The sequence below is a fragment of the Pleurodeles waltl genome, chromosome 3_1, assembly GCF_031143425.1.
Source record: "Pleurodeles waltl isolate 20211129_DDA chromosome 3_1, aPleWal1.hap1.20221129, whole genome shotgun sequence".
Lineage (NCBI taxonomy): Eukaryota > Metazoa > Chordata > Amphibia > Caudata > Salamandridae > Pleurodeles > Pleurodeles waltl.
In genome coordinates, this window is record NC_090440.1 from 964,072,025 (window position 1) to 964,569,553 (window position 497,529).

The 497,529-nt window shown below is 46.5% G+C and overlaps 1 protein-coding gene across 2 annotated transcripts; it reads left to right on the forward strand.

Annotated features, from left to right (window-relative positions):
* Positions 1–149,760: 149,760 nt before the first annotated feature.
* LOC138284826 (mucin-2-like) lies at positions 149,761–433,122 on the forward strand. Of its 2 annotated transcripts, none has more exons than XM_069224011.1 (4): positions 149,761–149,820; positions 281,024–281,103; positions 338,524–339,276; positions 427,691–433,122. In XM_069224011.1, the coding sequence occupies exons 1-4, from the start codon at positions 149,780–149,782 to the stop codon at positions 431,701–431,703; spliced, it is 4,887 nt and encodes a 1,628-aa protein (XP_069080112.1). In that variant the 5' UTR covers positions 149,761–149,779; the 3' UTR covers positions 431,704–433,122. The 2 variants fall into 2 exon arrangements, with proteins under 2 accessions (XP_069080112.1, XP_069080113.1); XM_069224012.1 differs by having other exon boundaries at positions 149,776–149,910.
* Positions 433,123–497,529: the final 64,407 nt, after the last annotated feature.

Consider the following 497,529-nt stretch of genomic DNA (forward strand, 5'->3'; position numbering starts at 1 on the left):
GCAGTGTGCGCGATCATTTCATGGCCTTTGTATTGTGACTTCCGAATCGGCAACAGTGTGCGCGATTCATTCCAGGCATTTACTTCTTGGCATTCAGAATGACAGTGTGCACGATCATTTCATGGCATTTGTATTGTGAATTCCGAATTGGCAACAGTGTGCGCGATTCATTCCAGGCACTTACTTCTTGGCATTCAGATCAGCTGTGCGCGCGATCATTTAATGGCATTTGTATTGTGAATTCCGAATTGGCAACAGTGTGCGCGATTCAGTCCTGGCATTTACTTCTTGGCACTCAGATCGGCAGTGCGTGCGATCCTTTCATGGCATTTGGTTCTTAGTTATAGAATCGACAACAGTGTGTGCGATTCTTTCCCGACATTTAATTCTTGAATCACAGATCGGCTGTGCGCACGATCGTTTCATTGCATGTGAATCTAGATGTTCGAATTGGCTACAGGGAGCGCAATTCATTCCTGGTGTTTAACTTTTGAAATACAGATCGGCAGAGTGCGCGATCATTTCAAGACATTGAAAACTAGATGTGTAGTTTGATTAAGGTGCATAATATTCCCTGAGCATTTGAGTCTTGAAACTCTTAATCAGAGAGTGACGTAGCAGTGTTATTCATGGTTCTAGGACAGTTCATTCATGCAGAGAAAAAAACATGTGATATTTGATTCTTGCTACAATGCAGAGATTATTCTACGAAGTATTTGGAGAGAGCTTATTGTTCAAAATATAATATGTTAATTCTGGAATGTTCATAAGAAAACCTTGCATAACCTTTCTTGATTTTCAGGTACCTAGATTCTTGAGGCCTAGTGATAGTGAAGCCTTAGGCCATTCATGTTTTCAGCATAAGTATTTATTTGAAACAAAACTTATTGAAAATCATTGTGATTAATCTTGCAATTGTTTTGTTTAACTCTTGCTTCCACAGGTCTCCTTCCCCACTGTTCCGTACCCAAAACCCATTCCCCCACTTGGCCATTCTTTAACTCTGTGCTATGTAACTAGTGGAGTTTGGAGCTGACAAGAGGTGGACATGTTTGGAACATGTGCAAGCTCCGATGATCTGGTCTCCTTGACAATTAACTAATAGACTTAAGTAGAGCTTAACGCTAGGTGATAGCACACGCTCTTGATAACCCCCGGAGGGTCACCAACCAAGCACATAGGTTAGTGCTAGGCAAAAAGGTGTTGTCATCAAAATGGTGGAAAAGGAGTCATGACTCCAGCCCCAAGCACTTCACTGCCTCAAGCTTGATAAAACGCATCTAGCCTTTGGATGTAAATTGGGCCTCTTCAAATGGAGTTCAATTAATAGTGGCAGCCATTTTCCTAACACTGTAGAGCAAAGAAGCTCACACAAGTGTGCCACAGTGAGAGGAGTAGCATATCATAGAGAACAAAATTGGACCAAACTCCATCACATCTTCCTCTCAAAATTCACTGGTGTCATGGCTTTGACAGTCTCCTCACAGCTACTGCAACCTTGCAGATCCCACTTCCAGTAGCGCTGTCTAAGACAACACTCAAATAGCACTGCTTCCTGCCTGAAGAGACCCAACCTCAAATACCCCCCCACAGTCTCTGTCACAGGCACAGAGCGCTTCCCCTTCACCCTCAGGACTCCTGTGTACAATGGTCCACACATCGTTTGGCACAGTCCAGTAATGTTTAATCTGCTCTCCTCTCTTGCATCCCACGCTTCATGTAACCACTCCCCTAAGTTTGCATGCATAATTTGATGTAAACTGTATACAAAGTCAATCCTGGACAGTAACAGTAAATACTGCATCTGCAGGAGATGTTTTAACCAGGAGAACTGTTGTTTCACAAACTGTGGCCACCAGGACCAGCCACTGCTTGTACTTATGTAACCCAAATGCTTCGCTGTAACTTACATCTTTTTTTGAATAAGATAACAAAGAAAGACTACAAATAGATGCTATGATGAGTCCAGATTTGTCGCTGGCACAAAATTGATAGATTATTATAATATGTCTTGCACAGGTCCAAGGTGGAAAACCATGGATAATTGAAACAGTGTACATCAAGTTCTTTTACATAATTGCACCACACATTTTGTTCATATTACCAAAATTTGAAATTTGAGGTCTCTGCATTTAAGTGACCGTAGCCAGAATATGGGCTAAGACCACCACTATCCCAGTTAGTGAGAACTTTCAGAACCCAGCCACAGCTTCAAATGACGCCATACAGAATGCAAAAGTGTGCAAAACACAGGGGGCCACATGTACAAAAATCAGGTTTTACGACTCGCAAGTTGTGAGTCAGAGCGACTTGCAATTTGTGAGTCGCAAAACCTGATGTACAACAGTGTCAATGACACTGTTTGCGATTCCCAATGGGGTCGCAAATGACTAACCTCATGAATATTCATGGGGTAGGTCGCAATTTGTGACCACATTGGGAATGGCCACCCTCACAGGGAGGGTGGCCTGCTGGAGACAGCAGACCACCATGTCTGTGACTGATTTGAAATACAGCAGTTTTTTTTAAAAATGCAGCCCGTTTTCCTTAAAGGAAAACAAGATGCATTTCAAAATCAAAAATGAAGAGTTATCTTTTCATTTTTTCAGAGCAGGCAGTGGTCCGCGGGACCACTGCCTGCTCTGAAAAAAATTATTTCGCTATCATTCACAAAGGGGGAGTGGTCCCATGGGGACCCCTTCCTGTTTGCAAATGGGTTAGCACCAGTTTGAAACTTTTATTTCACTTTCATGTTGCTGTTCTTATGTGCTGTATACATATTATTGGTATATGTTGAAGGTATTAGAACTCTTGATTGCATGTCATTATAGAACATGCATGCCCAATGAAGGACTGGGAAGGCAGGATCCATGCCAGGCTTTCAGGGCAATCACTGTGTAAATAAGTTCCATATAAATTATTTTTACGTAATTTATCTTATGTGGGTCTTATGTGGGTCTCAACAAACTCAGACATGGCTCTGGACCTACCTTGGAGTCCTCCAAAAACCATACATTTTAATTATTTTCATAACCCCAAAAAATGCCAATGAACCAGCCCTGTAGCAGCCTCAGTGGGCACCAATGGTCTAGTAAAAAAAACACTCTATTGTCCAAACCCTGGCTTCCCGCTTCACTCTGAGTGGGCCAGATGGGCAGACCAAGACTTCAAATTTTGAGAAGCCACCTCAACAGAGATAATTAGCACTTCAAAACTATCAGCCAGTGCACAAATAAATGCATCGAAAAGGCACCGTCAAGGCCCAGGAGATTCAGGTACACATGTCTGTTCTACAGAGTCCAGTCCTGAGCCGAGGGCTGTCATGAGAATATTAGCCTACGGCTGTGCTTTAAGTGAATACATAGTACCAGCCCTTCTGTATTTTCATTTAAGACACCGACCCAAGGTCACAGATGTTGCACCTCTGGAACCTATCCTGTCAGCCCATCTACCACTGAAGCTCTGTTTCGAGAAACTGCACTCTTCAGTTAAGCTGCCTCTTCCTTTATTCTCTTTGTATATAATGTACACCCCCATACCAGCACCATCCTTCCAGCAGCCCCTCAGTGAGTTGTCCATGCCTGCTCACCCAGGAGGGTGGGCATTTCCTTCGCCCCAGGCACCTCAGGCTGTGCCCCAGTGAGTCCTGCTGCCCTGAGTGAGGAGGCTATTGACCTTCAGAGATCCATCTCTGTAGGGCAGTCAACCATTGTGAATGCCATCCAGGGTCTGGCAGCCCAGATGCAACAATCTAATGCATTTCTGGAGGGCATTCATGGTGGATTGGTGGCCCAACATCCAGGCTCTGGCCTCCTCTCTGATGGCAGCCATTGTCTCTTTTTCTAATGTCCCCCCTCCATCTTCCACCTCCCAGTCCCATTCTCCTCAACCCCAACCCATCCCAAGCACACAGCCAGACGGGCATGCACACAGGACAACACCCAAAAGTGTCAAAGGCAAACACAAGCACTACACTTCATCCCACAGGCACTCACACAAACACCATTCAGTTACAGACACAACAACATCCACTATTTCCACTGTCTCCCCCTCCTCCTCCTCCTCTACCTCCCACCCAGTTACATCCACACTCACACCTGCATTCACTACATCATCATCCACTACCTCCATCATCACCACACACCAAGCAGAACACACACCTCACTGGCAGGCACCTCTACAACATCCATGCACACGCCCCCTGTGTCCTTTCCCACTGTGTCTGTCCCCCCTCCTAAAGTACACAAATGCAAGCACTCAGACATCCAACAGCCATCCACCTCACAACAGCATTTAGCCCATGCACCTGCACCCAACTCCAGCAGACAGACACATCCAACAACCACTCCCTCTTCCTCCACTCCCATTACTTCTCCCTCTTCCCGCCACAATGTCCCTAAAAAGCTTTTCCTTTCCACCATTGACCTCTTCCCTACCCCTCCCCCCATCCGGCACATATGGCCAGGGTATCAAGAACACAGCCATTTACCTCAGCCACACAGTCCACAGGCCCAGTTCCATCCACACCTACTCGTGGTGGAAAGGATTCCAGGGCACAAATACTGAAGGGGAAGGAGCCTGCACCAGCCAGCCGAAAAGGGAAGGAGCCTGCACCAGCCATTCGAAAGGGGAAGGAGCCTGCACCAGCCATCCTAAAGGGGAAGGAGCCTGCACCAGCAAGCAAGAAGGTGAAGGAGCCTGCACCAGCAGGCAAGAGGGAAAGGAGCCTGCACCAGCAGCTGTCACAGAGCCCCCACCAACAACCATGGTTGTGCAGCCATCGTAGGGTGCAGGGGCTGAGCAGGAGCCTCCCACTACTACCACCACTACCATCACAGTGCAGCCATCGGAGAGTGAAGGGGCTGTGCAGGAGCCCCCCACTACCACCACCATCACCAGAGTGCACACATCAGAGGGTGCAGTGGCTGTGCAGGAGCCTCCCACTACCACCATCACTACCATCACAGTGCATCCCTTAGAGAGTGCAGGGGCTGTGCAGGAGCCTTCCACTACCACCACCACAGTGCAGCTGTCACCGCCGGCGGACTCAATGTGATCCTGCCTCCATGGGCTGTTGTGCAGCCTGTCCAATCCAGAACCAGTGTGGAAGACACCCACTTAAGAGACTGTAGCCGTGTACTCCACAGGACCAAGCACAGGGCATGTTGCCCCCTCCAGAACCAGCGGGCAAGTCACCCACCTGAGGGACTGTGGCCCTGCACTCCCCAGGACCAAGCACAGGGCATGTTGCCACCTCCAGAACCAGTGTGGAAGACACCCACTTGAGAGACTGTGGACTTGCACTCCCCAGGACCAAGCACAGGGCATGTTGCCCCCTCCAGAACCAGGGGGCAAGTCACCCACCTGAGAAACTGTGGCCTTGCACTCCCCAGGACCAAGCACAGGGCATGTTGACCCCTCCAGAACTAGTGGTCTTGTTTCTGCATCTGGCTTCGTTTCCCCCACTTCACCCTGAGGTGCATGACTATTTGCTAACTAATGCCCCTGCAGTGTTCTCTCCGTATTGATGCAGGTAACAAGTGGGGCCTTAGACTTTGACCTGTGGCCATGTGGCCTATGCGAACTGAGGACTGGGCAGTGTCCCTTTTTTGTACATTTGTACATATCTGTTGCATTGGCAAAATTATTAATTATGCTGTGTTGATCCTATTACAATCACTTTAGTCAATCCCTGTTGTCCTTCCATTATTCAGCCAATTCACAGGGATTAACTTGTTTTCATGTGCAGCTGGTTGCGTGTATGGTGTGTGTGTCTGGGGTGTGTATGGTACGTGTGTGTGTGTCACTCTCTTTTTCCTCCCCCCTCCCTTGTGTGCTAGGCGAAAGTACTCACCGTCGTCGTCTTCGCTGGTGTTGGTGTTCGTGGTGGAGCAGGACATAGAATATCATCGGGAACACTTGCAGTTCTGGTTCCATGGCGGCGTGTTTCTTCCCTGTGTCTCCAATGGTGAGTCCTTTCACTTCTGTGCAGTGTTTCCACCAGACTTTTGATCTTGTTGGTACCGCCCCGGAAAAGGTGGCGGATTGTCTTGTCATATTATGGTGGGTGGAACTTTGACTTCCGCCTCGCTGTAGCCGGCTACCGCTGTGGTGTCTGTTGTTTCCGCCCTGGTAGTCGGCGTGGTACATTGGCTGTCTTTCGGAGATCTTTCCGCCATGGTCATAATTTGGCAGTACTTACTGCCAGCCTGTTGGCGGTATTACCGCCATTTTATCACTAACTGCAAGGGTCGTAATGAGGGCCTTAATCTCTAAACATTCATATCTCCAGTTCCCTTTACTGGATTTTTGTCATTTTGGTGTCATTTCAAAGATAATATAATCTCTTCTTATAAATTGGTGTGCTTTGTGCTTTACCTATTTACTCTTTTGTTGATATTGAATGCTCTACATACCTGTATCCTAAGTTGAGCCTAACTGCCAAGCTGCCAAGGGTTGAGCCACGATTAATTTAGTGAGAACTTCACTGAACCTAGTGGGGGTTTGTGGCCTATAGCTAAGTGTAGGTTCTTCCCTGCACTTACCAGTAATCCACTTTGCAAACTGGGTAAACTCTCTGTTAACTCATCACTAATGGCAGATGAATAGAGGAAAAAGCCACAGATCCCTAAGCAGGAGCTACGCAACATCACAACTAAAAGTAGAAGAGAAGAGGACTTCCTCTACTTAAGGGATAAATCATCCATTCAGTTTCTGTTTAAAGGATAGAGCAACACAAATTGATTTCCATATATTGAGGCCCTGCCCAGCCCTTAGCTTGGGTTTGCAATGCTAAAATTTCAGATTGGCCTTAACCCTTTCCATGCAGATAAGAAGACGAAACCAGCAATGATAGATGAACAGGGCATATGCACATGTGGGTTGAGGGTAAAATGTAACATTGTACATATTTAATAAAATAGTTTATGGTTATTAAGTTAATGGAAGACGTTTTAAAGCCAACTTTTATCACTTGGAATTTCCAGTCGGGGTCAAGCCCTGAACTGATTGACAGATATGAGATGTTTAAATGTTGTATGTGCAATAGGAAGATTTTTAATTCGTAAGAAGGAGTTATTAAAAAGCCAGTTTGATAGTGTGCAAGGAGATTGATAGGTGGATAGTCTCCCCTCCAGACTACCCCTCATCCACTGTGCTTATACTGTTGAATATTAATTTTAACTACTGTATCTTTTATCTGTGTATGGCCTCCTCTTTATATGTCTTTGTATTTATATTTTTGACACGTTTTATCTTTTTACTTGTGTGGATTTGGATCGTATTTATGGTAATGTTTATAGACTAAGGTCTAAATAAACTTTTATTTTGACTTGAGTTTGATAAATAAGACCCAAAATTCTCGCTGCGAATAGCTCATAATTACACATTGTGACATCATAGTGTCATTTTGAGACATTCACTTAACAATTGCAATTCAAAATTACCAAACTTATACAAGATTATGCCTGTTTAATTTGTCCCTGGGCATGATGCACATCCATTGCTCAGAAAACAAATACACAAACATATGGAATGAACCCTTAGTTACAAATATTTCCACGTTTGAGGCAACATCCCAATCTGGTACTCAGGGTTGAAATCTGCACATCATGTGTAGAGTAAAGCAGGACTTAAAGGTTGGAAAAAGCAAGGGGAGGCAGCCAAGGTAACCCGTGGTGTGATGGACATAGACAAACTGAAAAATCCATGACAAAAAGGACCAATCTGTCCCTAGCATGACTACTTTAACATCACACAGACCTACTCATCCACGCATTAGCTAATTTATCTCCACACTGACCAGTTGATAGCAATACTAGTCAATTTATCGAAACGCTGACCACTAAACAAACTACCTGTAAACTAACCAATCTGTTTCCACACTGACCAATCTATACCCATAATAGCCAATTTATGCACATGCTGAACAATCTATCAACACGTTGGTTAAACTGTAGAAACACTAATTTATCAACACAGTAACTCATTGATTTAGAAATTGAAAAGTTTATAATAATTGTTACCAATTTTCTCATGATGGACTAATCCATTCTTACATTGAACAGTCCATGCCCACATCGAACAATTCTTTATGGTCTGCTGACTCCACATCAAGCCAGATACAAAAGACATGAAGGCCATTCCCTTTTCAATAAACCCCTCTACCTATGAAACCCTCTATCCACCCATCTGAAACTTAAAAATGAGTAGGTCAAATTCACCAAATGATTGAAGACACATCTCCTCACTGTGGCATTTGGATAGTAAAGATGTATTTTTCTAGTCTCAATGGATTTCTCATTGTTAAGGTTTTGTCACCTTTTTCTGGTCATACTAGGTGGTCCATTAGACAGTAGAGTACAGTAGTCTCACTTGTGTGCTTGACTCTGCACGTCACACACTTCTGCATTCCTCGCCGTTCTGCTGCTACTTATTTGCTTGGTTTGTAGGACTTAAAAATAACACTGCATAAAATAAAATAAAGAAAATAAAACACATTGGAAGTGCCGATCTATCCTTGCATTTACAAATCTATTGGCCTGAGATATTGTCCTTCCTTGAATGGAATGGGGTGGTGGCGGAGCTAAAGTGACACTTCTCATAGGGTTGTAAACTTAAGATTGAGATTGTTTCAGATTGGTCTGAACTAGGTACAGTAGTACCTTTTTAAATTCACCAAATGTGCTCACTTCCTAGTTGCTGGAAAGAGCTCAAAACTTCTTTACACGAGAGTGGAGGGAGCAGTGGCAATTCAAAAACAAATCAGTAATCCAAATAAATTGATATAACAAATCAGAGATATTTAAATAAATAAAGGGATAAAGATTTAATAAAAGTAATAATTGACTTGATGTAGGCTAGGATGGAATAAAAAAGAAAGAGTGATGAAAATAAAAGTGCACAGGTAAATGACAGAAACGTAGGCTTGTGCAGTAATGGACCACAAACAATTTTTGAATCCTTGGTATTGCTTCCAAATTTAGCATTGTATAAATTTAACAATCTTCACTCAGAAGCCTTCTAGAACTATCTTAGACTTAAGAGCCCTAACAAAACTTACGCACCGGGCCAGATGATAAGAAGTCCTGCTGAGAAACAACAAAATAAATGTCTCACTCTCATAGTTGATCACATTACCATTGGTTGAAGTGGAATCTTTACTTGTAGCAAATTTTCCAGCAGAGGAAAATACATAATGTGGTCTATAGCAAAAATGGCCATTCATTGTGATATTGTTGACAATAGAATGCATGCAGTGTTGCCTACTTATTTTATCGGCGATGTAAGAAACCACAAAACTGTGCAATTGGAGCACTTTTCAGAAGCCTCAATTGCACTCTTTTACGGTCATAATATAAAACAACTCAGGAAGGTTGGCCTATGCAGCAGGTCACATGAGGTGGCTACATTGTGTTATGCTTAGCTACAGATGAACTCTTGTGGGATAACAAAGATTTTACAATGAAAAATGGAAAAACCTGCAACTTGCCTGCAACTTTGTAGAAGAATTGCCTTCTCATCAGATTGCAGCGCTCTTTGCATATATGTTGTCATCTTTTTCACATAGCAACATTAGGAACCCCCAGCACGATCACTGTTGGGCATTTTGTGTTACTCCTTAAAGAAAGACTGTAAGGTTCCCGTTTCATTAGTCATGATGCCACTCCACAAAAAATGGGCTGCAAAACGAACCTGGTAACTATCACCCAATAGTGTCGCTTGATTGAGTCGGGAAGCTCCATGCCAAGCTGCTACTTAACTGCCTGAAAGAGCAGACTTCACGAAGTCGGTACAGGAGGCTGTAGTAGCCTCTTTCTAGCCTGGTTACTACCACTTTTGGCCTGTTTGTCAGTGTGTTTGACTGTGTCTACTTGGATCCTGCAAATCAGGACCCCAGTAGTTATGCTTTCTCCCTTAAATTATGGTTACTGCATGCTGGTAACTCAGTATTTCAACCACAATTGTCATACTAGTGCCCCTTTATAAGTCCCTAGTATATGGTACTTAGGTACCCAGGGCATTGGGGGTCCAGGGGATCCCTATGGGCTGCAGCATAACTTTTGCCACCCACAGGGAGCCCGTGCAAACACTTCTACAGGACTGCCATTGCAGCCTGTGTGAAAAGGTGCATGCGCCCTTTCACTGCCATTTACACTGCACCAGGTCACTTATAAGTCACCCCTATAGCAGGCCCTCCAGCCCCGAGGGCAGCGTGCAGAGTACCTGTGTGTGAGGGCACCCACGGACTAGCAGAGGTGTCCCCACGACCTCCAGGAACATTACACGTGTAATGGACATAGGTCACTACCTATGCCCAGCTACATAATGGTAACTCCGAACACAGGTATGTTTGGTATCAAACATGTTGGAATCATACCCGTATGATTCCATGCATGCTGGGTCTCCGTAGAGGACCCCCAGTATTGCCATACCAGCCTTCTGAGGTTTTTCAAGGCAGACGAAGCTGCTGCCACCTCTCAGACAGGTTTCTGCCCTACTGTTGCTTGAGCAGCTCAAGCCCAGGAAGGCAGAACAAAGGATTTCCTTTGGGAGAGGGGTGTTACACCCTCTCCCTTAGAAAATAGGTGTTACAGGCTTTGGAGGGGTAGCCTCCCCAAGCCTCTGGAAATGCTTTGAAGGGCATAGATGGTGCCCTCGCATAATCCAGTCTACACCGGCTCAGGGACCCCCCAGTCCCTGCTTTGGAGCGAAACTGGACAAAGGAAAGGGAAGTGACCACTCTCCTGTCCATCGCTACCCCAGGGGTGGTGCTCAGAGCTCCTCCAGAGGGTCCCTTGGTTTTGACAGGCGTAGGAGCCTGGCCTGGTTTGTAGTGGGTACCTAAGTTACTTACACCTTATACCAGGTCCAGTTATCCCTTATTAGTGAAATGTAGGCAGTGTCTAAAAGCCAGGGTCTCTAGGGGTAGCTGTAGCTGAGCAGCCAAGGCTTATCTAGGAGACAAGCAAACCTCATGCAATACCACTGTAATCACACAGTACTTACACACATGAAAGAAAATACTCAGTGTTACAAAAATAAAGGGGATGCGGGCCCAGAGCCGGGCAAGCATCCCTTCTTCATTTATCTACCCTAAAATTAGCCATTACTTTTACATTATTTTTGTGGCCGCCATCCATTTTCTATAGCTGCTTGTTTTGAAGTTGATATGCGCCACCTGTATTCTGCTGTTTCAAACTGACAATTGTTAGTTGGGGGGACACAACAGTCCACTGGAAAGGTGGGGTTCAGTGTGGGAGGGGGTGGGATGTCAGGGTCTTAGTCAACAATCACAATATTATTTTCAGAAGGTCACTGACTGCATGCTTGGGGAAGGAGAGTGCAATCCCACATTACATTATGTTCTATCAAGCTCTGATGAAGACTACAGTGGGGAGGAGAGTTAAGCTCATGACATAGAAAGTTTGAAGCCTGAATAATCCCGAAAAACTCACCAACTACTGGCTTATGCCGCTCATAATACACCTTGTGAGTGACCTCAAGGTTAACATTGCCAAAAACTGGAGTTCCCTTAGGTTTTTTGCCTCCTGCTCTGCCTATGCCAGGGGCGAGGCAATATTTATCCGAGGAGGGCTACCATACCCACATATTCAATAAACTATAGATCCAGATGGCTGTTATTTGATCTTACAGGGATACCTACATTTGTATGAGGTGGCTCTAATCAATTCCTACACCCAAACAATGACAATCCTGACTTCTTTCAGTCCATTGTTATCCAAGCTCAACAGACGGAAACCCACTACCTTGTTATGGGGCAGGGACCGCAATGTGACATTTAACCCCATGTCAGATAGCACTGGAGATAGAGGCAGGGTCCACCCTAGGGTGAGTGAGGCAGTGCATACTATCTAGCAACATTATGATCTCGTAGATATTTGGAGATTATGATGCCCTGGAAAGTGAGAATCTACATGCCACACATGAGCCATCAGCTCTGACTCTAGGCTTGATTACTGTCTTTGTGCAAGAGATGTAACTAGCTTGATAGCAGATGTACTACACCTAGTGCGCACGTACTCAGACCACTCACCCGTCACACTAATACTGCTACTACCTGACCAGATATGCAAACATAGGATGTGGTACCTCCACTCTACTATGCTGCTGGACACCTCCTTTAATGAAGAGATGAGGCAAGCAATTACCAAGTACTTTAAGACAAATATAGAGTTGGTGGATTAATGTGGAGTTCCTTGGGTGGCATTTAAAGATGTGATAGGAGAGGAGTTCATAGCCAAGGATCATTTCATACTCACATCAATCCATCATACTCTAGCAAAGTTGGAGATCAATGTAGGAGGCTGGCCCTCAATGTATTGTGCAAAGCTAGGCACACTGTGAAGAGGATCTGGCCAACCACACATTTGTTTACAGAGCTAAAAAATAGACCAACTAATGTTCTAATTTTTATGGTAGGTTGGTGGAGTAGTTAGGCTAATCTTGGAGAAGTGCAAAGCATTTGTGGTACTCCCAGTACCAATAAATAGGGGCACACACACAAAAGAATAACTTGAGACCAATTGACAAAAATACTTCATATTTTTATAAAATTCTTAAGACCAAGATCATCAAAATCAGGTAAGTATTTTTTAAGTTATGAATTTTAAATGTTTTAAAAAAGTTAGCCTTTTTGTGTGTAATTACGTACCATAGGAATCAATGGAGAAATACTTTGAAAATTCACAGTTAATCAGGCAATTCGTTTACCAATGTCTCCTTTAGCATGTATGTCGAAGTCATCGATGGGTAGCCTGGACCAGCTGGAGAAGTTTGGGTGACTCCTGGTTCCAGTGGGAGCAGCTGCAGAACATCGATGGACCTGGTGTGTGGCCACGGCAGGGGACAACTTGGAATATCACTGCACATGTGAACTTAAAGGTAAGTCAAGTGGGTCCCTTTGGGGTGTCGAGTTTGCATGGGGTGTGGGTCCCTGGGGACAAAGCTGGATCTTCAGAGCAGGGCACAGGGCGGTTCGGTGCAGAGCAAATTGAAGAGCTAGGAGCTGTGCGCAAAGGAGCTCTTGGGAGCAGGAGGAAGGTCATTTTGAGGTTTGTTTGCAGGTCAGCAGGGGCACTCTGGTGGGAGGTCTTGATGGCTCCTGAAGTCACTCGACTGTGGACTCTTCTTGGTCCTTTTTCATTCTGAAAAGGATCATCCTTCTGGGTGTCCAACGTGAGGGGACCAGTACCTAGGGCTATTGCATGGTTTGGCCACTCAAGGGCACAGTGCCACCAAGCTTGGCACACTAGTAGGTTTTATCCTCATGGTCCGACGGGCAAAGCTTCGTCTGGCTTTGATACCTGGCTCCTTGGTCAGCAGCCGGTCAGTGAAGTGGCCCTTAATGGATCTTTGGCTCCTTGGGGTTGCAGAGTGATGCCTTCACTCTGGAGGGAGAGATATTTGGCAATATTTGAAGAGTGGAGGTCCTCTGGGGGTTTGGAGAGTCTATCCAACATCCTAGCAACCGCTCAGCAGTGATTGTCGAGTCTTGGGTGCAACAGGCAGGGTTTGGCACCTTTTCTTGGTGCAGCAGGACTTCAATTCTCTCGAGCCTTGGGTCTTCTTTGTTGCTGGTCTTCATTTGTCCATGGAATCTAATTTCTTGGTCTTTGGATGCCCACTAAATATTGTATTTAGTGAGCATTTTAGGGGGTACCTAGCAGTGACCAATGGGTCATCTACCTTAGGGGGGCTATACCCACTAAATGACCACTTTCTGCAGGGCAGAGGTCACTTTCCTACACCTTATTGGCTATTTTCCTTCCATGCAAGTTGGATGAAAATGAAATGGAGAGGTAACCTTGCATGCAACACCTCAGGGGTGGTGCAAGCCAGGACTGACCACTTCTCCTGTATTTGTGTCTGGTTTCCTGCGGCTCCCGCTGAAATTGTGGATTTGCAATGGGGGGGCCATCTGCTGCTAGCAGCAGACCTGGAGGTCGAGTTTCAAGGGCAGTAAGCCATTTGGAGCTCACTAGCTGTAGGAGGCTGGACTGGCTTGTAGTGAGTACCAAGGGGTACTTACACCTTGCACCAGGCCCAGGTATCCCTTATTAGTGTATAGGGTGTCTAGCAGCTTAGGCTGATAGATAATGGTAGCTTAGCAGAGCAGCTTAGGCTGAACTAGGAGACGAGTGAAGCTCCTACAGTACCACTAGTGTCACTTGCACAATATCATAAGAAAACACAATACACAGATATACTAAAAATAAAGGTACTTTATTTTTATGACAATATGCCAAAGTATCTCAGAGTGTACTCTCAGTATGAGGATAGCAAATATACACAAGATATATGTACACAATACCAAAAATATGCAGTATAGTCTTAGAAAACAGAGCAAACAATGTATAGTTACAATAGGATGCAATGGGGACACATAGGGATAGGGGCAACAAAAACCATATACTCCAAAAGTGGAATGCGAACCACGAATGGACCCCAAACCTATGTGACCTTGTAGAGGGTCGCTGGGACTATTAGAAAATAGTAAGGGTTAGAAAAATAGCCCACCCCAAGACCCTGAAAAGTGAGTGCAAAGTGCACTAAAGTTCCCCAAAGGACAAAGAAGTCGTGATAGGGGAATTCTGCAGGAAAGACACAAACCAGCAATGCAACAATGATGGATTTCCAGTCGAGGGTACCTGTGGAACAAGGGGACCAAGTCCAAAAGTCACAAGCAAGTTGGAGATGGGCAGATGCCCAGGAAATGCCAGCTGTGGGTGCAAAAAAGCTGCTACTGGACAGTAGAAGCTGAGGATTCTGCAGGAACGACAAGGGCTAGAGACTTCCCCTTTGGAAGATGGATCCCCCACGCCGTGGAGAGTTGTGCAGAAGTGTTTTCCCACCAAAAGACCGCCAACAAGCCTTGCTAGCTGCAAATCGTGCGGTTAGGGTTTTTGGATGCTGCTGTGGCCCAGGAGGGACCAGGATGTCGCCAATTGCGTCTGGGGACAGAGGGGGCATCGAACAAGACAAAGAGCCCTCTCAGAAGCAGGCAGCACCCGCAGAAGTGCCGGAACAGGCACTACAAAGAAGAGTGAAACGGTGCTCACCCAAAGTTGCACAAAGGAGTCCCACGCCGCCGGAGACCAACTTAGAAAGTCGTGCAATGCAGGTTAGAGTGCCGTGGACCCAGGCTTGGCTGTGCACAAAGGATTTCCACCGGAAGTGCACAGAGGCCGGAGTAGCTGCAAAAGTTGCGGTTCCCAGCAATGCAGTCTGGCGTGGGGAGGCAAGGACTTGGACTGAAGAGTCACTGGACTGTGGGAGTCACTTGGACACAGTTGCTGGATTCAAGGGACCTCGCTTGTCTTGCTGAGAGGAGACCCAGGGGACCGGTGATGCAGTTCTTTGGTGCCTGCGGTAGCAGGGGGAAGATTCCGTCGACCCACGGGAGATTTCTACGGAGCTTCTAGTGCAGAGAGGAGGCAGACTACCCCCACAGCATGCACCACCAGGAAAACAGTCGAGAAGGCAGCAGGATCAGCGTTACAGAGTTGTAGTAGTCGTCTTAGCTACTTTGTTGCAGTTTTGCAGGCTTCCAGCGCGGTCAGCAGTCGATTCCTTGGCAGAAGGTGAAGAGAGAGATGCAGAGGAACTCTGATGAGCTCTTGCATTCGTTATCTAAGGAAATCCCCAAAGCAGAGACTCTAAATAGCCAGAAAAGAGGATTTGGCTACTTAGGATAGAGGATAGGCTAGCAACACCTGAAGGAGCCTATCAGAAGGAGTCTCTGACATCACCTGCTGGCCCTGGCCTCTCAGAGCAGTCCAGTGTGCCAGCAGCACCTCTGTTTCCAAGATGGCAGAGGTCTGGAGCACACTGGAGGAGCTCTGGACACCTCCCAGGGGAGGTGCAGGTCAGGGGAGTGGTCACTCCCCTTTCCTTTGTCCAGTTTCGCGCCAGAGCAGGGCTAAGGGGTCCCTGAACCGGTGTAGACTGGCTTATGCAGAAATGGGCACCATCTGTGCCCATGAAAGCATTTCCAGAGGCTGGGGGAGGCTACTCCTCCCCTGCCTTCACACCATTTTCCAAAGGGAGAGGGTGTAACACCCTCTCTCAGAGGAAGTCCTTTGTTCTGCCATCCTGGGCCAGGCCTGGCTGGACCCCAGGAGGGCAGAACCCTGTCTGAGGGGTTGGCAGCAGCAGCAGCTGCAGTGAAACCCCTGAAAAGGCAGTTTGGCAGTACCAGGGTCTGTGCTACAGACCACTGGGATCATGGGATTGTTACTGGTACCAGGATTGTTACTGGTACCAGGATGGCATAGAGGGGGCAATTCCATGATCATAGACATGTTACATGGCCATATTCGGAGTTACCATTGTGAAGCTACACATAGGTAGTGACCTATGTGTAGTGCACGCGTGTAATGGTGTGCCGCACTCACAAAGTCTGGGGAATTTGCCCTGAACAATGTGGGGGCACCTTGGCTAGTGCCAGGGTGCCCTCACACTAAGTAACTTAGAGGTTAGACATATAGGTGACTTATAAGTTACTTAAGTGCAGTGGTAAATGGCTGTGAAATAACGTGGACGTTATTTCACTCAGGCTGCAAGGGCAGGTCTGTGTAAGAATTGTCAGAGCTCCCTATGGGTGGCAAAAGAAATGCTGCAGCCCATAGGGATCTCCTGGAACCCCGATACCCTGGGTACCGCAGTAGCATATACTGGGGAATTATAAGGGTGTTCCAGTAAGCCAATGTGAATTGGTAAAATTGGTCACTAGCCTGTTAGTGACAATTTGGAAAGAAATGAGAGAGCATAACCACTGAGGTTCTGGTTAGCAGAGCCTCAGTGAGACAGTTAGGCACCACACAGGGAACACATACATATAGGTCACAACCTTATGAGCACTGGGGTCCTGGCTAGCAGGGTCCCAGTGACACATAACAAACATACTGAAAACATAGGGTTTTCACTATGAGCACTGGGCCCTGGCTAGCAGGATCCCAGTGAGACAGTGAAAATACCCTGACATACACTCACAAACAGGCCAAAAGTGGGGGTAACAAGGCTAGAAAGAGGCTACTTTCTCACACTAGCAGGGCAGTGCACATTCCTGGGGGAGGGGGTATTAGCACCTCCACCCAGGAAGGGCTTTGTTCTGAATCCCAGAGAGCAGGATCTCTTACCCCAGGGATTCAGACTTTTGTCTGGTGGTGACAGGCTGGTTGTCACCGGCCAACAACCATAACCGAGTAGTTACCTATTGCAAGGGACACCTGACCCCTGCATACATTTATAAATAAATTCAATACTGGTACCAATTTAGATGTATCATTCTGAGTTGTTTGATATCAAACAACTCAGGGTTCAGGATAGCCATCATGTAGCTGTAAAACTTGTACTGACCAGTGTCCAGCACATGCATTAAAAAGGTTGTCCTGTTCACTTACAATGTCCCAGATTTGGCAAGGATACAGTAGGGGCATGTTGCTCCTGCATCTATGCCCATACATGCCATATAGTGCACCTCAGGGGCCTACCCTTAGTACCCCATGCCCTGGGTACCTAAGTACCATTTACTAGGGCCTTATAGTTTCAGCTAAATGTGTTGCCAATTGTGTCATTGCATCACAAGAGTTTTAGGGAAAGAGATCTGGTCCAGGGAATCTGGTTAGCCAGCACCCTGCACAATAACACCTTTAAGGCTACATCACATACCAGACAAAACGTGAGGGCTAACCATGACAAAAAGAGGCCTTTCCTCACACTACCCCACAAATGAAAGAGGGTGAGACTACCCTCTCCTTGGATTCTTCATCATCTCAGTGGAAGAATCTTGAAAGGCTATCTGCATTGGCATGGGCAGTCCCAGATCTGTGTTCCACTTCAAAGTCCATCCCTTGTAGGGGAATGGACCACCTAAGATGTTTGGAGTTTTCACCCTTGATTTGTTGCAGCCATCTGAGAGACCTGTGGTCAGTCTAAACTATGAAGTGAGAGCCAAACAGGTGTGGCCTCAGCTTCTTCAACGCCCAAACCACAGTAAAGGCTTCCCTCTCTATCGCATTCCATTTTTTAATCCCCAGGGAGTAGTCTTCTGCTGATAAAAGCAACAGGCTGGTCATGTCCTTCATCATGTTTCTGGGCTAGAACCACTCCTAACCCCCAGTTCAGAGGCCTCTGTTTGGACAATAAACTGCCTGGAGTAATCTGGAGCTTGTAGGACTGGAGCAGAGCACATAGCATTCTGCTCAGAGTCAAAGGCCCTTTGACAACTCGCTGTCCTGTTAAACATTTTAGGCATTTTATTTTAGGTTAGTTCAGTGAGGGGGCAACTATGGTGCCAGAATCCTTCACACATCTCCTATAGTATCCAGTCAGGACAAGGAATGCCCTGACCTGAACCATGGTTGAGGGAGCTTCCCTAGCCAGAATGGTCTAGATTTTGGGTTGGAGTGGTTGAACTTGGCCTCCACCAACCAGGTGACCCAAGTAAACAACTTTGCCCTGCCCTATCTGGCACTTACTTGCCTTCATAGTAAGGACTGCTTTCTGCAGGGCCTCAAGGACCTTCCTTTGGTAGATAAGGTGATCCTGCCAGGTGGAACTATAGATAACTATGTCATCAAGGTAAGCTGCACTAAAGGATTCCAGTCCAGCAAGGACTTGGATCACCAACCTCTGGAAGGTGGCTGGTGCATTCCTTAGTGCAAAGAGCATAACAGTGAACTGATAATGCCCACTAGGAGTAGAGAATGCTGACCTCTCTTTTGCTCCTGGGGTCAGGCCAATCTGCCAGTACCCTGATGTTGAATCAAAAGTACTCAGATATGTGGCTGAACCTAGCCTGTCAATGAGCTCATCATCTCTTAGGATTTGGTGTGAATTTGTTACTGAATTGAGGCCCCTGTAATCCACACAAAACCTAATCTCCTTTTTTCTCCATTTGAGTAATGTTTGGGGACTAAAACTAGTGGGCGAGTCCAGGAGCTCTTTGAGGGTTCAATGACACCCAAATCCAACATATTTTTTACTTCAGCTTGTATGCTGCCCCTGAAATGGTCTGACTGTCTGTAAATTTTGTTTTTGACAGGCAGACTGTCTTCAGTGTTCACATCATGGATACGTCAATCAGTTCTTCCAGGGGTCAGGGAGAATAACTCAGCATACTGGTTGAGGACTTGCCTGCGATCAGCCTGCTGTTGTTTTGTGAGGGTTGTAGGAAAGTACCATCTTGCCTGGCATGTTACACCCAATTTTCACTGTATGTATGTTGTTTTAGCCCTTGTGTCACTGGGATCCTTCCAAGCAGGACCCCAGTGCTCATAGTATGTGCCCTGTATGTGTTCCCTGTGTGGTGCCTAACTGTATCACTGAGGCTCTGCTAACCAGAACCTCAGTGTTTATGCACTCTCTGCTTTCTAAATTTGTCACTGCAGGCTAGTGACTAACTGTACCAATTCTCATTGGCACACTGGTACACCCATATAATTCCCTTGTATATGGTACTTAGGTACCCAAGGTATTGGGGTTCCAGGAGATCCCTATGGGCTGCAGCATTTCTTTTGCCACCCATAGGGAGCTCAGACAATTCTTACACAGGCCTGCCACTGCAGCCTGAGTGAAATAACGTCCACGTTATTTCACAGCCATTTTTCACTGCACAGAAGTAACTTATAAGCCACCTATATGTCTAACCTTCACTTAGTGAAGGTTGGGTGCCAAGTTACTTAGTATGTGGGCACCCTGGCACTAGCCAAGTTACCCCCACATCGTTTAGGGCAAATTCCCCGAACTTTGTGACTGCAAGGGCACCATTACACGCGTGCACTATACATAGGTATATGACGTCGCCTTTGTCACAGAAACCTGGATGAACGCCTCCTCAGCTCTTGACATCGCCGTAGCCATCCCCGACGGCTACAAGATCGCCCGGAAAGACCGCGCCAACCAAATCGGGGGAGGAATCGCCATCATCTACAAGAACTCCATCAACATCATGACCACCACCGAAGACACCCCCCTTGCCGCCGAACACATGCACTTCCAGATCCACACCAACCCCAGGACCACCCCCAAAGGTACTCTCGTCTACAGGCCCCCTGGCCCACGCGCCCTATTCAGCGAATCTATCCCTGACTTCATCACCCCGCACGCCCTAGCCTTGCCAGACTACATCCTCCTCGGGAACCTGAACTTCCACCTGGAGAAGAACAACGACACCAACACCGCCACCCTGCTCGACAACCTCGCCAACATCGGACTCAAGCAACTGGTGAACACCCCCACCCATACCGCTGGCCACACGCTCGACCCCATCTTTTCCGCCAGCAACCACATATCCTTCAGCCACTCCTCTGAGCTACACTGGACCGACCACAGATGCGTCCACTTCACCTTCAAACGTGAGACCCGCCACCTTCGCACACAACAAATCCCCGCAGACCCTGGAACAAAATCTCCATAGAACAGCTACTCGCAACTGTAAACCATAACCAACCTGCCATCACCACCGATGCCAACAACGCAGCCCTCAGCCTCACACAGTGGATCACCAACTGTGCCGACGATCTCTCCCCGCTCAGAAGCCACCCAAGAGAGACCAACATCAGGAAACCCCTGTGGTTCACGGAAGCCCTCAAAGAATCCAAGAAATCCTGCCGTACCCTCGAAAAAACCTGGCGTAAAGAGCATACCGCAGAAAACATGTCAGCCCTCAAGATCGCCACCCGTGAACACCACCAGCTGATCCGCTCCACCAAAAGGGCATCTTTCAAAGAGAGACTTGACAACAACATCCACAACAGCAAGGAACTCTTCAACATTGTCAAAGAGCTCTCCAACCCCAACGCCAGCTCCAACACCATCACGCCCTCATAAGAACTCTGCAACTCCCACGCTACTTTTTTCCATCGAAAGATCACCGACCTACACAACAGCTTCGGACCCCAAACCCCGCCAACCACCACTGAACCAAGAGCCCCAGCCACTATCCTCAACGCCTGGACCCCCGTCAGCACCGAAGAGACCAGAACCACCATGAACACCATCCACTCCGGCTCCCCATTGGACCCATGCCCCCATCACATCTTCAACAAAGCCAACGCCATCATCGCCCCCTATCTCTAGAGCATCATCAACAGCTCGTTCGCATCTGCCACCTTTCCCCTAGAGCTGGAAACACGCGGAAGTCAACGCTCTCCTGAAAAAACCCACGGCTGACCCCAACGACCTGAAGAACTTCTGCCCCATCTCTCTTCTCCCCTTCCCGGCCAAGGTCATTGAGAAGGCCGTCAACAAGCAACTGACCAACTTCCTTGAAGACAACAACCTGCTCGACCCCTCCCAATCAGGTTTTCCTATAAACCACAGCACGGAAACCACCCTCATCCCAGTCACCGACGACATCAGAATCCTGCTGGACAATGGAGAAACTACCGCCCTCATCCTCCTGGACCTTTCGGCTGCCTTCGACACCGTGTGCCACCGCACCCTAATAACCCGCCTCCGCTCCACTGGAATCCAAGGACAGGCCCTGGACTGGATCATCTCGTTCCTCTCTGACCGAACCCAAAGAGTCTACCTCCCGCCCTTCCGCTCAGAACCCACCGAGATCATCTGCGGCGTTCCACAAGGCTCTTCGCTCAGCCCCACCCTCTTCAATATCTACATGAGCCCCGTCACCAACATCGCTCCCAAACACAATATCAACATCATCTCCTACGCCGACGACACCCAGCTGATACTCTCCCTCACCAAAGACCCAGCCACCGCCAAATCCAACCTGCATGATGGAATGAAAGACGTCACAGAATGGATGAAGCTCAGCTGCCTGAAGCTGAACTCTGACAAGACAGAGGTCCTCATCCTCGGGCACTCCCCATCCGTCTGGAATGACTCTTGGTGGCCCACGGCTCTGGGCACCGCACCAACCCCCTCAGACCACGCACGCAACCTCGGATTCATCCTGGAACCCCTCCTCACCATGACCAAGCAAAGTCAACGCCGTCTCGTCCGCCTGCTTCCACACCCTTCGCATGCTCCGAAAGATCTTCCGCTGGATCCCCAACGATACTAGATAAACTGTTACCCACGCCCTCGTCACAATCCGCTTGGACTACGGAAACACCCTATATGCAGGAACCACCACAAAGCTACAGAATCATCTCCAGCGAATATAGAACACCTCCGCATGCCTCATCCTAGACATACCGCGCCACAGCCACATATCCGCCCACCTGAAGCACCTGCACTGGCTCCCGTCAACAAAAGGATCACCTTCAGGCTCCTCGCCCACGCACACAAAGCCCTCCACAAAAAGGGCCCCGAATACCTCAACAGACGCCTCTCGTTCTACACGCCCACCCGCCAGCTCCGCTCAGCAGGCCTCGCCCTCGCCACCGTCCCTCGCATACCTAGAACCACCGCTGGAGGTAAATCCTTCTCCTACCTGGTAGCCAAGACATGGAACTCCCTTCCCGTTCACCTAAGAACTACCCAGGACCACCTCGCCTTCAGGAGACGCCTCAAGACTTGGCTCTTTGAGCTGCAGTAACCCCCCCCCAGCGCCTTGAGACCCTCACAGGTGAGTAGCGCGCTCTATAAATGCCTTGATTGATTGAAAGGTCACTACCTATGTATAGCGTCACAATGGTAACTCCGAACATGGCCATGTAACATGTCTAAGATCATGGAATTGTCACAGGGGACAATTCCATGATCCCCCGGGTCTCTAGCACAGAACCCAGGTACTGCCAAACTGCCTTTCCGGGGTTTCCACTGCAGCTGCTGCTGCTGCCAACCCCTCAGACAGGATTTTACTCTCCTGGGGACTGGGCTGCCCCAGCCCAGGAAGGCAGAACAAAGGATTTCCTCTGAGAGAGGGTGTTACACCCTCTCCTTTTGGAAATAGATGTGAAGGGCTGGGGAGGAGTAGCCTCCCTCAGTTACTGGAAATGTTTTGATGGGCACAGATGGTGCCCATCTCTGCATAAGCCAGTCTACACCGGTCCAGGGATCCCCCAGCCCTGCTCTGGCGCGAAACTGGACAAAGGAAAGGGGAGTGACCACTCCCCTGACCAGTACCTCCCAGGGGAGGTGCCCAGAGCTCCTCCAGTGTGTCCCAGACCTCTGACATCTTGGATTCAGAGGTGTTGGGGGCACACTGGACTGCTCTGAGTGGCCAGTGCCAGCAGGTGACGTCAGAGACCCCCTCTGATAGGCTCTTACCTTTCTTGGTAGCCAATCCTCCTTTCTTGGTAGCCAAACCTCCTTTTCTGGCTATTTAGGGTCTCTCCTCTGGGGTATTCTTCAGATAATGAATGAAAGAGCTCGTCAGAGTTCCTCTGCACTTCCCTCTTCAACTTCTGCCAAGGATCGACCGCTGACTGCTCCAAGACGCCTGCAAAACCGCAACAAAGTAGCAAGTTGACTACCAGCAACATTGTAGCGCCTCATCCTGCCGGCTTTCTCGACTGTTTCCTGGTGGTGCATGCTCTGGGGGCTGTCTGCCTTCACACTGCACTAGAAGCCAAGAAGAAATCTCCCGTGGGTCGACGGAATCTTCCCCCTGCTAACGCAGGCACCAAAAGACTGCATCACTGGTCCTCTGGGTCCCCTCTCATCCTGACGAGCGAGGTCCCTGGAACACAGGAACTCTATCCAAGTGACTCCCACAGTCCAGTGATCCTTCAGTCCAAGTTTAGTGGAGGTAAGTCCTTGCCTCCCCATGCTAGACTGCAAACCTGTGTACTGCGTGATTTGCAGCTGCTCCAGCATCTGTGTACTCCTCCAAGGATTCCTTCGTGCACAGCCTAGCCTGGGTCTCCAGCACTCCGTCCTGCAGTGCTCAACCCTCTGAGTTGGCGTCTGACGTCATGGGGCCTTCCTTTGTGACTCTGAGCCAGCTCCGGTTCACAAATCTTCTAAGTGCCTGCTCTGGTACTTCTGTGGGTGCTGCCTGCTTCTGTGGGGGCTCTCTGAGTTGGTGAGCGCCACCTCTGTCTCCTCCTTCAAGGGGCAACATCCTGGTCCTTCCTAGTCCCAGCAGCACTCAAAAACCTCTACCATGACCCTTGCAGCTAGCAAGGCTTGTTTGTGGTATTTCTGCAAGTGTCAGCAAGCCATGGGACATCTTCCGTCCAAAGGAGAAGTTCCTAGCTCTTTTCGTTGTTGCAGAATCCTAAGCTTCTTCCATCCGGAGGCAGCTTCCTTGTAACTTCATCCGGGGTTGCCTGGGCTACTGCCCCCCCTGGACACTATCGAGACTCTTGGACTTGGTCCCCTTGCCTTGCAGGTCCTCAGGTCCAGGAATCTGCCTTCAGTGCTTTGCTGGTGTTTGTGGTTCTTGCAGAATCCCCCTATCACGACTATTGTGTCCTTTTGGGTAGTAGGGGTACTTTACTCCTACTTTTCAGGGTCTTGGGGTGGGGTATCTTGGACACCCTGACTGTTTTCTTACAGTCCCAGCGACCCTCTACAAGCTCCCATAGGTCTGGGGTCCATTCGTGATTCGCATTACACTTTCGGAGTATATGGTTTGTGTTGCCCCTAGACCTATGTTCACTTATTGCATCCTATTGTGATTCTACACTGTTTACATTACTTTTCTTACTCTTACGTACCTGTTTTGGGTTTGTGTACATATAACTTGTGTATATTACTTACCTTCTAACCGAGGGTACTCACTGAGATACTTTTGGCATATTGCTATAAAAATAAAGTACCTTTATTTTTAGTAGCTCTGAGTATTGTGTTTTCTTATGATATTGTTCTTTATTATATAAGTGGCATAGTAGGAGCTTTGCATGTCTCCTAGTTCAGCCTAAGCTGCTTTGCCATAGCTACGTTCTATCAGCCTAAGCTGCTAGAAACACCTCTATTCTACTAACAAGGGATAACTGGACCTGGCACAGGGTGTAAGTACCACAAGGTACCCACTCAAATTCTAGTGCCCCTAGTAATGGTTGTAGTGGTGGGAATTTTACTTATAGCCAATCCAAGGGTGTAGCTGGGCTCACTATTGGCAATGTAGTTGGGGTTGGTCTTGTTAGGGAGACCACAGAGGCTGTTTTAGTCTCTGATGGAGGCATTGATTTTGCCACCTTGGCTGCTAGTTCCCTCAATATGGATAAGTACAAGCAACTTCCCCTAATTAATGGTGTTGAGGTTTAGGCCTACAGGGACACAGGAGCCAGTGTAACTCTGGTGAGAGAAAAATTGGTCCACCCTGAACAACTACTACTTGGTCAGCAGTACCAAGTGACAGGCGCTCATAACAACACTCTTAGCCACCCCATTGCTGTTATGAATCTCAACTGGGGGTGGGGGGGGTGGGGGATGGGGTTACTGGCCAAAGAAAGTTGTGGTAGCCACAGATTTACCTGTAGACTGTCTACTAGGAAATGATTTGGAGAGATCAGCTTGGGCAGAAGTGGAGTTGGAGGCCCATGCAGCAATGCTGGGAATTCCTGGGCATATTTTTTGCTTTAACCAGGGCTCAGGCCAAAAAGCAAAAAGGACAGGGTAACTTGGATCCTGGAACAAAGGACCAAGTGCTCCCTAAAGCTAGGGGTAGCAAGGGTAAATCCCTACCCACTATCCCTCCCTCTACAGATGATTCCCCTTCTGAGGAAGAGGAATTTCCTCCCTGTGCAGAACCTACACCAGAGGGACTGGCAGCAGACACTGCTGAGCCTTTGGTGGAGTGGGGCCTGCCAAGGAAGAGCTGAGTGTGGCACAGCAAACCTGTCCCACATTAGAGGGTCTCAGACAGCAAGCAGTCAAGCAGCAAAATGGGGATGTCAGTGACAGTCATAGGGTATTACTGGGAATATAACCTCTTGTACACAGAGTCAAGGGACCCAAAACCTAGAGCTGCCAGGAGATTGGTCATTCCCCTGCAGTACAGAGAGTTTCTTCTCACCCTAGCACATGACATTTCTTTGGCTGGGCATTTGGGCCAGACGGAAACTTGGGAAAGACTTGTACCCTTGTTTCACTGGACTCATATGTCAGACGACACCAAAGATATTTGCAAGTCTTGTGTGACCTGCCAAGCCAGTGGCCAGACTAGTGACACTCCAAAAGCCCCTCTAATTCCACTTCCAGTGGTTGGGGTGCCCTTTGAAAGGGTAGGGGTTGACATAGTTGGCCCCCTTGACCCTCTTACTGCTTCAGGCAATAGATTTATCTTGGTGGTAGTGGACCATGCCACAAGATATCCTGAAGCCATACCTTTAAGGACCACTACAGCTCCTGCAGGGGCTCAGGCCCTCCTGGGAATCTTTTCCAGCGTAGGTTTTCCTAAAGAGGTGGTGTCAGACAGAGGTAGGAACTTCATGTCTGCATACCTAAAAGCAATGTGGAAGGAGTGTGGTGTTACCTACAAGTTCACCACCCCCTACCACCTACAAACAAATGGTCTGGTTGAGAGGTTTAATAAAACTCTCAAAGATATGATAATGGGACTCCCTGAAAAACTCAGGAGGAGATGGGATGTCCTGTTACCTTGCCTCCTTTTTGCTTACAGGGAGGTACCCCAGAAAGGAGTGGGCTTAAGCCCCTTGGAACTCCTCTTTGGGCACCCTGTAAGAGGTCCACTTATTCTTGCGAAGGAGGGTTAGGAACAACCTTTAAAAGCTCCTAAACAGGACATAGTGGACAATGTACTTGGCCTAAGATCCAGAATGGCTGAGTATATGAAAAAGGCCAGGAAAACCTTCAGGCCAGCCAGGAGCTGCAAAACCAATGGCATGACCAGAAGACTGTTCTGATCCAGTACCAACCAGGACAGAAGGTGTGGGTATTGGAGCCTGTGGCCCCAAGAGCACTCCAAGACAAATGGAGTGGACCCCATCTAATTGTTGAGAAGAAGGGTGAGGTTACCTATTTAATAGACCTGGGCACTGCCAGGAGTCCCCTTAGGGTGATTCATGTCATCCGCCTGAAACTCTACTATGACAGGGCTGATCTCACCCTGCTCATGGCAACAGATGAGGGACAGGAAGAAGAGAGTGACCCTCTCCCTGATCTCTTCTCCACCACTGAAGCAGATGCCTTAGTGGAGGGAGTAGTTTTAGCAGATTGTCTGACTGCAGAACAGAAAGACAACTGCATCAATCTCCTAAGCCAGTTTTCAGACCTCTTTTCACTTGTACCAGGTACAACATCCTAGTGTGAACACACAATTGACACTGGAGACAGCCTGCCTGTCAAAAGTAAAATTTATAGTGTCGTAGTTTGGACTCTTGCTCTGAGCAAGACTGCTGGTCTCAGGATGACAGTACTTTCGTTTGTAGGTGTCTAAGGCCCTCATTACAACTTTGGCGGGCGGCGAAGGCCGCCCGCCAAAGTTGCGCGTCGTGAATACCGCACCGCGGTCGGAAGACCGCGGCGGGTATTCAGAGTTTTCCCCTGGGCTGGCGGGCGGCCGCCGAAAGGCCGTCCGCCAGCCCAGGGGAAAACGACCTTCCCACCATGAAGCCGGCTCGTAATCGAGCCGGCGGAGTGGGAAGGTGCGACGGGTGCTACTGCACCCGTCGCGTATTTCACTGTCTGCTATGCAGACAGTGAAATAAATTTTGGGGCCCTCTTACGGGGGCCCCGCCAGTGCCCATGCCGTTGGCATGGGCACTGCAGGGGCCCCCAGGGGCCCCGCGACTCCCCCTCCCGCCATCCGGTTCCCGGCGGGAGAACCGCCAGGAACTGGATGGCGGGAGGGGGAGTCGGAATCCCCAAGCCGGCGCAGCAAGCTGCGCCGGCTTGGAGGATTCCTTGGGGGCAGCGGGAAACTGGCAGGAGACCGCCGGTTTCCCTTCTCTGACCGCGGCTAAGCCGCCGCGGTCAGAATGCCCCGCGGGGCACCGCCGGCCTGTCGGCGGTGCTCCCGCGTGCCGCGGCCCTGGCGGTTCTATACCGCCAGGGTCGTAATGAGGGCCTAAGTTTCTTCCTACAACTAGTTGTAACTGTTGTCCAAACCTTACCTGCTCACTAGCAGTACCTCACCAGAAACACAATAGTAAAAGGTGATTTGTAGCAGTCGCTTACGCATGGACTCAAAGTAAGATATCTCAGGGTTGTCGTGGTTAAACGGAAATTACCCTTTTCTCACAGATATATTATGTCTCATACAAACAAAGGCAGTAACACAGATGCAGTGAAGTTATAATAGTTTTTATTCAACATAACTGCAATTTGCGATAAGTTGCATGAACTGCAATGATTAGGATAATGAATATACCAAGCAACAGTATTGTGAAGAAGAGAGTCATTGTTATGAAGACCCCTACCATTTTGCAATATATGAAAGAAATATATATGTATGTATAAGATGGAATATGACCTAATACCCTAATGAGAATGGGCCTAACCTCCTACCTAAAGGAGAGCTGGGTTTGTTAAACCTAATCTGCCAAAGCCGGGTCCATGAGAGGAGTCCCCAACCCTCGTTACCTTGGAATGAGGTCTCTATCTCAGACTCCGCAGGGACACGAAGACTGGGTCAGTGTAAAGATGACTGCAGCATCGGTATCAGCGATGGTGGCGATGCCCTCTGGTCGGAATCCCTCTGATTATCTGTCTAAAGTGTGATGTATTTATACAGATCTACAAGGTCCCCTGACATAGGTGTAATTCAAAACAATAGATAACAGACATGCTTGGGACGGCAATTAATATCAACAATCCTTCGAAAGTATAGAGAGGGAAAATCCCTAGGTGTGAACACCTACTGTTTGTTTGTCTTTGATACTTGATCTTGACGCCTTGGCGCAGTGACACTGATAATAAAACTCATAACAAGTGGCCCAACTATAAACAAGGCCGCCATCTTAAAGGAAATAAATAATTAAATGGACTAAGACAGAGCAAGCTAAGTAGGTTAAAAGTCACTAGGTGACGGGGGCACGAGTTTACAAGCCTACGGCTAAGCTAACTCCTGTTATCCCGTTAAAACAAACTAGGATTCACGACCCCCTCCCCATTGCCGTAACGGGTATGATGAAGGTACAGGAACCAAAACGCTAAAAAAGTTGCTTCTGAACTAAATGTAGCTAATAATAAAACAGTTGCTGTGTGTTAAAAAACATGTCAAAAAAATTTGTTTTAAAAATACATACAGAGATGTTAATATCAACTATGACAAGTACAGCAAACGTTTAGTATAATTGCATATTTTGGAACCAGGAAATGGTAAGCAAATTCATCAAATTATGTGTTATACGCAGGATCTTGAGGAATGTCATCGAAGTCACCAGTCAAGGACCTCAAAACGAGTCAACATCGTCTGAAGTGAAATCTATTGCTGGACGGACAAACGGATCCACAGAACAGAAGTGAGCCACATTCACCGGTGCATCGATACTCGCTGCAGTGTCCTCATCCATGTTAGATCTTATAACGGAAGGCTCATAGGTGGCCTCGCAGAGCAACCTCAGTCTCAAGGGGCATGACCGTGAATGAACCCTCATCGGGGACATCAGCAGTTCACGGTCCACAGGAGATGTCGGCGCAACAGCAAGACAGACCATAGGCAGATGTTCAAAGAGGCACCATATGCAGCGGAAGACCGGTTGTACACACCAGAGTAGAGGCCTGAATGACAACGACCAGTCAAACTCTAGTTCCACCAGCAAAGGTGTACCGAAGATCCGAACCATGCGTTCACGGCACAGTGGGGTTGACGGGAGCAGCTCCATTGCTCTGTGTTGCTGGAAAGAAACAACCACCGCGAATCAGAAGAAATAGCAGTAGTAGTCTGCCAATTAAAGCCAAAATAATTGGAAAGCCACCAAACACACTGGAAAAGAGAGAATGGATAGCTGATGGGATGACTCCGAAGACAGTCTAGAAGATGGACACGAAACCAGACCCGACAGCCTTAAAGAAATGAACAATCCCAGTTGTGCTTGAAGCATTGAATATTCTTGATACCAGCTCTCCAAAGTGTTTGGGGAAATCGGTATTTAAAAGGGATTGTATCTCAGCTGATGATCTCGCAATCTGGAGAGCATACGTCTCTTTTGCGGATGTCAAGGTGACCTGTTTTTGAAACAATAGCGCCTTTTGTCTACTCAACTTGTCATAGTTCACATTAATAGTATCTATGTGGGGCCACATTTCAGATACTTTTATCTCTCGTGTGGGGGGAAACAAAACATGTCCACAACACGTAACGACCTTCGTGACTGAGATTGCATAGGCAATTCCAGGTCGCAAGCCGCAACAGCTTTCATCGTTCAGTAGAACATAACTCCCATTGTAAAGTACATGAAACACCGGACGTATCAAGGGGACGGGAGTACCCTTCAGAAAACAGGCCAAATTTGCGACCCCCGCATTGCAAAGACCGTGAAGAGACACCTGTTTGCATATCATAGAATGACAAACAGCAGTCTCACATTCACTTCTGCTAAGAAAGACCTCCTGTTCACCGTTCAGACATTTATAGTCAAAGGGCAACTCCCACTCTTCCTTAATAAAGCTATCTCCTAGCTGCTCATATTGTCCCACCGCAAGATGTTTCAGGCAGCTCGAGAAACGATTGGTCAAAATCAGTAAATTAATAATGCCGTGTAAGAGCCAGATAGTTGAAGGACTCTCAGCTAGCGTGAAGGGCAACATATCTAATTTCTCTACTGGAAGCAGGGTGAAATGAGCCTCCCTTTTAGCCATTGCCTCTTGTTCCCTGGAAAAATTAAAAGCAGTGAATAGTTCACTCCCATTAATGTACTTCCATGGAATGTGGCCACTTTTCAGTGTCTGTAATGTCCAACCCAGCTGCATTATGGAACGTAGCTGTGTTTGCCCATGATATAACCGGGACAAGTCAGTCTGAGTGATATCAATAGCAGACGACACTATATTTGATAGTGAATAAATCCTGTTGGACAGCGTGTTCATGCCATTGTCGACAACAGCTAATGTTTTTTCCAAATTCTCCTTATCTAGTTTTTTTTTTAAAACAGATTTTATTGATTTTATAAGCAATTCAAAACAGTTTACACTGTACTTCCTTCTTCACATCTCTCTGTATAACACATTAGATTTATTTATTTGCACGCTTAAACTGGTAGAGATTCATTCTTAGTAAACATTATTTATTTGTTATCATCAAAATCTAACTCCCCCCCTCCCCATTCCCACCCTAACCCCTCGGCCCGGGTACTTATTTAATGATATTACATCTGCAATAGGAAAGCTGGAGACTTTCAGTTAACTTAATTGAGTCTCTGGGGGTAATTTGTATGTGTAGGGGTCAGCTGACATTGTCCATGGGAGGGCTATATTCTGTTTTTGAGGGCTGAATGCTTTTGTGTGTTTGTATAGGCAACTTGAACTTGGCTATGGAGTGTTGGGGGAGTGCTGTATGGTTAGTTCGGTTCTTAGTGAATCCATTATTAATTCCCAGTTATCTGATACTTCAGGAGGTCTGATCCCGGTTCTGGCTTCTTTTTGTAGCCCACTTAAGTAGTTCATTTTTCCAGTTTATTAGTTTAGGGCCCAGAGGATTTTTCCAGTTGCTGGCTATTTCTCTTTTCGCCAGGGTTAGGGCTAAGTCTAGGAATCTGTCTGAGGCTTTATGTTTAGTAGAATGTGTAAATGCGTGCAAGAGGCAGGTGTCAATTGAGCATGACACAGCCCTACTTAGTATCTGGGATAATGTTTGGCAAATCTCAGACCAGTAAGATGTCAGTGTTTGGCATTCCCAAAACATGTGGTTGAATTCTGCATCTATTATCTTACATCTTGGATAACACTCTGCGGTTTTGCTGAAGTATTTGTTATTACGGGCGGGCGTAAGGTAGGCTTGATGTAAGACATAAAAATTAATCAGTTTAAATCTGGCGTTCCGCGAAGCTTTAGGTAAGTTCTGTAGTGTACGTTCCCATTCTATTTCAGAGATATCTCTGTTAAAGGTTTTTTCCCATTGTTGTTTCAGGTATGGAAGGGGGACTGTATTATCTGCTCTAATCAAAGCATATAAAGTAGAAATAACCCTAGTCTTGGGAGTTGAGGATGCCAGTTACGTGCAGATTTCCTGCGCTGTTGGTTCACAATTTTTTGTTCGCCAGTGATTGCCTATGCTAGCCTTTATGGTCCCGTAAGTTAAAAAATGTTTCGCCGGGATGTCATATTGTGCTCTAAGGGTCTCAAAAGATTTCAACTTATTGTTCTCTAATAATGTGCCTACCGTATTAACCCCGGCCTCCAGCCAGTCTCTAAGCTCAAGTTCAGCCCTTTTCTGAGTTATTGCTTCCAGCGCACTGAGAGGAAGTTCCGCTGAGTAGGGAGTTTTAGTTTTAGTTTTGTGTAAGTATGATTTCCAACATTTAGCTATTATTTTCACTTCTGGGCTGTCCTGCTTTCCTTCTCTTGAGGAGCCTAGCAGTATTTCAAACAGTCTTGCCTTCTGCGGCAAGGAGGTCTCTGCATTAGGTTGATCCCTGAAGAAGGTCTTAGGAATCCATATCGGAAGGGCCGCGAAATGGTATAACAGTCTCGGTAGTACTATCATTTTAAGAATCGCGATGCGACCCATCACCAAAAGAGGGAGTGTTTGCCAGAATGTCATGCAGGATTTTATGGAGCGGAATACGCCGCCTAAGTTTCCATCAAAAATGTCTCTAGTCTCATGATATATTTTTACTCCTAGATATGGGAGCCCATCAGGTATCCATCTAACCATTCCCAAAGTTAGTGGGGGTTGATGATGTTTCACCAGGGGGAATAAACCCGTTTTGTCCCAGTTTACCTTAAGGCCTGAATGTTTTTCGAAGTTGGACAGCATTAGTTGAGCCACAGGGAGATCCCTCTGTATATCACCTAAAAAGATCAGGAGGTCGTCTGCATATAAGGCTATGAAGTGTCTTACGTTTCCGATCAGTATCCCAGGTCCTCCTTGTCCCGCCCTGGCCGCCGCAGCCAGAGGTTCCATTGCTAGTGCAAACAACAGGGGGGAGAGGGGACAACCCTGTCTCGTCCTGCGTTCCACCACGTACCTGAATGATATAATACGTCCCGTACGGACTCTAGCTGCGGGGTTAGTGTAAAGTAGTTTCACCCATGCAATATATTCAGGGACAACCCCCATTTGGGCCATAACCTTATAAAGGAAGTCCCATTCCAGGCTATCAAAGGCTTTTTCGATGTCTACTGCCAAGATGCCCAGAGTCTCAGTCGAGGGGGTTATTCCATTCATGACTGCGAAGAGCCTGCCTATGTTTCCTGCTGTGTTACGGCCTGGGATGAAGCCTGCTTGGTCTGGGTGGATGAAAGAGGGCATCAGAGGGAGGAGTCTAGTTGCCAAGATTTTGCTGAGTATCTTATAATCGAGGTTCAGCATGGAGAGGGGCCTGTATGCCCCCATCCCAGTTGGATCCTTGCCGGGCTAGAGCAGCGGGACTATAATGGCTTCCCTAGTAGTTTCAGGTAATAGGCCCTGATCCTTGGCACATTTAAACATTTTTTCTAGGTGGGGTGCGAGTATTTCAGCAAAGGTTTTGTAAAATTCGGCAGTCAGGCCGTCCGTGCCAGGTGTTTTTCCTCTTGCCAAGTCTTTCATAACCCCTTTGATCTCATCTAGTGTGATATTTCCTTCTAGTGCATCAGTGGGTGTTGGTTCCCAGGGTTTTAAGTTTATTGTTAATAAGTATTTCTCTTTTAGGTCCCTGTTTAGGTTAGATCTTTTTTGGTATAGTGATTCATAATAAGCCAAGAACTGGGCGTTAATCTGTTCAGGGTCATGTATTTGGGTCCCATCTCTTGCGGTCAGGTTCATTATGGGGGGGGGATTTTTCTGACTGCGATATTACCCAGGCAAGCAGTTTACTCACTTTGGGGGTGATTCTAAGTCTGGCGGGCGGCGGAGGCCGCCCGCCAGACTTCCCCCCTCCAGAATACCGCACCGCGGTCGGAAGACCGCTGCGGCTATTCTGTGTTTTACACTGGGCTGGCGGGCGACCGCCAAAAGGCCGCCCGCCAGCCCAGTGTAAAACTACCTTCCCACGAGGAAGCCGGCTCAGAATTGAGCCGGCGGAGTGGGAAGGTGCGACGGGTGCAGTGGCACCCGTCGCGAATTTCACTGTCTGCAATGCAGACAGTGAAATTCTTTGTGGGGCCCTCTTACGGGGGCCCCTGCAGTGCCCATGCCATTGGCATGGGCACTGCAGGGGCCCCCAGGGCCCCACGACAACCCATACCGCCATCCTGTTCCTGGCGGGCGAACCGCCAGGAACAGGATGGCGGTATGGGCTGTCAGAATCCACATGGCGGCGCAGCTTGCTGCGCCGCCATGGAGGATTCAAATGGGCAGCGGAAAACCAGCGGGAGACCGCCGGTTTTCCACTTCTGACCGCGGCCAAACCGCCGCGGTCAGAATGCCCTGCGGGGCACCGCCAGCCTGTTGGCGGTGCTCCCGCCAACCCTGGCCCCGGCGGTCCATGACCGCCGGGGTCAGAATGACCCCCTTTATCTCTTTCGCCATGCACTCTTGTGAGATATTGCTTATGGTCAAAACATCTGAGGCGTTCGACACAGTGTGCTACTTTTGATCTGTTTTCTTGTATTTGGGGTTGTAAATGAGGGTTTCCAGGCCTATTTTTCTCTGTTTTTCTTAGTATAGCCTCGCCGTCTCGGTCTCTCCTAAATTCTCCTTATCTAGTTGCCTTAAACGGGCAGCAGCTTCAATTTGGGAAAGTTTCCAAATTTCAGTGTACATAGCATATAAAAAACGTTTCGAGCGTTGTTTCCTAGGACCCAATAGGAAATCCTGTAAGTCTACACTGTCAGAAAGTGTGTTCAGGTGTTGCTTAAATGCTGTTAAAGTGTTTGTCTGCACCCATTGCTGGCACAGCTTACCCACACTGTATGTTGTAATTATACCTGTATGTTGACCTGATAGAAAGCGAAGGTCAGGCCTGTGAATGGAAAAAAACCCTGAAGAGTTCAAGAAACGCTTTTGACACTCATCAGTGTCGGTGGGCCATACCAACCATCCGCCGGGACGGGAAAGTGAAGAATTATAGGCACCAGCCTTAACCATTGCATCTAGCCTGTCTTCTGAGACATTAAGAAAGTGTTGCCAATCTCTAAATTTTGTCGGAGTAGGGACACTGGGCGTGTTTAGATCTTTAATTTTTGCTAACCCTTGACATGATGTCTGCTCAATAGTTTCATTTAAGAAAATCATTTGCACAGGAATCAGGCATGCTCAAAACAAAGCCTCCCTACCCTGTATCTGCCAATCTTGTGTCCCCCATACACTTTTCAAATCAATAGTGTTTTTCCAATATTCGTAACTCTCAATCGAGAGCCGGGAAACAAAGGGATCTGAATAAATCAGTTTCGTATCTGTTAGCAAAAGTTTTCTAATTTGTGCTGGAGGTATTTTAAAATAATACGATTCTGCTTTCTTTGTATCATGTCCAGAAAATTATGTAAATTTGTCGCTGTAATACTTTGGACTCCCCACCTGTGGTGTTTAACAGTGTTCCCATTGTGTGTAGTTCAAGAGAGGCCTACATCTAGTTGCACGGTGTAGGTAGTGATGTCCCCAGTTGTTATAGCAGAACATTTCCCCATAATTCATTGTATAATGATATACATCATCACTTCCAAAAGTGGAATAGTCCTTCATTTCAGTTAGCATGGAATCAACTGTTTGGACATCCCAATCATCAGAGACAACATTAGGTGTAATAACATCAGACATTGAAATTTTGAACACGTATGGTATCTGAATAATTTCAGTAGGCCCATATATATTGAATGCAACTTTGTCCCACACAATCCCATCAGAAATTGGTATAGCTGTAATATTTACATGGGATAAATCTCGTCGGACCTTATGGGAAGAATGATGTGGTGTTAAAATGTCATCAACAGGCTCCACAGAGGAGCGATCAGCAATATAGTGACCATTAATCAGCAAAAAGAAAACAGCCACAAAATCAATCCATAAAAATAATGCAATAAATGTCGAACAGAACCATAGATAGTTCTATGGGTAGATCAAATAGTTCTTTTTAAGCCATTGATACAGTTTGCTACTTCTCGCAAGTTTGTCAGTCTCAGTTGAGGAAGAAAAATCATCAATGTCTACGAAATAGCCAGAGGAAGTCTCTGCAAACACAGGACCTGCTGCATTCTGATCCACCTCTCGTGGAGGGTCTTGATAGACAACATCATTAGTCATGGAAGTGTTCGTGTAAAATACAGCCAAATCTTGAAGCGGGGTGGTCAGTGAAGTTGTGACTGGAACTAACAAAAGTTCATGTTCTGCCCTCACCATGGTCGAGGAAGTGTCTGGAACAGCAGTGGACATAGTTGCATGGTCAGTAGCAGAGATGTTCATCCTACTATGTAGAGGGATGTCCTGTTGGGTAGTGAGAGGGGATCGGGAACCACCCAAGGGACTTCCTGGTCTACTGTGAAGAATCGGCCACATGGTGTAATTTGATGTCATCAATGGAGATTAATCTATTCGATTTAGAAGCAGACAATGGTGGAAGGATGACAGTCCTGGTGCCTTTTATTCCCAAGACCGGTACAGGTGCTCTGTATGATGGACCGAACTCTTTTTTCACAGCGATCTTCTCACAAACCAGATCCCCAACGTTAGGAATCCAGCCAGTCGAAGTTTTCGCCAATTCCCTTATTCCTAAGGTGGCAGCACTTGCAGATGATTTATCATCACAAAATTGTTGAAGCTCCTGTAAAACAGTGAGACGTTCTTTTATGTCAAATGGTGTTTCTGCTGCCACCATACCAGGGGCATCAAGATCGGAGACATACATAGGTATCCCAAAGAAAACCTCATATGGAGACTTTCCCCCCAAGGACCGTCTTGGCAGATTATTCAGTGCTCTCTGGACCCCATATAGGTGATGTAACCAACTGCAGCCTGAACCTAATACTCGAGCTGTTAAGGACTGCTTTAGATCACGATTCCGCCTCCACAACCGGATTTCCCTCGGGATGGTATGGTGAGGAGTAATGGAGTTCAACACCCATCTTTCTCATGGTGTCCCTGAAAGCTATAGAGGCAAATGCAGGGCCCTGGTCCGAATGGAATGCTGCAACCGCATATGTACTGATAAAGATCAGCAGATCTTTTATAACAGTCCGGGCGTCAGCCGACCGCTGTGGCCATACCCACAGGAATCTAGAACAGGAATTCACAGCCACTAAAATGTATTTGTATGCACCATCAGGCTGTAAGGGACCACAATGGTCCAGATACACACATTGGAGTGGCTTGTCTGACACTAAGAGGGATGTCTGCGGAGGGCGTTTGATATTCAAGCCCTTAATCTGCTGACAAATGTCACAGCAAAGGACATACTGTTTAGTCCGTCTGCATAGACAAGGCCACCAGTATCGTTGTTGCAGAATTGTTATAGTGGCCTGTATACCAGCGTGTGCGGCGGCTGTAATCAGCTCTAATCTCTGGTCTTCATTGAGGATTACTCGATCACCTACCCCAGGAATCGTTGCATAAGCAACATTCTGTGCACTGATATGGTAGGTATAGTTTGTAGGGTATCCTTTCAGAAGGGTCTTGCCTGCAGCCGAAGCTTTAACGGCAATCAGTATTTCATTATCCAACCTCGTCCGAGAACGAGTCACTGCAGCCACAGAAGCCGTAGCTACTGATGCTTTGGCTGCTTCATCAGCCAATGTATTGCCGGCAACGTGTATTCCTACACGTTGGTGTCCTAATGTATGAACTACATGGACACATGGTAGCTTATCCTTAAGATCAGCCACCCTTACCCACAACATTTTGTGTTTGATGGTGTTCCCTTTAGAATCTCTAAACCCGTTCACTTTCCAATGATTGAGATAATCATTGTATGACTGGACGCAGTAATAGGAATCAAAGACGATCAAAGTCTGGGTTCCTGGCTCAGTATGTTCGAGCGATAGAAGAAGCGCCTTAAGCTCGGCCAACTGGGCTGTGCAGTCCCCTAAGGTCTGCGTGTAGGTTTTGTGAGGATGGAAATCTTCGTCCTCCATTATCCCGCACACGGCTGCGCAAGCTGCCGAGTATTGATGTTTAGTACCTACAGCTGGTTGTGCCGACCCGTCAGTATAAATGATGGTATTATAACTGTCTATTGGCAAGATATGTAGAGGAGCGGGGTACTCTTGTTCATACTGGAGAAATTCTTGTGTCTGAAGTCTTGGGTCAAATACATAATCAACATCAGTGGCGGTCAGAGACGTTGCCCATTGAATCCAGCGTGGATGTAATGCCCTAGCGTTCGGAACGCTCGCTTTAGTGACAGCCTCTAAGGGCGGCACTGGGGAGACAACAATAATGCGTTTCCCCTGGGAATGTGGCCTCTCCTTTATGAAGGCCATCTGAACTGCTGTCAGAATCTTTTCTGTAGGTGCAAAATGTTTTTCAGCATTTGAGTGTAAGTGTGATTTATATGCTATCGGCATTGTGTCACCCTCATTAAAGGTGACATAAGTAAATCCAAGGGCAACAGTAATTATTCTGATGACCAAATTTGTTTTATTGTCACGTGTGTATGTGTCTAGCTTCTAGCATGTCCCGTTGTATGTCGCTAAGGTTGTGTGTGTGTTCAATCGTCCATCGTCTCCTAGAAAAATTGGGCTGAATTAAGCCATAAAGTGGTTTGATGCGTTCTGCATAATCTGGAATGTATGTTCTGCCAAAATTGAAGAAACACAGTAATGACTGTAATTTCTTAAGTGTGTTCGGAGGCTGTAGTTGAGCACACTTTTCTAGGAAGTGCGGGGCCAGGCTCTTCCCCTCGTTTGATAGCTCATATCCCAGGAACAATACACTAAGAAAGGCTATCTTGCTTTTCTTAAAATTCAATTTATAACCGAGGTCTGCAAATCCCAAAATGATCCGATCGACCCTTGCAAGATGAATGTCGAGGGCGTCGTCAGTGATATAGATATCATCCACATAGGACAATGCATCGGAATCAAGCTCGTGCAAAATTGATGTCACACGGGCTGAAAACAGTCCTGGCTATTTTTATAGCCTTGAGGTAAACGACAAAAGCGTTTCTGAGAGCCAAATGAAAATGCACTTAGGTCCCTACTTTCATGTGCTAAATTCTGGCAGAAAAACCCATTAGATATATCCAATGTAGTTTTATATTTTTTACGCACTGTATTGTTTATCAGTGCTGTGCTGTGTGAATTTTGTATAGCATATGTGCGTGTATGACTATTTAAGTGTCTATAATCAACCACTATTCAATATGAATGATCTGGTTTTGCAACAGGATATAATGGATTATTCATTGCTGATGTACAGGGCTCACTCACTCCCTGGTACTCAAGTTGTGACAGTATCTCCGTCACCAGAGCTTTTGCGTCATGTTTAACAGGGTATTGTGGCTGTGGTTGGGGTGTAGACCGAACAGGAATAACATGACAAGGAGAGTCCTTGTCCCACCCTACATGATTACGGTATAGTGCAGGTGCCTGCGCTAAAGCCCATTCAGCAACATATGCTTTTTTGTCTGCCTCCGGAACAAGATCCGAAAAGAAGGCAAAATGACATCTTCCCCATGTGGGAGCTTGCGGACATGTTCAGGTGGCCAGTCTCTCTCGGCCAACAGGATATCACTAGTAAGTTCATCCCAAAATATTACACTAATAATTCGTTCCACGTCCCCCTCTATCTGAATTGTTAAATCAGAAACCCTATCGGGTGGGAGAACGCGGCCATCCGCTGTCTCAACTGCGATGTAATCGCTAGTTGCTGTCGCATGCAGATGACCTTTCAGACTTTGGCGACATATCGTGACCTCTGCCGCGCTGTCCAACAGAGTCACGGCCCACTTCTTGTTCCTCAACAGTGTTCTCAATACCACTGGCATTTTTAACTGTCAGTGCTGCCATCTTCTTCTTTTTAAACTGTGGTTTTTGCTGAGGAGTCTTTTCTTCTTTTTTAATGGTAGACTGTGGCGAGTCTTTCTTTTCTTTCACGTATTCCGGACGTCGATCTTGACGGCCCCCTCTCTCACTACGTTTATCCGGTGCGTCCTGAAAGGAACGAGAAGGACGTGAATCAGTATATCTGTCTGGAGTTCTAATGCTTTCCCTATTTCTGAGATTATACCTCCCTTCGGAGTACTCCGGATGTGGAGAATCAGCTCTTCTATTTCTCCTCTCTTTGAAATCTTTTTGTTTATCCCAGCGCTTTTTAGAGCCCTCTTGTGCCTGCTTTGTACCTTCCTTATGGGTGGTACTTGGTAATTCCAATTTTTTAGGTTTGGCTCCCAAACTATCCCGTCGTATACTAGTACAGGTATCGGAAATTATTTTCAGTAGCTGTCTCTCTTGTTCCACATTTGGAGTTTCCCAGAGACGCTGGTGTATTGCCAGTGCCACCGCTTCCCCTTTAATATTACTCAGTATTATTGAGGAGACGGCGTCAAAGTTACGCATCAATTTCATCCCCAGATCCAGGGCCGGTGCAGCCCCATGTTCATTTTGTATTTGTTTTAGCACTTCCGGTAAATTGGCAAGTGTAGGGGTACCATGTGTGCTAGTATAAACGGCAGCGAAGACTGTACCCCATGTGGCACAGTCATTCACCGAGGGAACCATCCCAAACGGCAAGCACATAGTGAGCAGTCTATGTTTATCCTGTGGCCACGTATGGGGGAACACAGCTTCCAGCTGATTTGTTTTCTGGGCAGTCACGGACGGTATTTTTTCCCGTTCCGTGGGCACTTTCCCCATAATAGTATGCACTGTCTGTGGATTAATCCCAGTAGCCAATTGATATCCACCAGTTACTGGTGGTGCTGGACGCACTGGTGTAGTGTTCAATGTTCGCATTACGAACTGAACCAATCGTCTATATAATGCCACTAATTCATTATATAATACTCGTAAATCTGCGATCGGCATATTCTGTATGCCTGGGTGAGGTGTATATGTGGCAAACATAGGCCATGTAGGTCCCTCATTACTTAAAGGACCTAGCCTCACCCGTCTTAGTACATGTGGTAGGGCGCCTTCAAACCAGTTCTGATGCTCTTGATACGTGAGCGATATTTCATGATACTGGTATGCTTTGTATCTTACAGGTACGTCCGCAATTTCATAAGTGTGAAACGTATGTGTTCTCTGGTCAGCCTCAGGAAAGGTGACCCAACTGTAAAAAGTCTCTGTTTGGTATGCTTCAGTCGCTTCTATAATCAAAGTAACATCCCCGCCCTCTTCTGTAAGGCCATGCGCTAATAAATGTTGTGTAAGTGCATGTCTAGCATTCGCAGGAATGTCTATGGTATCAGCCATAGTTGTTTAGAGAAACGGAACACCAAATAAGGGAAGTTTTTTCCTGATTTATGAATTTGAGCTCGAACAACCTACAGCTTAATTAGGTGTTACCTGTTCAGCTGAGGAGGAGTCTCCCAAAGACCACGGACGTCTCCGTATAATGGTACTTAGGGTACCTGTTGCCTGTGAGACAGTGATAGTCAGGGTAACCGTAAATTAGTGCCTAAACATCATCGTTGGTGGCGCCATGTCGTAGTTTGGACTCTTGCTCTGAGCAAGACTGCTGGTCTCAGGATGACAGTACTTTCGTTTGTAGGTGACTAAGGCCCTCATTCCAACCCTGGCGGTTTCAAACCGCCAGGGTGGAGGGCAGCGGAAGCACCGCCAACAGGCTGGCGGAGCTTCCTGGGCTATTCTGACCGCGGCGGTAAAGCCGCGGTCAGAAAAGGGGAACCGGCGGTTTCCCGCCGGTTTACCCCTGCCCAGGGAATCCTCCATGGCGGTGCTGCTTGCAGCGCCGCCATGGGGATTCCAACCCCCTTACCGCCATCCTGTTCCTGGCGGTTTTTACCACCAGGAACAGGATGGCGGGAACGGGTGTCGTGGGGCCCCTGAGGGCCCCTGCACTGCCCATGCCACTGGCATGGGCAGTGCAGGGGCCCCCTAACAGGGCCCCACAAAGATTTTCACTGTCTGCTTAGCAGACAGTGAAAATCGCGACGAGTGCTACTGCACCCGTCGCACCCCTGCAAATCCGCCGGCTCTATTCAGAGCCGGCTTCAACTTTGCAGGGGCTTTACCGCTGGGCCAGCGGGCGATCTTTTGGAGATCGCCCGCCGGCCCAGCGGGAAAGTTAAAATGACCCCCGCGGTCATTTGACCGCGGTGCGGTCTTTGGGCGGTTTCCGACCGGCTGGCGGTGCCCGCCGCCCGCCGGGGTCAGAATGACCCCCTAAGTCTCTTCCTACAACTAGTTCTTACGGTTGTCCAAACCTTACCGGCTCGCTAGCAGTACCTCACCAGAAACACAATAGTAAAAGGTGATTTGTAGCAGTCGCTTACGCATGGACTCAAAGTAAGATATCTCAGGGTTGCCGTGGTTAAACGGAAATTACCCTTTTCTCACAGATATATTATGTCTCATACAAACAAAGGCAGTAACACAGATGCAGTGAAGTTATAATAGATTGTATTCAACATAACTGCAATTTGCGATAAGTTGCATGAACTGCAATGATTAGGATAATGAATATACCAAGCAACAGTATTGTGAAGAAGAGAGTCATTGTTATGAAGACCCCTACCATTTTGCAATATATGAAAGAAATATATATGTATGTATAAGATGGAATATGCCCTAATACCCTAATGAGAATGGGCCTACCTAAAGGAGAGCTGGGTTCTTAAACCTAATCTGCCAAAGCCGGGTCCATAAGAGGAGTCCCCAACCCTCGTTACCTTGGAATGAGGTCTCTATCTCAGACTCCGCAGGGACACGAAGACTGGGTCAGTGTCAAGATGACTGCAGCATCAGTATCAGCGATGGTGGCGATGCCCTCTGGTCGGAATCCCTCTGATTATCTGTCTAAAGTGTGATGTATTTATACAGATCTACAAGGTCCCCTGATGTAGGTGTAATTCAAAACAATAGATAACAGACATGCTTGGGACGGCAATTAATATCAACAATCCCTCGATAGTATAGAGAGGGAAAATCCCTAAGTGTGAACACCAACTGTTTGTTTGTCTTTCGTACTTAATCTTGACGCCTTGGCGCAGTGACACTGATAATAAAACACATAACAAGTGGCCCAACTATAAACAAGGCCGCCATCTTAAAGGAAATAAATAATTAAATGGACTAAGACAGAGCAAGCTAAGTAGGTTAAAAGTCACTAGGTGACGGGGGCACGAGTTTAAAAGCCTACGGCTAAGCTAACTCCTGTTATCCCGTTAAAACAAACTAGGATTCACTACAATAGACAGCCTGACCATGTCAGAGACTGCATTAAACAAGAGGTGCACAAAATGTTGGATTTAGGGGTGATTGAACCTTCTGAAAGGCCATGGGCTAGCCCAGTGGTGCTTGTACCTAAACCTCACACCATAGATGGAAAGAGAGAGATGAGGTTTTGTGAAGATTACAGAGGGCTCAATCAGCGAACCGAAACTGATGCTCACTCTATACCCAGGGCAGATGAGCTCATTGATACACTGGCATCTGCCAAGTATCGTAGCACTTTTGATCTAACTGCAGGGTATTGGCATATTAGATTGGCAAAAGATGCTAAACCCAAGACTGCATTTTCTACCATTGGAGAGCACTACCAAGTCACAGTAATGCCCTTTGGTTTGCAAAATGCACCTGCCACTTTTCAGAGGTTGGTGAACACAGTCCTGCAAGGGTTGGAGGCTTTCAGTGCAGCATATCTAGATGATATTGCTGTCTTTAGCTCAACCTGGGATGATCACCTGGTCCACCTTTGGAAGGTTTTGGAGGCCCTGCAAAAGCAGGCCTCACTATCAAGGCCTCAAGGTGCCAGATAGGGCAGAGGAAAGTGGTTTATCTGGGCCACCTGGTTGGTGGAGAACAAATTGCACCACTACAGGGGAAAATCCAGACTATAATGGAGTGGGTCACCCTACAACTCAGACCCAGGTGAGAGCCTTTTTAGGCCTCACAGGGTACTATATGAGATTCATCAAGAATTAGGGCTCTATAGCAGCCCCTCACTAGCAAGAAAATGCCTAAGACTGTGTTATGGACAGCAAGCTGTCAGAAAGCTTTTGAGGAGCTCAAACAGGCCATGTGGTCTGTACCTGTCCTAAAAAGCCAATGTTACTCCAAGAGATTCATTGTTCAAACTGATGCATCTGAATTAGTGGTAGGAGCAGTACTATCACAACTGAATTCTGAGGGCCAGGATCAACCAGTTGCTTTTATCAGCAGAAGGTTGACCCCTAGAGAAAAGCATTAGTCTGCCATAGAGAGGGAGGCCTTTGCTGTGGTCTGGGCACTGAAAAAGTTGAGACCATACCTGTTTGGTACTCACTTTGTTGTTCAGACAGACCACAAACCTCTACTTTGGCTAAAACAAATGAAAGGTGAAACCCCTAAATTGTTGAGGTGGTCCATATCTCTACAGGGAATGGACTATACAGTGGAACATATACCTGGGAGTACCCACTCCAATGCAGATGGACTCTCCAGATATTTCCACTTAGACAATGAAGACTCATCAGGACAAGGCTAGTCTTATTGTCCTTTGTTTGGGGGGGGGGGTTGTGTAGGAAAGTACCATCTTGCCTGGCATGTTACCCCCAATTTTCACTGTATGTATGTTGTTTTAGCCCTTGTGTCACTGGGATCCTGCCAGGCAGGATCCCAGTACCCATAGTATGTGTCCTGTATGTGTTCCCTATGTGGTGCCTAACTGTATCACTGAGGCTCTGCTAACCAGAACCTCAGTGTTTATGCTCTCTCTGCTTTCTAAATTTGTCACTGCAGGCTAGTGACTAAATTTACCAATTCTCATTGGTACACTGGTACACCCATATCATTCCCTTGTATATGGTACTTAGGTACCCAGGGTGTTGGGGTTCCAGGAAATCCCTATGGGCTGCAGTATTTCTTTTGCCACACATAGGGAGCTCAGACAATTCTTACACAGGCCTGCCACTGCAGCCTGAGTGAAACAATGTCCACGTTATTTCACAGCCATTTTTCACTGCACATAAGTAACTTATAAGTCACCTATATGTCTAACCTTTACTTAGTGAAGGTTGGGTGCAAAGTAACTTAGTGTGTGGGCACCCTGGCACTAGCCAAGGTACCCCCACATCGTTCAGGGCAAATTCCCCGAACCTTGTGAGTGCGGGGACACCATTGCACGCGTGCACTATACATAGGTCACTACCTATGTATAGCGTCACAATGGTAACTCCGAACATGGCCATGTAACATGTCTAAGATCATGGAATTGTCACCCCAATACGATCCTGGTATTGGGGGGACAATTCCATGATCCCCCGGGTCTCTAGCACAGAACCCGGGTACTGCCAAACTGCCTTTCCGGGGTTTCCACTGCAGCTGCTGCTGCTGCCAACCCCTCAGACAGGATTCTGCCATCCTGGGGTCCAGACAGCCCCAGCCCAGGAAGGCAGAACAAAGGATTTCCTCTGAGAGAGGGTGTTACACCCTCTCCCTTTGGAAATAGGTGTGAAGGGCTGGGGAGGACTAGCCTCCCCCAGCCTCTGGAAATGCTTTGATGGGCACAGACAGTGCCCATCTCTGCATAAGCCAGTCTACACCAGTTCAGGGATCCCCCAGCCCTGCTCTGGCGCGAAACTGGACAAAGGAAAGGGGAGTGACCACTCCCCTGACCAATACCTCCCAGGGGAGGTGCCCATAGCTCCTCCAGTGTGACCCAGACCTCTGCCATCTTGGATTCAGAGGTGTTGGGGGCACACTGGACTGCTCTGAGTGGCCAGTGCCAGCAGGTGATGTCAGAGGCCCCCTCTGATAGGCTCTTACCTTTCTTGGTAGCCAATCCTCCTTTCTTGGTAGCCAAACCTCCTTTTCTGGCTATTTAGGGTCTCTCCTCTGGGGTATTCATCAAATAACGAATGCAAGAGCTCACCAGAGTTCCTCGGCACTTCCCTCTTTGACTTTTGCCAAGGATCGACCACTGACTGCTCCAGGACGCCTGGAAAACCGCAACAAAGTAGCAAGACGATTACCAGCAACATTGTAGCGCCTCATCCTGCCGGCTTTCTCGACTGTTTCCTGGTGGTGCATGCTCTGGGAGCTCTCTGCCTTCAACCTACACTGGAAGCCAAGAGTGCTAGAGTGAGGAGAAACTCTCTGCACTGCTGATATACTACCACCCTCCTGGTTAAACCAGGCTTGAGGTCTCTGGCCTCAGTGTATCGGAGCCCTTCTTCCCAATAAACCCTGTGGATACCACTGACATTTCCCTGCTCTCTCTGTACAGATTGCTGCCTCAGGCCTTCTAGAGTGGGACAGGTTCTCCGACCCCAACACAGATCTTACCTGGCGGGTCCCATTGGCCCAAGAGCTCTGGGTGGTAAGGACCAAACTCTGCAGGCTCAGTTCCCACCAGGGTGGGTGAGTCCTCTTCCTGGGTAGAGGGGTTCTGATTTTGGATCCGGTTTGAAGCTGGTTCCCCAATCTTCTTGCCCTTTCTCTTGGGAGGCTGGTCTGAAGTTTGCTCTGGGCGCTGCTCTTGACAGAGGCCTATTGTGTGATCCCAAGCATTGCTGTATAGGTCTTTAGTTCTACTTCAGCACAGGGGCAATACTCTAGGTCATTTCCAAGCAGGCAATCTACAAGGATAGATGAGGACACAACCACTTCTTTTTTCCCTACTACTACCCCCAGTCAAAGGTTACCATAGCCATGCGATGGCCCTTTGTCTTATTGTCAACATTGGTGACAGGATAAGACTTCCCTACCAGGAACTGATTTGAGTGGACCAACTGCAGAGGTACCATGGTAACACTAGCTCCTGAGTCCCTCAGCGCTTCCACTTTCTCCCCATTAATCAAATGGTGCTTCTTGTATTTTGCCATGTTACTTGGCCAGGCAGCACATGATAACTCTATCCCACCCTCACTGACTAATGTTGCCTCTGTGGGATCATTGACATGGTCAGGCCACACCTTTCCCTTTCTTTGTACTCACCCTTAGACTGTGAGGAGTCTCTGGACCCACCCTCCTGTGCAGGTTTTGGGGGCCTGTAGAAGTCTCTTTTTTATTTTTACTTTGGCTCCCATCTTTCCCTTGGTAGGGGAGGGGAGCTTTTTGGTCACTTTCTTTTGCTCTACCGCACCAGTGAAAGTTTTGGTCACCCTTGTCATGACCCAGTGGTCTGCCTTCCTCCCAAATTCTTGAGGGGAAAGTGTACCTTGGACTACCAGTATTGATGTAACCTCTCATTGCAGCAATTACTTAGCTGATGTTCTCTCATGAATAGGTTGTACAGCTTATCATAATCTTGCACCTTGTTACCAGGTAACCAACCACTCAGCGTTTTTTACTGAATAGGCTTCATATTCTACCAAAGTTTGACTCTGTTTTTTTTTAGCCTCCCTGAACTTTCTGCAGTACTCTTCAGTTGTAAATCCAAAGGCCTCAGTCATGGTACCCTTCATAAGGTCAGAGGATGTAGAATCTGCCTCATTCAGTGTCAGGAGCGTATCCCTGAACTTTTCTGAGAATAACTCCCACAACAGTGTGCCCCAATGGTTTTTCTCAATTTCCCACCCAATACAGGCTCTTTCAAAGACAGAAAACCATTTGACTATATCATTCCCTTAAGGGAAGGGAAGGACAACTCCTTTTGGGAGTTTAATATTGAAGGATTTCTCCCTCAACACTTGAATGCTGCCATTCACTCGTTTTTTTTTTGTTTTTTTTTTGTTTCTCAATTTTCAAAAGCCAGAGCATTTTCTCTAAGGCCAGTCTTTTGGTTAGTTTTGGAGTCAATGGAGAAATTTGAAAATTCACAGCAAACCAGGCAATGCAATTCCCAGTGTCTTCTTTTACCGGTCTGTCGAGATCATCAATGGGTACCCTGGACCAGCTGGAGAACTTCGGGCGACTTCCGTTCTGAAGGGGGCAGCTGCAGAAAGTCAATGGAGCTTGTGTCAGGCCACTGCAGGGAGCACTTGGAAAAGCACTGCACAGGCGGACTTAAAAATAAGTCCAGAGGGTCCCCTTGGGGTTTTGAGGGTGGAAGGGGTGTGGGACCCTTAGGGCACAGCTGGATCTTCGGTGCCGAGCATAGGGCGCAGAGCAAATCGCTGAGCCAGGAGCTGTGCCCAAAGGTGTTCTTAACAATAGGAGGTAGGTCACTTTGAAGGTCGCTCGCAGGTCAGTAGGGGCACTCTGGTGGGAGGTCCAGGTGGTTCCTGAAGAAATTTGACTGGGGTTTGCTATTAGTTTTTTTTCAGATCAGAATTAACTGTCTTTCTCAGTCTCTGACGTGAGGGCTATTGCACGGTCTGGCCACAGGAGGGTGCAGTGCTACTAAACTTGGCACATTGCTAGGCTTTGTCTTCATGGTCCAAAGGGCAAAGTTTGGTCTGGCTGAGACATCTGGTTCCTTAGTCAGCAGCCAGTCGGTGAAGTTGTCTTCACTGGGTCTTTGGTGCCTTGGGGTTGCAGATTGATACCTTCACTCTGGAGGGAGATCTTTGGTGATTTTTGAAGAGTGGAGGTCCTCTGGGGTTTTTTAGAATCTGTCCACCATCCCAGCAACCCCTCAGAGGCGATTGTTGAGACCTGGGCGCAGCAGGCAGGGTTTGGTGCCTTCTCTTTGTGCAGCAGGACTTCACTTCTCGAGCTTTGGTTTTTTTTTCTTGTCTTCTTTTGTCCATGAAATCTGATTTCTTGGTCAAGGGATTCCCACTAAATACTGTATATGGTGGATATTTTAGGAGGTACCTAGTAGCGACCAATGGGTCGCCTACCTCAGGGTGGCTACACCTACTAAGTTACCAATCCCAGTGGGCAGAGGTCACTTTCCTACACCTGATTGGCTATTTTCCTTCCATGCAAGATGGAGGAAAATGAAATGGAGAGGTCGCCTTGCATATAACACTTTAGGGGTGGTGCAAGTCAGGTCTGACCACTCCTCCTATCCTTTGCCTAGGTTACCTCCATTGCTCCCACCAAAAGTGGGGGTTTGCAATGGGGGCAGCCATCTTCTGCTAGAAGCAGGTCTGGGAGTTGAATTTCAAGGGTGGTAAGCCCTTTGGAATGCACTAGCAAGGCAATGCACATTCCTGAGGGAGAGGGTGTTAGCACCTCCACCCAAGAAGGGCTTTAATCTTAATTCCAGTGAGCAGGATATCTCACCCCAGGGATTCAGACTCTTGTCTGGTGGTGGCAGGCTGGTTGTGACAGGTCAGCAACCATGCCATGGTAGTTACCTTTCGCAGGAGGAACCTCTAAGGTGACCCCTGGGTACATTTTGCAATACATCCCATACTGGTACCAGTTTGGATTTATCATTCTGAGTTGGTTGATGCCAAACATCCCAGGGTTCAGGGTAGCCATCATGTAGCTGTGAAACTCCTACTGACCAGTGTCCAGCACAAGCATTAACATGGCTGCCCTGTTCACTTACAATGTCCCATGTTTGGTAAAGACACAGTGGGGGCATATTGCTCATGCATATGTGCTAACACATACCATATAGTGCACCCTGCCTTAGGGCTGGAAGGCCTGCCAGAGGGGTGACATACCTATAGTGCATGCAGCATGTTTTGGACAGGGCACTCAGGCTGTGTCATGTCGAGATTTTCTTTTAGGATAGGATCAGAACACTCAGTCTGCAAGGGCAGTGCAGGGTGCTTCTGGATGCACGACCCTAGAGGGTGGCAAAATCTGTGCTGTTGCCCTCAGAGGCCTACCCTTGGTACCCCATGCCCTAGGTACCTAAGTACCATTTACTAGGCACTTATAGTGGCAGCTAAATGTGTTGTCAGTTGTTCCAATGCATCACAGCAGTTTTAGGGAGAGAGATCTGGCCCAGGTAATCTGGTTAGTAGGGGCCCTGGACACTACCAATTTTGAGGCTAAATCACATACCAGGCAAGAAGTGGGGGCTAACCATGACAAAAAGAGGCCTTTTCACACAGTCAAGCTCCAAAGTCTGGATGCCGTACACTGTGAACTTAGCCCCACAGACACACTACATGAACTCCATGTCAATATTCAGGAATATAGAGATGAGGGGAACAGATAAATAATATTTCTTACCAAATATGAGGTAGCACAGGTGTACGGAGAAAGGGATAGACTGGGACACATGTTGGCTAAGCATACCAGACCGCAATAGGCGGCCTCAATTGTCATCTTGATAGAGGCCGATGATGGCACTGTTAAGTGGCAACCAGAAGAAATTATGTAGGAATTTATTAAATACTATTCTCACCTGTATGAATGAGGAGAGGTCGATAGTACTGCGGATATTAAGCAGTCCTTAGATAAGGCTGTTTTGGCATGATTGGATAGTACTGAATGGGATACCTTATGTTCCACTCTTACCCTGACCTGTAGTGCCATGAGGAACATGAAAAATAATGAAGAACCTGGTATTGACAGCGTCATGGGGGAATTCCATAAGGAATATATGGACAGGCTTGTACCTGCCCTATTGCCATTTTTTAAAGAGGTACTGGTAGAGGGATGACTACTGCCAACGATGCGCAAAGCAGTTGTGATTTCCTTCCAAAAGCCTGATAAACTTCTGACTAGATGTGAATCATAGCGTACCCTGTCACTCATAAACATTGACAATAAATTCCTAGATAAAATATTTGTGGTTTGACTGATACCCTTATTGCATAGATTGTTGCTACCTGACCAATCATGGTTTGTCCCTGGTAGGTCCACTGTGAACAACCTATGAACATTATTTGCTATCACACACCATATAAATCCTGACGTTAAAGCTGCTGCAGTATTCTTGGATGCAGCCAAAGCTTATGATTCTGTTGAGTGGCATTTCCTCTTCACCACCCTGGAAAGGATGGGGATGGGACAGAACTTGGTAAAGTAGATTCATATACTACATAATCGACCCAAAGCCTGGGTGAAAGTGAATTAAATATTATCTGACCCAATACCTATACAGCAAGGGACACATCAGGGCTGCTCACTATCGGCAATTTTGCTTGCTCTGGCAATGGTGCAGATGGCGAGCATTTTGCAGGAGTTTCATGGAGAGGGGGACATTAAGGCCCATAATTATACTGTTTTTGCGCCACATTTTCTTCACTTTTTGATGCAAAAATGGCGCAAACTTACAAAATACAATTACATTTTTTTTGCGTCAAACAATGACGCAAATGCAGCGCAAAAAAAGTATAAATATGGGCCTAAGTTTGGCTAGGGCAGAAAGCTACCTTCGCTTTATGCAGATGGTGTCCTCTAACTGGTTGGAGATTAGGTGGGCACTCTCAATCCAATTATTGGAGAAACAATTGCATATGGCAGGTGCTTGGGTCTCAATATAAAGTGGGACAAGTGCATAACGGTTCCCCTGACCGAGAACAATAAGGCCTTGACACTGGAGCATCCATTGCTTTGGAGCGTGGCACAGATTCAGTATTTGGGCATGCAATACCATTGAGGCCTTGATATGCTACTCCATGCCAGCTATGGAGTATGCATAGAAAAGATTGCCACAAACATAGATAAATGAAACAGACTACCAATATCCATGGATGGGAGAGTTTGCATAATTAAAATGAGAATCCTCGCACAGCTACTATATCCTGCCAGAACTTGCTACTCCTGTTTAACACTGTTTCATAACATTGAACTCCTTGATGGTAAAACCTGCGTGGGCGGGTAGGTCAGCTAGAGTAAACTGGAAAATTATGCAACTGCCATACAACTCGAGGGGGTGGGGGAGTGTTTGCAGCTTCAAACGTTGAAGTCTATGATTTATTAAATCAAGCACAGAATGCACCCCATTGGTTTCATAATATTAGGCAGGCACCCCACAACCAGATGGAGAGAGGCCTGGCTGCATCATACCCCAATAAACACGATACTCATGCAACTATCCACTAGACCAACAAGAGAAATAAATATGGTGGATTATACAGTCTGGGCATGGTTGATATTGGCAAACTTGCAGAGGTTGAGGAGATTTACTCCTTGAAGAAGCCATTACTGAATAATCCTCAATTAGAGGTGGCGTGTGAAAATGCAGCTAGAAAGTGACATACAAATAGCCAGCTTCATAGGATGGGAAATATATACAGTGCTGGTGTCCTTCTGACATTGCATGAAAATAAGGCCATGGGGACCCACAGCACACTAGACACATATCTACACCATCGACCATCCCGCTCTGTTAGGGAGTGCTTTCTGGTGTACCCAGCAGAAATAAGTGACAGTCTTGATTTAAAAAAAGTTCTCTCCACCAAATTAACATTGTTGATGAATGCTACAGTTGTGTAGAGAATGCCAAGGACCGAAATACAGAGCAGAGTGAGGACTAGCTGAGCCCACAATATAGGCCAGGATCTTGGTGATGATTCATGGACATACTGCAGCATGCACATGAAAAAATGTATCAGCAAATGTTCAGCACCAGCTGGTGCATTTCAAATTCCTATATGGGATATATACACCCTGCCAAGCATTCAGCATCAAGGGCTTACAAGAGCTACACAATGTAAGAGATGCAATGGCCTGGGCAGGACTTTCACCCTCTAGAAGAGGAATGTCGGACAGTGAATCGATATTGGGTTGAGATTCTTGATAAACTCTGTATTGTGACAGGAGACAGACTTGCCTCAACACCATTAATAACACTGTTGGGATACGGAAGAGAAATCCTCAAAACATATAGGAAGTTCTTGGTACTAGCGCTCTGATAGCAAAACGACAGGTGAGGATGTGCTGGGATAGAGACAGATTGTCCAGAAATGAGGATTGGGTAAATGATCTGGTATGATGTAACACACAGTTGGAGACATATAGGGGGACATTATGACCCCTGTGGTAAATGTTAATGTGGTGGTATGACCACCAACAGGCTGGTGGTACATACCGCCACATTATGAGATTGGCGGGTTGGTTGCAGCCCAGCTCAGCGGCCGGCATAGTACTCCCAGCGGCATTATGAGGTGGCCTACCACCATGGTGTTTGTGGTGTTAGCAACACCACGAAAACCATAGCAGTAAGCCCTACTGGTGACAGGGAATTCCTTCCCTGTCACCGGTAGGCAGCTCCTCCACCCCCCAACCACTCATCTGACACCCCCCACACCCCTCCATCCAAACACCTCCCCACCACCTCCGATCCTCAGACACAATCCCCACCCCTCCGATCCTCAGACACACCGCACCACCCCATATAATCCTCAGACACCCCCCACCACCCCAAATACACGCACACACCCACCAAAATGCACCACGCATGCACCCAATTACTTACACTGGCATACAAGCATTCATGCACACACTGGCATACAGGCATTCATACACGCATACATCCAGATATGCTCACACACATTCTTACAATGATCACACTGACATGCAGACACTCACTCACTTCACCATTCTTAAACATAATCACTCACACGCACACAACCATGTAAACAACACAACACACACAGACGCATTCACACATTCAGACATTCATGCACATACTCAGACACAGAACACCCCCCCGGCCCCCTCCCGTGTCGGAAGCCTGACTTACCTTGGGCGAGGAGGTCTTCCGGCAGGGAACGGGAAGGTGCACTGCTATCGCTAGCAGCGCCCCGCCAGCAGAACACCGCCAGGCAGTATTACTGGTCATAATACAGCTGACGGCATTCTACTGCCGTGGCGGTGCTGATGGTATCAGCTCCAGCTTACCACCGTCCCCCACCATGAGCACTGCCAGATTTCCACCTTTATTGTGGCAGAAGTCAGGCAGTGCTCATAATATGGTGGACGGATGGTAGCCGCGGTGGCGTTTTTTTGGCGGCCGTCACCGCGATGGTAGGCGGTTTTTACCGCTGATGTCATAATGATGACCATAGTGAACTACTCCCACACCAATCTCAACCCAAAGACTGTTGAGATCCACCTAAACAATACCTGATGGCAGGAAAGAACAATTTGAGCGCTGCTAGTCATACATCTTCAACAAAGCTAAAGTGACGTAGTGAAATATATTGCCTTTAAGATGCCCTCGATTTGTAATGTATAGTAAAATAGACCTCTGAAATGGAACAGGTACCTGGATATGATGTCTGGCTCGTCTGGTAATTCCCTCATATATATTAGGCCATTTGACTGAATGTGACCAATGTAATGTTTTTGTTTTTTTTTGTAATGCCTTTCAAGCTATAAATGAAGGTTAAAAAATATGTATTTTCAAATGAAAATGAAAATAAGTCCTCCTTGTCACAGCGTAGGGCCTGGTTGTTCACTTCTCATGCTGAGAGACATTTTCACGAGTAAACTTTATTTTTCTACAGTAGTTTAAGCACATGCCCCTTGTACTTTGTTTCTGCTACTAGTACAGGACATTTGACTAGGTTCCCATGTGTGGAGCTGGCATGTCAATGACCCAAATACTTTCCACTGTAATTTGAGCAGTGGACAAATAGACCAGGTAGGGAGCGGGGTCAGGGCAAGAACAATTGTAGGCCTTCCAGCAGAACTTGCTTCGCATCCTGCGGCAGTGTAGGTAAACCAGCTGAGAAGCAACAGTTTATGTCACTTCTCACAGGGAGATCGGCTCACTGGCTCTACTAACATTGTGTATGAGGGGTCAGCTGCGGTCGAGGAGTCCTCTGTACTGCTAGCCGCTGTCCACGCTGGGAGCGACAGAAGACTGCAACTAGAGCTGGTGCTGGCAAAACAGATTCTCTGTTTTTCATGGTGCTAGTGTTTTATCAATGATGTAAATGAAAATAAAAATGTCCAGCAGGAAGGTAGAAACGGTGTGGCATACCAACAATAATGAAATGAAAGGAAGCATTGTCCCAAAATCATTTAAGTGCAAAAGGCTGTCACTCACATAGAGGGTAGCAAGTGATCGAAGTGGGTGAACTAATGTCCCATAAACTGTGGTGGGCGGAAGCAATGTGTGTTTTACATTTTAACAAGCCAATGCAAGTCGACTGCTGACTAATATTCCCATTTGTTCGTATATTATTTATGGGCTTTTTGAAGAAACAATAGTGTTGCGGGACACCTAAAGCTGTCTTTAATGCAGATCTAAAATGTCAGGCTCAGGAATTCTTCTAGGAACAAACATCAAACATCACCTAATCGGCAGGCGCCGACGGACAACTTGTCATTAGACATTCTAATCTGCTTGAATAACTTTGTATCTCTGGCATAGTCTGATGTTCCAAACAAGAGATGTTAAGACAATCAAGCCTGTTGCCGACTGCAATATTCGAAATTTCTTTTACTCGTGTCAATATTAAGCACCACTTACAGGTAGACAGAAACAAATAGCCTTGTCGCTGGATATTCTGATCTGCTTGAAATAGCTAGGCATCTCTGACCTATCGTTTAAGCTTCAAAGCGATCATATTGTTTCAACCCGGCCCATTCAACGCATCACAAGAGTGTCTAACATCGTACATTTCCGTTTTTTTCAACAAGGCAAACTGCTCTGTGAACTGTGCAGTCTTCTACCTTTTTTAAACGTCTTTATATAGTTTTTGGGCATGATTTAACCGTATCATCAAGTGCAGATTTAAGCTTAGTGAGACATTACAACATTTCGTATTCAGAATATCAGTGTGGCCTGACGTTGCAGGCGTCGTCGTTCCTCATATTGCAAAATATTATTAGTAAACCCATAAACAATTATTTATAACAAAAACTTTGGAGTCTGCTTAGGGTAGGGGGTATATCGTGTCATGTGAGACGTAGGTTTGCCAGGGATGAGTGATCCCCAATACAGCTCATTCAGCGGCAAGTCAGACGGTGTTGAAGAGAGGACCCATGTCTGGGAGATTGTGGCTGTGAGGATCAGGCCCTATGGTGACTTTGACAAGGTGTAATGTGTGTCAGTGTTACTCCTACAGGCCTCCACATCACCCTATCTTCCCACAGGGGCTGATAGCGCTTCAGCTATTGTGTAACTACGAACCTATGTGCATACTGTACGGACATGATTAAAAATATATGTGTGTAATTTCTTGCTTCAACATTAGGCAGAAAAATCTCCCAAGATTCCCCACCGGTTGTGAACCCTCATTCATGCGAAGAAGCTTGAGGATGTTGGCCACTGCTCATGTCCACATTAGAAGTGTGGCCAGCCACCTCTGGGGTTCTAGAGCCTTCCATGTGCCATTGCCACCTGTCTTTTAAATATAACAAAGGCCAGATCAATGAATCTGTGAAGGTGTCTATAACCTTTCACTCAGGGATGCAGCCTCAACAAACAGGATCCTGGTGTGGGTGCTAAATTGTGATTTGCAAGTTCAGCCACTGTGACAATAACCATTTTCCAGGCTGGGTACAGCATTGGACATTCTCGCATCAGCGTCAGGTAAATTGCATCGAAGGCATTCAAGGGACAGGGCCAGGAACATGGTTTTATTCACAGCAAGGAGAGGAAGGTGTGATGCACATAATTAAATTGTGTGAAGCAGAATCTAGGGTAATGAGATACATCCTTCACCATTTGAAATGCCCGGGACCAGGCCTTATTCGACACAGGCTGCTGCAGTGCTCCATTCCATCTAGTGCGCGCTCCACTGCATGGTCTGGCAAAGCGGATTTGAGGGATGTGTAAAGGGTGGTAATAGCATGGCACGTGCTATAATGTGTCAGAAGTGTGTGCACTGTGGCAGATGTGGGAAGCTCACCCTCCACAGTGCTCTATGTGATGCATAGTGCGTGTTGCATGGCATGAAAGGTTAAGAACTGACCAGCTCCTAGTCCATCAGTGTCCATAATGTCTCGAAAGGTCATGATGGACCCCTCATAATAGAGCTCCCCCATTTGATCGACTCCTGGTTCCCTCCATGGTGCTGTGTCATATCATTGCATAATGCCATGAAGCTGTAGCCATTTCCAGATCACATAAGCCAGTGAGTATGGAAAGTGAGTGCCCTTGTCATGCACAAATCAACACCAGCAGGTTTGGGCCACAGTCATCTGGTGCGACTCCCCTTGAAGATGGATGGTGAAGTTGGATAGTCATGTATAAATGTTCTGGCTAAATAAAATCGTACAGACGAGTGCCAACTCATGGCAGATGGGTGTGTGCAACCAGGCCATCGGCCACTGCAACTGCGCCACTGCTTAGCATACCTCAAAGTTAGGCTCACCAAATCCACCTTCAGTCAGTGGGTGCTAGAGTGTGGCAAGTGCAACACATCAACGGCCCCTGCTCAATATCAGTTTGAACAATGGAGCTCATGGATTTTTTTTTTAGGGAGCATGATAGGGAGGGCACCGAAAAATTTGAGTAGTCAGGGCAGCACCAGCATCTTGGAGATTGCCACCCGACCTAGCTGAGATAGAGGCAGTGGTCGCCAGAAATGCAAAGACTGGGGGTTAGATCCTATTACCTTGTTTATATTGCCCTCTTTGATGTCCTTCTCCAAGTGATAGATCTGAACCCCAAAATACTTGAAAGTATCATAGCACCACTGAAGGTGAGTCCCTGGGTGGTCAGCCCTATGCAGGGAGGTTCGCGGCACAAGAGGGAACAAACAGGATTTAGGCCAGTTCACAAGAAGTCTTGCGATGTCCCCAAAGGCATTCAGCAAGTGCATGAAGCCTGGGAGGGCGATCTCCACACTGCCCAAGTAAACCAGAGCATCATCCTCATATAGTGAGATTGCATGTGTGTGTAGCCAGCTTTGGAATTTCCCAGTCCTGTACACCCTGGCGAAGATGACATGTCGTGGCTCCATGGCTAGGGCAAAAAGTAGCGGGCATATCAGGCAACCTTGTTTGGTGCCTCTTTGATTGGGAAAGCTGTCAGATATCAGCTGACAGGATTAACCTGCACCAATAGGCTGTTATAAAGAGTACAGATCCATCTTAAAAACTTTGGTCTAAACCCTATGGTGTCAAGGGTTAAAAGAAAGAAATCTCAGCTCAAGGTGTCAAATGTCTTCTCAATGTCTAACTACACAGCTACCTGATCAAAGATGTCGGGGAGTGCCATGTATGAGGTGTAAGAAACAGTGGATGTTGGAAAACATCGTGGTATGAGTCCTGATTGGTCAACATGGACAAGTGTGTGAATTATGGGGAGCAGGTGGTTCGCTAGCACTCTACCCAGGATCTTGCAGTCGATTCAATAATGAAAGAGGATGATAGGAACGAATATCCAGCTGATCCCTACCCGGTTTATGAAGGGCCATGATCAGGGCCTCACAGAGTGAGTCCAGGAGGCGTCATAGTGCTTTGGCCTCAATTAACATTTTCATCAGGTGTTGAGTGGTTTGAGTAGAAAGAGTACCATAGTACTCAATTGGCAACCTGTTGGTGCACAGGATCCTATTTTGGGAGATAGCCTCATGTCTCTTTTCCAGCTGCAAGGGCTCATTCAGCTCAGCCCAATGTAGTAGGTTCAACTGGACCAGTAGTAACTCACGAAAAAACTCACTGTGCATAATCTGATGCATGATGGTCAGGTGCTGCATATAGTCCCTGGTAATATTGTTGAAATGCAGCGTTAATGGCTTGCTGTGAACTGATTATAATGCCGTCATCTAAGCGGAGTGGTCCGATTGGGGCACAAAGCTGATCCTCTCTCATGAGCCATGCTAACAGCCTCCCCGAGTGATCTCCCTCAGCATGCTGCAGGGCTGTGCGGAGTTTGTAGTCAAATTTACTTACAAGTGCTTCTGCCTCGGTCTGCTGCTTGCACAGTTGCTGGAGTTGCTCAGCCAACGCAGCACGAATAGCCACCCTTACCCCCAGAGGCTGCAATTTCTGCCTGATATCTATCAAGACCTAGAAAAAGCAACAGTGTGTGCCCCAAGAGGCTGCCAGCCGGTGGCCAAGTGCAACAACCATGATTGTTGCGCGTCCCATTCTAGGGCCTGGATGAGACAAAGCTCTTGTTTAGTTCAAAATAGTGCAGGATGCACTGCTCCAGCTCCTCACAGTATACGGGGTCAGAGAGAGCTTTTGCTTGCAACTGCAAGGAGAGGATAGTGGGACATTGTCTACCACAGTGCAGTGTGATCAGCAAGGTGCAGTGGTCTGAAAGGGTATGTGCTAAGAACTCAACCCAACTGTTCTGTGCAAAAGAATAGATCAATAATAGTGTGTGCATCGAAAACCAGGGAGTAGAAAGAATATACTTGGTCAGTCGAGTGCCCAGTCACATGCATTGTGTTAGTGTTGGTGGGTGAGCGAGTTGCAAGTGTTGTGTGATGCAAACGCTTGCAGCATTGCACATGGAGGGGTGGAACAATCAAGATCCACATCTGCCCCACACTTAAAACCATTCCCCCCCAGAGCCCCAGGTGTAGCAGGTCCCGAAAGTGCACTGGTGTGTGTCTAGGAATCCTGACTGATTATTGTTGGGGGCATAGATGCCACCAGTGTAAGGGGAGCCCCATCAAGGTGGCCCTCCAAGATCACAAAACACTTCTCTGTGTCCCCCCTGTGGGCATCTAATTCAAATGGGACCCCTGGGGTGATCCAGATAAGCACTCCTTGGGCATAGGGTGATGTGGGTGTGCTGCACACCTGTCCCCTCCACTTTGCACAAAGCGTGTGCATCCCTACAAATGCAAGATTCGTTTTTTGGGGCATCGCAATGTGCATGTGATGGCGTTTAAGATATGCATAGATGCAGTACCTCTTGGTGGGAGTGGCCATACCACACACATCCCATGTAAGGATGTGACATTGCAGGATGTGTGTGTCAGTTGTGGTTCCTAACATGTGCCCAAGTAATGGGTTTTGGGGTAAGGGATATGGTGTCCTCATCTGTAGCAACATACAGCTGATGGGGCCATACCTGGCCAGATCAGATGCCTCTGAGAACACATGTGTAATCCTCTGTCAGACTCAGACAAAAAGACAGTGTATACTTGAACAACAGTTAGGGACAGAGGATCTGCGAGGCTCTGCCCAAAAATCCCTAACTTTGAAACAGAAACAAAATATAGAAGAAAAGCAATCAAGCAAGACCTCATGGGAGCACTTGTGGGTTGTGGCATAGCAACTGGGGTTGTGTTCTGTTGCCTAAGTCCATTTCAGAGGCCTAGCTGCCAATGCACCAATGCCAATCTGACTCCCTGTGATGTTGTGAATCCAAACAGTGCTAGCTGAGCAGGAAGATGAGGGACCTAGCTGTGAGAGGAAGGCCATATTAGGTCATCAGCTGATTGCAACATAAATTTAGCTTCAGGTGTGCTGGAGGTGGTGGACATCTCAGAGGCACCTGTATCTGAGCCAGAATCCATGATTGGATATGAGAGCAATGCTGTAAAAGTATTTATGATGTGCAGGGAGGCCACCTCCACTACCTGGGCATGTTCTGTGTCTACTTGGTCTTGTATAGGCTGCGTTTGTGTTGCCCTACACCTCCTGCATTTACGGTGCAGAATCACTCAGTTTCCATCTGCTTGTTTATTTACAATTGTGCGCATGAGGTCTTACGCATGAAGCCAGGTCCAGATGTCCTGAGGTGTGGAGAAATGTAAGAGGACTTGCCACCCATGGCCTTAAGTTTTGCAATGAACAGTAGCGCATAGCAAAGGTGCTGTTCACACAGGAGTTGTTTTACCTTCATGTAGGAGCCCCTTAGGCACTGTACCTTTGTCATGAAGTACGAATACGCTGCTATTTCTGGGTTTTTGAAGCACAGTGGACCCTACGTTTAGAAAAGCCTCATTATAAGGTCTTGAGAGCGAAAGTTAAGAAACCGTGCAATGAGTGGGTGGGGTGGTGCTCCAGGAAAAGGTGGGTGCCCCGGGCCAACAGCCATTCCTCAAGGAAGAGCTTCGCACTGGAGAATTTCATCTTCAATGTGACGGTATAAGAAGACAACTTCCTCTTTCGTGGTGTCTAGCTTGGCCGGCAGTTCTTGCACTGAAGGGCCCAGGGCAGTCAGTGTGGACTCTGCATCTTCAACACGGTCCGCCAGTTTGCGGTGATGCACACTTTGCAGATTCAAGTCTAGTAACACTGTGTCGATTTTTGCTTCCAGCAATGTCTTTGTATCCAGGATGGCATGAATTGCACCAAGTGCTTGTCAAGGTGGATTCAAAGTGTTGCAGGCCACCTATAGTTTGGTGTGTGGAAGTCAAGGATGGTACCATGGTGCTAGGTTCTGTGGACAGAGTGCTGGTGTTCTTGGTTTCCCCATCATAATATGGTGCAGGTGTGAGGTAACAAATGAGGCCTTCTGAGCAACTGTGGGAGAGAATCCCACTGGTATACCGGCTCCTCAAAGGATTGTAGTGAGGAGTAGGGGGGGCTGTGACAGTCACTGCTCTCCAGGGGAGCATGGGTCCACTCAAACAGGCCAGTCAGAGAAACAGTAAAGATAACCCAAGTGCAGTTAGAGACACGTCTCTTGGTGTTTGGCAGAGCTGGAGGGTCACAGGCACATATTACCACCAACAAGGTTCAATGAGTGGGCACTGTCCAGGCAAATGTTGCTTCCAAGGTGCATGCCTTCCTCGATGGGGGGCCCCATGGGGGTCACAATGGTACGCTGGGTGCCCAGATGCCACAATCTGAGAAGGGGGCACTGGAGGTGGGGGCGCTCACCACCACTCATTATCACAAATGCCTGGGATTTGTGTAGCAAGCAGCGATGCAGTGGGGGCCCATCATCAATGCCAGGGTTTCAGGAGGATGGGCAGGAGCTGCTTGGGCATGTGATCTTGCCACTGCCTCACTCCCGGTAGTCCCCCCTGGAGAGTTTATTGAAGTTTCAGCAGTGTGCTTGTAGACCAGAAGCCTTATGGGCACCATGCTGCAACATTGCCCCTACACAATCTCAGGGGTAGTAGTCACCGGGCCTAGGTAGAGCTTGCAGAGTTTCACTCCACAGAATTCCATGTAGTTACTGAAAAACTCCACAAAATTCCATGGAGTAAAAGTATCACAGCAAAGTACTTGCAATGACGTCCTCGTAATTCCCTGAAAAATTGGTCAAATTCCGATGGGAAAGTCCTTCTTTGTAGATAAGCACCAGGCTTAATACCGGATAGACATTTTTAGAAATTTGTCAATTCAGATTTCAAAACTAAGCATCTTCTGTGTGGACCCTCCACTGGCCTGTCTAAGGGCGTAGGATGTGCAGTTAGCAAGAAACACATTGTGAAGTAAAAAACAGACTGCATGTTTTTAAAACAAGTCACACAAGTGCGGAAAACTGATGAAGCGAAATAGATATTTTAGTTTATGTCACATTCACAAAGAAAACTGAAATGACAAGCCGATACGCCTAAACTATGAAAACAGACTACAAAGTAAGCAGCGCCTTAGAAGGAAAATTAACACAGATGGAAAATCCAGCTCACCCATTAGAGATTACCCCAAAACGACCAATCTGCTGTTCTATATATGGGTGTTGGACTTTTGATGAACCAATACAATTGTACTTTTTTTTAAATTGGGAATCAACAGCCCAATGTCCAAAGCAAAGTGTGCTTAAACTTGCTTGAGGATAAGCCATTTAATCACAGAACTATTTCTATGCCTCAGTCCTGCAGAGTCAACACCCTCACACTCAACCATTGCTGCTGGTACAGTGCCAAAGTATGCTTCACCCGCAGCACATGGTCGGTGTGTTGTGGGTACCATGAAACCAAGCTCGGGCACACCCGAACCACAGTACCACATTGCACACAACCGACTGCTCCGACTGTTGCCATTACTGCCACTGCACATGCCGGGTATACACAACTGACTAAGAACTCTGCCACTCCTGCCTATTCTTTTCCAGTGAGCAGGGCACTCACTGTAGTGAATCCTAGTTTATTTTAATGGGAAACAGGAGTAAGCTTAGCCTTTGGCTTGCAGACTCGTGTCCCCGTCACCTAGTGACTTTTACCCTACTTAGCTTGCTCTGTTTTAGCACATTTATTAAATTCAATCTTTTAAGATGGCTGCCTTGTTTTTAGTTAGGCCCATATTTTAGTTTTGCATTATCAGTGCAACCGCGCTAAGGCTTCAATATTAAGCGATAAAGATAAACAAACTGTAGGTGTTCACATTAGGTACTTTCCATCTTCACGTTTTAGAGGGAATTGTTTATATTAATTACCGTCCCAAGCATATCTTTTGATCCATTGTTTGGGAACAGACCTACATCAGGGGTCCAAGCAGATCTGTATAAGTACTCCTCACTTAAACAGATAGTTAACTAGATGCCATCTGTGCTATCAATTGTGCGCGTCGTCTTGATGCTGACCCAGTCTTCGTGTCCCTCTGGAGTCTGAGCTAGAGACCTCATTCCAAGGTAACGAGGGCTGGGGGGCTCTTTTCATAGACATGGCATTGGCAGATTAGGTTTATCACACCTCGCTCTCTTTTAGATTAGAGATTAGGTTTACATTATGAGGGTATTAGGACATATGTCATATCTAATGTCGCTTCATCATTTCATGTTATTGCAAGATGGTGGGGTCTTTGTACTAATGACTATTGTCTTTACCATTCTGTTTCTTGCACTGTTCATTATCTTAATCATTGCTGCCCATGCAATTTATCGCAGATTGCAGTTTTGCTAAATAAAACCTATTGAAACTTTACTGCATCTCCTTCATTGCCTGTGTTTAATTGAGACATGTTCATGTGAGAAAGGGGTAATCTCAGTTTAACCACGATATTCCCTGAGATGTCATACTCTTGTGTCCATGTGTAAAGGCTGCCACAAATCACCTTTTACTGTTTGGATTTTGGTGAGGTGCTGCTTGTGACCCGGGAGGGTTTGGACGACAGTTGCAACTTGTTGTAGGAGTGGCATAGTCGCCTACAAACATAAATACTGTCATCCTTAAACCAGCAGTCTTGCCTAGAGCAAGAGTCAAACTATGACATCACCTTCTTCTTGTCTGGGCTTCAGGCGTGGGACACTCGGAGCAGCTTGAAAGCCCCGATCACCTCAGGATGGTATATTCATTCTGCCACACTTCCGTCTCCGTCTCCGTCCCCGGACCGGTGCATGCAACTCACTGCTTCCATGGCATAGTGATCCCGGGACCCACGTCTGGGCATAACAGGTGCACTTATGGTGACAAAAAGCAAATAAATTCAAAACATAAGTCCAATAAATCCAAAAGCAATTGATGGATGAAACCCAGATCTGTGACTGGGAGGGAATGTTTGATTGGTTCTGCATTTCATCCATCATTTGTGTTTGTTTGCTTTTGTCACCATAAGTGCGCTGGGTATGTCCAGGTGTGGTTCCCGGGCTTACTGTTCCACTGGATTCAAGCTAGCCTGGCTGATGAAGGGTGATACGCTGAAGCCACTCCCAGGATGCTTGTTTCCGTTCCAGGGAGTACTTGGCCTTGCATTTTGGGCTGTACTGTTCCCATAGGGAACAGGGTCAAGACTGATTTGCATGTGGCTGGGTCCAAACTAGGGTGGCATGGTGAGCAAAAGAATTGATGGATTAAACCCAGATCTGTGACTGGGGGTGAATGTTTGACTGGTTCTGCATTCCGCCCAGTCATTTGTGTTTGTTTGCTTTTGTCGCCACCGATAATCACAGCATTACCGGAGTGTTGGGGGTGTCCATCTGGTTTTGTGGTGTCTCTATGGCTGCAGTCAGCTCACTGCTTGAAGGGGATTGTCAGCAGTGCTGCATCAGGATGCACCAGGGCCAGGGTTAATGTTGTCCCCACACACCGGTGCTGCCACTGGTTCTAACCCTGGGGGCCTCAGTCAGTCCGGTAAGGGCCAAAGTGTGCAGTTTCAAAGAGAAAAAGCAGTTCATGAAAAAGGGCCTTGCCCTCGATTTTGATGTCAGATTTCACAGTTAGGTGCATCTCAGTGGAGGGTCTTGAGGGAAGGTAGTCGCGGGCTAGTCTTCCCCCAGGAAGTTTTGTGGGGTAGAAGGAGGGGAACAGGATTGGCTTGGCATGGGAGAAGGGGGTCACATGGGTAAAGAAAGGTGTTAAAAGGAGCTGGGAGAGGAAATGACACCCTCTCTCAGCTCACAGCAGTGCAGACAGGTGGACGGAGCTTATAGCGGACCTCCTTTTCCTTGGAGTCAGGAGTTCTTATTTCACCTGCGCGTACCGTGAGGCAGTAGGGCTGCAGAGACTGCCCTCAGCAGCTTTGAAACGTGGAGCTATATTGAGGCAGTGTGCGCCTTGCTATGCACCCCAGGGGAATCCGGGCACAACAACCTTTTGTGGCTCACCGTGCTGGAGGATACCTGTGTCAGCATGGAGCGACCAACCTTAGCCTCGTCGTGGGGCTTGGCAGCTCCAGTTGCAGCCTGCAGTTTGCCCAAAGGGAAAAGTAAACAGAAAGACAGGGGTTAGGAGGGAAGAGCGCTTCCCTGGGGGTGGGGCCCCCAAACTCTGAGGGAGACTTAGGAGCCATAACATGGCACTAGTGAATAAGGACTCTGGGGCCCAGAGAGGGGCATGCAGGAAGCTAATGGGGCAGCCCAATAATCAGATATTTAACAGTGGCCAGGAGTGGCAAAGGGGACTTGGGGGTTACCAGTGGACACTGGCCTGGAGGGTCCACTGAACCTGTGTTTGGCCAAGGCAGGCAGCAGCCAGCATGGCACTGGGGCCTTGGCTTCATGCATGGGGGGCAGAAGAAAACAGTCGGGGTATGGTGGTGGCAGCCTCGGGCAAGAGGAAGAGGCAGTTTCTCACTTGAAGGGCCACAAGAGCGAGGGCATGGTAGCAGGTGTGAGTGAGATGATTGAAGGCGGGGGTATGAAGTGGACGGGCTCCCATGCAGTGTTCGCCAGGGGGGGCTGGTGAATGGAAGCTTTAGCAAGCAAGTGGTGGATTTGGAGACCAGGATCAGGTAACAACACAGGGCAGTGGAGGTGATGGAGGCCCTTTGGGAGAGAATGTGCAGGACCAGGGTCCAAGAGGCAGAACAGGTGGGACAGGCCAAAAGGCAAAATGGGTGCCAGCCAAGGGTGGGGCTGAGATAGGGGGCGGAGAGTCAAGGCCTGAGCTGGCACTGACTGTGGGTGCCTGCGGAGGTGGAAGAGGGAGTTCAGGCAGAGGGAGCTGGTGCAGCTCGTGGGATCGCTGATGGTGGCGACACGCCAGGCTGGAGCAGCTAGGCGGGCAGTGGCTCGAGACCAGCAAGTGAAGCTGGCAGAAAGATGGTGACACCAGCAGGAAGCATGATGGCCCCAGGATGTTGGCCTGAAGAAATAAGGGAGTTTACTGCAGCCCTCCCTTTGACGAAGGACCATGTGTGTTTGACACCTAAAGAGTGGACGGCCCGGGAGGGGTCTATGCGCACTTCTCTGGCAGGAGGATCGAAAAACCGAGTGATGAGTGAGGCGTTTGAATGTGAGAATGATCTGGAGCTTGATTATGAAGATACGACTGATGAGTGGGAGGAAAGCGAGGTGTGTGAGGAAAAGGGGTGGTCGAAAGGTGATGGTGGGGGCCAGGGTGGAGCCACATGCGGCAATTGTTGGTGTCTTACAGGAGTCAAGTGCAGACGCCAGAGGCGCGCAAGGAAGACAGAAGCAGTTTGGGATGGCGAACAGGTGCCAGAGGAAGAGTGACAGTGGCATGCCATCAGGTACGAAGAACTGATGGACTGTGTGGGATGCACAGGAGGATGGATCAGGAAAAAAGTAATCTAAATCAATAGGAGTGGGTGACGCATGATTCGAAAGGAAGGTGAAGCTCGGCAGGAGACGGAGAACAAGGCAGAAGGGGGCAGTACAGGAGTCCAGATGGATTCTTCAAAGGCGGGGGGGGCAGAGGGAAGAATCCAAGGAGGAGCCTAGGCACAAGAAACGTTTACCGGGCATGGGTTTTTTCCATGCGGCTGGGGTAGCACCTATCTGGCAAGACAAAGGGCAGAATATGGAAGCATAAATACGTTGATGCATTTAGGCTTTTTCATAGGTATATTCAGGTGAAAGAGGGGTCGAAAGAAGAAGAGTGGGAATTGGCCAGAAGACCCAGGGATCTCATTACCATGAAGAACTGGATGTCTACGTTTTTTATATACACTAGCGTCTACTGCGATAACTACTCCAACAGGGCCATCGCCTTGTTCATGTACATGGGCATTATTAGTAGGGCACAAATGCTCTTCAGGGGGTTTGCTTGGCTTAGCTAGGATGAAGAATTCAGGGTACGGCTCAGCGTAAACCCTGATAAGCCATTGGGGCGTGGATTCTGAGCTATAGATGCAGTGGATGTCGTCCACTAAATCTACAGCCTCGACACATATGGTGAGTGGCTTACCTATCACACACAAGTCCTTTTAGCTGTTGTAGGAGGCTGGCCTGGCTTGTAGTGGGTACCAGAGGTACTTACACCTTGTGCCAGGTCCAGTTATCCCTTTTTAGTGTAGAAGAGGTGTTTCTAGCAGCAAAGGCTGATAGAAGGTAGCTATGGCAAAGCAGCTTAGGCTGAACTAGGAGTCATGTAAAGCTCCTACTATACCACTTAAATCATATGCACAATATCATAAGAAAACACAATACACAGAGTTACTAAAAATAAAGGTACTTTATTTTTATGACAATATGCCAAAAGTATCTCAGTGAGTATACTCAGTGAGATGATTGGATATATACACAAGTTATATGTACACAAACCAGACTTAGGTAAGTAATAGCAAGAAAAGTAATGCAAACAGTTTAGAATTACAATAGATTGCAATAGGAGCACATTGGTATAGGGGCAACACAAACCATATACTCTAAAAGTGGAATGCGAACCACGAATGGACCACAGACCTATGTGAGCTTGTAGAGGGTCGCTGGGACTGTAAGAAAACAGTGAGGATTAGAAAAATACCCCACCCCAAGACCCTGAAAAGGAGGAGTAAAGTACACCTACTACCCCCAGAGAACACAGAAGTCGTGATAGGGGGATTCTGCAGGAAGAACTAACACCAGCAATGCAACAACAGTGGATTTCCAGACCTGAGTACCTGTAAGACAAGGGGACCAAGTCCAATAGTCGCAACAGTGTCGAGAGTGGGCAGGAGCCCAGGAAATGCCAGCTGAAGATGCAAGGAAGCTGCCACTGGTTGGAAGAAGCTTGGAGTTCTGCAAGAAAGAATAGTACTAGGGACTTCTCCATTGGAAGATAGATGTCCCAAGTTGCGATGAAGCTTGCAGAGGTGTTCCCACACAGAAAGACAGCAAACAAGCCTTGCTAGCTGCAAGGGTTGCGGTAGAGGTTTTTGGGTGCTGCTGTGGCCCAGGATGGACCAGGTTATCCCTTTTTTGAGGAGGAGACAGAGGGGGCACCCAGCAACTCAGGGAGCCCTCACAGAAGCAGGCAGCACCAGAAGAAGTACCCCAACAGGCACTTAGAAGAAAAGTGAACCGGAGTCCATGCAAAGTCACAAAAGAGAGTCCCACGACGCCGGAGGACAACTCACAAGGTTGTGCACTGCAGGACAGAATGCTGGGGACCCAGGCTTGGCTGTGCACAAAGGAAATCCTGGAAGAGTGCACAGGAGCCAGAGCAGCTGCAAATCATGTGGTACACAGCTTTGCAGTCTAGCATGGGGAGGCAAGGACTTACCTCCACCAAACTTGGACTGAGGAATCACTGGACTGTGGGAGTCACTTGGAAAGAGTTGCCTGTGTTCCAGGGACCACGCTTGTCAGGATGAGAGGGGAACCAGAGGACCAGTGATGCAGTCTTTTGGTGCCTGCGTTAGCAGAGGGAAGATTCCGTCAACCCACGGGAGATTTCTTTGGAGCTTCTGGTGCAGGGTGAAGGCAGGCTACCCCCAGAGCATGCACCACCAGGAAACAGTCGAGAAAGCCAGCAGGATTAGGCACTACAATGTTGCTGGTAGTCGTCTTGCTACTTTGTTGCGGTTTTGCAGGCGTCCGGGAGCAGTCAGCGGTCGATCCTTGGTAGAAGGTGAAGAGGAAGATGCAGAGGAACTCTGGTGAGCTCTTGCATTCGTTATCTGAAGATTTCCCCAAAGCAGAGACCCTAAATAGCCAGAAAAGGAGGTTTGGCTACCAGGTTAGGAGGATTGTCTACCAAGAGAGGAAAGAGCCTATCAGATGGAGCCTCTGACATCACCTGCTGGCACTGGCCACTCAGAGCAGTCCAGTGTGCCCCCAACACTTCTGTTTCCAAGATGGCAGAGGTCTGGGACACACTGGAGGAGCTCTGGGCACATCCCCTGGGAGGTACTGGTCAGGGGAGTGGTCACTCCCCTTTCCTTTGTCCAGTTTCATGCCAGAGCAGGGCTGGGGGATCCTTGAACCGGTGTAGACTGGCTTATGCAGAGATGGGCACCATCTGTGCCCATCAAAGCATTTCCAGAGGCTGGGGGAGGCTACTCCTCCCCACCCCTGCACACCTATTTCCAAAGGGAGAGGGTGTAACACCCTCTCTCAGAGGAAATCCTTTGTTCTGCCTTCCTGGGCCAGGGCTGTCTGGACCCCAGGAGGGCAGAAACCTGTCTGAGGGGTTGGCAGCAGCTGCAGTGAAGACCCCGGAAAGGCAGTTTGGCAGTACCTGGGTACTGTGCTAGAGACCCGGGGGATCATGGAATTGTCCCCCCAATATCAGAATGGTATTGGGGTGACAATTCCATGATCTTAGACATGTTACATGGCCATGTTCGGAGTTACCATTGTGACGCTATACATAGGTAGTGACCTATGTATAGTGCACACGTGTAATGGTGTCCCTGCACTCACAAAGTCCGGGGAATTTGCCCTGAACGATGTGGGGGCACCTTGGCTAGTGCCAGGGTGCCCACACACTAAGTAACTTTACACCCAACCTTCACCAGGTGGAGGTTAGACATATAGGTGACTTATAAGTTACTTATGTGCAGTGGTAAATGGCTGTGAAATAACGTGGATGTTATTTCACGCAGGCTGCTGTGGCAGGCCTGTGTAAGAATTGTCAGAGCTCCCTATGGGTGGAAAAATAAACGCTGCAGCCCATAGGGATCTCCTGGAACCCCAATACCCTGGGTACCTCAGTACCATATACAAGGGAATTATATGGGTGTACCAGTATGCCAATGTGAATTGGTAAATTTACTCACTAGCCTGTTAGTGACAAATGTGGAAAGCAGAGAGAGCATAACCACTGAGTTCTGGTTAGCAGAGCCTCAGTGAGACAGTTAGGCACCACACAGGGAACACATATAGGCCACACACATATGAGCACTGGGGTCCTGCCTAGCAGGATCCCAGTGACACATAACAAACACACTGAAAACATAGGGTTTTCACCATGAGCACTGGGCCCTAGCTAGCAGGATCCCAGTGAGACAGTGAAAAAACCCTGACATATACTCACAAACAGGCCAAAAGTGGGGGTAACAAGGCTAGAAAGAGGCTACTTGTCTACAGCTGTGTCCCACCCTAAAAGGCAAGGGCAATGTTGCCAGCAATGTGGCCAGAAGTAACTTTGCAGAAGATCATCGGAGGCCTGCTGGAATTTTAATAAGGATTCTGCAATAGGAACCCTTGCAAGTTCAAACAAGAGTGCTCCAAGTGCAGGGGCAGACATCCCATCACACAATGTTTTATGTTGGCCAGCCCTGCAGAACAATGGAGGGCAGCAAGGCAGAGGACAGCAGGGCCCTGCTGGTCTAAAGGGCTCCTATGCCAATTAAGCTGGAAGCTTTCCTGCCATTGCTGGCACAATATCCTGACGTAGAATTCGCAATGAGACTAGAGTGGGGGTTTCAGGAGGGTTTTCGTGTGGGATACCAAGTACCTAGAGGTCGCAGGTGGACTGACAATTTGTGGTCAGCCAAGGAGCTCCCGGAGGTGGTGAAGGAAAAATTGAGCAAAGAGGTACAAGAAGGGAGGATTGTGAGCCTCTTTTTGGACTGGCCGCTATCTGGTCTTATGATATCTCTACTGGGGGTAGTACCTAAAAACAGGAAGGTAAGTTCAGGTTAACACATCAGTTATAAGGTTGCTAGGGCAGAAGGTACAGGAGATTCTGGCTTTCTTGGAAGAAGTGGAGGGTGAAAGATGCCGGGAGCTTCAGAAAGCGCATAAACTGTTGGGCTTCTCAATTTTGCTTGCAGAGTGATGTGGGGGGGGGGTGAATGTTTTGTAGAGGGCTGGGCATGTTTCTGTCAGGTGCCATGCTACCACATCACAGGATTCTAATTTCCATGGCAATGAGAGCAGATTTAGCGGTCTGGCATGCCTTTCTTGGGGAATTCAATGGCATGTCAAGGCGGTTTCAGGAGGAAAAGGTGATGTGGCAATTACAGATGTTCTCAGATGCGGCCGGGGCCAATGGTTTTGGCTTGTTTTGGGATGGCAGGTATTGTGCAGAGCACTGGCCACAGCAGAAGTTGCAGCAAGGGCACAGTATTGCATTTCTGGAGTTCGTTCCACTTCTGGTGGCATTGGCAGTGTGGGGTGATGAGTTACAGAACAGGACAATGATGTTTCATGTGGAGCTAGTGAACAGACAGAGGCCACGTGATCTGAGGATTTTGAGGTTGCTAAGACTATTCATGTTGTTGTGTCTGCAAAAGAATTTTGTCTTCAAGGTGACCCATGTGCCCGGAGTGAACAATGTTATAGTTGACTTGTTATCTCGTTCACAGTGGCACCACTCTAGCACTATGGCATTGGAAGCGTAGGAAGTCAAGATGACAGTCCCTACAGAAGTCTGGGAGTGGGGGGCTTGAGAGTTCTTAGGCTGGTGGGGATGTCTTTAGCTGAGTCTACCAAGAAGAGTTATCAGTTAGCATGGAAGGAATTTCAGACGTTTCAACATGGAGGACCTCGAGACGGAAGCACACTGACAGGGAAGTATCAGTAATGCTCTATGTTTTGGATTTAATGGACAAGGGCTTGTCACCCATGAACATTGCAGAAAATCTGTCTGGTTTGTCTTTTTATGGGAAGTTACTTTAGGGTTTGACCCTGCGGGTCAAACCTGGGCAAAGTACTGAAGGGCTGGGGCAAGGCGAGACTGGGATCAATGAGGGGATTGAGGGAAGCCATTACGTTTGAGCTACTGTGTGAGATTCTGGTTTGTTTAAACTGGTGCTGTTTCAGCAGGTTTGAGGGGGCATTGTTCCGCTTGTGCATGATTTGGATGTTTTTTTGGATGTTCAGGGTGCCTGAAGACTTGGAATTGGGGAGCGAGGATGGAGTACAGCATGAGGAGGTGTAGGAGGCTGGCCTGGATTGTAGTGGGTACCTTGGGTACTTACACCTTATACCAGGTCCAGTTATCCCTTATTAGTGAAGTAGTAGTGTTCTAGCAGCTTAGGCTGAACTAGGAGACATGCAAAGCTCCTGCAATACCACTTATAGTTACACAGTACTTATACACAAGTAAAGACAATACTCAGTGTTACCAAAAATAAAGGTATTTATTTGGGTGGAACAGAATCAAAAATATCTTAGAGACAATACTCCTTCTGGAGGTAAGTATTATACACAATATATACACTAGACACCAAAATTAGACAAGTAAATAGTCATAGAACAATGCAAACAGTAGGAGATCCTATAGAATGCAATGGGAGAAAATAGTTATAGGGGCAACACAAACCATATACTAAAAAAGTGGAATGTGAATCACAAATTCCCCCCTAGACAAGTGAAGTGTGTGCAGAATCGCTAGGAGAGTAAGAATACAGAGATGGTAGGTAAATTACCCACCCAAGAGCCCAGAAAAGCAGGAGTAAAGTACTGCAAGTTTCCTTAGGACACACTACACCTTGTTTTGGGGATTTTGCAGCAGCCAACCAAGTCTGCAAAGAACAACTGCTGGATTATTGGACCTGAAGACCTGCAATGGAAGGGGACCAAGTCCAGAAGTCGAAAGACATTCCAGGAAGGACAGAAGCCCCTGGCAACCCAGAAGAGGGTTGTAGGAGGCTGGTCTGGCTTGTAGTGGGTACCAAAGGTACTTACACCCTGTGCCAGGTCCAGTTATCCCTTATTAGTAGAATAGAGGTGTTTCTAGCAGCTTAGGCTGATAGAAGGTAGCTATGGCAAAGCAGCTTAGGCTGAACTAGGAGACATGCAAAGCTCCTACTATTCCACTTATATCATATGCACAATATCATAAGAAAACACAATACTCAGAGTTACGAAAAATAAAGGTACTTTATTTTTATGACAATATGCCACAAGTATCTCAGTGAGTACCCTCAGTAAGGAGGTAAGTAATATACACAAGTTATATGTACACAAACCCAAAACAGGTAAGTAAGAGTAAGAAAAGTAATCCAAACAGTGTAGAATCACAATAGGATGCAATAGGTGAACATAGGTCTAGGGGTAACACAAACCATATACTCCAAAAGTGGAATGCGAATCACAAATGGACCCCAGACCTATGGGAACTTGTAGAGGGTCACTGGGACTGTAAGAAAACAGTCAGTGTGTCCAAGATACCCCACCCCAAGACCCTGAAAAGTAGGAGTAAAGTACACCTACTACCCCAAAAGGACACAATAGTCGTGATAGGGGGATTCTGCAAGAACAACAACAAACACCAGCAAGGCACTGAAGGTGGATTCCTGGACCTGAGGACCTGCAAGGCAAGGGGACCAAGTCCAAGAGTCACGATAGTGTCCAGGGGGGGCAGGAGCCCAGGACACCCCGGATGAAGGAGCAAGGAAGCTGCATCTGGATGGAAGAAGCTTAGAATTCTGCAACAACAAAGTGGACTAGAAAATTCTCCTCTGGACAGAAGATGTCCCACATCACGATGAAGGTTGCAGAAGTTATCCCACGCAGAAATACTGCAAACAAGCCTTGCTAGCTGCAAGGGTCGTGGTAGAGGTTTTTGGGTGCTGCTGGGGACCAGGAAGGACCAGGATGTCACCCCTTGGAGGAGGAGACAGAGGGAGCACTCAGCAACTCAGAGAGCTCCCACAGAAGCAGGCAGCACCCGCAGAAGTACCTGAACAGGCACTTAGATGATTTGTGTCCCACGATGCCGGAAGCCAACTTAGAGGGTTGAGCACTGCAGGACAGAGTGCTGGGGACCCAGTCTAGGCTGTGCACGAAGGAAATCCTGGAAGAGTGCACAGGAGCCGGAGCAGCTGCAAATCAATCACACAGTACACAGGTTTGCAGTCTAGCGTGGGGAGGCAAGGACTTACCTCCACCAAACTTGGACTGAAGGATCACTGGACTGTGGGAGTCACTTGGATAGAGTTCCTGTGTTCCAGGGACCACGCTCGTCAGGATGAAAGGGGACCCAGAGGACTGGTGATGCAGTCATTTGGTGCCTGCGTTAGCAGGGGGAAGATTCCGTCGACCCACAGGAGATTTCTTCTTGGCTTCCAGTGCAGGATGAAGGCAGATGACCCTCAGAGCATGCACCACCTGGAAACAGTTGAGAAAGCCGGCATGATGAGGCGCTACAATGTTGCTGGTAGTCGTCTTGCTACTTTGTTGCAGTTTTGCAGGTGTCCTGCAGCAGTCAGCGGTCGATCCTCGGTAGATGTAGAAGAGGGAGATGCAGAGGAACTCTGTTGAGCTCTTGCATTTGTTATCTCAAGAATTCCCCAGAGGAGAGACCCTAAGTAGCCAGAAAAGGAGGTTTGGCTACCAAGAAAGGAGGATTGGCTACCAAGAAAGGTAAGAGCCTATCAGAGGGGGTCTCTGACGTCACCTGCTGGCACTGGCCACTCAGAGCAGTCCAGTGTGCCCCCAACACCTCTGTTTCCAAGATGGCAGAGGTATGGGACACACTGGAGGAGCTCTGGGCACCTCCCCTGGGAGGTACTGGTCAGGGTAGTGGTCACTCCCTTTTCCTTTGTCCAGTTTCGCGCAAGAGCAGGGCTGGGGGATCCCTGAACCGGTGTAGACTGGCTTATGCAGAGATGGGCACCATCTGTACCCATCAAAGCATTTCCAGAGGCTGGGGAAGGCTACTCCTCCCCAGCCCTTCACACCTATTTCCAAAGGGAGAGGGTGTAACACCCTCTCACGGAGGAAATCCTTTGTTCTGCCTTCCTGGGCCAGGGCTGCCTGGACCCCAGGAGGGCAGAATCCTGTCTGAGGGGTTGGCAGCAGCAGCAGCTGCAGTGGAAACCCCGGAAAGGCAGTTTGGCAGTACCCGGGTTCTGTGCTAGAGACCCGGGGGATCATGGAATTGTACCCCCAATACCAGAATGGTATTGGGGTGACAATTCCATGATCTTAGACATGTTACATGGCCATGTTCGTAGTTACCTTTGTGACGCTATACATAGGTAGTGACCTATGTGTAGGGCACGCGTGTAATGGTGTCCCCGCACTCACAAAGTTAGGGGAATTTGCCCTGAACTATGTGGGGGCACCTTGGCTAGTGCCAGGGTGCCCACACACTAAGTATCTTGGCACCCAACCTTCACTAAGTGAAGGTTAGACATATAGGTGGCTTATAGGTTACTTATGTGCACTGAAAAATGGCTGTGAAATAACGTGGACGTTATTTCACTCAGGCTGCAGTGGCAAGCCTGTGTAAGAATTGTCTAAGCTCCCTATGGGAGGCAAAAGAAATGCTGCAGCCCATAGGGATCTACTGGAAACCCCAACACCCTAGGTACCTAAGTACCATATACAAGGGAATTACATGGGTGTACCAGTGTGCCAATGAGAATTGGTAAATTTAGTCACTAGCCTGCAGTGACAAATTTAGAAACCAAAGAGAGCATAAACACTGAGGTTCTTGTTAGCAGAGCCTCAGTGATACAGTTAGGCACCACACAGGGAACACATACAGGGCACATACTATGAGCACTGGGGTCCTTACTGGCAGGGTCCCAGTGACACATATCAAACATACTGACAACATAGGGTTTTAGTGAAATATGAGGGTAACATGCCAGGCAAGATGGTACTTTCCTACACAACCCCCTCCCCCAAACGAAGGACAATAAGACTAGCCATGACCTGATGTGTCTTCATTGTCAAAGTGGAAATATCTGGAGAGTCCATCTGCATTGGAGTGGGTACTCCCAGGTCTATGTTCCAGTGTATAGTCCATTCCCTGTAGAGATATGGACCACCTCAACAATTTAGGGTTTTCACCTTTCATTTGTTTTAGCCAAAGTAGAGGTTTGTGGTCTGTCTGAACAATAAAGTGAGTGCCAAACAGGTATGGCCTCAACTTTTTCAGTGCCCAGACCACAGCAAAGGCCTCCCTCTCTATGGCAGACCAACACTTTTCTCTAGGGGTCAACCGTCTCCTGATAAAAGCAACTGGTTGATCCTGGCCCTCAGAATTCAGTTATAATAAGACTGCCCCTACCCCTAATTCAGATGCATCAGTTTGAACAATTAATTTATTGGAGTAACATGGGCTTTTTAGGACAGGTGCAGAGCACATGGCCTGTTTGAGCTCCTCAAAAGCTTTCTGACAGCTAGCTGTCCATAACACATTCTTAGGCATTTTCTTGCTTGTGAGATCCTTAAGAGGGGCTGCTATGGAGCCATAATTCTTGATGAATCTCCTGTAGTACCCTGTGAGGCCTAAACAGGCTCTTACCTGGGTCTGACTTGCAGGGGGAACCCAATCCATGATTGTCTGGATTTTCCCCTGTAGTGGTGCAATCTGTTCCCCACCTACCAGGTTGCCCAGATCAACCACTTTCCCCTACCATATCTGGCACTTTGAGGCCTTGATACTGAGGCCTGCCTTTTGCTGGGCCTCCAAAACTTTCCAAAGGTGGACCAGGTGCTCATCCCAGGTTGAGCTAGAGACAGCAGTATCATCAAGATATGCTGCAGTGAAAGCTTCCAACTCTTGCATGACTGTGTTCACCAACCTCTGAAAAGTGGCAGGTGCATTTTTTCAAACCAAAGGGCATTACTGTGAATTGGTAGTGCCCTCCTATAGTAGAAAATGCAGTCTTGGGTTTAGCATCTTCTGCCAATCTGATCTGCCAATACTCTGCAGTCAGATCAAAAGTGCTAAGATACTTGGCAGAAGCCAGTGTATCAATGAGCTCATCTGCCCTGGGTATAGGGTAAGCATCAGTTTTTGTTACCTGATTGAGCCCTCTGTAATCCCTCTGTAATCTACACAAAACCTAATCTCTCTCTTTCCATCTTTGGTGTGAGGTTTTGGTACAAGCCCATGGGCTTTCAGAAGGTTCAATAACCCCTAAATCCAACATTTTCTGCAACTCTTGTTAATGCAGTCTCTGACATGGTCAGGCTGCCTATAAATTTTACTTTTGACAGGCAGGCTGTCTCCAGTGTCAATTGTGTGTTCACACCAGGATGTTGTACCTGGTATCAGTGAAAAGAGGTCTGAAAATTGGCTTAGGAGATTGATGCAGTTGTCTTTCTGTTCTGCAGTCAGACAATCTGCTAAAACTACTCCCTCCACTAAGGCATCTGCTTCAGTGGTGGAGAAGAGATCAGGGAGAGGGTCACTCTCTTCTTCCTGTCCCTCATCTGTTGCCATGAGCAGGGTGAGATCAGCCCTGTCATTGTAGGGTTTTAGGCGGTTGACATGAATCACCCTAAGGGGACTCCTGGCAGTGCCCAGGTCTACCTAATAGGTAACCTCATCCTTCTTCTCAACAATTAGATGGGGTCCCCTCCATTTGTCCCGGATTGCTCTTGGGGCCACAGACTTCAATACCCACACCTTCTGTCCTGTTGGTACTGGATCAAAACAGCCTTCTGGTCATGCCATTGCTTTTGCAGCTCCTGGCTGGTCTGATGGTATTTACTGGCCTTTTTCATGTACTCAGCCATTCTGTGTCTTAGGCCAAGTACATAATCCACTATGTCCTGTTTAGGAGCTTTTAAAGGTTGTTCCCAACCCTCCTTCACAAGAGTGAGTGGACCTCTTACGGGGTGCCCAAAGAGGAGTTCAGAGGGGCTGAAGCCCACTCCTTTCTGGGGTACCTCCCTGTAAGCAAAAAGGAGGCAAGGTAACAGGACATCCCATCTCCTGCTGAGTTTTTCAGGGAGTCCCATTATCATACCTTTGAGAGTTTTATTAAACCTCTCAACCAGACCGTTTGTTTGTGGATGGCAAAGGGTGGTGAACTTGTAGGTAACACCACACACCTTCCACATTGCTTTCAAGTATGCAGGCATGAAGTTGCTACCTCTGTCTGATACTACCTCTTTAGGAAAAGCCACTCTGGAAAAGATTCCCAGGAGGGCCTTTGCCACTGCAGGAGCTGTAGTGGTCCTTAAAGGTATGGCTTCAGGGTATCTTGTGGCATGGTCCACTACCACCAGGATAAATCTATTGCCTGAACCAGTTGGAGGGTCAAGGGGGTGTGAGAAGGAGGCCCTAAGCAGGTGGTGGTATCACCTAGCTTACCTGTAGACTGTCTCATAGGTAATAACCTAGAGGCCTCAGGTTGGGCTGATGTAGAGTTTTATGCCCATGCAGCCATGCTGGGCATCCCTGAGGAATTGTTCCCTCTCATTTCAAGTGAAATGAAAAAGCAAAGGAGAGAAGGCCTGAAAACTCAGGATCCCTCTCCATCAACAGGTAAAAAGGGTATCACAGTATCCCCTAACCACCCTACCATTCAGGATACTATTCCTGTGGTGGGAGAAACCTCTCCTGGGGTGGCACCTGTTCCAAGGGAATCATCAGCTAGCAAAGCTGGACTCCCTGAGGTGGAAGTACCTCTCTGTGGGATAACTAACATTGGTGAGAAAAAGGGCACCATTTTAGTTAACATGGAGCATCCCTCCAACCCTCCCAGAGAAACTTTAGTGCAGAAACTCTGCACTGCCTCACAACACTTAGGACAGCATCCCTGCCCTAGTGTGGAGCTGATAGGACAGCATCCCTGCCCTGCTCCAACCCAAGAGAAACAGCATCCCTGTTCTCTCTTCCAGCCATATGGACAAAGTTTTTGCCCAGCTATGGCTTTTCTGAGACAGCATCCCTGTCTGGCATTTCCATCACTACAAATAGGTTCAGTGGACAATTCCCACTGCTCTAAACTAAAACTTACTGATAGAAACTCTGAAAATACATCTTCACATTGTTACTTAGCTAAAAAACTTCAAACAGGGTGGTTTACATCCCCACAGGGAAGTAACCATATAGTGGATGATAAAGGGAGTAATCAGTCTATTGCAGAGCTACTCTCTACTTATCACCACTTAGACAATAAAGTCTCAACTGGCCAAGGTTAGCCTTATTGTCCTTCGTTTGGGGGGGGGTTGTGTGAGAAGGTAGCCTCTTTCTAGCCTTGTTACCCCCACTTTTGGCCTGTTTGTGAGTGTATGTCAGGGTGTTTGTCACTGTTTTCACTGTCTCACTGGGATCCTGATAGCCAGGCCTCAGTGCTCATAGTGAAAACACTATGTTTTCAGTATGGTTGTTATGTGTCACTGGGATCCTGCTGGTCAGGACCCCAGTGCTCATAGGTTTGTGGCCTATATGTATGTGTCACTGGGACCCTGTCACACAGGGCCCCAGTGCTCATAGGTGTGCATGTATATGTTCCCTGTGTGGTGCCTAACTGTCTCACTGAGGCTCTGCTAACCAGAACCTCAGTGGTTATGCTCTCTCATTACTTTCAAATTGTCACTAACAGGCTAGTGACCAATTTTACCAATTTACATTGGCTTACTGGAACACCCTTATAATTCCCTAGTATATGGTACTAAGGTACCCAGGGTATTGGGGTTCCAGGAGATCCCTATGGGCTGCAGCAATTCTTTTGCCACCCATAGGGAGCTCTGACAATTCTTACACAGGCCTGCCACTGCAGCCTGAGTGAAATAATGTCCACGTTATTTCACAGCCATTTTACACTGCACTTAAGTAACTTATAAGTCACCTATATGTCTAACCTTTACCTGGTAAAGGTTAGGTGCAAAGTTACTTAGTGTGAGGGCACCCTGGCACTAGCCAAGGTGCCCCCACATGGTTCAGAGCCAATTCCCTGAACTTTGTGAGTGCGGGGACACCATTACACGCGTGCACTACATATAGGTCACTACCTATATGTAGCTTCACCATGGTAACTCCGAATATGGCCATGTAACATGTCTATGATCATGGAATTGCCCCCTCTATGCCATCCTGGCATTGTTGGTACAATTCCATGATCCCAGTGGTCTGTAGCACAGACCCTGGTACTGCCAAACTGCCCTTCCTGGGGTTTCACTGCAGCTGCTGCTGCTGCCAACCCCTCAGACAGGCATCTGCCCTCCTGGGGTCCAGCCAGGCCTGGCCCAGGATGGCAGAACAAAGAACTTCCTCTGAGAGAGGGTGTTACACCCTCTCCCTTTGGAAAATGGTGTGAAGGCAGGGGAGGAGTAGCCTCCCCCAGCCTCTGGAAATGCTTTGTTGGGCACAGATGTGCCCAATTCTGCATAAGCCAGTCTACACCGGTTCAGGGACCCCTTAGCCCCTGCTCTGGCGCGAAACTGGACAAAGGAAAGGGGAGTGACCACTCCCCTGACCTGCACCTCCCCTGGGAGGTGTCCAGAGCTCCTCCAGTGTGCTCCAGACCTCTGCCATCTTGGAAACAGAGGTGCTGCTAGCACACTGGACTGCTCTGAGTGGCCAGTGCCACCAGGTGACGTCAGAGACTCCTGCTGATAGGCTCCTTCAGGTGTTAGTAGCCTTTCCTCTCTCCTAGGTAGCCAAACCCTCTTTTCTGGCTATTTAGGGTCTCTGTCTCTGGGGAAACTTTAGATAACGAATGCATGAGCTCAGCCGAGTTCCTCTGCATCTCTCTCTTCACCTTCTGATAAGGAAACGACCGCTGACCGCGCTGGAAGCCTGCAAACCTGCAACATAGTAGCAAAGACGACTACTGCAACTCTGTAACGCTGATCCTGCCGCCTTCTCGACTGTTTTCCTGCTTGTGCATGCTGTGGGGGTAGTCTGCCTCCTCTCTGCACCAGAAGCTCCGAAGAAATCTCCCGTGGGTCGACGGAATCTTCCCCCTGCAACCGCAGGCACCAAAAAGCTGCATTTCCGGTCCCTTGGGTCTCCTCTCAGCACGACGAGCGAGGTCCCTCGAATCCAGCGACACCGTCCAAGTGACCCCCACAGTCCAGTGACTCTTCAGCCCAAGTTTGGTGGAGGTAAGTCCTTGCCTCACCTCGCTGGGCTGCATTGCTGGGAACCGCGACTTTGCAGCTACTCCGGCCCCTGTGCACTTCCGGCGGAAATCCTTTGTGCACATCCAAGCCTGGGTCCACGGCACTCTAACCTGCATTGCACGACTTTCTAAGTTGGTCTCCGGCGACGTGGGACTCCTTTGTGCAACTTTGGCGAGCACCGTTTCACGCATCCTCGTAGTGCCGGTTTCTGGCACTTCTCCGGGTGCTACCTGCTTCAGTGAGGGCTCTTTGTCTTGCTCGACGTCCCCTCTCTCTGCAGGTCCAATTTGCGACCTTCTGGTCCCTCCTGGGCCCCAGCAGCGTCCAAAAACGCCAAACGCACGATTTGCGTGTAGCAAGGCTTGTTGGCGTCCATCCGGCGGGAAAACACTTCTGCACGACTCTCCAAGGCGTGGGGGATCCATCCTCCAAAGGGGAAGTCTCTAGCCCTTGTCGTTCCTGCAGTATTCACAGTTCTTCAGCCTAGTAAGAGCTTCTTTGCACCAACCGCTGGCATTTCTTGGGCATCTGCCCATCTCCGAGCTGCTTGTGACTTTTGGACTTGGTCCCCTTGTTCCACAGGTACCTTCAGACAGGAATCCATCGTTGTTGCATTGCTGATTTGTGTTTTCCTTGCATTCTCCCTCTAACACGACTATTTTGTCCTTAGGGGAACTTTGGTGCACTTTGCACTCACTTTTCAGGGTCTTGGGGAGGGTTATTTTTCTAACTCTCACTATTTTCTAATAGTCCCAGCGACCCTCTACAAGGTCACATAGGTTTGGGGTCCATTCGTGGTTCACATTCCACTTTTGGAGTATATGGTTTGTGTTGCCCCTATCCCTATGTTTCCCCATTGCATCCTATTGTAATTATACATTGTTTGCACTGTTTTCTAAGACTATACTGCATATTTTTGCTATTGTGTATATATATCTTGTGTATATTTCCTATCCTCTTACTGAGGGTACACTCTAAGATACTTTGGCATATTGTCATAAAAATAAAGTACCTTTATTTTTAGTATAACTGTGTATTGTGTTTTCTTATGATATTGTGCATATGACACTAAGTGGTACTGTAGTAGCTTCACACGTCTCCTAGTTCAGCCTAAGCTGCTCTGCTAAGCTACCATTATCTATCAGCCTAAGCTGCTAGACACCCTATACACTAATAAGGGATAACTGGGCCTGGTGCAAGGTGCAAGTACCCCTTGGTACTCACTACAAGCCAGTCCAGCCTCCTACAGGGGGCCAACTATGTCAACCCCTACCCTTTCAAAGGGCACCCAACCACTGGAAGTGGAATTAGAGGGGCCTTTGGAGTGCCACCAGTCTTGCCACTGGCTTGGCAGGTCACACAAGACTTGCAAAAATCTTTGGTGTCCTCTGACATGTGAGGCCAGTGAAACAGGGGGACAAGTATTTCCCAAGTTTTCGTCTGGCCCAAATGCCCAGCCAAAGGAATGTCTTGTGCTAGAGTGAGAAGAAACTCTCTGTACTGCAGGGGAATGACCAATCTCCTGGCTGCTCCAGGTTTTGGGTCCCTTGACTGTGTACAAGAGGTTATCTTCCCAGTATACTCTATGACTGTCACTTACATCCCCATTTTGCTGTTTGACAGCTTGCTGTCTGAGACCCTCTAATGTGGGCCAGGTTTGCTGTGCCACAATCAGCTCTTCCCTGGCATGCCCCCCTCCACCCAAAAGCTCAGCAGTGTCTACTGCCAGCTCCTCTGGTGTAGGTTCTGCACAATGAGGAAATTCCTCTTCCTCAGAAGGGGAATCATCTGTAGAGGGAGAGATAGTGGGTAGGGATTTACCCTTGCTACCCCTAGCTTTAGGGAGCACTTGGTCCTTTGTTCCAGGATCCAAGTTACCCTGTCCTTTTTGATGTTTGGCCTAAGCCCTGGTTAAAGCAAAAATATGCCCAGGAATGCCCAGCATTGGTGCATGGGCCTCCAACTCCACTTCTGCCCAAGCTGATGTCTCCACATCATTCCCTAGTAGACAGTCTACAGGTAAATCTGAGGCAACCACAACTTTCTTTGGACCAGTAGCCGCCACCCCCCACAGTTGAGATTCACAACAGCCATGGGGTGGCTAAGAGTATTGTTATGAGCGTCTGTCACTTGGTACTGCTGACCAAGCAGGTGTTGTTCAGGGTGGACCAGTTTTTCTATCACCACAGTTACACTGGCTCCTGTGTCCCTGTAGGCCTGAACCTCAACACCATTTATTGGGGGAAGTTGCTTGTACTTATCCATATTAAGGGGACAAGCAACCAAGGTGGCAAAATCAATGTCACCATCAGAGATTAAAACAGCCTCTGTGGTCTCCTTAACAAGACCAACCCCAACTACATTCCCAATAGTGAGCCCAGCTACACCCTTCGATTGGCTATTAGTAGTAGATTTTCCACCAAAACTGCTATTACTAGGGGCACTAGAATTTGCAGCAAGGGTTGTGGTGGTGGGAGGTTTGGTATTTTTCTTTGGGCAACTGGAATCAGTTGCCCAATGGCCTTTGACTTTACACGAATAACACTAAGGGGGTCGTTACAACATTGGCGGTAAAAGCCGCTTACAGCCGTGCAGAAGACCGCCAATACACCGCCGCGGCCGCAGAATTCCGCCACAGCTATTATGACCCATACCTCGGAATCCGCTGAAATTCAGACACCCACACAAGTCCACCACACCAAAGGTCAGTGATAAACTGGCGAAAACAAATCCTCCACCGTCACGCTAACAGAAACACGCCCATGCTATTACGAGCCACGAATCCACGCAGCGGTCTTTCAACCGCGATATTCCATTGGCGGTACACACCGCTGCGCTCAAAATACACACATATCTCTAAAACACCGCCATATTGGACAATTCCAAATACACACACCTGATACACATACAAACACCACTCCCACACACCCAACACAATATAAAACACACACCCACATCACCCACAAACCCCTTCGACCAAAAATTAGATATGAAGGCGACAGAGCGAGAGCACAGAAATAGACAACCCCACCACACAGGGGCACACAACACCATCACCCACACAACATCCACGCACAAAACACCCCACACCACTACACATCACCACACTCATCACCACATACACCACCCCACACATCACCTACACCACCCCATGGCACGCCAAAGACACCCCAGGTTTTCGGAGGAGGAGCTCAGGGTTATGGTGGAGGAAATCGTACGGGAAGAGCCACAGCTATTTGGATCACAGGTGCAGCACACCTCTATAGCTAGGAAGATGGAGCTATGGCGAAGAATAGTCGACAGGTTCAACACAGTGGGACAGCACCCAAGAAATCGGGAGGACATCAGGAAGAGGTGGAATGACCTACGGGGAAGGTGCGTTCCGTGGTCTCCAGGCACAACTTCGCAATTCAGCGGACTGGCGGCGGACCCCCACCTCCTCCCCCACAACTAACAACATGGGAGGAGCAGGTCTTGACCATTATGCATCCAGAGGGCCTCGGAGGAGTTGGTGGAGGAATGGACACTGGTAAGTCAAATCTTAACTATCATGCTATCATACACCCCCACCCTCACCCCCTCCCCTATCACTCCAACTCCTCACTAATTTACTAATAACACAAACCACCCATCCCAACACCAAGCCTTGCATGACACAACAAAGCATGGACACCCATCACTAAAGCATGCCCACTGCACATACCCATAACAACCCTTAACCATCATCACACAAGCCTCCACACAGGAATGCTAGCACTTTGGTACACTCTCACCCACCCATTGCACACCATGACACACACACACATACAACAATCATGCTTTTATACCCCTGCAGGACCACTACGTAACGTCACCAGACAGGAGTGTCCAGATATCTCTACCCCACCCACAGAAGAGGCCCACAGTGATGACAGCAGCTCTGGCCAACTGGATCCAGATGACCAGCCCGAACCATCGTGGGCCTCGGGACAGTCGGTTCCTCTCGCACAGGCACAGCCCAACACTGACCTTCCACCCTCTGGTAACACCAGCACAGCACCCACCCAGCGGGCCCATACCTCCGTACCCAGGAAACGTCAATCAGCTGTGTGTCCACCACTACAGGGAACCCAGGATAACCCACCACCCCAACAACAACAGGGTCCTGGGGGCAGTGGTAGTGGGCACACTGTCCAGGGGACGGAGGCACAGGAACACAGGGGAACTGGGAGGGCTGCTGTGCGACAGGGGGCGGACAGGCCAAGGGAACTCACTCTCCACGAGGCCCTCTCCTCCATCATGGGAGCATACAACCACTCCCAGGTGACGAAGGCTACGGTCCTGGCCAAGTTTCAGGAGACCCAGCGCATGCAGGAGGAACAGTATTTGGGGTTCAGGGAGGAGCTCAGAACCATAAGCTCCGCCCTGGGCACCATCGTAGGGGTGCTGAAGGACATACAGAACACCATGAGGGACACCATGGCACTCCAAGGGGCCCCTGACACTAGTCTGGACGATGAACTGCCCACCACCTCCGCCGGCGCTAGTGGACAGGACGCCGCGCCACAGGACCACCGAACCAGCACCCCACCCCCTGCAGACGGAGAACCACCCCATAAGCGGTCCCTGAGATCCAGCAACAGGACAGAGCAAGATGGCAAGACCCCCGCCAGGAAGTGAGACCACCCTGATTGTCATCCCACTGTCCCACTTTGTTACCCTGTCCAGATTGGAACTGCCCCAGCTCCACTTCCTATGCCCATATGGGCAGTGCACCTGTGAGACTAATAGACTGGACTCTGCCATGGACATTCCTCCACCATCACCCATCACCATTTTGCCACCCCCTCCAATAATTAGCACTTCAGGATAGAGGTAGAAGTGTGAAAGTAAATGTATTAGTAACAAAATAGTTCTCACCTGTGTGTCACTGGAAATATTGTTGTATGACAGGGTCCCTGTTGTCATTGTCTTCTTCCTCTGCTTCCTCCTCATCACTGTCCACAGGCTCCACAGCTGCCACAACACCGTCATCTGGACCATCCTCATGCAGAAAAGGCACCTGGCGTCGCAAAGCAAGATTGTGAAGCATAGAGCAGGCGATGAGGATCTGGCACACCTTCCTTGGTGAGTAGAATAGGGAACCACCTGTCATATGGAGGCACCTGAACCTGGCCTTCAGGAGGCCGAAGGTGCATTCGATCACCCTCCTAGTCCGCCCATGGGCCTCATTGTAGTGTTCCTCTGCCCTGGTTCTGGGATTCCTCATTGGGGTCAATAGCCATGACAGGTTGGGGTAACCAGAGTCCCCTAATAGCCACACACGGTGCCTCTGGAGTTGACCCATCACATAAGGGATGCTGCTATTCCGCAGGATGTAGGCGTCATGTACTGAGCCAGGAAACATAGCATTTACCTGCGAGATGTACTGGTCTGCCAAACATACCATCTGTACATTCATGGAATGATAACTCTTCCGGTTCCTGTACACCTGTTCACTCCTGTGGGGGGGGGCCAAAGCCACATGGGTCCCATCAATGGCACCTATGATGTTAGGGATATGTCCCAGGGAATAGAAGTCACCTTTAACTGTAGCCAAATCCTCCACCTGAGGGAAAACAATGTAGCTCCTCACGTGTTTCAGCAGGGCAGACAACACTCTGGACAACACGTTGGAAAACATAGGCTGGGACATCCCTGATGCCATGGCCACTGTTGTTTGAAATGACCCACTTGCTAGGAAATGGAGCACTGATAGCACCTGCACTTGAGGGGGGATTCCTGTGGGATGGTGGCATGAGGTCTGGCTCCAACTGGGTACACAGTTCCTGGATTGTGGCACGGTCAAACCTGTAGGTGATGATTAAATGTTGCTCCTCCATTGTCAACAGGTCCACCAGCGGTAGGATTCCGCCATCTCCTCACATGTCCCAGCTGACGGTGGCTAGGAAGGACCACTGCGACCACAGAGTCAACCAATTCTGAGGTATGTACCCACAGCTACACAGAACACAACACAAAATACAAAAATCTTCATGTCTCTGTGTTGAGTCCAGGCCTAGGTATGTGTGACACAGTTGTAAATGAAGCCATGTGGCCCCTGAAATGGCAGCTGCCTGACCTCTAAAGTGGGACAATGGGATGTGAGGTAACTGCACTGGCGTTGTACACCGTCGCGGTAGGCGGACGTAGACTGCGGCGCAATGCTGCATTGGTTAACATTGGACCCTATGGTCCCAGGAGCCAATGACGAAGTGCGCCGGCTGTGATGATACGCACCGCCGCGGACGTAACCGCCGCAGACGTGACCGCCATTTTCTATCTGTTCAATCACTCAATACCTGATCTTCGACAGGAGAGGACCTACACTGCAAGTGCTGCTGTGACCTCGGTCTGGAAGAGACAATGGCACGTGCGTCTGGGCAAATGGCCCCTGCCTTCACTGCACAGGAGTTGGAGAAGCTCGTGGACGGGGTCCTCCCTCAGTACACGCTACTCTACGGTCCTCCAGACCAACAGGTGAGTACATAGGATGAAAGTTGTATGGGCTATGCATGGGTGGAGAGGGCTGGATGTAAGTAGGAAGGGGGCAGAGTTCTGCGAGCATGAAGGAGTGTGAATGCATGTGCCACATGGCAAGGGCAGGGATGTGGGCCACTCACTACGACGGTGCAGTTGGTAATGACTTCTCTTCTTCCACTGTACATGTCATGTAGGTCAGCACCCACCAGAAGGATATTTGGCGTGCCATCCCCTGGGGGTCCACCAGAGACGGAGCACCCACTGCCGTAAAAGATGGGAGGACATTCGCCGCTGGAGCAAGAAGACGGCGGAGGCTCAGCTGGGGATGGTCTCCTAACGTGGGAGGGGTGCCCGTCGCACCATGACCCCCCTGATGTTCCGGATCCTGGCGGTGGCGTACCCTGAGTTGGATGGGCGCAGGAGGGCATCACAGCAGACACAAGGGGGTGAGAACACTTGCATTCTCATGACTTTACGCGCAGTGGAGGGGTCTGGGTGGGGGAGGAGGGCTGTGGGTTTCCCTAGGCCAGGGCGAGTTCTGTAGGCTAGGCCCCTCTGTAATGCAGGCCATGTGCCACTCCCCCCCACCTCTGTAGAGTGCCAAGTACAGGTATACATGCCCCTGTGTCATCTATGTGGGCAGATGACACTCATAGCCATGTAGGCCATATCCCAGGAACTGCATCTGTAGAGGCCAAGAGCACGGCGTAGTGCAGGGGGCTGCTGTGTCTGTATTGTCCGCCAACGGTAGCGGTAAGCCATGCACTCAACCTGTCTTTCTTCTGTTTCCCCACCCCTTTTTGTGCTCTCCCTGTTCTTTTGTGCATCAGCATCATCAGGCAGAGGTACAGGGGCACCAGAGCACGAGGGGGCTGCATCCCACATGGCCATGGAGGGCCACACCATGGACTCGGAATACACCAGTAGGTCGGAGGGCGAGGGGAGCTTCACGGCGGTCACTGGATCAGCAAAGAGCGACACAGACTCGTCCTCTGATGGGAGCTCCCTTGTGGTGGCGGCACCATCTGTGCCCCCCACTTCTACAGGTACAGCCGCCACCCCCCCTACCAGCGCCGCCCTCCCAGCAGCCCCTCAGCCTTCGTCCCGTGTCCGCTCACCCAGGAGGGTGGGCATCACCTTCGCCCCAAGCACCTCAGCCCCTGCCTCTGTCACCCCTGCTGCCTCCACTGTATCCCCCTCCTCGTCGTCTCCCTCCTCCCTCCCAGTGTCGTCTACACTCTCACCTGCATGCACTACCACTACAGACACTAGGACTCGCACCAGAACACCCAGCACCACACCCCGCTCACCTGCACACACCACCCCCACTACCATTTACACGTCCCCTGTGTCCTCTCCCAGTGTGTCTGTGACGCCCCCTCCCAAAGTACACAAACGCGGGCACACACACACCCAACATCCATCCACCTCACGACAGCCTCCAGAACATGCACCTGCACCCAAAGCATCAAATGTTACACCAGCCAGGGCCCCGTGCTCATAGTGAACGCCCTATGTTGTCAGTATGTTTGATATGTGTCACTGGGATCCTGCTAGCTAAGACCCCAGTGCTCATTCGTTTGTGGCCTATATGTGTTCCCGGTGTGTTGCCTATCACTATCACTGAGGCTCTGCTAACCAGAACCTCAGTGTTAATCCTCTCTCTGCTTTTTAAAATTGTCACTGCAGGCTAGTGACTAATTTTACCAATTCTCATTGGCACATTGGAACACCCTTATAATTCCCTTGTATATGGTACCTAGGTACCCATGGTATTGGGGTTCCAGGAGATCCCTATGGGCTGTAGCATTTCTTTTGCCACCCATAGGGAGCTCAGACAATTCTTACACAAGACTGCCACTGCAGACTGAGTGAAATAACGTCCTACGTTATTTCACAGCAGTTTTTCACTGCACATAAGTAACTTATAAGTCACCTATATGTCTAACCCTCACTTGGTGATGGTTAGGTGCAAAGTTACTTAGTGTGTGAGCACCCTGGCACTAGCCAAGGTGCCCCCAAATTGTTCAGGGCAAATTCCCCGGACTTTGTGAGTGCGGGGACACCATTACATGTGTGCACTACATATAGATCACTACCTATATATAGCGTCACAATGGTAACTCCGAACATGGCCATGTCACATGTCTAAGATCATGGAATTGTCACCCCAATACCATTCTGGTATTGGGGTGACAATTCCATGATCCCCCGGGTCTCTAGCACAGAACCTGGGTACTACCAAACTGCCTTTCCGGGGTTTCCACTGCAGCTGCTGCTGCTGCCAACCCCTCAGACAGGTTTCTGCCCTCCTGGGGTCCAGGCAGCCCTGGCCCAGGAAGGCAGAACAAAGGATTTCCTCTGAGAGAGGGTGTTACACCCTCTCCCTTCGGAAATAGGTGTGTAGGGCTGGGGAGGAATAGCCTCCCCCAGCCTCTGGAAATGCTTTGATGGGCACAGATGGTGCCCATCTCTGCATTAGCCAGTCTACACTGGTTCAAGGATCTCCCAGCCCTGCTCTGGCGCGAAACTGAACAAAGGAAAGGGGAATGACCACTCCCCTGACCAGTACCTCCCAGGGGAGGTGCCCAGAGCTTCTCCAGTGTGTCCCAGACCTCTGCCATCTTGGAAACAGAGGTGTTGGGGGCACACTGGACTGCTCTGAGTGGCCAGTGGCAGCAGGTGACGTCAGAGGCTCCTTCTGATAGGCTCTTACTTCTCTTGGTAGCCAATCCTCCTTCCTTGGTAGCCAAACCTCCTTTTCTGGCTATTTAGGGTCTCTGCTTTGGGGAATTCTGCAGATAACGAATGCAAGAGCTCACCAGAGTTCCTCTGCATCTCCCTCTTCACCTTCTACCAAGGATCGACCGCTGACTGCTCCAGGATGCCTGCAAAACCGCAACAAAGTAGCAAGAGGACTACCAGCAACATTGTAGCACCTAATCCTGCTGGCTTTCTCAACTATTTCCTGGTGGTGCATGCTGTGGGGGTAGCCTGCCTTCACCCTGCACCAGAAGCTCCGAAGAAATCTCCCATTGGTCGACTGAATCTTCCCCCTGCTAACGCAGGCACCAAAAGACTGCAACACTGTTCCTCTGGGTCCCCTCTCATCCTGATGACCATGGTCCCTGGAACACAGCAACTCTGTCCAAGTGACTCCCACAGTCCAGTGACTCTTCAGTCCAAGTTTGGTGGAGGTGAGTCCCTGCCTCCCCACGCTAGACTGCAAAGCTGTGTACTGTGTGATTTGCAGCTGCTCCGGCTCCTGTGCAATCTTCCAGGATTTCCTTTGTGCACACCCTAGCCTGGGTCCCCAGCACTCCATCCTGCAGTGCACAAAACCTTCTGAGTTGACCTCCGGCGTTGTGGGACTCCCTTTTGTAACTTTGTGTGGACTCCTGTTCACTTTTCTTCTAAGTGCCTCTTGGGGTACTTCTGCGGGTGCTGCTTGCTTCTGTGAGGGCTCTCTGAGTTGCTGAGCATCCCCTCTGTCTCCTCCTGCAAAACGCGACATCCTGGTCCTTCCTGGTCCTCAGCAGCACCCAAAAACCTCTACTGCGACCCTTGCAGCTAGCAAGGCTTGTTTGTGATCTTTCTGCAGGGGAGCACCTCTGCAAGCTTCATCATGACGTGGGACATCTGTCTTCCAAAGGAGAAGTTCCTAGTCCTCTTCTTTTTTGCAGAACTCCAAGCTTCTTCCAACTGGTGGCAGCTTCCTTGCACCTTCAGCTAGCATTTCCTGGGCTCCTGCCCCTCTCGACACTGTCGCGACTATTGGACTTGGTCCCCTTGTCTTACAGGTACTCAGGTCTGGAAATCCATTGTCAGTGCACTGCTGGTGTTTGTTCTTCTTGCAGAATCCCCCTATCACTACTTCTGTGCTCTCTGGGGGTAGTAGGTGTACTTTACTCCTACTTTTCAGGGTCTTGGGGTGGGGTATTTTTCTAACCGTCACTGTTTTCTTACAGTCCCAGCGACCCTCTACAAGCTTACATAGGTCTGGGGTCCATTCGTGGTTTGCATTTCACTTTTGGAGTATATGGTTTGTGTTGCCCCTATCCCTATGTGCTCCTATTGCAACCTATTGTAATTCTACACTGTTTGCATTACTTTTCTTTTATTTAGGCTCCTACAATTACTCTTCCCCATATCATCCTAAGGGTAATTATGCTGTGGAGAGGGGGGAATCATGACCTAAAGCAGCCCTTAACAGCAAGAGTATTAGATTCAGGTTGCCGTTGGCTTCTTCACCTATATAGGGTCAAGAGAGCACTTAATAATCTGCCAAAACTGTCCTTAGGGGGGTGTTCTGCCTCAGACTGAGAGGGAACGCAGTGAAGGAAATGCAAAGAATGCAGCAGTCTGAGTAATTAATTTATTAAGGCACTTCCCAAGTTTCATACACTGAAAGAATAACATGAGCTTTTATTATAAATGCAGTAACACGTGCAATTCTAAAAATAATCACAGCAGTAGAATAATAAGTATCACAGAAACAAAGAAAATGCAATACTTCAACAATGGATATTTTAAATATATGTATATATATATATATATATATATATATATATATATATATATAGAGAGAGAGAGAGAGAGAGAGAGAGAGAGAGAGAGAGACTATGGGCCATATTTATATTTTTTGACGTAAAGCTGCGCCAGCGCAGTTTTGCGTCAAAAATTTTACCGCCGGCTAACGCCATTTCGATGCGCCGTGCGGGCGTCAAATTTATACTTTGTCGCACAGCGGCGCTACCAACAGGTGGGAGTCATTTTTTTTTGACGCACACAGCGGCATCAAGTCGTAAAGGAAAACAACGTTAACGCGACGTAAATGACTGTGGGTCGATTTACGACAGCGCAACCCGGAAAGCGCCGTTTTTTTTTACGCAATAGCGTCAAAATTACCCGCAAACACTGCCCTTTCAGCAGAGGAGAGCCAAAATGGATCTCAGATGCCACTACAGACCCCAGGATGATGACAACTGACCAGGAACCAGCCAGGATGATCCATACAGGAACCAGGACATATATAGAAAAAAAAGAAAGTGTCGCTTCAGTGCAGAGGAGCAGGAAATCCTGGTTAAAGAGGTGACGGAACACCAGCACCAACTGTTCATCACCTCTAAATTGCCAATCAGTAGGAGACAGGCCATATGGCAACAAATTGTTGACAAGATCAACAGTGTGGCTGAAGTACGCAGGACAGTCACTGAGGGCCAGATGTAGCAATATTGCAAATTGCGACTTGCAATTTGCGAGTCCATCCGACTCGCAAATTGCAAGTCGCAATTTGCAATGCAGTACGGTGTCTCAGACACCGACTGCGACTCGCTATGGGGTCGCAATGACCCACCTCATCAATATTCATGAGGTGGGTCGCAAATTGCGGCCCCATAGCGAGTATAGGCACTCGCAAACATGGAGGCCTGCTGTCGTCAGCAGACCTCCATGTTCGTGACTGCTTTCAATAAAGCAGTTTTTTTTTTTTTAAGTGTAGCCCGTTTTCCTTAAAGGAAAACGAGCTGCACTTAAAAAAAAAAACGAAACCTTTAGTTTCGGTATTTTTTCAGGGCAGGGAGTGGTCCGTTGGACCACTCCCTGCCCTGAAAAAATATTTTTGGGTGCATTCACAAAGTGGAAGGGGTCCATTTGGGGACCCCTTCCAATTTGCGAGTGGGTTACCATCCACTTGAAGTGGATGGTAACTGCGATACTGCGTACGCGGTCGCAAATGGTATTGCATACCACTCAGACTCGCAAATAGGAAGGGAATACCCCTTCCTATTTGCGAGTCTGAAATGCATATTGCGAGTCGGTACCGACTCGCAATATGCATTTCTGCATTGGGAAACGCGTTTAGCGAGTCGCAAACGGCAATTTTTGCCGTTTGCGACTCGCTAAACGTTTCCTACATCTGGCCCTGAGTGTAAGAAACGCTGGCATGACTGCAAACATAGGACAAAGGAAAAAATGGCCAGGAACAGGAAGGCAGCACTGCAGACTGGAGGTGGGAGTCCAGCACACCAGGAGGCCCTGGACCACATGGAGGAGATGGTCGCAGCCGTCATCCCTGAGGAGATCGTCACAGGGATTCAAGGACAGGACAGCACAGACTACCACGAAACAACGCACATGCAGGGTAAGTCGCATGGGGAATTAAAATACAATAATGTTGACTGCAACCGGGGTGGGGAATACCTACTACACAATGCATGTAAGTCAGCATATATATGGAGTGGCATGGGTAAAGGGGCACGGCAGAGGGGCATGCCCAGCACAGACAGAAGCTGGGGCACAACAAAACACAGCACCAACAACAGTCCCATGGGGGCATCCTGTCATGACAACAATGGAGCTAAGGGAAAGCCGCGACAGGTGGGAAGGCCACTACGTCAAACTTACATCCTGGCACTCGTCAGTCAAAATGTATCCTACATCAACTAGGTCCCTATCAGTAATCCAGTAGCCAAAACAACAACTGCAATGTAACTGCAACAACAGTTGACACTAACACCTCTGATCTCTGTGCAGCTATAGTAGCCAATGGCAGTAACCTCCCCATGGAACATACATACCTAAATTAGGGGGTGAGGATGACATCTGCAACTATCTCCAGAAATAAGACAAAGGCACCAGTACACTCAAATGTCAATGCCCATAGTCAGCCAAAGTAAACAGCAATAGGAGCCACACAGCACTAAGGAAACACACATGCTGCATACGTCAGGGTCCCTCACGTGCCTGGCTAACAAGGCAATATCACTAATGTCATACTGCTCAGACAACAACATTGAGGAGGGGACACATGCAACTGGTCACTGAAACACACCTGCACAGTCTGAGGACCAAATAGGACATTGATACGATAAACAGTGCAATCCAATTAAACACACATTACCCAACATCAGCTGGAAACATCAACAATGTATACATCCATATCACATCGTAACATTGCCATGCATAGGATATGCCACATAACAATTACAATTAGGTCAATGTGAACAAACAGATTTTGGGGCAGGTCCTGAGAGGCAAGTGTGCTGCCAGGGCAATCACAACACCCACAGCCAGTGAAAGGTCTCACCATAAGAATAGATATACATGAAGGGTCGAGTAGGACAAAAAGATGGCTATTCCCTAATTGGTACAAAGCAACACCTAGAGGCGATTAGGCAGACAAGTCTGATAACTCTATATCATACATGTGACACACAGGTGGGCCATAGGCCTATAACAATGCCCATATGAAGGACAGCAGATACCAATACCAAACAAGATCACAAAGTAAAGTCATCAAAAGGCTTGCATGTTATGTCAAAATTGTCACAACACAGACACACTAATTGTACCCTGTTTCATTGCAGAGGAACATGGATCTCCTGCCCCAGGAGACCATCCAAAAGGTCCTTGAAACCCTCCAGACCCCACCTTTAGTCACAAGGAGGAGCACAGAACAAGCAGCCATCACAGAAGAACCACCCACCACCCCAATTGTAAGACCTGCCAGCTCCAGTACAGCTGAGGACTCTGACGACACTGGCACCAGCTTTGAAAGAACTGTAGTTGGTGTACAGCGGGAGCTGGCCAAGGAGGTGCGGGTGGGGATGCAAACTATGGCAGCCAGCCTTGAGGGGGTGCGCTCGTGCATGACGTCATTTGCAGATCAGGCAGCTGCTATGCAAGCCCTAACATCTATCTTGCAAGAACTGCAGAAAACACAGAAGGAAATCAGCACAGCTGTAATACAGTTGACCCAACACCTACAACTGCAATCCTGTCAACGCGTGCACGAATGCAACATTGAACCCCTCAGGGCCGACCTGGCTGCCTACCATTGTGATGTGGCTGCCATTCTCAAAAACCAGCAGGCCCTCCTTGCAGCAGTACTGCCCTTAAGAACTTCACAGGGAGCAGCCCCCGGGATGTCTGACTCCATGTCTTCTAACACTGAGGTGTGTGTTGCCCCTTCACAACCAACAAAAAGGACGAAGCAGGCAATACACACTTCAGAAGAAGAAGACATGGAACAGATCACATTCTCACGGAAGAGTACCCGGAAGCACTAGTCCCTGCACCATGGCCTACTTTGACCAAGGTCCTACGTTTTGTCAAATGCCAGTCTCACTACAACTACACTCAATGACTGTTCTGCTAACCACTGTATGACTTGTCACCATTGCCAGTGAATGTCTCTCTCCTACTATTCGGCAAATCCTGTCCCTCTGCACTGTCTGTTACATCACCCCAGCATGTCAGGAGCATCATCCACACCCCTTCTGTAGGATCACCATGTAAGAATGCACCAGAACGGACTCAGCAAACATGGACAATGTACATTTTGCACTACAGAACCTATCAATAAATAGCACTTGCACACCTAATATGTCTCTGTGTTATTTGACACATCAAGTGTGCAGTAGATAACTCTATATTGCCTGTGTGACAACCATGTAGCTTGTCAATACAACTGTCCTGACATCATGTAGTCTGATACATCTGTGCAGTGGCCAGGATTGCATCATAGCCTGACATCCTGAGGAGAATAACTGATGAAGGGACAAACCACACACAATTATGCTGTGTGGGACAGAATAATGCTCCATCTATAGCAATTCAAGTCAACTAATGGTGGCTGATAAATGTAGGCACCATGCAATACTAAAACATGAAATTATGCAGCATAATCTAAGCAAACACAACTAAACACTGCATCAATCACCCTTTCTGAGTATACTTCCATGAAGGGAAGTCATGCTGAATTTTTACACACAAGATCTATGTCAGCAATGAAGGCAACAAGACAAGAGTGTTAACAACACCTCATCTACAAAGATCTCCCTGAACATCACACTGCAGTCCGACCTAATAAATTTACCACAATACCAAGTCTGGAAGCACACTTTGTGATGTAGAATACCTACTCATCAACACAAATCCTTGGTGATCGATGTAAACTACTAATGGTGGGTCTACCAAATGGTGGATACTTACCAAGTTAGCACACGGGTAGCTGCCATGTTAAAGCTCCATGTTCTGTGGTGTGTAGCATAGGACACAAATGTTATAGAAAAACATTTACCTACACTGATGTCAAGGCCATGATCAAGTAGCAGTTAACGCATAATGCAAAGGGTTAACTATATGTTTATTCCTATGTATTCACACCAGAGGCAACTAAGGGAAAAGTCATACCTACACTAATCTAACTTGACTACTCCTAACCCACAACTGTCCCTAACTAACCTAAGCTAAACTTACTCTACACATATAACGAATCGATCTAAACATCAACCCCCCACCCACCATTATGAGACAGGACACATGCAGGACAACACATACTAACCTACACACATACTATACTATCCTAAACAATCATATATATATATTTTTTAATATTATTATTATTATTTTATTTTATAAACAAACAGGATTACCCAACATTGACCCCCACCCACCCACCCAAAAATGAAAAATAGAAAGAATAAGGACCCCCCACCCTCCTCCCTAACACTAACTAAGCTAACAACCTACACTAACCTAACACTAATCCCCAAAACCCAACTATCATTACAAAAAGGAAAGAGGAGAGAGGGGAGGGATAAATGTAAAACAAGCAATAAAGTCCTAGAGGTTGGCCCTCCGTAGGTTCCGCCTGATGGACCGAACCCTTTTCTTAATGTATGCCACATCCTGGCTTAGCTTGTCCACCTTGGAAATAAATTTGTCCATTTTCCGGTTTAATGCCAGGAATGCCTCTGGGTCAATAGGAGGGGCTGCTGCAGTCTGTGTGCTGGCCGAGGTGCATGGTGTGGGAGTAGTTGTTTGCCCACTGGACTGTCCTGCAGCTCGGAAATTGCTGGGTCCAGGTCGTGCTGACGAGGCAGGGTCAACTGTCACTGCCGTTGCTGGGGCCACTTGGGGAGAACTGGTGGATGAGGTGGTGGTGGCTGTTGTGGGCAATGTAGGGCACAAATGTTATAGAAAAACATTTACCTACACTGATGTCAAGGCCATGATCAAGTAGCAGTTAACGCATAATGCAAAGGGTTAACTATATGTTTATTCCTATGTATTCACACCAGAGGCAACTAAGGGAAAAGTCATACCTACACTAATCTAACTTGACTACTCCTAACCCACAACTGTCCCTAACTAACCTAAGCTAAACTTACTCTACACATATAACGAATCGATCTAAACATCAACCCCCCACCCACCATTATGAGACAGGACACATGCAGGACAACACATACTAACCTACACACATACTATACTATCCTAAACAATCATATTTTTTTGTATTTTATTTTTTTATTTTTATATTATTATTATTATTTTATTTTATAAACAAACAGGAATCCCAACATTGACCCCCACCCACCCAAAAATGAAAAATAGAAAGAATAAGGACCCCCCACCCTCCTCCCTAACACTAACTAAGCTAACAACCTACACTAACCTAACACTAATCCCCAAAACCCAACTATCATTACAAAAAGGAAAGAGGAGAGAGGGGAGGGATAAATGTAAAACAAGCAATAAAGTCCTAGAGGTTGGCCCTCCGTAGGGTCCGCCTGATGGACCGAACCCTTTTCTTAATGTATGCCACATCCTGGCTTAGCTTGTCCACCTTGGAAATAAATTTGTCCATTTTCCGGTTTAATGCCAGGAATGCCGCTGGGTCAATAGGAGGGGCTGCTGCAGTCTGTGTGCTGGCCGAGGTGCATGGTGTGGGAGTAGTTGTTTGCCCACTGGACTGTCCTGCAGCTCGGAAATTGCTGGGTCCAGGTCGTGCTGACGAGGCAGGGTCAACTGTCACCGCCGTTGCTGGGGCCACTTGGGGAGAACTGGTGGATGAGGTGGTGGTGGCTGTTGTGGGCAATGTAGGGCCACCCTGTGGTGAGGCCCACCATGCTCCGGAGGCCCGATCCGCTTGGTATTTTCGGGCCATCCTTCTGAACCCCGACTGCACCTGCAGGATGTGCCGGTATCTCATTGCACGCCTTTCGAACTGATGTCTCTGTGCGGCACTCATGTTTGCAGCTGTGAAGAGATATGGCAACTATTTACCATAGGAAATGCATTGGGTGGAATAGCACAATGGGTCAATTGCACATTACTTGTACTGTATTTGTAACAGCGAATTTTCACAACATAGATCATTGAAAGTCTCAGAGGAAGTACATGGGAAGCCTGCATACAAAAGGGCATCTCACACCTAGCATATCCATGTCTCAACATGATGGGTGACATCAGCCTAAACTTCTCATCCAAATAATGGGTAATGCAGCTGACATTATGGCTGAACCTCTTCTGCATACTGACTTCACTACATATGTCACTCTATGTGATAACAATCACAACCCTCAATCAATGCCATTTGTAAATGTTTTTTGCTAATATTGAACTCATGTGCCATAACCGAATGTGTACACTAGGTTCTAAACAAAGTTGCAAAAGGTCACAAGTATGTGTAACATACTGGTTGCTACACTCCTAGGTACCCTATTCCCAATCACATGGCAGTCTTTGAGGGTGGGGTGGGAAGAACAACCAACAATCCCAGATTCAATGCACACCCAGGAGTGTATAGAAAGCTCAACAAGTATTTGCCTCCACACACAACACCAATGAAGGGCTAGCAACAAATTGGAGTCAGCCAAACCTTGTCCTATCCAAGGTCCACACATGTCAAAATGTACTGACTTAGGCCAACATCACATACTACCAGTGAGGCATATTTTACCACACACACAGAGGAGCAAGAACACCCATGATCATGAGTAGAATTAACACCTAGGTCATTGCACTCTAGTCCCACACACTTCTAGTTCAACTTGTGGTAGTACATGCCCCCGGAAGATCCAACCTACAGTGTACTCAGTCCATCCTCAACTAGGGAAGCTGCATATTTAAGACAAGCCTTTTGCAGAAGCTATCTGGGAGAATGTCAGTCTGAAATGCAGACTCAGTCCAAGCCAAGTCCCAGAGCAACTCTTACATTAACCAATGTATTCCACATGACTCATCCCATTCCCCATAGCGGGCCGACTGGAATGACCTACAGCCCCTAAATCTGAGAGATAGATAAGCATTGGTCTACTGAAACTGAAGTGATATTTTAAATCCCACTAATGCAACAATACCAATGAATGGGCAGCGCATCAAACCTTGAATTCTGTTGAACACACAGTAGTCCATCATGCATCACTAGCAAACAATAAAAATAGCACTCATGCCACACTCACTGTAGGTGTCGGGGTCCTCAAAATGAGCCACCTCTCCCACGGTGTACGGTGCAGGTCCACCTGTAAAGCATGGAAGGAAGAATATACTCAGACTCCGTGCACTGACAAACAATTGCAGTTACAAAGACAATGTGAGAATATGACATGCGTAATGACATGCTCATACTGCATGGAATAATTCTTAATCAACTTTTACATTGGATGAGTCTCCTGCTACAGTTACACACCCTACTACACACATGCAGTGGCCAGGACAGTCATGTGGTGTCAAAGATACACCTCCATTAGTATGCCCCAACAATATCGGGGTGCATTCATCTCATCATGTGCATCCCAGAGAGAGATCCAAAAGCTGGTTACTTGAGGACTGCATGACCCCTCAAACTCAAACAGCCTATGTGGTCATTTTCAACACACACCAACCAGACACACATGTGACATATGTGTGGACAACATAGCTAACTTCAATTGACGTGAAGGCACCACTCATTTATAGCATCATATTGGGTTTACAAATTTCTGTCTAGCTATGGCGTCTACATATGTAGGTATGATGTTTCAACATCCATTTTTCACTGGCTATTATGACCTGTAGAGTTCAAATAGAGGCATTAACGTGTCGCTTGTCTGACACAAAGGCAACACTACATTACATACAGCTACAGGCAACCGGTATGTGTAGAAAACATGAGCTACCTGACTGCTAGCATTTGTCTTCCTACACATTGTGCAACAATTACCCAGTAGGTTTCCCTAGCATTACACACAGTCAGCTACTTATCTAGCAGATTGGGTAGCAATCATCACATGTCCCCACACAGCTTTCAATTGTTCACATGTAATTGATTTGTACTCACCAACATGGCCACCAATCCTGATTCCCAGGTGGTCCAGCAGATCCTGCTCCCTGGATATCAGATGAGCCCAGCGGTGCTTGAGTTGATGGTCATTCCTCAGGCTACCATAGACACAGACCAAGTCATGGCGCACCTTCCCCCACCGGACTTTACGTGCCTCCGTGTGATACCCCTGTATCACACAGCCCCCAGCCTCCAGCATGAGTGGGAGGAAATGGCAAACAAGCCATATAAATCCCCCCAATTCCTCCTCACCCATCCTGGCAAGCCGTGGCCTACCTGACATCTCTACACTTACAAAGGTGAAAAAGTTGGACAAAAAGGAAAAGGGGGAAATGGGGAAAGGTAGAGTAGTGAACAAAAAAAAGAAAACTTAAGAATAAGAGCCCAACTAACCCCAAAATTACACTACCCAGAACAGACTCCCACAGACAATAAAAGAAACACTGGACTTGACAAAAGTATACAAAACAGACTCAGACAGTATTCAACAACAAGACAATGATGACAAAAGCACAATAGAGAAGGTACACTGGACACAAAAGCACTAAGACACAGGACAACACTTTCCACACAGCCACACAGTCTAGAATAATCTGAGACTGCAAAATGAAAGTGAAAGTACACCCACAGTACAGAATCTGTAAACAGGATATCCTATTACATCACATCCTGCATAAAATGGCCGCCGTTTTTATTTTTCCGTTATGCGTCATATTTTCACGCATACAGATTGTGCGTCATATTTTTTGACGCATAAGAGTGCACATAATGCAGAGTCAAAACTTTTTTCGCCATTGTTCCCTTACATTTGTGTGAGGCTTATTTTACAGTTCTAGAGTTGAAATTTAAGTCGCTGGCAAATATGATGACCAGATATGAAAATTAATTTTGACTCTGCATAATGTGCACTCCTGTACGTCAAAAAATGATGACGCCCACGCTGTATGCGTGGAAATATGACGCATCAGAAAATATGGTGGCCATGTAATGCTGGTTATTAATATATTAATTTTAAAATGATATTTTTTGACTCTGCATTATGTGCACTCCTGTACATCAAAAATTTATGACGCCCAAGCTGTATGCGTGGAAATATGACGCATTATAGAAAATATGGTGGTCATGTAATGCTGGTTATTAATATATTAATTTTAAAATAATATTTTTTGACTCTGCATTATGTGCACTCCTGTATGTCAAAATGTATGATGCACAAGCTGTATGCGTGGAAATATGACGCATCATAGAAAATATGGTGGCCATGTAATGCTGGTTATTAATATATTAATTTTAAAATGATATTTTTTGACTCTGCATTATGTGCACTCCTGTGCATCAAAATGTATGACGCCCAAGCTGTATGCGAGGAAATATGACGCATCATAGAAAATATGGTGGCCATGTAATGCTGGTTATTAGTATGTTAATTTTAAAATTATACTTTTTGACTCTGCATTATGTGCACTCCTAAAATGGTTATTACCCATAATTGTACACATATTTTGGGTAATTGCTGATGGCTAATTTCAAATGATGAATGGGATACCAGGATGTATTCCTTAGCAACAATGTGGCCACATTTATCACGGTAATCCAATTATCTATAGGCCAAACAGGTAGTGCAATTGTCACTTACACTTTTTATGGGGCTAACCATGTCCTAATTATGAATTTGTGTATCTTATATGTGTTTTACTTTTGACATGTAGGCCACACATGCGCCTTATGCATGTGTGTACTTCACATGTGCATATTTCATGTATATTTGGGGGGCGGTAGAGGTGGACTTAGGCCCCCAGCACCCTAGGGTTTGCCCTTTCAGATTTGCTAATGTATCCAAGGGTTTCATTTATTCAGTAATGCTAAACCTGCAGAAGCAGGCTCATGGAAGCCCATGGGGTATGATTCACTGTTTGCCATTCAATAATCCCATTTGCCCATTTGACGTTTGCCCTATTGATTCTTTGGAGCAATCTGACATACCATTTTGCATTGATATTTTTTGCTAAATTTCGGCGTTCCTCATGTGCTGATGACAAATAGGTTGTTGATGTATGTGGCCCTTTATGCATTACCTGGTTTTGTGGCATGTTTCATTCTTCCTGCTAGGTTCCAACTGGGACACTACTGTGATCGGCTGCTTGCAAATATTTGGTTGATTAGATGGCACATGTTTATATGTGTGGTCCAATATAGATCCACTATCAACTATCAACTATCTGGGTGTATGTTGTCATTGTAACTTCCAGGTCTCCTCATGAGTTAGTGGCAGCTAATCTTGTTCCAATTGGGCATTGTTTGTAGCAAAAATGGAGAGAAGCCATTGAGGACATGGTCACCTACACATGGATGGTCCCACCCTGTCACTGAACACGTGTAATGAGACTTTCAAATGGGCTACATTTTTGTGCTGAGTGAGAGAATGTCTCAGGTGTCTGGATCAGGCATGTGTCATTGCCACATTTGTACTCCTGTTGGCCTCTGTGGATGGTAATGTATCATGAAACATCATAGCCTCTGTGCAGACATAAATGGCTGGTATTCAAAACACAACTCATCTTTAGCATTTGAAAAAAATGTTACTCAGCGTTTTGAACAGTCAGGGTCCTTATATGTGTTGACTTTTCATGGACATTATCTGAGGTTGCTGGTTTTGATGGAGGCCATTTACACCATCATACACTATGGTCCTGGTCCACTGTCACACTTTTAAGTTTAGGCATTAATGAAGGTCAGACAACGGAAGGGCCAAGATTTGCCAATTCATGGGTACTGTCACAAATCTGATGCAAATGACAGTCAGATGATGCACTACTATGTATTTGAGTATACATTGATGAGGCTAATGACAAATTATTGTCTGAGGTACAAAAGGTATTGGACAGCATGTGTGGTCCATAAGTGGACCCCAGGTATCTGTAGAGTGACCCACGGACAGGTGCCAGTCAGGCTGACAGGATGCTGGGCCAATCAGGTGCAAGCTCTTTCAGTAATTACATGATCACGTGTTCTGACTAGGACTGGTCAGAGGGAGCATTAGACAATTGAGATGTCACACTGTGTTTGTCCTGTGTTGCTTTGAAGGTGACACATAAACCCTGATAAAGTGTTACACGGCAACATTAGTGTCAAAGCTTAATGATGTAATGGCTCACATTCAAATATGTATGCAGTAGGAGGCATCTGCAGGGACAGGGCATGTACATTTGGGTGGTGTGCATGGAGGGGATCACAGATGTGGCCTCCATCTGTGTCTCACTAGTCCTGTCAGATGGGATTAGCTGATAAATATCCTACAGTACCTTTCACAGAAGAATCAATCTACAGGTGATACCAGGCCTTATAAACTCCAAGGCAGTGTATTATATGAGCTGTGTTCCATGCAGTGAGATGGTAGTATGACAATGGTCGGCATAGTAAAGGGTGTGGCACACTGGATGACTCTTGTGAGTGTGTGTGTGTTGATGAGGGAATCTGAGTGTACACAAATTGGCATTCCAGGGACCTCTTCAGACAGGTGGGGTGTGAGCAGCTGCAAGTGTGTGTATTGTTTTTAGAAAAGGGCTGACATGTAGATGGGATGTGATGTGTAGCACTTGTGCTGTGTATGTTCTGCTTATGTGTAACTCTAGTGACAGATAGTCATTGCAATGATAGTAAGTAGTTGGAATTACTGTTGGCAAGAGTCTAGTACTACTTTCCTGTTCCTGAAGCATTAGCATGTGATGGTGTTTTAGTTGTGTGCCATCTGCTGCGATGATCCATGTTTCCTGCATGTATGTGAGTCATATGTGTGGTCCTCAGCTATTGCCCTTCAAAGGTACACTGTACAGGATGTCTGTCATTTACATGGTGTGTGTATTTGCCCATTGTATGGTGGCCATTACATTTGTGGTGTATATTTTTTGTGTGATGATTGTTATGTCATTATTGCTCAATGAGACGACATTCTTCTTCAGCAATTTCAAACTAAAGGTGGGCAGAAATGAATAGGCCAAACCATGATGTGGTGTTTGTTATCTGTGTTTATTTACAATTGTGCATTAAGTGGTGATAGTAAAAATTATGAAAAGAAATTATTTACAATCTGTTGGCGCCTACGCACTCCAGCAGCCGTGTTTGGTTGTTCCCCCTCCTGTTGCAGGCCAGCATCATCCTCTTCGTCATCTTCAGGCATGTATGGGTCTGGTTCCAGGAGGGGAATGTTCCTTTTTACACAAATGTTGTGCAATATGGCACAAGTGAGTATGATCCTACAGACCATCTCTGGGGAATATAGTAGGCTACCGCCAGTGATGTCAAGGCAGCGGAACCTTGACTTTAGGATCCCAAAGGTCCACTCGACACTGCTGCGTGTCCTCTTATGGGCGTCATTGTATGCCCGCTCTGCAGCAGTAGTCGGGTTCTCAAATGGTGTCATTAGCCACGGCTGGATGCCATACCCCTGATCAGCTGAAAGAAAAACACAGAATGGGATCATATAGATGTAGCTGGCACTCTTGTAAAGACCTTTAATGGCAGTTGTTGTCTTGTGTTGTATGTGACTCTTTTGTGTACTAATGTGACAACCTATACTTGTAGGCTATACCATCTGCATTGTGTTGTTTCCTTGGCTGAGCATGTGTTTGTGAGCTAACCGTTTGTCAGCAGTATGTTTTGGGAATTGCAATAGAGTGTGTCCTCCCTAGCATTGTGAATTGTGATACAGGTGTCCGTGTGTCTTCACTGGGGGTGAGATGATAGTTCCATGCAGAGTTAAAAATGAAAGTGTTATTAACACATTCATATCAAAGTACCCTGGACATCCCATACCTTTAGACTTATGCAATGTATTAATGTAAAGGTTATTGTGACACTTACAATTTGCAAGGTGACATTTAGGCAACCACACTCATTAATGTCTTCACATTAAGCTGAACAGTAAATTCCAATGTGTGACAGGTTCAATGGTGAGTTAAGAGACATGGCTAGTGATGTGAGGACCTCAGTGTGTTCCTGTCTAGGTGTTGCTGTTGTGGTGTATGTGTTGTGTGTCCTAGAGGGTTGCTGTGCAGTGTGTATCTAAGTAGGTTTTTGTACTTACCAACAAGTAGTCCATTGCCATACCGTCCATCCTGGAAGTGTTGGTTGATGGTGCTGTGATGGAAGATGAATGAGTCATGTACACTCCCAGGATATTTAGCCACGATGTTGGTGATCAATCCCTGGTGATCGACTATGGCCTGCACATTGATGGAATGTGGGTGCTTCCTGTTGCGGTAGAGGTGTTCTGTTGCAGCTGGTGGCACAAGGCGTACGTGTGTGCAGTCGATTGCACCAAGGACGTGTGGGAAGCCACTGATGGCGTAAAACCCCTGTTTAGTTTCCTACTGCTTCTGCAGTGTGTTAGGGAAGCAGATGTGGCGGGTGTCAGGCGAATGATGGCATCCAGTACTTTTGGCAAAAATGCAGAGAATGATGGTTGTGATATTCCGCCAACCAGGGCACCAGTTGTTTGAAACAAGCCACTTGCCAGCAGGTGAAGTACGGCAAGCATCTTTGTTTCTGTTGGGATAGTGCGGGGTATCACTAAAGTGGGGGCCAACTGCTGTTCAATGTTTCGCAGCAGCTGCTGAATGGCCTGCCAGTTCAACCGGTACCTCTGTATGATGTCGTGTTCCCTGAGGCCATGCAGGGTTGTTCTTGGGCGGAATATCCTCTCCTGCCTTCTGCGCTGCCTTTGGGGTCCCTGCTGTTGTTGTTGTAGCTGCTGTTGTTGCTGCAGGGCTCTGCGTCTACGTGCACGCTGGATAAAAATCCCCTCCATGTCTCCCTGTTGCTGCTCTGCTGCTCTGTTGTTTGTTGTGTGTGTTCTGATTAAATACAGGTGTGTTTGCCCCATTTTAACGCCTGCCCTGACCCAGGCGTTAAATTTTGACGCACATCGGGCTTTGCGTCATTTTTTTGCTCCGCCTCCCGGCCGAGCGTTATTTTTGCCCGGAAGCATAAATACGACGCACGGCCGTGTGTGTCGTTTTTTGGACGGGAACGCCTACCCTGCATATCATTACCACAGGGCGGGTTGCCGCATCCAGAAAATGACGCACAATGTGGATTTTTATCGTCCGCGGGCTCGGGCGTCAGGGTTTAAATATGGGGCAACGTTTGCGCTGATTGTGCGTCAAATTTTTTGACGCACAATCGGCGCAAACAGAGTATAAACATGCCCCTATGTATTCATGCATGCACAACGTAAAGCTAAAAATAAGATTTAAAAATGCATCACCATGAGGCTTGACACCGACTTTATCCCTTTGCCTGCCAACTTCAGGTCGTGGAACCCTGATTAACCATAAAAACTCTCACCCTCTCCCTTACTCCTCCATGTTATGTTCCCTTCCTTGGTGAGAATGAGTGAAAACACGTTCACAAGCTGTGAGCAGAAAAATACACGTGCCACGAATGTGACGGTGTTTGAAGCTAAGCTAAGCTAAGCACAAAATGGAGTTAGTGGTCAAGATGGAGCCAGTCATTAAACACAGATAGCATTACACTCCACCCTTTGAGCAGTGACTCTCATAACATACTAGTCTAAAATTAACTATTTTTGGTTTAAACATTGTAAGCAGGTTAGGTATGCATTCTACACAGCAAGATAGCATTATTATAATACAAATCACTACAAGTATCCCGCCTAAAATATTGTGTAATTGCCCAAAATTGGACAGCCAATTAAACAATCAGTCCCACCACCTTTTATCCACATCTTGTTTTACTCCTTTCACCAATTCATATAAAGTGTCAGTATGGGACTGGCTGGATTTAGGGCGGTCTGACAAATTGAAGTAATACAGACCTTCAAATTCTGAGCAACCATGATCGTGTTTTAACAGTAAATAATCAATAGCGGCTCAGTTTTTCAATGCAGCTTATCTAGTACCTTGTGTATCTAGCAATAATTCAGCTAAAGCGATGGAAGTTTGATTGATATTCTTAACCATGAAACATGCTAATTTGTTAATAACTTGAATATTGTAAACAGCTAATCCTGTAACTTCTACAGTGGAAAGACTTAAATTTATGTATTCTGATTTAGATAACAATTGATTTTCAGCATCACATTCCTCGCTTAATGGAACTGTTGCTCTTGGATAGCGAGGATGTACAGAATGAAGTGGAAACATCATGAGTCCTAATCATGTAAAGGTACATGGTCTATCAGCTATATTGGCAAGAATGTAGGTAAAGGTGGTATTTCCACAAGAGAATAGCCATCCAACTGGTAATATGACATGTTTGATGTGACTAACAGCAGTCACAATGTGGAGACAGGACATGCTATTCGTCATCGTTTTGAAATGTTTATTGGTCCAAGAGTGACATAGAGTTTGTTGTTCACACAGTATCTCTTGAGGAGATCCCATTGTTGCCCCTAGGCACAGTTGAGCACATTTTCTGATACTGTGAGAGTTACATGATGTTTGATAACAGACATCGCCGGTGGTGATATTGTAAGTAATCACCTGAATTAATTTATCCCATTTTTCATCACTTGTTTCTTGGCAAAACCTACAGTGTTCGCAGGGACTAAAATGGGATAATTCGTTACTTTCCTAGACATCTTTATCTTTGTTGGCCACGTTAAACATCTCCAGTAAAACTTTTCCAGGAGTAGGGATTGCCACCAGAGAGGTGGATATGACCTTCCACCCATGCAAAAGTCCGACCTGTTGAGTACGACTCGTGCCAGATCTGTCCAGACATTTTCAGGCAAGTGCATTAAAGGTGTTAATTGGTGTGGTTGATCATTTATTTCAGAGCCGAGGGCCTTCGGTCCCTCCTTGCCTCACACGCACACACCCAAAAGGAGACCACATAGCACAGCTAGCACACTGACACCTCGTAGTATGATCTGTAAAAGAGACAAGTATGATCATTCTTGCCAATAACATTTATCATTTGGTATGGATTCCCACTTTTCGTTTCCCGGTTTGATGAGTAGGAGTATGTTATCCTTGCCTTTCACTATAATTTCTGCTGGTTCAGGAGTATGATTTGGGGATTCGACCCACACCTTAGCATCAGGGTGTTTGTCAGTTGAACCAAACCTCCCTCCCCACATACTGTAAGAAGGGCAGGAGCAGTCCCCTTTTTTACTATTCCTCAATACACTGGGATGATCACAATCTGTGCAATTCGGTCTCCTGATTGTATTATAAAGTCAGTGTCTCCATTATTCAGGAGAATGATTTTAAATTTTTCTTGGTAATCTGCATCAATCACTCCCCTCAAGACCTGAATAGCTTTCAGTGCCAACCCAGATCTGGGAGCAATCACTCCAAAATTCTCCAGGGTAATATGTATTCCATCGCCTGTATCACAGAGTGCCATGTCTCTCGGTTTCAATGTGTAAGCTTTTAAAGCATCTAGATCACAACCTGCAGATCTGGATTTGGCTCAGTAAGGAACTAGGAATCCTGGTCTTATTTCCCAATGCATGATAGTGTTGGTCGCCACAAGGGGTTGTATCTGTAATGCTGGAGTTAACATTCTCATCAATAGAGCTCTGCATTTGTCAGTGGTCTGTTGTTCAAAATTTGGAGGGCTTCAGTTAAATGCTCTCTCCAATTTTTCTAAGTTCCATCTGATAGTTTTCGTAATTGAGCTTTCAGCAAGCCGTTCATTCTCTCAATCAATCCTGCAGCTTGTGGATAATAAGGAATGTGATAAATCCACTCGATATTGTGTTTTAAACAATAGTCTTGAACCAATTTCCCTTTGAAATGTCACCCACTGTCACTCTAAACTTGGAGTGGGACTCCATAATATAACATTAACAAGTCCAGAGTCTTGATAGTGTTATACTGAGTGGCACGTGTGCAAGGGACAGCAATTGGGTAAGCAGAATTAGTGTCCACTACTGTACAAGCATATTGATACAAGCGTTTGGTAGTGGCCCAATGCAAAAAAAATGCCATATCTGGTCTGGTAATTTCCCTCTCCACAACTGACCTTTAACTGTTTGTGGGACAGATCTCTGCTGTGTGTGTTGACAAGTAGGATATTGCTTGAGTCAAAGTTTTTATCAAATCTAGGGGAATGTACATCCCTCTATTCTCTGCCCACCTGTAAGTGGTTTTCGTAATTGAGCTTTCAGCAAGCCGTTCATTCTCTCAATCAATCCTGCAGCTTGTGGATAATAAGGAATGTGATAAATCCACTCGATATTGTGTTTTAAACAATAGTCTTGAACCAATTTCCCTTTGAAATGTCACCCACTGTCACTCTAAACTTGGAGTGGGACTCCATAATATAACATTAACAAGTCCAGAGTCTTGATAGTGTTATACTGAGTGGCACGTGTGCAAGGGACAGCAATTGGGTAAGCAGAATTAGTGTCCACTACTGTACAAGCATATTGATACAAGCGTTTGGTAGTGGCCCAATGCAAAAAAAATGCCATATCTGGTCTGGTAATTTCCCTCTCCACAACTGACCTTTAACTGTTTGTGGGACAGATCTCTGCTGTGTGTGTTGACAAGTAGGATATTGCTTGAGTCAAAGTTTTTATCAAATCTAGGGGAATGTACATCCCTCTATTCTCTGCCCACCTGTAAGTGGCTTTCTCTCCCAGGTGTCCACATTTTTGGTGCACCCACTTAGCCAACCCCACCAAGTCAGAATCCTGTGCCGCCACTTCTGCCTCTGAGATTTTGGCTATGTCATCTGCAAGGGAATTGAACCATCGTTCTAGTGAATCAGTGCGACAGTGGGCATCTACATGATGCACAGTAACAGTACTTTGCTCTAGCATTTCCTAAATTTCTTGCCACAATTCTTTACCCCACACCTCTTTAAAATGCATTTGCCAGTTATGTGCATGTCATGTAGGAAGCGAGGTGGTTAACCCATTGGCAGCAACTCAAGAATCAGTGTAAATGTGACAAGTCCCAGGTAATTCTTGTTTCAGTGATTGATACACAGATTACACTTCTGCATATTGACTACTCCTCCCTTCTCCTATAGTATTTAACAACTTCTTGGTGATTGGATTATATCACCCTACTTTCCAATGTCTTTTAGCCCCCACATACTTGGCTGAACCATCGGTAAACAATACATGCTTCGTATCCTCAGAGGATAAGGGTTCAAATGGCTCACCCCACCTCACTGGTGACTCTTTTATTTGCGGTGCCTCCTGCACCCTCTCCTCATCCCATACAGGGGCTTGTAACCCCTGTTCATGTTGAGAGGCTGTCCCTGCTGGTCCCACTCGGGCTCTATCCTGTATGTACCATTTCCAACATATGATACTAGCTTCTTGTGCATATCCTATACAGTGAGTTTTAGGTCAGCTCATCACCCACTGCATTATTCGAATCTCAGGTCTCAGAATCACATTACGACCTAGGGTCATTTGCTCGGTATCCACTAGAGCCCAGTAGGAAGCAAGTCATTGTTTCTCAAAAGAAGCATAACGTTTTACAGCATGAGGTAGAGGCACCCTCGTTCTTCCCTGTTTTTGCCACATGCTCAAATTGGCATATTGCCACTGAACAGTTACATGCAACTCAATGCCCTCTTCCTATACTGGCCATAAGTCTAAAGCCTGTTGAATCACCTCCTTTGCCAAGTCAAATGCACACTGCTTCTGTTCACCCTATTCAAACTCATGCTTCTTTCATGTCACTTTCTACAAAGGGGCCAATATTTGACTCAATTGAGGGATAAGCTGTCTCCAAAAACCAAACAATCCAATGAATCGCTATGTCTCTTGTTTAGTGCGGGGAGTAGCATACTCTAAAATCTTTTGTTTTTCTTGTGGCAACACATCTCTATGTCCCTGATTCCACTAAATTGTTGGAAACTTCACATTGTGAGAGGGTCCCTGTGTCTTGTCTGGTTTAATCATCCACCATTTTTACTCTGCAAGAGTTCCACAACCTGTTCCATCTGAGTCTGTACCTGTTCTTGTGTCTCTCCTTGAATCATCACATCATCAATGTAGTGGGTCAATTGCACTCCTGGAATGACAGATACTTCATCCAGCTGCTCTGCCACCAGCCGGTGACAGATGATGTGGCTATGCATAAACCCCTATAGGCAAAGATAGTATCTTAAATTGTCTGCCACAATGTGAGAAGCTGAATTGCTCTTGACACTCAGAGGCCAACGGTATAGAAAAGAAAGCATTAGCAATATCAATGGTAGCATACCAGGTCCCTCTATGTTTTTGTATTCTTTAAATCAAAGTGATGGTGTCGGGGACAGTGGCTGTCAAAGGGAGTGTATATTTATTCAGTTCATGGTAACCAACCGTTATTTTATAGAGCCCGTCTGGTTTGCACACAGGCCAAAGAGCATTAGTCCATTTAGTGGTGATTGGAGCTATCACACCAGCCTAATCAATGTTTGTATAGTTTTACTTATTTTCTCATGCCCTCCTGGAATTCAGTATTGTTTTGAGCAAATTACCTTGGTTGCTGGGGGTACCTTAACTAGGGGTATCTTCAGGTGGTCAACCCTCATGGCTGCCTCTATAATTAATCTCTTTAATACAAATTGATAACAACCATCATTCGATTAAAAAGTCATTCCCTTTAGAATGTCAATTTGCAGTATATATTCTAGGAGGAGCACAATCAAAACAGTATATTCTTTTTGTTGGTGTACTTCCTATTTTCATCTGAACAGTATTCTGCATGGCAGAGGTTTGTTTTCCACCCAACCCTGTGATGTTGTAGTGAGGACCAGTAAACGTTTTGGAATTTCCATTTAAATAAAGAGGCCTCGGTTCCGGTGTCAACTAATGCTCAGCGTCTTTGAACATTTTTGTGTTTCCAGTATATATCTAAATCAACATGGGGGTCTGTTAGCTTTACAAGTCCATCCCTGTACCGGATCTTGGAATATTTCCTAATTGGATTTAAACCTGTCAACGTTTGCCTAAATAAGGTCTGGATTTACACTTTCATATCTGCGAGTAGATTGTCTTCCTTCCCTGCTCTCAGCAGAGAAAACACTCACTGTCCCGATCTTCCTCCTCTTTCTCTCATGAAAAAACATTTCTTTCCCTTTCTTTTTCATCCTCCTGTGTCTGTCGCTGGCCCTGATTCAGTAGTTTATTATCCTGCTTGTTTTTTGCTTTTCAACTGCTCTCCTTTCGGTCCAGCCATCTCTTGAGGTACATCTCCCACAAGCTTTTAGTATCTATTCCATCAATCTGCTCTGAGTTGACACCGTCCTTCAGTAATGCCATAAACATGTCTCTCCTAAATACTCTTTTGTTATCTGCCAAATTATCAGTTGTTTAGGAACATATGGCAAGGAGGTGAGGTGAGGTGTCAAGGATCCTACATGAGCTGTATAAATACACCTCACACGGACAAGGTAGCTAGAGGGGTTCCTTCCGGATGCCATCTATGCTGCATGTCACTCTGCTGCAGAACTCAGCCTTTGTTTCTTCACGGAGTCTGATCTAGAGACCTCATTCCAAGGTAACAAGGGATGGGGGCACTTCCCATGGACATGGTACTGGCAGATTAGGGTTTATCAGACCTAGCTCTTATTAGAGTAGAGATTAGGAGTTCTTCATTAGGAATTTCAGATTTTATGCTTACTGCAATATGGTGGGGGTTTCACACTCACAACTCTAATCTTCATGATTTTGATTTTATTATTGTCATTATGCTACTCATTGTAATGCTTGCATTTTACAGTAGATTGCAGTCTTTTCACTAAATATATTGAAAACTCTCCTGCATCTCCTTTATTGCCTAATGTGTGTATGAGACTTATTGCTCTCAAGAGAAAAGGGTAATTTCCATTCCTTCATGACTCCCCTGAGAAGTCTCCTCTAGAGTCCATACTTAAGGCTGCCAGAAATCACCTTTACTGTTTGAGTTTTGGTGAGGTACAGCTTGTGAGCTGAGAGGGTTCGGCCAACAGTTGGGCCTTGTTGAAGGAGTGACTGAGTCGCCTACAAACAAAATTGCTGTCATACCTAAACCAGCAGTCTCGCTAAGGAACGAAAGTCCAACTATAACAATAATGCATCTATAAGGTTGAGATACATGTATTTAATGAACAACTTTCATCCCTACATATGTAGTAGTACAAACATACCTATTATATCCTAGTAAAAATACAACTAACAACTGCTCTAACTCCTCAAACCAAAAGCACTGTGACATTTCCTTTTTATTTCAGACTTTGCATTGTTTATACACCATGATGTGTCTGTACTTCAAGATGTATTCCTGCAGTGACATGTAGGTTATTCTAATTGAAAGTCATGTTTAATATAATAAAGTGAATACATGTAAATTATATAATTACATATGCTAAAAATCAATGCCAAAGGAGTACGTTTTAGAAAAGTGATTATGGGATTGATTTAGACTTTGGCAGATGGAATACTCTATGAATGGGCAAGGACAATAGATTGTATTGTATTCAGCAAGCACAACCAATGCTGAAAGGCTGCAATACATAAAGTCAATCAAATTTGAACAGATCATCAAAGTAAAAAAAATGGTACACAGAAAATTCAAAACAAAGAACGTGTGATTATACAAAAGAGTTTAATTGCTTGCAGAGGAGACGTGTTGCATAAGTGTTGCTTCACACTTATAAGCTACTTGAAGCTGACAATCCAAACTTGAAACGTTTCTGATGATTATGAAAGGGTGAAAACACCCTTCATCGGGGGTAACTGTAATTCACAAATACAAAAAGCACAAATAAGGAAATAGCATCATAAATTAAATATTAGACATGTTTAAAGAAAACATCACACTAGAATAAGTCCTAACCAATGAAATGCATGTTTGTTTACAGCACATACTCCTTGCTTAAACATTATACAATCCCCAAAAGAAAACTGTAAAAACATTCCACAATGATTCCACAAGCAGTGATTTTACATATCAAGTTCACCTGGCCTGTTAATTGTCTGCCTGTAAAATATGTTTGTTCTTCCATGTGTTCCATTTATTTATCTTCTAAAGAAATGCATAGATGTGACCTTTAACATGTTTGCATAATAAATCATTTTTTATTTGTCTTCCACTCTAGGTTTGTGCCGTATTTTTTTTATTAATGTTAAGAAATGCAATAACCCACTTTGTGATGAAAAAATGCAGTCTTAAGATCTACAGTGTAATGTATACATGTCCAAAATTGTTAGGCAAAAAAACATTTTGTTACAAAATCCTATATGGCTGACTGAAAAAAATAATTTTAAACTTAATCACATACTAATTGTAAAAAACCATGGAATGAGGTGTCACCTTAGGGGAAAAAAACAAGAGTGAAAACAATCATAGTGTCGAGGTGAAATTGTATCTATTACATATAGAAAACAAAACATAATTTAATTTCAAACATATTTATTGCACTATACTTGCATGAACAAATATTATTAGATACACCAGCTACATTTCATTTACTCTTTACATAGATAATCATCCTCACAAGCCAATAATGAGAACACACATTGCAATGGTTTTACCACTGTTGAGTCAAGTTGCAGACAACCAAAATACAAAGTACCACAACAGGGCATAAGGTTTGTACATTCCAGACCTGTACATCACAAATCACATAACTTGCTCTATCCTATATTCAACCATGATTCCTTTGTCTTACAGAGGAAAATAGTGTGAAAGGACCTGTAAAAAATATTCAAATGAGTCAATGCATAGTTCTGCACAATCAGTCCTACGCATTTCGACACACAGAACATATTTTTCCACATTTACAAAGGTACTATTCTCACATACTAATGACAGAAAATACATCTGGCATATATATGATATAGTTCACTTGTAAATTGTACATTGTAACACATACACAAACAGTAACAGGACATTTATAACCACCTTCAGCGAACAGGAAACTAATCACATAAACTTTTTTAAATCCTAAAATATGTCTTTCAGGAAAGTTTGTCGATGAAGGAAATAATGTGACATATTTTTATTTAACTTCATGATAAGAAGTTGTCTATGACACCTTATGTCAGATCATTCCATTCTTTATCTCCATTGTCATATCCATTTGGGAAATCTGCAGAATCACCCAAGGCCTCCTCAGTGTAATCATCAGGAATGAAAGGGATATTCCACCACAGGACATTGATGTGCTGCATACAACATATAAATGTGATTTGACAGACCTTATCCAGTCAGTAGACAAACGTTCCTCCAGATTTATCAAGAAAGTGAAATTTTCCTTCCAGGAGCCAAAAGCTTGCTTCACATGTCTCTTAGTTTTACCATGTGCCTCATTGAAACAGACTTTCCCCAATGTTTTTAGATTCTTCAGAGGTGGATACAATCACAGTTGGCTAGGATAAGCTGAGTAATCTCAAAGAAATTGACAAGATATACAAAAGTTGTCACCACTAAACAAAAAATAACAATTATAACTTAAACATATTTATTCTATTTCTAACTTTAGTTACACTATCAACACGCCCAGACCATTTGCTGTTGTATGCTGCTATTGGGTAGAACAAAAAGAATCAAGGACTCCTAGTGAAAACAATTGTGATGTAAAGATCTGGAAGGCGCACCTCTGGCATAGCGATAAAATGGAAGTCTTTCCTTTTGCGGTACACTTGTTCTCGGTTGTGAGGTGGAGCAAACGCAATGTGTGTTGCATTAATTGAGCCACTTGTGATATTCTTCCAAAATCATAGAATTCAGTCTTATTGTTGCTGATATCTGCATCATGCATTGAAAATTGTATAAAACTGTTTCAGTGTGTCATAATCACTGATAGAAATTGCCGCAGCACAGAACAGAAAGTAGGTTGATACATCCTATTGCAGTTTCCTACAGCATACTCAAAAGAGCCTATTGCAGCAAAATGGAGCACAGTCATAGTTTTCACAAGTGGTGATATTGCTCTTAGGTTTTGATTGGGTGGCTGTAGTTGATGCTTCAGCTGATCAGATAAATACATTATGGTTTAAGGTCATTTGTGAATGATGTCCCTTTCCTGCTCGGTAGCCAGGACAGAAAAAGGCCAGAACACTCTGGACTGGCATCTTTTCATTCTTTTGGGGCACATGTGTGGTGGCTGAGGGATGTACCTTTAAAGGAAAAAATGGTTTAACTAGCTCAATTTTTATTAATTAATGTATACATTCACGTAGAGCAAATGTGTCTCACATATAATAAATTACAATATATACAATACAGTTATGCTTATATAAAAAATTTAAAATCCACCACTAACATACATATTTGGCAGGTTTATGGACTCAGTGTGTGGTGTCCTTTCAAATAGCATGTGTCATATATTACAATCTGTTCATTGTAGTGACATTGTGTAAATAAAGTAGAGCACTCAAAGTCATAGAATGCTATAATGATAAATCCAATGGTAAATTGCATAACTCACAGACCAAGAACTGTCAAAACACAGGTATATAATTGTATTTACATTTGTCTTTTATCTATTTAGAAAAAATCTGTCAACGGGGTTCACATAAACTGGCTACAATATAGCACTTCTGCATTTTAAGGTATTATGATATGATTATTAAATGTAACACCTTTTGAATGAAAATGCAATTTTTGGAAATATACACCTGCAGTTTAGGTTTACATGGCTAGATTCTTTTTTGCACTGAATACGTGGTTCTATCTAAAATGGTACCTGCCTAACTGTTCCATCACAGAAATGGAACATCATACATCAATTGTGTGGCCGCTACGTCAACACCCTACACACCGATGGTCTGATGGATAACACACAGTCTAAAGGAAGATGTAGGCATATTTCACATAGATGTACATCACTGTGACACAAAAAATACTGTGCCAGTTTTTCAGTTGCCTCCTAACTTTGGTAGAGTTAACACGTCCTTCACCAATGTTGCTCTTCATACTCAGTGAGCTACTAAGGCAGAGAATCCTGGTGACAGAGCTGCAAAATGCAGTCCTAAGGAGTTGAAGGTTGCAGGCTAATGAGATCCTGTCCCAGTAAAGCCAGTTTTATGGATCTTATGAGCAACAGGTACATAGTTTGAATCATGAATCACTTATTTTTTTACATTTTTACACTTAATTTTATGCGTTGTAGCAAATGGAAAGTATGTGAGTTAAACTAGTCGCGTGTATGTGATTTAAACAATTCTTCCATATCATGATAGATAATCTTTGTCGAGATTTCATAAAACATGATAATTAGTTTGAAGAATGTTAAGTGTGCAGTTTATAAAATTGCTGTGGCTGTTAGTATTTAAGTGCAGTCATAGGCAATGGCTAATAAGTTTCAAATAAAGAAAATTTATTTACATGGTATTTAAATTACACCTTGTTATATGTATTATAGGTCTAAAAGTAATGTTCCCAGTTAAGTACTCATATACATATAAATGCCCTTATCAGAGTTAATAAATATATATATGTGTTTTTTCTTTATATATATATATATATATACACACACACACACACACACACACATATATATGTGTGTATACATCTTGCACATATAAATAAACACAAATGCATAGACTTGTATAGAATGTAGATGATAAGTCAATAGTCTGATATTTACTCATGGTGCATGTGTCATTCATGCAATGTAATGGTCAATTACGTGTTTTGATGTGTACATAGATAGATAGATGTTAAAGTTAGGGTCATATTTTACACACTCAAAATCATATAAATTCAGCATTTATATTTACAGTTATATCAGGTAAATATAACACACACCTTAAGGTAACAATAACTCATGCCCAAACCATGCTCTGTTTTCTTATCAATAATTTTATTGGAAATGCTGCATTGATATTTTCAATGATGTTATAGAAGATGTCATGACTGATGTAATATGTGGGGTAATTAGCAGTGCATTGCAGAGCTGGAGTGAATTTACAACAACTTTTATACAAAAAATGTTTTGTGCCCCAGAGGGGTCCCTATGGGAACCAATTGCTAGGGGCAGGATATTGCTACCCTGCCCCCTTGTGTTAATTTACATTTTTCTTGGGACTCGGGCCGAGCCTCAAGTACCAAGTTGGCTGCTAACATATCATGGTTGAAGTGATGGCAGATCTGTATGAGATCTGTTGGATCTGTGAACCCTCGTCACCCAAAGATATTCATAAATCTTTTTTGTAATTACTTGAAAACTTCTGAACAGATTTACACCAAATCACAAAAATTTACTGAATATTTCGTGAAGAGTTGTCTAATGGCACCAAAGTAATTAGCAAAACAAAAAACGCTTCTCACATGGAAACTAGGTCCTAACTATAACTAACTATTGTCGATTGACATGTATGACACTGTCATTCTTACTTAAATTATAATAGCATTTGCTTCTTAATGTTTGTATGAATATTGGACAATAGGTCCATACAGCAATGAGATTTGTAACAAAATGTTATGAGAAATTTTGAATGGCTCATCTGAATGATTGTTAATATGAGTAGTTTCATATTACTATGTATAGGTCAGGCCCCATCATAAAAAGAACATTTGGAGGATCAATATCAAGAAAGTGTAGACCCTGGGGGCCCATAGGCGTTAGAGCCTGCCTGCATTGCTGCTAATGGTTGAAGGACCACCATTGCTAGATCACGATCACAGCAGAGGTCCAGCTGGGAATGTACTCCCATCAACGGAACTAGATGCAGCTCACCATGACCACCCTAATAGCCCACATATTGCTGGTGGCTTATCCCCTGCTTGATGGGGAGCTGAAGGCCAGAGAGCAGCAACAAGTGGGTAAGTGTTAATTTATCTGTGTAATATCAAGCAAACACATAACATGTCGTCATTGTTGTGTCCTCACAACATGTCACAACGATGTTTCCAGATGTATGATTATTAAAGATGTAAAAAGTTAATTCATTATGCTATGCAGTAGTCGAAATCTAACTGCATCGACATGTTCTGTAGTATATCATGAGCCATGTACTGAGCCATATACAAACATACAGACCATGACAAAGTGTGGGGTCACAAAAGGCTAGTGTCCAGTCATTTGCGTGTGTGCAGAGACATCTGCTTTGAAACGTATGTGGCAATGTGAACCACTACACCCCTCCCATCAACCTAAGATGACCCATCCTGCAAAACCATATCTCCCCTTAGTGTGACTGTTTGGAAGCAATACACAAAAGGCAACTGTGAGCTACAAATATTTGTACGTTATCATTAACAAAACTTGCCATAATTAAAATTATGTTTTTCAAATAGTAAATACACATCACCATACCTTGGGGGTCATTACAACCTCGGCGGTCTTTTAACAAGACCGCTGAGGGACCGCCGTGCGGAAGACCGCCAGTAGTGGCGCTTTGCCGCTCAGCGTAATATGACTGTTGGCTGCTCTCTGTCCTTTTTACGACGGAGAGCCGCCAACAGCCATACTGGCGGGCGGCGGGGAAGTGGAGGTTGCTCCACCTCCACCGCCACGCCAACAGAACACCGCCCACCGAATCACGTCCTGTGATTCGGCGCAGCGGTGTTCTGTTGGCGGTGTGGTGTCGGCGGAGCTGCCCCCAAGGCTCCCGTCCCCTCCTGGAGGATCGACAGACAAGGTAGGTCGATTGTCCGTTAGGGGAGGGGGGTGGTGGGGTGTTGTGTGCGTGCATGGGGGTGTGCGACTGTGTATGCAGAGGGGGTGTGAGTGGGTGTATTCTTGCGGGTGTGTTGCATGTGTTGGGAATGAGTGCGTGTATGTCTGTATGTATGTCTGTATGGATGTGTGCGTGTATGTCTGTATATGGGTGTGCGTGTCTGACTGAGTGTGTGGATGTAGACATGTATGTTGGTGTGTGTGCGTGTATGTGTGTTGGTGGTGCCTGTGTGTGTGTCGTGTGTGTGTGAGTTATGTGATGTTGGTGGTTGGGGTGGGGAGGGGGGCCCTGCCACCTTTGGGGGGTGGCAGGAGTGGTGGGGGGTGTAGGGGAGGGACTCAGCGTGGGGGTGGGGGGTGGTTGAGACCCCTATCAGTGTCAGGGAAGGAATTCCCTGGCACTGATAGTGCTTACCGCCATGGATTTCATGGCGGTTCCTTCCGCTGGAAATCCACGGCGGTAACCTGGGTCGAAATACCGGCGGCGGTATTGTGACGGCCGCCGGGCTGGAGACCCAGGTCTCCAGCCCAACGGTCGTCTCCGCCCTGGCGGGTGGAACGGTGAAGCGGCGGATGACCATGGCGGTAACCGCCATGGTCATAATACTGAAAAAAAGACCGCCAGCCTGTTGGCGGTCTTACCGCCGCTTTAACACCGTCCACCAGGGTTGTAATGACCCCCCTTATGTCCTGTTTAGGTCCTACTTTAGAGGTGAAATAGATGTAGAACAAAGGAAGTGTTTTGCTCAAGACACATTTATCTTCGCCAAGTCAAAATGGCATTTTTAAACTGCCCACAGACTGCGATAGCAGGTCACGGACTTCTTTCAAAGTGTAACATCAGTGTGTGTCACAATAAATGCTGATGCTTCACTAGTATCAATTAATGTTCAGGCCATGTGTTATTGTAGTGCCATTCTAATATGGACTTTTAATTTTTTAATGTTAGGAAGCCAATTATACCATGTTTAGGGGAGGAAGCACACACACTTTTTATGACAGTTTTGGCTCATTTTATTTAAGAACCTGCAAGTCAAGCCAGGTCGCAGTCGATGTAAGCCTGCTTGACTCACAATATCGAGTCAGTTCCCTTATGGAGCTTTTTACCAAAAGTTCTCCAATCTTCTCCAAACTTCTGGATCTTGTTCCAGAAGGCCTTTGGAGGTCTTTTAGGAGTCCACAGCTCACCCCAAGGTTCCAGAAGCTCTGTTTTGCCTTGAGGGTTAGGATTGAGGGTTAGGACTTCAACTCCCAGAATGCACCTGGCTCAAACTCCAAAATGAACACTGGACAGTGGTCAGCTGGTCATTTCCTTCAGGATTTGATGTAGGGGACTCTGGTTAGCTACATTTCACCTGTAGCAAGCAAGGAGCCCCTTCTTTAACCAGTTAAAGCCAGGCAAAGTCCTTTCTGTGGTGAAGCCCAAGCATGCAGCTGGTGCACTTCTTCCGAGTGCAGTGTCCAGGTGCAGGTCAGTGGTCCAGCAGGCAGTCCTTCTTCTTCTGATGTTGTTCCTTGTAGGGATCTGAGGTATGTGTGCAGCTCTGCCAAATGTATCCTTGTTCCAGGGGGTGCAAATTTGGGGGGCCACCTGTCCAATCACAGGCAGACCACCACCCTCTAAGATGACCACTTCCTGGGAAGTGTGGCAAAAATCATTCTTCAAAAATCCAAAATAGTTGAAACTGAATTTTGCAGGTTAGGTCTGGCTGAGTCCACCCACTAGTGGACCACTGGTCCTTAACGCACGCCTTTCCTGCCCTCTCCTCATCTAATCAAGAGGGCACCTGGTTGCCTGGGTTTGCAGGAAAAGGGAGAGGTCCTGAGCTGCTCTAAATTTCTTTGCCTCCTTTGAAGTCCAGTTTGGTGCTCTCCCGCCATCCTGTTTTTCCCATCTGCTGAGGCAGATCTCCTCCACCAGGCACATTCTTTGTCTTCAGCCCAGGCCACTTCACACCTCATCAAAGCAGCCTGGCCAGGCTGCCAAAGGCACTGCAGGGCTGAAGTTTGAATTCTCAGGTAGAGTTTTAAAACTCTTTCCCTGAACTAGTTATATTACATTCAACAATGGCAAGTTGTTGTATTTATTGTAACAATAAACTCCTTATGGGACTTTATTAATTAAAATAAACCGTCCCCATTTTAGCCTATGGAGGCCATTCATTACAGTGAGGGAAAGCCAAATTTGCCTTTTTTTTTTTACCTCACCAGGGTTTGTAAAATAATTTTTATAAGGTCCCTGCTTATAGTTACACAGCACCCAGCCCTAGGGACATTTAGGGCACACCTTATGAGTGACATATGTAAACATAAGGTAGTTTAAGACTTTGGAAGTACTTTTAATTTCAAATTCGAATTTGCATGCAACTTTAGTTTAAAAGCAGCCATCAAGGCCGGCCTGAGTTTAAAATGACACTGGGCACCTCAGCAGTGCACCTATGGGTGCACTACCTATACTGGGGTGCTTAAACCCACAGCCCCTGCCATATACTAGGGACTTATAGTTAGGTTGATACTGCTATTTATAATTAGCCTAATTTGCATATCCACTTTACACAGAGCACTAGCCCTGGGACTGGTAAGCAGTACCCAGGGCAACACCAAGAGTCAGTAACCATCAGTATCTATCGAAAGGTTTTGGGGTGACCAGGGCAAAAAGGAGGACTATCCTGCATACACAAACATCAGAAGCTAAAAGAAATGTAGATGGATCATTGAGACTGTGTAGCAATTACATCAGTTATTTCACTAGGAATGGATTTTTGTTCTAGGCAGTACAAATACCTATTTATTAATTCACAAGGAGTGCAATGGCAGATATATTACATATTTTTATGAGGTACTTAAACAGGTGCCACAATAAGGAATGCTCATTCACAATTGCCTTACAGATCCCCAACAACACTAAACTGAGTGACCAGTGAGAGAAGATTCCACTAACTTTATTTTGAGTTTACACTGACATTTAAGGTGGTTCTCCTATGCAATGTTCTTGAAGAACCGTCAGCATCTAGGGTCTGATCTATTAACAGTCCATTCTCAAAAAGTGCTCGCAAATTGAATTCTGATTTTGTGAACCAACCTATATGCTTTTAGGTTGGTTTTCTCAACCACCATTCCTAGGGAGGGGCGGAATGGAATACCTAATAATTATATTAGGACGATATGTAATTTGTTACATGTTGTGTTTGGCTACTGTTAGAAATGGGGCCTCTGGTTGGCAGTCAGTTTACACCCTGTCCAAGAAAGAACCCTCACTCTAGTCAAGGTAAGAGAGATACACAGCTCAGATGACCCCTGCTTACCACATTGGTAGATTGCACAAGCAGTCAGGCTTATCTCAGTGGCAATGTGTAAAGTATTTGCACAAGCACACACAGTAACACAGTGAAAACACCACAAAATGACTCCATGTCAGTTTAGACAAATAGCCAATATGTATCTAAATCAAACAAGACCAAAACGACACAAATCCAACATACATAAGCAAAGATATCAATTTTTAAAGTAAAAAGAGCCTTAATCCATTGAAATCAATGGATGCGTTGTTTTAGCACAAAGTACCATGTATGAGTCAATAATAAAGATGCACGGTCAAGTGTGCATCTGAAAAGCAATCAATGCAATGATTCCTTACTAGCAAGTGAGACTGTGCGTCGATTATTTCTCCGCTGGGTAAACGATGCGTCAATTTCCGACAATCAACCTCAGGTCTGTGTGGTCTACCTGAACCATCACATTGCCTTTCATAACCCTACCAAACCTCTCCACTCCACCCAGCAGGCACTGGCTGCCATCCCATGGATCCGGAAAGCCACTGCCGGAGGAAGATTTCTTGCCTATCTAGCAGCCAAGATCTGGAACAGCCTGTCTATGCACCTCAGACAGAGCCCATCACTCACCATCTTCAGGAAAAACCTCAAGACCTGGCTCTTCAAATGAGGCACAGATGCACCACCAGCACCTTGAGACCCCCACAGGTGAGTAGTCGCACTCTAAAAGAACTGATCGATTGATGATTTTGGCACCCGGGGACGATGTGTGGAAAATCTGGATGCATGGCAGTGATGAATCCATGCTGACCTGGAGCTGTGTCATTTTTGCCGGTGCTGCAATGATTTTTCAGCAACATTGCATCAATTTTTCTGCTACTTGGCTCCGGTGCATGGATTTTCTCTCAGGTTCTGAAAGCTTCTCCTTCCAGGGGCCCAGGGACTGGACGTGACACCACATGGCAAGTCAGGGGGTCTCAGCAAGAGAGCCCATGACCTAGCAGATGAAGCCTTTGATGTCCTGAGACTTCTCAACAGGAGGTAATCTCAGTCCAAGCCCTTTGAGAAACTTCACAAGCAGGATACACAATACAGTCCAGTCTGTGTCCTCTCTCAAGCAGAAGTAGCAAGTGCAGACCAACCCAGCAAAACACACACAGCAAAGGGGCAGTAACCCACCTCACATGACTTCAGCTTTTCTCCTTGGCAGAGGTTCCTCTTGATTCAGAAGTGTTCTTAAGTTGTGGGGTCAGCAGTGTAATACTTATACTCATTTCTACCTTTTCAGTAAGCAAACTTCAAAGGAAAGTCTTTGTAGTGCACAAGACCCTGCATCTTCCTTGACCTGCCCCAGTCACACACTAGGGAGTTGGAGACTGTTTTGTGAGAGGACAGGCTCAGCCCTTTCAAGTGCAGGTGTCAGCTCCTCCCTCCCACTCTAGCACCACAGGACAATATGCAGAACACATCTCAGTTCCATTTGTGTCACTGCCTGGGTGCATCCACAAACAGCCCAGCTGTCTGTGTGACCCAGAAATGCTCAATTTCTATAAGTAACACAAAAAGATGAAGGATGGAGTGCTGAAACTTTTCAAATACTCACCACCAGTTACAGATTTCCATTGTTCTTTTGCTCACCATGTCACCCCAGTTTGGACTCAGCCATATGCAAATCACTCCCCATTGGAACAGTCCAGCCCGAACTTCCAGGTCAGGTCCTCCCTAGTCAGGTCCTCGTGGACCGGAAACAAGCATCCTGGAACTGGTTTCAGGGTAACACCCTTCATCAGCCAGGCACAGAATGGTTAAGCGAAAAAATGCCCACTTTCTAAAAGTGGCATTTTCAAACAGACAATCTAAAAACCAACTTTACCAAAAGATGTATTTTTAAATTGAGAGCTCCACACTCCACATCTCTATCTATTCCCAATGGAAAACTGCACTTAAAAGATATTTAGAGGCAACCCCCATGTTAACCTATGAGAGAGATAATGAGTCAAACATTTAGGACTGATAATAGCACCAAAAGTGAAGCCCTACCAGTATGCAGGGTGAAAGACCAAAAGAGCAATAAGAAGAAAAGGAAAATCCGATGGTGAAGCTATTCTTCCATGTCTAAGCACAAGATGGGTACATTCTTTTGGATACTATAGCCCACCAAGACGTACAGGTTGAATAATTTTTCACAAATTAATCAGTAAGGGACATAAAGGGTGAAAATACTGTCACTAATTCTCGACGGCCTATGTAATCCATCTTTGTAAGAAGGCAGACAAATGACTTGCATGATGACCGGCAGTCAGTGGACACAATGACTCAATCGCCTAGTGGAAGGCAGTTGAAGAAAAAGAGAAGGTGTTATTCGCATAGAAAACAGCTGCTTTATAAGAGAATGAAAAACGTGTTGTCTGTTTCTAAGGGAAATGCCAATACAGATGGTGTTGGCTTGAATCTAAATGAGGAGACAAGTTCAATGAAGATTGATAAAGATTAGATATCCTGATTGCCTTGCAAACAAACATTAAATCCAAAAGCCACGCTTTATGAACTGGGGAGGATATTGGCTACAAGTTACAAGTAAATGTCAGGGTAGGTATAGAGGTTCTGTCTGATGTTATTAACTGTGTGTCATAAAATTATGATTTTAACAGCCTATTCCCTGATGTTAACGAAACCAAACCTCTGAATAGGTCAGAACTCCTTTCTCTCTGTAACGCTGTCCCATATGTAAAGATGATAACAACACAAAACATTTCACGAGTGAGTTTGGAGAAATTGCCAACAATTGTTGGACTATATCATGTCAAAAAAGTGTGGTTTTCTTCTTTGAACATCAGTGCATTTATTTTGAGCAATATGGACTATCATTGTATCATGGGTATAGATGTTCTGCCATGCCAAAAATTAAAGAAGTCTAGGCCAAAACTATTATTTGATTGGTCACTATTGCGCAAAAATAAAAGCAGATGCTGAAAAGTTAAACAGACCCACCAAGCCAACCCCACTGTCATGTTAATCTGTAGTGGGGGTGGCTGTAATAAAAACTTCTCATCACTACGAGGGAGTCCTCAAGGAAGGTTGAATTGTTAAGATGTAGGGCCACTGGAGGCATCCAGAATAGTGGAGGAAGTGATGAGGGTCTAAAGTAGGCATGGCTAGCATCGGCCTTGGCAAACAAAGCCAAGGACAGAGGATGGTCCAAGTTGAGTGGGACTGAATATTAGATAATTGTTCTCACTCACTGAGGGAGTGACCAGCATTAATAAGGGTAATATAAATATAATGTCATTGAATATTGCAGGACTGGAAAATTGAGCTTTTGATTGGGAGTGGCTCACACTTGTCAGCAGTTGCAGGATTTGTGGGTTTGAGGAAATATGGGATGTGATAGAGAGTGTTATAGACCTCTATGCTGAATTCCCTGAACCAGCTAAACATTAAAAAAAGTACAGGTGCAGGGGTTGTCATTCTGGGTCTCAAGTAAACTAAATTGTAAGTTACAGCACATCCATGGACATCACACAAATGCTGACAATTTACATGTGAAGCTCATGAATAGTTGAAATGAGGTTGACAGCATTGACATTCTCAATGTATACATTCTCCTTGGTGATCACTAGAGGTCCAACAAGTCTGACAACTTTTACAGAATTATTTGGTTCATGTTAGAGAAAATGGTTTGAGTAAAGATGATCAACCATTAATAATTTGTAGAGACTTTGACAGAAGACCTATGCTGGGGTATGCCAAAAAACTGAATAAAAAGAGCCAAGCAGTCACAGAATTATTCATAAAACATGGGCTATGGTTCTTGAATGGTTGAACCAACTCAGACTCCATGGCCCAAAATCCATTCAGTTGTGGTGATAGAACTTCTCTAATTGACTATTTCTTGTTGGATATACAGTGCTGAAAAAATATGGTTGAGATGAAGATTGAGAGGAGGGTTGAAAGCGACCTAGGCCCCCTCATCATTAGCTTAAACGTGCACCCTAGGGGACAGGCAGGACATTTAGATTCTCTCCACGCACAGTTCTGCTTGGAAATTGCTCCAACTAATTGTAGGAGAGAAATGTGTGTAAGCTACAAGAAATTCTATAGAGAAGTTACTCTTATTAACCCTATATTACATAGATTTGTATGCATACTTTAGATAAACCTAGGGATAAACATGACAAAATTCCGGCCTTACTAACCTGACACATTTGCCAATCAAAAGAGGTACTCTTCAAGCAGTGCTGGAAAGAATATCAAAATCTGATGAAGAGGAAAAGGTTAGAAGTGTAACATAGATTATGGATCAAAAGAATGCTTCAAGCAGAAAGGACTCAAAAGGATTTTGGAGAGTGGTCACTAATACAGGGAAGGAAGTGGTGAATAAATCAGGATGCAAGGTAGGAGCTGTGGAGTGGATAACCCATTTCAGGAAGCTGTATGTAACAGATAAACTGAGCAGGAGAAATTATTTTATAAAGGTTGAGAATTTCTACATGGGAAGTTTCCCACTGATTATTTTGATGCCAGAGGAGGGAAAAAGTACTTTGAAATACGAAAATCAATAAGGCTTCTGGCCCTGATTCAGGTCCAATATGTCCTTGCATGGGTTTTAATGCTGCTGCAGGGAGTGATGATATACTCTCTTCATTGCTCTCAGAAATCATGTTACCTATGATAAAATGCCTTTTTTCTGTGGTCACCCCCCACACACTTTTTGCTGGACTTTACTGCAGGTGTATGGACTATAAACATTAGGATGCTGCTGCTAGTGCTCAGTGTATGTGCTCTGACAACTAAAAAACATATAGAATTAGCTATTACCTCATTGGCATATTTCAGTTACTTGTAGGTCCCTAATACATGGAACTCTGTATTCCCAGGGCCTATAAGTGACACCTCACTAGTGGGCTGCAGTATGTATTGTGCCACCACTTAAGTGACACGTGAAAGCATGACTTTAGGCCAGCCACAGCAGCTGAGCCAGGGAGTTTTACCACAGCCGTTTTGACCTGTTACGATCACCCATTTAACGGGCCTAAACCTTCCTTTTAAATGTTAGGAAATCATCCCAGAAGCAGACTTTACCAGCCCTATGCCAGGGTGAGTACTATTTAAATGTAGGTCAAATGTATTTCTTGTTTTTACATGTTTTCAGAGCGAGACATTCCCCAAACCTATTTTTTCCTGGAGCAATGCTGTCTGGACCATAGAAAACATTGGGTTACCTTATTATACATAATGAAGCTAACTTCAGATTGCCACTAGGTTGTAAATTGCTTCAACCACTTATTTTTAATGTTAAACAAAATCTAACCTAAAGCTAAAGTAGAATTTTGTATAAGTATTTCAGAAACAGTTATTTTAGAAAGTCACTATTTGTCTTCTTAAAGCCTCTAGTAGCCTTTTCAGGGTTAATCCCCAACTGTCATCTGACAGCCTGCTGACCCCATGCAAGGAGGTGTGAATGGCTCCCAGAAAAGGGAGTGTGACCTCCTCCTGACAGGATGGCCTGGAACCTGTGCCCATCAACTGCATAAGCTTCAAAGGGGCATCTCCTGCCACATGCAGATGTAACACATACCTAGGCCTGCCCCTTCCATTGTCCACGTACTCAGGATGGTACCAATCACAATGGGCAGAAAACCTGTTTCAGAACTAGTTTGCATGGGAAGTTTCTCATTCCCTAAGCACACCTTATTGGTGTGCCCAGAGTTCTGCCCACAGGAAAAAGGGACCTACCATGTAGGATTTTGGCAGTGCAATGTACTGTGGCATTGTTGAGGGCCGAATCCCCAAGAAGTTAAGTCGAAGAAGGTGGGGTTGCTCCTAGGAACTTTTTCCCTTTTGGTCATAGAGTCTTCCTCACCCGAAGGTTAGTGCCAGGCATAAAGATGCATCTGAACACCTTCTGAACACCTTCAGAACCTTCGTACCTGTGGAAGACAGTAAAAGGAATGCACTGAATATTGTACCTGTGGAGAGAGTCCTCAAGGGCTGGATCTGCTCCCACTTGTACGAAAGACTGAAAAAATGTACTTCAAGAGTCACCTAGCCCTAGGACACAGAAGCTGCAAGAAGCCAAGAATCATGATGTACCTAAATTGACCAGTTCCAACTGACCTGCCTTAGACCCCGCTGGAGGGTTCTCCTAGAGTTAGTCCTGATCACCAAGTGGTGTTACTTAGATATGTGACAGAGTGTACTCCTACCTAACCCTAAAAGATAGGACTTTGAAACTTTTCTAGCATTTTTGCCTGGAGAACTGACAGAAGATCAGAGGAAACCTGCACTGGGCCAAAGATTCAGGTTGCTCACACACCGGCCTTTTCCGCAGTAAATACATTTCAGTGGGACATCACAGAGAACATATCCTGCCTTCAGGTGCCCTGTTTGGCTACAGTTTGCAGATTTGCCTTGCTGGTGGAATCTGAGCTCCCAGAAAGTTATTAGGGGCCTCATTAGAAAGCTGACGGTCTTGAGACTGCCAGCCCCATGGTGAAATTCGGACCGCCGCACTCCGGGCATTCCAACCCCACATTACGATCCTGGCAGTCGAACCGCCAGAAGACCGCCGTCACCCCATGGAAAGGTTGGTGGAAACATAGCGCTGGGGGCCACAAGAGGCAACTGCACTACCCATGCCTATGGCAGGGGCTCTGCTGCCCAGCACCCTCGAAATATACACTAAAGGCCTCATTATGAGGCTCACGGTCTTGAGCACTCCAGGTGTACCCAACCACCACATTGCAACCCTGGCAGTCGGACCTCCAGGGAACCACAGTAACCACATGGAGAGGCTGATGGAAACACAGTGCTTGGGGCAACAGGGGGGGCAACTGCACTGCCCATGCAGACAGTGCGTATTTCGAGGGGCTCTGTGCAAGAGCATTAGTCTCTGCTTCATTAGGAGCCGAGACCAATGCCATCAGACAGTTTCAACTGGGCTGACCCGTGGAAACCTCAGTTTTCTGAGGTTTTACCAGGTCAGCCCAGAAGAAACCTTGTAATAGGCCCAGAGGGGAGCTCTGCAGTGGTCTCCTCTCCATGGGGCTGGCGGGCCGACGGTAGGCTCGAGAGACTCGTAATGAGGCCCTTTGTCTGAGGGAAGAATTCTTCACCAGGTGAAGGCATCAAGTGTATCTGTCCAGCAAGGAACCTTCCTCGGGTACAGATTTTGAATTTATCCCACTCAGGGCTGTACTGACAAAAGTCTATTGCTTCACTAGAACTTTGTCCGATAGCTATCTGGCCTTGTGGAACCTAGCTTGGTCACAGCCTGCTCTCTTGCCACACTGAGGATTTTCGACTTCTTTCTCAGAGACAAGTCAGAAGGTAAATCTTCTGACATGGAAGAACCTGGTTTCTGTATGCGATCTGTGCTCCATTGCGGTGTGCTGTCACTTGTGCCCAGGTATGGTCAAGTGCAACCAGTTGACAACGGTTGGTGCTTAACACTTTTTGGCACTATTTTTACTTATAATTACTACAAATCACATTTCCAGTTCCCTACATCTGATTTTTGTGACTCTTGAGTCTCTTTGTTCATTAAGTTATCTTATAATTTGGGGTGAGATTTTTACTGTGTTGTGTTTTGCAATTTTTAACTGTTTACAGATTTCCCCTAAGTTACGTCGGTCTGCTTTATGATACAACTACCAAGCGTTGAGCTCAGGTTTAAACTATTGAGATCTAACAGGACCTGGAATGGAATTGTCACTTTATGACTTGGTGAGGACTCATATCACCTCCAAATAATAATGCATATTCTCACAGTACCATTACATAAGAGAGGCAATTGTAAACCATTAAACTACTGGCAGATATCTTTAAGTCATGAAATGGAACAGTTGACCAAGATGTTTGTCTGTACATGATTTGTTATAAGTATATAGTAGTAAAGGAGCCCCTTTTGTATCTTACTTCCATTGAACTAAAGTCATGCATTGATCTCATCAATCATAAAAACTCTGGTCTTCTCTCTAAGCTATAGGGATTTGCAATGTAGTTCTGTGGACAATAGTGGATCTACTGCACCCACGTCACGAGTACAAAACCCTTCCTGATTTAAAAAGAAGTTAGGCAGGGCTGTCTAATACCCTTACTTCTTTTCAGGCTATTGATATAGTTGGATATTTGTTGGGGCCATCCAGGATGTCCGAATTATTCCTAGCAATAAGGTTTGACTCACTCCTCCCCATTGCAGATGATGCTGTTTTGCTATCCAGGACAGGAAATGCAATGCACAAATTACTGGATAGGTTTGTAGGATATGTTAGAGTAAAATATTTATATGTTAATATTATGTTATGGCAGTGAAGCTATTTCCTCCCTCAAAGAGAACATCTAAATACCTAAGGTTCACGGTGAAGGAATATAGTATGTTCCTTAATTAAATTACTTCGGTATATGTTTCAATAGACAGTTCGGGAGAGAACAGATAAGTAAAGGAAGTACCACCCTAGTACACACTTTCAGGGCAGTGCTTATATTTGTAGAAAGTGGTGTCTGCTGAACAATGGGGACATGGCAATTTAAGGGAATTACAAATAACAGAAAATGATTTCTTGAGGTTCTAGTTAGGGGTAGGTTCAGTAACTCCCTTAGTGCCATTTTATATGGCTACATTTATGCCACTGCTGCACTGGCTAAACTAAAACCTAATCTATGTGTTGCAGTATATTTAAAATTCATTTTGGAAATGAAGAATTGTGGTTGTATGGACAGAGCTAGCTGGCTGACACACATCAAAAATGTACTAACACTTTTGCAGCTTGGAAAACTCTGAAGAGATCCCAGTTCAGTGGGTAGAGACAGTATGGAAACGGAATGTTTTTATTATCTTGAATGGGAGACAATGATCTCAGAGATATGATCAGGTAGCGTGCAAGCAGGTTATCTTGTTTTCAAGATAGAAATAGGATTTATAAATTCTCTAAACCAAATTTACCCCGAACGAAATGCAATCCATACCTCCAGTTTAGACAGGGGATATTCCCAACTAGAGAGTACTTAATGAGATGTGGCAGGCTCCAGAAAGGGGAAGAATGATGTGATTATTCTATTGGTGGGAAAGGCAACACTATGCACTGTTTTGCATAAAATTAGTCAACATCCATAAAATCTGGTTACTCCCTGTGTTTAATTTTTAAAGAATTCAGTTGAGCTTAGATGCATTAGTACATTGCTTTAAGTCAGAAAATGGAATGAATTTTAATTGAGTATCCTCTTATACATAGGCACTGTGGCCAATCGTTTGAACTATCAAAAATAGAGCAGGTTCAAAGCAAACTATATTGTTTGGAGGATGATATGTTCTATTTTGAAGATTGTCTTATTTTGGGCTACATGTCAATGTAGAGAAGATGTTCATAATAATTTTGTATATTTGGGAAATGACTAGTTGGCATGTAAAGGAAATGTGGTGCTAGTTAATACAGTGAATGCAAAGTGGATGAGAAAGTGATTATTTGTGCTTTGCTAATTTTGTATATGCTGAAAGTACTGGTTGTGTACTCAAGTGTCTTGCTGGTTTTAAGATTATACTGCCTGATCATTATGATATTAATAAAATGTATAACCCTATTGTGCATGGAAGGTTTTAATTAGGTAACTTAGGCTATCCTGTTAAGGTTTAAACCTATAGATTAACCTATAAAACCCCACTAAAAGATAAACAGCCCTCATTAGTGCAAACATATATACACTGATAACACCTGCACAACCACAAACTAAAATGCCATTCCAAAAAGGAAGGTGAGAGAGAATGAATGATTTTTTAAATTTCTTTCTGAAGGGTTTAACACAGTTTAACATTGTTAAATATGTTAGCAGCAATAAAGACAAGTCTACAGTTTTTCTACTTGAGTTTCATTGTTTAGGGACATCACTGAAATATTGTTTCATCTTCATTGTGTTTCCTTCAATTTTGTTTGCTTGAAATAAAGGTAAAGGGTTTAGAAACATGTTTTAGGTTTGGATCTAATAATTTTATTAAAATTATATTTGATCTGTTGATAGTGTTTAATTCATTCTTTGCTTTTTGAAATGGCCGGACCATACAATTTGTGGACAATATCTATTATCTGATTTACCAACAGACACAAAATGGGTAAAAACCTTTGATGCATCAGTTCCCTTTTCTAATAAGTCAGTATTGAAAGATGGTAACATGCTAACAATCCAGGGTTCAAACATTAAATGCACTGTATACTGACAGGTACCTGTAAAAAGAATGCTGTCACCATGCCTATGGGACAGTGGTGATAATATGGCATATTACTTTACACATACCAACAAACTTCATAGCTTCAAGGTGTCCCATGGTTATGTGTGTAATCCGCAATTTATTCTGTTTTTTCACCCAACTGTATTTTACTGCTGGGGTTTGAGCCCATAGTCACAATGTTAACAGCATAATTTAAAGTCCAAGAACACAATGTGATGTCTGTGAAAAGCCAAGACTGCCCTAAAGAAAGACTTTTGACATCGGGACACTTACAGCTATGAATGTCCTCAGAACAGCAGTACTATCTTATTGTAGTCTGGTGAAGAGTGCAGAGCAGCAGTGGTGAGCAATTTGCAGGGGCATAAGAATGCAGGGTTACAAATTAAACTGGTGTCAGTCCAAAATGTTAAGGTTTCACAAAGTACTATGTTGTTGGCAGTGTTGCCCGCCCCTAAAATGTCAGAATATTCAGTAAGGAGTAGGCAAACGGCCCCAACTGTTTAATAAAATATTTGAATGTAACACTTCCTTTATTAATCCACTAATAGTCATATTAACCAGACAGAGTGCTGACAGAGTGTGAATGAGAGGTAATAGATGTGAGAAAAGGGTCATGAGATGTGGACATAAGTGAGAGTGTGATACACAGACTATCTATGCTCAAAACAGTCTAACAAAAGTCCATTAGACACAATGTCAATGGGAAGATACTATGTACCCTGCATTATTTATTGTTTAAATTAAAAAGATGCTTTATAACAATCATTGCATAAATCTACATGTTTTGTATACACTGAAAAACCCTGTTTTGTGGGTCAAGCAGCGAAATGAACACTGATAGGCACCAACTTCAAAAGGTTTGGAAATCACTGTGGAATCACCATTGAAAACCACAAAATAAACACTGAAAACAGAACAGCCTAAGTATATTTTATACTGTATGGCATATTGCTAATTGAGAATTGACACTACAAACAAAACATGTAATAGGAAAGCACTCTTGTGTGTTTGCACTTCTGAATGGGATTTGTGTTTTTTGTTAAGCAGCCAGAGTTCCTTCAAATAACCAGTGCTGCTTTAATAGACTAAGGGCATATTTAAGAAAAGTGGTGCTGCACCTACTGCAGCACCATTTTTCTTGCACTCCTTAGTGCTCTCCTAACAGCATCATGTGTGCACCATGTTTAATATACGGCACACCATAGCAGTAGTTAGGGAACTAGCATCAGAAAGTTTTGCTAGTTCGGCGCTTTGAAAGACTTGCATAAAAAAATGTGACGCTAATCCTGCAAAGCACCCAGTGGCTCATTGTAACCAATAGGAGCTCAGAGCAGGCATTTAAAGTGCAGAAAAAATTGTGCAAAGAAATCTCTTAGATTTATTTGCACCAATTTTTTCCCGCCCCCTATCCATACATTATGCGTGGCGCAGGAATAATGTAGCGCAAAGGGTTATAAAGTGGCACCATGCATGCATTGCGCCACTTTCTAAATATGGCGTGGCCTTTTTAGCCATCTAATGCCACATAAGCGTAAAAAAATGACGCTAATGTGTCATTATAATGGAGCTAGGCCTTCTTAAATCTGCTCCTAAGGGGTTTATTTACAAGCCCCTTGCACCACCGGTGCATCACTTTTTATATCGGAAAAAATTATGCACCAGCGGAGCAAGGGGCTTGTATATAAGCCTCCTAAAACTCTCCTATTTGGGAAAACATCGAGGAGAGCCTGCAGTGAAACTCCTTCCCCTCAAGTGGACAATATAATTCCCAAAGGGGAAAATGTCCAGTGGAAATCCTTTACCTTTTTTGAATTATACCAAATCACAATTTGGAATGAAAGCCCTTTTAACACCCCTTCCAAATTGTAATTCAGCACGGGTCGCAAAACCCAATTTACAAGTTTTAAAAAGTATTCTGACTCATAAATTAGGTTTTGCACATTGAATGAAGCCATTTTTTGGACACAAACCCTCTATTTGCAAAATGCAGGGTCTGAAATTGCAAAATTGCTTAGTATGCTTGGCCCACAAATATGACAAGCTAGAGTTACTAAACTTGGTTCTAACACTCAGTTTTATGCAAAACAATACTTGACATATTGTCAAGTGTTCAGTATTTATTATTATTATTATTATTATTATTATTATTATTATTATTATTATTATTATTATTATTATTATTATTATTATTATTATTATTATTATTTTCATGCAGGAAGAGTCAGGATGGTGATGAAAAACTCCATCTGACACCATTAATCTGACTGGTTTGAGTTTCAAAATGCTTGTAGTGAGAAGGGCCATTTCGGTCAAGCAGAAATTTGTTTGAGAGAGCACTGGAAATGCAACAGTGAGAGAGCAATTGATTGTGCTTTTCATCTGTGTGGGGAATGTGCATCCAGAACAATTAAGGCTCACCAAGCAGCCTTAAGAAAGGCTCTAGAACCTCTTCTGTTTTAATGGTTAATTTGAGCTCCCGTTCCAAACCTCTTGGTTTCTTTTGGATTTTAATGATATATATATATTGATGGTGAACCACTCAGGGAAAAAGTCCTTTGCTCTGATTTTGGTTTAAATTGAACATGCGTATGCTGGAAAGTTTTGGATGAGGCTGGTGACTGGGGATGGTCATGGGGTGATCTAGGGCCAGATGTAGGTATATTCCATTTTCCGACTTGCAAATTGCAAGTCAGAGTGACTCGCAATTTGCGAGTCGCAAATTGGAATGTAGGATGGTGTCCCTGACACCATCAGCGACTCGCAAGGGGGTCGCAAAGGCCCACGTCATTAATATTAACGAGGTGGGTCGCAATTTGCGACCCCCTTGAGACTCGCGGCACTCACAGGGATGGTGGCCTGCTGGAGACAGTAGACCACCATGTCTGTGACTGCTTGTAAATAAAGCAGATTTTATTTTTGTAATGCAGCCCGTTTTCCTTAAAGGAAAATGAGATGCATTACAAAACTAAAAAATTAAACGTTTTAGTTTCATTTTTTCATAGCAGGCAGTGGTCATATGGAAAAATGTTTTTAACGCCATTCACAAAGGGGAAGGGGTCCCATGGGACCCCTTCCATTTTGCAAATGGGTTAGCACCCATTTTAAATGGGTGCTGACTGCGATTACAGTGCGACCGTGTTCGCGGTCACAAAGCAATCTGGCTTTGCACTGCGACTCGCAATTCCAAAGGGGACTCCCCTTCCTAATTGTGACTTGCAAACCTGTTTTGCAATTCTGTAACCAGGTTACCGAATCGCAAAAGGGGTTTTGTGCATTGCCAAGTGCAGTTTGCACATCGCAAACAGCGAAATTCACTGTTTGCGACGTACAAACTGTGTGCTACATCTGGCCCTTAGTGCCCTGGGACAGTGTGCAAATGGAAGTGGCAAATGGACAGTTTATGAGTGTCATGAGCAGAGGTGCTGAGAAAAGGGTAAGGGGCTCTGATTGAGAGTTAATGCTGGGTGGCAAACAGCTATTCTGCAGCATCTTGTGGCAGTGGGAATGGCTTCCCCGTACAATTAGGGTACACTGAAGCAGCCCACATGTTTTATAAAACTTCCAGGGCTTTGCATTTTTCAAAGCTTCCAAGGAATAGTGAAGTTGACATTTGACCTATCTTTGGAGATGAAGTATTGTATCACCACAAATTACCAATAATAAGGCGTTATGGCCCTCATTATGGCATTGGTGGTAAATGCCACCTACCGCCACTCTGACGGCCGCCAACATACCACTGCGGTGGTGAATATCCGTTCACCATATTATGACACACACACACCAATCCGACAGAATACAGCCCCATACACAAATCTGCCAGACCACAAGTCATACCTTTACGCCAACAAAACAACGCCCTCCACATTATGACCCACGAATCACCATGGCAGACATTCAACGGCGGTAAACCATTGGCAGTACATACCGCCGGGCTCAGAATGGACACCCACATACAAAACAACACCACATTTGCCAATACCAAAAACACACCGCTGACACCCATACACACACCAAACCCACACGCCCACACCACCAGGGCTTTGCATTTTTCAAAGCTTCCAAGGAATAGTGAAGTTGACATTTGACCTATCGTTGGAGATGAAGTATTGTATCACCACAAATTACCAATAATAAGGCATTATGGCTCTCATTATGACATTGGTGGCAAATGTCACCTACCGCCACGCTGACGGCCACCAACATACTGACGAGGTGGGGAATATTCGTTCACCATATTATGACACACACACATCAATCCCACAGAATACAGCCCCATACAAAAATCCGCCAGACCAAAGGTCAGTGATAAAGTGGTGGTCCCAAAACCCATACCTTTACGCCAACAAAACAACGCCCACCACATTATGAACCTCGAATCACCATGGTGGACATTCAACGGCGGTAAACCATTGGCAGTACATACCGCCGCGCACAGAATGGACACCCACATACAAAACAACACCACATTGGCCAATACCAAAAACACACCCCTGACATCCATGCACACACCAAACCCACACACCCACATTACCCACAGCCCTTTACAAACAACAATTATTGCCAGGAGAGTGCCACGAACAGCACAGACACAACTAGACACACACACCACATACACCCATACATCCCTCACGCACCCCACATTACACACCCCACCACATTACTTAACACACTCTTACCAACACACACCACACAACACCCATGGCACCACAAAGGCACCCCTGTTTCACTGAGGAGGAGTTAAGGGTCATGGTGGAGGAAATTGTCAGGAAAGAGCCACAGCTGTTTGGAGCACAGGTACAGCAGATATCCATTGCAAGGAAGATGGAGCTATGGCGGACGATCGTGGACAGGGTGAACGCCATGGGACAGCACCAAAGAACAAGGGACGACATCAGAAAGAGGTGTAAAAACCTACGGGGAAGGCACGTTCCATTGCCGCAGGGCACTACCTCACCATGCAGAGGACTGGTGGTGAAAGCCCACCTCCTCCCCCACAGCTCACAGCATGGGAGGAGCAAGTACTGGTAATACTGCATCCTGAGGGACTCGCTGGAGTAGCTGGAGGACTGGGCACTGGTAAGTCAATATTTACTACTTATCATCCCCCATACCTGCATGCCATCTCACACACTCACCCTCACTCCCATCGCTCCACTACATCCCTGACTCGGTACCTACACATATCACTAACCACAATGCCAAGCCCTGCATGCTATACCAATGCATGGACACCCCTCCCAGCCCTGCATGGACAACCATCACTAAAGCATGCACAGCATAGGGAAATAACATTCCCACAATACATCACCATACACAAGCAAAAGGTGGCAGGGCAACACCAACGATAGAGGGGAAGCCAGGGATGTACAAATGTCATACACATGAAGCATAATACATCACTTACATCCCCACAGGTACCCCAGCCAATGTCAGTGGAGAGGAGGTGCCACAACTATCCAGTCCCCCAACAGAAGATGCTCCCAGTGATGACAGTAACTCTGGACTTCTGGATCTGGATGACCTACGGGGCCCATCAGGGACCACTGGGCATCCGGTTGCCCTAGCCCACTCACAGACCACCACGTAACCTCCCCCATCAGGATCCAACACCACAGTACCCACACAGCGTGCCCACACCGCTGTCCCCAGGGCACGCCAATCAGCAGAGTGCCCACCTGTACAGGGAACCCAGACGACACCTTGACCCCAAGACAATCAGGGACCTGGGATCAGTGGCAGTGGGCACACTGTTCAGGGAACAGAGGCACAGGCCAACAGGGACAGTGGGAGGACTGCTGTGCACCAGGGGTATGAAAGGACCAGGGAACCGACCCTCCAGGAGGCACTCTCTGAGATCCTGGGAGACTACCAATATTTCCAGGACAAGATGGGCCAGTTCCTTGACAACGTGCTGGAGAACAGGTGGCTGCAGGAGGGACAGTATCAGGGGATCAGGGAGGACATGCAGGCCATTAACACCACCCTGATCTCCATAGCAGGGTGTGAGAAAGTAGCCTCTTTCTAGCATGGTTACCCCCCGTTTGGCCTGTTTGTGAGTGTGTGTCAGGGTGTATTTACTGTGTCACTGGGTTCCTGCTAACCAGGACCCCAGTGCTCATAGTGAAAACTCTATTTGTCAGTGTGTTTTGCCTGTCTCACCGGGATTCTGTTAACCAGGACCCCAGTGCTCATAGTTTGCGGCCTAATGTGTGTGTTGTCAGTAGTGCTTAACTGTGTCACTGAGGCTCTGCTAACCAGAACCTCAGTGCTTATGCTCTTTCTGCTTTTAAATTTGTCACTGTAGGCTAGTGACTTCATTTACCAATTTCACTTGGCACACTGGATTACGCTTATAAGCCCTAGTATATGGTACCTAGGTACCCAGGGCATTGGGGTTCCGGGAGATCCTTATGGGCTGCAGCATTTCTTTTGTCATCCATAAGGAGCTCAGACAAACCCTTTCACAGGACTCCTACTGCAGCCTGCGTGAAATAGTGCACACACTATTTCACAGCCATTTTCACTGCACTTAAGTAACTTATAAGTCACCTTTATGTCTTACCTTCACTTGCTGAAGGTTAGGTGCAAAGTTACTAAGTGTGAGGGCACCCTTGTACTAGCAAAGGTGCCCCCACATAGTTCAGGGCCATTTTCCAGGACTTTGTGAGCGTGGGGACGCCATTACATGTGTGCACTACATATAGGTCAACCCCTATATGTAGCTCCACAAAGGTAACTCCAATTATGGCCATGTAACATGTCTAAGATCATGGAATTGTCCCCCCATTCCAAATCTGGTATTGGGGAGCCAATTCCATGCATCCTAGGGGCTCCACTATGGACCCCCAGCACTGCCAAGCCAGCTCTCTGAGGCTTGCACTGCAGCTACAGCTGCTGCCACCTCACAGACAGGGTTCTGCCCTCCTGGGGTCTGAGCAGCTCAGTCCCAGGAAGTCAGAACAAAGCATTTTCTCTGAGAGCAGGGTGTTACACCCTCTCCCTTTAGAAATAGATGTTACAGTCTGGGGAGGGGTAGCCTCCCCCAGCCTCTGGAAATGCTTTGAAGGGCACAGATGGTGCCCTCCTTGCATAAGCCAGTCTACACCGGTTCAGGGACCCCTTGTCCCCTGCTCTGGTGTGAAACTGGACAAAGGAAAGGGGAGTGACCACTCCCCTGTCCATCACCACCCTAGGGGTGGTGCCAAGAGCTCCTCCAGTGTGTCCCAGACTTCAGCCATCTTGCTTTGCAAGGTGTGGGGGCACTCTGGAGGGCTATGAGTGGCCAGTGGCAGCAGGTGACGTCAGAGTCCCCTCCTGAACGGTTTATGCCTGATAAGGTAGCCAATCCCCCTCTCTGGGCTATTTAGGGTCTCTCCTGTGGGTTTCTCTTCAGATTCTGCTTGCAGTTTTCCTTTAGGAATCCTCTGCAACTACTTCAGCATCCTCTGACTTTTGATCAACCGCAGCCTGCTCCAAGAAACGCTGTAACTGCAACAAAGTATCCACAAGAGATACTTATCTTCTGCAGCCTCAGCTCCAAGTCAGCAACTGGAACAATTTCCATGGTGTGCACATTCTGAGGACTCCCTGTCTTCATCCTGCACCAGAAGGACCCAAGAAATCTCCCGTGGAGTGACGGAGTCACTCCCCTTCTCCAGCAGGCACCTTCCAAGACGACGACCGATACCCTTGGACTCCTCTCACAGCGACGAGTGTGCTCCTAAGGACACAGAGGGTAGACATCATCGACATAGACTGTCCTGAGGTCCTGCTGACGCAATTTGGAAGAGGTAAGACCTTGCCTTCCCTGAGAGCGACGGTACCCCTGTGTACTGCATCTTCTTCACCTCCTGAGGCCTCTGTGCACTATTTGCTAAATTCCTTTGTGCACAGCTGGGCCTAGGTCCCCAGCACTCCATCCTGTGATGCTCAACTTGCTGAGTTGTTCTCCGGCGGCATGGGACCTTCTTTTGTTGTGCTGCATCAACCGTATTTTGCACCTCCTTTGTCCCCGGATGCTGCGACTCCCGCGGGTGCTGGCTGGCATCCTGAGAGCTCCCTAAAGTGCTGAGAGCCCCTCCGGGTGGTGGATGTGTGTTAGAGGGTCACCTGAAGTGTAATGGGCTTATGGCAAATACAGGTGACCTAGCTTGTTAGCAGTCCATTTCAGGCAGGACATTGTGGGTCCCTGGAGTGCTGCAGTTGGCGGGGTGTGGTCGTCATCTTGCCTTAGTGACTAGTCATATCCCTGGTAGTGCAATGCATAGTGCTTAAGCCTGTTCCCTGTGTGTGACGGTGATGTGTATGCCAAATGTGGTATTGGTGCAGTCATTGACCCAGTGTATCCTTTGTCTCTCTTCCCCCCTTTCTTGTTTTGTCATCCTGTCCTTGTGTGCATTAGAATCATCTGACGGAGGAGCAGGGGCACCAGCGACAGAGGGAGCTGCATCCCACATGACTCAGGAGGCAGAATCCACAGGTGCAGAGGGAACCAGTGGGACAGAGGGCGAGGGGAGCACCACGGCGGAGACTGGAGGAGACAACACAGACTCAGATACCTCCTCTGATGGGCGCTCACTGGTGGTGTCGGACACCTCTGTGACAACCCCAGCTGCACGTACAGCCACCACCCCCTGTACCAGCACCGCCCTCCCATCAGCCCTCAGCGAGTTTCCTATGACTGCTCACCCAGGAGGGTGGGCATCACCTTCGCCCCAGGCACCTCAGGCCCTGCCCCAGTGAGCCATGCAGCCCTGAGTGAGTATAGGAGGCTGGCCTGGCTTATAGTGGGTACCTTGTGGTACTTACACCTTGTGCCAGGTCCAGTTATCCCTTATTAGTAGATTAGTAGTGTTCTAGCAGCTTAGGCTGATAGAGGTAGCTATAGCAGAGCAGCTTAGGCTGAACTAGGAGACATGCAAAGCTCCTACTATACTACTTATATCATATAGCACTATCTCATAAGAAACACAATAGTCAGAGTTACTAAAAATAAAAGTACTTTATTTTAGTGACAAGATGCCAAAAGTATCTCAGAGGATATACTCCCTTAGGAGGTAAGTAATATACACAAAATATACACACAAACCCAAATCACGTAAGTAAACAGTTAGAAAAGTAGTGCAAACACTGTAGAACACAATAGAATGCAATAGGTAAAAAAAGGCCTAGGGGCAACACAAACCATATACTCCAAAAGTGGAATGCAAACCATGAATGGACATCAGGCTTAGTGTAGTGTGTAGGGGGTCGCTGGGAGTGTAAGAAAACACTAAAGGTGTCCAAGATACCCCACACCAAGACCCTGAAAAGTAGGAGTAAAGTTACCCTACTACCCCAGAAAGACAGTAAAGTCGAGATAGGGGATTCTACAAAGACAACAACTGACTGCAAAGCACTGAAGACGGATTCCTGGACCTGAGGACCTGCAAAGGAAGAGGACTAAGTCCAAGAGTCATGGAAGTGTCCAGGGGAGCAGGAGCCCACTAAACCCCAGATGAAGGTGCAAAAGGGCTGCCTCTGGGTAGAAGAAGCTGAAGACTCTGCAACAACAGAAGGTGCCAGGAACTTCTCCTTTGGTCAGAAGATGTTCCATGGCGTATTGGAGGATGCAGAGTTGTTTTCACGCAGAAAGACTGTAAACAAGTATTGGTAGCTGCAAGAGTTGAGGTTGAAGGTTTTGGATGCTGCCAGGACCCAGGAAGGACCAGGTGGTTGCCCCTTGGAAGAGGAGACAAAGGGGGCACTCAGCAACACAGATAGCCCACACAGAAGCAGGCAGCACCTACAGAAGCACCTGGATAGACATTCAGAAGATCTGAGCACAGCGGTCATCTCAGCACAACAAATGAGGGTCCCACGAAGTTGGAGTCCAACTCAGCTAGTTGGGCCATGCAGGACAGAGTGCTGGGGACCTGGGCTGTGCTGTGCATGCAGGAAGTCTTGCAAAAGTGCACAGAAGCCCTAGCAGCTGCAGTTCACACAGTACACAGGATTACTGTCTGGCGTGGGGAGGCAAAGACTTACCTCCACCAAATTTGGACAGAAGGGCCACTGGACTGTCAGGGACACTGGGATCCAGCTCCTGTGTTCCAGGGACCACACTTGTCATGATGAGAGGGGACCCACAGGACTGGTGATGCAGAAGTTTGGTGCCTGCGTTAGCAGAAGGAAGATTCCATTGACCCATGGGAGATTTCTTCTTGGCTTCCAGTGCAGGGTGAAGGCAGACAGCCCTCAGAGCATGCACCACCAAGAAACAGTCGAGAAAGCTGGCAGGATGAGGTGCTACAATGTTGCTGGTAGTCGTCTTGCAACTTTGTTGTGGTTTTGCAGGCGTCCTGGAGCAGTCAGCGGTTGTTCCTTGGCAGAAGTCGAAGAGAGAAGTGCAGAGGAACTCTGGTGAGCTCTTGCATTCGTTATCTGGTGAGAAACCCACAGAAGAGACCCTAAATAGCCCTGATAGGAGGATTGGCTACCTAACCAGGTAAGAGCCTATCAGGAGGGGTCTCTGACGTCACCTGCTGTCACTGGCTACTCAGAGGACTCCATTGTGCCCTCATACCTCTGCATTCAAGATGGCAGAGGTCTGGGACACACTGGAGGATCTCTGGGTACCACCACCTGGGGTGGTGATGGACAGGGGAGTGGTCACTCCCCTTTCCTTTGTCCAGTTTTGCGCCAGAGCAGGGGCTGGGGGCTCCCTGAACCGGTGTAGACTGGCTTATGCAAAGAGGGCACCATCTGTGCCCTACAAAACATTTCCAGAGGTTGGGGGAGGCTACTCCTCTCTAGCCCTTAACACCTATTTCCAAAGGGAGAGGGTGTAACACCCTCTCTCAGAGGAAATCCTTTGTTCTGCCTTCCTGGGACTGGGCTGCCCAGACCCCAGGAGGACAGAAACCCATCTGAGGGTTGGCAGCAGCGGTAGCTGCATAGAAAACCCTAGAGAGCTAGTTTGGCAGTACACGGGGTCCATGCTAAAGTCCTGGGGATGCATGGAATTGTCCCCCCAATACCAGGATGGTATTGGGGTGACAATTCCATGATCCTAGACATGTTACCTGGCCATGTTCGGAATTACCATTGTGAAGCTACACATAGGTATTGACCTATATGTAGTTCACGCGTGTAATGGTGTTCCCGCACTTACAAAGTCTGGGGAAATTGCCCTGAACAATGTGGGGGCACCTTGGCTAGTGCCAGGCCTTTCACTCCCCAGCACAAAGCAATGGGCATGGAGCCCTCTCCAGAACCAATGGGCTTGTTTCCGCATGCAGTTGATGTGCCCCCTCCTCCCCCTGAGGTGCCTGCCTATTTGCAAACAGATGCCCCTGCAGTGTACTATCCGAATGTGGTCAGGATTCGAGTCGGGCCTTAGACTGTGCCCTGTGGCCATATGGGCCCTTTGAACATTGGACTGAGCAGTGGCCCTTTGTGTACATGTGAACATATCTGTTTCATTGACAAATTGAATTAATCATTTTGATTTTGATCTGATTACAATAACGTTCGTCCATTCATGTTGTCCTTGCATTATTCTACAGTTTTTCGGGGACAAATTGATTTTCATGTGCAGCTGGTTGTGTGTGTGTGTGTCAGGTGTGAGTCGTGCATGTGTATTTCACTCTCGTTTTCCTCCCACCCTCCCTTGTGTGCTTGGCGGCTGTACTCACCATTGCTGTCTTCATCGGCATTGGTGTTCCAGGTGGAGCATAACGTAGAAGATCATCGGAAAGACTTGCAGTTTGGGTTCCATGGCGGTGTTGTTCTTCCCTGTATCTCTGATGGTGAGTCCTTTCTCTTCAGTGATGTGTTTCCGCCAGGCTTTTGATGGCGTTGGTACCGCCCCGGAAAAGAAGGCTGAGTGATGTGTCTCAATATGGTGGGCGGCAATTTGTCTTCCGCCTGGCTGTTGTTGGCTACCGCTGTGATGAGTGTTGTTTCCGCCCTGGCAGTTTGTGTGGTACATTGGCTGTCTATGGAAGTTATCACCCTGTGGTCATAATTTGGTGTTACTTACCGCCAGTCTTTTGGCGGTATTACCGCCACTTTATCACTCACCGCCAGGGTCATAATGCGGGCCTATGTTTTCTTTCAGTCACTTACGGCACTCGGGCCTGATTTAGATCTTGGCAGTATTACTGCCAATCTGCTGCAGTGGCGGACTCGGAAACAACATCAAGTCGACGGTGTTCTGGCTGCATTATTTAGATGTATTGTGGCTAAGCTTCAGACCACAAAAATGGAGTGCTCTACCTAGCCGTCAGGCTGGCAGGTTCCCGCCGCCACTATTTAGACGTTACAGTCCTGCTGGCGGTGTACTGGCAGCAGGTTGCTGACAGAGGGAGACGGTCGCTGGACCCAATGGACATCGTACAATGGCAGTGGCTATGGAATAAAGGAAGTGACACACACACTCTGTACCTTGGCTATATGTTTTCACCTGCACAACACACTACACAACACACTACATGCACACTATTATCTATTGTCATTCTAACACCACACAACACGTACATGCCGAAAATACACACTGCCATACACTCATGACACAATACACATTATGGGCACTGCACCAACAAACAACACAACCACCACCCATAACTACACACTCATTTACACAAACGCACACACAAGAACAACTTCACTCAACAATGACCACCACACAACAACACTCACCTGAGTATTGCCCACAGCAACACAATACACACCCAAACATGCACAACAAACACTAGACCGATATGGAAGTGGCACACATAGAGACACAACTACATCACCCTCAGTCCTGCTCCTTCCACCTCAACCAGCCAATCCAAAACACAGACACATACATGTACTGACTCACGTACACAACAGGACTCACAATATCAGAGATACATGTTGACTTGCAATATTCACACGAAGACTTGATGACTAGTGTGATGCCATTGTTATTGTGATGTCAGCATTCATTTGGCAATGAATACTGACACTACAATAACAATTGTGTATGAGTGCAATATGTGTCTTCTACTCGTGTATCCACATCAATCTCTGACCCAAATGTGTTCCCGAAATATGCATGTCAGAGATATTTTGAAAAAATACCTGTGGCATGTATATTTCTGCAGAGGTCCTGAAATCATATGCAGTGCCCACACAATGTACATAGCTCATCCAGAATCCCTCCCTTTGAGTCTGGTGTCCACGGGGTTGTGTGTTGTCCTTGGTCCAGTGGCAGCATCAACAGCAGGTGACGTCCATTCGGGTCCAGTCCAAAACAGAAGTGGAAACATGGAAAAGGGAAGTTTTTGTGCCCCTTCTCCTTCCAATTTGCTAAATCAGGTGTGGAGTTAACACCGCCAAAGTTAGCTTGGCGGGAAGACACATCACAATCTGCTCAGTGGCGGGACCGTTACCTCCAACATCTAAATCAGGCCCCCAGTCTTATTATCATACCTGTCAGTCAGTACTTTGCAGAAGATCCTCTCTGAATTCTCAAAGCTTTCTTTAGCATGCACCACTTGACCCATATTTAAACGAAACTCATTTTGCCCTGACCTTCTTTAGTAGCCCTAGGTGTGAGGGGTACACTTAGATATGGGTCTCATACTCAGTGTGACAGAGGACTAAAGCTATTCTTCAGTGATGAGGCGTAAGTAGGCCAATGTCATTCTCATTTGCTTCTGTTCTTATCTGGAGAGGACCTGGCATAGCATTTACGAATGGCCTGCTTATATTGGATAGCATTGAGATTAAATTGCATGAGGCAGGGTTTTGTCTAGAGTGTTACTCGGGGTGAAAACGATGGATTGAAGGGGCCTATGTGATTGCTAATGAATGAGGTTAATTCAAGCATTACCTTCCTGTTTGTTACTCTAATTATCGATTAGGCACAGCCTATTTTTGGTTGGGAAATAGTAACTGGTGATTTTCTTACCCGGATAGACCGACTCGAGACCAACAGTCTCCAAACTACACCTAGCTTGGAGTCAAATCTGCCACCTGCACAGTAACTCCATCTGCCAGCAGCCATAGCCAGTCCCTACGGCTGCCTATTAGGGGCCTTTGTTCTCAGTGACTAAAATTAACTCAATATTGTAACCATCATTATCGTCCGGAATTCGAATAATTTGTATATTTCATGGACATGAATTATCAACCAAACATACTCATTTAAAGGTCTCTCCACAACCCATCTGTATGCATATATCTATTTTCTGTGAAAACAGCACACCTATATCTTCAGTCTGTGTCCAGTCACTTCAGCATCTCACTCAAGGTGTCACATGGCCGTCTCCAGTACATGTAGCCCACATCTTCTTAGTCAGACCTTCAGCAACCATCCGAATGAACTACATGGTGTTACATTACTAATCCATCCCAACTCTAATCATCCCCTTTCCACTACACATTCCAAACTCCACTTCTTTACACTGTTTATCCCCTCCCTACACTGAGCATCACTGAATAACTAATCCACCTTTGAACTGGCCAGTTTGTCCACAGACAATCAATCCATACCTGGACCAACTCCTCTCTTGCTTGACCAATCTTTTCCTAAATTAACTTAAATTAACTTATCCATAACTAATCTGTCCAACATATCCATACCCTGACAAACCCATTCCTACAATAGCCAATTAATTTCTGCATCGATTCATCCAATCTCAACAGTGACGAAGCCACGGCTTGAACTGACAACTTATTCTAACGTTGAACAACTAATTTCCCCTCCTACTTTTGTTTCCTTGCACTAACAATTCTATCCATGCATGGACCAAAACATACCCTGTACTGAATACCCTTCTGTCTGATGACCAATTCATGTGTGCATCGCTCACTTTATCTGCACCAAATCGCCCCATATGTACCCTGATAAACCTTTGTCTGGTCCCAGAGAGCCCATCTCTGGACAAACTCACCCTTCAACATACAGACTTGTGCATTCCTATAATGACCAACCCTTCCTGCACTGACTAACCGACCCATAAATCCATCAATCCTCCCCTAAACCGTTCAGTATGCCAAATAACTCATCAGTGAATTGATCCGTTAACCAACCCATCTATACACTTACTATACAATTACTACTCATGACTTTTACTATCTATTCTGTATCCAGTGCCAAGCCTGCCTACTGTATACATTGACTAAGCCCCATATGCACCAGGCACTCCGCCATATTCATTGACTGACCACCATTTTCGATGCATTGACTACCATGTCAAGGGGAACGAATTACCCACCGTTCAGATTGACTATTCAACCTTATTCAAATGTTATTCCACCCTCTGTATTTAAACATCTCACCTTATCAACTCAAAAATCATCTTCATTCACAGAATGCCGTATCCTTTGTCTCGACTAATGCATCATATTAAGTAATTACCTCCCCTAAACATTGATTACTTATTCTTAGTGACCAGCCACCCACACTATTGTCTGTCTACAGCGCCCTTTGTACCAAGCAGTGCTCCCCATCTTGCATACTGATTACCACACCCTATGAAATGAAGTCCCCACCATTTCCACTGAGAAGTCCACCCTATGCACTATCTAATGCATGCTTAGTGTTTGCCACCCACCCCCTGCTTTGATCACCATGCAATGTACAATTATCATCCCACCCTATGAAATGGCTAGCATCCCCTGCTCTTACAAGTCCGAACTTGATGCCAAAAAAGTATGCAGAAGCTGCCCTGCTATAAGCAATGACTAGCACATCCTGTACAGATTATCCCACCCTGGCCACTGATTACACTGCCCTGTACATTCACCCTCCTTCTTTATGCACAGTCTACCGCCACAAACTCTCTCACCTCTTCCTATGACCGACTCATATGGCCAACTGACAATCATCCTTTGCATTGAAACAATACTGATATAAGCTAAAGTCACGACCCTACACACTTCCTGCATTCGTCTATACTCTAACCCACCCATACATTGCTTCACTCTGGGTATTCTTCGGAACTGTCTTGTTAACGTGGCCTTCTGGGCCTGCAATGTGCCTTGTGCTGTTTGGTTACATTTCTGACTCTTTTCTAGTCGCCTGCGGGTGCATGAACCTGTTGGACCCGTTGACAGGACTATGGCTGCACCCTTGCGTCCCTCCCTCCTGGGGCCTTCAGGTGTCACTCGCTAGGTATTTCCAGTGGATGGACAGGCTGGGAGCTCAGACGTCCAGGAGCAGCCAGTGGTGAGTGTGGGATTCCTCCATGCCTGTCGCGTCCCCGCTTTCAATCTAGGCCCTGCAGAGCACTCTTCATTTAATCAGCCGAAGCCACAGGTGAGGGCCACCATCGTGCAGAGACACATGGAGGGGAGGGAGACAGAGGCGGCCGATGGGGCACTTTCCATCCAAATGTGCTGGCTCAGATATGCTAGGGTACCGCGACGACACAGATCAGGTGCTCCCACTATCTGATATAATGGTAGTCCTTTTGTCTACCTGGAACTGAGGAAAGACCGAGTCAGCTGCAGGCCATACCTATCCTTTACCGAACGTGTTCACTGTACAGCAGATTATGCCATTTTGTATGTTTTAGAAGCAATTTACAGCGGCTATTACAATACCTGAGTAAGGAAAATTAAATAAACAAAAACGTCACTGAAATTCGTAAAAGTGTTGCATTTTTAGATTTTATGTTATATGTTACGGTGAGGATGACAGATTTAGCTGAGATGCTGCGAGTTTATAAAGTTTTAAATTTCCATATTAAACTATTATTACATTCATTAAAAAAAAATCAATAGCATCTGAGCAGTTATATAGAAGATAGGGCGCTCGACGCCTCTGTCACCAAAGCTGTAGCATTGACTGAGCAAAGACAGAATCAGACCGGTTTGTGGTTACCTTATAATGCAACTTGCAAGTAAGTAAGTCTCAGGACATTTCACAAAACACAGGGTTACTCCAGTTGCAAACAGCTGATACATGTTCTTGTCCCCGGCATTTTGAATGGAACCCAGATTGGTACACCAAAGAGCCTCGTGGGAGCAACAGGGGCAGAGATGAGGCGGGACAGAGGAAAGAGGGAAGGCAAGAAGTGTGAGTAGACGTGTGAAGAGGATGGGTAGACCCACAGAAAATAGGAGAATGGGCTGATTTTGGAGGAGGGAGTAATCCTAGGACACTGGAGAGAAGATGGGCTATTGAGGAATAGTGGACATCCATGGGAATAAAGATCTAAGTAAGTCTGAGGATACTCCACAGGTGAGAGGAGGGAAGCCCGGGGAGCAGTTTGAGATCACCCTAGTACTGGAGAGAAGATAAGCAGTTGAGAAGTGGAGAAGGCAGTCGGTAGATGAAAGGAGAAGATGCTTGTGCTTAAAGGTGGATGTCAAGGGGATAGAAGTGAGAAGTGAAGCCATGTGCAAAGAGAAGAGAATGACGGGGAATAGGCAATAGGCAATAGGCAATAGGCGGATTCACATGTGTAGATGAGGATACCATTGGGAATGAGGCAAGGAGTATTCTCATGTACAAAGAGGAAGATTTTAGCAGAGAGAAGAGAACCCCGATGTGCAGAGGAAGATAGCGCAGAAGATCGAATTGGTGTCCCTTAGGTCATGGGGTCCTTGGATAAGTGACAGAATGTACTTCTACCTAACTCTAAAAGCTAGGACTTTTAAACTTTTTCAAGCGTTTTTGCCTGGAGAACTGACAGAAGATCGGAACAAACCTGCAAAGTCAATCCGATGAAGGAGCGTTGTCACTGGGCCAAAGATTCAGGTTGCTCACACTCGAGCCATTTCCGCATCAGCAAATACATTTAAGTGGGACATCACAGAGGCGTTATTCTGCCTTCAGGTGCCCTGTTCGGCTACAGCTTGCAGACTTGCCCCACTGGTGGAATCTGAGCTCAAAAAACGTTACTAAGGGCCTCATTAGAAAGATGACGGTCTTGAGACTGCCAGCCCATGGTGAAATTCAGACCCCCGCACACCAGGCATTCCGACCGCACATTACGATCCTGGCAGTCGGACCACCAGAAGACCGCCGTCACCCCATGGAAAGGTTGGTGGAAATACAATGCTGGGGGCCACAAGGGGCAACTGCACTACCCGTGCCTATGGCAGGGGCTCTGCTGCCCAGCACCCTCAAAATACACACTGTTTGCTACAGCTAACAGTGCGTATTCCAAGGCTCTCAGTGTGACAGCATTAGCCCCAGCTTCACTAGGAGCCACGGCCAATGCCGTCACACAATTCCCACTGGGCTGATTGGTGGAAACCTCAGTTTTCTGAGCTTTTCGCAGGTCGCAGAAGAAACCTCATAATAGGCCCAGAGGGGAGCTCCGCCTCGGTGTCCTTTCCATCGGGCTGGCGGGCCAGCTTTGTAATGAGGCCTTTAGTCTGAGGGTAGAATTCTCCACCAAGCAAAGGCATCAAATGTATCCGTCCAGCAAGAGACCTTCCTTGGGCACAGATTTTGAATTTCTTCCACTCAGTGCTTTCTTGTCAAAAGTCAAATGCTTTACTGGTAATTTGTCCTACGGCTATCTGGCATCGTAGAACCTAGCTCGGTCACAGCCTGCTGTCTTGCCACACTGAGGATTTTCGACTTCTATCTCAGAGACAAGTCAGAAGGTAAATCTTCTGACTTGGAAGAACCTGGTTTCTGTATCCGATCTGCACTCCATTGTGGTGTGCTGTTCCTTGTGCCTAGACACTGGTCAAGTGCAACCAGTTGACAATGGTTGGTGCTTAACACTTTTTGGCACTATTTGTACATATACTTCCTAAAAATCACATCTCATTTTTTAGTCTCTTTAGTCATTAAATTATTTAATTTTTTGGGATGATATTTTTATTGTGTTATGTTCTGTAATTTTTAATTGTTTACACTATCTGCTCTATGCTACAGCCACCAAGCTTTGAGCTTTGGTTTAAATTGTTGAGATCTAACTGGACCCGGTATGAAATTGTTACTTTTATAATTGGTGAGGACTCATATTCCCTCCAAATAATAATGCATAGCCTCACAGTACCATTACATAAGAAAAGTAATTGTTGTAAACTATTGAACTAGTGGAAAATATCTTTGTCAAGAAATGGAACAGTTGACGAAGCTATTTGTACTTGATTTGTTATAAGTACACAGTGGAAAATAAGTCCCTTTTGTATCTTTCTTCCATTGAACTAAAGTCATGCATTATCTCATAAATCATAAAAAACCCTGGTCTTCTCTCTAAGCACTAGGGATTTGCAATGTAGTTCTGCGGGCAATAGTGGATCTACAGCACCCACGTCAAGAGTACCAAACCCTTCCTGATTTAAAAAGAAGTTAAGCAGGGCTGTCTATTACCCTGATTCCTTTTCAGGCTCTTGATATAGTTGAATATTTGTTGGGGCCATCCAGGATGTCCGAATCATTCCTAGCAATAAGGTTTGACTCACTCCTCCCCTTTGCAAATGATGCTGTTTTGCTCTCTAGGACAGGAAATGCAATACACAAATTACTGTGTAGGTTTGTAGGATATGTTAGAGTAGAATATTTATATGTTAATATTATGTTATGGCAGTGACGTTATTTCCTCCCTCAAAGAGAACATCTAAATACCTAAGGTTCACGGTGAAGGAATAGAGTGTGTTCCTTAATTCGATTACTTCGGTATATGTTTTGATACACAATTCGGGAGAGAACAGATAAGTAAAGCAAGTGCCACCCTAGTACACACTTTGAGGGCAGTGCTTATATTTGTAGAAGGAAGTATCTGCTGAACTATAGGGCCATGGCAATCTAAGGGAATTACAAATAACAGAAAAATGATTTATTGAAGTCCTAGTTAAGGTTAGGTTTAGGGAATCCCTTAGTGTCATTCCATATGGCTGCATTGAGGCCAGTACTGCACTAACTAAACTGAAGAAACATCTATGTCTTGCAGTATATTTAAAATCCAGTTTGGAAATGAAGAATTGTGGCGGTTTGGGCAGAGCTAGCTGGCTGACACACATCAAAACATTAGTAACACTTTTGCAGCTTGGGAAACTCTGAAGAGATCCTAGTTCAGTGGTACAGACAGTATGGAACCCCTGAAAGAATATGTTTAGTATTTCAAACGGGAGACATTCAAGACAGAAATAGAATTTTGAAAATATCTAAACCAAATTTACCCTGTACAGAAATGCAATCCATACCTCCAGTTTAGACTGGGGATATTCCCAACTAGAGAGTACTTTAGTGAGGTGTGGCAGGCTCCATAAAGGGGAAGAATGCTGTGATTGCACTATTGGTGGGAAAGGTAACACTATGCACTTTCCACTTTTTTGCATAAAAATAGTCAAAATTAATAAAAGGTGGTTACTCCCTTTGTGTAAGTTTTATAGCATTAGGTTTAGCTTAGATTCATTAGCATATTGCTTCAAGTCTGACAATGACATGATTGTTAACTGAGTATCCTCTGATACATGGGCCTTGTGGCCAATTGATAGGACTATCAAGAATAGAGCTGGGTCGAAGCAAACTATATTGTTTGGAGGACGATACGTTCTATGATGCAGATTGTCTTATTTTGTGCTACATGTTAATGTAGAGAAGATGTTCATTATGATTTTGTATATTTGGGAAACGAGTAGTTGGCATGTGTAACGAAATGTGGTGCTAGTTAATACAATGAATACAATCTGGATGAGGAAGTGATTAATTGTGCTTTGCTAATTTTATATATGCTGAAAGTACTGGTTGTTTACTCAAGTGTCTTCTGGGTTTTAAGATTTTACTGCCTGGTCATTATGATATCAATGTAAAATGTACAACTATATTATTATGTATGGATGTTTTTAATTAGGTAAATTTAGACTATCCATTTTAGGTTCAAACCTATAGATTAACTTATAAAACCCCAGTAAAAGGGAAACAGCCCTCATTAGTGTAAACAAATACACACTGATGAACACCTGCACAGCCACAAACTAAAATATCATTCCAAAAAGGAAAGTGAGAAAGAATAATTCATGTTTTATTTCTTTCTGAAAGTTCCACACAGTTTAACATTTTCATATAAGTTAGCAGCAAGAACAACTAGTCTACAGTTATTCTACTTGAGTTTCATTGTTTAGGGATGTCACTGAAATATTGTTTCTTCTTCACTGTGGTTCCCCCAATTTTATTTGCTTCAAATAAAGGTATAGGGTTTGAAAGCATGTTTTAGGTCTAAATCTAATTATTTTATTAAAATTATATTTGATCTGTTGACATTGTTGACAGTGTTTAATTCTTTCTCTGATTATTAAAAGGGCCGGACCATTACATTCTTTGACATTATGGGGGTCATTATGAACATGGTGGGATTCCCCGCCATGTTCATGCTGGTGGTCTAAACACAGACCACCAGCCCGTTGAAGACCCCACCAGCCCAATAATGAACATTCCACTGGGCCGGTGGGCAGAAACAGTGTTTCCGCCAGCCGGCCCAGCGGAATGCTGGGCCTGGACATTGTCGATGGCGCCACATGCAGAAGCACCCGTCGCGCATATCACTGCCTGTAAATCGGGCAGGGGCATGCGTGATGAGGCTGTGCACGGGGGCCCCGGAGCACCCCTTCCGCCAGCCTTTCCCTGGTGGGGAAAATCACCAGGGAAAGGCTAGGGGAACATGGGTTCTTTATCCGGAGGGCAGCGCTGCTTGCAGCGCTGCCCTGTTTGGATAAGGAACTCCGCCATCGTCAGGCTGTCTGGCGGCGGTAGCCTGGCGGTGGCGGAGGGCCGTCTGTGGCGGTCTCCCTGTGTTCAGAATATGGCGGTCCAGACCGCCATCATAGTGGCGGTAATTTCCGCCACCGCCGGCATGGCAGTCTGGGCCGCGATGTTCATAAGGAGGGCCTATATTCTATCTGATGTAACAACAGACACAAAATCAGTAAAAACCTTTGATGCATCAGTTACCTTTTCTAATAAGTCAGTATTGAAAGAAGGTAACATGATAACACTCTAGGCTTCAAACATTAAATGCACTGTATACTGACAGGTACCTGTGAAAAGAGTGATGTCACCATGCCTATGGGACAGTGGTGATAATATGGCATATGACTTTCCACATACCAACAAAATTCATAGCTTCAAGGTGTCCCATGATTATGTGTGATATCCGCAATTAATTCTGTTTTTTCACCCAACTGTATTTTACTGCTGGGGTTTAAGCCCATAGTCACAATGTTAACAGCATAATTTAAAGTCAAAGAATACAATATGATGTCTGTAAAAAGCCAAGACTGCCCTAAAGAAAGACTTTTGCCATGGGGACACTTGCAGCTATGACTGTCCTCAGAACAGCAGTACTATCGTTTTGTAGTCAGGTGAAGAGTGCAGAAAAGCACTGGTGAGCAATTTCTAGGGGCCTTAGAATGTAGGGTTACAAATTAAACTAGTGTCAGTCAAAAATGTTAAGGTTTTTACAAAGTACTATGTTGTTGGCAGGGTTGATCACCCCTAAAATGTCAGAATATTCAGTAAGGAGTAGGTGAATGCCCCCAACTGTGTCCAGCAATTGTTTATTAAAACATTTGAATATACAACTATTCCTTTCTTAATCCATTAATAGTCCTGTTAACAGAGAAAGAGTGCTGACAGAGTGGGAATGAGAGGCAATGAGATGTGAGACAGGATCAAGAGATGTGAGCATGAGTGAGAGTGTGATACACAGACTATCTATGCTTATAACAGTCTAACATAAGTCCATTAGACACACTGTCAATGGGAAGATACTATGTACCCTGCAATATTTATTGTTTAAATTAAATATATGCTTTATAACAATCATTGCAAAAACCTACATGTTGTGTAAACACTTGTAGGAAAGTACCATCTTGCCTGACATGCTAGCCCCATTTTTATATGTATGTCAGTTTGTTTTTCCTGTCTCACTGGGATCCTGCTAGCCAGGACCCCAGTGCTCATAGTTTGTGGCCTGAATGTGTATACCTGTGTAGTGACTAACTGTGTCACTGAGGCTCTGCTAATCAGAACCTCAGTGCTTATGCTCTCTCTGCCTTTAAAATTGTCAATATAGGCTAGTGACCACCTTTACCAATTTCAATTGGCACACTGGAACACCCTTATAATTCCCTAGTATATGGTACCTAAGTACCCAGGGTATTGGGGTTCCAGGAGATCCCTACGGGCTGCAGCATTTCTTTTGCCACCCAAAGGGAGCTCAGACAAACCTTTACACAGGACTGCCACTGCAGCCTTAGTGAAATAACGAACACGTTATTTCATAGCCATTTTCATTGCACTTAAGTAACTTATAAGTCACCTATATGTCTAACCTTCACTTGCTGAAGGTTAGGTGCAAAGTTACTAAGTGTGAGGGCACCTTTGCACTAGCAAAGGTGCCCCCACATAGTTCAGGACATTTCCCTGGACTTTGTGAGTGCGGGGACACCATTACACATGTGCACTACATATAGGTCAATACCTATGTGTTATGTTTAGCTTCACAATGGTAACTCCGAACATGGCCATGTAACATGTCCAAGATCATGGAATTATCCCCGCATTCCGAATCTGGCATTGGGGAGCCAATTCCATGCATCCCCGGGGCTCCACTATGGATCCCGGGTACTGCCAAACTAGCTCTCTGGGGTTTTCTCTACAGCTACTGCTGATGCTACCCCATACACAGGGTTCTGCCCTCCTGGGGTCTGGGCAGCCCAGTCCCAGGAAGGCAGAACAAAGAATTTCCTCTGAGAGAGGGTGTTACACCCTCTCCCTTTGGAAATAGGTGTTAAAGGCTGGGGAGGGGTAGCCTCTCTCAGCCTCTGGAAATGCTTTGAAGGGCACAGATGGTGCCCTCCTTGCATATGTCAGTCTACACCAGTTCAGGGAACCTCCAGTCCCTGCTCTGGCGCGAAACTTGACAAAGGAAAGGGGAGTGACCACTCCCCTGTCCATCACCACCCCAAAGGAGGTGCCCAGAGCTCCTCCAGTGTGCCCCAGACCTCTGCCATCTTGAATGCAGAGGTGTGAGGGCACAATGGAGGCCTTTGAGTGGCCAGTGCCAGCAGGTGACATCAGATACACCTCCTGATAGGTGCTTACTTGACTAGGTGGCCAATCCTCCTCTGAGGGCTATTTAGGGCCTCTCCTGTGGTCTTCTCTTCAGATAATGAATGCAAGAGCTCACCAGAGTTCCTCTGCATCCACCCGAAGGCAGCCATTTTGCACCTTCATCCGGGGTTTAGTGGTCTCCTGCCAACCCCTGGACACTTTCATGACTCTTGGACTTGGTCCCCTTCCTTTGCAGGTACTCAGGTCCAGGAATCCGTCTTCAGTGCTTTGCAGTCTGTTGTGGTCTTTGCAGAATCTCCTATCACACCTTTAGTGTGTTTCTGGGGAAGTAGGGTAACTTTACTCCTAATTTTCAGGGTCTTGGGGTGGGGTATCTTGGACACCCTTTGTGTTTTCTTACACTCCCAACGACCCTCTACACACTACACTAGGCCTGGGGTCCCTAAGTGGTTCGCATTCCACTTTCTTAGTGTATGGTTTGTGCTGCCCCTAGGCCTATTGCATCCTGTTGTATTCTACAGTGCTTGCACTACTTTCCTAACTGTTTACTTACCTGATTTTGGTTTGTGTGTATATTTTACTTACCTCCTAAGGGAGTATATCCTCTGAGATATTTTTGGCACATTGTCACTAAAATAAAGTACCTTTATTTTTAGTAACTCTGAGTATTGTGATTCTTATGATATAGTGCTATATGATATAAGTGGTATAGTAGGAGCTTTGGATGTCTCCTAGTTCAGCCTAAGCTGTTCTGCTATAGCTACCTCTATCAGCCTAAGCTGCTAGAACACTACTCATCTACTAATAAGGGATAACTGGACCTGGCACAAGGTGTAAGTACCATCAGGTACCCACTATAAGCCATGCCAGCCTCCTATAGGTATCTTGGAAACCCTTAGGACCATATTTATACTTTTTTAGCACCCCATTTGCTCCGCTTTTCGATGCAAAAACGGCGCAAACGTACAAAATACAATTGTATTTTGTAAGTTTGTGCCGATTTTGCGTAAAATAATGCCGAAAATGCGGCGTAAAAAAGTATAAATATGGGCCTTAGTGTTTTCTTACACTCCCAGCGACCCTCTACACACTTCACTAGCCTAGGGGTCCATTTGTGGTTTGCATTCCACTTTCTAGTAGTACACTACTACTCTACTAATAAGGGATAACTGACCTTGCACAAGGTGTAAGAACCATTGGTACCCACTATAATCCAGGCCAGCCTTCTACAACACTGAAAATCCCTATCTTGTGGGTCAAGCAGCAAAACAAACCCTGATAGTCATCAATTTCAAAAGGTTTGGAAACCACTAAGGAAACACCAATGAAATCCACAAAAAATAAACAAGGAAAATAGGACAGCCTAAGTATATTTTATACTGTGTGGCATATTGCTAATGACAATATGCTGAAATTGAGAATTGACACTACAAGCACAGCATGTAATAAAAGACTACCCTTGTGTGTTTGCAATTCAGAATGGGATTTTTGTTTTTTGTTAAGCGCCCTGAGTTCCTTCAAGTAACCAGTTGTGCTTTTAAAACACTAAGGGGCTTATTTACAATCCCCTTAAACCACTGGTGGATCACTTTGTATTTAGAAAAAGTGATGCACCAGCGGCGCAGGAGGCTTGTTAATAAGCCCCCTAAAACTTTCCTATTTAGGGAAAACATCAAGGAGAGCATGCAGTGAACCCCCTTCCCCTGATGCAGACAACACAATTCCCAAAGCGGAAGATGTCCAGTAGAAATCCTTTCACTTTTTGAATTAGGTATTATCTCTTTGAGGAGCCACAAACCATGGATACACACCATACCAAATCACAGTTTGGAATTAAAGCCCCTTTAACACCCTTTCCACCCTGTAATTCAGCATGGTTCTCAAGACCCATTTTCCAAGTCTTAAAAAGTATTCTGACTCATAAACTAGGTTTTGCACATTGAAATAAGCCATTTTGTGGTCACAAACCCTTTGATTTTGCAAAAGTATGGTCTGAATTTGCAAAATTGCTTAGTATGTTTGGCCCACAAATACGACACGCTAGAGTTACTAAACCTGGATCTAACACACATTTTTATGCGAAACAATACTTGCCATATTGTCAAAAGTGCTAATTATTTATCATTATTGCTGTTATTATTATTATTGTTTTATTATTATTATTATTATTATTATTATTATTATTATTATTATTATTATTATTATTATTATTATTATTATTTTCATGCAGGAAGAGTCAGGATGGTGATTAATAACTCCATCTGACACCGTTATTCTGACTTGGTTGAGTTTCGAAATGCTTCTGGTGAAAAGGGCCATTTACGACAAGCTGATATTTGTTTGAGAGACGACCAGTAATGCAACAGTGGGAGAGCAATTGGTTGTGCTTTTCAGCTGTGTGGGGAATGTGCATCCAGAACAATTAAGGCTCACCTAGCACCTTAAGAAAGGCTCTAAAACCCCATCTGTTTGAACCTTTCATTTGAGCTCCCATTTCAAACCTCCTGGTTTCTTTTGGATTTTAGGGCTATATAAATATATATTGATGATGAAGCATTCATGAGAAAAGTCCTTTGCTCTGACTTTAGTTTAAATTTAACATACGTCTGCTTGAAGGTTTTGGATGGGGCTGGTCATGGGGTGGTATAGAGCCCTGGGATAGTGTGCAGATGGAAGTGGCAAATGGACATTATAAGAGTGTCATGACCAGAGGTGCTGAGAAAAGGGTAAGGGGCTCTGACTGAGAAGTAATGCTGGGTGGCAACAGCTATTCAGAAGCATCTTGTGACAGTGGGAATGACTTGCCAACATAATGAAGGTACACTGAAGCAGCCCACGTTTTATGAAACTTCCATAGCTTTGCATTTTTCAAAGCTTCCAAGGAATATTTAAGCTGTGTGTAATTTGACATTTGACTTATCCTTGGAGGTGAAGTATTGTATCACCACAAATTACCAACAATAAGGCATTATGTTTTCTTTCAGTCACTTAAAGCACTCACGGCCTGATTTAGATCTTGGCAGTATTACCGCCAATCCGCTGTAGTGACGGACCCGAAAACACCATCAAGTCAAAAGGTGTTCTGCCCGCCGTACTAAAATGTATTATGGCTAAGCCACAGACCACCGCAACGGAGTGCTCTACCTAGCCATCAGGCTGGCAGGTTCCTGCTGCCCCTATTTCAATGTTAAAGGCTTCCATGCGGTGTACTGGTTGCGGATTGCTGACAGAGGGAGACGGAACCCAATGGAAATCATAAAATGGCAGGGGCTATGGAATAAAGGTAAGTGACACACACACTCTGTACCTTGACCATATGTTTCCCACTGCAAAGCACAATACACAACACACTACATGCACACTGTTATCCAATGTCATTCCAACAACACGCACATGACGAAAACACGCTGCCATACACCCATGACACAACACACACATTGTTGGCACTGCACTGAAAACAACACAATGAAAACCACCACAACTGCACATTCATCTACACAAACACACACACACACAAGAACCATTACACACAACAATCACCACCAAAATACAAAACTCACCTGAGTATTGCAAACAGCAACACAATGCACACCCAAACATACACAACAAGTAGCAGACCCATATGCCAGTGGCATACATAGACACAACTACATCACCCACTCCCGCTCCTTCCACCTCGACCACCCAATCCAAAACACAAATGCATACATGTATTGACTCATGTACACAACAGGACTCACAATATCACAGTTACAGGTTCACTTACAATGTGCATACAGAGACATGATGACACCATTGTTATTGTGATGTCAGCATTCATTTGGCAATGAATACTAACACCACAAAAACAAGTGTGTATGTGAGCAATATGTGCCTTGTACCAGTGTGTTCACATCAATCTCTGACACAAATGTGTTCCTGACATATGCATGTCAGAGGTATTTTATAAAAAAAAGCTGTGGCATGTATATTTCTTCAGAGGTCCTGGACTCACGTGCAATACCCACACAATTTACATAGTTCATTTAGAATCCCTACCTTTGAGTCCGGTGTCGGCGGGGTCGTCTGTCGTTCGTGGTCCAGTGGCAGCATCAATGGCAGGTGACGTCCAATCGGGTCCAGTCCAAAACAGAAGCGGAAACATGAAAAAGGTAGGTTTTGTGCCCCATATCCCTCCAATTTGCCAGATCAGATGTGGAGGTATCACCGCCACAGTTAACCTGGCGATAAAGCACATTCTAATCTTCTCAGCAGGAAATGTCTTGCCAACAGCCCCTATCTCCAATCCCACCATTGACGTGACTGAAGATTTCTGGCAGAGTCGGTGGGACTCGGGCAGTCTCTTGTTTATGGTCTCGCCACCATCTAAATCAGGTGGGCGGACCGCCAATGCGGCGATGGGTTTTCCAATGGAAAACCAGTGGCAGGACCGTTACCTCCAACATTTAAATCAGGCCCTCAGTCTCATTAGCAAACCTGTCGGTCAGTACTCTGCAGAACATCCTCTCTGAATTCTCAAAGCCTTCTATAACATGCACCACTTGACCCCTATTTAAACTAAACCCATTTTGTCCTGACCTTCTTTAGTAGCCCTAAGTGTGAGGGTTACACCTAGATATGGGTCTTATTCTCAGTGTGACAGAGGACTAATGCTAACGTCAGTTGCTTCTATTTCTATCCGGAGGGAACTTGGCATAGCAGTTAAGAATGGACTGCTCATATTGGATTAGGATTGAAATTCAGATTAAAATGCATAAGGAAGGTTTTTGTCTAGAGTGATATTGGAGGTGAAACATGATGGACTGTAATGGGGCCTAGGTAATTGCTAGTAAATGAGGTTAATTCAAGCATTCCTCCCATTATCTTGCTGTTTGTTACTCTGATTATCGATTAGGCCTTGCCTCTTTTTGGTTGGAAAATACTAACTGGGGCTTCTCTTACCTGGACAGACTGGCTCCAGACTAACAGTCTCCAAAGACACCTAGCCTGGATTCAAATATGCCATCTGTACAGTAACTCCATCTGACAACAGCTTTAGCCAGTCTCTAAGACTACCTATTAGTGCCCTTTGTTCTCAGTGACTAAAGTTAACTCAATATTGTAACCATAATTATCGTCTAGAATTCAAATCATTTGCATATCTCATGGGCATGAATTATCAACCAAACATACTCATTTAAAGGACTCTTCCACAACCCAGCTATATGCACATTTCTATTTTATGCAAAAATAGCACAGCTGAAGCTTCAATCTTTATACAATCACATCAACATCTCAATCAACTTGTCACATAGTAGCCTCTTTCTAGAATGGTTACCCCCACCTTTGGCCTGTTTGTGAGTGTGTGTCTGTGTGTTTTTACTGTGTCACTGGGATCCTGCTAGCCAGGACCCCAGTGCTCATAGTGCAAACGCTATATGTCAGTGTGTTTTGCCTGTCTCACTGGGATTGTGCTCGCCAGGACCCCAGTGCTCATGGTTTGTGGCCTAATGTGTGTATCTGTATAGTGCTTGACTGTGTCACTGAGGCTCTGCTAATCAGAACCTCATTGCTTATGCTCTCTCTGCTTTTAAATGTGTCACTATAGGCTAGTGACTTCATTCATTTACCAATTTCAATTGGCACACTGGACCCCCCTTATAAGTCCCTAGTATATGGTGCCTAGGTACCCAAGGCATTGGGTTTCCGGGAGATCCTTATGGGCTGCAGCATTTCTTTTGCCACCCATAAGGAGCTCAGACAAACCCTTTCGCAGGACTGCCACTGCAGCCTGCGTGAAATAGTGCACACACTATTTCACAGCCATTGTCACTGCACTTATAAGTAACTTATAAGACACCTATATCTCTAACCTTTATTTACTGAAGGCTAGGTGCAAAGTTCGTAAGTGTGAGGGCACCCTTCCACTAGCAAAGCTGCCCCCACAGAGTCCAGGGCCAATTCCCGGGACTTTGTGAGTATGGGGACGCCATTATACACATGCACTATATATAGGTCAATACCTATATGTCACTTCACAATGGTAACTCCGAATATGGCCACATAAGGGTGGTCATTACGACTCTGGCGGATTACTTCCACCAGGGCCGCGGGACGCGGTGGCACCGCCGACAGGCCGGCGGTGCCCCGCGGGGCATTCTGACCGTGGCGGCTTAGCCGTGGTCAGAGAAGGGAAACCGGCGGTCTCCCGCCGGTTTCCCGCTGCCCCCAAGGAATCCTCCAAGCCGGCGCAGCTTGCTGCGCCGGCTTGGGGATTCCGACTCCCCCTCCCGCCATCCAGTTCCTGGCGGTTCTCCCGCCGGGAACCGGATGGCGGGAGGGGGAGTCGCGGGGCCCCTGGGGGCCCCTGCAGTGCCCATGCCAACGGCATGGGCACTGCAGGGGCCCCCGTAAGAGGGCCCCAAAATGTATTTCACTGTCTGCATAGCAGACAGTGAAATACGCGACGGGTGCAGTTGCACCCGTCGCACCTTCCCACTCCGCCGGCTCGATTACGAGCCGGCTTCATGGTGGGAAGGTCGTTTTCCCCTGGGCTGGCGGGCGGCCTTTCGGCGGCCGCCCGCCAGCCCAGGGGAAAACTTGGAATACCCTCCGCGGTCTCTGGACCGCGGAGCGGTATTCCTGACGCGCAACATTGACGGGCGGCCTCCGCCGCCCGTCAATGTTGGAATGAGGGCCAAGGTGTCTAAGATCATAGCATTGTTCCCCCATTCCAAATCTGGTATTGGGGAGCCAATTCCATGCATCCTGGGGGCTCTAAGATGGACCCCTAGTTCTGCCAAACTAGCTCTCTGAGGCTTGCAATTCAGCTACAGCTGCTGCCACTTCACAGACAGGGTTCTGCACTCATGGGGTCTGAGCAGCTCAGTCCCAGGAATACCGAACAAAGCATTTTCTTTGGGAGGTGGGTCTTACACCCTCTCCGTTTGGAAATAGGTGTAATAGGGTGGGGAAGGGTAGCCTTCCCCAGCCTCTGGAAATGCTTTGAAGGGTACAGATGGTGCACTCCTTGCATAAGCTAGTCTACACCGGTTCAGGAACACCCAGTCCCTGCTCTGGCGTGAAACTGGACAAAGGAAAGGGGAGTGACCACTCCCCTGTCCATCACCACCCCAGTGGTGGTGCCCAGAGCTCCTCCAGTGTGTCCGAGACTTCAGCCATTATGTTTTCCAAGGTGTGGGGACACTCTGGAGGCCTATGAGTGGCCAGTGCCAGCAGGTGACGTCAGAGACCCCTCCTGATAGGTCCATACCTGATAAGGTAGCCAATCCCCCTCTCAGGGCTATTTAGGATCTCTCCTGTGGGTTTCTCTTCAGATTCTACTTGCAAGTTTCCAGTAGGAATCCTTGCTAACTACTACTTCATCCTCTGACCTCGGATCGACCGCAGACTGCTCCAGGAACCGCTGTAACAGCAACAAAGTATCCAAAAGGGCTACTTTTCCTCTGCAACTTCAGCTCCACTCAGCAACTGGCTGGCATGTGCTTGCTCTGGGGATGCCCTGTCTTCACCCTGCACCAGAAGGACCGAAGAAATCTCCTGTGGAGTGACAGAGTCACTTCCCTGCTCTTGCAGGCACCTTCTAAGTCGATGACCGGTTCTCTTGGACTCCTCTCCTGGCAACGAGCATGCTCCTTGGAACACAGGTGGTGGACCCCTTCAACACAGACTGTCCTAAGGTCCTGCTGTCCAAATTTGTAGGAGGTAAGAGCTTGCTTTCCCCGTTAGCAAAAGTACCCCTGTGCACTGCGTCATCTTCACCTCCTGAAGCCTCTGTGCACTATTTATAAGAATCCTTCATGCACAGCCTGGCCCAGGTCCCCAGCGCTTTATCCTGCGACGCTCAACTCCCTGAGTTGTCCTCCAGAAGCGTGGGACCTTTTTTGTAGTGCTGCACCATCCGCAATTTGCAGCTTCTTTGTCCCCATGTCCTGGGACCTCCGTCGGTGGTGCCTGGTCATCTGTGGGTTCCCTCCAGTGCTGGGAGCACTCTGCCTCCTCAGTTTGAGTTGAGGTCCGCAGGTCCCTCCTTGGTCCAGGCAGTGCCACTTTGACGCAAAACGCCACTTTGCTTGAACCAAGACTTGTTTGACGAATCCAGTGCTGAAACTCGCCTGCAATCAACATCTCTTCATGGGACATCCATTGCATCATGCAGGAACCCGCTGACATCTTCCTTGGATGCATATCTGCAGTCTTCGTCCAACTGGGGACTCTTCTTTTGCACACTCTTCTAGGTTAGCAGGGACTCCTGTCCTTCCTGGAATTCTTCCGACTTCTGGACTTGGTCTCCTTCCTTTGCAGGTCTTCAGGTCCAGGAATCCACCATTTGTTGTTTGCAGTCTTGCTTGGTTCTTGCAATAACTCTAATCATGACTTGTAGTGTGTCCTAAAGAAACTTTCAGTACTTTACTCCTACTTTTCTCTACACACTACACTTGTCTAGGGGGTAATTCGTGATTTGCATTCCACTTTCTTAGTATATGGTTTGTGTTGCCCCTAGTCCTATTTTCTTCCATTGAATTTGATAGCATTTCCTATGGTTGCACTATCCTATGTCTAATTACTTACCTTATTTTGGTGTCTAGTGTATATAGTTGAAGGAAGGGAGCCTCTTTCTAGCCTTGTTACCCCTACTTTTGGCCTGTTTGTGAGTATATGCCAGGGTGTTTTTACTGTCTCACTGGGATCCTGCTAGCCAGCGTCCAGTGCTTATAGTGAAAACCCTAAGTGGTCAGTGTGTTTGATATGTGTCACTGGGATCCTGCTAGCCAGGACCCCAGTGCTCATAGGTTTGTGGCCTATATGTGTTCCCTGTGTGGTGCCTAACTGTATCACTGAGGCTCTGCAAACCAGAACCTCACTGTTTATGTTCTCTCTGCTTTTAAAATTGTCACTGCAGGCTAGTGACTAATTTTACACTGGAACACCCTTATAATTCCCAAGTATATGGTACCTAGGTACCCAGGGTATTGGTGTTCCAGGAGATCCCTATTGGCTGCAGCATTTCTTTTGCCACCCATAGGGAGCTCTGACAATTCTTACGCAGGTCTGCCACTGCAGCCTGAGTGAAATAAAGTCCACGTTATTTCACAGCCTTTTACACTGCACTTAAGTAACTTATAAGCCACCTATATGTCTAACCTTCACTTAGGGAAGGTTAGGTGCAAAGTTACTTAGTGTAAGGGCAGCCTGGCACTAACCAAGGTACCCCCACATTGTTCTGGGCAATTTCTCCAGACTTTGTGAGTGCAGGGACACCATTGCACGCGTGCACTACATATAGGCCAATACCCATATGTAGCGTCACCATGGTAACTCTGAACATGGCCATGTAACATGTCTAGGATCATGGAATTGTCACCCCAATACCATTCTGGTATTGGGGAGGACAATTCCATGCATCCCCGGGTCTCCAGCATAGAGCCTGGGTGCTGCCAAACTAACGTTCCAGATTTTTCTCTGCAGCTACCGCTGCTGCCAACCCTCAGACAGGTTTCTGTCCCCCTGGGGCCTGGGAAGCCCAGTCCCAGGAAGGCATAACAAAGGATTTCCTCTGAGAGAGGGTGTTACACCCTCTCCCCTTGGAAATAGGTGTGAAGGGCCTGAGAGGAGTAGCCTCTCCTGGCCTCTGGAAATGCTTTGAAGGGCACAGATGATGCCCTCCTTGCATAAGCCAGTCTACACCGGTTCAGGGATCACCCCAGCCCTGCTCTGGCGCAAAACTGGACAAAGGAAAGGGGAGTGACCACTCCCCTGACCAGCACCTTCCAGGGGAGGTGCCCAGAGCTCCTCCAGTGTGTCCCAGACCTCTTCCATCTTGGATGCAGAGGTGTGAGGGCACAATGGACATCTCTGAGTGGCCAGTGCCAGCAGGTGATGTCAGAGACCCCTCCTGATAGGTGATTACCTTTATCTGTAGCCAACCATCCTTTTCTGGCTATTTAGGGTCTCTCCACTGGGTATCTCATCAGATAACGAATGCAAGAGCTGACCAGAGTTCCTCTGCACTTCCCTCTTTGACTTCTGCCAAGGATCGACCGCCGACTGCTCCAGGACGCCTGCAAAACCGCAACAAAGTAGCAAGAAGACTACCAGCAACATTGTAGCGCCTCATCCTGCCAGCTTTCCCAACTGTTTCCTGGTGGTGCATGCTCTGAGGGCTGTCTGCCTTCACCCTGCACTGGTAGCCAAGAAGAAATCTCCCGTGGGTCGACGGAATCTTCCCCCTGCCAACGCAGGCACCAAACTTCTGCATCACCGGTCCTCTGGGTCCCCTCTCATCCTGACGAGCGTGGTCCCTGGAACACAGGAGCTGGATCCAAGTGTCCCCGACAGTCCAGTGGCCCTTCTGTCCAAATTTGGTAGAGGTAAGTCCTTGCCTCCCCACGCCAGACAGTAATCCTGTATACTGCATGAACTGCAGCTGCTCGGGCTTCTGTGCACTTTTGCAAGACTTCCTTTGTGCACAGCCTAACCCACGTCCCCAGCACTCTGTCCTGTATTGCCCAACTCGCTGAGTTTGACTTCGACTTTGTGGGACCCTCTTTTGTTGTGCTGAGTTGACCGTCATGCTCAGATCTTCTGAATGCCTGTTCAGGTGCTTTTGCGGGTGCTGCCTGCTTCTGCGTGGGCTCTCTGTGTTGCTGAGTGCCCCCTCTGTCTCCTCCTCCAAGGGGCAACCTCCTGGTCCCTCCTGGGTCCTGGCAGAATCAAAAACCTTCAACCGCGACTCTTGCAGCTAGCAAGACTTGTTTGTGGTCTTACTGCGTGGAGACAACTCTGCATGCTCCAGCACTCCGTGGGACATGTTCTGACCAAAGGAGAAGTTCCTGGCACCTTCCGTTGTTGCAGAATCTTTGGCTTCTTCTACCCAGAGGCAGCCCTTTTGCACCTTCATCCAGGGTTTAGTGGGCTCCTGCCCCACTCGGACGCTTGTGTGACTCTTGGACTTGGTCCCCTTCCTTTACAGGTCCTCAGGTCCAGGAATCCATCTTCAGTGCTTTGCAGTCAGTTGTTGTCCTTGCAGAATCCCCTATCTCGACTTTACTGTCTTTCTGGGGTAGTAGGGTAACTTTACTCTTACTTTTCAGGATCTTGGGGTGGGGTATCTTAGACACTCTTAGTGTTTTCTTACACTCCAAGCAACCCCCTACACACTACACTAGGCCTGGGGTCCATTTGTGGTTCGCATTCCACTTTTGGAGTATATGGTTTGTGTTGCCCCAGGCCTATTTTCTCCTATTGCATTCTATTTTGTTGTACAGTATTTGCACTACTTTGCTAACTGTTTACTTACCTGATTTTGGTGTGTGTGTATATTTTGTGTGTATTACTTACCTAGTACATCCTCTGAGATACTTTTGGCATATTGTCACTGCAAACCAGACCAGCCTCCTACACATGGGCATCTGCAGTATATCTGTCCTTAACTTCTTAGTCAGACCCGCATGAACTACATGGTGTTACATGACTTATCCATCCCAACTCTGATCATCTCCTCTCCACTACACTTTCCAAACTCCACTTCTTTACACTGTTTAGACCCTCCCTACACTGAGCGTCACTGCATTAACTAATCCACCTTTAAACTGACCAGTTTGTCCACAGACTACTAATCCATCTGTAACTGGACCAACTCCTCTCTTAGTTGACCAATCTACCCCTAAATTAACTTATCCATCACTAATCTGTCCAACATATCCATACCCTGACAAACCCATTCCTACAATAACCAATGAATTTCTGCATCGATTCATCCAATCTCAACAGTGACCAGGCCATTACCTCAACTGGCAAATTTATTCTCACAACCAATTCCCCTTATACAAACGTTCCTTGCACTAACAATTCTTTCCATACATGGACCAATCCATAACATGTACTAAATACCTTTCTGTATGATGACCAATTAATGTGTGCGTTGCGGACCTGCTATAGGCAATGACTAGCACATCCTGTGCAGATTATCCCACCCTGGCCACTGATTACACTGCCCTGTACATTCACAGTCCTTCTTTATGCACAGTCTACCTTCACAAACTCTGTCCACTTCTTCCTATGACCGCCTCATATGGCCAACTGACAATCATCCTTTGCATTGAAACAATACTGATATAAGCTAAAGTCACGACCCTACACACTTCCTGCATTCGTCTATACTCTAACCCACCTATACATTGCTTCACTCTGGGCATTCTTCGGAACTGTCTTGTTCACGTGGCCTTCTGGGCCTGCAACGTGCCTTGTGCTGTTTGGTTACATTTCTGACTCTTTTCTTGTCGCCTGCGGGTGCATGAACCTGTTGTGTGAGTACAAAGAGAACTGCTGGGGCTATGACAGTTGACACCAGTAGCATCAGTGGATGCACAGACTGGGAGCTCAGACCTCCAGCAGCCGGGGGTGAGTGTGGGATTCCTCAATGCCTGTCGCGTCCCCGCTTTTAATCCAGGTCCTGCAGAGCACTCTTCGTTCAAAGCCAGCCGAAGAGAACCATCATCGGACAGAGACACGTGGAGGGGAGGGAGACAGAGGCGGCGGATGGGGCATTTTCCATCCAAATGTGCTGGCTCAGATATGCTAGGGTACAGCGACGACACAGATCAGGTGCTCCCACTATCTGATTTAATGGTACTCCTTTTGTCTACCTGGAATTGATGAAAGACCGAGTCAGCTGCAGGCCATACCTATCCTTTACCGAACGTGTTCACTGTGCAGATAATACCATTTTGTATGTTTTAGAAGCAGTTTACAACGGCTATTACAATACCTGAGTAAGGACAATGAAATAAACAAAAACATACACTGAAATTCGTACAATTGTTGAGTTTTAAGATTTGACGTTATAGGTTACTATAAGGATGATAGATTTTGCCGAGATGCTGCGAGTTTATAAAGTTTTAAATTTCCATATTAAACTATTATTACATTCATGAAATCAAGAGCATCTGAGCGGTTATATAGAAGATAGGGCGCTCGACGCCTCTGTCACCAAATATGTAGCATTGACTTAGCAAATAGAGAATGGGACCCTTGTTTGTGTTTACCTTAAAATGCAACCTGCAAGTAAGTAAGTATCAAGACATTTCACACAACACAGAATTACTCCAGTTGCAAACAGCCGATAGATGTTCTTGTACTTGGCATTTTGAGTGGAACCCAGAATGATACACCAAAGAGCCTCGTAGGAGCAACAGGGGCAGAGGTGAGACGGTGCAGAGAGGGGAAAGAGGGAAATCGAGGAGAGTGACTAGAAGGGTGAGGAGGATGGGTAGACCCACAGAAAATCGGCGAATGGGATGATTTTGCAGGAAGGAGTAATCCCAGGACAGAGAAGAGAAGATGGACTATTGAGGAGAAGTGGAGTAATGACCTAAGTAAATAGGAGGATACTGCATGGGTGAGAGGAGGGGAGCAGTGGAGATCACCCTAGTACTGGAGAGAAGATAAGCAGTTGAGAAGTGGGAAATGCAGACGGTATACGACAAGAGAAGATGCTTGTGCTTAAAGGTGGATGTCAAGGGGATAGAAGTGAGAAGTGAACACATGTGCAAAGAGAAGAGAATGACGGGGGATAAAGGCAATAAGTGGATTCACATGTGTAGATGAGGATACCATTAGGTAAGAAGTGAAGCCATGCACAAAGAGGAAGATTTTAGAGGAGAGTAGAGAACCCCTATGTGCAGAGGAGGATATCACAGGGAATAGCATTGACCTGATTACAATTTAAGTAAAACCTTCATTGTCCTACCCTTCCTTAGAAGCCTCAAGTGTAGTGGATATACCTAGACATGGGTCTTATGCTCAGTGTGGCACAGGACTCAAGCTATACTTCAATGATGAAGTCTAAGTAGTAGTGGTGGGCGAAGAATTCAGCTCCGCCGGCAGAGTTCGCACAGTTTGTGTAAAGGAGTTCAGAGAGAACTCCACAAACTGATGCGGATCAGAGTTTTTTCCTCTTGCTCGCCAACGCTAAGTTGGCAAGCGAAACAAATCGCTAAGTTGGTGAACGCAAGCGAGATTTCTGAACGCGAGTGGTCACGGTAGGCCACAACCACTTGCCATGAGAAAGCTGCCGCTCACGTTGAGGAAGCTGCAGCTCAATTAGAAAATCTGCTTGAGCTGCAGAAAGAAGTTAGCTCCTTCTGGCGATCTGCTTGATGCGGGTTCCACCCATTTTACACCAAAGGAGAAATTCCTGGCACTGAAAATCAGCGTGAACAGTGCGACTTATCCAAACTCTGCCATTCGCAAAGCTCCACGTAGTGTGGGGAGTTTTTTTCAGCACTTCGTGGAGGTCCAGATAGCAGAACTACACCAACTCGGCCCAGGCCTACTAAGTAGTCCCAAATTGAACTAGATTGCTTCTGTTTCTGTCTGGAGGGAACCTGGCCTGATATTTATAGATGGACTGCTCATATTGGAGTAGGACTGAGATTGATTTGCATAAGGAAGGTCTCTGTTTAGGTTGCCATTGTGGGTGAAAATTGATAGACCGGAATGTGGTCAAATAATTGCCATTTGTTGAGAATAATTCAAGCACTTCTCCCATCACCTTGTTTGTTGCTTTAGTAAACAATTCAGCACAGCTTCTGTTTAGTTGGAGAATATTAACTAGGGCTTCTTCTACCTGACAGATTGACTCCAGACCAACAGTCCCCAAATGTTACCTAGCCTGGAGTCAAATCTGACATCAGTCAATACATCCATGGGACAACATCATCAATAGCTATCCTCTATGACCACCAGCAAATGGTCTTTGTTCGAAGTGACTAGAATGCCCAATATTATTGCCATTGTTATCGTCCAGAGTTCTAACCATGTGCATATCTCATGGACAGGAATCATCAGCAAATCATAATCATTTAAAAGACTCTTTAATAACCCATGTGATCTGCACATATCCATGTTATGTGAAAATAGCCAGATGGTTTCAATCTGATTGCATTATAGTGTTACTCAATGTCAGATGTTCATCTGCAGTAGAGCTACTCCACATCCTCTTAATCAGACCTGCAACAACAATCCAAATGAACTATATTGGACTCATGGTGTTACACGACAAATCTGTGCAAACTGTGATCACTTCATTTCCACTATGCATACCAAACTCTCCTTCTTTATACTGTTCGGTCCCTCCCTACACTGAGCATCAATGCATTAACTAGTCCATTCTTAAACTGACCAATGTAGTCGACTAATCCACACCTACACTGACCAGCCCTTCCTTACTTGAACAATCTATCCCTAAAATGGCCAATATATCAGAACCCTTACAAGCTCATCCATAAAATAACCAAATTATGCACAGTCATTAACTCTCAACAGTGACCAAACCATGACTTGCACTGGTAAATTTATTCTCATAAATGGCCAACGGAAATCCCCTCCTACAAATTCTTCCCTGCATTGAGAGATAAGTATCACAGGAGATAAAGGCAATCAGAGGTTTCAAGTGTGTAGAGGAGGATATCATTGGGGAATGAAGTAAAAAGTAAGCCGATGTTCATGGAGGAAGATTTCAGAGGAGGCAGAGGAGAGAAGAGAACCCCCTGTTTGCACAAGAGGATAACACAGAGGATAGAGGCGAGACACAGATACCACAGTGATAGAGGAGAGAAGGCAACCCATGTGCATAGAGAAAAGCAAACCCATGTGGGTAGAAGTGTATACTCAGGGGATAGAGAAGTGAATCAATGAGCATGGAGGATTTGGCCACACAAGTTACAGATCAGAAGATACCCATTCATGTAGAATGATAATACAGGACAGAGGTGAAAAGAGAACTCATGGGTGTAGATTTGATAAAACAGGGGATAGAGACAAGCAGAGAACCCATCTGCAAAGAGAAGAACATCACTGGGGACAGAAGGTAAAAAGTGACTCCACTTTCATAGTGGAGGATACTTTTGGAAGAAGCTACCACAGAGGAAAGAGGTGAGAAGTGAATCAACGTGCATGGAGGACAACTGAAAGACAGAGGAGAGAAGGGTCTGCACGTGCATAGATGAGGATAAAAAAGGAAAAGAAGCAAACAGGTAATTCTTCTGCATGGAGGATGCCTGGGGGATAAGGAAGAAATGCAGTGCTATGTTTGTAAAGGAGGATACTCAGGAGATAGGGGGAGTGAAGTCAGCCCAAGTGCATAGGGAATTATTCCCAAGTGATGGAGAAAAGTGCATCCATGCAAAAGAAGTGGGTCCTCAGAAGAGGGATGGGAGAAGATTGCAGCACAAGATGTAGGAGAAAATGCAGTCCAGTAGAACAAGCCATTAATACCCAGGAAAAGAGGAGAGAAGGGGGGGAAGTATAGTAAAGAGAGACACATCTGGAACTCATGTGAGAGATAGCCAGAAGTGGAGACCCTGGGAATACAGGTGAGAAGTAGACTCTGGAACATAACAGTATGAAACATCGGGAAAAAAAGACAACAGAAGATGGTATTTGGATAAGGTAGAAGTTAGAACAGGGAGGACAATCAGGTGGCAATAAGGTTACAATAGGATAGACAAGAGAAAATGACCACAGGATGTAAAGGTTCATGCTCCATAGGTACAGGTAAATAGAGAATTAATGGAAGAGAGGTAATTTAGTGGGACAGAGAAGGTAAATGCCTGAAGGGAAATAAGATGAATATCCCAAGACATACTAGTGGAAAGGTATAACCTTAGAGAAAGAGGAGGCAAAAAACAGATAAAGGGGTGAGAACCCTTGGAGATAGCAAAGGTGGATGCTCCAAGATGTACGGGGGAAAAGAAACTCTCAGGGTTCAGGTGAATACCAAAATTAAAAAGGGAGATAAGTAACCTAGGATGATGAGGAGGGCACATCAAAATAGGAAGCATATAAGTATTCAAAAGAAAAGAGGTGGATGGTACAAGAGATATAGGATACAAACAATTAGCCCCTGATGAAGAGATGGCTACATATAATGATGACCAAGAAAATATAGAATTATGTGAGAAGAGATGGGTACTCCTAAGAGATAGCCATGACTAAGAATTGAAGGACAATGCACGTACTCTGAAAGATAGAAGTGACAGAGAATCCAAAAAGAAGAGACGGGAACTTCAACAGGTAGAGGTGGTAAAGACCATACGTGAAGAGGATATGTAGGTACTCTGACATATTAATGAGACGAGGACTTGGAGAAAGAGTTGCATGCTTCAAGAAACAGCAGAGAATAGGAAGCCATTGGATACATGGATACAGCAAGAGTTAGGAAAGACAAGAAACCCAGGATGAAAGCACAAATACGTTTCGGAGATAGTACAGAAAAGGATCACAGGAAAAGATGGGGAGAGGTGGAATACCAAAGAGACAAAGAAGACAAATTCTAAGGGAAGATGGGAGTAGCATAAGAGATAGAGGAAACATATAGCCCATGGGGAAGAAGTAACTATCACAATAGAATAAGGAGTGTAATAACCTGTGGGTGAAGAGGTGTACCTCCAAGAGACAGATAACACATTACGAAGGGAAGAGGTGCAGTCTTCGACAGATGAACGAAAGAAGGAACTTAGTGGCAAATAGTAGTTGTCCAAAGACATAGATTAGGCAAGGATCTAGAGCAATGGTCTTCAAACTGTGGGGCGCGCCCCCCAGGGGGGGCGCGGCATCATCCCTGGGGGGGCGCTCACCTCATAAGAAAACCTCACCTTCCATTGTGTACTTTCGAACGTCGAAAATAGGTTCCTTTCCTTTCTCCCTCATCTCCAATGGAGCTCTCTGATTGGTTGGCCTGTCATAGCTTCCAATAATGAGCCAGCATTATTGGCTGTGAGGTTGCACCAATGACAGCGAGAATGGCACGGCAGGAGAGGGAAATGCTGCAAATTCTACCTTTATAAAGTTACAGAATGGTCACTACTTTGCTTTTAGTGCTCTTCTTCACTGCTGCCTTTTCTTTCCTGCTTGCTGCCTTTCCCCTCGTGGTTGCTGCCCTTGGCCTCTTGGTTCCTGCCAACGCTGTAGCTTCTGCCTCGCTGGTTCGGAGATAGAGAAGATACAAATTAATTGCATGTAAGCCACACATCGGGTGTTTCCCGGGAGGCTAGAAGGGTTGTGGAGGAGGCGGTTTTGTTAGGGTGGCTGGTTTGCATTTGGGGCCCAGGAGTCCTGCGTGTTTAGCAGGTAGGTAGAAAAGAATGTTCTCTTCCTAAATTTCCAGTAATGTCAATTTGGGACACATTTTATATGTGGAAACTATCCCTTGACAGTTTAAAAGTTGTTTTGATTGAGCAGTGTGTAAGGGTTTTGTAGCAGTGCAGTAGTTTTAGAAGCACTGCACGATTCCTTGTATCTTCAGCACTTTTTTGAGCAACAATAAAAGTGTTAAGTTAACTCCGGTGATTAATGTACCTGGTGGAAAGAGAAGAGAGTTTGGTCTAGCTGCAGTTTTAACCCATCTAAGGTAGCACAGAGGGTTAATATGCCTCCTGCAAAGAACGTGCACTATGCACATCAAATAACAATATTTTATGTGCATAGCTCACTGGGTTACTGCTTTTGACACAGAGATTTTTCTGTTACTGTGCAGTTCATAAGATACAATCGTATTGTAGCGGAACTGCATGCAAACTACATGCTACAGGTTACTGTATAAAGTTATGTATTCTCCCAGTCTTTCATTATCTTGAGGTTGCTTAAAAAGAGGTTTGTCTGGTGGAAATAAATTATTTTTATTAAAGTAAACCACTGTGTTAGGTTCTGTATCATGAGTTGATGCTACTCCAAACCAAGCACTTTTCAAAAGTGCCTACCAGTATGGATAGCATGTGAATCCTACACTCTGTAATCCCCTTTGCCTTATGTAACATTCTTTCTACACTGATTTACACATATATGATGCATTGTCTCTGCATGTGTGTTTGAAACAAGCAAAACGGTGCATTTTCCAACCTTTTCTTTCAATGTCCTGACCCAATATTTAATTTTTGCCAAGAGACTCTGACCCTCCTGTGGTCACCAAGCACTAAGACACGAACGAATGGAGAAAATAATATGGGATGAAACAGTGAAGAGAGGTTTAGGGCGCTCAGTGCACTGATCAGCCCTCTCTTCAGGTCGGGTGATTGCTCTGAAACCCGCGGCACACCCAGGCTACAGCAGGTCCTGTTAGCCAGCATAGCCCATTCAGGTAATCCTTGTTATGCAGTACTCAGAGAGCCATCTTAAGATAGCAGTTCCTGCTGTGTCTTACATGGCATGGGGCCTTCCAGCTGCAATTCACTCAAAGTCCAGACTGCACTGGCCGTGGAATGATGAAAAATTTAATGAAAAAATCTATTGTCAGAGGTGATACAGACATTGCAACAGCACACATTTCTTAAAATGATACATTAAATTAGTTCCAAACCAATATTTTCTGAAGCATTAACACAAAGTTCACAGAGGCACCAAAATACTGGTAGTGCCTTGGGCTTTTTTTTTTTGGTCCGCATATGAGATTGGGAACTGGTGAAGGGGAGTTAAAGACTGCCTTTTGCTGCTTCTACCTGATCATTCTTGGACTGTAGTTATGGAGAAGAATAATTGAAGCCGGTCTCTTGAGCCATTCCCATGTCTAGCAGCTTCTCTTGAAGACACAAAATATGAAATTTCGAGAGTTGCTGAGTTAATAAAAAAAAAAAATCACCTGACATCTCTCAGGGACAGTTTACAAAAGTATTTTCCGGAGAACAATGACCACATGAATGATTGGGTCTTCCAGACATTTATGGCGGAGGTGGGGACCCATCTCCCTATTCATCTGCAGGAATAACTAATTGAGCTCCAGAGTGACTGTACACTGCAGATGCAACTCAGCAAACTGTCATTGGGGGAGTTTTGGCTGAAAATTCCCACAGAACACTCAGCTTTGACAGAAATTGCTGTCAAACCTCTCCTGCCTTTCAGCTCACCGTGTGTATGCAAGACTGGGTTCTCAGCTCTTGCGGTATTGAAAACAAAGTATAGTTCAAGACTAGACGTGGAGCTCAGCCTGAGGATGGCAGTAGCAAGGATAGAGCCACAGATTTACTGTCTCTGTGGAGATAAACAGGCACACTTGTCACATTAGTTTTGAAAGTGTTTTTATCTATATCAAATTAAATTACATGTTTTCTGTAGAAAATAAAGTCACAGTGTAAATTTGCGGGCAAAGTTTTTTTGGAAACCTGATTTGAACTCTGTAATAAGTCTCTGTCATCTAACCACAGGCACTCAAAAATCTTCAGTCTGCTAAACACTCTTATATTTAATATTATTTGCCAAATATACCCAGATATGAACTGGGATATGCAGGTGGAGATAGTCGATGATGCAGAGTACCAGCATACAGAATTTTCCTCTGGCAGTGGTGGGGGGGCCCAACCCCCCCAAAAAAATTCTGGGGGGGCTTGGCCCAAAAAAGTTTGAAGACCACTGATCTAGAGGGAAGAGGTGAAAACTAGGTGTAGGAGACAAACAAACCAGGGGCCAGGAATCACGGATTTGAGATTCCCTAAAAACGAATTTTAGCAATTTGCTTTTCAGAAATCGCAAAGTGAGATGTACCAATGTGCCTCAGACACATTTTGCGATTCCCAGTGGGTTGTGAATGGACATACCTCATCAGTATTCATGAGGTAGGTCACAATTTTACGACCCATTGCGAAAGGCCAAAATCACAGGGATGGTGGCCTGTTGCGGACAGCAGACTACACTGTGTAGGAGGCTGGACTGGCTTGTAGTGAGTACCAAGGGGTACTTACACCTTGCACCAGGCCCAGGTATCTCTTATTAGTGTATAGGGTGTCTAGCAGCTTAGGCTGATAGATAATGGTAGCTTAGCAGAGCAGCTTAGGCTGAACTAGGAGACGAGTGAAGCTCCTACAGTACCACTAGTGTCACTTGCACAATATCATAAGAAAACACAATACACAGATATACTAAAAATAAAGGTACTTTATTTTTATGACAATATGCCAAAGTATCTCAGTGAGTACCCTCAGTATGAGGATAGCAAATATACACAATATATATGTACACAATACCAAACATATGCAGTATAGTCTTAGAAAACAGTGCAAACAATGTATAGTTACAATAGGATGCAATGGGAGCACATAGGGATAGGGGCAACACAAACCATATACTCCAAAAGTGGAATGCGAACCATGAATGGACCCCAAACCTATGTGACCTTGTAGAGGGTCGCTGGGACTGTAAGAAAACAGTGTGGGTTAGAAAAATAGCCAACCCCAAGACCCTGAAAAGTGAGTGCAAAGTGCACTAAAGTTCCCCAAAGAGCACAGAAGTCGTGATAGGGGAATTTTGCAGGAAAGACCAACACCAGCAATGCAACAACGATGGATTTCCAGACGAGAGTACCTGTGGAACAAGGGGACCAAGTCCAAAAGTCACGATCAAGTCGAGAGTGGGCAGATGCCCAGGAAATGCCAGCTGTGGGTAAAAAGAAGCTGCTACTAGGCAGTAGAAGCTGAGGATTCTGCAGGAACGACAAGGGCTAGAAACTTCCCCTTTGGAGGATGGATGTCCCACGTCGTGAAGAGTCGTGCAGAAGTGTTTTCCTGAAGAAAGACCACAAACAAGCCTTGCCAGCTGCAAATTGTGCAGTTAGGGTTTTTGGATGCTGCTGTGGCCCAGGAGGGACCAGGATGTCACCAATTGCGTTAGGGGACAGAGGGGGCGCCCAGCAAGACAAGGAGCCCTCTCAGAAGCAAGCAGCACCCAGAGAAGTGCCAGAACAGGCACTACAAAGTGGAGTGAAACAGTGCTCACCTGAAGTTGCACAAGAGAGTCCCACGCCGCTGGAGGACAACTCAGGAGGTCGTGCAATGCAGGGTAGGGTGCCGTGGACCCAGGCTTGGCTGTGCACAAAGGAAATCGTGGAAAAGTGCACAGGAGCCGGAGTAGCTGCAAAAGACGCGGTTCCCAGCAATGCAGTCTGGGACCTCACTCGTCGTGCTGAGAGGAGACCCAGGGGACTGGTGATGCAGTTCGTTGGTGCCTGCGGTTGCAGGGGGATGATTCCGTCGACCCACGGGAGATTTCTTCGGAGCTTCTAGTGCAGAGAGGAGGCAGACGACCCCCACAGCATGCACCACCAGGAAAACAGTTGAGAAGGCGGCAGGATCAGCGTTACAGTGTCGCAGTAGTCGTCTTTGCTACTTTGTTGCAGTTTTGCAGGCTTCCAGCGCGGTCAGCAGTCGATTCCTTGGCAGAAGGTGAAGAGAGAGATGCAGAGGAACTCTGATGAGCTCTTGCATTCGTTATCTAAGGAATTCTCCAAAGCAGAGACCCTAAATAGCCAGAAAAGAGGGTTTGGCTACTTAGGAGAGAGGATAGGCTAGAAACACCTGAAGGAGCCTATCAGAAGGAGTCTCTGACGTCACCTGCTGGCCCTGGCCACTCAGAGCAGTCCAGTGTGCCAGCAGAACCTCTGTTTCCAAGATGGCAGAGGTCTGGAGCACACTGGAGGAGCTCTGGGCACCTCCCAGGGGAGGTGCAGGTCAGGGGAGTGGTCAGTCCCCTTTCCTTTGTCCAGTATCGCGCCAGAGCAGGGCTGAGGGGTCCCTGAACTGGTGTAGACTGGCTTATGCAGAAATGGGCACCATCTGTGCCCATGAAAGCATTTCCAGAGGCTGGGGGAGGCTACTCCTCCCCTGCCTTAACACCTTTTTCCAAAGGGAGAGGGTGTAACACCCTCTCTCTGAGGAAGTCCTTTGTTCTGCCTTCCTGGGCCAAGCCTGGCTGGACCCCAGGAGGGCAGAAACCTGTCTGAGGGGTTGGCAGCAGCAGCAGCTGCAGTGGAACCCCTGAAAAGGCAGTTTGGCAGTACCCAGGTCTGTGCTAGAGACCCGTGGGATCATGGGATTGTGCCAACAATGCCAGGATGGCATAGAGGGGACAATTCCATGATCTTAGACATGTTACATGGCCATATTCGGAGTTACCATTGTGAAGCTATACATAGGTATTGACCTATGTATAGTGCACGCGTGTAATGGTGTCCCCGCACTCACAAAGTCCGGGGAATTTGCCCTGAACAATGTGGGAGCACCTTGGCTAGTGCCAGGGTGCCCACACACTAAGTAACTTAGCACCCAACCTTTACTATGTAAAGGTTAGACATATAGGTGACTTATAAGTTACTTAAGTGCAGTGAAAATGGCTGTGAAATAATGTGTGCATTATTTCACTCAGGCTGCAGTGGCAGGCCTGTGTAAGAATTGTCAGAGCTCCCTATGGGTGGCAAAAGAAATGCTGCAGCCCATAGGGATCTCCTGGAACCCCAATACCCTGGGTACCTCAGTACCATATACTAGGGAATTATAAGGGTGTTCCAGTATGCCAATGTGAATTGGTGAAATTGGTCACTAGCCTGTTAGTGACAATTTGGAAAGAAATGAGAGAGCATAACCACTGAGGTTCTGAATAGCAGAGCCTCAGTGAGACAGTTAGTCATAACACAGGTAACACATACAGGGCACACTTATGAGACTGGGGCCCTGGCTGGCAGGGTCCCAGTGACACATACAACTAAAACAACATATATACAGTGAAAAATGGGGGTAACATGCCAGGCAAGATGGTACTTTCCTACACAACCCCCCCCCCCCAAACGAAGGACAATAAGACTAGTCATTACCTGATGGGTCTTCATTGTCTAAGTGGAAATATCTGGAGAGTCCATCTGCATTGGAGTGGGTACTCCCAGGTCTATGTTCCACTGTATAGTCCATTCCCTGTAGGGATATGGACCACCTCAACAATTTAGGATTTTCACCTTTCATTTGTTTTAGCCAAAGTAGAGGTTTGTGGTCTGTCTGAACAATGAAGTGAGTGCCAAACAGGTACGGCCTCAACTTCTTCAGTGCCCAGACCACAGCAAAGGCCTCCCTCTCTATGGCAGACCAGCGCTTTTCTCTAGGGGTCAACCTACTGCTAATAAAAGCAACAGGTTGATCTTGGCCCTCAGAATTAAGTTGTGATAATACTGCCCCTACCCCTAATTCGGATGCATCAGTTTGGACAATGAATTATTTGGAGTAACAGGGGCTTTTCAGGACAGGTGCAGAGCACATGGCCTGCTTCAGCTCCTCAAAAGCTTTCTGACAGTTTGCTGTCCATAATACCTTCTTAGGCATTTTTTTAGATGTGAGGTCATTAAGAGGGGCTGCAATGGAGCTATAGTTCTTTATGAACCTCCTATAGTACCCAGTGAGGCCTAAAAAGGCTCTCACCTGAGTCTGAGTAGTAGGGGGAACCCAATCTATAATAGTTGGGATTTTCCCCTGAAGTGGTGCAATCTGTTCTCCACCTACCAGGTGTCCCAGATAAACCACCTTCCCCTGCCCTATCTGGCACTTTGAAGCCTTGATAGTGAGGCCTGCCTTTTGCAGGGCCTCCAAAACTTTCCATAGGTGGACCAGGTGATCATCCCAGCTGGAGCTAAAGACAGCTATATCATCTAGATATGCTGCACTAAAAGCTTCCAGCCCTTGCAGGACTGTGTTCACCAACCTCTGAAAAGTGGCAGGTGCATTTTTCAATCCAAAAGGCATTACTGTGAATTGGTAATGGCCTCCAATGGTTGAAAATGCAGTTTTTGCTTTTGCATCTTCTGATAATTTGATCTGCCAATACCCTGCAGTCAAATCAAAAGTGCTTAGAAACGTGGCAGATGCCAGTGTATCTATGAGCTCATCTGCCCTGGGTATAGGGTGAGCATCAGTTTTGGTTACCTGGTTGAGACCTCTATAGTCTACACAAAACCGCATTTCCTTCTTTCCATCCTTGGAATGAGGTTTTGGTACAAGTACCACAGGAGAGGCCCATGGACTTTCAGAGTGCTCAACCACTCCTAGTTCAAGCATTTTCTGCACCTCTTGCTTTATGCAGTCTCTGACATGGTCAGGCTGCCTATAGATCTTACTTTTGACAGGCAAGCTGTCTCCAGTATCTATAGTGTGCTCACACCAAGAAGTGGTACCTGGCACAGTAGAGAAGAGTTCAGAAAACTGACCCAGGAGATTTATGCAGTGGTCTTTCTGCTCAGCTGTAAGACAATCTGCCAAAACTACACCTTCCACTAGAGCATCTTGTTCTGAGGAAGAGAAGAGATCAGGGAGAGGGTCACTCTCTTCTTCCTGTCCCTCATCAGTTGCCATGAGCAGGGTGAGATCAGCCCTGTCATAGTAGGGTTTCAGGCGATTGACATGGAGCACCCTAAGGGGACTCCTGGCAGTGCCTAAGTCAACTAAGTAGGTGACTTCACCCTTCTTTTCAACAATTATGTGGGGTCCACTCCATTTATCGTGGAGTGCTCTTGGGACCATAGGCTCCAAGACCCACACTTTCTGCCCTGGTTGGTACTGAACCAAAACAGCCTTCTGGTCATGCCATTGCTTCTGGAGCTCTTGGCTGGCCTGAAGGTTTTTACTGGCCTTTTTCATGTACTCAGCCATCCTAGATCTGAGGCCAAGTACATAGTCCACTATGTCTTGCTTTGGAGCTTTTAAAGGTTGTTCCCAATCCTCCTTAACAAGTGTTAGAGGACCTCTCACAGGGTGTCCAAATAGGAGTTCAAAGGGGCTGAAGCCCACTCCTTTCTGGGGCACCTCCATGTAAGCAAAAAGGAGGCAAGGTAACAGGATATCCCATCTCCTGCGGAGTTTTTCAGGGAGTCCCATAATCATGCCTTTGAGAGTTTTGTTAAATGTGTTTGTGGATGATAGGGTGTGGTGAACTTGTATGTCACACCACACTCCTTCCACATGGCCTTTAAGTAAGCAGACATGAAATTGCTTCCCCTGTCTGAGCCCACCCTGGAAAAGATTCCCAGGAGGGCCTTTGCACTGCAGGAGCTGTAGTGGTCCTTAGAGGAATTGCTTCAGGATATCTGGTGGCATGGTCCACTACCACCAAGATAAATCTATTGCCTGAAGCAGTAGGAGGGTCAAGGGGGGCAACTATGTCAACCCCTACCCTTTCAAAGGGAACCCCAACCACAGGCAGTGGAATAAGGGGTGCCTTTGGAGTGCCACCGGTCTTGCCACTGGCTTGACAGGTTTCACAGGACTTACAAAATTCTTTTGTGTCCTCTGACATTCTAGGCCAATGAAACAAGGGAACAAGCCTGTCCCAAGTTTTCATTTGCCCCAAATGTCCAGCTAAGGGAATGTCGTGGGCTAGAGTTAGGAGGAACTTTCTGTACTCCTGAGACATCACCAATCTCCTGGCAGCTCCAGGTTTTGGATCCCTTGCTTCAGTGTACAAGAGGTTGTCCTCCCAGTAAACTCTGTGAGAGTCACTGACATCCCCATTTGCTTGTTTGACAGCTTGCTGCCTTAGACCCTCTAGTGTGGGACAGGTATGCTGTGCCACACTCAGCTCCTCCCTGGCAGGCCCCCCTTCACCCAAAAGCTCAGCAGTGTCTGCTTCCAGCTCCTCTGGTGTAGGTTCTGCACAGGGTGGAAATTCTTCTTCCTCAGAAGTAGAATCCACTGTAGAGGGAGGGATAGTAATAGTGTTTTACCTTTACTAACCCTAGCTTTAGGGAGCACTTGGTCCATTCTTCCAGGATCCAAGTCACCCTGTCCTTTTTGCTTTTTGGACTGAGCCCTGGTCAAAGCAAAAATATGCCCTGGAATGCCCAGCATTGCTGCATGAGCCTCCAACTCCACTTCTGCCCAAGCTGATGTCTCTAAATCATTCCCTAATAGACAGTCTACAGGTAAATCTGAGGCAACCACAACTTTCTTTGGGCAGTAACCCCCCCCCCCCAGTTGAGATTCACAACAGCCATGGGGTGGCTAAGGGTGTTGTTATGAGCATCGGTTACTTGGTACTGGTGACCAAGTAGGTGTTGTTCAGGGTGGACCAGTTTCTCTATTACCATTGTAACACTGGCACCTGTGTCCCTGTAGGCCTGAACCTCAACACCATTTATTAGGGGTAGTTGCTTGTACTTATCCATGTTAAGGGGACAAGCAACCAAGGTGGCTAAATCAATAGCCCCCTCAGAGACTAACACAGCCTCTGTGGTCTCCCTAATCAGACCAACCCCAACTAAGTTACCAAAAGTGAGCCCAGCTACTCCCTTGGATTGGCTATTAGTAGGTTTGCTCCCACCACCACTGCTATTACTAGGGGCACTAGGTGTGGCAGCAGGGGTTGTAGTGGTAGGAGGCTTGGTGCTTTTCTTTGGACAACTGAGATCTGTTGTCCAATGGCCTTTTATTTTACATAAATAGCACCATGGTTTATTTTCTTTGTTTTGATTTGAAGAGGATTTGGGCCCACCACCCCCACCAGAGTGTTTTTGTGGGCCTAATGAAGACTCATTTTTAGATTTGTCCCCACCCTTGTCAGAAGACTTACCATCCTTCTTCTTGCCATCTTTGTCACCCCCTGTATGAACTTTTCTGTTCACCCTTGTTCTGACCCATTTGTCTGCCTTCTTTCCCAATTCTTGGGGAGAGGTCAGATCAGAGTCTACCAGGTACTGGTGCAACAAATCAGACACACAATTATTAAGAATATGCTCTCTCAGGATTAAGTTATACAGGCTTTAATAATCCGTAAATTTACTGCCATGTAACCACCCCTCCAAGGCCTTCACTGAATGGTCAACAAAGTCTACCCAGTCTTGTGAAGACTCCTTTTTGGTCTCTCTGAACTTGATCCTGTACTGTTCAGTGGTTAAGCCATAACCATCAAGGAGTGCATTCTTAAGAACTTCAAAATTATTGGCATCACTTTCTTTCACAGTAAGGAGCCTATCCCTACCCTTTCCACTAAATGATAGCCATAGGATAGCAGCCCACTGCCTTTGAGGGACATCCTGTACAACACAGGCCCTCTCAAGTGCAGCAAACCACTTGTTAATGTCACCCCCGTCCTTATAAGGGGGAACTATCTTGTGCAGATTCCTAGAATCATGCTCTTTTGCAGGATGACTATTTGGAATACTGCTGCTGCCACCATGGGGTCCAAACCCCAACCTCTGCCTTTCTTTTTCTGAGTCAAATGCTTCCCTGTCTAGATCCAGCTGTTGCTTTTTAAGCTTCAGCCTGGACTCTTCCACTCTCAATCTATTGAGTTCCCTTTCTAACACTCTGTCATCAGGGTGGGTGGGTTGGGCATGCCTTGACACAGAAGAATTGTGTGAATGAACAGAGGGAGACCTGTCCCTAACAGATGGCACCCTAACAACCTGGCCTAAGGCAGTAATCTCTTTACTGTGATGAGAACTCACATAAGTACCAGCCCTGCTAGGTGGCCTGCTAAGGGGCAGGTTGGAAAGATTCCCTCCCAAATATTTTGCTAGGGGTGCCCCAGAATCAGAATAGGAACCATCAGCCAATTTCTCACCAGAAGTGCCACCTAAGGTCTTATCTTGTTCAATGAGCATATTAACTAACAGTTGTCTTGAGGGATTCTTCCCTACCCCTAAACCTCTATCTACACAGAGACTCCTTGCTTCCTTCCAGCTAAGGTTGTCATAAGTTGTGCTGGCCAGATCAAGAATTTGGCCTGTACCAGACATGATAGAAAAGGTTTAAGGACAGAAAAAGAAAGAAAAAGTTTTCAGAACTTTTTAAGGAACATACAAAAAAAACTTTTAAAACTTTTTAAGAACTTTTTAGAAAGTTTAGAGGTACTTTTCAGCACTTAGTAAAGTGAGAGAAGAAAAGCAAAACTTTTTGGTTAGGTGTACATACACTGAACTTGTTTTGTATATTTTTCTCTTATGAAAAGTACAATGACAAAAGTGGTAAGTAGTTGCAAAGTACTTATTCCACCGCTGCACAACCAATGTAGGAGGCTGGACTGGCTTGTAGTGAGTCCCAAGGGGTACTTACACCTTGCACCAGGCCCAGGTATCCCTTATTAGTGTATAGGGCGTCTAGCAGCTTAGGCTGATAGATAATTGTAGCTTAGCAGAGCAGCTTAGGCTGAACTAGGAGACGAGTGAAGCTCCTACAGTACCACTAGTGTCACTTGCACAATATCATAAGAAAACACAATACACAGATATACTAAAAATAGAGGTACTTTATTTTTATGACAATATGCCAAAGTATCTCAGTGAGTACCCTCAGTATGAGGATAGCAAATATACAGAAGATATATGTACACAATACCAAAAATATGCAGTATAGTCTTAGAAAACATTGCAAACAATGTATAGTTACAATAGGATGCAATGGGAGCACATAGGGATAAGGGCAACACAAACCATATACTCCAAAAGTGGAATGCGAACCACGAATGGACCCCAAACCTATGTGACCTTGTAGAGGGTCACTGGGACTGTAAGAAAACAGCGTGGGTTAGAAAAATAGCCCACCCCAAGACCCTGAAAAGTGAGTGCAAAGTGCACTAAAGTTCCCCAAAGAGCACAGAAGTCGTGATAGGGGAATTCTGCAGGAAAGACAAACACCAGCAATGCAACAACAATGGATTTCCAGACGAGAGTACCTGTGGAACAAGGGGACCAACGCCAACGCCAACGCCGTCACGCCCTCACAGGATTTGTGCGAATCCCTCGCCACTTTCTTCCATCGCAAGATCAGCGACCTCCACGACAGCTTCGGACACCAGACCCAACCATACACCACTGAACCCGCTTCCCCGGACATCACCCTCAACAACTGGACCCACATCAACACGGAAGAAACCAAATCCATCATGAACTCTATCCACTCCGGCGCCCCTTCGGACCCCTGCCCGCACTTCATCTTTAACAAAGCCGACGACATCATCGCCCCGCACCTCCAGACCGTCATCAACTCTTCTTTTTCTTCTGCTACCTTCCCCGAATGCTGGAAGCACGCTGAAGTCAACGCCCTACTAAAGAAACCTACGGCTGACCCAAGCGACCTGAAAAACTTCCGCCCCATCTCTCTTCTACCTTTCCCAGCCAAGGTAATAGAAAAGACCGTCAACAAACAGCTTACCACCTTCCTGGAAGACAACAACCTGCTCGACCCTTCACAAACCGGATTCCGAACCAACCACAGCACGGAAACCGCCCTCATCTCAGTCACAGACGACATCAGAACCCTGATGGACAACGGTGAAACAGTCGCCCTCATTCTCCTCGACCTCTCGGCTGCCTTTGACACCGTCTGTCACCGCACCCTAATCACCCGCCTACGCTCCACCGGGATCCAAGGCCAGGCCCTGGACTGGATCGCCTCCTTCCTCGCTAACCGCTCCCAAAGAGTTTACCTCCCTCCGTTTCGCTCAGAACCCACCAAGATCATCTGCGGCGTACCTCAAGGCTCATCGCTCAGCCCGACACTCTTCAATGTCTACATGAGCCCCCTCGCCGACATCGTACGCAAGCACGACATCATCATCACCTCCTACGCCGACGACACCCAACTTGTACTCTCCCTCACCAAGGACCCCGCCAGCGCCAAGACCAACCTACAAGAGGGTATGAAGGACGTCGCAGATTGGATGAGGCTCAGCCGCCTAAAGCTGAACTCTGAAAAAACGGAAGTCCTCATCCTCGGCAACACCCCGTCCGCCTGGGACGACTCCTGGTGGCCCACGGCCCTCGGCACCGCACCGACCCCCGCAGACCACGCCCGCAACCTCGGCTTCATCTTGGACCCTCTTCTCACCATGACCAAGCAAGTCAACGCCGTGTCCTCCGCCTGCTTCCTCACTCTCCGCATGCTCCGTAAGATCTTCCGCTGGATCCCCGCCGACACCAGAAAAACCGTGACCCACGCCCTCGTCACGAGCCGCCTGGACTACGGCAACACCCTCTACGCCGGGACCACAGCCAAACTCCAAAACCGCCTGCAACGCATCCAAAACGCCTCGGCCCGCCTCATCCTCGACGTACCCCGCAACAGCCACATCTCCGCACACCTGAGACACCTGCATTGGCTCCCAGTCAGCAAAAGGATCACCTTCCGTCTTCTCACCCACGCACACAAAGCCCTCCACAACAAGGGACCGGAATACCTCAACAGACGCCTCAGCTTCTACGTCCCCACCCGCCCCCTCCGCTCCGCTGGCCTCGCACTTGCTGCCGTCCCTCGCACCCGCCGCTCCACGGCGGGTGGGAGATCTTTCTCCTTCCTGGCGGCCAAGACCTGGAACTCCCTCCCCACCAGCCTCAGGACCACCCAGGACCACTCCGCTTTCCGGAGACTCCTAAAGACTTGGCTGTTCGAGCAGCGATAACCCCCCTTTCCCCCCTAGCGCCTTGAGACCCGCACGGGTGAGTAGCGCGCTTTATAAATGTTAATGATTTGATTTGATTTGACCAAGTCCAAAAGTCACGATCAAGTCGAGAGTGGGCAGATGCCCAGGAAATGACAGCTGTGGGTGCAAAGAAGCTGCTACTAGGCAGTAGAAGCTGAGGATTCTGCAGGAACGACAAGGGCTAGAAACTTCCCCTTTGGAGGATGGATGTCCCACGTTGTGAAGAGTAGTGCAGAAGTGTTTTCCTGAAGAAAGACCGCAAAAAAACCTTGCTAGCTGCAAATCATGCGATTAGGGTTTTTGGATGCTGCTGTGGCCCAGGAGGGACCAGGATGTCACCAATTGTGTGAGGGGACAGAGGAGGCGCCCAGCAAGACAAGGAGCCCTCTCAGAAGCAAGCAGCAACCGGAGAAGTGCTGGAACAGGCACTACGAAGTGGAGTGAAACGGTGCTCACCCGAAGTTGCACAAGAGAGTCCCACGCCGCCGGAGGACAACTCAGGAGGTCGTGCAATGCAGGTTAGCGTGCCGTGGACCCAGTCTTGGCTGTGCGCAAAGGAAATCCTGGACAAGTGCACAGGAGCCGGAGCAGCTGCAAAAGACGCGGTTCCCAGCAATACAGTCTGGCGTGGGGAGGCAAGGACTTACCTCCACCGAAGTTGGACTGAAGAGTCACTGGACTGTGGGAGTCACTTGGACAGAGTTGCTGGATTCAAGGGGCCTCGCTCGTTGTGCTGAGAGGAGACCCAGGGGACCGGTGATGCAGTTCGTTGGTGCCTGCGGTTGCAGGGGGACGATTCCGTCGACCCACGGGAGATTTCTTCAGAGCTTCTAGTGCAGAGAGGAGGCAGACTACCCCCACAGCATGCACCACCAGGAAAACAGTCGAGAAGGTGGCAGGATCCGCGTTACAGTGTTGCAGTAGTCGTTTTTGCTACTTTGTTGCAGTTTTGCAGGCTTCCAGCGCGGTCAGCAGTCGATTCCTTGGCAGAAGGTGAAGAGAGAGATGCAGAGGAACTCTGATGAGCTCTTGCATTCGTTATCTAAGTAATTCCCCAAAGCAGAGACCCTAAATAGCCAGAAAAGAGGGTTTGGCTACTTAGGAGAGAGGATAGGCTAGCAACACCTGAAGGAGCCTATCAGAAGGAGTCTCTGATGTCACCTGCTGGCCCTGGCCACTCAGAGCAGTCCAGTGTGCCAGCAGCACCTCTGTTTCCAAGATGGCAGAGGTCTGGAGCACACTGGAGGAGCTCTGGGCACCTCCCATGGGAGGTGCAGGTCAGGGGAGTGGTCACTCCCCTTTCCTTTGTCCAGTTTCGCGCCAGAGCAGGGCTGAGGGGTCCCTGAACCGGTGTACACTGGCTTATGCAGAAATGGGCACCATCTGTGCCCATGAAAGCATTTCCAGAGGCTGGGGGAGGCTACTCCTCCCCTGCCTTAACACCTTTTTCCAAATGGAGAGGGTGTAACACCCTCTCTCTGAGGAAGTCCTTTGTTCTGCCTTCCTGGGCCAAGCCTGGCTGGACCCCAGGAGGGCAGAAACCTGTCTGAGGGGTTGGCAGCAGCAGCAGCTGCAGTGAAACCCCTGAAAAGGCAGTTTGGCAGTACCCGAGTCTGTGCTAGAGACCCGTGGGATCATGGGATTGTGCCAACAATGCCAGGATGGCATAGAGGGGGCAATTCCATGATCTTAGACATGTTACATGGCCATATTCGGAGTTACCATTGTGAAGCTATACATAGGTATTGACCTATGTATAGTGCACGCGTGTAATGGTGTCCCCGCACTCACAAAGTCCGGGGAATTTGCCCTGAACAATGTGGGAGCACCTTGGCTAGTGCCAGGGTGCCCACACACTAAGTAACTTAGCACCCAACCTTTACTAGGTAAAGGTTAGACATATAGGTGACTTATAAGTTACTTAAGTGCAGTGAAAATGGCTGTGAAATAATGTGTGCATTATTTCACTCAGGCTGCAGTGGCAGGCCTGTGTAAGAATTGTCAGAGCTCCCTATGGGTGGCAAAAGAAATGCTGCAGCCCATAGGGATCTCCTGGAACCCCAATACCCTGGGTACCTCAGTACCATATACTAGGGAATTATAAGGGTGTTCCAGTATGCCAATGTGAATTGGTGAAATTGGTCACTAGCCTGTTAGTGACAATTTGGAAAGAAATGAGAGAGCATAACCACTGAGGTTCTGAATAGCAGAGCCTCAGTGAGACAGTTAGTCATAACACAGGTAACACATACAGGGCACACTTATGAGCACTGGGGCCCTGGCTGGCACGGTCCCAGTGACACATACAACTAAAACAACATATATACAGTAAGAAATGGGGGTAACATGCCAGGCAAGATGGTACTTTCCTACACACGGTCTGTGACTTATTTTATAAATGAATAATTTTTTGTAAATGAAGACCGTTTTTCTTAAAGGAAAAAAATGTAAAAAATTATTTTAATTTTTCCACAGTAGGTTGCTCTTAAACTGTTTGCACCCACATTCACAAAGGAGAACTAGCTACTTAGGGACATCTTACCATTTGCAAATCAGTTACCACCAACTTGAAGTTGGTAGTAAACTGCAAATGTTTTGCAACCGCATTCTGGTTGCAAAACATTCATATATCCCCCTTCAAGTCACTATTAGGAAGGGACGTCCTTTACATGCCCCTTCCCAATAACAAATTGCAAATCTATTCCGCAATTCGGTAATAGGTTATCAATTCGAAAAATAGGTTTGATACATAGTAAAAGCCATTTTTCTAGTTGCAAACGTCCCGATTCTGCGAAGTGGGTCGTTTGCGACCTGAAAAAAACTATGCACATCTGGCCCAAGGTTCTTGAGAGGTAGATTACACAAGAAATCCAGAAGTAAAGGTTTATACTCCTACAGTCAGAGGGCAACTAAACCCAGTTGGAAGAGACAAGACTTTGAGGTGGAAGAGTTTGATACCAGGAGAGACAGAGGACAGAAGTGCATCAATCACAAAATACTAGTGCATCAATCACAATTGCAATTACAGCTTCCGGAATCAGAGAAAACTGTCACATTTGAATTCATTTTTACTTCATTCTCGTGTCACAGTATAGAATAGGTTTTTTTTTCATTGCAGGCTTCACCCAAGATTTTATCTTCGATATTGTTGACTGAACTGTAGTTATCTCATGATTACGATAGTATCTTACATAATCTGGTTCCATCTAATTATACAATTCTCTGTTTGTACCACCTCTGTCAGAAAGCCAACAGGATGGCTGTAATTTGTAAGAGCAATCTAAACTGCAATGTGCTAAATAGCGCTCATCTTCAGAATCCAGAACTATTAAATATTGCAAGCAAACTTTCTAATGCATATGCATTGAAGTTAATGATCACTGGTTTGCCAGCCCTTTAAAATACAGTTCTAACATTATTTATGAAGAAACAGAGGGTCTTATTTAGAGTTTGGTGGACATAATACACAAACGTGGTAGACTTTCTGTCTGTCATATTACATGTGCACTCTTGATGACAGTGAGCAGTGTCTTTTTGTCCTGTTTTGCGAGTCCTTATTCCTGCTTGAAAGCGCAATCTCCTCACAACTTTAATATTTGTCAACCCCCATGATGTGATGCTATGTTACGTCATGTTACACTATGTAATGTTGTGTTTTGTCTTGTGTTGAGATGTATTCTAACGTATTGTGTTAGGTCACGTACTGTTAAAAAGCATGCTATTATTAAGGGCTTCATGGTTAAGAAGAACACCATTGGTTGCACTTGAAATGTTATTGAAAAATCAAAGGTTTTTGTAATTTGTAAAACAAAAGATGGTTTGAACAAAGCTGTAGTTCCATAAGACGTTTGTTGCAGAACTAAGACACAGAGCCTGAAAAGAACAACCTCCTGGCCAAGCTTTATGGAATTTTGGAACTGTTAAAAGGAGCCATTCAGAATAGCCTATGGTGGTCATTACAACCCTGGCGGTCGATGTTAAAGCGGCGGTAAAACCGGCAACAGGCCGGCGGTAAAAAAAATGGAATCACGACCATGGCGGAAACCGCCAACATAGACAGCTACTTTAACACTCCGACCGCCACATCGGTACAAACAAACACCACGGCGGTAACCGTCAACAGACAGGCGGAGAACAATGTACCGCCCACAGTATAACAACATGCCAATCCGCCACCTTTTCCGGGGTGGATTCACCGCGAACAAAAACACGGCGGAAACAGGACTTGGAAGGGAAAACGCTCACCTCTACACACCCCATGAGGAATCCGGATGCCATGGAACCGGAACTCCAGATACTCCCTGCCTTTGTCTTCCTGCTCCTCTACCAGGAGCACGAACGGCGACGGCGAAGACCACGGTGAATACTGCACCTACGACAAAGGGGCGGGGGGAGGGAAAAGAGAGTGACACACACACGCAACATCCCCACCCCCACTCTCACCCCCTACAACACACACACTAATACATCATTATAAATTACAGTTACACCCCCCAAACCCCTGAACGAATGCAAAGACAAAAGGAAATGATTTGAACGTTTGTAATCTATTAAAATCCAGTACTCAAAAATATATATACACTATAAACAAATATATACACCAAGAATACAAGTCCAGGTGTTGCACCATTAAGGTCCATGGACCACTGGGCCCAAAATGCATGGGCGAGGCAGCGAGGCCACACTCAATACAGGATCAAAACGGAGAGAACACTGCAGGGGCATCAGATCGAAATACAACAGGCACCTCAGGGGAAAGGGAAGGGGGGGCACCTCAGCCAGATGAGTGCACAACGCCAGATTCACGAGGGGGCTCCATGCCCACTGCTGTATCCTGGGGAGTGCAAAGCCACAGTCTCACAAGTCTCTCCAGTAGGTGGTTTGCCCACTGCTTTATCCTGGGGAGTGCAAAGCCACAGGCTTTCAAGTCTTTTCAGTGGGTGGTTTGCCCACTGCTTTATCCTGGGGAGTGCAAAGCCACAGTCTCTCAAGTCTCTTTAGTGGGTGGTTTGCCCACTGCTTTATCCTAGGGAGTGCAAAGCCACAGTCTCTCAAGTCTTTTCAGTGAGTGGTTTGCCCACTGCTTTATCCTGGGGAGTGCAAAGCCACAGACTCACAAGTATCTCCAGTGGGTGGTTTGCCCACTACATTATCCTGGGGAGTACAAAGCCACTGTCTCACAAGTCTCTCCAGTGGGTGGTTTGCCCACTGCATTATCATGGGGAGTGCAAAGCCACAGTGTCACAAGTCTCTCCAGTGGGTGGTTTGCCCACTGCTGTATCCTGGGGAGTGCAAAGCCACAGTCTCTCAAGTGGATAACAGTCTTCACTGGTTCTGGAGGGGGCTTTGTGCCTAGAGTACGTCATCCTGCCAAGGGCTGAGTAGTGGATGTATCTCTCCACTGGTTATGGAGGGGGCTTTGTGCCCAGAGTGCTTCATCCTGCCAAGGACTGAGGTAGTGGATGTATCATTCCACTGGTTCTGGAGGGGGCTTTGTGCCCAGAGTGCTTCATCCCTCCAAGGACCGAGGTAGTGGATGCCTTTCTCCACTGGTTCTGGAGGGGGCTTGGTGCACAGAGTGCTTCATCCTGCCAAGGACTGAGGTAGTGGATGCCTTTCTCCACTGGTTCTGGAAGGGGCTTTGTGCCCAGAGTGCTTCATCCTGCCAAGGACTGAGGTAGTGGATGTATCTCTCCACTGGTTCTGAAGGGGGCTTTGTGCCCAGAGTGCTTCATCCTGCCAAGGACTGAGGTAGTGGATGCCTTTCTCCACTGGCTCTGGAGGGGGCTTTGTGCCCAGAGTGCTTCATCCTGCCAAGGACTGAGGTAGTGGATGCATCTCTCCACTGGTTCTGGAGGGGGCTTTGTGCCCAGAGTGCTTCATCCTGCCAAGGACTGAGGTAGTGGATGCCTTTCTCCACTGGTCTGGAGGGGGCTTGGTGCCCAGAGTGCTTCATCCTACCAAGGACTGAGGTAGTGGATGCCTTTCTCCACTGGTTCTGGAGGGGTCTTTGTGCCCAGAGTGCTTCATCCTGCCAAGGCCTGAGGTAGTGGATGTATCTCTCCACTGGTTCTGGAGGGGCCTTGGTGCCCAGAGTGCTTCATTCTGCCAAGGACTGAGGTAGTGGATGCCTTTCTCCACTGGTTCTGGAGGGGCCTTGGTGCACAGAGTGCTTCATCCTGCTTGTGGCGGCCTCAGTAGCATCAGAGGGTTCAGTGCCCCTTGGCCTGCGGTGCTTGTGGCGGTGGTGTCCTTTGAAGCGGTGCTTGTGGGGGCAGTGTCCTTGGCAGAGGTGCTTGTGGCGGCGGTGTCCTCTGAAGCGGTGCTTGTGGAGGCGGTGTCCTTGGCAGCGGTGCTTGTGGCGGCGGTGTCCTCTGAAGCGGTGCTTGTGGCGGCGGTGTCCTCTGAAGCGATGCTTGTGGCGTCGGTGTCCTTGGCAGCAGTGCTTGTGGCGGTGGTGTCCTCTGAAGCAGTGCTTGTGGCGGCGGTGTCCTCTGAAGCGGTGCTTGTGGCGGCGGTGTCCTTGGCAGCGGTGCTTGTGGTGGCGGTATCCGCCGTGCAGCTGTGTCCTTGGCAGCAGTGCTTGTGGTGGTCTTGTCCGCCGTGCAGGTTTGCAGCTACTTGCCTTTCTTTCTGTGCCCCTTCCCCACCTTGGATGGTGGCGCAGCTGTCTTCCCACTCCCAACTGTACTCCTGGGAGAGCCTTTGGTGACAGAGGTTTTGCCTTTCTCCCGCCGGGCAGTGGCCAACTTTTTATGCTTCTGAGGTGGGGGACTGTCCGTAGTCTGGCTCCTTGGCACGCTGGCTGCCCTGCTGCTTGGCGCACTCCAGAAGCTGGTTACTGCTGGCACCACTATTCCCACTGATGTGGTGGCTGAGGTGCTGGGTTGGGACCTGGAAAGGCGGGCCCTAGGGGACTGAAGGGGTGTGGGAGGTGAGGGGAAGAGGTCAAGGTTGGACAGGAAAAGTTTTTTGGACACACTGGGACAGGTAGATGGAGGGGGTTTAGGAGTGGAGGAAGAGGTAGTGGTTGTAGGAGGTGTACATTTACTGACTTTGGGTGAAGGTGCATGGGCTGGAGGCTGTCGTGAGGTGGATGTCTGTTGGGTGGGTGTGTGGCTGCGTTTGTGTACATTGGGAGGTGGGCTCACAGACACACTGGGAGAGGACACAGGGGATATGTGAATGGTAGTGGGGGTGGTGAGTGCACGTGAGCTGGGTGTGGTGATGAGTGTGCTGGTGATGGACATAGTGGCTGTAGATGTAGTGCATGCAAGTGTGAGTGGAGACGAGACAGGGAGGGAGGAGGGAGACGAGGAGGAGGGAGACACAGTGGAGGCAGTGGCTGTTGGTATGTCTGCATGGGTATGATGCTTGTGTGAGTGCCTGTGGCAAGTGTGGTGCTTATGTTTGCCAGAGCTTCCCTTGTGTGTTGAGGTGTGTGCATGCTGGTCTGAGGGTATGCTTGGGATAGGCTGAGGTACAGGTGTTTGGGTCTGGGTGGAGGAAGTTGGAGGGGGGAAGGTTGGACACAGGGACAATGGATGTCATCATTGCTGAGGCCAGAGTCTGAAAAGCTCGCTGTTGGGCTGCCTGACCAGAATGAATGCCCTCCAGGTATGCATTGGTCTGTTGCAACTGCATCTCTACACCCTGGATGGCATTCAAAATGGTAGACTGCCCAACAGTGAGGGATCTGAAGAGGTCAATGGCCTCCTCACTGAGGGCAGCAGGGCTGACAGGGGCAGGGGCTGAGGTGCCTGGGGTGAAGGAGATGCCCACCCTCCTGGGTGAGCGGCCATGGGGCACACAGTGAGGGGCTGCTGGGAGGGCGGTGCTGGTAGGGGGGTGGCAGCTGTACCTGTAGATGTGGGGGGCACAGAGGGGCCCTCCACCGCAAGGGAGCTCCCATCAGAGGAGGAGTCCGTGTCGCTGGTCTCAGCTCCTGTCCCCGCTGTGGAGCTCCCCTCGCCCTCCATCCCACTGGTGGCTTCAGACTCCGTTGTGTCACCCTCCAGGGCCATGTGGGATGCAGCTCCCTCCTGCTCCGGTGCCACTGCTCCTCCGCCTGATGATGCTAATGCACACAAGAACAGGGAGACCACAAAAAGTGGGTGTAAGAAAGAAGAAAGACATGTTGAGTGCATGCAATACCGCTACCATTGGTGGACACTACAGACACAGAAGCCCCCTTCACTACGCCGTGCACTTTGAGTTCCCTAATTAATCACAGGGACATGGGTTACAAGGCCTATGCCCGATTGCTACACACATGGAAGTCACAGGAGCCTGACTAGGAGTAGTTGGCTCTGAACACAGGTGGGGTGGGGTGGGGTGCCACATGGCCTGCCTTACGAAGGGACCTTGCCTACTAAACTCGCCCTGGCCTAGGGGAACCTACAGCCCACCTCCCCCACTCAGACACCTCCAATGCACCCAGAATCAGCTGAATTAGAGTGTACCCACCCCCTTGGGGCTGCTGTGATGCCCTCAAGCGCCCATCCAACTCCTGATATGCCATCGCCAGGATCCGGAACATCAAGGGGGTCATGGTGCGACGGGCACCCCTCCCATGTTGGGAGGCCATCCCCAGCTGGGCCTTCGCCATCTTCTTGCTCCAGCAACGAATGCCCTCCCATCTTTTCTGGCAGTGGGTGCTCTGTCTGTGGTGGACCCCCAGGGTCCGGACTTCCTTGGCGATGGCATGCCAAATATCCTTCTTCTGGTGGGCGCTGACCTACAGGAATAGTACTGGGGAAAAGGAGAAGATATAACCGTCTGCACCGTCACAGTCATTGGCCCGCATCCCTACCCTTGCCATGACACACATGCACTCACCGTCATTTCATGCACGCCTCATTCCCCCCCCCCATCTTCCATCCACACCACTCCACACAGGCATTGCCCATTCAGCATGCTCACAGTGTACTTACCTGTTTTTTCTGGAGGGCCGTAGGCAGGGGCCCTTTCCCCAGACACATGAGCCATTGTCTCTTTCAGACTGAGGTCACAGCAGCACTTGCAGTGTAGGTCCTTTCCTCTCGAAGATCAGGTATCAAGTGAGTGAACAGATAGAAAATGGCGGTCACATCCGCAGCGGTGCGTACCGTCACCGCCGGCGTACATCGTCATTGGCTCCTGGGACCCATAGGGTCCAATGTTAACCATTGCAGGATTGCGCCATGGTCTTCGACCACCTACCGTGACGGTGTACAACGCCAGCGCAGTTACCTCATATCCCCTTGTCCCACATTACAGGTCAGGCAGCTGCCATTTCAGGGGGCCACATGGCATTTATTTTAAATGTGTCACACATATCTAGGCCTTGCATACACACTAATAAAGGCACAGAGCGGATTAAAAAAAATGTTGAATTAAGTTGTGTTTTCGTATCTCAGTGTTGGCTGACTCTCTGCTCGCTGTTCTCCTCCATAGAGCACGTCCGCTGGGGCAGGTGAGGAGATGGCGGCATCTTCCGGTGTACAGACCGCTGGTGGACCTGTCGACAATGGAGGAGCGACATGTAATTGTCACATACAGACTGGACCGTGCCACAATCCATGAACTGTGTGCCCAGTTGGAGTCAGACCTGATGTCAGCTCTCCGTCATCCCACAGGAATCCCCCCTCTAGTGCCGGTGCTGTCAGTACTGCATTTCCTGGCAAGTGGGTCTTTTCAAACTACAGTGGCCACACCATCAGGGATGTCCCAGCCTATGTTCTTCAACGTGTTGTCCAGAGTGTTGTCTGCCCTGCTGAAACACATGCGCAGCTACATCGTTTTCCCTCAGGTGGAGGATTTGACTACAGGGAAAGGTGACTTCTATGCCCTGGGACATATCCCCAACATCATTGGTGCCATTGATGGGACACTTGTGGCCTTGGTCCCCGCCGCAGGAGTGAACAGGTGTACAGAAACCGGAAGAGTTACCATTCGATGAATGTGCAGAAAGTGTGTTTGGCCGACCAGTACATCTCCCATGTGAATGCCAAGTTTCCTGGCTCTGTGCATGACGCTTACATTCTGAGGAGTAGCAGCATCCCTTATGTGATGGGGCAACTCCATAGGCACCGTGTGTGGCTATTAGGTGAGGACATGGACCCTATAGAGTGTGACTAGGTGTCTGGGTCTGGGGATATCCCTAAGAGTTAGTGTGTGTCTAACAGTTGTCCCTCGACATTTGCTGGTGACTCTGGTTACCCCAACCTGTCATGGCTACTTGCCCCAGTTAGGAATCCCAGGACAAGGGCAGAGGAACGCTACAATGAGGCCCATGGGCGAACTAGGAGGGTTATAGAGAGGACCTTTGGCCTCCTGAAGGCCAGGTTCCGGTGCCTCCATATGACAGGTGGTTCCCTATTCTACTCACCAAAGAAGGTGTGCCAGATCATCGTGGCCTGCTGTATGTTTCACAAATTGGCTTCGCAATGACAGGTGCCTATTCTGCAGGAGGATGGTCCAGATGGAGGTATTGTGGCAGCTGTGGAGCCTGTGGACAGTGAAGAAGAGGAGCCAGAAGAAGAGGATATCGACAACAGAAACACGTGATTCATCAATACTTCCAGTGAGACACAGGTAAGAAGACATCACTGCATTCTACATCTGATACCCTTGTTCTACCTCTCATCTGTATGTCACTTTCACCCAGTGTATGGACACTGAGTTGTCACTTTCTCTTTCCATTTCACAGATGTGGGTCCCACTGTGTGACATCTGCTTTGTTTCCTCATGGACTAGAGCTGTGTGACACAGGTATGTTGACAATACAATGGATATAACAGTTTTCGACAGTTATTGCAAATACACATTTTCGAAAGCACAGACTGACTCCAGATTGTTTTGTGATTTAATGGTGTTTATTTAAGTGCAAAATATTGGAGGGTGTTTTAAAATGGTCAGGGGTGATGGGGGAGGAATGTCCATGGCAGAGTCCAGTCTATTTGTTTCACAGGTGCATTGTCCAAAGAGGCATAGGAATTGGAGCTGGGGCAGTTGATGGATGGACAGGGTGACAAAGTGGGACAAAAGGATGACAATCAGGGTGGTCTCATTTCTTGGCGGGGGTCTTGGCATTGTTCTCTGTCTTTGTCCTGGATCTCAGGGACTGTTTGCTGGGTGGTTCTCCATCTGCAGGGGGTGGGGTGCTGGTGTCGTGGTCCTGTGGCGGTGCCTCCTGTCCACTAGCTCCGGCGGAGGTGGTGGGCAGTTCATCGTCCAGGCTAGTGTCAGGGGCCCCTTGTTGTGCCACAGTGTCCTTCCTGGTGTTGACGAGTTCCTTCAACACCCCTACAATGGTGCCCAGGGTGGTATTGATGTTTTTGAGTTCCTCCCCGAACCCCAAATACTGTTCTTCCTGCAGCTGCTGGGTCTCCTGAAACTTGGCCAGTACCGTTGCCATCGTCTCCTGGGAGTGGTGGTATGCTCCCATGATGTTGGAGAGGGCCTCGTGGAGAGTGGGTTCTCTGGGCCTGTCCTCCCCGTCGCACAGCAGCCCTCCCAGTTCCCCTGTGTTCCTGTGCCTCTGTCCCCTGAACCGTGTGCCCACTGGCCCCAGGTTCCTGGTGTTCTTGGGGTGGTGGGTTAGCCTGCGTTCCCTGTAGTGGTGGACACACTGCTGCTTGACGTGTCCTGGAGACAGAGGTATGGGCCCGCTGGGTGGTGCTGTGCTGTGGTTTCCAGAGGGGGGAGGCTCTGTTGTGGCTTGTGCCAGTGTGAGGGGAACCAACTGTCCTGAGGTCCCAGATGGGCCGGGCTTGTCATCTAGATCCAGTTGGACAGAGCTGCTGTCATCACTGTGGGCCTCTTCTGTGGGTGGAGTGGACATGTCTGGACCCTCCTGTCCGGTGACGTTGGTTAGGGGACAATATGTGACTATCAGCGACTCGGGCGTCCAGGCTAGTGCGGGAACAGGCAGGCGCAGACAGGCTTGTTTTTATCGCACCAAGAGAATGGACAAGCAGCTGCTCTGACTTTAAAGGTGTCTGCCTTTCTGCGGATCCCTAGTTTTGTCAATTAAACTAGACCTCCGAGTAACAACTCTGCGGAGAAATCAGCACCATGGTATATGTAGGGAACCTTGCACAGGGGAAATGAGTTAAGTGCAAATATAGCTGTGAAGCCTCTAAAGAATGAATTCTGGAGAAAAATGCTAAGAGTTCACAGCATGGCTATACAAAAAAAGATGTTAAGAAATAAATTGATGGAAAGTACCAGTGTGTGTCACACATACGTTCAATAGTGGTTTGTAGACAAAAGGATGGGCTTCCTGGAAATAGATTTTTCTCCTAGCCACGGGTGTATTTAGTAGTGCTCTTTGACTAATAACTAGATGTGACAATGTGAGTGTTCATATTCTCCTTGATCTGTCAGCATCGATCGATATCAATGACTATTCATTTCTGCTGAAGAGTCTAGCAATCATCAGCATTCAGAGTACCAATATGTATTGGGTCTGTTATTTTGTGGAAAGCAAGCTTTAACACATCGCCCTTCTTTTATTTGAATCTGTCACTCGGGGAGTTTCTCAAGGGCTTCTCACCATTACTGTGGAATCTCTGTGCGAACACTGTTATGTGGATTTATGTGGATAGTAATCAAATCGCTCTATGGCTGTGCACCTTTATTCCAAATTAAACTCATCCAAACGGAGACAATGGACAGACTCTTTTGTCATCTAAAACTTTGGGTACAGAACTGAGAGTCTATCCCTCGTCACTAATCGTTATAAAAAACCTTGGCATCATGTTCGGTTTTGACCTCTCACTAAGCACACAGACCTACAGGGTGTAAAACGCTATTCGTACATTTCAGACATCTCCCAGCTGTTAACTCTATTATTTCATGCTCTTTGAAAAACAGGACCAGTCTTTTAAGGAGTCTTCCAGAAAATGCAGACACTAAACTCTAACAAACTCAAGATGGCACTCTTGAGCCCTACTGAAAAATGTGCAAACATCCTCACCATAGGTCTTCCATTATCACATCTTTACTTTTAGAGCAATGTGCTAGTCCATGTATGATCCCATTCTCAATTTTACAATTTGTGGTTTATCATTCGATAAGATCATTGATTGATGTCACAGTTAAATGTCTGCATCAACCACTATGTATAAAAGTGCCACGTCTTGCATTGAGGGGATGAAAAGAAGCCTAAAGGAGAGAGCAGTAGGCAGGGCATTCTTCAGCAGCCCCTTTGAACAGGAGACAGAGATAGAGACAGTTGCCAAGGCACATGAACAACCTCACGTTGAGAGAGGAACACAAGTCTGAAAACTTTTATCCACAGTAAGATGGATAAATGCAAGAAAACCAAAGGTGAGAGGAAAAAGAAGGAAGAGAGATATACACACAAGTGAGAAAGTAAGTATGAAAAAGAACCTGCTAGAGAGAAATAAAAATACACGGTGTGTAGTTTGGTGGAATTAAAATCAGCCAGCCTTGGCTTTAGGTAACCCCTGCATTCGACATTGCTGGCAGTGGGGTCCTTAGAAGACTGTTGACCCCAGAACTACTTTTTTGACTACAAAAGTAATTCCTGTAGGGCTTTCTTTTCAAGTACTGCTTCTCATTGATGGGAACTTCTGGGTATGGGCCGGGGATGTCATAGTTGGACTCTTGCTCTAGGCAAGACTGCTGGTTTAGGGATGACAGCACTTTTGTATGTAGGCGACTAGGCCAATCCTACAACAAGTGGCAACTGTCGGCCCAACCCTCCCCGCTCACAAGCACTACCTCACCAAAAACCCAAACAGTAGAAGGTGATTTCTGGCAGCCTTTACGCTTGGACTGGAGTGTGACATCTCAGGGGAGTCGTGGTGGAATGGAGATTACCCTTTTCTCACATGAGCAATAAGTATCAGTCACACACAGCAATGAAGGAGATGTATTAATGTTTTCAGTAGGTTTATTAACAAGATTGCAATCTACAGTAATGCATGAGCTGCAATAATTAGGATAAAGAGCAATGAAAGAAATAGAATGGTAAAAACAAGAGTCATGAAAACAAAGACCCCCCACCATCTTGCAATAACATGTAATATGAAATAGGTGTGAAATATGCCCTAATACCCTAGCATGATGAACCTAATCTCTAACCTAAAGAGAGATAGATGTGTTAAACCTAATCTGCCAGTACCATGTCCTGGAGAAGAACCCCCAACCCTTGTTACCTTAGAATGAGGTCTCTAGATCAGACTCCGTGGGGACACGAAGTCTGGGTCTGCATCAAGGCGACGTGTAGCATAGACAGTGTCAATGGCATCTGGCAGGAATCCCTATGACAATCTTGCCAGTGTGAGATGTATTTATACAACTCTTGTAGGACCCCTGACGCAGGTAAGTTCCCAAACAATAGATAAGAAAGCATTCTTGGGCGGCAATTATATGAACAATTCCCTGAAAAGATACATTATGTTATAGTCACACGAAAGTGGGAAAGTACATGATGTGAATACCTACTATCTCATTTAGCTTTGATGCTGATAGTGATTCCTTTACTGAGTGGCACTGATAATGTGAAAGTAAAACATCTTCCTTAAGTATAAACATAGCAGCCATCTTGGAAGAAATAATTAAGTAAATGTGCTAAAACAGAGCAAGCTAAATAGGTTAAAATTCACTGGGTGACAGGGGCACAGGCCTGCAAGCCAGAAGGCTAAGCTAAACTCCTGATTCCCATTAAAGCTAAATAGGATCCACTACAGGGGGTTTTGAGCCACTGGTGAAATGCATAGTGGCAGAACAGATGGGATTGTTGCTGTTAGTGGGTTACATAAAGGGAGCCACCTAGTTACTGGTCTCCCTCCATCAGGAGCTCACTGGTAAGTTTGTAGTCTGGTGCTCCACTTTCATGGATTAAATCCACCAACACTGTGGGGCCTTCATAGAGCAAAAGGATGGAGCAAATATATTTGAGGAGGGACATGGAAAGTGCCAGGAGTAAGGGATCCTGTAGGGACCTGGTTCGCGGTTGCAGCAGTTCACTTAATATCCCTCACCACTCCTTGTAGTTGCAGAAACAGTTTTTGACAGCCACGAAGGGTCACTGAAATTGTCCCTTTTATTATCACAAGGTTCTTAAAGCTCACTAAATCTTTAAAAATACCAGTTCACATGCCCCTGCTTTCTGAGCTCAATGACTACTCTGCTTCTGTGTACTAGTGTCGACGTCTGTCAAAGCTCGCCTCCATAAATCCTCTAGACAATACCACTTGATCCACCAACCTGACTGCTTGAATATGTAGGCCAAAAGAGCAACTGCTCTCATCACAGTTCCGAACAAAGCTGCATTATATTCTTGTTCGCTGACAGTGGCGCAGGATTATGGCAGCTCCAGGTCCCTTGCGTCCTACAGAACCATGAATTATGTAATTAAATACAAATAAGGAGTCATGCAGAAAAGGAGAGGACTCTAAATTAACTGCCATTTGCAGCCTAGCAAGGCAGAAGCAGAAACAGAGTACAATGCAAGCGCGTGGATCCCTAATATCGAATGCATAATATGGATGGTAATGAATATAGAAACCAGTATTTTGTGAGTGGCATTATACAGCATTAAACGTCGTTGGTAAGAGTATAATTTTTATGACAGTAAATTCATTTTTAAATATCGTTTGGAAAAGTGAGAAATTTGCACCAGGCCAGAACCATTTAAAAGTGCTATTTAAAAGTGCTTTGTAGCATTACTGCTCAGTTTTTTGGAGAGCTTCACACACAGTCATTCCGTTCCTTTGAAGTGTAAATTCTTTTGGCCGCAAATGGCGATTGTAAATTGAGGAGCCATTTCAATTATCCTGTTCTGGCACAGTGAATGGATGGGGTTTGATAGTAGCGTAGCAAGTGTAATACGAACAAGAAAAACGCCCCATATTGCTGCTGGTGGGATAGTAAAATACAGCAATTATCAGGTTTCCATGGCCCCTAAGGGCCCGGGTGCCAATGTACCTGCTGCACCAATGGTAGTTACGCCCCTGGATTTAGGGACGTTTGGGGAATGAATGTTTACCACTCCATTTAAGAATAAGAATGAAGTAGTAAATAAGCCGCAATCTATCAAACTCTTAATCTACATGGCTGCTAGGTTGACACATTTTCAAAATGTATACGCCCTAAACTTTACTCAAGCTTTTCTAATTTGTCAAGTAAATCCGCAGGGAACAAAAGGCCGGGCCGCGGTTGGGAGTAAAGGCTTAGACAGGCGCCGGAGAACACGACCTGTCACACGAGATTGTAGAAAATGTTAAGCCTCTCGAACCCCTTATCTATCAGTTTGGAGGGGCAGTAGTGGGGGAGGGTGAGGCCTCAGTTTGTTGAGTTGTGAATTATTTGACAGCTCTATCAGCTTGATGGAAGCAAATTGACTGCTAGAGAGGGAGCCTTCATGCCAGATTTAGAATTATTGATCAGTGTTTCGTGAAATGTCGGCTCAGAGCTGTAACTGGTGCATTTTAACTTACTCATTTTGCAATAGTTACGGGTGAAATATATTCTGGTCTAAAAGGCATTTGTGATACGTATTGGGGTGGTTTTTGCACCCAGTTATTAGTTTTGCAGTGTATAACGAGCAACATTGGGAAAACCTGTTTTTTGAAACTCTTTTTGAGTGCGTATAAAGGTTTCTACAGCATTTAGTAAGGGCAGCATTTTTTCCGGTGCGTTGTGGAAAAAAATGCCCATAGAAAGACTGAATGAGTAGTAATAAGGCTCAGTGTCAAAACATGGATGCCAGAAATGCATGTCCAGCTTTTAGGTCGCAGCTAGACAGTGAGTGCACTGTCACTTCGAGACATGTTGTTTACAATCAGTGGACTACAGCCCACCATTTATTCACTTCAACACTGCTCTTGTATCCTTTGTTCCTTTGTTCCCATTTGTCCATGGCATGCATGCATCATATCTCTTCTTGGGGCCCTCCCCTAGAGCTTGGATCAAGTACTTAGGTCCATCCACTGCTCCTGTTTTTTAAGTTACGTTTTTATTTATGTTTAAGCACTCAGTATGAGTGCTTGTGTTTTCACTTGCTTTGTCCCCTCCCACCTGCCCTTCACTTATGCTGCTTCTTTACCCTCTCATGAGGGATATTGTTAATATAGAGAGGATGTGGTGTAACGGCCAGAGCTAATGAGTTTGGAGCGGGAGAACTAAATTTGAGTCTCGGCGTTGGAGCAACATCCTGTGCTTCTGGCAAATCACCTAATCTCACAGTGCCTAGTAAAAATTGATGTGTTCTTGTGCAATGTAACTGGTGATTAGGTAAAGCGCTCCAATACCGCTGGGTCGTGTTTGCACTTTATCAAACTAAAAAAAAAACATTACACTGGGATGCAGTCAGCTAGACAGCACATTCCCTTCTTTTTAGCCTGCCTGTCTGGAGTTCATTGTCCTGCCACTCCTGCCACACAAAAAAGTGCTATGACTTGGCCGGAGCTGACTGCACCTTAACGATTTTTCCATGACTTTCAGCCAAGCTGAAAAGCAGAGGTGCTACTATACAACATGGTTAAAATATTCACATGACAACACCAATAGCTCGGGCATTGCCAAGGCCCTTGGCTTTGCCTTTGCCAATGCGTGTTCTTTGTGCCCAACTTACAATAAAGTTGTTATTTCGGCTTGCAAGGATACAAGTGAGTGATGGGCTTGATATATATGGTACCAATTTTTGGGGGAACTAATATGAACAATAGATTTGTTTGGGACCAGACTACCTGAACATTACTTCTCTAACAGGACTTTTATGGGCACAATGCATTTATAGGGTCAAGCCTGCATTGCATGCGCTCGCGCATGCGTATCACAGCTAGACGCTTTAGTTACTAGAAAAGGGCTTGGAGCCCTGTCGACGTTACATCAGTGTGTTTCAGTGGTTCGTGGGCTTGCCTAGTAAAATCTGCTTGCTTTCATTAGTGGAAGGCATGCACACGTCATGCCTTTTCCGGTGGTTAGCCCTCCTCGAGCGCACTGACCAAGTACAGAAAATATGCGAGGCTCGCTGTTTTCTGTTGGATCATGGACTACTTTTTCTCTATTTTCCTAGCGCGATTTCGCTTGGCAGAAGTCGAGCGCTTTACACAGTTAATTTCACTTTTTCGGGTTACGTACATAAAAGCACTTTTGCCGATAGATGAAAACTCGGGTTAGGAGTTTACAACGCGATCAGCTCTAACATGAGCAAACGCGAGACCCGTTGCAGTGCAAATTCTTGTTTGGGATGGCATTGGCGGGGCACGTACTATGGGATATTTCTGCTCAGAAAACAGCTCTATTTGGACAAGTGTATTGCAGCAAGACGCTTTAGTTACTAGAAAAGGGCTCAGAGCCATGCCGACGTCACGTCAGTGTGTTTCATTGGTTCGTGGGCTTGCCTAGTAAAATCTGCTTGCTTTCATTAGTGGAAGGCATGCACACGTCATGCCTTTTCCGGTGGTTAGCCCTCCTCGAGCGCACTGACCAAGTACAGAAAATATGCGAGGCTCGCTGTTTTCTGTTGGATCATGGACTACTTTTTCTCTATTTTCCTAGCGCAATTTCGCTTGGCAGAAGTCGAGCGCTTTACACAGTTAATTTCACTTTTTCAGGTTACGTACATAAAAGCACTTTTGCCGATAGATGAAAAGTCGGGTTAGGAGTTTACAACGCGATCAGCTCTAACATGAGCAAACGCACTACCCGTTGCAGTGCAAATGCTTGTTTGGGATGGCATTGGCGGGGCACGTACTATGGGATATTTCTGCTCAGAAAACAGCTCTATTTGGACAAGTGTATTGCAGCAAGACGCTTTAGTTACTAGAAAAGGGCTCGAAGCCATGCCAACGCCACGTCAGTGTGTTTCATTGGTTCGTGGGCTTGCCTAGTAAAATCTGCTTGCTTTCATTAGTGGAAGGCATGCACACGTCATGCCTTTTCCGGTGGTTAGCCCTCCTCGAGCGCACTGACCAAGTACAGAAAATATGCGAGGCTCGCTGTTTTCTGTTGGATCATGGACTACTTTTTCTCTATTTTCCTAGCGCGATTTCGCTTGGCAGAAGTCGAGCGCTTTACACAGTTAATTTCACTGTTTCGGGTTACGTACATAAAAGCACTTTTGCCGATAGATGAAAAGTCGGGTTAGGAGTTTACAACGCGATCAGCTCTAACATGAGCAAACGTGAGACCCGTAGCAGTGCAAATGCTTGTTTGGGATGGCATTGGCGGGGCACGTATTATGGGATATTTCTGCTCAGAAAACAGCTCTATTTGGACAAGTGAATTGCAGCAAGACGCTTTATTTACTAGAAAAGGGCTCGGAGCCATGCCGACGTCACGTCAGTGTGTTTCATTGGTTCGTGGGCTTGCCTAGTAAAATCTGCTTGCTTTCATTAGTGGAAGGCATGCACACGTCATGCCTTTTCCGGTGGTTAGCCCTCCTCGAGCACACTGACCAAGTACAGAAAATATGTGAGGCTTGCTGTTTTCTGTCGGATCATGGACTACTTTTTCTATATTTTCCTAGCGCGATTTCGCTTGGCAGAAGTCGAGCGCTTTACACAGTTAATTTCACTTTTTCGCGTTACGTACATAAAAGCACTTTTGCCGATAGATGAAAAGTCAGGTTAGGAGTTTACAACGCGATCAGCTCTAACTTGAGCAAACGTGAGACCTGTTGCATTGCAAATGCTTGTTTGGGATGGCATTGGTGGGGCGCGTACTATGGGATATTTCTGCTCAGACAACAGCTCTATATGGACAAGTGTATTGATACAAAACATTTATGACGCATGGTGGTAGACAGAATCATAGTATCGGGAAATAGCTATTAGAATAAAAACACTCATATTAGCCTGACCACTGGCGAAGTAAATCAGTAATTTTACAGTATACTTTAATGACTGGTTGAGTCTATAAACACCCCGTGCTATTTTTGGAGTCACAAAGATTTCTCAGTACATCGTTGCTGGAACAATACAGATTTTCGGCATGGTGATGTGAATAATTATTCATTAGAATAGGCATAAAAGGTTCCACTGAAATAAAACTTCTTAATGACAGGCTCACGGGTTCCTTAGTGGCTCGGAAAATTTGGCGGTAATATGAACATTGGTACTGTATAGTGGGTAAATTTCAGTATGACAATAGATACGAAAACAAATTCGGAGGAATGGTTACTGGAAAAGTTATTTTTGGTGCATGAGTCTTAGCACAGTACTACAGTCCTAAATAAAATATAACATGCATACGCACTGGCAGTTGTAGTGGTGTACAAACTTGCACAGTAATTTAGGTACATCAAGAGTTTTGGTTGGGTAGGCTTTCAGAATTCTTAAGACGTCGCAGAGGGTTATGATGGTCTCTAAGTAATTTGGGTGTTTAAAAAAAAAAAAGTTTCTTAATTAAATTGCTTACTGTTATGGTTTTGGGACTAGAACCTCACACAGGAAGGCTCATAACTGGCACTGTGCGAAATCTCACAATTTCATTTGCAAAATGTCATGAAATTCCATGAAAATTGCAACAAATTACACAAACTTACATCTTTAGCACCTATCAGGAGGGGTCTCTGAAGTCACCTGCTGGCACTGGCCACTCAGAGCTGTCCATTGTGCCCTCACACCTCTGCATCCAAGATGACAGAGGTCTGGGACACACTGGAGGAGCTCTGGGCACCTCCCCTGGGAGGTGCTGGTCAGGGGAGTAGTCACTCCCCTTTCCTTTGTCCAGTTTCACACCAAAGCAGGGTTGTGGGGATCCCTGAACCGGTGTAGACTGGCTTGTGCAAGGTGGGCACCATCTGTGCCCTTCAAAGCATTTCCAGAGGCCAGGAGAGGCTACTCCTCTCAGACCCTCCACACCTGTTACCAAAGGGAGAGGGTGTAACACCCTCTCGCAGAGGAAATCCGTTGTTCTGCCTTCCTGGGACTGGGCTGACCAGGCCCCACGGGGGCAGAAACCTATCTGAGGTTTGGCAGCAGCGATAGCTGCAGAGAAAACCCCGGAAATTTAGTTTGGCAGTACCCGGGCTCTATGCTGGAGACCCGGGATGCATGGAATTGTCCCCCCAATACGAAAATGGTATTGGGGTTACAATTCCATGATCCTAGACATGTTACATAGCCATGTTCGGAGTTACCATTGTGACACTACATATAGGTGTTGACCTATATGTAGTGCACACGTGTAATGGTGTCCCCGCACTCACAAAGTCCAGGACATTTGCCCTGAACAATGTGGGGGCACCTTGGCTAGTGCCAGGGTGCTCACACACTAAGTAACTTTGCACCTAACCTCCACTAAGTGAGGCCTAGACATATAGGTCACTTGTGAGTTACTTAAGTGCAATGTAAAATGGTTGTCAAATAACGTGGACGTTATTTCACTCAGGCTGCAGTGGCAGTCCTGTGTAAGAATTGTCCGAGCTCCCTATGGGTGGCAAAAGAAATGCTGCAGCCCATAGGAATCTCCTGGAACCCCAATACCCTGGGCACCTAGGTACCATATACTAGGGAATTATAAGGGTGTTCCAGTGTGCAATCAGAATTGGTAAAATTAGTCATTAGCCTGCAGTGACAATTTTAAAAGCAGAGAGAGCATAAACACTGAGGTTCTGATTAGCAGAACCTCAGTGATACAGTTAGGCACCACACAGGGAACACATATAGGCCACAAACATATGAGCACTGGGGTCCTGGCTAGCAGGATCCCAGTGACACATATCAAACACACTGACAACATAGGGTTTTCACTATGAGCACTGGGCCCTGGCTAGCAGCAGGATCCCAGTGAGACAGTAAAAACACCCTGACATATACTCACAAACAGGCCAAAAGTGGGGGTAACAAGGCTAGAAAGAGACTTCCTTCCTACAGTATACCATTGTCCGATACTGATATTTCAGGTATTCCTTACCTTGAAAATACGTCCTCTAAAAATGTCACCACAACAGTAGTAGTGATTGTGTTTACCATACACACTTCAGGCCTTTTTGAAAAATAATCAATTAAGACAATAGCACAACATTCCTTTGTCCGCAATGTAGGGAATGATCCCATAAAATCAAAAGCCAATGTCATTCATGGTCTGTCAGGCAAGTCCACAGTGACCAATGGTGCTTTTGGTACTTTTATCACTCTGTGCACACATACCACAATTCCTCACACATCTCTCTGCCGTCACATCCACACCAGGCCACCAAACATTCTCCTTAACGTTTCTTTTGGTACTGGATATCTCTCCATAAACATCATGACTTTTGTTTTTAACAATGTTTCACGTATACCTCAAGGAGGGACAATTTTGTCACCTCTTAATACCACATCATTACATAAGGACAACTCATCCTTCAGCTTTCAAAATACAGCACCATCTCCTCTCAGTGTCCGTTCACTAGGACAGCCTTTTATTATGTACTTCTTCAACATTTGCATTTCTATGTCCTCCATTTCTTAACACCATTCTTGTTCTGATATCACACCTTGCTCCTTAGAATGACCCACAACATATCTTCATATGTGAAAGCAATTTCACATTCCACATTTTTATGCTCTCCATCATCCACTTAATTTCCAATAGGAAGACGTGACAACACATCCGCAATTACATTACTCTTGCCAGGTATGATTTTGATTTAAAAATAGTACATTTTCAATTTGGATTTCTGCAAGAACGAAGAGGACTAGGAATTTCTCCTTTAGATGGAAGATGTCCCACGTCGCGATGAAGGTTGCAGAAGTATTCCCACGCAGAAATACCGCAAACAAGCCTTGTTAGCTGCAAGGGTCACAGTAGAGGTTTTTGGGTGCTGCTGAGGACCAGGAAGGACCAGGATGTCGCCCCTTGGAGGAGGAGAAAGAGGGGGCGCTCAGCAACTCAGAGAGCCCCCACAGAAGCAGACAGCACCCACAGAAGTACCCGAACAGGCACTTAGAAGATTTGTCAACCGGAGTCCATGCAGAGTTACAAAGGAGGGTCCCACGATGTCAGAGGCCAACTCAGAGGGTTGAGCACTGCAGGACGGAGTGCTGGGGACCCAGGCTGGGCTGTTCACGAAGGAAATCCTGGAAGAGTGCACAGGAGCCGGAGCAGCTGCAAATCACGCAGTACACAGGTTTGCAGTCTAGCGTGGGGAGGCAAGGACTTACCTCCACCAAACTTTGACTGAAGGATCACTGAACTATGGGAGTCACTTGGATAGAGTTCCTATGTTCCAGGGACCACGCTTGTCAGGATGAGAGGGGACCTAGAGGACCGGTGATGCAGTCTTTTGGTGCCTGCGTTAGCAGGGGGAAGATTCCGTCGACCCACAGGAGATTTCTCCTGTGCTTCTGGTGCAGGGTTAAGGCAGGTGACACCCAGAGCATGCACAACCAAGAAACAGTTGAGAAAGCCGGCAGGATGAGGCGCTACAATGTTGCTGGTAGTCGTCTTGCTACTTTGTTGCGGTTTTGCAGTCGTCCTGGAGCAGTCAGCGTTCGATCTTTGGTAGAAGTCGAAGAGGGAGATGCAGAGGAACTCTGGTGAGCTCTTGCATTCATTATCTGAAGAATTCCCCAAAGCAGAGACCCTAAATAGCCAGATAAGGAGGTTTGGCTACCAAGAAAGGAGGATTGGCTACCAAGAGAGGTAAGAGCCTATCAGAGGGGGTCTCTGACATCACCTGCTGGCACTGGCCACTCAGAGCAGTCCAGTGTGCCCCCAACACCTCTGTTTCCAAGATGGCAGAGGTCTGGGACACACTGGAGGAGCTCTGGCCACCTCCCCTCCGGGAGCCCCCAACATTAAAGAGGGGCTCTATTCAGCCCGAAGGCAATACATATCTATGTGATTTGAGAGACTCCGTGGCCTCGCATCACATTCTGCCGGGGCCCATATCATGTTTTTGTTATGACACTTTTTAGGGGGGCCCATTCAGCTCAAGGCCAATAAATATCTGTTAGACAAGGCAGACTCAAGAGCCACTCTTCACATTCGGCAGGAAGGAATCCTTCTGGTTTATACCACTGTATCATTAAACATCGGTAGCTTTATAAACAGCAAAAATTGATATTTTCTAAACGTTGCCACAGGGAAAAATATTTTGAATCCCTAAGTGTTTTGTGCATTTACTCCACACACTTAACAGGTGACTTACTTGGAACCTCTGATAATCCATTGTTCAGTATCATTGTATTTACATTAAATTTAGCTGCGGCTATTGTTTTTCTCATAATGAAGCTGTCCATCACTTCACTGTTTGCAGGGGGTCAGCAGTAGGTGATAGCCAAGAGTCATTATACACCCAAGTAGGGCGAAGGCTGGGCTGATTTCGAATTCTTCATCCTCTTAGAATTACTCTAACCTAAGTAAAATAATCCTGGGCTGCACTTTGCTTCAACATTCCAGCATGTTGTGGTGTTCTGGATGTGTAACTTTGAAATTATTTGAGTAGAATCTTCTCCCACCCATAGAAGAACAGTCTCAAATCTCTCTACATTCTTGTGTGCACCTTGCCTTGTCGTTCTTGTCTTTTTTCTGCACGCCTCATATTTGGTATTAGAACATTTTAGAATAGAGCTCCCATAGATGATATGATCTTAAATATATTAATTGATCTCCTGCACCTCAGTACAAAAAGCTGCCCAAGTCTGCATCTTCTCCATTAATCTGCCACTATATCCACGTTGCCCCGAATGACCCTCACTCTCACGAACAGTCTCACATGCTTTACAAAACGGAGTAAGAGCTAGTGAACTGTTTTCCTTGGACCAACATACCTTTAAATGCCTAGAAGAGCTGCTATCTCGTTAAATGAACTTACATACGGACAGTGGTCCAACAAATAAAAATACTAACATCGATGTGCGTGTTCTTACAAATACACAATAGAATTGAACATATAAGGATAGCGGAAGAAAGAAAAAAGAAGACGTAAAATAGTAATGGTAGATGCTGTAGGAGGCTGGCCTGGCTTGTAGTGGGTACCAGAGGTAATTACACCTTGTGCCAGGTCCAGTTATCCCTTATTAGTGTAGAAGAGGTGTTTCTAGCAGCTTAGGCTGATAGAAGGTAGCTATAGCAGAGCAGCTTAGGCTGAACTAGGAGACATGCAAAGCTCCTACTATACCACTGGTGTCATATGCACAATATCATAAGAAAACACAATACACAGATATACTAAAAATAAAGGTACTTTATTTTTATGACAATATGCCAAAAGTATCTAAGTGAGTACCCTCAGTATGAAGATGCCAAATATACACAAGATATATGTACACAATACCAAAAATGTGCAGTAATAGCAAAAGGAAGTAATGCAAGCAGTGTAAAGTTACAATAGATTGCAATAGGAGCACATAGGTATAGGGGCAACACAAACCATATACTCCAAAAGTTGAATGCGAACCACGAATGGACACCAAACCTATGTGAGCTTGTAGAGGGTCGCTGGGACTGTAAGAAAACAGTGAGGGTTAGTAAAATAGCCCACCCCAAGACCCTGTAAGGTAGGTGTAAAGTGCACCTACAACCCCCAGAGAGCACAGAAGTCGTGATAGGGGGATTCTGCATGGAAAACCAACACCAGCAATGCAACAACAGTGGATTTCCGGACCTGAGTACCTGTAAGACAAGGGGACCAAGTCCAAGAGTTGCGACAGTGTCGAGAATGGGCAGGAGCCCAGGAAATGCCAGCTGAGGGTGCAAGGAAGCTGCCACCGGATGGAAGAAGCTTGGTGTTTTGCAAGAACGAAGAGGTCTAGGAACTTCCCCTTTGGAGGATGGATGTCCCACGTCGTGAAGAAGCTTGCAGAGGTGTTCCCACGCAGAAAGACCGCAAACAAGCCTTGCTAGCTGCAAGGGTCGCGGTTAGGGTTTTTGGATGCTGCTGTGGCCCAGGAGGGACCAGGATGTCGCCACTTGGATGAGGAGACATAGGGGGCGCCCAGCAAGTCAGGGTGCCCTCACAGAAGCAGGCAGCACCCGCAGAAGTACCGGAGCAGGCACTTAGAAGAGGAGTGAACCAGAGTCCACCCGAAGTCAGAAAAGGGAGTCCCACGACGCCGGAGGACAACTCAGAAGGTTGTGCACTGCAGGTTAGAGTGTTGGGACCAAGGCTTGGCTGTGCACAAAGGAAATCCTGGAAGAGTGCACAGGAGCCGGAGCAGCTGCAGATCATGCGGTACCCAGCAATGCAGTCTAGCGTGGGGAGGAAAGGACTTACCTCCACCAAACTTGGACTGACGAGTCAATGGACTGCGGGAGTCACTTGGACAGAGTTGCTGAGTTCCAGGGACCACGCTCGTCGTGCTGAGAGGGGACCCAGCAGACCGGTGATGCAGTCTTTTGTTGCCTGCGGTTGCAGGGGGAGATTCTGTCAACCCACGTGAGATTTCTTCAGAGCTCCTGGTGCAAGAAGGAGGCAGGCTACCCCCAGAGTATGCACCACCTGGAAACAGTCGAGAAAGCCGGCAGGATGAAGCGATACAAGGTTGCAGTAGTCGTCTTTGCTACTTTGTTGCGGTTTTGCAGGCGTCCTGAGCAGTCAGCGGTCGATCCTTTGGCAGAAGGTGAAGAGGGAGATGCAGAGGAACTCTGGTGAGCTCTTGCATTCGGTATCTAAAGAATTCCCCAAAGCATAGACCCTAAATAGCCAGAAAAGGATGTTTGGCTACCTAGGAAGGAGGATTGGCTACTAAGAGATGTAAGAGCCTATCAGAAGGAGTCTCTGACGTCACATGCTGGCCCTGGCCACTCAGAGCAGTCCAGTGTGCCAGCATCACCTCTGTTTCCAAGATAGCAGAGGTCTGGGGCACACTGGAGGAGCTCTGGGCACCTCCCCTGGGAGGTGCAGGTCAGGGGAGTAGTCACTCCCCTTTCCTTTGTCCAGTTTCGCGCCAGAGCAGGGCTGGGGGATCCCTGAACTGGTGTAGACTGGCTTATGCACAGATGGGCACCATCTGTGACCATCAAAGCATTTCCAGAGGCTGGGGGAGGCTACCCCTCCCCAGCCCTGACACCTATTTCCAAAGGGAGGGGGTGTAACACCCTCTCTCAGAGGAAGTCCTTTGTTCTGCCTTCCTGGGCCAGGGCTGCCTGGACCCCAGGAGGGCAGAAACCTGCCTGAGGGGTTGGCAGCAGCAGCAGCAGCAGCTGCAGAGGAAACCCCGGAAAGGCAGTTTGGCAGTACCCGGGTTCTGTGCTAGAGACCCGGGGGATCATGGAATTGTCCCCCCAATGCCAGAATGGCATTGGGGTGACAATTCCATGATCTTAGACATATTACATGGCCATGTTCGGAGTTACCATTGTGACGCTGTACATAGGTAGTGACCTATGTACAGTGCACATGTGTAATGGTGTCCCTGCACTCACAAAGTCTGGGGAATTTGCCCTGAACAATGTGGGGGCACCTTGGCTAGTGCCAGGGTGCCCACACACTAAGTAACTTTGCACCCAACCTTCACCAGGTGAAGGTTAGACATATAGGTGACATATAGGTTACTTAAGTGCAGTGGTAAATGGCTGTGAAATAACATGGACATTATTTCACTCAGGCTGCACTGGCAGGCCTGTGTAAGAATTGTCAGATCTCCCTATGGGTGGTAAAGAAATGCTGCAGCCCATAGGGATCTCCTGGAACCCCAATACCCTGGGTACCTTAGTACCATATACTAGGGAATTATAAGGGTGTTCCAGTATGCCAATGTGAATTGGTGAAATTGGTCACTAGCCTGTTAGTGACAATTTAGAAAGCAGAGGGAGCATAACCACTGAGGTTCTGGTTAGCAGAGCCTCAGTGAGACAGTTAGATATCACACAGGGAACACATACAGGGCACATACTTATGAGCACTGGGGCCCTGCCTGGCAGGGTCCCAGTGACACATAGACTAAAACAACATATATACAGTGAAATATGGGCATAACCTGTCAGGCAAGATGGTACTTTCCTACATATCCTACCTAATTTGTGGTGCATTCAATCACTGTGGTCAAATGTGAGCTTATGTCTTCTAATAAATTGCTGCTTGTTGTATTCTGGAGATTGGTGATTATTTTTCTTTGACTGCAAAGATAGAGCGTTCTGTAAACTGAGCTCTCTGACAATAAAGCTGGGGTATAAGAAGTGTGAAATGAAAGGCCATAGGATGTTGTTTCAATTCTGAAAACAACATTTGAATAGCTTGTAAATGAGCTGTACATACATTTTAAAATAGATCAGCAGTAAGGAAAGCCTCATTTTGTAACTCTGAAGCACAATAGCAACAAAGATTTAAATAAGACAAAAACAAATCACAACACTTTACTTAGTGATGTGCAAATCATGAATATTTGCTGAAAACTTATTTTCACACATTATCGTTTGTACCCTAAGTAGGTTGATCCATAGAACTGCATGTCAGTGTGAAAATATTGTGCCCACTGTAATGGAAAATATGCTTGACCCGATTCACAAAAGTAAATTTAGACCAAAATTCTAACTTTACTATGAGTAAAGTTAGACTTTTAGTCCACATTCAGACTTTTGGTCTTAGTTTAGACCAAAAGTCTAAACTTAGTCCAAAAGTGTAACTTTACTACGAGTAAAGTTAGGCTTTAGGTTTAATGTAAGACTTTTAGTATAAACTTAGACCAAAAATTTAACTTTTCTATGAGTAAATTTAGACTTTTGGTCTAAACTTAGACTTTTGATTGGTCTAAACTTGAACCTTTGGTCTAAGTTTACCTTTGTGAATCAGGCCGGCTGTCTGTAAATTACAATGTGCTAACCAATCATGCTTTAGTAATATATTTATTAAAAGTTAGAGTTTTTAAAGACAAACTGGGAAATTTTCCTGCACCTTCCCTGATGACAATACTATTAATGAACTAAGAGGCAAGTCAGAGGTCCTTTTTGCTTATATGTGGGCTTGATTCTTGTTAAACATGGAGCAACAGTTTAGTTTATTAAATCAAAGAAGAATATTTTGTACAACATCAAAATAACACAATTTGAGACCAGCTTATGGGCCAAAAGCATTACAGTTTTGTCGAGCAGATTTTTCAGGTCAACATACCTGCAGGTCTGGTATCATTTTAAAGATTTATTGAGGCCTACCTCATGCCCAGGGCCTGTCCCATCACTGTCCTGTCAACCTCCATACTTTTTTCTTTTACTGGCCTATTTGCTGGGTTCCCGATCTGTCTGGCCCACAATTGGGCCCTTCACTGTCTTATGCACTGCATGTATCAGAAATCTAGCTTGAGCAGTTCCTCAGCCAAAGGATGCCCTCCACCTCATGGGTGTCACATTATTGAGAAACAGCGAGGTGAAGTAGCCTGCAGATAGGCAATCTTTGACCAAGATGGGCAAGTTGGGCTCATACAGAAACTTTGCCTGGCTTAGATGGTTGCAAAGTTTGGTTGTCGCTAGATGTCTTAAGCAAAGATTGCCTTTTAAAGGCCTCCAAGATGTAGAACTAAGTTGAGCTACATCAACTTCAAGATATTTAAAGTCTCAGATGGTTACAATGTAAAAGGAAGTTTGCTACAAGGCCACTGTTTGAAACATGTCTAGAAATGTTTGTTATTTTGGCAGTCTCAGAAAAGCATGTAATAAATAAAGTTATGTTTTTTTTTCTCTCAAACACAATTTTTCCTCTCAAACACATACTTCTTTCTCAGATTTTCTTTTTACATATGACCATACTTAATTTTCCTTCTTTGATTTCAAAGATTGTTCCTTTTAAATACTATCTTGATCTGGGGGCAATAATCACAAAGCAGTTCTATCTGTTTTAACATACATCCTACACTCACTTGTTTCTAACATATCACCCATAATTTCTCAAAAATGTCTGTACAGTGCTTACCTAACTCTTTAGCATTGTTCCTGTATGATTTCAGAATGCACTTTAGTACTGTTAGTCTCTAAAGTTTGCCTTATATTTTCTTACATAAATGTTCTCAATATCTTTCCTAATGAGCCCTAAATGTTCCCGGGAGAGGCAATCAAATCTGCAGTTTTTTTTCCTATCAATGTGAACTTCTCTCAAAATCTACAAAAATATGGGAATTCCATGAAGCTCTATGCAAGTTGAGGTTTTGAGTGAAAATCTGGATTTTCCTGATTGCTTAATGTTGCATACAACCTGTTAGCCTTAGGGGGTCTTCCCTTAAACTTTTTGCCTTGATAACGCGTCCCGTCCTAGCTAACTTACTTAGTCTGGGACTCGTTTTAGGCCAATGAATCTTTTGACCCGGATTGGAGACACCTTAGGACGAGATATCTAATCAACATGCCAATCAATAGATCAATAACCTCATCAATATTCACAATAGCAAATCAATCAAATTAATTTAATGGCATTAATAAGAATCTGAACACACCATGACCTTTCAGTCATGAATGACCACACGAAATTTAGTAAGATTTATGATATTTATTCCCTATTGATTACACTCTACTAGCAAGTTTATTAGTCTCAATACCAGAAAACACATCAACAATGTCACAATATGGCAACTCGAATAAGATTTCATCAAAGCAAAAACCATAAACATTAGAACAAAGCACAACATCAACATGGATTAACTTCAGCAGAGTATCATTAGCGCATTATTCAACAAAGCGTAGATTCAGTCATTTGTCTATTTGCATCCGTGTTAGTGAACCCCTTAACTAACCTCGAATTGGCATTAGCATGCAAAATAATTTAGCAACATGAATTTAGAAAACATCTAACTATGGGCACTATCAAAGGAGCAGTTCGTACCTAGAAAGAAAAGCCAAACAGACAATTACAATTTAATCATCATATAGTTACCCTCCGTAATGGGTCAGCATACAGAGTCAGTCTTCGTCCTCAGGACATTAGTCGATTCGCCATCAGCCAGGAGACGCAGCAAAGTTCAGCAAGATAGGTACTAAGGGACACTTCCCTCAAAAGGAGGAAAAGTAGGAATCGGGCAAGACAAAAGTGAGGATGGTTTGAAACGTTAACCAGCAAAATCTTTAAGACAGAGTGACAAAGTGGCTAGGTAATAGCAATGATGGCACGTAATGGCACTGGCAAAAAGGTGGCTCGGAATGGCTGGATTCTCCTTATGTCATGGCATTATATCAATCTTGTTGTACAGTCCCCTAATTTCCAATTGGGCAAATTTTGGTGAATCATTATCTCCAACCAACAATCTGCTCATCACCCCATTAGGATTTCACTTTAGAACAGTTCTCACATAATTTATTGGCTCTTGTAATTGATGTCTCCAATGGATAGAATGTCAGGTACAAACTTTTATTCTCGTGATCCTCTTGCGTTCCCAGTCAGTAGTTCCATTGTCTTTACCAGTTTAGGCAACCTTGTACCTGTTGCAAGTTTACACTGTTGCATTCAGCAAGAATGTCTCCTTGAGCAAGTCGAGTCTCATGAGAAAGAATTTACTACGGTTACACACTTCTTCTAACTTCTGGAAAAGTACGGCTACATGTCCTTCAGTAAGTCAGCACACTGCACGTTAGAAAAACACATTTAATATGAAACCGGGCAGGTAGGCCCCGACTCATGCTAACTAAAGCCTAGTGATTAATTGAGCAAAACCTTAATATATAACCCTAAATGCTAATACAGAATCATACATTAGTACGTTAATAATTCATTATTAGTACATTTCATTGATCATTGTATACATTGTTGGCCACACCCTGTGGCACATTTCAAACACATGTTAAAAGCACATTAATACATTTTCTATGCGGCATTATTACACATTAGTTCGCAAACATTTCATGTTAATTTTTTATTATAAAATCTACACTCCAACAGCCTCTACCACACCCATTTTTGCTAATCTCATTTTTACTGACCATAGGACTTTGTGCACTTAACCACTGACAACCAGTGCTAAAGTGCTTGTGCTATCTCAATTAAGCATGGTAAAATTGGCTTATGCTGAATTGGCATATTTAATTCACTTGGAAGTCCATAGTAAAGCGGTACCACCTATACCCAGGAGCAGTAAATTTAATGTTACTAATGGGCCTACCTCACTGGTTGTACTGCCCCCTTAAGTGGAACTTCTAAACATGTGTCAGGGCTGTCATTGTAGCCTGTTTGTGACATTTTAAACTACTGTTTCAACCTGACAGATAAACCTCTTGCCAGGCTCAAACCTTCATTTTTTAATACATATGTCACACTTAAGGTAGGCCCTATGCATCCCAGAGGGCAGGTTGCAATGTATTGAAAAAGTAGGACTTTCACTTTTAGGTTGTACATGTCCTGGTATTGAAAACTCCTTAAATTGTTTTTTAATACTGCAGGGCCTACCTCTCTCATATGATAACATTGGGGTACTTGATTACGTTTAATAAATTAGAACTTTATGTTGGGCGCAGGTAGAGAGGTTGAGTTTGGTGTCTAAGCATTGCAGCTAAAAACTTTCTTTAATGGTTCAGTCGAATTATTAGTTACAATTCTGAAAATGCCACTTTTAGAATGTTGCTGTTTTCTTGAACCAACCATTTTGTGTCCGCTGCCTATACTCTGGGTCACATGACTAGCTGCCAATGACAGTTGGTCTTTATGTATTGCTCCCAGACAGTGAGACAAAGAAGAGTATTGTGTGGCAGAGGGAGGGAGCTGTCACCTACCACATTTGCACATCACAAAGGCCTTGCCTGGGCACGCTAACAAAGGGTTTGACACTGGTCTAGTTTGACCCTAGGCAATCTGGGACCAGGGCGGGGAGGCAGGAAATTCCAACACCTCTGGGGGTGGAGTTCTCTGGAAGCTTTTCCTACTTCAAAGTGGGCAGCCGGTATCATTATTGGACCTCAGAACCTGACTGTTCAGTTCACAACTGAACCTATGGAAGACTCAGAAAAAGAACCGTTGTGCTGTTCTGCTGCAAGAAGAACTGATACTCTGTTGCCCTCCCACCCTTTTGCCTGCATGAGAAGGACTTGACTTGCATCTTGAACTGAGGACCACTAGAGTGACTCCAAGCTCTAGTTGGCTGGCCTCTTGATCAGAAACCTCAGGGACAGTACAGGCCTTCTCCATCTTCAGCCCAGCACCTTGACTCTGCAGTCTGTGAGTCCTAACCTCCCAAGTGGTGCCACCCCTGTCTGGGACCCTAGGAAGTGGGCCTGAAGGTCTACCAGCCCCAACTGTGGTCCCAGCAAAACCAATGCAACCTCAAAACATGACTTTGCATCACAAGCCCCTCATCGACGGTATCTTCAATGACGATGCAGGACTCTTCATCGCAAGCTTCGCAGCTTTATCAGAACCAGCCTTTGCACAGGCATTTTGACACAGTACGTTGTGTCATGAGCCTCTTGTTAACGGAATAATCTACAATGATGCATTGCAACTTTACAGCTTCCTGGAATCACTACTTTGCACCTCATCCTCAACGCAGGACTCCACAACGCTCAGCAACAAGGATGTAAGGTACTTTTGTTTACAGGGGCTAACTGGGTCCACACTCCATCCCCACACTCCATCCCCGTTGGCATAAACTTGTAACTTTGTCCCTGTTGAGCGCGACCACATAGCCACAGTTGGCATTTTGTGCTTTTTGCTGGTATTTTCAATTAAATCTTTAACACTGCATATCTCCCGTTGTACTGATTAGATTTTTGTTTTTTTGGTCTTAAATTATTTATTTGATTTTTCTTGTACAGTGCTTTATTTTATTACTGTTTGTAGTGCTCATGAATACTTTACACATTGCCACTGTGTTAAGCCTGACTGCTTTTGTGCCACGCTACCGGCAGTTAAGGAATAGGTTATTTGGGGGTTTGCTTGTGACTTCACTCTGAAAAGGAATTTGATTGCTGCTTGAGTAAGATTGTACCCCCTCAACCAACAACCCAATTTCTTACAGAACCTATTTTCAATATTCTTTATAGGAGTGTAGTCCCTCCTCAGGTGTGCTAAGTCATACACAATGAGAAGCTAAGTGGGTGATGCTCTTAGGTATGGAACCCTTGGAAGATGCTGGAGTGACATGCTTTTATAATCACATGTAAAATTGGTACATGTGCTTTCATTGCCAACTATCAATAACTAGAGGAAAACTACACTTAGATATGGATGAAGGAAAATTGTGACTCCTGTGAAAGCCAATAAACAGAGATTGCGCCGGACTTCACTCATTTAACTAGAAGTGTTGCTCACTTTTATCCCCTACATCTCTTTCCTTGAACAGAAAAAGACATGAAACACAACATTCTGATATCTTTATATTAGCCCTTGCATGTATACAATATTTGTTGATTGAATAGCAGATTCCTTCTGTGGGTTTGTAGTTTTCATTTATTTGTCAAAGATGTCCACAGACGGTAGATTTGCTCACTGCAGTTAGATGCACTTCTATGGTGCTGCATTATCAAGTTCATCCTAGCAATGCTTTAACTATGAAGTTGTGCATATTCTGCCTGTCACAAACAAACTCACACACAGTATGTAATGACAGGCCATAAAGAATCACTGTTGGTATTGCACGGTTACTTACCTGCAATTGTATTATCCTTGTCCCAGTCATTAAACATGAGGTGATTCCAACCTCTGACATGAGAAAGTACAGAAAGTTCAATGACAGATTCAACTACCCTTCTCCATCTTAGATTAGTATGATTAATTAGACTTCTTGTTCATCCCAAGCCTCTGGAGCTCAGTGAAGACAGGGAGGGTGAAAGGCCTGCAATGGCTGTGATGAGGACACAACATACTAAGGATAATAAAAATTACCAGTAAGTAACTGGACATTTTTCAGAAATAAATCACCTAAATTTATTGAGCAACATTTTAGCTAAAAATGAGGGTAAGACCTTCTACCCAAACAGTTTTTGGACCTGATCCAACACCTTAAATACTGTATTGTTTAACAAAAGTATGTGTACAAACCCAAGTAACGTCCCTGAAATGCCACTTCAAGTAGCACCCTGGACCTCTGCCCTTCATGTAGAGACATGCCTGATAGACCTTTCCTGTACTCCCTCTAGGATAGGTACATCTGATAAAGAATAGGTCACACTTAATGGTATATGGAATTCAACTGCTAATGGAAACATTGTAAGCCTTGTAACCCTGGACCTTGGTACCAAAAGTTATAAATAAATGGTCTGGAGTTCTGAAGCTGAAGATCGATCTAAGTAAACAGATACTGCCTTATTCACATCCAACAGATTGCACAACCGTTCCTTCTTAAAAGAAGGATTAGGGGAAAAGTTGGTAACAGCACCTCTTAATGGACATGAAATTTAGGAGAAACCTTTGTAAAAAAAAAAAAAAAGATGGGAGTAGGGCTTAAAATAATCCCATGTTCATTATTCTTAGAAAACCAGGTTACAACTTGAGGCTGATAATTCCCCAATCTTTGCCAAGGTTATTGCTACCAGAAAGACTTCATTCATCATTAGATACTTCAAATCTACTGAGGTTAGGTATTCAAAGAGGAGACTCTGTAAAGCTTTTAAAACCATTGGGAGATCCCAACCAGGTATATTTTGCCTAGCAAAGAGGCTATCAGATAGAAGGCAATGGTGCCCAACCACAGGCTGTGTTACCATCCTACTCTTTATTCTCCTAGGAGATGGCCCAGCCAGTACCAGGCCTTAGTGGCAAATATGGGCACATAATTGAGGGCAGCACTGTCCCAGTGCAATGCAGCAAATACCACAGTGTGTACCAATTTAGAGATACTGTGAGTGGGTGATATAAAGTGTGGGCCAATCTGGCTGGTTACTGACACAACTCTAGATACAATTTGCTGTGAAGCATCCTTTAGAGTACAGGTGCTGTATCACTATAGCAGCTATCCAAATACAAGATTGACTATTTGCAATCTGTATTCGCAACCTACATATAGGGTTTCCGCATCCTAATATTAATACCCAAGAGAGCAGGCCAAGGTGATGTCGTGCACAGGCCTTGAGGCTCACTGACACTGGTATGCAATTGCAGCTCTTATAATACTGGAAGCAATCTCCATATGTGTCCTGAGTAGGAAGTGTTACACTGTTTGCTAAATGACTATAACATCCATGGGTATTGGTTGTTGGTCCTTCCCACCTACAAAGACATATAGCACCTTATAGAATGTTGCAACAAATTGGGTGAGGCAGGGGAGAACCAGAATAGTCAAAGACAAAGGGACGCATGTACCCACTAAGCAGTCCAACCTAGATAAGTATGCTTAGCCACCGCCGCTGAAAGAGGAAGTTGTGGAAGCATTGTCTCTGTAACAATCGGAACCTAAACTAGCGAGGTAATTAAGTCCACACATGACACAAGAACTATTAAAATCAAAGTGGATGTGTTATCCATTGACCTAAACTTGATCAGCACAGGGATAAGGGAAGTAACAATAAGGGTCTTGCAGGGGGAGACATTACAGAGGAAGTGAGATGGACAGTAACTAAACTGCAGAAAACAGTTAATGACTACACTGGACTAAGCTACTGGAACATTGAGCTAAAGATCGGGAAGAGCACGTGTGCTGAGACAATGTGCAGTTGATGAGATTCCCTGAAAAATCAGAGAGAGTTCACAGAACTATATTTAGAGGACTGGATTCTCAACACACTAAGACCCAGAGACCTAGCTAATACTTTTCTCCACTGAAAGAGCTTAAGGGTTGTAAGTACTCCGCCCTGCACCTAAGGCGCCACCCACATCAATTATTTACGGACAGAGATGTCCTGCTTCAAGCTGCCAGATGCCAAAGTGATATCCACTTCGAAAAAGTGCGTGTGGTGCTGTTTTCAGATTACACGCAACAAGTGCAGAGACTCCTTTGACGCTGTGAATAAGGTATGCAGAGACAGCAATTTGAAATATATGATGTTTGTTCCAGCCTGTTAAAGGTCCTCTGTATTGGAAATGCACAGTTTTTCACAGAGCCAGACCAGGCCTGGGAATAACTGGAATCAATTGGCACCATGGGTGGTGCCCGACTTAGACCACAGCGAGGATGTAATACATGTAGAGAGAGGCAAAGGCATGTGGTGGACCAAGAAGGCTTGCTGACACTCCAGAAACCCTTGGAATAATGGACTTATCGCCAAATACAAGCAAGCATTGTTATATGCACAATGGGAATGGGCAAATGATTGGTGGCAGTGCACCAGTAAATCTAAACAGTCACACATGTACTTGCACAGCACTTGTCTGAGAACACTTCCCACCCCAAACTACACAAAGGATCCCACTCTTAGTAACTGATTTCAAGACCAAGTTTGGACTGTCAAGACTTATTGGGTCTACTTTTTGTTAGCCAGTGTATTTTATATCATCAGGGACAAAGTAGCAAACAAACTGTCAATAACATGCAGAAAAGTAAGGTCAGTGAGAGAACCATTCAGTAATTCAAGTCCCAAGTCCTCAGATAAATTAGACTGGCTAGCAAAACTTAGGTGATTTAGAAAGTGTGCTAAGTGCAAAGCATGTCAATATGGGGTAAACGAGACAGAGTACAGCTCCCCTTTCAAGAAAACAAAATGTAAAATATAGGGTGCTTACAACTGCAGAACTGATCATGCAGTTTATATTTTGATGTGTCCTTACACTCTAATATATGTGGGTAGGACAAAGCATCAAGTGCACAAATGTATCTTACAGCACATACATGCAGTGAAAAAACAAGAAGACATACCCAGTTGCACATCACTGTGACAGCTTGAATCTACACATATACTGGAACTAGACATATACTGGAACTAGACAGTAAAGCCCCCAATGACCTAAATATGGAGGAAGGTACATTAATGTTCCTTTAGAATTCCTCTTGATGGAAAAGAAACATGGGGCTGTTTACACTCTGCTGATTGTAAATGAATAATCTTTTTGATTTTAGGTTATAATTTTGGGTTTAACCTTTGTTATTGTAATTGTATCTACATAGCACTTACTACCCCTAAAGAGGTGTCAAAGCGCTTTTTGAAAAGTAGCATGCTACTGCAGAACCCATAAGGATTAGTAGTGGATTAGTATAGTGAAATATGAGTATCATATTGATATTAGTATAAGGAGGTATGAGATTATTTGAGCAGAGGGCATGTGAAGCTGTTAGTTGGATTGGAATAAAATAATGGAGGGATAGAATAGGGAAGAATCCGGAAATTGGAAGATCATAGTAGTAAGATGAGGTTTGAGATGAGTAAAAGGGGTAGGAGGAAGGAAAACTCTGTAGAAAGGTTTTTTTTTATAAACAACTTTTTATTGTTTTAACAGAGCAAATGCCGGACACTTGACACAGAATATACAATGTAATCCAATTCCATAGCATCATTGACCATCGATAGTAAGACTCTCTAACACATAAACAGTTTTGCAGGCGCTGACACTGGGGCAAGAAACCCCCCCCCACCCTAATCCAGTGTTCCCAGCCACCGCCCCCATACCCTTCCATGTTTTTGAGTGGGCAGCCCCTCACTTCATACACCAGCTTTTCTTGCCCTGCACACCAGTCCACTCCCTTTCTCTATTGTTGGAACGACGGACCCACAGAGGAGGTCCAGGCTGCTGCAATATCTCTCTTTGCTACCAGCAGGGCCGTACCCACAATAGCACGCTTCACTTGCGCACCTCCCATTTCACCATCACCCCCAGCAAGACTAACTTTGCGGACATCTGCACCTCCATCTCAAGGACTCAGCTTACCTCCTGGACTACCCTGCCCCAATATACCTAAAGCACTGGACAGGACCAAACCATATGGAAGAAGTTCACGGGCTCCCCGGCACATCTTTGACATTGAGCTGTGGAGCGCAAACCCACCCATTCCACCTCATCCAGGGCCCCCACCTCTGATTCCCATCCGGTTCTCAGTGAGCTCAGGTCGCCCGGAGTATTGTTAAATAGCATTCTGTAAACCTGCGATACGCCTTTCCCTCCCAAGTTGCCCATAAGCGGCTTGGCTTCGAGAGGGCTGAATTCCGGCAGAGGGCCTATAATCGGCAAATGCTCTCTCAAAGCATGCCTCAGCTGCAGGTATTTAAAGAACTGTGTTTGAGTCAACTGGAAGTCCATCTGCAGCTCCTGAAATGATTTCAGTGCATTACGTTTCCACACATCCCCCACCAGCAATATACCCAGCAGATCCCACCCCGCGAACCCCTCCAGTGCTGCTGCCTCTCTCAGCCATGTCCCCCTCCAAAACGGGGTCTGATGGGTGACAATCGCGTTCCATCGAGTGAGCTGCAACGCAGAGCGCCACACCAGGAAGACCACCTTAGTAACCACTGCCATGCCCAGGGGGAGGGATGCACCGTATAGTGCATCCAGGATGCTCGGGAATCCCAATATCTCCAACTTCACCCAACAATCCGGGTCTGCCCATCCCCCGTTAAACCAGTCATGAATCACCAGCAGCTGAGTCACCAGATAATGTAGATAAGGATCCGAGGCACCTAGACCTCCGTCATATACTCCTCTCCGGCAGTGTCCCGCTGCTACTCGATGTCTGGCGCCCTTCCATATAAACAATGTTATGGCGCTCTCTAGAGCTCTAAACCAAGAGCGTGGGATTGGGAAGGGGAAGTTCTGAAATACATATAGAAGTCTAGGTAAGACCAACATCTTGTACAGGGCCACACGTCTCATCACATTTAGGGGCAATGCCTGCCACCTCTGAAGATCCGTCTTTACATAAACCAAAAGCGGGTTCATATTTTTGGCCCATGTCAGTTCTGGCAGAAGGGTCACCCAAATATCTAGATATTTAAAGCTGAGCCTGCGTAAGGGTATCATATCTTGCCAGTCAAAGCAGTCATGTGTGTGAGCTAGAGGGACCAACACCGACTTGGTAGGGTTCATCACGAGGTCTGACATCTGCCCGTAACGTCATAGCAGGTGGAGACTTCTTGGGCCCAATATGCTAGGCTCTGCCATGTACAGCAGTACATCGTCGGCATACAATGCTATCCTGTCTTCCCGGGAGGGACACCATCCGCGATATATTGGATCTGTCCGGATCATCTGAGCCAGTGGCTCAATCGCTAGAGTAAATAAAAGGGGGAAAAGGGGCAGCCCTGCTGCGTGCTCCGACGAACTTCAAACACCGAGGACAGAACCCCATTTACCAGCACACACGCGGAGGGGTTAGCATACAGCACTCGAACCAGGCGGCAAAATGTCGGTCCGAAACCGGCCCTTCGAAGCACTGAAAACAGAAACCCCCAATCTACTGAGTCAAATGCTTTTTCAAAATCTATAAACAGAAGGGCAAGGTCTTGAAGCAATCGGTGGAGCTCAGCCAAAGCCACGTGCAGTCGGCGGATACAGTGACGAGTGCTACGAGCTACCATAAATCCACATTGGTCTGCGTGTACTAGCTGTGGCAAAACTTTCTTAAGACGAGGCCCAATAATCGTAGCGTAAATCTTAACCTCGCTATTAATCAGTGATATCGGCCTGTAGTCTGCACATTGGAGCGAAGGGGGATTGGTTTTTGGGAGCACCACAATAGTGGCCACATCCAGCTCCTCCGGGAAGGACCCCCACTGCTCCACTTCCGTATAAAATGCAAGAAGGTGTGGCACCAAGTCTTCTCCAAACGTTTTATAGTACTCTGCGGAGAACCCATCATGACCCAGTGTTTTCCCCATTCCCAGTGCAGAAATAGCCACCCCAATTTCATCCGCACTAATTGGCTCATCCAGTATCTGTGCCTCAACCCCGGGCAGCCGTGGAAGGGGAACATCATCTAGCAGCCGGCCCAATCAGCGTTGAAGCCTGATACAATGTCTGATAGTACCAAACGAAGGCGTCTCCTATTGTCGAAGTAAGCCTCAGCAAGGCCTACTAGTGCAAGGGGTTCGCCCTTCTCTGCACAAAGTCCTCAGACCATTTACGAAGAAGTTGACACAGAAACTGAAATAAAAGACAAAGTTTATTAAACCTCATGAGGTGGTACTACAGTTCAAACAGCACCCTTCTGTAATGTTTGAAGTAGCACACTGAACTAATAGAGCATGGTCCTTTTATACCCACGCAGGGGCTAAAAGAAGGTGGTACAATTATAGAAGCAAGACTTACATACATATAAGGTCATATGGAAATGCACAGTCGACAGGTAGGAGGGGCTAACAGTTTCAAGGACTAGTTGACACACTACTGTCTGTTACTGATTACTAACAGCTGCAGATCTTACTGGGCATGTGCAAAAGTGGGAGATGCTAAATATAACTTGTCACTAGACAGATTTTCAAGAGTAGTTAACAGAAAGGTAGGACAGAGAACATGGCGAGCACATGGCAGAGAAAGTGGCTGCCATGAATACAAAATGGATTCCGCGAAATGTTCACAATAGTTGCTAAATACAAGATCTCTTCTGCTAATGCTTAATCTAATCGCTATTAAATTACAACAGACGACCCTTTCAGCATTAGCTGAAGACATTCGTCTTTCTGGGATAATCTAAATATTCATCTTGTATATTTATGCTCATCATTTCAGCTATTTCCTTATCTAACATGTGTTGTGCTTTCATGTCTGTAATATTACTTTTGGTAGGTATACAAGCAGTAATACACATGGAGCAGAACATTGGACCACACTGAATACAGATACAGCATGTGAAAAATATTGCAATCATTACACACAGGATAGTCAGTAGTTTCCAGCCCCAAGCGGAAACAAGAGCCCAAAACCATCCAGAAAAAGTCCAACTACCAGGCTCTGTGTGGATTTCTGCAGCAATTTTATGCAATTTAGATATTGCATCATATACTGAAGGTGAGTGATCTTGAATAAAAACGCAAGGAGCACCTGCTCTGGGCCTCACCACCTTGGTTCCAAGCTGCTTGATCTTTCAAAGGACTTAATCATCACCTGGTCACCAGGTCGGAGTTCATGGCCTTCACCTGTAGATCTGCCAGGAAGTGCTTCTCGAACCTGTTGATGAATAGAAACCAAATTGTCGGTTAACTGTGCCAAATAATCATTCATCAGGACACAAGGTAAATCATGTACAGAATTTGGCTTAGGAACTCCCCAAATGTTCATTGGCCTTCCAAACACTATTTCGTAAGGAGTAAGGCCGATTCGAGAGTGTGGCACTGACCTAAAAGAGAATAATGCCAATGGTAATGCATCCGGCCAAGTTAAGGATGTGGAAGCCTGTATCTTCGCTAACTTCAGCTTCAAAGTAGCATTATACCTTTCCACCAACCCTGCTGATTGTGTGTGGAAAACCGCATGGAACTTCTGTTTGATCCCTAATCCTTTCAGGACATACTTAATAACTTCCCCAACAAAATGAGGTCCGTTATCATTCCATAAAAGTCTGCAAACACCAAATCTAGGGAAAAATTCTTTCAAAAGCATCTTCGCTGTGGTAATGGCAGTATTATGCTTTGTGGGGTACGCCTCTATCCATTTACTGAAGGCACATACCACCACCAAGACATTCTTTAAATTGTTGCAGTGTTGAAGCTGAATATAAGCCATTTGTAGAACTTCGAAAGGTGCAGTTGGTGTAGCAAACCCTCCCGCAGGAGTTTGGGTCCCTTTTCCAGGATTGTATTGTAAACAGATCAAATAAGACTGTTCTACTCTTTTAGCTGTACTGGAAATTTCTGGATTCTCCCAAACGTGCTTAAGCAACTTCGTTATTGTTGAAGCTCCAACATGTGCCAGCCCATGTGCCATCTGAACCATAGGTTGTACAAAATTTATAGGCAATTTCCATTTATCCATCTGCTTATTCCGCCAACAGCCCTCATCATTCAATTCTCCTTCTTCAGACCATTGCTCACGTTCTTTCACAGAAGCAGATTTCTGTATACCTAATACGTCTTGTCTAGCATTATGCCAACGTTCAGCTTGTGACTTCACTACATACATAGAAGTAGTACTTTGCTGCATCGCAGTCTCACGTGCTACGCGGTACGCAAGGGCATTACCTTGCCCTATCTTATCGGTCACTTTCTTGTGTGCACTACATTTCACAATAGCTAGTTTCTTTGGATATGTAAATGCAGTCAAGAGGTTATGCACTAATTCTCCGTGCATTATCTGCATTCCGTGGGATGTGAGAAAGCCTCTCTCCTTCCAAAGCAAACCAAAATCATGAGCCACTTCAAAAGCATAGCGGCTGTCTGTATAAATGTTCACACATAAGTCAGTACTAAGCTCACATGCTCGAGTCAAAGCTATTAGTTCAGCCTCTTGAGCTGACTTCTGTGGTATACGAGATGTCTCCACTACCGTGTGTATTGTGGTGATTGCGTATGCAGCTGAGGTCATACCATCTGGCAGGTTCAAACAAGACCCATCAACCCACAATTCCCCGTCTACATCTGGAAGGGGTGTATCTTGTAAATCAATACAACCCTTTGTCTGTTCTTCGGTAAGGAATATACAATCATGTGTTTCTTGTGACTGAGGCTGAGTCACCGGATATGGCAACAAAGTGGCTGGATTTAGTGTTACACATCTCTTCAGTGTAATGTGAGGAGCCAGCAATGTCAATTCATATCCTGTCAGGCGAGCGCTAGTTAAATGTTGTGTCTTTGTTTGATTTAAAAGAGCATCAACCGCATGGGGTACTAACACCAACAGCTTATGTGACAAAACTATCCCTTGACTCTGACGTATTGACACAGCTGTTGCGGCAACTGAACGAAAACACCCAGGCAATGCTCGAGCGACAGGATCAAGTACTGCTGAAAAATATGCACAGGGACGTTGCTTATCGCCATGTGTCTGTAGTAAAACTGACAATGCACATCCATCTTTCTCATGTACGTAAAGTGCAAAAGGCTTTGTGTAATCTGGAGTACCGAACACTGGTGCTGAACAAAGGGCTTGTCGTAGCTGCCGGAAAGCAGTCTCACATTCATCTGTCCATGGGAGGGGCATTGGTGTATCTTTAGTCAAAAGTGCTAGCAAAGTTTTGTCAATGTGTGAAAACCCTAATATCCATTGCATACAAAAAGAAGTAAGACCAAGGAATGCATGAACATCTTTCTGAGTAGAGGGTACTTGTGTGTCTAAAATTGCTTGAATATGATCTGATGTAAGTGCACGGCCCTCCTTAGACAAAAGGTGACCTAAATAGGTTACCTTTGGTCTACAATATTGCAATTTCTTTTGTGACACTTTAAGATGGTGTGAAGCAAGAAAAGAAAGTAAGGACAAAGTGCACTTTTCACATTGCTCAGGGGTATCAGCTGCCAACAAAATATCATCAACATATTGTATGAGAGCCACACCTTCAGGCAAAACAAAAGAGTCAAGTTGTCGTTTTAACGCTTGACTATAAATACTAGGACTCTCAGTATAGCCTTGAGGAACTCTGCAAAATCTATATGATGATTTATTCAAAGTAAAACCAAACAAATATCGGCTGTCAGGATGAATAGGGATCGAAAAGAAAGCATTCTTCAAGACTATCACAGAGAACGTAGTTGCTGTCAGGGGAACCAAAGTAAGAAGTATTGTGATGTCAGATACCACAGGATATTGTGGTACCACAATCTTATTGACTTCTGGTAAATCAATAATGAATCGGTAAATGCTAGTGTCAGTATCCTTTTTTAGAATAGGAAGAACCGGACTGTTACAAACATTATACAGAACTACCTCAACAACTCCAACTGCAATAAGATCATGCACAATTTGTGTGAGTGCTTCTTCTCCCTCCTGTGAAATTTTGTATTGAGGCAAACGTTGTAATACAGCTCCCTCCTTGACACTAATATGTACCGGTGGAATAATCATTTGTCCCACATCAGTATCTGAAGTAGCCCACAAAGTACTAGGGAGTGAAGCTAATACAATATCCTCTTTAACAAGCAAACTCTTTCCATCACAGGATGATTATCATTCAACATAACACGCACCCCTTCAGGAGAGCATCGTATTGTAGCCCTGAAATACTTGAGCATATCAAGACCCACAATATTGTCTGGTGTATTTGGGGAAAGCAAAAATGGACATGGAACAGTAAATTTATCAACATGGAATTTAAGTGGTTGTCACAATGGGCTAGGGGAAGATGTTCCATCGAACCTATTGATGTAACGGTTAAGCCAGACAGGGGAGCCCTTGGAATCAATTGTTTAGACAAGGCGCTACGAGTAGCTCCTGTATCAACCAGAAACTGATCAGTAGAACCCAAAACATGTGCTGTAACATAGGGACCCCTCTGATCTACTGGAACTTCAACTGATTCCTTACCCCATCCTAGGCAATCCTATGCATAAGCAGAATCTTGGAAATCAGGCTGCACATAGTTAGACATCTGGTATTGGTTCCGTCTATTAAAAGTGTTAAACCCATCCTGCCCTCGTACATTAGCATCAACCCTAGCATGATCATTCGTGCTTCTTCTAGGCCCTGAATATCCTGAGCGATTTCTCATTTGTTCCCGACCACGTGAACACTGCTGAAGACGTAGTGCTGGACAATCGGCAGCCCAATGCCCAAATTTCTTACAATACGCACACTGATCAACAGACACATTCGAACGAGTGTAAGAAGAACCATAAGATCCACGTCCACCTCTATCACTACCTCTAAAAGGCGGACCATAAGCTTGAGCCAACATAACCTTAGTCTTTAATTCTTTCATCTTTTTATCCTCGCTACCTTTTGCTTCTAATTCCTGACGTTCATAATACTGAGCCATAGTCAAAAGAGAAACCGGAGTAGAGGTAGTCCATGAACTTTCACTAGCTTTTAGACGACTAGCTATTCCTGGTAACAGATTTGCGACATATTTATCGACAAACAAATGTCTGCCCGTATCATCTGACAATAACTGGCCGCTAAAATCATCAAATGCTTCTTGAAGGCGTGTAAAGAAATCAGAGACCGATTCATCTGCCTTTTGCTTACAAGACGCTAAAACAGTCCAATCTATCTTTTTAGGGGGAATAATTGTTTTTAACTTAACTAATATGGCTACGGGAAGATCTAGAATCAACTGATATGGCTTTTTCGCAGGTTCCCTATCCCCGTCCATCTGTTCTAATTCTTTCCATGACACCCCAAAAACTACACGATCATCAACTTTACGAACAGTTCTCCACATATCTGGCGGTAATTTCAATCCGAAAAATAAATCAATGTCAGCCAAAGTCATAGTACAAGAACCAATTGCTCCCTCAACTTCCTCATAAAAGGCGGCTGGATTTTTCCACGGGTCAGGTAATGCTGTTTTAAGTGCCATTACATCTGCCCTATTCCAAGGAGTATACACCCAATTATAAATAAAATAACCCTTAGCATCAACAGAAGTTTTATCATCACTTGTACCCAATCCTTTAGGAGGAACATACATAGGCGCGGCCTCCCGCATTGGTTTCGCGTGAACTATCATAGTCTTATCTGTTCCGAAGATGGAAGCTTGCACCCCGCCCGTCTGAGATGTCCGTGCAACTACGTCTACGGCCCTTTTCTCCTCTTGCAAACGGACTGCCACAACACATAATTTCACCAAACGCCTGATTGCATCACCCACCTGGGAGAAAACAAAAAGACCATCACGCATTTGCTTATGATTAGCTGCTACATCATCGAGCTCTAACTCATCAGAATATTTCCGAAATAGTTCAATAACTTCTGTGCCAAATGCGTCAGTAAAATATAGCTGCTCCTTTTCCGTCCACCCTTTCATGTTGTCTAAAAGTTCAGAAGCAGAGACAACGCTACAAATTGTTTTAGGAGCAATAGATCTAAGCTCAGATGCACGGTCAGCAGGCAACATAGAGGGACTGTCTCATATCTTCTGTTGCTCCGAACCTGAGACCTCAGCTAACTCATGAGGGGCAGAAGGAACGACATACGGAGGTGGAGGGCGAGCTAGTAACAAAAAACCATTGTGTGGTTGATTAAGGATAGGATAGAGAGGTTGCCTAACAGTGTACTGGCCAGTTACCTGTAATTTACGTTCTTTCTCTTCTAGCTCCTTTAAGTCATTTATTTATTTCTTTCTCATTTCCAATGCTTTCACATATACATTCTTCCGCTGCTCTTTCTCAAGCAAGGCTTGCTCACGCTTCACTCGTCCACGCACTTCTTTCTCCCACATTCGTATACAGTCAAACATATCTTGCCTAGACCTTCGCTTACACATACATTATTCCACATACTCAATCTTTCGCAAATCAAATTACCCATGCATAGGCCAACGTAACTCAGGATCCGCACAAGTGTATTTATTCCATAATGTGCTGTACATTATAGAAGAAAGACCATGTTTAACATACATATCTCTATTGGGCGTCCCCTCTGGGGGTGCTGGTTGTGATTCTTCCAGTCTCAAATTGGTACCATTACAAAAGCACCACATCCTACGAAGTGCGCTAAAAACAGGCATGCCAAAAATAGTTCAGAATATGCAATATTATAATCAAAGTAGCACTTAAGGTGCCGTTCAAATCAAAATTAAATTGGAGAAAATTCTCCTCATTACCGGCCTATATAAATTGCAATTTATATATCAATTCAAAGGACACAAATTGACTGGTCACCCAAAACACGAGAGCCACAGTATGTGGTGCTAAACTTCATTACCAAACAAAGGTATCAAAACCCACAGCAAGTGCCGTAAAACGGCTGTTGCCAATCACAGGGCGTCCAGGTTCCAACAGTCAAGTTTTAAAATCGACCAAATGGTCACTGCACGACGAATGAACAAAAAGGATCTCAGTCGAGGACCAGCGCCACCTGGATGGTCAAATCAGAAAGAAGGGAAAAACGCTGTGGTTGCCAAGACTCGGGTCTCCTCAGGCATTGATCGTCCACAGCGATATCCCAATCCTTCATCGCGACCAATCCGTCGGGCGTCCGAGTCGCCGATGAGTCCCTGTTCGGGCGCCAATTTGTCGAAGTAAGCCTCAGCAAGGCCTACTAGTGCAAGGGGTTCGCCCTTCTCTGCACAAAGTCCTCAGACCATATACGAAGAAGTTGGCACAGAAACTGAAATAAAAGACAAAGTTTATTAAACCTCATGAGGTGGTACTACAGTTCAAACAGCACCCTTCGGTAATGTTTGCAGTAGCACACTGAACTAAGAGAGCATGGTCCTTTTATACCCACGCAGGGGCTAAAAGAAGGTGGTACAATTATAGAAGCAAGACTTACATACATATAAGGTCATATGGAAATGCACAGTCGACAGGTAGGAGGGGCTATCAGTTTCAAGGACTAGTTGACACATTACTGTCTGTTACTGATTACTAACAGCTGCAGATCTTACTGGGCATGTGCTAAAGTGGGAGATGCTAAATATAACTTGTCACTAGACAGATTTTCAAGAGTAGTTAACAGAAAGGTAGGACAGAGCACATGGCGAGCACATGGCAGAGAAAGTGGCTGCCATGAATACAAAATGGATTCCGCGAAATGTTCACAATAGTTGCTAAATACAAGATGTCTTCTGCTAATGCTTAATCTAATCACTATTAAATTACAACACTATGTACACATGACTTACTACACGGCTCCCCCGTCCGTCTTCAATTTTGGGGATGATCCTAGAGGACCGATGGTGAGAAACCAGCCAATACAGCAGTTTCCCTGTTTTGTCCCCCCAGCCAGATATCTTTGCGTTGGTAGCCCTCCACAAGTGTTTTGCAGCCTCTAAAGACTGAGCTCGGATTTCCTCTCGCACTAATAGGAGTTGCCGAGCCACTCCTTCGGTGGGACTTGCGTCATACTCTTGCTCCAGCCCCAGCGCCCGCAATTCCAGCCACTCAATACTACGTGCCCTTGAACGTTTCCGCTCCCATACCAGACTTCTGGCTGCAGCTCGCAGCACCGCCTTACCCGCTGCCCACAGGGTTCCCGATGAGGCCACAGATCCCTCATTCATTGCAAGTATTCGTGTTGTGCCTGCCTCAGCTGCTCAGTATAGGCCCTGTCCTCCAGATACCACGCATTCAACCACCACATAGGGCGGGTCATCGACCGGGCATGGCTTACGATAAACCGAATGGGGACGTGGTGAGAAATCCCACGATCTAGGATTTCAATATGAGAAAGGGAGGTGCAGTCCGTACTCGGCAATAGCACCAAATCAATTCTAGATTGCGAACCGTGGGCGACTGAGGTATGGGTAAACTGCCACCATCTTGGATGCCACACCCACCACGCATCACAAAGCCCCGCTGCTGAAAGCCATCCCATGATTCCCACCACCATTGTATGCCTATGGGTGGAGAGCGGACCATCCACATCCAGGGCTGGGCCTTGAGCTGCATTTAAATATCCCCCAAGCATAGTAAGTCCTGGGGGTAATTCCATGAGCAGTTCGGTCAGGTCCCTGAGGGTGACTTAAGCACTGACCACATTAATTGTGGCACCCTCCACCATTCCCGTGATGGCTACATAGCGTCCCTGCCGGTCTTTCAAAACCTGTACTTTTGTTATGAGAAATGAACGGTGCAATAGGATTGCCACTCCCCATGATCCACGTGTAAACCCCGCGTGGTATACTCTATCAAATCCCTTACGGGCCAAAAAGGGGCAGTGATCACCCGCGAGGTGCGTCACCTGCAGCAGGAGCACATCAGGGCGGTATCGGTGCACAAAGGTAAACACCGCGGTGCCCTTCATTTTATCTAAAAGACCATTAACGTTCCACGATATAACCTCTGTCGGACCCATGGAATAACTGTTACCAGATGCTATACGGCTGTTACCGGAACGCGCTGTTTCTTGGTCTGAAGCTCTCTCCCTGTATTTCTCTCTGCCCTGCAGATTGAACAACCCTGCTCGGTCAAGTGGTTCACTGTCACTCCTGTCCTGTGCACTTGCTAACACATACGAACATACTGATGTAACAGAAAACACCAACACATGCCATGGAACAAAACCCCAACTTCCCATCCCCCCAACGCCCATCCCACCCCATACTTCCCCCAGAAGCATCTGTCGCCCTTGTGAAACACCTCACTCTCGGACATAGTGAGGTATGCCATTAACTATTTGAGCAGTGGTGGGCCCCTCCATTACTTTGGATCAAAGAAATATACAATAAGTGAGAATTAATCATAAGCAATGCTATCTCTCATCAATCAATTAGCACACTCCCAGGTTCAGCTGTCTGTTGAAATGGTTACAGCACCGGACTGCGGGACAAGTCTGACCCACTTAGGGACTCCGCCCGGGCCCGCTCCATTCCAGATGGCTCTGGGCTTCCCCAGGCCTCCCCAGAAGCCACCAGCAACCGCTGCATCTCCGCTGCCATGCGGGGAGCCCCCCGGGGGGCAACCCGAGCGGCAGCTCCTAAACTCCCTACGCCGCCTCGAGCGCGTGTGCCGGTGTCGGCCAGACGGCTGTTTATGCTGTTGGCTCGGCTGCACTGCATGTTTCCCTAGTCTTGGATCTTTGCCGCCAAGCCCAAGAGGGACTTCTTCTGTCAGCCAAGTCCACGCCACCGCCAGCTGCTCAAAGAAGCACGTTTTGCTACCATAAACTACACGGAGTTTCATTGGGAACAGGAGATGATATGATATGTCCATTGCCCTCAGTTTCTGCTTTACTTCAGCGAATGAGTGGCGTACTTGTTGCACATCCCTGGTGTAGTCTGGGAAAAGGAGGACCTTCGCCCCATTGCATGTGAGTTCTCCTTTGGAGCTCACCTCTTGGAGCACTGCATCACGGTCCTTGTAGTTCAAGAGACAGAGTATCACCGGGCTCAGAGGGGAGCCCGGCGCAGGCTTCAACTACAAAGCCCTATGGTCCCGTTCGATTGCGAACCACGGCGTGAGACAGCCCGCCAGCATCCAGGAGCGGATCCAATCCTCTAAAAAGGTGACCAAAGATGGGGCCACCCTGGTCTCCGGAAGACCCGCCATGCGGAGATTGCTGCGTCGGGATCTGTTTTCAGCGTCTTCGGCTCTTTAATAAAGCTCCGCAGTACGAGACGTCAATGCGGAGATCTGCGCCTTGAGAGCAGTTACATCATCTTCCACCGTGGATATCCTTGACTCTGCCTCCATTAGCCGGGCCGTGGCCTTGCGGAGGTCCTGCCGAACCAAGGCCAAATACACCCTGACCTCCCCGATCTTGGACTCCACCGCTGTTTGGGATACTTGGATGGCTTGGAGAATATTTTCCAGGTCGCCGGGTTTCTCTGAAGGATCTCCTCCTCCACCCTCAGCATGATCTCCCACCTGAGTCCCATTCGCACTTGTGGTGAATTGGTCTATGCGCGTTTGCGCAATTGCCTGTCACGCCATTTTGTCCTTGCCCATGTTGGGCTCCTCAGCTGTGTCACAATATAGAGGGTCACGACAGCCCAGTAGGCGGACGCCAGAGTCTTTACCCCGCACTTGTCCAGGACGTTACCGCCTGTCTCTACGACCCTGGGACCCCGGCAGGGTCCCACTCTCTGCTGATCCGCAAGCCGGCCTCAAAGTTCTCCAGGAGCCCCACCAACGCCCGGCCCCGTCTCTCCAGTGTTACCACGTTTCCAACAAAGTGGAGAGAGAGTGGGGGGTGGAAAGGAGGGCAGACAAAAAGAAGAAAGAAGGGCCCTCCAGGGAGCCGCGCTCCAAGTGCTGCTGAAGTGCTCCTCCCTCACAGCCGTCTGGGAAGGACAGAGGGGGGCGTCAGTCCATCCATGCAGAGGGATGGAAGGGGGGGAGGCGGCTCACCCCCTAGACTCCATCACTGTCCCCCCATCCCAAAACAACCTCGCCCCCTCCACTCACCGGATTCCTGCCGCTTCCGGCACTTAGGCGCCCAAACCTTGCCTCCAATCACATCAGCCAGCCACGGCGCAGAGCCCAGACAGGTCCTGGGCTCCACGCCTTCTCCGCTGCAGTCCGTGCCTTGCTTTGGCGGCCACTCGCCGTTCATCCCTCCGACCGCGGGCGGCCTCGGGGTATTGGCTCCTTTCAACCAAGTTGCTGGGTCGGATCAGCTGCCTCCACTCGCCTCCACGGTCCAACGGGGGGAGGCAGACAGGGACAAACAGCAGGCCCGCCACTCCTGAGCCCAGCTCTGCTCACAGGCGGTTCCGGCAGCAACAAGTCCCCCGGCCGCCCGCAATGGCTATTCGGCAGCCGCAGCTCAGCGCCCCAGCCAGTCCCAGGGGGCCTCCTCACAGCCCGCCACTCGCTCCTCCTCTGCCGCCCGCCAACTGGTCTCCCAGGCTAGAAGGCGCCACTGATGAGGGCAGATTGCAGAGGTAATTAGAGGCGGATGACGGAGGGGTCCGGAGCACTACAAAAGTGCTGCCGCCTTCTTGACGCCTTGGCCACGCCCCTGTAGAAAGGTATTTAGAGGTTATAGTAGTAGAAAGCGGTTTGGGATTAGTAAGAGAGTGGAGATAGAGGATAGATTAATATAGGTATAGGGTGAGACAGAGTAATGCATTGAAGAGAATTATTTTCTTTACTTCTTTTTTGTTTTTTGTACAGTAGGACTAAAGTAATAAATATATAGATACATGATTAGAGAGAAAGGAAATATAGGTGTAAGGAAGACAATAAAATGAGATGTAAAGGTGTATTGTATAAAGACAGACTTTAAAATGTTGCAGTACTTGAAGTTAATTTATTTGAGTATTTTTATAACATTATTGTAATTTTTCCTCAATATTTCAATAATGAAATGCTTGTAGATAAATTGTTAAGATAATATTTACCTATGGTGATAGAGAAGCATAAAGGAGACTTATCAGCATCTAATCAAACAACTTATATAGAAACTATGCAATGACATATGAACATGTTATATGTAGAATAATATTTATATATATATATATATATATATATATATATATGGAAAACTGTACTGATTGCAGAAGCTCCCTCACTTCGTGCCCCCACTTTTCACTCATACCAGTGTTTTTCTGACTCTGATAGTGCTGTGGGCACCGCTAATCAGTCCCAGGGCCCGTGCTCTGATTAAAATGGTATCTGCAAATTAGGCAAATTAGTTTAACTACTATTGGCTGTACCAACCTACCTGAGGAGATCTGCCTCAGCAGATGGTAGAACAGAATGGGGGAAAGCAGTCAAACTGGACTTCAAAGGAGGGATGGACATTTGGGACAGCATCTGGACCTCCCCCATTTCCTGCAGCCCCAGACAACTAGGTGACACCTGATTAGATTAAGAGGGGGCTGGAAAGGGTTGAATTAAGGGAAATCTAGCTACACCAGTGGGGGATTTTTTGCCATTTTGGAAGAATGTTGCTCCCTGGGATAGATTTTTGACACACTTTCAGGACGTGGTCACTCAAGAGGGCGGTGGACTGTACTTGATTAGACAGGAGCATCCCCCTGCTTTCCACTCCAGGAGCAAGGATAAATATGGCAGAGCCGCCCCACACTTCAGATCTCTACTGGAACAAGACAAGAAGAAGGACTGCAGTGGTAGACCCCTGGCCTGCACCTGGACACTGCACTTGGAAGGACTGCACCAGCTGCACACTTCAGCTTCTTCAGGAAAAGGACTTTGCCTTACTTCTACAACCTCAAGAAGGGACTCCTTGTGAGCTACAGGTAGACAGGAGTTGACCACAGTCCACTGCATCCAGTCCTGTAAAAAGAGCACAGCTGACCAGTGGCCAGTTGTAATTTTAGGATTTGGACCAGGTGCATTCTGGAAGTTGGAGTCCTAATCCCAACTCAGAGCTTCTGGTACCTTGAAGTGAGTTGTGGACACTTAAGGGACCACAAAAGTATTTCTGGGAGAAGATGCAGAAGTTTGGAGACGTTTGGAGCAACTTTGGAAAAAAGCTCCATAAGTGGACTGACTCACCTTTGAGAGTCAAGCCGGCCAACGTAGACCACGACCCGGCCAGACTTGCAGGTTCATCCCGCTGAAAAGCTTCGGAGCCCCAGAGTTCCACGTTTTGACTGGGGGCTTGTGGAAAGGCAATTCAACATTGTTGCATCGATATCAGTTTGCTGAGCAGGACCGCCCAACGTTAAGGAAGGAAAGCTCTAAAAAAGTTTCTAAGATCGAAAAAAAAATCTTGACGAATCCTCCCATGCAGTGTATCCGAGGAGGGCTCCAAGGTGGTCGGCCTCAACCTCTGACTTTGCCCCAGCTGTAGGAAAACAGCTCGGAAAAGTTTCTAAGTCTGAAGGTAGAAGAATTGACTGAGGCCTCCCACGCAGTGCATCCGAATAGGGCTCCAGCTTGGTTGGCCTCAAATTGTGACTTTGCCCCAGTTGGAAGAAAATGTTCAAGATTTTTTTTAAGTGTGAAGGTAAAACTTTAACCAAGCCCTTCCGCTCCGTGTAGCCAAGCAGGGCTCCATCGTGGTTGGCCTCAAATTTTGACTTTGCACCGGTCGAGTGTGTCCAAATGTCCCAAGTGGCGCTTTTAGTTTTTAGGTGCTAAAAACATTTAGGGGGTCATTACAACACTGGCGGTAAAAGCCGCTTACCGATGTGCAGAAGACCGCCAACACACTGCTGTGGCTGCGGAATTCCGCCATGGTCATTATGACCCACAGCTCGAAATCCGCCAAAATCCAGACACCCACATAAGTCCGCCACACTAAAGGGCAGTAATAAACTGGTGCTAACAAAACCTCCACCGTCACGCCAACAGGAATACGCCCACACTATCACGACCCATGAATCCATGTGGCGGTCTTTCAACCGCGGTATTCCATTGGTGGTACACACTGCTGCGCTCAAAATACACACACATTTACAAAACACAGCCACATTGGACAAATCGAAATACACACACCACTCCCACACACCCAATACAATATAAAACACACACCCACATCACCCACAACCCCTTACGTCAAAAATTGCAACAGAAGGCTAGAGAGAGACACCACCTGAAAGAACAATAGCATCCACAGGCACCCTACACCATCACACACACAACATCCAAGTACCTCACACAACACATCTCTAAATATCACCCCACACATCACAACACACACCACCCCACACATCACCCACACCACCCCATGGCCCAGCAAAGACACCCCAGGTTCTCTGAGGAGGAGCTCAGGGTCATGGTGGAGGAAATCATCCGGGTAGAGCCACAGCTATTCTGATCACAGGTGCAGCACACCACCATAGTTAGGAAGATGGAGCTATGTCGAAGAAACGTGGACCGGGTCAACGCAGTGGGACAGCACCCAAGACCACGGGATGACATCAGGAAGAGGTGGAACAACCTACGGGGGAAGGTGCGTTCCGTGGTTTCAAGACACCACATCGTGGTACAGAGGACTGGCGGCAGACCCCCACCTCCTCCCCCAGAACTAACAACATGGGAGGAGCAGGTCTTGGCTATACTGCATCCTGAGGGCCTCGCAGGAGTAGCTGGAGGAATGGACTCTGGTAAGTCACATCTTTTATTACTTCATCCCACACCCACCTGCGTGCTATCACATACCCCACCCTTGCCCTCACCCCATCACTCCAACTCCTCATGTATGTCCCAATATCACAAACCACACATCCCAAACCCAAGCCCTGCATGTAACACCAAAGCATAAACACCATTCACCAAAGCATGGCCACTGCACATACCCATACACCCCCCTAAACCATTATCATACAAGGTTCTACACAGGAATGCAAGCGCTGGGGTACAGGGTCACCCACCCATTGCACACCATGGCACACACAGATGCAATAATCATGCCTTTACACCCCTGCAGGGCCCCTACCCAGCGTCACCGGACAGGAGGTTCCAGACATGTCCACTCCACCCACAGAAGAGGCCCACAGTGATGACAGCAACTCTGTCCAACTGGATCTCGATGACCAGCCTGGCCCATCTGGGAACTCGGGACAGTCGGTTTCCCTCACACTGGCACAGGTCACCACAGAGACTCCCCCCTCTGGAAACACCAGCACAGCACCCACCCAGCGGGCCCATACCTCTTTCCCCAGGACACGTCAAGCAGCAGTGTGTCCACCACTACAAGGAACCCAGGCTAACCACCCACCCCAACAACACCAGTGACCTGGGGGCAGTGGCAGTAGACACATGGTTCAGGGGACAGAGGCCCAGGGAAACAGGGGAACTGGAAGGGTTGCTGTGCGACATGGGGGAGGACAGGCCCAGGGAACCCACTCTCCGCGAGGCCCTCTCCAACATCATGGGAGCCTACCACCATTCCCAGGAGACAATGGCAACGGTACTGGCCAAGTTTCAGGAAACCCAGCGGCTGCAGGAGGAACAGTATTTGGGGTTCGGTGAGGAACTCAAATCCATCAATTCCACCCTGGGCACCATTGTTGGGGTGCTGCACGGAACTCGTCAACACCAGGAGGGACACTGTGGCACAACAAGGGGCCCCTGACACTAGCCTGGACGATGAACTGCCCACCACCTCCGCCGGCGCTAGCGGACAGGAGGCACCGCCACAGGACCACAACACCAGTACCCCACCCCCTTCAGATGGAGAACCACCCCGCAAGCGGTCCCTGAGATCCAGGACAAAGACAGCGAACAATGCCAAGACCCAAGCCAAGAAATGAGACCACCCTGATTGTCATCCTTCTGTCCCACTTTGTCACCCTGTCCATCCTTAAACTGCCCCAGCTCCACTTCCTATGCCCCTTTGGACAATGCACCTGTGAGACTAATAGACTGGACTAATCACCCCTGACCATTTTATAACCCCCTCCACTATTTAGCACTTAAATAAACACCATTAAATTACAAAACTATCTGGAGTCAGTCTGTGCTTTCGAAAATGTGTATTTGCAATCACTGTGGAAAAATGCTATATCCATTGTATTGTCAACATACCTATGTCACACAGCTCTAGTCCATGAGGAAACAAAGCAGATGTCACACAATGGGACCCACATCTGTGAAATCGAAAGGGAAAGTGACAACTCAGTGTCCATACACTGTGCGAAAATGACAGACAGATGAGAGGTAGAAGAATTAAACAGATGTAGCAGGCAGTGTTGTTTTCTTACCTGTATGTCACTGGAAGTATTGTTGGATCACCGTGTTCCTGTTGTCTATGTCCTCTTCTTCTGCTTCTGCTTCCTCGTCTTCACTGTCCACAGGCTTCACAGCTGCCACAACACCTCCATCTGGACCACCCTTCTGCAGAAAAGGCACCTGTCATCGCAGAGGCAAGTTGTGAAGCATACAGCAGGCCACGATGATCTGGCACACCTTCTTTGGTGAGTAGAATAGGGAACCACCTGTCATATGAAGGCACCTGAACCTGGCCTTCAGGAGGCCGAAGGTCCTCTCTATAATCCTCCTAGTTAGCCCATGTATCTCATTGTAGCGTTCTTCTGCCCTTGTCCCGGGATTCTTCACTGGGGACAGTAGCCATAACAGGTTGGGGTAACCAGAGTCACCTGCAAATATCGAGGGACAACTATTAGACACACACTAACTCTTAGGGACATCCCCAGACCCAGACACCTAGTCACACTGTATTGGGTCCATGTCCTCACCTAATAGCCACACACTGTGCCTCTGGAGTTGCCCCATCACATAAGGGATGCTGCTATTCCTCAGAATATAAGTGTCATGCACTGAGCCAGGAAATTTGGCATTCATATGGGAGGTTTACTGGTCGGCCAAACACACCATCTGCACATTCATAGAGTGGTAACTCTTCCGGTTTCTGTACACCTGTTCACTCCTGCATGGGGGTACCAAGGCCACATGTGTCTCATCAATGGCACCTATGATGTTGGGGATATGTCCCAGGGCATAGAAGTCACCTTTCACTGTAGGCAAATCCTCCACCTGAGGGAAAACGATGTAGCTCCACATGTGTTTCAGCAGGGCAGACAACACTCTGGCCAACACGTTGGAAAACATAGGCTAGGACATCCCTGATGCTATGGCCACTGTTGTTTGAAAAGACCCACTTGCTAGGAAATGGAGTACTGACAGCACCTGCACTACAAGGGGGATTCCTGTGGGATGGTGGATAGCTGACATCAGGTCTGGCTCCAACTGGGCACACAGCTCCTAGATTGTGGCATGATCAAGTCTGTAGGTGATGATCACATGTTGCTCCTCCATTGTCGTCAGGTCCACCAGCGGTCTGTACACCGGAGGATGCCACCATCTCCTCACCTGCCCCAGCGGACGTGCTCTATGGAGGAGAACAGCGACCAGAGAGTTAACCAACACTGAGGTACGTAAACACAACTTTATAGGATTTTTTTTTACATCGACATATTGCTGTCTTAGTGTATAATCAAGGCCTAGATAAGTGTGACGCATTTAAAATTAATGCCATGTGGCCCCCTGAAATGGCGGCTGCCTGACCTGTAAGGTGGGACAAGGGGATATGAGGTAATTGCGCTGGCGTTGTACACCATCGCGGTAGGTGTTAGAAGACCGCGCTGCAAACCTGCATTGGTCAACATTGGACCCTATGGGTCCCAGGAGCCAATGACGATGTATGCCGGCAGTGACGGTACACACCGCCACGGACGTGACCGCCATTTTCTCTCTGTTCAATCACTTGATACCTGATCTTCGACAGGAGAGAACCTACACTGCAAGTGCTGCTGTGACCTCAGTCTGGAAGAGACAATGACTCGTGTCTCTGGGGAAAGGACCCCTGCCTTCAGCACGGAGGAGTTGGAGAAACGAGTGGATGGGGTCCTCCCACAGTACACGCTACTCTACGGTCCTCCAGACAAACAGGTGAGTACACTCTGAGTATGCTGTATGGGCAATGGCTGTTTGGAGTGGTGTGGATGAAAAATAGGGGGGGAGAATGAGGCGTGCTTGAAACGATGGTGAGTGCATGTGCGACATGGCAAGGGTAGGGATGCGGGCTAATGACTGTGATGGTGCGGGCGCTTATATCTTCTCCTTTTTGCCTGTACTATTCGTGTAGGTCAGCGCCCACCAGAAGAAGGATATTTGGCGTGCCATCGCCAAGGAAGTCTACCACAGATGGAGCACCCACTGCCGGAAAAGATGGGAGGACATTCGCCGCTGGAGCAAGAAGACGGCAGAGGCCCAGCTGGGAGCCAACGTGGGAGGGGTGCCCATCGCACCATGACCCCCCTGTTGTTCCGGATCCTGGCGGTGGCATATCCGGAGTTGGATGGGCGCTTGAGGGCATCACAGCAGCCACAAGGGGGTGAGTACACTCTCATTCAGCTGATTCAGCTGATTCAGCGTGCAGTGGAGGTGTCTGGGTGGGGAAGGTGGGCTGTGGGTTCCCCTAGGCCAGGGCGAGTTTAGGAGGCAGGGTCGCTTCTTGAGGCAAGTCTTGTGGCACCCCACCCCACCTGTGTACAGAGCCAACTACACCTAGTCAGGCTCCTATGACATTCATGTGTGCAGCAATCGGGCATAGCCTTATAACCCATGTCCCTGGGATTGATTAGGGAACTCCAAGTGCACGGTGTAGTGCAGGGGGCTTCCGTGTCTGTAGTGTCCGCCAATGGTAGCGGTATTGCATGCACTCAACATGTCTTTCTTCTGTCTCCCCCCCCCTTTTAGTGGTCTCCCTGTGCTTCTGTGCATTAGCATCATCAGGCGGAGGAGCAGTGGCACTGGAGCGGGAGGGAGCTGTATCCCACATGGCCCTGGAGGGCGAGACAACGGAGTCAGAAGCCACCAGTGGGACGGAGGGCGAGGGGAGGTCCACGGCGGGGACAGGAGCTGAGACCAGCAACACAGACGCCTCCTCTGATGGGAGCTCCCTTGCCAGCACCGCCCTCCCAGCAGCCCCTCAGCATTTGCCCAGTGGCCGCTCACCCAGGAGGGTGGTCATCTCCTTCACCCCAGGCACCTCAGCCCCTGCCCCTGTCACCCCTGCTGCCCTCAGTGAGGAGGCCATTGACCTCCTCAGGTCCCTCACTGTTGGGCAGTCTACCATTTTGAATGCCATCCAGGGTGTAGAGAGGCAGTTGCAACAAACAAATGCATACCTGGAGGGCATTCATTCTGGTCAGGCAGACCATCAGCGAGCTTTTCAGACTCTGGCCTCAGCACTGATGGCAGCCGTTGTCCCTGTCTCTAACCTCCCCTCTCCAACTTCCTCCACCCAGACTCAAACCCCTGTACCTCAGCCTATCCTAAGCACACCATCAGACCAGCATGCACACACGTCAACACACATGGGAAGCTCAGGCAAACATAAGCACCACACATCCCACAGGCACTCACGCAAGCATCATACCCATGCAGACATACCAACAGCCACTGCCTCCACTGTGTCCCCCTCCTCCTCATCTCTCTCCTCCCTCCCTGTCTCATCTCCACTCACACCTGCATGCACTACATCCTCAGCCACTACCTCCATCACCAGCACACCCACCACCACACCCCACTCACGTGCAGTCACCACCCCTACTACCATTCACACATCCCCTGTGTCCTCTCCCAGTGTGTCTGTGAGCCCGCCTCCCAAGGTACACAAACGCAGCCACACACCCACCCAACAGCCATCCACCTCACGACAGCCTCCAGCCCATGCACCTTCACCCAAAGTCACCAACGTACACCTCCTACAACCACTACCTCTTCCTCCACTCCCAAATCCCCTCCATCTACCCGTCCCAGTGTGCCCCAAAAACGTTTCCTGTCCAACCTTGACCTCTTCCCCTCACCTCCCCCACCCCTTCAGTCTCCTAGGGCCCACCTCTCCAGGTCCCAACCCAGCGCCTCAGCCACAAAATCAGCGAGAGCAGTGGTGCCAGTAGTGACTGGCTTCTGGAATGCGCCAGGCAGCAGGGCAGCCAGTGTGCCAAGGAGCCAGAGCACGGACAGTCCCCCACCTCAAAAACACAAAAAGTTGGCCAGTGCCCGGCGGGAGAGAGGAAAAAAATCTTCAAAGAAAGCCACTCCCAGGGATACAGGTGGGAGTGTGGATCCAGCTGCGCCACCATCCAAGGTGAGGAAGGGCACACTAAAACTGGTAAGTCTGGGAAAACCTGCACAGCGGACAAGACCGCCACAAGCACCGCTGCCAAGGACACCGCCGCCACCAGCACCGCTGCCAAGGACACTGCCGCCACCAGCAACGCTGCCAAGGACCCCGCCGCCACCAGCACTGCTGAACAGAACACCGCCGCCACCAGCACCACTGCCAAGGACACCACCACCACCAACACCGCTGAACAGGCACTGCCGCCACCAGCACTGCGGCCAAGGACACCGATGCCACCAGCACCGCTGAACAGGACACTGCCGCCACCAGCACCACTGCCAAGGACACCGCCACCACCAGCACCACTGCCACGGACACCGCCGCCACCAGCACCGCAGGCCACTGAGTGCCAAATATTCCGACGCTACTGAGGCCGCCACAAGCAGGATGAAGTATTCTGGGCACAATGCCCCCTCCAGAACCAGTGGAGTATCCCATCCTCAGTCCTTGGCAGGATGAAGCACTCTGGGCAAAATGCCCCCTCCAGAACCAGTGGAGAGATACATCGACTACCTCAGTCCTTGGCAGGATGAAGTACTCTCAGCACAATGCCCCCTCCAGAACCAATGGAGAGATACATCCACTACCTCAGTCCTTGGCAGGATGAAGCACTATGGGCACAATCCCCCCTCCAGGACTAGTGGAGTATCCCACCCACTACCTCAGTCCTTGGCAGGATGAAGCACTCTGGGCACAATTCCCCCTCCAGAAGCAGTGGAGAGATACATCCACTACCTCAGTCCTTGGCAGGATGAAGCACTCTGGGCACAATGACCCCTCCAGAACCAGTGGAGAGATACATCGACTACCTCAGTCCTTGGCAGGATGAAGTACTCTCAGCACAATGCCCCCTCCAGAACCAGTGGAGAGATACATCCACTACCTCAATCCTTGGCAGGATGAAGCACTCTGGGCACAATGCCCCCTCCAGAACCAGTGGAGTATCCCATCCACTACCTCAGTCCTTGGCAGGATGAAGCACTCTGGGCACAATGCCCCCTCCAGAACCAGTAGAGACTGTTATCCACTTGAGAGACTGTGGCTTTGCATTCCCCAGAATGCAGCAGTGGGCAAACCACCCACTGGAGAAACTTGAGAGACTGTGGCTTTGCACTCCCCAGGATGCAGCAGTGGGAAAACCACCCACTGGAGAGACTTGAGAGACTGTGGCTTTGCACTCCCCAGGATACATCAATGGGCATGGAGCCCCCTCGTGGATCTGGCGTTGTGCACTCATCCGGCTGAAGTGCTCCCCTTTCCCTTCCCCCTGAGGTGCCTGTTTTATTTCTATCTGATGCCCCAGCAGTGTTCTCTCCGTCTTGTTCGGGTAACTTGTGTGGGCCTCGCCCATGCATTTTGAGCCCAGTGATCCACGGACTATGATGGTGGAATCCCTTGGACTCGTATTCTTGGTATATATATTTGTTTATAGTGTGAATATCTTTATGGATGTATATATTTTTGATTCATGTCTTTAAATATATATCAATCATTTGACTCATTTCCTTTTGTCCTTGCATTCTTCCAGGGGGGGTGGGGGTGTAACTGTAATGTATTGTGATGTATTAGTGTGTGTGTTGTAGTGGGTGAGGGTGGGGGTGGGGGTGTTGCGTGTTGTGTGTGAGTGTCACTCTCTTTTCCCTCCCCCTCCCCTGTGTCGTAGGTGCAGTACTCACCGTGGTCTTCGCCGCCGGCGTTCATGCTCCTGGTAGAGGAGCAGGAAGATAATGGCTGGAAGAATCTGGAGCTCGAGTTCCATGGCGTCCTGGTTCCTCGTAGGGTGTGTAGAGGTGAGCGTTTTCCCTTCCAAGTCCTGTTTCCGCCGTGTTTTTGTTCACGGTGAATCCGCCATGGAAAAGGTGGAGGATTGGACTGTTGTAATTCTGTGGGTGGTACATTGTCCTCCGCCTGTCTGTTGGCGGTTACTGCCGGGGTGTTTGTTTGTACCGCCTTGGTGGTCGGAGTGTTAAAGTGGCTGTCTTTGTTGGCGGTTTCCGCCACGGTCGGGATTCCAATTTTTTTTCCGCCGGCCTGTTGCCGGTTTTACCGCCGCTTTAACACCGACCGCCAGGGTTGTAATGAGGGCCTTGATAATTTAAAACTTTACGGTTTTTGGCACTTTGCTAAGTGTAGGTACCTACCAGCCCTTACCAATAATCCGCTATCCAACAGCCATCCTGGCAGGGGAGGAGACACATCGCTGCTGCAGCACTACCTTTGTTCCTGAACCTGGAAGTTTTTCATGCATTGCCACAGGTGGTCAAAACGTTGTCTGGGCATATGTGTGCATTAGCGAAGCTACTCGATGAACAGAGCACAGAGTGGAAATTTTCTAAAGTTTGTCTACCTTTAATTTCGACCTGGTCATCAGGTCGCATTTTATGCCGCAAATAATTTGGGGCCAGATGGAGGTAAGTCCAAGTTTGCGACTTGCAAATTTCGAGTCTGAGCGACTCGCAATTTGCAATTCACAAACCCAGATGCAGGATGGTGTCACTGACACCATCTGCGAATCGCAAGGGGGTCGCAAAGACCCAGCTCATTAATATTAATGAGGTGGGTCCCAATTTGCGACCTCCTTCTGATTCGCAGCACTCACAGGGATGGTGGCCTGCTGGAGACAGCAGACGACCATGTCTGTGACTGCTTTTTAATAAAGCAGTTTTTTTATTTTTATTGCAGCCCGTTTTCCTTAAAGGAAAACAAGTTGCAATACATACGAAAAAATTAAACGTTTTTGTTTCATTTTTTCAGAGCCATTAACAAAGGGGACCCCTTCCCTTTTGCAAATGGGTTTGCACCCATTTGAAATGGGTGCTAACTGCGAATTGCTTTGCAAACGGTTCACGGTCACAAAGCAATTCTACATTGTGATGCGAATCACAAATAGGAAGGGGAACGCCCCTTTCTATTTGCGAGTCACATTCTCATTTTTTCGAGTCGGTAACGGGGTTACCAACTCGCCAAATGGGAACGAGCATCGCGATGTGCGTTTTGCATGCCGCAACCAGCGAAATTCGCTGTTTGCACCATGCAAAACGCTTGCTACATCTGGCCCTTGATTCCTTACATGACCCAGTTTGGTTGTCCCAGTCAAAGTCAGACAGGTTGGAATGCCACCAGTTAACCCTGTGTTAGCCAATGCAAAATGACCCACAGCAAAATGACAACTTGGAAGTGTTGCTGTTAAGACATATTGGAAAACATACATCTTACTTAACTAAATACAGCTCCCTGCTACAGGACTCCATAGACCTTTCTCAGGGGAGGCTTATATATAATGTTATGGGATAAGGTGACTTTGAAATTGGTTTGAATGGTAACATTGAACTACCAGTGAAAACACTGTCCTACTAGTCAGCAGGCTGGGAGCCAATTTGTACCTTGTCACACAAAGGGTGACACAACCAGTTCTGCAGCCCTGAGTGGAACTCTGTCTTAAATGCCCTGGGTACATGCCAATTGGGTGTATCTGATTCAGCATGTACTTTGTATGGGTTTAAATATCTGGCACTGGTTAGTATGCCTCAGTGCACTCTCAGGGGATTTCCTTACAAAAACAATTGTTGAAACCTCACATCATCCTGTCTTCACCCATATCTTAGTAGTGGAAAAAGTAGGGGGAGGTGTCCAGCCGGGGCATTCTCTAGTCACCATATCAGCATCAGGTGTAGAGAGTCTCTTTTTCTCCTCCGTGTGAAATAAAAGGTAAAAGAAGAAAACTGTTGAAACAGTAAAATCACTTACACTTCAAAAGACAGTTCCAAGTCAAACACCAAGGTCAATTGGAATATGGACTCTTAGTCCCACTTGGAATACCACCTACTACCTACTCTAAATGAACAAACATTTCTTCATCTAAATAAAGGCCATTCAGCGGGGGATTGGTATTCAGTTCTGTTATGAGACATGATTATCTTTTCCTTAATCTCAAAAGTATTTCACCCCCTCTAAGTTGAACTTCCACTTTCTCTATACCAAAAAAGATCAACCACTTCCAGTCACTGTAATGAATCTCTTCAAAATTTCTGGCTCCCAGGTAGTGTATATCTTGATTAGTGATAGCACACATATGCTCTACTGCTCTTTTAGGTACCAAGGAAATCATGCCACCCACGTATTTCAGACCACAAGGGCATTGTCGAACATAAATGACAACATTCGTGGCTCATGTAATGATTTTGGGTATCTCTCTTTTCTTTGCATAGTAAGGTACATCAAAATACCTTTGATTTCTTAAAGTTGTACATGCCTTGCCAAAAACATGAAACCAACTACATTTCTAGATGTCTTGTCATTTTCATGATTTACTGCAGTAATATCACTGCGTACCAAAATGTCACAAAGTGATCTGCTTCTCCCATAGATAACCCCTGGCTTTAACCCACCAAACTCCCTATAACGGCATTGCATTTCAGCAAGCCCTGTGGTTTTTCTCAAATATCTTTTTATAGGTGGTGATCATTCTAATCAGGTCATTAATATGGGGATTGGATTTTGCCTTATTGTTAGGGCCATATAAGATTTCTTCCTTGGATTTCCACCTTGCACGTTTTGCAGCTTTATCAAACAACCATTGAGGGTAACCACACTGTAGTAACCTCTCTACCATCACTATTGGTTCTGCTAGAAAATACACCTCTTTGCTGCAGTTTCGTTTGGCCCGGTTTAACTCCCCATAAAGGATACTCCATTTTAACTACATGGAATGGCTACGGCATAAAGCCCACCATTTCCCGCAGCAGGTTTCCCAGGTGCGGCCCGTCCTTTAGGGCGGGGGGCCACGCCCCCCCCCCACCTTTTGCCCCTCAAGAAGAGTGTCTGTCAGGCTGAACAAAGGTCAGCCTGACAGACACTCTTCATTTTCATCTCAGACAGCCCAGCCAGGAGTGAGACATGCGCAATTTGCGCAGACTCCTGGCTGCCTGAGCTGAACTTTGCTGGGCTGAGGAGGTCACAGCTCCTATGGGTGTGACCTCCTCGGGTCAGCAAAGGTGCCTCGAGGCCCTCCCCTGGGTGACGAGGAAAGCATCACCCATTGACACTCGCCCTGGGTGCTTCAGGTTTAAGTCCTGAAGCGCCCAGGGCCAGTGTCAATCAGTGACACTTCATCAGCGAGTGGGGTGGGGTCAGCAGTCTCACTGACACCATCCCACTCTTTGACGAGGCTGGAACTGCTGCCTTCCCTCATTGGCTGACCTAGGATCAGCCAATGAGGGAAGGCAGCAGTCCCAACCCTGGGAGGGACCTCAAGGCTGAAGGTAAGTGTGTGTGTGTGAGGTTTTAAAATGAATGTTTGGTACGTACGTTCGTGCGTGCATGTTTGAATGTTATGAGTGTTAATGGATGTGCGTGCATGCATGTGTGAAAGAGTGAGTGTGTGATGTTTTAAAATGAATGTTTGGTGCGTGTGTGCATATTTGAATGGTATGAGTGTTGTTAATGGATGTGCGTGCGTGTGTGTGTGAAAGAATGAGTGTGTGTCAACTTTTAAAATGAATGTTTGGTGCGTGCTTGCAGGTTTGAATGTTATGAGTGTTGTTAATGGATGTGCGTGCATGCGTGCGTGCATGTCTGTGTGTGAAAGAATGAGTGTGTGTGTGTGTGTGCTTCCCACCCGACCCCGTCCCTCCTAAAGCTGCCGGCCGCCACTGAGGTTTCCTATAAAGGTTTGCCATAAGTTTTTACCAGATACTTCCATTTTCAAATATAAAAAGACTATCCTTTCTTACTCATAGTGCATGTTAGCTCCAAATGCAAGTTATTCATATTGAGACATTGCACATTGTCTTTAGCATCATTTTTACTACCTTGCCAGGTTATAAATAGATCATCAATAATTGTGACCCAGAAGACCGCCTTCTCCATATCATCAGCGAAGTCTGGTACCGTGGACTCCTGCTCCTCCCAACAGCCCATCATCAAGTTGAAATAGCTGGGGCAAAGCAGGTGCCAATCACTGTCCCCTCAATCTGTCTGTATAAGTTACAATTAAAAAAAATGTTGTTGCCTAGGCAGTAGCTGATCATGTCCAGTAATGTGTGTATGAGCTAAAAGGCAAACAGTCCTTGCTCTTAAATAATGTTCACGAGCTCTAATGTCGTCTTCATGCTGTAAACTAGTATACAAGGGCTTGACATCAAGCGTCATCAGTAAAAAGTCCTCTTCCCAGATGATTCCTTCAATCCATTTAAATTAGTCTTTGGTGCCTTCAATGTGAGTGGGTAAGGCACTAACAAGTGTTCTTAAGAAATTATCTTTATATCACAATATGTTTTCCAGAGGACTTGTCTGGAAGACACTATGGGCCTACCCAGGGGATTCTCTAATTATTCATGTACCTTGGGTAAGAGATGCAATACTAGTAATTTAGGATGGTTATTCTTCAGATACTGGTACTTCCCAAGTTCAATCAAACCTGTGTCTTTCTAAACTGACAGGTGTTCCTAAACTTCATCATGAGAAAACAGGGCTGATTGCAGAGGCCGTATACCTTTTTGACCCCTTTTCTCACTTTTTGCTTGTGTTTTCCTGACTGTGATGGTACCCAGGGTACTGCTAATCAGTCCTACGGCCTATGCTCTGTGTAAAATGAGTATGCAAATTAGGCTAATTATAATTGGCCATGTCAATCTACCTATAAGTCCCTAGTATATTGAAGGGCATGTAGGTTTAGGGACCCCAGCATAGGTAATGCACCCATAGGTGCACTGCTGAGGTGCCCAGGGTTATTTTAAAGGCAGGCATGCATTACTGACTGCTTTTAAATTCAAGTTATATGCAAATTCGACTCTGGAATTAAAAGTACTTCCAAAGTCCTAAACTACCTTGTTTCTGCCACTAGGGTTGGGTGCTATTTAAATATAAGCAGGCCTTATAAAAATAGTTTTATAAGCCCTGGTGAGGTAAAACAGCCATTTATTCCCCTCACTGTAGTGAATGGCCTCCATAGGCTAAAATGGGTAGACTTTATTTTAATTAACAAACTCCCCTTAAGTGTCAGATACCTCAAGTTTGGTATCAAAGTAATTGTTATAATACATCCCACAACATACAATTGTTTGATTTAATATAACTAGTTCAGGTAAAGAGTTTTAAACACTACCTGAAAAGTTGCAAACTTCAGCTCTGTAGTGACCTTCTGTGATTGGCCAGCCTGGTCAGGCTGCCCTGATGAGGTGTGAAGTGCCTGGGCTGAACACAAAGGATGTGCCTGGGGGGAGGGTGGGGGGAGAATTGCCTCAGCGGATGGAGAAGCAGGAAGGGGGAGGGCTGTCAAACTGGTCTTCAAAGACAGGGAAGGACATTTGTAGCAATCAATCACCTCCCTCACATCCTGCAACCCCAGGCCATTAGGTGTCCTCTTGATTAGATTAGTAGAGGACAGGAGAGGGGTATGATTAACATTTTTAGCCACACCAGTGGGTGGCCAGATCTAACCTCCAAAAATCATTTTAAGCCATAATGGATTTTTGAAGAATGTTGCTCCCTGGGATAGATTTTTTCCACTCTTCCCAGGAAGTGGTCAATACAGGGGGAAGAATCCTGCATCTTATTGGAGAACCAGGACCCCCATGTTTTTCACCCAGTAGCAATGATAAATATGGAAGAGCTGCATTCACACCACAGATCTTACCAGTCCCTACAAGGAAGAACATCAGAAGAAGAAGGACATCCCTGCTGGACACCTGACGTGCACCTAGACCCTGCACTCTGAAGGACTGCACCGGTTGCACACTTGGGCTTCACCACAAGAGGATCTTTGCCCGGCTTCAACTGGTTCAGAAGGGACTCCCTGTTTGCCTTGGTGAAAATGTGCTAACCAGAGTCCCCTGCCTCAGATTCTGAAGAAACTGACCAGCTGACCATTGTTCAGTGGCCGTTTTGGAGTTTGAGCCAAGTGCATTCTAGGAGTTGTAGTCTGCACCCTCAAGGAGCAACCCAGAGCTTCTGAAACCTTGGGGTGAACTGTGGGCTCCAAATGAACCTTAAACGACCTTCTAGAAGAAGATCCAGAAGTTTGGAGAAGACTGGAGTACTTTTAGGAAAAAGCTCCATAGAGGGACCGGCCCGCTGCGGCAACTCTAGCCGGCTTGCTTCAACCCGGCCTGACTTGCAGGTTTGTCCCACGTAGAAAGTTGACCGGGACCTCTGGAGCAGTGTATCCGAAGAGGGCTCCAAGGACGTCAGATCGAGATTCAGTTTCAGGCCGGTCAAAGGATTTTCATCTCGAAAAATCATCTAAGTCCGAACGTAGAAATCTTCACCGAGTGCTCCCACAATGCATATCCTAAGATGGGCTCCAGAGAGGTTGGATCGGACTGGTTGAAAAAAATCTTCAAGAAAACAACTAAGTCCGAAGGTAAACATTTGACTGAGGCCTCCTGCTTGCTGTAGTCGAGGTGACTTTGCCCCGGTCGAGGTGCGACTAGATGACCAGATTGGCGCTTTTTGTTTCTAGGTGTTAAAAAGCACGAATTCTTAAAAAAATCATATCTCCAGTTCCCCTTATCCAATTTTATTCAATCTATTTCAGTGAGTTGGTGTTGGATTTTGATTGTATTTTGTGTTTTACTTATTTACTGTTTTGTGATTGTTAAATGCTTTACACAATTGTCTCCTAATTTAAGCCTTGTTGCTTGTGGCCAAGCTACCAAGGGTTGAGCTGGTTTAATTTTTTTAGACCTAACTGGACCTAAGTGGAGGTTGGTGGCCTATCGCTTAGTGTAGGTACTTACCTGCCCTTACCATTAATCCACTTTCCAACACCTACAAAAGTCTCAAAAACCTGTCGCAAAATCTAAACCAAGATGACAAATCATTTAAATATATATAATAAACATATTATTTTCTTACATCAGTCTAAAGATTAAAGAAAACTCCAATATTAAATAAGACTGAAATAATAAAACATATATAAATTATTTACTTTAAAAATGTAAACCTAACCAGCCAGCAAACTTCACACCCCAATAAACAAATAAAAATAAAGTGAACTTACTGTTCAGCAGTTGCAGATCTTCTTCTGTATCCATGTAATTAAAAATAATAATCCACCAACAATTGGAAAAATATTTTCTGAAAAGCCGAAAAGAAAATGCTAACAATAAGCAAATCTAATAGACATCCCTCGAAGCAAGGTATGCAGGAAGCCATTAAAAACACATAAAAATGATTAAAAAAAGAAACGCTCCTGGAACCCCCAAAAAGAGAATTTAAAGCATACAATATTAGTTTAAAATACACCAAAAGTGATTTCCTTAAAACAATAATGGCAGTTTCCAATGTCCATTGGACACATTTGATAATAAAAACCTGTAAAGAAAATCCACCTGCAAAACACATAACATTCATAAAAAATACATATACATTGCACTGAACCATCATAACATAACATAATATAACATAAACATTAGTAAAACAGTGTACGAAACCCCACATCACACACTAGTAAAAAGCACTTCTATTAATACAACAAAATGTCCAAGAGGCCAACCACACTTACCAGTTCTGAGGAACAGCAGTACCTTACCGCAACATCCATCCTGGAAAGTAGACTAAAAATGACACAATTGGACTACACATTAGAAGGTAGTTGTAAAATAAAGGCCACTAAATTAAACTAAAAAAATTATATCTCCCAAAGAAATGAATGGGAAAATGTAAAAATGTTGAAGAAATGTATTTAAAAATGTTAAAACATATTAAACAAGTAAAACATGTCAATACTAGCATATACATATTATAAAATTGTGAATTATAGATTAAATAATAGTAACACATATATACAATTATTTAATACCTACTAAAAAATCTTATATTAAAATGAAGATGAAAATATGTATATAAAGAACTGTAGGGAAACTCAAAAGAAATGTCTATGGAAAAGTCTAAAATATACAACATACAATATAACCTAAATATGATTTATATTTGTTATGTATTACTCAAGATGTGTTACAATGTTTTATTTATTTACATATAAATGTGTATTTTTAATTTGATATATATATATATATTTTAAATTTAAATATATATGTAACTAACTTTAAACATAAATGAACTTAGAAAAATGTGTTATTTGTCCTTATTATATAAAAATATGTAATTCATATTATTTATAACATACAACAATTATTTTATTATATTTCTAAACAAACTCCAAAACTACCAATTAAATAACACAATTATTTCTACTACATCCAAAAACAACATAAACAAACCTTTCACGCTAAAATTATAAAAATAAATAATCACAGTTGAAAATAAACGATTTAAAAGAAAGTGTTGGACATTAAAGGGGTGACATTTAGTATTCTCACTCCAATCTATACCAATTTGAGGTGCTGTTGCACATTGAAGGGGTGACATTTACAATTCCAATAACCAACTTTGTTTTTAAAGTTAGACTTAGAGGTTAACATTAACCATTTCAACTTCAATTTAAAACAGTTTAGTTCAAGTGTTGGACACTAAATGGTTGACATTTACTATTCCAACTCCAATCTATTCCAATTTGAGGAAGGCTTAGAACACTAAAGGGGTGACATTCAGTATTCCCACTCCAATCTATCCCAATTTGGAGAAGGTGTTGGACACTGAAGGGTGACATTTATTATTCCCACTACAATCTATACCAATTTTTGGAAGCTGCATTAGACTAAAGTGGTGACATTTACATTCCCAGTCTAAACTATACCAATTTGGGGATGGTGCTGGACACCCAAAAGGGTGACATTTCCTATTCCACTCTGATCTATACCACCTTGAAGAAGGTTTTGGGCACTAAAGGGGTGACATGTACTGCAACTGATATCAATTTGGAGAAGGTGTTGGACACTGAATGGGCTACATTTATTATTCCTACTTACATTTAACCCAATTGGTGGAAGGTGTTGGGCACAAAACGGGTGACATTTACAATTTCCACTCCAATCTAAACCAATTGAGGGAAGATGCTGGGTACTAAAGGGGCAACATTCACTATTTCTACTCCAATCCTAGGGCCTGATTATGACATTGGTGGTCCCACCACAAGACAGCCAATGTCGTGGTGAGGACACCACCTTCATGCCGGTGATGTCCCCCCCAGTCATATTTCAATGTTCCCACCGGGTTTATCGGCAGGTACATTGTATCACGATGTTCCCATGGGTCAGCCCGGCGGGAACAGTGATATTCTATTGGTCCTGGGTCCCTTAAAGGAGCTGAGGTGCTGTGCTATTGGGCGATACCATAGCGGTACAGCACCCTCAGAATGAGCACTGTCTGCAGAGCAGTCAGTAGGCATTCCAATGGTGCTGGGCAGGGGGGGGGCCTGCACTGCTCATGCCAAGGGCATGAGCAGTGCAGGGGGCCCCCCAGTGGCCTACAGCACTGGCTTTCACCAGCCTTTCCATGGTGGTGTGAGTGCCAAGGAAAGGTTGGCGGAAATCTCAGTTATAATCAGCACAGCAGCACTGAATTCAGCTTTGCTGTGGATGAGTACAACTCAGACTGCTGTCTATCCATCAGGAACCATGTTCCTGACGGTGACGGCATTTCCCTGGCAGGTCCTCCCACCAGGGTTGTATTGTGGTGGTCAGACCACCTGGAATGTGGCCGTCTGACCGTGACCGTGAGTCTGGTGGTCCTCAGATTGCCAGACTCGTAATGAGGCCCTAAGTCTCAGGGAAAGGTGTTGAAAACTAAAGGGGCGAAATTTAGTATTTCCACCACAATCTAAAACATATAATGGAAGATGCTACTTTCCAATCTAATCTATATCTTTGCAATTCTTTCGCTACCCTACTTACTCTCCCCTGCTTTTCGTTGTACAAATATGTATAATAAATATTTTATCTTAAAATAAATACTCTTTCAGCATGTTTAACAAATGTATATATTACTTACAGTTAAATGTATATATGTATGTATGTGTGTCTATGTATGTATACATATATATTGATAATATATGTGTATCTGTATATTATTCTACATCTAGCATCTTCATAGGTCATTGCATAGTTTCTATACACGTTGTTTGATTTGATGCTTATGAGTCTCTGTTTTTATTTTATCTATCACAATAGGTAAAGATTATCTTATCAATTTATCTACAAGCATTTCACTTTTGAAATATTGAGGAAAGATAAAATAATGTTATAAAAGTACACAAATAAATTAAATTCAAATACTTCAACACTTGAAAGTCTGTGCTTATGCTATACAAAATTAAATCTCAATATATTGTATTCCTTACACATATATTCCCTTACTATGTATGCATCTATATATTGATTACTTTAGTCCTACTATGCAAGAGAAAAAAGAGGGAAAAAATTACTCTTTCGAAAGCTTTACTCTGTCTCACTATCACCCTATACCTCTATCAATCTATTCTTTATCGTCACTCTCTGACTCACCCCAAACCTCAGTTTACTACTATGATCTCCCAAACAACCCTACTAAATTGTCCCTCATGTATCTCTCTTTTGACTCATCCCAAACCTCATTTGCTACTATGATCTCCCTAATACATTTATTCAGACTCTTCCCTCCTCCATCTCTCCTTTACTCAACCAAAACCTCATCTAACTACTATGATCTCCCAATTAATATGTCTGGATTCCCTCTTCTATGCCTCCATCCTTTTATTCAATCCAACTAACAGAATGACATGCCCTCCGCTCAAATTAACTCATACCTCCGTATACTAATACTAATACTATAACCATATTTCCTTATAGCAATCCACCACTGCTCCTGTTGGGTACCGGAGTAGCGTGCTAATTGCCGAAAAATGCTTCAACACCTTGTCAGAGGTAGTAAGTGCTATATTATACACAGTCATGACTCAATAAACACGCACAATTTACAATATAGCAAATGAGCTAAAACTCACTTAACAAAAACACTAACAAAACTACAGTCCGATGTTTTATTAGTTAGACATTAAGGGGCTGATTTAGAACTTGGTGGACAGATTACTCCATCATAATGGTGACGGATATCCTGTCGGACAAAATATAAATCCCATTCTATTCTATGGGATTTAGATTTCGGTGGACAGGATATCCGTCATCGTTGTGACAGAGTACCCATCCTCTTGAGTTCTAAATCAGGCCCTAAAGTGTAAAATATTTTATCACTATTGATTAATTATTAATGCACTTTTTAAATTATTTACTACCATTCCCAAACTTAGAACCATAACATAAAAAAATAAAATCAATATGCAAAATAAACATTCATGAGAACAGAGAACATTTTAAAAATATAAATGTAAAAAAAAATAACATAATTTTCAACAAGATAATTCAAAAATATTCTTATTATAATTTGACATTTTTATTACAATGTACATTTTATTTCAACAGTTATCAAAATAATGTACTTTATGAAATATAATGTTATACATTATTAATTGTCATAAAAGTGACATTTATTTTAATGTTTGCAATAAAATAATACTTTATTAGATGTATTATAAATAACATATTTTAAATAATTATAAACTATTATTTATAAAAAAAAGTATTATTGTAACAAAATAAATGTAGAAAATGTGCAATATTAATCGTCATACCTTTAAACTTGTTTTAAAATATTGACTGTTTAAAAATCTCCTAACCCTTATCCTTTTAAAGCCCAATATCTTGCTGTTAAGAGTATTATAAATCCATTATCTCTATACATTAATGCAACTAAAAACACACATTTCAATAATTTTATAATGATTAAATTAGCTTACCAGAAACAGAAACTAAAATAAATTAAACATATAGAATAAAATGTACTACAATAAATGAATACAAAAGAACACTTAGAAATTATATAACATACAATATTTTCTATTTTTTTCCAATGATATTAAAAATAATACTATAAACAATATCCCTACTGACAACTTTTTTGACATCCCGATATTCCTAATACACTATTTTTCATCACAATATTTTTTTAAATATTTTGCCAAACATCTAATGAGATTTTCACCCTTTATATTTGCTGAACGTAAGCATGAAGCTGTGCTATTAATACTTTTTCTTACCACTGACTCCTAACAGGCAGGTTGGGGATACCAACAGCGAGGAAATGGGTGGCAAGCAGAAAGCTGCCCTTGCTACTCTCAATGTTGAGTCCTCTCCTCTGGATTTTTCCACCATGGGTTTAGTAGCAGATACTTCAGCTGCAGCAGCGGAGACAGGAAGAGAAATAATGTCCAAGCTGATAAATGGGCAAAATACCAAAGAACTTGCATCGAAAATGTTTGCATCACATCTACTGCCCATGCTAGACAGATGGCAGGTCTCTGATCTTCAACTGCAAGCAAACATTCACGGCGTATAATCAAGAGACATCCTAGAGCACCAAAATTCACAACTAAGTTACAATAAGAGTCCTTAAGTTATGTTTTGTATTCAGTTCATACTCAAAGCTTGATTCCAAGATAAAAGGTGTGTGCCTTTAGCAAAGCCTTGCTCGCCTGCACCACCTTTCTAGGGAAGCATGAAAGACTCTGCTTGGGCAGAATCTATTTCCTGACTGCATGTCCAAGTGTTGCAACCTGAATCATTTATAAAGACTGAGGGCTCCCCGCTTGATAAAGTGAAGGTGCCTTTTGAGCAAACGCAGATAGGACACCACAAGTAGGCATCTGCCTGTCTACTTCTTCTGAAGCTCTCAACACAATATCACGCTTTGCACTCTTACATGCCACGCTTATTCATTAAATGTGCACTGGGACATTACATTCCCAGCTCTATGTAAAATATATTATGACCCTTGAAAAATGATTGCTATAATTTGGTTAGTAAACACACCCTACATAAGCAAAAGCAGTTCTGCCTTATTTTAAAATCAGCTGTGCTAACAATATGTTCATATGGTATCTACAGTACTAGAAAACAATGCTCCATTCTCCGTCCGTATATATTAGTGGGTAAGTGTGTGTTAGTCAAGCACTGGAGCTTGGGGCAGGAGGGCAGAACTCCTGACCAAAAAGGCAAGTTCACCTGAAGGCCTCCATGCCAGCACTGTTGCACAAAGCATCTTCCAGCAATGATAATCATAGCAGGGAAGAGCTGAGCCCTCAGAGGTCTGAAGTAAGAAGACAAAAGCCATCATGACAAACACCAAGCAGTACAGAGGAGCAACAATGCCTTGTTGAAAGTTAAAGGCAAACTCCAGCAGTGCAACCACTTAGGAGGGCTGAACCATAGTCAATGCCTGAGTCTTGCCAATTTAAGAGCTGATTTGCTTACAGGACACTTCCTAAGTTACTAACAGTACATGTGCTCAAAAATAAACTGGTCGGGAAACATGACAAGTCATACAATGGCTTTCCACCTACTGCTTCCTGTGCTATATGGAATCTGGCATGTAACATACAGCACAGGCAGTAGTAGGCGAAATTCTTTAAAGTATTAACACACCATGGTATCTTACATAAAATACAACTAAAAACATATCTTTCTTTGCATTTGACCCCAAGTAACCTGTAAAACATAAGTGGGAGCATCTATGTTAGAGATGTGCTGCTACAAGAAAAATTTACTTATGCATGGATTTTGTAAAAGATACAAACTTTATCAAACTTTCGTCTCACTGAAACCAATAATCTCTGATAACCACTGATTTTCAGAAGTTAGGGAAACATTGTATAATACCCACTGGAATACACACAAAAATAAACACTGAAAACAGGACACCATAAGGAAAAACTGCTTTGAGTCTATCAGGAGATGCTGCATGAAAGAATTCTGCTGTGCTCTGTGTGGGAAGCTTACATTACACACAGGCCTGACATGCAACACTAACAACACCACCATTAAACAGCCCTGCAATGGACACACACATCACGCACATCACAGCACAATGGAAGGACAATGGCATGCAAAACACACACACAGACACAGATAGGCAAAGTACACTAGGCCAATAAAAACTGTACAGTTGGGATGGGGGCATCTGGGACACCCAGTGAAGGAGACTGCACTAGGACACATATTACTTTGCTCACGCCCCTAAAACAACATGTGAACATGAAATGGCCATACATGGGTCTCAGGAACAAATAATACCACACACAAATCTCACGCACATCTGCACAATGGGAAAGTACAAGTCAACAAAGAACACACAACTCTTACTGCTTAGGACATACCTCTACAGGAACTAGCTGCAAGGGACACACACCTAAATGGTCACATGCACAGTCAATTGCAAACACTCCTAGCACAATTAAACACACTCCTTGTCTGCACTAACAAAACTCAAGATGACACACATCATACATATCAGGGGGACAGGTCTAACACCATACATGCTCACATTGTACACAACAAAATTAAATACTTACCATTCAAAACAGTACACAATGCCATGACACCACAATTGCAGATACACAAACATATCCATACACTCAACATACACCCTTCTATTCGGGGACAATAGCACTGCACACAAACTCAGTTACTGCAAACAACAGCACATGAAGCAGCAAGCAGGCTCAAACACACACAGCTGGTGGCATACAACGTAAGTCACTCTGGAACAACATTAAAGTAGAAAACGAATTTCAGGACAAAGGTGTACCCCAAACAATCCAATTTTTTCAGTTTATTTAAGAAATCAAATGGTAAATGTCCAAGGCCATTGGCCAGTCCATATATATGTCCATTATAGCACAGTATTGTGCCAACACTTGACTCCTAACTGCCAGGGGACCACCACAGGAAGGGCGTAAAGGGCGCAGGCACCTCAGGGATGATCACAAGGGTGTGGGGGTCAGATTCAGAAGGTGGGTTTGGGCTGGACAGGGATGGGCTTCTTCTTAGGAGGTGTTTGTGTCTCTGTGGAAGGTGTGGCTTCTTCTTGGGACGGGTGAGCATCTTCTTAGGGGGAGAGATATGGCTACTTGCAGTAGGGCAAGGGAGGCCTTGGTAGTAGAAGGGATGGCCTGGGAGCTCGGTGGGGTCCTTCTGAGTCTGGGACGGGGGATGGGGTAACAGGGCAAAGGTCAAGGTCACACAAAAAATGTTTTTGGACACACGGCAACAGTCATCAGAAGGGGGTTGGGATTTGTAGGGAATGGTCACAGGGTGAATCGGCGTGGATGTCATGGGTTTGTGCTTCTGCGAGGTATTCTTGTGTGTGGTGGGTGTCTGTTAGGTGGGTGAGTGTGGGTGTTTGTGTGTCTTGGGGGGGCGGGAGGTATAGGTTCTGGGGGTGTAAGAGTGACGGATGTGTGTTTGTCTGATGTGGTAGTGACTGTGGGTTGGCTGGATGTAGTGGATGTATGTGTGTCTGTTGTTGTGGTGCTTGTGATGGATGGCTGCAGGTCTGCTGGGGTGGTGTCTGTGGGTTTGATGGGTAATGGGTATGTCAGTGATGGTTTGTGTGGTGCCTGTGGGTATGCTTGATGTTTTGTCTGTGATGCTGGGGGTAGTCGGGGTGTCCGAGGAAGTAGTGAATGTTGTTGTGTCTATGGATGGATGTTGCTTCTGTGCGTGTTGGTGTGTTTTGTGGTGCTTGTGTTTGTGTGAGCTTGAGTGTTGAGGTGGATGTCTGCAGACATGACTGTGTGCGCTGGGTAGGTAAGGGGAAGGGGGATTTGAATTGGGAAGAGGGAGGTAGAGGGGGACTGAAGGTTGGGGTTACTAGCTGACATCAGTTAGGAGGCCAAGTCCTGAAAAGATCTCTAAAGACCAGCCATTGCACCTTGAATGCCTTCCAAGAATGCATTTTTATGTTCAAGCTGACTTGCCAATCCCTGGATGGCATTCAGAATAACTGACTGACCCACAGAGATACTTCTCAGGAGGTCAATAGCCACCTCACTCAGGGCATCAGAAGTAATAGGGGCTGGGACAGAGATGCCTGCGGCGAAGGGGACACTTACCCCTGTGTGAGTCGGCACAGCTTACTGGGTGGAGAGCACCAGGTGATAGAACAGGGAGGTGGACAAGGATGGCACAGGGGGATGCCCCGATGGGTCTGCCACCACTAGGGCATGGCTACTGGAGGAAGAATCCAAAGATGAAGGCGTTGTTGCCGTCTCCCGCGTGGCACTCCCCTCGCCCTCCGGGCCACTTGGTCTCTCTGTGTCAGTTGTCTCTTGACCCAAAGTCTTGTGGCAAGATGCTTCTCCAATCAGCTTAGCCCTGTCTCCTCAGCTTGCCAGTGCAGATGCTGCAAAGGCAAAGAGGAATAGGGTCATCACATCTCCATGATCACACTCTAACCACAACTCAGATTGTCAAACAATTACGTAATGTCAAGTAGGCAACAGCAACAACTTGCACCTAGGTGGTACATATATGTGCCATTACACATGCATCCAGGCCATCTTAATCATCAACAGTTGCCCACATGAAAATTAGGATCACAGACAACTGCAATTGCATTGCTTAAGTTGTGCAACCACAACAACCAGACAACAACTAGGAGACCTCATCATCCTCAAAGCTGTGCCCCTTGCAGCAGAACTCTGTTATCTATTGGCAAGTAACACTACCCTATGTAAAGACCATTCCCACATACCTAATACAATGTCATGCACACACCTATCAGTCACATACATAATGACCCAACAATGAGAAATTATGTGTTGAAATGCTGCTATGTTGCTGACAAAAGTACAATATTCTGGCGAAGAGGACATGGAAATATCCATGTCCCACTGGAAACCTATCAACAATGTACACTTCACCAAGTGACATCTGTCCCTATAGCACCAAGAAGGTTGAATAAATGTCACTCAGATAGGCCTCACATGTGACATTGAAAGGAACACTGTAGACATCATATCCAGTCTATCAGGGAGAAATGTCCCCAGACTACACAACACAATGAATCTGCAAGCCCCAGGATAGTCGCCACTACTGTCTAGCGCCCATTACAATGACATTCTCTGAGTGCTTCTGCAGAAGCCATCGGTCCTTTGCATGTTGGAGAGACACACAACTTGCAAGGACTTACAGAAGGCCCTCAAACTGTTGCCCAAAGAGAGGCTACATCACTATCCACATATTGGACATGCCAACGCTGGTGTTTGTCTGTGGATGAATGCTTGTACCCATGCACTTGTGATCTCAACATCACTGCAAGACACTTTGGGGATCATTCGGGCCAGGGTCGGCGGGAGCACCGCCGACAGGCCGGCGGTGCCCCGCAGGGCATTCTGACCGCGGCGGTTTGGCCGCGGTCAGATTCGGAAAACCGGCGGTCTCCCGCCGGTTTTCCGCTGCCCTTGAGAATCCTCCATGGTGGCGGAGCGTGCTCCGCCGCCATGGGGATTCTGACACCCCCTACCGCCATCCTGTTCCTGGCGGGTCTCCTGCCAGGAACAGGATGGCGGTAGGGGGTGCCGCGGGGCCCCTGGGGGCCCCTGCAGTGCCCATGCCAATGGCATGGGCACTGCAGGGGCCCCCGTAAGAGGGCCCCACTTTGTATTTCAGTGTCTGCTTTGCAGACACTGAAATACGCGACGGGTGCCACTGCACCCGTCGCACCTTCCCACTACGCCGGCTCAATTCTGAGCCGGCGTCCTCGTGGGAAGGTTGATTTGCCCTGGGCTGGCGGGCGGCCTTTTGGCGGTCGCCCGCCAGCCCAGGGCAAATCCCAAAATACCCTCAGCGGTCTTTCGACCGCGGAGCGGTATTTTGGTGGGGGAACTCTGGCGGGCGGCCTCCGCCGCCCGCCAGGGTGAGAATCACCCCCTTTATGATGCATTACAACAGTAAGGGCCACACTCCTTTGCCATTACAAATGTGCTGTGCACTTTTCCTCATGATTCCTCTTCTAGGGCATAGATAAACACAAAGTGGATCCAAACTCTGGGCCTACCTGCCATGTCCCTCATTGGTACTGCAGTTCCACATGCCAAATATCATACTATGATGCATGAAGATATCTGTCAGACACCAGAGTATGGTGACACACTCCTGTCTGTAGTACAACATCAAATGTTTCCCCATTATAAATTTACTGTTCTACAAACAGTTTGCCACGTACAAATATGTGAGGTTATACAGACATCATCCCATCAACATAGGTAGATCATGCATGAAACAGCAGCCTACAAATGCCTACTGAAAAGAAAGGGACACATGCTGACATATAGACACAAGGAATGTTGGCTACAGCAATGGCACATTATTTGTGTATATTGACATTCCCCACTTACCAAGGAACAGTTGTTTGCTACAGCTGCAATCATTTAGCCATGTGAGCAGTCACATGTATGACGAACACCTACATATCAGAGACTGCAGTTAGGCACCAGGAGCCATAATACACTGCAGAAAACTTGCTTCTAGGTGACAGATTCCCATCAAACTCATATAACCAGACACATGGCAGAGGACAGTGATCCAACACTTACTTTCCTCTGGCCTGTAACAATAAAGAGTAGTGATCTGTTGGACAGAAATTACACCCACTACAACAAACAGTACATGGAAGATCAGTGTACACAGCCATATGTGGTACCTGCAGAGCAAGTGGTTTGAGGAATCATGCCAGTGTAGTCCAAGGCCCCTGGTCCAAAAGGCAGCACACCTCAGTTTGATATATATGACATGGCAACACAAACCATCTTCCATCTACTGTGTGGTACCTGGCTCATCCCTAATTGTCAGGGGGAGTGGTCAGAACCTCACTCAAGCATCTGGCAATGCGACAGTCAGGAATTTGCGGTCTACTCACCCCCTTGTGACTGGTGTGCTGCTCTCAAATGCCCATTAAGCTCTGGATAGGCCACCACCAGAATACAGGCCATTAAGGGAGTCATTGTCTGACAGGCACCCTGGCCCACTTTGGAAGGAGAGCCCCAGCTGGGCCTCCGCGATCTTCCGGGCCCAGCAATCCAGGTCTTACCACCTATTGCGACAGTAGGCGCTCCACCGGCTGTGGACCCCCATGGTCTGCATTTTCCAGGTGATGGCTCTCCAAATCTCTTTCTTCTGATGGGCGTTGACCTGCATAGATCCAAAAGACAAAACAAAAAATTATGTCCACAAGTCTCACACAAAGTACATGTCAGTACAGCAAGCTAAGAACATTCATACTTCCCAAGTGTGGCACATAGTAGCCATTGAGTACAGGGACATGACTACAAACCCTTCTGGAACTGCAGATCAACCTACCACCTTGCTCGGGCCCTGCAATGAGTAGGTAGGTCAACTGACATCTTGTGGGCTTGCTCTAGCAATCTGACTGAGATCTCACCAACTATGAGACACATCACACCTCTGTGGCTTCTGGAAGGCATGAATGCATCAGAACATTCATAATCTGTGAGAATGATTCTCTGTATACACTCCATGGGGGCCACTGCCAGAGTATAACCTCAACCATCACATATGGGTAACAATGAAGGGACTGACATGGTGGGTACAGAAAGTGTCTAGCCTGTCCATGTGTTGACTTGTGTATTTACAAATGCATACGGAAAACACCTGGAACAACGACTCCGAAACCACAAAGTCGTGGAAAACAAAAGCAAATCGTGAAAAACAAAAGCGAAACAACACTTTCGTTTTCCATGACTTCCTGGTTTTGGTACCTTAACCATGCATGTCTGAACCACGTACATGTGTGGTTAAGGTACAGAAGAAGGGTGTCTGAGTCGACGCGGTGAAGGAGGAGGTAAGTTGGGCTGGGGCTGTTTTTTGTTGGGGGCGGGGTGGGGTGGGGCTGGGGGTGATTAGGGTTTAGGGGGAGGGGTTTAGGTTTAATGGGTGGGTTGGGGGTTGGGTGGTTTAGGTTTTAGGGGAGGGAGTTGGGGTTCTGGTAATTTTGGAGGTGGGGTAGTTGTGGGGATGGAGGGGTTGCAGTAATTTTTGTGGGTAGGGGGGAAGGTTGTTCTGACCTCGTTGTTGAGCCACGAGTGCTTGAAGCACCCGTGGTTTCGACATATAACCATGCATACTCATGCCACTTCAGGGAGTGGGTCTTCTGTGTGACTTATCATTTACACAGTATACTCTTTTGGACATATGTATCAATGGTACATAGATGGCATTCAAAGCAACATACCCATGCATTGCCCATTTTCTGTAATGTGACTATAGTATTTTGTAACATATAATGGGTTCCCAGGATATAGCACACGTTTTGCACTGTGGAAATGTCAACAATCCTGCACAGGACATATGTATCTTGTAGGAAGGTGACAACAGGGCTGTGTGACTAAGGGAGCTGCCAGGGGTCAGAGATACACATTGACATTAATGCCAAGTGCACATCAGGCACAGATCACTAACTCACTCTAAACCCATTCAAAATCTTATCAAAGAATTGAGGCTTTTTATGCAGCATATTACCACAGCGTAGATTCCCTTTGGGGGCAGATTGAAATGTGGAGTTTGTCTCTGAGCTAACAATTTAAAAATATATCTTTTAGTAAAAGTTTGAAAATGGCACTTTTAGAAAGTGGGCATTTTCTTGCTTAAACCATTCTGTGACTCTGCCTGTTTGTGGATTCCCTATCTGGGTTAGTTTGACAGTTGGGCTGTTTGCACCTCTCTCTAGACAGTGACACAAAGGGAGCTGGGGTGTAGCCTGCATATCCTGATGAGTTATCTGTGCTAGATGGGAGGGAATGAGTGGTCACTTACACCTGAAAGGGCTGTGCCTGCCCTCACACAATGCAGTCTCCAACCCTCTGGTGTGTGTCTGGGGCCTGGCCTGGGCAAGGCAGGATTTCACAAACAAGAGAGACTTTCCTTTGAAGTGAGCCTACTTCATAGGCCAAAATGGGTATAAGAAGGGCACCCAAAACCACAGATTTAGATCTCTTCTGGACATCAAGAGGAACCTCTGCCTGGAGAAGAGCTAAAGAGCTGAGGAGCAGTGTGCCCTGCCTGAGACTGTGCTTTGTGGAGTTATCCTACAGTTTCTGCTTCTGCCGGTCCAAGAAGACAAAGACTGGGCTTTGTGTGCCTTCCTGCTTGTGAAGAAATCTCTAAGGGCTTGTCCTGAGCTTGCCTCCTGTTGTTGAAGTCTCAGGGCCATCAAAGACTTCTCCTGCCAGCACCTGGACTTTTTGCTAAGACTCCTGCCCTGTCAAGTGGTGCCCTATCCAGTTCCTGGGATCTTGGAATGTGAAGCTGGTAGCCCAAGAATGAAAGTCCACACACAGACCGCGTATGGGGAAAATATCGGTGCACCTTCAGAGAAGCGGCTGAAAAACGACACGCTACCAGCTTCGTGTTAGATATTGAGGCTCTCTTGGAATCGCGGCTGGAAAATCAACACACATAGCTGGAGGAACGATGCACCCGCTGATAGGGGCTGCTAATGTCGCAACCCACATTGCGTGGTTAAGTTGATACCGTGCGGCAGGATTTTCAACGCAAACCTTGCTGGGGGCGGAAAAACAACGCAACATCTGCCCAGACCCGAGTGCTTGCCCGGATCGATTCTTTACTCTCCTGCGGAGAGGAAAGCCACATACGCCAGCCTTACCGGAGAAGGAGAAACAACGCACGGTCTCACTTGCGGGTGAGAAATCAATGCACCGCTTACCCTTTTCGATGCACACTCGCCCTTTGACGCAACCCAGGTACTTTTCAACGCTAACAGAAAGGATTTAAGACTCTTATTGCTTTTTAATTTAGAACTTGACTTGTGTATGTTGGATTTTTGTTGTTTTGCTCTTGTTTTGTTTAGATAAATAGTTTCTATTTTTCTAAACCTGCGTTGTGTCATTTTGTAGTATTTTCATTACGTTACTGTGTGTTTTGGTACAAATACTTTACACCTAGCACTCTGAAGTTAAGCCTGCCTGGTCGTGCCAAGCTACCAAGGGGGTGAGCGGGGGTTAGCTGAGGGTGATTCTCCCTTACCCTGACTAGAGTGAGGGTCCTTGCTTGGACAGGGGGGAACCTGACTGCCAACCAAAGACCCTATTTCTAACAGCTGTGGTTCAGACCGCCATGGGTGTCCGCCACTGTGATTTTGAACTTATATGTTATATGGTTGGTGGTTGGTCAACCGGCTGTTGGTGCTGGACGTCAGACGGCCTTTTTCCCACCCTCCATGGCACTGGCGGTCTGGCTTTTTTAGCTGGCCGATGGCGGTCCTGCCTGTGTAACTCGTAATATGGCGGTCTTTAGGCAGTCACCACTATGGACGTCTGTCGGTCCATCCGCCAAACTCGTAATCAGGTCCTAAATGTGGACAATAACATATTATGCAGATAGCTGGCATCCAGGCTACAGGTATGGCAACACATCTTGTGCATACAGATCCTGGAACTTTATTCCTGGCAGGTGCACAGCACTCAACATTAGAAAATGAAGGCATGTTATGAGTGAGTTAAAATGTATGGAGGAATCCCTTACAGTTGTGTCGTTAGGCACCAAGAAAGTATTTGACACAGTGTCCTCTAATTGCCTGTTAGATGTGTTGAGGGCCTCAAAATTTGGCCCCAAATGTATAACAATGGCCCGGATAATATATACAAAACCCTTGGCCAAAATAAAAATGAATAGAATGATCTCAGAAGAGGGGGCGAAGAGAAGGGGCATGAGACAGGAGTACCTCCTGTCTATATTATTGTTTGCCTCTTACCACAAAACCACTGGCATATTAAATTAGAACTCATACACTGGGCAATAGATATTTATTGTCTCAGGCATATGGTCTCACTATGGCCCGCATTATGAGATTGGTGGTAAAACCGCCTACCGCCATCCGCCATATTATTAACACAGCCGGATTTCCGCTACAACAATGGCGGAAATCCGGCTGTAAGGTGGCGCTGCTACTACCAGCAACGCCACATCAGTAGACCGCCGCCAGCCGTATTATGAAAAATAATACAGCCTGTCGGTTCTCTGCTGGCGGGTGCTGCTGGTGGTAGCAGTGCCCCGTCCCGTCCCGTCCCCTAACGGAAGACCTCCTGGCCTCCGGGTCTCCGACAGGGGAGGGGTGGTGTATGATGTGTGTTGGGGGGTGTGTGCATGTATGTGTGCGTGAATGCGAGTGTGTGTTTAGTGTTGTTTGCATGCGTGTATGTATGGAAGTGTGACTGCGTGTATGTTTAGAAATTAGAATGTGTGTCTGCGTGTATGTTTTGATGTGTGTGCAGGATGTGTGCGTGAATGGATGAATGCATGCGTGTATGTATGTGTGAATGAGTGTGTGTCTGCATGTGTGTGTAAATGGGGGGGTGTAGAAGGCTGGCCTGGCTTATAGTGGGTACCTTGTGGTACTTCCACCTTGTGCCAGGTCCAGTTATCCCTTACTAGTAGAACAGACGTGTTCTAGAAGCTTAGGCTGATAGAGGTAGCTATAGCAGAGCAGCTTAGGCTGAACTAGGAGACATTCAAAGCTCCTACTATACCACTTATATCATATAGCACTAAATCACAAGAAAACACAATACTCAGAGTTACTAAAAATAAAGGTACTTTATTTTAGTGACAATATGCCAAAAGTATCTCAGAGGATACCCTCACTTAGGAGGTAAGTAATATACACAAATTATATGTACACAAACCAAAGTCAGGTAAGTAACAGTAAGAAAAGTAGTGCAAACAATGTAGAATCACAATAGGATGCAATAGGCAGACATAGGCCTAGGGGCAACACAAACCATATACTCCAAAAGTGGAATGTGAACCACGAATGGACCCCGGCCTAGTGAAGGTTGTAGAGGATCGCTGGGAGTGTCAGAAAACACTAAGAGTGTCCAAGATACCCCACCCCAAGACCCTGAAAAGTAGGAGTAAAGTTACCCTACTACCCCAGAAAGACAGTATGGTAGAGATAGGGGATTCTGCAAGAAAAACAACTGCCAGCAAAACACTGAAGATGGATTCCTGGACCTGAGGACCTGTAACAGAAGGGGGCCAAGTCCAAGAGTCATGCAAGTGTTCAGGGGGACAGGAGCCCACTAAACCCCAGATGAAGGTGCAAAAGGGCTGCCTCCGGGTGGAAGAAGTCAAAGATTCTGCAACAACGTAAGGTGCCAGGAATGTCTCCTTTAGTCAGAAGTTGTCCCACGGTGTGCTGGAGGATGCAGAGTTGTTTCCACTAAGAAAGACCGCAAACAAGCCTTGCTAGCTGCAAGAGTTGCAGTTAAGGATTTTGGGTGCTGCTGGGGCCCAGGAAGGACCAGGAGGTCACCCCTTGGAGGAGGAGATGGAGGGGTCACTCAGCAACTCAGAGAGCCCCCACAGAAGCAGGCAGCCCCCGCAGAAGTACCAGTAAAGGCACTTACAGCGGTCGACTCAGAGTCACAAAGGAGGGTCCCACGACGTCGGAGTCCAACTCAGCGAGTTGGGCAAAGCAGGACGGAGTGCTGGGGACCCAGGCTAGGCTGTGCACAAAGGAAGTCTTGGAAAAGTGCACAGAAGCCCGAGCAGCTGCAGATCATGCAGTATACAGGATTACTGTCTGGCGTGGGGAAGCAAGGACTTACCTCCACCAAATTTGGACAGAAGGGCCACTGGACTGTGGGAGACACTTGGACCCAGCTCCTGTGGTCCAGGGACCACGCTCGTCAGGATGAGAGGGGACCCAGTGTACCGTGATGCAGAAGTTTGGTGCCTGCGTTAGCAGGGGGAAGATTCCGTCGACCCACAGGAGATTTCTTCTTGGCTTCCAGTGCAGGGTGAAGGCAGACAGCCCTCAGAGCATGCACCCCAAGGAAACAGTTGAGAAAGCCGGCAGGATGAGGCGCTACAATGTTGCTGGTAGTCGTATTGCTACTTTGTTGCAGTTTTGCAGGCGTCCTGGAGCAGTCAGCAGTCGATCCTTGGCAGAAGTCGAAGAGGGAAGTGCAGAGGAACTCTTGTGAGCTCTTGCATTCGTTATCTGAGGAATAGCCCAGAGGAGAGACCCTAAATAGCCATCAGAGGAGGATTGGCTACTGAGATAGGGAAGCACCTATGAGGAGGGGTCTCTGATGTCACCTGCTGGCACTGACCACTCAGAGCTGTCCATTGTGCCCCAAAACATCTGTATCCAAGATGGCAGGGGTCTGGGACACACTGGATGAGCTCTGGGCACCTCCCCTGGGAGGTGCTGGTCAGGGGAGTGGTCACTCCCCTTTTCTTTGTCCAGTTTCACGCCAGAGCAGGGCTGGGGGATCCCTGAACCGGTGTAGACTGGCTTATGCAGCGAGGGCACCATCTGTGCCCATCAAACCATTTCCAGAGGCTGGGGGACGCTACTCCTCCCCAGCCCTTCACACCTATTTCCAAAGGGAGAGGGTGTAACACCCTCTTTCAGAGGAAATTCTTTTTTCTGCCTTCCTGGGACCAGGCTGCCCAGGCCCTAGGGGGGCAGAAACCTGTCTGAGGGGTTGGCAGCAGCACCAGCTGCAGTGTAGACCCTGGAAAGCAAGTTTGGCAGTACCCGGGTTCTGTGCTAGAGACCCGGGGATGCATGGAATTGTCCCCCAATACCAGAATGGTATTGGGGTGACAATTCCATGATTCTAGACAGGTTACATGGCCATGTTCGGAGTTACCATGGTGACGCTACATATAGGTATTGACCTATATGTGGTGCACACGTGTAATGGTGTCCCCGCACTCACAAAGTCCGAGGAATTTGCCCTGAACAATGTGGGGGCACCTTGGCTAGTGCCAGGGTGCCCACACACTAAGTAACTTGACACCCAACCTTCACCAAGTGAGGGTTAGACATATAGGTGACTTATAAGTTACTTATGTGCAGTGAAAATGGCTGTGAAATAACGTCAACGTTATTTCACTCAGGCTGCAGTGGCAATCCTGTGTAAGAATTGTCTGAGCTCCCTATGTGTGGCAAAAGAAATGCTGCAACCCATAGGGATCTCCTGGAACCCCAATACCTTGGGTACCTAGGTACCATATACAAGGGAATTATTAGGGTGGTCCAGTGTGCCAATGAGAATTGGTCAAATTAGTCACTAGCCTGTAGTGACAATTTTAAAAGCAGAGAGAGAATAAACATTGAGATTCTGGTTAGCAGAGCCTCAGTGATACAGTTAGGCACCACACAGGGAACACATACAGGGCATACATTATGAGCACTGGGGTCCTGACTAGCAGGATCATAGTGACACATAGGCAAAAACAAACATACATACAATAAAAATTGGGGTAACATGCCGGGCAAGATGGTACTTTCCTACCGGGGGTGTAGATGTTGGGCAGGTGGGGGCCTCCTATCAGTGACAGGGAAGGAATTCCCTGTCACTGATAGGGCCTACCACCATGGTTTTCGTGGCAGGGACATAATAGTGCTGGCGGCACAATGCCGTTTATCTCCAGCCCGGCGGCTTCTACTGCCATGGCGGTTGGAGTGGTACATTGGCGGGTTGGCTCCAGCCAACCCGCCAATGTCATAATGTGGCGGTAAGAACCGTCGGCCTGTTGGGGGTACTACTGCCACATTAGCGCAGACCACCGGGGTCTTAAAGACCCCCTATATGTTGATGATCTACTGCTATATATGATGAACCCAATTGAAGTCATACCACGACTCAGAGACATACTGGAGAGGTTTAGCATGCAATGTGGGCTAAGAATCAACAAGCAAAAAACACTCATGTTACCCCTAGGTAACCTGGTATATTTGTGCAAGCACTCCTGTGACTCGAAACGCCATATGAAACACCCTGATTCCAGTACCTAGAGGTTATGATGACTCACATAGAGCAGAAATGGCATGAACTGAAAAGGAATAAACTGATTGCAGATTTGCAAACATTACTAGGTACATGGATCCAACTGCCTCTGCACGCAGCAGGCTGAATAGCCATCTTGAAGATGGTGGTTTTGCCTGGGTGCTACTATTTATTCTAACACAGTATGCATGGGATCATGTAACTACATAAAGGAGGGATTAGTGTCCTGTATCTAACAGCATGTTATGAGGTGGCCTAACTGCAGTTTGTGGCTGGTTGGTTGACCCTAACTGGAGCACTGGTAGGGAGCTCCTAGACTGATTATTCACAACTGATGCTTTTGCACAATACATGTTTTCAGGACCCAAGCTGTAACTGACGGTACCTCGAGCAGAGCTGGGTTTGAAACCAGTGTAGAAAGTAGTCTGTGCCTGTTGGTGTAAAACACACTCATACACACAATACGTACCTTTGTGGCAGTTCCCTGGCTTTGTACAACTACATGCAGAAATAGATTTGTTCAAATGGAAGGTGGGAGGTTGCATGACAGCAGGTGACCTATTTAAATTGGGTGCACTGAATTTGCTAGGGAGTGCAATGGAAGCATTCTTGTATAAAGGAGTCAATTACTTCATTTTCATGCCTTGTCTTGGACCGTGCAGCAGATATGTGGATACATTCGGGTCATAACACGTACCTCTAGCATGCTCTGCTTATCTGGTGGGAGTGGGCCAAGGTTGATGAAGCATTACTCGATTGTACATGGCCCTCAGGGTGGATGCACCCAAACGTGAGCTGATAGAGGGAAGTGGAAGGCAGACTCTGAGATACAGTTTATGGACAAACAATATCATTGCACTTGTACTAATACCAAAAGCTTCTAGCAACTCTAGGTACCAGCTTCTGTATTTCAGCTTGATAAATAGACCCTACATGACTTTAGCAATGCTTCATAGACTAGATAGATCCAAGCAGGGCACTGGGCTGCTCTAAATGCAAAGATCAATGGATTATGTACTATCATCTGGTATGGGATTGTATATGTACAAATGAATATTGGAATCATGTTAGGGTGTGTAGAGAAGAGTGGCAATCATTGCAGCTCAGTATTTTGATGCTCCCACAGATATGCCGGCCAGGCATTGATGCATTGCACTCAAACAACTAAACCAAGACTAGATTTATTCAGCTCATTTGATTATTAGCTAAAATGTTTATTGTGATATACTGGCTAACACCCAAGAAACTGACAGTTGAGAATTGGATACAAGATGTCTCAGAGTGGTCCTTAACTGAGGAAATATTCATGAAGCTAGGCAGATGAGTTGAAAAACATAAGAATGTCTTAGAAGTATGGAAGGCCTGCCAAGAAATATTGTGTACCCATTTGAAGAGTGACCCCCATGAAGAGTCCATGTGTCAAAGTAAAAACCTATGTCACTTGATTCTTTTCAGTGTAGATGGTTGTGAATGTGTCATGTATATGATGAATAAGAAATGTTGCTTTTTGTTAATTGTTTGGCATCCTCTGATGTTATTTCTTTGATTTCTGGAAACACACCAAAGTTAATAAAATACATCTATAAATAATGGAAGTATTTCGTGGCAGTCCCAAAGGTTTATGGATAATGTCGCCTTCAATCCCCTACCTGTTTTAGTGGCTTCAGACAATCCTTGCTATGGTAAATTCTTATTGTCCACTCATTATGACCGTGGCAAAGGGTGTGGTTTATTACCAGTCTCTAACATCTCACCCCTTATGGGGGTTCCACAGTGATCGACTACCAAGAATACCACATCTAAAGCACACAGCTGTTTTGGAAGAAGAGCCTCAGAGATAATCCAGTAGACTGATCAGATGGCCTATTCTTAGAGTTCCCCAAACAGATGTTTTTTCATTGCAGACTTGAAATACTTCTCAGACTTAGGGCTCTCAGATTTTTTGGAAGAGAATTCCATTTCTTCTATTCATTTCCTTATGGCAGTTCAAAGTGGCCTGTGTTGGGCTGGTCTCCATTCCAAAGCCCTTGTGGTTGCTCCAAAGGTTCCCAGGTATGGTCACTTTATATGTCCACTCCTCATTGTGACACCAAATGTTCCTGAGCAGGATCAGTTTCTGTTCCCGAGAGTCATGGTGGCAGCAAAGGTTACATCCACTCAGTCCAGCCTACACAGTGGCTCCAAAGCTTCTTGGATATGATTACTCTCTTTCTAAATGCCTCATAATAACAGCAGACATTCAAGATTACCACCTTACTCAAAGTTATAGTGACACTAAATATTACCTAGATGGTCAATTATTTTACACTAGCTCCCAAGGCAGCATCATTTTTATTCCCATGCACAGTCACTTTGTATAAATCTATGGCCTCTTGGGGCATCCAATGATTGCTGTGTATGATCACTCCTTGTCCTAACTATTCATAGTGGTTGAAAAGCTTCTAGGGGCATTCACTCTCTATCCCCCATCCCTCGTGGTGTCACAGCGCATTCCAAAGAATGGCAACTCCTTGATCCCCCCTCACATAATGGCAGCTCCTACGGTTACCATGGATGATCTCTCTCCAGTTCTCATTTTTCATGATTGTGGTAAAGGTTTTGGCACATGAGACCTCATTATCTCTTCACCTCTCATAGTTACATGAATGGTTCTGGTGTATATTCACGCTCTGTCCCCCAACCCTGGGATGAACACAAAAGGTTCCCATGTATGGCCATTCTCGTTGTCCTAGCTTCTTCCTGTTGCCTCTGTGCACTGATAGATGACCACTGAAGATGTTATACGTTTGTTTCAGGTGGGAGCCTGAAGTAACTATGAAAGTTCTACTCGGCCTTTCACTGCTGTTCAGCTGCTTTGGAGAGTCATATTCAGACAGTAAGTGCCAAGCTTATTAATGCATCCTGAATAGCTGTGCCTCTGTGATGCCAAGTGACTGGGTAATGTATGGATCTCTTGTCTGGCATGACCTGTGAGATGTGCATAGTATCTGAAATATGATATGTACCTCATTAAATACATACAAATTAACATGCAGGGTGGGCCCATGAGCCTGCTGTAGAAGTGCCTGATTCTGACACAGATTGCAAAATCCTTTCACAAGGTTACCTGACAAGTGCCTGATTTGCCACAATGCTTACTAGTCTTCCAGATGTGTGATATGTTACTAGCTGCCCTAACACTACTGCCCTTTCAGAATTCTCTCTGAAAACTGGCTGATGCTGCATCAATCCTATTCACCTTTCAGAGATGCCCCTAATTTCACTGATATGTCTAATTCTTGCCAACCTTGAGGTGGGACTGTGCAAAGTTAAAATTAGGGGTCAGTTACAATGCCTACATGGGTGCAAAATGTTCAATTTAAATGTCACTTATGACATTCTGTACTTGAAATAAATAAACAGAACACATCACTTCCTTCATGTGACTCTGTGTTAAAAATTCTGAGCGGCCCTGGAAGTCACCAAGAGGGTTCATTTGAATATTCAAGCCCAGTCAGGGGGCTTCAGGATGCTGGATATATTCTCTTAAATGCCTCCCTCCATCACACGGTGTCCACTGATTTCAAGAAAGTGTAGTTGTCTGGACTGTGAAGGGTGAGAACCCCATGACCTGAGGTCTGTGTGCTGGTCCACCATGTCACACAGTCCCAGGAATAGGCCACTTCAGCCCTGCAGAGGGCTCCCCTGTTTGGCTGGGTGAAGACACTCTAACAAGCCCTGGGTCAGAGCTCTGGCTAGGCCTGGGTTGGAAGCCTTCATCCTTTCGCTCTGTTCTCTGGCCCGTCATGTTGCAAAGTGCCTGGGAAGGCCTCCCCTACCCATGTTTAAAAAAGCTCTGACTGGGTCCCCAAGTGTGGAAGCTCCAGTCTATGGGCTCCCTTCTCTGGCCGGACATGTCTCAAGGTGCCCAGGATAGCTCTTGCAGGCATTGGAAGTTCCCCCCTGCCTGCCTTGGTTAAGAAGTTCTGACTGGGTGCTGGGTCAGAGCTCTGGCATGCCCGGAGTTGGAAGCCCCTGACCCTGCTCTCCATTCTCCAGGTCTCTATATTGCAAAGTGCCCAGGACAAGGTCATGCAAGCCCCTGGAGGGCTCTCCGGCTTAGCTGGGTGAAGAAGATCTGAATGAGCATAGGTTTGTAGCTCCAGCTGGCCCATTATTGGAAGCCTCCATATCTGGGGTCCATTCCCCAGCCTGCTGTGTCACAAAGTGCCTGGGATGGGGACCCGCAGGCCTGGAAGCGTCTTCCCTGCCTGCCCTTGTTAAGAAGTTCTGATTGGCCCTGGGTCAGACCTTCGGCATGCCTGGGGGTGTAGACCCTGTGCCCTGGGCTCCATTAACCAGGCCTCCATGTTACAAAGTGACTGATACCGGGTCCCTAGTTGGAGCCCCAGCTGTCCCACGGCTGAAGCCCTCCCTATCTAGGCTCCATTAGCGAGCCTGCTGTGTCACAAAGTGCCTCGAACACGGTCTTGTAGGCTCAGAAAGGTCTCTCCTGGCTGCCCTTGTTAAGAAGCTCTGATTGGGCCCCAGGTCAGATCTCTCGCAGGCCTGGGGGTAGAGGCCTGGGATCCCTTCTTCTGTGAGTCTCCCAAGCCCCTGGAGAGCTCCTCAACTGAGCCAGATGGAGAAGTTCTGACCGGGCTCCAGGTTGGAACTCCGTTGGGTACATGGCTAGAAACATCCATACTTGGGCTCTGTCCTCCAGTCTGCTGTGTCCAAAAGTTCCAAAGATTTAGGCCCCACAGGCACTGGAAAGCCTCCTGCCTACTTGGGCCAAGAAACTCTGTCAAGGCCCCAGGTAGGAGATCTGGCAGGGCTGGTGGTATAGGCCCTTGGCCCTGGGCTCAATTGTCCAGGCCTCCATGTTGCGAAGTGCCCAGGACGGGGTTCCTCAGGCCCTGGAAGGGATCTCTTGTTTGGCCTGGTGAAGAAGAGCTCTCTGAAGAAGAGAGTAAGAGCTCTGGCAAACCCAGGGGTGAAAGTCTTTGGTTCCGGGCCTGCGTCCCCAGCCAGCTGTGTCCTAAAGTACCAAGGATCGGGTCTCCCCTTCCTGCCTGGGTCAAGAAGCACTGATTGGCCCCCAGGGCAAAGCTCTGGCTGGCCTTTAATGAAAACCCTAACCCTGGGCTCCATCCTCTAGCTTGCTATGGCCAAAAGCCCCTGGTATGGGACCCTCCAATCCCTGGAAGGCCTCTGCTGCCTGCCTAGGTTTAGAAGCTCTGACTGTGCCCCCGGTAAGAGATCTAGTGGGCCTTGGGATGCATTTCCCTGACCCGCCTTCCCCAGCCTGCTCAGACAGCTAGACCCCAGGACAGGGCTCCTCTGCTTGGGTGGGAGAAACATCTCTGTCCAGGCCCTGTGTCAGAGCTCCACGAAGCAGCCTGACAGCCCCATGTGTGAGGCATTTCCCAGGCCCTGAGATCCTGGACTGGGAGCCCCTTGTGCATCCACGGACAAGCTAAAACTGATTCATAAGACATGGTGTGAATAGGTGGCCTTCCTTCAAGGCCAGTCACCTGGTCGCTCTTATTCTGGCCATCTCATTCCACATGCCATAGGAATAAATAGCTACCCCAGAAGTCAAGATGAAGGCTCATTTGCCTCTTCAAGCCCAACCAGGGCTCCAGAAAGTTAGACTCTTTTTCTTGATGTCTTTGCCACCTGGTTGATCCTGCCAGTAGCACATGCTTGTCTCAAAGATTAAGCCATGTACACATAAATAAACGCAGCTGGTTCAGTAAAACTTCAAATGACTCATTAAATCAGTTATGGTTCATTTGATCGTCCCATTTGTTACTTGGATACCTGTGTTAATTCTGAAGCTAATACATGCTGACATATGCTGACCTTCCGGGATGCATGCATTAGAACAAGACCAGTCCGGGCTTGCCCAGGTGCTTTTGTGACTCCAGATAATCTCAGGCCAATCGCACATCCATGTGATGGTGATGATACATTCAAATGCTTTAATGTTGATCAGTTGGAGGGCAAGTGTGTTGCCAGCAGCTGCAGTAATTCCAGCTCCAATAGTGTATAATCAAGTTGCTGAAGTTAAGAAGCTTGTTATTGGACTTTGGGTTTAAGCTAAGCTACTGCCTGTCCCAACTCTTACTTCTTGGCATCCCCTTGATTCTCTTGACTGAGTGTCCTCCCAAGGTCAGACCCCTGTTTGCCCATCACAGGGGGGGCCCACCATGGAGAGATGCCACCAGACCTTCCCCACTTTGGAGGCTGGGTGGGCGCCTTGTCTGCCCCAGGCTTACAAAACCAAAAGTGTCTGGCTGCCTGCTAGGCATGGCTTATAAGAGCTTATATTGCATATGAACCCACTTACCTGCTTGAACGCTAGAACTTAAAGATGATGATGCAACTGAAAAAATACTGTTTTTCTTTTTAAAAAATCTTTCCAAGGTTCAAAGTCTGACATTTCCTGCAGATATTTTCCAAAGAAAATTAGATGAAAAGATTGCCCTTCCCCCGACCTAGATTCAAGATGATAGAGAAGCAGGCATCACAAAGTGCCAGCCTTTTTAGGTCTGGCCTAAAGATGGCTTTAGCTTGTGTTTTCTAAACAATATTTTACAAAATAAATACATACATATGTTGGAGCTCCATATCAACATTATTTCACCATTGGTCTGTTGACATGTCACTCAAATTATATTCCGTTCCACCCCATCAGAAGGTATAGATCAGCCGACCAGCCCACTCCATTTATTGGACTCTTTTAATTTGTGTAACTGTATTGTGCCCATGTGAATGTAACATACACCTAAAAATAAGTTCTCCAAAAATAGAAACTATTAGACACTTGCACTTCCCCTCAAGGGTCGGGGGTTTTGTTAGAGCTTCACTTCGCTTTCTATCTATCTATCTATCTATCTATCTATCTATCTATCTATCTATCTATCTATCTATCTATCTATCTATCTATCTATCTATCTATCTATCTACACACACACACACACATTTCTTGCTCTATACATATATATATATCTTTATAAATATGTATATATGTGTAGAAATGGTGAACTTGCACAAGTTCATTATATTGAGGCACAAGACATATGGATATTGGGATTTCTAATTAAAGTTCATGCTGAAGTAAATATGTATGCCGTTACCTTCAAAATAGGAAGCTTTGATTTTTAATTTGTTTGCATCATTTGAGCATGATGTAAACCCGAGACTTGAGAACTGCACATGGCCTTTTTAAATGAGACCAAACGTGTATTTGACTATCAGCCTTGATGGTTGGCAGGTGTGATCTAGGAGGACTATAAATACCAGAGTGCCGCAGGCTGAAACATCATGGCGAAATTTACCAGGTCGGTGAGCAGGTTTCACGGACTTCAGTTGGGAAAGCACAGAGGCCCTCATTCTGACCCTGGCGGTCGGTGATAAAGCGGCGGCCAAGCCGCCAACAGGCCGGCGGTCTAAAATATGCAATTCTGACCCTGGCGGGAACCGCCAACACAGCCCGCCAACTTAACACTCCGACCGCCACAGCGGTACAAACAAACAGCGCGGCGGTTCCCGCCAACAGCCAGGCGGCAGACAATGTACCGCCCACCCTATTACGACCCACCAATCTGCCACCTTTTCCGGGGCGGGAGCACCGCCGATAAGAACACGGCGGAAACAGACTACGAACGGGAAAACGCTCACCTCTACGCACTCCACGCGAGATTCCGGCAGTATGGAACCAGAGTTGCAGGTCATCCCCGCACTCCTATTCCTGCTCATATACCAGGAGCACGCCCGGCGGCGCGGAAGACATCGGTGAGTACTGCACCTACGACACAGGGGAGGGAAAAGATTACCGGCACACACCCACCCACCCACACCCACTACAACACACACATCAATGCATTCCTACAGATCACTGTCACAACCCACAAACCACCCCCCTCCGAAATAATGCAAAGACCAAAAGAAGAGATCATAAACGGCCAGATATATTGAAATATGGACACCAGTAATCCCAATAAATAAATAAACTATGTACAAAATATATACAGCTACTAAATGTAGTCCAACCACTGTCCGTGGATCACAGGGGTCCTGTGCAAAGGGGCAAGGCCCAGTCCCACGACAAGAACTCCACGGAGAGAACACTGCAGGGGCATCAGAAAGAAAATAGGACAGGCACCTCAGGGGGAAGGGAAGGGGGGGCACCTCAGCCACTTGAGTACACGACGCCAGATCCACGAGGGGACTCCATGACCACTGGCCCATCCTGGGGAGAGCAAAGCCACAGTCCAAACAGTCCATACAGTGGGTGGCCTGCCCACTGGCCCATCCTGGGGAGAGCAAAGCCACAGTCCAAACAGTCCATACAGTGGGTGGCCTGCCCACTGGGCCATCCTGGGGAGAGCAAAGCCACAGTCCAAACAGTCCATACAGTGGGTGGCCTGCCCACTGGGCCATCCTGGGGAGAGCAAAGCCACAGTCCATACAGTCCATACAGTGGGTGGCCTGCCCACTGGGCCATCCTGGGAAGAGCAAAGCCACAGTCCATACAGTCCATACAGTGGGTGGCCTGCCCACTGGGCCATCCTGGGGAGAGCAAAGCCACAGTCCATACAGTCCATACAGTGGGTGGCCTGCCCACTGGGCCATCCTGGGGAGAGCAAAGCCACAGTCCATACAGTCCATACAGTGGGTGGCCTGCCCACTGGGCCATCCTGGGGAGAGCAAAGCCACAGTCCATACAGTCCATACAGTGGGTGGCCTGCCCACTGGGCCATCCTGGGGAGAGCAAAGCCACAGTCCAAACAGTCCATAACAGACCCCACTGCCACTGGAGGAGGCAAGTTGGCCAGAGGACATCCTGCAGCCCTGCCCGAGATAGATCCTGCCCTGCCACGTCTGCCAAAGGGCCAACGGTTCTTGCCTTGAAGGGCCCAGTTCAGCGGTTCCTGAGACGGCGGGGCCCAGTTCAGCGGTCCTTGCCCTGAAGGGCCCAGTTCAGCGGTTCTTGAGACGGTGGGGCCCAGCGGATCGGTGCTTGAGACGGCGGGGCCCAGTTCAGCGGTTCTTGAGACGGCGGGGCCCAGTTCAGCGCTCCTTGCCTTGAAGGGCCCAGTTCAGTGGTGCTTGAGACGGCGGGGCCCAGTTCAGCGGTTCTTGAGACGGCGGGGCCCAGTTCAGCGCTCCTTGCCTTGAAGGGCCCAGTTCAGCGGTGCTTGAGACGGCGGGGCCCAGCGGAGCGGTGCTTGAGACGGCGGGGCCCAGTTCAGCGCTCCTTGCCTTGAAGGGCCCAGTTCAGCGGTGCTTGAGACGGCGGGGCCCAGTTCAGCGGTTCTTGAGAGGGCGGGGCCCAGTTCAGCGCTCCTTGCCTTGAAGGGCCCAGTTCAGCGGTGCTTGAGACGGCGGGGCCCAGCGGAGCGGTGCTTGAGACGGCGGGGCCCAGTTCAGCGGTTCTTGAGACGGCGGACGGTCTATGGCCAACTGCTAATTGCCTGGTGGTGCCCTCCTGGGCAGCGGGGATGGTGCTCCTTCACTGCCCACCTGGGCTGTGGGTGGTGGGGCCCTCCTGGCCAGCTGGGTTGGGTCCTCCCTGGGCAGCGGCTATGGGGGTGGTGGGCTCTCCCGGGGCAGCTGTGCCGGTTCCTCCCGGGGCAGCGGCTATGGGGGTTGTGGGCTCCTCCTGGGCAGCAGGCCTGCTGCCTGACCTCTCCGACTTGCTGCCCTTGCCCTCCTTAGTCGTGGGCCTGTGGCCCTTGCCTCCCTTTGGAGCTGTGGCTGGTGACTGTCTCTGGGTGGTGTCCGGGGGGGATGTAGAAGGCGGGCTCCTGCGGCGCCCCTTCTGCTCCTCTTCCCAGGGGGTGGGCTGGCTGTCCCCTTGCTGCTGGGCGAAGATCCAGACATGCGGGCTGGCGGGCTCCAATACCCCTGCACCCTTGTCAAGGGGGCTGCAGGGCTGGTGGTGGCTGAGGTGCTCTTCTTACCCCGACGAGAAGGAGGGGGGGGCTCAGGGTCAGGAAAGAAGTTAGTAGTGGCGAGGAAGAGCTTCTTGGGACAATGGAGAGTGGTAGGTACAGTGGGAATGGGAGTGGAGGGAGAGGATGTGGTTGTAGGTGAGTCACGTTTGCTGTCTTTGGGTGCAGGTGCAGGAGGGATAGGCTGTCGTGAGGTGGATGGCTGTTGGGTGGGTGGGTGGCTGCGTTTGTGTGGTGTGGAAGAGGGGGTGACAGACACAGTGGGAGAGGACACAGGGGACGTGTAAATGGCAGTGGGGGTGGTGACTGCACGTGTGCGGACTGGAGTGGAGGGTGTGCTGGTGATGGAAACACTGGCTGATGGTGAGGTGAATGGAGGTGTGAGTGTAGACGTCACAGGGAGGGAGGAGGGAGACGAGGAGGTGGGGGTCACAGAGGTGGTAGTGACTGTTGGCATGTCTGCATCGGAATGTTGCGTGTGTGAATGTCTGCGTGATCTGTGGTGCTTATGTTTGGATGAGCTTCTCTTGGGTGTTGAGGTGTGTGCAGGCTGGTCTGATGGTGTGGGTGGGACAGGCAGAGGAACAGGAGACTGGGAGGAGGGAGTTAGTAGAGGCAGGCAGGAGACAGGGACAATGGCTGCCGTCAGTGCTGAGGCCAGAGCCTGGAACGATCGCTGATGGGCAGCCTGACCCGAATGAATGCCCTCCAGGTACGCATTGCTGCGATGAACCTCCCTCTCCACCCCCTGGATGGCATTCAAAAGGGTAGTCTGCCCAACAATGAGCGTTCGGAGGAGGTCAATGACCTCCTCACTGAGGGCAGCGGGGGTAACAGGGACAGGGCCTGAGGTGCCTGGGGCGAAGGAGATGCCCGGCTTCCTGGCAGAGCGGGCACGGGGCGAACGCTGAGGGGCTGCTGGGAGGGCGGTGATGGTGCGCTGGGTGGCGGCTGTACCTGTAATGGCGGGGGGCACGGATGGTGCCACCCCCGCAAGGGAGCCCCCTTCCGAGGACGTGTCCGTGTCGCTGCAGGGTCCAGTCGTCCCCGTCGTGGAGCTCCCCTCGCCCTCCGTCTCACTGGTCCAGTCTGACTCTGTGGCATGGCCCTCCTGGGCCATGTGAGATGCAGCTCCCTCCTGCCCCGATGCCACTTCTCCTCCGCCTGATGATGCTGATGCACACAAGCACAGAAAGACAAACAAAAAGGGGGGGGGAGAGAGAAATAAAGGGATATTGATTACATGGATCTCCGGTACAGTTAGCGGACATGACAGACACAGATGCCCCCTGCACTAAGTTGCGCACTTGGGGTCCGCTACACATTCCGTGGAACATGCCCTACACGCCTAGAGTTGACAACTGCACCCATGGATGACACGGCCCAGGGATGGCTGTACTGACAAACTACTGAGGGTGGTGGCTGGGGACACAGGGGCTTACGGGGGTGCCCAGCCTACGGATATCGCCCTGGCCTAGGGGGACCCCCAGCCCTCCTCCCCCAACCAGACACCTCCACTGCGCGACAACAGAGTAGATAATGCTTGTACTCACCCCCTTGTGTCTGCTGTGCTGCCCTCACGCGCCCATCCAAATCAGGGTAGGCCACCGCCAGGATCCGGAACATCAGGGGGCTCAGTTGACGGCAGGCACCCCGCCTACGTTGGGAGGCCATCCCCAGCAGAGACTCGGCGGTCTTCTTGGTCCCGCGGCGGATGTCCTCCCACCTCTTGCGGCAGTGGGTGCCCCGTCGATGGTGGACCCCCAGGGTCCGGACTTCCTTGGCGATGGCACGCCAAATCTCGATCTTCTCATGGGCGCGGACCTATGTGACACGTACAGGGAGGGAGAAATACCACGTTCAAGTTTGTCAGCATTTTCCTTGCCAGTGGCCCAACATGCCCCCCATCCCCGCCATGCCCCCCGCCAGGCCCAACATGCCCCCCATCCCCGCCAGGCCCCCCGCCATGCCCCCAAGCCAGCCAGTGGCCCCAAATCCAGATAGAATTAAACTCACTTGTTGGTCTGGAGGACCGTAGAGTAGCGCATACTGGGGGAGGACCCCATCCACAAGTTTCTCCAACTCCTCTCCAGTGAAGGCAGGGGCCCTTTCCCCAGGTGCAGCAGCCATTGTCCCTTCCAGACCGAGGTCACAGCAACACTTGCAGTATAGGTCCTCTCCTGTGAAAGTTCAAGTCGCAAGTGGATAAGTAGATAGAAAATGGCGGTCACGTCCGCGGCGGTGCGTACCGCGGCGGTGCGTCCCGCCACCGCCGGCGCCCTTCGCCATTGGCTCCTGAAACCCATAGGCTTCAATGTTAACCAATGCGGCTTGGCGCCGCGGTCTTGGCCCGCCGCCCGCCGCGGTGTGCCACGCCAGCGCATTGACCTCACATCCCATTGTCACACTTCACAGGTCAGGCAGCCGCCATTTCCAGGGCCCCATGGCTCAATTTCAACTGCGTCACACAGGCCTAGGCCTTGCATAGCCACTCAGACACGCCATTCACTGCATAGAGAATCGTTTACTGTGCTAGCTGTGAGTACATACCTGTGGGTTGCTTGACTGTGTGCTCCATGTTGTCCTTCCTAGGCACCGTCCGCTGGGTTGGGCGAGGAGACGGATGAATCCTCCCGTGTACCGACCGCTGGTGGACCTGTCGACAATGGAAGAACGCCACATTATCCTGACCTACCGTCTTAACCGTGCCACTATCCATGAACTGTGTGCCCAGCTGGAGCCCGACCTGATGTCCCCCATCCGCCAACCCACAGGGATTCCCCCTCTGGTGCAGGTCATGTCAGTACTCCATTTCTTGGCAAGTGGGTCATTTCAGACAACCGTGGGAATTGCTTCTGGGATGTCTCAGCCCATGTTTTCGAAGGTGTTATCCAGAGTGTTGTCTGCCCTGATGAAATCCGTGAGGAGCTACATCATTTTCCCTGAGGTGGGCGAATTGGCTACAGTGAAGGGTGATTTCTACGCCCTTGGACATATTCCCAACGTAATTGGTGCCATTGATGGGACCCATGTGGCTTTGGTTCCCCCAAGAGACAGGGAGCAGGTGTACAGGAACAGAAAAAATTACCATTCAATGAACATCCAGGTGGTGTGTTTGGCTGACCAGTACATCTCGCATGTAAATGCCAAATTCCCAGGGTCAGTGCATGACGCCTACATCCTCAGGAATAGCAGCATCCCTTACGTGATGGAACAGCTACAGAGACACCGTGTATGGCTAGTGGGGGACTCTGGGTACCCCAACCTGTCGTGGCTACTGACCCCAGTAAGGAATCCCCGGACCAGGGCAGAGGAACGGTACAATGAGGCCCATGGGCGTACTAGGAGGGTGATCGAACGCACCTTTGGCCTCCTAAAGGCCAGGTTTCGGTGCCTGCATATGACAGGAGGATCCCTAATGTACTCACCTAAGAAGGTGTGTCACATCATCGTGGCCTGCTGCATGCTTCAAAACCTGGCTTTGCGTCGCCAGGTGCCTTTCCTGCAGGAGGATGGTCGAGACGGTGGTGTTGTGGCAGCGGTGGAACCTGAGGAGAGTGACGAGGAGGAAGATGACGGGGCTGAAACAGACAACAGGGACAGAATCATTGAACAGTACTTCCAATAGGACACAGGTAACATTTCAAAGATAATTTAGTAAATGTTAACTACTCTCCTGCATCTCTGCTGCCTGTCTATTTGCCCCAGTGTATGATGACTGAGTTTTGGCTTTTCCCTCCCTATTTCAGATCTGGGGTCCCCACTACGAGTCCTGTGCTTCGTTTCCCCATGGACTAGAGCTTTGTGGCAGCTGTTTGTTGACTTCACCATGTACAAGGACATATTTGCACTGTCATGTCAATTACAATCTATTGAAATCACAGCCAGACTCCAGATTTTTTGGTGCAAAATAGGTGTTTATTTAAGTGCTCAAAATGGGATGGGTGGTTTCAAGTGGGTGGGGGCTATGGTGAAGGAATGTCCATGGCAGAGTCCAGAGTAACAGTCACACAGGTGCATTGTCCAGAGGCCTGTGGAGAGATGGAGCATGGGCAGTTCAAGGATGGACAGGGTGACAATGTGGGACAGTGGGATGACATCAGGTGGTATCCATTGCTGGCGGGGGTCTTGACATCCTACTCTGTCTTCTTGCGAGATCTCAGGGCCCTCTTGCGGGGTGGTTCTTCTCCTGCAGGAGGTGGGGGTCTGGTGGGCTGCTGCTGTGCGGGGGCCTCCTGTCCACTAGCGCCGGCGGAGGTGGTTGGCTGTTCTTGGTCCAGGCTAGTGGCAGGGGCCCTTGGGTGTTGTTGAGTGTCCGCCCTGTTGTTGACGAGGTCCTGCAGCAGCCCTACCATGGTAACCAGGGTGGTGTTGATGGCTCTGATGTCCTCCCTGTACCCCCGATAGTGTTCCTCCTGCAGTACCTGGATCTCCTGGAACCGGGCCAGTACCGTCGCCATCGTCTCCTGGGAGCGGTTGTATGCTCCCATGATGGTGGTGAGGACCTCGTGGAGAGTGGGTTCCCTGGGCCTCTCCTCCCCCCCCTGTCGCACAGCTGCCCTCCGAGTTCCCCTGTTTCCCTGGGCCTCTGCCCCCTGGCCGGTGTGCCCACTACCACTGCCCCCAGGTCCCTGTTGTTGTTGGGGTGGTGGGTTATCCTGGGTGCCCTGTAGTGGTAGACACACCGCAGATTGACGCGCCCTGGAGACAGAGGCATGGGCCCGCTGGGTGGGAGCTGTGCTGGTGTTCCCAGAGGGGTTTGGGTCTGTAGTGGCCTGGGCCTGTGTGAGGGGAACCGACTGTCCAGAGGTCCCCGATGGTCCGGGCTGGTCATCGGTGTCCAGGTCGACAGAGCTGCTGTCATCGCTGACGGCCTCTTGGGTGGGGGGTGTGGAGAATTCTGGCCCCTCCGCCGCGGTGTGTTGACGGTCGGGTCCTGCAGGGGTATAGAGGTATGGTTATAGTTTCAATGTGTGGCATATGGGTGTATCTGTGGGTTCTCGTGTCCCCAAGTGCTGGCATTCGTGTGTGGGGGCTTTGGTGAGGGTGGCTTGTGGGGGGGATGTGTATATGCATTGGGCATGCTTTGGTGATGGGTGTCCATGCTTAGTGGACGCATGCAGGCCTAGGTTTTGGGATGTGTGGGTTGTGATGGTGAGACATTGGCGGGGAATAGGTGTGCTGGGGGTGGGGGTGAGGATGGTGGTGGGGGTGAGGATGGTGGTGGGGGTGAGGGTGGGGGTGAGGATGGGGGTGGGGGTGAGGGTGGGGTTCGAGGATGGGGGTGAGGGTTGGGGTCTGATTTGGCATGCAGGTGGGGGGGAAGCAGTATTGAAGCTTCAACTTACCAGTATCCATTCCTCCGCCGACTCCTGCGAGGCCGTCAGGATGCAGGATGTTCAAGACTTCCTCCTCCCATGATGTGAATTGTGGGGGTTGAGGTGGGGGTCCTCCGCCAGTCTTCTGCACGGCGATGTTGTGCCTGGATACCATGGAACGCACCTTCCCCCGTAGGTCGTTCCATCGCTTCCTGATGTCTTCCCGATTTCTGGGGTGCTGTCCCACTGCGTTCACCCTGTCGACAATCCTCTGCCATAGCTCCGTCCTCCGGGCAATGCTGGTGTATTGTATCTGTGTGCCGAACAGCTGGGGCTCTACCCGAACGATTTCCTCCACCATGACCCTGAGTTCTTCGTCTGTGAAGCGGGGTTGTCTTTGGGGTGCCATGGGGTGGTGTGTATGATGTGTGGGGTGGAGTATGTGTATTTAAGTGAGTTGAGTGTGGTGGTGTGTGTTGTTTTGTGTGTGGATAGTGTGTGGGTGATGGTGTTGAGTGGCTGTGGCTGTTATTTTTTGGATGCTGGTGTCTCGCTCTTGCCTTCTTTACGAATTTGTTAGCGTAGGGGTTTGTGGGTGATGTGGGTGTGTGTTTTATATTGTATTGTGTGTGTGGGAGTGGTGTGTGTATGTGTATCAGGTGTGTGGGATTCAAATCGTCCAATGTGGCTGAGTTTTGTTCGTTTGTGTGTATTCTGACCGCAGCGGTGTGTCCCGCCAATGGAATACCGCGTTTGAATGACCGCCGCGTGGATTCGTGGGTCGTAATGGCATGGGCGTATTTCTGTTGGCGTGACGGTGGAGGTTTTGTCACCTCCACCTTTCCGCCGACCGCTGGTCTGGCGGTCTGTTGTGGCGGTCGGATTTTCGGAGGTTTGCCTTCTGCGGGTCAGAATGACCGTGGCGGGTTTCCGCGACCGCAGCGGGATTATGGAGGATTTCTGACCGGCGGTAGGCGCCTTTTACCGCCGAGGTCAGAATGACCACCAGAAGAGTCTGTCGGGACAATTGCAACGTATGTGTGCCTTTGATTCGGAGGAGTGCCTCGTTTGTGAAAGACACTGTGAATTATTACTGATGAAATGCTGCCTCCTTTATGAAAGCAGAAACCACTTTGAAAAAGACGGAAGAGTTGAAAGGCGTTAGTGGTGCTGGATTGAGCACTGTCTGGCATGGAGATGATATTAATCAAGATTAATAAATGAAGAGTTTATTTTACAGTCTCTGGGAGTGCAGCGTAATCTCTTTTTTATGTTACATATAGGGCTTGGTCCTTGCCCTGACGCAGCACCGGCAGTTAGGCACGTCTCTCAAAACAAAGAACTTGCACGCTCAGTGTTCCAAAAAGGTATTCAAAATTAAGCATCGCAGGGTCTTGCTGTTTTTGTATTGTCGTAGTTTGGACTCTTGCTCTAGGCAAGACTGCTGGTTAAAGGATGACAGTACTTTTGTTTTTAGTCGTCTACGTCTTTCCTACAACAAGTCGCTACAGTTGTCCCAACCTTACTGGCTCACTAGCAGCACCTCACCAGAAACACAATAGTAAAAGGTGATTTGTGGCAGCCTTTACGCATGGACTCGAGAGTAAGACATCTCAGGGAATGTCGTGGCTAAACGGAGATTACCCCTTTCTCACAGATATATCATGTCTCATACAAACACAGGCAATGACAAAGATGCAGTAAAGTTTCAATAGTTTTTATTCAACATAACTGCAATTTGAGATAAGTTGCATGGGCTGCAATGATTAGGATAATGAATAGTGCAAGAAACAGAATTGTGAAGACGAGAGTCATTATTACAAAGACCCCCACCATCTTGCAATGCATAGAAAAGACATACAAGATGTAATATGCCCTAATACCCTAATGTGAAAGGCCTAACCTCCTACCTAAAGGAGAGCTGGGTTTGTGAAACCTAATCTGCCAATGCCATGTCCATGAAAGGAGCTCCCAACCCTCGTTATCTTGGAATGAGGTCTCTATCTCAGACTCCGCAGGGAAGCGGAGACTGGGTCAGCGTCAAGACTACTGCAGCATCAATATCAGCGATGGTGGCGATGCCCTCTGGTCGGAATCCCTCTGATTATCTGTCTAAAGTGCAATATATTTATACATATCTTCAAGGACCCCTGACGTAGGTGTGTTCCCAAACAATAGATAACAGACATGCTTGGGACGGCAATTAATATAAACAATCCCTCGAAAGTATAGAGAGATAAAATCCCCAAGTGTGAGCACCTACTGTTTGTTTGTCTTTGGTGCTTGATCTTGACGCCTTAGCACGGTGACACTGATAATGTAACTCATAACAAGTGGCCTAACTCTAAACAAGGCAGCCATCTTAGAAGAAATAAATAATTAAATGTGCTAAGACAGAGCAAGATAAGTAGGTTAAAAGTTACTAGGTGACGGGGACACAAGTCTGCAAGCCAAAGGCTAAGCTAACTCCTGTTATCCCATTAAAACGAAGTAGGATTCACCACAGTATATTTTGAATATATTTTTGTTTTGAAACACTGAGCGTGTGTGTTCTCTGTTTTGAGAATCTTTGTAAATTGTGTACAACTAATGCAGCTCCAGCTTCCACGTGTCACGCCATGGGAGAGAAACCGACTGGCAGACAGAAGCTATATATATATATATATTTATATATATGTAACTATAACTCCTATTGTCCTAAGGTCATTACAACTCGCACCCTCGCCATGCACTGCTAATTACCCCACAAATTACGACACTCATGACATCTTTGATAACATCACTGATAATATCAATTTAATAGTTTCAGTAACATTTTTGATGAAAAAACTGCATGGCGAGGCTGTGAGTTCGTACCCTGGCCCCTTTTGTATTTTTTATTCATTTTTTCTGGGACTTGGCTGAAGCCGAGTCCCAACATGGCTGACAACATTTCCTTGTTGAAGTGTTGTCAGAAAATCAGATCTCATCACGAGATCGGGAGGGGTCATGAATCCTTCACGTCCCTATATATACAAATGTAATTTTTCTTTAATATCTGTAAAACTACCAAACAAATTTACACCACAAATCAAAAAGGCTCTGGACTAAGAGTTACATTTCTGCCAAATTTGGTGCAATTCTGTCCGGTGGTTTCGGCGCTATCACTTTTCAAAATCCGATTGAAAAATGAATAGGGAAAATGTGTCTGTGACCCCCTATTTTTCTTGGCCCACGCTGGATAGATCACCCCAAAAATTTCAAGACAGCAACTGAAGTGATGTCCATTGATTTTTGGAAAATTTCTTGAAGATTCATCAAACAGCGCCAAAGTTGTTAGCAAAACAAAAAACGCTTTTTCTATAGAAACTAGGTCCTAACTATAACACTATAATTACCTAGTGCCACTAGGTAGTATCTATCTGTTAGGACCTACATTCCATAGGAAAATATTTTTTTGCTTTTATTGACTTGGCTATATCTTTGGCACCATTTCATGAATCTTCATCCTAATTTCCAAAAAAGGTTTCCCATTGGGTCTCTTCACACATGGAAAGTTTCAGGGTTATCCATCAAATGAGGGACAAGAAGAAGGGGGGGTAAAAAAAAAAGTGTGTTTCCCATGTTAATTCTAATAGGGTCTTTAGATTCACCTTGAGCCCGAACCATGAATGGAATTACACCAAATCTGACAGGAAGCTAGATTTTGGTGTGCAGATCGTGCTTTTTGTGATTTGGTGTAAATGTGTTTAGTAGGTTTGGAAATATTAAAGGAAAAAGAAATATAGATGTCTAGGGAAGTGGATTCTCCTCGGATCCAACAGTCCCTCTGCTGATAGCTGAGTGACTGCCAACGCTTCAACCAGGAAGTGTTGGCTTCCATTTTGGGATTCAGCATCCGCCAAACAAAAACACAAAAAATGGAAAATACCCTAACAGTCTAGCCTGGGACCCAAGCAGGGCAAAAAGTATTAAAAAAAAAAAAAACACTTTCAGAAAATCTGTGGCACTGCTGTTTTATGCAGCTCCCTGTGAGCGGGAGCAATGCTGGTGGGGAGCTGGCTGGTATAGCGATGGCCTTGAAACTCCCCCATGGTCCCTGTCAACATTAAAAAGTTAACTTTTTGAGGTGAAACTTCAGAGAAAACACACTTTGGTGTTTTCTCTACAGTTGCACCTCAAAATGTTATCTGAAGAAAGCATTCGAAGAACATTCATACTGGCAAATTTACAGACACGCAAGGTCACTAAAGACGTTTCCACTGTGTCCTCTAGCAGTTTTAGTTTAGGAGATGCACTATACATTTTCCCAACGAGGTAGCACTTATTAATTAGCCATTAGAAAGTACTCCAGCTGGGTAGGCATTCTGCACAAAATGAGGGCCTCTCTTGGATAAATATGCAGGGCAAGATTCATTCTGGCATGATGCTCCTTTCATTGAAATTAAACCTCAACAGGAAGCACATACAGATATAAAACAAATTAGGTGCCCAAGTTGATGTCCCACTTCTGTAAAGTACTAATCATCCTAATTTCTTGCACATGGTCAAGGCAAAGCAAATATTTTTTGTCTGAATTTCCATCTTGATAAGTTATCTGTAAACCTTGATGGAGGTGTTTGCATCTGTGCTTTTTTGGATTGGAGTATCTCATGTAGAGACTGTGATGACTGGGTTCATCTTCTGCTGCGACCAGAGACTGTGTTCTCCTTTTTAAAAATGACAAGTATGAGAAAGGGCCTAGAGGCCCTACCCTTTTAGCCCCACCCATATACATTAGTAGTACGTAACATATTTCTGCCATTTTCTCAGGATGATGGATAGCTTACTAAAAGGAACCCTCTGTCGCGTAGACCCTCATTATCCTAATGCGACTACTGGATTTGGGTGGCAGAATCACTTGCACTGTGGGGGACTGAGTCTGAACCCACTACAGGTGACACCTGTCAGCCTAATCTGGGTTTCGTTCCGGCTAACTAGCATTTCCTCATCTTGACCCAAGAGCAGGGAGGACTGGGCAACTGAGCGCATGACACAATTGACTCCTCAGGGAAATTGTGGTCCCTCAGATCTCATCCGTTTCTCGCAGTTACGTTAGTCGCACAAATGCAAGGACAGTCAGAGGCAGAGTATAGTTCAATAAGTTTTTTTTTAAGTAACTGCATCTTAGAAAATAAAGTATGGATTGCAATAACTAGGACGATGAAGCATGACAGGATTAAAATCGAGACAAGGAGAATGAAGCATACAAATAATGCTACCATATTGTCACTAGAATCATTAAAAGTAGCTCCTACCTAGGCTTTGTTAGAGCACAGCATGTTAAGCTCTAATTCTGCCCTTCAGGTTCCCCTGGTAAAACATCATCCCTCATACCTGAGCAAGAGGCCTGTAGTCTACATAAGCAGCTGCAGCAAAGCACTCAGCAATCAGCCCACAGTTGTGGTCATTTGGCTGGAATCTCCCGCTAACGTACACGGGTCAAAGTAGTGTTTTTATAATAAAACAGCTGATGTTCCAAGAAAGGATCTCCACATAAGAGTATGTATGTTTCTGTGAGCATTAGAGACAAAGCATACCTTTTTTGCTGGCAACCTATCTTTACTGCAGCCATGACAAAAGCACAGAGTGAAATAAATTTCCTGTTTAAGAATGCAGTGCTGGCCTAGGCAAAGAACAGCTAGATAGAGAAAATAAAACAAGAACGCAAATGTGTCTGCTGTTAAAATAATAAAAGAAAGCTGAATAAAATATGTCTAGGTTAAAGTGCACAGTGGCAGGCCTAGTTTGGTAAAATAATGTGTCTGAAGCTTTAACTAAAATGGCTACATAACACCCCGAGTGCTTTTCTTGCCTATTTTGGAGATGTGTTTTTGATTCACAGGAATATGATCACATCTTCACCAAACAATGAAGTACTTCATGAGGGGCGTGGGGTTGAGTGGGTATAATGGGAGGCCAACCCACGCTGCGGATTGCCAATGGCTGTTGAGTGGTAAAAAGGGCTAGGTTGCAGGACCTGGCTGCAGGCCAGGCCCTGTCGACAATCGCTGCTGTGTACGGCTGAAGGGTGTGTGTGGGGCAGGGTTGGTTGGTTATAAGAGGTTGGCCACAGGGACTGGCCAAATGCCAGACCCTGCATCCATGCGTAGCCATGGCACGGGCGCCGCCATGCACCTGGGCAGCAGTTCATGGCAGTGGTTGGATTAATGTAAAGTAATAAAAGTTACATTAAAAAAAAACCTTTTGCCTTGTGCAACTACACTTCACACCGCTTCACTGAATGCCACTCCATTCTATGGTACTCTACTGTACCCCACTCTACTCTACGCCACTCCACTATATGCTATTCCACTATACGCAACTCCACTCTATGCTGCTCCACTCTACAGCTCTCCACTGTACTGTATTCTGCTTTACACCGCTAGAATCTTTGCCACTACACTCTGCGCCACTACACTCTACAACCACTTCACTATATGCTATCCCACTCTATGCTACTCTACTCTATGGTACACCACTCTCCGCCACTCCCCTGCATGCCACTCCATTCAACACATCTTCACTCTATGCCAGTTTCACTCTATTCTGCTCCGCTGTAGGTAACTCCACTCTACCCCACTCCACTCTATACTATTTTACTCTATGCTACTCCACTCTACTCCTCTCTACTGTAAGCCACTCCACTGTATGCTATTCCACTATACAGCACACCACTCTATGGCACTTTATGCTACTCCACTCTACACCACACCACTCTATGCTGTTCCAGGTTAGGTCACTCCACTTAACCCACCTACTCTCCCCACCACTCCAATGTACTCTTCTCAACCATACTCAACAGCACCCCCTCCTCTCTATCACACTATCTTCGACTCTATAGCACTCCCCTGTACAACGATGTACTCCTGTTAATGCAAGTGTACATCACTCTAATGTAATCTACAACACTCTACATAACACCCTCTATATAGCTCCACCCCTTTTTACTATATTTGAGGAGACCAAGCTCTACTCTAGTCTACTGTACTTGATTACCACACTCAACGTCATTCCAATGCACACTACTCTATGCCACTCAACTCTACGATAATCTATACCACTCCACTATACTATATTGCACTGTAGTCTACTCTACTCAATACCATTCCACTGTATAACACTGTAATCCACTCTGTGGCACTCCACTCTATATAACATTCTGACACTCTACAACAGTGGTTCCCAACCTTTTGACTTCTGTGGACCCCCACTTTATCATTACTGGAACCCAGGGACCCCCATTGAATCATTATAGGAATCCGATGACCCCCTCCACTGACTGCTGGGACTTAGGTGGTCATTACAACCCTGGCGGACGGTGTAAAAGGTGCGGTAATACCGCAAACAGGCCGACGGACAAAAAAAGGGAAATATGACCCTGGCGGAAACCGGCAACAAAGACAGCCACTTTAACACACCGCCCGCCACGGCGGTACAGACAAGCAGCGCGGCGGTTACCGCCAACAGACAGGTGGGAGACAATGTACCGCCCACACTATTACAACCCGCCAATCCGCCACCTTTTCCGGGGCGGATTCACCGTGGATAAAAACCCCTGCGGAAACAGTTTCTGCAATGGGAAAACACTCACCTCAACACATCCCACGAGGAACGAGGACTCCATGACCCCAGAACTCCAAATACTCCCTGCCCTTGTCTTTCTGCTCCTTTACGACCAACAGCTACGTAGGCGCAGAAGATACCGGTGAGTACTGCATCTACGACACGGGGGAGGCAAAAGTTAGGGGGACACCCACCAAACACCCGCACCCTCGCATTAGACAACATACACACTAATGCAGTCACAAAAATCACATTAACAACCCACAATCCCCCCGGAAGAATGCAAAGACAATGCAAAATTCAGCCAAACATTGTAATGTGCCAATATACATGTTATACAAAAATATACAGATATATATCTCTAAATCACTCTTATTTACACATACAATCCGAGAAGTAGTGCAGATATGTACACAACAATGTCCGTGCACCAACAGTCCAAAAATGCATGGGCGAGGTCCACAATAGATACCTGAGCAAAATCCGAGAGAACACTGCCAGGGCATCAGATAGAAACACTACAGGCACCTCAGGGGGAAGGGAAGGGGGGGCACCTCAGCCACATGAATGCGGAGCCAGATCCACGACGGGGCTCCATGTCCATTGATGTATCCTGGGGAGTGCAAAGCCACTGTCTCTCAAGTCTCTACAGTGGGTGGATTGCCCACTGTACCATCCTGGGGAGTGCAAAGCCACAGTCTCACAAGTCTCTACAGTGGGTGGATTGCCCACTGTACCATCCTGGGGAGTGCAAAGCCACAGTCTCACAAGTCTCTTCAGTGGGTGGTTTGCCCACTGTGCCATCCTGGGGAGTGCAAAACCACAGTCTCTCAAGTCTCTTCAGTGGGTGGGTTGCCCACTGTGCCATCCTGGGGAGTACAAAGCCACAGTCTCACAAGTCTCTACAGTGGGTGGATTGCCCACTGTACCATCCTGGGGAGTGCAAAGCCACAGTCTCCAAGTCTCTTCAGTGGGTGGTTTGCCCACTGTGCCATCCTGGGGAGTGCAAAACCACAGTCTCTCAAGTCTCTTCAGTGGGTGGGTTGCCCCCTGTGCCATCCTGGGGAGTGCAAAGCCACAGTCTCTCAAGTAGATGCAGGTCTCCACTGGTTCTGGAGGGGGACTGGTGCCCAGACTGGATGAGTCTCCCCGTGAAAGTTCCTGTCCTGTCACTGTCCCAGCTGCACATGGGATAAGGATGCCTGATGTGGTGGTCCATTCATTCCTACACGGTGCATGTCCTCTTCAGCTGTGCTTTGCCATGGCGGTCTTTGCCCTGTTCAGCGGTGCTTTGACATGGCGGTTCTGGACTGTTCAGCGGTGCTTTGCCATGGAGGTCTTTGCCCTGTTCAGCGGTGCTTTGACATGGCGGTTCTGGACTGTTCAGCGGTGCTTTGCCATGGCGGTTTTTGCCCTGTTCAGCGGTGCTTTGCCATGGCGGTCTTTGCCCTGTTCAGCGGTGCTTTGACATGGCAGTTCTGGACTGGTCATCGGTGCTTTGCCATGGCGGTCTTTGCCCTGTTCAGCGGTGCTTTGACATGGCGGTTCTGGACTGTTCAGCCGTGCTTTGCCATGGCGATCTTTGCCCTGTTCAGCGGTGCTTTGCCATGGCGGTCTTTGCCCTGTTCAGTGGTGCTTTGCCATGGCGGTCTTTGCCCTGTTCAGCGGTGCTTTGCCATGGCAGTTCTGGACTGTTCAGCGGTGCTTTGCGGTGGCGGTCTTTGCCCTGTTCAGCTGTGCTTTGCCATGGCGGTCTTTGCCCTGTTCAGCGGTGCTTTAACATTGCGGTTCTTATACTGACATTGGTGTGTGGCATGACGATCTCCACACTGGACATTGGTGTGTGGCATGACGATCTCCACACTGGGCATTGGTGTGTGGCATGACGAACTCCACACTGAACATTGGTGTGTGGCATGACGATCTCCACACTGGACATTGGTGTGTGGCATGACGAACTCCACACTGGGCATTGGTGTGTGGCATGACGAACTCCACACTGGGCATTGGTCTGTGGCATGACGAACTCCACACTGGGCATTGGTGTGTGGCATGACGTTCCATCATTGGCCTACGGGGCTGTGGCATCCTGTCCCTTCCTGGGCTGTGACTCTGGCGGTGGTCTCAGGACCAGTAACGATACTTGTGCCCTCCTGGGCTGTGACTCTGGCGGTGGTTTCAGGACCAGTAACGATACTTGTGCCCTCCTGGGCTGTGACTCCGGCGGTGGTCTCTGGACCAGTAACGATACTTGTGCCCTCCTGGGCTGTGACTCCGGCAGTGGTTTCAGGACCAGTGACGATACTTGGGCCCTCCTGGGCTGTGACTCCGGCGGTGGTCTCTGGACCAGTGACGATACTTGTGCCCTCCTGGGCTGTGACTCCGGCGGTGGTCTATGGACCAGTAACGATACTTGTGCCCTCCTGGGCTGTGACTCCGGCGGTGGTCTCTGGACCAGTAACGATACTTGTGCACTCCTGGGCTGTGACTCTGGCGGTGGTTTCAGGACCAGTGACGATACTTGTGCCCTCCTGGGCTGTGACTCCGGCGGTGGTCTCTGAACCAGTGACGATACTTGTGCCCTCCTGGGCTGTGACTCCGGCGGTGGTCTCTGGACCAGTGACGATACTTGTGCCCTCCTGGGCTGTGACTCCGGCGGTGGTCTCTGGACCAGTAACGATACTTGTGCCCTCCTGGGCTGTGACTCCGGCGGTGGTCTCTGGACCAGTGACGATACTTGTGCACTCCTGGGCTGTGACTCTGGCGGTGGTTTCAGGACCAGTGACGATACTTGTGCCCTCCTGGGCTGTGACTCCGGTGGTGGTCTCTGGACCAGTGACAATACTTGTGCCCTCCTGGGCTGTGACTCTGGTGGTGGGGTCTCTGGACCAGTGACGATACTTGGGCCCTCCTGGGCTGTGACTCCGGCAGTGGTTTCAGGACCAGTGACGATACTTGTGCCCTCCTGGGCTGTGACTCCGGCGGTGGTCTCTGGACCAGTGACGATACTTGTGCCCTCCTGGGCTGTGACTCCGGCGGTGGTTTCAGGACCAGTGACGATACTTGTGCCCTCCTGGGCTGTGACTCCGGTGGTGGTCTCTGGACCAGTGACAATACTTGTGCCCTCCTGGGCTGTGACTCTGGTGGTGGGGTCTCTGGACCAGTGACGATACTTGGGCCCTCCTGGGCTGTGACTCCGGCAGTGGTTTCAGGACCAGTGACGATACTTGTGCCCTCCTGGGCTGTGACTCCGGCGGTGGTCTCTGGACCAGTGACGATACTTGTGCCCTCCTGGGCTGTGACTCCGGCGGTGGTCTCTGGACCAGTAACGATACTTGTGCCCTCCTGGGCTGTGACTCCGGCGGTGGTCTCAGGACCAGTAACGATACTTGTGCCCTCCTGGGCTGTGACTCTGGCGGTGGTTTCAGGACCAGTAACAATACTTGTGCCCTCCTGGGCTGTGACTCCGGCGGTGGTCTCTGGACCAGTAACGATACTTGTGCCCTCCTGGGCTGTGACTCCGGCAGTGGTTTCAGGACCAGTGACGATACTTGGGCCCTCCTGGGCTGTGACTCCGGCGGTGGTCTCTGGACCAGTGACGATACTTGTGCCCTCCTGGGCTGTGACTCCGGCGGTGGTCTCTGGACCAGTAACGATACTTGTGCCCTCCTGGGCTGTGACTCCGGCGGTGGTCTCTGGACCAGTAACGATACTTGTGCACTCCTGGGCTGTGACTCTGGCGGTGGTTTCAGGATCAGTGACGATACTTGTGCCCTCCTGGGCTGTGACTCCGGCGGTGGTCTCTGGACCAGTGACGATACTTGTGCCCTCCTGGGCTGTGACTCCGGCGGTGGTCTCTGGACCAGTGACGATACTTGTGCCCTCCTGGGCTGTGACTCCGGCGGTGGTCTCTGGACCAGTAACGATACTTGTGCCCTCCTGGGCTGTGACTCCGGCGGTGGTCTCTGGACCAGTGACGATACTTGTGCACTCCTGGGCTGTGACTCTGGTGGTGGTTTCAGGACCAGTGACGATACTTGTGCCCTCCTGGGCTGTGACTCCGGTGGTGGTCTCTGGACCAGTGACAATACTTGTGCCCTCCTGGGCTGTGACTCTTGTGGTGGGGTCTCTGGACCAGTGACGATACTTGGGCCCTCCTGGGCTGTGACTCCGGCAGTGGTTTCAGGACCAGTGACGATACTTGTGCCCTCCTGGGCTGTGACTCCGGCGGTGGTCTCTGGACCAGTGACGATACTTGTGCCCTCCTGGGCTGTGACTCCGGCGGTGGTCTCTGGACCAGTAACGATACTTGTGCCCTCCTGGGCTGTGACTCCGGCGGTGGTCTCTGGACCAGTAACGATACTTGTGCCCTCCTGGGCTGTGACTCTGGCGGTGGTTTCAGGACCAGTGACGATACTTGTGCCCTCCTGGGCTGTGACTCCGGCGGTGGTCTCTGGACCAGTGACAATACTTGTACCCTCCTGGGCTGTGACTCTGGCGGTGGTCTCTGGACCAGTAACGATACTTGTGCCCTCCTGGGCTGTGACTCTGGCGGTGGTCTCTGGACCAGTGACCATACTTGTGTCCTCCTGGGCTGTGACTCTGGCGGTGGTCTCTGGACCAGTAACGATACTTGTGCCCTCCTGGGCTGTGACTCTGGCGGTGGTTTCAGGACCAGTGACAATACTTGTGCCCTCCTGGGCTGTGACTCTGGCGGTGGTCTCTGGACCAGTGAGGACGGTGCTGACGGTTGTGTCTGGACCGCCGGAAATGATGGCGCACTTCTCCGCCGTGACACTCACAACAGGCTGGGCAGACTTCCTCGGGACCTTCCCCACCTTTTTTGGAGTTACAGCTGACTCACCAATCGCCTTCGATCCTATTTCACTTTTTGTCCCACCAGGAGTCTTTACACGGTCCCGTTGTCCACTCTCCAATTTCAGAGCCTTTACAGGGGGTGGGCTGCCAGTGCCTTGGCTCCGGGTCCTACTGCCTGCCCTGATGGACAGTGCACTCCAAAAACCTGGAACACGCACCACTGGTTCTGGAGGCTTTTTGGCTGAGGCGCTACGACAGGACTGATGAATTGGAGGGGTGGGGGGCAAAAAGGTCAATTTGACATAGGGACAGTTTCTGACGGACACTGGGATGGGTAGCTGGAGGGGGTCCGGGAGTGGAGGAAGAGGAGGTGGTTGTAGGAGGTGTCACTTTAGGTGTTTTGGGTGCAGGTGCAGGTACTGTAGGCTGTCGTGAGGTGGATGGATGTTGGGTGAGTGATTGCCGGCGTTTGTGTACTTTGGGAGGGGGCGTCACAGACACACTGGGAGAGGACACAGGGGACGTGTAAATGGCAGTGGAGGTGGTGAGTGCAGGTGAGCGGCTTGTGGTGCTGGGTGTCCTGGTGCGAGTCCTAGTGCCTGTAGATGTGGTGCATGCAGGTGTGTGTGTAGACGAGACTGGGAGGGAGGAGGGAGAAGAGGAGAAGGGGGACACAGTGGAGACAGTGGATGTTGCTGTGTCTGTATGGATGTGATGCTTGTGTGAGTGCCTGTGGGTTGTGTGGTGCCTATGTTTGCTTGAGCTACTTGTGTGTGTTGACTTGTGTGCATGCTGGTCTGTAGGTGTGCTTGGGATGGGCTGGGGTACAGGGGATTGGGTCTGGGTGGAGGAAGTTGGAGGGGGAGGCTAGACACAGGGACAATGGCTGCCATCAGTGCTGAGGCCAGAGATTGCAGGGTTCGGTGAAGGGCAGCCTGACCAGAATGAATGCCCCCCAGGAATGCATTACCGTGTTGCAACTCCCTTTCTACACCCTGGATGGCATTCACAATGGTAGACTGCCCAACAGTCAGTGACCTGAGGAGGTCAATGGCTTCCTCACTGAGGGCAGCAGGGGTGACTGGGGCAGTGCCTGAGGTGCCTGGGGCGAAGGTGATGCCCATCCTCCTGGGTGAGCGGGCACGGGGCGAACGCTGAGGGGCTGCTGGGAGGGCGGTGCTGGTAGGGGAGGTGGCGGCTGTACCTGTAGAAGTGGGGCGCACAGATCATGCCGCCACCACTGGGGAGCTCCCATCGGCGGACAAGTCCGTGTCGCTGCTTGGTGATCCGGTGGCCGACGTGAAGCTCCCCTCGCCCTCCGTCCCACTGGTGCATTCAGAGTCTGTGGTGTGGCCCTCCATGGCCATGTGGGATGCAGCTCCCTCGTGCTCCGGTACTACTGTACCTCCGCCTGATGATGCTGATGTACAAAAATGACAGGGAGAGCAGGAAAAGGGGGGGAGACAGAACAAAGAGAGTTTTAGTGCATGGCATACCGCTACCGTTGGCTTACAAGACAGACGCAGCAGCCCCCTGCATAACGCCCTGCTCCTGGCCTCTGCACATGCAATTTCTGGGATATGGCCTACATGGCAATGGTGGACATCTGCGCACATGGATGCCAAAGGGGCAACTATACCTCAATTTGGCACTCTGCTGAGGTGGGGTAGAGTGCCACATGGCCTACATTACGGAGGGGCCTTGCCTACCTAACTCGCCCTGGCCTAGGGACACCCACAGCCCACCACCCCCAGCCAGACCCCTCCACTGCACACAAAGTCCGCAGAATGAGGTTGTACTCACCCCCTTGTGTCTGCTGTGATGCCCTCAAGCGCCCATCCAACTCCAGGTAGGCCACCGCCAGGATCCAGAACATCAGGGGGGCCATGGTGCGACAGGCACCCCTCCCACGTTGGGAAGCCATCCCCAGCTGAGCCTCCGTCGTCTTCTTGCTGCAGCGGCGAATGTCCTCCCATCTCTTCCAGCAGTGGGTGCCCCGTCTCTGGTGGGCCCCCAGGGTCCGGACCTCCTTGGCGATGGCACGCCAAATGTCCCTCTTCTGGTGGGCGCTGACCTACATGACATGCAAAAGGGAAGAGGAACAGTCATTACCAACTGCACCGTCAATGTCAGTGGCCCCTCCCTACTCTGACCATGTGGCCCATTCATTCCCATGCATTAATGTACTATGAACTCTGGCCCCTTCCCTCTTCCACCCAGCCCTCTCCATCCAGGCCTAGCCCATACAACGTGCTCCCTCTGTACTAACCTGTTGGTCTGGAGGACCGTAGAGTAGCATGTACTGGGTGAGGACCCCATCCACAAGTTTCTCCAACTCCTGAGCATTGAAGGCAGGGGCCCTTTCCCCAGACGCAGCAGCCATCGTCGCTTCCAGACCGAGGTCAAAGCAGCACTAGCAGTGTAGGTCCTCTCCTGTCGAAGGTCAGGTATCTAGTGATTGAACAGATAGAAAATGGCAGTGACGTCCGCGGCGGGCGCATCATCACCGCCGGCGCACCTGTTCATTGGCTCCTGGGACCCATAGGGTCCAATGTTAACCAATGCAGCATTGCGCCGCGGTCTACGACCACCTACCGCGACGTTGTGCAACGCCAGTGCAGTTACCCCACAATCCCATTGTCCCAGTATAGAGGTCAGGCAGCCGCCATTTCAGGGGCCCACATGGCTTCATTTACTACTGCGTCACACATAGCTATGCCTATACTCAACACACATACAGGAAGGGTTTATTGTCTGGTGTCGTCTTGTGTGTAACTGTGGGTCCATACCTGGAGGAATAGTGACTGTTTCTTCGCTGTTGTCCTTCTTAGGCACCGTCAGCTGGGACATATGAGAAGATGGCGGAATCCTCCGGTGTACCGACCGCTGGTGGACCTGTTGACAATGGAAGAGAGACATGTCATCGTGACCTACAGGTTTGACCGTGCCACAATCCAGGAACTATGTACCCAGTTGGAGACAGACCTGATGTCACCGATCCGCCATCTGACTGGAATCCCCCCTGACGTGCAGGTGCTGTCAGTGCTCCATTTCCTTGCAAGTGGGTCTTTTCAGACAACAGTGGCCATGGCATCAGGGATGTCCCAGCTTATGTTTTGCAACGTATTGTCCAGAGTGTTGTTTGCCATGCTGAAACACGTAAGGAGATACATCATTTTCCCTCAGGTGGAGGATTTGCCTACAGTCAAAGGGGACTTCTATGCCCTTGGACATATCCCCAACGTCATAGGTGCCATTGATGGGACCCATGTAGCTCTGGTCCCCCCCACAGGAGTGAACAGGTGTACAGGAACAGGAAGAGTTATCATTCAATGAATGTCCAGATGGTCTGTTTGGCAGACCAGTACATCTCGCAGGTAAATGCTATGTTCCCTGTCTCTGTGCATGACGCCTACATCCTGCGGAATAGCAGCATCCCTGATATATGATGGGTGAACTCCAGAGGCACCGTGTATGGCTATTGGGGGACTCTGGTTACCCCAACCTTTCCTGGCTATTGACCCCAGTGAGGAATCCCAGGACCAGGGCAGAGGAACGGTACAATGAGGCCCATGGGCAGACTAGGAGGGTGATCGAATGCACCTTCGGCCTCCTGAAGGCCAGGTTCAGGTGCCTCCATATGACAGGTGGATCCCTATTCTACTCACCGAAGAAGGTGTGCGACATCATCGCCTGCTCCATGCTCCATAATTTGGCATTGCGAGGCCAGGTGCCTTTTCTGCAGGAGGATGATCCAGATGACGGTGTTGTGGCAGCTGTGGAGCCTGTGGAGCCTGTGGACAGTGATGAGGATGAAGCTGAGGAAGAAGAAAACAACAACAGGGAGTCAGTCATACAGCAATATTTCCAGTGAGTAAATTTTCTGATTTAACATTACATTAACTTTCACACGTCTACCTCTATCCTGTACCTACTTTCACTCACTATTTGTTAACTGAGTTGTCCCCTTCCATTTCAGTTTCACGAGTGTGGTAACCTACGTGTCAACTGCTTGCATCCTTGAAGGGCTTGTGATGTGTGACATTGGTATGTTAGCCTTCCAATGGGTAACCCATTATGACACTGTAATTGATAATACAAAGTTCCAAATCATAGACTGACTCCAGTTTTTTTTGTGTTTCAAGGGTGTTTATTTAAGTGCTAAAAAATAATGGGGAGTTGTAAACTGGGGATGGGTGATGGTGGAGGAATGTCCATGGCAGAGTCCAGTCTATTAGTCTCATAGGTACATTGCACATCTGGCCATTGGAAGTGGAGCTGGGGCAGTTCCGATTTGGACAGGGTAACAAAGTGGGACAGTGGGGGGACAATCAGGGTGGTCTTATTTCCTGGCGGGTGTCTTGCCATCTTGCTCTGTCCTGTTCCTGGATCTCAGGGAACGCTTGCGTGGTGGTTGTCCATCTGCAGGGGATGGGGTGCTGGTGTGGTGGTCCTGTGGCGGGGCGTCCTGTCCACTAGCGCCGGCTGAGGTGGTGGGCAGTTCATCGTCGTGGCTAGTGTCAGGGGCCCCTTGGAGTGCCACGGTGTCCCTCAAGGTCTTTTGAATGTCCATCAGCACCCCTACAATGGTGCCCAGGGCGGAGCCGATGGTCCTGAGCTCCTCCCTGAACCCCAAATACTGCTCCTCCTGCAGATGCAGGGTCTCCTGCAACTTGTCCAGGACCATTGCCATCGTCTCCTGGGAGTGGTGGTAGGCTCCCATGATGGAGGAGAGGGCCTCGTGGAGAGTAGGTTCCCTTGGCATGTCCTCCCTCTGTCGCACAGCAGCCCTCCCAGTTCCCCTGTGTTCCTGTGCCTCCGTCCCCTGGACCGTGTGCCCACTACCACTGCCCCCAGGTCCCTGTTGTTGATTGGGGTGATGGGTTAGCCTGGGTGCCCTGTAGTGGTGGACACACCGCTGATTGACCTGTCCTGGGTAGGGAGGTTTGGGCCCGCTGGGTGGGTGCTGTGCTGGTGTTACCAGAGGGTGGAAGTTCGGTGTTGGGCTGTGGCTGGGCATGGGGAACCGACTGTCCTGAGGCCCACGATGGTCCGGGCTCGTCATCAGGATCCAGTAGGGCAGAGCTGCTCTCGCCACTGTGGGCCTCTTCTGGGGGTGGAGTGGTGTTGTCTGGACCCTCTGGTGTGGTGACGTTCCTTCGGGTTCCTGCGGGGGTATAAGTACATGATTATTGCATGTGTGTGTTTCATGGTGTGCAATGGTTGGGTGTGCGTGAACCCCAGTGGAGGCATTCCTGTGTGGGGGCTTGTGTGCTGATGGTTGGGGGGGTGTTCTGGGTATGTGCAGTGGGCATGCTTTAGTGATGGGTGTCCATGCTTAGTTGTGTCATGCAGGGCTTGGTGTTGGGATGGGTGGTTGGTGTCATGGGTACATTAGTGAGGAGTTTGGGTGATAGGGGAGGGTGTGAGGGTGGGGGTGTGTGATAGCATGCAGGTAGGGTGGGGGATGGGATAGTTAAGATTTGACTTACCAGTGTCCGTTCCTCCAACGACTCCTCCGAGGCCCTCAGGATGCAAGATGGTCAAGACTTGCTCCTCCCATGTTGTTAGTTGTGGGGGAGGAGGTGGGGGTCCGCAGCCAGTCCGCTGCACCGCGATGTGGTGCTTGGAGACCGTGGAACGCACCTTCCCCCTTAGGTCGTTCCACCTTTTCCTGATGTCCTCCCTATGTCCTCCCTATTTCTTGGGTGCTGTCCCATGGCGTTCACCCTGTCCACGATTCTTTGCCATAGCTCCATCTTCCTGTCTATTGATGTGTGCTGTACCTGTGAGCCAAATAGCTGTGGCTCTACCCAGAGGATTTCCTCCACCATGACCCTGAGCTCCTCCTCAGAGAAGCGGGGGTGTCTTTGGCGTGACATGGGGTGGTGTGTGTGATGTGTGGTGTGGTGTATGTGGTGATGAGTGTGGTGAGTGTAGTGGTATGTGGTGTTTTGTGCGTGGATGTTGTGTGGGTGATGATGTTGTGTGCCTCTGTGTGATGGGGTTGTCTATTCTGTGCTCTCTCTCTCGCCTTCTCTCAGAATTTCAGGTTGTAGGGGTTTGTGGGTGATGTGGGTGTGTGTTTTATATTGTGTTGGGTGTGTGGGAGTGGTGTGTGTATGTGTATCAGGTGTGTGTATTTGTAACTGTCCAATGTGGCTGTGTTTTGTATGTGTGTGTGTATTTTGAGCGCGGCGGTGTGTACCGCCAATGGAATACCGTGGTTGAAAGACCGCCGCGTGGATTTGTGGGTCGTAATAGCATGGGCGTGTTTCTGTTGGCGTGGAGGTGGAGGATTTGTTTCCGCATGTTTATCGCTGACCTTTGGTGTGGCGGTATTGTGTGGGTGTCTGAATTTCGGCGGATTCCAAGATGTGTGTCATAATAGTTGTGGCGGTCTATCGCGGTCGCGGCGGTGTATTGGCGGTCTTCTGCACGGCGGTAAGCGCCTTTTACCGCCAATGTTGTAATGACCCCCTTAATCTGTTAATATTATTAAATTTTCGAAGCAGTCGTGGAACCCCTGAGGAGGCTTCGCGGACCCCCAGGGGTCCCCGGAACACAGGTTGGGCACCACTGCTCTACAACATGCCAGTCCACTTCACTGTATGACACACCACTCCACTGTACAGCATTTTGATCCACTGCATGTTACACTACTCTACTTTACTCCACACCACTCTCCAACACTCTACTCCACTGTACTCCACTGTACAACTCTTTACCCCACTCTATGCCGTTGTGTGACACTCCATTTTACACCGCTCCACTCTACCACACTGTATTCCACTCTATGCAACTCCATTCTACAAAACTATTACACTCTGTGCCACCATACCATACTGTACTCCACTCTATGCCCCTAGACTCCATTGTACAACACTCTGCTCTACTCTACATTACTTTCAAACACTCTACGATACACTGCACTGTACTGTACTGTACAAGATGCCACTCTAATTGATGACAATGTACTCAACTGCAAGCCAAGCCTGTCCACTCTACTGCACTCCACACCACTTTCTGTTCAATATGCTAGTCCACTCTATGGTACTTTTCTACTGCATGCTATGCCACTCCACTCCATGCCACCCCACTCCACTTTACTCCATTCTACAACACAACACTCTATGACACAACACTGTGCAGCACTCTCCTCCACTCTACTGTACAGCACTCAACTTATACAGACTCCATTCACTGACAATAGACTCTACCATTTAAAACACATTGTTATTGTAAAATATTACATTCAAGGAAAAAAACAAAGGTTAAACCTTTGTTATCATTAGTATAATTGTATTAATTCTTTGTACACAAACCAAACATAAAGTACCCAAAAATTAGAAATTCAGAAATTATAGTTATACCTTAAATATATAAATTGTGTATCACATTTCAATTATTATACCTTTATTCTTTCTATACAAACCAAACTTAAACTATACAAACATAAGATAGTCTAAAGTTGTAGTTATTCCATAAGTTTCTAATTTACATACAACCATCAAATTATTACAACTTATTCACCTCCATACACAGTGTAGTGAATTCGGTAGCCATACCAAATTAACTATAACTCGCACCTTCTCCATGCAATGCTTATACCCTTTTCTACTCATATTCATATCCAAATTGCATCCATGTCAGACCACAGTGCATAGTTCAGTGGCAAGTTATAGCCAATGTAGTGTGGCAACCAAGTTCAGTCCACTGTGTATGGAGGTGTATGAGGGCACCCATCAAACAATAAGATGAGGGTTGTGGGGGAGATGCCCAGGGTACCTGTGGCACCAGACAGGTCTCTATATGATGAGGAAGCCAGCTTTGCTACCACCCACAGCAGGCAGCTGCTTTTGTGTGCTCCAGCTTTGAGGGAACAATGTGTGTTTTCCTGCCTGAAGGATTGTGGGCAGGAAAACAGAAGTCTGCTCTCACCTGGTGAGAACATTTTTAAAGCTCATGATGAGTGACAGTAGATATAGCTTTCGTTCTTGCACTGTTGCAGGCAGGGACGGCTTGTCTGCTCCCACCCAGTGGAAGCTTAGAAATACTCCTGCCAGGTGGGAGTGGAATTAAGTTTCCCTGCCTGCGCTAATGTGGGCTGGGAAACCAGTGTGTACCGGGGTGGGCTCCTGGGACACAGTAATTGAGACAGCCTCCAGGTCCCAAGGATCTTAACAGACTGAAGGAGGGGGTTGTGCAGCCCCCCTCTGCTTTTTGGGGCCCAGCCAATTATTGAAAGAGGGAGGGGGTCTGTGTGGCCCTCCTCCTTGGGCCAATTATGGTCCCGGGACCCCATCAGGAAATGGGGTCCCTGAGGCATATTAAGGCATGGGTAGAGGGGCCATGTGCTCCCCTCCCCTTATTTCGAACAACAGTCCCAGGGAATGGGGTCATTAAAGGCAAACAATCTTTTCTATTAAATGCTACTCCAGATTCGTAGATCCTCTTCATACTTGCAAAAAATATATTTTGCCTCCAGGCAGGAGGATCTCTCTGGGACCCCAATACGAGGCCTAGCGGTTCAGGGTAATCCTACCCTTTCCCCTTATGTCTTTTTGCATTTTGTCTAGGACTGGGACTGAGCCCGAGTCTAAAATGCATGCTGCTACATCTTTGTTGATATGGTGGCAGCCAATTAGATCTCAGCATGAGATCTGTTGGGTCTCTGAAGCATCCAAGGCATAATGTACAGAAAGGTTTGAGCCTTAATTGCCCAAAATCTACTGAAGAAATTTACAACAAAGCACAAAAAGCACTCTTTCTGAATTAAGACCTACCTTTTCTGCCAAAGTTGGTGTAAATCTTGTCAGGCTTTTGTGCTGTAGCTGGGTCTAAATTTCCTATGGAAAAATGAATAGAGAAAATATGTTTTGGGACTCCCCCTTTTTCTTGACCTCACTTGACATACCCCTCGGAAAGGTTCTAGTTAGGAGCTGGGGTGTAAGAATGTTTGTTTTTGGATAGTTTTGTGAAGACTTGGCAAATGTCAACAAAGTTATTAGCAATACATATATATGTGTGTATGTGCATGTGTATTATTATATATATATATTACCTAGTGGCAGTCACCACTAGGTAGCTATAGTTAGGACCATGTTTCCAATGAAAAAGCCTTTTTATGACTTGCCTATATCTTTGGCACAGTTCGAGGAATCTTCAAGAAATTGTCCAGAAAAATAAGTGCGCAGGTTGGCAAAGAAAGTTTGGAGGCGATCCGTTAAGGGGGGAGGCTGAGAAAAGGGGTGGGTCAAATAAGTTTCATTTCTCATGTTAACTCCCATACGACCTTTGAACAGGACAGCAGCCCAAACCGCTGGACGGAAGTGAACCAAATTTGGCAGAAAGCTAGTGTTTGGTACTCAGATTGTGCTTTCGCTTATTTGGTGTAAATCCATTCAGTACTTTTTGAGTAATTTCAGGAAATTCTAATTTTTATATCTGGCCCTGACAATGTCACGAATGATGACAAGCTTGTGCAGGGAAATGCACAGCTCTGATTGGCTGCCGATACTTCAACCAGGAAGTGTTGACAGCCATCTTGGGACTCGAGGTCAGAAAAGGGCCAGAGTAGACACACCCTGTCTCAGAGGGACCCAGCCAAGGCAAAGAAAGCATTTTTTTAAAATGTTTTGCTGAGAATTCACAAAATTTGAGAATTTGCAGCAAATGTTTTTTAACAAAGGGCTCTCACGTTTATTTTATTTTAAACCCCGGGTGGGCCAAGTCCTAGGGGCAAAATAAAAAAAAAGGAGATGGGTTCACATGGCCCCCCTCCTGGGCTTCTCAGTGCCCTGGGGACCACCACCTCCCAGGGGCTTGATTGCATTTGAATGCCAGCTCCAGGAACCTCCTCGCTCCCCGGGGATTGATTGTATTTGAATGCAGGGGGGGCATGTGGCTCCCCCCAGCAGCCCCAAGGTCCTCCTCCTCCCCAGGGCTTCCTTCTATTTCAATGCAGGGAGCCATGTGGCCGTCCGCAGCCCTGGGGACCACCACCTCCCCAGGGCAAACATGAAAAAAAAAGAAAGGGGGTCCGTTTCGGATCCCTGCAGCCCCAGGACTGCCACCTCCATGGGGCTAAATTCACAGTTGGAGGGGGCCATGTGACCCCTCTCAGGGAACCAATGATGCCCTGGTGACCACCACCCCACAGGGCTGGCTCCTGCTATGTCCCGGGGGGCCCACCTCTAGAACTTAGCTGTTTACTTTTGCTTGGTGGAAGGTTTGACAGCTCCCACCAAGCAAAAGCAAAGTCTGCTGTCTGCAAGCGAGAGATGTCAAACAGCTCTCACTTGCTGAAAACAGAGTTTTCATCTGTTTATCCTGCATGCATATATTAGTGCGGGGAAGACAGATGAAAACATTGCTCATAATGAGTTGTGGATTCTTCTCTAGGTGTGTCCCTGGTCATTTTCCTTCTTATAATTTCTTTTAAACTTCAAAAGTTTAAAAGGTTCATACTGAATGGTGGATCTCACTCTTTTTAACTGACAAATACATTTTTATTTTCAATTTGTCAAGAAATATCTCATTCTAAGTCTATCATTCATCAAAGTCTAAAAAACTCTCATTATATATCTCCCTCTGACTCTCTTTCTGTCTCAATTTTTTTTTCAATCTTTTTCCCACTCACACATCCACTCAGACCCTTACGCAGCCACTCACAGACCCACTCAGACACTCATGCACCTCACTCACAGACCCACTCAGACATGCACACACTCACTAAAACACTCAGACTTCCACACACCCACTCACAGACCCACTGAAACCCTCACGCATCCACTAACAGACCCACACAGACAATCACGCACCCAGGCAGACACTTTCACAGCCAAATACAACCTGTCATACCTATTCTCACACCCTGACAGTCAGGCTGCAGCCAACCCCCCCTGCCCTTGGCCAAAGGCCTGTGCGGAGCGTGGGGTTGGATGGTTAGGGGGATGGGCCGCAGAGTCTGGTCGTAGCCCTGGCCTTGCAGCCAAGACCCCCCACAAACATCCAAAGGTCATGCATGGTGCAGGGCTGGGTGCTTATAGGGGGCTGGCCTCAGGCCCTTCTGGCAACAGCCGCCACACATGACCGAAGGCCAGGCGCAGCACTGATTGGATTAAGATATAGTAATAAAAATTACTATATGTTAAAAAAAAACATAAAAATTCACTGAAAAAAACAAAGGTTACAGGGACGTACATTTAGGACATAGAATTTAAAAAACCCATAGAAATACACTTATAAAACCAAAGCTAATAGGAGCGTTATAGTTAAGCTCACATTTTAAACATACAAAGCCGTAGAGATTCACCTGTAATAGCTAGAGTTATCTCAAGAAACTATAACTCGTGCCCTAAGGTCATTATAACTTGCGCCCTCGCCATGCACTGCTAATGACCCCACAAATTACAGCACTCATGACACCTTTGATAACATTATTGATATTATCAATATAATATTTGCAGTAAACTTTTTGATGAAAAAACTGTTCATGGCGGGGGCGCAAGTTATAGGGACCTTAGGCCATTTTTTAGTTACTTGAGACTTCTATGGTTTTGTACATTTAAAATGTGAGCCTAACTATAATGTCCCTGTAACCTTTGTTTTTCTCAGTGAACATATATAACCTACTGGTGTTCACCTATAGGTATAGGTAAGACCTAGTTTCCTAACATAACTTTTGCATTGTTTGATGAATCTTCAAAACTAATATGACAGCAGGTTCAGCTGTTGTCTTGAAAGTTTCAGGTTGATCCATTAAGTGGGACTGAGACATAAGGGAGGTCCCCAAACACATTTTCCCCATGCTTTTTCCATAGGGATTTTGAACACAATTGCATCCTAAACCACTGAAGGGAATTACACCAAACGTGGCAGAAAATTGCTCTTGGTGCAGAAAGCATGCTTTTGTGATTTGGTGTAAAACAGTTCAGTAGTCTTTGAGGTATTAAAGGAAAAAGAAATTGTGGAACGACACTCATCTTATCATTATGATGTCCATATCTACGAATAAAAGGTACCTACTACAACCAAACTCATCTGGATGACGTGTTGATTACGAACTATTATTGAGTGCTGCGGTATCTTGGAAATACAGTTTTACAGTAGCACCGGAGTTTAAATTACTCCTTTAATTTCCTGATAGTGTATAATTAACCTGTACTCACCTTCAGTTTACATGAAATGTGGTATTTGATAAAACCTTAGTGCTACACTTACATTTAGTGCTGTTAAAGCTTCTTGTGGCACTAGTGTCTTGTGGCCGGGCTTCTCAGCACTGGAGGTACAAAGAGCCAGTATGCCTTATTTTTATCATAGCCTCTGCCACCTTTTAGAATTCACATGCTCAAACAGAAAAGAAATCTTCTTGTACAGCCTTCCTGCTGGCTTGGGGCTTAGATACCTGTGGTTGTCTTCCACTATCTTTTTACACATCTCAGCATTTGCTGCAAGCAGGACTGCCACATAGCAGTGTTCACCTCATAAATCATGGCCCGGTGAAGAGCTAAATGTTAGCATTAGATTGTAAATTGGTGCTGGCATGTTGTCCAATTAGATGTTCTATGTGGTACCAGTATGTGTCTTATTGGCTAATTTAGAACACTCGGACACAGCAAACATAAAAAAACACTGTCACCAAATCAAATCTCACAAAATACAGTCACCATCATCAAAGTGTGCATATTGCTCCCGAGAGCATAAGCAAGATGTTAAGCAGACAGCATGGAAACTTAGGGTACAGGAAAGTGCTTCAATGTATCTTACACACCTGCTCAAGTGCCTGGATACCCTCACCGGTGATTAGTACACTATACTAATAGCCATAACATAACATGTAACAGAACATCAGGGAGTTTTAGACCACCACCCCACTCCTTATGGGAAAATGCCACTTGGGGCGGTATCAAAGAGTAAGATTCCAACCTCTTGCTATAATCTACAACTTGAAGAGTTCTGTAGTACAGATTCACCCATTCTAAAGGTTCAGATTTGTATGGTAGTTTTTGAGGTGGCACAGAGGATGAAGCAGCTATGGTGGAGCTTACACACACACACCCACAAAACAAGTCACACACCCACAGACCCATACAGCAACTCAGACACCCATTCACAGATCCACACAGCCAACTCACAGACCCACTCACACACCCCCATAGCCACTCACACACCCACTTACAGACCCATACAGCCACTCACAAACACACTCACACACCCAAACAGATACTCACACACCCACTTACAGACCCATACAGCTACTCACACACACACCCATTGACTCACAAATCCACTCAGACATCCTCAAAACTACTCACACATCTACTCATACACGCATACAGACACTCACACACCAAGTCACATACCGCTACTAATACTCCCAGTCACTGACCCATACCACCACTCACACACCCATTCTCTCTCTGACCTATACAGTCATTCACACACTGTAGGAGGCTGGCCTGGCTTATAGTGGGTACCTGATGGTACTTACACCTTGTGCCAGGTCCAGTTATCCCTTATTAGTAGATTAGTACTGTTCTAGCAGCTTAGGCTGATAGAGGTAGCTATAGCAGAGCAGCTTAGGCTGAACTAGGAGACATGCAAAGGACTTTGGCTTTAACTGGTTCAAGAAGGGACTCCCTGCTTGCTACATGTGAAAAATAGCTAACCAGAGTCCCCTGCATCAAACCCCGAAGAACCTGACCAGCTGAACACTGTCCATTGGTCATTATGGAGCTAGGTGAATTCTGTGAGTTGGAGTCCGCACCCTCACTGAGCAGCTCAGAGCTTCCGGAACCTTGGGGTGTGCTGGGGACTCCTAGAGGACCTTCAAAGACCTTCTTGAAGAAGATCCAGAAATTTTGAGAACTTTTGAGAAAAAGCTCCATAAAGAGATTGAACCGCCGTGGTGAGTCAAGGCGGCTTACCTCAAACATGACCCGGCCTGACTTGTGGGTCTGTCCCGCTGAAAAGCTCCGGAGCCCTGGACATCCAGGATTTCACCGTGGACTCCTGGAAAGGCAATCCTATGACCTTGCATCAAAATCACTTGTTGAGTAGGGTCGACCACTTTCGGAAGAAAAAAGCTCCAAAAAGTGACTAAGTCTGAAGGTAAAAAGTTGACCAGGAGTTCCAGCGCAGCGTATCAGAGGAGGGCTCTATGGACGTCGGATCAAGAATCAGCTTTGGCCCGGATGAAGTTTTTGCGTGTCGAAAACTCATCCAAGTCTGAATGTTGAAATCTTCACAGAGGTCTCCTGCTACATGTATTCGAAGAGGGCTCCAGGGAGGTCGGATCAGATTTGTGACTTTGTCCCTCAGAAGAAAATCTTCAAGAAAACGACTAAGTCCGAAGATAAACTTTTGATCGAGGCCTCCCCCTTGATGTAGCTGAGCAGGGCTCCATTGCGGTTGGCCTGAAACTTTGTCTTTGCCCAGTCGAGGTGTGACCAAATGACCAAATTGGCTCAGTTAGTTTCTATGCGCTATGAAACATTAATTCTTTAAAAATTCATATCTACTGTTCTCCTTATCCAATCTTATTCATTTTGGTGTCATTTTAAAGATAAAATTAAATTATAATATTTGTTATATAAATTGGTGTTGGATTTTTATTGTGTTTTATTTTTTAATTATTTAATGTTTTGTGATTTTTAAATGCTTTACACACTTGTCTCCTAAGTTAAGCCTTGTAGCTCGTTGCTTTAATTTATTGAGACCTAACTTGACCTAAGTGGAGGTTAGTGGCCTATTGCTAAGTGTAGGTACTTACCTGTCCTTATCACTAATCCACTTTCCAAAGGTAATCATCCATGAATTGCATGCTGTACCGCTCAGAGTTTTATAACCCATTTCTAGCAAAGTCACATATTATGAAAGCGAAAGTAGCTGTCATTAATCTGGATGCATTGTAAATAACTGGATACAAACATTTATATGAATGAGTCTTCACCATGTATTGTGATGATCTCATAGTAAATGTATAACCTGCTTTTGGAATTAATGCTAAAAGGCCACAATTGCATGGCTTCCTATATTGCTCCAGTGGGCACGTGCCTGCATCCACATAATACCAAAAACTACTCCTATTCTTCCAAAGTGGAAATGAAGTTAGTGTGTTAGTGGGTATGTGAGTGGCTCAATAGATGTGTGAGTGGGTGTGTGAGTACTTTTGTGGGGGTATGAGTGGCTCGGTGGATGATGTCATCAGCAATGTGATTTGAGATGTCATCAGCAATGTGATTTGAGATGTCATCAGTAATGTAATCAGTGATGCCACTGACGAGGTCTTGAGTGATGACAGTGGCTCAGTCATAAGCAGTGCATTGCAGGGGCTTAGGTTATACTTAACTCAGGTACCTATAACTGCTGAATTCCTATGGTTTTGAACTCTAACCCTAGCTATATCATCCCTGCAGCCTTTGTTTTTTTTTAGTGAATTTCTGAGATTTTGTTCATTTTATTTCCTAAATGTAACCTGTACCCTTTGAGAGTGTGTGTGTGTGTGTAGGAAAGTACCATCTTGCCTGGCACGTTACCCCCATTTTTACTTGTATGTCAGTTTGTTTTTGCCTGTCTCACTGGGATCCTGCTAGCCAGGACCCCAGTGCGCATAGTTTGTGGCCTGAATGTGTGTCCCTGTATAGTGACTAACTGTGTCACTGAGGCTCTGCTAACCAGAACCTCAGTGCTTATGCTCTCAATGCCTTTAAAATTGTCACTGTAGGCTAGTGACCATTTTCTCCAATTCTAATTGGCACACTGAAACACCCTCATAATTCCCTAGTATATGGTACCTAGATACCCAGGGTATTTGGGTTCCAGGAGATCCTTATGGGCTGAAGCATTTCTTTTGCCACCCATAAGGAGCTGAGACAAACACTTTCAGAGGACTGCCACTGCAGCCTGCGTGAAATAGTGCACACACTTTTTCACAACCATTTTTAGTGCACTTAAGTAACTTATAAGTCACCTATATGTCTAACCTTCATTTACTGAAGGCTAGGTGCAAAGTTACTAAGTGTGAAGGCACCCTTGCACTAGCAAAGGTGCCTCCAGGCCTTCCCTGGACTTTGTGAGTGCAGGGATGCCATAACACACGTGCACTACATATAGGTTAATACCTATATGTAGCTTCACAATGGTAACCCTGAATATGGCCATGTAACGTGTCTAAGATCATGGAATTGGCCACCCATTCCAAATCTGGTATTTGGGAGCCAATTCCATGCATCCTGAGGGCTCCTCCACGGACCCCCAGTACTGCCAAACCACCTCTGAGGCTTGCACTGCAGCTACAGCTGCTGCCACCTCACAGACAGGGTTCTACCCTCCTAGGGTCTCAGCAGCTCAGTCCCAGGAAGGCAGTACAAAGCATTTCCTTTGGGAGGAGGGTGTTACACCCTCTCCCTTTGGAAATAGGTATTACAGGCTGGGGATGGGTAGCCTCCCATGGCCTCTGGAAATGCTTTGAAGGGCACAGATGGTGCCCTCCTTGCATAGGCCAGTCTACACCGGTTCAGGGAGCCCCAGTCCCTGCTCTGGCGTGAAACTGGACAAAGGAAAAGGGGCGTGAGCACTCCCCTGTCCATCAACACCCCAGGGGTGGTGCCCAGAGCTCCTCCAGTGTGTCCCAGACTGCAGCCGTCCTGTTTCTCAAGGTGTGGGGACACTCTGGAGGCCTCTGAGTGGCCAGTGCCAGCAGGTGAAGTCAGAGACCCCTCCTGATAGGTCCATACCTGAAAAGGTAGCCAATCCTCCACTCAGGGCTATTTAGGGTCTCTCCTGTGGGTTTCTCTTCAGATTCTACTTGCACGTTTCCAGCAGGAATACTCTGCAACTACTACTTCATCCTCTGACCTCGGATCGACTGCAAACTGCTCCAGCAACTGCTGTAACAGCAACAAAGTATCCAGAAGGACTACTTTTCCTCTGCAACTTCAGCTCCAGGCAGCAACTGCAATAGTTTCCACAGTGTGCATGCTCCGGGGACTCCCTGTCTTCACCCTGCACCAGAAGTACCGAAGAAATCTCCCATGAAGTGATGGAGTCACTTCCCTGCTCCAGCAGGCACCTTCTAAGACCACAACCGGTTCTCTTGGACTCCTCTCCTGGCGACGAGTGTGCTCCTTGGAATACAGGTGGTTGACCCCTTTGACACTGTCCTAAGGTCCTGCTGTCCAAATTTGGAGGAGTAAGAGCTTGCCTTCCCCATTTACGACAGTACCCCTGTGCACTGCGTCATCTTCACCTCCTGATGCCTCTGTGCAATATTTGCAAGCATCCTTCGTGCACAGCCTGGCCCAGGTCCCCAGAACTCTATCCTGCGATGCTCAACTCGCTGAGTTGTCCTCCGGCGGCGTGGGACCTTCTTTTATAGTGTTGTAACAACTGCAATTTGCACCTTCTTTGTCCCCGTATCCTGGGACCTCTATGGGAGGTGCCTGGTCATCTGTGGGTTCCCTCCAGTGTTGGGAGCCCCCTCTGCCTCCTCATTCCAAGTTAAGGCTCCCAGGTCCCTCCTGGGTCCAGGCAGCGCCACTTTGATGCAATCCACAACATTGCTTGAACCCAGGCCAGAACACGTCTGCATCTATCTTCTCTACATAGGACATCCATAGCATCATGTAGGAACCCGCGGCCATCTTTCCTTGGTGCATTTCTGCAGTCTTTGTCCAGCCAGGGATTTTTCTTTTGCACCCCCTTCTAGGTTGGCAGGGGCTCCTGCCCTTCCTGGAACCTTCTCCGACTTCTGGACTTCGTCTTTTCTCTTTGCAGGTCTTCAGGTCCAGGATTCCACCATTTGTTGTTTGCAATCTTGCTTGGTTCTTGCAATAAATTCTAATCACGACTTGTAGTGTGTCCTAAGGAAACTTGCAGTATTTTACTCCTACTTTCCTGGGCTCTGGTGTGGGGTATTTTACTCACCTTTATGGTTTTCTTACTCTCCCATCGATTATTTACACACTACACTTGTATGGGGGGAATTTGTGATTTGCATTTCACTTTCTTAGTATAAGGTTTGTGTTGCCCCAGACCTATTTTCTCCCATTGCATGCTATAGCATTTCCTATTGTTTGCACTATCCTGTGTCTAATTACTTACCTTATGTTGGTGTTTATTGTATATATTGTGTATAATACTTACCTCCAGAAGGAGTATTGCCTCTATGATATTTTTGGCCTTGTGTCACCCAAATAAACTACCTTTATTTTTGGTAACACTGAGTATTGTCTTTACTTGTGTTTAAGTACTTTGTAACTATAAGTGGTATTGCATGGGCTTTGCATGTCTCCTAGTTCAGCCTAAGCTGCTCTCCTATAGCTACCTCTATCAGCCTAAGCTGCTAGAACACTACTACATTCACTAATAAGGGATAACTGGACCCTTAAGTAAGGTGTAAGTACCCATGGTACCCACTACAAACCAGGCCAGCCTCCTACACCCTCCATTTATATACAATTCCAAATCCAAAAAGCAAATTCTCTGTCTACTGAATTCCAAACTCAAGGTAATATTAAACTGATTATTATTAAGATGTGCAAGGACATCCTTCATTCTAGACTCACTCCCTTTCCAAATTAAAAAAATGTCATCAATGTAGCGACCCCAATACACTAACTCATTCTCCAATTGATTCTTGATTCTCCAAGCATGTCCCCTCTCACAGACCCCAATAAACAGGTTTGTATACAGGGAGCAAACCTGGAGCCCATAGCTGTTCCCCTGGTCTGATGATAGAGATCCTTTCTATGAAAGAAAAAAATATTTGTCAGAACCAATTCCACCAAGTCTAAAATCATATTGGAGTATTGCAAGATACTTGCTGATTTAGTATATAGGAAGGATTAAATTGCTTCAAAACCTTTCTCATGTTGTATACTGGTATTAAGACTATTAACATCTAGAATCACTATATGGAAATCATCCTCCCAATCAATCTCACCACATAGAAATTACCCTCCCAGTCAATGTCTTTCATTTGTCTTAAAAAATGAATGGTGTCCTTTATATAGGAAGGTAAAGTTTTAACAAAGGGTGCTGAGTGCAAATCAACATATTCAAAGATGTGTTCCGTATGACTCCCTATCCCCAATATTATTGCCACTATTCCCATTACCCAATTATATTTATTATATATATATATATATATATATATATATATATATATATATATATATATATATTGAACAAAAAAAACACAGAAATTAATTAGTTATAGTTAGCAGCGGACTTATATAGAGAAATTAACTTAATATGAGTAGAGAAGTGGGTTTGGAAAACAATGTTTTACTCCCTGAAGAGGGTTACACTGTTTGGAGATAATGAAACAGAAACACAGAAAATTCAAAAGTATCTACTAAGAAGAGTGTACTCTATGTAACACTTGTCAAAAACAGCTCTATTCGCTTAAAATAACCAAGGTAAGCAGGTCCTAAAGATTTTACTATCTGCAGCCTTCATAATATGATGAAAACTTTACAGCGAGCCCAACTTCTGAAGCAAAATAAGCACGTTAGCTAGTCACGCAGTCTTCTATGTTATGTAGAAGTTGTCATGCTGAGACGATTCTGTCTGATGATTAAAGGTTGCTTACAAAACTTTGTATCTAGTACTAAAATCTTTGCCCTGTTGGAATTGTTTTCTGCAGACCCAAACATTCTGGGGGTCATTCTGACCCTGGCGGTCGGTGATAAAGCGGCGGCCAACCCGCCAACAGGCCGGCGGTCAAAAAAATGCAATTCTGACCCTGGCGGGAACCGCCAACACAGCCCGCCGCATTAACACTCCGACCGCCACGGCGGAACAAACAAACAGCGCAGCGGTCACCGCCAACAGCCCGGCGGCAGACAATGTACCGCCCACCCTATCACGACCCACCAATCCGCCACCTTTTCCGGGGCGGGAGCACCGCCGATAAAAACACGGCGGAAACAGACATTTCCAATGGAAAACGCTCACCTCGAGACACTCCACGCGGAATCCGGACAGCATGGAACCCGAATTGAACATCATACCTGCTCTCGTCTACCTGCTCATCTACCACGAGTACGAACTCCGGCGCAGACGTCAACGGTGAGTACTGCACCTACGACACACGGGAGGGGGGAGGAAGAAAGGTTACGGGCATACACATATGCGACCGCCCCACCCCCCCAATATGTACACACCAATGCAGAGCAGGAAGTCTCAGTGACACCACACAAAGACCCTTTAAAAATACAATGACACAACCAAATTTGGAATAAATTTTCATTTACAAAAAATGCACCTGGAAATAATTGAGCAACCGTGAAAAATATTTACAAAAAACAAAAAGATATACACATCAGTGTATCACTGAAGTAACAAGTCCTGCACATCCTACGAATCTAACATGTACGTGGGCCAAGGTTCTGCGAAACAAGGGCAAAGCCCACACACGAGACCTGAGTCCTTTGGAGAGAACACTGCAGGGGCATCCGATGTCAAAACTACAGGCACCTCAGGGGGAAGGGAAGGGGGGGCCACCACAGCCACATGAGTCCACGACGCCAGATCCACGAGGAGCCACCATGCCCACTGTACCATCCTGGGGAGTGCAAAGCCACAGTCTCTCAAGTCTCTGCAGTGGGTGGGTTGCCCACTGTACCATCCTGGGGAGTGCAAAGCCACAGTCTCTCAATGTCTCTACAGTGGGTGGGTTGCCCACTGTACCATCCTGGGGAGTGCAAAGCCACAGTCTCTCAATGTCTCTACAGTGGGTGGGTTGCCCACTGTACCATCCTGGGGAGTGCAAAGCCACAGTCTCTCAAGTCTCTGCAGTGGGTGGGTTGCCCACTGGACCATCCTGTGGAGTGCAAAGCCACAGTCTCTCAATGTCTCTACAGTGGGTGGGTTGCCCACTGTACCATCCTGGGGAATGCAAAGCCACAGTCTCTCAGGTGGATTACAGAGTCCACTGGTCAAGGAGGAGGCATGGTGGGCACAGTGAACCATAAACAGTGCCTGAGACGGCGGGACCCAGCGGAGCGGTGCCTGACAGGAAGGGCCCAGCGGAGCGGTGCTTGAGACGGCGGGGCCCAGCGGAGCGGTGCTTGAGACGGCGGGGCCCAGCGGAGCGGTGCTTGACAGGAAGGGCCCAGCGGAGCAGTGCTTGAGACGGCGGGGCCCAGCGGAGCGGTGCTTGAGACGGCGGGGCCCAGCGGAGCGGTGCTTGACAGGAAGGGCCCAGCGGAGCGGTGCTTGACAGGAAGGGCCCAGCGGAGCGGTGCTTGAGACGGCGGGGCCCAGCGGAGCGGTGCTTGAGACGGCGGGGCCCAGCGGAGCGGTGCTTGAGACGGCGGGGCCCAGCGGAGCAGTGCTTGACAGGAAGGGCCCAGCGGAGCGGTGCTTGAGACGGCGGGGCCCAGCGGAGCGGTGCTTGAGACGGCGGGGCCCAGCGGAGCGGTGCTTGACAAGAAGGGCCCAGCGGAGCGGTGCTTGAGACGGCGGGGCCCAGCGGAGCGGTGCTTGAGACGGCGGGGCCCAGCGGAGCGGTGCTTGACAAGAAGGGCCCAGCGGAGCGGTGCTTGAGACGGCGGGGCCCAGCGGAGCGGTGCTTGAGACGGCGGGCCCTGTTCAGCGGTACCTGTCTTCACGGCGGGGCCCTGTTCAGCGGTACCTGTCTGCACGGCAGGGCCCTGTTCAGCGGTACCTGTCTTCACGGCGGGGCCCTCTTCAGCGGTGCTCTTCTGCACGGCGGGGCCCTCTTCAGCGGTGCTCTTCTGCACGGCGGGGCCCTCTTCAGAGGTGCTCTTCTGCACGGCGGGGCCCTGTTCAGCGGTACCTGTCTTCACGGTGGGGCCCTGTTCAGCGGTACCTGTCTTCATGGCGGGGCCCTGTTCAGCGGTACCTGTCTTCACGGCGGGGCCCTGTTCAGCGGTACCTGTCTTCACGGCGGGGCCCTGTTCAGCGGTACCTATCTTCACGGCGGGGCCCTCTTCAGCGGTGCTCTTCTGCACGGTGGGGCCCTCTTCAGCGGTGCTCTTCTGCACGGCGGGGCCCTGTTCAGCGGTACCTGTCTTCACGGCGGGGCCCTCTTCAGCGGTACCTGTCTTCACGGCGGGGCCCTCTTCAGCGGTACCTGTCTTCACGGCGGGGCCCTCTTCAGCGGTGCTCTTCTGCACGGCGGGGCCCTGTTCAGCGGTACCTGTCTTCACGGCGGGGCCCTGTTCAGCGGTGCTCTTGCAGTATGTCAAGGGAGTCATACCTGGCCTGGACACCCTGCTCACTCGCCCTCCGACCGTGCTGTGTCAGGCCCCTTCGGGGAGTGAGTCCTGGGCCCTTTGGTGTCGTCCCTTGCAGCCGGGATGGGGCTTGTGGGGCCCTCCTGCTCCGCGCTCCTGGTGGTTGTCCTCTCCGCCCTGCTGTCCTTCCGCTCCTTAGATGGGGCTCTCGGGCCCTTGCCTCCCCTGGCTGCTGTGGCCGGTGAAGTGGCCGGAGTCACCTCCTTGGGGGCAGCCATCTCTGTCCGCTCACGGCGGCCCTTCAATTTCCGGGTCCTCTTGCCTGGGGGGGGCTGGCTGTCCCCTTGCTGCTCACCGAAGTGTTACTGCCGCCAAAGGGTGGACTCCACATGCCATGCACCACTTGCACTGTAGTAGTTGGGCTGGTGGTGCCTGAGGTGCCCTTGGGACTTTTCCCAGTTGGAGGGGGTGGGTCGGGGGAGGGAAAGAGGTCAAAACTGGAGAGTAAATTTTTCTTGGGACCAAGGTAAGGGGTAGGAGTAGTGGTGAGAGAAGTGGAGGAAGAGGATGTGGTTGTATGAGAGCCAGGTGTGCTGTCCTTGGGTGCAGGTGACTGGGACGTAGGCTGTGGTGAGGTGGTTGGCTGTTGTTTGGGTGTCTGCCTGCGTTTATGTGTCTTGGAAGAGGGGGTGACAGACACAGTGGGAGAGGACACAGGGGACGTGTAAATGCCAGTGGGGGTGGTGACTGCAGGTGTGCGGACTGTAGTGGAGGGTTTGCTGGTGGTGGAAGAACTGGCTGATGTTGGGGTGCATGCAGGTGTGAGTGTAGACATCACAGGGAGGGAGGAGGGAGACGAGGAGGACCGGGACACAGAGGTGGTAGTAACTGTTGATATGTCTGCATCTGTGTGTTGCTTGGGTGAATGCTTGTGTTTTCTGTGGTGCTTATGTTTGGATGAGCTGGCCTTGGGTGTTGAGGTGTGTGCAGGCTGGTCTGATGGTGTGGATGGGATAGGTTGAGGTACAGGAGACAGAGAAAGGGTGGAGGCAGATAGAAGAGGGAGACTGGAGACAGGGACAATGGCTGCCGTCAGTGCTGAGGCCAGAGCAGTGAACGCTCGTTGATGGGCAGCCTGACCCGAATGAATGCCCTCCAGGTAGGCATTGCTCCGATGCACCTCCCTTTCCACCCCCTGGATGGCATTCAGAAGGGTAGTCTGCCCAACAATGAGCGTCCTCACCAGGTCAATGAGCTCCGCACTGAGGGCAGCAGGGGTAACAGAGGCAGGGGCTGAGGTGCCTGGGGCGAAGGAGACGCGCGCCTTCCTGGCCGAGCGGCCACGGAGCGAAGACTGAGGGGCTGCTGGGAGGGTGGTGCTGGTGCGCTGGGTGGCGGCTGTACCTGTTGTTGCGGGGGGCACAGATGGTGCCGCCCCCGCTAGGGAGCTCCCAAACGAGGACGTGTCCGTGTCGCTGGTGTCTCCACCGGCCCCCGTTGTGGTGCTCCCCTCGCCCTCCGGATCACTGGTGCCCTCGGTGTCTGTGTCAGTGCCCACCGGGGCCTGGTGACCTGCAGCTCCCTCCTGCTCCGACGCCAAATCTCCTCCGCCTGATGATGCTAAAACACAAGAAGACAAAGATTTAGGGTGGGGGGAGAAATTAAACAAAGTTGAGTGCATGCCTTAGCAATACCCTTTGCGGAGAGGACAGACACAGGTGCCTCGTGCACTAAGTCGCGAACTTGGGGTACACTACTCAGTACTTCTGACTAGGCAAACAGGTCTAGGGACAACACACGCGCACATGTGTGATGCTGGAGCATGGGTAGCTGCACTTGGCACCCTACAGAGGTGGGGGGCGGGGCACAGGGCCATGCCTAAGGGAGAGGACTACACTACAGAGAGCGCCCTGGCCTAATGTCACCCACAGCCCTCCTCCCCCACCCAGACGCCTCCAATGCGCATACAGATAGGAGAATGTGCGGATACTCACCCCCTTGTGTCTGCTGTGCTGTCCTCAAGCGCCCATCCAAATTAGGGTAGGCCACCGCCAGGATCCGGGACATCAGGGGGGTCATGGTGCGACTGGCACCCCTCCTAGGTCGGGAGGCCATCCCCAGCAGTGTTTCTGCGGTCTTCCTCGTTCCGCGGCGGATGTCCTCCCACCTCTTGCGGCAGTGGGTGCCCCGTCTGTTGTGGAACCCCAAGTTCCGGACTTCCTCGGCGATGGCACGCCAAATATCGATTTTCTGGTGGGCGCTCACCTGTTTGACATGTACAGGGTGGGAAAGAGAAACCGTCACATATCTGCATGTTTGGAGTACATGCCCCCCCCTCCCCAACCTTGTCATGGTTCCCATTCTCTCATCTGTCGTGTGTTGCACTCCCCATTCCCTCCACACCCCACCAACTTACATCCCCCCCCCCTCCACACAGGCATAACCCATTCAATGTGCACTGAGTGTACTCACCTGTTGGTCTGGAGGACCGTAGAGTTGCGCATACTGGGGGAGGACCCCGTCCACGAGCTTCTCCAACTCTTCTGAACTGAAGGCGGGGCCCTTTCACCAGTAGCAGCAGCCATTGTCACTTCCAGACCGAGTTCACAGCAGCACTTGCAGTATAGGTCCTCTCCTGTGGATGATCAGGTCTCGAATGATTGAGCTGATAGAAAATGGCGGTCACGCCCGCGGCGGTGCGTACCACGGCGGTGCGTCCCGCGACCGCCGGCGCACATCGTCATTGGCTCCTGAAACCCATAGGCTTCAATGTTTACCAATGCGTCTTCGCACAGCGGTCTTCGACCGCCTACCGCCACGGTGTGCCCCGCCAGCGCAGTGACCTCACATCCCATTGTCCCACTTCACAGGTCAGGCATCGGCCATTTCAAGGGCCCACATGGCTTAATTTCTAATGCGTCACACAGGCCTAGGCCTTGCAATGGCACACATACAAACATATCAAACCATAAATTTACCTGTACTGTGCAAGCTGTGTTGTACGTACCTGTGAGTGGATTGACTCTGTACTCCATATTCTCCTTCCTAGGCACCGTCCGCTGGGACTAGCGATGAGAAGGAGGAATCCTCGCGTGTACCGGCCGCTGGTGGACCTGTCGACAATGGAAGAACGCCATATAATACTACGATACCGACTTGACCGTGCCTCCATCCATGAACTGTGTGCCCAGCTGGAGCCAGCCCTGATGTCCCCCATCCGCCAACCCACAGGAATTCCCCCTCTGGTGCAGGTTCTGTCAGTCCTCCATTTCTTTGCAACTGGCTCATTCCAGACAACAGTGGCCATGTCATCTGGGATGTCTCAGCCTATGTTTTCCAAGATCTTATCCAGAGTGTTGTCTGCCCTGATGAAACTCATGCGGAGCTACATCATTTTCCCAGAGGAGGGTGATTTGCCTACAGTGAAAGCTGATTTCTATGCCCTTGGACACATCCCCAACATCATTGGTGCAATTGATGGGACCCATGTTGCTTTAGTCCCCCCAAATGACGATGAACAGGTGTACAGGAACAGGAAGAATTACCATTCAATGAATATCTAGGTGGTCTGTTTGGCTGACCAGTACATCTCCCATGTAAATGCCAAGTTCCCAGGGTCAGTGCATGACGCGTATGTTATGCGAAATAGCAGCATTCCCTATGTGATGGAACAGCTACAGAGACAGCGTGTGTGGCTAATAGGTGACTCTGGTTACCCCAACCTGCCGTGGCTATTGACCCCAGTGAGGAATCCCAGGACCAGGGCAGAGGAACGGTACAATGAGGCCCATGGGCGTACTAGGAGGGTGATTGAGCGAACCTTTGGGCTCATGAAGGCCAGGTTTAGGTGCCTGCATATGACAGGTGGATCCCTAATGTACTCACCAAAGAAGGTGTGCCATATCATCGTGGCGTGCTGTATGCTCCACAACCTGGCTTTGCGACGCCAGGTGCCTTTCCTGCAGGAGGATGGTCCAGATGGTGGTGTTGTAGAAGCCGTGGAGCCTGTGGAGAGTGAAGAGGAGGAAGACTCTGAGGACGACACAGACAATAGGGACAGAGTGATACAACAGTATTTCCAGTAACACCCAGGTAAGAATCACCCACGCCATTTCCCAATTGCTTCTAGCCTCCTGCATCTGTACTTTCTGTAGTTCCCCACAGATGTTTTTCATTAATTTTTGCCTTTCCCTTTCCTTCTCAGTGCTGTCTGACTCAGTACCTGACTTCTGCTTGGTTCGCCCATGAAATACAGCGTATTGACATTGGTATGTTGTCATGACTAATTGACAGAACAGAAATTGAACAGTAATATGTAATACATTTGTTAATAATACAGCATGACTCAAAACAGATTTGTGTGCAAAATGTGATTTATTTACAGTGCTAGATATCGGTACATGTGATTCTAAGGGTGATGGGTGGGGGTGGAGGAATATCCATGGCAGAGTCCAGTTCTCAGTCTCACAGGTGCATTGTTCTTTTGCCTGTGGAAGGATGGAACATAGGCAGTTCATGGTTGGACAGGGTGGCAATGTGGGACAGTGGGAAGACTTGAGGGGGTATGTCCTGCTGGCGGGGGTCTTGACATCCTACTCTGTCTTTTTTTTTGGTCTCAGGCTCCTCTTACGGAGTGGTTGTTCTTCAGCAGGAGGTGGAGTTCTGGGGGGCTGTCGAGGTGTTGGGACCTCCTGTCCACTAGCGCCGGCGGAGGTGGTAGGCTGTTCCTGGTCCGGCCTAGTGACAGGGGCCCTGTGTGGTGCACCATGGTCCCGCAACGTCCTCTATCCTGTGGAGGGCCAGGACGATGGTCCCCATTGCGGTCCCGATGATTCTCAGCTCCTCCCTGAACCCCATGTAGCGTTCTTCCTGCTGTGCCTGGATCTCAGTGAACCTGGCCAGTACGGTCGCCATCGTTTCTTGGGAGTGGTGGTATGCCCCCATGATGGTGGTGAGGGCCTCTTGGAGAGTGGGTTCCCTGGGCCTCTCCTCCCCCCCCTGTCGCACAGCAGTCCTCCGAGCTGCCCGGTTTCCCCCGGCCTCTGTCCCCTGGACGGTGTGCCCGCTACCACTGCCCCCAGGTCCCTGTTGTTGTTGTTGGGGTGTTGGGTTAGCCTGGGTGCCCTGTAGTGGCGGACACACCGCTGATTGAGCTGTCCTAGAGACAGAGGCATGGGCCCGCTGGGTGGGAGCTGTGCTGGTGTTGGCAGAGGGGGTCGGGTCTGGTGTGGCCTGTGGCTGCCTGAGGGGAACCGACTGCCCAGAGGTCCCCGATGGTCCGGGCTGGTCATCAGGTTCACTGTCGACAGAGCTGCTATCCTCAGTGTGGGCCTGTTCCGGTGGTGGGATGGACACTTCTGGACCCTCCTGGCTGGTGTGTTGTCGTTCGGGTCCTGCATGGGGTAAGAGAGTTTGGTTATTGTTTCTGTGTGTGCAATAGCGTGCGTGTTATGGGTGCCCTTGTCCCCCAGTGCAGGCATTCCCTTGAGGGAGGTGTTGTGAGGGTAGTTAGGGGGGGGGGTTAGTGCAGTGGTCATGCTTAGGTGATGGCTGCCCATGATTTGTGTTGGCATGCAGGAGTTGGTGTTGGGATGGGTGGGTTGTGCTGGTGAGACATTGTCAGGGAGGATGTGTGCTGGGGGGTTGGGGGTGAGGGTGGGGGTGTGGGTTGGCATGCTGGTGGGGTGGGGGGATATAGTAGTTGAGATTGGACTTACCAGAGTCCATTCCTCCGGCTACTCCTGCGAGGCCCTGAGGATGCAGGATGTTCAAGACGTCTTGCTCCCACGATGTGAATTCGGGAGGGGTGGGTGGGGGTCCGCCGCCAGTCTTCTGGACCGCGATGTTGTGCCTGGAGACCATCGATCGGACCTTCCCCCGTAGGTCGTTCCATCTTTTGCGTATGTCTTCCCTATTCCTGGGATGCTGTCCCACCGCGTTGACCCTGTCCACGATCCGCTGCCATAGCTCCGCCTTCCTAGCTATACTGGTGTGCTGCACCTGCGAGCCGAAGAGCTGGGGTTCCACTCTTAGGATTTCCTCCACCATGACCCGGAGTTCTTGGTCCGAAAAGCGTGGGTGCCTTTGGGATGCCATGGGGTGGTGTGGGTGTGGTGTGGGGTGGTGTATGTGATGATAAGTATGTTGGTGAGTGGTGCTTTGTGCTACTATGTGGTGTGTGTGATGGTGTAGTGTGCCTCAGTGTGTCTTGCTTTGGATTGTCTGCTGTGTCTCTCTCTCCTTCTCTCAGTAATTATGGTCGCAGGGGTTTGTGGGTGATGTGGGTGTGTGTTTTATAGTTGGTTGATTGTGTGGGAGTGGTGTGTGTATGTGTATCAGGTGTGTGTATTTCAAAATGTCCAATGTGGCTGTGTTTTGGTGCTGTGTGTGTATTCTGACCGCGGCGGTGTGTACCGCCAATGGAATACCGCGTTTGAATGACCGCAGTGTGGATTCGTGGGTCGTAATGGAATGGGCGTATTTCTGTTGGCGTGACGGTGGAGGTTTGGTCATCTCCAGTTTATCGCTGCCCGCTGATGTGGCGGCCTGCAGTGGAGGACGGAATTTTGGAGGTTTGGCCGTTGTGGGTCAGAATGACCGTGGCGGTTGACCGCGGCCGCGGCGGTGTTATGGCGGTCTTCTGACCGGCGGTAAGGGCCTTTTACCGCCGAGGTCAGAATGACCCCCTCTGTGTGGAAATACTGGACACAATTCATCAACTGTCATCTGCACACAGACTTACCCTTCAATACAAAGATCTACCATGTGTTCAATATCTATGATGCACTAGGAGCACATGCATTTTATAAACACTTACACTCATTAGTGGGGCACAGGCTGTACAATTTTAAATAGAAAAGTAATATGGTAGTTCCCCGCCGATATGTAAACTCTTAAACACGCTAGCACAATCATTGGATAATGTGATCAGTAATGTCATTTAAGATGTGATCAGTGTTGTCATAAATGATGTCATAGAACACGTCATGGGTGATTTAGTATGTGAAGTCGTAACCAGTGCATGGCAGGAGTGCAAGTTAGCTCTGCTAATTATAACTGATGAATTTCTGTGCTTTTTAGTTCAAAATGTTAATGTTGTCACTGATATATTCACCTAACAATACCGTTAACTTAACCTTTGTTTTTTCAGTGCATTTCTACGGTTCTTCTAAACAAAAAAATACCTTTTTTATCACACCTAACGTTAATGTTATTTTACCTTTTGTTCTTTCAGTAAATTTCTAGGGTGTTTTTAAAGTAAAGTAATATTTTATTACCAGAGCTAAAACAAACTCCCTGCATGGCCGGTGGTTGTCCACAGAGCCTTCTTAAGTCCATTAGGCCCCAGAGCCTTATGTTTTTTAAAGAGGAGGGGGACAGCAAGGCCCCTTTCCTGAAGCTTCTAGTACACTTTTTAAAAATTAATGGGGGAGGGGCTATGTGCCCTCCCTCCCTCAGCCTTCTTAGGTCCTGGAGATCCCATTCCCCAAGGCCCTTTTTAAAATTAAAGGGGAGGGGAGCATGTAACTGCCCTCCCTTAACCCTTTAGGGCCCTGGGGACTCCATCCCTAAGGCCCCTTTTTTTAAATTAAAGCAAAAGGGGCCCCAATGTGGGCCCCCTCCTTGAGCCTTCCAAGGCACTGGGGACTCTATCCCCCATGGCCCTTTTTTTAAATTAAAGGAGAGGCAGGCCATTTGGCCCCCTACCTGGGCCTTGTTAGATTTCTGGGACTCCACAGCCCATAGCCATTTACTTAAATAAAGGAGAGGAGAGCACACTGCCTCCCTTGCTGAGTTAATATTGGCCTCCGGACCGCATCTCCTGGGGGAATCAACTATTAAAGGTGGGTGCTTGGCATTACTCCCACCTGGAGGGAGCAGCTATTAATACTGCATCCTCCGGGTGGGATCAATGTGTTGATCTCTTTAACTGTCTGTATCATTGTGGGCAGGGAAACAGATCAAAAGTCCATCTTCAGTAGGCAAGAGCATTTTTAAATCTTCTACCCCCTCAGAGTGAACTTGGTGTTAGCTCCTACTTGGCAGGAGATTAAAAAATGCTCCTGCCAGAGGGGAGTAAATACAGGTTTCTTTGCCCATGCCAGTGAGGGCAGGGAAACTGCCATGTTCCAGGGGTGGGCTCCCCAAGACATAGTATGTGAAGTGCCCCAAGGGATGGAGTACCCAGGGCTATTGATGGCTTAAGGAGGCACGGCCATTTGTCCCCCCTTCCTTAAAGTAATCGGCCTCCTCTCTCCATTTTCAAAGCCTTTGACTCCGAGGGGGGGGGGGGCCTGCTGGAACTTTAGATGCTCAGCAAGGGGTCCAAATAGCCCCTCTCTCCTTATTTAATGTTTTTGTCCTGGAGGTAGGCTCCCAGAGACCTTTGAAGACTTATGGCGAGAGGCCCACATGACCCATACACAATGTTTTCTGAAGTGGAGGTGGACTCCCTGAGGCTTCTGATAGCTTAGGGAGGGGGCCGTGCATCCACCCCTCCACTTCATTTCAGCTCCAGGGTGGGCTCACCAGGGCCTTGTCAAGGCTAGGAGAGGAGGGTTGAGCGCCCCTCTCATTATTAAAACAAAGCTGCTCCGCTTGCCATTTTGTTTTTTGTTTTTTTTTACGATGCCATGGGACTCCCACAGAATAGCAGCATTTTTTGCAGATTTTTTTTCATTTCTGGATCTAAGAGGAGTCCTTCTGGGTCCCTCCCATGGTGGCTTGGGGTCATTGATTTAGTTATACTTATTAAGAAACTATTACTCGTGGGCTAAACTTACTTACCAGCACAAGTTATAGTTTATTCAGCTAAGTATAACTATAACTGCTGAATTTCTATGGTTTTGTGTGAGTAAGCCATCAACTTAACTATAACATCCCTGTAACCTTTGCTTTTTTACAGTGAATTTCTATGTTTTTTAATGTAAAGTAATATATGATTCCAGTACATCAATAGAACCATGTCCTCTCATTGCCTTTGGCCGTGCACAGCAGGGGTTAGCCGCAGGCCTGTGGCCAAACCCCTGCATGCACTCAAGCTCACTCTGCCCTGTGTGGTGGGGGTATGGTGTGTGAGTTTGTTTTTCCCCATAGGGCTTTGGATCCATGGATACATCGTGGATTTACACAGGGGGGTTGTGCCATATGCCACAGTGGATTCACTGATCTGCAGATCATCCAATTGTGTCCTATGAGGTCAGGATACCTCTCTCCTGACAAAATGGCAGCCACAACTTTTCTTTGAGGTTGTGGCCACCCAACCAAGGCCTTGCTTTTTGCCCACATCCATGGGTACATGTGGATGCCCTGGGGGTACTTCTGCATCCCTAGATAGCTCTATATTTTGCTTGAATAACTCTGAAACTTTTGACCATATTTACACCAAGTCACAAAAAGAGCTCTTTCTTGACCAAGACCTACCTTTCTGTAAAATTTGATGTAATGCTGTTCAGCGGTTTGGACTGTAGCTCTGTCTAAAAACTACAAAATCCCTACATACATTGCATGGGAAAACATATTTTTGGGACTACTCCTTTGTCTCAGCTCGCTTGATGAATCACCCCAACACTTTTCAAACAACAGCTGAAGTAACTGGTAAATCAGTTTTGAAAAGTTTATGAAGATTTGTCAAATGGCACAAAAATTATTCGCGAAACAAAAACACTATATACATATATCATTGATGTCATAAATGAAACATGTCATGAGAGAGAGATGTACCATGAAAATTCAATTCAAGCCAATAAAGATAATTGGTGAAAGATAATATATATATATATATATATATCCTTCACTATTTGCTTGAATTTTCTTCTTCTTACCACAGCTTACAGTACAAGGCAGTGGTCATCATTTTACTGTGAAAGAAAGAAGTGGCACTTAAAGAAGACAGTTAGTTTCCTAACAATACGGTAGAAGACACTTGACTTCACCAGCGATTGCTAGTACCTACATAGATTAGGTTGGCTTTACAAGTATGTCATACTAATCAGGAAATTTATTGAAAGATGTAATATTGGTTCATCAGCATATATCATCATTGGCAAAATTACTCATCCTATTGAAAACAAGCACAATTTATTAGAATGCCAAAAGTAGATATGCATATTTTATTTTGAAGCTACACCCTCTTAATTTTGTGAAGGACTCTTAATCAGTTGTCTTTTACTTAAGAGAGACATTTAGTAACCATGTAAGTTATTGCAACTTTGTCAAAGACTTGTTAAGAAGTTGCTTCTGACTTAAGAAGGACATATAGTAAAGTTCTGAAGGGCTACATTCTTGTTAAAAAATTCATTCTTTGTTTTCTGATGAAATAAAAACTAGTGATCTAGCAATTACTTGAGATAACTTTATCTAAATGACAGGCCAAACTGAAGGGCTTTAAAAATGCTTTCTCTTTTTCTTTCACCTCTAGATGCACTGACAGCCAGAGATTGCCACCCAGTCCTCGCCGTTATTTCCGAAAATAAGGGATACGTGACATGTTCCTGCAAAAATGGATATATTGGTGATGGCTTTAAATGCACTGCTAAGTCCAACTGCAAGAATGACGACTGCTGTGCCTCAGGATACAAATGGGATAAGATGAGTAAGGCCTGCATGGATGTTCAAGAGTGTACTGACAACACCATGAACAAGTGTGCCCCCAGAAACACCTGCATCGACTTCAGAGGCAACCACCTGTGCATGCAGACTCACCCAGCAGCATGTGGCTCCACCATCTGTAACCCTGACCAGGACTGTCTCCTTGTTAACGAGATCCCTCAGTGTGTTGATCCCTGCAGGAACTACCAGGAGCTATTTGGTCCCAGTCGACTTTCCTCAACTAAATCCAAAGGCCAGTTCTCCACTGACCGCTACCTTTTTGGCTGGTTCCGGTACATCGGTGGTGAGGGAGTGAGACTGCAGGAAGGCTGTGTGGCTGGCGGTCTTAAATGTGGCTCTGCACAGCCCTATACGCTGCAAATAGGAAGTCATCCAGCTTTGGGAGACGAGATTAGGTCTGTGCCACTGTTCATGAACACAGTGTGGTCAAATTCAACAAACTGCATAAGAAGCGATTTGATCAAAGTCAAAGCCTGTCCAGCACCCTCATCCAAATCAAGCCACAATGGATTCTACATTTACAAGTTCAGCGGGTTGCTCACCTTTGAAGTTTACTGTACAGGTAAGAGCCGTCTCCTAACCTGATCACATGGCAAAAGGGCACAAGATGACCGTAGATAGAGAGAGAAAAAACTATGGGTCAAATGTTCAAAAGATCCCATGATCTGTATCCAGGAGCTCCAAAGATCACCAAAGGGACTTTACATTTTATATAGGATTTTTGGAGGTAGGCTCTGATGTGTAAACTTTTGCAGTGCAATAGGGCTGGTGGACATCTGACTTCTGCACATTCATTAAGCCTATGGGGCCATAGGGTAGAGTTCAAGGCCCACTGGAGGAGTTAGAACCCTATTATTAATTTTCTGATGCTTAGATGCTGCAGTCACTAGGACAGATGTACTGTGAATACCCTGTGACATTGTTTGGCTATTTTAATTCTTTGACCCTTTAGAAGGCATGTAATAGTTTTGTGGAACTGAGTTAATTGAGGATATAGATGCTTCCATCCACAATGGAATGGGGTAAATATTGATCCCTTTCCTCCTCCTGCTCCCCCAAAATGCCTTTTCCCCCTTTGAGCAAGAATATTACTATTTAATAAAGTGGGAGTAATTTGAATACATGAGATTAGTTGGTATCTCCTTCAATTTTTAGGAGACTCAGTAAATCAGCTCAGACTGGGGAGTTCATTGCTTTAATCGTGGCTGTTCATTAAGACCTTTTTGTCACATGCCCAACTGCTATCCTAGTCTGTGATTTTCTAAATTCAAAGCTCACACTGCATATTTCTTGCACAATAACATAGAACTATTAGCGAGTTCTGTGTGCCACTTTGTATACAAAATGTAATCCAACTATTCTTAGCCATGGATGCCAATTCAACAAAATGTCCGAGGTAGCACAAGTGAGATCATACACGCTTTGACCGTATTGACAGCACAGGAAATTATAACATATGACCCCTGACCTCAATTTTCCTAGAAAGTGAGGTCACATGACCTTCAACCATAAGCCATGGTAGTAATTGACATCACTGAAGCTCCATAATAACTGAATGATTAAACTTAACAACAAAACACATATACATGTTTATTTTAGATACCCAGCATATTTTAATTAGAGTACTGATGTGATCTACCAGGGAACATTTCTCATTTCTCTTTGGTTTACATGAAAAATGCTGTGTTCATTTGAAGAGGATGGTATAGTGCAACTAAACAAGGAACAGTAAAGGGAAGATAATTATTTATACCGTAAGCTGTCATAATGGTCATAAAGACAATAATGGTTCCCTAAATTATAACTCATTGAAAAGTTTTAAAGTTTTAAAGTTTTAAAAAATCATAAGGAAAGGCAAAAAAAAGATTTTAAAAAACAGAAGTAACTATGGGCCAGATCAGATGTAGGAACCGTTTTGCATGGCGCAAACTGCGAAATTCGCTGTTTGCGCCATGCAAAACGGGCACCGCGATGCACATTCCCATTTTGCGAGTTGGTACTGACTCGCAAAATGGGAATGCGACTCGCAAATAGGAAGGGGTGTTCCCTTCCTATTTGCGATTCGCACCGCAATGCAGAATTGCTTTGTGACCGCGAACGCGGTCGCAAAGCAATTCGCGGTTAGCACCCATGTGAAGTGGGTGCTAAGTCATTCGCAAAAGGGGACCCCTTCCCCTTTGTGAATGTCGTAAAAAATAGTTTTTTCAGAGCAGGCAGTGGTCCAATGGACCACTGCCTACTCTGAAAAAATGAAACCAAATGGTTTCATTTTTTTGTTCGTATTGCAACTCGTTTTCCTTTAAGGAAAACGGGCTGCAATACAAAAAATAAAAACTGCTTTGTTTAAAAAGCAGTCACAGACATGGTGGTCTGCTGTCTCCAGCAGGCCACCATCACTGTGAGTGCAGGGAATCGCAAGGGGGTCGCAAAATTGCGACCCACCTCATTAATATTAATGTGGTGGGTCTTTGCGACCCCCTTGCGATTCGCAGATGGTGTCATGGACACCATTCTGCATATGGTTTTGTCAGTCGCAAATTGCTAGTCGCTCTAATTCGCAATTTGCGAGTCGCAAAACCATATCTACCTACATCTGGCCCCATGCCCTTTTGAAGTAACTGATATGCTCCTGGTGCATATTTACAAAGCTAAATTTGATCTTAAATATTAGTGTGCATCATAATTTACCTCATTGGTAATTTCTGGGATTCATGGCTGTGAGAGAACAGTTCTGACCTTCTGGTCCGTGCTGATTTTTAACTTTTTGGCTACCTGGTTTTTGATCTTTTACTGTGAGGGAGCCACTTAGTCGGGGACTCACCCACAGTAGTCATGGTAAAATGGACTGCACATGTTTACCACCATTGCAGCCTTGCTAAGGAAAGGCTGTTGTGGCACAGCAAGAGTAGGAGCTGGTTTCACATGATCATGTGTGCACATGCATGTGCACCCATGTGAGGGCTGCGTCGGGAGGATTTCTGCCATGCCCAGCCCAAGAACTGTGCTTAGGTAGTCTGGTGCAGAAGGAACTTTGCAGAGTGGGTGGTGACCTGTAGTAGGCCTCATGAGATGGGTATTAATATGTGAGGGATAGTCAGTGCGCTTACTGTCTTTTCACTGTAGGGACACTCCATTAAATGTAAATGGAAAAGAGTGGCCTAGGGCATAACTCAGGTCCCCTAGGGCCCAGAGAGTCGAGACTCACACAGATGTATAATATAACCTGTATTTAAACAATGATGCAGTATGTTACAAAAGAATAGTTGTACAACTTATGGGTCATCCAGGAATGTCATCAGTCTCTGACTCAGCTCAAGATTAGGATCAATTACTGCTCTATCCAGCTGACTGAGGAGGGCCTTGCATAAATCAGCCAGCTGTCAGCCCCTGCCAGGAAATTAGTGGAGAGGCCCCGTAAGGAATGTCAGGGAGGAGGGACTGAGTTTCAGAGCACATATGGCCCTAGCTCCTGGATGGTGCCATTATCAGCTATCCCAGAAGACTGTGCAGGGAAGAGAGGACAGGGGCAAGAAAGTGATGTGGCACATCTGGATAGGCCCGGGGTACAGACCTGCTGGACAATTCAGCCCCCAATTAAAAGGACCTCCATAGGGGAGAGCCCTCTCTATCTTGGCTGTACTTCACCGCTGGACACTGGGACTGCAGACAGGCATCATGGGCAACTGGAAGAAAGATCCCCCTTGCTGCTCCCTGGGGCAGGCACTCTGCCCCTAGAGGACTTTAGGCCTAGCGAGGCGCATGCCAGGGCCTGGTAAACTGGCCCCCCTGAGGACTAGTTGGGGGAAAGGCTGGGCTGGCGCAAGGACAGCTGCCCAGAAGAAAAGGAGGGTGTCCAGAAGAAAGGCTGGCTCAGGGAGTCAGTGGGACTGGCTTTCTACAATCTGGGACCCTTCTAGGCAAGGAGGCCTAACACAAGTTCTATGGTCGATGCCCCTGGGGTGGGCCAGGGCCCAGGGACTGCCCCCAAGACAAAGAGAAGCTGGGGGAGTGCCGCCACACCCTCCTTGTGGCAGAAGAGGGGGCCCGTATCCCATTCCAGTGCCCTTTGAAGCCTGGCCCATTCATGGAGATAAAGGAGGGGTGCCATTGTGCACCCCCCTTCGGCGTGATTGTGAATGGGTCCCAGACCCCATGCTGGGGTGCCCTGCGGCAGAATTAAAGTCAGGAAGTGCCTTTGTGCTCCCTGTGAAAATCCAGGAAGGGGGCCCTAGGCCCCATCGTGGGGTCCCGCCAAGAAGGTTGGCCAGGAGCACCGTCACGCCCCCGCAAAGTTGGCTGCTGGCTTGGAAGGGGCCGGCAGCCAAAGACAAAACTCAAAATACCAACGGGGCACTTGACCCCATCCCGGGGCCCCCATGCAGAAGTTGAAGTCAGCGCACCTGTGAAGAGACCCAGAGGGACCCAGGACCCCATCCCGAGGCCCTGGGAAGAGGAGAGTGGGGAGCGCCAACCCACTCCCCAGGAAGGTGATGAGGGGCCCTGGGCCCCATACTGGGGCCCAGATGCAGCAGTAAAGGAGGGGAGAGTACTGTCGCACTCCCCCAGGCGGCCCGCCCGGCAGCCGCTTGTGTCTGCCCACAGGAGCAGGCAGACACCAAGTGCAGGGCCGGCTCCTGCCGCAGCACCTGTAGGTGCTGGCCGAGTGGGTAGCCAGCAGGAGTTGCTGAGTGTGTGGTCCCCGAGCCACTCCCCAACATTAACCACCTGACAGTGGTGTCTGGGTTGGACCAGACACCTCTCAGCACAAGGGCAAGTGGGGGGTGGGCTCCACGCGCTGCCCTCAAATGATGAGGGAGCCATGTAGGGAGTGTCCGGGTGGTGCCAGACACCCCCAAACAAATATGAACGTGGCATGAGTCCACTTCAACTAGAATAAAGCAACTCTCTCCAGCACAGCGGGAGAGCCACTTATCACATATGCATCCCGACCCACAATGCCTTGTGAGGCCCAACGTGTCCATGAGCCCAGTACTCAGCGCATGGTGGCCCCAGGATGATGGAGCCAACCCAACCAAGTGCCCACGGGCAGGGGGAGCTGCAGGAGTAGCGCAGTCTCCCCCCCCCACTACTCTAGGTTGGGTGGGACAACAGAATTATAACCCGCCAAGGGTTACAACACAATGTAAAGCACAAGCTTCTTGGAAGTAATTTCTTTTATTGTGGGACTGCACCCTTTAGGGGTGTAGGATGGTATTCCACCAGGTTAACCTAGGGTAATTAGAAAGTAATATAAAAGTAATCAGAAAGTAATCCTAATCTTCCATCTATTCCAACATGCCTTTATGTTTCTGGTTGATGATGAATTTAGTAATGAGACTGACAGCTAGCTCTTTTCAAAGTAGATGTATTTTACTGCCAGATTTACGTGCTCTCACTTCAATTTACAATCAGATATTGCATTGGGATACCAGGAAATGGTTTGCCATGTGGGTTGTTGGATTATATTTCCCCTCAGGGGAGACCAGATTGATTACACAATGTCATCCAAGAGTAATTCCATCAAGTGTACATATTTGTAAATTGTTGCCTAGAACTGAGTAGTGTGTGCGTAATAAATGTACTTTTACTTTATCGAAAGAAACAGCATGGACTGGACAATCATTTATTGAGTGTCATGCTTGTGAATGGGAATTACTAGCCCGCACCATCTCCCTTGTGTATGCCTTGAACGGCTCTGCAACGCTACCCTACGAGAGTCAAGCGCTACAGTGGGGTTTATGGTTTCCAGTGGTGGTCGTGTGCAGACTCATTACTTGAGCAGGCCACACAACTAATCCCTCACCTTACAAGAATGGCAGGCATAAGCCAGCCCGCTTAGTATCCTAGAATCTTGGCCATTAGAGCAGCGTTCTCGGTCCCCATAAGTCCCATTCAAAGGACAGGATTGAGGACATTGCTGCATACTACTATAGGCCTGATATAGATATGACTATATCCTGTCCCCCTAATTACAACTGCATTATATCCTATGGCACATCTAATTAGGTTGACACAAATTACGTCACGTTTGTGACTGAGTAACCCATCACCATCCTTTAAATCAGGCCCTAATTGTGGTTTGCTTTCCAAATTATTGAACACCTACAAATTGGTATGTTTGTAGGCATTTACAAACTCCTATCATTCCCCTTTTCATTCTGGAAAGAACTGTGGTTTTACAACAGTCAAATGCTCGTGTAAATCCCTTTCTAAAGCAGGAAGGAGAAGAGATCTGACCAAAGTTTAATGTGGTGTTGGAGAAGGTGTTTCTGCAAAGGGAAAATATTTTTTCTGAAGAGAATAAAAGAAATAAAATGTGCATTTCCACTGGGGAATTCATTATCCCTATTGGAAATTCTCTGCCATAGAGAACTTCATAAACTGGAGATGGATTTCAAAGATGGAAATCACATGATTTCCAAAGGAATCCACATGGAAATATGCACCTGACAAAGCTTTGCAGGCAGATTTCAATAATTTCAACAAGAGGTCATCAGTTCCTAAAAGTGGCAAAACTACAGTAGAAAATAGATTTTAAAATCGTAGCTTAGTTTTACTACTTCTAAATGGAGCCGATACATTGAATATGAACCAGCCAGGATCTATACTCGAATGAATGAATCCCAATCATTCTATGTGCTACATATATAAAAAAAGCAACATATTTTTAATAGTTTTTGAGAGTCAAAAGGCAACTCTATATTGGGGGTAATAGCTTATTTGCACTGTCGTTTTGTAATGCAAGTCAGGTTTCAAGCAGTAGTGAACCACAGATGGCTCATCTAGTTTATGTGGCTCATGTTAAAACATAATGCAGTAACACCACACTGAAACATGCCAATAAAGCATAATCCCATATTTTTTCAGTGTGGCATTTCCACAATATTGAGTATTGGGAAGATTAGAAATGAACTTATCAAGAAGCTGTGACCTGAAATATGTTTGTTTTCCCTCTCCAACCTTTTTGTCCCCATAAAAAATATCACAAGTTTTTCCTAGTGGAATATAAATAGGCAAGAGAACTCAGGAGTGGGGTACCTCAATGTAAACTGTTTTACAAATTTGAGCGTAAACTCCTATTTGTATCAGAAATGTGATTAACATAGACTCATATTGATAGGGTATGTATGAGGAATGAATCAGAGGTCTTTAATACTAAAGAGGTCTATGATAACTTTGATGGCAACCTTTGAGACAGAAGGTGTCTTGTGAAATAGTTGAAGTAACATGGAGGTTGAAGATTTACTGCCTGTAGGAAAGTACCATCTTGCCTGGCATGTTACCCCCATTTTTCACTGTATATATGTTGTTTTAGTTGTATGTGTCACTGGGACCCTGGTAACCCAGGGCCCCAGTGCTCATAAGTGTGCCTGAATGTGTTACCTGTGTAGTGACTAACTGTCTCACTGAGGCTCTGCTAATCAGAACCTCAGTGGTTATGCTCTCTCATTTCTTTCCAAATTGTCACTGACAGGCTAGTGACCATTTTTACCAATTTCATTGGCTTACTGGAACACCCTTATAATTCCCTAGTATATGGTACTGAGGTACCCAGGGTATTGGGGTTCCAGGAGATCCCTATGGGCTGCAGCATTTCTTTTGCCACCCATAGGGAGCTCTGACAATTCTTACACAAGCCTGCCACTGCAGCCTGAGTGAAATAACGTCCACATTATTTCACAGCCATTTTACACTGCACTTAAGTAACTTATAAGTCACCTATATGTCTAACCTTTACCTGGTAAAGGTTAGGTGCAAAGTTACTTAGTGTGAGGGCACCCTGGCACTAGCCAAGGTGCCCCCACATTGTTCAGAGCCAATTCACTGAACTTTGTGAGTGCGGGGACACCATTACACGCGTGCACTACATATAGGTCACTACCTATATGTAGCTTCACCATGGTAACTCCGAATATGGCCATGTAACATGTCTAAGATCATGGAATTGCCCCCTCTATGCCATCCTGGCATTGTTGGTACAATTCCATGATCCCAGTGGTCTGTAGCACAGACCCTGGTACTGCCAGACTGCCCTTCCTGGGGTTTCTCTGCAGCTGCTGCTGCTGCCAACCCCTCAGACAGGCAGCTGCCCTCCTGGGGTCCAGCCAGGCCTGGCCCAGGATGGCAGAACAAAGAACTTCCTCTGAGAGAGGGTGTGACACCCTCTCCCTTTGGAAAATGGTGTGAAGGCAGGGGAGGAGTAGCCTCCCCCAGCCTCTGGAAATGCTTTGTTGGGCACAGATGTGCCCAATTCTGCATAAGCCAGTCTACACTGGTTCAGGGACCCCTTAGCCCCTGCTCTGGCGCGAAACTGGACAAAGGAAAGGGGAGTGACCACTCCCCTGACCTGCACCTCCCCTGGGAGGTGTCCAGAGCTCCTCCAGTGTGCTCCAGACCTCTGCCATCTTGGAAACAGAGGTGCTGCTGGCACACTGGACTGCTCTGAGTGGCCAGTGCCACCAGGTGACGTCAGAGACTCCTTGTGATAGGCTCCTTCAGGTGTTAGTAGCCTTTCCTCTCTCCTAGGTAGCCAAACCCTCTTTTCTGGCTATTTAGGGTCTCTGTCTCTGGGGAAACTTTAGATAACGAATGCATGAGCTCAGCCGAGTTCCTCTGCATCTCCCTCTTCACCTTCTGATAAGGAATCGACCGCTGACCGCGCTGGAAGCCTGCAAACCTGCAACATAGTAGCAAAGACGACTACTGCAACTCTGTAACGCTGATCCTGCCGCCTTCTCGACTGTTTTCCTGCTTGTGCATGCTGTGGGGGTAGTCTGCCTCCTCTCTGCACCAGAAGCTCCGAAGAAATCTCCCGTGGGTCGACGGAATCTTCCCCCTGCAACCGCAGGCACCAAAAAGCTGCATTACCGGTCCCTTGGGTCTCCTCTCAGCACGACGAGCGAGGTCCCTCGAATCCAGCAACGCTGTCCAAGTGACCCCCACAGTCCAGTGACTCTTCAGCCCGAGTTTGGTGGAGGTAAGTCCTTGCCTCACCTCGCTGGGCTGCATTGCTGGGAACCGCGACTTTGCAAGCTACTCCGGCCCCTGTGCACTTCCGGCAGAAATCCTTCGTGCACAGCCAAGCCTGGGTCCACGGCACTCTAACCTGCATTGCACGACTTTCTAAGTTGGTCTCCGGCGACGTGGGACTCCTTTGTGCAACTTCGGCGAGCACCGTTTCACGCATCCTCGTAGTGCCTGTTTCTGGCACTTCTCCGGGTGCTACCTGCTTCAGTGAGGGCTCTTTGTCTTGCTCGACGTCCCCTCTCTCTGCAGGTCCAATTTGCGACCTCCTGGTCCCTCCTGGGCCCCAGCAGCGTCCAAAAACGCCAAACGCACGATTTGCGTGTAGCAAGGCTTGTTGGCGTCCATCCGGCGGGAAAACACTTCTGCACGACTCTCCAAGGCGTGGGGGATCCATCCTCCAAAGGGGAAGTCTCTAGCCCTTGTTGTTCCTGCAGTATTCACAGTTCTTCAGCCTAGTAAGAGCTTCTTTGCACCAACCGCTGGCATTTCTTGGGCATCTGCCCATCTCCGAGCTGCTTGTGACTTTTGGACTTGGTCCCCTTGTTCCACAGGTACCATCAGTCAGGAATCCATCGTTGTTGCATTGCTGATTTGTGTTTTCCTTGCATTTTCCCTCTAACACGACTATTTTGTCCTTAGGGGAACTTTAGTGCACTTTGCACTCACTTTTCAGGGTCTTGGGGAGGGTTATTTTGCTAACTCTCACTATTTTCTAATAGTCCCAGCGACCCTCTACAAGGTCACATAGGTTTGGGGTCCATTCGTGGTTCGCATTCCACTTCTGGAGTATATGGTTTGTGTTGCCCCTATCCCTATGTTTCCCCATTGCATCCTATTGTAACTATACATTGTTTGCACTGTTTTCTAAGACTATACTGCATATTTTTGCTATTGTGTATATATATCTTGTGTATATTTCCTATCCTCTCACTGAGGGTACACTCTAAGATACTTTGGCATATTGTCATAAAAATAAAGTACCTTTATTTTTAGTATAACTGTGTATTGTGTTTTCTTATGATATTGTGCATATGACACTAAGTGGTACTGTAGTAGCTTCACACGTCTCCTAGTTCAGCCTAAGCTGCTCTGCTAAGCTACCATTATCTATCAGCCTAAGCTGCTAGACACCCTATACACTAATAAGGGATAACTGGGCCTGGTGCAAGGTGCAAGTACCCCTTGGTACTCACTACAAGCCAGTCCAGCCTCCTACATTGGTTGTGCAGCGGTGGGATAAGTGCTTTGAGACTACTTACCACTCTTGTCATTGTACTTTTCATAAGAGAAAAATATACAAAACAAGGTCAGTGTATATACACATAGCCAAAAAGTTTTGCATTTCCTCTTTTCACTCTTTTCTAAGTGCTGAAAAGTACTTCTAAACTTTCAAAAAGTTCTTAAAAGTTTAAAAAGTTTTTTCTGTCTTTCCAAAAAGTTCTGAAAACTTTTTTCTCTTTGTCTATCACTTTAACTCTCTCTAAAAATGTCTGGCACAGGCCAAAAAGTTGAACTGTCCAAACTTGCATATGATCACCTTAGCTGGAAAGGAGCAAGGAGTCTCTGCATAGAGAGAGGTTTGAGTGTAGGGAAGAATCCTTCCTTAGAACTGTTAATTAATATGCTTAGAGTACAGGATAAGGCCATAAGTGCCCAATCTGTAGAAAAAGTAGCTAATGGTTCTCAATCTGATCCAGGGACTCCCCCAGGAAAAGGTTCAGGAAAGAAACTTCTCAGCCTGCCCATTACTAGACAGTCTAGCATAGTTGGTACAGAGGTTGAATCACATCATACTGATGATGTGCTCTCACATTATGCTGGTAGCCAAGCTGTTAGGGTGCCCTTGGTAAGGGACAGGTCTCCTTCTGTTCATTCCCATCATACCTCTGTATCTAGAAATGTCCCTCCCACCCACCCTGATGACAGATTGTTAGAAAGGGAGCTCAATAGATTGAGAGTGGAACAAACCAGACTGAAGCTCAAGAAGCAACAGCTGGATTTGGATAGACAGTCTTTAGAAATAGAGAGGGAAAGACAGAAAATGGGTTTAGATACCCATGGTGGCAGCAGCAGTATTCCCCATAGTCATCCTGCAAAAGAGCATGATTCCAGGAATCTGCATAAGATAGTTCCCCCTTACAAGGAGGGGGATGACATTAACAAGTGGTTTGCTGCACTTGAGAGGGCCTGTGCTGTACAGGATGTCCCTCAAAAGCAGTGGGCTGCTATCCTATGGCTATCATTTACTGGAAAAGGTAGGGATAGGCTCCTTACTGTAAAAGAAAATGATGCTAACAATTTCCAAGTTCTTAAGAATGCACTCCTGGATGGTTATGGCTTAACCACTGAACAGTACAGGATAAAGTTCAGAGATACCAAAAAGGAGTCTTCACAAGACTGGGTTGATTTCATTGACCAGGCAGTGAAGGCCTTGGAGGGGTGGTTACATGGCAGTAAAGTTACTGATTATGACAGCCTGTATAACTTGATCCTGAGAGAGCATATTCTTAATAATTGTGTGTCTGATTTGTTGCACCAGTACTTGGTGGACTCTGATCTGACCTCTCCCCAAGAATTGGGAAAGAAGGCAGACAAATGGGTCAGAACAAGAGTGAACAGAAAAGTTCATACAGGGGGTGACAAAGATGGCAACAAAAAGAAGGATGGTAAGTCTTCTGACAAGGGTGGGGACAAATCTAAAAATGAGTCTTCATCAGGCCCACAAAAACACTCTGGTGGGGGTGGTGGGTCCAAATCCTCCTTTAATCAGAACAAGGAAAAGAAACCATGGTGCTATTTATGTAAAATAAAAGGCCATTGGACAACAGATCCCAGTTGTCCAAAGAAAGGCACCACAGCTCCTACCACTACAACCCCTACTGCTACACCTAGTGTCCCTACTAATAGCAGTGGTGGTGGGAGCAAACCTACTAATAGCCAATCCAAGGGAGTAGCTGGGCTCACTTTTGGTAATTTAGTTGGGGTTGGTCTGATTAGGGAGACCACAGAGGCTACTTTAGTCTCTGAAGGGGCTATTGACTTAGCCACTTTGGTTGCTTGCCCCCATAACTTGGAGAAGTACAAGCAACTAACCCTAATAAATGGTGTTGAGGTCCAGGCCTACAGGGACACAGGTGCCAGTGTCACAATGGTGATTGAGAAACTGGTGCACCCTGAACAACACATACTTGGACACCAGTACCAAGTAACCGATGCTCACAACATAACACAAAGCCACCCCATGGCTGTTGTAAATCTCAACTGGGGGGGGGTATCTGGTCCAAAGAAAGTTGTGGTAGCTTCAGATTTACCTGTAGACTGTCTATTAGGGAACGATTTGGAGACATCAGCTTGGTCAGATGTGGAGTTGGAGGCCCATGCAGCAATGCTGGGCATCCCAGGGCATATTTTTGCTTTGACAAGGGCTCAGGCCAAAAAGCAAAAAGGACAGGGAAGCTTGGATCCTGGAACAATGGACCAAGTGCTCCCTAAAGCTAGGGCTAGTAGAAGCAAACCACTTCCTACTATCCCTCCCTCTACAGTGGATTCTACTTCTGAGGAAGAAGAATTCCCTCCCTGTGCAGAACCTACACCAGAGGAGCTGGAAGCAGACACTGCTGAGCTTTTGGGTGAAGGGGGGCCTGCCAGAGAGGAGCTGAGTGTGGCACAGCAAACCTGTCCCACATTAGAGGGTCTCAGACAGCAAGCTGTCAAACAGGCTAATGGGGATGTCAGTGACTCACACAGAGTTTACTGGGAGGACAACCTCTTGTACACTGAGCATAGGGATCCTAAACCTGGAGCTGCCAGGAGATTAGTGATTCCTCAGGAGTACAGAAAGTTCCTCCTAACACTGGCACATGACATTCCCTTAGCTGGGCACCTGGGTCAAATGAAAACTTGGGACAGATTGGTACCACTGTTTCATTGGCCTAGGATGTCTGAGGACACAAAAGAATTTTGTAAGTCCTGTGAAACCTGTCAAGCCAGTGGCAAGACAGGTGGCACTCCAAAGGCACTCCTTATCCCACTGCCTGTGGTTGGGGTTCCCTTTGAAAGGGTAGGGGTTGACATAGTTGGCCCCCTTGACCCTCCTACTGCTTCAGGCAATAGGTTTATCTTGGTGGTAGTGGACCATGCCACAAGATATCCTGAAGCTATTCCTTTAAGGACCACTACAGCTCCTGCAGTGGCAAAGGCCCTCCTGGGAATATTTTCCAGGGTGGGCTTCCCAAAGGAAGTAGTATCAGACAGAGGAAGCAATTTCTTGTCTGCATACTTAAAGGCCATGTGGAAGGAGTGTGGTGTAACTTACAAGTTCACAACACCCTATCATCCACAAACAAATGGACTGGTGGAGAGATTTAATAAAACTCTCAAAGGCATGATTATGGGACTCCCTGAAAAACTCCGCAGGAGATGGGATATCCTTCTACCATGCCTCCTTTTTGCCTACAGGGAGGTACCCCAGAAAGGAGTGGGCTTCAGCCCCTTTGAACTTCTTTTTGGACACCCTGTTAGGGGTCCACTCACACTTGTAAAGGAGGGTTGGGAACAACCTTTAAAAGCTCCTAAGCAGGATATTGTGGATTATGTACTTGGCCTCAGATCAAGGATGGCTGAGTACATGAAAAAGGCCAGTAAAAACCTTCAGGCCAGCCAAGAGCTCCAGAAGCAATGGCATGATCAGAAGGCTGTTTTGGTTCAGTACCAACCAGGGCAGAAAGTGTGGGTCTTGGAGCCTGTGGCCCCAAGAGCACTCCAAGATAAATGGAGTGGTCCACACACAATTGTTGAAAAGAAGGGTGAAGTCACCTACTTGGTTGACTTAGGCACTGCCAGGAGTCCCCTTAGGGTGCTCCATGTCAACCGCCTGAAACCCTACTATGACAGGGCTGATCTCACCCTGCTCATGGCAACAGATGAGGGACAGGAAGAAGACAGTGATCCTCTACCTGATCTCTTCTCTTCCACAGAACAAGATGCTCTTGTGGAAGGTGTAGTTTTGGCTGATTGTCTTACTGCTGAGCAGAAAGATAATTGCATAAATCTCCTAGGACAATTTTCAGAACTCTTCTCCATTGTGCCAGGCACCACTTCTTGGTGTGAGCACACTATAGATACTGGAGACACTTTACCTGTCAAAAGTAAGATCTATAGGCAGCCTGACCATGTCAGGGACTGCATAAAGCAAGAAGTTCAGAAGATGTTGGAACTAGGAGTGGTTGAGCACTCTGACAGTCCATGGGCTTCCCCTGTGGTACTGGTACCAAAACCCAATTCTAAAGATGGAAAGAAGGAAATGAGGTTTTGTGTCGACTATAGAGGTCTCAACTTGGTAACCAAAACTGATGCTCACCCTATACCCAGGGCAGATGAGCTCATAGATACACTGGCATCTGCCAAGTATCTAAGCACTTTTGATTTGACTGCAGGGTATTGGCAGATCAAATTGTCAGAAGATGCTAAATCTAAGACTGCATTTTCTACCATTGGAGGACATTACCAGTTTACTGTAATGCCTTTTGGTCTGAAAAATGCACCTGCCACTTTTCAGAGGTTGGTGAACACAGTCCTGCAAGGGCTGGAAGCTTTCAGTGCAGCATGTTTGGATGATATAGCTGTCTTTAGCTCCAGCTGGGATGATCACCTGGTCCACCTTTGGAAAGTTTTGGAGGCCCTGCAAAAGGCAGGCCTCACTATCAAGGCTTCAAAGTGCCAGATAGGGCAGGGTAAGGTGGTTTATCTGGGACACCTTGTTGGTGGGGAACAGATTGCACCACTTCAGGGGAAAATCCAAACTATTATTGATTGGGTTCCCCCTACCACTCAGACTCAGGTGAGAGCCTTCCTAGGCCTCACTGGGTATTACAGGAGGTTCATTAAGAACTATGGCTCCATTGCAGCCCCTCTTAATGACCTCACATCCAAGAAAATGCCTAAAAAGGTATTATGGACAGCAAACTGTCAGAAAGCTTTTGAGGAGCTGAAGCAGGCCATTTGCTCTGCACCTGTCCTGAAAAGCCCTTGTTACTCTAAAAAATTCTATGTCCAAACTGATGCATCTGAATTAGGAGTAGGGGCAGTCCTATCACAACTTAATTCTGAGGGCCAGGATCAACCTGTTGCTTTTATTAGTAGGAGGTTGACCCCTAGAGAAAAGCGTTGGTCTGCCATTGAGAGGGAGGCCTTTGCTGTGGTCTGGGCTCTGAAGAAGTTGAGGCCATACCTGTTTGGCACTCACTTCATTGTTCAGACAGACCACAAACCTCTACTTTGGCTAAAACAAATGAAAGGTGAAAATCCTAAATTGTTGAGGTGGTCCATATCCCTACAGGGAATGGACTATACAGTGGAACATAGACCTGGGAGTAGCCACTCCAATGCAGATGGACTCTCCAGATATTTCCACTTAGACAATGAAGACTCATCAGGTAATGGCTAGTCTTATTGTCCTTCGTTTGGGGGGGGGTTGTGTAGGAAAGTACCATCTTGCCTGGCATGTTACCCCCATTTTTCACTGTATATATGTTGTTTTAGTTGTATGTGTCACTGGGACCCTGGTAACCCAGGGCCCCAGTGCTCATAAGTGTGCCTGAATGTGTTACCTGTGTAGTGACTAACTGTCTCACTGAGGCTCTGCTAATCAGAACCTCAGTGGTTATGCTCTCTCATTTCTTTCCAAATTGTCACTGACAGGCTAGTGACCATTTTTACCAATTTCATTGGCTTACTGGAACACCCTTATAATTCCCTAGTATATGGTACTGAGGTACCCAGGGTATTGGGGTTCCAGTAGATCCCTATGGGCTGCAGCATTTCTTTTGCCACCCATAGGGAGCTCTGACAATTCTTACACAGGCCTGCCACTGCAGCCTGAGTGAAATAACGTCCACGTTATTTCACAGCCATTTTACACTGCACTTAAGTAACTTATAAGTCACCTATATGTCTAACCTTTACCTGGTAAAGGTTAGGTGCAAAGTTACTTAGTGTGAGGGCACCCTGGCACTAGCCAAGGTGCCCCCACATTGTTCAGAGCCAATTCACTGAACTTTGTGAGTGCGGGGACACCATTACACGCGTGCACTACATATAGGTCACTACCTATATGTAGCTTCACCATGGTAACTCCGAATATGGCCATGTAACATGTCTAAGATCATGGAATTGCCCCCTCTATGCCATCCTGGCATTGTTGGTACAATTCCATGATCCCAGTGGTCTGTAGCACAGACCCTGGTACTGCCAGACTGCCCTTCCTGGGGTTTCTCTGCAGCTGCTGCTGCTGCCAACCCCTCAGACAGGCAGCTGCCCTCCTGGGGTCCAGCCAGGCCTGGCCCAGGATGGCAGAACAAAGAACTTCCTCTGAGAGAGGGTGTGACACCCTCTCCCTTTGGAAAATGGTGTGAAGGCAGGGGAGGAGTAGCCTCCCCCAGCCTCTGGAAATGCTTTGTTGGGCACAGATGTGCCCAATTCTGCATAAGCCAGTCTACACCGGTTCAGGGACCCCTTAGCCCCTGCTCTGGCGCGAAACTGGACAAAGGAAAGGGGAGTGACCACTCCCCTGACCTGCACCTCCCCTGGGAGGTGTCCAGAGCTCCTCCAGTGTGCTCCAGACCTCTGCCATCTTGGAAACAGAGGTGCTGCTGGCACACTGGACTGCTCTGAGTGGCCAGTGCCACCAGGTGACGTCAGAGACTCCTTGTGATAGGCTCCTTCAGGTGTTAGTAGCCTTTCCTCTCTCCTAGGTAGCCAAACCCTCTTTTCTGGCTATTTAGGGTCTCTGTCTCTGGGGAAACTTTAGATAACGAATGCATGAGCTCAGCCGAGTTCCTCTGCATCTCCCTCTTCACCTTCTGATAAGGAATCGACCGCTGACCGCGCTGGAAGCCTGCAAACCTGCAACATAGTAGCAAAGACGACTACTGCAACTCTGTAACGCTGATCCTGCCGCCTTCTCGACTGTTTTCCTGCTTGTGCATGCTGTGGGGGTAGTCTGCCTCCTCTCTGCACCAGAAGCTCCGAAGAAATCTCCCGTGGGTCGACGGAATCTTCCCCCTGCAACCGCAGGCACCAAAAAGCTGCATTACTGGTCCCTTGGGTCTCCTCTCAGCACGACGAGCGAGGTCCCTCGAATCCAGCAACGCTGTCCAAGTGACCCCCACAGTCCAGTGACTCTTCAGCCCGAGTTTGGTGGAGGTAAGTCCTTGCCTCACCTCGCTGGGCTGCATTGCTGGGAACCGCGACTTTGCAAGCTACTCCGGCCCCTGTGCACTTCCGGCGGAAATCCTTCGTGCACAGCCAAGCCTGGGTCCACGGCACTCTAACCTGCATTGCACGACTTTCTAAGTTGGTCTCCGGCGACGTGGGACTCCTTTGTGCAACTTCGGCGAGCACCGTTTCACGCATCCTCGTAGTGCCTGTTTCTGGCACTTCTCCGGGTGCTACCTGCTTCAGTGAGGGCTCTTTGTCTTGCTCGACGTCCCCTCTCTCTGCAGGTCCAATTTGCGACCTCCTGATCCCTCCTGGGCCCCAGCAGCGTCCAAAAACGCCAAACGCACGATTTGCGTGTAGCAAGGCTTGTTGGCGTCCATCCGGCGGGAAAACACTTCTGCACGACTCTCCAAGGCGTGGGGGATCCATCCTCCAAAGGGGAAGTCTCTAGCCCTTGTCGTTCCTGCAGTATTCACAGTTCTTCAGCCTAGTAAGAGCTTCTTTGCACCAACCGCTGGCATTTCTTGGGCATCTGCCCATCTCCGAGCTGCTTGTGACTTTTGGACTTGGTCCCCTTGTTCCACAGGTACCATCAGTCAGGAATCCATCGTTGTTGCATTGCTGATTTGTGTTTTCCTTGCATTTTCCCTCTAACACGACTATTTTGTCCTTAGGGGAACTTTAGTGCACTTTGCACTCACTTTTCAGGGTCTTGGGGAGGGTTATTTTGCTAACTCTCACTATTTTCTAATAGTCCCAGCGACCCTCTACAAGGTCACATAGGTTTGGGGTCCATTCGTGGTTCGCATTCCACTTCTGGAGTATATGGTTTGTGTTGCCCCTATCCCTATGTTTCCCCATTGCATCCTATTGTAACTATACATTGTTTGCACTGTTTTCTAAGACTATACTGCATATTTTTGCTATTGTGTATATATATCTTGTGTATATTTCCTATCCTCTCACTGAGGGTACACTCTAAGATACTTTGGCATATTGTCATAAAAATAAAGTACCTTTATTTTTAGTATAACTGTGTATTGTGTTTTCTTATGATATTGTGCATATGACACTAAGTGGTACTGTAGTAGCTTCACACGTCTCCTAGTTCAGCCTAAGCTGCTCTGCTAAGCAACCATTATCTATCAGCCTAAGCTGCTAGACACCCTATACACTAATAAGGGATAACTGGGCCTGGTGCAAGGTGCAAGTACCCCTTGGTACTCACTACAAGCCAGTCCAGCCTCCTACACTGCCTGTGTAGCCAATCTATCTAGTAAATCCAGGGTGAAAATCAGCTGCAGTTGGCTGGCAAGCACCTTTAGAAAGCTCTTCCCTTTAATTTTGTCCTGTGCAACTTTATGAATTTTATAAGAAAAATATTTGTAAGCTTTTTAAGGTTCATTAGATTTGTTTTGAAAAAATACATGTACATAGAGAAAAATATTAGGGGATATTTAGGGTTAAGAATAAAACCCAAATAATATCAGAAGAATATTTAGGCACAAGCTATTTTATTAGAAAATGCCGTCTCACAAACATTTTTGGGCAGAAATTGCTCTCTTAACAAAACTGGATTGAGAATACCAACTATCATTATATTACTATGGAAAGTGTATAGAAATTTATAGATGTACTATTCTGAACATCACATCTGCTTACCTTGATAATATAGAGATTGTTGACATGGTGGATACCATATTGCTGTAGGTCGATGTTCTGACTATATTATTTTTGGCCACTCACAACAAATTATCATCTAATTTACTTTAAAAAGGTATAGCATACCCACCTCTAATAAACGTCTCCACATTGCCTCAATTTACATCATTATACCTCATACTATGTCACTTGGTAGGTCAATTCTAAAACCATAAAAAACACCACTTCATATACTCCCAACCACTGAACACCAAAGACCTCTGAATATATCGAGCTCAGCCACAGAAAACCCTTAGCATGTTTCTGCTTAAGGAATTCAGGAACAAAATGCAATAAAACTTCCATCAGACCCAATTACTTTGATATCCACACTCCACTGGTACACAATACTGCAATCACTGAGCCATAACCCTATAAACTCTGATGCTGTGGTCACCCTATACATCTACTATGCCTCCTTCTTTCAAACTCCACAAATCAACCTCAGAGAAGGTGGAGTTAGAATCAAGATCAACAAATTACTTACAATAATTTCAATCCCTCTCCCACCTCAAAGCAAATACTGTATTTCTCTACCACCCGTTAGGCACCATTTGTTGGGGATCTTGATACAGTCTTTGGCATAGTTGAACTCTCATTCTACTTGGCAATTTGATTTGAACCTAATTCTCAGCATCTAACTGCAGAAGACCTACTTCTTACAGCTACTCTGAAACCACTCACTACTGAAGACATACACCATACTTACACACAAAACAAAAAAACATTGACCACATCCTTATATCTGACAAACTTTCCTGGTGTATATATCTTTTCCCCCACACACCAATTATTCCTTCTACTATCTCAAAATAAATTCCTTCCCCACACTTTCTTCCTCCCTGCTTAAGGAATTAGCTTCCACCACACAAGCATGCTACATCTTTTGATATGTTCAATACACACGATCCCCTACATAGATTCATGACATCTACTCCACTTCCACTCACACAGCCCTGGAGCACACATTAAACCAGTAACAACCAAGATGAGGGCACTCCTACTCAAATGATGTGAATATAATATTCCATAAAGACTTGATATGTGCAGAATTTCTTTGCACAAACTCTAACTGTAGACATTGCCAGAACCGCATAATTTCAAAACGTAATCTCATCACTGCACATGCATAACCACTTCTTTCAGGCATGATCTATGACTTCATCTTCTCATAATATATTTCCACCACACACTCCACACCACCAGCCACAGACTTTCCATTATACCTTGTCTCCAAGATGACCAAAGTCAGAGATTTGGTACTCTACTTGCTCATCTTTCACCTCGGTGTGTGCCTGGGCCAAGGTCGGGTCTTTGCCCCATCACCTGGAGGAGGCTGGGCCACCTTCCCTTCATCTCTCATAAGGTACTGTTGTTTGACTGTTTTTCACTTTGTAGAGCATTTTTTGGGGTCATTTAAATGGGAAAGAATAGGCCCTCTGTGACTGCCCCCAAACCCACACCCAGCACTACCTTGGATGGCCTTTTGCAGAAGGCGTTAAGAGTCAAAAATTGTTTAGCATTCGCAACCAGAATTTTCAATTCTATTAAGGATACTGAGACCCGGATTATGCTTTCTCTCTTTTTACTGTCAACACACAGTAGCCAATAGAAAAACAATAAAGTAAAAAACTACATTTCCCATAGTCACACAGCCTCGATATGAACCTCCAATCAGGGCAAGCCATCCATTATATATATAACACAGTCTTTAAAGTCCATCCTCTTTCTTTGCACGTCTATGCCAAGGAGAACAGAATAACAGACCAATCGCCAGGAACGCTGAAATCCCAAACCAAATAATGTCTTCCCAACCAGGAAGCTGGAACATTGCACAACCGGTGCCAAGAAATCAACTCACCCTCCTCCAAATCTGAAGAAGATTTCCCAAACGTGTCCACCAAGTAGGTTTCTCATCTGGAAAAAGATAATAAAGCGGTAACATTCTAAACTACTACTCCATGTCATAAAATATCAGGTGGGAAAAAAAACATTTCAATCTGATATTATTGACAATACTTTGTAACATATTATAGATACCCAGGGCGGGATAATCCTCACCTCCGTGTCCTTAATAGAATTGAAAATTCTTGTCACGAAGACTAGAAATGTTTTGATTCTATGTCAGGTCTGGAGACTTCGGATTATGCTAGTTTAAAGCTGAGTGAACACTCCAGAAGCCACATCAACAATTGGTTTATGATAGAACAATTTTAAAGTAGAATGGGATGACCAGTCAGCCGCTGTCATGATATCTTCCACCCTAGACCCTGAATTTAAAGCCTTGGAGGCCATAGCCCCACAAACAGAATGAGGCCCAAAAACAGAAGTATAAATGCCAGCCTATTGCAACAACCATCTGACCCATCTCGCAAGAGTCGCGGAAGAAACAGGACCAACAGGCTTTTTCAAGGAAATCAATAATTGCCCAGCCTGATCCCTACGTAATTCTCAAGTAACATCTTCATATACTTTTGAATAATTTACCACACATAATTTTGAGTTATCTCTAAACGCCGAATAACTAATAAACCTTGAGTTTGATTTTGTACCTTTAGAAATGCGAAAAGAGACTCCTGTAGGAGTAAAAACTCTACCTGTAATGTCCTAGGCCTTTACGTCAGAGACACTACTGCATGATATTAGGGAAAGTAACATGGTACATTTTGCTGACAATGGCTTCCTTGAAAGAGCTTCTTGGCCGGCCAAGCTACCAAAAGTTTCAAAATTATATTGACATCCCAAAGAGATTAATATTTTGGTAGAGGAGGTTGAAGCATATAAACACCATGCAGTAATTTGCAGATTTATGGATGTTCACCCACAGGTTTACCATCAATGTGAGGGTGTTTAGCTGAAATAGCTGACCTACAATTATTCACAGTTCTGTATGCTAGACCCTGTGCCGCTATATGAGACAAAAATTTGCTATCATCTGCACTTAGGCCCCCAAGAGATCCACACCTCTCTCACCGCACCAATCCAACCATCTCTTCCAGGAGGAGGCATATCGTTTATGTGTACTAGGTGCCAAGGATTGAGAGGGGAAAAATCTAGTGCCTTCCGAAATTCCTGTGCCCTGAGATGATCCACTGATATCCTCCAAGCCATGAGCAACAATTGCTCCTCCAAAATCAGAGGATGTGGACTCCCCATTGTGTCCAATAAGAGATCCTCCGAAGGGAGGATTTGAACTGGAGCGGTACAACATAGCATCAACGCCGCCGGAAACCACGACTGAGCTTTCAAACACAGGGTTATCAGAACTAATTCTGCTCTCTGAAGAATTACCTGGGAGAGAACTCGATGAATCATGGAGAACGGGGGAAAGGCATAATGCAATCCTCCCGTCCAAACTTGGAGAAAGGCATCCAAGCAGAGAGTGCTCGGGTCTGGTCTCCGACTGTAGAAGTGTGGAAGTTGTGCATTCAGTCGGGACGCAAACAGGTCTATCAAGCACAGACCCTAAAGCGGATTTAGATATCGAAATATTCTGGGGTGAAGACGCCAATAGCTGGCATCCCTCAGATGTCTTGACTTCCAGTCCGCGACCACATTCACCTTCCCCAGGATATATTCCGCCGTTATGGAAATCTGATGTTCTAGACAGAAATGCCAGAAGTCCTCTGCAGTTTCCACCAACATCTGAGACCGAGAAGAATTTTCAACCTCTGGAGAGCTCGATAGTGTAATGGCCCCGGGAAAATGGCCTGTAATGGACAATGCTAGGAGGCCCACCAATCGGGCCAGTACCCTCAAGGAAATCGAATGAGCAGACAATGCTTTCTTCAACTCTTTCTTTATAGCCAATCTCTTGGTTAAAGGGAGTTTCAGTTGAGTCAAGATGGAGTGTATCTTGAAGCCCAGGAAGTCTATATTTTGCACTAGTACTAACTGGGATTTTTCCACGTTGATTATGAACCCTAGATCCTGAAGGGGTTGCATTGTCCAGGAAAGATGGAGACGAGCCTGACGCTCTTCCTGAGCCATGATGAGGATGTTGTCTAAGTAAACTATCAGACATACACCCTTTTCTCTTAGCCATTGCATCACCGGGCACATGACCTTGGTGAAGCACCAGGGGGCATAAGAAAGACCGAAAAGAACTGAAGGAACCTCCGATGGGGGCAAAAATAGGAATGGTCAGATACGCATCCTTGAGGTCTAAATGGACCATCCAGTCTCCTTCCAATAAGAGATCCCTGAGAAGATGAATGCCTTCCATCTTGAAATGTCGGTAACCAATCCATGAGTTGAAGTGTCGCAGATTGAGTACTAAACGGGAACCCCCTCCCTTCTTTTGGACTAGAAAGGTCGTACTGATGAAACCTTTTGAGTGAGGATGAGATGTGACAATTGCACCTTTTTGAAGAAGGGCCTCTATTTATCGATCTATAAAAATTGTCTCTTGATGGGAAAAACTGAGAGGAGGAGGGATCTCGGATTGCTAGGGGGCCGAATACAACTCTAGATGATAACCTGTGATTGTATCCAGTACCCAAGCATCTTGCGTAATCAAAGACCAATTTTGAACAAATAGACTCACTTTTCCCCCCAGAATAACTTCCCCAGAAGTTTTGATTGTTACCTGTTCGAGAGGAATTTTGACTGTAATATCCTCCTTTTTGGGGTCCTCTAGGATTGCGGCCCCTATACCATCGACCTCTGGCTGGGTAGAAGTTGGAGCCGGATTGGAAATTTGAGTTTCCTCTACTCCTCTGATATGGACAGGAGGTCTGGGATGCGAAATGGCCAGACGATCGACCTCTGAAATGCCCATCCCGGTAAAAAAGGCCACTGTTGAATATTTTTTTAAATGAGGTTTGGGCCTTGTCCAAAGCCAAAAAGGAAGAGACGTATTTAGCAAGATCTTTGACGAACCTGTCGCCAAACAAAAGGCCTTTAGCAGCTGGACCAGCGTCCGCTGAGATTAATTCCGCTAATTTTGGGTCAATGTGCAACAAAAACGATTTCCTACATTCAGTGGATATAGAGCAGTTAGCGTTTCCCAAAAGACAAACGGCCCATTGGACACATTCCAACAAAATGTTTGGATCAATGGGTTCTTGCAACTCTTTGGCCTGGATTTCTAAGTCAAGAATCTTAGTGAGGGGACCGGAAATAGCCAAAAGTTTGTCCTGGCATCCACACCAGGCCCTGTCAATACACTTCTTCGGGTCCATTAAATATTTCTTAAGGTAAGTCACCATGTGCGGGTCTAATTCAGGGGTCTCCGCTACTTTCCCATCTAGAGCTGGGCACGGACACTGAGAACGTAGCGTACTCAAATCCTTTTCTGAGACCGGATTGCACATATGAAGCCACCTCTTGACAAGGAGTCCACTCTGAGGACCTGGGATGCCCTATATTATCTGGGTCAAATAGGAAAAATTTAGTCGGAGGGGGAGAAGGATCCGAGTTTTCGGAATGATGCATTTTGCATTTGCGCTTGCCTTTGCACTTTTCAGAAGGCGAATTCTCCTCAGAATCCAAAACTGAAGACTCATTGGTTCAATTGCGAGCAGAATGCGAAATGGGTTCAGACACTTGACTCAGGAAGGCACTATATTCATGGTCATTTAGCAACTAATTAATGGTGTGCTCCAAAGGGTCAAAACTTGACCAGCCAGGCTCATCTACATTCAACTGGGGTGGGGTTCTCCAAGACTGCACCAAAGCGCCTGAGACCAGAATTAAACATGGGCAGTGCAAAAGGACATAAGGCCTTTACCAAAGCCTTATTTACAGAGTCTTGCACATGAAAATCGAGGGCCTCCACCAGGCGTTCCACCATGTGCTGGTCATGCTGGCCAGTATATTCCCCATAGTATTCATCCCCATTATATTGGGCCATATTAGCAGTGTAAATATCAATTAATAGAGGTCCCAGTACACACTGCATCAGTTATATGGGGGGGGGAGACCCAGGTGCCAAAAGGGTCAAACAGACCCTTGCCGGTAGAAGGAAGATGTTGTGTAGAGGAGTCCAGCACCACTTCCCCTAGAGCAATGCTCTGATAGGGATTAGTGCAGCCCCCATGGGCATAGGATGGAGAGCAACAGAGCAGAGAGACATTCTTTTCCTGCTGAGGCTGATCGCGTGCCCACAAACTCGAAAAGCACGAGATGTGCGCATGCACTATCGACGTGGCAGAAAGAGGACTGCTCCGTCAAGGCCGCACTTCTCCTAACACTCCTCATCGGCTTAGATCAATGCAGTCAAAAAGGACTGTTGCTATGACAACACAGTGCACACTGTCGGGATTACACAGAGAGGCATCTGAAGGCAAATCGCCGCACCTGGTAAACAACAACTGTAAACTCAATAAAGTTCAATAAAGATATAATATATAAGATTGGTAGTACTTATCTCTGCGTCAAGCCGCAAAGAAAGAGGATGGACTTTAAAAACTGTGTGATAGATAAGGGATGGCTTGCCATGATCGGGGGGATCATATCGAGGCTGTGCGACTATGGGAAATGTAGTTTTTTACTTTACTGTTTTTCTATTCACTGCTGTGTGTTGACAGTAAAGAGAGGGAAAGCATAATCCAAAGCCTCCGGTCCTGACATAGAATCTGTCTTAAGGAGATTGAGCAGGCAGAACATCACCTGTCCCTTTCGTCCCTCCTTTTATGTCCCCCAGCTATTTAGTGAATTCACAAGATGGTCAAGTCATATCTAATGCTGACCTGGGTTCTGTTGAAAATACTCCAGCTGTGGGGTCAAAAGCTCTTGTTATTCCTTCTTAAGTCACTGTCAGTAAGTTTGTGGAGAAGACTGAGGGCATGCAATCCTAAGCATATCTTTGTGGCAAGCAAGCATATCACAGCAAGGGAGCAAGGGGGTAAAGGAAAAGTTGAATGGGAATGAAATCAAATAGGTCATATTTGTTTACCTCACTGCCCAGTATGGATACCAGGGATCTAGAAAATAATAAAATTACAGGGGTAATGACAAACCTTAGTAAACAATTTTTGACATCACTGATGGGCAATCTGGAACCAATTAAGAATTTTCCAAGCTGACCTCTACCTTTGTTGCCCAACCATTAGTAGTAACTCTACCTGTTGTCCCACATGTAGGTGCCATGAGTATTAACTCATTGCGTACCCCACCAGAGGATATTGACTTGTCTAATGTGTCCTCAAAGCAAGTAAGGGTGAGTGGGAGTGGGCCATTTGGAAACGTTATTAGACCACAAGTAAGATCTGGGGAAGGAAGAAGAAAAGGAGCTCCTCGCCCAGCAAAAAGTCCTTCCGAAATCAATGACAACACATTCCCATAGCTTCCATTAGAGTGTATTCCATATGTCTTAATTTTGAAAAATGTCCCGTCATATCATCATATAAGAGAAAATTCTACGTGGCTAAGTGACTTTTCAAATGAGGTCCTAATGGTGAGAAGTCCTGGATTGGGTCGGGCAAAATGGAAGTAAATGAGGACTGTGTAATTATTAATTTCAAGAGTCTGTATTGTCCAATCACAAATTAAATGTTTTTAAAACCAGCCCCAAGATCTAGGCCACATCCAGGTTCTACAACTGGGCTACATTTAAGGCCCAAGGCGTTCTTAACCAGACCCACGTCAATAAATGTTTCTCACACAGGGGGTGACAAACCATTCTTCAATGTGGAAGTATGAAACTCCTTTGAAGTTCTAGCCTATTTGGACAATCTTTACTGACCCAACATGGGAGAGACTGCTCTGACTTCCTTTAGTATAAAAAAAATGAGGGCTGGAGGCAAAGAGCCTCTGGAGCAAGAGGGAACCTTTGAGAGAGGCCCTATAATAGTTGCAGCAAATTCCATGCCCACAATAAGAAGCTCCATGGCTGAGGTTTAAGAATCCTGCCATGGAACATTGCTGGAATCCACACTAAGTTATCAAATCCGGCTTGGCTCATTGTCATTAACAATGCAAATATTGCCCTATTGCAAGAAATCTGGTATTTAGAGGATTTCAGTGTTAATGGTTAATATGCATTTTCTAGCAGAGCCATTCCAACCCATGCAGTAAGAGTTAAGGAGGGTTTTAGCTATTTTGCCCTTTTGTTGGAATGTTTTACAGTCTTTTAGGTAACATTTCTCATGTAGTCTTTGGATCACGATATCAAACTCACTAAAATAATCTATCCTATGCGACCAATTCCTTCTGATACTTAACAATTCTCTGTAGAGAAGGTTGTCATGTAAGCTCCTTTGATGGTGACTAGTTTATCTCAACAATGTATTCCATTCAGTGGGTTTAGCGAATAATGCAGGATAACGTTTCCCACTTTCAACTTTAGTGGTAATGTCCAAAAAGTTGATTTCTTGCCCTCTATGGGATAAGGTGAATTGTATATCACTGGACCTACTGTTTACCGACTCAAAAAATGATTAAGGCTCAAGTCATCACCTCTCTAAACCATCAAAATATCATCAAGTATACCTTTACCAAAAAGCTAATATTCTCCAGAAATGGGTTACTGTCTGAGTAAATTGGGGTACATTCATAGTTATTCATTGTTGGAAAGTACCCTCTTTTTGGCACGGTTACTCCCATTTTCCACCTTATGTCAGTGTGTTTGACTGTGTTCACTGGGACCCTGCTAACCAGGGCCCCAGTGATTATGCTCTCTCTCCTCTAAATTTTGTCACTGCTTACTGGTAACCCAGTATTACACCCACAATTGGCACACTGGTGTCCCCTTATAAGTCCCTAGTACATGGCACCTCGGTACCCAGGGCATTGGGGTTCCAGGGGATCCCTATGGGCTGCAGCATATATTTAGCCACCCACAGGGAGCCCATGCCATAGCAGCCTGTGAGAAAAAGGAGCATGCACCCTTTCACTGCCATTTACACTGCACCAGTTCACTAATAAAACATCCCTATTTCAGGCCTTCCAGCCCTGAAGGCAGGGTGCAGAGTACCTGTGTGTGAGAGCACCCCTGCACTAGGCCTCCAGGACCATTTTCCCAGACTTTGTAAGTGCGGGATTCCATTTTACGCGTGCACTGGACATATGTCACTAAATATGTCCAGCTCTACAATGGTAACTCCTAATATGGCCATGTGTGATACCAAAAATGTTGGAATCATACCCCAAGGCTTTTTCAAGCATTGGTTGTATGATTCCATGCACTCTTGGGCTCATTAAAGGACCCCCAGTACTGCCATTACAGCCTTTCTGAGGTTTTCCAGGCAGCCCCAGCTGCTGCCACCTGTATAGCTGACCAATCCCCCTTTCCCTATTTAGGGTCTCTCTCTTGAGTGGTTCTTCAATTTCGGATAGCAAGACTCCAGCATGAATACTCTGCATCCTTTACTTCACCTTCTCACCAAAGAAACTGCATCTGGACCCTACAGGAACTCTACAAACTGCAACAAAGAAGCAAAGACGACTTCTGCAACATTGTATCTTCAACCCCTGCCAACAACTGCAACTGTTTCCAGGTCATGCATTCTCCAAGGACTGTCCGTCTTCAGCCTGCATCAGAAGAATGAAAGAATCTTCCTCGGAGTGAAGGAGTCACTCCCCTGCTTCAGCAGGCACCCCTCTGCAGCAATGACCCATGGCGTGGGTCCTCTCTCCTGATGTAGTACGTGGATCCAGCATCATGGGTGATGGACTGTCCTACTTTGGTGGAGGTAAGAGCTTGCCTCCCCACGCAAGACAGTACCCCGTGCACTGCGTGTTTTGCAGTTGCCAAGCCTTGTTGGCATCCTTCCATGAAGTTCTTCATGCACCATGTAGCTCCAGCCCCCAGCACTCCTTCCTACGATGCACAGCTTCCTGAGTGGTTCACCGGCGGCGTAGGATCCCTTCATGTAGTGCTGTGTGGGCCTCCTTTTGGACCTTCTTTGTCCCTGTGCTGTGGGACTCCTTTGTGTGCTGCCTGGTCTTCTGAGGGCTTTCCTAGTTGTTGAGAGCCCCCTCTGACTCCTCCTTCTAGGTAGAGTCCACCAGGTCCCTCCTGGACCTGGGCAGCGCCATTTTTTGCTAACCACGTGCTTTGCATGTGCAAAGGCTTGTTGGCGGAATACAGCGACGCAAACCAGACTGCATTCATCCATCCAGCGTGGGACATCATCTGCACCAACCAGGAGCCTGCATCCCTCTTCTTGGGTGCAGTACTGACTGTTCTTCTTCACTGGTGGTTCTTCTTTTGCACCTTAATACGGGTTTGCAGGGGCTCCTGTTCTCCCTGGACGCTTCAGTGCTTCTTGGACTTGGTCCCCTTCTTCCACAGGCCTTCGGGTCCAGGAATCCATCGTTGGTGTCTTGCAGTCTATTCTGGTTCTTGCAAATCTTCTTTCTCGTGTTCTGTTGTGTTCTAGGAAAGCTACTATGATTTACTCCTCCTTTCCTGGACTCTGGGGTGGGTTCTATTACTTACCTTTGATGTTTTCTAATACTCTCAGCGCCCTTCAACACACTACACTTGCCTAGGTGGGAAGCCAACATTTGCATTCTACTTTCTTAGTGTTTGGTTTGTGCTCCCCCTAGGCCCATTTCTAACTATTGTGATTTTGACTATTTGCACTGTTTTCTAACTGTTTTTACAACTAGTTCTGCATTCTAGTGTATATAATTTGTGTTTTACTTACCTCCTAAGGGAGTAAATTCTCTATGGTATTTTTGGCATTTGTGTCACCAAAATAAAGTACCTTTATTTTTGTAACACTGAGTATTTTCTTCCATGTGTGTGAGTACTGTATGACTACAGTGGTATTTCATGAGCTTTGCATGTCCCCTAGTTAGGGCTCAAAGCCTGCTCCTCTTGCTACTACCTTTGTTTGGTAGTAGTAGTTTCATAGAAATACAAATACGTTTTTGTCATAGCTATACATAATAACTCCACTATAAATTCTGTGGGGACCTGAGTGGGCTGTTCCCTTCAGCCTAGTGCTTCTCTAACTACTTCTTGAGCATCCCCTTTTGGCATATTTGTATACAATGAGTTATTATCCATGGTGACGAGAAGTTCTCTATTTCTTTGATTACATCCCTGATGTATGACCTGGTGGTATAGGCCCATGGTTTCAAAAATAGATCAGTGTATTTAGACAGGGGCTCTAAAACGAAGCCACATTCTGACACAATGGGGGGCCAGGTAGTTTCTCTAATCTTTTCTGCATTTTAGGGAGGGTGTAAATAGTGATCATGAGTGGGCGTTTTTTTATTAAGGAAGTCAAACTCTGGTCCACTCATGTAACCTTCTATGAGCCCCTTTTAGGTCAGTTGCTTAATGAGTTTCTTTGCTTCACTTGTAAGTTCTGCCCTAAGCTTTAGGTAGTTATCTTGAGACCCCAATTGTGGTAGTATGTCCACCTTTAAAATTGTCCACATGTCAAACCACAATTGCCCCACCCTTGTCAGCTGGCGTGATTACAATATTGTTTTCTTTTTAAGTGAATTCAATCTCATGTACTCTTACGTATTGGTATTGTACTTCTCATATTCCTTTTTAGTGATGAGCTGCATCATATCACGAAGAACAACCTACTCAAAAGCCAACAATTTGTAGGACATGAAACGTGCGTTGGGTGTAAATGTTGATGGTGTCAGAAACCCAATGTTATCACATCTCCATTTTCCATCCCTATCTGTCAAAACTGGAGAGTAGCTCGCACAATAATATTTTGTTGCGGAAGGCTCGGCCTTGCAAAATTTGAGTACCACTCTTATAAGGTGTGCCTTTTTAAACACAACATATATTTTTAATTTCCCACTATGCTGCCTTATATTATTAGCACATTGCTTTGCATGAAGTGCACTGGTGTATGCAAGTGTCAACAAGAATAAACTAAATGCTGATTGTTGGAAAGTGGATTATTGGTAAGGGAAGGTAAGTACCTACACTTAGCAACAGGCCACTAACCTCCACTTAAGTCCAGTTAGGTCTCAATAAATTAAACCCAGTTCAACCCTTGGTAGCTTTGCCATGAGCGACAAGGCTTAACTTAGGAGACAAGTGTATAAAGCATTTAAAAACCACAAAACAGTAAATAAGTAAAACACAAAACACAATAAAAATCCAACACCAATTTATAAAAGTAGAATATATTTTTATCTTGAACATGACACCACAATGATAAAAATCGAACAAGGGCAACCGGAGATATGAATTTTTAAAGAATTAGGTGGTCATTTTGAACCTGGCGGGAAAGACCGCACCGCCGGCGGTCACAGTAACTACAGCCAACAGGCTGGCGGTCCAGACCGCCAAATAATGAAGCACATGAGAAACAGCCAGTGACGCATCCACTCACCGCCATTTTGGGAGCGCTGCCACGACGGCGGTGGGAAGGCCCTACACGGCCACCATAATATGAACCACCACACCGCCATCAGTTCCGGACCCCTATAAAAGGAAACACTCACTGGAGGCCCACAGAACACGCCAACGCCGACATGGAGGAAGAGTTGGAAATGATGTCAGTGCTTCTCCTTGCCATATTCCTCCAGGATCGTGACCGCCAACGAAGACGACAACACTAAGTACTACAGCCTAGCACACATGGGAGGAAAGGGCAAATTACACACCCACCCCACCCACACCGCAACTCACACCCAACCCCTCCCAACACCCCAAGCCATACATACCCTAACAAAATGTACTTACCAGACACAAGCCAACAGATAAGTGCATCTATGCACACACCTGTGCACACCACACCCACAAAGTGAAACGCTGCACAAGGGGTTAATATTGCGCTAACAGGTCTGTTGGGCACTAAAATGAAATTGAACATGAATAAATGTAAATGTTCAAACAAGGCCGTAGCCCAGTCCATATACAAGTCCCGGAAGAGCAAATATAGGCCACACGACTCCTACAATGGAAAAATCCTCCACTGAGAAAGGGGCATCAATGGGGCAGCCAGGCACCACAGGGATCAGGGGCAGAGGGTAGAGGGGTTGGGGACTCAGGTTTGGAGCGGGGGGGTCTTGGGCGTAGGTCCTGGAGGTTGAGAGGGTTTGAGCTTGCCCTTGGAAGGAGGAGGAGTGGGCCTGGATCAGGTGGCAGAGGGACCAGGGGCAATACGGGCCTTCTTTCTCCCTGGGGAAGGGGCACAGCAATGGGAAGGGCAGACTGGGAAGGACTTTGAAGTGGAAGGAGTAGACTCGGTGAGGCCAAGAGAACATTTAGGGATAAGACGGGGTGGGCCAGTGGGTTCAACACAGGAGAGGAAACGCTTTCTAGGTGCAGCAGGAGGGGTTTTGGAGACAGGTTTGGAAGTGGAGGTAGAGGGAGTGGTGGTACGAGGTGCAGGTGTGCTGGATGTGGATGCAGGTGCCTATTTAGTATGCTTATGTGTGGTGGATGTATGTGGAGTGGATGAGTGTGAGCATTTGTGTGTTTTGGAAGGAGGGTGGTTGGACACAGTGGGGAGGAGGATGTTGGTGTTTCTGCTTTGGTATGTTGGGCATGTGCCTTCATGTGGTGGGACGTGCAGTGCTTGTGTTTCTCTTTGTGCTTCATGTGTGTTGATTTGGGTGAATGGCTGCCTGTATGTGTGCTTGGGATGGGTGATGGGAGTGGGGTGGTGAAAGGGGTAGAGGTGGTGGGAGGGGGGACGGAAAGACCAGGGACACTGGCTGCCATCAAAGAGGAGGCCAGAGCCTGAAAAGATCTCTTTAGGTCAGACATGACACTGTGAATGCCTTCTAGGAATGCATTGCATTGCTGCATCAGGGATGCCAGTCCCTCTATGGCATTCACAATGGTTGTCTGCCCTACAGAGATGGTTCTCAGGAGGTCAATAGCCACCTCAGTGAGGGCAGCAGGGCTGACTGGGGCAGGAGAAGAGGTGCCTAGGGCGAAGGAGACGCCCACCCTCCTGGGTGAGCGGGCACAGGCAACTCACTGGGGAGCTACTGGGAGGGCATCAATGGTATGGGGGGGTGGAAGATGGCAAAGAATGAGCGGGCCCAGTAAGTTCTGCCACCACCAGGGAGTTGCCATTGGAGGAGGTGCCAGAGTCGCTACCTTCAGTGGTAGTCGCCTCCCTGTGGTACTCCCTTCACCTTCCAACCCACTGGCCCCTTGGCGTCGGTGGATTCTGCTTCCTGGGTCCTGTGGGCTGCAGCATCCCCACTCACTGGTGCCTCAGCTCCCTCACCAGATGATGCTAAAGCACACAAGGACACAAGAGCACAGAGGGGTGAACAAAAGAAGAAAGAAGCATGTCAATTCCAGGAAAAATATTCATGTTTGAACACCTACACTCCCACTCATCTCAGGCACCAACCCTCTGCAGACACAATATATGATATAAATGTGCCCCTGACTGGTAGGCATGATCCGACAGTACACAAGATTACCATCCTGACCCTCGAATCTGCTACACTTTGTAATGACAAACAATGAGAGACAATGCCAAGACAACAAATCTGTAAATCCATGAAGCCACATTAAACCAATAGACCAAAAAGGGGACCCCTCACAGGCCTACATTCCCAGCCATATCTACCTAAGGACACTATCCCACGGACATATAGGGGGCAGGACTGCAGGGACACAACTGTCTATTGGCCTGGCACCACAATGCATGCATCCTATAGCAACCAACTTCATTCATCATAGTAGTATCACAACAGTGTTGGTACTCACCCCCTTGTGGCTTCTGTGCTGCCTTCAAGCGACCCTCCAGATCCAGATAGGCCACCACCAGAATGCAGGGCATTAAGGGGGTTAGGGTCTGACGTGCACCCTTCCCTCGTTGGGAGGCCGTCCCGGGCTGGGCCTCTCAGGTCTTCCTGGCCCAGCACCTCAGGTCATCCCACCGCTTCCTACAGTGGGTGCTCCACTGGTTGTAGACCCCCAGGGTCCACACTTCTTTGACAATGGCTTGCCATAATCCTTTCTTCTGATGGGCACTGACCTGCATGGGACACACAGAGTAAAGAAACAGATGCCAGTGTGGGTGCACCATACACAAATGCCATCTCAGTACAACCTGACATAGCCCATGGATACATACATATAGACAATAGCCACACCCAAAACTGCAAGACACACAAAGGGTAAGCATTAACACAGCCAACAAAAATGCTTACAAGCATCCGCCACATTCACACACATTCAAGGAGGACAAATAGTAACTCACCTGTTCCTCTGGTCACCCATACAGCTTTGCAAACGGGTTGGACCCCGTCCACCAGCTTCTCTAGCTCCTCCATGATGAAGGCCGGGGCCTGTTCCCCTGTAGCACGTGCCATCTCAAGGACCGGAGTCAGGATACAGAAGCACACACAGTGGAGTTCTTCCTTACCCGAGGTGCAGGAGTCAAGTGGAAAGGGCATGGCAAAATGGCGGTATATTCCGCGGCGGTGTGCACCGTCACCGCCGATGGTGATCAAGATTGGCCCTGCTTCCCCATTGACAATGATGTTATCCAATGATCAGGTCCATGGGGGTTAACACTGCCTACCGCCATGGCGACTAATGCCAGCGGAATGAGGTCACTTCCTACACTACACTACCTGTAGGGCAGGGGGCTGCCATTTTACATCCACCATACCTTCGTTGTCTAGCCGGGGTCCTAGTCCCTGGCTCCATTCCATCTACCCTTCATCGAGTGCTGTTATGATTACTGGTCCTCCTCATGGAATCATGTTGGGAATTGTGCCTACACTGTGATGCTACAAAACATGCACACCTCACCACACATTGCCCTGACAGGATTAACATGTTTTTTATGTTTGTGTGAGGGACAATTGTGTTGCTTGTACAATATGAATAGTGGGACCTTGTTATGGAAGTGGATGTCCCAACTCAATATGTCTCTCGTCCTCCCCCATATGTACAGACCCTTGTGGCGGGGGAGGGCCCCATCTGTTTACAGACCTCTGGTAGATCTGGCCACCATGGAGGAACGTCACATCATCATCACTTAGAGCCTGAATCGAGCCACAACCCTGGAACTCTGTGCACAAATGGAGCCTGTTCTGATGCCAGCAAATAGGAATCCCCATAACATACCTACAACCGTGCAGGTACTATACCTACAACTGTGCAGGTACTATCTGTGCTACATTTTTTTACCACAGGCTCATTCCAAGTGACAGTGGACATGGCAGCCGGTGTTACATGGCAGCCGATGTTTTTTAGCCAATGCTCAGCAAAATCCTGTCCAAATTTTTGCAACAAGTGCAAAGTTATGTCCAGTTCCCCCAAAGGACTGATCTCACCACCATTAAATCTGGATTCTATGCTTTTGCAAATATCCCCCATGTGATAGGTGCCATTGATGGTACCCACATAGCCCTCATACCCCCAAGAGTAAATTAACAGGTGTTAAGAAATTGTAAAAAATTTCACTCCATGAATGTCCAGTTGGTGTGTTCTGCTGATCAGTTCATTTCTTATGTCAATGCAAGGTTCCCAGGATCAGTCCATGATTCCTATGTCCTGCGAAACAGCAGTGTGCCACACATGATGGGACAACTATGGGGGGACAGAGCTTGGCTCATAGGTGAGCGTGTATGACACTGTATTAGTGACATACCTGACAGGCAGCCTGCATGAAAATAGTGAGTGTGTGTATTAACCCTCTTTCACCCACTTTTCCAGGGGATTCTGGCTACCCAAACATGCAATGGCTCCTGACACCTGTGAGAAATCCCAGGACAGATGCTGAAATCCATTATAATGAATGCAGACCATAGGACTCCTGAAGGCAAGATTTTGGTGCCTGCATCTCTCTAGAGGAACCCTGTGCTATGGCCCTGACAAGGTGTGTCAGATAGTGGTGGCCTGCAGCATGCTACACAACTTGGCTGTGAGGAAAGCTATCCCACTTCTGGAAGTGTCCAACCACCCATGCCACCTCAGAGGATGGATGAGAGTGATGAAGAACAAGATGGGGAAGACATCACCTCCAGAACTCAGCTAATCCGGCTATACTTCCAGTGACTATGAGGTACATTTCCTATTCTGGAAATGGGTTTCCTGCATTGTTTCAGGGTGACTTATGTTCTAAGTGAAATGGTGTCCCTTACCAGTGATGTTGCAACTCTATGACTGAAGAAACATATGTGTTTTACAGCAATAGAATGTACAGAGTGACATACTTCAAACAAGACAGGCTGTTTGACCCCCTCGTTAAATTCAATCGGCATTATGATGGAAACTGGCTAATACATACACATTACCATTTGCTTGCTGACATTAAATGAGGACAGATTCTTTGTTTGTACAAGTGTATATGTTTGAAGATAAAACATACATGAGTGATGGGACAGTGGAAGGGAGTGGGCACATGGTGAACAATATACTCAGGTACATTTCCACAGCTGTTGGTAACACAGGGGCAAAGTACATGGGGTTATTGGAAGATGGTCAAATGCAGTGGCATGTCAACAAGGCAGCTCAGTGGCACACAAGCGAGACAGTTCAGGGCAGAATCAATTCCTGGCTGTGGGCTTGGTCTTGGCTGGTGTTTGACGGGGCTGTCTGCTTCTGAGGCCACGTTTGCGAGGGGGTACCTGGGCTGCAGGGGAAGGGGTGCTGGCATCCTGTGAGTCCTCTGGCAGTGTCACCACTCCAATTGCTGCTGCAGATGTTGATGGCAGGGCAGTGTCCTGTCTAGTATAAGGGGCCTGCAGGTGGGTGGAGGACTCGGGCTGGATGTTGGTCTGGTGTTGCAGCACCCCTGCAATGGAGGCCATGGTGGCACTGAGCTGTTTCAATTGCTCCAATGCCTCCTGGTGGTGTGCTACCTGCAGCCTCTGATTTTGCTGCAGTTTGGCCAGGATCTGGCACATCCTGTCTTGGGACTAGTGGTATGCTCCCAGGACCTGAGCAATGACCTCCTGGGCAGCAGCATCCCTCCTTGGGCCACCCCACTGGGCCACTGATACCCTCCCACTGGCTCTAGCCCCCTGTGCCTGTGTCCCCTGCACAGGTCTGGCAGTCCCACTTGCACTGGGCCCTTCATCATCCTGCCTGGTGGTGGGTGGCGACTCTGGCCTCTGTACATGTGGGTAGCCAGGCTGTGGCCTGGAGACACTGGTGTGGGGGTGTTGGGTCAGAGCTGATGGTGGTGGCTGAGTGGTAGGGGTGCCAGTGGTGTCCTGGGTGGGGGTTCTGGAAGGTGACTGTCCAGGACTGTGGGATGGACAAGGGATTTCCTCTGTGTCCAGACATCTCTCTGCACTCTCCTGAGTGGGGCCTTCGTCTTCAGGTGGAGGACTGAGAATCCTTGACGTCTCCGTCCAGGGGGCATGGGTGGTGGTACCTGTATGTGAGAGAATAGAGATGTGGGTGTCCTGCACTTTCTTGTCCCTTGCAGCAGTGCTCAGCAGTAATTGGTGGTTACATTCCCATGTAGTAGCATGCAGGGTCCCTTTCTGTTGCATTTAGTGAGGGGGTTGTGGGGCATTCTGGGTGTTATAGTGCTCCTGACATTATATGCATGGGTTGGTGACTGTGCACATGGGGCTGGATAGTGATTTGTATGGGGGCTGTGGGCTTGCTGGAAACATGGATAGGAGTGTCTGGGTGTTGTGGTCTGGGTAGGAGATGTGGACATGATGGTAGTGAGAGGGATGGGGTAATACATAGATTACAGGTGTGGTGACTGTCAGGGTATTGTCGTTGACTTACCCGATTGCAGTCCTCCAGGGCGGCCAGTGATGCCCTCCGGGTGCAGGATAGCCAAGACCTTCTCCTTCTATTCGGTGTTTGCAGGGGGAGGAGGTGGGGGACCAACGCCAGTCTTCTGTACCGCAATGTTGTGTCATGATGCCATGGAGTGCACCTTTCCCCGCAGGTCGTACCATCTCTTCCTGATGTCATCCCTTGTGGGTGGATGGGTTCCTACTGCGTTCACCTTGTTGACGATCCTCTGCCATAGCTCCATTTTCCTGGCCAAGGGCGTCTGCTGCACCTGTGCCCGAATAGCTGTGGCTTGACCCTGAGTATCTCATCTACCATGATCCTTAGCTCCCTGTCAGTGAAGCGGGGGTGCTTAGGGGGTGCCCTGGTGTGTGTTGTGGGTGGTGTGTTGGGGAGTTGGTGATGGTGTTGTTTTGTGGTTGAGAGTGTGGTTTGTGATGGTGGGTGTTGGAGGCTGGCCCTCTAAGCAGAGTGCAAAACCAAGCAGAGGGCTTAGGCGACCATACGTTGGTTCAGAGGTAAGAATCAGACCACCTAATGCTCTAATTATTAAGGTAATTATTAAGGTAGCTGGCCGAGCAAATAGGCTACTCCAAGAGATGTGCTAAGTATTTGCTATACTCACAAATCCAATCACCACACACACTCGAATAACTCATGACCATAATTTATAAATAAACTTCAGACTTTTATATAAATTTTAAGACCAAGATCTTTAGAATATGTTAAGTACTTTTCAAGTTATGACTTTTTAAAGTATTAATAAAGTTAGTCTTTCTGTGCGTTATTACGCACCATTGGAATCAATAGGCAGTCACTTTTAAAAATGCATTAAAAATCGCAGATGAGTTGCCAGTCTCTTCTTTTGCAGGGTAGTTGCAGAAGTCGGTGGGCACATTGTGCCAGCTGGAGAGTGTCAGGCAGCTCCCGGTTCTAACGGGAACAGCATTGGAGAGGTTCTTGGCACACACAGGGCCACCTGGAGGGGCCACTTTGAGAAGGATCTGGTTTGCAGATTTAAAGATGGTGCCTTGGGGTCCCCTTGGGCTGCTGAGGTCGCAAGGGGTTAGGGACCCAGGGAACACAGCACATTCTGCGATGCAAAATCTAGGGCAGCCAGGTGAAGGGCATTTTGGAGGTCTTGGATGCTGTATGCAACAAAGTTCACTGGAGCTGGAGGTGAGTCTCTTTGTGGGCGACTTACAGGACAACGGGGGAACTCTGGTCAGAGGTTGGGGTTTTCCTAAAGTCCCTCAACTGGGGCTTCCTCCTGATCCTTTTTCATCTCTGGGGGAGCTGGTTTTCAACTGGTCCGATGTCTGCTGACCAGTACCTAGGGTATTGCTGTATCTCCGCCACAAGAGGGTGCAGTGTCACTACATTTGGCATGGTTGGGGGTCACTTCTGGGCAGTCGTCTGTGTGTTGTTGCGTCCAGCTGTGACTTCCCATCACGAAGATATCGGCAATTCAGTGAAGTGACCCTCACTGGTTTGTTGGTCCTTTCCAGATTTCTTGCTTTTCTTGAGTGGCACTTCCACTCAGGAGGGAGATCTGGGGTGATCCTTGAAGCCTTGAGGTCCCCTGGGTTTCTTGGGGTCGGTCCAGTGATCAGCTCCTCCGCAGTCACGATTGTCAGGACTCTGATGAAGCAAACACGGGTCTTGGTGCCTCTTCTGGTGCAGCAGGTCCTCTGTTCTGGTGGGTTCTTTGATGCTGGTCTTCCTTTCTTCTTGGGATCCTTTTCAAATCTGAATTCCTGGTCTGGGGGAGCCCACTAAATACTGAATTTAGTGGGCATTTTAGGGGGAACCTATTAGTGTCCAATGGGACACTTACCCTTAGGTGGCTACATTCACTACAGTGACCACTTCCTGTGGGAAGGGTCACTTACCTAAACCTCATTGGCTTATTTTCTCCATTCCAAGATAGAGAAAACTGAATCAGAGGGTCCACTTTGCATGCAAGCCCTGAGGGGTGGTGCATGCTCAGTGAAGCCACTCCTCCTACCCTTTATCTGGTTTCCCGACCTGGCTCCTGCCCAAAGTGGAGGTTTGCAAGGGGGGAAGCCCTCTGCTGCCAGCAGCAGGCCTGGGGGCTCGAGTTTTAGGGGTTGTAGCCCTTTGAAGCTCACCACCAGGGTGTTGCACATTCCTGAGGGAGGGGGTGTTAGCTCCTCCACCCAGGAAGGGCATTGTCTTACAAACCAGAGAGCCATGGCTCCTCCCCAGGTTTATAGATTGGCTGTCTGGGCTGGCAGGCTGGATGGAACCAGTCAATAACTATGTCAGTTGGGGTTAACTTTTGCAGGGGGCACCTCTATGGTGACCTCGGGGTATATTTGGGGATAAATCCAATACTGGCACCAGTTTGGGTTTATCATTCTGAGTTGTTTGATACCAAACAATCCAGGGTGCAGAGTAGCCATCATGTAGCTGGAAAACTCGTGTTTGACCAGTGTCTACTATATGCAATTAAAATGGCTACTCTATTAACTCACTATGTCCTGCAAGGTTTGCAAGGACACAGTGGGGGCATATTGCTCATGCAGCTATGCCCTCACATACAGTATGGTGCACCCTGCCTTAGGACTGGAAGGCCTGCCAGAGGGGTGTCTTACCCATAATATATGCAGTGTAGGGTGGACAGGGCACACAGAGTGGGTGCCATTTCGAGTTTGTCCTTTTAGGGTTGCCCAGTACACTCAGCCTGCAATGGCAATGCAGGGTGCATCTGGGTGCAGGGCCCTTCGGGGTGGCACAATCAGTGCTCCTGTCCCCAGGGGCCTACTCTTAATATCTCTGGCCCTGGGTACTGGGGTACCCATTTACTAGGGACTTATAGGGGTATTTAAGAGTGTATCCAATTGTGCCAAGCATCACAACAGATTAAGAGAAAACGTTTTTGCCCAGGGAATCTGCTTAGCAGGGGCACTACCAACTTCTAGAACACATCAACATCAGGCAAAAAGTGGGGGCTAACCATGCAAAAAGAGGCTTCCTCTCACAGTGGGTGTGCAGTGTTTGTGTTTTAGTGGTGATTATGTGTGTGTGACTTGTGTGATGGTTTGTTCAGTGTATGCATGTCAATATGTGTTGTGCAATTGGCATAGAAGAGGACTGTGGGGTGTGTATGTATGTGTTTTATAGTGGTGTGGATGTGTGTCAGGTGTGTGCCTTTCAAATCGGACAATGTGTGCATTTGTTGTTGGTGGTTCCCATTGCTGACCGCAGCAGTTGGGACCTCCAATGGTTGTTCTACTTTCAATGACCGGCGCGCTGATTTGTGCATCATTATTTGGTGGGTGGGGGGGTTTGACTGTGTGGCGGTGGTGGGGTGATGTGTCCTGCATTTCTGCCATCATTGACCCTGGCGGTGAGTGGAGGTTGACAATTTTTTGGTGTTTTCCATTTTTGGCATCATTATACAGCGGTATGTCATCCACCGCCACTGGTGGTCCTTTGTTGGCCGTCAGCACGGCGGTCAGCGGTGTTTGCCGCCAAGTTCATAATGAGGGCCTTAATGTTTTTTTAGCTCATAGAAGCAACTAGCGCTCAAAGGGTTAAAAAAGGTCACAATGGACAGGGACAAAGTCCAGAGTTCTGGCCACCCACAAGGTTAAACTGCTACACTTATTTTCAGAAGTGTTTCTTGATTCAGGAAAGTGGTCCACAGCACCAGCCAAGGGTACAGGGGCACTGACTTGACTCTTGGAGTCTGGGACTACAACTCCCACAATGCTCCTCTTCAATTTATGGAGTTGCTCCAAATGTCTCCAGACCTCTGGATCTTCTTCCAGAGGTCCTTTTTGGGCTCTTGAAGGGTCCACAACTTGATCCAAGGTTCCAGAAGCTCTGAGTTTCTCCACGGGAGTTGGGACTACAATTCCCAGAATGCACATGGTCAGAATCCTCAAATGGCCACTGGACGGTGGTCAGCTGGGCTCTGCTTACAGAACGTGATGCAGGGGACTCTGGGCAGCTCCTTTGTAACTGTAGCCAACAAGAAGCAGGTGAAGACAGGAAAAGTGCTTTTAGTGGTGAAGCCCAAGTGTGCAGCTGGTGCAGTCCTTCAGAGTGTGTCGCGTAGGCTCTCATTATCCTAATGAGACTACTGGATTTTGAGCAACAAGATCATCCACGATGTGGGGGACTGAGTCTAACCCACGGTGAATGACACTTGTCACTCTAAATCCGGGTTTTGCTAGCAGGGCCTTATCTCTCCCAAATGGAAGAGACAATTGGGCAGCCGAGCGCATGACATCTTAGTACTTCTCAGGGAAGTCGTGGGCAGTGAGGTCACAACCGGTTCTCTCATACACAGTACGGTCTCATAGATAGCAAAGCGTGAGCTGCCTTAACCAGAACTATACAACACAGTAAGATTAAAATAGTAACGATGAGAGTGAAGTACAAGAATAAGGCTATCATAGTGCCGCTAAATTATTTTCTCTCTAAGTTATATTTCGAGCACAGCATGTGAAGCTCTAAGCCTGCCTTTCAGGTTCCCCCGGGAGGACATCAACCCTTATACCTGAGCAAAGGCCTGTAATCTGCATCAGCATCTGCAACAGGGCATTCAGCATCTAGTTGTAGGTCCCTGGCTGGAATCTCCCTCTTGACGTGTACTAGGACTAATACTAGGACTAGTGTTAGTTTTTATAACTAACACGCAGATGTTCTAAAAAAAATGTCCCTATGTAAGGATGTGTATTTTCTACGAATACTAGAGACTAAACTTCTACCACGTTTACCGGTAATGTACCAGACTGTAGCCTTGACTGAAGCACAGGGCGATCAAGAATGCATTATTTGAGAAGACAGTGCTGAACTAAGCTAAACAGTGTGATAGAAGAAATTAAAACAAGATCGTAAAAACTGGCTATTGTAAAATAACAGTGCGAAGCTGAATAAAATATGTATAGGGCAAAGTGCACAGCAGCCTACTATGTTAAACTAGCGTGCATGAAGCTATATTTAAAATGGCTACACTACAAGTGCATTGTACAGGTGTGGGTCAGGGATCCAGCAGGGCAGTCCTTCGTCTTCTTTGTCTTGTTCCTTGTATGGATCTGAGGTGTGGGTGCAGCTCTGTCATGTTTATCCATGTTCCTGGGGTGAAAAGCACGGGGGCTATCACAGGCAAGCCACTTCCCCCTTGGATGACCACTTCCAAGGAAGTGTAGCAAAATCAATCCCATGGAGCAAAATTCTTCAAAAATCCAATACGGCTGAAACTGATTTTTGGAGGTTAAATCTGGCTGAGCCCACCCACTGGTATGTCTAAAAATCCTAAACACACCCCTCTACGGCCCTCTCCTAATCTAATCAAGAGAGCACCTATTTGTCTGGAGTGGCAATGAGGGAGGTCCTGAGCTGCTCCAAATGTCCTTACCTGCCTTTGAAGACTAATTTGGCTCATCTCCCCCCATCCTGTTTCGCCATCTGCTGAGGCAGATCTCCTACCCCAGGCACATTCTTTGTGTTCGGCCTAGGCCACTTCACAGCCACTTCACACCTCATCAAGGCACCCTGGCCAGAGGCTGACCTATCAGAGAAGGGCAATACAGAGCTGAAGTTGGCAACTTTCAGGTAGAGTTTTAAAACTTTTTACCTGAACTAGTTATATTAAATCCAACACTGGCAAGTTGTGGGATTTATTAAAACAATTGATTTGATACCAAACTCATAGTATCTTGCTCTTATGGAGACTTTGCTAATGCTAGTTAAAATAAAGTCTCCCCGGTTTAGCCTATGGAGGCCATTCACTACAGTGAGGGAAGAACAAATTTGGCTATTTTACCAATGTTTATAAGGTCCCTGCTTATAGTTACATGACACCCAACCATAGGGGCACTTAGGACACTCCTTAGGGATGACATATGTAAAAATAAGGTTGTTTAAGACTTTGGAAGTACTTTTAATTCCAAAGTCGAATTTTTATACAACCTTAGTTTAAAAGCAGCCAGCAAGGCAGGCATGCCTTTAAAATGACACTGGGCACCTCAGCAATGCACTTATGGGGGCACTACCTATGCTGGGGTCCCTAAACCTACATGCCCTAACATATACTATTGACTAATAGGTAGGTTGACATAGCCAATTATAATTAGCCTAATTTGTATACTCATTTTGCACAGAGCACAGGCCTTGGGACTGGTTAGCAGTACCCAGGGCACCATCAGAGTCAGGGAAACACCAGCAAAAAAAGGGGTCAAAAAATTGAAGGGACCTCTGCAATCAGTCCTATTTTCTCACACTGATGCATATCCTAGCAAATTGGTTTCACACATTTAATCCACCTCAATTTAGGCTTTTTGAACACATTGTTTTGGACTTTTACTGTGAGAGAGCCTCACCAGTGGATTCTCACTCACAATAAACTCACCGTAGATGGACTGAGAGTGCTAACCACCAATGTCTGCCTTTTAAGATAATGCTGCTGCTTTGCAGCTAGGGTAAGAGACTCTGGGCTGGTTACATTTGAATAGACACATGTGTTCATGTGTGCAGGCTGTGCATGTGAAACTGTTTTGTCCAGCTTGGTATCTGCAGAAACAGGAAGCCTGTCACAGAAGGGACCCTTTAGGGATTGCTACTGACCTGGGGTAGGTCCTATGATGTGAGTAGACATTCATAGTGTAAGTCTGTAGTGCTTACTGAAAATCAGCAGTGATAAACTCAATGACATAATATACTCAGATTTCGCACCAACGTAGAATTGTATGCTACCAAGGCCTACAGGGTTCAGCTGGGCACCCACTGCCCCTCAACCACACACACACTGTCCCAATGGGAAAAAGAGGTTGCCGGAGTCCCGGTTGGACCCACAGTAACCAAGCTTAAAAAAGGGAAAAACAAAATGTTGTGGTGCAAGGCAGAAAACTTAAAAGACAAGCAGCTTAGAAACTAGTCATTAAATATTCACAGCCTGGGTGCAGCCCATAAACCCTTGTGAGGGCATTTTCAATGGAAATCTGACTTTCTTGTGGTGTCTGCCAGAGCATATGGACACCACCTATGTTTTGTAAAAGTGCTGTGGGGGGGCTGCATGGACTGCATCAGCTCCCCAGAAATTGCCCCTACAAAAGTCTCCAAGGGGGTTAAATGTATCCACAAAGAGAAGTTTACCTGCCTTTCAAAGCTGCCCTGGAGCTTTACAAGGCAGAAAGTTAACAGACATAGAAGACTACAACTGCAAGTAAATAGGCATAGAAGAGATACTTAATGTTGGCTAACTTAAATAGGAAGGTTGAAACTTAGGAGGTTCTACTAATTTGTTGCATCAAAACTTGGGTTATAGTCGGTTTTTCATGAACATTTTTTGTGAACTCTATACATTTCAAAAACATATTGGCTAATGAAAATCTTTTAATTTAGTACTACTATTTAGAGTCAGTCTGATGTCACATGTTCTTATAGCAGAGAACACAGAGCCATGACCAAGGTTAGAAAATTCTTAACCAGAGACGTTTTCAGGTGTATAGTGAATCAACCAAGAAAACATTTTATTTATGCTCCCAGCATTTGGTAAATCTGCAAATTTTGCATTATGTAAAATTTGCAAAGTTTGTGAAATTTTGCATTACACTATTATGTTGAATTTTTTCACACTCAAGACTTGTATAAACAGAAAATATGTAATAAACAGACATTTTCTGCTTGAGCCAGATTCTCGTCCGTATTACAAGTAACATTTTTTATGTGAGGGTACACATTTGTATGAAAATGTCAAGTAAGATATGGGCAAACTGCATTTCATACCTTGTCCATAGTATCAAGTCATTTATGTGAATGTTTCCAATAAATATGCAGTTTTGCATAATCTTACTGTTAGAACCTCAGGATACTCACTTACAGGTTGCTTATTTCAAGCAATAAAATTATTCTCCATAATTTATAAATTCATGTAGCAGGTACACAGCTGACAAAGACCTTATAGGCTCAAGATTCGAAAACATATGCAGAGGTACAACTGATACAAGAGCTATCCCTGAAGTTACACATTCATGCATTAGCACAATAGCTTTCTATTTATATTACAGAAAATATCAAGAGTGAGGTGTCATAGAAAATCTGTCACACAGAATAAATAATTAATAAAGGCTTTGGCTTTGAAGAGCAAATGAGTTTCTTAGTTCACAGAAAATCGAAATGTGAACGGCTTCATTTAGACATGAATTCTTCATTTTAGGTACCCTGTGTGCATTGCAATCTAGGACTGGAAAATCTAGTGACAGTAGATCCACCCTAACCACCACTTTGGGGTAACCACCACTTTGACTTGGTCGTCATGTGTCAAAGAGACTGCCGTTTCAAGGCTTTTAACACGTTTGCTGAGTCTGCACAAGCAGAAATCAAAAGGTTTCCCGCCTCTACAAGGGTGGAGGTTACATGTTCTCAGACAGGACATTCAACATTTATTTGGTAAATTACCAACACCCCTGAACCTGTAATTGAGTCTCATCTCACTCAAATCTCTGTCAGAGGAATCTTCAATCAAGTTCACCAGAACACACATGCTCAAGCACCAAAGTCACCAGTTAGTTGTATGTTCTATTTATGCTCAGACATCTGACAGCAAACCTTTCCCTCAAGTTACACAGATATGGGTTCTGCCAGCAGAGCCGTATCTCAGATAAAAAGACCTTGCAGCTTCAGGGCTGAAGGGAAAGTGCTATCATTCAGTTTATAGAGATCTCACACATTCCGTTATCTCATAGCAAAGCTATCCCTAATATGAGATAGGTGATAAAGACTAAGCAGAGATACCCCTGGCATATATGAAATCTTTAAATGTAATGACTGAGTCACATGAACGTCAATTAACCAATCTGCTGGAGTTGCAGAAGTGACATTATACAATGTTTGTCATCAGTGATTTCATGGCAAGTGACTTCATACTACCTGTGACCCTGAATCTTCCTAAAAAGTGATGTCACATGGCCTTAACCTTGTTGCAATAGCAATAATTTATATCTCTGGCATTCCATAGCCACTGTAGGATTAATATAACACAACACAGGTAAATGTTAATATTAGATACCCCCACCCGTATTTTAATTAAGGTGCTGACATGATATGCCAGGAAGCATAACTTGTTTCTCTTTGTCTTACATGAAAATTATATATTCATTTGAACAGGACACTAAAGTGCTGCAAAACAAAGCTGAGAACCTAAATTATTTATGCCACAAACTATCATCATTTAATAGTTCACATAACGCAATACCAGTGAGAGACAAAAAAAGAGATTTAAGAAAACAATAAGAAATCTCAATCAGTATTAATTGATATTGAACATGTGGCCTATTTGCAAACATAAATGTGGTTTTAAGTATAGGATTACATCAAGTTTACCAGACTTATGCCTGCCAAGAATTCACAAAGGGATTCCAGACAGGTCTAAACCGTCTCATAGATGGTGAGATCTTGTCTGCAAGTATGTGTTCTCTGCACCTGCAAATCATACTTAAGGGGTGGGATTGAAGGCATTCCTGCATTTTCCATGGTACGATTTGCCTCGAAATTTTGTGAATCCTCCAAAGTAGTGCAGTTATAGGCATTCACAAATTTCTATCATTCCCCTTTCTAGCCTGGAAAGTGCATTTCTACTAAAGCCAAGTGCTGTCGTAAATATATTTTCAGGAGTGAGAAGGGGAATGGAGCATGGTGTATGGGAAACACCTTTTCCGATGGAAAAAATGAAGAAAAATGTGCACTTGCTTAGGGGGATTGTATAATGATACAATGTAAACCTTTACCACACATGCCTTTTCACAAGGCCTTTGCCACGCATGCCTTTACACGCAGATGCCTTTTCCGCGCATGCCTTTATCAAGCATGGTAAGCATAACAATGTAAGTAAATCCTCTCTCGTTCTCTGTAGAGATATATATATATCTATATATGTATATATATATATATATATATACATATATATTCACTGAAAAAAACAAAGGTTACAGGGACGTTATAGTTGGGGCTCAAATTTACTCATACAAATCCTTAGAAATTTAGTAGTTATAGTTATTATAAAGATACATAATCATCAAGGGTTGCCCAAGGCGGCGAAAAAAGTTCAGGCGAATTAACATTAACTAAACTAAGCATTCAAGAAGGACAATACATTATATAAAAATATCTGAGATACAGAAATTAAGCATTGCTCAGGGTTAGCAATCATTAGTCAATTAAATTTAGCAGAGTCATCATTTTAGGCTGGTCAGTGAGAAACCCTACAACTAACCGAATCTGAAACACATGTGGGCATAAAACAAAAAGCACAAAAACAAGCAAAAATAATTTGGAAAAAGATAATCTCGGACTGTAAGCTACTAACTGAGGTGAGGAAAAGATAAGCTTAAAGGGAAAGCGTCAGCATATCAAAAGCACGATCAAGAGTCTTCTGAAGGGGATTAATTAAAGATATCTAAGTCTCAAAAGGGTATCTCAAGGGGTAGAGCAAAGAGAAACATACCTCTCCAATGGCTCAACTTTCAGAGACTCTTCATCAGCAAAGCATCTGAAATCAGGAAGGCATCTGCAAGCAGCAGGGCAAGACTGGCCAAAGTCCAACTGAACATTGACATATCAAAACTCATAAAGCATTCTGATTTGCCAAAGGTATCAGTCCATGTCACATTAAAGGGGCATCATCAAATAATAAACAATCATACAACTCTGAGGTGAAACAAATGGACTAAATTACAAGCCCCTTGCTCCACTCTAGCATCATTTTGTTTTTACGCTACAGCGGCATAAACAGTCCCCACACAGGGCTGCATTTACAAACTGGAGCAATGGGCCCATTGCGCCAGTTTGTAAACCCTTGTGCCACATTATACCCGCTCCAGGTATAATGTATGCAAGGGAGGCATTCCCCCGCTTGGAATGCCGCAGGAATGGCGCAGTGAAATCTACAAGATTTCATTGCGTCATTCTGGCGTAGTTTTTTAACACCTGCTCAGGGTCAGGCATTAAAGTGGTGCAAGGCTGTTTTAAATGGGCCTCTTCGAGCTTTGCTGTGGTAGCATCAACATTTTTTATGCTATTCCAGCAAAGCTCCACAACTGCATCAGAAAGTCTGATGCAGCTGTGCTAACGGGCGCCATGGTGCACTGTATTGTAAATACAGTGCTACCATGGTGTTGTTAGGATGGCGTAAGCAAACTGCCGCATTGTGCGTGATGCACGAGTTTGTTGTAAATGAGGCCCATACTCTTTCTTTCCCAAGCTTTCCATAAGAACACCTTCCATCTGTGCGACATTTTATATGATGTCAGTCCATGTTCCACAATGTCTTTTATACAAGGGCCCTTTGCTACATTCTCTCTATGTCTAAACAAAGAGGGTCTATTACCAAAATATAGTCTTCGCATGGAAAAACAGTCTGATAGAAAACTCATGCTATGAAATTAAATCAACATTTCCTGTACAGTCATGAAATACAACCTTCAACAGGCCTCACTCATTCTAACAAAATTGAATTATAGCAATACATTCAATTAGTATGTTTTAGTAAAGCATACATAATATGCAAACTTATGAATTAAGCAATAATAGTATTTCATTAAAATGAGTAGTACATTTAATTTTAAACGATAAAGCATTGTTAATGCATTTCATTAAATATAGCAGAGAAAAAAAATTCACGCATTGTTGCACACATTTTTAATTCAATAACCATTAGAAATTCAATATTGTTTCAATCGTCTAGAGACTAAATTACATTACAACATCCATTTTATTCCTCTTACATGCAATGTAATTTCAATACCACCTATGTCGAACTTTGCACTGCAAACGCATGCACATTTAAGTTGCGTCAGTGCAGCTTCTATGTTCAACTATTAATACTCTGATTAGCATAAAACATGCATTGTCACATTTTGATTATTTTTGTGACACAAGGGGCTCTACTAAAACTTAGACTACATCAGTCCCCCCTTTGATGGCAACTATGCCGTCATAAAGTACTTCCACTCTCATTCAATGAGACAGTCCAAAATTTCAGAGGTTTATTTCAGGTAAGATCTTCTGAAATCCTCTAACTGCTTTATGTTACCATAAGATAGGCTTCTCCTAGTCTCCATATATATCTCCTCTTTTCTCTGTCTACTCTTGGCTCTATTTTATGGTATCTTTTATAGCTTGTAAAACCCAACTGCAACTAGGGCACCTAGAACCACAATCAAAAGGAGTCTCAAAACAATTCCTACAATACCTCTTCCCAGATTTTCAAACCGTCTACCAATGGCTGTAAAACCATTATCTATAGCTTCCTATGCACCTGTTGTGGTCAATCCTTTTAGGTCTTGTTTCAAGTCAATCATGCTTGCAATGTACTTTCTTATCTCCTTGCTATTGTCAGGTATATACGTGCAGCATTGTTGCATTTGTAACAGTTTGCGAACTCTACCTTCTTTTGCAAGTAATATGTCTAAAGAGGGACGATATTGCAAAACTATTGATCTCACAGCTACCATCTCTGTGTCCATTAACAATATGGACCTACAGTGTCTGTAGATAAATTATCTAGTATTGTTGACAGTTTTCTAATCTTTAGAACATTCAAGATCATACTTACTGATGCAATTATGGCACCAAAAATATCTCCTGTAACTTCTGAAGCACATGCTCTTCCTTTGACTCTGGAGTTTGATTTCACACTCCAAACTGGTTCATTAAAATGTTCCACATTATAAATATTTGGAAAAACTACTCCCAGGTACCATGTACAATAGCAGCCTTTCAGCAGCTTGTAATATATGGAAAAAACACCTTGTATGGTGGGATCTTGACCATTCAGCATGAAATTCCAAACATTCTTAAACAAAAATACACGTCTACATTCACTCTTACCTACACAATGTGTACCAGTCTTTGATCTAGGCTTATACATACATAGTTTCCCTACTTGTTGCCAATCAGTAGTCATGAATCCCTGATTTCCAGCTACTGAATGTGTTGCATCTTTTTCCCAATTTTGCAAGACTACTCCTGTTTCTATTTTAGGTTTCATTTCTCTTCTTCTCTCCTCAACTTGTCCAATGAACTCATTTTCTACTTAACCAAGAATGCAGGTCACATTTTTCTTGTGTGCATATACTGTTTCAAATGTCAAGGTAGGTTCAAACAAACCTCCCACATAATCAATGTTTTTTGTTTTTTAAATATTGCTCAAGTGTTTCATGACGGGGACAATTAAAAACACTGAATCATAATTTGAATAGAAGTATTGATAGTACCCCTGCTGATTAAGCAGTTTTAATAATAGACTACAGGAAATTTCATAGGTTAGGGGTAAACTGTGATATGTAATTCTTTCACTTACTGATGAAGGCAGCTGTATGCGCATGTAACAATCACTAACTTCCATTGCCTCAACATACTCATACAGGAGATTATAATATATGTTTGCTGATAAATCACCTTTAGAACCACCTGTGTGTAAATACTTCTCATCAGTGTGAAGTTAATTTTGATCTGGCAGGGAATTTGCCAAATTCGAAACAAGTGTTCGTAAACTCTTGTCTGTATAATTTGCTATGGGCAAACTCAAACCCTTAAACAATAATATAATCATAATAACTGTCACTACTGCTAAACCTATGCATATGTATTTAAATTTACCACTTCTATTTTAATTTGACTCCATGAGTTCTCTAATTCCAGACCAAAACGTCTGAATTAAAAAAATAAAAATTAAAAGTGGTTTTGTATATTACTGTCTCTTTTCACTCCTTTTTTATTTGAGAGCAAAGCAAAATCAAAAATAGTCTCTTTAAAAATGCAATTTTTCACAAAGTTCCTTGATCTTCCAGAAAGTTAATCAAGACTTTTCTCTACTTGCAAATGTTCAAAAGCTTAAAGTTTAAATATCTCTAATAAAGGCACAGTTCGCAATCACTAATAATCACTTCCACAACATAATCTCTTTGTTCATCAACTGGCAATGAGATTTCAAAGTTCAACTCCAATGCAATTTCAATCTCAAGAAGGTTGAGCTGGATTCTAATTGTTAGCACAAAAGGTAACACCCTCCTGTTCCAAATCATCAGCAGAATACTATGTCCATTCAGGTGCTGAATACTTTTGGATTGGTACTCTTCTTTTCTTTTTGACCGTCTATTTACTTGACTCTCAGCATCACTGTCACATTGACTCAACTCTTCTGTTTCTTCGACTATAGTCAATGGCACCTTTTCAGCAGACACAGTTTTCTCTTAGGTTACATAATCAGCTGATTTCTTGTGTGCCATGCATTTTATAATCGGAATTTTTGCTGCCAACTGTAATGCATTCAACAGATAGTAAATCTTGTCACTGTTGGGAAAGCAGAAGAGTTCATAAAACCTCTCTGGGACCATAACTATCCAAAATCTTGAACAATAGGAAATCCATATTGACTATCAGTGTATATTGCCAGTTAAAGCTGATCAGAGACGCAGCATGCCCTAGCAAGAGTGACCAATTCGGCTACTTGGCATGAAAAGACTCCTCTAAGCCAGGAGGCTTCTATTACACCTTAGACTGTGCATACTGCATAGCCTGCTCGCAGGGTATCATATTTATCTGTTAAACAGGAGTCATCAATGAACATGACAGTCATTTCTGTCTAGTGCGACATCTTGAATATCAGGCCTTGGTTTGGTACACAATTCAGTCACATTGTGACAGTCATGCTCAACCTCATCTTCGTGGTCACTTCCATTTTCAACAAGAATAGGCATAATGGTTGCTGGGTTCAGCATGGTGCAATATTTGATGTTCACATTATACAAAGCAGGTATAGTCTGCTCCTAATAGGTCAAAAGTGCACTTGTCAAATACTGTGTCTTGGTATAGGTCAACAAACTTTCCACTGAATGGGGAATAAAACGTTTGGTGGGTGTATCAAAACAATGCCTTCACACTGTTCATTGCTGATGCTAAGTGCAGCAAGTTCTTTTAAACAACCAGGCAGTGCTGATGCTACGGGATCAAGTAAAGCAGAAAAAAAAGCCATAGGCTTGTTTGCATTTCCATGCAACTGGGTCAAAACCAAGAGTGCACATCCATCTGTTTCGCGACATAACAAAGAAAAACATTTATTATAAGCTGGCATTTCCAGAGTGGGGGTTTGCATGAGCTTTCTCTCAGTTCAGTGAAGGCATGAATGCAGTTGTTATCCAATGGTACGGGATCAGTCACATTTTTGTGTGTTAGCCTGTGTAAAGACTTTGCTAAAAGGGAAAACTTTGGAATCCACTGATGACAGTAGCCAACTATTTCCAAAGACATTCCGAGTTCTTTCTGTTTTGCAGAAGGTTCATTTGCATGACTAAGACTGAATGATAGGGCATTCTAAGGGATTCCAGATTCTTTTTCAAGATCTGGTTGAAAATGGATGGTGGCTCCGTATACCACTGTGGAGTTCGGCACCATGACAAAACTCAGCTGCCAATTTTAAATGCAAATAAATACTAACTTTCCTCATGTAATGGTATAGAGAAAAACACTTGACAAAGATCAATCACAGTAAAGCATTCAGCTTCTCAGGGAATCTGAAATAAAATCACTTTTGGATTCGGTACCACAGGACAACATGGATGGACAATCTTGTTCATTTTTCTGAAATCCTGGACAATGCAGTACTTACCATTGAGCTTCTGCAATGCTAAAATGGGAGAGTTACATGGATTTCCCATTATTTCTTTTAAACTACCCTGCTCAATTAAACAATTAATCAAAGGGATAATTCCGACAATTGTCACTGGGGACATGTTGTACGAAGGTGTTTTTGGATACACTGCATTTGGTTTTACTTTTATTTCAATAGAATCAACTCCTTTAATATGTCCTATTTCTTTTCCTGAAACATCACATATTTCAGGGGTCACTGTTTCTTTTAAATCTTCTGGTAATCATTAAATGTCAACATTGGGTACGATGTGACACTCGGGTAGTTCTCCACAATTTTTCAGTGCACATCTTCCTCCGTTATCTGAATCGCTATTCCTTCAGGCGTTCAGCTACTAGAACAATTCAGCTTACACAAAAGATCACATCCTAACAAAGTCACAGTACTTGAATCACAGACCACAAATTGGTGTTCATCCTCAAATGAACCTATTTTTACAGTGACATACTCTGTTACAAGATTTGTCAATTGCTTATTTGCAACTCCTACCATCTGGATTCTCTTTCCTGAAAGGAGCACATTTGGTACTTCAGCTGTGCTGCCAGTTGAGCGTGTAGCTCCAGTGTCAACCAAGAATGACACATCATGGCCCATAACATTTACCTTTACATAGGGACCACGTTGATCTACTTCTAAGGATGCACCTTGCATGCATTCCTCATCATCAGAACTCACTGTGAAATGTTTCTGTGAATTCCTCATCACTCAGTTCAAATAAGGAAAATTATGATGCTATCTGATTCACGCTTGTATTTGCCATTTGATTCATGCTTTGCTGAGGAACGATCATTTGCTGCTGTATCATTGGGGCTTGTGGGACATGCATCTACTGTCCTGTGGACAATATTACATTTTGAATACGCGGTCTTTGAACTCTCTGAATTTGAACCTGATTATTACCTTGAGTCTGAGCTACTCCAGCATTCTGCACTTGAACATTCACATTATTTTATGGATATTCCCATCACCAATGACCAACATTTCTGCATGTGTGACACAGATTAGTTTTCTTCAAATCATGGACATCAAGAACACCTCCACTCTGATCTATCTGAACACCATATCCTCTATCTCTAAGCTGGACAACATTTGTTACCTGCTGTACTACTCCTTGCATCTCAATAGCATTCACCATCATCTGTGAATTCTGTTTGCTTTCTGTGCAGCTTTCAATTTCAAAACCATAACTTTTTCTTTCAACTTTTTCTGTTTCAACTCCATTTCGTCACTATAGTATTTTGCATAGCGCAAAATCTCATTGATCAGTTTATTCTGTCAACAGATCAGGTACTGCTGAATCATTTCAGTTATGTCCAGCTTCAATTCCTGTACAGATCTGAAAACAAAATTACCCATATCTTTAGCTTCTAATGGCTCAGTACTGCTGTGATATGTGAAAGCTTGCAATAGCCTCTCTTAGTAAGCATGCATCACCTCTTTAGTCTCCTGGGCTGTTCTGTCAATTTTCTGCCAATCAATATCTTTCTTAGATTCTTTATTGTTCAGAAAATCAATCAGCTTGCAATACTTTTTCACTATCTCCTCAGATGGTGTGCCTATTGATGGATATCTCTGATGTTCACTATCAGGCCAATCAACGTGCAATTTACATGCAGTCCACAAATCAGTTGGAACCACAGTGTCAAACAACATATTCAAATCTTCCCACAGGCACTTTGAAAGTTTCACAAATCTCTTTATCTGCTTTACCGTTTCACAGGCTTTTCTCTCAATCTCGGGTAATCATTTGTGAATGACAATATATCACTCCTACCCCAAGGCATGTGAACATAACCTCCACCTAGTATTTCTCTCATGGGCATCATTTTTACATTGTCATCTGCTTGACTTGCTCTTGCCAGAGGCACTTTTGGCTTTGCTTTCTTCTGATCTCTTCTCTTTGCCCATTTACCTTACCACTTATCTATAGCTCCCTGTGTCTGTATTTATGTATTCAAGTCCTTAATATGAAATCTCATTCCAGGAGACCTCGTGTAAACTATTTCTTCTGAGCTGAACTCTAATCTGTAACTTCTTTTCAAGGGCTTATGATTTTCCTAAACCCACATCTTATTTCTTGGCCACCTCAGCTAATCTCTCATAAACATGTCTTGCATATTGAGTAGCATCCTTACACATGAACCTCAGTTCATCTTCTGTGTAAGATTTCAATTAAGCTGTGTCTAGTGTTCCTAAAATCATTTAATTCCAATGTCAATCTGAACACATTTACTGATCTGTCTCTCTCTGGTGAATCTTCTTTTCTGGTATTGCCATTTATAACACTTGTCTAACCTTGTGAACTCAAACTATTTAATCAATCTGTCAATTATTGTGCTATGAAACCTTGCAAACTACTATTATTTCTTTGGGGTACTTCTTGCAGGTTATTGCAATGTACATTTGAGATTTGATCTGGTCTGAGCATGGGATGAGATGGAGTTCTCTGAGGAAACCTCGTATCTGGAGTAAATCCTGCTTGATTTAACATTGGGTTAGGTTTTGCAATACATGTAGGGGTCAAAGGTGTAACACAAGAAGTTGTTCTCTCATCTCCCAATTGTTTGAATACACTGATTTCTGCATACCAATTGATGAAATCCCATCAGATGTAGCTGGTGTTTCAAGACTAGTCAAGATGTTTATAGAATGGGAATTACTACCAATAATGCCTGAAGCATACAAGAGAATAACAGGACCTATAGTCACAGAAACTGTTAATGTATCGGGACCCATATGATTTGTCTGATTTTGAGGACTTGTCATTCCTGCACGCTGTCCTGTTAAGACAGTGCTCAAACTGTGTCCTCTTTGACTCTTTGTAACATTCGGCATTGACCAAACTGGCATAAACTTTGGTACTAACTGATGCGGGGCAGTTTAAATGGGCAAATTTACATAAGGTGTCTGCACTGTTTGACCTACATTGGGATCTGGAGCGATTCGATTTACAACTGGACTTGGAATGGGCTGAACTATATTTTGCAGTTGGAACTGGTGGATAAACCACAGGCACTTGTGTCACTGTATTTGTAGGTGTACCTGGAACAATCTGATTTAGCATCTGTGCAACTCGAGCAGTTGGCATATTCGGAATTACATTCTATACTGCTTCACTTCTAGTTTCTGTCTCAACTAAGTGGTACGGAGGTGGACGATTCATCAATAATTGATTTATAAACTCATCATCTGAATCACTGTCATACGTTACTATCTTTTTACTTCCAGCTTCTACTGTCTGTCCTGCCTCTTCTGCTTCCTTTCTGGTCTTGGGTTTTGCACTCTCATCACCTTCCTCTGAAGTAGCTGGAAGCATTGTGACTGTATCTAATATTTTGGCTCGCCACATTTTCTGCTCTGCATTCCATCTAGCTTCTGAAGGGGTCTTTATTGCTTTCTGCATTCTATTCTCATATTTCGTTGACATTCTTTCATAGGCAACAAGTTCTCAAATGCTAAAGGCTTTATAGTAAACGGGTCTTGGAGGTGGTTTCATCTCAACATTATTCAAATCAAATGGTCTCAATTCTCAAGCTAAATGCTCCATATCAGGGACAAACTAAGGTACCATCCTTCTCAGTAATCTTGCAACATTGTTCAAGCCATGTACGTGCATGAAAACCTTAAGTAGATGACACAACATAACTTGGAGTTTCTTCTGGTGTCATTTCGATACTATCGCTAACTGGAATAAAAACATCTCCTCTTAATACACTTTTAAAAGCTTCATGTTCAGTCAAATTCAATTCATTAAAATAACTTTTCTATCAAATCAAGAAGTAACTTCAAACCCATTTCATTGCTTTCACTTTTCTCAACCAATGGCAAGGAGGCACTGTCCACCAATACCAGCACAGCTTCACACCAACCGACCTATACCAGCGCGGCAAAATATGACCTCACACTCACTTCATTTAGCAATGCAGTTGCTTCATAATTGTCTCTCACACAATCGCTCACATACATCTAATGTAAAATATTGCTAGCGAAAAACAATAACCTATCTGCAGACTGCAGGTAGAAACTCAAACACTGCAAAGCTGTACGGGCTTACACTTTGCCGACTGTAGCTTTCATAATTACATGATATGTGAAACTTGACCAGCGATTCTCAATCTGGTTGATACAGATCCTTGATGTGCACTCAGGATTCACTATGTACCGACCAATAGCTCACACTCAATCAAGGAAAACTATTGCACTGTCAACGTCTCATGACAAGTACCTCATTGCAGACAATATATTAACTAAGTGTCTTCTACACTTGTATATTATCCAGGAATCTTAGGCCACAAAGACCAAACAACAACAACCGCAAACATTTTTGAACAAAAAGTGCCACAATGGCTTTGAGTAGGACTACTCTCCAAAACACTTCACCGCAATCTTCAAGCCAAAATCAGTGCAAGCACAAAACCCCATTAATACTAACACATCCATCACTTGTAGGTACAATGCTGGAACTTCACCAATCTTCGGACCGAATCATGGGACAGAAAACAAGGTGAACAATTTTTGGACTAGGCAATCGCATAAGGTCAATCCCATCCCCCGAACTCTAAACAAAATGGTTCTCTTCCTTATGAACCATACTCTGCAACCAGAACTGTTGCAGCATTTTCATCCTTCGCAGGAATCAATGCTCTCGAAGGTTGATGAACCTTTGGACCCAGTAAGTAGTGTGGTAGAACCACTAACTCAATTTCAATATAAACCGAATTAATTTAAACACAATGACCAGTATGGCCACCGAAGGAAAACTCCAGTCAGGAATACAGTTAAGGGATTTATTATAAACACAAACTCAAAGTCATGTAGACTATTTGCAGTACCAAATTATAAAGATACATATTCATCAAATGTTGCCCAAGGTGACAAAATAAGTTCAGGCAAACTGCCATTAACAAAACCAAGCATTCAAGAATGACAATACATAATATTATTAAAAGAAATAGCTGAGATACAGAAATTAAGCATTGATCAGGGTTAGCAATGTTTAGTCAATTCAATTTAGCAGAGTCATCATTTTAGGCTGAGCTGTGAGAAACCCTACAACTAACCAAATTAGGGAAACACATGTGTGCGGAGAAACACATGTGGTCAACATACAGAAAGCACAAAAAAGACAAAAATAATTTGGAAAAAGATAATCTCAGACTGTAAGCTACTAACAAAGGTAGGCGATAGATAACTATAAGGGAAAGCGTCAGCATATGAGAAGTTCCATAAAGAATCTTCTGACGGGGATAAGGTAAAGATTTCTAAGTCTCAAAAAGGCATCTCAAGGGCCAGGAGAAAAGCAAAGAGGACGGTACCTCTCCAAGAGACTCAGCAATCAGGGACTGTTCATCAGCAAAGCATCTAGAATCAGGAGCAGGGCTGACCAAAGTCCAACTGAACATTGACATATCAAAACTCATAAAGCATTCTGATTCGCCAAAGGTATCAGCAAATATCACATTAAAGAGCATCATCTAATAATAATTGATCACACAACTCCAAGTTGAACCATACTCTTTTTTTTCCAAGCCATGAAAACATACTCCATCCGTGCAATGCCACACAAGATTTAAACAATTGTATACAATATCAAAATGTCCTTCTTTCAAGGGCACTACGTTAAATTCTCTTTATGTCTAAACAATAGTGCCTATTACCAAAATCTAGTCTTCTCATTATAAAACAGTATGAAAGAAAACTCATGTTATGAAATTAAATCAACTTTTCCTGCATAGTCATAAAATACAAACACCAACAGGCCTCACTTATGCTAGCACAAGAGAATCATAGCAGTACATTTAATTAATACTTTTTAATAAAGCACATATAACATGCAAACTTATGAATTCAGCATTAATAATACTTCATTCATATGAGTTACACATTTCATTTTAAATGAGAAAGCTTTGTTGATGAATTTCATTAAATATAACAGAGAGGTGCATTTCTCTCATTCTTGCACACATTTTTAATTCATTAACCTATAGAAATTCAAAATTGGTTCAGGATGCACTGTTAGTTTAAAGACTAAATTACATTAGAACACAAGTTTTATCCCTCTAACATGTCATTTAATTCCAACACTACAGAAGTCAAACTCTGCAATACAAACACATGCACATTTAGATTGCGTGTCATTGCAGCTTCAACGTTTAACTATTAATACTTTGATTAGTATAAAACATAAACTTTTGTATTTTGATGACTTATGACACGAGGGGCTCTACTAAAATTTACACTACATCAGGGGCTTTATTTTATCGGTCTCCTGCCTAAAATCTCTTTTTTTCACTAAAGGTCAATGGGGAAAATCAATTCCCTATTTTTTTTTCAAAATCTCCCTCTTGCCAAGTTCAAAATGCTGGCAAGTATGGTACACTGGATCACACAGGGCAGGAGGAATGGGGTAGGGACATGGATTCAGATAGCAGGGTAGAATGGAGATGGGCAGGGGCTACAAACTGACCTCATAGGGCAGGCATCACAGGTTGCAGCAGCACAATACGCCACAAAAGGCAAGCGTGACAGCAGTGCAGCACAACAGACAATGGAAAGCAATAGGGAGGAGAAAGGGGCATGTACATGGACAAATGAGAGAAGAGGGCAAAGAGGCAAGGGCAGCAGGCTGACCATACTGGACAAACAGGAAGAACAGTTGCACATAACGTACCATGAAGGGCAGGAGGGAGGATGCAGTGGCATGACAAGGGACCAGGTAAGGCAGGAGGGAGAGGATAGGGGGCTGCAAATGGAAAACAGAGGACAGGGGGCAAGGGCAAAGAGCAGAAGCAGCAAATTGACTATGGAGGGCAGGCAGGATGGGGACTGGAAGGACAACATAGCATGGAGGGCAACAGTGAGATAATAATATCAGCATACACACACACAACAGAGGGAAGGTGATAGGGGTTTGGGGCAGCAAGCTGACCACACAGGGCAGGTAGGAGGAGCTGTGGCAGCACAGGAGTCCATGTACGGCAAGTGGGAGGGTTAGTGGCAGCAGAGCAAACATGGTAGGCAAGAGGGAGGAGGTAGGGGCATGTGCAAAGGACCATGAAGGACAGAAGGGAAGAGTACACACAAAAGAGAGGGCAGAGGAAGAAGCTTTACAAAAGAGCACACAGGGAAGACAGGAGAAACAGTTACAGCACAACAGAGAATGGAGGTCAGAAGGGAGTGGCAGCAAAATGGACCATAGAGGACAGGAGAGGGGGGATTGGGACATGGAACTCGGACAAGTATAGTGGAGGTGACAGGGACAGGTGGGAGCCATCTGACCATGCTAGTCCTGTGGGAGGGCGTTGGCAGCTCAACAGAACATTCAGAGTAGATAGGAGGGGCGGTTACAGGTCCATGGAACATAGTCGGCATAGAAGAGGGAGCATAGGAATTCACACTGGCATTAGAGGGAAGAAAGAAGGAGGGCAGGGGTAGCAAGTTAAGCACAGAGGCTAGGCAGGAAGGTAATGATGGGGCATCGAATTGGGCAACAGAGGGCAAGCGGAGTGGGCAGGGATATCAAGCTAAATGGAGGGCAGTGGCAGCCCATCGGATAACGCAGGGCAGATGGGAGGAGACTGGTGCATGGACTCAGGCAACAGAGGGTATAGAGGAGGTGAATGGAGCAGCAAGCTACCTGTTCGTGGCAGGTGGGAAGGGCCTGCACCATGCACCGCTAATTACCCCAGATATTACATCACTCCTGACATCCTCTAACTCATCACTGATAATATCACTGTACCATTTGCAGTAAAATTATTGATGAGAAAACTGTGCAGGGCGCGAGTTGTACTTACCTTACGACACGAGTTTTAGCTACTTGAAATACCTCTAACTATAACAGCTGAATTTCTATGTTTTTCTTTCGCGTAAAATCTGAACCTAACTATAAAGTTTGTAACCTTTGGTTTTTTAGTGATCTATATATGTGTGTGTGTGTGTGTTTTTTTCAAGGGACTCCCCGCTGCTTTCATCACTACTCACTCATAAACCTTAAAATTACCCACACCTCACTTAACCACAGCCACCTCTAACCCCTAAACTTATTTTTTCCTTTTATTTAATTTGCTCCTAACCTTCCTTTACCACTATCTAACCCTAATTAAAAAAAAAAAAAAAAATAGTAAAATTACACCTAGATGAAGCGCTAACAATCAGAGTGAAGTTTTACTAACATATACTGAATCGCCCCCCCATACATTGAATATGAACTATGATAATGGCTTAAGTTATTGCTGTAGCCTTAATACTGCTGAGGGCTGTGCTGGTAGTGAAAGGCCCTGTACCTGAATTATAGGTAGGCCTGGGTGGAATTCAAGAGTTATGCTATGCAGAACTCTGCAAAGTGCCAAAAAACACATCGCCCCCACTACATGGTGTTCCGCAAGCGGCAGAGTTTGGGTAATTCACTTTCTTCATGCTTATTTTCAGCACCAGGAGTTTCTCAGCATGAACTACATCATATGGCACACCAGAGGACGCTAACTTCTTTCTGCTGTACTCAAGTAGATTTTCTACTCAAGCAGAAGCTTCCTTAACCCACACAGCAGCTTTCTTATTTGCAGCAGTAGCGACCTGATGTGACCACCCACGTTCAGAAATCTCACTCTCAATTTCTCTCACTTGCACCAAACAACTTAATGGTGGCACACCTCGCAAGAGAAAAAAACTCAGCTCTGCATCACTTCGCTGAGTTTTTTGGAATTCCGCTCTCTGCTGGCGTGGGCAAGACTCCCGGAACTCTTCACCCACCCCTAGTTATAAGCCTAAGCCGCAGAAAGGCTATGTGTTTATTAGAACATTCAACCCACTGAGGACAGAAAGACAGAAATACGAACATTGGAAGGTTGGAGTAGCAGGCTTAAACCAGCCATTGTAAACCCAGAGCCACTCCATTGTAATCAATGGAGATCTCAACATTCTAATATTCTGATAATTTTTAATTAATTTAGATGTATGTTCACTTGTGAGACACAGGCATGACTGTCAAGCACAGAGGGAAAGACTTTGTTTATCCACACTCTTTTTCATGTAATTATAATAACGAAACATGGCAAGAAATTGTTTAAAATGTGTGCATGTATTGAGTCTCTGTGCGTTTATTTCATTTGTAACATTTATATATTTAATTACAGGAGTGCTTGTTGCACTACTGAATGTTTTTATTTTTACAAAACCGAAACAATAAAGTCCTGAAATAATTAAAGGCCACAGAAAGTAAACAGTGCTAATCAAGACACTGTTTGCCTTTTTTCTGCCATTGATTTTACCAATTTGGAGACCAATGGAAGCATTGTTCTACCAGGGTGAGCTTGTCAGGAGCACAGGCTAGTTCTCTGACAGCAACACGGGCCCTGTGAAAAGCCTTTTTTACGACCTTTGAAAGAAAGAAGGAATGCTGTGTTAACCACTCAACTTTTTTATTTGTTTAGGGAAACTAAATGTCCTGCAAATGTATCTAGATCTGTGAATTGCAGAAAATAGTTCACAGTGACGACCTATTTTCTGTGAAATACAAACTTTGAAACCACTGGCGCACATTCAGTAAAAGGTGCACCTATTTTTCATATTCATATATGGGCCACAGCAGGCTCTTCGCCCATTGCCATGGGCGAGTAATATTTCTCCAGTGGTTGGCTTCTGAGGTGGTGACACAAAAACACTTGGGACCCCTCGTGGTGGCCCACCACGCTAGGCCCCGCACCCACCCCCGCCAACCACGCACGCAACCTCGGCATCATCCTGGACTCCTCCCTCTCGATGACCCAACAAATCAATGCTCTCACCTCCTCATGCTTCAACACACTCCGCATACTGAAAAAAACATTCAAGTGGATCCCCACAGAGACCAGAAAGACTGTCACTCATGCACTCATCAGCAGCAGACTTGATTACAGAAACGCCCTCTACGCTGGCACCACACTAAAACTCAAGCGCAAACTACAGCGCATCCAGAACTCAGCAGCACGACTCATCCTCGACCTCCCCCGACACGAACACATCTCACCACACCTCAGATCCCTCCACTGGCTCCCCATAGACAAAAGGATCACCTTTAAGACCCTCATCCTCGCACACAAATCACTCCACAACACAGGCCCTGCCTACCTCAACGAAAGAGTCACCTTCCACACGCCCACACGCCACCACCGCTCAGCCGACCTCTCTCTCGCCTCTGTGCCCCGCATCAAACACACCACCACCGGGGGCAGATCCTTCTCCTACCTTGCACCCAAAGCCTGGAACTCCCTCCCAACCCACCTCCGCAAGACCCAAAACCTACTTCTTTTCAGGAAGAGCCTCAAAACCTGGCTGTTCGAACAGTGATCCTCCCAGCCCTCCCCCTCCCCCGTCCCCCCAGCGCCTTGAGACCCTCACGGGTGAGTAGCACGCTTTATAAATCTCTTTGATTGATTGATTGATTGATTGACAGAATCTCACTATGGGAAGACCAAATATGAGCTAAGTCTGTTCCACACATCTGTTGCAGTTGGACCAAAACTGCCTGTACAGTTTGAACAGAAACAGGGAAACAATTTACCAATGCAAGACACTACAGCTCACTGCTTGATTTATTCCATCAATTTGCAAAGGGTTTTGTGATTGATGGTGTCTAAAAAAATGATCAAGCTAATACAGTCAGTGCATCCACACCACAATCACCAATAAATCTGCATAGGTCATGTACCACAGGCAACATCACAACCTTGGTATTGCACCCTGCCCTGGATTCTGCTTCAACTTGGTCAAAAACTCAATGTTCCTCTTTAAGCTTTTGTAATTGACTGAAAACATGTTTTCCAGCAGCTTGCCCAAGTATGATAGAAAGGAAGTTTAGTAGAAATTACTTGTGTCCTATGGATTCAAAGAAGAGATAGTGAATGGTGCTTTTACCACTGCCAATGTCCAGAATCTCAGCAGAATATCTTGATTTAGTGAGCGATTAAATAAGGTTAGTAGTTAATCCTTCAAGAAAGGACAAAGTTGTTTCATCAAGTTTCATGAAACTTGCTGGGCAGATATCCATTGGAGAGTCTGCTGAGTGACTTCCAATGATAGTGGTCATTATTTGGGACTCTGCAGTGGGATCTAGCACATAGCTTGTGCTTGCATGGATAGAATCTACTTTCCAATTTTCAGTCAGCCATTATGAAGGAAATCTTTTCCAGAAGCTTTGTAATGTTCTTCACTGAAAACATTTGTATGTACATGGATAAATCAGTTAACTGTGTGTACTCATGAGCTACTCATGCAAAGCAGTACAATGTATATTTAGACTGGAGTGTTTTACAAACCACTAGTACATAAGTGAAGCAAACCAATATATTATTAATCTAAAGTACTAATCCGCACACCTTAGCCATGTTTTCTCAGATGAGCCAACATTTTAGATATGTGTATCAATAGTTTACCCATGCATCACCCAACATATTAATGCTAGAAAAACATCTTATTATGTAAACATTTATATAGTGCTGTTAGACCTGGCATCCTTGGAGTGGTGTCCCCTGTATTTTTGCCTCTGCTTCCTGTTTTTTTGACTGTGTGCTGGACTTCGGTTTTGCCGGTTTTGGTACTCTGGGCACTTTTCCAATGCTGACCATTGCTAATGTGCAAGTGCTCTCTGTGTAAATTGTATTGGTAACTGGCTTTTCCATGATTGGCATATTTGACTTACTAGTGAGTCCCTAGTAGAGGGCACTAGCGGTGCCCAGGGCCTGTAAATCAAATGCTACCTGAGGGCCTGCAGCAGTGATTGTGCAACCCACATGAGTAGCCTGTAAACATACCTCAGACCTGTCCCTGCAGTGTCTGTGTGTGCAGGGCTAGAGTGGGGAAGGAGGAGCCATTACTTACACCTGAAAAGGCTGTGCCTGTCCTCACACAATGCAGTCTCCATCCCCCTGTTGTGTGTCTGGGGCCAGGCCTGGGCAAGGCAGGATCTTGTGAACAACAGAGACTTTCCTTTGACGTTTGCCTACTTCAAAGGCAGAAAGGGATATAGGTAGTGGACCCAAAACCCAAGACATTTAGAATACTTCTGAAGCAAGAGGAACCTCTGTCAAGGAGAAGAGCTGAAGAGGTGGAGTAAGAGTACTGGCCCTTTGCTGTGTGTGCTGCGCTGGTTGGCCTGCAGTTGCTGCTTTTGCCTGAAAGGGGACAAAGACTGAACCTTGTGGTATATTCCTGCTTGTGAAGTGTCTCCGAGGGTTGGACTGAGTTTGCCCCCTGTTTTGAAGTCTCAGGGCCATCAAAGACTTACTCTGCCAGCACCTTGACTCTCTTGCTGAGACTCCTGCCAAGTGGTGCAATATCCAGTCCCTGGACCCTTGAAAGGAGAAGCTGGTAGAATGAAGGCTGAAATCCATGCACTGGAGCTGAGCAGGTGAAAAATCGATGCAGCACCTGCCTCAAGGATGGAAAATTGATGCACCACCTGCTTGCGGCTGCTGAAATTGACCCAGCACCTGCTTCAGAGCTGGAAAATTGTCGCAACACCCGCTGGCAGCTACCGAAATCTACACATCACCCACACAGCGCAGCTCTTCGCCATCGTGCATTTGGATTTCACATGCATCAATGCTGGGCATTAAAACCACAATTAACCTGCACGGATTCAAGGCTGCCCATCCGGAAATCGATGCATCACTCTTCTGAGGGAGAGAGAAATGACACATCACTTACCCAACCAAAGAAGAATAAGCACTCAACCTCACTTGCGAGTCAGGAATCTAAGCATCGCTTACTTTTTCGCCACACTCTCGTCTGTGCTGCTTTATTTTTTACACATACCAGGTACTGTGTGTAAAAACAACGCATCCATTAATTTCTATGGATTAAGACTCATTTTATCTTTGAAAAGTCATAACTTTGCTTGTGTATGTTGGATGTTTGTCACTTTGGTCTTGTTTGATTTAGCTAAATATTGGCTATTTTTCTAAACTGGTGTTGTGTCCCTTTTGTAGTGTTTTCACTGTATTACTCTGTGTGTTGGTACAAATACTTTACACATTGCCTCTGAGATAAGCCTGACTGCTTGTGCTAAGCTACCAAGGGGGTGAGCAGGGCTTGTCCGAGGAGTGTAACTCCTTTACCCTGACTAGAGTGAGGGTCCCTGCTTAGACAAAGTGCAAACTGACCACCTAGAGGCCCCATTTTTAACAAGTGCATGGAAAGCAATATGACTTGTAAGTACTAATGAATTGTGTTCTAGCATAGAAAGAATACAAGCAGTCCTTCAATTTCAAGAACACAGAGAAAGTATGGGTGGTGGGCAATGACCTTCAAAGAGGTAACACGAACACAAGCAGAAATCATGCCTTTTAATAACATATTATGAAAACAAAACATGCTTTTAATTTTGTATTGAAGCATGCAGCACATAAGATGTCAAATCCATTAAATTATCAATCTTGTAAATAAATCCTGCAGGGACAATGTTAATTATAAAATGCAACGTGGTTACAAAAGTCTCCAAAAACATTTCTGTGAGAAGAATGATCATATTTTCAACGATGGCTGTTATAAATGTCTGTACTAACTATAGTAAAAAGCCTGGTCTGAGTAGCAAAGTGACACCCTTGAATGGGGCAAAAATTAGACATCAGGAAGACCACATGGTTATCAGTTTGGAACATGGGCACAAATAGTGCACAAAGTATTGTGTGCATTGTGAAGTACTTTTCCTTTGACAATCTATTACACACAATATCATTCTTATGCAGTTTGACAGCCCCAGTCTTAGTTTGATGGCAGAATGAGGTTTCTCAAGACTTTTGCTATCAAAGTACACTAGTTTGAAGAGGCAGGACACATCAATGCAATACTTACACTAGTGGAGCGCTGTTGAACTTCCTTTACAAAGCCCCATCCTGGAAAGATCTGAGAGGAATTTGCTTTAGGCAGAAGAGGTATGGCTCTCGTTAAACTTGAATTATATGTTTGGGCTTCACATAGCTGCGCTATCTCGTAGATTTATCATAGGGCAGACATCAGACACCTGAGGTATCCCTCAGGTGAAAATGCTCCATCACCAAAGGACAGAGCCACACCCAGTACTCCTGCTAAAATTGCCCCATCCCTATATTTAGCCCTGAGGTCACACACTAAATATATTAAAAATCTATATATTAAAGATAGGAGTTCAGTTGTCCTTTACAAAGTGCAACAAACACCCTCAGGCAGCTTGGCACTGAACTAACATTGGAAAGGATTTAAAAACCAGTGTAATTGGTGAATTTTAAGAGCCTTCCTATAGGTAGAATATTTGCACAGGCCAAGACGGGTTAAATTGCAAAGGGAGGAAGCAGCTATTGAGAAGGAACTTTGTGACAAATCATGAAACTGTACCCTGAATGCATTGTATATAGCCGACTAGGGAAAGTCTATATAGCAAGCATTGTCACAGTTCAATCTAGGAATTATAGTTACATTAACAGTGCAAGCCTACAAGAGGCGTAGAATAAAAAGAAAGCTATTGTTCAAAATCCTCATTCAGAGGTAACACGATGACACAACTGCAACAGCAGGATGAAGCAGGTGGTATTGTCATAATTGTAATCTTGTCTTACGTTATTCAGTACAGCCACTCGGGCAGTTTCAATGTCTAAACCAGGTCTTAAATACATCTAACTAGGTTCCAGTAACCAATGCTCTTCAATGTATTTAGAAAGCTGATGAGTCAAAATTTCTCAACAGTTTTAGTGGCAGCTGGCAAAAGGATGACAATAGTTAGCTTTTACCCTGGACCCAAGTTTGACTTTAAAAAGGTCTAACCGCCCCTTTCTTGTATCCACTAGGGACAGTGACATGAAAACAGATGTTAAAGATGAAGGTAAAAGCAGGTGTAACAATTTTAGAGTCCTGGCTGGACATACCTCATTTGGAGAGGTCAGCCCTCAGGGAGGTAAACAAGGATTAATTTTATCTCCTCTTCCTTAATCATTGCTATTAGAGAAGTGACAAAGTGTGATGACTTGTAATTATCCTGCATGAGGCAGGATGAAACCGGAAGCTTGACAATACACTCATGAATGGCCTTGATCTCTTAATCTTCTCATAGAAAAAAGAAGCAAAATTATCTAAAATAATTTGGGAGGAGGGCACTGTCATTTTAACACACAGGATTGGTGAAATTGGAGACTGTCTGGGATAGAGCCATTGAGGAGCTGAAGCCCTGAGAAATACAATCTGAAATATAAGACGGCTTAACATTGTTGTTAACATTTATGTGGTGCTGTCAAAGTATGGTGTAGATGTGTTTGTGTGTGTAGATACAATTGTGTTATTTGCTAAATGAAAAATTGTATATATTTTACATACAAGGGTGGAGGGGTTGTAGTCATGTTTCTCTTATTCTGAACTCAGCCGAATATGCTTAAACTACCTCCGGCCTCTCTTACTCTCTAAAGAACGATGCTTTTGCTGTTTATCAGACCACTGTTGTTGTTCTTTTACCACTATCTATCGAATGCTGGCAGGTTCAAGGCACCAGGACTAAAGACAGAGGTGAAACTAAGGATCTCATTTATAGTTTAGCAGAGCAGGAGCTCACCATAACTCTGTAGGGCTTCTGTCTTACCACTGTTTCCACACTCTATTTAGAATTGGCAAGAGGGCCATGTTTACACTGGTGGAGCCTCTGTAGTGTAAACTTCTGACCTGTTGGGCAATCTGCCAAGAAGATGCCAAGACACAATGATGGTCATCCCACCCTTTTAAGGGCGAATCTACCATCACTCATGTTCACTGTGGAAGGCACAGTGGATACAGACAGTGAATATGTAGAATGGTCCCCACTTGCTGGCAAAAAGCTACTTGCATGTCACGCTATCTCTGTTTTTATTGAGAAAACAAACTACTGATTTGAGGGTTTATTATTCCAATATAAAGACTCTTTCAGAGTGGGTCCTTTAGAATAGTGCCTGCTCAGCAGTCCTAAAGTTGCATAAGGGCGCACCCCTGCTAAAGCTGCCCTGACAGTACATAAATCCTGGATAGGCAGGTGGACAGGTACCAGAAACATGAAAAATAAATCTCCTCCACCTGTAAATTGCTTTTGGATAGCATCAGTGGTTGAAGTGAGTGGGATCTGTTAGGGATGGTTTTCTAATCTTTTAAATTCTACAGTAAAGTTTCCCCAACTTTTTGTTAAAAATACAATGTTCCAGAACAAATAATGCCAACCTTCAATTGCTTCTTGCTTAAAGGAAAGGGGAAGGGTCTTCTGTTTTTTAAGTAAACTGAGAGGTAGTCAAAAAAATAAAGAAACAAGCATTCTCCCCAGCTTACTACTTGAGAAAAATTAAATGTATGCATTTGCTTAGTCAGCAAATCTAAATGCTGCTTTGGAGCCTGTATACGGCTTTAATTGATGAAGCAATTTTAGGCTCAATTGATAAGGACATTTGAGGCTACATAGTGACAAAGATGTATTCGTTGTGGGAGGAAATGCAAGGGTGTTTCAGTTGAGTTCTGAAGTGTGCCCTTCCGATGGAAACTTCTAAAGAAAATATTTTCACTAGCTACAGCCTTTTATCCCAATGGGTGTTGCGCGCCTCGTTGCATAGCCAATATGATTCATGCTTGTTGGACAGGGCACTTTCTGCAGGCTCACCCAAGATTTGTGCCTTTCCCTCTGAGCCCGTTTTTGTTGCCGTTTAGGACTCTGTGTACTTTACTTCTGCAAATCTGTGGTAAACTGTTCTCTCTCTCTCTTTCTCTCTCGCTCTTAAACATGATAATAATTAGTATACACCTGATTAGAGTATTTAAAGTACCTTTAAGTTACTTTTATATATGACTATATGTATCCAGGGTCTGTAAATAAAATTTACTCGTGGGCCAAAGCACTCATTGTGCCACCCACTAAAGTAGCCCTGCAAAACATGTCTCAGGAATGCCACTACAGTTTGAAAGGCAATTTTCAAACTGCCATTTCTACCAGGCAATATAAACATTTTGCAAGGCCTAAAACCTTCCTTTTTAATAGTTATAAGCCACCCATAAGATAGGCCTAAAAGCAGTGCTTAATTTGTGCTTGTTGTTTCCGGTGCTGAGCACCAGCACTTATTTGTGAGGGCCAGGGCTTATTCGTATGCCTCAAGCATTTGTTGCGAGCAAAAGACACATATGTGAAAGACGGAAGAAGGAAAAACTAAAAAGCGCCATAAAGGGAGAAAGTAGAAAGTTGCATGATGGGTTGAAGGGGCAGGGGTGGCCGTAAATGGATTGAAGAGGCCCCAGATGGCTTCAAGATTACGCTGCCTCAGTATTCAGTGCTGGCAAATTTAATTACAGCAGCCTCCTGTTTAAGACAAGGGCTTTGAGCACCGGCACCTCTTAATTTACAAATTAAGCACTGCCTAAAAGGCTCTTAGGGCAGGGAACATAGTATTTGAAAGGCAGCAAGTTTTACATGTCCTGACAATGAAAAAGATCCTAAAGTCATTTTTACTGTAGCAAGGCTCTGTCTCCATACACCAAGACTGTGTTACCTAATTTCACTTCATAAGTGATAACTTCAGTTTGGGGATAGATACAGAAATACATCTTCCACTCATTTGAATTATAATTTAAAAACCTCTTTAATGGTAAAGTCTGATTCTAGGGTACTATTCCAAAAATGGCACTTTTAAAAAGTTTGTATTCTTCTGTCTAAACCATATGTGCTTTTCTACCAGTGTTCAGGGTGGCATGACTAAAATGGCTTTACTGTTGTGTGATGTGTCTTCCTTCCAGAAAGGGAAAAAAGGGCCTTGCGTATGGGGCAGAGTGTTCCTCTCCAGAGCAGGATGGCCTGTGTGGTTGTACTCAGCCCTTCCTGAGCTTCAAAGGCTAATTTCTGAGGCTGCCTACTCTGCTACTAGCAAATGCATGTGACAACTGGGCCTGTCTTCCTACCCCTTGTTACCTAGACAGTTTGGAGCCAAAACTCACCAGAACCAGTTTTTGGGGTAGACAAGGAAAGAGACCCCCACACACAGGCTGGTACTTGGTAAAAAAGGGGCACAATCAGGACACTCTTGGCTCAGTGTAAGATTCAGAACACTGCCCTGTTATCCGTAGAAGAAAGACAGGACCTGCTTGCCAGGACCCAGGACCCCAGAAGTGACTCCAAGTGTCAGTTGGCTGACCTGCTATTTGAGCTACAGGGACACAACAAGCTTCCAGAGTCCCTCCCTGCAAAAGCCCAGCTGCCTAGCACTTACTGTACCTGCCTTCTGCTGGCCTCTGATGTAGTTAGTCCTGATCCTCAAGAGGTGCCCCCGGGTCCTAGACTCATGACTAGCATCAGTGTGTACTCCTCCTGCTTCAAACCTGTGTCACAGATAAAAATCCAGATGTTTGGAGCTCTTTGAGACCGCAAGCAGGCATCTCACTTCCGCAACGATCACCACGCCTCCAGCCAAAACAAATTTCAAATTGCAACCTGCTCTTCGTGCCAAACAGTGACCATAAGTGTCTTCTGCTGAGAGAGCGTGGATTTATATAACCTATACTAGAATAGAATATCTATATTAATGTGTGACGATATTGCATAGAAACTGTAATAATAGTGAATTTGCTTAAACATGCATCTGATTTGTGACTACGGTAAATGGCCACCAATGTATACGCAAACTAAAAATGATGAATAAAATGTTTATGTTAGATTCAATTAAGCTTAAATTAACGTTCGTATTGATTAAACTGTATTGAAATTTTTCATATGCCTTAAGTTAGCATGAGCTGCAGTTTAGTTGCTCAGCTCTCATATTAAATGCATTTTTCTGTTTTTCCAGTGTGCTGACTCGCAAAGGGCCATGACCCTGCAAATGTTATTTTTCTTCAAACTTGGAAGATGAATGTATCTTTGGAATTCCATTCTAAGGCGCATTTTTTGGTGCCCTGGAATAAATGTTTAAACATATTGAAACATGTGTAGATTAATGTTATGTACAAGGTCACTTAGACCGGTGAACGACGAAAACTGCTGACCAAAGAACGTGCCAAGAGATGCCAAAGGATGAAGAAACTCCGGATGTGCCACCTCCTAAGACGTCAATTATGTAGACCAATCAAAATGTGATTAACTAATGTGGGGTGACAATTGGGATTACCTAATGTTTAATTTGATAGGTTAAAGATAGTGGGGTATAGTAAGTGTCCAATAGAATTTTGGGGGAATGTACTACGAAAAAGGGATAAAAACCCATGTCACAGAAGGGTCATTAGAACTAGGTAGGGAATGCTATTGACTTTATCCAGAAACTCTGTCACTCTCTTTGGTGACTTGAGATGTATTAAAACCATCTTTATCCATAACTGCCCATTCTTACACTTCTCCTTCTTATGAGGGAAGTGTCCCCTATGCCCTTTGTTGAGTCCTGACTGATGGCGTTTTGACTGATGCCCTGAGGACGAAGACTGATCCTGAGTGCTGACCTAATCCTTGGAGGGTAATTATAACAATGCAATTTGTAATTTGTCTGTTTGCTTTTCCTTTCTAGGTACCAACTGCTCATTTTATTAGAGACCATAGTTAGATGTTTTTTTTCCAAATTGGTGTTCTAAATTGTTTTGCATGAACCCCAACATGCTAATGCTAATCAGTGGTTAGGACAGGGGTTCACTTAAACTGACGCAAATCGACAAACGACTGACATTATGCTATGTTGAATTGAAGTGTGTTAAAAATTCTGTTATCTTGATCTATGCTTATGCCGTGTTATGTTCTAATATTTGGGATTCTCGCATTAATGAAATCTTATCACAGTTGCCATATCGTAACTATGCTATTATGCTTTTTGGTATTGAGATTGACTCTTTTGCTTGTAGATTGTAATCAATAGGGTATAAAAAACATAAAATCCTATTAAAGGTGTGGTTATTCATGGCTGAAAGGTCATGGTTGCGTCGCTAATTTTGATTAATGTCTTTTACCAAAGTGAAGTGTATTGTTGTGGTGAATATTGATGACATTATTAATATATTGATTGATATATTGATCAGCTATCTCGTCCTACGGTGTCTCTCAACTGGGTCACAAGATTCATTGGCCTAAAACAAGTCCTAATGTGTAATGAATTAACATAAAAGGACGCGTTAGCAGTTCTGGTAGCAGAGCAACGGTTAGGCCCTTTAGGGCCCTAGGACGGAGAATCATTGTTTAAGTTGTTTTTCTGTGATAATGCAAATCGGAGGTATGATGGGTTTCTAAGTTCACCATGACTTTCCCGGGATCTCAGAGCCTGCCTAAGTGAGTTGGGAATGTTCTCGGCGTCATAGCGTGTGTGGTATAGGGTTTTTTGCGCTTGCTCAGCAGGTGATTGTGCAATCTGTGTGTATTAGGCCAGGTAAATGTTGTTTGAGTAGGAGTAGGCATACTCCACAGTATGAGAGTAGGGAAGTAGGTGTACTTCACATAAGTTTGGCGCTTTGTGCTAAAAAATTATCCACGTGGTTGGTTGTTTATGTATGGACCTGTTGTGGTCTAAGACTCCGGAGTATGTTGACAAGTGTAGGAGACCCTTGGGTTTATGTTGTAATCTGTACGTTTAGTAGGTCAATCGGGCGTGGTTGACAAGTCGAGTGTGAATTGAAATACATGTGTGAAACCTTCGATGGAGATTTGGCAAGTTCTAAAGTGCACTAGGACAACCATTGACAAGTCGAGAGTAGAATTTACGGGTCGAATTCTGCTTGCGTATGCGGGGACTGAGAATGAGAGAGTAGCGGCCGAGGCTTCAAGTGAAATCTCTGTAAAGTTCTAAAGCAAATGTGTTACCCTTCCTGTAGTAAACCGGCAGATTTGTGTTGTTGTTAAAAGTGCTCGCAGTAATTTTGCATTAGTTTGTGTGAATCCAGTGAGGGGCGGACGAGCCGCAAGACTTTGTCAGCTACAGTGTGTGAGTGTGAAGTCAGTAGTGCTGCGCTGAGATAGGTCAGTTGCCGAGAGGGGTCGCGCACGGATTGGCTGCCGTCCGTGAGAGGCAATAGGTTGAGAGAGGTGGGTGAAGTGTGTCCTGGAAACTAAGTCACTTTCTGATTAAAACCAAATAAGAAAAATCACAAAATGAATTTTGTCAAAGCATTTAAGAGCACTCTGAAAGGAGACGCGTATATTATGGCAACTGATGGGGAGCCTACACCGCCTGAGGGTACTCTAGCTAACCTAGATATGGAAGAAAAGGGTGTTGCGCCTTGTCTATGGATGAAACAATGGCATAAATTAACAGAATAAGAGGGATGTCTAGCGTTCCCAGAACACGGGACATTCAATCCGAAGGTGCTAGAGAACTTAAGGTGGATGTTATGTACACAAAAAACACCTCTCAGGCCAGCTCAATATGAGGCTTTAGCGATTTGGGACTTGATGGCTCTTAAACATAGACAAGAAAGGTTTCAGAGAAGGTTGAAAAGGGCAGAAAAATCCTATGCAGAAGCTAGGTGGGATAACGAGAACAAAATGTGGAGACGAGGGATTGTTTACGGATTAAAATTGTTCCCCGTCATAGCTCAAGGAGAAGAGTCACAGGGAAAGAAAGCCTCCTGTAAAACAGATAACGACTCTAGTAAGTCTCAAGAGAATAAGAGACCTGGGGAAGAGGAAGACGGTTCAGACGATGAGGAATTCATGGACCGATTATTACATGGCCGCCGCCACCTTATGTGGTGAGCGACAGTGTTCCAAGCACTAGCATGGGTCCTGGGAACCAGACGCAGGAAAAGGGAGTTGCTGATACGGTACAGACTAGTGATATGACTTCGATACAGAATGGTGTCAGTGTACCCACTGCGCCAGACATGCAGATACAGTTGCAACCTCCACCGCAGATACAGAGAATCTACCCAGACGTTCCAGTACTAGAGACTACTACAAATCTAATAGTGCCGCCAGACCCGATATATATGAAATCAAAGTTAGTGCAGATTGAGTCAACTCCAAAATTGTTATCCCAGCCGCAACCACAATTAATACCAGGGTATAACCCAGTGGCTGGTCCTCCATTAGTACCTGTCCCGGGTGCTTTGGAACAGACCTATGGGGTTAGTGCTCCACGGAGTTTGGGACCAGGTCAGACACCTGCTGCCATATCATTGCCAATTACTGTCGGTCCACCAGTGCCATTGTATGCTCAAGGCAAATCTGGTGCATGTGATCAGGGAGTAATGACCCAAGATGTAATAAGAGGAGGGCCCATAGGAACTCCCCAGATAATGGCCCCAGGAGAACAAGCAGTCTAAAAGCCGAGGTCCATAATAGACCTTAGCCCAGCAGGAGCACCCTTGGAAGCAATGCGTCAAGCAGGACAATGGGTTTTAACTCCACAGACGATGAGTACGAACGCCTCACAGTCGCCAATGATACATGCAGGGAATATTTCCCTGCAGGGTTTTACGGTGCAACAGCTGAACGAATGGTTAGAAAAGACTTATACTTCGCAAAAGACCACAGTGACTGCAGCGGAACCGGAAAAGGTAGGGCAAAATGAATACCTAAATTTTGTAAGACTAGGACTGGAAGCTGCTGAATTAGTGGAAGGTACAATGGGGGTAAACAGATTGGAGTCATACACTGAAGCAGAATTGAGATACCTGTGCCCCAAGATTACTAAAGAAGTGGGCAAGGTGCACCAGAGATTAGTGAACCTGGCAGAAAAGTACTATATTGATATCGAAAACACTAAACATTTGAAAAGAAGCTACAGATTAGACTTTGATTCAAAAGATTTTGAGCACATGAGGTCTGCGGGAATTAAGGCACATTTAAAAGAATTACTGCAAAGTGCGCATATTTGGGGTGCATTGAAAAAAGGGGAAGGCAGATGGGCAAAGAAAAGAGATAAAGAAAAGAGTGACAGTCCGGGGTCGAATCAAGCCAAGGCCTCACCCGATACAGAATCAGTAAAAATATTACCAATGAGAGAAACATCTGGTGGTGTCTTAGTCCATGTACCGTGGACCAGAGGAGACATCCTATCTTTTACCAATGATTATCCCCGATTGAGAGAGAAACTGATCAAGTGGTATCAGCAAACCGATAGGTTTGTGAAACTTGCAAAGTGTCTCTGGGAAGACTTCAAAACTTTGTTCGAGATCATTGTTCCGCCATGATTTGTGGCTCGAGTGCAAGAGAGGGGTAGATTGGCCGACAAAGGAGCCGGCAAGGGATAAGGTGACCGGAGCACCCTCTGAAGAGGTAATGAAGTACTATCATAAGGTGATTGAGTTTTTGAAACAAAAGGTGTCGCCAAAGGTGACTGATTGGCAGAAGATTGACCGGACCTCACAAGAGGTTAAAGAATCAATACATACTTACTATGAGAGGTTGCTAAAGGCATTCAAACACTACAGTGGTACTTAGACTATTGAGCCGAAGGACATGAACATCTTGTGTTTAGATTCGTCGAAGGGCTAAGACCAGAGGTTAGCCAGATGATTAAGAATCACTTGATTTGTTGGCAAGCAAAACTGATTGATGAAGTGTTGCAGTATGCGAAATACTGTAGTGATGAGATTGAGTTAAAGCAGAAAAAGCTGAAAGAGAAAGTGATGGTGATGCAGATAAGGGCTGCACAGGCAAGAATACAGGGAAACGGAGTCCAGCAGATGATACAGCAGCAGCCGCAAATGAATGGTGTGTTTCAGGCACAACCGCGAGGCCGAGGTCGAGGTCTTGTGAATCGCGGTTCAGACTTGAATACCGTTGTGGTTCAAAATGACATACAAGGGGCGAAAAATATGTCACCATGTCACGCGTGCGGGGGCGTGGGGCACTGGAAACGGGAGTGCCCGAATGTGGTGCAGGATGGTGTTGTTCAGCAAAGCACTAATGTCGGTACATTGCAAAATGTGAGAGGTCCAAAACTGAGACATCAAAACCTGAATTTTCAAACCTGGTACAGATGCAAGGGGCACAGCCCATGCAGCAGATGCAAATGCCACGTTTCCAGCCAGCGCAAATGCAAAAAGTACAACAGCAGGTTCCCACGGTACCTAGACAGCAAATGCAATTACCAATGGCTCCGATGGGACAGCAACAGGTGACGCTTCCTCAACAGGTCACGGGTCAGGTTATGAGTCAAAATAATACAGTACAGCAATTCCCATTACGAGGTGAAAATGGCATGAATGGAGAATGGTCAGATGATAGCTCAGATAGTGAAGAATGCAGGCTCGCAGGATCTCTAGAAGTAGATCAAAGAGGACCCTATGTAGAAGGGAAGGTGATGGGTCACAAGGTTTCATTCCTGGTCGATACCGGAGCTACACGCTCTACAGTCAGAAGTGCAGAGGTTCCAAAACTACCACTTTCAGGGCGTACTATAAGGGTGGTCGGAGTAGCAAATCAGTATCTGACAAATCCGATTACAGATCCAGTGCAAGTTGAGATCGGCAACTTCCAGGGGCTACATAGGTTCGTGGTCTGTAATTCAAGTCCAGTATCCCTAGTGGGAAGGGACTTATTGTGCAAGACAAAATGTTCGATTACCTGTACCAATGATGGAATCAAAGTGCAGACAAATAGCGAAGTAGAGGGAGACGAAGGTCAGTTTTCAGAAGAAGAGACAGGGATGACAAATGAGGATTATCCGTTGATTACCTTGTTCCCAATGCTTACAATGATTGACCTACCTGTCGAACTACAGGGAACAGTAACAGAGAAAGTCTGGGACCTGACAGGAAAGGAAGTGGGACTAATAAAAGGCGTGGAACCAGTTAAAGTACAAGTAAAGCCAAATGCAGTGTTTCCCCAGGTGCCTCAATATCATATGGTACAAGATGTTCTTATTAAAGTGTCACAAATAATTGCAGATTTTTTGAGACAGGGAGTCCTGAAGGAAGTTTTGAGCAGTCCGAGCAATTCACCGATAATGGTTCTGAAAAATCCTTGTGGGAAACTCCGAACTGTGCAGGATTTGAGGAAAATAAATGAGATTGTGGTCAAATGTTGCCCCGTAGTGCCCAATCCAGCAGTGATCATGTTTCAGGTCCCATGTGATGCTGAGTGGTTCACCGTTATAGACCTGTCACAGGCATTCTTTTCGATACCTCTTCATGAGGACAGTCAGTTTTTGTTCAGTTTAAAATTCCTGGATAAGGTGTACAGTTGGTGCAGAATTCCTCAAGGGTTTTCTGAATCACCGTCTATCTTCAATCAGATATTGAAAAAGGACTTAGAATCCTTAGTGCTGCCTTTTAATTCGACTTCAGTGCAGTACATCGACGATTTGCTGATTGCATCCAAAACAAGAGATAACTGTAAATACGATACAATTGCTTTACTGAATCATTTGGGAAAGAATGGACACAAGGTGTCACCCAAGAAGCTGCAGTACTGTCAGAAAGAGGTGAAATACTTAGGGCATTTAATCGAAAGAGGGTCCAGGAGAATATCAAAAGAAAGGATAACAGCCATATTGCAAATGAACCCTCCAACAACAAAAAGGGATGTCAGGATGTTTCTGGGAATGGTGGGCTACTGTCGCCAGTGGATACCCAACTTCTCAATCATCTCGAAACCTTTGATAAAACTGACAGGCAAAGAAATCAAGGATGAGCCATATACCATAGCTTTATCAAAAGAAGAGCTTGAGTCATTTATGGAGCTGAGAGAGTGCATGTGCAGGACACCAGCGTTAGGTATGCCTGACTATACAAAGCCTTTTCTACTGTTTTGTCATGAACGTGATGCTTGTTCTTTGTCTGTTTCGACACAGGTCCATGGAGGTGCAAATCGCCCTGTAGCGTATTTTTCAGCTACCTTGGACCCCGTCGCAGCAGCCTTACCAGGTTTTTTGCGCGCAGTTGCAGCAGTTGGTCAGAGCCTTACACAGTGCAAAGGCATAGTCATGGGGTATCCACTAACTGTAATGGTTCCGCATTCAGTTGAAATTTTGTTGACTCGAACTAAAACTCAGCACATGACAAATGCTCGTCTTACTAAATATGAGACAATCATACTGGGGTCACCTAATGTCTCACTAAAACGATGTACTGTGTTGAACCCGGCAACTCTACTTCCTGCTGAGAATACTGAAATTAATAATGAGAAAGAATTTGAGCACGATTGTCTTGAGTTAACAGAATTATGTACCAAACCACGACCATATATTCAAGACACACAGCTGAAAGAAAATGATTGCATCATGTTTGTCGATGGATCTTGTTTGAGAGATTCTGTCGGAACACTGAGGGCTGGTTACGCTGTATGTACCATAGCTGGTATCATTGAAGCTTCCTGGCTCAGGAAAGTGTTTTCCTCACAAGTGGCAGAATTGATTGCCCTTACTAAGGCATGCCACGCAGCTGTGAATCTGAGAGTCACTATCTATACTGACAGCAGATATGGATTCGGAATTGTACATGATTTTGGCCAACTGTGGTCACAGAGAGGCTTCATGACCTCTTCTCGTTCTCCTGTGAAAAATGGTGAACAAATAAAGGATTTGTTACATGCAATTCAGTTACCTCTTGAAATTGCCGTGGTGAAATGCAATGCTCATGTTAAGTCACAAGACTTTGTGTCAATGGGATACGGTTATGCAGATCAAGTCGCAAGGTTTTGCGCATTGAACTGTATATCGTTCAAGGAACAGTGGGAATTGTTACCGCAAACTGAAAATGACACGTGTTTGAACCTTGCATTAAGGGTGGTGGATAGCCTAGATGAGTTAAAAACATTACAGGGTCGTGCTAGCAAAGAGGAAAAACGTTCCTGGCAGAGAATGCAATGTGTACAAAGAGCTGATGATTTATGGGTTTCAGAGGAGGGGAAATTAGTCTTGCCAAATAGCCTTCTGTCACAATTTGGCCGGCTTTATCATGGACAGGCTCACCTCGGGAGAGATGCAATGATCGGGTCATTTAAAATCGATTGGTTCAACCCAAAATTCAGACATGCCGCAGAGGTTACCTGTCACAGGTGCATCGTCTATCAACTGATGAATGCTGGAAAAGGATCTGTGGTAACTTTGAGACACATAGGGAGAGCTGGTGGTCCATTCAGCAAAATGCAAATGGACTTCATTGAAATGCCTGTTTGTGGAGGATTGAAGTACGTGTTGGTGATTGTGTGTGTTTTCAGTCACTGGATCGAAGCCTACCCCACACGTAGAAATGACAGCCTCATGCAAAGCTGCTACTTAGAGAATTGATACCAAGGTTCGAGTTTCCGGTCTCCATAGAATCAGATAGGGGCAGACACTTCGACAATGAGGTGATTAAACTTCTGTGTGCCGCACTAGACATCGAACAAATGTTGCATTGTAGCTACCGCCCTGAAGCATCAGGACTAGTAGAGCAAATGAATGGTACTCTGAAATCAAGAATGGCAAAGATGTGCCCAACTACCAATATGAAATGGCCAGATGCATTGCCCTTAGTGCTGATGTCAATGAGGAACACTCCTGATAAGAAAACAGGACTATCACCCCATGAGATCCTCATCGGTAGAGCTATGAGGTTGCCAGCAGTACCTGCAAATGCTCTAGTGAATATCACAGATGATATGGTGTTGGACTACTGCAAAGGTTTGGCTGACGTGATTCGCTCTTTCTCTCACCAGGTAGAGGCTAACACATTGCCACCGATTGGAGATCCAGGTCACACCCTACAGGCCGGTGACTGGGTGGTTGTCAAGAAGCACGTGAGAAAGTCATGTTTAGAGCCACGTTGGAAAGGGCCATATCAAGTAATCTTGACAACAACCACTGCTGTGAAATGTGCAGGCGTTCCAAATTGGATACATGCCAGTCACACAAAGAAGGTAACGTGCCCAACTGACGAGGAACTTGAAGTGACCGGCACAACAGTTCCAGAAGGAGAAGTCTCAGGGCCAGAAAACAGCCAAGAAGGAACTGAGACTGCAGAAGAGCCCACTGAGAACAGCCTTGTCCCTCAAACAGTGAGTGAATTTGAGAGAGGTGACAGAGTGCCTATCTCAGTAGAGGTGGCAGGAGAACTAAGACAAGGAGAGGTTCTCCCAGAAGTAGACGGATACGGGTTAGAACTTGAACCCGTTACAGATCCAGATGAAGAAGAAGAAGGAGAAATAATAGATCGAGATCCAAGTACTCCGGCATCCCCTGAGCCAGTTGCAGTTCCATCAAGCGAAAACACCATATCACAAGAGGAGGGTGCTGTCCAGCGTCCTGAAAAGACACATCGAAAAAAGACACATAAGGGTGATAACTGGCCAGAGAAACCACTCTTAAGAATAAGAAACATACCAGATGAAACAATAATAGAGGAGATCAATACATCCCGGGTGGAAGACCTAAGTGAAGGAGAACAGCAAGGTGAACGAAGGCTGAAAAGAAAAAGAGTTGCAAACAGAAGATATACAGGTCCTGAATGGGTGTATGCTACAACATCTGAATGGCAACAAGAATTCCTAGCATTCTGTTTTGATCGAGAAGTACCAGGCCAATACTACGGTACTTGAACAGATTCAAAGAAAAAAAAACACCTGGTCAAAAATCGAAATTGAAAACTGAGAGAAGAGACTTCTAGATTACCGAATGTGACATTAGAAACCGGATTTGACTTGAGAAACCTGATTAAGACAAGCTGCTACCCTGATTTGACAAAAGGGATCCTGGTGCGAGTGAAAACGCTGTAAATACACGCAGAGAGCAAGAAAAAAAAAAAAGGTTCTAAATCATCCTCTAATCGATTGTTACTCTGCTATCTGATTCTATACAGACATGGCTTATAATAGAGGTAGTAACAAGGGGAGTAAGGTGTGTGGTTGGTTAAGCCTTATAATAGGTATTGTGTGCGCAATAATAATTGTGGGTGTGATTGTGGGAATGCCGTGGTTGGAGAAAAAGACTATTAACGCTTCTTCAAAACCTGAAACTACAACACTAACACCATGGGAGAAGTTTGAGCAGGATGCAAGACACATGCATGAGGGAACTAATTCAAAGGGGGAACTTTCTACTAATGTCTGCTATCGCTTGCTGAATGAGTATGTAGAGACTATGGATGCGAAAGATTATGGCGGTCATTCTGACCCTGGCAGTAAAAACCGCCAGGGCCGGGGACTGCGGGAGCACCGCCAACAGGCTGGCGGTGCTCCCTTGGGCATTCTGACCGCGGCGGTACAGCCGCGGTCAGAAACGGAAAACCGGCGGTGTACCGCCGGTTTTCCGCTGCCCAGGGGAATCCTCCATGGCGGCGCAGCTTGCTGCGCCGCCATGGGGATTCCGGCCGCCATCCTGTTCCTGGCGGTTTTGGCCGCCAGTAACAGGATGGCGGTATGGGGTGTCGTGGGGCCCCTGGGGGCCCCTGCAGTGCCCATGCCAATGGCATGGGCACTGCAGGGGCCCCCGTAAGAGGGCCCCACCAAGATTTTCAGTGTCTGCCATGCAGACACTGAAAATCGCAACGGGTGCTACTGCACCCGTCGCACCCCTTCCACTCCGCCGGCTCCATTCGGAGCCGGCATCCTCATGGAAGGGTGTTTCCCGCTGGGCTGGCGGGCGGCCTTCTGGCGGTCGCCCGCCAGCCCAGAGGGAAACCCAGAATACCTGCGGCGGTCTTTTGACCGCACAGCGGTATTCTGGCGGTTCCCGTTTGGCTGGCGGCGCCCGCCGCCAGCCAAAGTTGGAATCACTGCCTATGTGTGTACAAAGATTCCTTCATCTGTACAAGAAGGAGTTACCTATCATAGCCTTCCGCTAACCTACGGGATAAGTTGTAGCTTGCTACTAACCAGATTCTATAATCAAGAGCATGTGCAATACTTTTATTCAAATCTGGATGTTGTGTTTTCTTTTGTGCCTGTGATTGAATTCCTAAATAAGCTAGCTAAGGAACATGATATAAAAATAGTTAGAGGATTCTTTGAGCCGACGCTTACATTTGGAACTGCTTATGCACATCGCAATAATCTGACTTGCTTACTATCACCTGTAGAGAAAATCTTTTTAGATCACACTGACGATAGACGCAAAGCTTTGAAAGAAAGATTAGAAAAAGGGCTAGAGAAACGTACGTTCGCAAATGATTATGCTTACACTGCAATTAAAACACAAGGCAAATTAGCTATAGATGCATTACATGTAGGTAGGCTTTGTATATATAGGCCAAAATCTGAGCAGGACAATTTGTTTGTGGGAACAAGTGAATGCAGACATGTGTTTTTGTTTCAGAGTAAGTGGACATTTATGCTGAATGGACAAGATCCAGCGATCCCTGGGATCTATTACATATGTGGATTTAATGCTTATTACCGTCTCCTTAAGGGATGGTATGGGACATGTTATTTGGGAATAGTTTTCCCAAAGATTTACCAAATTGATGACTTAAAACAAATACCAAAAATGTCTAAATTACAACATCCTAGACAAAAACGAGAATCAGTGGCTGCTGTCATTGGTGATATATTTGGAGCTATAATCCCTTCAGTAGGGGTTATCTTGAATTCTATGAAGATCCAAAAGTTGTCTACTATTGTGGATAACATGCTGACAAATTTTACAGGGGCTATACTCCTGATGGATACTGAACTTGCTGCAGAAAGAGCTATGACTCTTCAAAATCGGCTTGCTTTAGACATTCTTTTAGCAAAAAGTGGAGGGGTCTGCAAGATGCTCAACGAGCGCCATTGCTGCTCGTTCATTCCAGACAATAGTAAAAAGATTAGAAGTATGCTTACTAACCTAACTAGAGCTAGTGCAGATTTGAAGGATTTGAAGGAACCCGGAGTTTGGGACAAATTCGGAAAGGGCATTGCCAGAGTAGGGAGCTGGTTTACCAACATTTGGAATGGGGTACTTGCAAAAATACTAATGGGTCTATTAATTGTTCTGGCCTGTCTATTAGGAGTATGGGGGGCATGCAAAATCAATGATAAAATTAAAAGAAATTGGACTAAAAGAACCAGGAGAAATGAAGAAAGTGAAGGAGAGAAAATGTTCAATGAAATTTGGGAAAGTTCACCAAAGAGACAAGATGTTGAAATGCGCATTATGCGTAAAGTGAAAAATTAAAGTGAGGGGTTAAGAGAGAGGTTTGTGTGATGACGAGCGTCATCAGAGGAGGGACTGAGAGAGCGTAGATTTATATAACCTATACTAGAATAGAATATCTATATTAATGTGTGACGATATTGCAGAGAAACAGTAATAATAGCGAATTTGCTTAAACATGCATCTGATTTGTGACTACGGTAAATGGCCACCAATGTATACGCAAACTAAAAATTATGAATAAAATGTTTATGTTAGATTCAATTAAGCTTAAATTAACGTTCGTATTGATGAAACTGTATTGAAATTTTTCGTAAGCCTTAAGTTAGCATGAGCTGCAGTTTAGTTGCTCAGCTCTCATATTAAATGCATTTTTCTGTTTTTCCAGTGTGCTGACTCGCAAAGGGCCATGACCCTGCAAATGTTCTTTTTCTTCAAACTTGGAAGATGAATGTATCTTTGTGATTCTGTTCTCAGGCGCATTTTTTGATGCCCTGGAATAAATGTTTAAACATATTGAAACAAGTGTAGATTAATGTTATGTACAAGGTCACTTAGACCGGTGAACGACGAAAACTGCTGACCAAAGAACGTGCCAAGAGATGCCAAAGGATGAAGAAACTCCGAATGTGCCACCTCCGAAGACGTCAATTATGGAGACCAATCAAAATGTGATGAACTTATGTGGGGTGACAATTGGGATTACCTAATGTTTAATTTGATAGGTTAAAGATAGTGGGGTATAGTAAGTGTCCAATAGAATTTTGGGGGAATGTACTACGAAAAAGGGATAAAAACCCATGTCACAGAAGGGTCATTAGAACTAGGTAGGGAATGCTATTGACTTTATCCAGAAACTCTGTCACTCTGTTTGGTGACTTGAGATTTATTAAAACCATCTTTATCCATAGACTGCCCATTCTTACACTTCTCCTCCTTATGAGGGAAGTGTCCCCTATGCCCTTTAGTTGAGTCCTGATTGATGGCGTTTTGACTGATGCCCTGAAGACGAAGACTGATCCTGAGTGCTGACCTAATCCTTGGAGGGTAATTATGACAATGCAATTTGCAATTTGTCTGTTTGCTTTTCCTTTCTAGGTACCAACTGCTCACTTTATTAGAGACCATAGTTAGATGTTTTTTTCCAAATTGGTGTTCTAAATTGTTTTGCATGAAGCCCAACATGCTAATGCTAATCAGTGGTTAGGACAGGTGTTCACTTAAACTGATGCAAATAGACATACGACTGACATTATGCTATGTTGATTTGACGTGTGTTCAGAATTCTGTTATCTTGATCTATGCTTACACCGAGTTATGTTCTAATATTTGGGATTCTCGCATTAATGAAATCTTATCACAGTTGCCATATCGTAACTATGCTATTATTCTTTTTGGTATTGAGATTGACTCTTTTGCTCGTAGATTGTAATCAATAGGGAATAAAATACATAAAATCCTATTAAAGGTGTGGTTATTCATGGCTGAAAGGTCATGGTTGCGTCGCTAATTTTGATTAATGTCTTTTACCAAAGTGAAGTGTATTGTTGTGGTGAATATTGATGACATTATTAATATATTGATTGATATATTGATCAGCTATCTCGTCCTACTGTGTCTCTCAACTGGGTCACAAGATTCACTGGCCTAAAACGAGTCCTGATGTGTAATAAATTAACATAAAAGGACGCGTTAGCAGTTCTGGTAGCAGAGCGACGGTTAGGCCCTTTAGGGCCCTAGGACGGAGAATCATTGTTTAAGTTGTTTTTCTGTGATAATGCAAATCGGAGGTATGATGGGTTTCTAAGTTCACCATGACTTTCCCGGGATATCGGAGCCTGCCTAAGGTAGTTGGGAATGTTCTCGGCGTCATAGCGTGTGTGGTATAGGTTTTTTTTGTGCTTGCTCAGCAGGTGATTGTGAAATCTGTGTGTATTAGGCCAGGTAAATGTTGTTTTAGTAGGAGTAGGCATACTCCACAGTATGAGAGTAGGGAAGTAGGTGTACTTCACATAAGTGTGGCGCTTTGTGCTAAAAAATTATCCACGTGGTTGGTTGTTTATGTACGGACCTGTCGTGGTCTAAGACTCCGGAGTATGTTGACAAGTGTAGGAGACACTTGGGTTTATGTTGTAATTTGTACGGTGTTAGCACTGCTAATAAGAACCTCCAGCAGCAACCTTCTCCTCACATCAACAATAATCTCCTTGTGGCCTCTGCTATCTCAAAGCACCAGCAGAGGCTCTTTGTGTGGAGTTGGACTGAGAGAATGTAATCCCTTCACTGAGCTGAACCTGGTCGGTGTAGTTGACCTGCGCCCCATCGCTTTGTGCTTTTTGGCACTATTTTTATCTGAAAATGTAAACATTCATAATTCTGGTTCTAATGATTGAATTTTATTTTATTTCCTACATTTGTTTCTCTATTTTCCCTAAATTAGTTGAGGAGCTTTCTTGTGTTGTATTTTCACTTTATTGCTGTTTGAGAGCTGCATAGAAAGTTTACAAGTTGCCTTTAGTTTAAGTTAAGCCTGAATGTTTTTTGTTGCAAGCTACCAGAGGGTTAAGAACATTTTTTTGTTTACCCTGACAAGGAGTATGCTTATCACTTAAGTCAGGTTCTCACCCCTCTCAACTTATAGCCCAATTTCTTACAATCCATAAACCGATATAGTGGCTACTTGAACTGCTAGCCTTGATATAAATCAATATGTGTTATGTATGAGGCAATTTAATTTTGGCCTGTCTGTCTCCTATACTTTATAGACTTTATAGACACAGAACACATATACTTGCCTTTTGCACTGAAGGGTTTCTTAGGCAACCAATGACAGTAGCAGCCAAATTTACTCTCCTATCTTTGATTGAAGACAGCAGATAGTGATAGTAGAACCTTGATTTGAAAGTGGAGACTGACAGAAAGACAATAAGTGTGCCCTGTGATTGAAGGCCTCAGGCATGGTGCCTCTCTGGTGGGAAAGGATGACTTTAACAAACATGTCATATGTAAAAGAAGCAAGCAGTTTGGATAGTTTTTGATAAAGTCAAAAGTGTCTGAGAAAGGATTTTTTCCCCTCATATGTGAATGCTAAAGTGCACACCGTTTATTTACGTGGGTTGTAGTTTTCCCGATGGAGAAGCTGTTCATGGTTTATCATTGGGAAAGCACTCTTGCCCCAGATACTTCCAATGCACATACAGTTGGAATGTCTGCCCTATTTAGAATGGCTCTTTCAATGCCATTTCTTCTGGCTTGGGTCTGCCATGTACATCATTGCAATCCCGAATAGGAAAGGTGCAGAAATGCACGCCAAGTGATTAGGAAACACTTCACAACACATCATGAACACTAGTATTTGAGGGTAGGGGTGGTTCATCCTAAAGAGCAGAAGAACCTCGCCCCCGAATGCTGCAAGTGTAGCAGGCAAACACTTATAAATAAAATGGCATAATAATGCCTTTTTATTTTGCCACCATCTTGCGCTGTATACAGTGCGAGCGTGAGGGCAAGGGGGGACTGCATCCTGCAATTGCAGGATCACTGCTACCCCTTTCAGTGCACATGACGGTTTGTCCGACTGTCTTGGTACGGCCACCCCAACATGCGCACTGTAGACCCAGCAGCCCCAGAGCTGTCAAACAGCCAGGGGTTTCTGGCATAGGCTTCCAGCCTCAAAATGAGCACTGGATTAGCCAGCTCCACAGAATCCTTAAGCTGCTCTCATGCTGAAACAGCATGAGAACACCTCCAGGATTAGTTGGATTCACATTCCACTGAGCATGAAGGAAGTCCTTCCATTCCTGCTCGTGGACACCAGGGAAGCCACGTATATCGTGAGTCTACTGCCATTGTGCCCCACCATATTAGAGTCATGCTAGCCCCCACTGTTTGAGGGGCTGTCTTAGCAAAAGGTCCACCAAACTTGCTGTCACTAGTTTTCTTTTTTACAGATGCAGCTCATATTATGGAGACAGACACCACTTTTGGGGTAAAAAATATCAGTCTGCCAAAATATGAATATCATGCATCACTGAGGGGACCCTTCCATGATTACAAGATTTTTCATAAAATACATAACTTTTAGGTACCCTGCACAGTTCTGATGCACATAAATGGGCCACTTTCATACCTAATACCCTGCTCTAACCGCCACATTCAAACTCACACTATGATGAAACAGGCAACAGAGTGAGCATATGGCTTCCTATATGGCAAGTGGCAGAGGTCATTCACAGGAATGAGAAGATTTTTTTTTTCTAGAGTCATGGTACTTTTATCCTCTATGAGTGTTTTAAAATCCAAAGTTGTTTTTTTTTTTTTGTTTTTTTACGAGCAATACTACTTTCAACTGATAATAGTCCCACTTGTATTTTGATAGTTGGTGACATAAAGAAATAGTCTATGGGGGTTATTTCAACTTTGGAGGAGGTGTTAATCCATCCCAAAAGTGACGGTAAAGTGACGGATATACCACCAGCCGTATTACGAGTCCATTATATCCTATGGAACTCGTAATACGGCTGGTGGTATATCTGTCACTTTACCGTCACTTTTGGGACGGATTAACACCTCCTCCAAAGTTGTAGTAACCCCCTATATCTTTTGGACACATTTGCTCTGTTTCACATTGCCCGGGATCTGAAAAAAGATGCATTTGGCTTACTTTTTTTACAGACATTTTCATGGATAGTTCTGTATGCTGGTACATTTAAGAATATTTTGCTATAATGCGAATGATCCTTTTATTTATTTTATGTTTGTCTTTCCCTTTCAGATCCGAACAGTACTCCACTTACTCCTATACCTTCTGCATCTGTGCAAACAATGACCACGCCAGAACCAACTACAACAACAAAGCCAGTACCAACAAAAACACCAGTGGTAACAACAACTACAACAATAAACCCAATAACAACCACACCGCTGCCACTGGTTACAAGTGCCATATCATCACCACTACCTAAACTTACAACAACAGCATCTACACGTGAGACAAGCACAACTGTTTCACCACAGCATTTAAAATCTACACCTGTGTCAACAACAACAGCAACAGTTAAACAAATGTCATTACCAATAAGTACAACAGAGGCAACCACATCATTAGCAATCACAACAACACCATCAGAACCCAACATATCAACACCACCACCAATGACAACCACAATAACCCTACCATCTGGGCCAACCACTAAGTCATCGGCACTGCCTGAGCTTACAACAACAATACCACCAACCCTAAGTGCAACTATGATATCAGCATCTGAGTCAACAACTACTATTTCATCACAATTGGGGCCAACTACTACATTAATATCAAAAGTGTCTACTGCAGCACCACCACCAAACTTTCAGCCAACAACTACAGCAGCAGCTCCAGAGCCACGCAAAACATTAAGTCCACCAACTGACATTAACAATACATCAGCAGTACTGCTTGTGTCGAAAATCACATCAGTAGTACTGTCACAGGAAATAACTACAGCACCAGTATCTGAACGTCAGCCACAAACTACAGCAGCACCATCCCCTAAGCAAACTTCTATATCAGTACCACCACTGGACCAAACAACTACAATATCACCAGCATCATCCAAACTAACCATGACATCACCACCTCAACCACCATCTAAGCCTACCACAGCACAGCCGCTACAGACAACAACAACCACAGTAGCACCCCCTCCTGAGCCCATCACCTCATTACCATCACCTAGACAAATGACTAGAATGACAGAAGAAGCCACAACGAACGAACCTGAAGATAGTGGTGAGCCTCATACAACAGAAGAGCAAGTCACAACACATGAACCCGAAGGTAGCGTTGAACCTGATACAACAGAAATGCAAGTCACAACAGGGGGGTCAGAAAGTGGTAGTAAGCCTGATATAACAGAAATGTCAGTAGCAACACCCAAGCCAGAAAATGGGGATGCCTCTGACACAATAAAAGCACAAGTCACAGCACATGAGCCAAAAAGTAGTGGTGAGCCTGGTACAACAGAAGAACAAGCCAAAACACACGAACCTGAAGGTAGTAGTGAACCTGATACAACAGAAGAACAAGTCATAACATCTGCACCCAAAGGTAGTGGGGAAACTGACACAACAGAAGAGCAAGTCACAACACATGAACCCGAAGTTAGCGGTGAACCTGTTACAACAGAAATGCAAGTTACAACAAGGGGGTCAGAAAGAGGTAGTAAGCCTGATATAACAGAAATGCCAATAGCAACACCCAAGCCAGAAAATGGGGATGCCCCTGACACAATAAAAGTACAAGTCACAACACATGAGCCAAAAAGTAGTGGTGAGCCTGGTACAACTGAAGAGCAAGTCACAACATCTGAACTCGATGGTAGTGGTGAACCTAATTCAACAGAAGAACAAACCACAACATCTGAACCGAAAGATAGTGGTGAGCCTGTTACAACCGATGATCAAGTCACACTATCTGAGCACAAAGGTAGGGTTGAACCTGATACAACAGAAGAGCAAGTCACAACATCTGAACCTGAAGGTAGTGGGGAACCTGACACAACAGAAGAGCAGGTCACAACAAATGAACCCGAAGGTAGCGGTGAACCTCATACAATAAAAGCACAAGTCACAGCACATGAGCCAAAAAGTAGTGGTGAGCCTGGTACAACAGAAGAGCAAGCCAAAACATCCGAACCTGAAGGTAGTGGTGAACCTGATACAACAGAAGAACAAGTCATAACACCTGCACCCAAAGGCAGTGGTAAGTCTGATACAACAGATGATCAAGTCACAACCTCTGAACACAAAGGTAGAGTTCAACCTGATACAACAGAAGTGCAAGTCACAACATCTGATCCCGAAGGTAGTGGGGAACCTGACACAACAGAAGAGCAAGTCACAACACATGAACCCGAAGGTAGCGGTGAACCTCATACAATAAAAGCACAAGTCACAGCACATGAGCCAAAAAGTAGTGGTGAGCCTGGTACAACAGAAGAGCCGGCCAAAACATCCGAACCTGAAGGTAGTGGTGAGCCTGATACAACAGAAGAACAAGTCACAACATCTGAACCTAAAGGTACAGCTGAGCCAGATACAACAGGTCATCATGTCACAACATCTGAAGACAAAGGTATCATTGAACCTGATACCTCAGAAGAGAAAGCCACAACATCTGAACCCGAAGGTAGTGGGGAAACAAATACACCAGACGAGCAGGTCACAACATCTGACCCCGAAGGTAGTGGTGAGCTTGGGCAAACAGAAGAGCAAGTCACAACACATGAACCCGAAGGTAGCGGTGAACCTGATACAACAGAAATGCAAGTCACATCAAGGGGGTCAGAAAGAGGTAGTAAATCTGATATAACAGAAATGCCAGTAGGAACACCCAAGCCAGAAAATGGGGATGCCCCTGACACAATAAAAGTACAAGTCATAACACATGAGCCAAAAAGTAGTGGTGAGCCTGGTACAACTGAAGAGCAAGTCACAACATCTGAACTCAATGGTAGTGGTGAACCTGATTCAACAGAAGAACACGTCACAACATCTGAACCGAAAGATAGTGGTGAGCCTGTTACACCAGATGATCAAGTCACACCATCTGAGCACAAAGATAGAGTTGAACCTGATACAACAGAAGAGCAAGTCACAACATCTGAACCTGAAGGTAGTGGGGAACCTGACACATCAGAAGAGCAAGTCACAACAAATGAACCCGAAGGTAGCGGTGAACCTGATACAATAAAAGCACAAGTCACAACACATGAGACAAAAAGTAGTGGTGAGCCTGGTACAACAGAAGAGCAAGCCAAAACATCCAAACCTGAAGGTAGTGGTGAGCCTGATACAACAGAAGAACAAGTCACAACATCTGAACCTAAAGGTACAGCTGAGCCGGATTCAACAGGTCATCATGTCACAACATCTGAAGACGAAGGTAACATTGAACCTGATACCTCAGAAGAGAAAGCCACAACATCTGAACCCGAAGGTAGTGGGGAAACAAATACACCAGAAGAGCAGTTCACAACATCTGACCCCGAAGGTAGTGGTGAGCTTGGTACAACAGAAGAGCAAGTCACAACACATGAACCCGAAGGTAGCGGTGAACCTGATACAACAGAAATGCAAGTCACAACAAGGGGGTCAGAAAGAGGTAGTAAACCTGATATAACAGAAGTGCCAGTAGGAACACCCAAGCCAGAAAATGGGGATGCCCCTGACACAATAAAAGTACAAGTCACAACACATGAGCCAAAAAGTAGTGGTGAGCCTGGTACAACTGAAGAGCAAGTCACAACATCTGAACTTGATGGTAGTGGTGAACCTGATTCAACAGAAGAACAAGTCACAACATCTGAACCGAAAAATATTGGTGAGCCTGGTACAACAGATGATCAAGTCACACCATCTGAGCACAAACGTAGTGTTGAACCTTATACAACAGAAGAGCAAGTTGCAACATCTGAACCTGAAGGTAGTGGGGAACCTGACACATCAGAAGAGCAAGTCACAACAAATGAACCCGAAGGAAGCGGTGAACGAGACACAATAAAAGCACAAGTCACAACACATGAGACAAAAAGTAGTGGTGAGTCTGGTACAACAGAAGAGCAAGCCAAAACATCCGAACCTGAAGGTAGTGGTGAACCTGATTCAACAGAAGAACAAGTCAGAACATCTGAACCCGAAGGTAGTGGGGAAACTAATACACCAGAAGAGCAGGTCACAACGTCTCACCCCGAAGGTAGTGGTGAGCTTGATACAACAGAAGAGCGAGCCACAACATCTGAACCCTAAGGTAATGGTGAGCTTGATACAACAGAAGATCAGGTCATAACATCTGTACCCAAAGGTAGTGGTGCGCGGGATACAAATTAAGTCACAACACAGGCAATTGCAGCATCTGTACCCAATGGTAATGGTGAGCTGAATACAAATTAAGTAACAACACAGGTAATTGCAGCACTTTGTATTGAAGGTTCAGGGAGCCATGATCATTCAGGAGATATTTTTATTGATTGTCTGGATTTGGAGGTAATTGATATTAAACTTGTACCCCCTTGAAATAATCCAGCCACTGCTATACCCCACTCTACAGATTTACAGTTCATAGTAACTGAAAGGTTATATTAATTAGAAGACACGTTTACGAGGAAGATGCTTTGGAAAACAATACCAGTCCTTGCTTTCAGTACCCACTTTTCAACAAGCTTGCAGCATATACATTCTCTTTGCTCACTCAGAAACAATGAATACACCAGAACAAATCTCAGAGTGCCTTAAGCAAACCAACCCTATTTCCATATTTTATCATTAAAAGCTGCAGAATTTCTTCGGTACATATTACAGTGTAAATTAGTGCGGCAAATCTAAGGAGCTGTTGAGCAACTATGTGCTGAAATTAGTATTTAAGAGTAAACTGTTTGATAACATTTGTCTTCTAACAAACAATACCTACCAACTGGCATATTGGTTTCGCATCAATAAAACCTCAGGACTGTATCATCATTGCCTTAATATCAATAGAAATATCTGCCCACAGTCACCTCACATTTTCACCAGTAATGCCTAGAAAGCAGCACCTCATCTTTTCATCCACACAACCTAAGTATTGCCATCTCTTCTTCTCAGAAACAATACCCACCTGCAATTACCTCTGAGTTTCACTAATAATACCCATCACCATTGACTCGGCATCTCATCAACAAGCACCAAAGTACACCTACTCAAAATACTAACAAATAGGAACACCACCCTCTTGCCAGCAATATTTATAAACAAATGCATGCCCTTCTCATCAGCAATATCTACTGACCATCTCATCGCCTTCTCACAAAAGAATTATCAGAACCCTTGCTTTTCAATCTGCAAAACTTCCAACAGATACCTCAATGTCTCACCATCGGTACTGACCAATGGGCATCAAGTCTTTTCAACTGCAAGATACATCATTATAGATCCTAGTTGCTCAGTTTCCTGGAACAAGTAACCTGGAAGGAGAATTCATGCCAAAAAGCCTTCTCTATAGCAATTGCATGGAACTGTTGAGCACAGGTGTCTAGGAGGACTCGAGTCACCTAATTCACATCATTATGAAGTTCCTGGGAATGTTCCTAGGAATATGACTTTTGATATGATTCCTTATATCTTTGTTTTGGTTTTGTGTTATTTTTTCGTGTGAACTGCAAATAAGAAATAAATGTCACATTGGGATGACCTCTCTCTCTCTTCGTGAAACATGAACAGAAAATTCCTTAATTATGCATTTCTGTCACAGCAACCCAGTGATTTTTGTTCCCTTTCTAAGTGATTGACATCCATCCTTTGCCTTTTGCAATCTGTTCTCTGTCATTCACCTCTGTTAAACGAAGAGGGTGTTAATGAGGTATACATACTATAAGAATTGCAAGACATGCTGAACCACAATTGAATACAAACCAACTTGATGTTTTGTACACATTGATGTATGTAGTAAGTACCCATATGTTTTTCTTGGTATCTGAAAAGATTATTAAATATTACGCATAAGTATGTTCATAATAGCTATACAGTAAGATGCTAACAGACATCATCAAACAACCCTCCTTGTAATGCCCTGACAAACAAAATGATTTTAGGTTGAGCCTGCAAGCAGCGCATGCAGTCTCATCAGGCCTATAGTGATGGCAGGGGTCGTATGCAGGCATTAACCCTGTAAACGGACACCAGTTTACAACCAGGTATTCTGTGCAATTCAACATTGAATGTCAGTAAAGAACTGTCACAGTTTGTAGACTCAAACCTGGACTTTATTAATAACCAAAAGTCCACTTAACAGAAAAGTGGTTTGTTGGGGGGGGGGGGGATTTGGACAGGAGAAGAAACTGCGGTCATACAGACGTATTTAGCAGAATAACAAGTTACTTACATTCTGTAATGCTCTTGCTGGTGGATATTCTCACTGCAGATTCCCCAGCTCCTGAATAGATACCAAAGTAGTACCCTACAAGGAGGTGGATCTGTGGAATGGGCTTTAAACCAGGAAGTCCTGCAGGACTGGTTGTGCTAAATTATCTTTATTGTCGACCTCTAAGTCCATAAAGCTTGATCTGCTGATGATGTGGATGGATGCCCAAATAGCAGCCTGGCAGATATGCAGCACCAGAACACCCCTAGCTAAAAAAGTAGTGGCAGAATTGGCTCTGGTGGAATGAACCCGATGGGCTCTAAAAGCTCTTTGGCCAAGGATGGTAAGAAAGATGATATCTTTGGGTCATGCCTGCAGGCTGCGTATTCACGCTGTCGCTTACAGCAATCTATTGTCCTTATTAAAAAAATATGAAATGGGACTTTTAGCCCGCCCACTACTTACCATTTGTTTGCATCAACATCGCTCTAACTTCCTTGCTTCTGATTGGACGGTACTTTTTGACTTCAAGGATTCACACAAGGCTCATCTTCACCAAAGATTTTTTCAGCTCTTCTATTAATGTTAGTGTTTTCTATTAATGTTAGGGTCTTTAGAGAGTCACTTTTGTGTGCCTCTTCAATTAGCCAAGTGCACATAGCTTTCAGTATTGGCAATTTAAAGGTCAGCCTTTCTAATATTCTTTTCTGTCATGTACAAAGACCTGAAGAGGTAACAGCTTATTATAGGTCGAAATCACATGGACACACTCCAGGAGGTATAAAGTTCACATTCCGTCTATCCACTCTTCGTCCGTTGTTTCTAGCTGGGAGCTAAGCTCAAGCTGCAGAGTGTACGTGTAGAGCAGAGAGCCCCTTCCCATCATGACATTTTTGAGAGCCTGCCTTACAACCAGATCTTTGATTTTCCCCATCTGTTCAGCCATGTAACACTTATACCTGGTGCTTATAACTTGACAGATGAGGACTGCTGTATCACATCTATGGGAGACTGTACTGTTTTATGCGTGGTTGAACTAGGAAGGAAATTGTAGACACATTATTTGAAATCCCCCCACCATGCCCCAAGGGCATGGTTAGGGCTTAAAAGGAGGCTGCCCGGACCGGAACCCTTCTTCTTTTTCTGGGCGGCCGGGAAGAGACACAAGGAGGACGCGGACGACGCAGGAAACCAAGAAGGAGGACGGCGGAACGATCAGCAAACTGAGAAAGAATGAAGAAAGACTTACCTATAGGCCCGGCAGACATCCAGGCAGCAGAGGATCGTCAAGGACACTGGTTTTTAGAGCAGGTACTTAGGCGTGGGCGGACAAAGCAGGGGCCCGGCACGGAGAAAGGGCTTTCAACCAGTCTGGCCCGGACACCGGCATTTAAGAGCAGGCGCTTTGATGCCGGCGCACAAAGCAGGGGCCCAGCACAATGAAAGGGCTTGCAGCCGGGAGCTCCGACGGTACTTCCACGCCCCTCCCGCAACATTCAGAAAAGTGAGCCCGGGACGCCAAAGGGAACAGCGCATGGCCTGGGCAAGAAAGTTTGAGTGCGAGGGAGAGAGGGGGCGACGAGGGCACGTCGTGAGCGCCCCCCCACCCGCCACCCATTGTTTTAAACTGTTTTAAGTGTAGTTTCGGTCTCTAGAAACAATGAAAGAAAGGGAGGGCAAGACCACGCCCCCCTCCCCAGGCCAAAGGATATTAATCCGTCGACAACAGACGCTTGCAAGATGATAGTAAAACAAAAAAAAAATGAGAATAACTTTGATTGGGATTCTCAGCCAAAAGAAGCTAATTGGGCTGCAAAGCTGACTGAAGCCCACTTAATAAAAAAAAATATATATATATATATATATTGAATTTAAAAAGAACTTGTTGGGCTGGAGAAATTTCAGGCTAAACCCCCTGCCCCTCCTTTTTCAGCTACTGCACACAAGGAAAGAGCAAAAACATTGTGTGTCAACCAGGGACAGCCTAGAAGGGAACGCAACCTGAGTTGACCAGGAGCAAAACAAATTAGGTGGCCAGGGACAGCCAGTTGGGATGAGGGGACCTGGCCACAACCACAGTAGCAAGCAAGGAGGGACAACACATGGAGAAGCAAATCAGAGCCGGCAGCGAGGGACAGCCCACGGGACGATGCGACCTGGCTGCAACCACAAGCACAAACTCAACCGGGGACAGCCCAGTGGGCGTCACGACCCGCGTAGAGTAACAAAGCATAACAGGAGACAGCCCAGTCGGGGTGACGCAACCCTTACAACGGCAAGCCAGGGGCCGGCAGCAACATAGCTCAACATGGAGATCCATGGCGACAACCAAGAACTCCACATAGAAGAAATCATTAAGGCAGCAAGGGAAGAGGCGACAATGCACAGCAAAGACTGGATCCTGAAACAGATCAGGGTTGATGGAACAAGCGAGGGTCCAAAGTAGGAGGAGTACACCAGCAACAGAACGAGTGCTACAGCTAGGGATGAGGAGGAGCCACCAAGCAAGTCAAAGAAGCGGCAGAGGAACACAAGCAGAGGGGCCAAAAAAGGGGACAAGAAAGAGGCAGGCGATCTCCCAGAAGCAGGGGCCCCAGGACCAAGCAAGCAAGCAAAGGCGAACAATGGTGAGCAAATCAGTGTGATTGTACAAGAATGTTTAAAATCAATGGCACCTCTGCTATTTTCGAAGCCAGGGGGTGCGTGCAAAGCAAAAGGGTCTGGGGGACGGAACCCAGGGGGGACACGGCCCCCAGTGACACCCAGGGGAAGGGGTCCCTAGCAGCTAGAGCAGATGTGCTGTGCGAGCAATGCCCATCACCCGACTGGGGGGAGGAAGGGTCAACACTACCAACCCAAGTCTGAGGCAGTGACAATGAAAAGGATTTGCGCAGGCAGCGCAGCCCATCACCGGGTGGGCTGGCCCTGGAGGGATACAAAATGAGGAGCCTAGGAAGACCATACATGGTATCAAGAGCAGCAGGTCTGGCAAGCATGCTACCGCTAGCTGTGAAAGAATGAATATGGTGCAGGGAGTTTATCAACATATTTTCACTCCTAGAGATTCAGGTGGAGGGTTTAGACTTGACTACAGTTGACAAGAAAGAAGAGAGGAGCGAGAGAAATAGGGTGAGGAAAGAGAGGAATTTTGATAACTGGCTGGATGCTTTTAGAATCATGGCATGTATCATAGTGGAAAAATCTCCACACTGTGCAAAAGACTTATGGCTCTATGAGTCAAAGATACATGAGGCACAGAGGCAATTCACGGGGTACGCATGGCTAGATTACGACAAAGGTTTCAGGCTAAAAATGCAAGCTCACCCAGCCATGGAATGGGATGAGGAGGATCTGGCAGGTTACATGCACAAGATGATGATAGCAAGGGAGGCCAGGAGCTGGGCACGTAAGGGTGAGCAGCCCTTTCGCTGAGCTACCAGAAAAGAAGGCAGGAGAAAGCAAAGCCCTTCTACAAAAGGCAACAGTATACACAGTGGAAGGGGTCACAGGCTGGGAAGGGAGCAACAACAGTATGCTTCAAATATGACAAAGACAAGTGCACATAGAGGCAGCGTGCAAATTCAGACATGTTTGTTCCACATGCGGGGGGTGACATCCTGCAGTGGAATGCAAAAGGGGAAGAGGAAGCAGCCACATGAGGGACAAGGAGAAAAAGAAATAGGCAGAGCAGCATGGTATCCTAGTTGGGCAGATTGAGACAGCTGGCCAACGAATATGACAACAAGAAGGACACATGCTTAATATGTGAAGGTTTTGAGCAAGGTTTTAGAATCCCTTCAAGGGGTAGATCTCACAAAATAGAGCCAAGGAAACTTCACTCAGCACTTGTCGAAGACCCCACAATATTATGATAAAAAATCAACAGGGAGAAGGAGTTGGGGAGGGTGGAAGGCCCACTGCAAGGCCCCGACCCCTGGCCTGATCATTTCACCCTTGGGAGTGGTTACCAAAAAAGAGCAAAGCAGATTTAGGTTTATTCACCACTTGTCCTACCCCGAGGGCAAATCAGTGAAAGATGGCATTGACCAAGACGACTGCACAGTGGGGTACGCGTCAGTGGAGGATGGTGTAGATATATTGTGCTCAAAGGGGCGTGGCGTCTTGATGGCGAAAGCAGAAGCATACACAGAATCGGCCTTCAGCCTACTCCCCATAAACCCTGAGAGTTACCACCTCCTGGGCTTAAAGTTGGAAGGAGAAACATACTTCGACAAGGCACTGCCCTTGGGGTGCTCCATATCTTAGGCATATTTCGAAAAATTCAGCACATTCATTGAATGGGTGCTGCACAAGGAACACCCAAGGGAGGGGGAGCTATACTACTTAGATGACTTTCTATTCGTGGGACAGCCTAGCGGATCAGAATGTCAGGATTTACTGGAGGCATTCCAATCCCTAACAGTGAAGCTAGGGTTTCCGCTGGTGGAGGACAAAACCACGACACAACCGCCAAGTTATTTTTCCTAGGCATAGAGCTGGACTCAGAAGCAAGCCCATCCAGCATCCCCCAAGACAAAGTACAGGACCTGGTAAATGACGGCAAGGGTTTTTCTGGGTCAGAAGAAGGCCACACTAGGAGAGCTACAAGAGTTGATCAGAAAATTAAATTTTGCAGCAAGAGTTATCCCAGCAGGAAAGGTTTTTGCTGGTTGTAGGAGGCTGGCCTGTCTTATAGTGGGTACCAATGGTACTTACACCTTATACCAGGTCCAGTTATCCCTTATTATTAGAGTGTAGTAGTGTTCTAGCAGCTTAGGCTGATAGAGGTAGCTATAGCAGAGCAGCCAAGACTGAACTAGGAGACATGGAAAGCTTTTGCAATACCACTTATATCATATAGGTACTGTATCATAAAAAAGACAGTACTCATAGTTACTAAATATAAAGGTACTTTATTTTAGTGACAATGTGCCAAAAATATCTCAGTGGATATACTCCCTTAGGAGGTAAGTAACATACACAACATATACACAAATAACCAAATCAGGTATGTAAAATAGTCAGAAAGTAGTGCAAACACTGTAAAACACAATAGAATGCAATAGGCCTAGCGGCAACACAAACCATATGCTAAGTAAGTGGAATGTGAACCACAAATGCACCCCTAGACAAATGTAGTGTGTAGAGGGTCGCTGGGAGTGTGAGAAAACACTAAGGGTGTAAAGAAGACCCCAGCCCAGGACCCAGGAAAGTAGGAGTAAAGAACTACTATTTCCCCCAAAACACACTAAAGCCGTGATAAAGGATTTTGCAAAGACCACAAGAGACTGCAAAGCACTGAAGATGGATTTATGGACCTGAAGACCTGCAAAGGAAGGGGACCAAGTCCAAGAGTCGCTAAAGTGTCCGGGGGGGGCAGGAGCCCACTAAACCCCAGATGAAGGTGCAAAATGGCTGCTTCTGGTTGGAAGAAGATGCTTGTTTTGCACCAATGAAAGGAGGTAGAAGCTTCTGCTTTGTGCAGAAGATGTCCCACAGCATGCTGGAGGATGCAGAGTTGTTTCCTTGGCAAAATACCGCAAACAAGCCTTGCTACCTGCAAGAGTCGCAGTTGAGGAAAAAGGCTGCTGCCTGGGCCCAGCAAGGACCAGGGTGTCGCCACTCAGGAGAGGAGACAGAGGGGGCCCTCAGCAATGTAGAGAGCCCACTGGAAGGAGGGGAGCACCCGCAGGAGTCCTTGAACACGGGTTCAAGAAGACTAAACATGGTGGTCATCTCAGCACTGCAAAGAGAGGTCCCATGACACCGGAGGTCAACTCAGAGAGCTGAGCATCGCAGGACAGAGTGCTGGGGACCTAGGCTCATCTGTGCATGCAGGATTTCTTGGAAATGTGCACAGAAGCCCTTGTAACTGCAGATCACACGGTGCACAGAATTACTGTCTGGGGAGGGGAGGCAAGGACTTACTTCCTCCAAATTCAGACAGTTGGACCTCTGGACAGTTTGGGTCACTTGGGTCCACCACCTGTGTTCCAGGGGCCATGCTCTTCAGGATGAGAGGGGACCCAGAGTACCATGAAGCTGAAGTTTGGTGCCTGCAGGAGCAGGGGAAAGATTCCGTCGACACACAGAAGATTTCTTTGTGGCTTCCAGTGAAGGGTGAAGGCAGGCGCGCCCAGAACATGCCCCACCAGGAAACAGTCGAGAAAGCCGGCATGATTAGGTGCTACAGTGTCACTGGTAGTCTTCTGGCTACTTTGTTGCAGTTTTGCAGGCATCCTGGAGCAGTCAGCGGTCGATCTTTGGCAGAAGTCGAAGAGAGAAGTGCAGAGGAGTCCTGCTGGATTCTTGCAAGTCGTAATCTGAAGAGAAGTCCAGAGGAGAGACCCTAAGTAGCCCTCAGAGGAGGATTGGCTACCTAGTCAGGTATGCACCTATCAGGAGGGGTCTCTGATGTCACCTGTTGGCACTGGCCACTCAGAGGCCTCCAGAGTTTCCTCACACCTCTGAATACAAGATGGCAGAAATCTGAGGCACACTGGAAGAGCTCTGGGCACCACCCCTGGGGCTCTGATGGACAGGGGAGTGGTCAGTCCCCTTTCCTTTGTCCAGTTTTGTGCCAGAGCAGGGACTGGGGTTCCCTAAACCGGTGTAGACTGGCTTATGCAAGGAGGGCACCATCTGTGCCCTTCAAAGCATTTTCAGAGGCTGGAGGAGGCTACCCCTCCCCAGCCTGTAACACCTATTTCCAAAGGGAGAGGGTGTAACACCCTGCTCTCAGAAGAAATGCTTTGTTCTGCCTTCTTGGGATTGGGCTGTCCAGACCCCAGGAGGGCAGAACCCTGTCTGTGAGGTGGAAGCAGCTGTAGCTGCAGTGCAAGCCTCAGAGAGCTGGTTTGGCAGTACTGGGGGTCCATAGTGGAGCCCCCATGATGCATGGAATTGGCTCCCCAATACCAGATTTGGAATGGGGGGACAATTCCATGATCTTAGACATGTTACATGGCCATATTCGGAGTTACCATTGTGAAGCTACATGCAGGTATTGCGTGTAATGGTGTCCCCGCCTCACAAAGTCTGGGGAAATGGCCCTGAACCATCTGGGGGCACCTTTGCTAGTGCAAGGGTGCCCTCACACTTAGCAACTTTGCACCTAACCTTCAGCAAGTAAAGGTTAGACATATAGGAGACTTATGAGTTACTTAAGTGCAGTGAAAATGGCTGTGAAATAACATGTGCACTATTTAACGCAGGCTGCAATGGCAGTCCTGTGTAAGCATTTGTCTGAGCTCCCTATGGGTGACAAAAGAAATGCTGCAGCCCATATGGATCTCCTGGAACCCCAATGCCCTTGATACCTAGGTACCATATACTAGGGACCTTTAAGGGGGGTCCAGTATGCCAATTGAAATTGGTAAATGTAGTCAATAGCCTATAGTGACAAACTTAAAGACAGAGAGAGCATAAGCACTGAGGTTCTGATTAGCAGAGCCTCAGTGATACTACACAGGCATACACATTTAGGCCACAAACTATGAGCACTGGGGTCCTGGCTAGCAGGATCCCAGTGAGACAGGCAAAAACATAGTTACATACATGTAAAATTGGTAACATGCCAAGAAAGATGGTACTTTCCTACACCGGATGAGTTTCGCATCTGACCAGGGGGCTAGAGAAAAAACATCATCATGTAAGGTTGAATGCAGGGATGAAACAGGATTTGATGACCTGGCTGACGTTCTTAGTGGAATTCAATGGCATTTTAATATAGAGAGAAGGCTGGGTGTCCGCGAAGCAGATTAAATTATACACCTCCGCAGCAGGCAGCCTAGGGTTCGGGGCCATATTAAAAGATAAATGATGCACCAAAAAGTGGCCACAGGCTTTGGCAGAATTGGGACTCTCAAGGAACATCACGCTCTTGAAATTATTCCCTTTTGTAATGGCACTAACAATCTGGCAAGAACAGCTAAAGGACATGAAGCTCACACTGTGGTCGGATAACCAGGTAGTTGTTCATGCAATAAATAGAGGGGCATCACAGTGCACATTAGTTTTAAAGGTATTGAGATACATGGTAAAAATGCAATTAGCAAGCAACCTAGACATTAGAGCGAGGCACGTGCAAGGTACAATTAACACTAAAGCAGATGCACTCTCTCAATTCCAGATGAGGAGATTCAGGAACCTAGCTCCGGGAGCAGAGCAAGAGATGACACAATTTTCCCTCAGCCTGTGGGGGCTGGTGGAAGGGACTTGTCAATACTAATAGAACGCCCTAGCGCCAAAGACAGTGAGACGTTATGCGGCATATGCGACAACAGTACAAGAGATCATAGGTCTAAGGGACTACGAGAACCACGACGAAGCACAAAAAGCAGTGGGACAATTCATAAAATGGGCTTTCTCACAGAAAAATCCAAGTCATGGGCGCAGGTACATCTAACCGCAGTGGCACATTTTAGCAAGTTAGTAACAGATAGAGATCCCACCAACTCCCATTACTTTAAGGGCAGCGATGAAGGGGTGGCGCAGGCTAGAAGGGCCTACTAGGGATCGGCAGTGCCCAATTGAATTCAACACACTAAAACAGCTGGTGGGGGTGCTAAATAACCTATGGATGAACAATTTGGAAAGCACGCTTTTCAAAGCGGCTTTCACGCTGGCATTCATTGGGGCATTTAGGGTAAGTGAGCTAGTGGCCCCTTCCAAAGCGGGAACACTGACACATGCATACAAAGACAGGATGTTCAGATAGGCCAAAAGTGCATGCAGATGCTGCTAAGGAGATCCAAAAACGACCAGCTTGGAAAAGGGGCAAAAGTGGAACTAAGATGCCTGGAAGACCGCAAGGTATGCCCAGTGTGCAGAAGTTTTTAGAACTGAGGCCGGAGAATGGGGAATGCTTGAGCACATTCAAATTCAAGTCAGTGCTCAAAAGGGTGCTGACCAGTGAAGGGCAGGGCTCACGGCAAGCGAATTTGGCACACACTTGTTCCGAATAGGGGCTGCGACATCAGCAGCACAACACAGCATGTTGGTGGCAGGCATAAAAGCAATTGAGAGGTGGAGCTCAAACGCCTACAAAGGCTACATAAGAAGGCAACATACAAACAAGCAGGAATAACAGTCCTCCCATTGCCTCTCTCTCCCCCCCAACCAAACAGTAAGAATGGTCCGGGGCTAACAAGCGAGAACCTCACCGTCCCCTTCTACATACATATACGGAACACAGAACGGCATGGGTGATCAGGCACTCCTTTGTACGGAGAGCCCGAGATCGGTGGGAGTCGAGAGGTCCCACGAGGGAGCAACGCCTGCAGCAGACAAACAGAATGGTTTGGTTCCCCGGGAATGAAATGGGAGCACCTCCAGGCCAAACTAGTTGGGCTGTTAGTCATGCAGCACGCGGGGCCCAACGTAGTAATAATACATCTGAGGGGCAACGACCTAGCCCAAGTTGGTAGGAAAGGCCTACTAGAAAGCATCAGGGGAAATCTCATGGTGGCCACAAGGCGGCTGGGCAACGCAATGCTGATCTGGTCAGAGATCATCCCCAGACAGAAGTGGAGCGGGGCAATTTCAGTAGGGGCATTAGACAAATCAAGGAAAAAGCTAACTGTGTCAGTGAAAATATTTTGCATCCAAAAATGGCGGGAAAAGCATCATACATGGGCTAATCAACTTGCAGAGACCAGAATACTTTGGAGAAGATGGGGTACACCTGTCTTCCCTAGGGAAGTAGTACTTACACCTTGTGCCAGCTCCAGTTATCTCTTATTAGTAGATTAGAGGTGTTCTAGCAGCTTAAGCTGATAGAGGTAGCTATAGCAGAGAAGTTTAGGCCGAACTAGGAGAAATGCAAAGCTCCTACTATACCACTTATATCACTTAGCACTATATCATAAGAAAACACAATACTCAGAGTTACTGTAAATAAAGGTACTTTATTTTAGTGACAATATGCCAAAGGTATCTCAGATGATATACTCCATTAGGAGGTAAGTAATATACACAAAAGATACACACACAAACCAAATCAGGTAAGTAAAACAGTTAGAAAAGTAGTGCAAACACTATAGAACACAATAGAATGCAATAGGGAAAAATAGGCCTAGGGGCAACAGAAACCATGTACTCCACAAGTGGAATGCGAACCACAAATGGACCCCAGACCTAGTGTAGTGTGTAGATGGTTGCTGGGAGTGTAAGAAAACACTAAGGGTGCCCAAGATACCCCACCTCAAGACCCTGAAAAGTAGGACTAAAGTTACCCTACTACCCAAGAAAGACAGTAAAGTCGAGATAGGGGATTCTGCAAGGACAACAACTGACTGCAAAGCACTGAAGACGGATTCCTGGACCTGAGGACCTGTAAAGGAAGGGGACCAAGTCCAAGAGTCACGCAAGTGTCCAGGGGGGGCAGGAGCCCACTAAACCCCGGATGAAGGTGCAAAAGGGCTGCCTCCAGGTGGAAGAAGCCAAAGATTCCACAACAACAAAAGGTGCCAGGAACTTCTCCTTTGGTCCGAAGATGTCCCACAGCGTGCTGGAGGATGCAGAGCTGTTTCCACACAGAAAGACTGCAAACATGCCTTGCTAGTTGCAAGAGTTTCATTTGAAGGTTTTGGGTGCTGCCTGGGCCCAGGAAAGACCCAGAGGTCGCCCCTTGGAGGAGGAGACAGAGGGGGTGCTCAGCAACACAGACAGCCCACGCGTAAGCAGGCAGCACCCGCAGAAGCACCTAAACAGGCGCTCAGAAGATCTGAGGATGGTGGTCGACTCAGCACAACAAAAGGGAGTCCCACGACGTCGGAGTCCAACTCAGCGAGTTGGGCAATGCAGGACAGAGTGCTAGGGACCTGGGCTAGGCTGTGCACGAAGGAACTCTTGCAATAGTGCACAGAAGCCCTAGCAGCTTCAGTTCACGCAGTACACAGGATTATTGTCTGGTGTGGGGAGGCAAGGACTTACCTCCACCAAATTTGGACAGAAGGGCCACTGGACTGTCGAAGACACTTGGACCCAGCTCCTGTGTTCCACGGACCACGCTTGTCAGGATGAGAGGGGACCCAGATGACCAGTGATGCAGAAGTTTGGTGCCTGCGTTGGCAGGGGGAAGATTCCGTCAACCCACGGGAGATTTCTTCTTGGCTTCCAGTGCAGGATGAAGGCAGACAGCCCTCAGACCATGCACCACCAGGAAACAGTTGAGAAAGCCTGCAGGATGTGGAGCTACAATGTTCGTGGTAGTATTCTTGCTACTTTGTTGTGGTTTTGCAGACGTCCTGGAGCAGTCAGCGGTCGATCCTTGGCAGAAGTCGAAGAGGTAAGTGCAGAGGAACTAAGGTGAGCTCTTGCATTTGTTATCTGCTGAGATACCCACAGGAGAGACTCTAAATAGCCCACAGAGGAGGATTGGCTACAGAGAAAGGTAAGCACCTATCAGGAGGTGTCTCTGACGTCACTCCCCTTTCCTTTGTCCAGTTTTACCCCAGAGCAGGGCTGGGGGATCCCTGAACGGTGTACACTGGCTTATGCAAGGAGGGCACCATCTGTGCCCTTCAAAGCATTTTTCAGAAGCCAGGGGAGCCTACTCCTCCCAGGCCCTTCACACCTATTTCCAAAGGGAGCGGGTGTAACACCCTCTCTCAGAGGAAATCGTTTGTTCTGCCTTGCTGAGACTGGGCTGCCCAGGCCCCAGTGGGGCAGAAACCTGTCTGAGGGTTGGCAGCAGCCGTAGCTGCTGTGAAAACCCCAGAAAGTTAGTTTGGCAGTACCCGGACTCTATGCTGGAGACCCGGGGATGCATGGAATTGTCCCCCCAATACTAGAATGGTATTGGGGGGTCAATTCCATGATCCTAGACATGTTTCATGGCCATGTTCGTAGTTACCATTTTGACGCTACATATAGGTATTGACCTATATGTACTCCATGTGTGTAATGGTGTCTCCGCACTCACAAAGTCCGGGGAATTTGCCCTGAACAATGTGGGGGCACCTTGGCTAGTGCCAGGGTGCCCACACACTAAGTAACTTTGCAACTAACCTTCACCAACTGAGCGTTACACATATAGGTGACTTATAAGTTACTTAAGTGCAGTGTAAAATGGCTGTGAAATAACGTGGATGTTATTTCACTCAGGCTGCAGTGGCAGTCCTGTGTAAGAATTGTCTGAGCTCCCTATGGGTGGCAAAAAAAAATGCTGCAGCCCATAGGGATCTCCTGGAACCCCAATACCCTTGGTACCTAGGTACCATATACTAAGGAATTATAAGGGTGTTCCAGTGTGCCAATGAGAACTGGTAAAATTAGTCACAAGCCTGAAGTGACAATTTTAAAAGCAGAGAGAGCATAAACACTGAGGTTCTGATTAGCAGAGCCTCAGTGATACAGTTAGGCACCACACAGGGAACACATACAGGGCATACTTTATGAGCACTGGGGTCCTGGCTAGCAGGATGCTAGTGACACAGGCAAAAACAAACATACATACAGTAAAAATGGGGTTAACGTGCCAGGCAAGATGGTACTTTTGTACACAACCCCCCCCCCCTCCCAAACGAGGGACAATAAGGGTAACCTTGCCCAGATGAGTCTTCATTGTCTAAGTGGAAATATCTGGAGAGTCCATCTGCATTGGAGTGGGTACTCCCAGGTCTATGTTCCACTGTGTAGTCCATTCCCTGTAGGGATATGGACCACCTCAACAATTTAGGGTTTTCACCTTTCATTTATTTTAGCCAAAGTAGAGGTTTGTGGTCTGTCTGAACAATAAAGTGAGTACCAAACAGGTATGGCTCAACTTTTTCAGTCGCCAGACCACAGCAAAGGCCTCCCTCTCTATGCAGACCAACGCTTTTCTCTAGGGGTCAACCTCCTGCTGATAAAAGCAACAGGTTGATCCTGGCCGTCAGTATTAAGCTGTGATAGCACTGCCTCAACCACCCAATTCAGAAGCATCAGTCTGGACTTTGAACTTTTTGGAGTAGCAAGGGCATTTTAGGACAGGTGCAGAGCACATGGCCTGTTTGAGCTCATCAAAAGCTTTTTGACACCTAGCTGTCAACAATACCTTCTTAGGCATCTTTTTACTAGTGAGGTCATGAAGAGTGTAGGAGGATGGCTTGTAGTGGGTACCAGAGGTACTTACACCTGTGCCAGGTCCAGTTATACCTTATTAGTGTTGAAGAGGTGTTTCTAGCAGCTTAGGCTGATAGAAGGTAGCTATGGCAAAGCAGCTTAGGCTCAACTAGGAGACATGTAAAGCTCCTACTATACCACCTGTATCATATGCACAATATCAGAAGAAAACACATTACACAGAGTTACAAAAAATAAAGGTACTTTATTTTTATGACAATATGCCAAAAGTAACTCAGTGAGTACCCTCAGTAAGAAGGTAATATATGTACACAATTTATATGTACACAAGCCAAAATGAGGTAAGTAATAGCAAGAAGAGTAATGCAAACAGTGTCGAATCACAATAGGTTGTAATAGGAACACATAGGTATAGGGGCAACACAAACCATATAGTCCAAAAGTGGAATGCGAACCACGAATGGACCCCAGACCTATGTGAGCTTGTAGAGGGTCGCTGGGACTGTAAGAAAACAGTGAGGGTTAGAAAAATACCCCACCCCAAGACCCTGAAAAGTAGGAGTAAAGTGCACCTACTACCCCCAGAGATCACAGAAGTCATGATGGGGGATTCTGCAGGGAGAACACACACCAGCAGTACACTGGATTTCCGGACCTGAATACCTGTAAGACAAGGGGACCAAGTCCAATAGTCGCAACAGTGTTGAGAGGGGGCAGGAGCCTAGGAAATGCCAGCTGAAGGTGCAAGGAAGCTGACACCGGTTGGAAGAAGCATGGAGTTCTACAAGAAAGAAGAGGACTAGGAGTTTCTCCTTTGGAAGACGGATGTCCCACGTCGCGGTGAAGCTTGCAGAGGTGTTCCCACACAGAAAGACCGCAAACAAGCCTTGCTAGTTGCAAGGGTCTCCGTAGAGGTTTTTGGGGGCTGCAGGGGCCCAGGTGGGACCAAGATGTCGCCACTTGGATGAGGAGACAGAGGGAGCGCTCAGCAACTCAGAGAGCCCTCACAGAAGCAGGCAGCACCAGCAGAAGTACCCCAACAGTCACTTGGAAGAAAAGTGAACCGGAGTCCACGTGAAGTCACAAAAGGGAGTCCCACGACGGCGGAGGACAACTCAGAAGGTTGTACACTGCAGGACGGAGTGCTGGGGACCCAGGCTTGGCTGTGCATGAAGGAAATCCTGGAAGAGTGCACAGGAGCCGGAGCAGCTGCAAATCACGCGGTACACAGCTTTACAGTCTAACATGGGGAGGCAAGGACTTACCTCGACCAAACTTGGACTGAAGAGTCACCGGACTGTGGGAGTCACTTGGATGAAGTTGATGAGTTCCAGGGACCATGCTCGTCAGGATGAGAGGGTACCTAGAGGACCAGTGTTGCAGTCTTATGGTACCTGCGTTAGCAGGGGGAAGATTCCGTCGACCCACAGGAGATTTCTTCTGAGCTTCTGGTGCAGGGTGAAGGCAGGCTACTCCCAGAGCATGCACCACCTGGAAACAGTCGAGAAAGCCGGCAGGATTAGGCGCTACATTGTTGCTCGTAGTTGTCTTGCTACTTTGTTGCAGTTTGCAGGTGTTCTGGAGCAGTCAGCGGTCGACCCTTTGGTAGAAGGTGAAGAGGGAGTTGCAGAGGAACTCTGGTGAGCTCTTGCATTCGTTATCATAAGAATTCCCGAAAGCAGAGACCATAAATAGCCAGAAAAGGAGGTTTGGCTACTGAGGAAGGAGGATTGGCTACCAAGAGAGGTAAGAGCCTATCAGAAGGAGCTTCTGACATCACCTGCTGGCACTGGCCACTCAGAGCAGTCTAGTGTGCCCCCAACACCTCTCTGTCCAAGGTGGCAGAGGTCTGGGACACACTGGAGGAGCTCTGGGCACCTCCCCTGGGAGGTACTGGTCAGGGGAGTGGTCACTCCCCTTTCCTTTGTCCAGTTTCACGTCAGATCAGGGCTGGGAGATCCCTGAACTGGTGTAGACTGGCGTATGCAGAGATTGGCACCATCTGTGCCCATCAAAGCATTTCCAGAAGCTGGGGGAGGCTACTCCTCCCCAGCCCTTCACACCTATTTCCAAAGGGAGATGGTGTAACACCCTCTCTCAGAGGAAATCCTTTGTTCTGCCTTCCTGGGACAGGGCTGCCTGGACCCCAGGAGGGCAGAAACCTGTCTGAAGGGTTGGCAGCAGCTGCAGTGGAGACCCCGGAAAGGCAGTTTGGCAGGACCCGGGTTCTGTGCTAGAGACCCGGGGGATCATGGAATTGTCCCCCAATACTAGAATGGTATTGGGGTGACAATTCCATGATCTTAGACATGTTACATGGCCATGTTCGGAGTTACCATTGTGAAGCTATACATAGGTAGTGACCTATGTATAGTGCACGCGTGTAATGGTGTCCCCGCACTCACAAAGTCCAGAGAATTTGCCCTGAACGATGTGGGGGCACCTTGGCTAGTGCCAGGGTGTCCACACACTAAGTAACTTTGCACCCAACCTTCCCCAGGTGAATGCTAGACATATAGGTGGCTTATAAGTTACTTAAATGCAGTGGTAAATGGCTGTGAAATAACGTGAACGTTATTTCACGCAGGCTGCTGTGGCAGGCCTGTGTAAGAATTGTCAGAGATCCCTATGGGTGGCAAAAAAATTGCTGCAGACCATAAGGATCTCCTGGAACCCCAGTACCATATACAAGGGAATTATATGGGTGTACCAGTATGCCAATGTGAATTGGTAAATTTAGTCACTAGCCTGTTAGGGACATATTTGGAAAGCAGAGAGAGCATAACCACTGAGGCTCTTTTTTAGCAGAGCCTCAGTGAGGCACTTAGGCATCACACAGGGAACACATACAGGGCACATTCTTATGAACACTGGGGCCTTACCTGGCAGGGTCCCAGTGACACATAGACTAAAACAACATATATTCAGTGAAATATGGGGGTAACATGCCAGGCAAAAAACGAAGGACAATAAGACTAGCCATGACCTGACGAGTCTTCATTGTCTAAGTGGAAATATCTGGAGAGTCCATCTGCATTGGAGTGGGTACTCCCAGGTCTATGTTCCACTGTATAGTACATTCCCTGTAGAGATATGGACCACCTCAACAATTTAGGGTTTTCACCTTTCATTTGTTTTAGCCAAAGTAGAGGTTTGTGGTCTGTCTGAACAATAAAGTGAGTGCCAAAAAGGTATGGCCTCAAGTTTTTCAGTGCCCAGACCACAGCAAAGACCTCCCTCTCTATGGCAGACCAACGTTTTTCTCTAGGGGTCAACTTTCTGCTGATAAAAGCAACTGGTTGATCCTGGCCCTCCGAATTCAGTTGTGATAAGACTGCCCCTACCCCTAATTCAGATGCATCAGTTTGAACAATGAATTTCTTGGAGTAACATGGGCTTTTTAGGACAGGTGCAGTGCACATGGCCTGTTTGAGCTCCTCAAAAGCTTTCTGACAGCTAGCTGTCCAAAATACCTTTTTAGGCATCTTTTTACTGGTGAGATCATTAAGTGGGGCTGCTATGGAGCCATAGTTTTTAATGAATCTCCTGAAATACCCAGTTAGGCCTAGGAAGGCTCTCACCTGGGTGTGAGTTGTAGGGGGAACCCAATCCATGATTATTTGGATTTTCCCCTGCAGTGGTGCAATCTGTTCTCCACCTACCAAGTGTCCCAGATAAACCACCTTTCCCTGCCCTATCTGGCACTTTGAGGCATTGATAGTGAGGCCTACCTTTTGCAGGGCCTCCAAAACTTTCCAAAGGTGGACCAGGTGCTCATCCTAGGTGGAGCTAAAGACAGCTATATCATCTAGATATGCTGCACTAAAAGCCTCCAACCCTTGCAGGACTGTGTTCACCAACCTCTGAAAAGTGGCAGGTGCCTTTTTCAACCCAAAGGGCATCACTGTAAATTGGTAGTGCCCTCCTATAGTTGAAAATGCAGTTTTAGGTTTAGCATTGTCAGCCAATTTGATCTGCCAATACCCTGCAGTCAAATCAAAGGTGCTTAGATACTTGGCAGATGCCAGTGTATCTATGAGCTCATCTGCCCTGGGTATAGGGTGAGCATCAGTTTTTGTTACCTGATTGAGACCTCTGTAGTCTACACAAAACCTCATCTCCCTTTTTCCATCTTTTGAGTGAGGCTTTGGTACAAGCACCACAGGACTCGCCCATGGGCTTTCAGAAGGTTCAACCACTCCTAGATCAAGCATTTTCTGAACCTCTTGTTTTATGCAGTCCCTGACATGGTCAGGCTGCCTTTAGATTTTACTTTTGACAGGCAATCTGTCTCCAGTATCAATTGTGTGTTCACACCAAGATGTGGTGCCTGGCACAGTTGAAAAGAGTTCAGAAAATTGTCCAAAAGGATTTATGCAGTTGTCTTTCTGTTCTGCAGTCAGCCAATCTGCTAAAACTACTCCCTCCACTAAAGCATCCTCTTCAGTGGAGGAGAAGAGATCAGGGAGAGGGTCACTCTCTTCTTCCTGTCCTTCATCTGTTTCCATGAGCAGGGTGAGATCAGCCCTGTCATAGTAGGGTTTTAGGCGGTTGACATGAATCACCCTAAGGGGACTCCTGGCAGTGCCCAGGTCTACCAGATAGGTAACCTCACTCTTTTTCTCAACAATTATATGGGGTCCACTCCATTTGTCCTGGAGTGCTCTTGGGGCCACAGGCACCAATACCCACACTTTCTGTCCTGATTGGTACTGGATCAGAACAGCCTTCTGGTCATGCCATTGCTTTTGGAGCTCTTGGCTGGCCTGAAGGTTTTTACTGGCCTTTTTCATATACTCAGCCATTCTGGATCTTAGGCCAAGTACATAGTCCACTATGTCCTGTTCGGGAGCTTTTAAAGGTTGTTCCCAACCCTCCTTCGCAAGTGTTAGTGGACCTCTTACAGGGTGTCCAAAGAGGAGTTCAAAGGGGCTGAAGCCCACTCCTTTCTGGGGTACCTCCCTGGAGACAAGGTAACAGGGCTTCCCATCTCCTCCTGAGTTTTTCAGGGAGTCCCATTATCATACCTTTGAGAGTTTTATTAAACCTCTCTACCAGTCCATTAGTCTGTGGATGATAAGGTGTGGTGAATTTGTATGTTACACCACATTCCTTCCACATAGCTTTCAAGTATGCAGACATAAAGTTGCTACCCCTGTCTGATACAACCTCTTTTGGGAAACCCACCCTGGAAAAGATTCCCAGGAGGGCTTTTGCCACTGCAAGTGCTGTAGTGGTCCTTAGAAGAATTGCATCAGGATATCTTGTGGCATGGTCCACAACCACCAAGATAAACCTATTGCCTGAAGCAGTAGGAGGGTCAAGGGGGCCAACTATGTCAACCCCTACCCTTTCAAAGGGGACCCCAACCACAGGAAGTGGAATAAGGGCAGCCTTTGGTGTGCCACCAGTCTTGCCACTGGCTTGGCAGGTCACACAAGACTTACAAAAATCTTTAGGGTCCTCTGACATCCTAGGCCAGTGAAACAGGGGGACAAGCCTTTCCCATATTTTGATCTGGCCCAAATGCCCAATCAAAGGAATGTCATGTGCCAGAGTTAGGATGAACTCTCTGTACTGCAGGGGAATGACCAATCTCCTGGCTGCTCCAGGTTTTGGGTCCCTTGCCTCTGTGTACAAGAGGTTGTCCTCCCAGTAAACTTTATGTGAGTCACTGACATCCCCATTTCGCTGCTTGACAGCTTGCTTTCTGAGACCCTGTAATGTGGGACAGGATTGCTGTGCCACACTCAGCTCTTCCCTGGCAGGCCCCCCTCCACCCAAAAGCTCAGCAGTGTCTGCTGCCATCTCATCTGGTGAAGGTTCTGCACAGGGAGGAAATTCTTCTTCCTCAGAAGGAAAATCATCTGTAGAGGGAGGGATAGTGGGTAGGGATTTACCCTTGCTACCCCTAGCTTTAGGGAGCACTTGGTCCATTGTTCCAGGCTCCAAGTTACCCTGTCCTTTTTGCTTTTTGGCCTGAGCCCTTGTCAAAGCAAAATTATGCCCAGGAATGCCCAGCATTGCTGCATGAGCCTCCAACTCCACTTCTGCCCAAGCTGATGTCTCTAAATCATTCCCTAGTAGACAGTCTACAGGTAAATCTGAGGCAACCACAACTTTCTTTGGACCAGTAACCCTCCCCCCCACCCAAGTTGAGATTCCCAACAGCCATGGGGTGGCTAAGAGTGTTGTTATGAGCGTCTGTCACTTGGTACTGGTGACCAAGTAGGTGTTGTTCGGGGTGTACCAGTTTCTCTATCACCATGGAAACACTGGCACCTGTGTCCCTGTAGGCCTGAACCTCAACACCATTTATTAGGGGAAGTTGCTTGTACTTATCCATATTAAGGGGACAAGCAACCAAGGTGGGCAAATCAATGGCACCTTCAGAGACTAACACAGCCTCTGTGGTCTCCCTAACAAGACCACCCCCAACTAAATTACCAAAAGTGAGCCCAGCTACTCCCTTGGATTGGCTATTAGTAGGTTTGCTCCTACCACCACTGCTGTTACTAGGGGCAATAGAGTTTGCAGTAGGGGTTGTGGTAGTGGGAGTTTTGGTGTTTTTCTTTGGACAACTGCCATCAGTTGTCCAATGGCCTTTGACTTTACACAAATGACACCAAGGCTTTTTAACTTGATTTGAAGAGGAGTTGGACCCACCACCCCCACCAGAGGATTTTTGTGGGCCTGATGAAGACTCATTTTTACTTTTGTCCCCACCCTTGTCAGAAGACTTACCATCCTTCTTCTTGCCATCCTTGCCACCCCCTGTATGAACCTTTCTGTTCACTCTTTTTCTGACTCATTTGTCTGCCTTCTTTCCCAATTCTTGGGGAGAGGTCAGATCTGAGTCCACTAGATATTGGTGTAGCAAGTCAGACACACAGTTATTCAGAATATGCTCTCTCAGAATAAGATTATACAGGCTTTCATAGTCAGATACTTTACTGCCATGTAACCACTCTTTCAATGCCTTCACTGAACAGTCAACAAAGTCTATCCAGTCTTGTGAGGACTCTTTTCTGGTGTCTCTGAACTTAATCCTGTATTGTTCAGTGGTTAAGCCAAATCCATCCAAGAGTGCATCCTTCAAAACTGCAAAATGGTTAGCATCACTTACTCTAACAGTAAGGAGCCTATCCCTACCCTTTCCATTGAAAGATAGCACGATATAGCAGTCCACTGCCTTTGAGGGACCCCCTGTACCATACAGGCCCTCTCAAGTGCAGCAAACCACTTGTTGATGTCATCCCCCTCCTTGTAAGGGGGGGACTATCTTGTGCAGATTCCTGGAATCATGCTCTCTAACAGGATTACTATCAGGAATACTGCTGCTGCCACCATGGGGTCCTAAACCCAACCTCTGTCTTTCCTTCTCAATGTCTAGGGATTCCCTACCTAAGGCCAGCTGTTGCTGTTTATGCTTCAGTCTGGTCTCTTCAACCCTCAACTTTTTGAGTTCCCTTTCTAACAAGTTATCCTCAAGGTGGGTTGGTTGGGAATGCTTTGACACAGAAGACAAGTTGGAAACTACAGAGGGGGATCGGTCCCTAACTGACTGAACCCTAGAAACTTGGCCTCTAGGAATAAAGGCTTCCCTACTGTGATGGGAACCTCCATTACTACCAACATTACTGGGTATCCTGTTAAGGGGCAGACCCTGTTCAGAACCCTCCCCACCTTCCTCAAGGTGTTCCCCTGAGTCAGACTGGGAACCTTCTAATACCTTCTCATCTGATGGGCCTGCTTGGGACTCATCATTTACAATAAGCATGTTAAACAGAAACTCTTTTGTAGGGTTCTTTCCTATAACTAAACCTCTATCTAAGCAGAGACTCCTTAGGCTTTTTTAATTCAGATTGTCATAAATTGTATTGACAATTTTAAGAGCTGAATCTACCACAGACATGATAGCAAAAGGTTTAGAGATAGTCAGAAGAATGAAAAAGTTTCAGAACTTTTTAAAGAACAGAGAAAAAAAAAATCTAACTTTTAGAAAACTTTAGACGTTTTAAGAAACTTTTCAGAACTTTGTAAAAAGTTTGAGAGAAGAAAAGCAAAACTTTTTTGGTTAAGTGTACATACACTGAACTGTTTTGTATATGATTCTCTTATGAAACGTACACAATAACAAAGTGGTAAGTAGTAACAAGTACTTATCCCACCGCTACACAACCAATGTAGGAGACTGGCCTGGCTTGTAGTGGGTACCAGAGGTACTTACACCTGGTGCCAGGTCCAGTTATCCCTTATTAGTGTAGAAGAGGTGTTTCTAGCAGCTTAGGCTGATAGAAGGTAGCTATGGCAAAGCAGCTTAGGCTGAACTAGGAGACATGTAAAGCTCCTACTATACCACCTGTATCATATGCACAATATCATAAGAAAACACAATACAAAGAGTTACTAAAAATAAAGGTACTTTATTTTTATGACAATATGCCAAAAGTATCTCAGTGAGTACCCTCAGTAAGAAGGTAATATATATACACAAGTTATATGTACACAAACCAAAATTAGGCAAGTAATAGCAAGAAAAGTATTGCAAACAGTGTAGAATCACAATAGGTTGCAATAGGAACACATAGGTATAGGGGCAACACAAACCATATACTCCAAAAGTGGAATGCGAACCACGAATGGACCCCAGACCTATGTGAGCTTGTAGAGGGTCGCTGGGACTGTAAGAAAACAGTGAGGCTTAGAAAAATAGCCCACCCCAAGACTCTGAAAAGTAGGAGTAAAGTGCACCTACTACCCACAGAGAGCACAGAAGTCGTGATAGGGGGATTCTGCAGGAAGAACACACACCAGCAGTGCACTGACAATGGATTTCCGGACCTGAGTACCTGTAAGACAAGGGGACAAAGTCCAATAGTCGCGACAGTGTCGAGAGGGGGCAGGAGCCCAGGAAATGCCAGCTGAAGTTGCAAGGAAGCTGCCACCATTTGAAAGAAGCTTGGAGTTCTGCAAGAAAGAAGAGGTCTAGGAGCTTCTCCTTTGGAAGCTGGATGTCCCACGTCGCGATGAAGCTTGCAGAGGTGTTTCCACGCAGAAAGACCACAAACAAGCCTTGCTAGCTGCAAGTGTCGCGGTAGAGGTTTTTGGGTACTGCAGGGGCCCAGGAGGGACCAGGATGTCGCCCCTTGGAGGAGGAGACAGAGGGGGCACTCATCAACTCAGAGAGCCCTCACAGAAGCAGGCAGCACCTGCAGGAGTACCCCAACAGGCACTCAGAAGAAAAGTGAACCGGAGTCCACGCAAAGTCACAAAAGGGAGTCCCACGACGCCAGAGGACAACTTAGAAGGTGTGCTCTGCAGGACGGAGTGCTGGGGACCCAGGCATGGCTGTGCACTAAGGAAATCCTGGAAGAGTGCACAGGAGCCGGAGCAGCTGCAAATCACGCAATACACAGCTTTGCAGTCTAGCGTGGGGAGGCAAGGACTTACCTCCACCAAACTTGGACTGAAGAGTCACTGGACTGTGGGAGTCACTTTGACAGAGTTGCTGTGTTCCAGGGACCACGCTCGTCAGGATGAGAGGGGACCCAGAGGACCAGTGTTGCAGTCTTTTGGTGCCTGCGTTAGCAGGGGGAAGATTCCGTCGACCCACAGGAGATTTCTTCTGAGCTTCTGGTGCAGGGTGAAGGTATGCTACCCCCAGAGCATGCACCACCTGGAAACAGTCGAGAAAGCTGGCAGGATTAGGCGCTACAATGTTGCTGGTAGTCATCTTGCTACTTTGTTGAGGTTTTGCAGGCGTCCTGGAGCAGTCAACGGTCGATCCTTTGGTAGAAGGTGAAGAGGGAGATGCAGAGGAACTCTGGTGAGCTCTTGCATTCGTTATCTAAAGAATTCCCCAAACAGAGACCCTAAATAGCCAGAAAAGGAGGTTTGGCTACCGAGGAAGGAGGATTGGCTACCAAGAGAGGTAAGAGCCTATCAGAGGGGGTCTCTGAAGTCACATGCTGGCACTGGCCACTCAGAGAAGTCCAGGGTACCCCCAACACCTCTGTTTCCAAGATGACAGAGGTCTGGGACACACTAGAGGAGCTCTGGGCACCTCCCCTGGGAGGTACTGCTCAGGGGAGTGGTCACTCCCCTTTCCTTTGTCCAGTTTCGTGCCAGAGCAGGGCTGGGGGATCCCTGAACCGGTGTGGACTGGCTTATGCAGAGATGGGCACCATCTGTGCCCATCAAAGCATTTCCAGAGGCTACTCCTCCCCAGCCCTTCACACCTATTTCCAAAGGGAGAGGGTGTAACACCCTCTCTCAGAGGAAATCCTTTTTTCTGCCTTCCTGGGCCAGGGAAGCCTGGACCCCAGGAGGGCAGAAACCTGTCTGAGGGGTTGGCAGCAGCAGCAGCAGTGGAGACCCCGGAAAGGCAGTTTGGCAGGGTGCCCACACACTAAGTAACTTTGCACCTAACCTTCACCAAGTGAGGGTTAAACATATAGGTGACTTATAAGTTACTTAAGTGCAGTGTAAAATTGCTGTGAAATAACGTGGACGTTATTTCACTCAGGCTGCAATGGCAGTCCTGTGTGAGAATTGTCTGAGCTCCCTATGGGTGGCAAAAGAAATGCTGCAGCCCATAGGGATCTCCTGGAACCCCAATACCCTGGGTACCTAGGTACCATATACTAGGGAATTATAAGGGTGTTCCAATGTGCCAATGACAATTGATAAAATTAGTCACTAGCCTGCAGTGAGAATTTTAGAAGCAGAGAGAGCATAAACACTGAGGTTCTGATTAGCAGAGCCTGAGTGACACAGTTAGGCACCACACAGGGAACACATACAGGGCATACTTTATGAGCACTGGGGTCCTGGCTAGCAGGATTCCAGTGACACAGGCAAAAACAAACATACATACAGTAAAAATGGGGGTAACATCCCAGGCAAGATGGTAATTTCCTACAGGAAGTCAAAGTTGATAGCTATAAATCCCCACTACAAATTTAGGAAGAAAGCTCCAATCCAATGCCACATTAGCGTAATTTTGTTTACGTTAATGTGGCGTTGGAAGTCCCAAAACATTGTGCCATATTTACAAACTGGTACAGTGCTTGCATTGCGCCACTTTGTAACCCTGTGCAACACATTATGCCTGCGCCAGACTAGCATTAAAAATGATGATGCTAGTACCCCTGACTACCGCCATGGTGCGCCATATTTTAAATACGGTGCACACATGATGGCGTTAGGGGTGAACTAAGGGGGCGCAAGAAAAGTGGCGCTGCACAAGGTGCAACACCACTTTTCATAAATCTGCCCCAAAATGACTGTGGATGGATTGATTATTGATCAGGTCAAAAGCTTTGACTAATCGGGAGTCAAGCTCACGGATAAGCTCTCTTGGGATTTCCAGTTGCTAAAAAGTAATTCCATACTTTTCTATAGGTCAGTGGCTATCGTTAGAAAGCATAAAGCATCGACCAACAGCATAGTCTCACCAGCCAGTTAAGTATACAGAGCCGTTGCTCTGGGATGGGCACTGTACAGGGCAGATATTTGGGGTTCTGGGAACAGTTCACAATTAAACATCACAAAAAACAAATTTGTAAAATCACTTCTGAATGTCCCAGTTAGTACACTGTTAATACCTTTAAAGAGGGATTTGAATCTCAAAAGGATTGATCATATTGCCCAACTTAAAATGTTGAGTTACTGGGACAGAATCTGGATAACTCAGAAGTTGGCCACTTATAACGCTGCCTTGTAGGAGTCAATTCTCCTAGTTATGTCATGTATTGCACCCTGGCTGAAAGCCTTGAGATCTTTATGTAACCAGTTGAATCTAGTGGGTGTGTGGGAAGACCCCAGTAAGAGAAGCAAAAACTCAGCCATCCGGAAAAAGGGAATTTATTGGTAGCATGTCCTTCAGAAGATATGGCATGAGGTAAGGTCTGAAGGCCTGGTGGATAAATTCCTGAGTCACAAATGTTCCCTGCAATCTGAACAATTTTCTTGGTAGAATTATCTTCATAGATGCAAAGACCTTGTACATCCACTTTCGATCTTGTAAATTGCCACTAAGGACCTTTACATCAAAGTTGGAAAAAGGAGAAGTTTCAAGGGGTTGTCCTAATACGTGGAAATCGAGATACACTTTTTACTAATTTGTCACAAATATGAAATATTGATATCTAGGCGGATCCTCCTTTTCTGTCCTAATTTAGCTGTGAAGCAGTGTATGGTGGCTCATGTCTACTAAAATCCGACACAACAGAGCTAATCGTTGTTTCCCTTTCAAAATACTTAAAGTGGGCCTGGTCGCTGAGATCGGCCACAATGTAGGCTTGGACATGAGATACCACAGTTGTTTGCACAAGTCATTTTAGAGCTATTATTTTTTGTCTGGGCGAGAGTGCAATTGAAAATGAGTTTTATCCAGCCTGGTAGATATGCAGTGATGTTGATCAGGACAAGAGAAGGTTGCACAACTCACTAAGGTAGTATATTTTCATTTAGGCAAGTGTACAATTGAAATTGGAAATTGTTTGTGAAAATGCATTTACTTAATGCACTAAGAACTGGATAAATCTGTTATTGGTAACCTCCTGCATCATGCACCTCAGAACTATAGGGCCACCCAACTATGGCAGTGTGTATTGCAATTGATGTATTTTTGCTGCTAACTGCTGGACTATGGCCTCAATGTTTTATTGTCGATAAACTATATTTGCTACCTTTCAAACATGATTTTTACACTTGTGAATTTGATCAAGAGATACTTGCCTTTTTTTAAACAAATTGTTTAATGGATGTTGGAACGCTCTGTTGTACTTTTTAAGGTTGTTTGTGATCGAAATAAAGAAAAATGATGATAATGAAATAAAGCCAGGGAGCCAGAAACAGTTGTGCCCTGTTTTTGGACGTACATGTTGCTGGCTCACAAGTATGCTCGTATATGCTCATGCACTCGTGGGCAGACAAGTGAGCAAAAAGAGTCCATGTCTCCATACCATTATAAAGGCTAAATATAGTCCTCACACTGACTGGCCCTGGCCCTTGCACCCATCCGTTCATCTGCCTCCTTCAATGACTTCCATTAACTTTCCAACATCACCAATTTTATTTTGAAAACGGCCACTTGCTCAAATTGCAACCCTGGGTCTTTCCAAACCTGTATGCAGGGCATGTGTGGTCTCTTGTTTTCTTCATGCCCCTCTGCATGCGCTGTAGGCTTGAAAGCTAAGAGGAATTTGTGCTCCTGTTGTCTCAGAAGGCGCATGGCAGGAAGGACTTGAGTCAACAATGCGAATGCCATCCCTAGCAGAACTCTGAGCAGCACGCCACAACAGCCGGTGCCAGCTTCAATCATGGTCCTGCACGAGGTGGCGTATGTGGATTTAGAGCTCCACTCTAGGTTGTCTTTAGATCCTCCTCTGGGGCACATGGAAACGCATTTGGAAAGTATGGAAATGGTCCCCCTCTTTCCTCCCGGAAGCAACGAAGCAAACACGCTCCATTATATGTGTGCTGGATGAAAAGTCTGTGACTAGAGAAGTAGAATGGTAAGCAGTGCTTAATTTGTAAATAAAAACGTGCCTAAACACGCGGCTGCTGCAATTAAATGCGTGAACACGGAATACTGAGGCAGCGTAATCCTGATGCCATCTCGGACCTCTTCAATCCATTAACAGCTAGTCCCTGCCCCTTCATCTCACTCTTACAGCTTTCTGCTTTCTCCCATTGTGATGCTTTTTTGTTTTTCTCTTCCTCCGTCTTTCCTATATGTATCTTTTGCTTGCAGTAAATGCCCGAGGCAGGAAAAATAAGTGCCGGCCCTCAAAAATAAGTAGAAACAACAAGCACACATTAAGCACTGACGGTCGGTGTAGGTTAATGAAGAGTGGTCAGCACGTAACCACATCACCAACTTTCCTCCACTTCCAAATTTGCCTTGCTATTATGTCCAGTTCACAAGACAATCTCAAACAGAAATGGAAGGGAGATAGACATGGAGCACCAGACTGTCCAGCTTAAGGTATGTGTACTTTTAATTAGGTGCTGGTCAACTGAACATCACGTCTATTAGTTGTGTACAAAGAACTCAATAGCAGTGGCGGCCTGTCCTTTAGGGCGGAGGGGCCACGCCCCCCCACCTTTTGCCCCTCATGAAGAGTGTATGTCAGGCTGAACAAAGATCAGCCTTACAGACACTCTTCATGTTCAGCTCTGACAGCCAGGAGCAGACATGCGCGATTTGCGCAGACTCCTGGCTGCCCGAGCTGAACTTTGCTGGTATGAGGAGGTCACAGTTCCTATGGGCGTGACCTCATCGCCTCAGCAAAGGTGCCTCGAGGCCCTTCCCTGGGTGACGAGGAAAGCATCACCATTTGACACTCTCCCTGGGTGCTTCAGGTTTAAGCCCTGAAGTGCCCAGGGCGAGTGTCAATCAGTGACACTTTGTCACAGAGTGGGGTGGGGTCAGCAGTCTCACTGACCCCATCCCGCTCTGTGACAAGGGTGGGACTGCTGCCTTCCCTCATTGAGGGAAGGCAGCAGTCCCAACCCTCCTGGGACCTGGGGGCTGAAGGTAAGTGTGTGTGTGTGTGTGATGTTTTAAATTGAATGTTTGGTACGCACGTGCATGTTTGAGTGTTATGAGTGTTGTTAATGGATGTGCAAGCATGCGTGTGTGTGTGAAAGAATGGAGTGTGTGCGATCTTTTAAACTGAATGTTTGGTGCGTGCGTGCATGGTTGAATGGTATGAGTGTTGTTAATGGATGTGCGTGCCTGCGTGTCTGTGTGTGAAAGAATGAGTGTGTGTGTGTATCCCGCCCGCCCCCCTCCCTCCTAAAGCTGCCGGCCACCACTGCTCAATAGACTACATGAATGGCACAGAAATGCCCTTTTCAGACTTCCAGCAGCAGCAAAAAGCAATCTTAGTTCTGGTACAGTGGACTGGAATCCATTCGGAAGAACAGAGCTATAATGATTGTTGATGTAAGTAATGCAGGTGTTAGAACTGGAATCCTTGGTGTGGTCTCCCCTGTCTTTTTTGCTTCTGCTTTCCATGTTTTGACTGTGTGCTTGACTCTGTTTTTGATCTTTTTGGTACTCTGGGCACTGCTGACCAGTGCTAAAGTGCAAGTGCTCCTTGTGTAAATTGTATGTGTAATTGGCTTTTCCATGACTGACATATTTGATTTATTAGTAAGTCCCTATTAAAGTGCACTAGAGGTGCCCAGGGCCTGTAAATCAAATTCTACTAGTGGTCCTGCAGCACGGATTGTGCCATGCACAAGAGTAGCTGTAGGAGGCTGGCCTGGTTTGTAGTGGGTACCTTGGGTACTTACACCTTATACCAGGCCCAGTTATCCCTTATTCGTGAAGTAGTAGTGTTCTAGCAGCTTAGGCTGATAGAGGTAGCTATAGCAGAGCAGCTTAGGCTTAACTAGGAGACATGCAAAGCTCAGGCAACACCACTTATAGTTACACAGTACTTATACACAAGTAAAGACAGTACTCAGTGTTACCAAAAATAAAGGTATTTATTTGAGTGACACAGTACCAATAATATCTTAGAGACAATAGTGCTTCTGGAGGTAAGTATTATACACATTATATACACTAGAGGACAAAATTAGACAAGTACATAGTCATAGAACAATGCAAGCAATAGGAAATGCTATAAAATGCAATGGGAGAAAATAGGGCTAGGAGCAACACAAACCATATACTAAGAAAGTGGAATGCGAATCACACATTCCCCCCTAGACAAGTGTAGTGTGTGCAGAATCGCTGAGAGAGTAAGAATACAGTAAAGGTAAGTAAATTACAAAACACCAGAGCCCAGAAAAGCAGGAGTAAAGTTCTGCAAGTTTCTTTAGGACACACTACACCTTGTGAGTGGGATTTTGCAGCAGCCAACCAAGTCTGCAAAGAGCAACTGCTGGATTCCTGTACCTGAAGACAAAGGAAGGGGACCAAGTCCAGAAGTCGAAAGAAGTTCCAAGAAGGACAGGAGTCCCTGCCAACTCAGAAGAGGGTACAAAAGAAGAGTCCCCGGTTAGTCGAAGACTGCAGGAATGCACCCTAGGAAGATCCAGCGGGTTCCTGCATAAAGCAAAGGATGTCCCACAATGTGAAGATCGTTGCAGATGTGATTTAGTGTTGGAAGTTGCCAACAAGCCTTGGCTACAACAAAAGTGAGTTTTGCATCAAAATGGCACTGGCTGGACCCAGGAGGGACTTGGGGGCCTCAACTCTGTGTAAGGAGGAAGGGGGAGCTCTCAGCACTTTAGAGAGCCCTCAGGATGCCAGCCAGGACCCTTGGGAGTCACCAGATCCGGGGACAAATGAGGTGCAAAACATGGTCGATGCAGCACAACAAAAGAAGGTCCCACGCTGACGGAGAACAACTCAGCGTGTTGAGCATCGCAGGATGGAGTGCTGGCGACCTGGGCCAGGCTGTGCATGAAGGAATTTTGCACAGTCTCAGAAGGTGAAGAAGACACAGTACACAGGGGTACTGTCGCTCTCAGGGAAGGCAAGGTCCTACCTCCTCCAAATTGCATCAGCAGGACCTCAGGACAGTCTTTGTCGATGATGTCTACCCTCTGTTACCTAAGGAGCATGCTCATCGCTGTGAGAGGAGTCCTAGGGTACCGGTCGCCATCTTGGAAGTTACATGTCCTAACAGTGAAATACTACCAAATTAATTTTTCACGCTTGCAACGCCTAGCTCTCTAATAGGTTAACATGGGGTATACCTTTAAATAACTCTTAAGTCACTTTCCCTTTGGGAGCAGATAGAGGTTTGGCGTTTGGGTTAGTTAAACTCACAATTTAAAACTACATCTTTTGGTAAAGTTGTTTTTTAAATTGTCAGTTTGAAAATGCCACTTTTAGAAAGTGGGCATTTTCTTGCTCAAACCATTCTGTGACTCTGTCTGCTTCTGCATTCCCTGCCTGGGCCAGACTGACAGTTGGGCTGTTTGTGAATTCCCTTCTAGACAGTGACACAAAGGGAGCTGGGGTACACCCTGCATATCCTGATGGGCCATCTGGGCTGGAGTGGAGGGAGGAGTGGTCACTTGCACCTGAATGGGCTGTGCCTGCCCTCAGACAAAGCAGTCTCCATCTCCCTGGTGTGAGTCTGGAGCCAGGCCTGGGCAAGGCAGGATCTTGTGAACAACAGAGGCTTTCCTGTGAAGTTTGCCTACTTCAAAGGCAGAAAGAGATGTATGTATTAAACCCAAAATGACAGATTTTCCGATCACTTATGGGAGCAAGAGAAACCTGTGCCAAGGAGAAGAGTTAAAGAGCTGGAGGAGGAGTGCTGCCCCTTTGCCTGTGGCTGTTCTTTGTTGGGTTTGCCTGCAGTTGCTGCTTCTGCCTGAAAGAGGACAAAGACTGGACTATATGCTATATTCCTGCTTGTGAAGAATCTCCAGGGGCTCGGACTGAGCTTGCCTCCTGTTTTGAAGTATCAGGGCCATCAAAAATTTCCTCTACCAGCACCTGAACTCTCTGCTGAGACTCCTGCCCTGCCAAGTGGTGCCCTATCCAGCCCCATGGCCCTTGAAAGGTGAAGCTAGTAGAAAAAGGCTGTAATCCATGCAAAGGATGCCAAGCAGGGAAAGTTTCCATGCACCACCTGCAACGTGGCGGCAAAAGCAACGCAACCCTTACCAGTGTGGTTTTTCCATCACCCTATGGCCGAATTTCACATGCATCGTCGCTGGCCGTCAAAATCATTGTGGACCTGTGCAGATCCGAGGTGCCCCGTCCAGAAATCAATGCATCGCTCTCTTGCGGGAGAGAAAAACGACACATCGCCTACCTGACTGAAGAAGAATCAACACACAGTGTCACTTGCACGTAAGGAATCAATGCATCACTGACTTTTCCGATGCACGCTCGCCTGTGCAGCTTTTTCTTTTATGCAAACCAGGTACTTTGTGTAAAAACAAAGTTTCTATTGTTTTGTATGGAGTAAGACTCTTCTCACTTTAAAAATTCATAAGTTTCCTTGTGTATGTTTCATTTTTGTGGTTTTGGTCTTGTTTGATTTACATAAATATTGCCTATTTTACTAATCTGGTGTGGTGTCCCTTTTGTAGTGTTTTCCCTGTATTTCTGTGTTTGATGGTACAAATACTACAATTTACACATTGCCTCTGAGATAAGCCTTCCTGCTTGTGCCAAGCTACCAAGGGGGAGAGCAGGCATTATCCTAGGTGTGTATCTACATTGCCCTGACTAGAGTGAGGGTCCCTGCTTGGACAGACTGCAAACTGACGGCAAACCAGAGACCCTGTTTGTTAAAATGGTGAGGATAGAACTTGTATGTTTACTTGACATACAGTTATTAGGCGTACAGTACTATTTTCAGTGCAGACAAATATGTGACCATATACTACTTTCTTTGGCTTTTTCTCTTTTTGGGCTTTTTCTACTTCAATTTGTGTGTGATTTTGAACTTCTCTTGGGAACTCTCTGAACTACTTTTGAAACTTTGTATTATTTGAGTACTCACCAACATGTCTGAATCTGGGGATGCACCAGCTGTGGCTACAAAGGCTGTTTTTGAGTTGGAGAAACTGGAGGAATACACAGTGACTCACTTGAAGCAGTTTTGTAAGGATCTTGCCTGCCCAGTCAAGAGTTCCTCCAGGAAGGAGGAGCTGCTGTAGGAAAGTACCATGTTTCTTGGCGGCATGTTCTACCTGTTTAACAATATGTTTTGCCTGTCTCACTGGGATCCTGCTGGTCAGGACCCCAGTGCTCATAGTTTGTGGGCTAATGTGTGTGTTCTCAGTAGTGCCTAACTGTGTCACTGGAGTTCTGCTAACCAGAACTTCATTGCTTATGCTCCCTCTGCTTCCAAATTAGTCATATAGTTCAGTGACTTCATATTCCAATTCCAATTGGCACACTGGACCTCCCTTATATGTTCCTAGTATATGGTACCTAGGTACCCAGGGCATTGGGATTCCAGGAGATCCTTATGGACTGCAGCATTTCTTTTGCCACCCATAAGGAGCTCAGACAAACCCTTCCACAGAACTGCCACTGCAGTCTACGTGAAATAGTGCACACACTATTTCACAGCCATTTTCACTGCACTTAAGTAACTTACAAGTCACCTATATGTCTAACCTTCATTCACTGAAGATTAGGTGCAAAGTTACTAAGTGTGAGGACCCCCTTGCACTAGCAAAGATGACCCCATTCAATACCTATATATAGCTTCACAATGGTAACTCTGAATATGGTCATGTAACATGGCTTAGATCAAGGAATTGTCCCCCCATGCCATATCTGGTATTGGGGTGCCAATCCCATGCATCCCCAGGGTTCCAGCATGGACCTCGGGTACTGCCAAACTAGCTCCTTGGGGTTTTCACTGCAGCTACTGCTGCTTCCAACCCACAGACAGGCTTCTGCCCTCCTGGGGTCTGGGCAACCCAGTCCCAGGAAGGCAGAACAAAGGATTTCCTCTGAGAGAGGTTGTTACACCCTCTCCCTTTGGAAATAGGTGTTAAGGGCCTCGGAAGAGCAATAGCCTCTCCTGGCCTCTGGAAATGCTTTGAAGGGCACAGATGGTGCCCTCCTTGCATAAACCAGTCTACACCAGTTCAGGGATCCCCCAGCCCCTGCTCTGGCATGAAACTGGACAAAGGAAAGGGGAGTGACCACTCCCCTGTCCATCACCACCCCAAGGTGGTGCCCAGAGCTCCTCCAGTGTGTGTGTCCCAGACCTCTGCCATCTTGAATACAGAGGTATCAGGGAACAATGGAGGCCTCTGAGTGGCCAGTGCCAGCAAGTGACGTCAGAGACCCTCCTGGTATCTGCTTACCTGACTACATGGCCAATCCTCCTCTGAGGGCTACTTAGGGTCTCTCCTGTGGGTTTCTCGTCAGATAATGAATGCAAGGGCTCACCAGAATTCCTCTGCATCTCTCTCTTTGACCTCTGCCAAGGATCAACCGTTGACTGCTCCAGGACGCCTGCAAAACCGCAACAAAGCAGCAAGAAGACTACCAGCAACATTGTAGCGCCTAATCCTGCCTGCTTTCTCAACAGTTTCCTGGTGGTGCATGCTCTGAGGGCAGTCTGCCTTCACCCTGCACTGGAAGCCAAGAAGAAATCTCCAGTGGGTCGACAAAATCTTCCCCCTGTTAACGCAGGCACCAACCGGTCCTCTGGGTTCCCTCTCATCTTGACAAGCGTGGTCCCTGGAACACAGGAGCTGGATCCAAGTTACCCCGACAGTCCAGTGGTCCATCTGTCCAAGTTTGTTGGAGGTAAGTCGTTGCCTCACAACGCCAGACAGTAATCCTGTGTACTGCATTAACTGCTGCTGCTAGGGCTTCTGTGCACTTTTACAAGGAATCCGTTGTGGACAGCATAGCCCAGGTCCCCAGCACCCCGTCCTGCATTGCTCAACTCACTAAGTTGACCACCAGCTTCGTGGGACCCTCCTTTGTAGCATTGAGACGACCGCCATGCTCAGTTTTCTTGAACCCCTGTTCAAGTGCTTCTGTGGGTGCTGCTGCTTCTGCGTGGGCTCTCTGTATTGCTGACCACCCCCTCTGTCTTCTCCTCCATAGGGGCGACCTCCTGGTCCTTCCTGGGCCCAGGCAGCACCCATTTTCTTTAACCATGACCTTTGCAGCTAGCAAGGCTTGTTTGTGGTCTTTATGCATGGAAGCAACTCTGCATCCTCAAGCACACCGTGGGACATCTTCTATGTAAAGGAGAAGTTCCTGTCATCTTCCATTGTTGCAGAATCTTCAGCTTCATCCACCTGGAGGCAGCCAATTTGCACCTTCATCCGGAGTTTAGTGGGCTCCTGCCCCCCCTGGACACTTTCGGGACTCTTGGACTTGGTCCCCTTCCTTTACAGGTCCTCGGGTCCAGGAAGCCATCTTCAGTGCTTTGCAGTCAGTTGTGGTCTTTGCAGAATCTCCTATCACGACTTTAGTGTGTTTCTGGGGAAGTAGGGTAACTTTACTCCTACTTTTCAGGGTCTTGGGTTGGGGTATCTTGGACATCCTTAGTGTTTTCTAACACTCCCAGTGACCCTCTACAGACTACACTAGGGCTCTAAGGTCTGGGATCCCTAAGTGATTTACATTCCACTTTCTTAGTATATGGTTTGTGTTGCCCCTAGGCCTATTGCATCCTATTGTATTCTACTGTGTTTGCACTACTTTTCTAACTGTTTACTTATCTGATTTGGGTTTGTGTGTCTATTTTGTGTATTTTACTTACCTCCTAAGGGAGTATATCCTCTGAGATATTTTTAGCACATTGTCGCTAAAATAAAGTACCTTTATTTTTAGTAACTGAGTATTGTGATTCTTATGATATAGTGCTATATGATATAAGTGGTATAGTAGGAGCTTTGCATGTCTCCTAGTTCAGCCTAAGCTGCTCTGCTATAGCTACCTCTATCAGGCTAAGCTGCTAGAACACTACTAATCTACTAATAAGGGATAACTGGACCTGGCACAAGGTGTAAGTACCATCAGGTACCCACTATAAGCCAGGCCAGCCTCCTACAGACGTCTCTGAACTCACAATTTCAAAATACATCTTTTGGTGAAGCTGGTTTTTAAATTGTCATTTTGAAAATGTCACTTTTAGAAAATGGGCATTTTCTTGCTTAAACCATTCTGTGACTCTGCCTGCTTGAGTATTCCCTGTCTGGGTCAGACTGACAGATGAGCTGTTTGTGAATCCCCGCTAGACAGTGACACAAAGGGAGCTTTGGTGTAGCCTGCATATCCTGATGAGCCATTTGTGCTGGAGTGGAGGGAGGAGTGGTCACTTGCATCTGAATGGGCTGTGCCTGCCCTCACACAGAGCAGTTTCCAACTCCTTGGTGTGAGTCTGGAGCCAGGCGTGGGCAAGGCAGGATCTTGTGAACAACAGATATTTTTCTTTGAAGTTTGCCTACTTCAAAGGCAGCAAAGGGTATACGTAGTGGACACAAAATCCCAGATTTTCAGATTACTTCTGGAACCAAGAGGAACTTCTGCCAAGGAGAAGAGCTGGAGGAGGAGTACAGCCCCTTTGCCTGTGACTGTCTTTTGCTGGGTTGGCCTGCAGTTGTTGCTTCTGCCTGAAAGACTGGACTTTGTGGCATACCCCTGCTTGTGAAGAATCTCCAAGGGCTTGGACTGAGCTTGCCTCCTGTTTTGAAGTCTCAGGGCCATCAAGGACTTCCTCTGTCAGCACTTGGACTCTCTGCTGAGACTCCTGCCCTGCCCTATTCAGTCCCTGGACCCTTGAAAGGTGAAGCTTGTAGTAAAAGTTTGATATCCACTCCATGGATGCCATGCGAGGAATATTTGGACGCACCATCTGCAACGTGGACCTGCACGGATCCGAGGTACCCCTTCTGGAAATTGACGCATGGCTCTCTTTCCGGAGGGAAAAACAACGCTTCAGCTACCTGACCGAAAAGGAAACTAAGCACAGCCTCACTTGCGAGTGAGGAATCGACGCATCACTGACTTTCGAGATGCACGCTCGCCTATGCTGCTTTATTTTTTACGCAAACCAGGTGCTTTTTGTAAAAACAACCTTTTCATTGTTTTCTATGGAGTAAGACTCTTTTTGCTTTAAAACTTGTGTATGTTGGATTTTTGTCATTTTGGTCTTGTTTGATTTATATTAATATTGCCTATTGTTCTAATCTGGTGTGGTGTCCCTGTCATATTGTTTTCACTATATTACTCTCTGTGTTTTTACAAATACTTTACGCATTGCCTCTGAGATAAGCCTAACTGCTTGTGCCAAGCTACCAAAGGGGTGAGCAGGGGTTATCCTAGGTGTGTACCCCCATTGCCCTGACTAGAGTGAGGGTCCCTGCTTGGACAGAGTGCAAACTGACTGCCAACCAGAGAGCCCATTTCTAACAGCAGGAATGTGGCCATCTTGCAGTAACAGATTTCATCAGTGCCTTAGCCACCGGGGGCATGGCCCTAAGAGTGAAGTTCTTAACCACTGGGGTCGATTTGAGGGCCTACATGGACCATATTAATCTTTACACCAGCCCCCACCCCAATTAAGTCAGCCTGTACAGTATATATGGCAAACACAGTTTAAAATCAGTCTTAAACTGCGTTCAGCATGCAGTCTAACTGGAAAAAGACACACTGGGAAACTGAACTATGTGACAATCACTCTGGGTGTCCAGGCATGGCCACTGGAATTATTAGGCAGTGGAGGCCCAAATTATAATTATATGTCAAGGTTGAATAGAGTATGTGCTAAGCAAAAACTAAAATATGTAGTTTAATACAGCACATTTTGATATACTATTAATTCATTATTTTGTCATTTGTACATATGTCAAAGCTGTCTGGGCAACGGTTTTACATTATTAGAACCAGTTCCACATCTAAATACAACTATCAATACCTGAAAAGTGACCAGTCATCCTTTGAGATGGACCTTAAACTGCAGGCCATACATTATGCAGTGTTTTTAGTAATGTTTTTGATTCGTTTGAGCTAGGAACAATTTCTTTAGTTAAAATCTGTAGATTTTGCAGCAGATGACGGATTATGTGGCAAATGCAGCAAATTTATAGTCATGGCTACAGAATCTCATTTTTTCAGTGGCTCTGCATACAGGAAATGTGAAAAGAAAACTGCAGGATGTCAATTTGTTTCTAAAGCACAAAACATGCCTGCAAATGAACTCTACAAATATTTCAACATATATTATCAAATATTAAAGCAGAAATAAAGCCCATTTCATTTTGGATTTCTGAAGTGTGACGGAACCAAAGAATCAAAACAATTCTTGGAGATGCATATGTGATAAATATTGTATTGTATTGCAGCATTTGTGCTGTATTATATTCCAGCTATAAGTGCTTACTTACATGGGCAGCATGCTCTGCCATATGGGGTGGTCTGTGGTTTGAAAGCTGTTGTTTTTGTTTTATGATTCTATGTGGCAAGTGCTTCCATGTCATGCATCATGACCACGAGGTGCAGTTATTGTGTTATGGGACACAGCACGTAGCAGTGTGGGGGATGATGAGGTGTGAGACTCGCATGCACAGTTTATGTGTTTTTTTAACACCACTGTAGGTCCCTTTATGGCATTTCTTATGATTATAGTCTGCTTAGCTGGGTACTGCACTGGGCTGTCCAACCATAGATGTTGTGTGCAATTGTGAGCCTGACTGGCTGAAGGGAGAGAGAAGTGGAGAGATCTGCTGGGATTTGCCTTGTTACCATCATCCCATATGTTTGTACCATAGTGAGATGTAAAGATGCATCTGTTTTGTGTTTTTCATTTGGGACCTGCAGTGCTGGGCTAGTTTAAAGTCCTGTCATTGACCAGCAGTGTGTGAAAGATCTCTTCAGTTATTCTGTGCCTGTTAATTTAGTGATGACTGGTTTATTGGCAGCACAGAACTGGTGATGGACAGTTCGTGTATCAGATATGTCTTTTGTGACTATAAGACATTTAAGTTATAGTTGGATGCCAACTGTTGAAGGTTATAGTATTAGTATTAGTGTGGGCTACAAGTGTTATATGAATTTAGATAACTATATTGTTCCAGGCAATCCATAGGTCAGCACACCTTAACTTTCCTGTCCATCAAAAGTAGTTTGCTGATTGGGTTGCTTCCAATCTGTGGATATTAAGTTGAAGATTGAGGCTTAGGGTGTGACTGATTTTCTGTGTTTTGTTGCTGGAATGTGTAGGTGTAGCTGTCTTGGAAAGAGCCATGTGTTCAACTGTCTTCTGATGTGTATATGTTTCTGGACGCTTCGAATACTGGCTGGTAGCGAGTTTCAGATCTTGGTGGCTTGAACTGAAAAAGCAGTGCCTTCCTACAGATTTCTTATGCTAAGGTGGTATGGTGATAAGTGGTGCACCTAAACAATGATGCCCAATCTCAATGGGGGTCAGGGAACCGAGAGGAACAAGTGGCCTGCCTACATTTGTATCCTCCCTCACGTGATTGGGGAATCTTCCTGTGGTGAACTAAATTTGTCTCATTTTCCTTTTTTGTAAATTGTAATAAGTGGTGCAAGCCTGGAGTGCTTGAAATTAGCTTATGGGCATAGCAGCCCTTTTCCTTGGAGGCTTTGTGGACAATTAAATGTGCCTTAAACGTTGTCCTTCTTCCTATAGATAACCAGTGGAGAAATTGCAAGACTGGAATCTTGTGTTCTCTTGGCTGAAGGTGGAGAAGTCTTGCAGTAGCATTTTGGATAAGCTGTATTTTGTGTGAGATGACTGCAGAGATGCCAAGGTGTAGGCTGTTGGCGTACTCAAGCTTGGAGAATACGAGTGTGAGGATAGCTTGCAGTTTCTGTTGGAATCCTAGGTATGGGAAGATGCAACATAGTAGAAGGCACTCTGATGTTCATAACACATGGTATCAAATATTGGTCTGAATCCATAGTTACCCCTAGGTTTCTGACTGCTCTTGATATTGCTGGAGGAGACTCGCGTTCTTTAGGCCATATGATGGTAGGCTGGAACTGTTACCATTGTCTGTTCCTGATACTTAAGTGGCTGTCACTACCTAATTCTTCTAGCCAATCAGATGCAATGTCCAATAATGAAACTCTAAATTTCAGTGTGGCATAGTGCTTTGCTTAGCCTATTGTTCTGGGACAGAGTGAGGTACAACTAACTTTTGACTGACATCGCTCCAGCCTACACTGGCCTTTTGTGAAATATAGCCTGGTGTTTGCAGGAGTCAGTTTTTGTAGGGCAGTCTACCTATTGCCGAAGGCCACAAATAACCTAACGAGCTAGTGTGAATCTACAATTACCCCATGCACCCTGCCATGTCACACAGACTATCTTTCAAAAATGGTTTGACATCTGTGTTCGACCTACCAGCCTTAGGGTGGTCATCCCCAACTTTTTATCTGCCTCTCTCCATTTGTCTAACACTGTTTTTGCTGGTATTAGGACTCTGCACACTTTACCACTCCGCTGCTGTCAAGTGCTAAAGTGCATATGCTCTGTTCTCTAAACATAGTAACATTGGTTCCTACCCAATTGGCATATTTAATTTACCCGTACGTCCCTAGTAAAGTGCACAACTTGTGCCCAGGGCCTGTAAATTAAATGCTACTAGTGGGCCTGCAGCACTGTTTGTGCCACCCACATAATTAGCCTCTTAACCATGTCTCAGGCCGACCATTGCAAGGCCTGTGTGTGCAGTTTCACTGCCACTTCGACTTGGCATTTAAAACTACTTGCCAAGCTTTAAACGTCCCTTTTTTGCATATAAGCCACCTCTAAGGTAGGCCGCCCTAGGTAACCTATAGGGCAGGGGGCTAGGTAGGTGAAAGACAAGACATGTCCTTATGTGTCTTGCATGTTCTGATGGTGAAAAACGTATTAATTTGTTTTCCACTACTGTGAGGCCTGCTCCTCTCATAGACTAGCATTAGAACTGCCCTCATATACTCTTAAGTGGTAGATTCTGACCTGGAAGGAGTAGCCATGTCTTGTTTGGTATTGCCGGACTGATAATAGAAAATTCTGCTTACTGGAGAAATTGGATTTAATATTACTATTTTAGAAATGCCACTTTTAGAAGGTGGGCATTTCTTTGCACTTACTGCCATCTGTGCCTTACAGCCTCTTTCGAATACACATCTGGTCTGTACTAATTGACAGCTCCCTTTGTGCATTCTACCCAGACACCCATAAACACAGGGCACTCAGTCACATCTGTATTCATCTGCATACTGAATTGGTATTCCTGGGCAGGAAGGGTGGAGGAGCTCACATTTACATTTCAAAGGCCAGTGGCCTACTCTCACACAAAGGACTGATAACCCCTCATAGTGATCCAGGCAGACAGGACTTGGCTGAAAGGGAAACTTGTTTACTTCAAAACCACTCTTTGAAGTTTCCCTCACTTCAAAGGCATTTTGGGTATATAAACTGGGTCTCTGACCCCACCAAATCAGACACCTGTACTCTGTCAGAGGTGCTGCCTGGATGCCCAAAGGACTCATCATAACTGCTTTGCTGAGAAGGACTGCTGCCCTGCTGTTTGCCCTGCTGGCCTCTGACTTTGCTAGAGTCCGCCTTCCCCAAAAGTGTTCTTCAAGGGCTTGGATTGAGTTTGCCTCCTGTTTTGAACTCTCAGGAAAAGCAAATACTTCACCCATTAGCTTTTAGCTAGTTTTCCGACTTCAGCAACACCAGGAACGACTTCAGCGATGCCAGGAATGACTTCTGCTATGCCAGTACCGACACTGCAGCCTGCTCCCCCTCCATGGACATCGCTGCACCCATGGACTGTGGCCTGCAACGCAAGTCCCACATTGCCGTAACACTGCTTTTCTCATGCAGGGTCATTGTGATTCTGCGAAGTCAACACCTCATGTCTTGATCAACTGGATCCATCGACCCCCCTGTGTCAGAAAGGACAGACACATCGCCACCAACGACACACCAGCTCACCCTGCAACTAGAGGGAACCAACGCCTCAGCTCTCCTGCCTCACAGTGTGGAACCGATGCCTCATCTCCCCGGACGCCGGAAGGGACTGACCCTGCACCAGCCCCAGGGATACATCATCTCCCCGACTCTGTGCTACGTCTTTGTCGTTTTGTTTTCAAATGGTACTGCACCTGGGGGTCCCGAGACTCTGTGACCATCGCCTGCGTCATCAGATTATTTGGGACGACTCTGTCAACAATGCTGTGATAGTCCCAGTTGGAGTTATTGTGTTTCTAAGTACTTTAGTGGGATTTAATCTTTAAAATTTCATAACTCTGCTTCTGTACAGTGGAATTTAATTGTTTCACCTTATTGTATTCAGATAAATAGTAACTATTGTTCTAAACCTATGTGGTGCATTTCTGTGGTGTTTTCACTGTGCTACTGTATGATTTATTGCACAAATACTCTACACATTGCCTTCTACTTTAAGCCTAACTGCTCAGTGCCAAGCTACCAGAGGGTGGGCATAGGATAATTTGGATTGTGTTGTGACTTACCCTGACTCTGATTATGGGCCCTACTTGGACAAGGGTGTACACCTCTGACAACTAGAGACCCCATTTCTAACAATCACGATAACCCTGCCAGTGTCAACATGCTGAGGATTCATCTCCTTGAGCCAAATATTGTGGAAACCATAATCAGGGCATCTGAGGCAGAAAACGTTTATATTATAACTGACCTCTCCGGACAGCTCCACAAAAAATCAACTAATATTTTCATATTTTTATATATTGTAATTTATTAGCTGTGTAGTATGAATCTCCTTTTTGAAATGTATTGACACCTTTGAAAGCCTGCTTTACCTTTATTTGTATTTCTGATCATATAACCTAAATTTACCTTATGAGGTCCTTTGTAATAATATACTCAGTGCATAATACTTGTTAAACACTAGGGATAGTGTTTTTTATTGGGAGAGGTGTGGGAGCCCTGGGTAGTGCTGACATGAAGAAAATCTGTGATCTTGCCACAGTTCGGTGTTTTCAGGGCATTCTGGGCAAGAAAAGATATTGGGGTCCATGCAAACCACACTACCCCAGACTACCATAGGTGCCTTGTTTTCAGAAAGGCGTGGGCCCAGCAGAATTCCCTTACAGAGTCCTGGCCTGAATACCACAGCTATCCATATACCCTGAAATTGTCACTTTGCAAGGCAAAATCAAGATGTTTCTTTGTGTGTTAGGGGTGAAGGGAGACTTTATTTCCTCAGTTGATAGCCCAGTCACACAGGAGGAATAGTATTGTTTTTAGGAGAAGTATACAAATTTGTTGTGGACAGTTGTGGATCCCTGCAGATTCCATTAGTGTGGTCTGCTTTCACTTTTGTATGTCTGGGTTACTTCAGTGCTCACAGTGTAATGTGCAATATAACAAAATGAAAAAATCTAACTCAGGACTGGTGGGAAGTATTTCCCTTGCCTCTTGACTTTACACTATTTATTCTTCAGTCTGATGATGTCTTGGCTGCAGGTGTGCAAAGAACAACCAGAGGTGGTGAGCTTCTCTCGTTTTGAAGATAGTGCCAACTGGCAAGAGGAGCTGATGGAGTTTCATCAGGGTGAGGGTGATGTGACATTTCTTCAGATGCTGGATGAGACTTGCTGTAGCACAGAGGATGCTGGTAAGGGGTAGCTGACTTTCAACAATGTTTGTATTTACCTCGGGCAAACATCAGTGAGGCATAGGAGCAGGAACACATGACAGTATTTTTTCATGATGTAATTGCCTGACTACACATTTTGATAAGAGGAAGGACCAATGACTCCCTCTCTGTCATGATGAAGAGACCTTTTTGTCTGTCAAACAGCTGGAGTCAATGGAGGCATTCTTAAAAAGCATTTATCAGCTGGAGATTATTTTTCCTGGCCCCTCATTGGATTTCTGCATAAAAAAGTGTTTCGGGACATTCAAGGCATACACCCAATTCTGATGGCAGACTCAATTTTTAAAGCAAAAACCAGCTGCCTCTAGTCTACATTTGTCTCTACTTCAATGTGAGTTCATACAATATCCCTGATTATTTTGTTTTTCACAATCTCCCACTTGCCTGTGTTTAAATGTTTGCATGTATGCCAAGTGTGGGTCAGTTCATGTGCATGCGAGTGCTCAAAGCGTCTTCCAGGCATCCACTACTACATTTAGCACTCATTATAGACTTAGGCAAAAGGTGCTCTGGGTACCCTAGTAGCAATGAGAGGAATAGTAATTTGCGGGTTGTACAACATCTGCCTCCTGAGTAACTGCTCTACTCCACCACACACATATTTGGCGCTTAGTAATAATAAATAGCTATACATTTCTTTTCTGCAAGTTTTAAATAGTTTGCATTGAAGCGCATTGGAGCACTTTACATGATCATCATGTACATAAAACGAGGCCAAATGTATTTTCTTTTAGATATGAGGAGATTAATTGACCTACCCAGAACCACCGATGTTAAGCTGACAACATTACAAATTAAGAAATAATGTAAAGTAAAAAAAAAAAACATACCTTACTCAACGCCTCAGTTGCTCCTCAGTCCTCACTCACAGTAGGCACAGGCACCCGGCCTGCCCTGCGGCCAATCCTAATGCTACTCTCATGATGCTGGCAGTATGGAAGGAGTGTTAGGATTGGCGGAAGTACCCTGGTTTGGCGCTCCAAGACAGACTGGAAGCCTCTGCCTGCTGTCTCCAACCAGGCAACATAGTGCTGGGTTGGAGAGAGCACAGTGTGCATGTGTATTTTGAAGGCTCAAGACGGACGGCTAAACACACATGAGCACTAAGGGGAGTGCACACCACTCCCCTCAGTGCTCATCATCCCTATGGCCCTACCCCATGAAAAAATCAAAACAATAATTAACATTGTTTATCATCGGTTTTTATTTTTAGGTCGAGCGTTAGCGTTTGGCCTGCTGTATACTTTTAAGTAGACTATAGAGTGAGTTCCAGCCTTCTCATTTGTTAGTTGCAGTGTCCTTCAAAAATCCTTGCTTGCTAGTGGTCAGTTCTGCATCTTTGTCCTGCCTTTTTCACTTTGGGAGTAGCACAAAGTACTGTGTAATTACGCTATGTCCTGTTTATCTCTTCTGTAAGGGACTTTTTTTGGAATTTGCCTGTTTCACCTCAACAGTGTGGCTTGTTCAGTCACTCCTCCTCACCAGCTCCCTCTGTAAACATAAACCAACAGCAGAGGGGGGCTTTTCCAGGGCCAACTCACCCTCGCTCTCTTCCTTTTGTTATTTTCAGTCTGTGTGGCAATAAAAGTCCAGTCAGTAATTTACAACGTTATGAGTACTCTGTTTGCCATACTCTAAATCATGCTCTTTGTTCCCTGATGCATTCACTCCACCCACAACATTATTAAACCCCTCCCTCCCCATTGCCCACACCTTCTCCCTCTTTAAAACAGTTTTCATTTTGACTATTAACTAGTAGTCCTATTTCCCATCTCTCTCTCCTAGGGAAGGCAAAGCTTCCAGAAACTGATGATAGCATTTAACTAAGCAACCTATATGTCTGTGCAAGGAACACGCACCATACAAAAATATGGTAAAGAAGACTCTTCAACCCCCCCCCAAAAAAAATCTGTTTCTTTCAAATGCAGAAACTTTTGAATGTGGTATATCAGGATACATCACTGCATTGAGAATCATTAATTAAAAGAGACAGTTTTCAAACCTGGTTTAAAAATATTCATGTTCCCACCCTCCGCTATGACAATAATTGCATCCATAAATAAAGGCAATTCAGTTGACAGGTGACCCCCATATGTGGCCCAGGGATTTACTTTGAGCAACATCATATTCGATTTGCATCACACACAAAAGAGATGCTTGCATTGCATGCTCCTTAAACTTGTGTATTTCAAAGTGCTCTCAAAAGCAACAAGGAAAAAGGAAGCAGTGAAATAAAATGTTAACCTAGAATCACTTAAGTATTTGAGGCTGGAAAGCTGTGAAAAATCACAAGTTTTCTCATTTCACATTGTGCCATAGAGCTACAAAATGGATATCTCATTCTCTCTCTTGTTTTAAATGAAAGGTTCATGTTTTTTTAGAATGGAGCGTGCAAGCGCTCTAGCCTGCTGTAACCTCTCTGTGGGCTTTTAATCACACCCACCGCACACCCATCAGTTACATTGGTTTGTGGGCTTGCCTTTTAAAAATTGCATGATTTCATTTGTGAAAGGTATGCATACGTCATGCATTTTCCGGTGTTTAGCCCTCCTTGAGCGCACCGGACAACTACTGAAAAACATACGTGGCTCCATGTTTTCCACATGGCTTCTTTTTATTTTGCACCTTTGTTTCGTCCGAAAAGAAGAAAGGGCTGAAATTATTCCAATTAGCTTGCTGTGTAAAAGTAGCCTAAAGGCAATGTTAACAATTTTGGCAAATTACATGAAACTTTTTAAAATTGGTTGGTGAATTATGGTTTATTTTTAGGCTTTGCTGGTGTATTTTCTTAATATATTATTTTCTTTTTACATTAGGTTAAAAATCAGCTTTAGTGCAAATTTAAGGCACTACTCCTTTGATCATATGTATTTTGGGATTAGACTGTGCTTTAATACCATATGAAATGCAATGTGGTTTGCTTTTCCTTAATTGACGTATGTTTAGATGTTTGGTGTACTGCCTTACAACCATCGGATCGACTGTGAATTTGATATAATCTATGTTTTTAGCTGGGGACAGATTTATTTGAAGCAGAAACCAAGTGTTTTCGCCTATAGTATACACTTTATTTTAGAGCGACAATGTAGAGGTGCTTCCTTTTAAGGTTGCCTTTGGTTAATGCATATTGATAGCCACAACAAAGGGGTTGGTAGCTTCATGTATTTATTTTGTTCTTCAAGGCAACCTTGAAAGAGAATGCTCCTACATTAAAGCGTATGCAACATGCACCATTTTATTTCTTTCATGTATATATTTAGATGGTGAAGGTTTTAGTTATAGCAGAAACAGTGTGTACGAACATAGGATCCCAAGATATTTTAAGTATGCTACAATGTAGCAGTGCTTTATTTTAAGGTTGCCCTCTTTTAATGGCTCTGATAGCCACAACAAAGGGTTTGGCAGCTTCATGTATCTAGTTTGATCTTAAAGCTAACCTAAAAAGAAAGTGTTGCTAGCTTAAAGCACTTCCTACCATTTAAATACTACCACATATTTCTACAGCACTACATACAACATATTTCCACTGCACAACTCCACACCACGCCACACAATTCCACGTAACACAATTCCACAACAAAACAATTGTAATACAATAAATCTGTCCCTTGCACTTCCACCAACACTGTCATCTTTCCACAACACAACACAACCACTACAACTCTCTTCTCTCTCTAACACTGCCACTACACCCTCTCATCTTGCAATACCACTATACACACTCATCCCTCCCTCACACTACATATCTCCTGTGTGTAATACCAACTTGTACATGCTACCTTCCTATACCTTGTCCTGCTGTACACTATTCCACTTCTAGCCTGCCCGCCCATCCCCTCTCAATGCCACTTCCACTCATACCTCTCTCTCTTTCTCCCTCATACCAAATATCATCCCTCTCCTTAACTCTCACATGCACTAATACAGAGTCTCTCCCATAGTTCACTTCAGGTCTTCAAGCAAAATATCTTTCCTGTACCTTTTCAACAACCACGCTCTACTCCTTTTCTTCAAATATCTTGTGCATACACAAACACTCTCTCTTTATACATTTATGGTTTGCTGCCCACTTCTTTCTCTCTTTCTCACAAACTATTTCTGCTCTTCTGCCTAAATATCATTCACCACTTTGTGCACGAACTACCTATCCCTCTCTATTTTCCTTTTCATCTATTCTCTACAGCTCTCACTCCTATCTATTTACCATGCCACATAATTCCAATTCACAAATACACCACACAATACCACCCCACACAATTCCACAAATATCAGTTCAGTTTCAACCAACATAATTCAACTACACATCACATACATCCACTACACTACAAAACAAAACACATAGGTAAAAAAAATGATAATTTACTATAACAATAGCTCTGACTCTCACAAATGCGAGACCTATTGCATTGCAAATGCTTGTTCAATTTGTAGCTGCTGCTGGCGGGGGGGGCAACGTTCCTCCATCAGATCAGAGGAGCCGCAACTGACACTTGATATATAACGTACCCCCTGGACACATATTCACCTTCAAATATGTCTTGGGTACCTTGGTCGAGGCATATTAGCAGCACTGTGTTGCAATCCTTCACAGAACAGCCAAGTCCTCAAGGATTTATGGATGGTAAAAAGAGAATAAGAAGGGTGAAGAAATAGTCTGAAGATTCAATGGTATGGAGTTCAAGCTGCAAGTTTTAAGTTTGCAACTGAATTTAGCAATAGACAATAAACAAGCATAAGTTGTTCTAAGTAGTGAGCTCAGAATGTAGGCATGCATGTGCTTCCAAACAATGAGAAAAAGGACCCTATTATGATACACAAGGTCTTCTAACTGTGATATAGGGGGTCATTACAACCTTGGCGGTAAAAGGCGCTTACCGCCGTGCAGAAGACCGCCAGAACACCGCCGCGGTAAACCGCCACGGTCATTCTGACCCACAACTGGCAAACCGCCAAAATACAGACATCCACAAAAGTCCGCCACACCAAAGGGCAGCAAGAAACTGGCGATGACCAAACCTCCACCGTCACGCCAACAGAAATACGCCCATGCCATCACGACCCACGAATCCACGCGGCAGTCTTTCAACCGCTGTATTCTATTGGAGGTACACACCGCCGCGCTCCAAATACACACACTTCTACAAAACACAGCCAAATTGGACAATTCAAAATACACACACCTGATACACATACACACATCACTCCCACACACCCAACACAATATAAAACACACACCCACATCACCCTCAAACCTCCACTCCAACAGAATCGTGAACACGCACAGAGAAAAGAGATCCGAGCACCCAGACACGCATTTTACTGTCACCCAGCAATATTAGCACGCACTTCACACAACACAACAATACACATCACCACACTTAGCACCACACAATCCACCCGACACATCACCCACACACCCCATGGCACCGCAAAGACACCCCAGGTTTTCTGAGGATGAACTCAGGGTCATGGTGGAGGAAATTGTACGGGTAGAGCCACAGCTCTTCGGGACACAGGTGCAGCACACCACCATTGCCAGGAAGATGGAGCTATGGAGCAGAATAGTCGATAGGGTCAACGCTGTGGGACAGCACCCAAGAAATAGGGACGACATCAGGAAGCGGTGGAACGACCTACGGGGGAAGGTGCGTTCAATGGTATCCAGGCACAACATCGCGGTGCAGCGGACTGGCGGCGGACCACCACCTCCTCCCCCAGAATTTACAACATGGGAGGAGCAGGTCTTGGCGATCCTGCATCCTGAGGGCCTCGCAGGAGTATCTGGAGGAATGGACTCTGGTAAGTCAAATCTTCGCTACTTCATCCCCCCCACCCCACCAGCATGCCAACTCATACCCCCACCCTCACCCTCACCCCATCACACCTACTCCTTGCAAAAGTCTCACCATCACAACCCACCCATCCCAACCCCAAACCCTGCATGCGACCACAAAGCATGGACACCCATCACCAAAGCATGCCTACTGCACATACCCATCCCCCCCCCAAACCACCGTCACTAAAGCCCCCAGACAAGAATGCCAGCACTGGGGTACACGGGCACCCACCCATTGCACGCTATGGCGCACACAGATGCAATAACCATACTTTTATACCCCTGCAGGACCCGAACGCCACGTCACCGCGCAGGAGGGTCCACAAATGTCCACTCCACCCCCAGAAGAGGCCCACAGTGATGACAGCACCTCTGTCGACCTGGATCTAGATGACCAGCTCGGCCCATCGGGGACCTCGGGACAGTCGGTTCCCCTCACCCAGTCACAGGCCTCCACAGACCTTCCCCCCTCTGGAAACACCAGCACAGCACCCACCCAGCGGGCCCATACCTCTGTCCCCAGGACACGTCAATCAGCGGTGTGTCCACCACTACAGGGCACCCAGGCTAACCCACCACCCCAACAACAACAGGGACCTGGGGGCAGTGGTAGTGGGCACACGGTCCAGGGGACAGAGGCCCAGGGAAACAGGGGAACTGGGAGGGCTGCTGTGCGACAGGGGGGGGACAGGCCCAGGGAACCCACTCTCCACGAGGCCCTCTCCTCCATCATGGGAGCCTACCATCATTCCCAGGAGACGATGGCGACTGTCCTGGCTAGGTTTCAGGAGATCCAGCTCCTGCAGGAGGAACAGTATTTGGGGTTCAGGGAGGAACTACGAACCATCAGTTCCGCCCTGGGCACCATCGTAGGGGCTCTGAATCAGGTAGTCACCACATTGCGGGACACTGTGGCACCACAAAGGGCCCCTCACACTAGCATGCACCAAGAACTGCCTACCACCTCTGCCGGCGCTAGTGGACAGGAGGCCCCGCCACAGGACCAACAGGCCACCAGCACCCCACCCTCTGCAGATGGAGAACCACACCGCAAGCGGGCCCTGAGATCCAGGAAGAAGACAGAGTAAGATGCCAAGCCCCCCGCCAGGAAAGGATACCTCCCTGATTGTCATCCCACTGTCCCACATTGTCACCCTGTCCACCCTTAAACTGCCCCTGCTCCACTTTCCACAGGCATTTGGACAATGCACCTGTGATACAAATAGTCTAGACTCTGCCATGGACATTCCTCCACCATCACCCCTCACCGATTTGCAACCACCCACCAATATAGAGCACTGTAATAAACACAGTTATTGCACAAAACAATCTGGAGTCTGGCTGTGATTTGGAACAAATGTATTAGACATGACCGTGCCAAAATGCTTATTTACATTGTGATGACAACATACCACTGTCACACAGCTGTAGTCCATGGGGAAACAAAGCAGATGTCACGCAGTGGGGCCCACAGCTCTGAAATCGGAAGGGAAAGTCACAACTCAGTTACCATACACTGGGGGAAAAGGTCAGACAGTAGAGAGGTAGTAGTCTTTAAGTAAATGTAATATGCCGGTGTGGATTCTTACCTGTGTGTCATTGAAAATACTGCTGTATTACTGTGCTCCTGTTCTCTATGTCGTCCTCTTCGGCTTCCTCGTCTTCACTCCCCACAGGCTCCACAGCTGCTACAACACCACCATCTGGACCATCCTCCTGCAGAAAAGGCACCTGGCGTCGCAAAGCCAGGTTGTGAAGCATACAGCAGGCCACGATGATCTGGCACACCTTCTTTGGTGAGTAGAATAGGGATCCACCTGTCATATGGAGGCACCTGAACCTGGCCTTCAGGAGGCCAAAGGTTCGCTCAATCACCCTCCTAGTCCGCCCATGTGCCTCATTGTAGCGTTCCTCTGCCCTTGTCCTGGGATTCCTCACTGGGGTCAGTAGCCATGACAGGTTGGGGTAACCAGAGTCCCCCAGTAGCCACACACGGTGCCTCTGGAGTTGACCCATCACGTAAGGGATGCTGCTATTCCGCAGGATGTACGCGTCATGCACCGACCCAGGGAACTTGGCATTAACATGGGAGATATACTGGTCCGCCAAACACACCATCTGTACATTCATGGAATGATAACTCTTCCTGTTCCTGTACACCTGTTCACTCCTGCTGGGGGGGACCAAAGCAACATGTGTCCCATCAATGGCACCTATGATGTTGGGGATATGTCCAAGGGCATAGAAATCACCCTTCACTGTAGGCAAATCCCCCACCTCAGGGAAAACGATGTAGCTGCGCATGTGTTTCAGCAGGGCAGACAACACTCTGGACAACACCTTGGAAAACATAGGCTGGGACATCCCTGATGCTATGGCCACTGTTGTTTGAAATGACCCACTTGCCAAGAAATGGAGTACTGACAGAACCTGCACTAGAGGGGGGATCCCTATGGGTTGGCGGATTGGTGACATCAGGTCTGCCTCCAGCTGGGCACACAGTTCCTGAATAGTGGCTCGGTCAAGCCTGTATGTCAGTATGACATGTCTTTCCTCCATTGTCGACAGGTCCACCAGCGGTCTGTACATCGGAGGATTCCTCCATCTCCTCGCATGTCCCAGCGGACGGTGCCTATGAAGGACAACAGCGAGCACAGAGTCAATCAACCCACAGGTACGTAACCACAGCTTGCACAGAACACGATTCCCAATGCATTGAATGGCTTGTATGAGTGTTGATGCAAGGCCTAGGTATGTGTGACGCAGTAGAAAGTAAGCCATGTGGGCCCTTGAAATGGCGGCTGCCTGACCTGTGAAGTGCGACAATGGGATGTGAGGTCAATGCGCTGGAGTGGCACACCGTGGCGGTAGGCGGTCGAAGACCGCGGCGCAAAGCAGCATTGGTTAACATTGAACCCTATGGGAGCCAATGACGATGTGCGCCGGCGGTCGCAGTACGCACCGCCGCAGTACGCACCGCCACTGGCGTGACCGCCATTTTCTATCTGCTTAATCACTCGATACCTGATCTTCGACAGGAGAGGACCTACGTTGAAGTGCTGCTGTGACCTCGGTCTGGAAGAGACAATGGCTCTTGCGACTGGGGAAAGGGCCCCTGCCTTCACTGCTCAGGAATTGGAGAAACTTGTGGACGAGGTCCTCCCCCAGTATGCGCTACTCTACGGTCCTCCAGACCAACAGGTAAGTACACTGGGACCATGCTTTGTGGGCAATGCCTGTGTTGAGTGGGGTGGATGAAAGATGGTGGGGAGGGGAGCGATTGAGGCATGCATCAAACGACGGATGAGAGCATGTGCCACATGGCAAGTGTGGGGATGGGGGGCCATTCACATCGAGCATGCAGAAGGTGATGAATATTTTTCTCCCCCTGTACATGTCACATAGGTCAGCGCCCACCAGAAGATCGATATTTGGCGTGCCATCACCAAGGACGTCCGGACCCTGGGGGTCCACCACAGACGGGGCACCCACTGCCGGAAGAGATGGGAGGACATCCGACGCTGGAGCAGGAAGACGGCGGAGGCTCAGCTGGGGATGGCCTCCCAACGTAGGAGGGGTGCCAGTCGGACTTTGACCCCCCTGATGTCCCGGATCCTGGCGGTGGCCTACCCCGATTTGGATGGGCGCGTGAGGACATCACAGCAGACACAAGGGGGTGAGTACACTCTAATCCTGGTGACTTTGTGCGCAGTGGAGGTGTCTGGGTGGGGGAGGAGGGCTGTGGGTATCCCTAGGCCAGGGCGATTTCTGTAGGCTAGGCCCCTCCGTAAGGCATGGCACTGTGCCCCCGCTCCCCACCTCTGTAGGGTGCCAAGCACAGCTATTCATGGCCCTGTGTCATCAATGTGTGCAGATGTCGCCCATAGGCTTGTAGGCCATGTCCCACGGATTGAGTAGTCGACCCCAAGTGCGCGGCGTAGTACAGTGGGCTTCTGTGTCTGTCCTGTCCGCCAACGGTGTCGCCAATGCATGCACTCAACATGTCTTTATTCCCCCCCCCCTTTTTTGTGGTCTTCCTGTTCATGTGTGCATTAGCATCATCAGGCGGAGGAGAAGTGGCATCGGAGCACGAGGGAGCTGCATCCCACATGGCCATGGAGGGCCATGCAACGGACTCGGAATTCACCAGTGGGACGGAGGGCGAGGGGAGCTCCACAGCGGGGACTCGTGCAGATATCAGTGACAGCGACTCGCCCTCTGAAGGGAGCTCCCTTGTGGTGGCGGCAACATCTGTGCCCCCCGCAACAACAGGTACAGCCGCCACCCAGCGCACCAGCACTGCCCTCCCAGCAGCCCCTCAGCATTTGCCCCGTGCCTGCTCACACAGGAAGGCGGGCATCTCCTTCGCCCCAGGCACCTCAGGCCCTGCCCCAGTCACCCCTGCTGCCCTCAGTGAGGAGGTCATTGACCTCCTGAGGACGCTCACTGTTGGGCAGTCTACCATTTTGAATGCCATCCAGGGTGTCGAAAGAGAGGTGCACCAGAGTAATGCATACCTGGAGGGCATTCATTCTGGTCAGGCTGCCCTTCAGCGATCGTTCAACACTCTGGCCTCAGCACTGATGGCAGCCATTGTCCCTGTCTCTAGCCTCCACCTTCCAACTTCCTCCACCCATACCCTATCACCTGTACCTCTGCCTATCCCAGACACACCATCAGACCAGCCTGCACACACCTCAACACCCAAGGGAAGCTCAGCCAGACATAAGCACCACACATCACACAGGCATTCACACAAGCAACATCCACATGCAGACATACCAGCACCCACTGCCTCCACTGTGTCCCCCTCCTCCTCGTCTCCCTCCTCCCTCCCTGTCACGTCTCCACTCACACCTGCCTGCACAACATCTTCAGCCACTACCTCCATCACCAGCACACCCACCAGAACCCTCCGCACACGTGCAGTCACCACCCCCACTACCATTTACATGTCCCCTGTGTCCTCTCCCAGTGTGTCTGTCACCCCCTCTTCCAAGATACACAAATGCAGGCAGCCACCCACCCAACAGCCATCCACCTCACGACAGCCTCCAGCCCAAGCACCTGCACCCAAAGACACCAGACTTCAAACTCATACAACCACAACCTCTTCCTCCACTCCTATACCCACTACACCTACCCGTCCCACTGTTCCTAAAATGCTTTTCCTTTCCAAACTTAACCTCTTTCCAACAACTCCCCCACCCCGTCCATGTCATAGGACTCCAGTCAGCACCTCAGCCACCACAAAACCGGGACCTGTCATGACAGTCTGCCATGGACTGTGGAGACCCCCACCCTCAAGGGCAGCCAGTTCAGTACGGAGCCAAGGCATGGCCAGCCCACCCCCGGAGAAACATCCGAAGATAGGCAGTGGCCGGCGCAAGAGGGCGAAAACACCAGGGACTAAAACCCCTATCATGGCTCCGGCAGGAAGTGTGGAGCCAGCTGGCACACCGCCCAAGGTGGTGAAGGGCCACAGGCGATCAGGGAAGGCTGGGAAGGGCAGCACGCCCGACAAGACCGCCATCAGCTCAGCTGGCCAGGAGGGCCCCGCCAGCCCCATCCCAGGTGGGCAGGAGGACACCAACAGGCACGGTACTGCAGCCCAGGAGGGCCCCGCCAGCCACACGACAGATGGGCAGGAAGGCCCCGCCACCCACAGTTCGGGTGGCGAATGACCTCCACGCCATGGGCTGATCCGCTGAACTGGGCCCTTCATCTCAAGATCCGCTGAACTGGGCCCTTCATCTCAAGAACCGCTGCACTGGGCACCGCTGTCTCAAGAACCGTTGCACTGGGCCCTTCATCTCAAGCACCGCTGAACTGGGCCCTTCATCTCAAGAACCGCTGAACTGGGCCCTCCATCTCAAGAACCGCTGCACTGGGCACCGGCGTCTCAAGAACCGCTGCACTGGGCAACGCCGTCTCAAGAACCGCTGCACTGGGCACCGCTGTCTCAAGAACTGCTGAACTGGGCACCGCCGTCTCAAAAACCGCTGCACTGGGCACCGCCATCTCAAGAACCGCTGCACTGGGCACCGCCGTCTCAAGAACCGCTGAACTGGGCACCGCCGTCTCAAGCACCGCTGAACTGGGCCCTTCATCTCAAGCACTGCTGAACTGGGCCCTTCATCTCAAGAACCGCTGAACTGGGCCCTTCATCTCAAGAACCGCTGCACTGGGCACCGCCGTCTCAAGAACCGCTGAACTGGGCCCTTCATCTCAAGAACCGCTGCACTGGGCACCGGCGTCTCAAGAACCGCTGCACTGGGCACCGCCATCTCAAGAACCGCTGAACTGGGCACCGCCGTCTCAAGAACCGCTGAACTGGGCACCGCCGTCTCAAACACCGCTGAACTGGGCCCTTCATCTCAAGCACCGCTGAACTGGGCCCTTCATCTAAAGAACCTCTGAACTGGGCCCTTCATCTCAAGAACCGCTGCACTGGGCACCGCCGTCTCAAGAACCGCTGCACTGGGTACCGCCGTCCGAAGAACCGCTGCACTGGGCACTGCCGTCTCAAGAACCGCTGAACTGGGCACCGCCGTCTCAAGCACCGCTGAACTGGGCCCTTCATCTCAAGCACCGCTGAACTGGGCCCTTCTTCTCAAGAACCGCTGAACTGGGCCCTTCATCTCAAGAACCGCTGAACTGGGCCCTTCATCTCAAGAACTGCTGAACTGGGCCCTTCATCTCAAGAACCGCTGCACTGGGCACCGCCGTCTCAAGAACCGCTGAACTGGGCACCGCCGTCGCAAGAACCGCTGAACTGGGCACCGTCGTCTCAAGCACCGCTGAACTGGGCACCGCCGTCTCAAGCACCGCTGGCCCATTGGCAGCAGGGGCAGGCCCGCATCTGTGTCGGGCAGGGCTGCACGAAGCACTCTGGGCACCAGTCCCCCTCCAGAACCAGTGGAGACTGTTATCCACTTGTGAGACTGTGGCTTTGCACTCCCCAGGATGGTACAGTGGGCAACCCACCAACTGTAGAGACTTGAGAGACTGTGGCTTTGCACTCCCCAGGATGGTACAGTGGGCAACCCACCCACTGTAGAGACTTGAGAGACTGTGGCTTTGCACTCCCCAGGATAAAGCAGTGGGCAGCCCACCCACTGTATAGACTTGTGAGACTGTGGCTTTGCACTCGCCAGGATGGTACAGTGGGCAGCCCACCCACTGTAGAGACTTGAGAGACTGTGGCTTTGCACTCCCCAGGATTGAACAGTGGCCATGGAGGCCCCTCGTGGATCTGGCGTCGTGGACTCATCTGGCTGAGGTGCCCCCCCCTTCCCTTCTCCCTGAGGTGCCTGTAGTTTTCCTATCTGATGCCCCTGCAGTGTTCTCTCCGTTGGAGTCAGGTATCCTGTGTGGGCTTTGCCCATGTGATTTGGGCCCAGTGGTCCACGAACAATGCCTGCTACAATGATCCGACTTGTACATTTATGTCTATAAAAGTTTTTGATGTGTTATATATTTTTAAGCCAGTAATACAATATTTTCAAATGTTTAGAATCATTTCCTTTTGTCTTTGCATTCTTCCGGGGGGTTGGGGGGGGGGGTGTAACTGTGATGTATTGCTATGCATTGATGTGTGTGTTGTAGTGGGTGAGGGTGGGGGTGGGTGTGTGGCGTATGTGTGTCCCCGTAATTTTTTCCCTCCCCCCTCCTCTATGTCGTAGGTGCAGTACTCACCGTTGTCTTCTGCGCCGGCGTTCGTGCTCCCGGTAGAGGAGCAGGAAGACTAACGCTGGGAGGATGTGGAGTTCGGGTTCCATGCTGTCCTGATTCCTCGTGGGGTGTATGGAGGTGAGCGTTTTCCGTTCGAAATGGCGGTTTCCGCCATGTTTTTATCGGCGGGGCTACCGCCCCGGAAAAGGTGGCGGATTGGTAGGTTGTGATAGAGTGGGCGGTACATTGACTCCCGCCTGTCTGTTGGCGGTGACCGCCGCGCTATTTGTTTGTCCCGCCGTGGCGGGCGGTGTGTTGATGTGGCGGTCTCTGTTGGCGGTTTCCGCCAGGGTCGGAATTCCATTTTTTTTACCGCCAGCCTGTTGGCGGTTTAGCCGCCGCTTTAACACCGACCGCCAGGGTTGGAATGACCCCCATAGTCTTTTGATATTTATAAGAAGTGTAGGAAAGTACCATCTTGCCTGGCATGTTACCCCCATTTTTCACTGTATATATGTTGTTTTAGTTGTATGTATCACTGGGACCCTGCCAGCCAGGGCCCCAGTGCTCATAAGTGTGCCTGACTGTGTTACCTGTGTTATGACTAACTGTCTCACTAAGGCTCTGCTATCCAGAACCTCAGTGGTTATGCTCTCTCATTTCTTTCCAAATTGTCACTAACAGGCTAGTGACCAATTTCACCAATTCACATTGGCATACTGGAACACCCTTATAATTCCCTAGTATATGGTACTGAGGTACCCAGGGTATTGGGTTTCCAGGAGATCCCTATGGGCTGCAGCATTTCTTTTGCCACCCATAGGGAGCTCAGACAAATACTACACAGGCCTGCCACTGCAGCCTGAGTGAAATAATGCACACATTATTTCACAGCCATTTTCACTGCACTTAAGTAACTTATAAGTCACCTATATGTCTAACCTTTACCTGGTAAAGGTTAGGTGCAAAGTTACTTAGTGTGTGGGCACCCTGGCACTAGCCAAGGTGCTCCGACATAGTTCAGGGCAAATTCCCCAGACTTTGTGAGTGCGGGGACACCATTACATGCGTGCACTACACATAGGTCAATACCTATGTGTAGCTTCACAATGGTAACTCTGAATATGGCCATGTAACATGTCTAAGATCATGGAATTGCCCCCTCTGTGCCATCCTGGCATTGTTGGAGCAATCCCATGATCCCACGGGTCTGTAGCTCAGACCCGGGTACTGCCAAACTGCCTTTTCAGGGGTTTCACTGCAGCTGCTGCTGCTGCCAACCCCTCAGACAGGTTTCTGCCCTCTTGGGGTCCAGCCAGGCTTGGCCCAGGATGGCAGAACAAAGGACTTCCTCAGAGAGAGGGTGTTACACCCTCTCCCTTTGGAAAAAGGTGTTAAGGCAGGGGAGGAGTAGCCTCCCCCAGCCTCTGGAAATGCTTTCATGGGCACAGATGGTGCCCATTTTTGCATAAGCCAGTCTACACCGGTTCAGGGACCCCTTAGCCCTGCTCTGGCGCGAAACTGGACAAAGGGAAGGGGAGTGACCACTCCCCTGACCTGCACCTCCCCTGGGAGGTGCCCAGAGCTCCTCCAGTGTGCTCCAGGCCTCTGCCATCTTGGAAACAGAGGTGCTGCTGGCACACTGGACTGCTCTGAGTGGCCAGAGCCGGTAGGTGACGTCAGAGACTCCTTCTGATAGGCTCCTTCAGGTGTTGCAAGCCTATCCTCTCTCCTAGGTAGCCAAACCCTCTTTTCTGGCTATTTAGGGTCTCTGCTTTGGGGAATTCCTTAGATAACGAATGCAAGAGCTCATCAGAGTTCCTCTGCATCTCTCTCTTCACCTTCTGCCAAGGAATCGACTGCTGACCGCACTGGAAGCCTGCAAAACTGCAACAAAGTAGCTAAGACGACTACTGCAACTCTGTAACCCTGATCCTGCCGCCTTCACGACTGTTTTCCTGGTGGTGCATGCTGTGGGGGTAGTCTGCCTCCTCTCTGCACTAGAAATCTCCCGTGGGTTGACGGAATCTTCCCCCTGCTACCGCAGGCACCAAAGAACTGCATCACCGGTCCCCTGGGTCTCCTCTCAGCACGACGAGCGAGGTCCCTTGAATCCAGCAACTGTGTCCAAGTGACTCCCACAGTCCAGTGACTCTTCAGTCCGAGTTTGGTGGAGGTAAGTCCTTGCCTCCCCACCCCAGACTGCATTGCTGGGAACCGCGACTTTTGCAGCTACTCCGGCCTCTGTGCACTTCCGGCGGAAATCCTTTGTGCACAGCCAAGCCTGGGTCCACGGCACTCTAACCTGCATTGCACGACTTTCTAAGTGGCCCTCCGGCGACGTGGGACTCCTTTGTGCAACTTCAGGTGAGCACCGTTTCACTCTTCTTCGTAGTGCCTGTTCCGGCTCGGCTCGACGCCCCCTCTGTCCCCAGACGCAATTGGCGACATCCTGGTCCCGCCTGGGCCACAGCAGCATCCAAAATCCGTAACCGCACGATTTGCAGCTAGCAAGGCTTGTTGGTGGTCTTTCGGCGGGAAAACACTTCTGCACAACTCTCCACGGCGTGGGGATCCATCCTCCAAAGGGGAAGTCTCTAGCCCTTGTCGTTCCTGCAGAATCCTCAGCTTCTACTGTCCAGTAGCAGCTTCTTTGCACCCACAGCTGTCATTTCCTGGGCATCTGCCCATCTCCGACTTGCTTGTGACTTTTGGACTTGGTCCCCTTGTTCCACAGGTACCCTTGACTGGAAATCCATTGTTGTTGCATTGCTGGTTTGTGTCTTTCCTGCAGAATTCCCCTATCACGACTTCTTTGTCCTTTGGGGAACTTTAGTTCAATTTGCACTCACTTTTCAGGGTCTTGGGGTGGGCTATTTTTCTAACCCTTACTATTTTCTAATAGTCCCAGCGACCCTCTACAAGGTCACTTAGGTTTGGGGTCCATTCGTGGTTCGCATTCCACTTTTGGAGTATATGGTTTGTGTTGCCCCTATCCCTATGTGTCCCCATTGCATCCTATTGTAACTATACATTGTTTGCACTGTTTTCTAAGACTATACTGCATATTTTTGGTATTGTGTACATATATCTTGTGTATATTTGCTATCCTCATACTGAGGGTACACTCTGAGATACTTTGGCATATTGTCATAAAAATAAAGTACCTTTATCTTTAGTATATCTGTGTATTGTGTTTTCTTATGATATTGTGCAAGTGTCACCAGGTGTACTGTAGGAGCTTCACTCGTCTCCTAGTTCAGCCTAAGCTGCTCTGCTAAGCTACCATTATCTAACAGCATAAGCTGTTAGACACCCTATACACTAATAAGGGATACCTGGGCCTGGTGCAAGGTGTAAGTACACCTTGGTACTCACTACAAGCCAGTCCAGCCTCCTACAAGAAGCCAATGTAAAATGAATACAGGTCTTTCATGGCTAACCCTGCATTTACCCAAAACTAAGACCCTAATTGAGAGTGGCCTGGTAAATGAACAGGATATAATGCACCCACACAATTACCAGTACTGGGGGTACTAGTAGCTTTTAGTATGGGGGAAACCCGTCCCATTGCAAGTTGGGTGGGCTTTGAGGGCTCACTAAGAAATGAGGAGTTAGAGGGAGAAACAGTAATTGCAGGTCTTATTCCCCTGGTAATTCCTCATTTTCTTGTATTTTCACATAGAGAATTTGCCTGTTTTCAGCATTCGAAATTTCCAGGTGAAATGAAAGCGATCTGCAGTATTCTATTGGATCTCATAGTTCCTACCAGTAACTACTGCCATCAAACCCATCAAATGTATGTGTTCATTCGTAATAAAAGCAGAATAGCCTTATTTAGAACATGATGGATGGTCTTCCAGTCAACCAAAGGCTTAGTTTCAAAGCACTTGGAGGCAATGAAATACCCAAGACAAAATTAATTATGGTTGTCAACACTAAAACTTTACTGCTGTCATCAAGCAAAAGTGGGATTCCTTTTAAGCCGACATAAAGAAAAGAATGACTGAAGGCAACAGATGAAATGTGAGGACTCTGAAAAAAAAAAATATTAAAAATAAATACTCTCATTTTATACATTTTAGAAGCAGAAAGGATGTAGACTCATCCCCTTGGTCAGTAGGAGGCCAATCACAGGCATGTCTAGTCAACAACCACCATCATCCTTATCCTATCTGAGATACAAAATGAGGCACTGACTGCCCACCCATGCAGAAACTGATTTCACACATAGTTATAAAATATACAATGCCAATGACAGATATCCTCCCATTCTAATAATAAGCAGGCTGCTGCTTGCGTATATGTAGAGTTCAATGCTTTCGGAGCAGATTAGCCCTGCCAAGCACACAACACAAATGTCCAAGAGGTAGGATGAGAAGATGGACCCCTGGCAGGCCTAACTATGCAATTTGATGAAGAGGCAGAACAAGGAGACTACTTTGTCAATTGAAATGGGTTAGTGAGGAAGGAATGCATTAAGTCCTAATTCCAGCAGCCACCAACCAGCCCGATAGGGTGTAGTGATTGATCATGATTAATTTCTCTTACACTTGAAAAACATTCAGAGAATTAACACCTCCAACATCAGTTTCCTTCCTAAGACTGTCTGAAAGTGCTAGGAGCACTGATTTAAAGCTATAACTTAATTACAACTAGCTTGTGCAAGGGGCCAAAGAATTACCAAAAAATACAAAGTTGTTTGGCTTTGGGACCTTCAAATGTCTAAGAAGCAAACAGCAGAAGAGAAAAAGGGCCGGTAGTCACCAATGAAAACAGGATCAGCATTAACTGTTCTTTTTACCATAGACAATTCTGAATTACATGTTCCTGACCACTTGAAAGGGAAGAATTAAGGATGTAGCCCAAAGGTTTGTGAAATCGAAGAGAAATTTGCTATAGAGTAGAAGTAGGATAATAGTAGACTTAAGCTTGAATAGTGCAACTCAGACTGCATCCTGTGGAAAACAAAGAGGAAAGGATGAGCAACATGGTCAAGAAGGTGCTGAGAAGACACTACTTGTTACTTCTGGGTCTGAACGCTCCTTGGAACATGTAGTAGGCTGGCCTGGTTTGTTGTGGGTACTTACACCTTATACCAGGTCCAGTTATCCCTTGTTAGTGAAATGTAGTAGTGTTCTAGCAGCTTAGGCTGATAGAGGTAGCTGTAGCAGAGCAGCTTAGGATGAATTAGGAGACGTGCAAAGTTCCTGCAGTACCACTATAGTTACACAGTACTTCTACACAAGTAAAGACAATACTCAGTGTTACCAAAAATAAAGGTAGTTTATTTTAGTGACACAAGGCCAAACATATCTTAGATGCAATACTCTTTCTGGAGGTAAGTATTGTACACAATATATACACTAGAGACCAAAATAAGGTAAGTAATTAGTCATAGGATAGTGCAAACAATAGAAAATACCATAGAATGCAATAGGAGAAAGTAGTTCTAGGGGCAACACAAACCATATACTAAGAAAGTGGAATGGGAATCCCAAATTCTCCCCTAGTGTGTAGCTTGTAGGGAATCGCTGGGAGAGTAAGAAAACCACAAAGGTGAGTAAAATACCCCACCCCAGAGCCCAGGAAAATAGGAGTAAAGTACCACAAGTTTCCTTAGGGCACACTACAATTCGTGATTAGAGTTGTTGCAAGAACCAAGGAAGACTGCAAGCAACAAATGGTGGATTCCTGGACCTGAAGACCTGTGAAGAGAGGAGACCAAGTCCAGAAGTCACAGAAGATTCCAGGAAGGACAGGAGCCCCTGCCAACCTAGAAGATGGTGCAAAAGAGGATTCTTGCGTTAGAATAAGTCAGCAGAAGAGCACCAAAGAAGATGGCTGCGGGTTCCTGCGTGATGCAAAGGATGTCCCACATCTAGATGTTGGATGCAGGTGAGTTGCAGCGCTGGATTCGTCCAACAAGCCTTAGGTCATCCAATGTCGCGGATTGTGTCAGAATGGTGCTGCCTGGACCCAGGAGGGACCTGGGGGCCTCAACTCAGACTGAGAAGGCAGAGGGGGCTCCCAGTACTGGAGGGAACCCACAGATGACCAGGCAGCACCCACAGAGGTCTCAGGACACAGAGACAAAGAAGGTGTAAATTGCATTTGTTGCAGCACTACAGAAGATGGCTCCACGCAGCTGGAGAACAACTCTGCAAGTTGAGCGTCGCAGAATAGAGTGCTGGGGACCTGGTCCAGGCTGTGCATGAAGGATTCTTGCAAATAGTACACATAGGCCTCAGGAGGTGAAGATGACGTGGTGCACAGGGGTACTGTCGCAAACGGGGAAGGCAAGCTCTTACCTCCTCCTAATTTGGACAGCAGGACCTTAGGACAGTCTGTGTCGAAGGGATCCACCACCTGTGTTCCAAGGAGCACGCTCGTTGCCAGGAGAGGGTCCCAAGAGAACCGGTCAACTTCTTAGAAGGTGCCTGCTGGAGCAGGGAAGTGAATCCATCACTCCACTGGAGATTTCTTCGGCCCTTCTGGTGCAGGGTGAAGACAGGGAGTCCCCAGAGGGTGCACACCGTGGAAACTGTGGCAGTTGATTGCTGGAGCTGAGGTTGTAGAGTCGATGTAGCCCTTCTGGATACTTTGTTGCAGTTACAGCGGTTCCTGGAGCAGTCTGCAGTCAATCCAAGGCCAGGGGTTGAAGTAGTAGTTGCAGAGGATTCCTGATGGAAACTTGCAAGCACAATCTGAAGGTAAACCTACAGGAGAGACATTAAATAGCCCTGAGAGGGGGACTGGCTACCTTATCAGTTATCGTCCTATTAGGAGGGGTCTCTAACACCTGCTGGCACTGGCCACTCAGAGGCCTCCAGAGTGTCCCCACACCTTGGAAAATAAGATGGCTGAAGTCTGGGACACACTGGAGAAGCTCTGGGCACCACCCCTGGGGTGGTGATGGACAGGATTAGTCACTCCCTTTTCCTTTGTCCAGTTTCACACCAGAGCAGGCACTGGGGGTCCCTGAACTGGTGTAGACTGGCTTATGCAAGGAGGGCACCATCTGTGCCCTTCAAAGCATTTCCAGAGGCTCTGGGAGGCTACCCATCCCATGCCTGTAACACCTATTTCCAAAGGGAGAGGGTGTAACATCCCTCTCTAAAAGAAATGCATTGTTCTACCTTCCTGGGATTGAACTGCTCAATCCCAAGGATGGCAGAACCCTGTCTGTGAAATGGCAGCAGTGGTGCTGCAGTGGAAACCTCAGAGAGCTGGTTTGGCAGTACTGGGGGTCCTTGGTGGAGCCCCCAGTGTGCATGGCATTGACCCCCCAATAGCAGATTTGGATTGGGGGTTCAATTTCCAAGTCTTAGACAGCACACATGGCCATATTCGGAGTTACCATTGTGAAGCCACATGTATGTGTTGACATATATGTAGTGCATGCTTATAATGCTGTCCCCGCTCTCACAAAGTCCAGGAATTTGAGCGTGGACCACGTGCGGGCACCTTTGCTAGTGCAAGGGTGCCCTCACACACATTAACTTTGCACCTAGCAGCTAGACATATAAGTGACTTATAAGTTACCTGGCGCAGTGAAAAATGGCTGTGAAATAGTGTGTGCATTATTTCTCTCAGGCTGCAGTGGCAGTCCTGAAAGAGTGTTTGTTTGCGCGCCTTATGGGTGGCAAAACAAAATGCTGCAGCCCATAAGGATCTCCTGGAACCCCAATGCCCTGGGTACCTAGGTACCGTATACTAGGGACTTATAAGGGGGATCCAGTGTGCCAGTCTGAATTGGAATATGGAGTACCTAAACCATAGTGGCAAATTTGGTAAACAGAGAGAGCATAAGTACTGGAGTTCTGGTTCCGGATCAAGATAAAAAATCCTCTCTCCATTATCCTCAATTGTGGTTCATATAAATAATGAACACTCAGATCCAATTCTTCAGGACTCACCTGGACCTGTGAAAGACTCCACAAAAATCCTCTGGTGGGGTGGTGGGTCCAAATCCTCTTCAAATCAAGTTAAAAAGCCTTGGTGTTACTTGTGT

Coding starts and splice junctions, on each gene's coding strand:
- LOC138284826 (XM_069224011.1), top strand. CDS start 149,780: ATGGACAGGCTGGGAGCTCAGACGTCCAGGAGCAGCCAGTG. Junction 281,104..338,523: donor TGGAGAGTCATATTCAGACA/GTAAGTGCCAAG, acceptor TTTCACCTCTAG/ATGCACTGACAGCCAGAGAT. Junction 339,277..427,690: donor CTTTGAAGTTTACTGTACAG/GTAAGAGCCGTC, acceptor TTTCCCTTTCAG/ATCCGAACAGTACTCCACTT.